The sequence below is a fragment of the Ahaetulla prasina genome, chromosome 13, assembly GCF_028640845.1.
Source record: "Ahaetulla prasina isolate Xishuangbanna chromosome 13, ASM2864084v1, whole genome shotgun sequence".
NCBI lineage: Eukaryota > Metazoa > Chordata > Lepidosauria > Squamata > Colubridae > Ahaetulla > Ahaetulla prasina.
In genome coordinates, this window is record NC_080551.1 from 2,037,124 (window position 1) to 2,570,251 (window position 533,128).

Here is a 533,128-nt window from a genome sequence, read left to right on the forward strand (position 1 = left end):
GTATCTTTTCTTTTATGTACACTGAGAGCATATTCACCAAGACAAATTCCTTGTGTGTCCAATCACACTTGGCCAATAAAAAAAATTCTATTCTATTCTATTCTATTCTATTCTATTCTATTCTATTCTATTCTATTCTATTCTATTCTATTCTATTCTATTCAGGGTTGCATCAGGGCTGTGTTTGACTTCAGGGGGCCCCGGGAAGGCATGGCCAGGTTGGGCGGGACCAGTTCAAAGTCACTCGTGTCAGGGGTGCTTGTGGTGGCCCGAGTGATCTGCCCATGAAAATGGGCTCCCCAGTTCCATTTTTGGCTGCAGTGGCCTCCTGCAACCCTACGCCAGGGAAAATGGAGTTCGGGAGCAGCTCGCATGCAGCCCTCCTGAGCTCCGTTTTCACTGGCAGAGGGTTGCAGGAGGCTGTGGTAGCCGAAAACTGAGCTTGGGAGCCCGTTTTCGCTGACAGAAGCACTGTGGGCCTGTCCTTCGCCATTTCCAGGATGGCCCCGCGGGCCAGATCTAAGCACCCTGTGGGCCGAATTCAGCCCGCAAGCCTTGAGTTTGACACCCCTGGTTTAACACATATCAGATAAACAAGATTCTTTTATCCTATCAAATATGGATTAATGATGCTATCAGCAACATAGCTGTCCACAAATAGTCTTCTGGGTTCCTTTCCTGAGAACAAACAACAATGAATAACCATCAATCCCAGAAGCACCTGCCAACTTCCTAGACTCTATTCTTACGGTTATTCATCCAGGTAAGAATTCAGTATGAAAAGCATAGAACAGCAAGAACTATAAATAATCATTCAGTTAATCCAACGACAAGAACAGGATTTTCTGAAATGATCTTTAACATAATAACTGTTAAATTAATTCTTTGTTTCTCAATCTTTAATAATAGATATCAATTCAAAGAAAAAATGAAAACAAATTATATTTAAAAACAAACATTTAATTTCGGGCATGAAAATGGCTACAGGTGTATTTTTAATTGCTGTTACAATTAAGAAACCAGACCTCTTGATTGTTCATAAAAACCAACAGTACCAAGGAGTAAACGTATCTTAAGAGGCTTTTTTTTCCTTCATGGCTTGTCTTACAAGCTCCATGTCTTTCTGTAACAAATGCTTCAAAACCTGTTTACTTTGCTTTTTAGGATTGCCACAAAAAACACTCTTTATGGCATCAAGGACTTCCATTGACCTTTCAACAATATCCTGAGCCATCTTTTTATGTGGTGAATTCTCTGCATATTCAGTTAATTCAGGACTAAAGCCATATAATAAATTAATAAATGCTTTTAATTTCCCCATTTCTTTTTCCGTGTCTTCTGCTTTCTTTTCCAGAGACTCAGATGGAGGCAAAATGATGTCCACTTCCGATGCAGATGGAGATGTTGATGGGGAAGGAGATATATCTATCTCCACCCGTGTAACGGGTGGGACTGTTGACGGGGAAGGAGTGACCTCTACGTCCAGCTTTATTTCTGCCGCAGATGCTTCTGATGAGAGGGAGGGAGGCAGCTCTATGTCCAACTTCATTTCTGTTATAGGTGGAGCTGTTGATGGGGGATTAAGAAGCTCAATGTCAGGTTTCATCTCCTGTTCCTTCTTCTGCAACAGCTTCCTCTCTGCCTCCCCTGATAATTCCAGAGCATTTTTTAAGTAACCCTCTGCTTCCTCAACATACTCATGAAGATCTGGGTCTTCTTTAACAGAGGATGGTGCATTCTTAATGGTTTTAATTAGTGTATCAATTGCTTCTAAGATGTCTAAACCTCTAGGTTTATGATGAGCCAACGTCACTGGATGGCTTTTCTGCTGTGGCTTATTATTGCCTTGCGGCATATGTAACTTTTGTACATTCCTTAGAGATTCCACTAGACTAGCCAAGGCTCCATTGGTTAACTGATCAAAACTCTTACCTTCTTTCTTAGTAGTTGCTTCTTTTTCCAGCTGAACTGAAATGGTGGACAATGTGTTTCCTGGACTTGGCTCTTCAGAAAGCAGAATAACCGACTCACTTGTCTCACTTGGGAGATCTTCTGAGGGACTTGCGTCGGAATGTAGGATAACAGATGCAGATACGTCATTTCTGAGTTTCCAAAAGGCCGTTGTAGTTGGAGTATCCTTTTTCATCAAGGCAATTGTTCTGGACTTCTCACTATTTTGGGGGTTCACATTCACCCAAACAGTGTCCACTGCTACAGATGGAGAAGTTACTATTTCGGGTGTCCCAAAATTTGGAGGATGTTCAGTTGACATTACAAGTTCGGTGGGGATATTTTTTACCACATCTTGCAAAAGATTCACAAGATCATTCAAAGTTTCCTCTTCCTGTTTTGCTGCAATTTCACCTGTGTTGGAAGGTTCTGTAAAGCAGTAAATAAAATCATTAAATGTATACCTTGCTTACTTTTTTGTCTTCTGTAAAAGAAACAGCTTTTATGAACATGTCTGCACTGCTACATATCACAATTTGAAACAACTCAAGTGTTTCATTAATAACCATTCCTAGTTTAAATTCAGATGAAATTATTTTAATTCTGTTATGTTTTTATGGCTTGTATATTCTGCTTCCAGAACACTGTCCATGCAATCCAGTCCAGCCCTGCTGGAGATAAACAATCAATTTCAAAGCCTCTCCTTGTAAGAAAGGACGCAGACTTCTGGAGAAAGGACATCAGGTGTTCCAATGACAGGAAAAAAGTAGACTAGACTTCCTCAAGACAAAAAAAAAGATGTCTGTTGGTGATCAGAGATTCACTATTCAGGGGAACTAAATCACAGTTTTGTAGACCAGACAATCTATCTAGAGAAGTATGTTGTCTCCCAGGAGCAAAGATCAAAGATGTAATTGAGAGGTGTACAAAAATAATTGTCCACAGATTATTATCCCTTTGTCCTCTTTCATGTGAGAATGAATGGTATAACAAAGAGCCTGAAAACAATATCAAGAGACTATGAGCAGCTAAGCATGAAAGCCAAAGAGATGGGAAACACAGGTGTTTTCATCTGCGCTCCCAACAAAAGTAAACATCCAATGACAGAACAGAGAATTTTTGAAGTAAACCACTGCCTTAAAGGATGGTGCCATCAAGAGAACTTTGGGTTCCTAGACCACAGTCTATAATAACTACATGAAGGACTTCTGGCAAGAGGATGGCCTACACCTCAAAAGAACAGGGAAGAATATTTTTGGAAAACAGCTGGCTCAGCTTATCTGAAGAGCTTTAAATGAAAACTGATGGAGAAGGAGACCAATTTTTATGATCCAATTCCAAGTATAAATCTCAAGGCGATCAACCAAGTGGTAAGAATGAAGACGATCTCAAATATAAAACAGGACATGAAGGAAGCAAAGGCAGGGTCAATCAAAAAGGTCTCAGATACTTATATACTAACTTTCATAGGAAGTTACTGCACTTTTAAATACTGCACTGGTGAGACCACACTTGGAATACTTCAGTTCTGGTCATCACGATACAAAAAAGATGTTGAGACTCTAGAAAGAGTGCAGAGAAGAGCAACAAAGATGAATATGGGCCTAGAGGCTAAAGCATATGATGAATAGTTGTGGGAATTAGGTATGTCTATGTCTAATAAGAGAAGAACTAGGGGTTTCATGATAGCAGTCTTCTAATACTTGAGAGGCTATCACAGAGAAGAGGTGGTTGACCTATCCTCCAAAGCACTTGAGGGCTGGACAAGAAGCAATAGATAAGATACTAATCAAGGAAGGAACCAACTCTAGAAATAAGAAGAAATTTCCTGACAGTGAGAACAATTAATCAGTAGAATGGCTTGCCTTTAGAAGTTGTGGGTGGGTCCATCATTGGAACTGTTCAAGAAGAGATTGGATAGTAATTTGTCCAGAATGGATAGGATCTCCTGCTTGAGCAGGGATTTGGACTAGAAGACCTCCAAGGTCTCTTTCAACTCTATAATGTCATTTTTCTTCTTTTTAGATTGATCTGCAAAATAACATGAGGCAGAGATGCTGGATGTCAGCAGCAGAAATGGATGATGGGCAGAAGGAATGGCAGAAAAGTGTATTTTATTTCTATGTAATATAGAAATATTTTATTTTATCATTATTTTCTATATTTTATTTTATCTTTCCTGTCTTTATTCCTAAAGACAGGAAAGATAGGCATGAACCAGGGAAAGGAAAGTGTGCAAGTATGGCCGGCAGCGGTTGGTGCATATACCAAATGTGATGGTATATACCAAAGGTTCTATGATTCTAACTTGAGAGGCCTGGCTTATTCTCCTGTCCAAAAGATTCACTTCCTGATGTGGCAACTCGACAGTCCTGTTCTCTTATTCTTCTTTGGCTTGAGATCCTGTCAGGATTCCATAAATAGCAGTTTGACTCCATATTGCCTTCATTCAGTTTTGTTTCCTGACAAATCCCCAAAGCCTTTTTAACACAGTGCTTTTCCTGACTATATGGCTGAGTATACACCATGAACCAAGCGAGCCCCATGTTTAACCGTTCCGTGGACTTCTAGTATAAAAAGCCATAGGTGCAAAACATGGCACAGGCTGCAGGTAGAGGTAGTGCCAGGAGCAAACATACCAAGGAGTTCACGAGAAAAGCATTTCATAGGCTGATAAGCCAGTTTCTCACACAGCTTGTTTTGCATCCACGATTAATAAATGATCAGGGCGTTATAACAAAATAAGTGCATGTACTAAACATGAATAATGACCAGATAATAAACTTAACTTTTGCAAAGACTGAAAGGAAGGAACCAAAAAAGCTTGTGCAATGACAGCAGGCCAGTTGCGACAACAACAGAAAGCTGTTGTGAGAAGACTTTAAAATGATAGTGCATCAAGTCACTTTGTACACATAATGGGAGAGAAAAAAAAGAATTCTTACGCTGGACTTCAACAGCATCTTTCCCTCCCGATATAACCTCTTCAACTGCAGTTGGCTGCACAGATATCTGTTGAAGAGGGGGGGAAAATGAATCATTTCACGATGGCTATCAGCTTTTTATCTTTCAGAGTTCTCTGGTACAGTGGTCAACCAACTTGTAAGGATTCTACACCCTTATCATTAAAATTCTTTCAAGCATGCACCGCCAATTTACATTTATCAATTAATCATATACCATATTTTTCGGAGTATAAGATGCACTTTTTCCCTCCCTAAAAGAGGGTGGAAATGTTGGGGCGTCTTATACACCGAATACAGCCATTTTAGGCCTTCTGAAGCCCCATCCTGCTCGTCCCATTTTTATGAAAAATGGGCCCATTTTTCACAAAAACGGGGCGCGCAGAGAGTTTGGGAAGCCTGCAGAGTGCTCCTGGGGGCCGGGTAGGACAAAAACCTTTTTTTCCTTACCTCTTTGAAATTTTGGTGCATCTTATACTCCGAAAAATACGGTAAATGAGGTACAGTACTAATATATTAGGTATATTACAACCCCAAAATAGAAATTTCCTGACAGTGAGAACAATTAATCAGTAGAATGGCTTGCCTTTAGAAGTTGTGGGTGGGTCCATCATTGGAACTTTTCAAGAAGAGATTGGATAGTAATTTGTCCAGAATGGATAGGATCTCCTGCTTGAGCAGGGATTTGGACTAGAAGACCTCCAAGGTCTCTTTCAACTCTATAATGTCATTTTTCTTCTTTTTAGATTGATCTGCAAAATAACATGAGGCAGAGATGCTGGATGTCAGCAGCAGAAATGGATGATGGGCAGAAGGAATGGCAGAAAAGTGTATTTTATTTCTATGTAATATAGAAATATTTTATTTTATCATTATTTTCTATATTTTATTTTATCTTTCCTGTCTTTATTCCTAAAGACAGGAAAGATAGGCATGAACCAGGGAAAGGAAAGTGTGCAAGTATGGCCGGCAGCGGTTGGTGCATATACCAAATGTGATGGTATATACCAAAGGTTCTGTGGTTCTAACTTGAGAGGCCTGGCTTATTCTCCTGTCCAAAAGATTCACTTCCTGATGTGGCAACTCGACAGTCCTGTTCTCTTATTCTTCTTTGGCTTGAGATCCTGTCAGGATTCCATAAATAGCAGTTTGACTCCATATTGCCTTCATTCAGTTTTGTTTCCTGACAAATCCCCAAAGCCTTTTTAACACAGTGCTTTTCCTGACTATATGGCTGAGTATACACCATGAACCAAGCGAGCCCCATGTTTAACCGTTCCGTGGACTTCTAGTATAAAAAGCCATAGGTGCAAAACATGGCACAGGCTGCAGGTAGAGGTAGTGCCAGGAGCAAACATACCAAGGAGTTCACGAGAAAAGCATTTCATAGGCTGATAAGCCAGTTTCTCACACAGCTTGTTTTGCATCCACGATTAATAAATGATCAGGGCGTTATAACAAAATAAGTGCATGTACTAAACATGAATAATGACCAGATAATAAACTTAACTTTTGCAAAGACTGAAAGGAAGGAACCAAAAAAGCTTGTGCAATGACAGCAGGCCAGTTGAGACAACAACAGAAAGCTGTTGTGAGAAGACTTTAAAATGATAGTGCATCAAGTCACTTTGTACACATAATGGGAGAGAAAAAAAAGAATTCTTACGCTGGACTTCAACAGCATCTTTCCCTCCCGATATAACCTCTTCAACTGCAGTTGGCTGCACAGATATCTGTTGAAGAGGAGGAAAAAATGAATCATTTCACGATGGCTATCAGCTTTTTATCTTTCAGAGTTCTCTGGTACAGTGGTCAACCAACTTGTAAGGATTCTACACCCTTATCATTAAAATTCTTTCAAGCATGCACCGCCAATTTACATTTATCAATTAATCATATACCATATTTTTCAGAGTATAAGATGCACTTTTTCCCTCCCTAAAAGAGGGTGGAAATGTTGGGGTGTCTTATACACCGAATACAGCCATTTTAGGCCTTCTGGAGCCCCATCCTGCTCGTCCCATTTTTATGAAAAATGGGCCCATTTTTCACAAAAACGGGGCGCGCAGAGAGTTTGGGAAGCCTGCAGAGTGCTCCTGGGGGCCGGGTAGGACAAAAACCTTTTTTTCCTTACCTCTTTGAAATTTTGGTGCATCTTATACTCCGAAAAATACGGTAAATGAGGTACAGTACTAATATATTAGGTATATTACAACCCCAAAATAGAAATTAAATATGAGTTTTAAAAGCATCAGACAAATATAAGTTCAATATTCTAATAATTTTCTTCCCACGCAACAATGGGGTTCATGCAGCCTGCTTTTGAAAGCACAGCTCCAGCTTGATCTGAAAGAGAGACAGTCATGAGGCTGTAATGCGTGGATACTTTGCATCCAAGCAAACTCCGGCTTAGCCGCCAGACCAGGGGTCTCCAACCTTGGGAACTTTAAACCTGGGGAATTCTGGGAGTTGAAGTCCACCAGGCTTAAAGTTCCCAAGGTTGGAGAGCCCTGCTCCAGACCATCTGAGACAGACGGCTGATGTTCAATATTTTCAGAAGGATTACAGGTAGTCCTTGATTTACAGCAATTCGTTTAATGGCCATTCAAATTTACAACGGCACTGAGAAAAATCTGACTTATGACCAGTTCTCATACTTATGACCATTGCAGCATCCCTACAGTCCTGTGATTAAACTTTGGGTGCTTGGCAACTAGCATGTATTCACGATGGTTGCAGAGTCCTGGGGCCCTGGATTTGTTGTTTGCAACCTTCCTAGGGAGGTTCCCCATCATGTAATATTGACGTACACACACAGTCCCACAAAGTTATTAGAGTAGAATCATTTTAACATCACTTGTTTAGTTTTACCTATTGCGTGAACCCAGGCAATGTGATTTCTAAGCTATAATTTAAGGCTTACTATCAACAAGCTAAGCCTTCGTGCAATGGGTAAATGCAGCCTGTATGGGGAATGCATGCTTGGTTGGGTGTGAGAAAGAGAATATTCATATTTCTGTGTAGATGAGAAGTGATTTTAGAAATTCACGGTATCAGAAATACAACCTATTTCCTGTATCTTGAAACTAACATTACCTCCACTGCTTTAACATTTTCGTAACGGTGTGTCACACCTAAATAAAAACCAGAAAAAGTAAAAAACAAACAACAAAATTAGAGTTAATCACACAGGGCAGCAACTGATTTTCAGCTCATTTTATATGACAGTGATTTTCTTCATTTTTTATTTAAAAAACCATGAATGATGTTTTGTATCTATTGCCACCATCCCTTTGAAATAACTTGAGCAAATCCATATGTAATGTTAGGGAAGTCTTCTAATATAATTCTACTAAGTTACAATCTTGGCCAAGCAATGATAGCCACGTTAGGAGAATGGCTTAAACCAAACTCAGCCAATAAAAAAACTGATCTCAAAAAACTAACCAGGGTTGAAACTGGTCTGCATTTAGATGAGAAGAAAACCACTTCACTCCAGTGGTGGGGTTCAAGTAATTTAACAGCCGGTTTTCTGCCCTAATGATTTCTTCCAACAACCAGTTTGTCAAACTGCTCAGAAAGTTAACAACCGGTTCTCCCGAAGTGGTGCGAACTGGCTGAATCCCGCCACTGCTTCACTCCTAATGCAAGGAAGTAAACTGGGTGGATATAGTTCCTCCCCAGCAGTCAAGTTCCATTCTAGCAAGTTGGTACCAAGAAAAAACAACACGGAATGAATATCTCTTCTTCCCTTCCCAATTTGAAAGGAAAAACATTGAATGAAGGTTTTGATGAAAACCAAAGAAGTCAACCAACACATTAAAAGTAGGGTGTGTTTTCCCATATCTTCATCTAATATGAAAACTACACTGAACAAACGTGTTTTGCAGTATTAGGTGAAGCTCTAATGTACGTATTAAAAAACAAGCTACAAAATAGTAAAAAAGACTGAGGAACAGTTAATATAAAAAAAGGCACAGAAAATGCAGAATGATTTGACAATTATTCTTGAAGTGGATGAAAAAGGCTAAACAAAGAGCCTCCGTGAATAAAAGGAATTAAGAATTAAGTGATGTTTGGGATAAAACTGAAGCAAAATTAGTATTTTCAAGATTTGAATGGGAATGATAAGGGGAGTGAGAGAGTGAAATTAAAAAGAAAATGTTAGTGATTGCAGACCTGTTTCAAACAGCTTTGGGAATGTTTGCTGATAGGAAATGCTGATGTCGAAGCGCTCAGTGTGTGTGTGTGTGTGTGTGTGTGTGTGTGTATGTGTGTGTGTGTATGTAAATGTGATGGCTCGCAAATTTATCTATAAATTACAACACAAACCATTCAAGCACATACTTCATTTTAATATCATTAATTTTTCAATGTACATTCAGGAAAAAAAAATCCCATCTAGTAGGATTTATTCTTCAGAAAGCAGGAAGGCCACTGTAGTTTGAATGTCATTTGTTAATTAGATCTTACAGGATCCTAGAAAAAGATGAGAGAGGCACAAGGATGAAGCGGAGCCCTCTCAGCTGCTGTCCCCATTCCTGTTTCCCATCATGCTGGTTTTCAGGAAAGGCACCAGGGCCTGATTTTCCCAGGGAACCTTCGAATGGGGAGATAACAAGAGGCCCTTCCTATTACAGACTGGCTGTTGAGGCTCTTCTTTGGAACCATGTTGCTTTGTTTTGCTCAGTTTGTATTAAGGTTGCGATTTTTCTTTTCTTTTGTAGACTGCTTTGAGCCTTCTTGCATTGAGTAAACTGTGGTAAATATATGAAATACCAAAGGCAGCAAGAGAGGATGCAAAACTGTATCTTTATGATGTGTGCATTAGGGAAGTGATGAGAAAAAGTTGGACAGTCTGGCTTCATACCAGATAGGACAATGACGGACATAGGATCTGCATTTTGGTAGGTGACTGAGAAATATAAGATTGTAAGAAGGAATGTTTATAATGTATCTGTTCATTTAGAAAAAGCACTTAATAGTGAATGGGTTGAACTGTGGAATGTTTTATATGACCAGGGAGTTAATCGTTGGTTACTGGATGCAGTAAGAGTGATGTGGGATTGAAATTAAACATGACTCAGAATAAAATAATTGCTTAGCATGTTTCAGCCTTAAGTAGGAAGTAAGAAAAAATGTTGTACGATGTTTGACAAAATTATGGACATATTAAATAATATTAGATACGATTTATGGTCACATTTGAAGTTAGGATCATGAATGTATATGGATTTCTGTACACACAAATGCTGCTGCTGAGAATCTGAAAGAGCTGTGGCAAAGAACAAGGTGAAACAGAAATATTGTGGTAATATATGGTGTTCTATAACAGGGGTCTCCAATATTGGCAAGTTTAAGACTTCTGGACTTCAATTCCCAGAGTTCTGCAAAGCTGGCTGAGGAACTCTGGGAATTGAAGTCCAGAAGTCTTAAACTTGCTAAGGTTAGAGACCCCTGTTCTATAAGGAACAGTTATTTGTTTTTGTCCGTTTGTATCCTGCCTTCCTTATTTTTAAAAGTAAATCAAGGCAGTGAACATATCCAAAACACGCCATGCATCCAGTTTTGATCAATGGTATAAAAAGGATGTTAAGACTCTGGGAAGAGTTTTTTTTTTTTGTTTACATTTATACCCCGCCCTTCTCCGAAGACTCAGGGCGGCTTACAGTGTATAGGGCAATAGTCTCATTCTATTTGTATATATTGTATATATTTTTTACAAAGTCAACTTATTGCCCCCCCAACAATCTGGGTCCTCATTTTACCTACCTTATAAAGGATGGAAGGCTGAGTCAACCTTGGGCCGGGCTTGAACCTGCAGTAATTGCAGGCTTTGTGTTCTTAATAACAGGTCTTAATAACAGGCCTTACCAGCCTGAGCTATCCGGCCCCTTGGTGTGTGCAGAGAAGAGTGCAGAGAAGAGCAAAAAAGATGACTGGGACTGGAGGCTAAAACCTATAAGAACAGTTGCAGGAATTGGGTATGTCGAGTTTTCTGAAAAGGAGGACTAGGGATGACATGATAATGGTGTTCCAATATTTGAGGGGCTGCCACAAACGGGGTGTGTGTGTGTGTGTGTCAACCTATTCTCCAAAGCACCCGAGGGCAGGCCTAATATGGATGGAAGTTTATCAGAGAGAAATCCAATCTAAAATTAAGGAGAAATTTCCTGTCAGTGAGGCTTGGGGTTTGCACTAGAACCTTTGCTGGCTGTGGCATTATGGGAGTTGAAGTCCGCCAGGCTTAAAGTTGCCAAGGTTGGAGACCCCTGCACTAGAAGACCTCCAAGGTCCCTTCCAACTGTTGTGTTCTGTTCTGGTCTCTCCACAACAGCAACCTTGTAAGGTGGGTTGGGAATGGGAAGAAGCAAAAATGGATGGTAGAAACCACTTCGTTGCAGGAAAATGGGAGTTGAGTATATCAGGAGACCAAAAAATGAATGTAACTGGTGCTATGGAAATTGGGTTCTTAAGAATTTTGAGTGTGTGGCCCAAGAAGAAACCTAGAGTCAAGAATGGATAAATACAAGACTGAAAACAAAAATAAGTGAGCTGTATAAGGGGAGTCCATTGAAGCGGTCTGGCCCCAGAAAAAGAACCAGGGAGGATCTAAGTGATAACCCAGCAGATAAAGGAGGAACGGAAGAGAAAAGGCGGACGGCAACTGCAAACATCTGGGCAGCTCTTAGATGGCGGCAGAGCCTCCCGAGTCCCACTGCTTCCCAGCTGGCTTTCTGCAGCCCAGGAGCGGGTTCTGCTCCGAATGGGCTGCGATCCCGATGAGACGGAACAACCTGCGGTGGGACGGAGCTCAGGAGATCCCGAGAGGCCAGCAACCGAAGCCGGGGCCGAGACGGGCTTGCGATGGCGGGAAGGGGCGCAGAGCTGCAGGGAAGTGGCGGGTGGGGGGATGGATGTCCGCTGCCTCTTTCCTCGCCTCCTGCGGCTTCTCCCGCTACCGGCTACCGAATCCCCCCCCCGGGCTCTCGCCGCCCTCCCGCCGCCCAGCCACGCCGGGGCTCGGGGCCCGTCGCCAAGGAAACGCCCGGCAGCCAGGCGCCGCTCAACCGCCCAGGGGGGCGATGGCGGGATGGGGTCCGCGGAAGCCCCGGGCCCTCTGCGGCGGAGGCCTTCCCGGGCTCGCCCTGGACGGGCAATGGCCGCAGCAGCCTCTCCCCGCCCGTCCCGCCACTCACTCGGGTGCGGGGTCGCCTGCGGGAGGAAGCTCAGCAGCGCCCCTGGGAGAAGCAGCAGCAGCAGCAGCCGCCGCCCCGCCACCGGGGAGCCGCCACCCGGCCGCCCTCGCCCCTCCGCCATCCGCCGCCTCCGCCTCCTCCTCGGGCGGCAGGGCCGAGTGCACAACCGCCGCCCCCGCCGCCCCCGCCTCGGAACCCGCGCCCCGCCCGCGGGCAGCATCTCCGCCGGACCAACCGCTTGAGCTGCCCGGCGAACCGCTTGCTGGGGCTGCGGAGCCCGGCGTTTTTTTCGTGATCTTTCGTATCTCTGAACCGGCCGCCTCCCTCGGAGAAGGGACACGGGATCCCCGCATCCTCGGGAGCTTGGGAGGGGGGGGAGCTTCCCCATCCTCCGCCCCGGCCCCCCTCTGCCGTCCCGAGGGCACTTGGACGCTGCTCCCTGCCGCACCAGAGCCAGCAGGATCGGGTGTTTATTTATTTGTCACAACAGTATATATAAGCATAAGCATGAAATAACTATACGATATATAAGCATATATATGTAAGCATAAGTATATAAAAAAGTATTTTCTGCAATCAAGATTGGAGCCGTTCATATTAAGCTTAAATCTATTGTGTGCTCGTGTATTGTTGTGATTGAAGCTGAAGTAGTCTTCAACAGGAAGGACGTTGTAACAGATGATTCTGTAAGTTAAACTCAGGTCATGTCGAAGGCACTAAGCCCAGGATTTCAAGTCTGGTGGCATAAGGTATTTTGTTGTTTTCAGAGGAGTGGAGAACTCTTCTTGTAAAATATTTCTGGACACCTTCAATTGTATTAATGTCCGAAATGAGGTATGGGTTCCAGATAGGCGAGCTGTATTCAAGAATTGGTCCTTGAATTGAATTGAAAAGAATTGTTCCTTGCGGGTGGCAGCCCCGTACCTTCCCCGGTTGAGGTTAGGAAAGGCAGGCCGGATGGAGCCCAGGATGCTGCACTCCAGCCAGGCCAGATGTGCCGTTTTGCCTTCATCCAGGCTGGAAACTATGAGATGTGCAGGTGATATGAGGGTTATCTTCCCAGGGGAAGGTCCAGGTGCCTTTATTAACTCCCGGTGCATTTTACCCACTGATCAAAATAGCATCCATATTCAAACAGCTTTCCAATTAAGACTCTTTCAACCTGCTGTGCCCAGAGCTGCCTTAAAGGTAGTTGTGCAAAATGGCCAGGCCAGGCTGTGAAAATGCACAATTTAATGTGATGGTACACCTCCCCTCCAATGATTATTGTGTTCCAGTTTTGCATGACACAATAAATTTAACCAACTTTAAAACCAAGGGGTATTAGCTCAAGCAGATTGTGTAGCACAGCTGCCCACCTGCTCCCAGTGACAGAACTCAAAAGGGTTTATTTCAGGGGTGAAATCCAACAGGTTCTAACAGGTTTTGGAAAAGCGGTACTGGAAATTTTGAGTAGTTCAGAGAACCGGAAAATACTACCTCTGGCTGGCCCCAGAGTGTGGAGGGAATGGAGATTTTGCAATATCCTTCCCCTGACACGCCCACCAAGCCAGGCCCACAGAACCGGTAGGAAAAAAATTTGGATTATGGTTTATTTCCAGAAACAATCCACCTGTATCATGCAGACAGGTTTTGCCATATAGGTGGTAGCAGGTCGGTTCATACAAATGTTATTCTAGTGATAAATTGTAATGTACACACTTAATAGCTTAGTCCACACACTACACCAAGCCACTGGATCTATCAGTACCTACTTTTAAGGAAAAAAACATTCAAGGTTTGGTAATTGATTTTAATTGTAGTTAAGAAATTAATACAGGTAGCACAATACAAATCTTAGTGAAGACGTAATTTTTTCAGACACAACAAAACAATTTTTAAACACAACAAAGCACAGTGCAAAATGTACTAACATTAGAGGCTGCACCTTAAAAGGGCTGCCACATGTTTAACCAGATTCTCTGGCCACCAGAGAACATGCATCACACCCAAATGCCAAAAATAGCAAGAGGTTCAATAGCATTGCTCAGCAGTATAGTTTAATGGCTAGTTTCACTTGTAACAGTAAATCATCATTTGTTTCCATTGTTATTAAGAAGGGCACACTGGCCTGGTTCACATATAATATAAATCATAATTTCAAAATCACAAAGGCTGATTAGATTATCCTGTAAGCATATATACAAGACACGCTGAGCTGTCTTTAATATTAATTGTGAAACTAAGTTATAGCAACTGCACGTAGACTTACATACTGCTCCATAATGCTTTACAACACTCTGAGTGGTTTAGAGAGCCAGCCTCTTGTCCCCAACAATCTGGGTCCTCATTTTACTGATCTTGGAAGGATGGAAGGCTGAGTCAACCTTGAGCCAGTCAGGATCGAACTCCTGGCTGTGGGCACATTTAGCCTGCAATAGTATATTCTAATGAGTGCACTGCCAGTGTCCTATGAGCACTCTGCAGGGTAACTACGCAAACCATGGCTTGCAGTCCCTTCTCCCTTGCCAGCAACCTTTGGAAGGTCTGCCCATTTCGCTATATTACAATAAATAGGGGTATCCATCTGTAACTACAATTTGGGCACAGTGAGAGAAAGACTATTTCCCCAGGCCCATCTGTTGCCAGAATTACCCCTCCCAGGTGCATGATCAGTATAATAAGCCAATTTAGAATGTAGGATTATAGGGCTGAAAGGGATCTGGGTGGTCTTCTAGCTCAACCCCCTTCTCAAGGCAGGAGAACTTATACCAGGGTCCCAAAGTCCTGGTCTGGAGCCCAGCCTGTGGGAACTGGGCCATGCAAGCAATGGGCAAGTGCGCTCAAGTGCTCAGCTGCATCTGCACAAGTGGTCACACATGTGCGAAACCATCCCCTCCTTTCCACTGGTCTGCAGAACCAGAAAGGTTGGGGACTGCTTCGCTATACCATCCTGGTCAAATGGTTGTCCAGTCTATTCTTGAAAACCTCCAATTATAGAGCACTCACAATTCCAAGAGACAAGCTATTCCATTTATCGTTCTGTCAAGAAATTTCTCCTTAGTCCTCTCTCTTAACAAGCTTCCATCCATGGTGCTTTGGAGATCGAGTTGATCCCTTCAGTATTTCAAGTGTGGCATAAATAGTGTGGTATAAAGCTGCATCAGTTCTGTGATCTTGATGCTATCCTTCTGTTAATGCAGCCAAGGACTGCATTAGCTTTTTGACAACTGCAGCACATTGAATAGATTTTTTTTTTTTATTGGCCAAGTGTGATTGGACACACAAGGAATTTGTCTTGGTGCATATGCTCTCAGTGTACATTGCTGGCTTATACTTAAGTGGTGGTCCACTAGGACATCTAAATCTCTCCCAGTTACTACTATTGAGTCAGGTACCAACAATTCTGTACTCATGCATATGGTTTCTCCTACCTAAGTGCAGGAACTGAATTTTTTCATCATTGAATTTAATTTTATAAGATAGGGTCCAGTGTTCAAGTCTGTCAAAAGTTCTAATGGATCTTGAGTCTATCTTCTAAGGTGTTGACTATTCCATCCCAGCTTGGTGTCACTCACATTTGATGTGTTCCCCTTTTATCCCCTCATCTAGATCATTATGAAAATATTGAAGAGTAGGGATAGAACCTTAGGATACTCCATTGTATGCTACTCCCCATGTGGATGTAATTCCATTGAAGATTACACGCTGAATGTGATTGGTCAGCCAGTTGTGAATCCATCTGCTGCTGGTACTGTCTATCCCACATTGTTCTATCTTATTAAGACATAGGCCGTGATCTACTTTGTCAAATGCCTTCCATGTATGTCCACAGCATTTCTCTGATCCACTACTTTAGTCACACTATCAAAGGGAGTAAGATTTGTCTGGCATGATTTTTTTTTACAAACCCATGCTGGTTTCTAGCAATCACCTTTTTCCTTTCTAGGTGCTTACAAATCTGCCACTTATCTTTTCCAGATTTTCCCAGGTATTGATGTGAAAATGATGGGCCTGTAATTTCCTAGATTCATTCCCCTTTTTGTGTGTGTGTAGACTAGAACCACATCGGCTTGTTTCCAGTCCTCTGGTGGTTCCCCTGCGTTACATGAGCTTTGAAAGATTACATTCATTGCCTCTGAAATTACATCTGCTAGCTCCGTCAGAACCCTGGGGTATAAATCATCTGATCCAGGTGATTTGTACTTGTCCAGGGCAGGTAGGTATTCTCTTACTAATTTCTTGCCTATTTTGACTTGTATGCTTATTCTATCTTCCTTGGTATTGCTTTTGATAGGTTGGGCTGTTTTTTCCTCTTGCAAAAAAATAGTTGCAAAGAAGGAATTAAGCAGTTCTGCTTTCTCCCCGCTACCTATCACCTTCTTCCATCTACTCCCATTAGTGGATTTGTTTCCTTGACTTTCTTCCTGTTTGAAACATTTAAAAATTATTTTTGCATTAGACTTGCCTTTCTTGGTTCATAGTTTCTCTGACTCCTGCATTACAGATTCAGGCTATTTGCTCATATTCTGTTTTAGTTATATGCTCTTTTGCATTTTTGTATGTGTCTTTTGTGTCCCTCAGTTTGTCAGAGAGCTCTTTTGCAATCATGCTGATCTCGTCTGGTGTTTTTTGTTTTGGTCATGTGCTGAGTCATCATTGGACAGACAAGAAGGCACAGGGTCATACAGTGGTTAAGGGGGAGAGGCTTCATTCAGTGACAGGCTAAGTGAAGCAAAGAAGGCCTTAGAAAGCCATGTAAGGTGCATGTGCAGAAGAGGTGTGTTCAACAGTAGAAGCTGGGGACCCCCACAAAGCTAGAGCCCGAGATTTATACTGAAGAGTCCCCTACTCCCAAATAGAATATAGAACAGAATATTCTATGATCCGTCATCCCAAATGAATTTCCATAAAGAAATAAAAACTTGGTTCTGAGAGAAAGCACTTAGGATATATTAAGAATGATGTCTCCAACCCTGTTGATCAGCAACACAGTTTTTTTTTTGGTCAACATTTTTTATTGAGTTATAAAGTATTATCAGTGCCATAGTTTTTTTTAATGCCTTGGTTTTCTGTGTACAGAGAGAAATGAGAAATACTATGTTCCAAGAAATACTTCGGCAGTCTTACAGTATTCTGCTGAAAAGCTTCAAATCAAAATATTATTGAGATCTAAAGTTCTCCTCTGAAAGCAGAAAAACAGAGACAAAGTTTTTAATATTAAAAAAAGCACAGACGTAGATATTTGTGTGTGTGTGTGTGTGTGTGTATGTATGTATGTATGTATGTATTTCAGCATATTTTTGGGACTTGCTATCAATTGTATGGTTATTCACATACAATATATAAATATCATATACATACAGGTAGTCCTCAACTTACGAGTTCATTTAATGACCATTCAAATTTACAATAGCACTGAAAAAAGTAACATGAACATTTTTCACACCTACCAGCGTTGCAACGACCCCATGGCCACATGATCAAAGTTCAGACACTTGGCAGCTGGATGGTATTTCTGATGGTTGCCGTGTCCTGGGGTCACATGATCACCTTTTGTGATCTTCTGACAAGCAAAGTCAATGGAGAAGTCAGATTCAGTTACAACCCTGTTACCAATTCACTTAGCAACAGTGGCAAGAAACATCAAATGGGACAAAATTCACTTAACTGTCTCATTTAGCAACAGAAACGCTGGGCTCAATTTTGGTTGTAAGTTGAGGACTGCCTGTATTCATCACTTATCATCTTTAACACTTCCCCCCTTTCTTAAACTACTAGCTTTTCCTTAAGTTCGAATACAATAGATGGTTAGCAAACAACAGACATTCCTATCAAATTTCTTAAGCTGTTTCCTTTAGAAAGTATTTTCCCCCTCCCCTTTATCCTCTTGCATCTGAATTACAAAAAAAAGCACTCTCATTTTCTTTTAAGAGGAAAGCAAGATTCGGAGCCCATCTTTTTCTCTTCAAAACTAATGATATTCTTGCAATATAGCTTAGAAGACCCATTTGGACTATAGAGAGAGAACGTAGATTTTTTTGTCACTTTCTTATCTAACCTCTGGGGATGGTTAGCAATTCTTACAGTAGCAATAGAGATAGGCAACTTTTCATGTAGCATGTGGAAGCAACACGAAGAACAGTTTTTGAAAAGCATGTGAAATGCCTTTCATAGCCTAGGAGATCATTCAGTCTTTGAAAGATGCAAAACAATCCTAAGGATACTCAAATGGTTCATATTCTCTACCTCTTATGTGCTTACAAACATCCAGCTGGCTGGCTGCAAAATACTCAATAGGGTCAGATTTAATTAACATTTGGAAGGAGATCACAAAAAAGGCCTTCTAGTCCAAGCCCTTGATCAAGCACAGACCCTATACCTTTTCAGACAAGTGGCTGTTCAATCTCTTCTTCAAAACCTGTGAAGACACTGGGAATTGACTAATGATTTGAAGGAGTGTTTGCCTTTGTATATGCAGTTATTGAAAGTTCTTTGTGCTCTCATATTGGCAGAGGTATTGCACTGTTAATTCTTGCGAAAAGAATCCAGCAGTCCTAGCTGTTGCCAGATCGGGCCCACTGTCCTGTTGGAGAAGAGGAAAGCTGGGATACCAAAATCACCGGAAGTCACACTGAAAATCTATTGCTGTTTAAGAGGTGGGGGGCCTATTGCAGAATCCAAGTCAATGCACTTTAACTACCATGTAACAGTAGCAAGCCTGATTAGCAAACATTAACAGCGATTTGCAACCTCGTTTTCTACCCAATTTTTTGTCCACTATCCAAAAACGTTAACCGAGAAGACCCAACTCTTTAGACTAAGCCAGCGGGGCTGCCCGTTTCAAGCAGGGGAAAAGAGGCAGAGAGCAGACCTGCAACGCTGCAAAATGAGGCAGCAGGAAAATCAGCCCGCTTTTCTTCCTTTCCCACTCGTGAAAAGGGAACTTTGCAGAGGAGGAGGAGGAAAATCTAGGCTGGTGGAGCTGCTGCAGCTTTTCAAGGCCCTTCGGGAGTTCCCAGTCGCGTCCGACACCGGAGGAAAGGAGACCCCCACCCTCCCCGACTCCCCCGTAGTGCCCGGAAGTCCTCCGTCGTCCAGCCTCCCCTTGATAAGCGCCCCCCAAAACCAGCCCTTCCGGGTGCTAGAAATGCCCGGCCCGGTCACCATTCCCCTCCTATCCGAGGGGAGCTCCGGGGGTAGGAAGCCGGGGGATGATGCTCCGTCGCTTCGCCGGAAAATGCGGGCGAGGGATCCGTTCCTGGAAGCGGGACCCCGGAGAGCAACTCCGTCTTCCCCGGCCGAGAAAGCACCGCGAGCTCCGACCGCCGGCGAATCCTCTCAGAAGCCGTTCCGCCGTCTGCCTTCAGGCCGCCGCCGCCTCCTCCTCGCGAGCAGCTCCTCCATCGCCCGCCCCGAAGCGCCGCCTCGGCCTCCCCGGCGCTCGCCCACAAGGCGGACGGAGGGCTCCGTGAACCGGCAGGCGGCGCCCGGCCCGCCCACGGAGACTCCCCCCCCCGCCGCTGCGGCTCCAGCGACCGCGGCCCTCCGTCCGTCCGCCCCGCCGCCAACCGCCCAGCGGCTCCTTCTGCAGCTCGCGCCGACTGCTCCGCAACTCCCTCGTCAGGGACCGGCCCGTCTCCCCCCGCCGCGCCGTCGCGCCTTCCCATTGGTGCGCCGCCCGCCGGCCCGGCCTCCCGCGCCTTCCGGTTGGCCGCGCCGCCCGCCCGTCAAACGGGAGCCTTTTCTCGCGGAGCGCCCGCCCCCGCGGCGATCACGCTAGTGTGCGCGCTAGTCGGCCGCGTTGGGGGATTCCGAGCGGAGCTGGTTGAGCGCTCAAAGTCCCTCTTCGCCTCGCGCGCTGGCTCTGGTCGGGGGGGCGGGAGGGGGGGCCGCTGCTGGTGCCACCGGTGTCAATACAAAAGAGGGAGCGGAGCGGAGCGCGGCGGAGCCAGGCAGCCTCCCGCCGAATCGGGGACATGGACATGAAGAAAAGGATCCACTTAGAGCTGCGGAACAGGACGCCCTCCGACGTAAGCCAGGGCTGGCGGGCGGGCGCCGGGGGGCTTCGCGGCGGCGGGAGGAACCGGGGCGGCCTGGCGCGCGGGCGGGGCGCGCGGGGAGCCACACTGCGGAGCGCCGGGCGGGGGTCGCCGTCCTGCCGGCTGCCGTCGCGGGTGCCGCGCCGCTGCCCTTGAGGTGCCCACGGGGCGGGCGGGCGAGCGAGGGAGCGCGCGCGGCGGTCCGTGCCCGAGGGGGCCGAGATGGCGGGAGAGAAGCCGCCCCCGGCCCACCCACCCCCTTGTCCGCCGGGTCTCCCGAGGAGGCGGCTGGCGAGGGCTCGTCGCCCGGCCGGAAGAAGAGAGGAGCGAGCCGGGCAGCCGGCCGAGTTGGTCCTGCGCTCGGGCGGAGTTTGCCCGGAGCGCCACGGGCGGTGGGGGGGGGTCGCCCGCAAGTTGAGGGCGGCCGCCGGTGGGTCGCTCCCGCGGCGCGGATCAGGCGCGGTTGGCCGGGGAGCCATATTTGCAACTTTGTAGTCCTCATGAACGCGCCCTTTCTCTTCCTCCCCCGCCCCAGATGTGCGGGGCTGGGGCAGCGCTCGGGGGGGGCGCGACGGCGGCGGGGGGGGGCCCACCTGTCCCCCCCCCCGCGCCCCCCTGCCCCGGGAGGGAAGGAGGGAGGGGGGGGCGGCGGCGGCGGCCTCGGCCCGAACTTGGGATGCTGCTGGAGGCTGCCTGGGAGGCGAAACTTTGTCCGCGGACTCGCCCGGCCCGGCTGCCCGGTGGAGTTGCGGGGGGGTGTCGGGCGGAGGCGCTACGTTTTCTTCCCAAGGAGAAATTAAGGTTGCGGGGGGAGGGCGGGAAGCAGCGCGGCGGTTTCAGAACTTGGGGGCTCCGCCGTTCTTCCGAGAAGCGCTTCGCGCCCAGCCCCACCCAGGTGGGAGATGTTTTCCTCCGCCGAGGCGGGCGGGCAGGCGGGGGGGGCCTTTACGTAAGACTCGCGGCGCAGTTCTGTCCCGCCCGCCCGCCCGGAGTGTCACCTGCCTCCCGGGCCAAGCGCCGGGCCCGCCCCTCCCCCCGCGCCGCGCCGCCGAAGCGCCCACCGGCCGTTTACATAAGGCCGCTTTGCCGCTCGGGGCGCGCCAAAGCGGGGGGGGGGGGTTTGGCGCTCGGAGGCCCCTCGGGCGCAGCTCGCCTGCTTCCCCCCGTCACGGAGCGCGGAGAGGCGGCCGGTCGGGGCCCGCGGAGAGCGCTCTCTCTCTCTCTCGCCCCCTCGGAAGCAGCCGGCCTCCGCCGCGCCAGTCACCCGCCCGAAGTAGGACACGGCGCCATCTTTTTCCCGCGCCGAACTGCAGCGAGGGAAGAGGGCTGCCCGGGCGGGCGAGCGAGCGGAGCGCGGGGTCGGTTCCTGCCCTCCCCCCCCACGGCGGAGGAGGACGCGGCCTGCACGGGGCGGCTTGGCGGGCTGCCGGCCTCGGGTGGGGGGGCGGCGCGGAGGAAGCCCCCTGCCTGCCTGAGTGCGCCGTGCGGAACGCGCGCCCAGGATGGCCGCCTTCCCACCCGCCGGCCCGGAAGGCTGAGGGAGGCTCCGCTCCAGGGAGGGAGGGAGGGAGGGAGGGGGGCGGCGGTGATGGGGGGGGAGGGGAGGGCGCCCTCCCGCCGCCGGCTGCCTTCGCCCAGCCTGGCACCGCCGCCGCGCTCTCCAGGGCTGCCATTTTGTCGCCGAAGCGAAGGCGCGCGCTCGGCCTGGCGAGCCCAGGAGGGGACGGGCTGCTTGGGCTGGAGGGACGCGGAGCCTCGTGCCGGTCGCTTCCCGGGGGAGGGCGGCCGATCTGCCGAGTCGCCAGGCGCTTCGCTGCCCTTTTCCAAGGGGCGCGCGCCAGGCCCTCTGCCCAGCCGACTCCGGCTACTTTACCTGCCTGGTAAAGCGCCCGTTGCCGGCCCCCAACCCAGTCCGCTTCTTCTTCTTGGCGCAAAAGGCCCTCCGGAGCTGGTCCCGGCCGAGGCTGGATGGCAGCGGACATTTCCTTGCTGGGCGGGGAGGTTTAGTGAAGTGGCTGCCCCCCCCCCCCGCGAATCACCACAATAACTTCTTGCCCCCCCCCCCGCTTGTATTTTGCTCAGTTTCATATACTCGTTTAAAGAGTCAAATATTGTGTCAAGATGGCTTCGCAAGAGTCTAAACTCTTGAGAGATGGAGTTCCTTGAATGTATTCGTAGAAAGCATGGAGTCTTGGGGACACCCCGCTCAAAAGGAGAAATGGAGAAATTCGGCTATTTAGACCAGGGGTCTCCAACCTTGGCAGCTTTAAGACTTGTGAACTTCAACTCCCAGAATCCCTCGGCCAGCTTTGCTGAGGGATTCTGGGAGTTGAAGTCCACAAGTCTTAAAGTGGCCAAGGTTGGAGACCCCTGATTTAGAACTTACTTAGAATGTGGTAGTTCACCTAAGAAGAATGCAGGTTTATTACAAAATTTTTCATTGAGTACTCTTGAGAATTTTGCCAAATCAGAATTCACTGTTTTGTTTTTTTTTGCATCAAAACAGCGTAAAAGTGTTAGGCAACCTAGTTAATATTCAATAAAATTTTAACACTGAATTTTTTTCCTGGTCTTCTTTGTATTGATTATTAGGTTGGAGATTGTGGGGATATTTTTGCAATAATAGAAAAAAATGCAGTAAGAAATCGAAATTATAAACAACGTCCTCGTGTAAATTTTGCTGAACATTAAGAGGATTGCTCTCAGAACCAAAAAGGTGTAAGCTACAATACTTAGTCTAGGGCATGAAACCTTCTGTGTTAATTCCTGGTAAATTAATTGGTAAATTCTAGTTGTTGTTTTTTAAAAAAACCACTCTTCTGTTTTATCCATAACTGCGTTTCTCATTCTCATGAGCTTTTCTGAGCTCTTGAGGGTGAAATTTGTCTCTGATTTCCTGGCAATAAATCTTGAATTCAGTGAGACTTGCTTCCAAATAGCTGTGTACAGGATTATCCCACCACTCTTGTAATACTGCTGATTTACAAAAGACATTGGTTAATTATATCATGAAAAAGCAATTGAGAATTCAGGCTCCTGTGAATGCAAGTAAGGTACAAACTTCAGGATCACCAGGGACTTTTGTTTTTAAACCTATAATTTCACAAGCTTAAATTCTTCTTCTTTCCACCAGGTGGACTCGGAACAGTTCACTAAATAAACAACTTGAAAACAAAGCTGTAATCTACCAAAAATTAGTGTCAAAATAACAGCAAACAGCCAGCAGAAAAGCCATTAGCTATAGATCAAACTAAAAATATTCAGCAAGTGGCCTTCAACAGCTTGATTTTTTTCCAAATATCTAAAAAGGCCTCCTCCAATAGAGCCTACTTTTATTAAGCGCTTGCCTTTCTCTGATGGGCAGGGGATCTGGAAAGGCTCCAGATCTGGAGGGAGGAACATATGGTGGCCCTTAAGGCACCAAAGTCCCAAGTCATTCAAGCTCATTTGATCTAGTGAGAATGTGATTTCATTCAGAGCGTGACAGGGTATTATGCTTAAATGCTTTTGAAATGCAGTGGGATCAGGAGGCCCTGCCTTCTGCATTCATCTACGGGTCAGGGATATAGTGAATATTTTCTAGAATTCCATGTGCCCTTCCATTGTGTTTCTGTAGCAACACATTTGAAGCCACCCTCTTTCATCTCCCACCTTAGGGATGGCTGTGTAACAATTACAAACTATATAGTTCTCAACTACTATGTAGTTCTGTCCATGAACTTTATTTTACTAGATTGATCTTAACCATGAATTTAGAGAAGTCCTATAAAGGAGTCACTGGTCCAAAGTGACCACCGAACTTTCATGGGGCTGAAGATGGACTTGAACCTGGAACTCTCTAATCTCAGCCCATCATTTCAGTTGTTTAACCACACTTTACAGTTTTGATGCAAGAAGAGAAAAACCCTTTTGGATCTACGTTTAGTAATACAGACGTAACTTGTTGGTATGGTATTGCTGTTTGCAGTGTGTTCCAGATTCTAGTGCAACATGGTATTTTTTCTTTTCTCACTATGTTGGGAAGTAGCCTTCTAAATTTACCCAAGTAGGGTTTTGTTTTTTTGTGTCACTCCATCCTGCTTGCATGTAGGCTTTTTAATACTTACAGTTCTGAAGTTGGTGAGTTTAGAGTATAAGAAAAAAGTTATTTCGTTTCTGAAAGCACATCCAGGTGACATGGATTCAAATCCAGATTCAACCATAGGTGAAATGAAAGTGAAGTCATTGCTAACTGGTTTTGGGAAATTATTATAGTCTGGGTATATATCTGAGTAGTTTCAATCCACTTTGCTTTCAGATTGCAGAGGCTCTTGGAATAGTTCACAAGTGCAGAAGAAGTGAGCAGGTTTTTCTGCTACATTGGAATTCCTATAAAAAGAATAATGTAACTCTGCATAGAAATTGACAAAACCATTAAACTTGCCTACAAAGTTTTGAGAAAGCAACTTATATTTCATTAATTAGTCTTCCTTTATTTTATTTTAATAAAAATGACTTCTGACTCCCTTATAATAAAGGAGTCAGAAGTCAACACCTTTCACTTTTTTCCCTTTGTTCTACACTTTACCCTTCCCTTTTTCCTCCCTTATTTTCCTCCTATTTTCTTTTGTATTTTTGTATTTCATATTATAAATAAATAAAATTAATTATTCTGTGGTTGAATACTTAAAGGTATTGGTACCCATGATCTATGACAGTGAGGGCTAACCTTTTTGCCATCGCGTGGCAGGAGTGGGCGGGGGGGTCGCATGCATGCGTGCCCACACCCATAATTCTATGCACCCTGCACATGCGAGCACGACTCCCCTCGCTCCCCCCTGCTCCTGGCACGTGATGGCATGGTAAGCCTGTTGCTCTCCCCAGCCTCCAGAGCCTTTCTAGGAGTCTGGGGAGGGTGAAAACGGCACTCCCACCCCCCTGGAGGCCATCTGGAGGCCAAAAATGGCCTGTTTGCCAACTTCTGGTGGGACTGGAAACGGGCTATTTCTGGCCTCCGGGGGTGGGGAAGGCCATTTTCGCCCTCCCCAGACTCCTAGAAAGGCTCTGGAGGCTGGGGAGAGAGAAAAATGGGCCTCCCCCCCCCGAGGTCCTCCGGAGGCAGGAAACGCATGTTTCCCTACTTCTGGTGGGCCCAAAAGGCCCGAAAATTAGTTGGCTGGCGCGAACATGCACACCCGAGTTGAAGTCATGTGCCCACAGGTGGCACGTATGTCATAGGTTCACCATCATGGATCTAGATCTTGTTGCAAACATGCAATGTCTCCTGCAAACCACAAATATTTTAAAATAGTAAAAACTAGAAGCCAGCCTGAGCTCATTTCTGTAGCAGCCTTTGGACCCTCAATAAAATCCATCTAAAATTGTCAATAAGAGCCATGAGAGACTAATGCTTTGGGATTCAAAATAAAAGTTGTGTTTTCTTTTGGGTTTATATATCTTCTTCAAGAAATAAACAATGTTTGTCTCGTTATGGTTTAACACTTTACAAATATTTCTAATCCATGCATGTGTTGGGGCCACAAAATTGCACATGGGGTGTATTAGTTGATGTGCACGTAGACAATATCTAATACTGCTTTACACACTCAGAACCTTCAGAAAAAATAACTATTTCCCCCCCAGCTCCCATAACACTTCTTGACTGTGAGGGCTCTTCAGCAATGGAGCAGATAGTTTTTTGGAGTCCTGCGACTTCATCTCTGGAACTTTTAAAGCCAAGGTTGGATAACAATTTGTTGAGGACAGTCTGAGCATTCCTGTCTGTGGTGGGGATTTCCAAGTCCCTTCCAACCCCAGGATTCAGGGAGGCCCTGTAGATGCTTAAAACCACTCACAGAAATCATAGAAAAGTGGTCAGTCGTAGCAGTGGTCTCCAACCTTGGTCCCTTTAAGACTTGTGGACTTCAACTCAGCAAGCTTTGCTGGGTGTTGAAGTCCACAAGTCTTAAAGGGACCAAGGTTGGAGACCCCTGAGTCATAGAGTCCTCAGCCTCACCAGTCTTTGTGAGCCAGAGTGGAGTTGTTTCAAGAGTGTTTCAGCTACCATAGAATCCTCACACAGGTAACCAGAGTGGCAATTCTGGCCTCCTAGATGGGAACATATAGCAATTGCATTGCAATAGCAGAAGCAAGGGAGGGAGGAAGGAAGGAAGGAATGAGCCACAAACCCTACAAGTGTTGCGGAACAGGCTTTTGTAAGCAGAGGCAAGCCATGGTTCGCCCTCCTCCTTCCCACATCTTGATTTTGGTTAACAGTTTTATGGGCTATGCAATAGTGAAGAAACAAGAAGTGGGATTTAGCCCAGAGAAGACCAAATGTGCAGCTGGTAGGTTAAGATGCATGGGTGGTGTTTAAATGCAAATGATGCTTTATATGCTGCTTTGGTGCTCTTAAAAGGCTGGTAGAATTGGAGTGTTATTACTAATAGCTTGATTTGCCTTCTTCCGTTTAGCATCTACCCTTACAGGCTGACAGATACTGGATTGATTGCATTGGACCCTCAAGTCCAACCCACGGCTTGGTTGTAGAAATCCAGATTAAAATGTCCCTGACATCTGATGTCAAGTATCTGCATGTGATGGCTCTTTCAAACGACTTTTACTATTAGCAGTTTTCTTTCCCAATAGTCCGTTGGAATTACAGTATTGTAACTTTAATCCATTCCTTGCTCTTTTCTCCAGAATTTTGATAAATCATATTATTCTGTGTGACAGCCATTGAATTATTTGATGAGTACTATTAGATTTTCCCTTGTCTTCTTTTTTTTAAAGCTTGTTACTAACAGTTGCATTATATTCTCCTCGTGTGATTTAGTCTGTTATCTCTCCATCCACAGAATCTCCCTTTGATTCTTATAGTTGATAGTTTCCATGTACCCTTCTTTAAATGTAGTGCCCAAAATGGGATTATTCAGGTGCTTTTATTAACGTAAATTAAAATTACACGTGACTTTTTTTACAACCATGTCATACTGCAGACTTGAAGTCAGTCTCCAAGCAACTACTATTCCAAAATCTTTTTCCAGCCTAATATCTGGATTTTTTTTTCTGTCTTCCCACTGATTCTGCTGTAATTGGCAAATACAGGTAGTCCTCGAGTTACAACCACATCTGAGCCCAAAATATGTATTAAGTGAGACACTTGTTACTTGAGTTTTGCCCCATTTTACAACTTTTCTTGCCATAGATATTAAGTGAATTACTGCAGTCAATAAGGTAGTAGTAACCTGGTTGTTAAGTGAATCTGGGTTCCCCATTAACTACTTGCCAGAAGGTTGCAAAAGGTGATCACATGACCTTGGGACACAGCAATGGTCATAAGTATGAACCAGAATTTTGATCACATGATAATGGGGCTGCTACAAAGATCGTAACTGTGAAAAACGGTCATAAGTCACTTTTTTCAGTGCTGTTGTAACTTTGAACAGTCCCTAAATAAACTTGTAAGTCAAGGGGCCATGGTAGCTCAGGCTGGTAAGAAGCCTGTTATTAGAACACAGCAGCCTGCAATTACTGCAGGTTCAAGCCCGGCCCGAGGTTGACTCAGCCTTCCATCCTTTATAAGGTAGGTAAAATGAGGACCCAGATTGTTGGGGGGGCAATAAGTTAACTTTGTAAATATACAAATAGAATGAGACTATTGCCTTACACACTGTAAGCTGCCCTGAGTCTTCGGAGAAGGGCGGGATATAAATGTAAATAAAAAATAAAAAATAAAAAAAAGGACTACCTGTGTAATTCCCTCCACTTTTTCATTAAATCTCGAATAGGTGTGTGGAACCCAATGCAAAGTTCTCTGCTGGAGTTTGGCACTTCACTTTCATTGATTGAGGGAGAATTCATGACTACTTATTAAATAAGATTTCAAGCTAGATGTGCATCTGCTAAATTGTTAGTTTATCCAAAGAAGATTTAACTAGCTTGCTAATTATAATGTCATGGAGTATTTTGTCAAGTACTTTACCAAAATTAAGACATATTATTTCTACATTTCCACATACTACTAAGGGAGTTGTGTAATTTAAAAAGGAGAGAAGGTTAATTTTTTGTTGTACACTTCGAAGAAAATATGTAAATGTACAAAAGAGAATGGACATAAATAAAAAAAATATAATAGGGATAAAGAAACCAGGGATTTTAAAAAGTTGTGGAGGTTATTGCCATCATAGAAGTTACACCTTTCCGCTATATAATCAATGGTATTTTAAATAGTTTAATATCACCACATTAAAGGACAAAAATCACTATTGAACTAAAGTGAATACAAGGAACCATGATGAACACAATATAAATTATTCATTGGAACTATATAGTTTATGAGTTTGGTCTACATTGCTAAAATGAATTTAGATTCTACATTATGCATAAAACTCAATTTTGTGTATGATAACAATCCATCTATTAGATTATAGTCTGTGAATGATTTCAAGCTGAAGCATGTGAAATTTGCTTTTAAGGTACAAAGTTACTTCAGACTTCAAAGCATATTCCTACAACTTGATTAGCCAGTGCCTCCACTGAAGGGATTCGACAATTTTCCAGTAAGAAGCATATAGTATAATTGTAGCAGTTATTATATGTGGAAGCAATTCAGTATATTTTGAACAGGAATATTTTATGTTAAAATGGGGATTCAGCTTTTAGGATTTGTTCCATATTGGTATAAATCATTTCTCAGTATAACAGAATTATAAGAAAGGTTGTAGGTCTGCTAGCCCAACCTACTGCTCAAGCAGGAGACCCTCCCTACCAAACCACTCCAGACAAATGGCTATCCAATCGCTTCTTAAAAACTTCCAGTGAGGGAGCACCCACAACTTCTGGAAGCAACTTCTGTTCCACTGATTAATTGTTCTCACTGTCAGTAAATTTCTCCTTAGTTCTAGGTTGGATCGCTCCATGATTGATTTCGGTCCGTTGCTTGTGGTCCTGCCCTCGGGTGGTTTGGTTGACCCCCTCCTCTCTGTGACAGCCCCTCAAATATCATGTCACCCCAGTCTTTCTCTTTGCTACTGGAGTACTCCGTGTGGTTTTACCAGTGCAGTATAAAGCAGAGGTGAAATGTAAAATGTGTTACTACCAGTTCTGTGGGTGTGGCTTGGTGGGGGAAGGGTAACGTGACTAGGTGGGTGTGGCCACTTTTTGCCCACTTTTTATTTTTATTTTTAAAAGCATTTTTTCTACAACCTCTTCAGCCGAAGAGGTTGTAGAAAAAATGCTTCTAAAAGGCTCTGACGATCCCAGCTGAGCCGCACAATCATCAGAGGCTTTTTTTTAACTTTTAAAAGCATGTTTTCGGCCGAAGAAAAAGTGCTTTTAAAAGTAAAAAACCCCCAAAAACCTGATAATCGCGTGGCCCAGTTGGGCATGGGCGGTGGAGGAGGGATTTTTGCTACCAGTTCTCTGAACCACCCGCCGCCATCGCTACCAGATCAGGCGATTCGGTCTGAATCGGGAGCATTTCACCCCTGAAATAAAGCAGTACTAAGACTTCACATAATCACCAAATATGAAAACAATGGTCCAACGTGCATTTTCAGCAATTTCTAAAAAATGAATTGTCCATTTTAGCAATCAAAACATGGTAAAATACCAACAAAACGTTGCAAAGAAGTTACTTAGAGTATAACATTTGGAGTAAATTTAATATTCTTCCATTGAAATTGTTCTTGTGTTTCTATTACTGATTCAAATATTGCATCAATTTAATCATATAATTTTTGACCCATTTGGTTTCTGACTCATACTTCACCAGCAATTTAGATCAAGGCTCAGCAGATGCTCCTCTGAGTTATTTTCAAATTCAGTCTAATATCTCCTTTCTCCCCTTGTTTTTGCAATTCTGCAATGACATATGGATACTGAAATCAATTAGGGAAACTGGACTACTAAGAATTTGAAAGGATTTTATCTTTGTCTTATTAATAAGTAAATATTGCAATCTGAACAAGTTGTCAACTCTATAATTGACATTTGTTTATTTCATTGTATCTTGCCTTTCTTATTTTTACAAATAATTCAAGATGGCGAACACATATAAATATTCCTCCTCCTGTTTTTCCCACAGAACAAACCTGTGATGTGGGTTGGGCTGAGAGAGAGGGACTGGCCCAAGGTCACCTAGTTGGTTTCATGGCTAAGGCAGGACTAGAACTCATGGTCTCCTGCGTCCTAGCTTGGTACCTTAGTCAATAGACCAAACTGGCTTTCTGTAATCACATTGAGTAATTACCATATTGTTTTCATGGTGTTTAAAATCTAGTAACGAAATGAACAATTCAAGAAAGCAAAATTTCAAAGCAACGTGAAAACTGCATGTTCTGGAAACAAAGAATACGAGCCTCTTTCAGTTCATGTTAATTCAATTCAATTAGTTCAATTAAACAGTTTGATTTAATTAATAGAAAGGAGGGACCATTAAGTTGAAATAGATGAGCAAGTCAACCGTAGACGGAACGGTAGAATAAAGACAATCTTAATGTCCTCGTCAAAGAGTTGGTGGCCTCTCAGCTGTTCTCTGTTTTTCTGGATTGGCAAAATCAAACAAGGGCCATATTGTGACTTTGTACCTTTTCAAGTGTTTAGCATTCCAAAAGTGAAATTGAGTCACTCACATGACCAACCCACTTTACATCTGTTACGGCTTATGACTATAATAGGCTGACTCCATCATGGTTGTAATTTGAGGACTACAAGCATATTAACAATTTAGAGGTGGACTGCTTCTCCACATAAGATTGCGCCCATCCTGTGCACTTTGGTGCCTTAAAGGGAGTTTGGTTTCCCCCCCCCCCATTACTATTTATCTAAATGAGTGGTGTGGTGGTCTGAAGGTGGAGCTCTTGCCTTACAATCAGGAGGCTGTGAGTTCAATTCTAGGTAGAGGCAGATATTTCTCTGGGCACAATGAGATTATATCTACTGGGGAAAAAACTCCACATTGGCGACAGGAAGGGCATCTGGCCAGTAAACACTCAGCTCCATTCAGTTGCCCAAACTCCACCCCACAAGGGATTATGGGGTCATTAAAAGAAGATGCTGATGATTACTATTTATCTAAATTTCTTATGCTGAAACAGCACACAGGCCCTCTCTCAGCTAAGCCAATGCGCCATCTGATTTTCATGAGAACAGAAGGAGGGAGAATTATAGTCCTGCAAACATAGAGTTAATTGCTGCTAAATAGTTTATTTGTTTCGTTTTCCATTTTTAATATCACTGTCTTCTATTTATGTACTATCTAATTCAATTAGAACTTTACATAGGGAGATGCATGCAAGAGGAATAAAGCCCAAGCATTTCAGATTCCTGAAAACATGCAAGTATTCTGTCTGTTAGTGTTAGTATCTTGATAACTCCAAAATGCAGAAGATGAAAGGTGAGGAGTGACCTGACCTGACATATGGAATGGCAAATTTCAGTGAGAAAACAGCCAAAAAGCCAATGCAATCCTAGGTTCCACTAACAGAGATAGTATCAAGATCATGTGAAGTATTTGTGCTACTTCATATAGCCTTCATAAGACCACACTTGGCATACGGAATTCAGTTTTGCTCACCACGATAGAAAAATGATGTTTGAGACTCTGGAAAGAGTGCTGAGAAAAGCAAGAAAGATGGTTAGGGGGCTGGAGACTAAAACATGAAGAACGGCTGCAGGATTTGGGTTTGGCTAGTCTAAAGAGAAGAAGAATTAGGGGCAACAGGATAGCAGTATTCCAGTATTTGGGGGGTGCCACAAAGAAGAGGGGGTCAAATTATTCTATAAAGCAACACAAGGCAAGACAAGAAACAATGGATGGAAACTAATCAAAGAGAGAAGCAACCTAGAATTAAGGAGAAACTTCTTGATAGTGAGGCAATTAACCAGTGAAACAGCTTGCCTCCAGAAGTCCTGGGCGCTCCATCACTGGAGACTGGACAGCCACTTATCTGAAATGATCTAGGGCAGGGGTGTCCAAACTTGGTCCCTTTAAGACTTTTGGACTTCAACTCCCAGAGTCCCTCAGCCAGCAAAGCTGGCTGAGGAACTCTGGGAGTTGAAGTCCAAAAGTCTTAAAGGACCAAGTTTGACACCCTGGTCTAGGCAGGTCTGCAAACTTGGCTCTTTTAAGACTTGTGAACTTCAACTCCCAGAGTTGGAAGTCCACAAGTCTTAAAAGAGCCAAGTTTGCAGACCCCTGGTCTAGGATCTCCTGCTTGAGAAGCGGGTTGGACTAGAAGACCTCCAAGGTCGCTTCCAACTCTGTTATTCTGTTAAAATGGAAATTCCAGAGAACCCAATTTATGAAATTAGTTTTGAGTTCAACAAAGAACACAATTCCAGGATTTAGAATTATGGCAAGTTGTGAAGGTCTGTATTTTAAAAAAAAACTAAAAAAGAGCAGCTATTGGCCAACACAGAGACTGTGAAATAGTCCAGCTAGCGAATGATTTTGTTCAGTTGTCCTCTGAACCTGGATTAGTTGAAACTGCAGCAAAGTTTTCTTTCCAAGTGATTGGACAGCTCTCCCTTTCAAATTCATTTGGAATTCCTTTCCATTAATTGGACTGTGTTTGTTTGGAGTTCCAACAAGTACCAGCATCAGCAATTCAGCCAAGGGAGGAGGGGGGCTTGTCCTATTCGTTAGACAGCCATGGGAGAATTACTTGAGTTTATTGTCATAAGAGTTGACTTTGGAAACTCTCACTCTGATGGCGTACCTGGCCATTTTTTAATCCGGCAAAGGTAGTCCAGGTAAGTACAGGTAGTCCTCAACTTACGACTACAATTGAGCCCCAAATTTCTGTTGCTAAGCAAGTGAGTTTTGCCCCGTTTATGACCTTTTGCCAGAATTGTTAAACGAATGATTGCAGCTGTTAAGTAAATTATGCAGTCATTAAACTGGCTTCTCCCATTGACTTTGCTTGTTGGAAGCCAGCTGGGAAGGTTACAGCTGGTGATCACAGGAGCCTGGGATGGGGCAACCGTCGTGAAGACATGCTAATTGCCAAGCACAAATTTTGGTCACGTGACCGCAGGGATGCTGCAAATGGACATAAGTGAAAACTCCCTTTTGTCAGTGCCGTTGTAACTACGAACAGTTGTAAGTCAAGGACTACCTGTATTGCATCCAGTTGCAGGTGTTGGTTTAGGCCCATCTGCTTTTTTCATGCAGAGGTTACATGCCGAGGTCAAGGGCCAGAATTGTGTTGAAATGAAATAGCTGTGAGTGTTTCCCACCTTCTACATAGTGACTCTGTTCTAGCCTGAAGTGTTCATGCAATTCTTTGGTCATTTTGAAATTTAGTCCTCTTATGTTTAATGGGATTTACTCCGAAATACTGTAGGTTGATTTGGCTTGAAGCAAGCCTGGAGTAGATCAGAGAGTCAAGACCTCTCTAGAATCTTGGGAAGGCTATATCTATTACTCTGATGCGTTAAATGCCTATTTATTTATCCATTTAGGAATCTCCCATCTCTCTCACAGAGGAACTCTAGGCCAGGGGTCTCCAACCTTGGCATCTTTAAGACTTGTGGACTTCAACAAGTCTTAAAGGGACCAAGTTTGGACACCCCTGGCCTATTTATTTATCCATTTAGGAATCTCCCATCTCTCTCACAGAGGAACTCTAGGCCAGGGTCTCAACCTTGGCAGCTTTAAGACTTGTGGACTTCAACAAGTCTTAAAGTTGCCAAGTTTGGAGACCCCTGCTCTAGGCGGTGTGCAAATAAAATGTTAAAACATAAAAACTGAATATAAAATTTTAAAAAGAAGCCAGATTGATTACGATTCAACATTAAAAGGCAGGGGGAGGACATTAGCCAGCTGGCTGGCTATGAGCTCCTCTGTGAGCCCCAAGCCAGGTGGCAGGGCCAGCTCTATAGATACTTCGAAGGGCCAGGAGATTGGGGGGCCACCTCACCTCGGGGGGGATGTTATTATGCTAATGTTATATGCTAATTATTGAAAAGTCCAATTCTTTCGGGGCTGGTGCCATTCCTTCATCTGATAGTTGTAACTAAGGGTGACTGAATCTAAAAATGACATAACTAAGTCTTACTTTACTTATTTTTTGTATTCAGGTAAAAGAACTTGTTCTTGACAACTGCAGGTCAAATGAAGGAAAAATTGAAGGCCTCACAGATGAATTTGAAGAGCTGGAACTATTAAGTACAATCAATGTAGGCCTCACCTCAGTTGTAAACTTACCAAAGTTAAACAAACTTAAGAAGGTAGGTGGTTGTCCTATTATACGAAGAAAACCGTGACTTGCCCAATAATTACTTACATAAAAGACCCTTGAACCCAGTGTTGAATGGAGGTTTCTATGTGACTACACAGTAAAGCAAAACTTTGGATCTTTTTAATAAACGTGGTAATCTAATTGTAAAATGTAAAGTGCAGGGATTTCCTAATATTTCTCACTTTTGTTTATTATAACTGCAGCCGACACACATATTTTATACATGCCCGTCTGCCCACCTGGCTGCCAATTCGGTCTCATTTGATAGTTGGCTCAGGTTGTGCAGGCTCCTATTTTTACAGGGTGGCAGAAGCATTGGCAGCCGCTGCCCACCATCAGCTCCCCTTCTTTTCTCCCTTGGTAGCATTTTCTTGGCCAGGTCAAAACTGTTTTTCCTTTGGAATCATCCTGGCTCTTCCCTGCTGCTGCTGATGCCCAGCTAAGACCTGCCCTTTTGCTCCCCTTTTCTCACTCTCTGTTCAAAATTTGCTTCCTCTTCATTGTCGAAACTATTGGCTCCGCCAGCCTTTACATTTTGGCTTCATTGCCCTTCCGCTAGCAGCCTTTTGTTCCTCTCACTGGAGGTGTTAATTCAGCTGTTCTCTCGGTTGGCATCTCTCTGCTCTGCATTTGACTCTCCATGCTTCTTTAGGAAATACTATCCCGTTGCCTCCATCGTCTCTTTCCCCATTCTGCCTTCTTTCCGCTCCATCATTATTTTTGTGACTTTCCTTGTTCTCCTATTATGAATGAATGAATGAATGAATGAATGAATGAATGAATGAATGAATGAATGAATGAATGAATGATCATCTCACAGCCCACCTTCCCTCTGCAGATGTTGCCTGCTTAGCTTTATTTTGACTTCCAGTTGTGCTATATTTGCCCCATACCTTGGGGTTTCTTTTGTACAACTGTTTTGATGGCTGCCATTAATGATGGCCATTAATCACCAGCCCTACTGTTGGCTCCCAATCTGTTTTTGGATTCAGACAAGCTCTGCGTCTTCCACTCCAAAACTTTTCACCAGCTCTCCTCTCCAAGCTCCCTCTCCTTTTTCATTCTCTTTTACTTCTCCAGCTCCTCACTTTCTCCAAGCATCTTTGTGATGGTGCTGTTTTCATTTCCTTCCAAACCTCTCCTAAACCCTCTGTGTCTGGAACAATGCCATGTACTTTTACTCATTCTTTTGGGGGGCATCAGGGTGGAATTTCAGATTGTTGGGACCTCAGGAAAGGGATATGTCCTCTGTGAGGTGACGTATGTGCACAGTAGTGTAGTTTTTTAATTGTCTCAATATTTATCTCCTCAGCTCGAGTTGAGTGACAACAGAATCTCAGGGGGACTGGAAGTTTTGGCAGAGAAATGTCCGAACCTCACACATCTAAACCTAAGTGGCAACAAAATAAAGGATCTTAGTACAATAGAACCTCTGGTGAGTCCACGTAGACTTCGGGGGGAACCCTTGCTGATCAGTTCTCGGTACTCCTGGGGTTGTTCCTGTAGTTCAAGGGTGTCAAACTCAAGGCCTGCGGGATGCTTAAGTCTGGCCCACGGGGCCGCCCTGGAAACAGCAAAGGAGTGGCCTGCAGCACCTCTGCCAGTGAAAACGGAGCTTGGGAGGGCAGTGTGTGGTCCACCCGAGCTCTGTTTTCGGCTGCGACAGCCTCCTGCAGCCCTCTTGCCAGCGAAAACTGGGCTCAGGAGGGCTGCTCCTCCCAAGCTCTGTTTTCGATGACAGAATGCTCTGGCCACCACAGGCGCCCCTGACGTGAGGGATGTCAGGTTGGCCATGCCACCCCCGCCCCCCAAGGTCATACCCAAACCTGGTGCGACCCTCAATGAAATCAAGTTTGACACCCCTGCTGTAGTTGCCTATTCGCCCTGCAGCCTCTCTGGCCTCCCTGTTCCTTTTCTGCTCCTCCCTAAGCACCGTCTGGTCCGTCACAGGGCCCAAGTGAACAAGGCATTGGGTTCTCTTACTCACTCTTGACTGCCTTTCATTGGGACTCCTGGGGCCGACCTTATTCCTGAGCAGTAAAAAAGAAAAAAGCCCTGATGATGAAAAGGACAAATTTCTGTAGCTTTCAGTGGAGTAGGAGACATTTCCAAATTAATTCGGGATAGAGTTCCCGGCTTCCTTTGGTCCTCCTTGACTGCCTAGACCAGGGGTCTCCAACCTTGGTCCCATTAAGACTTGTGGACTTCAACTCCCAGAGTTCCTCAGCCAGCTTTGGCTGAGGAACTCTGGGAGTTGAAGTCCACAAGTCTTAAAGGAACCAAGGTTGGAGACCCCTGGCCTAGACTTCATACTGGTAGTGTTGCATTTTTAAACTTGGATGCTTTTCCATACTTCCTTCAGTTTGCCAGGCAAAATAATTTCCCCCTTTCCTCCCTTTTTCTAAACTTAAAACAAACTCGGTTTCCTTGACTCTTTATCTTTCTAGACAGATCCATAGAAACAATATTTGTGGACAAGTCAGAAAAGAAAGGAGGAGCATAGAAGCCCAGGGTGCCTCAAGGGTGGTAGTAGCTCAGGATAGGCAGACGTAGCACAGCTGTCCCCCAAACTGGGGGGCAACAATTGTCCTTGTTGCCTGTTTTCAATCCCTGTGAATAGCTGCCCTGAAGCCTTCACTGAGTAACATGGCCACTGGCAACGTTTTTGGATCTGCTTCTGGCAGATTGCAGCTTCTGTCGCACTTCGTCCATGCTGGCTTTCTACTGAGAAAGTCACCGCACTTTAAAATGGAAAGTACAGAAGGAAAAAGAGTCTATAAGGAGGAAACAAGCAAAGTATAGTGCTGTGCGACGTCTTTGGCGGCCTCTCCCCCATCGTATGGGGCTAAACATCTTCCTTTTTAAAAAATCTAATAGAAGCCTTTTCAGGGCTGACATGAACAGATAAGAAGAGTCTGAGGTATTTGGTATTTTTAGTTAATATACACTGATATTTAAGCATCGGAAGCCTCTTCTTCCACAAGGTTTGGGTAGGTTGGGATAACAGAGTGAAACTTGCCCTGTCATCCCGTGAGCTTCTGTGGCTGAAGGTAGCCTTGAATCTCATTCTCCTGTTCCAGCACCATAAAATACAGCTTTATTTGTGGCTTGGCCAGGGAGCATCTGCAGAATTGGTTGTAGGCTTCTGCATCTCCCTCTGGTGGCTGCCTAAAAGGGATGTTGCCGGCAGGCTGGAAACAAACAGGAGGCGGCTTCCTTTGTGGGATTTAAATGCCTGGCACACCTTGAGAATCTGCAGTCGGGGTTTGCTCCCATTGAGGCTTTGGGCAGCTGTCTTACAGCCTCCCAGTGATCTGTGGCTCCAGCTGACGCTTCAGTCCAGCCCACCTGAATGAGGCCACTTCCAAACCTATTGTAGACCAAATCTGATCCTAGCTAGATTGAGAGGATAGAATGCTTTCTAGTTAAGAAGCCTTTCGATTAGATATTTGGAGCATTTATTTTGTTACAGTTCTGACACAATTGGGTTGGGCTGAGGGTTGACAATGAAACCCCTTCCTTTTTCTTTCAGGAGAAGTTAGAAAACCTGAAGAGTTTAGATCTTTTCAATTGTGAGGTCACTAACTTGAATGACTACAGAGACAACGTCTTCAAACTTCTCCCTCAACTCACATATCTGGATGGCTACGATCGAAATGATAAAGAGGCCCCTGATTCGGATGCAGAAGGCTACGTGGAAGGCCTGGATGATGACGAGGAGGATGAGGATGGTGTGTGAGCTTGATCCCTAGCTTGAACTTGACTCCCAAGAACAAAACTCCGTATCTTTGCCTTATTTGATGCAGTAAAACCATCTACAGAGTTATCTGTATCGGTTTGTAGCATTCCAGTTTGCCCTGGAAGCAGGAGACTGGATGAATCCTGAAAAATCCCTAGATTCCAGTGCCCTTGGAATTTTCTCCTTGGCACCAAATATTGATGAACATTGGTATCTTGCACTGGAATGGTGGGGTAATTATATAGGAGGACCATTGAATAGCAGAGGTAGAATCTAAAGGTTGATTTTACTCCTTTTTAAAGTACTGGAAATCCAACTTCTGAATATGATGATAATGGCCACTCCTACAGATTGCTTTCCAGGGGATTACAATCAGTTGGAGGAAGAGACAGTCCTCCGTGGCTGATATGTACAATGGCTTAGTGGGACTTTTGTTTAGAAGGAACAGCAGAGGCCAGGAACGGCTGCCTACAACCTGTACCCTGATTCTGAATTTCCAGCAAGTTTCAGGCATGATTGCTGGCTTGAAAATCAGTGACTCTCAAATAGATGGACTCCTCTGGATCCAGTCCAGAGGGGGCTTCTTATATCCGTGCTCTTTTTAGTGTCATGGTTCCCTTAAATGCATGGCACACACTGCACTTTTGCGGCATGCCCCATCACACAGTGCAGAGTGTGCCACGTGCAAGTAAGGAACTGTCAGCCTGGGGATGGTGGGGAATCCTGTCCTTGTCCTGCAGTTTAGGTTCCTGGAGAGGTAGATTCCGTGCAAGTCTACTGTCTGAAATACTAGATACTAAAAAATAAAGTTGACAAATGAAACATATGCAGATGATAGATAGGTATGTAAGCATTGATTAAACTAAACTTCAGAAATATTTGGAACTGACCTGCACTTCTTTTCTCTTGTTATGTTCCACCTCATAAAAACATTGGGTGGTTTTGCTGTTTTAAATAGGTTTAGCTGGTTTGGAGCATTTTTCCTTCAATTTGCATGAGGTGAGAGAAGTTGGAAAACTACGTGATAGGTTGCTTAATGTTCTGGGTCTTCCTTTTGGGTTTCCTGGAAGCAACTTTGCTCATTGCTGAAGAGAAGCTCTTTCTCTTGTTCTTTTGTTTTGTTAAATGCCTGTCTTCTGCCTTTGGGACCTGTCATCTTTCTGCATGCACAGCATTCTGCCCCTGATATGGATTCCAGATGAACACAATCTCTGAGATGCAGAATTTAGACACTTAGTTGATAGCCACAACTTTCAGATAGCTGAAGGAGGGTGAGTGGAAATCTGATATTTCTGTACATGCTCAGTGGCACACACACACACACACTGCCCCATTCCTCCTGCAAAAGTTCAGGACTCCATCTGGTCCTGACTGTAATGTTGCTCTTGCACTTTATGGCCTGTGGACAGACAAAGCAAAGGTTTAGGAAGGGGACCAGAAGAAAATGAAATGGACTTTTCTCATTGGACAAGGTGATCAACTGGCTTGATTTTTCTGTTTTGTTTTTATAGAAGAGGACTACGATGAAGAGGCTCAGTTAGGAGACTATGAATTGGAGGAAGAGGAGGATGTGAGTGGAGAGGAGGAAGACGTGAGTGGAGAAGAGGAGGTAAGACTGGAGTACTTGGGGGAGAGAATCAGACCAGCTGCAGGGATCCGGCTTTGGAATGAGGGGCGGTGGGATCTGTGATCAGCCGGAGCAGATAATTGTCTCATACCGAATATGGTTGTGGCAATTCCTCTTCCAAAGCAAACTAAATGTTTCCAATTTAGACAAGTTCTAGTTGCAATAAAACATTCTTGCCTTTTCTCTCTGGCAGGAGGATGAAGAGGGTTATAATGATGGTGAAGTAGATGATGAAGAAGAGGAAGAAGAAGTTGGTATGTGCAAAACAAACCTTGAGAAAACCTCTTTTAAAGGCTAAACGATCGGGGCAGTAGCCCAGTTCTGAGAGAGATTGTCTGGTACGCTGTGGTGGGGTTAAGCTCTACCTGGGAGCCAGGTTCAAGTCATCCTGCAGCCAGAGAGCTTTCTGGGTGACCCATCAGCCAACCACTCCCTCAGAAGGAAGCTCTTGGGTGGGGGGAATTAGGAGACGCTTCCAGTGAGCCTCCCTTGAGCTCTTCAGAGGAAACGTGAGATATGAAAGGAGGAACACGAGGCCTGGAGCTTCTCTCTAGTGCGATTGGGAATTTCTTTGGGGCAAAGTTAGTTTATTTATTGACTAGAGGGCTTATAGAGTAGCCTGCAACTCTTCAATATGTAGTTGGAATTAAACAGACACCAACCAGCTAATTTAAAACCAAAAGCATGAAAAAATAGCCCCTAAGGGCAGTAAAGAGTTCTGGGTTAGTATTTTTATTTTATTCCTTTTCTTTGCACATATTTTATATGGGAAAATGGTGCAGGGCTTTTAACAGTGCTTAGCTAACCAGTTTCAGCAGCTGGGTGCAGCCTGTACCGTAAGGTGCAGCCTGTGAAGTGGGGCTGAATTTGGCTGGTGTGGGAAGCTGCTTTCCCCCATAGCTGTCCTGGCCTTTGCTCTGAGCACTGAGCCGTGCTGGCGCAGCGGTTAGAGTGCAGTATTGCAGGCTACGTCTGCTGATCAGTTTGGCTCATGGTTGACTCAGCCTTCCATCCTTCTGAGGTGGGTAAAATGAGGACCCAGATTGTTGGGGCCAAGAGGCTGACTCTGTAAAACTGCTTAGAGAGGGCTGTAAAAGCCCTAGGAAGCGGTCTATAAGTCTTAAGTGCTCTTGCTATTATTGAGCTGGAAGTTGGGCTTAAACTTAAGTGGGTTGCTTTGCAGGAATACTTTGCCCCCATTCCAGAAGCCCTCCTCTTTGGGGGGGGCCTGCATGGGGGGGAGGTAGTTTGTGGGGCAGAAAGAGGTCCCTCGTTCTGACCCTGCAACCTTTTGCTTTGACAGAAGAAGCCCGGGGGGAGAAGAGAAAACGAGAGGCTGATGATGAAGGCGAGGAGGAAGATTAAATGCAACGTAATCTGTTCTGGGGGGAAATAAGTTTCCTATTGTGATTTGACTGTTTATACCCTGTATTTTCACCCCTTCTCACCCCTCCCTGGAATGTAATGTTGCTGTGAGATCAAGAAGGAAATGCTTAGTTTTATGGGCAAGGGAATTAAAATAACATTTTTTTAAAAAAAACAACAACCTGCCACTCAGACTGCTACGTCTTGTTTCTGAAAAAAATATTTTATCTGTTATTCCTGTTTACGCAGTAGCAAACAACGCAAGAGATAAGTTTGTTTTTCTTGGAGTGGCTCATCCTGGACTCTGGATTTTTTTTTTTTTAAAAAAAAGCTTTTTAGAAATAAATATGAGCCGGACGATTCCCACAATGATCGATGGCTGGAACAGGGAGGGCGGAGGGATAATTTGGGCCTGAAAACTCAGTGGCTCCCCCTCCCCCTTTTTACCAGTTTATGAGGATATTGTAAGTATTTCTTTCTTCTCTTCTGGATGCAGCAAAATTGGCCGTGGGAGCATTACAGCCGCCGCCACCGCAGGGGAGCAGCAGCATCTTGATAACCAAGTGTTTTCTTGTTACCTGTTTTGTGAATGGCTGCCGTTCCCAGAAACCCCTTTTCTTCCACTTCCTATCGGTAACATTTACTTGGCTGTTTGTAAATAGTGACCAACTATGTAATTTCTCTCTCCTCTCTCTCTCTCTCTCTCCCCTTTTTATTTGGTTTGTGGGGGTGACTTTGCAAATTTTTATTTTAAAAAATCTTGTAGAGCATGACTGGGCAAGCTCTCGGGATGGGAACTGCTCAAGAATACGGCAGGATCCTTGTTCAGCTCCCGTTCCCGGTTGGTTCGTATTCTAACTATTGAGGGGGTCTAGAGCAGTTCTCTGTAAACGGCAGTCATGGAAATATCTATAAATATATATAAAAAGTGTTCCTAATTTCCTGAGTTAACTGGTGAATTGCATTTGACAGTTGTAATAAAAAAAGAAAATGTTTGAACCCTTTTAATTAAAGTGTGTACTATTTTGGTCTGTAAAATACTATATATAAAAGTATATTAACAACTCCTTGATATTAGGTGATGAGAATCTGTTTCCACGTGTGGTCTACAGTACTCTGAAGATTTTTGCAAAGCTTTTAATTACCAGAGGAGACAGTACTGGACGCCCAGGCCAGTCGGGTCTCTTTTCATACACGAGCATGGATTGCTGATAGAAAAGTTGTATTTTCTTAAAAAGTCAGTAAATTGACTGCAAAGTACCTAGTTGAATGTACAGATTTAATTTCATGTCCCTCTTCAATTAGAGCATTAGAAGTGGGTTTGTGTTTTCTAGTCAGTTTCTCATCTGTATATAAACAAGCACAACCATTGCGACCTTCCCTCTTGCTCCCCAAAGAGCCAAACTTTTTGAGTTTTATGTCTTTGTTAATTATGAATTTCAATAAATCTTTTTATACAATTTTTTTCCTGTGGCTTATTGCAGTAAATGGGCCACGTGGGAATTATGCTGCTTGATTTTAAAGTTTTTTTTTAAAGAACAAACTTGTAATTATTTTAAGAAACTTTAAAAAAAAATGAAAATGAATTAATCACAATGGCTCAGTCCACCAATGCAAAATACTTTGGTGTAACGGAAGATGGTGCTCTACCTGGTGTGGCTCAACCTCCAATGTGTCATTTTCAGGCTTCCCAGAGGAGTCTTCTGAAAGAATGGGAGCAACCATGATGTGTAGAAGCTACTTTTCCAGGAACAGAACATTCCAGAACAGGGATCTCCAACCTTGACAACTTTTAAGACTTGTGGACTTGAACTCCCAGAATTCATCTGCCAGCTTTGCTGGCTGAGGAATTCTGGGAGTTGAAGTCCACAAGTCTTAAAGTTGCCAAGGTTGGAGACTCCTGTTTCAGAACACTGCGATATTCTCTTTCTCCTGTGGGCCAGTGACCTGGCCATTCTAGCGGAGAAATGGGAACAACTCAAGAGTTCTCTGGAAAAAGCAGATTTGCATACCTCTTACGAGGTATCTGGTAGATCCATGAGATCCTATGGGAAGATCGTCTTGTAGCTGGGAACTTCCCTCCACAGGGGCTTCTTTCCCTTAAGGAAACCATCTTGGTTTGTCTACTCACAGAGTAGGTATGGAAAATTCAAGAGGCTAAAATGCGCCCAGCGTTTACCATCCTTCAAGCTCTGTTGTGAAGACTAGATCGCTGCTTTCTAAAAAAAAAACCCTGGGCTTTGTTTCAGAGTTTGTACCATGAGCCTCTCCTGCCCACCTCCCTGTCGCCCGTTCGAAGGCACCCTCATCCCACCTAGAAGGCAAGGAGACATCACAACTGACTGGTTTGCTATTTGGGTAGCTTTATTTTGTCGCTACTGCAGGGCGGCATAAATAATAAGCGAATGGGAACATTGAAGTGGCGCAGTGGGAAATTAGTGTTAGGCACAGAATACAACGTGAAATGGATGCAAAGAGAAAAAGGAGCCCAGCTGCCTGGCTGCCCTTGTGAATGAAAGGTATGGTGAACGGTAGATCCCAAAGAAATCTTTGGTGCACGAAGTGGAATCTCTGGCAACCTGGCTCTGATTTTCAAGGAAAGTGATTGTCCATATACTGGCGTGGGAAATGTGAAACGGCAGGACCAGAAGCCCTGAGAGGTTGAACTAGGCAAAGGCCGAAGGTCAGCTTTTTCCTGCTCTTTATGGACAAAACTGATCCTGCCAGATCCACTCTTCTGTATAGAGTAAAAGCTTATCACAATGTTCCCCACAACATCTGAACGGGATGATTCCCAAACCATAGTTGAGGGAGAGCAGAACTAGTATGGCTTCAATACTTTGAATGCGTCCCTTTAAATTGGCCAACCACTTAGGTAGTTCCCAGCCAGTGAGAGCTGGATCGAAGCCAGGAGGATCACTAATGCATCTAAGTGTGCTGGCAGGTCCAGGAGCAACATTCTGTATTCCTGCTTCCAAAAGTACCAAATTCTGATTTAACTCTTGCATTTACTAAGCCTCTCCTCACCCTTTTAGCACGTGTCCTGGCTGCATTCTGCTTCTTGTGGGATGGATGACAGCAGGTGTGGTAAGTGGGCCCAGTGCTAGTCCCTGGATGCAGGCTTCTCTAGCTAGTGTGTAAATAACTCCCCAATACAAAATGTCTCATTCAGGAACACAAGGCTACTCTAGAATACTGTACGCAACGTTTCAGGCGCTTGACTTCTTCAATGGGCATTGAAACTCAGTTGCCATTGTCATTTGATCAGGATTCCGCAAAGAGAATGACCACTTTCTTATTTAGGAGAAAAGGGTGTGGCTCTGGAAGGAGAGAAGAGCCATGCTAGAAGAGCCGGCAGCAAAGATACTGCAGTCAACAACACTCCCTTTCTGCAAAGGCAGCCAACTACCCTATTGCCTATTTTGGAGAGCAAAGTAGGAAATTAAATATTAAGCCATTCTCCAGCTGAATGTTTTCAGGATGCATTGGCCAGGCCATACAGGCTGGAAGTTCTGGGTACTCATCATATCTAGGTGACTCCAAGCTGAAAGCTGTGCTGTACTTATTCACTTGGCAGGCATTTCTGCCCGACCCTCTTGCAAAATTTACCTTCCAACTGCATCTTCCTTGAAAGTGTATCTGCCCAGTCCTAATAATGGGGATTTAGAAAGCAAGGGGATGCAGAATAATCTTGGGAGGACAGAGGGGTATAACGTAACCTGTTCTTTGCCCCCAAAAAGGGCCAAGCAGATCTGGTCAGCAAAATTCTGGGGAGACTAGATGGCAGCTCAGAGATACAAAACCCTGAACCGGTGATGCCATTTTGTGCCATCTGCATTTTTGCAACCCAGATAAGGCAGCCCATTGGGATGAGCTGCCACATTGCCCAGCATTCGCGCAAAATCTTATCTCAGGCAGCAAAATATGTAGGGCCAGTCTTGAAGACAACAACAACTTTGGGATTAACAGAATTTCTAGACTGGGAGACTCAAGAAATCCTAACCAACCAGCCGTTAGTGAGAAAGGCATTTGTTAAGTTGCATGCCTGGCGTGAAGGCAGAGGCAGAACTGGCTCAGCCATCGTGGGAACAGCAGCTGGCATTCTTTGGGTGATCTCCCAAAATGGCTATGATGGAGGAACCCTACCTACTTACCAGCCCTTCTGCAGGATGCTGCCTACTAGAACTCTTTAATAATCTTGTTTTTCAGATTTTATCCTGAGATTATTTTTATAAATAACTGAAGGCAGCGACTACCTAACACTCCTCCCTCCTCCTCTCCCCATAACAACTCTATGAAGTGGATCGAGCTGAAAAAGAGACTGGCCCAAAGTCACCCAGTTGTCTTTCATGCCCAAGATAGGTCTAGAATTCAAGCGCCTGGTTTCTAGCCTGGTACCTTGGGTTTAAAATTTCCTCCCCCCCTTTTTTTGTTGTTGTTGTTGTTTGTTCCGTGACTGCCTTTGGTAGCACGCAAAATGTTTAGCTCCAGCAGCTTTCTTGGAAATGAAGCCAAGATGGCCGTGATAGTGCAATCAATGCAAAGCTTTCCTAATGCATCCTGGCCACTATATTGATTTTGAAGTCCGCACACCCCAACCTCCATGAGTGCCCCTGTCGGATACTAAAGACTGGCACTTGGTTGTGCAGGTAGCTTGCCAACTCTGTCCTGAAAAAGATGGGGGGTTTTAGGCTAAACAATTAGAATGGGCCTGCAGTTTTGTAAGTGCTATCAGGGCCTCACACCTTATAATTAGATCATTCACTCAATAAGCAGATCTGCATTTGGGCAGAGGGGCCACGGCAATCCCATCTTCATGGATGTGCTTCAATAAGGATTACCAGCCCCCTTTCCTGCCACAAATTGGCTGTTTGCCAACTGCTCCATTAGCTGCTTGAAGACCCTGAGCTATGAATCTGTTTGAAATCTGTCAGGACGGGAGAGTCAAGTTTAACATCGTGTAGGACTGACTGGCACTCTTCCGCATTGTGCCTTACTAGCAAATATATATGCAGCTCTACCGTCTACTGCTTCTACCAAAATGAATAAAACATACCCCTAACTCATAAGCTGCTTATGCGTAGTACATTAAAGGTGCTTAATCTTCGCCGGATTAACTGCTCCCCACTTGAAACACCCGTTGGGTCTTTCATTTGCACTCTTGATCAAGAGAATGATCTCTGGTAGGCCGGTATGTGTTGGGTTTATAGTTTGGATTGTATTCCCTCAAAGACTTTCATCTACTTGCCACTTAACAGCATCTATTTCCCTTTGTCAAGTTTATCTTGAGGACTCTTGTAGCTGTGCAAGTGTGTGAGTGAGTGTGAGTGCATGTGTGTGTGTGTATACATGGGTACATTCGCAACCACTCTTGAAGAGACCAATTAGAGATGCAACCTGCGTGTATTCATTACCCAGTGCCCATTGGGTATATTTCAACAGAATAAACTATAGCTACCAGCCCAAGAGTGATGCCCAAGCAAAGCAGGCGCCAGACAGGCAGAGTGTTCAATAACACCAAAGCCCACACTGGCTGCAGGGTTCAAGGAACGCTCAGGTCACAAGGACGGTTCCCAAGAGAAGGGAAGCTGCTTTTCTTCCAGATTTCTTTTCAGTGTAGTGAGTTTGCATTCCAATTGCACACTCACTGTTTATCGACAGCCCCCCCACTCCCATCATCTCAGGAAAACAAAGGTAAGTAATAATGAATTCAGTTGATTTTGTCTGGGCTTACAGTGTTTTCCTTTTTCATCCCTGGAATAATCAGGGTTTTGTGATTCCATAATTTTGCAAGAATGACAAACGCTTCTACTTACATCAAGAGAAATTTGGAATATGTACGTCCCTTGTTCTTTTCATGCAGTAGTTCTCAAGTTAAACCATACAAATAACTTTTTAGTGCTAGGCAATGACCACAGAAGAAGAGGCTTCCAGTTAGCAGGTATACCCGTGTGCTGGCACAGGGTCTCTGGCTCATATCACGTGTTAAGTCGAGACAGTAAAATTAAAGGGTGGGTATAAACAAAGAGTTTCTCTAGAAAAAAAATCCCTTCAGAGTCCATTGTTCTGGGGACTATTGCGCAAGTTTTTCAATTCCAACTGTAGCTGTCGGATTTTGATGTCTTTCTGCGAAAGCTCAACCTTAAATCGACGGATCTCGTCTTGTTGCCGGAAGAACATTCGGAGGAGCTTTGTGGAAGACAAGAAACAGAAAAGGATCAACAGATTGACTGGATTGGAACAATTGCAACGAATGTGCTGCAGGATCTGAGATGGCCCCCCTTTGGATCCAAGGGATTGGATCACCTTTTCCAGGAGAATCTGAGAAATTTCACTTTGCATGCACAGGGATGGAACTGCTGGGGACCAACCTGCAGTGATCCTGCAGTCCTGGCACTGCTTTGGGGACTTCCCCAGATTTATGGGATGGAGAAGCTGGCAATAATTTCCTTTTGCAGACTGGAAAGAACACAGCTGCTATTTCTTACCTCATTCTCTGTTCTGGGTGGCACATTTTCCAAGAGATCTATCCCATTGACAACAACACTTTTCTTCTCTTTTATTGGTGGTTTAAAAACTACTCTGGATTCTTTCTTATAGCCTTCCTTTAAAGACATCAATATGGGATCTGAAAAGCAATATAAAACCCACACCTCAGGATGGGCACCAATAGAAACATTCAAAAGATAGCTACCAGAGCCACCAATCGTATGGCTATCATTTTTGCCAGCAGCAGCACCCCATAACATTGATTAGGAGGAAAACTTCTATTTTCAAAATGGATTATTTTACGAGTGTAAGTCATGACTCCTGGAATATCAACCTGTAGATCCAATTCTCCGTGGCAACTACTCCACCATTCCCCATAATTTTGAAGCTGACGTGGGTGCTATATTATCTAGTCAAACACGTTCTTCTTGGCTCCTCCTGTTATCAGGATCATTGTTGCTTGGGGATGCAGGCATTCTCAGTTACCCAGAACAATGAGTAGTTTGACATCTACCCACCCCAGGCAATGTTCTCAGAAGAGCCAGACTAGCAGATCGTCCTTGTGCTGGGGAAGATACTGAGTCGATTGGCCTAAAATATTGTCTGTGGTAAATAATTAAAAAGGGATTTATTTGGTCCTCCCACCTGCAGTTCCCTTTATAAACGGGTGATTTTGGGTCACAGGATTGTTGCGGGATAACGGAAAGAGTTTAGGTATGTTCATCAGTGAGTTATTTATAAAAAGCAATGGCATGATAAAATATCTTTAAAATTCTATTTGTTTTTTATGACTGTTGAGTGTTGAAGAAAAGCAAGAATTGAAATTGCCCCTCCCCCCTCAGAAGGGACAACCCAGGCTAAAGTAATCATCCAGCTGGATCAGAGGAAGGTGAGAAACCTGGAAGAGATGAAAGAAACAGAATCACAGGCCTGAAAGAGACCTTGGAGGGCTTCTAGTTCAACTCCCTGCCCAAGGAAACCTTGTAACTTCCCTGACAAATGGATGTCCAATCTTTTCTTGAAAACCTCCAGTGACGGATCACCCACAAGTTCTGGAGGCAAAGTGTTCCACTGATTAACTGTTAACATGGTCAGGAATTTTCTCAGTTCCAGGTTAGATCTCTCTTTAATGAGCTTCTACCCACTGTTTCTTGTCCTGCCTTCTGGCGCTTTGGAGAATAGGCTGTCCCCTCTTCTCTGTGACAATCCCTCAAGTATTGGAAGACTGCTATCATGTTATCCCTAGTCCTTCTCTTTGTTAGAATCAGAATAGAGTTGGAAGGGACCTTGGAGGTCTTCTAGTCTAGCCCCCTGCTCAAGCAGGAGACTCTATACCATTTCAGATAAGTGACTGTCCAGTCTCTTCTTAAAAGCCTCCTGTGATGGAGCAGCCACGACTTCTGGAGAGAAGCTGTTCCACTGGTTAATCGTCCTCACTGTTGGGAAGTTTCTCCTTAATTCCAGGTTGCTTCTCTCCTTGATTAGTTTCCATCCGTTGTTTCTTGTCCTCTCCTCTGGTGCTTTGGAAAATAGGTCGATCCCCTCCTCTTTGTGGCAGCCCCACAAATACTGGAATACTGTTATCATGTCCTCCCTAGTCCTTTTCCTCTCTAATCTAGCCAGACCCAAATCCTGCAACCGTTCTTCATATGTTTTTGTCTCCAGGCCTTTGATCATCTTAGTTGCTCTTCTTTGCACTTTTTCCAAAGTCTCAACATCTGTTTTTTTAAAAAATTTATTTACATTTATATCCCGCCCTTCTCCAAAGACTCAGGGCGGCTTACAGTGTGTAAGGCAATAGTCTCATTCTATTTGTATATTTACAAAGTCAACTTATTGCCCCCCCAACAATCTGGGTCCTCATTTTATCTACCTTATAAAGGATGGAAGGCTGAGTCAACCTTGGGCCTGGTGGGACTAGAACCTGCAGTAATTGCAGGCTATTGTGTTCTAATAACAGGCTCCTTACAGCCTGAGCTATTCCGGCCCTTATTTTTGTAATGTGGGGACCAAAACTGGCTGCAGTATTCCAGGTGTGGCCTTACTAAGGCTGTATAAAGCTGTACTTCATGTGATTTTTGAGTCTATGCCTCTTTTTATACGACCCAGAATTGTATTTGCTTTTTTGGCTGCTGTCGCACACAGCTGACTCATGTTTAAGTGATCGTTCAGTAGGACTCCAAGGTCCCTCTCACAGTTACTGTTTTTGAGCCAGGTTTCACCTAATCTGTACCTGTACCTTTGGTTTTTCCTGCCTTGGTGTAAAACCTTGCTTTTCTTCACATTAAATTTCATATTGTTGGATAGAGCCCGTTGTTCAAGTCTTTTTGGATCCTGAGCTTGTCTCCTGGGCTGTTGGCTATTCCTGCCATTTGATGAGTTCCCCTTCTAGTCCCTCATCTAAGTCATTTATGAAGATATTGAAGGGTACTGCGCCTAAGAGGGAAACCTGTGGTACCCCACTGCTTCCTTCCTTCCACGTAGATGTAGTACCATTAAGGACTACTCTTTGAGTATGGTTTGTCAGCCAGTTACAAATCTATCTGGTGGTGAAGCTATCTATCCCACTTTTTTCTAGTTTACCAAGAAGTAGGTTGTGATCTACTTTGCCAAATGCCTTGTTGAAGTCTAAATATACTATGTCCAAAACATTTTGCTGGTCTACTAATTTAGTTCACTTTGTCAAAGAATGAAATAAGATTGGTTTGGCATGATCTAATTTTAACAAACCTGTGCTGGCTTTTATAACTTTATTTGTTTCTAGATGTTCGCAGACCTATTTTTTTATTATCGTTTCCAGTATCTTCCCAGATATTGATTTTAGGCTGATTGGTTGTAGTTTCCTGGGTCTGTTTTTTCCTTCCTTTTTTGAAGATGGGAACCACATCAGCTCTTTTCCAATCCTTAGGTAATTCCCTGGTGTTCCAGGATTTTTGAAAGATATAGTACAATGTTTCTGAGCTACCATCTGCCAGCTCCTTCAGAACTCTGGGATGTAATCTGTCAGGTCCCAGTAATTTATATTCATCAAGATCAGACAGGTGTTTTCTAACCATTTTCTTGCTTGTTTTAATTTTTATTTCTACTCTGTCTTTTACAGTTAGGTTTTTGGTAGGTTGGGCTATAGTTTCTTTTTACATGAAGACTGATGCAAAGAATGAGTTAAGCAGCTCTTCTTTCTCTCTTCTGCCTGTTACTTCCTTGCCATCTTCTCCCTTAATGGACCAATTGTTTCCTTGACTTTTTTTCTTGTTATTCATATGTTGAAATAAACTTTTTAAAAATTATCTTTGACTTTTGTTGCAAGTCTTTGTTCATTCTGAGCCTTTGCTTTCCTGACTTCATCTTTGCAGATTCAGGCTATCTGCCTATACCCTGCCTTAGTTATGTGTACTTCTTTTCATTTTTTGTACAATACTTGTCCTTTCTGTCTTTCAGTTTATCAGAGAGATCTTTGTGCAACTACGCTGGTTTCTTCTTGGATTTCTTGTTTTTATTTTTCAGTGGTATTGTGTTGGACTGGGCTTTTATGACCATATTTTTCAGAGTTTCTCATGCTTTTTGAGTTGTTTTCACCTTTAGGATTTCATCCATGGAATTTTTCTTAGGCTCTCTCTGAGTTTTTTAAAATCAACTCTTTTGAAGTTTAAGACACTGGCTGGATTATGTTCTATTGCTGGTGATTGCATCATATTCAGTTCCAATATGACATGGTCATTCTCGCCCAAAGTTCTGGTGACTTCAACTCCCTCTATCACTTCTTCTGTATTAGTAAGAATTGAGTCTAGTATAGCTTTTCCTCTAGTTCCCTCCTCTACCTTTTAAATGACAAGATTGTCACCTAGGCTGGTTAAGAATCTGTTCGATCTCCCACTTGCTTTAGAATTTGTCTCTCAGTTGATATCACGGTAGTTAAAGTCTCCCATTACTACTGTGGTATGTTTCCTTTGTTATTTGTTAATTGTTTAGCAAAAAGTTTGTCTCTTTCTTCTGCTTGGTTGGATGGCCTATAGCAGTGCCATTCTTTTTTCCTTTTATGGAAAACCCATATGGATTCTTGGAGGCTTTCACCCTTGGTTTTAATGTATTTCTGTAGAGATGTAGTAATTTCTTACTTATAATGCAACTCCACTCTCTTTTGTTAGGTCTGTTTCTTTTGAATAGTTTGTATCCTTCCATCAGTACATTCCAGTCATGAGTTTCATCCCACGTTTCAGTAATCGCAACTATATCGTATCTACCTTCATGTACTAGTACTTCAAGTTCACCGTTTGTTCCCTAGACTTTGAGCATCTGTGTATAGGCATTTAAGTCCTTTGGGGGTCTTGGGTATACTTCTTATATTTTTGGATATGTTTGTTATATCTCCTATTTTGTAAATGGATTTCCCATCCTTTCCATCGCTCTCTACTTCATTGTGTTTTTCCTTTTCTTCTTCTTTCTCTTTTCTCTCTACCTCCTTATATGATTGGTTATCTAGTAGTTCTTGCTCGGAATTAGGCTCTAAAGGTTTTGAAGATTGCCCCCTCCCCCAATTTTAGTTTGAAGCCCTTCTGATAAGATGAACCAGTTCATTTTCCGACTATATTATTTCCAGTTCTTGTGAGGTTAGACCTATATAATTCCCTTAACTGTTCATCATACGGTTTAGCCTCCAGACCTCTTATTATCTTTCTTGCTCTTCTCTACATTCTATCTAGGGTCTTAGCATCCTTTCTGTGGTGACCAGAACTGGATGCAGTATTCGAAGTGTGGCCTCACTAGTACGGTCTAGACCAGCTTTGCTGGCTGAGGGATTCTGCCAGTTGAAGTCCACAAGTCTTAAAATTGCCAAGGTTGGAGATCCCTGATATAGACCGGTTCTCACCCTTCTTGTAATCTTGACACTATCCCTCTGTTGATGTAGGACTGCATTGGCTTTTTTGGCAGCTGCATCACAGTGCTGGCTCATATGTAAGTGGTGTACTTTTGCTCTAGCCTTTTCTGAATGACATAATCTGAAATATCATGCTATTTACTCATTATTTACTTGGCCAATTTTCTGATGTATTTTTGACACCTCTAGATGCATGCCCTGCCTATGTTAGAATAGCTACCTAAACCTGGAGAAATGTGACTTTGACAAGGTGCTGGCAGATTTTTCTAGCATAGCAGTTTTCCACATCTGGCATTCAAATGGACCCATCCAAGATGGAAGCAGGATTCTACTGCAGTATTTCTCAACCTCAGCAGCTTGAAGAAGTATGGGCTTCAATTCCTAGAATTCCCAAATCATCTCTGGGAGTTGATGTCCACGCATCTTCAAGCTGCCAAGATGAGAAACACTGCTCAAGGGCTTCAGGAAATAGCTAAGGATGTCTGTTTCTGGACTTGACCAATAAATTACCTGAGGTTCATCCCCAGATTTTATTAGCCAGTTGCATCTTTCTCGGTAGCCTTATATGGTGTTGTGGCATGCATTCCAGCCCTTTGTGCAGGCCTGTGATGTTGCTCTGTCCCTAGGAAGGAGATGGACAGTGCAACATCACTGCCACATCTCTACTCCCCTTTCTTGGATCCCTTTGTCCCTCTCTGTGACAGATGTCAATTTGCTGTAGCAACAGGGTCAGAGAGCCAAGGGAATAAAGTTTGAACAGGCTTTTACATCCAAGCCTCTCCACTACCTCCACTTTGAGCAACTGTTTGTGGTGCACACGGCAGAATCACCGAGCTATAATCCTGCTTTTTTCTCGCTCAGGAAGTCCAACACCATAAAATGAAATTATACGACCAGGAAGGGCCTTATCAACCATCCCAGGATTATTTTTTTTTAAAAAAGCAACCCATTAAAATAGAAATGTTAGTAAAATAATAGCTGAGCATGGTGAAAAGTGGTGTGCTTTTCAGGATGTTGGGCTGTTCTGTGGAGAGGACACCATTCTAGAACGTGGGTACCACTGCAGAAAAGATCTGCCTCTATGTCATTGACCTAATTTCAGCAGTAATTGAAGGAAGTGCAATATCCATAGAGTCAGAATCATAGGGCTAGAAGGGGCCTTGGAGGTCTTTTGTAACCCACTGCCCAAGGCAGGAGACCTTACACCATCCCAGCAAGTGGCTGCCAATCTTTTCTTGGAAACCTCTAACCTGTTCCACTGATTCAATTAATTGTTCTTCCCTTTCAGGAAATTTCTCCTATTCTTTAACTCTTATCTTGAACAGGTATTGACATAGGATATTAAAAGACTTATAGAGGGATATCAGCCTTTTGATTTCAAACTTTTGACAAATCTGGAACTATTTTTTTTTTTTAGTGCAGTTGACCCTAGAATCTTTCCAAAGCCTTGGCAATTCCATGCAAGATGGGTCAGTTCAGGTTATGCGTGATGAGGCAAAGGCCAGAAGGTCATCTGGAGGTGCCAACATGCTCACCCCTATTCATTCCACTCAGCCATTCGTCTGGGGTGAGGGCAGGTTCTGGACCCGGAGTCATTGGGTAGATATCTTCCTGGTATGTTTCAGACTAAATCAGAAAGAAGAGAAACAGCTTGTCTGAAACCCTGAGCTGGTTCCCATTTGCCAGGTTAAAACCCAAAAGAGATTTGCAATGAGGATTAATAAACCCAAAAGGAATGGCCATGTCTCCTACAGAGGCAATCCCATTCCGAGAGGAACAAGCTAGAGCAGGGGTCTCCAACCTTGGCAACTTTAAGCCTGGTGGACTTCAATTCCCAGAATTCCCCAGCCAGCTTTGCTGGCTGGGGGATTCTGGGAATTGAAGTCCTCTAGGCTTAAAGTTGCCAAGTTTGGAGACCCCTGAGCTAGAGCCATTTCATTGTGGTGGGTAGGTTTGGTTATTTTTTCCCCAGACAGACATTTAGGAAGAAGTGTGCATTCAAATATTCTCAGGCATAGCAATTTGACTATCATTAGAAAGATTAAATCCGGTGCCTGGATATACATTTTAAAGATTGTACTAAGCTCCTTTTCTCCTGGGCAAGTCCAACTCCCTAGGCCCTTTCTGATGCACAAACAGTTGGAACTTCCGAGTGTTTCCTTAACTCAAGTGGACATGCTAGAGCAAGGGTGTCAAACTCAAGGCCAGAGGGCCGGACCTGGCCTGTGGAGTGCTTAGATCTGGCCCGCAGAGCCACCGTGGAAACAACGGACCAGCCCATGGTGCCTCTGCCAACAAAAATGGAGCTCGGGAAGGCCACGTGTGGCCCTCCCAGGCTACATTTTCAGCCACGATGGCCTCCTGCAGCCCTCTGCCAGCAAAATTGGAGCTCGGGGAGGTTGCGTGCGGCCCGCCTGGCCTCCATTTTTGGCTGTGATGGCCTCCTGCCACCCTCTGCTAGTGAAAACGGAGCCCGGGGAGCCAGTTTTCACTGGTAGAGGGCTGCAGGAGGCCAACATGGCTGAAAACAGAGCCTCGATGAGTGATGTCGAGCTGGCCATGCCCACTTTGGTCACACCCATCCTGGCCACACACCCCAAGGTCAAACACAACCCTGATGCAGCCTTCAATGAAATTGACTTTGACACTCCTGTGCTAGAGAAGGTAATCAAGCAACCTTCAAGGACGTTGGCTTTCAAGCGGATCCCAGGTACCTTCAAGGAGGCCTTGTACTGTTCTATTATGAGCAATACTCTATTATTCTCTTCTACTTTGAGCAGTATTCTATGCCTATTAGCAGTATTATTAATCCCACACCCCAATTAAATATCCCAATCACTCTGATCCATTTTATATATAACTTTTACTTTCAGATTCAAATGATTCTTTTTACTTAAGTGTGGCCCAATTTTGTCAAGTTTTATGCAAGATGTGCAACAGTTTGCTTGCTTGATCCGTTTTCTTCATTGCTCAATCAGGCTCAGCTCTGGATACATAAAGAGTCATTGACAATGAAGATACTGATGAGCAAGAGGAATAGGAAGCAGAGGACAATGGGCATTGCTAGTCTTTCGCCCTTCCCTCCCGCTATGAGCAGGGGGTAAATTGACAACTCCCTTTATTTATAATCTAAAGTAGAAATCAAGATGATATTTGGGTTTGTAGAGCAGGAAGAAAAATGATCCAAAGATGGAACTGACCTGCATATTTTCAATAAAAAGTAATTGGGCAACATGTCCTCAGTTTCTGTATAAAACAGGGGTCTCCAACCTTAGTAACTTTAAGGCTTGTGGACTTCAACTCCCAGAGTTCCTCAGCCAGCAAAGCTGGGAGTTGAAGTCCACAAACCTTAAAGTAACTAAGGTTGGAGACCCCTGATATAAAGCACAAAACCTGCCCGAGCTACAGTGGCACAATACCTTAAGTTTTAAGGGCCATTTTTCACTGCAAACTTAGTTTTATATTTCAGCATTGCCCCATTGAATTCTATGGAATTTGCTGTCAAATTTGACTCAGCTGGATCGATCACTGTGAATGTGGTCTGCATTTTCATACGGATGTATGGTTTTTATACCTCAGAGCAATACAGGTAGTCCTCAACTTACAGCCACAATTTCTGTTGCTAAATGAGACAGTTGTTAAGTAAACTTTGACTCATTTTATGACCTTTCTTGCCACAGTTGTTAAACACTGCGGTTGTTAAGTCAGTAACACGGATGTTAAGTAAACCCGTCTTCCCCATTGAGTTTGTTTGACAGAAGGTCGCAAAAGGGGCTTGTGTGACCTCAGGACACTGCGACCGTCATAAATATGAGTCAGTTGCCAAGCATCTGAATTTTGATCACATGATCACATGACCTGCTGCAACGGTCGTATGTGTGAAAAACGGTCACATTTTTTTCACTACTGTTGTAACTTAGTAACTGTAGCAGTCATTAAATGAACGGTTATAAGTCGAGGACTACCTGGAATTCAATTTATCCCTTAAGGTACCCATGGGTAGATAACAGTCACCTTATCAGTGAGATGGGTGGCTTATACTTTTAATAAATAAATAATAAGCAGACCAAACCCAGAAAACAAGAATAATTTAAAATAACATACCGTATATACTCGAGTATAAGCCGAGTTTTTCAGCACGTTTTTTGTGCTGAAAAACGTCCCCTCGGCTTATACTCGAGTTTTTTTTTTTCTTCTTTTTTTCACATTATACCGGATGGCGCAAACTTGGCGGGCTTTTGCATTAGCGCGGGGAAGCCCTGCTGGTGCAGTGAGAGGGCGGGGCGGGGGAGCCGCCAGCCTTCTCGGCTGAGGGAGGGAGGGTTTCCCCGACCGGTAGCTGCCTCATTTCCCACCCTCGGCTTATACTCGAGTCCCCAGTTTACCCCAGTTTTTTGGGGTAAAATTGGGGACCTCGGCTTATACTCGGATCGGCTTATATTCGAGTATATACGGTAAAAATAGATTAAAATGATGCAGTTGCCATCTTTCCTTATTTGATCACACACACACACACACACACACCCTCTGCAGACACCCCTGGGCTCACAGCTGGAAGCAGAAAAGACCCGGTCTAATTACTCACCCTCCTGGGTACAATCATAGAGATCGGCTCAATTAATCCCTTCAGTGTGACGAGCTTGTAAAACCGAAACACCTCACATGCAGAGACATCCAGGCCATGCTTCGGCATTACTCCTGCATGTGTAAAATTTAAAAAAAAAAATTTCCTGCCTAAGTTGTAAGAACAACTTTTGATCTGACATCACAGCAGCCCCAAAATAATTCTCTGCAGTTTTTCTCCTACTGTCAGTCGGTGCTCCCTTACTTTTGAACGGGAACTGGGATGACCGATTCTATTCAGTTGCTGACTGTCAGGCATAAAGTATCAGGACTAAGCATTAAGTTCCAGTTAAGCTGATTTCTTGCTCATGCCTGTACACAAGGATCTAGTCAACCAAAACCACAGCACTGGTGCTGGAGAAGCGTTAGTGGGATTCAAGAGGGGCTGGACTTGGATTGTTTGTGGCCACGTAATGACTTTAGGCTTATTTCTCTCTTGATTTCACCCCCAGGCTCTGCCTCTCCATCTCCTGCATTGGCTGAATTATTGTTCTTCTATTCCTGAACCTTCTGCTCAAGGAGGAAAAGGAACAGCAGTGAAAGGAAATCTTGAGAGTTGCCAAACCCGTTGGGGAGGGAAGGAAGTGGGTATAAAGCCAGGAAAGATGAAGACTGGAAAGCTAAACTGGGAAAACATGGCGAGAGAGAAGAAAAACACCGTCTAAAAGAACAGGAGCTTGGAATGACTTTGGTGAAATATATTGTGACGGAAGAAGGAGACTGTGGAGTCCTTGATGCTCTCCGAGCTTGGTTCTTTGCTTGCAGATGATTCATTACCCAATTAGGTAACTTCATCCGTGCAAGTGAGCACCAGGAACTCCACAGTTCAACCCTGAGCTATAGATATTCTTTTCTTCAGAGGAACGGGAACTTTGTGGAGCTGTAGCAGAAGGGCCCTGGATGATTTTCCTCTGTATCTCAATCTTTTCTTTTAGACGTCTCCACAGACAATAAGCACCCCTTACCAAGGCCTTTCTGTGGGGCTGGAGAACGGAACTCCATTAGGTAGGTCAGGTATGGCTTCTCCGTGCTGATTTCATAGTATCGGATATTCCCATCTCCCTGAGGGAGGAGAGGCAAGAAGAGGAGAAATAAATCAGAGGCACCCTCTGAATATTAGGAATACATTTATGAGGAAAAAATAGATCTGTTGGATTGTGAGAAGACGACATCTGTAATCAGATAAGACCATTATTGGGACAGTGGCAGAAAAGATGTCACAAGCTTGTGTGTGCTCTCACACTCTGCTGTTTGAAATGAAGAACTGTGGAGAATCCAAAGGCTGGAACACATTTTTTTTTTTTGAACTCACAATCAGACATTCATTGGTCAATATTGTCACCAGGTTTATAGCAGCTTCCTTTAGAACGTCATTTTTCCTCACAGAAGTTTTGTGAGGTATTTCATTTTAGGACAGAAAAACTAAGACTGAGTGATAAGAAGTTACTATCCCTCAAAAGTACTTAAAGAAGTGTTTTTTATCACTAACCAGGCTAGAATCAATCCAATGTTATGCCTTTCAGAAAACAGAGGGTGGCCCATGCATATTTCTGATCTCTGCTTTTAAAGCCCAACTTCGCTTTGAGGAAGACTCAGATCCAGATGGGTTACATTATTCCACTTAGTGGGGAAGGTCCTCACTTCTCTGTCTTTCCAGACCAAAGGCACATTCCTTCCATTTACGTTGTCTTGCAGTGAGATGGATGGCAAACAAATGTAATGTTATTAAATTATGGAAATTGTGGATATTTCTCTGAAACAGTTCCCTGAGCATCAACAGAATGAAGTAAATAACAAGTCAGCCCACCAAAGCAAGAACTCCCTCCAACACATCTAACTCTACCCACAATTTGCTGAACTGGCCAAGATTGAGCACCCATGAATTGGTCTTTCTTGGTTTTTACACACCTTACATGATCTTATTAGTTTCATCTAACTTACTTCTCCTGGATCTGCTCAAAGCAGTTTGCCTCTTCCCTCAAGACTTTAAGGCAGAGAAAACAAGTTGCATGAATTTCAACAAAACTAATTCTAAGAACACATGTAAATAATTTCAAAATATAAACCATATTTAAATATTGACCCATTAGATCAGGGATGGACAACCTGGTACCCCCAAGTGACCAAGATAGTCCTCTGTCTAAATAGATTAAAATTTCACATGAGGTCTTTGCACTTAGTTTTTGGTCCTTGTCTCCAGTTCTAGATGAATGACTACAGTTTCGAGTGGTTATAAATGTGTATTTGCATGCTTCCCTCCCAGCAAATCTGGACAGTATAGAATATTTGCAGAGTACCATATGCTCTCTGCAGTGCAAGCATTCATGCTCAGAAGCTAGCCTCATGTACCTTGCCAGCCAGGTACAACATGTGGGTGTCAGCATCATAGAATGGGAAAAGAAGGCCCGATAATCCATCAATCTCTTCCTCTTTCAGTGGCATGGATAGATCCTCCTGGGGGAATGCAAAATATTTTGTCAGCTTGTCTGCAAATGGTGCAACTTTCAAAACAAATGCTAAACCCAAAGACCATATTAAGTCCTTGGAAGGTTTTTGGAAGCTTCAGCTGGTGCAAATTGTTCCGGCATGGGCAGTTAGTGTGTCTCTAGAATGGCGCGTTGCACCTCTTCTCCATGAGCTGCCCTGGCCGTCAGTTTGCTTCCAGGTTAAAATCAAGGTGGTGGTTATGAAACCCTTCATGGTATGGGACAGGTCATTTGAGGGAACCCCTCCATCTGATTACACCTCTGTCCCATCAGGTCCAGCAGAAGAGGTATGCTGTGGATCCTATCGGTTGAAGTTACACCTGGCGGGACTCAGGACCTGGGCCTTGTCTGCCATGGGACCTGCTCTGTGGAACATCAGCCTCCCTCAGGTGAAAACTGGCTCCATCCCCGATATCCTTCAGGAATCCATTAAAACATGGTTGTGTCAACAGGCCTGGGGTCTCGGGGGGTGGGGTAGAATTAGTGAGGTGACTGTATTGCCCATAACAATGATTCCCTCCACTACACCACTACTGGATAATTTTGATTGTGTTTTAATTGAGTTTTTAATTGTTAGTTTTTAATTGTTTTTTTATTGTATACAGCCCATATTTTGACATGGGCAGCTATATAAATATGATAAATAAACTAAACTATTATTTATTTCCACAGCACCTTCAGCATATTAGCTGATCTCATACACTGCCATAAACTATGCCTTGCTTAATTATGGGTTAGTTGACTAACTCATAAAATGAAGTTCATACACACATAGAGCCACAGCATCGTGATTTTCAAACTGCTAAGCTCACACAAAATATTAAGTTATTACGAATACTTCTGTGTCAGAAACATAGAAGTTCTTCCATAGCGAAAGGAAGGATTTACCGGTGACATCACTGTTACCCAGGGCAGGGGTCTCCAACCTTGGTCCCTTTAAGACTTGTGGACTTCAACTCCCAGAATCCCTCAGCCAGCAAAGCAAAGCTGGCTGAGGAACTCTGGGAGTTGAAATCCACAAGTCTTAAAGGGACCAAGGTTGGAGACCCCTGACCCAGGGGACACCAAACCCTTTCATATCCCTGTGAAATTGACCCTGTGAAGTTATCTACTGCTGGGTCGACAGGAGCTGGAACATGTGATGGGAGTTCAACCTGCTCCTCCACAGCAACGGGTCTCAAACATGAGGCTGCTGTTCATCAGTCCAGTGTTCTAACCCCATCAGCCATTGCACTCCTTAATATATTGAGCTACAACCCAAATGGGGAAAAGCTAAAATCATTTGCAGGAAATGCTTCTGGCTGCTGCTACCCTGAGCTCACCCTTTTTTCAAAATTCTGTTGGTGAACTAAGAAAACGGCCACCAGAAATCTTTCTCTTCAATGATGTTGTAAAAGGAGATTTTGTTTTGTTTGTTGGACCTTAGCACCTTGCACATGCATGCGCAAACGTGCGATTATTCTCCTAACCTGATCCCAGAGAGCAATCTGCCTGGTGTTCCAGCGCGACACACCAGTTGTTAGAAGCTTCTTGATGTTCCCTAAGAAGACCACACGGTTCACACGGTGATTCTTGCAGTTTGCCTCCTAGGAAAACAATCACATCATTGACTCAGAAAGTTGGTTGCTCCTTCGTTGGAATGCGGTGGGGGGGGGAATCACCTTCCAAAAACGCCATTCTAAATTCCCAGATCTTAAAACAATTTCCCCCAATACTATACAAAATAAAAAATTAAAGCAACATTTTAACAGTTTTACATTATATGAAGCAGTGAAATCTTGGTTTTCTCTACTGAAAATTGATTTCAGTTAGCAATTTCAGCTGGTGCAGAGTGTGGCAGCATGGGTAGTTCTGCCCCCCACCCCCACCCCAAGAATGACTCCTGGAACACCACTGCTCTGCGAGCTGCACGGTTACCGGATGCAATTCAAGGTGTTGGTGATCCCCTTTAAAGCCCTTCATGGCAGGGGTCCAGGTTACTTGAGGGACCATCTTGCCTCACTGGGATTGGCCTGTCCCACTCGTGTCAGGAGAGGAGGCATGCCGTGGGTCCCTTCAGCCCTTTATTCCGGCTGGTGGGGCCCAGGAGGAGGGCCTCCTCTGCTGATGGTCCTGCCCTCTGGAACATCTGGACCCCTTGATGTGAGGGTGGCCCCAACCCTCTTCTCTTTCTCGAAGGGCCTAAAGACATGGTTGTGCCAGTCGGCTGGGGGGACCAGTGGGGGAGTAGCACATTGGAGCTGGTTGTCAAGTAATAACAGATCCTGCCTCCCCCCCAACTCTGCCCTCCCCCTCCCCATGTGTCTTTGGTTTTAATGTTTGTTTTTAACTTTTTATGTTTTAACTGTATATGTAACTGTAAGCCACCCAGAGTTACCCTAGGCCAGGGATCTGCAAACTTGGCTCTTTTTAAGACCTGTGGACTTGTTAAGACTTGTTGAAGTCCACAAGTCTTAAAAGAGCCAAGTTTGCAGAACCCTGCCCTAGGGTAAGATGGGTGGCCAATAAATTTTATAAATAAATGCAGGGAGGTGGGGGGTATACAGGGTAGCCTGTGGTCAGAGCTATCACTTTCTGATCAAATTATCAACTATGTTCATTCTTTTATTTGAACATTCACTCTACAGATTCTTGAGTGACAGACCCACTGACCTATGGCCAGAGTTGAATCTGGGACTGCAAGGAGCTCCCCCCCCCAAAAAAAAGTTGCAGCTGGGGCCATTTTTACTTTCTATCGACAGAGATCACCTATGCCCAATCTGCTTCCAAAACTTAGGAAAGGCTTATTGTTAAATCCAATGCCAAAATTAAAATTTAAAGCTGTTGTCAGTTTTGGAAGGCAATTTTCTTTCTTGCTTCTTAACTACATATTTTAGCCACATATTTTAGCTGGGGAAGTTGGGAGGGGGTTGTTGTTGGAGCGGTAGAAAGTTAGTCATAACAACATTCCGTATTCAAGGACATCCTGCATCTGATGTAGACTGCCTGAAGATTGTATCCAATTGAGTGTGAAGAGTTGATTGGACAATGTGATGAACTTGTGGGTGGGGGCAGGGCTGTGAACTCTCAACTGAGTGTGGAAAACCTGGAAGCTTTCAGTTTCGGGTTTTCCCAGCTATGCCAACATGACATCTCTAATAAATTGGAACTTTGAGGAACCTCAAGCCTCAGAGCTTTATTTCGTTGGGGGTGTTCCTTGGAACCCTGACAGCTGTTTAATTTAACACAGAAGAATCCATCTATTTCCTTTTAAGCTACAAACAGCTCTCTGATTTTGATCAGCAAACTTATTGTAAGGGAAAATAAAGATATTTTTCCTTCAGCCATTTCCTTAACCTGTCTCAAACTGAAGACAGTTTAGCAATTAGGCAGGAAAGATAGATCTGAACAAGAGGATTCCATGCCCTCTCTTCCATATCCACCACGGTGATCCCATTCAGGCACCATTCCGTACTGATGGCAGTTTCAAACAACCTAGTCAGGGGGCCAGAACTCCACTTCATCTTGTCCGTCTCTCGGCCCTTCAAAGAAGCTCCCACCTGGAGGACTTTGCCTGAACGTGGCTCAATGACCCGTAGCTTCCTGTCTTTGCAAGTGGTGGCGAGTAAACTGCCATTTGTGTTGAAGGACATGCAAAGGATGACGTCAGAGTGGCAGTCAATCATCTTCACAGGTTCGCCAATATCTAAGTTCCAGATGAGGACCTGAGAAGGAGAAGACGCAGATGAAACAGAAACTGCCCTGGCTTGCTCACCGATATCTCACGGAAAATACTTTAATGTCCTCTCCCTCCTGCTATAGCTAAAATCGTGGGGGAACAGTAAACAAGAGAAAAAATCCAGCTCCTCACCATTTGGTATCTAAACTCTTTTGACATTCACCAATGTTTCTGGAAATCAAGAGAGAATCGAGCTTTTCTCAAGATCCCTCAGAAGGTCGAGTTACTTTCATGCTTCTGGAAAAGAGTGGTGTAATTGGGCACAACGTTGCCTGTTTTCAGTTTAAGGTATTTTGAATGTTTTGATGGTTCAGAACATCTCCCAGAGTGATAAACAGGTCAACCACAAGCATCAGGATTTTTGTCCTTAAAACATAGACACACAACCACACCACAAAAGCAAAAGGCTTCAAAAGAGAAGAACCAAAGAATACCCACTTCTCTTGCTTAGCAAAAATGATCAGGGTAGGAAGAAGGGTGAGGGATGTTGCTTTCAGTGTCTTGAATTTTATCAATCTGAAGATTCATCCACCCCATCACATCTTCCTTTGGAAGCCTTTCATTTCAGAGGACTTGTGTTAAGGTTCTTCGAATAGAGACTAAGGATTAAGCATGGCATGCCTGCCCCCTGCCCCGGCCAACCTGACGTGCCTCCCCAACATGCAAAACTTTGGCAGCAGCCAAAGCAAAATGATAAAAATAGTTGAAATTCACAGCAGATACTTTCCTGCTACAGTGGAAGGGGCCATCTTCAAAGTAGAGTCGGCCTCTGCAGACTGCAGTCTCCATTCTGAAGAGTGCTACTCAACAGACGGAGGATGTCCTGGGCTCACACTATGTGGGGCCTGAAGAACAGATGGGCTCCAAGTCTTGCCTATCAGCTTCCAGGGTAAATATAGGATCCAATGAATAACCTGAAGGGGGGCCTCTCCCTCAGGATGAGGAGGGTTCTTTATGCTAAGAGGAGAGGCTGAAAATGCTGACTTTCTGAGTGAAACTGATTTTATTTCCTGACATGATCTGCTCCAATGAATCAGGCAGGAAACCGCCCAGGAAGAAACCAGAAGCCCCTCCCAACTCTGTTATGCTACGTTCTTCTCAAGTCAAAGTGGGGGGGAGGGAAGAAGGGGGGGGGCCTTTGGTGGGCTCTGCCCACAGACTCCCTTCAGCTCTTGAGGGAGGGGCTCTTGACCACCTTTCTTCCTTGTACCATCCCAAGGGCTGAGAACTGTTACTTCTGGAGCCTCTTTGCTATGGGCCTCTCCAGCTGTTTGGGAGTCTAATTCAGCTCCTTTAAATCAGGGGCCTCCAACCTTGGCAACTTTAAGCTCGAGGACTTCAGCTCCCAGAATTCCCCAGCCAGCTTCCTGAAGTTGCTGAGTTGAAGTTCTCCAGGCTTGAAGTTGCCAAGGTTGGAGACCCCTGATTTAAATCCTGATAGCATCCAACCACTCAAGATGGTTACCCATTTACCTTATAGTCATATCCAGCACTGAACAGGATATTGGTGGTGATTGGGTGCCACTCGATGATGCCAACACGCCGGCTGTGGCCATACAGCTCCAGGACAGCCTCGGTCATGTTGCGCTTCAAGCCTCCATCCGGAATTTCCCATATCCGAACCTTGAAGGACAAAAGAGCGAAAGGCTGCTGTGAGCTGAGCCTTCTGCTTCTCTACCTAACCAGACAAAACCTGCTCAGGGAGAAGCTCATAGGGGTGTGGTGTTAAATTGTCCATTCCTGGACACCTGGAAGCATCTGCCTTTTTGAAATAACCCTGTCAAGACTTCCCGGAAACCTAGAGATCCCCTGAAAAAATTTGGCCTCTGGAGATTTTCCTTCCTCCCCCAGACATCTCACTGGATTCCTTTGTACTGTACTGGGTCCTTGATCCTCTGATAATTCAACAGTATTTTGGTTAACACCTGCAGATGCTGACAGAAGGAAGGAAGGAAGGAAGGAAGGAAGGAAGGAAGGAAGGAAGGAAGGAAGGAAGGAAGGAAGGAAAGGGCCCTGCCAGCCAGAGTGGGACAGAAGGCTTGCCCAGTTGTGCTCCCTGGGAAGCTCCTGCTCCTCCTTCTCCTTCTCCTCCTTCTCCTCCTCCTGCTCCTCCTCCTTCTTGTGCATGTGCCAATCACTTACTTTGAGCCCCACCTTCCCTTTGCTGCAGAGAGGCAGGTGACCTTGGGAAGGAAGGGTGGGGGGAGAGGATCTGCTGCAGCAGCTCTCAAAGCAGGAAAGTAGCCAACTTCACACAAGCATGAAAGCACTTCACGGCTCGCTGGCTTCAGGTTCAGCGACTTCCATGAATCCCTGCCTTATGATTTGAAAGGCACAGTTCATGATTTAACATGGGGTGGCACTCAACTCATTTGGGTTTATTTAATAAATTCTGATTCAAAAGCACATGGCTTCGTGTTTTGCCAAAGGCTGGCCCCGTCCAACTCAGTAGCCCAGTTTGGGGTTTCAAGCACAGGAGGGACTTCAAAGAAAAGCCAGGTGCACAAAGAACAATTTATCCAACACCACGAGATGCCGGTTCAAGTCTTTCTGGGCTGCCATCGTTACTCAAAGTCTTGAGTCACCCTTCAGACTACAAAGGAGACCATCCACTGGGACCTATAAGGAGCTGGCACAGGGGCATCTGTGGGAGAGTTTTTAAAAAATCCAAACTCTGCCCACAACCATGCAATTGCCACTATCTGTTTTTACATGTGCTGTGTGCATGGCAGGCTCATACAGTCATGGCTGCCATTGTGAATGTTTTGTCCGCTGTGAATATCCCTGGGAGGGCAGAAATTAAAACGCCCATCTTTTTAAGGCAACCGTCTCCTTTACTGGGCGCTATCACACAGGCTTTGGATGTGGGGAATGGCTGCTGTGTCCTAAATTGTAACCTGTGAACTCCCTCTCGGCAGAGCGAATCGCCTCTTGCCTGCCAGCAAATGCTTGGGAAAAGGAGGCGCCTTGGAAAGCCAATATGACTGAGGTCACAAACGGCTGCATCTTCTTTCCTTGTTCTGACTCCTTGGAAGGTTCCTGATCTTTATTCCCCTGGGGGCTCCTGATCATAGCAGTAGCAGACTTATATACCCCTTCACAGTCCTTTACGGCCCCCTCTAAGGGGGTTTACAGAGCCAGCACATTGCCCCCAATTATCTGGGTCCTCAGTTTACTGACCTCGGAAGGATGGAAGGATGAGTCAACCTTGAGCCCTGTCAGGATCGAACTCCTGGCAGTGGGCAGAGCTAACTGCTGGAAGCTGCCTCTCATTTCAAGCAGGATCTCTTCTGTTCTGCCTTATAACTGCTTTGAAATGACTTCCATGGTTGGACTGGGGGCATCACCTTGGCGCCCAGCAAGCTGAACGATGAGAGAGGAGGAGGATGGTCCATTTTGCCAAGGGGTCCCACGAGGCAGGGAAGGAGGGGAAACAGAAGTACCAAAGCCCTGGTCTTCTCCAAGGGCTTCAACTCTCACCTGTCAGCTATTTGTGCAACATGTGTAAACAAGCTCGTACATTTTTTTTCACAGGACAAAATCAATTATTTTTTTAAAATGCTGTTAAATGTCAAATGTGCACATCACATTAAAAATGCCACCAATATTTAAAACCTTGGAGGAGGACCAAGGAAGCGGGGATTACCTGGCAGAGAAAAGTGGGGGGCAGGGAGAGTCACCTCCACTGAGCCAGCTCTGGTGCCACTCACTTTTTCTCCATCCAAAACCAGGGATGGTTTGAGCAGGAATTGGTGCTTGGAGTACCCAGCCAATCGGAGCAGCCATGGCCCCCCCGTAGAATTGGAGCAAGGTCAGAGTTAAGGTGCAAGATATGGAGCAGGAAGACCAGACCTGCAGCACTTGGGGGACGCAGGGCGTCTCTCTCAGCCCTGCCTACTATGCAGTTCTTTGTGGGGAGAGGAAGTGAAGCCCCCCTCAGGCCCTGAAGGTTAAGGTGGGCCAGAAACCTAACAGGGAAACCAAAGATTCATTGGTTTGGCTTTTGGGCCCAGCTAGAAGTGAGGGTTTGGGTGAGGGTTAGAATCTCAGCCCTGCTCTTCCTTTGAACACGGGAGGCCTTGGGTTCTCTTCCATAGCAACGTCTGAGAAGCATCACAGAAGCTTGCAAAGGCTAAGGGTGTCAAAAACTCAAGGTGGCAGCTGCAATGACAAAGTTGAGGTTTTGTGCTTTTTTTTCTAGCTCTCTTCCAGTGCAATGGACCGAAGCTGCTGCTGAGTAAATTCTTTCTTTAAATCTATACAACAACTATTTTTAAAGTTGCAGTTGTCCTTTTCTAGTCATAGTGATGTAAGAAGGTTATAAACCACAATGGAATACAATGACCATTTTGTGACTATTACACAAAAGCCATGGTGTTTTTTTTTATAACTGGAATTATTTTAGATCAGTTGTTTTCAGATCTTTTATGGCCTACGAAAGTAGCGCCAGGAAAATCCTGGAAGTCAGCAAATTGATGACTGCCTCTTGAATGTCCTGTAAATCAGGGGTCTCCAACCTTGGCAACTTTAAGACTTGTGGACTTCAACTCCCAGAATTCCTTTGCTGGCTGAGGAACTCTGGGAGTTGAAGTCCACAAGTATTAAAGTTGCCAAGGTTGGAAACCCCTGTTGTATACTGCACAAGTCAAAAAGAGGGCTGTGAAAGTATCTACAGACCCCTCACATCCTGGACATAAACTATTTCAACTCCTACCCTCAAAACGACGCTACAGAGCACTGCACACCAGAACAAATCTACACAAGAGTTTTTTTCCCCAACGCCATCACTCTGCTAAACAAATAATTCCCTCAACACTGTCAAACTAGTTACTAAATCTGCATTACTATTAATCTTCTCATCATTCCCATCCCCATTTCCTTCCACTTATGACTGTATGACTGCAACCTTGTTGCTGGTATCCTTATAATTTATATTGACTGTTTCCCTATGACTATCATTAAGTGTTGTACTTTATGATTCTTGACGAATGTATCTTTTCTTTTATGTACACTGAGAGCATATGCACCAAGACAAATTCCTTCTCTGTCCAATCACACTTGGCCAATAAAGAATTCTTTATTTTATTGAAAGCGGGGGGGGGGGGGAACTTTGTAAAACTTTTTCAATTAAAAAAAAAAGAATTCTATTCTGTTCTGTTCCATTCTGTTCCATTCCGTTCCGTTCCGTCCCATTCTATTCTATTCTAAATCACGAAGAAAGAGGTTCACCAAATCTGAAAAGATCTCAGTGTATCACCTTTCAGCAGTTAGCTCCCCAAAATATTGTTTATGCAATTATCCTTACTTACTGAAGTGTCTTCTGAGCAAGAAGCAATGATGTTTTCAATGAAGGGGTTCCACTTAATATCAAGTACGTTGCCTTGGTGGCCACAGACTTTGGGGTAATTTGGTTCAATTCGGCCAGTCTGCAATAAGAACAAACACCCAGGATCATCAAAGCCTTACCTTCAATAAGATAACTGCTTCTTATCAATAGAAAATCAACATGAAGGAGACTGGATGGATTTATTACAGTTAACTGGTAACTACTTCTGCTTTGCACTCTGACACAAAGATAGACATATTCTGGAGACTGAATGCATTACATTTAATTAAACAACAATGGACAAGAGAGGATATTAAGAAACAAACATTGATTTTTGACCCGACAATCTATTTATAACTTTTGGAATGATCTGGGATAGTTAAGATGCCGTGGTAAATTTTCTACGAGTGAATTACAATAACAGCTTGTTAACAGAAAGATTTGAAACTTTAATCTTGTTCTGTTTTACTGTTACTGTTTTTCCTGCTAACCACTTTTTGTCATTAATATAACATATAGAAGACAAGTTCCTAATAGATTTAGTAGCTTAAAATTTTTGGGAGGGGCTTTTCTGCAAGGGGTGGGAACTAATGTACACTGAGAGCATATACACCAAGACAAATTCCTTGTGTGTCCAATCACACTTGGCCAATAAAATTCTATTCTATTCTATTCTAATTGTAGTAATATATTAATTAGTATTCAACTAGAAGGAATAATATGTGTATAGAGGTATTCCTTCAGTTATGACAGTTCAATTACTCACCGTTCAAAATTACGACATCTCCCCCCACCATAAAAAAAAGTACTTACGACCTGGTCCTGAAATGATGTATATTGCAGCACCACAGCAGTCGTTCACCCTTACCACTGACTGCAGAGATGCTGCAATATGCCCCCCCTGCCTTATCCCCCCCCCCACATCCTCCCCCATTTGATCCTAAGTAGAGGCTGATATTTCTCTTTCTGGGCACAATGAGAATATATCTGCTGAACAAAACTCCACACTGGCGACAGGAAAGGCATCTGGCCATTAAACACTCTGCAAACTCCATTCAGTTGCCCAGACTCCACCCTGCAAAGGATTATGGGGTCCTTAAAAGATGATGATCCCGCCCTGCCGTGTCTCCCCAGTTACTGGGCCTGCTTTTTTAGCCTCCCAGATTCCACTTGCTGCTCCCCACCGCATTTCCCATCGCTTATTACTTTCAGAAGATCTCCAGAGTTCCAAAACAGTCTGACCCACTTTTTCAGAAAATTATTCAGTTGTTTTCCTTAGATCTCACGTTCTTAAAGCTTCACCAGCATCTGAATAAAAAACTTCGGCTTTTTTGCCACGTTTTGGAATTCTGGAGATCTTCTAGAAGTAAGCAAGCGATGGGAAATGGGGAGCAGCAAGTGATCCAGGAGGCTAGAAAAGTAGGTCCAGTGCCTGGAGAGACCCGGCGGGGCAGGATGGGGGGGGCAACTATGGGGACCCCAAGAGACTGTAAGTGAGAGTTATCTCAGCAGATTGGAGGAGACCTTGGGTGGCCTGTTCCAGCACTAGGCCCCACATGGTCTTCCCCACCCTGAGATACTCATGTGCACATAACAACCTGCACATTTGATTAGCGAATGCATTTGTTCTGTCCCCCTCTCCACTTCACAGAGAAGATGCAGAGACACATGTCCCACAGTTCTTTATATTTGCAACAGACCTGATTTTCGGTAGTGCAGGGAAGCCTTGGCAGCTACAATGCAAAGGCCTGCCAAGTTCTGAGTTCTTTATCTCTTACGGAGACAGAAGCCCACATGTCCAAGATCCGTTGTCAAGAGCTCACAGAAAAAAAGCCTTTGCACAATCCAGGCCTTTAACTCCCAAACGACCGATCTGCAGTTCGCATTTGGTAGCTTTTGTCCATCACAAGGGCCAGATGGCAACTCCACCCACTTTTATCCCCTGTGGGGTGTGGCTCAGTGACTCAGCAATCTCTGAGCCTGCCACACCTCTTCCTTTGCTGCGCGCACTTATCTTTTCGATGCTGCCTTGGGTTAATCCAAGATTGATCTTCAGCAGCTGGAGCCTGAGGCATTGCCAGGGAGGAGGAGGGTTCGGGAGAGGAAGGCGTCAGCTCCTCCCCATCACTCTCAGAGTCATCCTCCATGAGGACAGGCTCGGGGGGGGGGGCGGAGTCACAACAGCATTGGATAAAGCAGGGAGGGATCGTGTTCATTTAACGAGATCCAATTAATGAATCCGCAGGTTACAAATGTAATTGGCAGGCTCTATTACCATGAAGGCGAACCTATGGCACGTGTGCCAGAGATGGTGCGCAGAGCCCTCTCTGTGGGCATATGTGCCATCGGCAGCTGCTTTTTTGGTTCTTGGGTTTTCAGCACACCCATGCGTGCTGGCCAGCTGATCTTTGTGCACACTGGATTGCCAGAAACCTGCTGGTCTATGGGTTTCCGGCTCTGGCGCATGAAGACCAGCTGGCTGGTGCACATGCACATGCCGAAACCCAAAACCAGGTGGATGGTGCATGCATGTGCACCAACCAGCTGGTCTTTGAGTTTCCGGTGCTCCAGCGCACACACGCGCACACGTTCCAGTTTGGGCACTTGGTGCTGAAAAGGTTCACCCTCACTGCTCTATTACATTCGTAACTGAAGGATTACCTGTAATATGCTGTTTTGGGGGGGGGGGTTATGCACCCTTTTTAGTATTCTGACTGTTTTGTGTTTTTTTCTTTTATGTCTTCTTGGATTTTTACTAAGTTTTTTATTTTGTATTTTAACTTTGTTCTAAATAAAATAAAAACAAATTAAAACAAATCAATATGAGCCAAGGAATTTTCTGTACTTCTCAGATTAAAAGAAGTTTTACAGTCTGATTAAAGGAATAATAACTTTTAGTTATTAGCTTTTAAAAGCTTTAGATTTAGATTTAGAATATGAGATGAATGAAAATCTATCTTTTAAGAAAACAGGTTGTCTTCCTGAAAATTTCCAGCAAGTGGTATGGAAAACTCCTAGTCAGTGAAAAGAAACTGAAAAAGTTAATACCACTGGGGAAATCGTTTGGTGATTTGACATTTTTTTGCATTCACTCCCATATTTCTCTTGTCCAAGCTCATGAGTTCTTTCTGTTGCAAGAGAGCAAGAGCAGTAGCACTTAGACTTATATTCTGCTTCACAGTGTTTTACAGCCCTCTCTAAGCGGCTTACAGTCAGCCTATTGCCCCCAACTATCTGGGTCCTCCTTTTACCCACCTCGGAAGGATGGAAGGCTGAGTCAACCTTGAGCCGATAAGATTCGAACTGCCAAACTTCTGGCAGCTGGCAGTCAGCAGAAGTAGCCTGCAGTACTGCATTCTGACCACTGCACCATCACGGCTCTAGATGAAGTCGAAGGGCCATTCAGGTTGGGGCCATTCAGTCTGCCAAAGACTCCTCTCCCCCAAAACCCTGTCAGGCTTAACCCAGGAATATAATGTCATTGAACTTAAAAGCTCCATGGAGGAAGCAGCCATTCCAATTTTCAACAGGGGTCTCCTGAGGCCCCAACCACTGAATTCAGAAGTGACTTACCCAACAGCAGCTCAGACAATTTTTCCAATTATTTATGATTTGCAGACTTCACTGGACTGAAGCCCATCAGATTCTCCATCAACGGCCCCAATGCTTCATTCCTCTCACTTTGCCAGTCTTTCCACTTCAGTTCCTTTAGTGATACTTGCAGATTAAGCAAGGAGGTGTAAGCAATGCTTTGTATGTATCTACCAAGCTCTACTAACTACCAGTGGGTACTTAAGGGACAACCAGCCACAAAGAATGCTTTGTCATTGAATGAAATGATAGTTTTAGCTTCTATTTATAGATCTTTGACAGTGGTTCCAACTAAAATTACGTTTGATGTCATAGCACCCTTTATACCTATAGATCCAGAACTAGCAAAAGAATCCATGGCAACAGAGCTACACAACACACCCGACCTAGCCAAATATACCAAGAATCACAGATCTTATCAACCTTTGCCTCATACCTACGTTTACTTTGATGGAAATAAGAACAGGCATAACCTATAATATAGTGTAAAGATTGTAACAGCCACTTTGTAGGACATCCATGAATACCAACTAGCAGTTGGAAGACCTAATAGAAACTCTTTAATTTCACAACTGGGAAACTCTGAGCATCCTGAGCCCAACTAAATCCAAAGATGCTAGAGAATTCCTAGAATTTGGCATTCCATGAGGCACATAAAGATAAATCACATTTACACAATATTCAAAAGAGACAATCGAAAAGCTAAGAAGGAAACAAAAATACCAGAACACATCCCCTCCAGCAACCAATACCTAGATAAGCAGGCTTTAACACCAGAAAAACCATCAAGCAGAAAACAGTCCCCAATGAAAGAACTATCAAGGAGAAAACCACATCCCTACCAACATAGCAGGGCAAGCTACTGTATATAAACAGGGAATAAACCCCATCCTTACTAGCACTGATGATGTTACCTAATTGGGTAAGGAAATGTCTGTGACCAACCAACATATATACATATACATATATATACATACATACATACATATATACATATATGTTTTCATAGGTTTTCACGGGTATAGGTATGTAGGTCTTGGCATATTTGGGTCTTTTCCCATGTAAGGTTGAGAGTATCTTGGCGATGTTTCGATGAGGTCTCACTCATCATCTTCAGGCTGCTGCTTTCGGCTTCGAGCTTCTGTGGGCAAAGCGTGGTCGGAGCTGCCGTCTCTCTATAAATACTGGTGGGGAGGTGGGGAGTGTTGCTGTGAGCGGGTTGGTTGGCTGTGTGGTTGCATCTTGATTGGTAGATGGAATGGGTGTTTGCAGATTGGTCGGCTGCCTCGCAGCATCCTGTGTGGGTGTGGTCCTAATCTTTTGTTCCTGAGCTTTGGTGGCCACATAAAATCTTCCATTGATACTTTGGGCGTGCGATGTGAGCAGATGATGGACTGATTATGTTTGGCAAAGCTGAGAGAAACAAGATGATGGCATAGATACGGCAGATGGGCAGGATTGAGAAATTAATGGAATATCTTTGAAAAGCTATAAGTTGGTGAGCATTTAGAATAAAACCAGGCTCAGTGGCATCTTCCTAAGAAAGAGATCAAGCTGGAACAAGCAGCTTGGGCCTCCCTCTCACACATCTCCTCCAGTGGTGGGTTTCAAATTTTTTTACTACCGGTTCTGTGGGTGTGGCTTGGTGGGCATGGCTTGGTGGGCGTGGCTTGGTGGGTGTAACAGGAAGGATATTGTAAAATCTCCATTTCCTCCCGATCAGCTGGGACTTGGGAGGCAGAGAATAGATGGGGGCAAGGCCAGTCAGAATTTTTACTACCGGTTTTCCAAACTACTCAAAATTTCCACTACCGGTTCTCCAGAACTGGTCAGAACCTGCTGAAACCCACCTCTGACCTCCTCCTATCTTACTCCCAAGGATCACTCTGCTGACTCTCATTTTCCTGAAGATGAGTTGCTGGAGAAAAACCTTGAGACGTTAAGACATTTCCTGACTGGTCCCTGTTGTGAAAGATGCTGAACTGGGTGCGGCCACAGTGGGCTGGCTGAAGAAGGATGTCCTTTGTTCAGATTCAAATGGAAATAATGTTCTTCCTGGCAAATTGCCACATAAGCAGCAGAGCACAACACAGGAAGTATTACTGTGCGCCTCCAGATTACAAAAGAAAGTGCCATATAGTATATACAGTCCAGGCATGCTTATTTCAAAACAAGCATTATTCTCAGGCTTTATTCAAACAATGCACAGTCAAAATAAAGCATTCCATATATCTCACTCTCTGAATCTTAAACAAAAACTTATCTTTACAGAGCAAAACTATCTTTAACAATTGAAACATTAACCAGCAGAGGGCGCTCTTGGGCCTGGAACACATCAAGTGAAACGTGCAAATTATGGCATAATCAAGAAATGGTTGGTCAATTACGCCGCCGTGTTATACCTATGTGGTTTTCTGGTTCCTCTCTTCCACCCCACCCAACAACTTCCAGGAGAGTTTCAGTCGAAAGGATAGGTGCTCAACCATGCTTGTTAATTTGTGAATGCAACAAACACACAGAGCATTTAGAAGGTGTGAGAGACGCACACCTCACAGGTGTGGGAGAAACAGGAGGCAGGAGCAGAGCATTTGCTGTTTCGTACTTCAGTGGTTGCTTGGTTCCCCCAGTGTTATGTCTCTAAACCAGGGGCATCTGTGGAGAAGAGTAAAATAATGTCCAGTTGGCTTTAGATGGATCAGGTACAAAAAAAAGGTAGAGGGCTTTGATTGCAGTCATCTTGACGCTGTTGACCATCCATAGATGCCTGGACTGCAAACTTTATTATTTCACTCCTATGTAGGATGTACATTTTGGACAGTTTTAATACATTAGGAAGAGATTAATATAATAGTCTCTTTAGGACAACAGATATGGATGATTCTTCTTCTTCTTCTTCTTCTTCTTCTTCTTCTTCTTCTTCTTCTTCTTCTTCTTCTTCTTCTTCTTCTTCTTCTTCTTCTTCTTCTTCCTCCTCCTCCTCCTCCTCCTCCTCCTCCTCCTCCTCCTCCTCTTCCTCTTCTTCCCCTGCTCCTCCACTTCCTTCCTTCCTTCTTCATTTACATGAAGGGAAGTAAGCAGTGGGGTATCACAAAGTTTGGTCTTAGGCCCAGTACTCTTCAATATCTTCATAAATGATTTAGACCAGAGGTGTTAAACTTAAGGCCCTCCCAAGCTCCATTTTTGCCGGCAGAGGCACTGTGGGCCGGTCCTTTGCTGTTTCAGGACTATCCCATGGGCCAGATCTAAGCAAATATGGAAAGGTATCAGGATTTAAAATAAATCAGAATAAAACAAAAGTGATAATTAAAAAGGATAAAAATTTGGAAGATTGGCAGAGTGGGATTAATAAATTTATATGGCAGGGTAAAAAGGCGAGGGTTAAAATGAAAATAATACAGGATTCACGGAAAGAGGTGGTTTAAGAATGCCTAATTTTAAACTATATTATGAAGCAGTAACCCTTTCAGTAATAAGTGACTGGTTTAACTTAACAGAGGAAAGAATTTTGAATATAGAAGGTTATGACTTGTTATATGGATGGCATGCGTACTTATTTTATGGAAAAAGTGGATAGGGCTTTTAAGAATCATGTGTTGAGAAGTGCTCTTTATGGTCTGGAATAAATATTCCTATAAATTCAAGTAGATTTTGTTTCTGTTCCAGATGATACCTATAATTAAAAAGGATAAAAATTTGGAAGATTGGCAGAGTGGGATTAATAAATTTATATGGCAGGGTAAAAAGGCGAGGGTTAAAATGAAAATAATACAGGATTCACGGAAAGAGGTGGTTTAAGAATGCCTAATTTTAAACTATATTATGAAGCAGTAACCCTTTCAGTAATAAGTGACTGGTTTAACTTAACAGAGGAAAGAATTTTGAATATAGAAGGTTATGACTTGTTATATGGATGGCATGCGTACTTATTTTATGGAAAAAGTGGATAGGGCTTTTAAGAATCATGTGTTGAGAAGTGCTCTTTATGGTCTGGAATAAATATTCCTATAAATTCAAGTAGATTTTGTTTCTGTTCCAGATGATACCTATAATTAAAAAGGATAAAAATTTGGAAGATTGGCAGAGTGGGATTAATAAATTTATATGGCAGGGTAAAAAGGCGAGGGTTAAAATGAAAATAATACAGGATTCACGGAAAGAGGTGGTTTAAGAATGCCTAATTTTAAACTATATTATGAAGCAGTAACCCTTTCAGTAATAAGTGACTGGTTTAACTTAACAGAGGAAAGAATTTTGAATATAGAAGGTTATGACTTGTTATATGGATGGCATGCGTACTTATTTTATGGAAAAAGTGGATAGGGCTTTTAAGAATCATGTGTTGAGAAGTGCTCTTTATGGTCTGGAATAAATATTCCTATAAATTCAAGTAGATTTTGTTTCTGTTCCAGATGATACCTATAATTAAAAAGGATAAAAATTTGGAAGATTGGCAGAGTGGGATTAATAAATTTATATGGCAGGGTAAAAAGGCGAGGGTTAAAATGAAAATAATACAGGATTCACGGAAAGAGGTGGTTTAAGAATGCCTAATTTTAAACTATATTATGAAGCAGTAACCCTTTCAGTAATAAGTGACTGGTTTAACTTAACAGAGGAAAGAATTTTGAATATAGAAGGTTATGACTTGTTATATGGATGGCATGCGTACTTATTTTATGGAAAAAGTGGATAGGGCTTTTAAGAATCATGTGTTGAGAAGTGCTCTTTATGGTCTGGAATAAATATTCCTATAAATTAGATTATAAGATTCCTATATGGGCGAGCCCTAGACATGCAATAGAGAATATAAATATAGAACAGAAACAGGAAATGATTACATATAAAGAACTTTTGTATGCTGAAGGAGGTAGATTGCAATTAAAATCATTACAGGTATTAAATGAAGAAGGGAGGAATTATACTTGGTTTCAATATGGGCAAATAAGTGCTAGATGGAAAGAAGATCAAAAAATTGGTATAATGCAAAGGAGGAAAATTTAATAAAGCAAATTAGAAATCAGACCCAGGAGCATATAAAGAGATTGTATAATGTGTTGCTTGAAATAGATTCGGAAAAGGATTTGGTAAAGGATTGTATGATAAAATGGGCACAGAATATTCAGGAACCAATAATGTTGGAAACATGGGAGAAAATTTGGGTTAGAAATGTTAAGTTTACACAAGCACAGAATTTAAGGGAAAATTTTTATAAGATGTTTTATAGATGGCATTTAGATCCCAAAAAATTATCATGTATGTATCCTAATATCCAAGCGAAATGTTGGAGGTGTGATTGTGATGATGCTACATATTTTCATATTTGGTGGACTTGCAAGAAAATTAAGGTCTTTTGGATAAGAATTTGGTGGATTATTCAAAATGTACTGAAGAAGAAGATAAAGTTCCTGCCACAATTTTTCCTTTTGGGAATTATAATGGATTGTACAGGGATTGAGACTAAACTGATTTTGAACTTAATAACAGCAGCAAGACTGTTGATTGGACAATACTGGAAGAAAGAAGAGATACCTACAATAGAAGAATGGATATTGAAAGTTATTAATTTGGCTGAGATGGCTAAAATCTCAGCGTTTTAAAAGACAATACGCAGGAAAGATATTTAATTGAATGGAAAAATGGATTGATTATCTACAAAACAGATATCAGATTAAGAAATATCAGATTGCCTTTGAATAATTAGAAAGTTATTTTATGTAATGGGAGGGGTTGGGAGACGAAAAGCTTTGGATGTGGTTATTTGGATTGGACTTTACCTTGTGATTGACCCGGGAAGCCGGGGTGGGGAGGAGGGGGATGTTTTTTTTTTTTTTTTTGGGAGGGAGGGGGAAAAAAGGGGGAAAATGTTTTTGTTTTTTTTAAAACTCTTTCAATAAAAAAAAAAAAAAAAAAAAAGATTGATCTTCAGCAGCTGGAGCCTGAGGCATTGCCAGGGAGGAGGAGGGTTCGGGAGAGGAAGGCGTCAGCTCCTCCCCATCACTCTCAGAGTCATCCTCCATGAGGACAGGCTCGGGGGGGGGGCGGAGTCACAACAGCATTGGATAAAGCAGGGAGGGATCGTGTTCATTTAACGAGATCCAATTAATGAATCCGCAGGTTACAAATGTAATTGGCAGGCTCTATTACCATGAAGGCGAACCTATGGCACGTGTGCCAGAGATGGTGCGCAGAGCCCTCTCTGTGGGCATATGTGCCATCGGCAGCTGCTTTTTTGGTTCTTGGGTTTTCAGCACACCCATGCGTGCTGGCCAGCTGATCTTTGTGCACACTGGATTGCCAGAAACCTGCTGGTCTATGGGTTTCCGGGGCTCTGGCGCATGAAGACCAGCTGGCTGGTGCACATGCACATGCCGGAAACCCAAAAACCAGGTGGATGGTGCATGCATGTGCACCAACCAGCTGGTCTTTGAGTTTCCGGTGCTCCAGCGCACACACGCGCACACGTTCCAGTTTGGGCACTTGGTGCTGAAAAGGTTCACCCTCACTGCTCTATTACATTCGTAACTGAAGGATTACCTGTAATATGCTGTTTTGGGGGGGGGGGTTATGCACCCTTTTTAGTATTCTGACTGTTTTGTGTTTTTTTCTTTTATGTCTTCTTGGATTTTTACTAAGTTTTTTATTTTGTATTTTAACTTTGTTCTAAATAAAATAAAAACAAATTAAAACAAATCAATATGAGCCAAGGAATTTTCTGTACTTCTCAGATTAAAAGAAGTTTTACAGTCTGATTAAAGGAATAATAACTTTTAGTTATTAGCTTTTAAAAGCTTTAGATTTAGATTTAGAATATGAGATGAATGAAAATCTATCTTTTAAGAAAACAGGTTGTCTTCCTGAAAATTTCCAGCAAGTGGTATGGAAAACTCCTAGTCAGTGAAAAGAAACTGAAAAAGTTAATACCACTGGGGAAATCGTTTGGTGATTTGACATTTTTTTGCATTCACTCCCATATTTCTCTTGTCCAAGCTCATGAGTTCTTTCTGTTGCAAGAGAGCAAGAGCAGTAGCACTTAGACTTATATTCTGCTTCACAGTGTTTTACAGCCCTCTCTAAGCGGCTTACAGTCAGCCTATTGCCCCCAACTATCTGGGTCCTCCTTTTACCCACCTCGGAAGGATGGAAGGCTGAGTCAACCTTGAGCCGATAAGATTCGAACTGCCAAACTTCTGGCAGCTGGCAGTCAGCAGAAGTAGCCTGCAGTACTGCATTCTGACCACTGCACCATCACGGCTCTAGATGAAGTCGAAGGGCCATTCAGGTTGGGGCCATTCAGTCTGCCAAAGACTCCTCTCCCCCAAAACCCTGTCAGGCTTAACCCAGGAATATAATGTCATTGAACTTAAAAGCTCCATGGAGGAAGCAGCCATTCCAATTTTCAACAGGGGTCTCCTGAGGCCCCAACCACTGAATTCAGAAGTGACTTACCCAACAGCAGCTCAGACAATTTTTCCAATTATTTATGATTTGCAGACTTCACTGGACTGAAGCCCATCAGATTCTCCATCAACGGCCCCAATGCTTCATTCCTCTCACTTTGCCAGTCTTTCCACTTCAGTTCCTTTAGTGATACTTGCAGATTAAGCAAGGAGGTGTAAGCAATGCTTTGTATGTATCTACCAAGCTCTACTAACTACCAGTGGGTACTTAAGGGACAACCAGCCACAAAGAATGCTTTGTCATTGAATGAAATGATAGTTTTAGCTTCTATTTATAGATCTTTGACAGTGGTTCCAACTAAAATTACGTTTGATGTCATAGCACCCTTTATACCTATAGATCCAGAACTAGCAAAAGAATCCATGGCAACAGAGCTACACAACACACCCGACCTAGCCAAATATACCAAGAATCACAGATCTTATCAACCTTTGCCTCATACCTACGTTTACTTTGATGGAAATAAGAACAGGCATAACCTATAATATAGTGTAAAGATTGTAACAGCCACTTTGTAGGACATCCATGAATACCAACTAGCAGTTGGAAGACCTAATAGAAACTCTTTAATTTCACAACTGGGAAACTCTGAGCATCCTGAGCCCAACTAAATCCAAAGATGCTAGAGAATTCCTAGAATTTGGCATTCCGCAGGCACATAAAGATAAATCACATTTACACAATATTCAAAAGAGACAATCGAAAAGCTAAGAAGGAAACAAAAATACCAGAACACATCCCCTCCAGCAACCAATACCTAGATAAGCAGGCTTTAACACCAGAAAAACCATCAAGCAGAAAACAGTCCCCAATGAAAGAACTATCAAGGAGAAAACCACATCCCTACCAACATAGCAGGGCAAGCTACTGTATATAAACAGGGAATAAACCCCATCCTTACTAGCACTGATGATGTTACCTAATTGGGTAAGGAAATGTCTGTGACCAACCAACATATATACATATACATATATATACATACATACATACATATATACATATATGTTTTCATAGGTTTTCACGGGTATAGGTATGTAGGTCTTGGCATATTTGGGTCTTTTCCCATGTAAGGTTGAGAGTATCTTGGCGATGTTTCGATGAGGTCTCACTCATCATCTTCAGGCTTCGAGCTTCTGTGGGCAAAGTGTGCTCTGAGCTGCCATCTCTCTATAAATACTGGTGGGAAGGTGGGGAGTGTTGCTGTGAGCGGGTTGGTTGGCTGTGTGGTTGCATCTTGATTGGTAGATGGAGTGGGTATTTGCAGATTGGTCGGCTGCCTCGCAACATCCTGTGTGGGTGTGGTCCTAGTCTTTTGTTCCTGAGCTCTGGTGGCCACATAAAATCTTCCATTGATACTTTGGGCGTGCGATGTGAGCAGATGATGGACTGATTATGTTTGGCAAAGCTGAGAGAAACAAGATGATGGCATAGATACGGCAGATGGGCAGGATTGAGAAATTAATGGAATATCTTTGAAAAGCTATAAGTTGGTGAGCATTTAGAATAAAACCAGGCTCAGTGGCATCTTCCTAAGAAAGAGATCAAGCTGGAACAAGCAGCTTGGGCCTCCCTCTCACACATCTCCTCCAGTGGTGGGTTTCAAATTTTTTTACTACCGGTTCTGTGGGTGTGGCTTGGTGGGCATGGCTTGGTGGGCGTGGCTTGGTGGGTGTAACAGGAAGGATATTGTAAAATCTCCATTTCCTCCCGATCAGCTGGGACTTGGGAGGCAGAGAATAGATGGGGGCAAGGCCAGTCAGAATTTTTACTACCGGTTTTCCAAACTACTCAAAATTTCCACTACCGGTTCTCCAGAACTGGTCAGAACCTGCTGAAACCCACCTCTGACCTCCTCCTATCTTACTCCCAAGGATCACTCTGCTGACTCTCATTTTCCTGAAGATGAGTTGCTGGAGAAAAACCTTGAGACGTTAAGACATTTCCTGACTGGTCCCTGTTGTGAAAGATGCTGAACTGGGTGCGGCCACAGTGGGCTGGCTGAAGAAGGATGTCCTTTGTTCAGATTCAAATGGAAATAATGTTCTTCCTGGCAAATTGCCACATAAGCAGCAGAGCACAACACAGGAAGTATTACTGTGCGCCTCCAGATTACAAAAGAAAGTGCCATATAGTATATACAGTCCAGGCATGCTTATTTCAAAACAAGCATTATTCTCAGGCTTTATTCAAACAATGCACAGTCAAAATAAAGCATTCCATATATCTCACTCTGAATCTTAAACAAAACTTATCTTTACAGAGCAAAACTATCTTTAACAATTGAAACATTAACCAGCAGAGGGCGCTCTTGGGCCTGGAACACATCAAGTGAAACGTGCAAATTATGGCATAATCAAGAAATGGTTGGTCAATTACGCCGCCGTGTTATACCTATGTGGTTTTCTGGTTCCTCTCTTCCACCCCACCCAACAACTTCCAGGAGAGTTTCAGTCGAAAGGATAGGTGCTCAACCATGCTTGTTAATTTGTGAATGCAACAAACACAGAGCATTTAGAAGGTGTGAGACGCACACCTCACAGGTGTGGGAGAAACAGGAGGCAGGAGCAGAGCATTTGCTGTTTCGTACTTCAGTGGTTGCTTGGTTCCCCCAGTGTTATGTCTCTAAACCAGGGGCATCTGTGGAGAAGAGTAAAATAATGTCCAGTTGGCTTTAGATGGATCAGGTACAAAAAAAAGGTAGAGGGCTTTGATTGCAGTCATCTTGACGCTGTTGACCATCCATAGATGCCTGGACTGCAAACTTTATTATTTCACTCCTATGTAGGATGTACATTTTGGACAGTTTTAATACATTAGGAAGAGATTAATATAATAGTCTCTTTAGGACAACAGATATGGATGATTCTTCTTCTTCTTCTTCTTCTTCTTCTTCTTCTTCTTCTTCTTCTTCTTCTTCTTTCCCCTTCCCCTTCTTCTTCTTCTTCTTCCTCCTCCTCCTCCTCCTCCTCCTCCTCCTCCTCCTCCTCCTCCTCCTCTTCCTCTTCTTCCCCTGCTCCTCCACTTCCTTCCTTCCTTCTTCATTTACATGAAGGGAAGTAAGCAGTGGGGTATCACAAAGTTTGGTCTTAGGCCCAGTACTCTTCAATATCTTCATAAATGATTTAGACCAGAGGTGTTAAACTTAAGGCCCTCCCAAGCTCCATTTTTGCCGGCAGAGGCACTGTGGGCCGGTCCTTTGCTGTTTCCAGGACTATCCCATGGGCCAGATCTAAGCATCCTGTGGGCCAGATTCGGTCCCTGGCCCTTGAGTTTGACAACCCTGATCTAAGTCATTTATAAAGATATTGAAGACTACTGGGCCTAAGACCAAACTTTGTGGTACCCCACTGCTTACTTCCCTTCATGTAGATGTAGTACCATTAAGGATGACTTGCATGGTTTGTCAGCCAGCTACAATCCATCTGGTGGTGATGGATTGTATCCCACATTTTTCTAGCTTACCAAAAAGTAGGTTGTGGTCTACTTTGTTGAATGCCTTTACTGAGGTCTATATATACTATGTCCATAGCATTTTGCTGGCCTACTAATTTAGTCACTTTAGTCAAAGAATGAAATAAGATTGGTTTGGCATGATCTATTTTTAACAATCCCATGATAGCTTTTAGTTGTTTGTTTCTAGATGTTCACAGATCTGTTTTTTATTATCTTTTCCAGTATCTTCCGAGGTATTGATGTTAGGCTGATTGGTCTGTAGTTTCCTGGGTCTGTTTCCCCCCACACACTTTATCATCCCCCCTTTTTATTTGGAAGATGGGAACCACATCAGCTCTTTTCCAATCCTCAGGTAATTCCCCGGTGTTCCAGAATTTTTGAAAGATATGGTACAATGGTTCTGAGATGACATCTGCCAGCTCCTTCAGAACTTTAGGATGTAATCCATCAGGTCTAATTTCTTTTTGCATGAAGACTGATGCAAAGAATGAGTTAAGCAGCTCTGCTTTCTCTCTGCTGCCTGTTACTTCCTTGCTATCTTCTCCCTTAAATGGGTCTACTGTTTCCTTGACTTTTTTCTTGTTATTTATGTATTGAAAGAAACTTTTTAAATATTATCTTTAACTTTTGTTGTAAGTCTTTAGTCATTCTGAACCTTTGCTTTCCTGACTTCATCATTGCACATTTGGTCTATCTGCTGATACTCTGTCTTAATTAACCTTTCCATTTTTTGTACTTAATCTTTCTGTCTTTCAGTTTATTAGAGAGATCTTTGTGCAACCATGCTGGTTTCTTCTTAGCATTCTTGTTTTTCTTTTTCAGTAGTATTTGGTTGGACTGGGCTTTTATGATCATATTTTTCAGTTTCCCATGCCTCTTGAGTTGTTTTTCCCTTTAGGATTTTCATCCTAAATTTTTCTTACACTCCAAGTTTGTTAAAATCAGCTCTTTTAAAGTTTAAGACACTGGCTGGATTATGTTATATTGCTTGTGTTTGCATTATATTGAATTCCAATATGATGTGGTCACTCTCCCCCAAAGTTCCAGCAACTTCAACTCCCTCTATCACGTCTTCTTTTTAGTAAGAATTGGCTTTTCCTCTAGTTCCCTCCTCTACCTTTTGGATGACAAAACTGTCACTTAGGTTGGTTAAGAATCTCCTACTTCAATCTCCTACTTGCTGCACAGTTTTTCTCCCAGTTGATATCAGGGTAGTTAAAAGTCTCTCATTACTACTGTGGTATGTTTCCTACATACATTTGTTAATTGTTTAGCAAAATGTTCATCTTTTTCTTCTGCTTGGTTGGGTGGCCAGTAGTATACAACTATAGCACCGCTGTTCCTTTTTCCTTTCTTTTCTTTATCCGTTACCTCTAAAACAGGCTATTAAGAAGCTACAGAAGGACGTATTGACAGAAGTGTAGGATAATGTGTAGGAGGCTTGGGCCAGTGGCTCCTACTGCCTTTTGCCAGCTGCAGCCCCAGACTAGAAGGCCTGCAGGCGTGAATTTCTGGGCCCTGATTCTGGAGGCACCAGAGCCTGCAGTTTCCTGCAACAGCAGAAGGAATAGTTTTCGGAAAGGCAGGAAATACACCAGTCCAGCCACTCCATATGTTTTTTTTCTTACCTCTATTGAGCTTTGAGAGCAGCTGCAATTATGGGGAGGTTTTTTTCTTTTTTTGCTCCTTCCCTCCAAAGACGGTGTCTCCCCTCCATCTGTTCCCTTCCTCCACTCAAACTCTCTGCAGCTGTTGGTGCTACTATCAGAGAAAGAGGCTTTATTGCCAGAAGCAGCAAAAGCAAAATCTCAGGCACTTTCAGTTTGTTGCATGGATAAACGGTTTGAGAACTTGCTTTCCCTGGTGCAAAGATTACCTCCTAGCCATTTTTCAAGGACAGCAATGCATTGTTCTGTCCCCACTCTGCCCCTAAACTGGTGGGGCGGGGTGGCTGGGCTTACCTGTCTTTTCTCCTTCTCCCTCCCCCATGGTCAACCTCCTTGCATTTATGGCTGTTGCAGCATTTTGTGATCACCTGTCCACATTTTATGATGATTTTGCCCAAAATTGGCATTTACTTCCAGTTTTCAGCATGAAACGTGAACCATTCGTTCACTTAATGACCACATTGTTGGCTTAGCAACCACAGCATTCCCTTTACCCCACCAGAAAAAATTGTATAATTGGGTTGGTCATGTGGATGACCGCCGCTGCTTACAACCATGATGGGCAGCCTCCATTATGGTCCTAACTCTAGGACTACCTGTAATCACATCTAACATTAAAATCCTGCATGGATTTTTTTGGTAAAATAAAGGTTCTTTAGCTGGAAGAGTCTTATTATTTTCTGGTGTAAATCAAAGGGTCAAATAAAGCAGGACATTTATGTCTTTAGCGTATGGCAAATACATGGACTTATAGTGGTTCAAATGTTAATGTCCACCCAGCCATTCAAGGACAGGATGATCTATGTTGAAAAAAAATCAGACATTGGGCCAGTGTAAGCTCTTGATGGACATTCAGACACAATGTGGTGGATATTTTGTCGAGGAGCAGCAGAGGGCAAAGCAGGACAAAGCAGGACACAAAGCAGGACAAGAAGCAATGGATGGAAACTAATCAAGGAGAGAAGCAACCTACTGTAGATCTAAGGAGACATTTCCTGAAATGTGAGAACAATCAACCAGTAGAACGACTTGCCTCCAGAAGTTGTGGGTGCTCCAACTCTGGAAGTTTTTAAGAAGAGACTGGACAACTATTTGTCTGAAATGGTGCAGGGTCTCCTGCTTGAGCAAGGGCTTGGACTAGACCAGGGGTCTCCAACCTTGGCAACTTTAAGCCTGGCAGACTTCAACTCCCAGAATCCCCTGCAAAGCTGGCTGGGGAATTCTGGGAGTTGAAGTCCGCCAGGCTTAATAGAATAGAATAGAATAGAATTCTTTATTGGCCAAGTGTGATTGGACACACAAAGAATTTGTCTTGGTGCATATGCTCTCAGTGTACATAAAAGAAAAGATACCTTCATCAAGGTACAACATTTACAACACAACTGATGGTCATAGGGTACAATTAAAGTTGCCAAGGTTGGAGACCCTGGACTAGAAGACCTCCAAGGTCCCTTCCAACTCCGTTATTCTGTTATTCTTCAGCTCTGTCAAAAAATGTGTCACAAGCAATGCTGTGCAGGCTGTCATTTTGCCATAGGCAAAGTCTCCACACTGACTAGCTGGTATGGAGATTCTCCCCACCATTCACCCTTGGGAGTTGCTCTGCAGGGCCTTTTAGCCTTGGGCAGCAGGACTGAGCACTCTTCACTCTGCCCATGGAAGCACATTTCTGGCCTCACATGTGCTGCTATCCCTGAGGAGGACCCTGCAGATTGGACACATATCAGCAGTTCATGAACTTCACCGCATGCTAATGAGGGACCTGCTTGCCCCTGCTGGCTGCCCTACAGAGCAGGTGTCTCCATCCTTGGTCCCTTTAAGACTTGTGGACTTCAACTCCCAGAATTCCCCAGCCAAATCTGAAAGCTGCCAAGGTTGAGAATTGCTGCTTTGGACTATTTGGAGCAGAGGTCAGCCAACCTTTGTGATGATCGGAAGATTCAGGGCCACCTGAAGTGACAACTTACCAGTATTCCTGCATCTGTGAGCTATCAATGTGAAATGTTGCTTAAGCCTCCCCCTGGACCCCTCCCCCTCCCCTCCCCTCTCAGGGCAGCAACTGAGGCTAGCTTTTTCCACAGGCAGTTAACTGAGGAGGGAAAACGAAGCTGGTTCTCCCCAGTTCTCTTGCCGTGAGAAAGGGGAGGAGAATGGCTTCTTTGATGCCAGTTCTTTAAACCCACAGTGGTCACTGATTGCGGGAAATACCAGCTCTTTAGTTCTGCAATGTGGACGAGGCCCAAGTCTTCTTATGCAAACAGTAGTGGAGCAGAGGCTGAGCAGGGATGGGAAGAGAAGGGAAGGGGGAGGAAGTGCACTATTCTTCCCTTGCCAATCTCCTGATAGCTCCAAAACATGCTATTTGCATTTCAGGAACGGCCCTATTGCAACAAGCAGAGCTCCCTTTTTAAAACTTCTCTTCCTATGGCTGCCAACTATTTCAATATACGTAAGTTCCATTTGGTGCATTCACACAACACTTGTGTCTAGTTTGGCTTTTAAGGTCTTGAGGGCTCCATTCATAAGGTGACCAACTTTTTTACAATGAGAAGGAAGACACAAATAAATATCGTAAATAAAAGAAACATTTTATTCATTGCAAAAATAATACAGAATACACTATAATATGATAAATGCATAATAAAAAACATTTGTAACAATAACATTTTATATTGTAATGATGCTTACATGCCTATTAATTATTATTTAAATGAGTACTTTTCCATTGAATAAATAAACTTGTAAATAAAATTATACATATTTGGACATTATTAAATAGATAATGAATTAATAAAACGAGAATTATTGTGCTCACCTGTGCATGATTGAATATTCACTGAGAAAGAAGGGAGTCTAATGCATGCATGTGCACCGTGTCGTGTTTCGGTAAGAAGTAAACAAAGCCACTTGCGCATGGAGCACTCTCTCAAAACAATTCTCCTGTGCAGAGCGCATGCCTCTCATAATCGCACCTCGCCGCACTCTACCGAGCCTTGACAAATCATCATGTCGAATACAAATATGTCACATCACATGCAACGGATTAGATTGGCATCAATCGAATATGGAGATTTACAGATTAGTCTTCAAATATCGAAAAGGAGGACATGTAGGAGGAGACTTTTTGAGAGAGGACAGAACTTATAAAAGAAGGACTGTCCCCCCTAAAGGAGGACGATCGGTCACCTTACCATTCAGCTAAACTGAGGTTATAGAATACATGATCTACTGCTAAAACATTTTGGGGAAAACATCACAAAGGGGCTGGTTCCCCTCGATATAAATTTACAAAAAGAGTTCTCCACTCCTCTGTTCACAACAAAATACCTGATGCCACCAGACTTGAAATCCTGGGTTTAGAAAATTTAGAATTCCGCCACCTTCGGCATGACCTGAACTTAACTCATAGAATCATCTGCTACAATGTCCTTCCTGTTGAAGACTACTTCAGCTTCAATATACAAGCACACAATAGATTTAAGCTTAATGTGAACCGCTCCAACCTCGATTGCAGAAAATATGACTTCAGTAACAGAGTTGTTAATAGTTGGAATACACTACCGGACTCTGTGGTCTCTTCCCAAAATCCCCAAAGCTTTAACCAAAAACTATCTACTACTGACCTCACCCCATTCCTAAGAGGTCTGTAAGGGGCGTGCATAAGAGCACAAGCATGCCTACTGTTCCTGTCCCAATGTACCCTTTGATTGTATCCAATTTCACATAGTTATTACATACTTATGATTATATATATGTTTATATATTGTATAGTTATCTCATGCTTATGCTTATATATAATGTTGTGACAAATCAATCAATCAATCAATCAATCAATCAATCAATCAATCAATTCCTGCCTCATCCGCCTTCTGTTCTGAGGCCTCCCCAGGGCAGACCTTCTGAAGGTGCCACCCGAACCCCTCATTTCCACTACCAGAAGATACCATAGCAAGCAAAGGGAAGCAAAGGGAAGCAAGCATAGCTGGCTGTTTTTTGTGCATGTCTCCCCAGATGCACACACAGCTGGAGAGAGCACCGGCTGACAACATAGGAAAAAGGAGCACCATTTTGGCCTGGTGCCATGCAAGTGGACAAGAGGGCTGAAGCTGGTGGCTGTGTGGAAATGTCCAGCCAAGGTTCCTGTCCTCAGTTTTCTCAGAAGACGCCTTGGCTTCTTCACTCCCTGGCTTCCTGTATCCAGCCTGAAGGATGGAGGATTTACTAGTTAGAGGACATGAGCTGTCCTCACCCCACACCTGCAAAAGTCACTTCAGTGCTGGGTCCTCTTCTTAGCTCACACTGTTCTCTGTCAAAATGGGCATTTTCGCCTTCAAACTCCAAGCGTATCCATCCAGCAGCTGTGCAGTGAGCAAACTGCCCAACCTCTGCGGAGGTCTCACTCCCACCACCATTCCTGGCAGAGTCCTGAAAAGAAGAAATGCCTTTCCAGGGCCTTGGGAAGCATTCGGTGAAATGGGCCGAGAGAGGCAGGCTGGGGGCGGGGAGGGTCAACCGTTGGGTGGCTTTCTTTTTGCACAGGGGGTGGGAGACGGTGTGGGGACACCATCAAAAGGGTCAGTGGGGTTTGCAGGAAGTTGGCTTTCAATGGGGGGGAGGAGATAGAGCGAGCTTAGCCTGCTTCCGCCTCAGTGGTTTTCTTCCAATCAATAGTGTGAAATCACAGAGCTATTTCCCATCAATGTGCTAAAAATTGAAGAGCATGTCAGGGAGGGGAGCTGGCTTTTCTGCATAGAGCCTCTGGGCAAAATGGGTGAGAATGGCACACTGATTGACACCCAGGCCTCAAGAGAGGATAGAGCCACATTTCCTGTTCCCATGGTTTGGAGAAATGCTTATTTGTATGGGGAGAAAAATGGGGCCTACCCTTCCTCTCGATTCCTCAGAAGTCCTCGTTCATTAGACTGACAGGCTACCTCAATCTGTACAGCTCTGCCTTGCAGAATGCAACAATAAAAAATAATTAAAACCCAGACTATCTAATCCAAAAGAAAGTCCGGGGGGGGGGGAAACAATGAATTAATGAATCCTTTTCATTCAGTCCTGTTCTGCAAGGGAAAAAAAGACATAAATGTGTACATATGGTGCTGCCCCATCCTTGGGCCCAGAAGAATAGAATAGAATAGAATAGAATAGAATAGAATAGAATAGAATAGAATAGAATAGAATAGAATAGAATAGAATAGAATAGGGATAGGGATAGGGATAGGGATAGGGATAGGGATAGGGATAGGGATAGGGATAGGGATAGGAAAGAAAGGAAAGGAAAGGAAAGGAAAGGAATGGAATGGAATGGAATGGAATGGAATGGAATAGAATAGAATAGAATAGAATAGAATAGAATAGAATAGAATAGAATAGGGATAGGGATAGGGATAGGGAGGAAAGGAAAGGAAAGGAAAGGAAAGGAAAGGAAAGGAAAGGAAAGGAAAGGAATGGAATGGAATAGAATAGGGATAGGGATAGGGATAGGGATAGGGATAGGGATAGGGATAGGGATAGGGATAAGGATAGGGATAGGGATAGGAAAGAAAGGAAAGGAAAGGAAAGGAATGGAATAGAATAGAATAGAATAGGATAGGATAGGATAGAATAGAATAGGGATAGGGATAGGGATAGGGATAGGGATAGGGATAGGGATAGGGATAGGGATAGGGATAGGAAAGGAAAGGAAAGGAAAGGAATGGAATAGAATAGGGATAGGGATAGGGATAGGGATAGGGATAGGGATAGGGATAGGGATAGGGATAGGGATAGGGATAGGAAAGAAAGGAAAGGAAAGGAAAGGAATGGAATAGAATAGAATAGAATAGGATAGGATAGGATAGAATAGAATAGGGATAGGGATAGGGATAGGGATAGGGATAGGGATAGGGATAGGGATAGGGATAAGGATAGGAAGGAAAGGAAAGGAAAGGAAAGGAAAGGAATGGAATAGGGATAGGGATAGGGATAGGGATAGGGATAGGGATAGGGATAGGGATAGGGATAAGGATAGGAAGGAAAGGAAAGGAAAGGAAAGGAAAGGAATGGAATAGGGATAGGGATAGGGATAGGGATAGGGATAGGGATAGGGATAGGGATAGGGATAGGGATAGGGATAGGGATAGGAAAGAAAGGAAAGGAAAGGAAAGGAAAGGAATGGAATGGAATGGAATGGAATGGAATGGAATAGAATAGAATAGAATAGAATAGAATAGAATAGAATAGAATAGAATAGAATAGAATAGGGATAGGGATAGGGATAGGGATGAAAGGAAAGGAAAGGAAAGGAAAGGAAAGGAAAGGAAAGGAAAGGAATGGAATGGAATGGAGATAGGGATAGGGATAGGGATAGGAATAGGGATAGGGATAGGGATAGGGAAAGGGATAGGGATAGGGATAGGGATAGGGATAAGAATAGGAATAGGAATAGGAATAGGAATGGAATGGAATGGAATGGAATGGAATAGAATAGAATAGAATAGAATAGAATAGAATAGAATAGAATAGGGATAGGGATAGGGATAGGGATGAAAGGAAAGGAAAGGAAAGGAAAGGAAAGGAAAGGAAAGGAAAGGAATGGAATGGAATAGAATAGGGATAGGGATAGGGATAGGGATAGGGATAGGGATAGGGATAGGGATAGGGATAAGGATAGGGATAGGGATAGGAAAGAAAGGAAAGGAAAGGAAAGGAATGGAATAGAATAGAATAGAATAGGATAGGATAGGATAGAATAGAATAGGGATAGGGATAGGGATAGGGATAGGGATAGGGATAGGGATAGGGATAGGGATAAGGATAGGAAGGAAAGGAAAGGAAAGGAATGGAATGGAATAGAATAGGGATAGGGATAGGGATAGGGATAGGGATAGGGATAGGGATAGGGATAAGGATAGGGATAGGGATAGGAAAGAAAGGAAAGGAAAGGAAAGGAATGGAATAGATTAGAATAGAATAGAATAGAATAGGATAGGATAGGATAGGATAGGGATAGGGATAGGGATAGGGATAGGGATAGGGATAGGGATAGGGATAAGGATAGGAAGGAAGGAAAGGAAAGGAAAGGAAAGGAATGGAATAGGGATAGGGATAGGGATAGGGATAGGGATAGGGATAGGGATAGGGATAGGGATAAGGATAGGAAGGAAAGGAAGGAAAGGAATGGAATGGAATAGAATAGGGATAGGGATAGGATAGGGATAGGGATAGGGATAGGGATAGGGATAAGGATAAGGATAAGGATAGGAAAGAAAGGAAAGGAAAGGAAAGGAATGGAATAGAATAGAATAGGATAGGATAGGATAGAATAGAATAGGGATAGGATAGGGATAGGGATAGGGATGGGATAGGGATAGGGATAGGGATAGGATAGGATAGGAAGGAAAGGAAAGGAAAGGAATGGAATAGGATAGGATAGGGATAGGGATAGGGATAGGGATAGGATAGGATAGGGATAGGGATAGGAAAGGAAAGGAAAGGAAAGGAATGGAATAGGGATAGGGATAGGACAGGGATAGGATAGGGATAGGAAAGGAAAGGAAAGGAATGGAATAGAATAGGGATAGGGATAGGGATAGGATAGGATAGGACAGGGATAGGGATAGGGATAGGGATAGGGATAGGATAGGATAGGATAGGATAGGATAGAATAGAATAGGATAGGACAGGATAGGGATAGGGATAGGGATAGGGATAGGATAGGGATAGGGATAGGATAGGATAGGAAGGAAAGGAAAGGAATGGAATAGGGATAGGACAGGGATAGGGATAGGACAGGGATAGGACAGGATAGGGATAGGACAGGATAGGGATAGGATAGGAAAGGAATGGAATAGAATAGAACAGGATAGGACAGGGATAGGATAGGACAGGGATAGGATAGGATAGGATAGGAAAGGAATGGAATAGAATAGGGATAGGGATAGGATAGGATAGGACAGGGATAGGGATAGGATAGGATAGGATAGGACAGGATAGGGATAGGATAGGAAAGGAAGGAAAGGAAGGAAAGGAAAGGAATGGAATAGGGATAGGATAGGATAGGACAGGATAGGGATAGGGATAGGGATAGGGATAGGAAAGGAAAGGAAAGGAAAGGAATGGAATGGAATAGGGATAGGGATAGGGATAGGGATAGGGATAGGGATAGGAAAGGAAAGGAAAGGAATGGAATAGAATAGGGATAGGGATAGGGATAGGGATAGGGATAGGGATAGGGATAGGGATAGGGATAGGGATAGGGATAGGGATAGGAATAGGAAAGGAAAGGAATGGAATGGAATAGAATAGAATAGGGATAGGGATAGGGATAGGGATAGGGATAGGGATAGGGATAGGAAAGGAAAGGAATGGAATAGAATAGAATAGAATAGAATAGAATAGAATAGAATAGAATAGAATAGAATAGAATAGAATAGAATAGAATAGAATGGCCTATGATTTCTGGAGGCAAGCTGTTCCACTGGTTAACTGTCCTCCTGTTAGGAAGTTTCTCCTTAATTCCAGGTGGCTTCTCTCCTTGATTAGTTTCCACCCATTGTTTCTTGTCCTTCCCTCAGGTGCTTTGGAGAATAATTTGATCCCCTCTTCTTTGTGGCAGCCCCTCAAATACTGGAATACAGCTATCATGTCACCCCAATTCTTCTTTTCTTTAGACTAGCCAAACTCAAACCCTGCAGCTGTTCTTCATGTGTTTTAGTCTCCAGGCATTTGATCATCTTAGTTGCTCTCCTCTGCACATCTTTTTTGTAGTATGGTGACCAAAATTGGTTACAATATTCCAGGTGTGGTCAGTTTTTCTCAGCCTTGGCAGATTTCAGATTTATGGACTTCAATTCCCAGAATTCTCCAGTCAGCGATGCTGGTTGGGGAACTCTGGAAGTTGAAGTCCACACATCTTAAAGTTGCCAAGGTTGAGAAACACTGGCCAGGATTGTTGCTGGGAGGCACCATTTTGGGGAAGGCTAACGTATCTACTACCACCATCTAGCTTCTTTTCGCTTGGACCATTATGCTAAGCACCAGCCAGACAAGAGGCCTCCCTCCCTCCCTCCCAATCTTGCCGACAATGGCAGGAGCCTCCCCCACCACTGCCATCACAGCTAGGGGTGCCTCAGGAAGTGTCTCAGACTGGCTTCCTCAGCCCACCCAGAGACTGGGACGTCTTTCTTTAGGCAAAGCCTTCTAATCCTAGAGAAGGAGAAGGGCGTCTCTTGGCCGATTCTCCCTCCTTCCAGCTTCCTTCCCTTTTGCTTCTCCACACAGGAATCCTGATAGGTTTGTGGCCGCTGAGCCTTTCCGTTTCTCAGAGCCCCAAATTTCTCTTGACCTTGCTAAATTTGAGGAGTAACCTAAGTAAAATCAAGCTGGGGGTAAAATGCCCTGATTGCCCTAGAAGGAAACGATCTGAATGAAAATTAGGCTCGCAACCACTGCAGAAATCTGGGCATTTAATTCAAAGCGCAATTTCACATTAGGCCTGCCATAAACATGGACGAGCACTCTCTTGGGCCCAAGGGATCCAAAGCACCTGTCCAGCCACCACCATTTTGGGAATGTCGAGCAGATTAGGACACGCCCTTCCTGGCCTGGCCTGAAACAAGCAGGTGGCCTTAAGACAGGGGTCTCCAACCTTGGTCCCTTTAAGACTTGTGGACTTCAACTCCCAGAGTTCCTCAGCCAGCTTTGCTGGCTGAGGGACTCTGGGAGTTGAAGTCCACAAGTCTTAAAGGGACCAAGGTTGGAGACCCCTGCCTTAAGAGGTTGTGGGGGCTCCATCATGGAGGGTTCTAACAGAGTGGAAGCTACTGCTCCATTAGTCTGGAACTGTATAGGGCAGGGTTGACAAAGTGCCGAAACGGGAGTGTGAGTGTGCACCTGTGTGTGCTGGAAACCAGAACAGCAGCCCCCCCGATTGTGCATGTGTGTGCCAAGAAGAAGATCTTCCGGTTTCTGGCGCGCATGCATGTGAGCAGACCACCGCTGGTTCACAGTTGTGCCCCGGAAACAGGAAGATCATCTTCCCGGCATGTGCATTTTTTTTTTATTTGCATTTATATCCCGCCCTTCTCCGAAGACTCAGGGCGGCTTACATTGTGTCAAGCAGTAGTCTTCATCCATTTGTATATTATATACAAAGTCAACTTTATTGCCCCCAACAATCTGGGTCCTCATTTTACCTACCTTATAAAGGATGGAAGGCTGAGTCAACCTTGGGCCTGGTGGGGCTTGAACCTGCAGTAATTGCCGTTAATAACAGACTGTCTTACCAGTCTGAGCCACAGAGGCCCACGTGCATGGACACCAGGCAGCTGCTCTTCTGGTTTCTCGCATGCATGAAGATCACCTGACCAGCGCACCGGAACCCGGAAGAGCAATGGGCGATGGCTTGCGTGCCCAAAGGGATGGCTCTGCGTGCCACTTCTGGCACGCATACCATAGGTTCTCCATCACGGGTATAGGGTCTCCTGCTGAGCTGGGGGGAGGGTGGACTAGAAAACCTTCAAGGTCCCTTCAAACTCTGCTAATTCTGTATTCTGATAAAGCATTGCTCTAGTTCAGGGGTCTGCAAACTTGGCTCTTTTAAGACTTGTGGACTTCAACTCCCAGAATTCCTCAGCCAGCTTTGCTGTCTTAAAAGAGCCGAGTTTGCAGACCCCTGCTCTAGTTGAAATGAGAAAAGGAGTTACTGGTACAGACCTGTCGTCCTCATTAATGCAGGGCAAAAGCAGTAGCCTTCTTTGTTTGCTAGGTGAATTCTAGCCCACAAAAGCAGACATGATGCCAACATGACATTGTGGTTGGGATAGGGGAGACGTGCCTGCTGGGCGATACAAGCTCTCTCTTGGGTCAGCCCACTTCGCAGGGTCACTTTGAAAGGAGAAACTGGGAAGCCGCTGCATCTATGTGATCAAAGCTCCAAACCCTTTTTATAGGCACCATGGATGGCAATGCATGGGGTGGGGGGGTGGGGGAGGCTTCAGTTGGGCAGTCATAGCTGCCCCCTTTGCTCCAAGATCCTTAGTTGTATGGAAAATGTTCATTAAGGACAAATTTGTTCATTCAAAGAAATACATGCATTCACTCCATGGGCAGCCCCTCTTTTATAAGGGGCAGCACTTTGGAGTCATCCAACCCTCTGGATCAAAATCAGCTTCATCATCTCAAACTAGAAATAAAGGTTCTCTGCCCATTTCTTCTCCGTTTATATAGAAAACCGCTGTAGCAGCCGAGACCTTTATTGAGAAGACAGATTTCTTTTGCAGCTGCAGAACAATCCCTTGTTGCTGAGTAAGAGGACCCAAGCCCAGAAGGGGAATCGGGGAAACGCCCCTGCCCCTCAGCGAAGGTCAAGCCATCCTGCCAAAGCAGAAAACAAGGCCAAAGTCATATCTCCCACACCCCCACAGTGGCTCAGATGACTGAGAAGGGACTAGCAAAATGCTGTGGACCTAGTATACTTGGACTTCAGTAAGGCATTTGACAACCACAATCTATTTCTTTGTGGGATAAAAAAATGTAAGACAGAAAGCAGCAGCACCAGATGGATTTGTACCTGGCTGAAAAACCACATTCAACATGTAGTCCTCAATGGAACCACATTGTCACGGAAGGAAGCATGAAAGGTTCTGTCTCAAAAGTATTGAGTTTGCCTGGAAATGTGTCTGTCACATTGCTCCCTTCTCTTATTTCTCTTTAGTTCTTTTCCCAACACATTTACTTTTATATCTCTATGTGGTTTTAGGAGGCTGTGTACATAAGACTGCACTGTCACTTGCAGTTCAGGATTTGCACAACATTTCTTGAGGTTGTAGTTCTGGGTTTGAGGCAGGAAACTCCAAAGTTGCTCCCTGTCTCTTCTTCTAGACAGGGACTGAAGGACAAATCTTGTGTGAAAGGCTAAGGCTCCCTCCCTCCCTCCCCTCCCCTCTCTCTTGACTAAAGTTTATAGGAAGAAGAAAGCTTTAAATTGATGCAAAACTTTATAACAATAAAATTACTGAAACAATTTTGGAGAATTGAATCAGAAAATAGTAGACACAATATCTATGTGCATAAGAGCACCAGCGTGCCTACCGTTCCTGTCCTAATGTTCCCTTTAGTTGTATTCATTTTATGTTTTCAATTTATGCTTATATATATTATTTAATATATATTTGGCAAAATAAATAAATAAATAAATAAATAAATAAATAGAATAAAATATCAATAAGGATGTTTCCTTCTATGAATAGACTGGGTCCAAAAGATGTTTTTTGACGAAATGACAGATGTAGAACAAATGTTATCTGACAAGATAAGAATTGGCATTGAAAGTAGATTTCAGAAATTGACAGACCAAGAAATGACCTAGAAAAGGATTTTTCACTGGCTCTGAAGAAGAAACTGATTGTTGTTTTAAAATTCAAAAGGTGATGATATGATAAAACAAGAGAGTGGCCTGGACAATTTTCCTGTTGACTTTATAAAAGAAGATAGTCTTAAAGAGCTAAATGAAGACATGTAATCAAATCTTCAATATCTGAATGAATAAACGTTAAGTAAAAGGAAAGAATATAAAGTTGGTTTATTTGATCTGAGGTGAAGAGATAAATATTTGTAAAGAGATGAATAGTCACTAAATTTGTTTATAGTTGTGTTGAAGGTTGGAGGTCACTTCTGTATATATTTCTTTTTTCTTTATTCCTACTTTTCCTTCTCTTTTCTATTTTCTTGCACTTTTTGTTCTCTTTTAAATTTAGTTTGACACACGCAAACAAACATACGCAAACAAACATACACACACGGATGTACATGCCTCCCACCGACCCGTACGCTCTCACAGAGAGGGACTTCTCAGGGTGCCGTCCGCCAAGCAATGTCGGCTGGCGGCCCCCAGGGGAAGGTCCTTCTCTGTGGGGGCTCCCACACTCTGGAACGAGCTTCCCCCGGGTTTATGCCAAATACCTGACCTTCGGACCTTCCGCTGCGAACTGAAGACACATCTTTTCATTCATGCGGGGCTGGCTTAAATTTTATTGATTTTAAATTATCTATTATTAATTTTAATGGGGTTTTAGTTTTATATATTTTAAAGTTTTTTAGGCCAATTATAAAATAAGTTTTTTAATTTGTATTTTAAATTGTATATTGTATTGTTTGTTTTTATTTTTGGCTGTACACCGCCCTGAGTCCTTCGGGAGAAGGGCGGTATAAAAATCGAATAAATAAATAAAATAAAAATAAATAAAATAAATAAATGTATATATGTATTCTATTTTTCTCTGTCTGTTTTTATGATGGTTCTCTTGACTGAGAGAGGCTTGCATGTGCTATAGCCCAAAAATATTTTATCACACCACTCGTTCCTTTATCCCTTGTTTCACAACAGACACTGAACTTCATTGCTGGCCTATTGTGTCCTAAATGTGGTTGTCTTCACAGAGAAGGGAGCACCTGTGAGAATCCAACTCAGGATTTTGCTTCTGCTTTCACTGGAGGCCTCATGGATTGAGTTGAGGTTCCATGAATGCAAACCCTGTGCTCTCTAATGCCCTCCACATTGGCAGGATGGTGAGGGACCAGCAAGGTGTTCTGTTATACGAACCGCAGAACTATTCTGATTTCTTGCATGCCGCTTCTTTCCCAAACACCAAGAACTGTTCCAATTCAACTATTGGTTCCCCAGTACCTTCTGTAACTGAACTGACTGCAGATGGAGAGAAGTACGTTCAGTGTTTTAATTGCTCAGCCCCATTTGGTTCAGATTAATATTTTAGAACAGGGGTCTGCAAACTTGGCTCTTATAAGACTTGTGGACTTCAACACTCAGAGTTCCTCAGCCAGCTGGCTGAGGAACTCTGGGAGTTGAAGTCCACAAGTCTTATAAGAGCCAAGTTTGCAGACCCCTGTTCTAGAAGGAAGGAAATTGATTTTAGCCATCTCGTTCCCTTTGGATCTTCTTGTCAGCAGTTAGGGATACTAATCCTGGCTTTGGTGGACAAACCCCTCCTGGTAGAACAGAGCTTCGTCTAATCCTGAGACTTCACTTTCAAGTTAGTAACAGGCAGCCCAGCCTATGCCAAACCAAAGCCCTTCCAAACAACTGCAAGATTGTCTGTTGTCTGTCTGTCTGTCTGTCTTCCTTCCTTCCTGCTGCTTTCTCTGCCACAAATTATCCTTTTTTTTCCTGAGCCAGTAGCCCCAGGCATAGCTTGAATGACGGGCCTGGACATTTTGACCCTCCTTCTTTCGGTGGGACAGATCTTAGGTGACTTTGTGTCTAAGGAATCCATTGTCTCAAGTTGCCATTCAACCATGCTTCTCCCTGGAGCAAATAGAAGTTAACGGCCAGCTTCTATTGAGGGTTTGCATTGAGTTTAGACAAGCAGATGAAAGGTGATGGATGAAAAGATAATGATAGATAGAGGAAGGAAGGAAGGAAGGAAGGAAGGAAGGAAGGAAGGAAGGAAGAAAGAAAGAAAGAAAGAAAGAAAGAAAGAAAGAAAGAAAGAGAAAAAAAAGAAAAAAAGAAAAAAAAGAAGAAAGATGGAGGGTAGATAAGATGTGGGCATATATTTTTCCAAAGAAAGAAAGTATTTCCCCAAATACTGCATGAGCTCTGCCTGCTGACAGGCTGCCCCATGTCCTGGCCCAATTGAGACCACAATCCTTGTGTGTCGGAGGATTTGCAGGGGGTTCTTTGCCCTCATCCTTGTCTGACCCAGCCTTTGCGGAGGAACTGGCAGTTCTTGGGTACGTTTTTAAGAGTTTCTTGCAGGAGTTTTTCTTTTTAAAATATCTCTGTAGTTGGCTTGCAGTGTGCTGAGTGGGTGTTTTTTGGCTCCTGATTAAGTACAGGGAAGCTGGGAATAAATATATATATATATATATATATATATATATATATATATATATATATATATATATATATATATATATATATATATATATATATATATATATATATATATATACCGTAAGTAGCTAAGATTTCTGATCTCTTGGCAGGAGAACCTTCCCGCAAGAGAAAGAAATATTGTTGCGGGGGGGAGGGGAATCATGATGAGGGAGTCATTTTCATAAAAGCCAGTAAGAACATAATGTCAAGGAAGTTAGATTTCTGAGTTTAATCTGTTCTTTTCAGTAGTTTCTAGGTTACCTTAATTTATTGCTGCTAAATATAGAAGCATATTAATTAGAAAGCTGCTCACTTCAAGAGGCTTCAGTTGATTGCAAAGGAGATAAACTCATTTTACTTTCCCAATCCGCCCATTAATTATGAAAAGGCCTAAAGACATGGTCACTTTCCCCAGCCGCTTTTCAGAAACCGCTTTTCCTCCCTCAGTGTTTAACGCAAAGGAGACACTCATAATGGTCAGGGGTTATTTTCTCCATCTTATCAGGAAGGGCTAAATATTTACCTGCCACGATTTGCATAAAATTGCGGGCATAGAATCTGGCAGCTGAGATATAGAGTTGGTGCCCACAAGTGGCCTGGCCCTCCAAGTGTGAAGGACTACGAATCCTATACTCCACAAAGCACGGAGTTAGGAAAAGGTCAAGCCAACACAGTCCAGCGTCACTTTGTTGTTTTTAACCATTTAGTTGTGTCTGACCCTTGGAGAGAGGCAAGTGCTCTTCGTGCTACCATGTCAAACACAGCTTCTTTTGGCTGCTGGATGTTCAGCTTTGCAGATTTGATGGGATCAAGCCAGCGAGTTCTTTCTTTAGCCAGTCTTCTTCTTCCCCAACCATTCCTACCATCGTTTCCTTCTGTGATGAATTCGCACGCATGACATGGCCAAAGTAAACCAGACGTAGTCTTACAATTTTAGCTTTTGGTGATATTTATGGTTTTATACAATTTAACACCTCTGTGTTAGTTACTCTGGCTGTCCATGGTATACGCAGTAATTTACCCCTGTACCACAGTTGAAAAACATCAACTCTTCTTGGATCAGCCATTCTTAGTGTCCGACTCTCACACCCCGATATATCCTTATAGGGAAGACTGTTGCTAAAACTAGCCTGCTTTTTGTATTGATACCAGTATCTCTGCTTTTCCAGATCTTATTCATGTTAACCCCTGCAGTGCGGCCGAAGGTTAGCCTGTGTTTGAGAGAGGGGCTGTTCCAAGTGCTTGAAAGCCATAGCCTCACCCAAGACACCTTTGAAGCTCAGGGGCCACTCAGCATATAGGACATAATTTTAATCCAGCCAGCTTGGGTTCAAAGTAGCAGGTGGCAGGGTGGTACTGAAGACCCTGAGCACTCCTTCCTGGCACCAGTGATGATGCCACCATCTGCTGTGCAGCCAGCCCCATGGACTCCCCTAACAGATATTGAGATGCACGGTGGGATGGCCATTGAATGTCTGTGGGTAGGGGCACCAACACATTCTGGAAAGTTGCAATATAAGGTGCCAAGAAGCAGCTGCTTTGGCCAGCAGACAGAGGGGGCAGCGGGTGAGAATTCAGCCCATCTCGGACCCAGGCTATGGGGCGTTTTTCTCTGGACGTCGTTACTTTGGAATCGGGTCATAAGTAGCTTTTGGAAATCCATTGTAACTTCAAACAGTTGCTAAGCGACCAGGGATAAGTTATGTTATATTCACAATCATTTTCTGACTATTCTGGGACATGAGTAGCTGCTTAAAGTGACCTGAAGTACATCCCACTGCAAACTGTTGATTTATCAAGAGATCTTTTATGAAAGGCCCACTTCCACCACATCTTCTCTACAATCGTCCCCTCTCTATTTTTGCCCAGCGTTCAGGCAGGGACTAGCCTCGGCTGGCTATTATGTGGTGCCCACCCCCACTTCGTACGTTTCATCCCCTCCACAAAAAGATATTTGCAGAAGGTAAAACAAAAGTAATTTCTGCCCCAGACTGAAAACTGAGATGAACCCGGTTCTGTTCCAATAATGATAATACTTTAGCAATACTTACTTGTTCCAGTGGAATGACGAGGAAAGAGCCCCCACCGGCACTTTCCGTTACTATGGAGAGGAATCTGGTATTAACTGCACAGAAATGGTTGTCATGGACATTCCTGGTAATTGGAATCCCATCAAAGCAATGCTCTCGATTGGCTACTTTGCCGTAGACGTTTCGAAACTTGGAACTGCGATATTGTGGCCGCCATGACATCTGCCAAGGAAACACACACTGTGTGAGCGATGCTATTATGTACAAGTAGAATCTCACCACTGTGTACTCTCCTTTGGGTGGAACAGCCCCGTAGGAAAGCCTTCCAACCAAAGCAGATGAAAAGAACCAGTGAGTTTGGGCCAAAACATTCTGTTTCCCACAACTCTCAGGCAGAAAATCCAGAGTTCAGAGACATTTCAGTTGGGCTAAGCATTCCTGCCCTTCTGACATTGAAGTTTCAACAATTTAAAACAATAAAAAAAACAGCATCCCAATCAAAGAGAAAAACATTCTTCCAACCCACCAGAACCCAAAGTCCCTACTCACCTTAGATAAGTATTTAGGAAAATACCACTTCAAGGGGTTTAGGGCCCTCAAATACTCCTGGGTATCTGCAGGAAACTAAAGCTAACAAAGCAATATTAGACCTGTCTCCAAGGCAGCAGCTCTGGCCCTCATAAAGGAAGACTCGGAGTTCTGAGTGTATTTAGATATTTATGTTCCACTTCTCTTTATAAAAGGAAAGTCAAAATGACCTACTTGAAAAGGTCCAGTCATGAACCTCAGTATCACAATAATGCTATATAATAACATGAAAACCTAGAATCTCGTAATTTGGCCTGAGGCATGAAGAAAGTCTTCAGCCCATACTGAAAGCTTCATGGAAATCATATTTTTCATCCACCTGGAAAAACTTAAGAGAAGAGAATTCTGGGCCTAAACATCTTAGGGAGTAACTTTCGCGAGATGGGTGGGAAGCACCCCTGGCCAAATGTATCAACACTGTATTTTTGCAAGAGGTAGGAGCTCTCTGAGCACAAGGAAAGGGTCAGGTGAGAGAAAACAGGCCTCTTAATATCTTTATGCCAGACTCTTTGATGTTGGAAAGATCTGCAATTTGAGATGTGTTTGGAAAGAGACTGGAAGGCAGTGCAGATAAAACGGCTGGAATGACACCATCCACACAGGACTCCATGAGCCAAGGCAGTATCTCACTTGCTATCAACTGAAATGTTTTAATGCTTCTTGCAGTGAACACTATAAAGAGTGTTACAGGGATCTAATCAGGATAGGATTAGGATCTTTACACCAGTAGATATGCACCAACTGCATTTTTATCTGATGCAGAAGGACTCAGCTTCAGTAATTCATGCCCTCAGCACCACCTGGCTGAACTGCTTCCCATGGGATTGCTCTTAAAGACTATATGGAAACCGCAACTGGGCCAGAATGAGCAGCCCACGTATTTGCCAACTCCCAGTGATAGGACTCCAGAACACTGATTTTGTGGGTCCTTCATCGGTTACTGGATCTAATTTAAGGGACTAGCTGGGCACCTGTGGATACCTGCAGGACCAACTTCTCCCATCAGAAGCAGCCTGATCCTTTAGGTTAGTGCTTCTCAACCTTGGCAACTCTAAGACTTCAACTCCCAGAAGCTGACTGGGGATTTCTGGGAATTGAAATCCATGCATCTTAAAATTGCCAAGGTTGAGAAACAGTGCTTAAAGTCTTTTAGGGAAGTACTCCTGATGGTTCCACACTTTTTGGGAGCTAAGGATTGGGGAGCACATTTCTGCTGTGGTGCTATTTTGCTCTGAAATGGCTTCCCCTCATTTCTTTATTTCTTGATGTAATATATTGTAGCACTTTTATTATTGTATTTACCTTCATATCCATATCGTTATTTATTTTTGTATTTTGCTGATGTCTTAATTGTGACCGGCAACCCCAGATACACCTCCCGGCTTGCTAGCCATGCAGCGATGAAGCTGGGATTGGTGTCACGAGAGCTTCCTGCTCCCAGCAGGGCTGCAACTGGCACATCAGCTGGGCAAGGTCCTCACAGCCACAGGCTCTACCTGCCCTTCCAGAAGGATGACTTCTCTGAAGCCAAGGAGGCTTTCAGGGTGGGAGCCGAGCCATTCTCTATGTCGGAACCCGAGGATTAAAAATCTTGGCCTTTGGAGCCCTTGTTATTGTAAAACTTTCCTTAGACCAGGGGTCTCCAACCTTGGTCCCTTTAAGACTTGTGGACTTCAACTCCCAGAGTTCCTCAGCCAGCTTTGCTGGCTGAGGGACTCTGGGAGTTGAAGTCCACAAGTCTTAAAGGGACCAAGGTTGGAGACCCCTGCCTTAGGCTTTATTATTTTATCTCAGTAAGACTAGAACCAGTGATTGGTTTCAATTTTTTTACTACTGGTTCTGTGGGTGTGGCTTGGTGGGCGTGGCATAGCTTGGTGGGTGTGGCTTGGTGGGCGTGGCAAGGGAATCTCCATTCCCACCCCACTCCAGGAGAAGGTTACTGCAAAATCCCCATTTCCTCCTGATCAGCTGGGACTCGGGAGGCAGAGAATAGATGGGGGCGGGGCCAGTCAGAATGTTTACTACCGGTTCTCCGAACTACTCAAAATTTCTGCTACCGGTTCTCCAGAACTGGGCAGAACCTGCTGAAAGCCACCTCTGACTAGAACATACTATCTATCTAAGATCAAGAAATAAATCAAATGGCTGAATTACATAAAGCATTTTTCCTTATGGACCAAGCACAGCTTTTTACGAACGCTGGCCGCGGTTGCTCTGCCAATGGTCAGTCTTCCCAAATACCATGTTTAAAATTACTGATTTCAGAATCCAAACTCATGTTTGTTTAACTGCCTTTTTTCCCCCACTACTGAGCGAAAACAACCCTTTTACACCACACTAAGTGAAGAGTTTTAATGCTCTCCGCCCAGTGAGGTTTTAAAACCCTCTTAAGACTCCACCTTGACAGTTTGGAAAGGAGGAAGAAAGAATGAGATGAAGGACAGAACAGGAAAAAATGTTCCAGGGCCTGGTTTGTGATATGGTTAAGTAGAGACGTGACCTAAATCAACGAATGTAACCACTCAGCCTAAACAACTGATTTGCAAGGATGCTTTTATTTCCCCACCCACCCACCTCCCTCCCCCCCCCCTCTCTCACACACACACCCTCAGCTAAATACCCTGCCTTCCGCTCTTAAACAGCAGAACAAATCCAGGAGAATGTGTAATTTGGGGGATTGTCATGGTGCACCCTTGATCCTCTGGGCTTCGTGTAAACCATACTAATCCTTTATTCTGGAAATACAAGCAGAAGCTGTCTGGCTGCTGCCCTGGTTTCTCTAGAAGGCTCTTGGTGATGACCAAAGCCAGCAGGACCCAGCAGTGCTTTGAAGGAAGCTGGGTGAGGCGGGTCTCTTCCATGGGATGAACGGCTCCTTCAGGGGCCAAGAACATGCAAGAGTTCATGAAGCACAAAAACGTCCCTTGGGAGACGTCACCGGAGAGTCTCAAGACAGAGACAGCTCTCGCATGCTAAGCCAAGGGTCACAATTCCCACACACTAAAACAAAAGAGAAAAAAGGAGAACCAGCTCCATCCAAGATTATCCACCAAACCCAAAACACCTCCGCTCTGCCCCTTTCTGCAAGCCTCAAAAGCCTGGTCCTGAATTCAGGAGATCATATCATTTAAAGCGAGGCTCTTAGGAAGGAAGGAAATTAAATTTCATTTGTTGCTGAAGGCCAAAATATCAATATATTACAATAGGAGGAAAGCTGTCAGCTTGAAAACAGTCAGATGCTACCTAAGAAAAGAGTCACTCCAGGTGCAAGAGACGAGGGCTTTGGCTGGCTGTCTCAGGAGCAGATTCTGTGAATTTGCTCAATCAACAAATAAGTTTCCGTCAACTAGCCCAGAATCTTAGCAAAGAATTTCCACTTTTTTATTGTGCTTTAAAATCGACTCTGATCACTATGACGTCTACAGAGATTATACTTCATTCACAGTATTGCAATTAACTGTTATTCTCTTATTTGCATTTATATTTTGCTTTCTGCACCCCTGAGAATCAAGATGTCTTACATGATTTATTCCCACAAAGAGGAAGAGGAAGAGAGGAACCTAAGGCTGCCCAGAAACCTTTCCATGTTAGGGGGTGGACTTGAACCTGAGTCTTCCTCCTGCAACAAATTTACGCCCAGGACTCCTGAATCTTTCTTAATCCCTAGACTGGCGCTCTTCCTATTATTCAGAAGTCACCATGCTCCAAAATGTGGGTGACGGTGTACCAGAGAGATGCAATCAAGCATTTTGCAGCAGCTGCCAAAAAAGCCAACACAGTTCTAGGCTACATCAACAGAGGGATAGAATCAAGATCCCGTGAAGTGTTAATACCACTTTATAAAGCCTTGGGAAGGCCACACTTGGAATATTGCATCCAGTTTTGGTTGCTACAATGTAAAAAAGATGTTGAGACTCTAGAAAGTGTTCAGAGAAGAACAACCAAGATGATTAGGGGACTGGAGGCTAAAACATATGAAGAACGGTTGCTGGAATTGGATATGTCTGGTTTACTGGATAGAAGGACTGGGATGACATGATAGCAGGGTTCCAGTATTTGAGGAGCTGCCACAAAGAAGAGGGGGTCAAATTATTCTCCAAAGCACCTGAGGACAGGACAAGAAGCAATGGATGGAAACTAATCAAGGAGAGAAGCAAGCTAGGACTAAGGAGAAATTTCCTGACAGAACAATTAATCAGTGGAACAACTTGCTTCCAGAAGTTGTAAATGCTCCAACACTGGAAGAGATTGGACAACCATTTATCTGAAATGGTATAGGTTCTCCTGCACAAGTAGGGGGCCCAGACTAGAAGACCTTCAAGGTTCCTTCCAGCTCCTGTTGTTCTGTTCTGTTCTGTTCTGTTCTATTCATTTTTACATTTTAAAATTCCAAGCAACCATTTCTTTCAATGTTGGCCTTTTGAATCCTTTGAAGCTTTGGGATCTCGCCTGTCCCTTCGTGAGGCTGACAAAAGGAGATCATTTCCAGGGAAAGTGAACTGCACCATCCTGAAGCAGTTCTGTTTCTCACGCAATTGGCTAAATTCAGCACTATGAATGATGCATTTGTACATTGCCATATCCACACTCAGAAACATTTCAATATCAAAAGCCGCTCCTGCTGCCTTGCATATGAAATGCTTTGATCTGTCTGTGTCAGCCTCCTTTGTTCAGCTGCTAGTTGCAGTCGGGAATTGTTCACATTGCAATTGTTCAGCACGAATCATGAATCATATTCTAAATAAATGAAGGAGAATCAAGAGGAGGTTTTCGAAAGAGGAGTCTGATTTATGAGGTACGTCTCAAACTTTGGATCAACTGAGTCATTGGGTTGCTTGAGGGCATTCTGCTGCAAGAATCTGAAATTCACTGACTGAATTCCAGTCAGTGCAATTCCAAGCAGCTGGAGCAGCTGTGCTTCCAAGTTCCCCCTCTTTGTAGAATATGCTAAAGTAACTCTACTTATTCAGCAATTTTTTTTTTAGACAATTTAGAACTCCACCGCCTTCGACATGACCTGAGTTTAACTCATAGAATCATCTGTTACTTCAGCTTCAATCGCAACAATACATGAGCACACAATAGATTCAAACTTAAAGTGAACCGCTCCAATCTTGATTGCAGAAAATATGACTTCAGTAACAGAGTTGTTAATGCCTGGAATGCACTACCAGACTCTGTGGTCTCTTCCCAAAATCCCCAAAGCTTTAACCAAAGACTATCTACTATTGACCTCACCCCATTCCTAAGGGGTTTGTAAGGGGCATGCATAAGAGCACCAGCATGCCTACCGTTCCTGTCCCAATGTTCCCTTTGATTGTATCTAATTTCTTATAGTTATTACATACTTATGATATATATGCTTATATATCATATAGTTATTTCATGCTTATGCTTATATATACTGTTGTGACAAATAAATAAATAAAAAAGTAACATTAGAATAGAATAGAATAGAATAGAATTTTATTGGCCAAGTGTGATTGGACACACAAGGAATTTGTCTTGGTGCATATGCTCTCAGTGTACATAAAAGAAAAGATACGTTCATCAAGGTACAACATTTACAACACAATTGATGATCAATATATCAATATAAATCATAAGGATTGCCAGCAACAAGTTATAGTCATACAGTCATAAGTGGAAAGAGATTGGTGATGGGAACTATGAAACGATTAATAGTAGTGCAGATTCAGTAAATAGTCTGACAGTGTTGAGGGAATTATTTGTTTAGCAGAGTGATGGCCTTCGGGAAAAAACTGTTCTTGTGTCTAGTTGTTCTGGTGTGCAGTGCTCTATAGCGTCGTTTTGAGGGTAGGAGTTGAAACAGTTTATGTCCAGGATGCGAGGGATCTGCAAATTATTGGAGCTAATTAGGATTTGGATGCAAGACCATCAAGAAATCCCCATGGTAAACTGGAGAGTTGAAACCCCCTTCATGGAGGCTGTGAAATTGTGTATCATTGCCCAGAAAGCAACAAGGATGTAACAGAGTTGGAAGGTCATGAAGATTCAGTGAACCTGGAATCAGCACAGAGAAGAGAAAGGAAGCAGCAGGGCTGGGATTTAAGATTCAGGAAAAAAAAGGGAAAGTAGTAGAAATTTCAGTGTGCAGGAAACTCACCTGTGATTCTAGCATGGTTCAAATACCTGAACTGAGCTGTATTAGAAGACGGTACATAACTGTTTCATGTCTTCCCAAAAAGCAAATAGGCAATAATGGTGATCAAGGTATCTCCCCTGCCAGGTAAATATATGGACACGATGGTCTTCAGCGGCACAAAGGCTGAACATTATGAAACAATGTTTAACAATGAGAGCAGCTACATAGCAGAATCTGTCCTGGTTGTGCTTGAGAAAAGTTGGACAGCCATCTCTTGGGGAGGTTTCAATCTGGATCCTTCCAACCTTTTCATTCTTTTCTTTGGGACTAGAGAAGCCTCCTGTCTCATGGAATGGCTCTTCTTATGCCAAAAAGGAATTATTTCTATGTAATGTCACCCATTTCACTTTGCTAAACTACCGTGTTTTCCCCAAAATAAGACCCTGTCTTATATATTTTTTTGAACCCCGAAATAAATGCATGGCCTTATTTTTGAGGAGGTCTTATTATTTTGGGGCGCATGGAGCAAGAAAGGGCTCCTCTTGCTCTGTCTCTCTAACCAGAGGCAATGCTGGAGACTGGCTGCACATGCATTTAAATATTTTAGGGGGAGCTTATTTTAGCGCATGCACTCAAAAGCCCGACTGGGCTTATTATCAGGGGAGGTCTTATTTTTAGGGAAACAAGGAATCATATTTCCCATTGTGAACGAGACACATCCACAGAAACAGGCAAAATTCCCTCCAATTTTTGCCTCAATTCTTTGGGCAAGGAGTCCCCCATGCTTTACGCAAGGACTGGTCTACAGGTTATGAAATACCCCATGATGGCTCCCAAAGAGCAACTGCCTGCAAAGTGTGGCTGTGCATGATGTCAACTCTTGAGCAGCAGCAGCCAGCCTAACACCAACCTGGGTGAGGAAAATTCCACTGAAGTTCTTGGAAGCTCTCCATAGACAATCACTCAACGGCATGATTAGCTTCCTCTCCCAAAAGGGCCACATGAGTCTCCACGTTCTTGGGGTGGAGACACAGGGCAAGGCCCGGAGCCTGTCCTTAAGATGTGTGCTCTGGCCCTGGAGGAATCAAGCCCGTGTCAAGCCAAGCCAAGCCTTGCAATCTGTAGGAGCTCTCCAAGGTCCTGCATATTCTGCCATCCCCTTGAGACTTCTAGTCCTGGGCAAAGACTAAGAGAGCCTAAGTTCTGACAAAAAAGGGAGTTCTTCTTCCTTCCTGAAAGCATTTCCTTTCATTAGACGTTAGGCATAGCTTTTGCACAGAGTTTCTTTTAAACAAGCCAACTGTTCAGTAATTCAACTTCCAATTACCTTCTGGGCCCAACAGAATGACTCAAGAAATATGATTCTAAAAGCCCAGTCCTGCACAATACCACTGAAAAAGAAAAATAAGAAATGCAAGAAGTGACCAGCTGGTTGCAAAAAGAAATTTCCTGCCAGTGAGAGCGATTAGCCACTGGAATGGCTTGCCCTCAGAAGTTGTGGGTGCTCCATCACTGGAGAGGAGCCATTGTCTGAAATATTATAGGGTCTCCTGCTTGAGCAGAGGAGTCAGACTATAACACCTCCAAGGTCCCTTCCAACTCTGTTATTCTGTCCTCTGGTTTGTCTACTCAAAAATCTTGGCTCAGGATTCTCATTTTACGTTTCAATTCCAATACAAAGAAGATTGGAAAAAATGCTAGGGAGTGAAGGCTTTGGCTTTGATTATTACTGCCTGTGTCTTCTTTGCTTAATTGCAATATTGCAAAGAAAGATGTCTTCATACGTGTCAGGAGTTTCCTGGGGAAGATGGGAGAGTTATTAACTACTCTTACTTCACCATCTCAGCAAACACATTCAAAAGCTCTGGTGGCCAAAACCTAACCTGGCCATAAAGCCTCAACCCCTTTGCCCAAATCATTGGAATACAAGAGCAGCAATCCAATGATCTGCACAGCCAGCTCTCCTTTTTAGGCAGGTGTATAGGCCAATAAATAGTTTCTGTTCAGCGTTCAGGACCCATATTTATTGTTTTCTATCTTTAAAAGGTAAACATTCCCCTCGCACATATGTGCTAGTCGTTCCCAACTCTAGGGGGCAGTGCTCATCTTTGTTTCAAAGCCAAAGAGCCAGCGCTGTCCAAAGATGTCTCCGTGGTCATGTGGCCAGCATGATTCAATGCCAAAAGCACACGGAATGCTGTTCCCTTCCCACCAAAGGTGGTCCCTATTTTTCTACTTGCATTTTTTATGTGCTTTCGAACTGCTAGATTGGCAGAAGCTGGGACAAAGTAACGGGAGCTCACTCCGTTATGTGGCAGCAGGGATTCAAACCACTGAACTGCCAACCTTTTGATTGACAAGGTCAGTGTCTTAGCCACTGAGCCACCATGTCCCTTTTCTTTCTTTAAAAAACCCTTAATATAAATATGATGCCTTTTGTCAACTTCAGCTGAAAACCTAGAGTTAATCTTGAGTTTAAACATCTACTGTCCTTTTTCTCAGGCAGTTCCTCCAATGCCTTCCTGCCTACTTGTAGTTTTAGCATATCGACTAAGAAAGCCATCCCAGCAATCTTTGTTTTTTTTTTTTATTTCGTATTTCTAAACCACACATCTCCTTCAAAAGATGATAAGGGCTCTGGAAGCTAAACTGTACGATGAATGGTTGTGGGAAGTTGGCAGGTCTGACAGTCTAGTCAAATGAAGAGAAGGACTGGGGTGACATGATAGCAGTCTTTCAGTACTTGAGAAGAAGTGGCCGGCCCCTTCTCCAAAGCACCCGAGGACAGGACAAGAAGAAACGGGTGGAAGATCAGAAGGAAGATCCTGGCAGTGAGAACAATCAGTGGAATGGCCTTATTCTTTGTTGTTCTATGTTATCATCTGTAAATGACATGGTAGGATGCAGGAATTGTGTGAGGCTTCCCAAATCATGAAATTTGGGAGTGGCAGGAACAATGCAGCCTTGCTGGAATCAGCTTAGGCATAGGTGTATAAATACGAAGGGATCTACAACCTCCAGAAAAGTTCTTAAGTGTCTACATTTTTAAATTATTCATTGTGCAGATAAATGGCTTTCCAGCTGAACCTTCCTCCCCAATCCAGGAAATCATCAGCTATACAATTTCCAAGGCAGGAGAACATCCAGGCAATCCTTAGGTTTGGTTGAATTTAGGAAGCCTGTCATAGAATTAAATTGCTAATCATTTTTCATGGAACATCAATTTGTTGTGAGTGATGTTTGGAATACCGACCACCCAATGAAGTGGTGGAGAGCTGCTGATCCTTGCAGAACTCCTATTGGGACACACATTCAGTCAAGAGAGCATGGGAGATTAATGAAACAAGGTTCTTTCTGAACACTACTTCTGGAGACTCAAGATCAAATTGAAGTTCGTCTGACTGAATTTATTCCAGTCTTCTCCAAACTTCTGACCCGTGGCTGGATTCACAGAACAAGCTCAACCAGCAACCTCAGCTACAGTAAATGCCTAGATATGGCATTGACAAGACATGCTAAGTTTGGTTAGCATTTGCCTTGGTTAGGTCCTTTTGGGCTACTGATATTGCAAGAACCTAACCCATTTGATTAGGTCAAAACTCAAAGAGTTGTGCTCCCAAAGGGCAAATTCAGTAACCGTGTTAAGCAGATTGTACAAATTTAGCCTACTGAATCACACAATGAGTCTTTATTCATGGTTTGTTGCCTAAGTCACAATTGTTAGGATTGACATGTCACATTAAGACATAAGCCATGGATTACAAACCACAATGCTGAGTTACTCAACAGACAAATCCAAACCCAAACAAACCATATAACCTACGTGAGGACTGTGTTTGAATCCAGCCTGAGCCTGGTTCCAAATTTCTCCGTCTATAATGTTGTAGTGCAGTCTCAAAACTATAAAATGTAAATAACCCAGGAAGCTACTTGCAATGTAAAACAGATGGCAATTAAAGCCCAAAAACTGAAGCCCAGATCTTCAATTGAACAAACTCTCTTCTTTGCAATTATTCACTCGATAGGCTGTTGAATGGGCAATCGACTGCATGGAAGAGTTCATTATTTTAAGTGCTCCTGAGCTGACAAAAATCAGAACAGTAATATAGAACCCAAGTAACTGCAAAGCCCTTCGGCTCAGACATTTCAAAAAAAGTCAACTTTTCCGTGAGTCAACCTGGATTCCTGCTGGCTGTTTTCTTGGCAACAGTAGAGAAGCCCTTTGCCAGGGTTTTCTTCTAGGGCGGGGGGGGGGGGGGGGAAATGCTTTAAAGCCCAGGCACCCAGCAATTGGAAGGGAGAAGGTGGACCTTTCAGAGATTTGCCAGGACAGCTGGAATTCAGCTAATTTCCAGCTTTGAAGCTCCTCCTCAAAGCATGCTAGAATATCCATGTGGAGCCTTCCTTCCTTCCTTCCTTCCTTCCTTCCTTCCTTCCTTCCTTCCTTCCTTCCTTCCTTCTGCAAAAATTCTATTTTTCTGCCTGAACAGCTTGGACAGGTTAGCCTTAGAGGCCACATGGTCAGTATATCTAATTGAGAAACAGTAAGCAAGATATCTTCAAACAGGTGGTATGGAAGAGCCCTAAGATTTTTTTTTCCCCCACAAGTCCTCTTGCTAGGCCAAATACTGCCATTTCTGTATTTGTTCCTTTGGCTTCCATTTCCTAACCGAACAGCCTTCCATTTGCCTCCGTAAAATTTTAGACCACCTCTACATGGTCCACCTCTACATGTTTCAAATCTGAATCTTCCCTGTAGTCCAAATTTATTCTAATCTGGTACCATGATTGCCATAATCCTCAGTGAATGACCAGCCTGGTTGAGGAGGAGGAAGGTGGGATAGACCAGGGGTCTCCAATCTTGGTCCCTTTAAGACTTGTGGACTTCAACTTCCAGAGTCCCTCAGCCAGCTTTGCTGGCTGAGGAACTCTGGAAGTTGAAATCCACAAGTCTTAGAGGGACCAAGGTTGGAGACCCCTGAGATAGACAGACAGCTGAGAAGACTGCTTTGTGATCCCTTTGTCACTGAGACAGCAAACTCTGCGGTAACCGAATTGTGACACATGTACAGAGCATCAAAGTGCAGGAGTTATTATGATTAAAAATGATTTAAAAAGGCTTCATCACAGCTACATAAAAACACTTACATTTTAATACATTTAAAAATCTGCCCCAAACATTTTTGAAATCAATTAAATCTAAGAAATGTCACCAATCGATCCTACAAAATTGCTAACTGAAACGCTATCATTCCAGTAATACTAATAATGTAACAACTACCAACCAATCATAGTAATAAATTGTCACAGAATAATAAAATTGGAAGGGACCTTGGATAGCATTCCAGACAAGTGGCTGTCCAGTCTCTTTTCGAAAGCCTTCAGTGATGGAGCATCCACAACTTCGGAAGACAAGGCAAGCCATCCCATTGGTTGATTGTTCTCACCGTTAGAAAATTTCTCCTTAGTTCTAGGTTGCGTCTCTCCTTGGTTAGTTTCCAAGGAGAGAAGCAACCAATTGGTGCTTTGGAAAATAGTTTGACCCTCCCCCCTTGTCCTTATAGCAGCCCCTCAAATATTGGAATACTACTATCATGTCCACACACCCCAGTCTGCTTTTCATTAAAGTAGACATACCCAATCCCTGCAACCATTCTTTGTATGTTTTAGCCCAGCTTTGCTGGCTGAGGTATTCTGGGAGTTGAAGTTCACAAGTCTTAAAGTTGCCAAGGTTGGAGACCCCTGGTTTAGCCAACCACCTCCTATAATCATTTTTGTCGCTCTTCTCTGCACTCTTTCCAGAGTCTCAACATCTTTTTGTGTTCACCATTCAAGGAAAATAACAATCATGAAATAGTTGGATTCTACATCCTTTGAGAAGAACACTTTCTTCCAAGCACAAAGTATAAGCAGATCTCTGTGAAGAGTCTTAGAAAGTTGGGGGTTTCTGCAATACATTTTCTGAAGGCTGCAGAATGATATTTGGAAACCTACTTTGGAAATGCAGACACAGGGCTGTGAGCAGGACTTGAACTATGTGGGAGCATCCAGTTTCCTTGGTGAAAATCTACGTCAGGCTCCTCCTATGTGTTGCCAGGACCTTCCCAAGTGCTTGTGAAGTACTTTGAAGAACCTTCTCCTCCACAAACGGCTCCTGGGTTGAGGTCATCTGCGGAGGCTTTTTGTAATCTTCATTGGGCTTTGATTAAGAAGGGAGCCGATGCCAAATTGGTGAAAAAATTGCTTCTGAATGAAGTGATAGGAATGGGATTTGCTATACACATTTTGTAGCCAATAGAAAAGATTTGCTACCAAATATTAGCAAATACAAAACATTTGCTACAAAAGCAGCATATTTTCACCTTCTGAGTATATCTTTGAATCTCACAAACAGATACAGGGGGGAAATTATGCTATATTAGTTAGTAGACAAAATACCACCTTAATTCTATTTCTAGCAGATACAGAAGAGCAGTGCCTAATAATGATGTCTCCAGTCCCTTTTTCCTTCTAAAGCTACTTCAAAACAACACAGGGTTTACAATTTTGCTTCCGCTGCCTGAAGCGTGCCCAAGTGAACAGTGAACAATAGAATATTATCTGTGTGCAAGATCTGACTCACAACTCAAAGACCATGAAGCCATGTTGTACAGGTAGTCCTCGACTTATGACCATTTGCTTAGCGACCATTCAAACTTACGATGGACCAGTGGTGAAATCCAATTTTTTTTACTAACGGTTCTGTGGGCGTGGCTTGGTGAGCATGGCAGAGGAAGGATACTGCAAAATCCCCATTTCCTCCCCACTCCTGGGGGAAGGATATAGCAAAATCCCCATTCCCACCCCACCCCGGGGCCAGCCAGAGGTTAGCGGGTTCTCCGAACTGCTCAAAATTTCTGCTACCAGTTCTCCAGAACCTGTCAGAACCTGCTGGATTTCACCCCTGTGATGGATCCCCCCAAATGTACATAAAACTTGATCCTGAAGTCCCAAAGGCAACTCCTGCCCTGAAGTCATGCAACTGCATTTAAGGTGCTGGGCAACCAGCCCTCATTTATGGTCATTTGCAGCATCCTGCGGCCACATGACCACGATTTACAACGATTTTGCCAAAAAACCCCAGAGTTTACCATGCAAAAAAGGTTATAAAATTGGCTCGATCATGTGATGATCTGCTTTACAAACGTCACAGCTTTCAGCTATAATGGATAGGCTCCATTATGGTTGAAGTTCAGGACTAACTTGTAGAAGATGTTTTTTTAAAAGCCCTGTAGAGATGCTAAGATTCTATCCACTGTAATTCCCTTTTTATGGTTAGAAATTTTGGGAACTGTGGTCCCAAGATAACTGAAGAACAGCAAATCAAAGCAGCAAAATTGCAACAAATAATTGCGATTTTACTTCCACTGCCCATCCAGCAGCTCAGGTGGGAAGGTTGCTGGGAAGGCAGGGCAGAGGAATCCCAAAGGTGCTTTTTTCAAGAGACGGCTGGAAGAAAAGAATAAACTAGAAGGAAATTGCTCATTTTCATGTAAGAGGGAGGCTGGGGGTGACAGGCAGCCACTCCAGAGAAATCGGCAAATATCAAAAGTCTGATGAGCTCAAAGCACAATTCCCCAAAGCAGGAATTTTCTTTTTTTTCCCTTTTTGGTTTATTCTGGTAGAAGAAAAGCCAGCAGCCAGTCATTCACCTTTTGGCCTCCCTGAGTGGAGCCTAGGAGGGTTGCATTCATAGCCATTATGAAAACAAAGCTGCTTCTGGGCTGCTTTGCTCTAGACTTTATACCATAAGCTGATCAGTCAAGGGGAAAAAACTTTCGGGGCAGGGAGGGAGGGGGGAGGACGTTCAAACTGGGTTTGACATGGTGAGCAGGATCATTCCAGAAGGATTATCTCATGTGATGCAACTGGACAGCTGATCTGCATCTATTGAATTCAGATCGCAGGCAGCCGTTTGAGAGGAGAGCTGCAGGAAAAAGCATGCAGCTGAGGGTTTTCCAGAATGCATGCGCACCCTCTAGAGCAGGGGTCTCCAACCTTGGCAATTTTAAGCCTGGTGGACTTCAACTCCCAGAATTCCCCAGTCAGCAAAGCTGGAATTCTGGGAGTTGAAGTTCTCCAGGCTTAAAGTTGCCAAGGCTGCAGACCCCTGCTCCAGAGTTTGTCAAGTCTATCCTGCATCAGGGTGGATACAAATATGATTAAATAAATAATAAAAATAGATGATTTTTTTTTAAAAAATTAAATTTTGGATTTTTTTTAATTCAAATTGGATTTTTTAAATTTTTTATCAAATTTATTTTAATAAAATGCTTTTGGAGTAAAAATATATCTAAAGATAGTTTTCTATTTAAATTACATTAATAATTTAGTTTATTCAGAATGAAATGGAGCTTAGTTAGGTAGCATGAAGCTGTATATTCTGCAATATTTACATTTTTGGTAAAGTCATTCAATGAATCCAAGCTCTGCAAGCTGAGATAACAGGCACTGCATGGATGCATTCACACGATTTCACAGTAACCATGGGATAAATCATAAAACAAAGTTCAGGAATATTCCTTTACCCCACTGTTTTGCAAATCTGTGTACACTACAAACTGTATGTTTATTTGAAGAGAAAGGCATCTGCGCCACCAGACTCTAAATGTGAGGAAGAAAGTCAAGCAATAAAAATGTAAGTGAAAGCTTCTAAGCAGGTTATAAATATAATATTAAAGGGCACCTGTCATTTCAGATCCATCCTGGTAGGGCCTGTTAGTGGGCATCCATTCACCTGCTGCCCACCACATCTCTCCCCTTGTTGTGTCTCTGCTGCATCACCAGCTGCCCCAGTGAAGTGACTGGGACTATCGGTGAGTCAACAATGGGTCAGAGGAGGAGCCGCTGCGGGACAGAGATGACAGGTGCTCTTTAAAAATTCTGATTTAAATCAAGTTGATTTAAATCAAGCCTTTTTAATAGTGATTTAAATCATGATTTAAATCATGGCTTAAATCAACCTAATTTAAATCAACTCCACCTGCCCTGCATCTTCCAATTCAAAACAGAAAACAGGTGTGTAGACTTGGGGGCTGGAGTAAAGCTCCCAACTTTTGTTCCAGCCTTGACTTGGCCGTGGAAGCCCAGTGGCAGATTCCTACCCACCACATAGCCAGGGACCACAAGGAGCCCTCAACTTACAGTTATTCCAAGTTACAACAGCACTGAAAAAAAATGACTGGCATCTGGTCCTCACACTTATAACCGTCGCAGCATCCCCATGGTCACATGATCAAAATTTGGGCATTTGGCCAACTGGCATGTATTTATGACAGTTGCAATGTCCCAAGATCACCTGGTCACCATTTGCAACAGTCCCGGCCAGATTCTGAGATGCAAAGTCAATGGGGGAAGCTGGATTTGGTTAATAACTACAGGATTCACTTAACAACCATCTGTTTCACTGCAAAACTTCGATTAACAACTGTGACAAAAAAACGGTGATAAAATTAGGCCCGATTCATTTAACAACTCCTTGCTTAATAAGTGAAACATTGGTCTCAATTGGGGTCATAATTATAGATTATTTAATTACAGATTAACAGAGGGGACCCTGTAGGTAATCTAGTCCAACTTCCCTGCCCAAGCAGGAGACCCTAGACCTGTGATGGCGAACCTATGGCACGAGTGCCTGAAGCGGAGCCATGTCGCCTGGCACGCGCGGCATCGCCCGTCCCTCTTCTGGGTTTCTGGTGCACATGCGTGTGGCAGTGCCGGAAACCAGAATAGCTGGTTTTCTGTTTTCCAGCGTGAGCAAGTGCACCGGCCAGCTGATCAGCACATGTGCATACGTGGCAGTAAACCGGAAGTATCTTATCCGGTGCGCCCCCTGGGCAGCTCCTCTTCTTGGTCACGGCCATGACAAGCACATGAGGTGCTCTCTTTTTGGCACTCGGTGCTGTGCATGTGCTCCCTAGACCATTTCTAGGTTTGCCATTGTCAGGAAATTGTTATTTGCCTAACTAGTTGGCCAGGCAATATGCATGTATTTTTGTAGAAAGGCATGATATTGCTTTAAGGCTGTGCTGCATCATGCAAGCATCCTGATTGGTTGAGCTCTGTAGCCAATGTATAAAAGACTACTAAATTATAGCTTGTGGGGAATCTACAGGGACGCTACAGCATTGTAACCTGATGACATGCTGCAACTGTATATTTGAGCTTTATGATCGTTTCTTGATCATGGCTAGTTACTGATTCCTCAAGATACTAATTGTTGTGAATTGAACTAAACTGAAAGAAGACCTTGTGTTGTGCAAGTGTACTATTATACTATTTATACTTTATACTATTATACTACTACTTGTATACTTGTATACTACAAGTATACTACTGTCTACTATTGACTTCACCCCATTCCTAAAAGGACCATAAGGGGCGTGCATAAGAGCACAAAAGTGCCTACCGTTCCTGTCCTATTGTTCCCTTTCATTATATCTAATTAATATAGTTGATACATACTTTTGCTCATACATATGTTCTTTTCTTTATGATGTGTTGTTGTTTTATGTCAATGTTTACGTATACTGTTGTGACAAAAATAAATTTTTAAAAAAAGTCTATGATTGGTAAGAAGACTTTGTAACATCCCTGACTGACTTTATATATGTATGACCTGGAATTGTTTTTGGACTATGACTTTGCCTTTTCCTTAAAACTAAAGGAATATCAAACCCCAGTTTGTCTGCAAGTGACTGTTATTGTATACAACCAGTCTCAGTCGTTTTCATGCATAGGGTACTCTGCTCAACGGTCCACAATCTTGGTTGTGAACCCAGATTACCCTTAACATCACTGCCCTAGACCAGGTCTGCAAACTTGGTTCTTTTAAGACTTGTGGACTTCAACTCCCAGAGTTCCTCAGCCAGCTTTGCTGGGAGTTGAAGTCCACAAGTCTTAAAAGAGCCAAGTTTGCAGACCGCTGGTCTAGACTATTTCTGACAAAAGGCAGTCCAACCTTTTTTTGAAAGCCTCCAGTGATGAAGCTTCCACAACTTCTGGAGGCAACTTCAGTTCCACTGGTTGATTTTTCTCACTATCAGAAAATCCCTCCTCATTTCCAGGTGGAATCTCTCCTTGTTCAGTTTCCATCCATTATTCCTTGTCTGGCCTTCAGGTGCCTTGGAATAAGTCAAGGACAATCTTTACAGGAAAAGCAAACTGAGCCTGGGACACCAATGGGCTTCCCTTGGACACATCCAGGGAGTAATGCCTTAAAGCAAGGGTACCCAACCACTAATGGTCTGCGGCCACACAATGGAACCTGGCCATGCAAGTGGCAGGCTCACACGTGCACAGCTCCACTGGTGGTGGGCGGGTGTGCTTACACACGGAGCTCCATTTGTGTGAGCGGTGGGTGGATGCACCTGCCACTTGTGCAAATGAGCTGTGCGCCTACCACTCACACAGAACCCTCCCCTCCCCACCCCACCAGGCCACCAAGCCAGAAAGGTTGGGGACCACTCCGTTAAAGTTGTTTTAGCATAATAAAGGGAAGATGGTCTTCTGAAAAACAACGTTGCCCTTCCAATTCTTCTTCTCCCCCCCCCCCCGCACATTCTTAGGAAACCAAAAGGTGAGGGGGCTGCATCCCCGCTCAAAGGCATCCACCAGGGAAGAGGATGAGGGGAGGTGTCAGGAAACTCTCTCTCACCCGTTTGCCTTCCAGGAGCTGGGCATTTTGTGATTCAGCACGCCCAGGGAAGCTGTGAGTGCCCAGCCTGATGTGCTCAATGACTGCAGGGATGGGTGTGGGGTATGGTTCACATCTGTAGAGTCAGCACTTGCCCCCAGATAGGACCCACCAACCAGCCCCGAATGGTCACAGAGCAAAGACTGTTCTCCACAAAAGCCCTCAGGGTTGTGTGCAGCAGATGTCTACAATGGCATAAAGACCAATCGCCCCTTCGGCCCTCTGGGCAGAAAGGCTCCATTCATGCTGGCACTGAAGCCATGAATGGACAAACCGGCCCTTCAGTGGCTTCCGAGCATTTCTCCTCAAGCACAGAAACAGGTCAGATGCGAGAGGAGAACTAGGGGGCCCATGGGGGGAGGTGTTGTTTCCAAGCAAAACCATAGAGCAGAGGTCTGCAAACTTGGCTCTTTTAAGACTTGTGGACTTCAACTCCCAGAGTTCCTCAGCCAGCAAAGCTCTGGGAGTTGAAGTCCACAAGTCTTAAAAGAGCCAAGTTTGCAGACCCCTGCCATAGAGCAATATCTTTTCTTTTAGGAACTGAGTATTGTTTGACAGTCTCCGTGCCTTAAAAACAGAGGAGAAGGCCACCACTCTTCCTGATGCTGTCAGGACCTGGTTGAAGGACTTGACTGATGCTTCCTTCCTGATGAGCTTGACTGCGTTCCTTTGCTTGCCCTGAGCCTTGCCTCTTCCTAGGAAACTCTGCCATTGTGAGTTCTGTTTGTTGTGGGACACACCTGCTCTGTGTTTTGCTCCTATTTTCTGCCGCCATTTCTGCCTCTGTGCTGATCAGTTTCTTTCTTTCTTTATTTTATTTGTTACAACATTATATATAAGCATAAGCATGAAATAACTATACAATATATAAGCATATATATAATCATAAGTATGTAATAACTATGTGAAATTGGATACAATCAAAGGGAACATTAGGACAGGAACGATAGGCACGCTTGTGCTCTTATGCATGCCCCTTACAGACCTCTTAGGAATGGGGTGAGGTCAATAGTAGACAGTTTTTGGTTAAAGCTTTGGGGATTTTGGGAAGAGACCAGAGTCAAGTAGTGCATTCCAGGCATTAACAACTCTGTTACTGAAGTCATATTTTCTGCAGTCAAGATTGGAGCGGTTCACATTAAGCTTAAATCTATTGTGTGCATGTGTATTGTTGTGATTGAAGCTGAAGTAGTCTTCAACAGGAAGGACGTTGTAACAGATGACTCTATGAGTTAAGCTCAGGTCTTGTCCCTTTTCTTCTCCTTACAGCATTTTCTCTGTCCCTCTTGGGGTATTTTGATTTCAGTGCAAGGATCAGTAAAAGCTTTGCTTTCCATTTCTTGAAAGTACATCCTACAGCTGACCATTCAGGTCCCCAGGGCCTTACTTTGTTGTCATATCACAGGCAAGCAGATTCTGATTGAGTTTTTTTGTTCCTCCTGCACAGAACTAAAAAAACCAACTGATACATTTCATTGTTATCAGTCTCCATCTAGTAAAAGTAATCTGTATCGTTGTTTACATGTGTTCGTGCGAGATACTTGTTGAGTATCTCAATATTCAGCAAACATACATAGAATTAATACTAAACTCCTAAGCTGGGTTTCTGGTCAGGATGGCAGTTGTTGGGCAGCCAGGAGGAGAAACAGATTTAACTAATTCCTACAAAGTATATAATTCCACATATTATAAATCTGCAAATTGTAATGCTTTCTTACCATCCTGCAGCTACAATTTTGAATTATAGATGGATGGTGTGAACAAATGGATCTTCTTAACAGATTGAATGCAATTGACATTTGTAGTTGTCCTTAAAATTCCCAGACTTGAGCTGACCATTGAGCACAAGTCCTAACATAACCCTTTAAGTCCTAATATAACCCTTTAAGAAAGTCCTTTCTTTGAAGACTGTTGATGATGAAGCAGCAGGAAACTCTTTATTTTATTATTTATTTATTTATCACAACAGTATATATAAGCATAAGCAAGAAATAACTATACGATATATAATCATATATATAAGCATAAGTATGAAATAACTATATGAATTGGATACAATCAAAGGGAACATTAGGACAGGAACGGTAGGCACATTGGTGCTCTTATGCACCAACGTGCACTCTTTAAATGAATGTCTACAAACAAGTAGAGCAATCAACAGCATTTAATGCAAAGAGAAAGGTGACCAGAGTAAGAACTCTTTATTACCGAATCTAATAGTTTCTTCCCTCCCTAGATAAGGAAATCTCTCTTGATCTCTGTCTCTCTCCCTCTCCTCCCCCCTCTCTCTTGGAAACTCAAAATCAGAACAGATTTAAACCTGCCTTCTTCACAACAGGTTCATAAAAAACTGTTTTGATTTATTCTGTTCTTCCTCAGATGGTTGACCAAAACTGATGTGCGTTACTGTTACAGTGTGTAACCCTATCTGAAGGGAATGTCATTTTACTGGAAATTTCATGGAGTTTTTGTAGGCTGTGGCTCATCTAAAGCTAAATGTTCAACCTCCATTGCAGGCATTGCAAGAAACAGAAATATTCAGCAATCTCTGTTTATGAGGCAAGGTTAAGCCTTTGTGGAAAGGGCAGTTGTAGCTTTCCAAGCAAGCAGTGGCTCTAACCCTCACCCAGCCAGACTAATATGCTAACTACACCATAGTCGAAGTCCAGTTGGTCCTCCCTCAGTCACAATTGTTTATCTGGGAAACTCTTCCCCACGTTTCTCTCCCTCTCCCACCCACTATGTCAGGTGTGGCCCTTTTAAGATCTGTGAACTTCAACTTCCAGAATTCCTGCGCCAGCCATGAAGTTCACAGATCGCAAAAGGGCCACAGTTTCCCACCTCCGTCCTATGTTAACCAATAGAATAGAATAGAATAGAATAGAATAGAATAGAATAGAATAGAATAGAATAGAACACTTTATTGGCCAAGTGTGATTGGAGAGAAAGGGAATTTGTCTTGGTGCATACGCTCTCGGTGTAGATAAAAGAAAAGATACATTTTTTTAGGGCCCTTTAATCTAATTTCTCAGATGTGCCTTACAACATATCCTTCATTTGGAGCTACCAGTGCCAAATACTGTGAAAGATCTGGAAATAGGGTGGTCTCATCTGCCATGGGCAAGTTTCACTGCCAGCTGCCTGAGACCTCCGAGACAACCCTCTACATACACTTTGACTTTGGAAGAAATATTGAGGTCACAGGGACCCATAAATCTTGGCTTTTAGCTGCTTTTAATCTGAATTATTTCAGTCTGGATTAAGAGCTGCAATCTGTTTCTTTTATGTGGTTCCTTTATTGGTTCCTGCTCCCAACTAATTTTGACCAGGCATCCACTGTTGTTGCCTTGACGCTCAAAGCACTTGAACCAGGGCCAAGGAGAGGGATAATTGGAGCCTGACCTTTTACTAAACCTTTTCAACCTCCAAACATATTGGAGCTGCAATGAATTGGAGTTCCTTTATGGAAAAGAATTATTGTCAGAGAAAGCCGTTCCTAGAAAAGTAGACAAGAGGCTCTGGTGCTGTTTTCCCTAGATTTTTCAATCTTCAAAGCTTCCAGAGATTTCGAAATCATTTGCAATAATATTGTTTCATGGTTTGTTTCTATTTTGGTTCTAGGCGGTTGCACAAAATTTTTCTGGCAGTATATAAAATAGATGAATAAATTCATTTTCTAAGGGCTGAACAAGATATTTTGGTATCAATGTTCCATGAAATCCCTATTAAGTCTCACACAATTTTTTTTGTGTATTGCTAAGTGCAGTAGAAGAGTAAAAAGCCTCCCTTCCTTCTCTTTTCTGTCCCTCCATCTTCCCCCACTCTTAACATTTGTGTTATTCTCCCCTCCCCTCTTAAGAGTTGTTGGAGATACCTCATGACCCCAGATTTACAGATGCCTTCGACCTCTGCTGCAGTTGGCCAGAATTAAAAAACAATACATGTATTTTAATTAGATGCAAAAGGATCTCAATTTGAAGAAATATTATCTTTTATTTTGCAAGGCAAGTCAATTTAATTCAGAATGTAAACTGTTCCCTTATTTAAAACAGCAATAGCACTTATATACTGCTTTACAGCCCACTCAAAGCGGTTTTACAGAGTCAGCGCATTGCCCCCAACAATCTGGGTTCTCATTTTGTCCTCCTCGGAAATATGGAAGGCTGATTCAACCTTGAGCTGATGAGAGTTAAACTCTCAAACTGCTGGCAGCGGGCAGTCAGCAGAAGTAGCCTGCAGTACTGCATTCTAACCACTGCGCCACCAAAGCTCTTGTATAAAATACTTAATAATGCATTATTTTGTTAGGGAAGAGAGGTACAAATATTCCCTGAACCCCATCATGATAAGAACTTTGAAAAGCACCAATTTGGCCACTGATGTTTAGAAATGTTCGAGTATAGGTACTCCTTGACTTTTAACAGTTTGTTTGAAGTTATAATGGCACTGAAAAAAGTTACTTATGACCTTTTTTCACACTTATGACTGTTGTCGTACCCCAGGGTCACGTGATCAAAATTCAGACACTTGGCAACTGACTCCTATTTATGACCAGTCAAAAAGACAAGTCAGAGAACTGGATCCAAAGCCAGTGATGAGACCCACAAAACAACTTCTTTGCACTTGAAGTTGCTCTCCTAAAAAATCCTTCTTTCCAGAAAAACAAGGGGACAGATTTCCCTCTATTACCTCTGGGTTTAAATTGTTCTTCCATATTTGCTCCAAAAATTAATAAGATGACATTTCTCTCTGCTTTCATATTTTTATTGATAGGAATATAAAATTGCTTAATTGAACAGTCCAAACTGCGTTTATCTGCTGCAGTTTCCTCCTTGACTTTATCATCCTGTCTTGTGGCTGGCGGGGAGCCGCTGGGCCTCACCAAATCACAAACAAGTCCTGTGTCGATTCATTTAGCAGCTGGGCACCAGGCTGGCAGAAGGGAGAAAAGGCTCTTTTCCTTTGAAAACTCCCTCCCCCCCCCCATGCCGCCTGTCTCCCTTTCTTTCTTTCTTTTTTTAAAGAAATGGTTTGGCAAACTGTGCTCACTCCCAGGGAGTTGGCAAACACAACCACTGCTGTGGCAGCAGGAAAGACAGGAAGGCGTTAATGTTCAAACTTACAGCTGGAAAACTCCTTTGAAAAGGGGAACAATGCGACAAATGCACTAAGAAAATGAGGGAACAACCCATAAGCTTGGATGGTACACATGCACACAGAGCCCCCCCCCACACACACACAAATTAGGCACTGATGGGGTCAGCATCCCTGCACATAGAAACCAAGCAGTGCTCAAAAAGGAAAGGGGTAGAGAAGGAAGAGTCACGGAGTCCTTAATTCAGTATTTGCTGAATACAGCTCAGTCTGCTTTTACAGCAATTCTTCATGTAACACGACTGCTACAGGCAGTCCTTGACTTACAACAGTCCATTTAATTATCATTCGAAGTCACAAAGGCACTGAAAAATGTGACTTATGACCATTTTTCACATGACTGTTGCAGTGTCCTCCTGGTCACGTGATTAAAAAAATTCAGATGCTTGGCAACTTTTTCATATTTATGAAGGTTGCACTATCCCAGGGTCAGGTGATCCCCTTTTGCAACCTTCTGACAAGCAAAGTCAAGGGGGGCAACCAGATTCACTTAACAACTTAACAACAGCAAATGAACCTGCAAACATGTGGAAAACTCTTAAAAATATCACCGGCTATGGCAAACCTCCTTCCCAGGCTGAAGGTAATCAACAACTGGCAGATGACCTGAATGAGTTTTACTGCAGGTTTGAAAGGAAACTACAGCCACCTATCTCCACAACCCCCATCTCAGACACACCAACAACAGCCAAGCCTCCTACAACTGACCCCATTTCATTGGGTTCACAACCCCTAGTGATCACAGAAAAGGAAGTGCAGGACCTATTTCACAGACAAAAGCCAGGAAAAGCTCCAGGCCCAGACAAGATAACTCCTTCTTGCTTAAAAGTCTGTGCTGACCAATTGGCCCCCATCTTCACCCATATTTTCAATAAATCACTAGAGATGTGCTATGTTCCTTCTTGCTTCAAACGCTCTACCATCATCCCAGTGCCGAAGAAGCCCACCATCAAGGAACTGAATGACTACAGACCAGTTGCTCTAACATCTGTAGTCATGAAAACCTTTGAAAGGCTAGTGCTTTCCTACCTGAAAACCATCACGGATCCGCTGTTAGACCCCTTGCAATTTGCATACCGAGCAAATAGATCAACACATGATGCTGTTAATATGGCTCTGCACTACATCCTACAACATCTTGAGTCTCCAAAGACCTATGCAAGGGTCCTTTTTGTAAACTTTGCATTCAATACCATCATTCCAGACATTCTTCTAACTAAGCTAAACCAGCTACAGGTACCGGAACAGACTTGTAAGTGGATCACAAGCTTCCTAACAAACAGGAAGCAGCAGGTGAAGCTAAGCAAGATCACATCAAATACCTGTACAATTAGCACAGGGGCCCCCCAAGGCTGTGTGCTCTCCCCACTTCTCTTCTCTCTGTATACCAATGACTGCATCTCCAATGATCCATCTGTTAAGCTACTGAAGTTCGCAGATGACACAACAGTGATTGGTCTCATTCGAGACAATGACGAATCCGCATATAGACGAGAGGTCGAACGACTAGCCTTGTGGTGCAACCAAAACAATCTGGAACTGAACACACTCAAAACCGTAGAAATGGTGGTAGACTTTAGGAGAAACCCTTCCATACTTCCACCTCTCACAATACTTGACAACACAGTATCAACAGTAGAAACCTTCAAATTTCTAGGTTCTATCATATCGCAAGATCTCAAATGGACAGCTAACATCAAAACATCATTAAAAAGGACAACAAAGAATGTTCTTTCTGCGCCAACTCAGTAAGCTCAAACTGCCCAAGGAGCTGCTGATCCAAGTTCTACAGAGGAATTATTGAGTCTGTCATTTGCACCTCTATAACTGTCTGGTTCGGTTCTGCAACCCAACAAGAAAACACAGACTTCAGAGGATAATTAGAACTGCAGAAAATATTTGCTACCAACCTGCCTTCCATTGAGGACCTGTATACTGCACGAATCAAGAAGAGGGCCGTGAAAATATTTACAGACCCCTCGCATCCTGGACATAAACTGTTTCAACTCCTACCCTCAAAAGGACGCTATAGAGCACTGCACACCAGAACAACTAGACACAAGAACAGTTTTTTCCCGAAGGCCATCACTCTGCTAAACAAATAATTCCATCAACACTGTCAAACTATTTACTGAATCTGCACTACTATTAATCGTCTCATAGTTCCCATCACCAATCTCTTTCCACTTATGACTGTATGACTATAACTTGTTGCTGGCAATCCTTATGATTTATATTGATATATTGACCATCAATTGTGTTGTAAATGTTGTACCTTGATGAACGTATCTTTTCTTTTATGTACACTGAGAGCATATGCACCAAGACAAATTCCTTGTGTGTCCAATCACACTTGGCCAATAAAATTCTATTCTATTCTAAAAAACAAAACAAAACACCATGTTACTAACTTAACAACTGCAATGATTCGCTTAATACAGGGGTGCCCAAACTTGGCAACTTTAAGACTTGTGGACTTCAACAGCTTAGCTGGCTGAGGAATTCTGGGAGTTGAAGTCCACAAGTCTTAAAGTTGCCAAGTTTGGACACCCCTGGCTTAATAGCTATGGCTAGAAAGGTCATAAAATGGTGCAAAATTCACTTAACAACTGTCTTGCTTAGCAACAGAAACTTTGGGCTCAATTGTTGTCGTTATTGGAGGATTACCTGTATTTCTATCATTACCTATTTATTTTATCCCTTTACATTCCACTTATAATATTTTATTCTAATAATAATATTTTAATTTGTATACTTTTCCTCTGGGATATCAAGACATCCCATATTCAAGGTGCCTCACATGGCCGCTTGAAGGTCAAAAGGAAAGCCACACAGGGGTCTCATTTTATCCTTCAAACAGTCTTGGAGGCATCTTGGATAAACAGAAACCAACTGGCTGAAGTGAAGCCTTCACAATTTTCTCACACAAACTCTCTGAAATCTGATGTCATTTCACAGCTCCTTCCTGTAATCTCAGAGATGCTGCCCATGAGGGGGCCTTTAAAAAAGAAGGCATTGCTTGGCACACACAATGTGCCAATGCATTTATCAAGCGCAAAGAATACCAAACCAACCCGAATCTTTTAAAACACATTCTCACAGAAATCAAGAACTTGGAACACAGAACATAGAATAAGAGAGCTGGAAGGGGCCTTGAAGGTCTTAATTTGGGTCATAATTAATATATCCAAGAGCAGACAAAAATATCTAAAACTAAAAGATTGGCATCTTCCTGTATCATTTCAACCCAATATAGGTGCCTGCTTGCTTTGGCTGGGCAGTTGGGACGACCTTCATGCCTCGGGTGACCCTGCTAGGAATATATACTGTACTCATGGCATATACCCCCAATGTTCTTTGCTCAGACCTCCCAGGAACACCCACCACTACCACCACCACAATGAGGCAGTGGAGCAATTTGGGTGTAGGGGGGCACGTAAAATGAAACCAGAGTCCCAAAACATCTCATTGTCCTCTTAAGTGGGGCAAGTCATTGGCCCCGATGGAGAGGGTGCGCAACTTGGGCGTTCTCCTGGATGGACGGTTGTCCTTTGAAGAACATTTGACGAACATTGGACTTCGACAACTCCCTGACCTCCGGACCTTTCGCCGCGACCTTAAGACCTACTTATTTGTCCGTGCAGGGCTGGCATAGAATTTTTAGATGTTTTATGGGTTTTATGGGTTTTAATTTTTAATTAGTTTTTTGGGTTTTAAATGTATTTTAAATTTTGGGCCAAATTTAATAAGTTTTTTAGCTATTGTTTTATTTGTATTGTGTGTTTTGATTGTTGTTTTTATATGGCTGTTCACCGCCCTGAGTCCTTCGGGAGAAGGGCGGTATACAAATTAAAATATTATTATTATTATTATTATTATTATTATTATTATTATTATTATTATTATTATTATTATTATTATTATTATTAAGAAACTTATATACAGGTTAGGAAGTCACAGTACAGATAAAACACGGCAAACAGACAGGCTCCAGGTTGGCAAAGAAGCTCAACAAGGCACATCTCCCATTATTTAATTTAAACCTGTGTGCTGAACAGGAAAAGGTAAGTGTGGTTTTAAAAATGGAGGAAGAAACATCAGTTATGAGAGCTGACGAATTCCATGGATGGAAATCCCAAAGGGAAAAACAATTCAACATGCTTGGGAAACTCTGAAAAATGAGATTATAAAAACCCAATTTAAGACAATACCAATTTAAGAGAAAGCAAAACAAGAGACCCCGAATGAAGTCAGCATGATTGCACAATGAAATCTCTGACAAACTGAGAGGAAAAAAAGAACAAGTATAAAAACCGAAAAGAGGGACATGCAGGGGTGAAATCCAGCAGGTTCTGACAGGTTCTGTAGAACCGGTAGCGGAATTTTGAGCAGTTCAGAAAACCGGCAAATACCACCTCTGGCTGGCCCCAGAGTGGGGTGGGAATGGAGATTTTGCAATATCCTTCCCCCAGGAGTGGGGAGGGAATGGGGATTTTGCAGTATCCTTCCCCTGCCACACCCACCAAGCTACGCCTACCAAGCAACACCACACCCACCGAGCCACGCCCACAGAATCGGTAGTAAAAAAATGTGGATTTCACCATTGGAGACATTGAACTAAAACAGAATGTCAGCAAACAGGTCGAATCTGCAGGGATAAAGTCCGAGTGATATGATAGCTGTCTTCAAGTACCTGAGGGTCTATCACAGGGAAGGGGGGGGGTCAACTTATGCTCCAAAGCAACTGAAGGCAGGACAAGAAGGAAGATCACTAAGAAGAGATCCAACCTAGCACTAATTTCCTGAGAGTGAGAACAATTAATCCATGGAAGAGCTTGCCCCCAGAAGCTGTGGGGGCTTCATCACTGGGGGTTTTCAAGAAGAGACTGGACAGCCATGTATCCAGAATGGTATAGCGCAGGGGTCTGCAAACTTGGCTCTTTTAAGACTTGTGGACTTCAACTTCAAGCTGGCTGAGGAACTCTGGGAGTTGAAGTCCACAAATCTTAAAAGAGCCAAGTTTGCAGACCCCTGGTATAGGGTCTCCTGCCACAGGCAGAGGTCAGCACCATAAATGGATGCGCAGCTCACAGAGGAAGAAACATGTCTCCTTATTACACATAACAATAAAATTCACAGAATTTTCCACATGGAACATGCTTGACAAAGAGGAAACAATGTCCAGTGAGCGAAATCTTATTTTCTATTCATACTATGAGACAATTAACATGTTTTTAAAAAATGTCTTGCCCCCAAGTAGGGCTGGAATTCTTTTTTTTCATTTTGTTTTTGTTTCTGCACAAAGCAGCTTGTAAGAAAACCTCAGCAGAAGAAAAAAATACTTTTTTTCTGGGGGGCAGGAAAGCCCAGAATGCTTTGCCCAGCCGTATCCTGTTTGCCCAAAGGCTCATCAGTCTGAAGGGGAACATCCGATGTCCTTTCCAAGGGGAGAGATGCGTCTAGAAGACACTGGGCCTATTATATGGCAATTTACAATGAGTCAGTCAGGCTGAACAAGGGGCAAGGAGTGAAAAACTGTACCAGGTTCAGAAACTCAAGACCAGCAACCCAGATGAAGAGAAGGACTAAAATTCAGGGGGACAGACTGGGCGCAGATATGCAGGATCAGTTGGAATATCACTGCATTGCCTCCATATGCTGTATTTCTGGGATAAAAGAGCTCTTCCCTCTTACTCTCAACCTGGACTCACCTTTATGGGACGATGCCTAAAATTGCCAGGCAAATGTGACTGAGGCGCATTGACATTAGGGGAGGAAGGCAAGACCCAGGCATCTGGATTTCCAGAAGGAGCCCCTCTTCAGTCGGAGGCACTTTAAAACAAATCTTCAGAACTGCAAAAGCCAAACTCACAATAAAGCTTGATATTTTTTTTAATTTGCATTTATATCCCGCCCTTCTCCGAAGACTCAGGGCGGCTTACAACATGTCAAGCAATAGTCTTCATCCATTTGTATATTATATACAAAGTCAATTTATTGCCCCCAACAATCTGGGTCCTCATTTTACCTACCTTATAAAGGATGGAAGGCTGAGTCAACCTTGGGCCTGGTGGGGCTTGAACCTGCAGTAGTTGCAAGCAGCTGCTGTTAATAACAGACTGTCTTACCAGTCTGAGCCACAGAGGCCCTTTCTTTGACAGAGTTTTTCAACTCTGGATAAACATGTCAAAAACCACAGTATAAAAACTAAGCCATGAAATGAAAGCTTAGAAAGGAAACCTTTAGAAGCTACTTTACTAATGAAGCCAACACCAAAATGCTTAGATTTGTAGTCCTATCTCTACTCCAATATCTTTCCCACCAAAACTGGTAGGTCAAACTATATATAAGCAGGCAACCAATCCCATGCTAACTTGGTTGGATGATGTTACCTAGTCAGGCGATGAGATGTCTCCAAACAACAAGCTCAAAGAGTATCAAGAACTCCATACTTCAACCCTGGGCTTCAGGGAGTTCTTCCACTAGAAGACACACACACTTTCCTGCAGTCAATGAAACTAGTCTTAAGACGTCTAAAGCAGGACTGCAAAGCTGCTCTACAGAAACTCCAAATCTGCACTGGCTGAACTTTCTGTTTTTAGCTAGATCTTAATTCAGGAAGCCAGCTTAGGGTTCTCTGAGCCCTCGCACAAGAGCAAACTTGGCAAGCCACTGGGAACTCCTCATGTTAACACCAAGCCTCCTCCACTGAACCTTCAGTTTCTTGTTTTCAGATGAAAAGAGAATCAAATACAACCTGGCACTTGCCCCAAAATGATGGGGTTTCTTCAGTGTGTTGGGCTCTGGTTTGCTGAAGAGAACTCTGTTCACAGGTAAAGTGGAGGCCCAGACTAGACACCTTCAACCTGTTCCAGCTCCACCCTAGGCTTTGTGGAGCACCTCAAGGCAACTTTCCAAGTTTGGGTCCATGGTCAGGATCCAGAGTGTGGGTGGTGGGAGGCTTTGAGGTCATACACCCAAAATGTGACCCTGTTCACTTGGCTGCAAGGACAACAAAAGGGATGTGACTAGGGGCATATGGCCCTTGTGCTACAATTCTTACAATCCTTCCATAAGTAATGGCTTTATATGAAAGAATAATTCTAAAGCAAAGAAGACTTTGGCAGGGAAGGTCAAGTGAGGGGCCTTCTTTTTTGTGCTGCAGTTTGTTAATCGCCAACTTGAAGAGAATCTAAAGCAGCCAGAGGCTACCCTATCCTACCTACTCATTCATCGGGGAAGACGTGAGATTCTTGAACTGGACACAGAGAATCCATGTGGAGAGGTAGCAGCTGTCCCAAAAGAGAGAAGAAAGCTCAGCAAAGGTGATGTAACCCAAAAGCCCAAGACCACCAAGAAGAACTCTCATACTTGGAGGTCTATGGAGGTTCTCAGTCATCCAGGTCACAGTTGTCTCAAAGATGCTTTGTTCTTCAAAAGGCAACTGGACTGTGGTTTTTTTTCCCTTGAGGAAGAAGAAGATGATGTTTCGCTTCTCATCCAAGAAGCTTTACAACTGATGAACCTTCTTGGATGAGAAACGCAATGTCTTCTTCTTCTTCTTCTTCCTCAAGGAAAAAACAGTCCAGTTGCCTTTTGAAGAAGCACCTTTGAGACGCAGAGCTTCAGAGTCACGGCCAAGACCTCTCAATGAACAGCAGCACCCAGAAGACCCTACAGACTCTGCCAAGGGAAGGGTTCCTGCCTGCCTCTGCTCTGAAGAGAGGAAGTGATGGATGGTGGCAATTGGAGATTCCCTACTGAGAGGGATCAAAGCACAATCCATTAGCCAGATAGTCTACCAAGAAAAGCCTGATATCTGCCTGGCCCACCCATTTCCCATTAAAGGACAGAATCCCAAAGGTCTCTTTGAAAAAGACCTTTTTCAAAAGCCCCTCTCTACTGACTGACATGTAAAAATGTGAAACAGCAGGACACAACCACGAAAACATTGCAGGGCTTATGAAGTATGGGACAGTGCCAAACTGGCACATGTCCAGAGATGAACTCAGGAACAACCAGAAGCACAGAGTACGTTTATCCTGGAGAAGAGAAGCTATGGGTGGAGACAATCACTGTCTTCAACTACCTTGTGCTGTCATGTAGAAAACGGAGTAGAATTATTCCCTATTGTTGTAGAAGACAAGACAAGATACAATTACAAGGAACAGTATGAACTGTTCCACAATGGAACAGGCTGCTTTGGGAGATGGGGGGCTCATTTCTTTATGGGAGATATTTAAACAAAGTGGCCATCTGTCAAGGATGATGCAGCCGTAGTTTCCTTCACTGGACAGGGTGATCCCTAAGATCCTCTCCCAAGGTTCTGTAATTGCATTCACACGCCACGCTAAGTCAAAACCAAACAAAGAATAAATTGTGACCTGAAAATCCACTTTTGTTCTTTCGTAGGCTCAGGTCATGAACCTAAAACTTCTCCTGCTTGTCCCCAGGAAAAAAAGAATGGCCACCCATTCAATGGCCTTCTTTAGAAATCAAGAGTTCTCTTGAAGCAACACTCAAAGCTGCTCCAGAAAACTTTTTAAAGAAGCAGCTTAATTACATCTAGTGCAGGGGTCTCCAACCTTGACAACTTTAAGACTTCTGAACTTCAACTCCCAGAATTCCTCAGCCAACAAAGCTGGCTGAGGAACTCTGGGAGTTGAAGGCCATAAGTCTTAAAGTTGCCAAGGTTGGAGACCCCTGATCTGGTGCAGTTAAATTTTGATGGATTTAGGCAATTTAAGGCCACTTTCATAAAAACATGTATTGCTTCTTACGTTTTCTAAGTCACTCAATATAATATAATCAAATCAAGTGAAATCCTCTTGGCAATTTTCTTTCTATACAGTTGTGGTTAACATTCTCAGTGAGATCTATCTGGGATCCTACGTTCTGGGGCTTCCCCACAGTTGGACACATAATACTGCTTTTCATGGTACTTTCATGACCCTTCAGTTTTGAGAAACTGAAGCCCTAGATCCCTGCACCGGCTCACTGTAGGATGAAAAATTAGAAAGCCTCACTTTCTAATCACTTTCAAAATTGCCTGTTAACTATCTTAAAGCTATTAGTGATCTTTGGAATGACAAATATGAAAAATCTTCACTGGATAAATTTATTTTCAATTCTGGACAAAAGAAAAAATAATTAGAGGCTTAACAACTTAACAAATTTAAAATAAACATTAAATAAACAGCAAAACATTAAATTTTGATCCAAGAAAGTTCTAAACGGATTAATTTGGATAAATTTGGAATATTAAATGTGACTCTAAGATTTTGGAATTAACCATAAAAAAATAAACATCTTATGGGAAACAGACTTATTTTGGCTATCCTGGGTATTCCAAGTCAAACAAAGATAAATTGTGATTTTTACAACTGGACACTAAAGGGAACTAAATATTCTAAGCAGACCTCCAGAACTTCAATAAACCACCAAGTGCTTCAACGACCCTCTAAAAGGATGCACATGACCAGCTGTCTGCAAGGAGTATAAATCCTTTCATTCCCCACTATCCTGTCAGAGCTGAAGAAGCTTCTTGGGTGAGAAGCGAAATGCCTTCAAAGAAAAAACATGTAAGTCTAGTTGCCTCCTGAAAAAGCACCTTTGGGATTCTAAGCAGAAGGGAAAAAAATCCAAGCCTGTTCTTGATGTTAGGTTAATACTGGAAATATTGAAGGAGTTCCTTGAAGAATAGAGCCCAAAATTAGTAACTATAATATTGCCACTGTCATGGTGTCTGCTTCTATGAATAGGTTATGCCTAAAAGATGTTACTGAACAAATTCCCTGATAAGACAAAGTACCAAAAGTGGAACTACAAATGAGAAGCCAAGAGAATGATTTGGAAAAGGGCACTTTACAGTTCTGGATATACAAAAGAAACTGGCTGAAGCTTAAAAACTGAAAAGGAAATACAGAGGACTTGTTTGTGTCCTTCACTGGCTCCAGAGGCCTTCCAAAGTAAAAAGGGGCAAATGGTTACAGTGGGTGGAGGAGCGCACTTTAAGGTGTTGGTTACTACCTTTAAAGCGCTCCATGGCTTAGGACCCGGGTACTTACGGGACCGCCTGCTGTTACCTTGTGCCTCCCACTGACCTCACAGAGAGGGACTTCTCAGGGTGCCGTCCGCCAGGCAATGTCGGCTGGCGGCCCCCAGGGGAAGAGCCTTCTCTGTGGGGCTCCTACTCTCTGGAACGAACTTCCCCCTGGCTTGCGCCAATTGCCTGACCTTCGGACCTTTCGCCGCGAGCTGAAGACGTATTTATTTACTCGCGTGGGGTTGGCTTAAATTTTAAATTTTAAATTTTTGGATGTATTTTAATTTGGGTTTTAGATTTTAATATGTTTTAAATTTCGGCCAATTTTATAATAAGTTTTTTAATTGTTTATTTTAATTGTATTTTGTTACTGTTTTTATTTCGGCTGTACACCGCCCTGAGTCCTTCGGGAGAAGGGCGGTATAAAAATCTAATAAATAATAATAATAATAATAATAATAATAATAATAATAATAATAATAATAATAATAATAATAATAATAATAATAAAAGCCAAAGTGGCATCGTGACCACTATATTAACTTTTTAACCCGCCTGTCCTGCAGATGCTCCTTCTGCAGCTCAATATATCTCAGTGTAAATTGTACTGGATTTTCTGGAGCAGTTCCCACGAAGAAAAAGCTACCGCAAAGGTGCATTTTGGCCAATGGAGGTGAACATACGTGTCCCAGGATAATGTTGCAGGATCCAATCTGAGTCAATCATCAGAGGTTTTGTCTTCCGAGTTTTCAACTCATCCTCAGGAACTTCTGCCTAGCATTGTGGGTGCTTTGGACTGTTCTGTGTGTGGTATTTATTTTAGACTCCTATTTTTCAACCTATGTCTTAATTCAGCCATTGAGGCTCTCCTGTCTTCTGCTCATCGCCCTCCAACATTAGCCGACTGTGCAATCCCAGCTTTGTGGTAATGCAGAGGGCACAGTCATTTTGTTTCCCAGGCAGAAAGGAGAAGGATCTTGAGGACAGGGACTCCTTTTGGCCTAAAAGAATCGCTTGCAATAAATTATCAAAAAACGATAAAGTGTTACCCTTTCCACAGCACAAGTAGCAAATTAATGGGATGCTAACAGAACAGTGTCTAACCCTACAGGGTACAAATGGGCACATGCCATCGTTCTACTTTTCCTCCATCCCAGCTCTGAAGTTCTGCTGGACCTTCTTTTGGCTGGGTTGAACGCATACACCTGGCATCAGAGGTGGGTTTCAGCAGGTTCTGACCAGTTCTGGAGAACCGTAGTGGAAATCTTGAGTAGTTCGGAGAACCGGTAGTAAAAATTCTGACTGGCATCTGTTCTGTCGGTCCCAGCTGATTGGGAGGAAATGGAGAATTTACAGTATCCTTACCCTGCCACACCCACCAAGCCATGCCCACCAAGCCATGCCATGCCCACAGAACTGGTAGTAAAAATTCTGACTGGCCCCACCCCCATCTATTCTCTGCCTCCCAAGTCCCAGCTGATCGGGAGGAAATGGGGATTTTCCAGTAACCTTTTCCAAAAGGCAACTGGACTTCCTTGGTTTTTCCTTGGAGACGTTTCACTTCCCATCCAAGAAGCTTCTTCAGTTCAGGAAGAAAGAAGTCTTCAAGCAAAAAACAAAGTCCAGTTGCCTTTTGGAAAAAAAGCCCCTTTGGGACAACAGGGCAGCATATCGCTCAGGGACTCCACAGTGCTGACCGTGCATGGGCCAATGTGCTGGTGTAGAGGGATGCTTTATAACTTACTCACAGGATGCCAGGCAGTGGTGGGTTTCAAATTTTTTTACTACCAATTATGTGGCTGTGGCTTGGTGGGTGTGGCAGGGAAAGGATACTGTAAAATCTCCATTCCTACCCCAAATCCAGGAGAAGGTTACTGGAAAATCCCCATTTCCTCCTGATCAGCTGGGACTTGGGAGGCAGAGAATAGATGGAAACTAACCAAGGAGCGAAGCAACCTAGAAAAGCCCCTTTGGGACCAGCATGGCCTGGAGGACTGAGGATCTCCAGAGACAGGCTCCTCTGTTGCTCCTTTTGCAGGGAATCTTGGTGGGCATTCCTCTACCCCATTCTGAAGAAATGGCAGAGAGCAGGCAACTTAGAATAACAGAGTTGGAAGGGACCTTGGAGGTCTTCTAGTCCAATCTCCTCCTCAAGCAGGAGACCCCAGCCTATACCATTCCAGACAAGTGGCTGTTCAATCTCTTCTTAAAAGCCTCCAGTGATGGAAATTTTAATCCACAATTAAAATTTCCCTCCAGAAGTTAATTGTTCTCCCTGTCAGGGGAAAAAAAAATCTTAGTTCTAGGTTGCTTCACTCCTTGTTTAGTTTCCATCCATTGCTTCTTGTCTTGCCTTCTGGTGCTTTGGAGAATAGCTTGACTCCCTCTTCTTTGTGGCAACTCTTCAATCATTGGAAGACTGATAGCATTTGCCATTTCTTCTCTCTGATCGGCATCAATCAAGGTTGCTTCATTCTATGCTGTTATTTCTTCCTTGACCGAAGAACAGTACGGTACTAGTCTTGGTGATCACCAGCATTAATTGTCCTATTATTTTATGTTATGTTAGACTTTTTATTTATATGTATAGATTTTAGCTGTACATGTCTATAAATATATCCTGCACTTATATTTGATGTATGTTTTCTCTGGCTGTAAGGCCATAATGATTAAGACTGAAATTGTATTGGGAATTCTTTATCTGCAGTATACATCTGATTGTTTTTTATTTTATTTATTTATTTATATTTATTTATTTTGTCAAACACAACACTACTGTATATATAAGTATAAGCATGAAATAACCGTACGAATTGGATACAACCAAAGGGAACATTAGGACAGGAACGGTAGGCACACTGGTGCTCTTATGCACGCCCCTTATAAGTCCTCTTAGGAATGGGGTGAGGTCAATAGTAGATAGTCTTTGGTTGAAGCTTTGGGGATTTTGGGAAGAGACCACAGAGTCAGGTAGTGCATTCCAGGCATTAACAACTCTGTTACTGAAGTCATATTTTCTGCAATCAAGATTGGAGCGGTTCACATTAAGTTTAAATCTATTGTGTGCTCTTTTTTTTATATATATATATATATTTATTTATTAATTATTTTATTTTATTTTATTTTGTTTTATTTTATTTTATTGTGTTCTTTTGCTTCTTTCTTTGGGCAGGCAGGAGCATGTCAAATTTTGCCTGGGCTTTGGGGGAACAGCTACAATGAAAAGCTTTTTCTCCAGAATTTAATTTTCGTGGGCTCTGAGGTTTTGCTCTCTGGATGAACTGTGTGTGGTGCATGTAAGCATTTACCTAGCCTTGGTGGTGGCGGTGGGGCGGGGGATTGTTTTGTTTTTGGTATCTTGAATGACTTAATGTGGTGGTGCAGATGGGTCTCTCTGTGGTGTGTTTATATTTAGCTTGAACTTCTCGCCCACCCACCCCCCACCATAAATATGGCTAGGCAGCACAGGCAGGAGTTTTATAGGGACATGAAGAAGTTTTTGAATTCAAAATGTTTTAATCTAAAAATAGACATTCTTTGTTCCAAGATCAAAATAAAGTACCTGTGTTCCAAAAAAATCTATTTTTCCTGTTCAGAACACAAAATTAGATTGTTGTTTTATAGATTATAAAGGAGGGAGGGGCAGTTAGTGAAGCATAAGGCTACAATCCAAAAGCCACTATACTCTCCCTGGTGGACTTGGGAAAAAAACAGTAAATTCTGGATTCAAATGCACACAGCAGTACAAGAATTAATGTAATTCTTATTGCATTATTATTATTAGCCTCCATAAGCCATCTTATTGAGGCTAATAGATAGAAAATGTTTACGGAAGAACATTTTTATATATGGCAACTGCTACAAGATTATTATGGGTCACCTTCAACCTCTTAGTGACCATCTGAAGTTATGTCAGACCACAAAAAAGCTACTTACAAACCAGATACAAAGTTCCAACATCTGAGTCCTCTCATCCTATCATGTGACCACATTTTGTACATTTGGCAACAAGCCCACATTTATAGCCATTTGCAGCATCCCAAGGTCACAAGACCATGATCTACAGCTTTTTGCCAGTAACTCGTGTTTACTTCTGGTTTATAGCAAACAACAGCCAAATGGGTTAGCTTAAGAACTACGGCCATCCTTCGTTTTAATGTCCACAGCATGAATGGACTAAGTATGTTTATTTTACACAGCCAACCCCATAGTCATTCCCCAGGTCCCAACTCTGTGTGAGCAGTCCTTTAAAGCAGGGGTCTCCAACCTTGGCAACTTTAAGCTTGGAGGACTTCAACTCCCAGAATCTCTGGGAATTGAAGTCCTTCAGGCCTAAAGTTGCCAAGGTTGGAGACCCCTGCTTTAAAGTCTGCTCCAACTGACCTGGATGTAACAAAGACAAGAAGGACCGTCCGGCCAGAGTCTCTTTTGCTCTAAGGGATGGGAACGGTGCCAGCAGGATAACAGCCCTGCGGTGCTCGGGGTTCAAGGCAAACAGTTTCCACAGGTTCAAGATAAAATGAAAGCCCAACGAAGGCAGGTGGGCAGCCATGAGTTCAAGGCACAATGAAAGCAGCACAGACTCAATGAGTTCAAGGTACAAAAAAGACAACTTGACTTTGATGGGTTCAGGGCAAGACAATGACAACATGATTCAAGCAGGTCCAAGGCCCAATGAAGGTAGCTTGGTGTTGATGGGTTCAAAGCAACAAATCAAGAGAATTCAGGGATGCACGGATTACAAATAGTTGTCTCTGATAATCCCCAGATTCCACTCTCTGTGGCATCCCATCCCCCGGCCAGCCACAATCTGTAGCACATGCAGCACCCCCTTACTTTGCTATGCTCCATAGGACTTCATTTATTTGGGCCTCATTTATTTGAACATAGAATAATAGAGTTGGAAGGTACCTTGGAGATTAACTAGTCCATCCCCTGCTCAAGCAGGGGACTCTATACTATTTCAGATAAATGGTTGTCCAGTCTCTTTTTGAACGCTTCCATTGATGGAGCACCCACAACTTCTGGAGGCAAGCTATTCCACTGGTTGATTGCTCTAACCCAGGTGTCAGCAACCTGCAGCTCTGGAGCTGCATGCGGCTCTTTGGGCCCTCTGCTATGGCTCCCTATCGGGTGATCCCACCACTGGCCGGCCTCGCCCTCCCCTCCCAGTCCTCGCCTGGCCTGAGAAGGTAACGGTGACAGCGGGGGATGGAGAAGCAGCCAGGGCAGAGACAGAGAGATACAGAGAGAGGGGGAGAGAGAGAGAGACATAGAGAGATACAGAGAGGGAGGGAGGGAGGGAGAGAGGGAGAGAGATGTCAAAAGGTTTTTGTAGTTCCTGTTGTTTTTTAACAACCGGTTCTCTGCTCTAATGACCGACTGGGTAGGTGTGACTAGGGGAGTCATGTGACTGGTGGAAGTGAGTGATGTCGAGTTGGCCACGCCCATCCAGGTTTTGTGGCTCCTGGTGTTTTCTTTTCTGTGGGAAATGGCTCTTTTGAGTGTTTAAAGTTGCAGACCCCTGCTCTAAACTGTTAGGAAATTTCTCCTGAGTTCTAGGTTGCTTCTCTCCTTGGTTATCTTCCAACCATTATTTCTTGTTCTGCCTTTTGGTGGTTTTGGGAAATAGTTTGAGCCTCTTGTCTTTGTGGCAGTCCCTCAAATATTGGAAGACTTCTGTCATGTCTCCCATAGTCCTATTTTCATTAGACTAGATCTAACAAATTCCTCAAATTGTTGGTTTGGTGAGGAAATGGCTATTGGGACAGAAAACTAGAGGTTTAGAAAAGTAGTTTGTTGATTTAGAGCTAATACCTCCTTTACCTTCTATTTAAAATTTATAAGGAAGTTACTTTGCTCTCAGAAGTTTAACTCTCAGGCTACACGATGTCCCTGACTATGTATGTACATTATAGCTCCAATCTGGTAACTATCTGGACCTGCTGTATGGAAATCCATTGCTGATCCCTTAAAAGGAAAGCAATATTAAATAGGGGTTGGCCTAGGCAAAGCTTTCATTTTGCAAGAGTGGGTTCACATAAAACACTGTCGTCAGCTTAATAAAATACATTGCTTCTATGCACAAGACATGCTATGCAGTGGTGAAATCCAATTTTTTTTACTACCGGTTCTGTGGGCGTGGCTTGATGGGCGTGGAAGGGGAAGGATACTGCAAAATCTCCATTCCCACCCCACTCTGGAGCCAGCCAGAGTGGTATTTGCCTGTTCTCCGAACTACTCAAAATTTCCACTACTGGTTCTCCAGAACCTATCAGAACCTGCTAGATTTCATCCCTGATGCTATGCCCAATTTAATATAGATTAACATAATGACCTAATTCATGCAAAAGATCAAGGAGCTGAATTTCCCCAACATACTGAACCACAAATAACCAATTTTAGTCTCCCATCTTCAGTCTTAATGCTGCGTTAATGAAATAACAAAGTGCTAATTGGCCATTAGACCATTAGGGGACAACTGAACCCACAGTTTGGGATGCAGTTTGGCATCCCAAAACCTGTTGGGTAATTAGTAGCCTGCAGTTCCCTGCTGCAAGCTGCCTTCAGCCTCCCCCTCCATTCTTGGGTTGCCATGCCAACCGGAGCCCTTTTCCAACCACAGCTCCTTGTGCCACCAAATGCTTCTCTTTGGGAACAGCAGACGCAGCAACGGTGGTGCCTGCTGGGTCCTTTGCGTTCCCACAGCAGAAGAGAAGCTTCCAAGGGATGTTGGGAAGAACAAGAAAGCCGCGACTCCTTTCTCCATCCCAGCCAGAGATGACAGATTCACAGATAACTGTGAAAAGTTCACTGCAAATCAACTGAAATTCACCTGTCATGGAATTCAATCCCAGGTGTTTGCTTTCTATTAACTTTGAAGAGTATCCGTGCACCTTTACCTCTAGTGCTAAAACCTGGGTAGGAAGCATTTCCAGGTTTTGAGAATGTGGAGGAGAAACACATCGTGCCAAGGAACAATGACTTTGGACTTCTGGTTTAGTCTGCTGACCTTGGGGCTTTTTCTACACAGTTCCTGACGAGTGGAAATTTTCCTGTACCTGCAACCTGTCTAAAATCCGTGGATCAAAAATGAGAGAGGCCACTTTTCTCCATTCAACATACTTGAAAAATAGGACAAGATTTGCTCAATCAGTCTCCTTCGTGGTCACATCCCTGCATTCTGATTGACTCCCCAGTGTGGGATCCACACCTCAGTCCAATAGACAAACAGCTGCTACCTCCCCTTGCTAACTATTTTTCATTTTAACCATCTTTAACTTTTGTGTGACTTCAAGTTACTTTTTGAGTCCTGGCAACTGCCTGGGCCAGTCCCTGCAGTCTCCTTGGCAAGGTTTTTCAGAAGTGTTTTGCACTGCTTCCTTCGAAGAACCAAGAGAGAATGACTAGCCCAAAGTCACCCAGCTGGCTTAATGTCCAAGGACAGACTCTTCCATTTATACACACACACACACACACATATATGTATGTATGTATGTATGTATGTATGTATGTATGTATGTATATATATATATGTTTTCTGAGGTTTTCGCGGGTGTTTGTATGTAGGTCTTTGGTTATTCGGGTTTTCACCCGCGTAAAATTGGAAGTGTCTTGCGACGTTTTGACGAAGTCTCATTCATCATCTTCAGGCTTCAGCTTCGTGCTTCTGGGAGCAATGTGTGATTGCAGCTGTTTCTTCCTTTTTAACTGCTAGTGGGGGTTTGAACTGATTGGGTGGGAGCTTGGCTGTGCTCTGATTGGCTGGGGGTGTGTCCTGTTTGGGTGGGGGCTTGGTTGTGCTCAGATTAGTCTGAGTTGCAGGGGGATTTGAGCTGGTGAGCTGCATTGCTGTTGTTTGGCTTCGTGTTTGTGGTCGTGCTACATCTTCATAGTGGGTGTCTGTCTGCTGTATCTATGGATTGGAGGGGTTTGAAATGGCTAATGTTGCAGCTGCGGTCTGGCTTCTGGTCCTTGGTCGTGCTTCCTGATCAGTGTGGGTTTGGGTCTGCTTTCTGGGTGGATGTGTGGTGGTGACATCCTGTGTGGACCTCGTGAGTGTGGGTCTGGTGTCATTCCTCGTGTTAGGGACTCGTTTGTCAATAAGGGTGGGTTTCCACATGGCTGGTAGGCGGGAGGTATCATCTCGTTTGTTCATGCTGAACAAACTTCTCCCAGAAGCACGAAGCTGAAGCCTGAAGATGACGAATGAGACTTCGTCAAAACGTCGCCAAGACACTTCTAATTTTACGCGGGAGAAAACCCAAATAACCAAAGACCTACATACAAACACCCGCGAAAACTTCAGAAAACAAACAAATATATATATATATAACCTTTATTATTTTTATAAATAACTCAAAGTGGCGAAGGGGGCCACTTTGGGGCGTGCATAAGTGCACCAGCGTGCCTACCGTCCCTGTCCTACTGTCCCCATTTATATGTAATCATTCTGTGTGTTTATGGCTATGTTTTGCCTATTTATATCCTTTAATTTGTGCCAATTTTTTTCATGTGTCCATGTCTATGTCTACTCTGTTATTTGTTTCCTTGTTGACAAATAAATAAATAAATAAATATTCAACACACCTTCCTCCTGTTTTCCCCACAACAATAACCCTGTGAGGTGGGCTGGGCTGAGAGAGAGTGACTGGACCGAACTCACCCAGATGGCTTTCCTGCCTAGGATGGGACTGGAACTCAGGGTCCCCTGATTTCTAGCCTGATTCTTTTGTCACCAGGCTGGAACTGGCTAAAGCAGTGATGGAGAATCTTTTGGCCCCAAGTGCCCAAACCGGAACGTGTGTGCATGCGTGTGTGTGCCAGAGCGCTGGAAATTTGAAGACCAGCTGACCAGCAGGCCGCATGCACACGTCAAAAACCAGAAGAGCAGCTGGCGATGGCATGCGTGCCCACAAAGAGGGCACTGCGCGCCACCTCTAGCACACGTGCCATAGCTTCACCATCCCGCAGCTAAAGCATCAATTGCTCTATTTTTAACTTCATTGTTTTTATAACTGTTATTTATTGGTTTTACTGTTGCTGTAAGTCACATAGAGCTGCTTAACATGAGCAGCCATATAAAACTCTTAAATAAATATACTAATATATTCTAATAAGCTTTATCAATAGAAAGATCTTCAGGTTAGTATACTTGCTAGGTTATTTTCGGCAACTGTGGATTCATGGCCAGGCAGATATGGGTCACATTTCAAATTCTTGTTTCATGTGGCAGAAACCCTAACATCAGCCCCACGCAGCCCCACAGTCCATCTCAGCTAAAGAGAAGAACTGGCAAAAACAACTTTTATCTGTGATGTCACAGAAAGCCGTAGTTTGGTTAACCATGATCAATTTATTAAACTGCAACTGGCTAAATTTGTGAATACACTACACTGTAGGTGACCATGTGTAAGCCACCATGACAAGGTTTACATAACAGGCAAGCCAAAATCATGCAAACCGCATTACAGCTTAAGCACGACAAACAGCATTTCCTGTCCTGCCTTGCTCCCTCCCCCGACATTACTACAAGTTCTACTTAGTTTCTTTCCCAAATGCTCAGAATTTCATGGACACGTTTTTAAGTTGACCTCCTCAATATTACTAAAAAACAATCTATTGTAGAGATGTGTCTGGTGCATCCCTTTGCAGAGTCCAGGAAGCACTCTTACTTGGAAGCCACACCCACTGACTTAGTGTCAGAGCAAGAGATTGTAGGGCTGTAGCCTGAAAGTTGAAAAAAAAAAAGACATCAATGGCAAGGCTCTTCCATATCACTGCCAAGGAACAGTGACTTTTCATGAAGTCACCAGGAGTCCAATTTAACATAAAGGAGTATTCACTTTTTATCCATTATCCTCAGAATGACTCCCCAGGAAATGGACACACACATAGGCCGGTCACAATAATCAAAATTAACACAGGAAGTGAATAATTTTCATTAATCTCCTGCATTCTCCAAAAAATCACATAAGACAGATTCATGCTCAGTTGCCTTTTAGAAGAGATTCAGTCCTTTTCCACCCAAGAAGCTGCAGAGCTACCAAGGGCACCACCAGGCCAGAGGCAGAAGAAGCAAACAGCCTCTCCCCTCTCCTCACCCCAGGAAGGAAGCCGGAGAAGCCCTGCAAGGTCCATCTACTCTGTCCACCCTCAACTCTGCTGGCCAGTAGAGCACAGGGGCCAGTCCCCTTCCCCACCTGCTTCACCTGGGTGCAAGTAACAGTCTCAGGCCACAGGACCCCAGCCTTAGCATGGCCTGTGCAGCGGCAACATCTGGAGGCCTTAAACTCAGGAATTCTAACCACCTTTGCTGGGGATTAGACTAAAGGAAGCACAGCTCCCCTCTATTTATGCAAAGGCCGTCCCCAGCCTCACCTGCGGGGATGAAGCAGAGCCTGATGGTCTCAAAGCCTCAGACTTTCTCTGCAGCTGCAGGTTTATTTCCAGGACCCAACAGATTGGCAGGCCTAGCAGTTGACTAGGCCTAGCAGCTAATTGACTTCAATCAGATATCGATCTGAAGCCCCCTTTATTGCGTATCCTCGCACTATAGGATGGGATAGATCTTGGGGGCGGAGGGGGGAAAATACATATACAAACATTCAGGTATACAAATCTGATTTCACATTAGTGGATTTTCAGATTTCTGCAGGCTGAAGCAAACAAACATGGCGATGAAGAACAAGAGCCGCCTTTCACTGTCCTTGCCATCTTTTATCTATTATTGATTTGATTGTAATTTCTTTATGTTTGATTGCTGTGAGACCGCCCAGTGTCATTGATAGTCAGACGACATACAAGTTTAATAAATTATTATTCCTGTTGGTTGAGCAGTCAGCCATATGTTTAGATTACATTTGACATTTTTATCCACCTTCCCTAGGTCCTTCCCTGGAGTAGCCAGATATTGTTTGAGGGTGTTAAAAGTACTGTCACATGATATAAGTATTATTATTATTACTACTATTTTAAACTCTTATCAGCAAACATTGATTTATAAATTAAAATACATGCTAGCATATACTAAAACTTGGGTAAAAAAATTCATGGTTTCAAACGTTGCTTTACACCACATTGCAGGAATGATCCCGACTGTTATCAAATATGAAAGTACTCTGCAGCCATGCAATGAAGATGACGCAAAACTACTTATTTCTATTTCTTTCTAGCCTCCGCTCATCAGGACCAGCGTCAATCACATCTGCTCTGAAGAGGAGGCAGAGATCTGCCAATGGAGGCTCCTCTTGGAAGTCAGGCACAGCATCAGAGCCAGAGAAGGTATTTTCAAGGCAACCTCCCGGCTTTACCCAGGTTTCCTTGCTAAAGAGAACCTCAGCTGGGTCTGGCAAGAACCAGAACACTTTTCTGTCACAGCAAAAAGCAGCACCAGGGAGGAAAGGAGTGAAGAGGGCAGGTAGCCCATCACCTGCTAAGAAGTGGGGCCTGCTCCCAAATTCCAAGAAAAACGGGGCATTTCTCTGCACGTGGGGTTAGCTTAGGGCTCTCCCAGGCCAGCCACCCCAGCGGGTCTCCTTGCAAAGGCCTCCCGGAGCCTTCCAGCTTCGGGCGTGTGGAGTTGGGTCCCCTTCCTTTAATCCTGGCATCGGGAGAGCAAAAGGCGCTTTCCAGACCAATCGCGGGGGGGCGGGGGAGAATTGAGGTGCCGGCGGCCACTTCGGATGCTCGGGTGGAGGAAAGAGCTGCTGGGTCCCAGGTAGCTGAGCCCGCGGGAGCCTCTCCCCCCGCCTTCCCCAGCAAGGCTCCGTCCCTCCTCCTCCTCCACCACCTGTAGAGAGGGAAGGGGCTGCCGGCGGGGCCGGGCTCAGAGGCTGCGGCTCCTGCGATAGTGCGGGACTTCGGCGGGAGAGGCCCCGGGGACTCGCCTCGCCTGCTCTGCCGGGGCCGTTTCAGAGACCGGCGGAACCCCGACAGGTTCGGCAGGCAGTCAAGCAGCGGACAGGTCCTCCCTCGGGGGCCGAGCAGGAGCGTCCAAGGGTTAAAACTGCAGCAGAGCTCCTGCCTCGGGCTCCGAAAAGGGCAAAGCGGGGGCGGGGGGGGGGAGGCTTCTCCTTCAGCCGGAGCGGAGAGCCGCGCAGGCCGCCCGCGGAGACGATGGGCGGCTCGGCGGGGGTCGCCAAAGCCGCCTCAGCCGCCGCCTGGCCAAGTGGAGCATCCATGACAAAGCACCGGCCACGAACCCGGCCAAGGGGGGCCTTGGAGCCGGGGGGACGGGACAGAAGGGGAGCCGGCCGCTCCTGCCGCCTCTTACCTTGGAGACCGTCATGCAGAAAGTTCTCTCGGCGAAGCGGGCGACCCTGGCGAAGGCCGGCGGGGGAAGCCGGGCTCCTTCCCTCCGGATTCCGAGCGCGCCGGGAAGGAATGCCCGGAGAAGCGGCGGCCGGCGCTGCCCTGCGGAGGAATCGGCGTCAGAGGCTGAGGAAGCCCAGGCTCCCCACCCCCCCCCCGCCTCGCCCCGTCCCGATCGCGCCCTCCTTCCTGCGCCTCGGGAGCCGCGCGGAGCCTCGGCGGCGGGACTGGCACTGCCGCTAAGCCCGGGGAGCGTCGCCGGCCCTCTGCTGCCCAACGGGGCGGGGAAGGCGGCGCCCTCCGCGCCCAGCGCTCCGCAGCCGCCAGCGCCGCCTCCTGCCGCCGCCTTGGGTGGGTCTCTGCGCCGGCCGGCGGCGCGGAGTGGGAGAGTCCGGGCGGGCAGCCTCCAGGGCCGCACGTGGGGCCGCCGCCGCCGCCTCCTCCTCCTCCTCCTCCATCATGCCCAGGGCTGTCGGGCTGCCAAGCGGCGGCATCCTCTGGCCGGGCGAAGCCTCCCTCCTTCGCGAGCGGAGGTACCGGCCGCCGCGCTCTCCGCGGGGCTCGGCGTACCAGGGGGCGGCATCCGGGTAAGGCCCAGGGAGGGGGCTTCCCGCGGGGGCTGGCAGAGGCCTGGCCGGCGTCCGAGTGACCCCGGGAGGCTTTCGGGGTCCAGCGCTGGTCTTCCCGCCGCAGCTTCAAGGAGCGGCTGCGGCTTTTCAGGGCCGGCGGAGAGACAGACGGCCGGCGCCGCCAGGCAGGTGCCAAGGCCTGAGCAGCCGCCCTGAATCGGGCTCGCAGAGGGAGAAGCTTTGGGCCAGAGCAGCCGGGCTCCTTCTGCCCCCCGGAGCGCCTCACCCCGCCTGCCGCAATGAAGAAAGCCGCCCCCGGCCAGCCCTTTCTGCAGGCCAGGCCCGGAGGAGCGAGGGAGCCCACCTGGGCCTGGCGGGGCAGAGGCGCCCGAGGAGACGGTCCGGTGTGCGGAGTTTACGGGGGAGGAAGCCTCAATTTGACAGCGACCAGGGAAATCTCCCCGCTGGCCGGAGGAGCTCCTTGCTTCGGAAAGCCCCAAGAGCGGCTGTTGCTGGGGAGGCCGCAAGGCTTTGGCCGCTTTCAGTGGCTCTTCTCAGGCAGGAGGACATTCAGTTGAGGAAGGGCTGGGCTGGGGTGGGTGAGGGGGCTCCAGCTAGCACTCTGCAAAATAGAAGGAAAATTGGATTGTCAACACTGGCAGAATCTTCTGCAAAAGATTCCAGCATGTGACTTTCCATACAGATAGAATAGAATAGAATAGAATAGAATAGAATTTTATTGGCCAAGTGTGATTGGACACACAAGGAATTTGTCGGTGCATAGGCTCTCAGTGTACATAAAAGAAAAGATACCTTCATCAAGAATCATAAGGTACAGCACTAAATGATAGTTGCAGAATAGAATAGAATAGAATAGAATAGAATAGAATAGAATAGAATAGAATAGAATAGAATAGAATAGAATAGAATTCTTTATTGGCCAAGTGTGATTGGACACACAAGGAATTTGTCTTGGTGCATATGCTCTCAGTGTACATAAAAGAAAAGATACCTTCATCAAGGTACAACATTTACAACACAAATTATGGTCATCCTCTACTTAACAACCACAACTGAGCCCAAGTTTTAAATTGGGGTTTTTTAGATTTTAAATATTTTAATTTGTCGGCCAAATTGTATAATAAGTCTTTTAATTTAATTTTTAATTGTACATTGTTCATTTTTATCCTGGCTGTACACCACCCTGAGTCCTTCGGGAGAAGGGCGGTCTAGAAATCTAATAAAATAAAATAAATAAATAATAATAAATAACATTTATGTTGCTAAGTGAGACATTTGTTAAGTGAGTTTTGCCCCATTTTTCTCACCTCAGTTGTTAAAGGAATCAGTGCAGTTGTTAGATTAGTAACCCGGTTGTTAAGTGAATCGGGCTTCCCCATGGACTTTGCTTGTCAGAAGGTCACAAAAGGGGATCCCGTGACCCCCGGGACACTGCAACCGTCATAAATATGAGTCGGTTGCCAAGTGTATGAATTTTGCTCACATGTATACAGGGACGCTGCAATGGTCATAAGTTTGAAAAATGTCAAAAGTCACTCTTTTCAGTGCCGTTGTAATTTCAAACGGTCCCTAAACAAACTGTTGTAAGTCAAGGACCAACTATATTCCCTGATGCTTGTGGTCACAAAGGAGCACTGAGAATACAGTGTTAGAAGGATAAGAATTTTGGGGGGGTTATTTTAAATTTTTTATATATATATAAATATATATATATATATATTTATTTATGTTTTCTGAGGTTTTCGCGGGTGTTTGTATGTAGGTCTTTGGTTATTCGGGTTTTCTCCCACGTAAAATTAGAAGTGTCTTGGCGACGTTTCGACAAAGTCTCATTCGTCATCTTCAGGCTTCTGCTCTGACGAAGCAGAAGCCTGAAGATGACGAATGAGACTTCGTCGAAACATCGCCAAGACACCTCCAATTTTACGCAGGAGAAAACCCGAATAACCAAAGACCTACACACACACACACACACACACACACACACACACATATGGAAATGAACTTCAGTTACATTTTGCAGCCCGTAAACTTTAACTAATCAGTTAAACTAATCAGTTTGGGGAATCAGATTTTTACAGTACTTCATACCTTACTTTCCATAAAGCTGGTTTGCAGTCAGGAATACCTTCGACCACCCCCTGCCCCTCCCACCCTGTGTCCCCAAGAGTAGCGGTCTCCAACCTTGGTCCCTGTAAGACTTGTGGACTTCAACTCCCAGAGTTCCTCAGCCAGCTTTGCTGGCTGAGGGATTCTGGGAGTTGAAGTCCACAAGTCTTAAAGGGACCAAGGTTGGAGACCCCTGCCCAAGAGGGCCATGTGCACAGAGACAAATCAAGGGGCAAGTCACAGAGGTGTGTGATTTCAGATTTGCAATGTTTTATTTCTCCATTGGGCAAAAGTAAAGGCTGTCCATGAAATCAGCAGAGAAAACCAGAAAACTTGGTTATTTCTGTCGCTAGGCAGCAAATGATATTACAACAAGAAGTACCTCTTTCCCTCCCTTGTATGATGGACGAAGAAGTCCTTTAATTCTCATTCTGCCCACAAGATCTTCTGATTCATGAGTGCTGCAGGTCCTGGCGGCCTCCAATGCCTTTGGCCTCCCCACCCAGCTCCCCAGCCTCTCCAATATATCTTGAAGAAAGTTTGGTTGCCACTGGCAGTTTGGCTTTTTGTGTGCACAATTCTAACCCTCTCCTCCTCCTCCTCTTCCTGCTCCCTTCTTTTGCTGTCGGCCAGGGATTATTGCTTGAATTAATTAGCACCAATTAATTGGCTGAGGCGACCCAGCTTGTTCTCCTTCCCTCCGGAGAGGGGAGTCAGGAGAAGAGAGGAGAACAGAGGGGGGAGCCGTGCCAAATGGAGGCTCTCTCCAAATTGCTTCCATGCAGTAACGTCTGAGCCTCCTTTAATCTGCCTGGGCGTCAATGTAAGAACATCGTGTCTCGTTCGGCACGCAGGGCTTGAGAGACGTTGAGCTGCCAACAGACTAGGACTGCTGCTCTGCGCTTGAAAATGTTTTTCCCACTACTGTTTGAAGGTCTCAGGTGCTGCAGCTAGAAATGGAAGTTTAGAAAGAAAGGTTCCATAGAGCAGAGGTTTCCAACCCTGAGAACTTTAAGCCTGGGGGACTTCAAGTCCCACAATTCTGGGAGCTGAAGTCCGCCAGGCTTAAAGTTGCCAAGGTTGGAGACCCCTGCAGTAGAGGGCTTCTACTCACTCTCTTTAACAAGTCTTTGATATGTATTGTTATGAAAAATACCATTATCATCTTCATAATTAAAAATGGTGCTTAGGAGGATTTCAACTAATATCTGGCAAGACAAATCCAAGCTTTGACTACAATTGCTGAGTGAGTGGATCCTGAACCATTCTCTGATGACATGTCAATGAAGACATCCAGGCAAAGGTGTCTAAAGGTTGAATCATGGCAACTGGACTAATTTTTTTTTGGTTAGCCTGAGTCGTTTCACTGCTCATCCAAGCAGCCTCGTTCATTCTCTGGTGACTTGCACCAAAACCAGGTGACATTTCCTCTTAGGCTAAAGTTGGAAGAAAAACTGGTTCTGGAAAAATTGGTCTTTGCCCTATAGCAAATTAGAATTATATAGCGCTTCATAAAGCTTTACAGCCCTCTCTAAGCAATTTACAGAGTCGGCTTATTGCCTCCGACAATCTGGGTCCTCATTTTACCAATTGATAGTGGAAGGATGGAAGGCTGAGTCAACCTTGAGCCCGATGAGAATCGAACTGCTGGCAATCGGCAGTCAGCAGAAGTAGCCTGCAGTACTGTATTTTAACCACTGCACCACCACTGCCCTATCAATCAAAGATGACAACAGATAAATCAGGCAACATTTGTAGAAATACTTTTTTCCAAAAAGAAAACACTAGGTAGAGATTGTCCCAGGGACCTTGAATTTGGACTGGCATAAGTAGCTAGTCTGCCAAAATAAGATTTGTTCTGATTGTAGCTCTAGCCAGCAAAGTTCCACGTTCAACTAAAGAAAGAAGGCCAGTGAGGTGTGATCTGAATAATATTTTGTATAAGTATGTTATCAAGGCAGAGAACAAATTTGAAGAACTACATTTCTTCATTTCTGAAAAACTCTGGGTTGAAATTAGGTCACTTTGTAATTGAGGTGACCTACAGTTACAGTGGCTGGATGGAGTCACTGAAGCAGTCGGTGTGAGCTTAAACAGTGCTTGCACAGTGCACACAAAATGCATGCTGCACACGCGTGTGTGCGCAGTACGCGCCAAAAGCATGGAAAAATACTTTGGAAGGTAAGTATAACAGTGAAGGGGGGAACAGCTGTGCAGCGTGATTTAGATTCACTAGAAAGCAGGATTTCCTGCTTTCTAGCAATTTTAAATCGCGCAGCACAGCTGATCGTCAGAAATACCGGTTTGGAGGAACCAGTAAGTTTTTTTACTACCGGTTCGCCTGAACCAGTGTGAACTGGTAGGATTTCACCGCTGGGTCAACCTATTCTCTAAAGCAGGGGTCTCCAACCTTGGTCCCTTTAAGACAGTGGTTCTCAACCTTTATAGTGCTGCAACCCCTTTAATACAATTCCCCATGATGTGGCGACCCCCAACCGTAAAATTATTTTCATTTTGAATTTATCGCGCCTGAAGCCGTATTGGCTAGCGATCTGAACTGCTTGTGATTGCCTTGAGGCATTAAAGCAGAGACTCCTCCCCTATTAAGTTTATCGCGCCTGAAGCCAGATTAGGCTAGCGATTAGGAGTGATTGCAGCTGGCTTGAGAGGAAGACATCAGAGCAAAGATTTCTCTCTTTTTTAATTGATCACGCCTGAAGCTGAATTCGGCTAGTGATTTGAAGAGCCTGCATTGGAGCGTGATTCTTCGACTCACCAGTATACTTCCCATATTTCTGATGGTCTTAGGCGACCCCTGGCAAATCGTTATTGGACCCCCAACGGGGTCCCGACCCACAGGTTGAGAACCACTGCTTTAAGACTTATGGACTTCAGCTCCCAGAGTTCCTCAGCCAGCTTTGCTGAGGGACTCTGGGAGTTGAAGTCCACAAGTCTTAAAGGGACCAAGGTTGGAGACCCCTGCTCTAAAGCACCATGTACAAAGCACAATGGATGGAAACCTATTAAGGAGAAAAGCAACCTAGAATTAAGGAGAAACTTCCCAACAGTGAGGGCAATTAACCAGTGGAACAGCTTGCCTCAAGAAGTTGTGGGTGCTGCATCATTGCAAGTTTTTTTAAAAAAAAGACTGGACAGCTACCTGTCCGAAATGTTATAGGGTCTCCTGCTTGAGCAGGGGGTTGGACTAGAACAGGGGTCGCCAACCTTTCGGACCTTAGGGACCACTAAATTCATAACTTTAAATCCTGCGGACCATTAATACGATTTTTAAAAAAAGATAATTAGTATTTAGTGCAATATAAAAAATGCAAATAATTTTTCTCCAGACCATCAAAATTTTCTTGCGGATCACCAGTGGTCCAGGGACCACCAGTTGGTGACTGCTGGACTAGAAGCCCTCCAAGGTCCCTTTCAACTCTTATTCTGTTATTATTTATTGATTAAATTTCTATAGCACTGTAAACATATCAGGTGAGAAACGTATGACTACAGTGTGGTCCTTTGAAACTGTGCTCCTCAGTTGACCCATGGGGAATTTTTCTTTGTGCCAGTATTTCTGTGCTGTGGAGGCTGGAGAATTCTGGGAGTTGAAATCCACACCTCTTCAGTTGCTAAGGTTGAGAAATAATAATCTGTGTAAATTATATTTATATTTTAATCAACTAATAAATTTTTTGAAACTAATAGAAATAATAGTCTATATGTTTTTACCATGACAACATTGAATTCTTTTGCTTAAAAAAAATGACATAAATAACCATATAACTTAAATCGATCTGGTTAGGTGGTATTTATATTATATTACATGATTATTACCCTGTTTTCCCGAAAATAAGATAAGTGCTTATTTCCCTGATAATAAGCCCAATACTGCCTTTGCGCACATGCGTGAAAATAAGCCCTCCCTGGAAATATTTAAACGCATGCGCAGCTGGTCTCCACCATTTTCTCTGGTTAGGGTTAGGGAGGCAGAGCTGGAAATCAGGTAAGACGGCAAGAGGAGCCCTGTCTTGCTCCATGTGCCCCAAAATAATAAGACCTCCCCGAAAATAAGGCCAAGTGCTTATTTCGGGGTTCAAAAAAATATAAGACAGGGTCTTATTTTCAGGGAAACAAGGTAAACTGTTTCAACTCCTATTCTTAAAACGACGCTACAGAGCACTGCACACCAGAACAACTAGACACAAGGACAGTTTTTTCCAGAACGCCATTACTCGGCTAAACAAAAATTCCCTCAACACTGTCAAAACTATTTACTAAATCTGCACTACTATTAACCTTCTCATCGTTCCCATCACCCATCTCCTTCCATTTATGACTGTTTGACTGTAACTTTGTTGCTTATATCCTTATGATTTATATTGATATTGATTGTTTCCTGATTGCTTATTTGTAGCCTATGACTATCATTAAGTGTTGTACCTTAGAATTCTTGATGAAGGTATCTTTTATGTCCACTGAGAGCATATGCATCAAGACAAATTCCTTGGGTGTCCAATCACACTTGGCCAATAAAGAATTCTATTCTATTCTACTCTAATTTAAAAGTGTGTGAGAGATATGTTTTAAGACATAAGACACATTCCAGCTAGTATTGAATGAAATGGGAAAAGTCTCAGGATACTTTAAAAGACTGATACCTTTATTAAATTTTATACAAGCTTTTCTGCACTCTGTTCCAGGCCCCGCAGGTACTCTTATGTTTTTAAGAAATTGGTTAGCATTGGTGTCTGCTGCAATAAATTAATGCATAGTAGAGAACATTCTCCCTAAGTAAGAAGGGCTTTTGTTTGGTGGGTTTTGTGACTCGAGGCAGCCCGAGTAGCATCACTGTGATAACAGAGTGGACTCTGTAGTCCTCTACTGGAGTCCAGAATTGCCCTTCTAAGCATATGGCTGGGTATCTCCTTCGCAGACAATCAGTGACTTGTCATATCTGTAGTGACACCCGTTGCCCTGCCTGACACTGAGCGAAAGAAACGTGCCTTTGAAAAGATGCCCATAGCTCCCTCTTATGGTCAGGAGTGGAAATGCTTTCTGAGAAAGGCAGGGGAGTTGGGCCCCCCACCCGCATTGTCCATGTGCAGGGATCCCTTCTCCCCCATTCCCACTTTGCTCTGCACATGCCCTTCATCCTGGTATCTTCATCTCAAAGCTACTTTGGATTCTTTGAGTGCCTCTTCCCTGGACTCTCTTCAATACGCTGAAAAAATACTAATAAAGCATGGAAATTTCTTCTAAGAGTGTCAACAAACAGATTCTTTTTATCGTTGTTGTGGCTCCAGCCCACCCCCTGGGCCTGGCCCCCTGCCAGAGAGTGACTCAGAGAGTGAGGGGGAAGGGCCGTCAGGGCTCCCTTCTGCAGGGCCGGCCTCTCTGGCTCAGCTCCAGGAGCCAGAGGCATGTCAGATGGAAGAAATAATGAGGCCTCTGTCTCCTGTATCTCCCCCCCACCCAGGCAATGCTCCCAGACCCAGCTGAGGACAATCAGTCCTGGTTGGACCCTAGGTTTCGTAGACAGGAGAGGCGGGAACAACAGAAGCAGGGGTGGGGCAGGCCTAGGAAGTGCTGAGTCACGGAGCCACACCCCACAGAGTATAAAAGCAGCAGGGGCCGCTATACTACTCCGTGGCAAACAAATCAACTGCTTAGAGAGAACTTGAGCTGAAGTACTGTTTGTTCCTGGTTTCCTGGTTGTCTCGCCGGCATCAAGAAAAGATAACAGAGAAACTTGGCAGACGCTCGCTATTTTGCTGCCAGAGCTGATAGCTGCAGTGGACTGAATTGCCGGCTAATTAAGTCATCGCTCATGCCTCCCAGACTGAGGTGGGCGGGGGGACAGAACAATCGGATTAGATTGGACCACAGATTGTTTGGTGTGAACTTAGCCATCCTGATTTGGGCATCACGAAGTACGACTTAGGATGGTGCGCAGTCCCAGCTAAGAGTGCTTTGTTCAGCAAGTCATTACTAAAGTAAGCCGTGGTTTAACTCAATGGTTGTCAGCAGGGCCTCTCTCTCATCATTTCATACCAGAAGGAATCTGAGCCAAAATCTCTTTCTTTTCCAGTGGGATCTGCTTCCTCGGTTTTGGATGCCTTTCTCAAGCCACGGCTGGCTCCCTGGGGCCTTAAGGCTCTGCTCCTTGGACTGTTCTCCAGAGGAGGAAGCTGCTCTGCTCTTTGGAGGAGGGGGCAGCAACAACATCTGGCGTTTCCTGAAGGGTCCATGGGACCGCTCAGATTGGGCGGGGTCCTTTCCGGCCATTGCAGCAGCTGAGTGGGCTGGAGAATTGGTTTGGCCTTATCTGCAAATGAGCTGGGAAAGCAGATGGGATTGTAAGAATCCCAGGATCCTGGCAGGAAACCAGAGACGGTGCTGGCCCTGTCTTGTCTCTGCCTTTGTCTCCGGGGAAGTCAGTAGAAATACCAGCCCTCCCCCACAAAGCAAAGCAACAAAAACATCACACATTCCATTTGTGAATGCTTTGAAATACCCTTTTGGAAATTTGGTGGGGCAGCATTTTAAAACTTCTTAGTAAAGGTTCACATTCCCTTGGTAAATCTAGCACTTGACAATCTGCATGCCTTGGCGTCTCTCCCCCTAAAACTCATAAATAGAATTTGTAATAGTGGGGAATGGTAGACAGAAAGGGGGATTTTTAGAATAGGCAGCTGGTTTTGTTGGTGAATATGTTCTGTTGGCTACAAGTTTCTGCATTAGCAATATTATTTATTGTAGGGCTAACTTTGGTTGAAGGTGGTCCATGGGGAGGGGTTGTGTCAAAAAAGTCAAGGTATTTGTGACCCTGTGATGCTCTTCTTTTTACGTCTGTTGTGGCTATAAAAAGGATGTTTAGGGGATGACCAGGCTGAGCCCAAGGGCGGGGTCAAACGTGGCCTAAATCATGAGTCCCTTCACGCCTGTAAGAAATCTAAGTCCTGCTACCTTGAATTCCTTCGACTCATATCTCCCGCTAACTTCCCTTGGCCACTAGTGGTTCAGATTCTTGTAGGGTGTTTAAACTCTTCAATATCTTCATAAATGACTTAGTTGTGGGAATAGAAGGGGAACTTACCAAATTTGCAGATGACACTAAGCTGGCAGGAATAACCAACACCCTAGATGATAGGCTCAAGATCCAGATCTTGACAGACTTGAACATGGGGCCCTATCTAACAAAATGAAATTCAACATAGAGAAAAGTAAAGTCTTACATTTAGGCAAAAAACCCCAAAGTACACATATAGACTGGGTGAAACCAAGCTTAACAGCAGTAACTGTGACAGGGATCTTGGAATCTTAGTGGACAACCAATTAAATATGAGCCAACTGTGCAGCAACACCTAGAATACTGCATCCAGTTTTGGTCACCACACTATAAAAAAGATGTTGAGCTCTAGAAAGAGTTCAGAGAAGAGCAACCAAGAGGATTAGGGAACTGGATGCTAAAACATATGATGAACAGTTGCAGGGACTGGGCATGGCTAGTCTAGTAAAGAGAAGGACCAGGGGAGACATGAGCACAGTCTTCCAATATTTGAGGGGCTGCCACAGAGAGGAGGGAGGCAACCTGTTTTCCAAAGCACCTGAAGGCCAAGCAAGGAACAATGGATGGAACCTGATCAAGGAGAGATTCAACCTAGAAATTTTCTGACAGTGAGAACAATCAACCAATGGAACAGAAGTTGCCATCAGAAGTTGTGGGAGCTTCATCACCAATGGCTTTCAAGAAGAGACTGGACTGCCCTCTGTCAGAAATGGTGTAGGGGCTCCTGCTTGGGCGGGGGGGTTGGACTAGATGACCTACAAGGTCTCTTCCAACTCTATTAATCTGAATATATGAACTGTTTGGGTCTCCTGAACATGGGCGATTGTGCCATGTTCTCCTGCAACTCAGGCACCCTTCATGGAGCTGTCCGGATGCTTTTCAAAGCAGGAAGTTATCCTTTTCAAAACTGTGAGCAACAAGCCAGGGCCTTTATTTTAAGAACTCCTATTGCCTGCCATTAGCATTATCATCATCTGGTTTGGATTATAGTAGATCTCATCCTTGTTTGGTTTGGGAACCGAAAGAAAAATTCAGAGTTGTTTCTACTTGTGCCAAGTATGAGCTGAATGCAACGAATGCACAGCAAAAATGGCTCTCAAAAGAGACACGTGGCTGTTGTCTTTGGGGGCAGGAGAGACCCAGCAGGCCTCAGTTGGAAGGCAACATGCCAGAAGCTGGGACATCTTTCTTTTCCCCCCCAATGCTGGTCTTGTAATGGTCAGTATAGAAAGAAAGAGAACCCCATTTCCCCCCCAAACTCTGCACTCTCATAAAGCAGAACTTGCTCTAAGTCACCCCTGAGATGGTCCTCTTGCAGGGCTTGGTTCTCTTTTCTGCAGGATGCAGTGAGGGCCCTCTGCTGTTCGGGCAGATGACGGAATCTGTGGAAGGTGGGTTAGATGAGCCTACCCCACTTTGTCCTTCCACGATGGTCAGCATTCTCTTTTGAAAACTTGAGTAGCAAAGAGGCTCACAAACTCTGCCTGAAAGCAGCAATCCCTTTCTCATAACCATTTATTTATTTATTTATTTATTTTTCATATTTATATACCGCCCTATCTCCCTAAGGACTCAGGGCGGTTTGAGTCTGCATCTAAAGATGCAGGTTCCACTGGTTATTAGAAGACCTATCCGGTGTATATGTTCATAATCCCTTTAAAAATAACAATGATCAAAACTGCTGACTCTCCTCATCACCTAAGAAACCAACTTTTATCCAATAATTCCATTTGCCCTCTCATACAGGCTCACAGTGGCATCCCTGCATTTCAAGCAAACGCTAACAGGGTCTGAACCAGAACGATGTCTTTGCCACTGGGCTTCTGTCTGGGTTGGGGAATTATGTGCATGAAGTTTAATTAGTGTTATTTTTCTTTAAATGTAAGTAACACTATCAAATACACAATACAACAGTCATACATCAATTGAGGAAAAGGAGATGGTTGGTGTACCTTAGTTGGTGCCATGCTATCCCTTCACTGGCTGGCCCTGTGTTTCCATGTAATCCATGTAACAAATTATGCGCTACCATGTAGAATAGAATAGAATAGAATAGAATAGAATAGAATTAGAATTAGAATTAGAATTAATAGAATAGAATAGAATAGAATAGAATAGAATAGAATAGAATAGAATTAGAATTAGAATTAGAAGAGAATTAGAAGAGAAGAGAAGATAATTGATTTGAATAGAATTCTTTATTGGCCAAGTGTGATTGGACACACAAGGAATTTGTCTTCGGTGCATACGCTCTCAGTGTACATAAAAGATATAAGTGATAAATTATGATCATAGTCATCAGAAATATATTCATCATGAATCATAAGATACAACACTTAATGATACAACACTGTCAGTAAATAAGCAGTAAATAAGCAATCAATATAAATAAGGACAGTAAATAAGCAATCAATATAAATCATACTAGGAACTAAGAAACAATATAAATCGTAAAGATACAAGCAACAAAGTTATAGTCATAAGTAGAAAAGGAAATAAGTAATAGGAAATATGAGAAGAAGAATAGTAATACGGTCTTAGTAAATAGTTTGACAGTGTTGTGGGAATTAGTTGTTTAGCAGAGTGATGGTATGGGGGGGAATGTTCTTGTGTCTAGTTGTTCTGGTGTGCAATGCCCTAAAACATCGTTTTGAGGGTAGAAGTTGAAACAGTTTATGTCCAGGATATGAGGGCTCTGTAGATATTTCCCATCTGTTTTTAAATTTTTAAGTTAATCATGTCAATTAATCATTTTCTCCTTATATTTCTAGGGGCTAAATCAGGAAGGGCAAAACTTCTGGGGAAGAGGCATTGCGACTGTGTTAAACAGAAGATTTTCCAAAAAAAAAAAAAAAAGCTGGCACAGGAGGGAAACAGTTTGCTGGGAACTACACTGGTACAGTCGTGTCAATCACAATGGAATCATTGGGATCCAGTTAAATGTGGGCTTCCTCCCTAAGACAAAGAAAAGCAGCCTTTGTTGGCATCAGCCGGAATCTGGGCTGCCCGAGTCCCCCCCCCAGATAAAGACCATGAAGCCTTTTCTCTGCCCAGGTGGAGTTTGGCAGGTGCCCATTGGCTCCTTGGGAGGGCAAGGGGGCCCCCTAGTGGCCACACGGCTCCAAGACATGAGGGGATGCCAGGTGGCCCTGAATAAAGTTTGGGATCAGCTCCTTTTCAGGCTCTGCAGAAATAAACACAGCCTGTTCCGCAACCTGGATGAGTGGCTGAAAAGGGCATTCAGGGACTGTGTAATTAATCCCCTTCCCGGTCCATCGATGAGGCTGCAAAGGAATGTTCCCAATAGTCTCAGCCGGATCAAAATTCAACAGAGGGTCCCTGCAGAAGATGACAAGACACCAAAGTTCAGCCCAGAGTTCATTGATCTAGAGCAAGTTCTAAGCAAAGTGTAAACGGCTCTGTTGTAAGGTCAGCCTCAGTTTGGGAATGAAGCACGCAGATGCACAGCCCACAGTCCTGACCTACTACCTGGAGTAGGTCTGGAGAAACAAAAGGCTGAATCCCAGCAAGACGGAGCTGTTGTATTTCCAGAAGCCCCTTGCGGCACTCTCTCCTCCATTGATACCTTTGGAGGAAAAACACTCCCCTGGAAGGGCAGTGACCACAACTGTGGATGGGGGGATCCTCCTAGGCCTGTGATGGTGAACTTATAGCACACATGAACCGTCGGCCAGCTCAACTCCACTGCGAATGCACGTGTGAGCCTCCCGCCAGCCAGCTGATTTTTGGGATGTGCGGGGGGTGGGGCACATGCAGGGTGTGCAAGCATGCACAGGGGGCGTGCAGGCATGCATGGGGGTGGGGAGCAGCATGCCCCCCCCGCAGCCCATTTTTGAGCCCAAGAAGCTGCAGGGAGGCCTGCTAGGTCAAAAACAGGGGGCGGGGGGGGGTGTCGCATGTGCATGCACAGGGGGGAGGGGGAGCAGGGGGGTCTGTGCGCATGTGTGGGGGAGCGCGCATTGCATTATGGGTGCCGGCAGGCGTGCACAATGTCGCCCGCCCACACACACACTTTTGACACACAATGAGTAAAAGCTTAGCCATCACTGTCCTAGGCCTATAGCTACAGCTGGATACGTCTGGGGGCCTTTGGCTGGGAAACATTTGCAGCTGTTTCTGGAGGAGGCTTTAGGATTAGATCTCCTCCTCTCATCATTAGGATTAGATCAGAATAGCAGAATAACAGAGTTGGAGGGAACTTTGGTGGTCTTCTGGCCCAACTGTCCTGGCCACTCCTGACTTCAGGCTGCTGTCACTCTTATGGCACAAATAATCTCAGCACTCCACAGGTCAGCATTTTAAAATTCAGCATCAGTCAATTTCAAAAGTCAGCTTTGCTCAGAACAGTCAACCTTCTGGGTTGATGCCTTTAACATCCTCAAATGTTCATCTCTGCCTATTCCAAGGCAAACACTTGGTAGGTGTATAAAACTGACAAATCCAGTCTGAACATCTGGCTTACTGTGCAATGAACCATGTTTTATTTATTTATTTATTTATTTATTTATTATTCAAACTTATATACCGCCCTATCTCCCAAAGGACTCAGGGCGGTTTACAGGCATATAAAAACATCAATATACAAATTAAAATAATCATTAAAAAACTTATTATAATGCCCAATTATTAAAAAACAGAAATATAAATATTAAAATCAATTTAAAATATTCTGCAGCTGAAAAATATTCTAAAGCTGAAGTGATGATTTATTGGTTATAATTTTTGTAATAATAATAAGAAGAAAGAAAGCGAAGGTGGAACCGAGAGCAATAGGCACCTTGGGTGCAATGCCAATTCATCTGGAGCACCACTTGAACACCATCGGCATTGACAGAATCACCATCAGTCAATTGCAAAAAGGAATTTTACTTGGAACAGCTCACCTTGTGCAACAATAGATTTAAAGAACCCCTGCCTATTCCCGGTCTTTGGGAAGGACAAAAATATTCTGCAGCTGAAAAATATTCTAAAGCTGAAGTGATGATTTATTGGTTATAATTTTCGTTATATTGATTTATTGCATTTATGCCCCACCATGAATTCATATTGCATATTTCTCTATACCATTGAAACCGATTCTTGTAACCTTTAACTGGGCGAAAGGCTGCATCACAGGGCACAACCTTTTGAACAAGGTAACTTATGTGGGCCAACTTACAGAATGCATCCAAAATCCAAGAAATGTAATTGAAATTTGGAAAATTTTATAAAATATTTTATAATATAAACGTTATTGTAAAATATTTGTGATATAATACAGATGTCATTAAATGTTTTCTGTGCTGATGTTTGACTATATTATACAGTTCAACATGGACTACTTTTAAAAGACACACGCACCTCTGAATGGATTCCAATGTTTCCAGTGAAAGCAGGACATTAGAAGTCCTGTCCCTGTTGAATAGAATAGCAACAGCAATAGCTCTTAGACTTATATACCGCTTTACAATGCTTTGCGGCCTTCTCTAAGTGGTTTACAGAGTCAGCCTATTGCCCCCAACAATCTGGGTCCTCATTTTACTCACCTCGGAAGGATAGAAGGATGAGTCAACCCTGAGCTGGTGAGACGCGAACTGCCAAACTGCTGATAGACAGCAGAAGTAGCCTGCAGTACTGCACTCTAACCACTGCATCACCACCTCTAGAATAGGGGTAGGGATAGGGATAGGGATAGGGATAGGGATATCATAGCATAGCATAGCATAGCATAGCATAGCATAGCATAGCATGGGACGGGACGGGACGGGACGAAACGGAACGGAACGGAATGGAACAGAATAAACAGAGTTGGTTGAAACCACGGAGGAATCTGGTACGGAAACATCTGAAATGACAAGCCAACAAGGGCAAGGATTGTCTAGTGATGGTATTATAAAGGTACAGTAAATACTCCAAATCTAATGAATCATGAATGTGGCAGAAAACAATTGTTGGAGGGTGTCTGGGATGTGGCTTGGGGCTCTGTGATGATGATGATGATGTCATGAAAAGGAAATCTTTTTCAAACTACAAGCTATTTGAAGACATTCTTAGAAACAAATCCCCAATTCCCTTCATTGTAAATTATAGGGATATTTTTCACACCTAACCTACTTTTTCTTAATTTATAGCTTCCAAAAATTGACAGAAGCAAAAAAGAGGAATGATTAGAAGTTTGCTGAAATTTAAAAAAACAAACTATAGATAAAATTTAACTCTAAATTGAAGCCTTTGTAGACTTTTTGCAAGAAATGGAAAAAATAATAATGACATACAGGTTTGATGAGTGGTTAAAAAAAAGAGTATTGGAAAAATAGATATTATAGCCTAGTCCTAAACTAAAAGTTCAATTTAAGCTTTATTTATATCTTTTATAAAAGAAGTTGGAAGTCACTTTTTATATTTCTTTTGTATACTTGTTTGTTTCCAGTGCTCCTATCCTCTATGTTTTTCTTTATTCTACCTATGCCCTTTTCTGGCTATTTATTTTTGTTAGTTTTTATCTTATAGCCTATAAAAACCTTACATTAAAAAAGCTAAATTTGCTAAATTTATCCCAGTGGTGAAAGGAAGGGGTAGGTGGGAACCAACTGCACCAGGGAACCTCTGTCCCAGCCTGACAACAAAGACAAAGAGGAGGGGGGGGGAGGTCATGCTGAATTAATAGCCCCCAGACTGTCATTTCCCATCACCTCCCTATCAGCTCACCCAAAGGGAAGAGTCAAAAAGGTGGAAGGCAAGTTAACAGAACTAACAATAGAATGAAACCCTACATTTTGTAACAACAGCTGCTCAGATTGTTGTGGTCTCTTCTACACACACACGCAAAATTGTTATGGCATAAAATGCCCTTAGCAAAGAAGCTTTAAGCTCTGAGTCTGAGACACAAATGGCAAGAGGCCTGGGGCACCCGCAGCATGTTATAAAAGTCAGCTTTCAACCATAAACACGCAGTAAAAGCCCTGCCCATTTTTAATGTGCATCACACATGCAACAGATTTGATAAATCTTGAGGCTCAGTCACACAGTCACAATCCAATCTATAATTTTTTCCCTCCTATTTGATGATGACCCCACTGTGTCTGATTTTGCAAATCCACATTCTGCAAATCCACCTGTTGTAATTTATAAATGCTTATGGCTTTGCAACAATTAATTACAATTTGTTCAATCACAATCAGATAAGAGGATAATCTTTATTGTCAGTTTTTTCCGTGAACACACTGACACACATTAAAAATAAAATTCTGATGCCCGTTCTCAAAAGAAAATATATACCCATACACACACATGCACATACATATACAATAATATAACACACATATACACAAATATATATTACTCACAGTCCGTTTTGAATACGTAAGTTGTAACTTGGGAGATGAAGGGCTTATAGGTGAGGCTGCAGGCTCAGCGGGCTGGCCGGTCTCCTTTTGTGAGGAAAACAGAAGCGCTAGGCCAGTGGTTCTCAACCTTTATAGTGCTGCGACCCCTTTAATACAATTCCCCACGATGTGGCGACCCCAACCGTAAAATTATTTTTGTTTTGAATTTATCGTGCCTGAAGCCGTATTGGCTAGTGATCTGAACTGCTTGCAATTGCCTTGAGGACGGAGGCATTAAAGCAGAGACTCCTCCCCTATTAAGTTTATCAGCCTGAAGCCAAATTAGGCTAGCGATTGGGAGTGATTGCAGCTGGCTTGAGAGGGAGACATCAGAGCAAAGATTTCTCATTCGGCTAGCGATTTGAAGAGCCTGCAGCTAGCTTGTGGAGTCAACCATTGGAGCGCAATTCTTCGACTCGCAAGTATACTTCCCATATTCCTGATGGTCTTAGGCGACCCCTGGCAAATCGTCATTCGACCCCCAATGGGGTCCCGACCCACAGGTTGAGAACCGCTGCGCTAGGCCAACCCAGGCTGACTCACTCCTTGAACTCAGCCATTCTGCAAGGGGCGCCCTCTTTTAGTCTTTGTACATTGAACTGACCCAACTGGTTGTGAGTTGCAATCTCCCTGGAAGCTACCTGCCACTCTGCCCTCTGCTTTGTGGGGCTTCAGTTGCACCAACCCGGCCGTCATCTTGACTTTTCTGACCATCCCTCCAAGCAGCCTTGCTTAACTGCTAAAATAACCTTGTTGTTGTTGTTAGTTGCGAAGTCACGTCTGACCCATTGCGACCCTATGGAAACATTCCCCCAGGACTTCCTGTCCTCTATTTTATTTATTTATTTATTTATTTGATTTGATTTTTATACCGCCCTTCTCCCGAAGGACTCAGGGCGGTGTACAGGCATAATAAAACCGACAATACAATATACAAGTTTAAAATACGATTTAAAAAACTTATTTTAAATTAGCCCAATAATTAAAATTTACCATACTAAGAAAACCCCGTTTAAAATTAATAAATTTAAACATTAAAATCCCAATTTAAGCCAGCCCTGCGCGGATAAAAAGATGAGTCTTGAGTTCGCGACGAAATGTCCGAAGGTCGGGTATTTGGCGTAAACCCGGGGGAAGTTCGTTCCAGAGTGTGGGAGCCCCCACAGAGAAGGCCCTTCCCCTGGGGGCCGCCAGCCGACATTGTTTGGCGGACGGCACCCTGAGAAGTCCCTCTCTATGGGAGCGTACGGGTCGGTGGGAGACTCTACCATCCCCCAGAGTCCATTTAAGCTCCCGACGACTGCTTCAGTGACTCAGTGACAGCCCAGGGGTGAAATGCTCTCGGTTCGGACTGGATCGTCCGATCCGGTAGTGATGGTGGCAGGTGGTTTGGAGAACTGATAGCAAAAATTCCTGCCCCCCCCATGCCCCCCCAATTGCCCAGTTGTCCGCTTGCCCCTTTTTTAAAAAAAAAGCTTTTAAAAGATAAAAAAAGGCTCTGACGACCACAGCTGAGCCACACGATCATCAGAGCCTTTTTTCTTTTACTTTTAAAAGCATTTTATCAGGTTCGCCTGATTCGTCAGTTGCGCCCCTTCCTTGACCGGGACTCCTTACGCACGGTCACTCACGCCCTCGTTACTTCCCGCCTGGACTATTGCAATGCTCTCTACATGAGGCTCCCCTTGAAGAGCACCAGGAGGCTCCAGCTAGTCCAGAATGCGGCTGCGTGGGTGATAGAGGGAGCACCGCGTAACATATCCCCAACCTCCGGGCCTTCAAACGTGAACTGAAGACTCTACTATTTCATCGTGTGGGACTAGCCTAAGTATAATTTTAATTGTAATTTTAAACGGGTTTTAAGTCGGTCTTTGACTGTTTTAGCTGATTTGGCCTATTAAATATTTGGTTTTGATTTGTTTTTAAAATTGTTATTTATATTTGTACTTTTAATAAGGCTGTAAATCGCCCTGAGTCCTTCGGGAGAAGGGCGGTATAGAAATTAAATTATAAATAAATAAATAAATTTATTTTACAACCTTTTTTGGTAAAAAAAATGCTTTGAAAAGTAAAAAAAAGATTGTGTGCCACAGCTGATCACCCCCGCCCTGCGCGCTGGTCTACTTACCCCATGCCTCCTTTTGGCATGCACTGTGCATGCACGCACCTTGCATTTGGTGCATGGTGTGCACTGCGCATGCATGCACGCAGCGCGCATGTGCAGCCAGCAAACCGGTAGTAAACCGGTTCAGATTTCAGCACTGATCCAGCCCCCTCATTCTTCTTTTGCCCTCAATCCTTCCCAGCATTAGGCTCTTCTCCAGGGACTCTTTCCTTGTCATGAAACCTTAGTCCAGGGATCTGCAAACTTGGCTCTTTTAAGACTTGTGGAGTTCAACAAACTCTGGGAGTTGAAGTCCACAAGTCTTAAAAGAGCCAAGTTTGCAGACCCCTGCCTTAGTGGGTTCTTTGGCAGCAGAGTTGCTACTGATGGGTCCATGGACTGGCCACAAGGGGGCAGGCCTGGGGTGGTTTGGAGAGAGAGCGAGAGAGAAGTGTCTGCCAAAGCTGTGCTTGAATCCAAAACCTTTTGCAATTGGAGTTGGGGGCTGAGCTCATTGGGGCTCCTGGCCAAGACTAATCAGCTTCATTCTTCTGGGCGGACAAAGGCCCTCCTCTGCCTTCTTCTCGGTGGCCCCTCCCTGCCTTCTCCCTTGCCAGTAAAAGAGAGCAGCTTAAGAGTCTGAGGCTCCCAAAAGATTTTCCCCCTGGAAAAAAAGAAGAGACGAAATAATGGGAGTCTGGGACCAGCTCCCAACCCTTCCAGCGGAAAGCACACTTGTCTGTTGGTTTAATGCTTTTCACAGAGCTCAAGAGGCCCAAAGTTCATTCCTTATTATTTCAGCCTGACATGAGAGCAGCATTCGGCTTCCTTTCCAGTCTGGCCACTTAGACTCACCCAGAGTGATAAATGCTACCCAAGACTTGAAAAACAATGGAGGAGTGGAGAATGGGATTGGACATCCACCTTGCCCTTTCCAGACAGAGACGAATGATGGCCGTCACCAGGGGAGCTTTTTATCAGGTTCGTCTGATCCGCCAGTTGCACCCCTTTCTGGATCGGGCTTCCTTATGCACAGTCACTCATGCCCTTTTTACATCTTGCCTGGACTACTGCAACGCTCTCTACATGGAGCTCCCCTTGAAGGGGACCCAGAGGCTTCAACTGGTCCAGAATGCGGCTGCGCGGGTGATAGAGGGAGCACCTCGTGGCTCCCGTGTGACACCTCTCCTGCGCAGTCTGCACTGGCTCCCAGTGATCTTCCGGGTCCAATCCAAGGTGCTTGTTATCACCTTCAAAGCGCTCCATGGCTTAGGACCGGGGTATTTACGGGACCGCCTACTGCCACCAGTAGCCTCACATCGACCAGTGCGCTCTCACAGAGAGGGCCTCCTCCGGATACCGTCAGCCAAACAATGTCAACTGGCGACCTCCAGGGGGAGGGCCTTCTCTGTGGGGGCTCCCGCCCTCTGGAACGAGCTGCCTCCGGGGCTTCGTCAACTCCCCAACCTCCGGACCTTCCGCCGCGAGCTGAAGACGCTGTTGTTTCGACATGCAGGACTAGCTTGAACATAGTTTTAAACCGGGGTTTTGAATTAGGGATTTTAAATGGGGTTTTAATTGTATTTAAAAAATTTTAGGCCATTAATCGAATATATGTATTTTGTCTTTCACTGGCTGTGAACCGCCCTGAGTCCTTCGGGAGAAGGGCGGTATACAAATATAATAAATAAATAAATAAATTATATATATATATATATATATATATATATATATATATATATATATATATATATATATATATATATATATATATATATATATATATATATATATATATATATATATATATATTTGTTTTCTGAGGTTTTCACGGGTGTTTGTATATATATATTTTGTCTTTCACTGGCTGTGAACCGCCCTGAGTCCTTCGGGAGAAGGCGGTATACAAATATAATAAATAAATAAATAAATATATATATATATATATATATATATATATATATATATATATATATATATATATATATATATATATATATATATATATATATATCTCAAACCAGAGGTCTCAACCTCAGCCACTTTAAGCTTGGAGGACTTCAACTCCCAGATTTCCCAGCCAGCTTTGCTTTGCTTTGCTTTGCTTTGCTGGCTGGGGAATTCTGGGAGTTGAAGTCCTCCAGGCTTAAAGTGGCCGAGGTTGGAGACCCCTGGTCCAAACAATGTTCAGTCAAGGCAGCAGCAACTCCTGGGGTCATTGGCGGAAGGCAAGCGAGCTGCTTGTTGCTAAGGATGGTTCTCAAGGACCATAGAGTTGCAGGGCTGGAGAGCGTCTCTCAGCTTTTGTAGGAAGATCAGGTCAGGAGCAGACTCTACAAAGATTACACAAATACAGTTGATTGTTGGAGGTATAATAATAACATTCTATTTAAAGAATGCCTCCTACGGTAATCCTGTGCAGCTCATAACAACCAATAAAGGCAACCATCTACAAACAGATATCAAACCTTTCCCGCCAGGCACGGACTTTCCATGTTGGGGACCCCCTGATTCAATCCCATCCTAGCTGGATGGTTGGGGAAATAACCAGATCTTTTCAGCTATTAGGAACCTTTGGCTCACTTTGGATACAGGCAGTTTTAGCAGCACTGGCTGAATTTCCTTCGATCCTTACCAAAAGAATTTTGAAATAAAAGTTTAAGGATTTTTTTTAAAAAAAATCTTTTGGAATAAGGAGAAAAGGAGTTATTATAACTTTGATTTTGTAAAATTACAAATGGACTTGTCTGCAAACTGCATGCATTTTATGCATGTTATGTTAATACAGCTGTAAAAACTGAAGTGCAATTTTAGGGTACATTAACCGAATATTGTTTCCAATCATGGCAATGATTGTTCCACTTTATTCTACCTACCCTATTTTTTTCTCCTGCTTTCAGTTCTGGGCACTACACCTCAAGAAGGATTCAAAGAAAATTCAGAGAAGGACAATGATCAAGAGACTAGAAGTGAGATCCTAAGAAGACAGTGCAGGAGTTAAGTATGTTCTGTCTTTAAAAGGGTGACTGAGAAAGGGTGCCTGGCACCTGCAGAGGAGGGCAGGACAAGAAGCAATGGGTCAAAACTGATCAAGGAGAGAAGCAACCTAGAACTAAAGAGAAATTTCCTGACATTAAGAACAATTGATCAATGGAACAACTTGCCTCCAGAAGCTGTGGGTGCTTCATCACTGAAAGTTTTAAAGAAGATATTGGATAACCATTTTGACTGAAATGGTATAGGCCAGGGTTTCCTGTCTAAGTTAGGGGTTGGACTATAAGACCACCAAGATCCCTCCAACTCTGTTATTCTATTCTATTCTATTCTATTCTATTCTATTCTATTCTATTCTATTCTATTCTATTCTATTCTATTCTATTCCATTCCATTCCATTCCATTCCATTCCATATTGGACACTAATACAATTATTTTTTTTTGTTTACATTTATACCCCGCCCTTCTCCGAAGACTCAGGGCGGCTTACAGTGTATAAGGCAATAGTCTCATTCTATTTGTATATTTTTACAAAGTCAACTTATTGCCCCCCCAACAATCTGGGTCCTCATTTTACCTACCTTATAAAGGATGGAAGGCTGAGTCAACCTCGGGCCGGGCTTGAACCTGCAGTAATTGCAGGCTTTGTGTTCTTAATAACAGGCTTTACCAGCCTGAGCTATCCGGCCCCTATTGAACAAGTCCAGAGATATTACGCAAGAAGAGTCCTCTACTCCTCTGCTCACAACAAAATATCTTATGCCACCAGACTCAAAATAGATAACTTAGAACTTCACCGTCTTCGGTCTGACCTAAGCATAGTACATAGTACTATGTACATAGTACATAAAATCATCTGCTACAATGTCCTACCAGCCAATTAATACTTCAGCTTCAACCAAAACAATACAAGAACACACAATAGATACAAACTCATGGTAAACCGATCCAAACTAGACTGCAGAAAATACGACTTCAGTAACAGAGTTGTCAACACCTGGAATGCACTACCTGACTCTGGTTTCTCTCCCAACCCCCCAAAACTTTAACCTTAGACTGTCTACTGTAGACCCCACCCCATTCCTAAGAGGTCTGTAAGGGATGTGTATAAGCGCACCAGGGTGCCTACCATCCCTGTCCTAATGTTTTTTTTATTCATGTCCTTTATGTGTTAATTATAATTATGTTTACCCTTGTATCTGTCATAAAATACATGCTGATGAAATAAATAAATAAATAAATAAATTCCATTCCATTCCATATGTGGCAAGCCTTGAGGCACTGTGAGGCACTGCACAGCAGATCCAATCCTGCCTCTTGTCACTCACTGTCTGAGCTGGAGTTTTGCTTTGGATAACTGCTGCCACACAGAAGCGGCTCTAGCCAAGGAGCCAATGCACTGGTGAGATCTATGACCCACGTGCAGTAAGGATTCTTGACCAAGTAAATGCTACGTCAAGTCAAATATAGCTGCAGACTCCTTTCCGACCTTCCCCACCCACACAAGGAGGCCAAGCTGGGCTCTCCCGGTTTCCTTTCTGTGCTTAGGACTTCCAGCCATAGAATACAGACTGGGAAGAAACAGACATTATATAGAGAGGAACATGTTTGCACAGCTGTGGGACGCAAGAGTTGGTTTGACTGTCTCATTAAAAAGAAGGAAATCTCTGCTGGTCAGTCCAGAACTTGATGGGAGTCCAATATTCTCTTTCCCAAAGTCAGCCAATCCGATGCCTCCTCCCACCAGCAGGACATTAGCACTAGTGTCTTCCAAATAAGTCATTACCGCCAGGCATTGTAGTCGTGTAGGATGCTGATGATGGAAACTGGGGTGAAATCCAGTGCATAGCTAAAATATGGAGCTCCCGGTTACAAGATAAAAATGATGTTTGCTTTATTTAGCTGAGTCTAAGAACAGAATGGAGAGGACACCATATGTGGAGAATGATTGTGTGTAGGAGTGCACAGTGTGCTGGGGGAAGGAGAGAGAGAGAGAGAGAGAGAGAGAGAGAGAGAGAGAGAGAGGTCAGACCAAGCTCTGTGCAGCAAGTCAGAGAAATCACAGAATGAAATTTCATAGAGACTAGTGCAAAGTTCTTCACAAAGAAAACAAAACTCAAATGCAAAGATATACCAAGCTCTTGGTAACTCAGGTTTTGAAAGTATCTTTGGAACAGTAGTTGACTGCAGAATTATTATGAGCTAGCTGTGTGATGTGGCACCACAAAAATCACAATGCAACTTTAGATTGCATCAAGAGGTACGTCGTTTTCAAGTCATGAAAAGCAGTGGTTTCATTTCTTTTTACTTGGAGGTCTAGCCGTTCCGAGGCTGATCGGACACTAGTGAGATCTTTTACTAAGACCTACCTAGTGGCAATGAGTGAGGCGAAACGTTCCTACGTTTCCACCCTCATTGCATCGGCAGATAACCGCCCGGCCGCCCTGTTTCGGGTGACCCGCTCCCTCCTTCACCAGGAGGGGCGGGATGACCCCTTGCAGGGACGTGCTGAGGAGTTTAATGGTTATCTATACGATAAAATCGTTCAGCTTCGGGATAGCTTAGACCAAAATTGCAATGATCCAAGTGGGATGACGGAGACATGTCTTGTTGAGGTTGTTTGGGATGAGTTTGAGTCTGTGGCTCTCGAGGACGTGGACAGGTTGCTGGGGAGGTTGCATGCAACCACATGTTTACTGGACCCGTGTCCTTCCTGGCTGGTGCTGGCTACTCAGGAAGTGACACGAGGCTGGCTCCAGGGAATTATAAATGCTTCATTGTTGGAGAGGATTTTCCCCGCTGCCTTGAAAGAGGCGGTGGTGAGACCCCTCCTCAAGAAGCCTTCCCTGGACCCAGTTATTTTGGGAAATTATCGTCCAGTCTCCAACCTTCGTTTTGTGGCGAAGGTTGTAGAGAGTGTGGTTGCATGGCAGCTTCCCCAGTACCTGGATGAAGCTGTCTATCTAGACCCGTTCCAGTCCGGCTTCCGGTCCGGACATAGTACGGAGACAGCTTTGGTCGCGTTGGTAGATGACCTCTGGAGGGCCAGGGATAGGGGTTGCTCCTCTGCCCTAGTCCTATTAGATCTCTCAGCGGCCTTTGATACCATCGACCATGGTATCTTGCTGCACTGGTTGGAGAGCTTGGGAGTGGGAGGCACCGTTTATTGGTGGTTCTCCTCCTATCTCTCCGACCGGTCGCAGACGGTGTTGACAGGGGGGCAGAGGTCGACCGCGAGGCGCCTTACTTGTGGGGTGCCTCAGGGGTCGATTCTCTCACCCCTCCTGTTCAACATCTACATGAAGCCGCTGGGTGAGGTCATTAGTGGTTTTGGGGTGAGTTACCATCTGTACGCTGACGATACGCAGCTGTACTTCTCCACACCAATGAAGCTGTCGAAGTGCTGTCCCGGTGTCTGGAAGCTGTACGGGTCTGGATGGGGAGAAACAGACTCAAGCTCAATCCCTCCAAGACGGAGTGGCTGTGGATGCCGGCACCCCAGTACAGTCAGCTGCAGCCGCGGCTGACTGTGGGGGGCAAGTTATTGGCCCCAATGGAAAGGGTGCGCAACTTGGGCGTCCTATCGGATGGGCGGCTGTCGTTTGACGATCACTTGGCGGCCGTCTCCAAGAGGGCTTTTTACCAAGTATGCTTGGTTCGCCAGTTGCGCCCCTTCCTTGACCGGGATGCCTTATGCACGGTCACTCATGCTCTTGTCACTTCCCGTTTGGATTATTGCAATGCTCTCTACATGGGGCTGCCCTTGAAGTGCACCCGGAGGCTGCAGCTAGTCCAGAATGCAGCTGCGCGGGTAATAGTGGGAGCAACCCGTTGCTCCCATGTAACACCAATCCTGCGCAGTTTGCACTGGCTTCCTGTGGTCTTTTGGGTGCGCTTTAAGATTTTGATTACCACCTTTAAAGCGCTCCATGGCTTAGGGCCCGGGTACTTACGGGACCGCCTGCTGTTACCCTATGCCTCCCACCAACCCGTACGCTCTCACAGAGAGGGCCTTCTCAGGGTGCCGTCCGCCAGACAATGTCGGCTGGTGGCCCCCAGGGGCAGGGCCTTCTCTGTGGGAGCTCCTACGCTTTGGAATGAACTTCCCCCTGGTTTACGTCAAGTGCCTGATCTTCAGACTTTTCGCCATGAGCTGAAAACACATCTATTTATTCAAGCGGGACTGGCCTAATTAAATTTTAATCCGGGGTTATTTATATTTTTAGGGTTTTTTAAACTATTTTAAATGTTTTAAATTTTTTAAATTTTTGGCCATTTTGTAATATGTTTGTTTTAGTCTTGTTTTAATTTATATATTGCGCTTTTTATTTGACTGTACACCGCCCTGAGTCCTTCGGGAGAAGGGCGGTATAAAAATCGAATAAATAAATAAATAAATAAATAAATAAATAAATAAATAAATAAATAAATAAATTTTTGCTTTGGTCAAGGTACAATATTGCAATCTCGTTTCCCCAATATCTATTCAGCTGGTAATTCTGTCAAAAAAGAAGAGCAGGTTAATCTTTTTGGGGGAGAAATCCATGTGGTGCTTGTTGCATTCTTTTTCAGATACTAAGACCATTTAACAATCTACTCAAAGGCATTGTCCATTATAGGGGTGAAGCTAACAGGTATGTAATTTCCGAAGTCCTCTTTCTTTCCCCCTTTGGAAGGTTTGCTATTCTCCAGTCCGCTCCTTTTTCCATGCAACAGATCCATAGCCTCTTTGTCCTTTGGCTGGTGTCTGAGGTTCTGGGGGAAAACATTAGAAGACCAAAGTGACCAAAGAAGTGGTTGGCTTTGTTTCATTGTTCAGGGAGCCAACTGTTGACAAAGCTTTAATTTGCATTCCTGCATGGAGCAGGAAGTAGAATGGGATGATATCAAGGAACCCTTCCAAGTGTAGGATTCTACGAAGAAGTTGGAATGTGACAATCACTAGAAGCCCGCAGAGGTTTTCCCAAATGTGCTTTTTCAGGAGGCAACTGGACTTTCTTGCTTTTTCTTTGAAGACATTTCGCTTCTCATCCAAGGATTTCTGCAAGGAATATAAATCCTTCCATTACCCACTATCCTGTCAGAACTGAAGAAGCTTCTTGGATGAGAAGTGAAACGTCTTCAAAGACAGACAAGAAAGTCCAGTTGCCTCCTGAAAAAGCACATTTGGGACAACCATGATCTGGATGATGGAGAATCTCTACAGACTTCCAGCATAGGTTTGTTAAAGCAAAGTTCATGCAGGAGAAATTTATTGCCTTCTTTGACAAAGTGACTATAATAATGGATCAAGGAAAACTAAATGCACAGGTATAGAATAGGTGGTATCTGGCTCAATAGTAGTAAATGCAAGAGTGGACAATCACTTAAATATGAGCCAGCTGTGTGCTGCCAAAAAAGCCAGTACAGTCCTAGGCCGCATTAACACAGGTATAGAAGCAAGGTCACACAAAGTGTTAATACCAATTTATAATGCCTTGTCAAGACCAGTGGTGGGATTCAGCCAGTTCTCACCTATTCGGGAGAACCGGTTGTTAACTTTCTACGCAGTTTGGAGAACCGGTTTTTGGAAGAAATCTTATTCTGTTTTTTTCCACTTTACAGGGCTAATCCTATAAGGCAGGCAGGAAGGAAACATTTTGATGTTGTTTCCAGCCTAATCTTTACTGCCCTCCTTACAGAAACTGCCTCTCTGGTTAACCACTATTACATTGTAACAGCTAAAGCAAAATGCCCATCGACGTGAGTGAGGTTGAGTTGGCCACGCCCACACAGTCACATGACCACCGAGCCACACCTACCCAGCTGGTCATTAGGGCACAGAACCGGTTGTTAAATTATTTGAATCCCACCACTGGTTAAGACTATGCTTGGAATATTGCATCCAGTTTTGGTCGCCATGATATAAAAAAGATGTTGAGACTCAAAGAAAGACTGCAAAGAAGAGCAACAAAGATGATTAGAGGACTGAAGATTAAAACATATTTAAAACAGATTAACAGAGTTGGAAGTGACCTTATAGATCATCTAGTCCAACCCCCGGCTCAAGCAGGAGACCCTACACCATTTCTGACAAATGGAACTCTTTTAACAATTCTTCTTGAAAGTCTCAAGTGATGAAGCTCCCACAACTTCCGAAGGCAACTTCTGTTCCATTGGTTGGTTGTTCTCACTGTCAGAAAGTTCCTCCTCATTTCTAGGTTAACTCTCTCCTTGGTCAGTTTCCATCCATTATTCCTTGTCTGGCCTTTGGGTGCTTTGGAAAATAGCTTGACCCCCTCCTCTCTGTGGTAGCCCCTCAAATATTGGAAGACTGCTATCATGTCTCCCCTGGTCCTTCTCTTCACTAGACTAGCAATGGCCAGTTCCTGTAACTGTTCTTCATATGTTTTAGTCTCCCGACTGCTAATCATCCTGGTTGCTTTCCTCTGCACTTTTTCTAGAGTCACAACATCTTTTTTATAGTGTGGTGACTAAAACTGGATGCAGTACTCTAGGTGTGGTCTTACTAGGGCTTTATAGAGTGGTATTAGTACCTCATTTTATCTTGATTGTATCGCTCTGTTAATGCAACTTGGTATTGCATTGGCTTTTTTGGCTGCCGCTACACATAGCTGGCTCATATTTAGCTGATTGTCCACTAAGACTCCAAGATCCCTCTCGCAGTTACTGCCATTAAGCCTGGTTTCACCCAGTCTATATGTGTCCTTTTGGTTTTTCTTGCCCAACTGTAAGACTTTACTTTTCTCTACATTGAGTTTCATTTTGTTAGATAGGGCCAGTGTTCAAGTCTGTCAAGATTCATCTGGATCTTGAGCCTATCTTCTAGGGTGTTAACTATTCCTGCCAGCTTAGTAACTGCAAATTTGATAAGTTCCCCTTCTATTCCCTCATCTAAGTCGTTTATGAAGATATTGAAGAGTACTGGGCCTAAGTCGGAACCTCGTGGCCCCCCACTGCTTACTTCTCTTCATGTAGACTTAGACTGATGAAGGACTACTTGTTGAGTACGGTTTGTGAATCCATCTGGTGGTGAAGCTATCTATCCCACTTTTTTCTAGCATATGAAGAAGTAGGTTGTGGTCTACTTTGTTGAATGCCTTGCTGAAGTCTAAGTATATTATTCCACAGTATTTTGCTGGTCTACTAATTTAGTCACTATGTTTAAGAATGAAATAAGTTTGATATGAAGAACAGTTGCAGGAATTGGATATGTCTAGTGAAAACAAGGACTAGGCGCAACATAGAATAGAATAGAATAGAATAGAATAGAATAGAATAGAATAGAATAGAATAGAATAGAATAGAATAGAATAGAATAGAATTTTTTATTGGCCAAGTGTGATTGGACACACAAGGAATTTGTCTTTGGTGCATAGGCTCTCAGTGTACATCAGTGGTAGTCATCCTGGTCCCTACCGCCCACTAGTGCGCATTCCAGCTTTCATGGCAGGCGGGAGGGGTTTTGTCCGATACTGAAGCACTTTCCTTTTTTTTTTATTTAATTGACCTTTTAAAAAATTTTCATAGCATTATTTAAAAACATTTTCATTAGGTTTTCATAAAATTCCCCATGACAATTTAAATTTCTGAAAATATACTATTTGTATCGCCCGCACATAAGTTTAGTTCACGTTATGTAAGGGAAACTAAATGGCACTATAGTGCGACCGCAAACAAAAGAGCCTCGTCCCAGAATAGCTCGCGCATCTCCCCCCACACCACCCAGCTATAACAGACAAGCAGAGCTGGTAGCCGGTGCCCCCCACCAAACCTACTTTATAAATCACCATTACTGTGGAACCGGTGGGCAGTTAGAAATTTCTATTACTAACAGAGATACAAAAGTGGGTGGTAGGTATAAAAAGGTTGACAACCCCTGGTGTACATAAAAGACAAGATACATTTGTCAAGAATCATAGGTACTACACTTAAGCCATAGGGTACAAATAAGCAATCAAATCATACTAGGAAACAATCAATATCAATATAAATTGTAATGATACAAGGAACAAAGTTACAGTCATGGTGTCAAAAGTGGGAAGAGATGGGTGATAGGAATGATGAGAAGACTAATAGTAATAGTAATGCACACTTAGTGAATAGTTTGACAGTGTTGAGGGAATTATTTATTTAGCAGAGTGATGGCATTCGGGAAAAAACTGTTCTTGTGTCTAGTTGTTCTGGTGTGCAGTGCTCTATAGCGTCGTTTTGAGGGTAGGAGTTGAAATAATTTATGTCCAGGATGCGAGGGGTCTGTAAATATTTACACAGCCCTCTTTTTGACTCGTGCAGTATACAGGTCCTCAATGGAAGGCAAGTTGGTAGTAATTGTTTTTTCTGCAGTTCTAATTATCCTCTGAAGTCTGTGTCTGTCTTGTCATGATAGCAGTCTTCCAATATCTAAGGGGCTATGACAGAGAAGAGGGAGTCAACCTATTTTGCAAAGCACCTGAAGACAGAACAAGAAGCAATGGATAGAAATTAATCAAAGAGAGAAGCAACCTAAAACCAAGGAGTAATTTCCTGATAGTTAAAACAATCAATGGGACAACTTGCCTCCAGAAGTTGTAGGTGCTCAATCAGTGGAGGTTTTTAAGAAGAGATTAAACAACCATTGTCTGAAATGTTATATGGTTTCCTGCTTGACCAGGGGGTTGAACTAGAAGTCCTCCAAGTCCCTTCCAACTCTGTTATTCTGTTAAGATAAAACAATGACTGTATCACTACCAGATGGATTTGTAATTGGCTGACCAACTGCACTCAAAAGATAGTCCACAATGGAACTATATTTACATGAAGTAACCAGTGTGGTAACTCAAGTTCAGTCTTAGGCCCAGTACTCTTCAACATCTTCATAAAGATCTAGCACATAGGAGTGGGAATCAACTCATCGACACAATGTATTTGGATTGATGATGATTTTATATATGTTTGTTTGTTTAAAATAAAAAATTTTTATAAAAAAAAACATCTTCATAAAAATCTGCATGAGGGGATTGAAGGGAAACTCATCAAATCTGCAGACAACACCAAGCTGGGAGGAATTACCAACACTTTCGAAGACAGACTCAATCTTCAGAAGGATCTTGACAGAATTGAATATTGAGCCCTATCCAAAGAGATGCAGTTCAAGGGTGAGAACAGAAGGTCCTGCACTGAGTCAGGAACCAAACGCTCAGCTATAGAAAGATGGTTAGCTGGTTCAACAGAAATAACCATGCGAGGGACCTTGGTGTCCTTGTGTACCACTACTTAAGTATGAGCCAGCACTGTGCTGCAGCTGCCGAAAGAGCCAAGGCAGTCCTAGGCTGCTTCAACAGGATCTTGAGAAGGGAGAGTACTGCTTGATATTGCACTGTTAAGACCACTCCTGGAATCCTGCATCCAGTTCTGGTCTCCAAAATTCAAAAAAGATGCAGATGCCCTAGAAGGAGTGCAGAGAAGACCAATAAAAGGGTCTGGAGGCTAAATTGTATGATGGACGACTAAGGGAACAAGGTATGTCTAGACTAATGAAGGGAAGGATTAGGGTGACATGATAGCTGTTTTTGAGGGGCTATGACAGAGAAGAGGTTTATTCTGAGCCTCTGTGGCTCAGACTGCTAATGCAGTCTGTTATTAACAGCAGCTGCTTGCAATTACTGCAGGTTCAAGTCCCACCAGGCCCAAGGTTGACTCAGCCTTCCATCCTTTATAAGGTAGGTAAAATGAGGACCCAGATTGTTGAGGGCAATAAGTTGACTTTGTATATAATATACAAATGGATGAAGACTATTGCTTGACATAGTGTAAGCCACCCTGAGTCTTCGGAGAAGGGCGAGATATAAATGCAAATAAAAAAAAAAATTCTTAAAAGTGCCTGAAGGCAGGACAAGAAGCAATGGGTAGAAGTTTGCTAAAGAGAGATCCAAACCGGAACTAAGGAGGAACTTGTTAAGAGTAACGACAATTAATCAATGGGACACCTTCATCACTGGAGGTTTTTAAGAAAAGATCGACAACCATTTGTCCAGGGTGGTATAAGGTCTCCTGCCTTTGGAATGTGGTTGGACTAGAGGACCTCCAAGGTCCCTTTCAGCCCTGTAATTCTGTGAATGCTAATCTGCGTGCTTGGTAGCCGCTGAATTTTGGGGCTCAGCAAATTTTGTGGCACAGGTCTTGGGTCTGCATTGCTTATCTATACTTATAAGTCAATAAGTGAAAATAGGGATTGGCTTTTCTCTGTTTCCCTAATCAAATAAATATACTTGGGGAATTTTACAGATAATATGTAAAATAGGCAGCAATGGAGAAATTTGAGTCGTTGTCCTGTAGTGACACATAAGATCTCTGCACCAACTCATTCAGCTGCAGGGACTGATCTCCAGATGACAACCATCTGTCTGGAATACTTTCTGGATTCCCGCACTGAGCAGGCTCTTGCAAGACTTTTTTTTTTGCTGCATTCCCATGACACGGCCTTTGTTTCATCATCCCACCCCAGTCTGTGAGTGAGGCAGCCTCCAGACTTTAGCCACGCGGCTGCAAAAGCAATGTTCTCCCATTTCTTCTGGCATTTCATCCAAGAGCAGTCTGTCTGGGAAATCCATTAGGCTTTGACTCCCATTTCCTTGGAAGGAAGTCAGGTCACTGGCAGAGGTAATAGGACAGAAATGAGGATGCTCATATAGTTTTCTACCCACTCAAGTATGCGGCCAGGATGCCATCGGCTCTTTCTCATGGGCTAGGCAAGGTTCTTATCTCTACGTCTGACCCAGAAAAGGATACTATAAGATAAAATCTACTGCCCCAAGGCATAGTTTTGTGGTGACATCATATTAAGGACAAAGACTGATGGAATTTCCATGATCTCTCATTACAGTGGAAAAACATTCATCAGCCTCTTTAAGATGGGCTAGAGGTAGAGAGACAGAGAGTTTTCACAGATGGGGGACTCTCTTTGGACCCAGGTTTAACAGTGTTCCAGAAGAGCATCAACCAGGGTTCAAAAGCAGGTTGGAAGAACAACCAATGTATACAGGAAGCCTGTCGTGTCTTCGGCTCCCGAGCCGGGCCTCCTGGCAGAGAGTGACTCAGAGAGTGAGGGGGAAGAGCTGACAGGGCTTCCCTCTGCAGGACCTTCCTCTCTGGCTCTGCTCCAGGTCCCAGAGGCAGGCCAGGTAGAGGAGATGATGAGGCCTCTTTCTCCCACACCTTCCCCCTCCCAGGCAACGCCTCAAGACCCAGCTGCTGACAATCAGTCCTGGTTAAATCCCAGGTATCGCAGAAAGGAGAGGTGGGAACAACAAAAGAAGGGGTGGGGCAGGCCTAGAGAGTGCCGAGTCTCGGAGCCACACTCCACAGTGTATAAAAGCAGGAGGAGCTGCTCTATAGCTTCTTGTGACGGACAAAAACTGAGTCTTGGAAACTTTGGCTGCAATATTTCGAGACTAAGAATTTGGCTTCTGGATTTCTGTTTATTAACTGCAGTTACGCTGGCTTCTGAGGAGATAAGAGAACTTGGCAGGCAATCGCAGGTTCGTTGCCAGAACTGATATCTGTCGTAGGAATAAATTGCTGGCAAATATAGTCAGCTCACATGTCTTCTTGGTTGTGGTTGGGGGGGACAGAACAAAGCCGTGTTTCCCTCCTGCTCCAATGCGCAGCAATTGCCCTATGAGTGTCGGTCAGCTGCCAGTCAGGCTGGTCCAAGCCTCAGAGCCAAGGATCACTCGGCTCACTCAGAGACAGGGAGAGTCCAGTTTGAAAGAATGGGATTGTCCTATGCTTCAGACCAAGTAGTTCTGGAGGACACAGTCCAAAATCCAGACGGAAAGAGGCACATACATTATGCCATCAGCCTAAAGAGCCTTCAGACTGAGAGAATGACCAGATAGTACGTACAATATAGATGGTTGTTGTCTACTTAAAACAGAAAACAGGATGGCACCACATGAAGAGCTAAAGGTGATTTTTGAGTTGCATCTCAGATAGTGGGTAGCCATCAGATAAAGGACATAGCAGAGAAAAGAGGTGGCAGGACATGTTGTGTCATGGATAAAAGTATCATAACTTTGGTCAAAGAGATCCGTAGATTTTCTGAGATGTGTGGGATGGTTGGGTGTTAATTCTCTTATTCCATTCGTTAAAATCACATGAAGTTTCTTTTAGCATTATACTATATTTTTGTATGTTTCCCTCCTTCAAAATCTTAGGAAGACAAAATCTGATGTACAGTTAAAAAAAAAAAAGCAGCATGGAGACTTTTTATGAGGACATGGTGAGACAGCCATCCCTGAAGGAATGGGGACAGCATTTATGGCTGATCGGCTGATCACTGCAGTCTCTCTGGAGAAAGGAGAGATCATGGGATTCCCCACTTGTACTCTGGAAAGCTTCTCGTGAATAGATTGATGACCTGAGTTTAACTCATAGAATCATCTATTACAATGTCCTTCCTGTTGAAGACTACTTCAGCTTCAATTGCAACAATACACAATAGATTTAAGCTTAATGTGAACCACTCCAATCTTGATTGCAGAAAATATGACTTCAGTAACAGAGTTGTTAATGCCTGGAATGCACTACCTGACTCTGTTGTCTCTTCCCAAAATCCCCAAAGCTTCAACCAAAAACTGTCTACTATTGACCTCACCCCATTTCTAAGAGGTCTGTAAGGGGTGTGCATAAGAGCACCAGCGTGCCTACTGTTCCTGTCCTATTGTTTCCTTTTATTGTATACAATTTTGTATAGTTATTACATACCCATGCTTATATATATGCTTATATATTGTATAGTTATTTCATGTTTATGCTTATATATACTGTTGTGACAAATAAAATAAATAAATAAATAAAGATTGGAAGAGCTGAGGTTTTTGTGGTTGGTGGGGAGTGGAGCAGCTGGGAATTGAGGAACTGGGCATGGCTAATCTAGTGAAGAAAAGGATCAAGGGAGACATGATAGCAGTCTTCCAATACATGAGTGGCTGCCACAGAGAGGAGGGGGTCAATCAGTTTTCCAAAGCACCCGAAGGCCAAACAAGCAATAATGGATGGAAACCAGTGGTGAAATCCAACATTTTCCCCTACCGTTTCTGTGGGCATGGCTTGGTGGGCCATGGCCACAGAACCGGACTGGGTGGGTGAGGCTTGGTGATCATGTGACTGTGTGGGCGTGGCCAACTCAATGTCACTTCTACCCAGTCACATGAAATCCCCCCCCCCCAGGTTTTGTGACTCCCGGTGTTTTCTGTGGGAAATGGTTCATGTGACTGGGTGGGTGTGGCCAATTTGATTGGTTTTATGCTTAGGAAATTTCTCCAACTCACAATAAAATAGCAGAATAAAATAGCACTTCCAATATATAGAATAGAATAGAATAGAGTAGAGTAGAGTAGAGTAGAGTAAAGCAGAGCAGAATAGAATAGAATAGGACCTTGGAGGTCTTCTAGTCCAACCCCCTGCTTAGGCAGGAAACCCTACACCACTTCAAACAAATGATTATCCAATCTCTTCTTAAAAACTTCCAGTGTTGGAGCACCCACAACTTCTGGAGGTAAGTTGATTAATCCCACTGATTAATTGTTCTGTCAGGAAATTTGAGGGGGCCCTACAAAAATGAGGGAGTCAATCTATTTTCCAAAGCACAACGCACAACAAGAAACAATGGATGGAAACTAACCGAAGAGAGAAGAAACCTAGGACTAAGGAGAAATTTCCTAAGGGTGAGACCAATCAACCAATAGAATAGCTTGCCTTCAGAAGTTGTGGGTGCTCCATCACTAGAAGCTTTCAAAAAGAGTGCTGGAAGTACACCCCAAGAGGACAGTGCCAGGAACCACTAAAACAATGCAGAAAACTTAAAACAGCCATTCCCCTTTTTAAAAAAAGTCAACCCCAAAGCAAATGCAGCAGCTGAGAGGGAAACTAAGAGCAACTGCTCAGGCTAATTGAAAGCCTGGGTGTGCTGTCAAAAGCCATTAACCCTCCCCACTCTATTATTCTATGTTCTCTATGTTCTAAATTGGGTGCTTCACAGCAGAAGCAATACAGCTGGCAGGACCACACATGCATTAAATTCATGGCCTGTATGATCAAATTGTATCATTGTCCCCTCCTGTATCTTTTCCCTCAGGAAGAAACAAGAAGTAGCCAACACTGTACCAGCTATAAAAGGTCTTGGGAAACTCCAGGGAGTATCAGCTGATCACAGAAGTGTTACTTAATACTCTTTATAATGAAAATGTTTGTAATCGAGTCCTTCTTCCTGAAGGGAAGAGGTTAATCCTAGATCAGATGTGGGTTTCAGCTGGTTCTGACCAGTTCTGGATAGCCGGTAGTGGAAATTTTGAGTAGTCTGGAGAACCGGTAGTAAAAATTCTGACTGGCCCCGCCCCCATCTAGTCTCTGCCTCCCAAGTCCCAGCTGATCGGGAGGAAATGGGGATTTTGCAGTAATCTTCCCCTGGATTGGGGAGGGAATAGAGATTTTACAGTATCCCTCCCCTGCCACGCCCACCAAGCCTTGCCACGCCCACCAAGCCACACCCACAGAACTGGTAATAAAATTTTTTGAAACCCACCACTGCCCTAGATGGGTGATTGATGGGTTTCTCTGCCCTAATCCTGTCAGTTTCTGTTGTTTATTGACTTGATTCAGCGTGCATCGGCTGCATTCCAGCTGCACCTGTTAAGTGGAGCTATTAATTGAAGGGGGAGAGAGGGAAAAAAAAACAACCTCTCACACTTTATTTTTAACCAATTCTCCAAACTGCTTAAGCAATTTACTAACAGTTTGGGCAAACCAGTGAGAACCAGCTGAATTTCACCTGTAATGGAAACTGATCCTTGAGAGATTCAACCTGGAAATAAGGAGAAATTTTCTGGCAGTGAGAGCAATCAACCCATGGAACAGAAGTTGTGGGAACTTCATCAATGGAGGCTTTCAAGAAGAGACTGGACTGCCATTCGTCAGAAATGGTGTAGGGTCTCCTGCTTGGACATGAGGTTGGACTAGATGACCTCACAAGGTCCCTTCCAACTCTGTTAATCTGTAATCTAGTTGTGGGTGCCCCATCACGGGAGGTTTTCAAGAAGAGATTGGACAGCCATTTGTCCAGAATGGCATAGGGTCTCCTGCTTGAGCAGAGGTTGGACTAGAAGATCTCTGAGATCCCTTCCAGCTTTGCTATGCTCTCTCTGCTCTCTCTCTCTTTTCTCTCTCTGAATTCCACAACTGTAATGCAGCCTATATGGTGGTAAAGCTTGGTCAAGCCTAATTTCTAATAACTTTTTGAAATATTGCTTTTTATTGCTTTTTAATATTAAAAACTATCAGAATGGCAAGTTTGATGTCATTCACTGGATTTCTTTCTATTCTTAATCACTGGAATATTCAGTGTGACTTTTAAGTGTGACTTACCGGTAGCAATTTGGGGGAGTAAAAGTGACTGTTGTTTTTGGAAAGCTATAAATGGACTAAAGGTCTAGAATTGACTTCAAATGGGATTTTCAAATTAATTGAATGAATCCTCCCCATGGGAAAATGGCTTGTATTTTGAATGCTGAAAAAAAAGATAGGATGGGACATTGAAGTTTGAACTACAGAACAAACTTAAAGGAAATAAAAATTATATTTAATGAAGAATGCCTATTTGATTTGTTAACACATAATGGAGAGAAATACCTTAACCCAGAAAGTACTGAAGGATATATGTGAACAATGGACTTAGAAGTTAACTTCAAGAATGCCTGCCATTATAGACAGATTCTGTGTGAATGATGTTAACACAGGTATAGAATAGGTAGTACCTGGCTCAATAGCAGAAACTGTGTGAGGGATCTAGAAGTCCTGGTGGACAACCATTTAAGTATGAGCCAGAAGTGTGCTGCAGATGCCAAAAAGGCTAATGCAGTTCTAGACGCATCAACAGAAGGATGCTGTCTAGATCATGTGAAGTGTTAGTACTGCTTTAGTACTAGACTGGTAGGACCACAGTTGGAATACTGTGATGTTGAAATTCTAGAAAAAGTGCAGCGAAGAGTAACAAAGATGATTTGAGGACTGGATGCTAAACTATACGATGAAAGGTTTCAGGAGCTGGGTATGTCTAGTCTGACAAAGAGAAGGACTAGGGGTGACATGATAGCAGTCTTCCAATATTTGAGGGGCTGCCACAGAGAAGAGGGGATCAATCTATTCTCCAACACACCTGAAGGCAGGACAAGAAGTATGGAACAGATGGAAGTTTATCAATGAGAGATTCAACCTAGAATTAAGAAGAAATTCCCTGTCAGTGAGAACAACTAATCAATGGAATGGCTTGCCTTTATAAATTGAGAGTGCTCCATCAATGGAGGTTTTTAAGAAGAGATTGGACAGCCATTTGTCCAGAATTGTATAGGGATTCCTGCTTAATCAGGGATTTGGATTAGGGACTTCCAAGGTCCCTTCCAACTCTGTTATTCTGTAAGTTCTATTGGATAAGACTGAAATAAATTTGAATGTGGATTTTAAAGTGACAGGCTATAAGAATAAACTGGAAAAAGATGAAATAATGTATATATAAAAGAAACCAATGGGTGTTGTAATAATTTAAAGGCATGTACAAACAACCAATCAGGAGAGTGACTTCTATAATTTTCCTATATTAGTTTTACAAAACAGATCTGTAAAAGTTTTGAAAGATTTAGTGAGAAAGGACAAAGGAAAAAAAATCATATTCTAGGATATTATTTGGAGTAATTAAAGATTAAAAGTAAAAGGAAGGAATATAAAGTTGGTTTATTTGATCAAGGTTAAAATAGATGATGTTGTTTCTGATTATCCTTAGTGGACTTGTGCTGATCAGGATTTGAATGATATGGGTTTTAAAGAATTGTCTATAAATAAGAGATATGATATGGGATGAAGTGATTGCATTTTTAGAGAAAGTGATTAGTTGTTAAAATTGTTTATACTCACATTCAAAATAAGTATCAGACTAAGTATCAAATAGCTTATGAATGAATAGAATGTAAGAATTGTACTTGTATTCTTTTTTCTTTATATAAAAAGGGAGTTAAGGTTTCAAGGGAGGCAGGGGAGCCTATGGATAGTTGGTGTAGTTTAGTTTATGATTGTTAAATGTTATTTTGCTCCAGGAAGTCCGGGGGTAAGGTGGGTGGGGATTGGGGAAAGGGAGGAGAGGCTGAGGGAGGGGTGGGAGAACTTGCAAAAACTTTGTAAAACTTTTTAATAAAAAAATTGTTTATACTTCTTGAGATGAAGGGGAAAGCTACACTTTTATATTCCTTTGTTATATTCTTATTTTTCTTTTCTTCTTTCTTTTACATTCTTCTTTCTTTTACATTCTTTTTTCTTTTCTGCTTTTTTTATTTTTTCTTTCTATACTTTTTTTGTAGCTTGTATTAACTGCTTATCTGTACAACTGCGATACTTACTAAAAGTATTTGGAAAACACAAGAAACAAGAAAAACTGTAAGTTGCTCACCATTTAAGAAAGACCTATCTTTAATTTCCATCTTAATTCTACCTTTATTATTATGACAAGCATAACTACCTTATCTGCACTCCAGGTGTCTATTATGCAAGGATTAAAAGTCTGTAGAGATTCTCCAGGTCATGGTTGTCCCAAAGGTGCTTTTTCAGGAGGCAATTGGACTTTCTTATTTTTTCTTTTGAAGATGATTGCAGACTACAGGAACCATTTGCACCACTGAGGTGACCCTAAGGCAGGGGTGTCCAAACTTGGTCCCTTTAAGACTTTTGGACTTCAACTCCCAGAGTCCCTCAGCCAGCAAAGCTGGCTGAGGAACTCTGGGAGTTGAAGTCCAAGAGTCTTAAAGGGACCAAGTTTGGACACCCCTGCCCTAAGGACACAGATAAACCTCCAAGTGCTCCAATGACCCGCTAAAGGGATGCAAATGAGCAGCTGTCTGCAAGGAGTATAAATCCTTCCATTCCCCACTAACCTGTTAGAGCTGAAGAAGCTTCTTCGATGAGAAGCGAAACGTCTTCAAAAGAAAAAAAAGTCCAGTTGCCTCCTGAAAAAGCACCTTTGTGATTATGCAAAGATACATGCATCTATTTCAGCTCCCAAAAGGATCAGTCAATTGGTTTAAAAATGGAACAAATATTAAGTTTGGTCCAGAAATCCCTTGTCTAAGATCATCATCTTCACCAAACTCAGAAAAAAATGTCAAAATTATGAGCTTGCAGCAATCTCACGCTAAACTCCTCAAGAAACAAACAGCCCCCTCTGAAGCTGATCATATGGGAGAAGTGGCTTGTTTGTAGACACGGATCAAAGGTCCAAAGTGCAAAGAACCCGTGGGTTCGCCTGTCACGAAGCCAGATACCAGACCCAAAACTTTCTTCCCGATAGGCTTTCAGTTAGAAAGGCATAGCAGCTGTTGCTGGAATGCAGTTACAGCATTTTTTGGAGTATAAGACGCAACTTAGTTTTTGGGGAGGAAAATAAGAAAAAAGCTGATTGGCAGGTGGATTGCCTTCCTGGAATACCCCCAATCAGCTGTTTCCAGAGGTGAATTTTAGCAACAGGTTCCTTGGTTGTGAGCTCTGTGCCTTGCTTTTTTTTCTGCCTCTGAAAGCCTCCAAAACAGAACTTCAGAAAAAAAGCCTCTGAAGCTCTGTTTGGGGGCTTCTTTTCTGAAGCTCCGTTTCTGATGCTTTTTTCAGCCTCTGAAACCTCAGTTTGAGAAGCTGGGCATGGCTACATTCGGAGTATAAGACGCACCCAGATTTTCACCCTCTTTTTTGGGGGAAAAGGTGCCTCTTATACTCCAAAAAATACGGTACTTGTATGATCTTCAGGTCATGTAATAAAAAATTAAAGAGGTTGAATTTTTAAATTTCCTAACAGTGCAAGTTCACTCTGTGTATTTTTTCCTCTCCTTCTCTGGGTGACGACAGGCCCTCCCTAGAGGCAAAGGCAAAAACCACTGGAGAATGTTGCCAAGAAAATTGCAGAGTTGCCAGGAGTCAACACTGAGTCAGATCAAACAAAACTAATTCCATCTTGTTCAGAGAAAGGGAGATAGAACATCGGACACAAAATAATAACATTGGAAGGGACCTTGGAGGTCTTCTAGTCTAACCCCTGCTCAAGCAGCAGACCCTATACCATTTCAGACAAATAGTTGTCCAGTCTCTTTCTGAAAGCCTCCAGTTAATGGAGGACCCGCAAGGCAAGCTATATCATTAGCTAATTGCTGTCATCATTAGGATATTTCTCCTTGGTTCCAGGTTACTTTTCTCCTTGGTTAGTTTCCATCCATTGTTTTTTGTCTTGCCTTTTGGTGCTTTGGAAAATAGTTTGACTCCCTCGTCTTTGTAGGAGCCCCTCAAATATTGGAAGACTGCTATCATTTATTTATTTATTTATTTATTTGATCATATTTATATACCGCCCTATCTCCCGAAGGGCTCAGGGCGGTTTACAGGCACTTAAAAACACATAAATACAATATAAAAGCAATTAAAAAACTTATTCTAAAAGCCCAATAATTAAAAATATAGAAATAAAACCCAATTTAAAACCCATAAATTTAAAATCTAACTCAGTCCTGCGCAATTAAATAAGTATGTTTTAAGCCCGCGGCGGAAGGTCCGAAGGTCCGGAAGCTGACGAAGTCCGGGGGGTAGTTCGTTCCAGAGGGTGGGAGCCCCCAGAGAAGGCCCTTCCCCTGGGCGCCGCCAGACGACATTGCCTCGCTGACGGCACCCTGAGGAGTCCCTCTCTATGAGAGCGCACGGGTCGGTGAGAGGTATTCGGTAGCAGTAGGCGGTCCCGTAAATAACCCGGCCCTATGCCATGGAGCGCTTTAAAGGTGGTCACCAAAACCTTGAAGCGGACCGGAAGGCCACAGGTAGCCAGTGCAGTCTGCGCAGGATGGGTGTTATCACGGGAGCCACGGGGCTCCATCTATCACCAGCGCAGCCGCATTCTGACTAACTGTAGCCTCCGGATGCCCTTCAAGGGAGCCCCATGTAGAGAGCATTGCAGTAATCCAGGCGAGACGTCACGAGTGCGTGGTGACCGTGCATAGGGCATCCCGGTCCAGAAAGGCGCAACTGGCGTACCAGGCGAACCTGGTAGAACGCCTCCTGGAGACGGCCACAAATGATCTTCTAGAGACAGCCGCTCATCCAGGAGGACGCCTAAGTTGCGGACCTCTCCATCGGGGCCAATGACTCGCCACCGATGGTCAGCCGCGGTTAGCTGACTGTACCGGGATGCCGGCATCCACAGCCACTCTGTCTTGGAGGGATTGAGCTTGAGCCTGTTTCTCCCCATCCAGACCCGTACGGCCTCCAGACACCGGGACAGCACTTCGATAGCTTCGTTGGGGTGGTCCGGTGTGGAAAAGTACAGCTGGGTGTCATCCGCATACAGCTGGTACTTCACACCGAAACCACTGTCGGTCTCCCTCAGTCCTTCTTTTCATTAGACTAGATCAGGGGTCTGCAAACTTGGCTCTTTTAAGACTTGTGGGACTCTGGGAGTTGAAGTCCACAAGTCTTAAAAGAGCCAAGTTTGCAGACCCCTGGACTAGACATACCCAGTTCCTGTAGCCGTTCTTTCTATGTTTTAGCCTCTAGTCCCCTAATCATTCTTGTTGCTCTTCTCTGCACTTGTTCTAGAGTCTCAACATCTTTTTAATATTGTGGTGACCAGAACTGGATGCAGTATTCCAAGTGTGGTCTTACTAAGACATTCTAAAGAGCTACTATAACTTTACACGATCTTGATTTTATTCATTTATTAATGCAGCCTAGGGTTGGATTTTGGCTGCTGCCACACAAACATCTGGCTCTTATGTAAGTGATTGTCCACTAGGATTCCAAGATCCCTCTCCCAGTTACTGGCATTAAGCCAAGTTTCACCTAGTTTGTACTTGCACATTTGGTTTTTCTTGCCTAAGTGTGAAACCTTACTTTTATTTAAATTGAATTTCATTTTGTTAGATAAAGCCCAGGGTTCAAGTCTGTCAAAATCTTGTCTTCTGGGGTGTGGGCTATTCCTGCCAGCTTAGTGTTGTCTGCATATATTTGATGAATTCCCCTTCTATTCCCTTGTCTAGATCAAACCTTGGGGTACCCCACTGCTTACCTCCCTTCATGTGGATGTAGTTCTGCTGAGGATTACACAGTGGGTACGATTTTTAAGCCAGTTAAAACCCATCTGGTGGTGGTGCTATCTAACCCCCATTCTTCTAGCTTAGCCAGAAGTAGGTTGCGGTCTACTTTATCAAATGCTTTACTGAAATCTAAGTATACTATGTCCACAGCATTTCACTGATCCACTAATTTAGTCACTTTGTCAAAGTATGAAATAAAATTTGTTTGGCATGATCTGTTTTTGACGAACTTGGTAAACTTCACATCTTGTAAGCTTCACAATTTGGCAAACTTCACAATTTGTTGCACAAACTAAGGAGAATACTTGGGAAGATAAAGATAATGACGACTATGATAATGCAAAGCAAAAAAGATCAGGCAAGCTCATGGCCTCGGAGTACAGCACCTCATATTTCTTCCAAGAGCTCCGGTTATGAAGGCAGGTATCTTCCTCCAGCATTTTTCCCACAGCAGCCCTGTGGCTGAGAGACTGGCCTAAAGTCACCCAAGGAGTTTTCCTAAATGAGGGTCAGTTTGAACTTTGGGCTTCCCATTGCTAGTCCAACATCTTGAACACTACACATCACCTCGAAGATGATGAGCATTCTCAGATGTTTCCTTGATGCAACAGCTTTTGAGGGAGAATTTCAGTATTCTAGCATTTTAGTATTTTAAATACTTAATAATTTAGCATTTAGGTCTTTTGGAGTTTCTTTTTTAATATTTTAGTATTGGATTACATGCATTTTTATTCACTTTGTCTTGTTTTTTTGTTCACCCATTAGTGATTTTTTTCTCTTGTATAGTAGTATAGCTGTTAGGCAAACTTTTGCTCAGTCAATCTGATCTTTTTGATGGGATTTTTTAATAATTTTGTTGACGGACTGCAGAATATTTTGGCCCTGCAGCAACTAGTGAAATAATGATTTGCAGTAGAAAGATGCTTTTGTTGGAATTTTGTTGGAATTGACCAAACTTTTGTTGGAATAAAAGCAATTCAGAAGATGTGGCAGATTTCTGCAGCAGCTCAAAAATCTGTAACTCAGCCAAGAGACGAAGGGGGCGTCACCTTGAACCTGCTGACTGAAAATAGACGACTGACAAACAGGCTTTTTAACCCACTGTCTAAATCTAAAAATTCATTTTGAAATCTTCAATCTGACCATTTTCAAGTGATCAGATACTGACTTGTTTGAAGAAAGCAGTGCAAAGTTGGCAGGTTCACTTCCAGTTTTTCAGAGTTAATGCTCCTTCCTCCCCCCCAATCCCCCCCACCCCCCCAACCACATAATACGATACTCAATGTTTTCGTGGTCTCCTTCTTGGCAAGAGCACCTCAAAATTGCGAGTGCTGCTTAGGAGGAAAAGTTTGTTTTGCCATTGCAGATGAGTCCTGGCTGGAGCGCTTTCCACGAAAAAGCCTGCCTCTTCTGACAGCCAGGGCTGGGGGAATCCCTGTGCTGGCACAGCCCCGGGTGCTGAGCTTCTGCTCCTAGCCACTACATCCCACTCCGCTTCTCTGCTCCTGCACCTCCTACAGCCCCGTCCCTCCCACTTCCTCTCGAGAGCTGCTTCTGTCAGGAGTGGGAAGAGACTTGTGGGATAAGCAGGCTGCTTTTCACCGAGTTGGACCTCTGCTTGGCTTTGGAGCCTTCGGTGCATCGTCTGACCAGGCAGCACTGGACGTCTCTGGGTCCCCCATGGAGGCCTGCCGAGGGGTGGTGATGGCCTGGGCTTTTAGCCTCCTGACAGGTAAGCCTGCCTAATCTCTGGAGCCTCCCATGAATCTTGCCAAGAAGACCTGGCTGGGAGGGAGAAGGTGATGCAGGTGGCAGGAAGGTGGGCTCGCTTGCTCCGTTATTTATTCCCTGACAGAGGCTTGAATGAGATGCTCCTTTTTTTTTGCAAGAGGCAGAAAGGGGAAAGAGGGAGCCACTTCTCCTTCTTTTCCTCCCTCTTTCTTGCATTGCAGCTTTGGCGTTTGGCAGCTGGACCCGTTTGCGATATTTCAGTTTGTTGCTTTTGATACTTTCCTTGGCTGAAGGAGGGAAAGGAAGGCGTTCTTAATGGAGCTTTTAAAATGCTTCTGCTCATTCAGAGCCTGGGTCCTCACTGGAGGCTTTTAGGCAGTTGGCTAATAAAATTTGCCGGAGCCACCTTCTCGGGGTCTCATGATTCTTTTTTTTTTTTTTTAAAGAGGCAGCTTGGCCCCCACATATGGGTTCAATGCACAGCTGAAGGCAGCGTATTAAATTACAGAGGAGGGAGGAGACGGTGAAATTTCAACTTATTATTGGCCACGTTCCTGCAAATTTAAACACCATTGTATAGCCAGGCGGGGTGTTCTGGCTGAAAGCAGAACTTACTTTCTTTCTTTCTTTCTTTCTTTCTTTCTTTCTTTCTTTCTTTCTTTCTTCCTTCCTTCCTTCCTTCCTTCCTTCCTTCCTTCCTTCCTTTCTCTTTCTTTCTTTCTTTCTTTCTTTCTTTCTTTCTTTCTTTCTTTCTTTCTTTCCTGTTATATTTGACATCTCTTTGTGCTCAGTTTCAACTCAAGGAGCAAAAAGACTGTCTTCTGAGACTTTAGAACAAAAGGGAGTGGAAAATTGTCTTCTGCACACGTGGTGGTTTTTGGAGAAGGTCTTCTGTTTGTATTTGTGTGACGGATTTGAAACGACCCCTCATTTTTTACCAGGCTGAGGAGAATTTGAAGGCTGGAGCACAGCCAATTGTGACTGAGAGAGGGAAGGAGCTTCCACGTGGACAAATGATTGTGTTTTGCTTGCCACCAGCCTGATTTCAGGGTTGGCCTTTTTTCTCCTGGTGCAGCAATTCCGCAGATTCAGTGTTTAAAGACGTTGCACTGTCACCACCACAGTAACAATTAGACCGAGTTGCATTTACATTTTAAGTGTCTGCGTCATGCTTACTATCTAGAGATGCATTATTTCAAGGGATCGATTAACAGGGTGTAAGTCTATTTTTATTTTGCTCCCCATTTGTTACTATATTCACTTTGTGGCGCCTCTGGAAGCCCCAACAGAGCTGACTATGAAGGCAGAGTCACCAAGGGCCAGCCAGGATCGCTCAAGGGATTGTGGACCGGCCTATAAGGTTTACAGGATTGGTAATGGATGGCCTATGTCCTCATTCGTATAGATGTTCCGGGTTGAAGAAAGTTGGGCAATCTGCTGTAATATTCCTTCCTAGTAATTTTTTCTCTTCCAAGTTATTTAGGAATGGGCTTCTTAGAATCTCTTTAGAGCAGGATATCTCAGCCTTAGCCTTAGCCACTTGAAGATGTGTGGATTTCAGCTCCTAGAATTCCCCGGCCAGCCATGCTGCAGTTCTCACATCTTCTAAGGCTGAGAAACGCTGCCTTAGAAACTTAAATCCAACTTCATTGTTTTATTCAATTTGCATACCCACCCATCTGAAATCAGTGACTTAGAAACTTACATCTGCAGGACTAACCCGTGTTAATTGTTGGCTGCTTGCTTTTCCAGCCCCAATGATACATCTTATATGTCAAACTTCCCAGTCCACTTCTGCTTTCTTGTCTCTTTCAATAATTAGGCCTGCTTGTGCATTTGGGGGAGGAAGAGACCCATAGAGCAGAGGTTCCCAATCTTTTTCGGTTTGCGGCTCCCATAACACTTCGGATTTTTTCCGCGGCTCCCTTAATAGGTACATCCGATTTTTTTTTTAATTTTTGTCTTTTTTTCTGAATTTTTTTCTGAAAGCTGAAATCTTTTCTGTTAACTTTAAAATGTGCATATTGCCTCCTTGTAAAGAGAGATTCAACACATTCAACTTTTCAAAGATATTACATAGGTATGTGAGTTTAATCAAAAAGTCTGTTTCTACAAAGTGTTTGGCATACTCATGTTTTGCTGATGGACGCGCCGTCTCCTTTGATGGGAGCGGCCTCTGTGGAACTTTCCCAGGCGTGGGGGTCCCTGCTTCGGTCTCGAGTTTGGCCTCTCGCGATCCCCTTGTTCCTCGGGTCTCCGCCTTGTGGAGGAGGTGGCTGTTCTCGCCCAGCCTGGCTCACCTGGGAGGAACTAACGGGTGGTTTTGCTATTTTCTGCGCAGCCCTCTTTCCCGATGCCGTCGGCGTGGTGGCCGCGCCGTGTTGGGCAGCGTGTCGGGTGGTCTGGGAGGCCAGTGGCGCCGCGGGCAGACTGGAGGAGGTGCGCCGTTGCTTCGCCAGGCGGCGGGTCTGGGCGGGCGCTGTGGTTCAGGCGGCGGGCGGGCCGGAGCTCGCGCTTCTCCTTTGGTCCGTCGTCGGCGTCTGCCGTCTTCCTGCCTGCTGTGGCCTGCCCCGCGGGGGGTGTGGGTGCAGCTGCGCAGGGGTACCTTGGCTTTTGGAGTTGTCCCGAGTTGCGGTGTGCGAGTCCTGGTCGCTGCGGCCGTGTCCGGCTTTGTGCGTCTGGGATCTCGCGGCACGCGTGTGGAGCGGACGCTGCTTCTTCGCGGCTCCCTTGTGGCGGTGGCGCGGCTCCCTGGGGAGCCGCGGCTCACAGTTTGGGAATCACTGCCATAGAGAAAGGACTCCTTTCTCATGCATTACAATGACTGGAACTGTGGATGGTCCGTTTGAGAACCTCTGCCCCAAACGTCCCCCCTTGGCATTGCTTGTGGGGCCTGGGGAGGTCTTGGTGATCTGTATGGTTCCCTCCAGGGAGTAGGTGAAGAGTTTCAAACAGAGTCTGAAGTGGTATGGAAGGAATGAAGAATACATTTAAAGCAGTAGTGGTTTTTACTTACCTTCATTACCGGTTTGGAACTGTGAGCGTGTGCGCATGGTGCTTCTGCCGCCACTACCAGCTCACCCGAACCAGGGTGAACCAGTAGAAACCCATCACTGATCTAAAGGGTTCTTTTAACAAAGAACGAAAGGATGTAAATTGAAGGCTCTCCTCACAATCCAATTTATGGGCGAAATAAAACACACAAAGAAAAAGTATCTGATTTGATGTTTCTTTTGATCATAACTTAGACCACTTCAATAAGCTCCAGATATTATCATTTAAGAAATTCTCATACAGGACTTGGGAGGTGATCATGAGTTGTAGAAAAGGTATCCAGGGCTCATTCCCTCTACCCACCTGTCCTAGATCGTAGAATCATAGGACTGGAAGAGACCTGGGAGGTGTTCTAGTTCAAATCCCTGCAAAGGAAGGAGTCCTTATATCTAAGCCATACAATGAATGGCCAAGGGAACTAGGTGTGTCTAGCCTAATGAAGAGAAGGATTAGGGTGACATGATAGCAAGTCTTCTAAAACTTGACAGGCAGTGATAGAGATGAGGGCTGACTTGCTCTCCAAAGCATCAGAAGGCAGGACAAGAAGCAATGGGTTGAAGTTCATTAAAAAGAGATCTAACCTGGAACTAAGGAGGAATTTCCTGACAGTGAAAGCAATTAACCAATGGAGCAGCTTGCCTTCCGTAATTGTGGGTGCTCCATCAGCAGAGGTTTTCAAGAAAAGGTTGGACATTTACTTGTCTTGGATGGGATAAAGGCTCCTGCCTTGGGCAGGGGGTTGAACTCCCTCATGCTGTCCATCTGGTTTTTTGTTGTTGTTGTTGTTTTTTTGTTGTTTTTTGTTTACATTTATATCCCGCCCTTCTCCGAAGACTCAGGGCGGCTTACAGTGTATAAGGCAATAGTCTCATTCTATTTGTATATTTTTACAAAGTCAACAATCTGGGTCCTCATTTTACCTACCTTATAAAGGATGGAAGGCTGAGTCAAACTTGGGCCGGGCTTGAACCTGCAGTAATTGCAGGCTATTGTGTTCTAATAACAGGCTGTAACAGCCTGAGCTATTCCGGCCCTATGAAAGGCCATATAGACTGTTGCCATTGGCATAGCCTCTAAGGTGGCAACCCTCAAAGGCCACCAACTTAACCTCTGCTTCTCAACGTCAGCAACTTTAAGGCTACCTCCCGAATTCTGGGAGTTGAAATCCAGATGTCTTAAAGCTGCTGAGGTTGAGATACATTGATCTAAACCAGGGGTGTCCAAACTTGGTCCCTTTAAGACTTTTGGACTTCAACTCCCAGAGTCCCTCAGCCAGCAAAGCTGGCTGAGGAACTCTGGGAGTTGAAGTCCAAAAGTCTTAAAGGGACCAAGTTTGGACACCCCTGATCTAAACACACAGCTGGGGCAGACTCTTTTCTCCAGTAGGGAGACTCAGGCCTGCCAGTAGCAAAGTCAACAGCAGCCCACTGCCATCTGGCTGATCTCAGCAGCCCCTCCTGCCCACCACCCACCTCCAGCCCCCAGCCCAGCCCCCTTTTCCCCATGCTGCGTTTCTCCCACTGCAGTTTTTCTTGTAATATATATGTAGGATAGATTCTTGGGTGCTGTCAAATATTTTTTGCAAAGGAGGAGGAAGAAATTTATTTAAATATGTCAAGCTATGGTTTGCCTGCCTGGCTTTTTTGTCCCAAAATGATGGAAATAATTATACATTCATATTTTGGTGGTTTGCTGGCAGGTTTTGGAAATGCTAATTCTTGACATTCCAGAGAATGTAATAAATAACGCAAATACTTTACAGCAGTGTTTCTCAATCTAGGCAACTTTATGTTGCATTGACTACAATTCCCAGAATTCCCCAGCTGATGTGGGTTTAGGGAATATATATATCAGGGTTGGGAGATAAATATTTCTAGAATATTTGTTGAAAATAATGTTTACATAGAAGTAAAATTATGGACTGTATGAGCCTTAGAAATTTCTCTCATTGCCAGGAATTATTTATTTTTATTAATTAATTTATTCATTTTATTTGTATATACTGCTGAAACAGAAAGACTCAGGGGGCTGTCCTGTCAAAGACCTTTCCCAGCCAGGAGTAAAAGCAATTAATAACCTATGAAGTAATTTCTCAAAGAAAGCCTTGAAATAGTAAAAGTGGGGGGGGTAGTTCTCCGTGGTCTAAGGCAAGAGATGGCTCCATCTGTCCAGATGGAAAGGCTGCGCTCTTCCGCAAAAATTCAAGGCAAAAAACGGTGAATTATTTATTTATTTATTTATTTGATCATATTTATATACCGCCCTATCTCCCGAAGGACTCAGGGCGGTTTACAGGCACTTAAAAAACACATAAATACAATATAAAAACAATTTAAAAACTTATTCTAAAAGCCCAATAATTAAAAATATAGGAATAAAACCCAATTTAAAACCCATAAATTTAAAATCTAACTCAATCCTGCGCAATTAAATAAGTATGTTTTAAGCTCGCGGCGGAAGGTCCGAAGGTCCAGAAGCTGACGAAGTCCGGGGGGTAGTTCGTTCCAGAGGGTGGGAGCCCCCACAGAGAAGGCCCTTCCCCTGGGCGTCGCCAGACAACATTGCCTCGCTTTGGCTTTTGATCTAAATATTCATCCAAAATTTACTTTCAGAGAAAGGGATTATAAAAGAGTACGAGGGCCACAATGTGAACTACACCAAGCTGGTGTAGTTTAGTGTGCTCATGGCTGCCAGTGCCAGCACATTGGTTTAATGTGTATGCTTACTCTTTTCTAATCCTTTCCTCTCCAATTAATGTGAATCCAAACATTAATTCCCTTCTTCCTCATTATCTGGCACTGGGTGAGCATTCCAAAGGGCAAGGGAAGGGAAGCCCAGTTGTGCTTGCTTAATTTCCCACTTAACAACGGAATTATTGGTCTCAATTGTGGTTGTTAAATGAGGACTACCTGTATTTTTTTTAATCCTAGCTTTTAGGATGCTTAACGTCACTTTTCTTATTTCTCTTACCTTGCCAAAATTACCAAATCTCTTAATTTTCCATGGAGTTTTTTTTTGCGTTGAAATCTTTGTCATTTTGATTAGGTTCCCTGGCTTCAACCAAAATGTCTTCTTAAGATATTTACCCTCTTTAAACCTGGAAAAAGGATTAGGCTCTTCCTCGATTTCTGAGTCCTGCAGGTGGAAATCACTCTCCACATTTGTTCATCTTGCAAGGGGATTTGAGTGTTAATCCACTTTAAGGCATTAGTAGATTAACCGAGTTGGAAGGGACCTTGTAGGTCATCTAGTCCAACCCCCCTCCCAAGCAAGAGACCCTACACCATTTTTGACAGATGGCAGTCCAGTCTCTTCTTGAACGCTTCCAGGCAACCTCTGTTCCATGGGTTGATTGCTCTCACTGTCAGAAAATTCCTCCTTATTTCTAGACGGAATCTCTCCTCGATCAGTTTCCATGCATTATTCCTTGTCTGGCCTTCCGATGTTTTGGAAAATAGCTTGATTCTCAGAGAGCTCTTTGCCCTGATGCTGAGCTGGCCCTTTAAATCGTGGGGTGGGGGGGTCTCCAACCTTGTCAACTTTACGACTTGTGGACTTCAACTCCCAGAATTCCTCAGCCAGCATGCGCTGGCTGAGGAATTCTGGGAGTTGAAGTCCACAAGTCGTAAAGTTGACAAGGTTGGAGACCCCTGCTTTAAATCACAAACTGGGCCCAGAGAAGGTCACCTGACCCCCTGAAAGCCAATAAAGGAGAAGAAGCTAACTCTCTCAGATTTGGCGGGAAAGGGCTGTAGGCCCTTTGAGAGGCAGTTCGAGTCCGGCTGAGGGAAGCTCCCTCAGCCTAGTGTTGCAGGCCTGTAGCCAGAATTTGCGTTGGGGTTTTCCCCCCCATTTTGTCTTTTTTAAACTACGGTATGTTTTTGTGCCACCATGTGGAACCATGTCTTTCCTTGAGTGCCTCTAATAAAATAGATTTTTATGCACTGGCGGCCTTCTATCCCTCTCTGTGCGTCAGCTGGGCTAAGCGATTGACACCCCCCCCCAATTATAAGTTTGGTTTCCCTTCCCATGGTTTAGCTAGACCCGGTTGTGGCCAAAATTCACCCCTTCAGCCTGGTTAGGGTGCTTTCCTTTTTTAAAGGGCATTTTGATATACTGATTATGTATCACTGATAGCCTGTGGTCTGTTTATTGTCTCTGGAATCAAAAGCAAGTTTGATTCTGGTTGTTGTTGAGCGGCAATGCAGGGAAGAGTCAAATTATTCTAACAAAATTACTGTAAATCCACTGGCGCAGCCTTCCAAAGCAACATCGGCTGTAAACAGAGAGTTGGCAGGTGCATGGAGAGTTATTTGAAGTTTATGGTCTACCCAGCAAGGGGGTAAGAGGTTACACCCCGATATCCTAAAGCTGCTTTTTCAAAAGACAACTGGACTCTCTTCGTTTTTGCTTGAAGATGTTTCGCTTCTTATCCAAGAAGCTTCTTCAGTTCTGACTGAAAATAAAACACATCAGAGAAGTCCTCAGAACTTGTGGCTATTCCAACTGGGCCTTCATGAAATCTAAAAAAATACCCAGCAGGAGCTCTTCCACAACAGACAAAGAAGAGAACAATAAACAAACCAATGTTGTCATCCCATATGGTGCAGGAATATCTGAAAAGCTCAAGAGGATTTTCAACCAATACAACATACATGCCCACTTTAAACCCAAGAACTTTAAACTAAAGCAGAAGCTTGTCTATCCCAAGGATAAAAGACCCAGACACAAACTGAGCAATGTGATATATGCAGTACGATGTAGCAAAACATGTGCAGATCTGTACATTGGAGGAACAAAACAATCACGCCACAAATGCATGGCACAACACAGGAGAACAAACCCGCCAGGACAAGATTCAGTGGTCCATCTGCATTTGAAAGACAAAGGTCATTCTTGAAAACAGCGAAGTCCACAATTGGGACAGAGAGGACCCCTGGTTTGAAAGAGGGGTCAAAGAGGCCATCTACATTAAGATTGAACAGCCCTCTTTCGACAGAAGGGGAGGGATATGACACCACCTATCTCCTGTTTACAACCCAGTCCTTTCTGCAGTTCCAAGAAGGTTCCACATCAATTTGCACTATCCAGGTGACCCTGAGGCACAGATAAACCTCCAAGTGGCCTCAACAAATCTCAGAAAGAGTGCTAACCACCAGATGACTACAAGAATATAAATCCTTCCATCCTCCACATTCAGTCAGAACTGAAGAAACTTCTTGGGTGAGAAGTGAAATGTCTTCAAGCAAAAACAAAGAAAGTCTAGTTGCCTTTTGAAAAAGCACCTTTTGGAAAACCATGACCTGGATGACTGAGAATCTCCATTGACAGTCATACCCTGATATTTCTGGTCTGGGAAATTGAGGCACCCTTTGCGCAATTTTCAAGAGGATTAACAAATTGGTTGAAACGGACAATTTGGTAGGAAAAAATCAGTTACATGCGACTGGTTTGTGTCAGCCCTACAAGTTAGAGCAGACCAGGTAGCTAATGCCATATAGGTCAGAACCACTTTTATTGTAACAACTGTAGAATTTTGCAAATCTGAATATGTTTCCCTCCTTCCTCTCTTTATCTTCATGTGTATTGAAATGGGGCTTATCTGAGATGTTTCTCATATTTCCTTCTTGGCCCAAGCTCAAGAGCTTCCTATCTGACCATTGCTTTGGTAGTAGTGTGAGAGATGTGCTTATGTTGGCCAGAAATACCTTTTTGAAAAAGACCCACGCAGGGCTGTCCACAGGGTGGGGATGTGTGGTTAAAAATCATCTAGAGGCAGCCATGATCATGCTCTTGATGCCCCTCCTCTTTTTAATGTCTTTTAAAGCAAAGGGGGGAAAAGGAAAAAACCCTTTGTTCACATGGTCACAACTGCCATATGCACTTTTTCATCCCCTTGTGAATGACCTTGGATTCGAGGTATCATTGGGGTATCTAGTGCTGTGGGACATTTTAATCCTGCTGCTATGAGATTTTATAAAATCCAGGCAGAGGAGTTGCCATTACAAATCAGCTTGGGTTTTTGCAAGCAGAAGCAAAAATAATTATGCTTTCTAAAGAGGAAAAGACTCATAGGTCCTTTGTAAAAAGATTGTTCTTTAAAGTGTGGAATGTGCCAGAAAATTAAAAATAAGGAACTGCATCATTTTCATTTAAGGAAAAATATATTTGACCAGAACACGTTTTAGAATTGATTGATATTTAACAGTTTGGCCAAAAAGATAATCTGAATATTGATAGATTTTGTTAATTGAGTCAGGTATGCAGTATAATCAGTCATTGAAGAGTTGTATTTTATAGTTCTGTGCATTTAAAAGCATTAAGATATTTTATGTACAAAATAAATATTTATAATGTAGTTATGAGGTTTATGAGGTTTAATGTCAAAATTGTTGCTTGTGAGGAAAATATCAATATTCCTTTTAACATCTGTAAACAGTTATTGCTTTTATGTACTTAATATTTCATTAATGACATTCAGGATACCTTATGCATTTTAATTTTTTAAAATCAATACATCACAGTCCCCACAATTCTAACACACAATTCACAATAATTAGTTATGAAGCACCCTTCCAAGGATGGTCAAGAAACTGCACCCCATCTGAGAGCTCCTTCTCTGTACATCAGTTCAAAATGCCCACAGCAAGTAATTCACACACATTTTCCATGAACTTTCCTGGCCCTACATGAAGTTCAGAACTGCTGATGTATTCACTGTTCATAATTGCATGTGCCTCAACTATTTATGAGGTGGTTCAGTAGCAGGATGTATCTCTGGTATTGAGGAGTTGCTATGGTAATTTGTTAACAAACCTAAAGTTCAACTATTATGTAGCTCAACACTAAAAGAGGTTGAGGAATGTCTCAAATTTTGTCTTTAGTTGATTGTTAAGTATCACCCCCCCCCAAATAAAACAAAATTGGGAGTTTCAAAGAAGGGGAGGCTCATTCTGTATTTACAGTGGCATCTGTGAAAGATTATCATAATATCTATTAATCTAAAGGTAAAGGCTTCCATTTGTCTAGTTCTTTCCAACTCCAGGGAGTGGTGCTCATCTCCATTTCTTAGCTGATAGAGCCAGTGTTGTCCAAAGACATTTCTGGGACATGTGGCCAGCATGACTATATGCTGAAGCACATGGAATGCTATTATCTTCCCACCAAAGTAATACCTATTTATCTACTTATTTGCATGCTTTCAAACTGCTAGGTGGGCAGGAGCTGGGGCAAGGAATGGGAACTGACCCTTTTGCGCAGCACTCTGGGCTTAAGCCTGAGCTGTCAGCTTTCCAGCTGACAAGCTCAGTGTCTTTAGCAGCTGAGCCACGGTGCCCCCCATTATCTATTAAACTACATTGTTTTAATTAGCAAATGTTTTCAAGGCTACTGTGAGAGAAAAGAAAGAAACCTTGATATCTTCCATGGAGGACCTGAAACAGACTTTTTGGCAACATGGCTGTACTGTGCTGGCTTTCAGAAAATGAAGTAGTTGTTCCATGCTCTGGTACCACCATTTTTGCTGCTGATTGCAACATAGCAATTGTGAAGTGAAGCAGGTTTCATCTGATCTTGGAGATTAGGAGAGGAAGCTGCATTCTTGCAGAAGTAGGGTAGTTAAATCACTCATTGTGAATATTTGAGAGTGATGCAGTGGGATGGCCACAAGTTGCTCATCACAGCTAGAGAGCTCTATTCTAACGACTTCTAAACTTCCTGTCTCTTGAATTGGGCTCATAGGTGTATGGCTGTATGTTGTGATGTCCATGAAATAGATTCCTGCCATTCTCTACAAATTATGATTTACAGCTCAATCTGATGTACAACCTCTGGCTTAGAGCAATATGCCAATCCAGGTTGCATGGGCTGCTTTCCCCAAGTAGGCACCATTCAAATGTGTAAGATACATCTTTGGGTGGGCTAAGGCTAGAAAGCAGGAGATTTTGAGATTAAGTCCTGTTTTATCCACAGTTGGGTGACCTTGTGCCAGTCATTCTCTTTCAACTTACCTCAAAGGGTTGTTGTGGGGAAAATAGGAGAAGGAAGGTGTGTCACATGTTTGCTGCCTTGAGTTATTTGTAAAAATAATATTTTCACAGGCCCCTTTTTGACTCATGCAGTATACAGGTCCTCAATGGAAGGCAGGTTGGTAGTAACTGTTTTTTCTGCATTTCTAATTAGCCTCTGAAGTCTGTGTCTGTCTTGTCGGGTTGCAGAACCAAACTAGATAGTTACAGAGGTACAGATGACAGACTCAATAATTCCTCTGTAGAACTGGATCAGCAGCTCCTTGGGCAGTTTGAGCTTTCTGAGTTGGCACAGAAAAAACATTCTTTGTTGTGCTTTTTTGATGACATTTTTGATGTTGGGTGTCCATTTTAGGTCGTGAGTTATGGTAGAACCTTGAAATTTGAAGGTCTCTACTGTTGATACTGTGTTGTCTAGTATTGTAAGAGGTGGAAGTATGGGAGGGTTTCTCCTAAAGTCTACCACCACCATTTCTATGGTTTTGAGTGTGTTCAGTTTCAGATTGTTCTGGTCACTGTACATGTCCTTAACCCTGTCAGAACTTCAGTATTACTGCAAATGTGGCCACCCAAATGTGTTTGGTTAGTTGCATTGGATACATGAGCTGCTTCCATTAGATACATTTTAGCCAGAGAAATCTGCTTGACTTATACATTGCTTTAAGCAATTGTTTGTCTTCATCATGATCTTGAACAAAACATAACTGGATGGTTCAACTACTATGCTAAAGCAAAGTTGAACAGATAATATTATGGCTCAGCAAAGTGGCCCAGGACTGCCTAAATGGACTGTCTTTAGAAACTCCTAAGAAATGGTTCATTAGGGCAGAAGGTTGTTATGTAAATGTTGGCTAGATGTGTAGTTGGGCAGAAAATAGCAGGTTCAAAGTTGTGATGCAGATTTGAATTCTTGAGTGCTTCTCCTGGATGGCCCAATGGATATGTGCTCCCTTCACTCATTCAGCTGCATTAATAGCCCAGTTGGCCTAGATCAGGGGTCTGCAAACTTGGCTCTTTTAAGACTTGTGGACTTCAACTCCCAGCAAAACTGGCTGAGGAACTCTGGGAGTTGAAGTCCACAAGTCTTAAAAGAGCCAAGTTTGCAGACCCCTGGTCTAGGTCATCATAAAGTCTGGAGGCAAAGAGGAAACTAGTGGAGAACAATAGAAAAACCATAATGCAAATAAAGTGAAAAAAAGAGGAGCAATGCCAGAAGAAGGGCCCAGTCATTGATGGGGCACATGGATTAGAAATAAGGACAGCTGAATGGGACGGGGGTGCTTTCATCCCAGTGTTGTTTTGCACCTGAAGTTGTTTTGCAAACCTTTCTGTGTATTATGACCTAATTTTGTTGATTCTGTGCTTGGGGGCACAAAGACTCAGCAGTTAAAGACACTGAGCTTGTCAGCTGGAAAGCTGACAACCTAGATTTGTGACCTGAGTGCCGCACAATAGGCAGAGCTCCTGTTCTTGCCCCAACTCCTGCCAACTTAGCAATTTGAAAGCATACAAATGTGAATAGATAAATACCTTCAGTGGGAAGGTAACAGTGTTCCATGTGCCTTGGTGTGTAGTCATGCTGGCCACACAATCACGGAACTGTCTTCAGAGAAGGCTGACTTCCTCAGCTAAGAAACAGAGATGAGCACTTTCCCCTAGAGCAGACAGGGAAAAGCTTTAGCTTTACCTTGATTGTCCTTGATTGCATTTTCTCAATTCTTGTTCAAGGAGATGTGCTTATCTTGATTTTAGGAGGTAGCCAGGAAATAAATAAATGCCATAGGCCTCCAGCCATATGCATTTTGCATATTGCCATCTGACAAGATGCTGAACCAGTAAACCAGAGACTGAATTACAGTAAGGATTACTATCCAAGATCCCTCCCTTCCTCCACTTTATGCTATTAGTTAGGGTACAACCTCTGGGCAGCAAAAATCTGGGTGATCACTAGATGGCAGAAGATTCTGGCTGTACATAACTAAAAAAATTTGAGGAAGCTAAACATAAAAATAACGTTTACCTCCTGTCCAATAAAAAAAAACATTCTGGATTTGTAACAAATAATTCCACCCGAAATAGGATCTTTTTCAAGCTACATTGATTTACCACCAGCTTTTAGTAATATGTGTAGAAGCAGTTACAAACTGCAAGCTGAATATAAACAAACCTAGGCATTTCGGGTTCTTTTTCCTTCTCTGGGTTGGTACTTTACAAATATATAATATTTGCTAAATAGTTTGGCCCATACAAGGGCTAGATTCCTTTTCAGAGTTCTGATTATGAGAAAGGAAAAAGGGATTCTCCCATCCTTCCAGAGAATTCCCTTATATTTACATTCTAGATATCTTTCCAGCTTGAACTCTCCAGTCAAGAATGACTGCGAAGAAAGTTTTGTAGAACTTAAAGCAATGTCAGGAAGTGATTTCCTTCAGCAATGACCTCCCCTTTCCCAACAATGTTGTTGAAAACAAGCTTTGCCAGCCCAAGACCATCAAGGGGTTGGTTCTTTCAAATACTTTACTAAAAACTGTGAAAAATCTCGTGACACCTTAAAAGTAAAGATTGTTTTTTATATATATTCTTCACAAAGGCATGGAGCAGGGAGGAGAGAAAGAAGGGAAGACAGAATTACCTGTGGACGTGGCTGAAAACGAATCAGCAGTAAGATGTGACACAACCTTTCCTGAATGGAATAACTACCAGATGTAGTATAGTTTTATTTAATCTTTAAGAAAATATGTAATTTCTTCTGTGAAATCACAACTCAAGTCATTAGCAGTAGTGCTTGAGTAGACCTACTCAAGAATTGTTCTATCACTGTTTCGGGGACAACATAATTTCTGCTGTGAAATGACTTAATTTTGCTGTGTATCCAGTTATTTTTTTGTACAGAGTTTATCCAACAGAAGAGTAGTGGTGTTGCTGACAGAAGGTGCCTTCTGTGGCAAATTCTTGAGGCATTTGGCAGATAAAAATCATCCAGATAGGAACCAAGTTGAACTCTAGCTGGAAAGTGCCAGTGGAGACAACTGGGGCTCCGTTTTGTGATGTCAACCAAATCTGTGAAATCTGAGGAAGCACATAAAGGTCTTAGTAGTATCAACTATACTTTTTCAAGTCTTTAACCATCGCTGTGAGACAGCCATTGACAGGAACCCAGGGGGGAAATGGTATAGCTGATAGTATCGATGGAGATTCTCAGTCACTCAGGTCAGTTGTCCCAAAGGTGCTTTTTTTCAAGAGGCAACTGGACTTTCTGTTTTTTCTTTGAAGACTTTTTGTTTCAGAGGTGAAGAAGTTTCTTGGATGAGAAGCAAAATGACTTCAAAGAAAAAACAGAAAGTCCAGTTGACTTGACTTGACCTGAGTGACTGAGAATCTTCATAGATACTATCAGCTATACCATTTGCCTCCTGGGTTCCTGTCAATGGCTGTCTCACCAATTATAATTCACTTTTTTCAGTGTCATTGTAGCTTCAAACAGTGACTAATTGAATGGTTGTAAGTAAAAGACTATATGTCTTTGGTTGTTCGGGTTTTCTCCCGCGTAAAATTGGAAGTGTCTTGGCGACGTTTCGACGAAGTCTCATTCATCATCTTCAGGCTTCAGCTTTGTGCTTCTGGGAGCAATGTGTGATTGCAGCTGTTTCTTCCTTTTTAACTGCTAGTGGGGGTTTGAACTGATTGGGTGGGAGCTTGGCTGTGCTCTGATTGGATGGGGGGTTTTTTGTGCTCTGATTGGCTGGGGGTGTGTCCTGTTTGGGTGGGGGCTTGGTTGTGCTCAGATTAGTCTGAGTTGCAGGGGGATTTGAGCTGGTGAGCTGCACTGCTGCTGTTTGGCTTCGTGTTCGTGGTCGTGCTACATCTTCGTAGTGGGTGTCAGTCTGCTGCATGTATGGATTGGAGGGGTTTGAAATGGCTAATGTTGCAGCTGCGGTCTGGCTTCTGGTCCTTGGTCGTGCTTCCTGATCAGTGTGGGTTTGGGTCTGCTTTCTGGGTGGATGTGTGGTGGTGACATCCTGTGTGGACCTCGTGACTGTGGGTCTGGTGTCATTCCTTGTGTTAAGAGCACAAAAAAAACCCCATCCAATCAGAGCACAGCCAAGCTCCCACCCAATCAGTTCAAACCCCCACTAGCAGTTAAAAAGGAAGAAACAGCTGCAATCACACATTGCTCCCAGAAGCACGAAGCTGAAGCCTGAGGATGACGAATGAGACTTCGTCGAAACGTCGCCAAGACACTTCCAATTTTACGTGGGAGAAAACCCAAATAACCAAAGACCTACATACAAACACCCGCGAAAACCTCAGAAAACATATATATATATATATATATATATATATATATATATATATATATATATATATATATATATGCATTCCAGTAAATTGGTAATTGGTAAGCAGTCGAATCACTGTGATGGCTGCTACATCCTTGATAATTCATGTTAATTTGGGTTGGTATTTATTATTCTAATAAGAAAGCTTCAACTGAGGCACAGTCAATTCAACATAACTCATTATGGCAGAGGAAAACACTTCTCCAATAACTGGGGCTCAGATATAAGAACTAGGATGAATCCAGTTCAAGTCAAGCCATAAATAATATTAATCTAGCTTCTGCGCCAGAAATATCCATTGGGAACAAAATTTGTGGTGAAACCACATAATCCCAAAGACTCAAACACCTCAACCTATTAAAACAATGACCCAGTGTTTCAACTAATTTCATCCAATTCTGAAGCCATTAGGATAGTCAATTTGAACTGGAGCCAGTTCATATTTCTGTTGCAGATTCATATAACAGACTCCTAGTTGAGATCCCAGTTCACTTAATTCCCTCCTGGCTGACATTTTGGAAGATATTAATGATGATTTTTTCCCCAGGAAGTCTTTCCCTCATTTTATAAATGGCATCTGGAATTTCTCTTTTTATTATTTTCATTTTTTTTATTTGTATGTGTGGTATGCATTCTCTTTATTATTTTATTTGTCTCCATATAATGCAAACTATCATTGTGATATTTTAGTTTATTTATTTATTTTGTCACACAGTATATATAAGCATAAGCATGAAATAATTATACAATATATAGTTGTTTTTATATTCTGTGTAAGAGTCTGAATTCTGGCTGGTGGGGTCCAAGAGAAGAGGCTTTTCTGCCTTGGCTCCCACCCTCTGGAACATGATTCCCCCTGAAGTGAGATGTAAAGAACCCTCTGAAAGGGCCCGAAAACGTAGCTCTGCCTTTTGGCCTCAGGCTCCATGGGGCATGTCATAATGGAAGGGATTAATGGATTCAGATAAGATCCCACCTCCCCATATCCATTTGCTCCTTTCCTTGCCACCTTTATTTTTTAAGTCAATTTTAATGTTAATAAGATATTTTTTTTGTTTTTAATGTTTCATCTTGTTGTTTTTATTTGGTTGAAAGCTGCCTAGAGTTGCCTCTAGATGAGATGAGCAGCATATAAATTTAATAAATAAATATAAATGTGTTTAATATACAATGCAAATATTTCCAGTAGATATGGGGAAACAGTAGTGTCTGCAAAGTAAGACAAACAGTGATAAGATGGTGGCCATACCGTACATAAAAAAAGGTCATCACACCATCATGGTTGCCATCTTGAATTTGTTACCATATCCTGTGGATATCATTGTGGGGAAGCCATTTTTATCGGTGACTTCTCTCTACATGCTACATTATATATAAAGATAACATCTTCTTCAGTCCAGGTTGATCTAGTAGTGATGCCTGGAGAAGTCCATATAATTTTCTTGGCAAGAATACCAGTGTGGTTTCCTTTTACCTTCTGAGATGGTTTATAATCTTCTCAAGGATTTCCTGGTGGCTTTACTTTATGTCTAAGAACTATCCAGAATGAATCTTGGTTAACTTTTTCAGATCAGCCAAATTAAACCATATATCTATATACATTCTTTATGTCTTCTTCCTGAGTCTTTTTTCCGATCTTTTTATCCCACCTTTATTATTCTTATATAGTAACTCAAAACCTCCCTCCTCCTATTTTTCCCCAAACAACAACCTTGTGAAGTGAGTTGGTCAAGAGTGAGTGACTAGGTCCAAAGTCACCCAGCTGGCTTTCATGCCTAAAGTGGGACTAGAACTCACAGTCTCCCAGGTTCTAACTTGTTAATGGTGTTAATCCAAATTAAAGGAACTGGCTTTTGTCATGGGCCATTCTGCCATTCTGCGTTCTGTAATGGTACAGCCAATTGTAGGACAATTAAATGAAATTAATTAGCACTTCTAATGATAGCTAAGAACACATGTGTTAAAGGCCGGACAACTCACAGCCCACAAACTCCATGTGGTTCGCAATTCTATGACTGCTCTGTTGAAATTTAGAAGCAGAAAACGGTGACACAATTTGTAACCAATTTCTGGTGGGGAACAAATTCAATAAGGTATGTGAAGCCTTTGGGCAGGGTTAGCGTTACAGAAACTCCCCAAAACAAAATGAAAAACCAGATATTTTATATTATTGCTTCTTTGCCCACCCTACCCACTCTCATATATTCCCCATTAAAAATAAGGCTAAAAGGGGGGAACCTTCGTTCATGGAATTGGGGAAAAGTAGCATACTCTTTTGGGATCCAATATCAAATTTGTTATTTGTGGAACACTCCCAAGGACAAAAACTTTCAACCAGGACAATGGGAAATTGGATAAATATTTTATCCTTCATTTAGTCTTGCTTTGCATATTTCCAGTTTCCAGACACAATATGCATAATGCCAGTATTTTTGTGGGCAAAAGTAAATTCTTTTAGCTTTTTTCTATTGTTCTTTTATGTCAGCCCTTATTGCCAGAGAGGTCTCATACCTAAAAAGAAAACTCCTAAGCATCAAAAGACAAAAAGACAGAGAATACTAGGAAAAGGACTTTTGTACTTTAAATTTGAATGTGGTGAGAGAGTTGGAATAGGATTCAGGTTAATATATATGACCTCAAATCATATGCATGCTCTTACTAATAAGGTGTTATACATATTTTCATGCTGTATTTTTTATATTGCATCTCCTAAGGATTTTTATAAATGAGATATTCCTTATTATTGCATCTCCATTGACTAATTGTTATGTAATGCTCGGTCCGTGGTTAATAAGGCCCCCCTGATTTGTGATCTTATTCAGGGGGAGTCCGCGGAGCTTATGGGTATTACGGAAACCTGGTTGGGCCCAGAGGGGGGGGTCCCCCTTGTCGAGATGTGCCCGCCAGGTTCCCGAGCATTCCATCAGCCGAGGGTCCAAGGTAGGGGTGGGGGGGTGGCGGTTGTTATTAAGGAGGATCTAGAGCCGAGGGAGACCACTGTTCCTCAGATTGCCGGCTGTGAATCCCTCTATGTGCGGTGGGGCTATAGGAATCAGTTGGGCTTGGTGATCGCGTACCTGGCTCCTTGCTGCGTGACCACAGCCCTGCCTGAGCTGTTGGAGGTACTCGCTGCTGTGGCGGTTGAGACCCCAGACTTATAGTCATGGGGATTTTAACCTGCCATCAGTTGGCTTGTCATCGACGGCAGCTCGGGAGTTCAGGCTTCCATGACGGCCTTGGACCTGATTCGAGTAAATGATGGCCCCTCGCACACGGGGAGGCACGCTGGATCTGATTTATATCTCTGGACAGTGGTTAAATGATCTGGTGTTAGATGATTTAGTAACAGAACCAATGTCATGGTCGGATCATTTCTCCTTCGCCTAGACTTCGAACCGCCATTCACCACCGCGGGGAGGTGGAACCTATCGGTGGTTCCGTCCCAGGCGCCTGATGGACCCGAGAGGTTCCTGACGGAGCTTGGGCCATTCCCTGAGGAACTGGCCCACGGCACGACTGAGGAACTGGTCGTGGCCTGGGAACAGGCAGCGGCTGGGGCCTTGGACCGTGTCGTGCCTTTGCGACCTCTGACCCGGCGTAGATCTCGTCCGGCCCCTTGGTACTCCGAGGGGCTGAGGAGATGAAACGCCGGAGAAGACGCCTGGAGAGCACCTGGAGGTCCAGTCGCTCGAGCTGATCGGACACTAGTTGGGTCCTATTCTAGGACCTACCTAGTGGCAATGAGGGAAGCGGCGTTCCTCGCCTCCACCCTCATTGCGTCGGCAGATAACCGCCCGGCCGCCCTGTTTGGGTGACCCGCTCTCCTACATCAGGAGGTGCGGGATGACCCTTGCAGGGACGAGCCGAGGAGTTTAGTGGTTATCTATACGATAAAATCGCTCAGCTGAGGGACGGTCTGGACCGAAATTGGGATGATCAAGCGAGGAGAGGAGGCACGTCTTGTTGAGTCCATTTGGGATGAGTTTGACCCTGTGGCTCCGAGGGGCGTGGACAGGTTGTTGGGGAGGCTGCACGGCACGACATGTTTACTGGACCCGTGCCCTTCCTGGCTGGTACTGGCCACTCAGGCGGTGACACGAGGCTGGCTGCAGAGGATTATCAACCCTTCTTTATTGGAAGGGTTTTCCTGCCGCCTTGAAAGAGGCGGTGGTGAGACCCCTCCTTAAGAAGCCCTCCCTGGACCCAGCTATTTTGGGTAATTATCGTCCAGTCTCCAACCTTCGCTTTGTTGCGAAGGTTGTAGAGAGTGCCGTGGCGCGACAGCTACCCCAATACCTGGATGAAGATGTCTATCTAGACCCGTTCCAGTCCGGCTTCCGACGCGGATACAGCACGGAGACAGCTTTGGTCGCATTGGTGGATGATCTCTGGAGGGCCAGGGACAGGGGTTATTCCTCTGCCCTGGTCCTATTAGACCTCTCGGCGTTGATACCATCGACCATGGTATCTGCTGCGCCCGGCTGGGGGATTGGGAGTGGGAGGCACCGATATCGGTGGTTCTCCTCCTATCTCACCAACCGAACGCAGACGGTGTTGACGGGGGGGCAGAGGTCGACCGCGAGGGGCCTCACTTGTGGGGTCCCACAGGGGTCGATTCTCTCGCCCCTGCTGTTCAACATCTACATGAAGCCGTTGGGTGAGATCATCAGTGGTTTCGGGGTGAGATACCAGCAGTACGCTGATGATACCCAGCTGTACTTTTCCACCCCGGGCCACCCCAATGAAGTTGTTGAAGTGCTGTCCCGGTGTTTGGAAGCCGTACGGGTCTGGATGGGGAGAAACAGGCTCAAGCTTAATCCCTCCAAGACGGAGTGGCTGTGGATGCCGGCATCCCGATTCAGTCAGCTGCAGCCGCAGCTGGCTGTCGGAGGCGAGTTATTGGCCCCAAAGGACAGGGTGCGCAACTTAGGCGTCCTCCTGGATGATCGGCTGTCGTTTGAAGATCATTTGACGGCCGTCTCCAGGAGGGCCTTCCACCAGGTTCGCCTGGTTCGGCAGTTGCGCCCCTTCCTTGATCGGGATGCCTTATGCACAGTCACTCATGCGCCTGCTACCTCTCGCTTGGATTACTGTAATGCTCTCTACATGGGGCTCCCCTTGAGGTGCACTCGGAGGCTGCAGTTAGGCCAGAATGCAGCTGCGCGGGTGATAGAGGGTGCTACGCGTAGCTCCTATGTAACACCGCTCCTGCGCAGACTGCACTGGCTGCCTGTGGCCTTTCGAGTGCACTTTAAGGTGTTGGTTACGACCTTTAAAGCGCCCATGGCTTAGGACCTGGGTACTTACGGGACCGCCTGCTGTTACCACATGCCTCCCACCGACCCGTCGCTCCCATAGAGAGGGACTTCTCAGGTGCCGTCCGCCAAACAATGTCGGCTGGCGGCCCCAGGAAGGGCCTTCTGTGGGGCCCCACACTCTGGAACGAGCTTCCCCCGGGTTTACGTCAAATACCTGACCTTCGGACATTCCGTCGCGAACTGAAGACACATCTTTTTATTCGCGCGGGGCTGGCTTAAATCGGATTTTAAAAGTGAATTTTAGCAATTTTAAATGGGGTTTTAATTGACGGTAATTTTTAACTTCAGGCTAATTTTAAATAAGTTTTTTAAAGGTATTTTAACGTGTATATTTGTATTGTTGGTTTTATCTTGCCTGTACACCGCCCTGAGTCCTTCGGGAGAAGGGCGGTATAAAAATCAAATAAAATAAATAAATAAATAAATAAATAAATAAATAATTGATTATGAAATTTGCATTTTACAAGCAGAAGATTCAAGGATGCACAACACTGTATTTTTTACCTCTCTGTTTCTTTGCAAGAAAGTATAGTAGAACTTAGTGGCATACCACAGGACTCAATACTCTCCCACTCCTTTCTAACATCCACAGGAATGAGTGGATGAGATCATTTGCCACCATGCAAGAATAGGAATAGGAATAGGAATAGGAATAGGAATAGGAATAATCTTTATTGGCCAAGTGTGATTAGACACAGAAGGAATTTGTCTCTGATGCATAAGTCTCTGTATATACAAGCAACAATAGTAGTAATACAGACCTACTACATGGATAAATATCCTTAGACAAAAGACAGTACTGTGGGAATTAGGTGTTTAACAGAGTGATTGCATAGGGAAGGAAAACTGTCTCTGTGTTGAGTTGTTTTGACATGCAATAATGCCCTATAGTGGCATCCTGAGGGAAGAAGTTGAAACAGTTTATGACATGGATGTGTGGGGATTTAGATATGTTCTCTTTCTATGTTTGTTGTTGTTAGTTGCAAAGTTGTGTCTGACCCATCGCGACCCCATGGACAACATTTCTATGTTACTTTGTATCATTAGCTATAACATAATTGTATTCCTTTCAAAGCTCCCTTTGATTAAACATACAAGTTCACTACAGCATTATAACATTTTTCTTGGCTCATCTGAATACAAGAAGAGACCAGCCAATTACTGTAACTTGTTAATTTTGGAATAATAAAGTGATCACCTGGATTGTGGCAAATCTGTGCTGGCTCCTGTTAGCTGTAGCATTGCCTGTTCAGGTGCTCACAGATATATGCTTTTTGATATATTTTCAAGGACATTGCCCAAAAAGACAGGCCTGTAGTTTCTCAGATTCTCCTCTTTCCCCATGTTGAAGAGATTTTTGTTCTCTTTTAACCTTCCTGCTAGGTGGTCCAAGAAGATTTATCCCATAAGATAAGATCAGTCGTCCTCTTGAGGAAGAGCCTAGTAGTCACCAGCACACGATGCCTCCTAATCCTTTTGCTTCTTTTGATCACATAGTTCCATTTGTATTCCTGTGGTCAATGGAGATTTTCTATTCTCATAGTCTTTTCATTTCCCTGCCCCTCCTGGAGAACTTTAGGTGTCTTGACCCAGAAAGCCTCATCTTCCCTATATGTTCCAGTGGAGAAATTTTCTTTTCAGGCCTCTTCCATTGAGGATGCAATCTTTCAGTTGTAGCTAGTGTAGTTTGGATCCTCTTCAGGCAAGATGACAAACTTTGCACAAACTTTATACACAACTTTACAGATCATGATAGTGCTTCCTTGTGTTCTCTGGGTAGCTTGGAGCTTTTCCTGCTGATTTCCCCATGAAACATTCCTGTTTGCTTGCTCTGGAAAGCTGCTTTCTGACCAGATTCACCCCAGATTAGATGAAGAAGACAAAAAGTTCCTTCCCGTTGATCTCTCCCATTGAAACCTGTTTGCGCTTCCCATTTGCTCTGTGGAGGCTGAGTTCTATAATGCTCACTTAAAGTGCTTCTGCTAGGTCAGCAAGAACAACACTCTAATTAGATGCCATGGAAATTAATCATACTGAGGAAATTTTAAACCATTAGCAGTCTGTAAACTACTTTTTTCCCCTGTAACTCAAAACTATCATGGCATATTTTGCATTCTTTAATGAGAGACAAGAAGTCTTGACTTCTTTACTCAGTTGTTTCCTTTCAGGTACACAAAGAAGTATGTATTCCTTTTGTCTTTTCCCTTCTCAAAACCAACATGCCCAACTCCTTCAGTCTCCTTTGTAAGTCTACAGGCTTTTTCGTACTGCAGCCATAAGCTTCTGGACTCTGCCTGTAAACCAGGGGTGAATTGCTCCCGGTTTGGACTGGATCGGCCAGTCTGGTAGTGATGGTGGTGAGTGGTTTGGAGAAAATCCCTGCCCCCCCCACCCATGCCCACCCAATTGCCCAGTCGTCTGCTTGCCCGCTTGCCTCTTCTTTTAAAAAACGCTTTTAAAAGATAAAATCACAGCTGAGCCGTGCAATTGTCAGAGCCCTTTTTTTACTTTTAAAAGCATTTTTACAACTTATTTAGTCAAATAGATTGTAAAAAATGCTTTTAAAAGGTAAAAAAGGCTCTGACGATCACAGCTGAGCTGCCTGATCGTCAGAGCCTTTTTTTTACTTTTAAAAGCATTTTTTACAACCTATTCACTGTAAAAAAAAATGCTTTTAAAAGTAAAAAAAAAAAAGATCGCGCACCACAGCTAATCACCCCCCCCCACTATTCTTCTTACCCCATGCCTCCTTTTGGCATGCACTGCGCATGCACACCTTGCATTTGGTGCACGGTGCTCACTGTGCATGCGCACACACAGCAAACTGGTAGTAAACCGGTTCAGATTTCACCACTGCTGTAAACCATCTGGGAAACCAGCTAGCTGAAGAGAAAAAAGTTTTTCCAAATGTCAACCCTTTCCTCCACTTTGGCCATTGTGATGGAACGATTACTTCCTGTGATTTAGAAACTATTGGTACAGTCAACATTAGTATTTTCTGGAGTTATATCACACTGTTATATACACACTGTTATACTATATGCAATCAATTGTTATCTGAAACTTTTTCACAAAAACTTGCCATACAGGTTTCCCCTATTCTATACCCATGGATTTGATTTTTATTTACACTGCTCTCTATTAAATTCTATTTTCTTAATGTTTACTCCTCAACGAGGTGAAACAAGCCCTCCCTTTTTATAATGTGTTCCATGCATTGCACAGATGAACATCGGATGGGACTTCAATCACCTGGTCAGACATGCCATTTTGAGCCATTCTGAACTTGCCATGGTTGCCCTGATTCTCAGATTTTATTTCCTAGGATTTTAGCTATCTCACCCAATTTTGTGTCATCAGAAAAATTAATAAAATCAAAATATATGATGTCTATGCAGTAAAGAAATTACCAATTCAAAATAAAATAAAAATTTTTTAAAAAGTTTATTTTTATTTTTATTTTTCATGAACATATCTTAAATGTACATTCTCTTATCTAACATACATATTCTCTTTTAACTTTCATATTAATACAATCTTTATCCTAAATAATTGAAGTATATTCGGGGTTGCTCTTCTATCATTTCATCTCCCTTGTTTTACAACAATCCCTCTTCTCCTTCTCCCCTTTTTTCCTTCCCTTCCCTTCTTCTATCCTCTTCTACTTTTTTCTTTCCTCCTCTCCTTCTCCTTCTCTACTTCCCCTTCCTTTCCCCCACACCTCCCTTCTTCCTCCCTTCTAACCTTCTCTTCTACTCTTATTTCCCCTCTCTTTCTTCCTCTGCTTTTTCCTTTCTTCTTTCTCTCCTTCTTCTCTTCTCCCCTCCTCTCAATCTTTCTCCATTCTCTCTCCATTGTTGTATTCATTTTCAATTTAATATCTTCCAAAGTGGTATTCAAGCAACTCCAATTTTTACTTTCTTATCAGTTTCTTTTCTATTTTACTAATTCCACACATATCATCATAAATGTACATTTATATAATAACATTTTTTTCCTTCTCCCCCTTTCCCCCAGATTTACACAGGTGTCATCTGGGTTTCTATTTCTTTTGTTTTTGTCTTCTCTCTCATTTACTTATACCTTATCTAATTTATTACTCTATAATCTTTTATTCATATTTCTTTTCTAACCATGCATAAAATCATCCCCATGTCTTGAAATACACTGATTCCTCTTTATCTTTTATCCTCAATATTAACCTATTCATTTCTGCACATTCTAAAATCTTCTTTATTACTTCTCCTTCTGACGGGATTTTTTCTGCCTTCCACTTTTGTGCAAATATAATTCTTGCCACTGTTATTATATGACAACATATCAAGTAAGTATCTGCTTTATTATATTTCTCTGGTAATATACCCAATAAAAATGTCTCTGGTTTTAACTCTGTACAACATTTCTTCTATCCGTGCCTGTATTCTAACCCAATAATTTTTTGCTTCCATACATGTCTACCACATATGATAATACGATCATGGCAATTGAAAACATTTCCAACATTTAGCTTTATCCTTAAACATTTTTGATAATCTTTCCGGTGACATATGACGCCTATAAAACATTTTATATAGGTTTTCTTTAGATGCAGTTGCCATTGTTAATATGTAATTCCTTTCCCATAGTTGTTGTCATTTCTCTAGTTCTATCGTGTAACCAAAGTTTTTTGCCCATGCTATCATTGTCTCTTTTACCTCTTCCTCTTCTAATCTGATTTGCAATAAGTAATTATGCAATTTCTTAATCATTTTTTTTATCTGTCCCAGTCAATATCTCATCCAATTCTGATTTTCCCAGGTTAAAACCATACTGTTTCAAATCTTTATCATATCTTGATTGTATTTGCAGTCGTGTATACCAATCTGTCTCAATCCTTGTTTTTCTAGTTCTTGTTTCTGTTTTAGTTCTCTCTTCTCTGTTAAAATATCCTTATATCTCATAATATTTTTCATATTAATCATATTTGGATGCGTCAAAGTTTTTATTGTTGAAAGCTACATTGGTATCTTCATATAATGTCTTTCTTTCACTCTCTCCCATGTTGTTAGCAAACCACTCCTTATGTAATGTCTCTGAAAATGCCCATGTATCCTATTTTTTCCGTACCAAAGAAAAATGTGCCACCCTAGAGTCAGTATTCTCATATTTCTCAATAAAATCCATTCTTTAACACAGGTTAGTGTCACTGCTTGATAGTATAGTTCCCAATTTGGTAGTCCAAACCAGCCTCTAGTTCTAGAATCTTGAAGCAGTTTAAGATTAATTCTTGTTTTTTCCCTGTGCCATATATATTTCCACATCATTTTATTCAAGTTCTCAAAATATTTTTTCTCCAGCTTTATCGGTATGGTTTGAGAAAAAAAAAACAAGATTCTTGGTACTATATTCATTTTAATTAGTGCTATTCTTCCCATTAATGATAATTGCAGATTTTTCCATTTCTCCAAATCTATTTCAATTTGATTTCTCAATTTATAATAATTATCTTCCTTCACCATTATATACCTTGAAGTTAATTGAATAATCAAATATTTCACTTTCTTTACTATTTGAATATCTAACTTTTCCATTAATTGCTTTTTTTGTTTTTGTCTCATATTTTTAACTATGATTTTTGTCTTGTCTTTATTAATTTTCAATCCCCCTACTTCTCCAGATTCCTCTATTTGCTCAATTAACTTTGGACCTGTTTCTGACAGTTCTTCCATGATAAACACTAAATCATTCACAAAGGCTTGTAGTTTGTATTCTTCTTTTTGATTTTCATCCCTTTTATTTCTTTATCTTCTCTTATCTTTCTGTTTAAAATTTCTAATGTCAATATAAATAGCAATGGAGATAATGGACATCTTTGTCTAGTTCCTTTTCTAATATCTACTTTTTCTGTCATTTCACCATTCACAATCACCTTTGCCAATTGGGCTTTATATATAGTTTTAACCATATTTATAAACCTATCCCTGAAGTCCATCATTTGCAATTGTGTAGTCATAAATTGCCAGTTCATATTGTCAAACGCTTTTTGTGCATCCAAAAATAACAATGCCATTTGCTTCTCTGGATGTGCTTCATAGTATTCCAATGTATCCAGTATAATCCACATATTATCTTTAATCTGTCTTTTAGGTAGAAAACCATTCTGGTCTGGATGTATAAATTCATTTAACAGTCTCTTCAATCTTTCAGCCATAATTGATACAAAAATTTTATAATCTGCATTTAATAATGAAATTGATCTGTAATTCTTTATTTGTTGTAAATCCAATTCTTCTTTTGGTATAAGAGTTATATATGCTTCCATCCACAAATTCGAAACTTTGGCTTCTAATAATAGATCATTAAGTGCTTGTAACATCTCCTTGTTTAACACATTTGCAACATTTTATATAGTTCTGCTGGCAATCCATCTGGTCCTGATGTTTTACCATTCTTTTGTTTCTTAATTCCCTCCATCAATTCCATCATCAATATTCTTTCTTCTAACATCTTTTTAAATTTTTCTGGAATTTTAGGTATTTTAGCTTTTTTAAAGTACTGTTTTATCTTTCCTTCTGCCACAAAATAAAATAAAGTTAACTTGTTAAATTATTGTTGAAAAACCCAGGTTGTTTTGGGTAATCATCACATTGTTTTCAGGCTGCTTAATGACTGATCACTCTGTGACTTGCTCTTGAATCTTTCCAGGTATTATGTGAGATTAAACTGATTTATCAGGTCCCTTGATTCTCTTTTCCCCTTCTGTTTTTCAAGGAATTTGCTTGCTTGCTTTCACCTAGAATTTCATATGTTCTATAGGGTTTCTCAAAAATAATACATAAAATTTTACACAAACTATCCTTCTTCCCTTTAAATGACTCTTATCTACAGTACTTTTGGTACCATTTCCCCTAATCTTCTTCAGCTGTGAAATCCTATTTCTCTTTGATCTGAATTTATTAAAACATTCTATGTTGAAGAGAAAGGTATGTGCTCGTTAGTTTCCTTAAAATTTGTTGTTGTTAGTTGCGAAGTCATATCCGACTCATCGCGACCCCATAGACAACGTTCCTCCTTAAAATTAAAAAGCATTAAATGATTACTTTCCTCCAGTGGTCCTACTATTTCCATTTCATTAGCTAAACCTTCTATATTGATTACTATCTAGTTGAATAAATGACATTTCTCTTATTCCTTTCTCCAGTTACCAGTAAGGCAGGAATTTCTTGGAAAGATTGTGTTTGGCAGAATTTTCCTTCTAACAGATGTAAAGTTGATTAAATTCCCCCACCTCTGTTATTTCATGCCTTCATGAAAATTCTATATTTCTTTCTGGAAAGTATAACAATTTCTTTCCTTGGCTCTGGACAATGATGATAAAAAACAGTATGTTTACAGTATTTAATGCTACTCAATTTTATTGCCAAACTAATTTGCTTGGATTTTAATAGAGGTATAGATACTTATAATATAAAGAACAACATCTCTTTTATATTTAGCACTTTTTATCATTTCTATTCCATTTGCAAAAATCATTCCCTTAAGTTGCTATATCTTAGACATGCTCACCATCATTTTACTTTTTAAATCATAGTTAATTTCTTTTGCTAAGAAAATAACTAACTAGCTCATCTTGCTTATCTTTGTAGCCTGAGCACTTGTGCATAGTGATTATTATTATTTTTCATTTAATGGTTTTAAAAGCCAAATTACAACAAAACTCTTATTTGTTCTATATTGTATGAGATCTTTACTTCAGAGCTTTCACCTCTAACTCATACATGATTCAATTTAAAGCATTCCTGATTGAAATTAACTGGTTTTAGCAATACTTTTGGGAAGTAAACTCTCACCATATTCTTCAGATGTGCACCTGACAGCAGGGGTGAAATCTAAACATTTTCCCTACCAGTTCTGTGGGCATGGCTTGGTGGTCAGGTGACCAGGTGGGTGTGGCCAATAACAATAAATAATAAAAATAATAAACAAAGTACACAAAACAATAAGAGGTACCAAAAACCAACTTTCACACTTTACACACACACACACACACAACACAACACAACTGTAGAAATAGCTGTACTTCATTCAAAATGGCCCCTGCAACAAGCAGGAACCTCACACAGCCTCACAAAAAGCTCAAAAACCAACTTTCACACTTTACACACACACAACACAACACAACTGACTCTCTCTCACACACACACGCACAAAATGACACATACAGCTTTCTGAGATTTTGTGTGTTTGTGTAGTTAGAGTGAAACACTACAGAAACACATCAAATCTCAGAAAGCTGCACAAATATTTTATTTTATTATTTTATTTAATTTATACTTTTAGATAAAAGCTAAATTTAAAACTTTTTTTATTATTTTTTTATTTTAATTAGTCACAACAGTATATATAAGCATAAGCATGAAGTAACTATATAATATATAAGCATATATATGAGTATAAGTATGTAATAACTATATAAATTGCATATAATGAAAGGAAACAGTAGGACAGGAACGGTAGGCACGTTTGTGCTCTTATGCACGCCCCTTATAGATCTCTTAGGAATGTGGTGAGGTCAACAGTAGACAGTTTTTGGTTAAAGCTTTGGGGATTTTGAGTAGATACCACAGAGTCTGGTAGTGTGTGCCAAGCATTAATAACTCTGTTACTGAAGTCATATTTTCTGCAATCAAGATTGAAGCGGTTAACATTAAGTTTAAATCTATTGTTTGCTCTTGCATTGTTGTGATTGAAGCTGAAGTAATCCTCAACAGGAAGGACATTGCAATAGATGATTCTATGAGTTAAACATAGGTCCTGTCGAAGGCGGCAGAGTTCTAAGTTTTCTAAACCCAAGATTTCAAGTCTGGTGGCATAAGGTATTTTGTTATATTCAGAGGAGTGGAAAACTCTTCTTGTAAAATATTTCTGGACATGTTCAATTGTATTGATGTCTGAAATGTGGTTCCAGACAGGCTTGCTGTATTCAAGAATTGGTCTAGCAAATGTTTTATAAGCTCTGGTTAATAGTGTAGTGTTTCTGGAGAAGAAGCTATGTAAGTTTAGGTTAACAACTCTTAATGCCTTTTTTGCGATGTAGGTCATTGGATATGAAGACTCCAAGGTCTTTGACTGGGTGGGGGTCATCTGTAAGGTAATGTCCCTTGAGTTTGTATTTAGTGTTTGGATTCTTTTTTCCAGTGTGTAAGACAGAGCATTTGCTGGTTGAAATTTGGAGTTGCCAGGTTTTAGACCATTCTGACACAAAGTCAAGGTCTTTTTGAAGAGTAGCTGTATTGTTGGCATTGTTAAATAGTTTGACATCGTCAGCGAAGAGAACACAATTACTTTTAATATGGTCACAGAGATCATTAATGTATAATATGAAGAGTGTTGGTCCAAAAACTTCCTTAACTTTAAATTGCTGTCTAAAAAAAACTCCTTAAAAAAAACCCCAATTAACTATTTTTTAAAGCTCCCCCCAAAATTTGTATTTAGCAAAGAAAGACTCCTGGTCATTTGTTTTTGCCAAGAGAACACTTTAATGATGCTTAAATGGTTACAGAAGTAGTGTAAGCTGAATCTGAGGTTTTCCTGTGCAAACAAAACAACATAAATTTTCCTCCCCACCCCCCACCCCCATCCCGGCCATCCCCTGGTTCAGTGTTCAATTAGGTGCTTATATATTGTTTAGGAAACAGGTTTTTAGTTCCCAATTCTGCATACTGATGGTTGAAGCTTTTCACAAGGCTCAGCTGGGCTTCCATCCCACCTTCTTCTTCCTTACATTCCAATCTTTTCCTCGTCCTCCCCGCCCCCATTGCTAATGTCAGGCTGTCCACTTATGAAGCTTGGATAGAAGAGATGCAGCCATGAAACAAAAAGCAATAATAGTAGCACATCATATACAGATGGGTCATTTGGATTTGTTAGGGTACTTAGCATGGAATAGGTGGGGGGGGGAGCACACAGGAGCTGCCTCAACCCATTCAGTGTCCTTCTGAAAGTCCTTCCATAAAATTAGGTATTGCAACTTTCCCTTATAGTGGCGAGAATGAAGAATTTCCCTAACCACGAAATGTTGTTCTCCTTCTGTTAGGAAGGGAGGGGGGGTAGTTTCGTGGCAGGATGCAAGGCTGAGTCAGTGACAGGTTTCAAACGACTGCAATGGAAAACTGGGTAGATGTATTTAAAACTCTTAACCCACATATTTGAGACCAACCTTACTTTACATTCCATACTGCGGAGCTCTCTTTTTATCAGCTTGTTTCTTACGTGTCCCAAACCTCATTAATGCAGAAAGAGAATGGAACATAGATAATAGTAAAAATTAAAATAAAAATTGAAAAATGGATTGAACCAGAAATCGACAGCTTCTTCATTACTCTGTAATGCAGAATTTTGGGAGCATTAACGTAATCTGCAGAAACTGACCAATGGCCCTGTTTCAGCTAACCAGACCCTCCTGGTCTGGTTAGCTGAAATCAAGAAGAGGGCCGTGAAAATATTTAGAGATCCCTCACATCCAGGACATAAACTGTTTCAACTCCTACCCTCAAAACGACGCTATAGAGCACTGCACACCAGAACAACTAGACACAAGAATAGTTTTTTCCCGATGGCCATCCCTCTGCTAAACAAATAATTCCCTCAACACTGTCAAACTATTTACTAAATCTGCACTGCTATTAATCTTCTCATAATTCCCATCACCAATCTCTTTCCACTTATGACTGTATGACTATAACTTTGTTGCTGGCAATCCTTATGATTTATATTGATATATTGACCATCATTTGTGTTGTAAATGTTGTATCTTGATGAAGGTATCTTTTCTTTTATGTACACTGAGAGCAGATGCACCAAGGCAAATTCCTTGTGTGTCCAATCACACTTGGCCAATAAAAATTCTATTCTATTCTATTCTATTCTATTCTATTCTATTCTATTCTATTCTATTCTATTCTATTCTATTCTATTCTGAATAACATAACACCAACTGTGCCTGTTCCTGGACTGGGGGCCCTTTGTCATTTTTTTGTTTACTGCAGTACTCGCTTTGTGGAGCTGCCCTTGAAGATGTTCCAGAAACTGCAGCTAATCCAGAAGTAGACAGCACAGATAGTTTTTGACATTTTTCATTATACTTGTTATATACATATACACCACTTGTTATATACATATACACCACTGCTTTGTGAATTGCTCCAGCTGTCAGTCAGTTTCTGAATGTGATTCAAGTTATGATTCCATAAAGCCCCACATGGTATAGGGCCAGGCTATTTATGGGACTGCTGGTCTCTCATCATCTCTCTTGGGCCACCAAATCTAGCAGGGAGAGCATACTTTGGGTCCCTTTCGTTAGTGTCATCTTGACTCATTAGTTGTAATTTTGCTGTGGTATCATCTGCCCTATGAAATTGCTGCTAAGCCAAGCAAAGTACAGGTCAAACATTAACAGAGATTAACTGCTTCCAGGACCATCAAGAATTATACATATTTTTTAAATGTAGAAGTGTAGGATTCCATACACAGAAACTCTTTCTCATTCTCTTGAGCAGGTTTTTCTTTTTGAGAGAACTACCATTGAACTTTGCCTTCCTTGCAGAACCTCAGATAGACTTTAATAAAAATGAATGTTAAAACTAAACAATTGACCAGCTTAACATCACAAATCCAAATTACTGTTCTGTTGCATCCATTTTTCTGAATGTAGAATTTTGGTTCTTTTCTTGCATAACTAATTTCTGTTAATATTTATTTTGTCTCAGGAGTCTGTGATGCCTTCAATATCGATACAAAGAAGCCAAGAATTATCCCAGGCTCCAGAGAAGCATACTTTGGCTACACCGTTCAACAGCATGAAATCAATGGGAAGAAATGGTAAAGCCATACAGTCTTGGCCTGAGATTGAATGTTTAGCTTCTTTTCCAATTCTGCTGCTCTCCAGATGTGTTGACTATGACTGTCAGGTGGGAAAATAATGAGAGCTGAAGGCACATCTGACCACATCAGTCAGTGAAGGTTGGCTTATTTTGTGATGTCACTTAAAGTTTAGGGCAAAAGGTTTTTTAAATGCCTTTTTTTTTTGAGCTGCAACAAAATCTTTTGTTGTCATTGTTATGTGGATACCAGAAATGTTGATGCTAAATAACAATAGTAGTTTATTGAATGATTAATCTTGCGATCTTATCAATATCAAAGCTAAAAGGTATTCTTTTTCCAAACTACTCATGTATTGCTTTGTTTATAAAGGAAAGAAGTTTGCTCAGTTCACGCACAAATGTTAACTCCGGGAATCCTCCAGCAAGGGGCAATCTGTAACATTCTTAGATTTTCACAATCTATTTCCAGGGCCCTTGGAAGGAGTAGAACACCAGCATTAATCTGTCAGCATCCAGAAAAAATATGAACACACAAAGTGTTTGAAAAAGGAATTATGTTACTGACACTCGAATACAAATAGTGGTGGTGACATTTTGAAAAAGAACATGTTCTTTTTCATCATTTACATGTCAAAAAATAAAAGCAGGGTAATTTTTTATGTAAAGGAAAGCAGATTCTCCATCCAGTCACATTATGATTTAAAGAGGAAGAAGATACCTAGAAGCTTTTCATATTCTAGAAAATGTAGCAAATATAAATGATTAAAAGTTTTAAAAATCTATGAACCTTCCATTAAAAATCCAGATTGCAATATTATCCTAATATATTCAAGATATTTTTTTCTTTTTACAACACTGTAATCCCTTGATTTGGGGTGGAGTTGGGGCGACTTGGTGGAGCTGAGCATTTACTGGCCAGATATTTGCAGCAGATATTTTCTCTTTGTGCCCTGAGAGAAGGAGAGACATCTGCCACCGCCTAGGATTGAACTCTCAACCTTCTGACTGGGAGGTGAGCATCTTCACCACTAGGCACCACAGCTGCACTATCCGAAATATTCAAGAACAATATGCCTAAACCTATATAGCATGGTGTCTTGTCTTCCCAGTTTGAGTGCCGAGCACTCAGTCAGAATTTGTGGGAGAAAAAGTCTGGTGCAAATGGAGCTAACATTTCGGACTATTTTTCTAATGCCCTGGCAGCTGAGTGTATGAAGTAGCTATGGAGCCAAGAGAAATTGCCTTTGACTTGGCATGAAATTTCTCCCTAGGATACTCAATCAGAGTGCTATTGCAGTCTTTGGGAAAGGGATATCCAGTGTCTGAGCCAACTGTTCAGTCTGTTTCTTTTTAAAAAGATGTCTAAAATGCAAATTCAAGAATTAAAATAAGCTAATGTAAGGCCAACATGGTCTTACTTATCTGGTAAAAATATGAATCACTAAACAAACAAGTCGACCAACATATGTCATACTACTAAAGAATTCAGTGTTGTCTATGGTGCCCATATTCAGCTGACTCTGCTAAATCTGAAATTGGCAAAAAGCAGATGTACTGGGAAAAAAGAGAAGTAAAAAAACCCCAAACTTTTATTACAACCTATGGGCCAGAAATCACAGCAATAAAACACATAGGCATGCAATGTTCTATATAAGTTTAAAAATAACATATAAAATACATTATTATAGTAACTAGTAAAAGTATCAGTGGCAATCACCAAATTCTATCTATTACTAAAAATCTTGTGTCTTTAAGTGGGCGAAACAATATATCATAGGACAAAACATTTTCAAGCAAGAAACCTCAAATGGACAAACTTACAGAATGTGTCCAAAATCTTGGAGCCATGACTCTCTTGGAACTGAAATACAGAACATTTTATAAAATATTTTGTGACATAAAAATTATTGAAACCATTTTATGACAAAATACAAAATTTCATAAAACAATTCCTGTGGTTAACTGCTGAAGTTCGATTGTTCTGTACAGTTCAACTCTTTCAGAGGAGATATATTTCAGAATAGCTCCCTGAATTTTTAAGAATTTTTCTGCAACATTAGAAGCTGTTTCCTTGTTTAAGGCATCTGATGAAGAAATGTCTCTGAAATGATGACCCGCTAGGTCACGGGGTTGTCTAGATTGTTTTAAACTTCAACTGTGGATAGGACAGATAAACAAATGATGGCACAAAATAGGGCAACTTGGAAAATATGTCAGTATCGTGTCAGATAGAAGCAGTGACAGACAGACAAAATTGCAGAATTAGAATTGAAGAGAGTTAAGGGGACGGCATATGGGCTTAAACTGGTTTGACAATGAAAACCACAAATTTAGCCGAGGTGATGCAGTGGTTAGAGTGCAGTACTGCAGGCTACTTCAGCTGACTGCTAGCTGGAGTTCAGCAGATCAAATCTCACGGGCTCAAGGTTGACTCAGCCTTCCATCCTTTTGAGGTGGGTAAAATGAGGACCCAGATTGCTGGGGGCCATAGGCTGATTCTGTAAACCACTTAGAGAGGACTATAAAAACACTGTGAAGCGGTATATAAGTCTATTGCTATTGCTATTTATGTTAAGGCAGTAAGTAGATAAATCCTGAATTGCCAACTGCAAATATTCCAGAATTCCAGTAAAAGATACGGGGGGGGGGCAGGGTGGAAGCACTCTAAATGCTCAGTGACAGTCTCAAAATCCTGGTCTGTGCAGAAAAAAATGAAGTAATCACAGCTTTTACAAACTCTGGCATTTCACCAAATATTTAAAGATGAATTTGCTTAGCATTTTTGAATTCATCTTTCAGTCTCCCCCCACCCTCCCTGGGTATTTTTTTTAGGTGTCATAATGCACCCAGATATTTTTTGTATACCTTTTGATACAAAGAGCACCTTACTTTGGTGAGTCTGCAAGTTGGAAGGAAGGTAGGAAATGCATCTTCATTATAGCACCAAGCCTTGAGTCTCCTCCTACTTTTGAGATTTTAGGTTCTTCACCAGAGTGAGTGAGATGACTTTGCCATTTGCCACTTATGCCTTCTTTTCTCAGAGAAGATTGACATCTTTTTTGTGTATGTTTGGGTGCTCTTCCCAGCATCTATATTTTCAAAGTGGGCATCATTGTAGATTACACAGGGTTTTTTTCTTCATGCGGGAGCTTTAAATATTACATCTTATTTTCCATCCAAAGCTTTTCTTAGGCTTTGGGGTCACCATATCCAAAGTGGCCTCAACAAGGTTACTTGGCTATCAGTATTCCCTCTTATTAACGTATTTTCTGGCTTTCCATAATCACGTGAATCATAAAGTAATGAAACAGGCCCAGTTATACAACATACCAGACCGTGCTACAACTAAACAAATCTGCACATTATGCAGCTACCAAAGAAAGTTGATAGGTGTGTTGCATAAATCAACCAGCCCTTCTAAGATTCTTTCTACCCCTTAGAGAATAGACTCAAGATTCAATATGATACTAACGGACTAGACAACAAGAGGCAGTTCAATGGTGAGAAATTAAGGTTTTATACTTGGGCAAGAAAGAAAAACCAAATGCACAGGTATCGAGTAGATGGCATCTGGCTCAACAGTAATAACTGTGGCAAGGATCTTGGTGTCCTTGTAGACCACCAATTATGAGCCACCAGTGTGCTGCAGCTGCCAAAAAAATCAATACAGTCCTGGGCTGCATCCACAGAGAGATAACATTAAGATTATGGGAAGCGATAGTACTGCTTTATTCTGCACTAGTGAGGCCACTTGAAATCCTGGGTCCAATTATGGTCACCGTGATACAAAAAAGATTCTGAGACCCTAGAAAATGTTCAGAGAAGAGCAACAAAGATGACAAGGGATCTGGAGGCTAAGTTGTACAATGAACGGTTAAGGGAATGATGACCTAACAAAGAGAAGGATTAAGGGTGACATGAGAGCAATCTTCTTTTATTTGAAGGACTGTTACAGAGAAAAGGGGATCAACTTATTTTCCAAAGCACCAGAGGACAGGATAAGAAGCAATGGATGGAAGCTCTTTTTAAGAAAGATCCAGCCTGAAACTAAGGAGAAATTTCCTGACAGTGAGAACAATCAATGGAACAACTTGCCTCCCAGAGTTGTGGATGCTCCATCAATGAAGGTTTTCAAAAGACTGGACAGTTATTTGCCTGGGACAGTGTAAGGTGTCCTGCCTTCAGCAAGGGCTTAGACTAGAAGACTCAAGGTCTCTTCCAGCCCTAAGGTTCTATGATTCTACCAATTTGTCCCCATAGCTTCTTTTCCTGAACTTGTTTAGAATATGCAAAGTCTTTCATTTATCTAGATGTTTTCTTTATGTATCTTTAAGTCCAACTTAATATAAAATTAAGCTAGATAAGTTGTCAGAAGTAAAAGTCATTTTTAAAGAAGCCTCTCTCTCTCTCTGTGTGTGTGTGTGTGTGTGTGTGTGTGTGTGTGTGTGAGAGAGAGAGAGAGAGAGAGAGAGAGAGAGAGAGAGAGAGAGAGAGAGAGAGAGAGAGATTCTTATGAGTCATTATTGACTCTTGGCAACTGCCTAGACGAATCCCTGCAGCTTTCTTGGCAAGATTTTTCTGACGTGGTTTTCCTTTGCTTTCTTCCTAAGACTGAGAGACAGAAACTAGCCCAAAGTCTTCTAGCTGGCTGTGTGCCTAAAACAGGACTAGACATAAACTATTACATCAAATTGCAACATCATTTTCACCACCTTCTCTCTGATAGCCAAATGCACACGTGTAAACATTTGTGCAAAGCCAGATCACGTTTTCAGATATTTGTTTTCATCCATCAAAATCCACTTCCTCTACTGACCCAGGCTCTATTAAGGAGCATGATTGATGGATATTTACCTGATATCTGGTGTCATTTTGGTGGGAATTGGAGAATTAAAGCAGGGAATTTCCACCAACCACTCTCCTTACGATTTATACTGATATTGATTGTTTCCTGATTGCTTATTTATAGCTTATGACTATCATTAAGTGTTGTATCATTAAGTGTTAAATTTGTACCCTATGACTATCATTAAGTGTTGTAAGTGTTGTACCTTGATGAAGATATCTTTTCTTTTATGTACACTGAGAGCATATGCACCAAGACAAATTCCTTGTGTGTCCAATCACACTTGGCCAATAAAAAAATTCTATCTATCCTTAATGTGCCCTGTACTCAGTAAATAAGGGCAACAACATTTGCTGGGACTAGACTTCTGGCAGAAAAGGAAGCATTAATGGGAGCAACAAATTTAACATTGCTGTTAAAAAACCAGATGAAAACCATATTAACTGACCCATAAAGACATGGCTTCCCCTTTCATACAATTCTTGACTTCATTTTTCAACATATTTTTCCATGTCAACATTAACTCCTTTTCTTTATAGCAGAGGAAAAGTTAAGTAGTCTATATTTATCTACTTCTCCTTCTTCCTTCCTTCCTTTCTTCATTTCTTCTCTCTCTCTTTCTGTCTGTGCTTAGGTCTATTTAAAGTTTTTCAGCAGAACTGCTTTCTTCATTTTGAAGTTCAAGGGAAGCAGCCAAATGTTACCCATTTGGGGGAAAGGCTTCCAAGTGTAATGGTGGTAGTGGAAAGTATGAAAAGAAAGAATTCAGAGAGATTCCAAGAGAGAAGGGGAAAAGTCATTTTCATGCTCTAAAATACAGCCAACACATTAGGTCATCCTCTTTCTTCATTATCTTTCCAGATTGGCATGTTCTTTTCTAATTTACTGAACTTGGCTCTTTTTTTGTGTGTGTCTAAAATAAGCCCGCACTTATTTTAGTCTGTTAAGAGTTTTTTTTTCCAGAGTGAATTGAACAGCTCTTGAAAATGGGAAATCTCAACATTTCTAATTTTGCTTAATATTAAAATATTCCAAAATTTCTGAATCTTAAATTTTATATACCATCTGATTTATTCATGCTTCATTTAAAAATATTTTATAAGCCACTAGCTGGGATCCCTCACAAGCCTGCTTAAGTTTCCCAATTTATGTGATGCAGTTTAGCAGAGTTCACTGAATAGTTAAATAGTACAAATGGCCCTCTGATCTCAAAAATAACCACTAGATAGATTCAGCTATTATTTAATAATGTTCTCCTTCTGTCATATTATGCATCTGGCCAAGGGGCTCTAGGGTCTCCTATTATTTAAAGAAAACCATTCTGGAATCCTTTTCTCAGTTTTTTCCCCAAGACAGCTCAAGAAGATCCACCTATGAAAATAAGAGCAAGACGCAGAAACATAGGAATGAACCAGATCTGCTCCTTTCCCAGCAACAGCTCACTGCTTCTCTCTCTCCAGCCCTCCGGTGAGCAGTCTGAGCTGGGCCCCAAAGCAATGCATTGTAAGACAGGATGCTTGTCTTGTAGGTGAAGGGCGTCACATCTTTCATCTAAACAGCTCCCATAGAATCTAGCAAAGAGACCACCAAACCAGCGTGGGCATCTCTCATGCTGCACCCCTAAGTACATCTGGCAGCTGTTCCATTCAGCTCCTGGATAGGAGCCACCCATTCTAGTCTGCCACCAAAGCTGATGTATTTCACTGAGTGATGGGACCAATTCAGAGAGAAGCAGGAGGAAAGTCAGGAACTCAGTATAGCTTGGAGTGGACAACAGCATGTCCTATTTCCCCACCATTGATATACATATCCACTATTTCAGTTGAGAAATATATGCATATGTGATCCATCAGTCTGTGTATGCTGCTCACTCACACACACACAGACATAATTATGGTTTAATAAGTTTATTAATGTTCCCCAGAAATTTCCTTCACCAAAAACCCAGAACTGTCCCAATTAAGCCCAGCCACAAGCAGACCAATGCTAGTCCACAGAGCAATGGCCAAGGAGTCCACAAGGCACTTGAAAGTTTCAATCAACTTAAATCCACAACACAAGAGACCTCAAGAGGCAAGAAAAGTCCAGAGTTTCCAAGGCACGATCCAAGTCAAGGCACCGTGTCAATCCAAAGCAAGACAGGAATCACAAGAACCAGAGAACACACAGCTAGGAAACAAACACCTTGTTCCCAGCGCCTCCATCTCTCTGCTGTGCTAAATAGCCAGCTTCCAGTGCAGCCCATCAAGAAGGGTGAGGTTTCCTCATGTGTAATCTGGTTGACCTTCTCTGCACCTGCTTTTCATCTGCCCTACATGTTCTTGGATCAGGTGCAGAAGGCAGTTCCTCTTCCTCATCACTGACTGTCTGCAACCACTTGCTTTCCTCACCTGGAATCTCAGGGCTGTTCTGCTGCAATTGTGCTTCAGCCAACTTGCTCACAGACAGCTGCTTGCAGCCATCAATCAACTCAGCTCCTGATGTGCCAGGAACTGGTTCATCCTCCTCCAGCTGATATCTAGAGAGGTATCTGAGGAAGTATCGGGGGAGTCATTACAATGAACCATAATAATAATCATCATCATCATCATCATCATCATCATCATCATCATCATCATCTGTCATGTAACTTTGTAATTGTAAATTCTCTCATTCTGGCCAATACCCTGCATTCATGGATCTTGGTGCCATAGCAAATAATAATAATAATAATAATAATAAGCAGGCTGTTCTGAACCAGTCTGTCTGGCCTCAGCTCCTCTCCAAATGGTTGGTTTCTACTGTTGTGTTAGATGGTAGACATTTGTGACCCTGTTGCTCCTTTGGATCAGGGGTCTCCAACCTTGGTCCCTTTAAGACTTGTGGACTTCAACTTCCAGAGTCCCTCAGCCAGCAAAGCTGGCTGAGGAATTCTGGGAGTTGAAGTCCACAAGTCTTAAAGGGACCAAGGTTGGAGACCCCTGCTTTGGATCATGGAACTCATAGGAAGATGCAAAGTTAAGCTGGCAAGGATTACTTTTAAGACTCTTTTTGCTAAATGTTTCTACATATTCATTTGTTTCCTTTATTCACAAACACAATTTGAATTTGTGGAAGGGCAGAACTGTGAGGAGGGCCTGACTCAGCCAGGACCCAGAAGCCTCATGCTTCCATGCCTGCCACTGTCACTGAGGATGTGAGCCAGAGAAGTTGGCAGCCGACCTTCATGTCCTTGAGGTAATAACGCTTCTAGGAGCAGACATGACGTTCTCAGTCCTACTGTACAGTAACATGAAAGAAAGGAAGAAATGGCCTCAGGGGACACAGCATCAAATCTGCTTTGAAGATTTACAGCAATAATTGCACAGTGTTGATCTGTAAAAGTAATTAGTCATTTATCCCCATCCATCTTGGCTGGCTAGATACTGACTGCACTATGTTCCGGGGTGTGTGTGTGTGTGTGTGTGTGTGTGTGTGGAAAGGATGGCTGGCTCAATACCAACTTTTGCTAGACATCTGAGCACAAATACAAGGAAGCTGAAAGCAGTTATATGTTTAACACCAACATGCAGTTGACTCCTTTTTGAACAAAGCTACTGTGACGGGGACAGGCAGGTTTAGTCATCCTAAAGTGGTTCCATATGAAAAAATAAATCTATTTCCAGACTTAATTTTGTCGAGTAGAAAATTTCCTTGCCAACTAAGAGGCCAGCACAGAATTTCCACTTGTAAAATTTGAAACAATTAAAAACTCATTTTTGAACTTAACAGATACTGTGGTACAATAGTCCTCATAAAATGTGGCAATGAGTTTCACAAATTGATTATGCTTTTTGTGAAGAATTGTTGTCTTTTTTACATTCTTCCATGTATGAGAAATAGTGGAGAAAGTATTACATACAACAGCATAGGACCCGATTTGTTCTGTTTATAAGGAGAGCACCAGACATTATAGGTACAGAATGGACGAGCCATGGTTTTTATACTACAAAGCTGTCCTTACTACTGTAATATATACAGCCAATGCCTTAAAAAAATCCACTTTTCTTCCTGTTGTTATGCATTGGTTCAAACCTTCACTCCTTCACTCTTGCATGTTCGTTGCCCTTTCTTCCTTTCTAAGCAGTGCTCATAAAACTGACATCAGATGGTAGTCAACAGCTGTCTACAGAAGCCACAGTTACCCATAAGATCAGTCACAAAAGAGAAAGAGAAAAGAAACCCCCACCCCTGAGAAAACAGCATCAAGGAGTAGAAGAGTATGCTATCTATTGTGTGGAAGCATTTGGCACTCAGATGGAATATAATAACCCACGGGGCAAGCTCTATTAGGCCATATCAGTCCTGCTCGCCCTCATTTCCCCCTCTGTGATGAGGATTTTGGAAAAGCACATTGCGGGAAGGCTATTGTGTAAGTAACACACTGGTCAGAAGAGAGACGAGTAAGGGATGAGTCAGCAGGCCTTGTATCATTTATGTGTATAAGGATAGATTTCTCTATGTAAAATGTACCAGAACAATACTGGGAAGTGGAGAGTGGGTGGAAAATTCTTCAAGCCTTGTTCTGCACAGGAGCCCCAGTTAAACCATCCCTAAAAATGTCTGTTCAGCCTCAAATGTGAAGGAGCAAAGCGGAGCCAATGGCTTCTTCTGTCATTGGTTCAGCTGTTAAACAACTCTACTTCAGCAGTGTCCCTGAGGGAGGGGTCAAAAAAGCCCAGATGGTGGCTGCTGTCATATGATCAAATCCTTATTATGCACTAAAAAAAGAGCAGTTTTGATCACATGGACATGGCTACATCTTGAATCTCCACCCCACCCTCAGCAGATCCCTGTGTTTTATTTGCAAGATTTTTTAAATATTTTTTTCTTAGAACCTAAGAGGCAGCTGAGACATTTTCCTATTAACATTGGTCTGGTTTTCTAGGTGTTCAGGGATCTTAGACAAGATGTTCTGAATTTATCAATGGCTGCAAGACAGACAAGTTCCTTCTTCAAACTAGTTGTTATAAACCTCCAAAATATCCTCCATAACATTTTCCAGCCAAATAAATTGCTTTTTTGCTAATACCCAGCAACCGAGATGCAGTCCTGTGATATTTGCCTGGATACAACCTCCCTTAAACCCCATTATTCTCAAATAAGCAAGCCTGGCTCTGGATTCAAATATTTTGAAAGTTACAGCGCGAAATTAGAAAATGGAAAGAGCTTTGGAGAAAAGGAAAGGTGAGGGTGGGGAGGAGAGGGAGAGAGCTGTGATGACAAGACAATGCATTCTGCATTTTTCTTGCTTTAAAAAAAAACTTGGAGATTGTTGTTGTTAGTTGCAAAGTCATGTCCGACCCATCGCGACCCCATGGACAACGTTTCTCCAGGCCTTCCTATCCTCTACCATCCTCTGGAGCCCATTTAAGCTCACACCTACTGATTAATCTTGGAGATTTGGAATAGGACAACTCACTATGGTGCTCTTGCCCCAAGACAACTCACCATAGGACAATTCACCTTGGAACAATTCAGTGCAGAATAACTCAACACAAGATAACTCTATTGTTATCTGCCACTACTTCTTCGACTATTTTAGTTTTTATCATTCACAGTTCATTTTGTCCCTTCTTTAGCATCCTTTCTTTAATGATTCTGTTCCTCCATTTCTTCATAGTAAAAGGAACTAGGTGAATTGAGAAATACAAGAGTTACACTGATATTGAAAAAATGGTGGAAAAGAATTATTAAAGAAAGGATGCTAAAGGAGGGACCAAATGAACTGTGAATGATAAAAATTAAAATAATGTCGAATAAACAGTGACAGATAATAGTACAGTTATCTCACATTGAGTTATCCCACAATGAATCAACCAGGGTGAGTTGGCTAGAGCAAGTCAGCAGCGATGAGCCAGCCATGGGGTGTTGTTCTAGATCAGCGATCCCCAACCTTTCCATCTTGACAGCCTAGCCTGGCACAGGTGTGTGTGTGTGAATGTCAGGAACATGCACATGTGCATAATTCCATTTGTGTGAGCAGTAGGCGCACCTGGCCTCCATGCACCCAAATGGAGCTTCATGTGTGTGCACTTGCCCATCTCTCCTGCAGCCTGGTTTCGAACAGGCCACAACCTGATAGTGGTCTGCAGCTCAGGGGTTGGGAGTTGGAACCCCTGTTCTAGACCCCTTGAGATGGGCAATAGGGTTGGGGTGATTGTTAGAGTGTGACTTGCCTAGTATTGATATATTGTCCTGCCAGTAATATTGTACTTATAGTGTTTGCTACAGGTTTTTTTTTTTAATTGAAAAAGTTTTTACAAAAATTTTCACACACCCCTTTTTTCCCCCTCCCCCCTCCATCCCCTCCCCCCTCCCTCCAAAACCACCCTCCTCCCTCCCCCCCACCACTTCCCAGAACAAACACAGGGTACAGTTCAAAAGAAAAAACAATCATTCGCTAAATTTTCCCTAACACAAATGATAATCCTCCCCTTCTTCTCAAATCCTAACTTCCCCCATACAAATCAAAGATAAATACATCCTAATCATTCAAAGGCAATCTGATATCTCTTAATCTGATATCTATTTTGCGTATCTTCAATCCATTTTTTCCATTCAGTTAGCCTTACAATAGAATAGAATAGAATAGAATAGAATAGAATAGAATAGAATATAATTTTTTATTGGCCAAGTGTGATTGGACACACAAGGAATTTGTCTTGGTGCATATGCTCTCAGTGTACATAAAAGAAAAGATACGTTCATCAAGGTACAACATTTACAACACAATTGATGATCAATATATCAATATAAATCATAAGGATTGCAGCAACAAGTTATAGTCATACAGTCATAAGTGGAAAGAGATTGGCGATGGGAACTATGAAACGATTAATAGTAGTGCAGATTCAGTAAATAGTCTGACAGTGTTGAGGGAATTATTTGTTTAGCAGAGTGATGGCCTTCAGGAAAAAACTGTTCTTGTGTCTAGTTGTTCTGGTGTGCAGTGCTCTATAGCATTGTTTTGAGGGTAGGAGTTGAAACAGTTTATGTCCAGGATGCGAGGGATCTGCAAATATTTTCACGGCCCTCTTCTTGATTCGTGCAGTATACAGGTCCTCAATGGAAGGCAAGTTGGTAGCAATTATTTTTTCTGCAGTTCTAATTATCCTCTGAAGTCTGTGTTAGATATTTTTCTTGTGTAAAGTCTGAGATTTTAGCCATCTCAGCCAAATTAGCAACTTTCAATATCCATTCTTCTATTGTAGGTAACTCTTTTTTCTTCCAGTATTGTCCTATCAGTAGTCTTGCCGCTGTTATTAAATTTAAAATCAACTTAGTCTCAATTACTGTACAGTCCGTAATAATTCCCAATAAGAAAAATTGCGGTAGGAACTTTATCTTCTTTTTCAAAACATTTTGTATAATCCACCAGATCCTTATCCAAAAAGCCTTAATCTTCTTACAAGTCCACCAAATATGAAAATATGTAGCATCATCACAATTACATCTCCAACATTTCGCTTGCATATCTGGATACATACATGATAATTTCTTAGGGTCTAAGTGCCACCTATAAAACATTTTATAAAAAATTTCCCTCAAGTTCTGTGGCTACAGGTTTTTAAATAGTATTTGTATGGCTATTTGGAATGAAATAAGTAAACTACTAATTCATATATCCTAGTGGTAAGGATATCTAGTTAAGGTAGATCTGCCAAAAGTCCTACTGACATACAAGGTGGAACTAAAGAGTTAAAATTTTCTGCACTTCCCCTGTATTTTTAAAGCTCAGAACTTTTAAGGGAACGAAATGAAGATGATCTATCCCTAATGTACTTCCTGCAAATACAGCAAAACATGATACTCTACTCTGGCTTTCTCCTTACAACACCCCTCTAAAGAATGTTGCTTTTTGTCTCTGTTTATGTATTTTTATTAGTATTGTGTGAGTGTGCGCACATATATGTATGCATCAATAATACCTTTCAACATAAAGGACTATTAGGTCTTCAATTTCAGCTATTCCTCTAGATAAAGTATTAACATTTAACTGGAATTCTTCAGTCTTTAAAATTTCACTGCATTATTTCATGTCCCTGACTGTTTTCATATAGTATTACTTTTGTATTCCACTTTTTCTCTAGTAACTCTAAGTTGCACAAATGAAAGGGGAGTTACACTCATTCTCTTCCTCCTCCAACTCCTACTAGAGAAAGGGATTGGGTCAAATGAGCAAGGGAGGAACCCGCGGCTCCTTGGCCCCCCAGGCCATTTCATCACAATGTTTTTCATCCAAGTAAAGACACATATCTTTTTACTTCCTAAGGTGCATATGCCTGTAAAATTTTGGGCACGAATAGAATGCAGTGTTTTATCTGCCATTTCTCATGCCGGCAAGGGTCTCATTTTGATAGTGATTGCCTGTTGCAGGAAAATTATTACCTTCAAGTGTATTGCTAACTGGAAGATAAATACATTCCAATTTTAAATGGATGTGGGGCAAAATTGCAAAAGGTAAAGTACAGCAGCCAATATATATAATCTTTACTGTACGGTGAGGGAGGAAAACTGAACATTGATACTTATTATTGAGATATAGGTATTCTTTTAATTCTGATCTGTTGAAAGATATGACAGTTATCAAATCATAGACACCCAGAGTATGCATCTCTTCAGCTGAATCACCTGTGGACTTTGAAGATATCTGTCATTATCAAATCATTATAAATTTAAGATGTGAGTTACACCTCTCTCTTTTCCCAATTATTTAAATGTTCCTCTTGATCTACTCATAATTCACATTCCAAATACTGAGCTGTTTCTCCAGATTCATCTTGAACCTATTAGCGTTGCTGAGTCTCAGCTGGAGATTAAGTGTACCATCGATTGCAAAGGCCTGATCCTTTATTACTTTTCCTGCCTTCTTCATGCCACAAATATTGCTACTTTCCCCCAAATAATAAGACACTGGAATCTTTTTTCTTCTTCTGGAAATGCAATTAAAAAAAATTATAGCTGCTTCCCAACTAATTTTATCAGTGGACAGCTGATTTAATGTAGAATAACCATCAAATAAAGTAGATTAAAACACATGCTGATGGAATGCTTTTATTTCTGATGGTTTAATTTCCTTTTAATTTCCTTCTTTGAAGTGGACACCATGGTCAGTATACCTCCCTAGGTAAAACAACAAACTGCTTTGCTACAAGCAACATATTAGAATAGAATAGAATAGAATAGAATAGAATAGAATAGAATAGAATAGAATAGAATAGAATGGGCGTTGGCTTACCTGCCTGATACGCCCCTTCTAGGAGAGGGGGAAACGGCGGTCAGGATTGGGAAAATCCTCTGGCTTGCCGTAGGACCGAGTCTGGAAAGTTTAACGAGCCCTGCCTCCTGTGCTGTGCTCCAGCTTTTCGGCGAGGACGTAGACGCAGACTGACGTGTCGTGCTGAAACGATAAAGAATTAGAGCTCACCCACCCCAGCGGCCCCTCCCCCAGTCGGCCGAATGACAGGGAAGGGACTGACCGCCGTTTCCCCCTCTCCTAGAAGGGGCGTATCAGGCAAGTAAGCCAACGACCCATTCTCATAGTCAGGGGAAACGGCGGTCAGGATTGGGACATACCAAAGCTAGATGTCCGTTTGGGTGGGAGAAGGCTGACCAATCACTCCGAATCCTCGTGGATCGCCTGAAGAACCCGTCTTCCAAAGGCCGCATCAGAAGATGCGTATGCGTCCAGCCGATAGTGTCGAACGAATGCCGTCGGGTTGGACCATGCTGCAGCCCTACATATTTCCTCCAGCGATGCCTGAGTAGCCCAGGCCGCTGAAGTAGAAGCACTCCTGGTGGAGTGTGCTGAAATCATCTTAGGGACTGGAAGAGACTGTCTCTCATATGCTGTGATTATGGTGGCTCTGATCCATCTTGAGAGAACTGATTTGGAAACTCTCGTTCCTATAGTCGTGGGCTGAAAGGAAACGAAGAGAGCTGCTAGCTGTCGTCTCAGGGTGTTAGGTGCGAGGCCGGATTCGAATCCGTCATGCAGGAATTCCAGTACGTGGAGAACAGAAGCCGAAGTCGGAGACCTAGAATGAGCAGCACACCAGGCAGCGAAAGTCCGCCATGTAGCTTGGTAAATACGAGATCCTGCTCTGGAGTTGCTTGAGCCAAAGCAGAGCTGATCTGTTGAAGAACGAAGCCGCGGTAGAGGCCCTGATGGACCAGGCTGAAGCTTGATGACCTTTCACAATGGTGTGGTCAGCCCGCTTGTCCTCTGGTCGTAGAGATTCCTCCGCTGGCCCTGCAAGGTGAGAGGCTGCCATCAAAGCTGCTACGGGAGCGTCCACAGAGGGAACCTGTAGTATTTTGTCCAAGTCAGCTGCCACGTTGTAAAATCTTTTGTCCTGCGCATTGGGATTTGACCCAGAACTTGGGTTCTGCCACTGGCGCTGGACAACATCAATAAAAAGTTTAGGAGCCAGAATGGTCTCCGAAATTACTGTGGGTTCTGCGAAAAGGTGACCTGAGGGGTCTTGCACAGCCTGGCTAGTAGGAATAGATGTCATGACTCCTAGACCCGTGGAGGTTTGAGCTTTGAAAAGGAGGGAGCGGAAAAGGTGGGGTTTGAAGAGACCCACGAAAGAGGGCTGGTCTGGGGCTAAACCCTCGTCATCTGACAGTGCCAATTCTCTGGCATCCTCCTCCTCAGAAAGGGACTCCTGGCCAGTGGACATAGGAGAATCCTCGTGATGCGAATGTCCAGATAATTCACTCCTGACTTCTGAGCCTTGGGGAAGGTGTTTGCCTTGAGGAAGTTCAGGGTGATAAGGAGTAGAGTTCTGATGGTGGTATTGTGACATCCCTTGTCGGATAGCTTCGGAGATGAGTAGCCCAAACGATTCAGGCAATTGAATAATTTGTTGTTGTGGCTGTTGAGATGGGTTAGTCATAGGTAAGGGTGGCAGTGAAGAAGTCAATGTGCTGGAGGACATGTTCTTTTGGACTGTGGCAGGAGCGGTTAGAAATGAAGGTTGAGGCTCGAACTGCCCTGGCCAGGGCTGAGATTGAAGAGAAGGAGTGGCTGATTGAGCCGATTCCAGGAGAGGCCTAGCCTGGAAAAGGTTGGCTGCCTCTGATGGCCCAGGTAATGCTTGGAAGAGAAGAGCAGCCTCAGAATAATTAGGCACAGATGTCAAGGCTGAGCAATCAGGAGACCAGGCCCCGGAAGTGGAAAAGGGAGGATAGACCACCGCAGTGGGAGAAGGCCTTGTTCCCTGAGGAAAATCCTCCTCAGGGTGAGGTGTGATTGATTTGGCCTTCTTTTTTAAAGATTTTGAAATTGCTTTCTCTAGGGCCTTGTGACGCCACTCCTCTGCTTTGGACAGAGGTTTGGTTTTGACCGTGTGGGAGGGGCCCCCATTCGATGGTGCCTGAGAAAGGTTGCCTGAGGGGCCCTCCCCAGGATCATTAAGATGGCGGCTAAGTGCCTTGTCTGTGGAGCCTTCGGTTGCTACAGGTCGGCTGGCCTCCGCCATTTTGTTTTTAGACTCCCGCCTAAATTAAACCACTCTTAGGATAATCAAAACTTTTACTCACGACCTTGAAGATTCCGTCCCGTGGGGTATCGCTCGCCAAAGAAAGGGGCTGCAAACGCGATGTAAATTGCTCCAGACCTTTCAATAATCGCTCGCCGATAGGCTGCTAGCGCAATTTGAATTAATAATGAGGCACGGGCACGCCGCTGTGAATCGCTAGCCGAAAGGCTTGAAAGGCGAGTGCTAATGAAGAGGGAGGGAATCCCTCCTCCTCCGCTGCCGGATCGCTAGCTGCAAGGCTTTAACGCGCGATCTGAGGAAGGAGAAATTTTGTAAGTCCTCGCTTCAGGCAGCTTAGTTTTACCCTTTATTTTTATTTTTATTTTTATTTTTGTTTGCGAGCCGCAGAGTCGAGCAGGAAACAATCCGCGGCAGAGTCGAGCAGGAAACAATCCGCGGCACGAAAAAAGCGGTCTCTGCCTTAGCCGCTGCTTGGATGTGAAGAGCAGTCGGCTGCTCGCTGCGGGACTAATTAGCAGCGAGCCTTCGGGGACAAGCCTATGGTCGCTGACCCAGGAACCTGCCGGGCGACTGATTAAGGTCCAATTTCACCGGCTCTCAGCGGTCTCGGGTTAAAAAACTCCTTCGCACTGGCAATATTTCAAATTTGTTAAGAGTTGTCAAATCTAATTAGGCACGATGTGTCTGGTCCTGGCAAGGACCGAGTCGAAAAGCTGGAGCACAGCGCAGGAGGTGGGGCTCGTTAAACTTTCCAGACTCGGTCCTATGGCAAGCCAGAGGATTTTCCCAATCCTGACCGCCGTTTCCCCTGACTATGAGAATAGAATAGAATAGAATCTTTATTATCATTTTAAATGTACACTAATCAGCATACATTAAAACTAAATTTTGTTGCATTCGGCTCTCAATAATATATTGTTGATATAACAATCAACCAATACTTTCCATAGTTAGCTTAAATCTCAAGGCAGTTTCTGGCTAGAGGGCTTAACAAAATGTTGGTGATACTTCTGGAGCAGGGATGGGGAACTATGGCCCTTTTATGACTTGTGGATTTTAACTCCCAGAATCCTCCCATGGCTGACTCAGGAATTCTGGGAGCTGAAGTCCACAAGTCATAAAGAGGCCATAGTTCCCCACCTCTGCTCTAGAGTTTCAGTCATCTAGGCTGTTACAGTCTCATGGATATCCAATTATTTTTCATCCATCAGTAGTGCATAAAACTGTGATGATAAAATATCACCCCAAGAATCACATTTGTCCCAATTCAGCCCCAAGTAAAACAACCAACAAGCTGGAGATAATTAACAAGGTACATCTTTATAACATAAAAAAATGATTATCCAGCAATTCTCCAGTAAAGAAAAAGGGCTTTGCATAAAAACAATACATATATGGTTTTCCAATATACATATTCATTTAACTAGTTTTCATATTATTCATTAAGACTAGCTAGGCATGGTTATAAAAATGCACATATTTCTTCTTGAAGAAGGTTCTTCCACTTGCAACTTATATAGACACTCTTATCTGCGGAGAACAACCAGTTAAAGACTAAGGTAGTTGTTGTACCAATTCATTAGGTCAACTGGAGTTTACTTCAGGAGTTTTCTTCAAGGCTGTTTACTTCCTGCTAGTATCTGAATAATCTGCTGCTTTCACATTTTTATTAAATAAACTCCCTCCACAGATTTCAGTCACAATGTTGTATTTTCCATCTTAATTTTTTGACTCTCCCTGACATTCCTTTTCTAATGGACCAACAACCTGATCCAGCAGGACATTTCTTACGTTCATAAACCATGTAATTTTTTAGAAAATGCAGTATTGATGCTAGTGAATTGAGATCAAGTACATCTCTTTAGTTAGTGGCAACCAAAAGTCACCCTGGGTCTTCTTCCTTACACGGTCATACAGTCATAGGGCTAAAAGTCCCAGTGCTTCCTGTCTTTGGGGCCTCTCTTTCCTGTGACTGCCTCTCAAGTACTGGAAGACTGCTATTATGTGTTCCCCAAGTCTTCTCTTCATTAACTGGCTCATACTTAAGCTGTGATCCACCAGGACATCTATAGCCCTCTCACAGGCACTTATGTTGAGCCAGATACTGCACACTTGGTTTTTCCTGCCTATGTGCAGGATCTCACTTTTCTCACCACTGAACTGCATCTTGTTGGATAGAATCCAGTGCTCCAGTCTGCCAAGTTCTTTCTTGAGTCTATCTTCCAAAGTGTTCGTAATTCCCCTCAGCTTGGTGTCATCCGCAAAGTGGATGAGCTTATCCCCTCATTTACGAATCATTGATGAAAAGGCTCAAAGATGTAGAGGAAACAAAAAGTCACATCAGCGAAGACAACAGATGTGACAGAATCCTGAAGTATATTTTTTTCACCTTAAGGAGTAGGGATTCTTTTCTCCCCAGTAGGTTGAATTTTAAATTGTTAATAATCTGTGGCCACTGAACTGCATGGAAACCTGGCAGCTGCAGAAATATTTTCCCAAATATTTTAATGGTAAATACTGAAATGAGTTGCTTCAGATGTCTCAATGGTATTTGCCATTCCAAGAAGTTTTTAGGAGGCATGGCAGCTGAAATATTAAAACATTTGGATTCACTTTGCAAAACCAAACCAATAATGTTGGGGAAAAGAAAAAGAGAATGGCATTAAAGTTGACTTGTATTAACGTTTTCTAGAAGAGGGACAATGTTAATTTAAAAAAAACTCTTGTGGCACTTTAAAGACTAACAAACTTACAGGGCAGAAAATTTGGTGAAATGTAAGGCTTCGCTTTGAGGGCATCTCGCCATAAAAGGGGGAGAGGAGGAAGCAGGAGAATATAGGGAGGGGGGATGACAGGAATCAGAGGTGCCATCCGGAGGCAAGAACCAATGGTTGAACGATCCAAGGGCACAAGCGTGAGAATGGAATGCAAACACCCACCAAAGAAGTGCCAAACTTTAGAACGGTTACCAAAACACCTACCCTGTTTCCCCCAAAATAAGACATCCCCTGATAATAAGCCCCATCGGGCTTTTGAGCACATGGCAATAAGGCCAAGCGCTTATTTCGGGGTTCAAAAAAATATAAGACAGGAACTTATTTTGGGGAAAACATGGTACTTTGAATACCATTGGACATTAACAAAATGACCAAGGTGGGAGGGCAAGAGAGAAGTGGAAAATCACTGGGTTTACGTGGGAATATTCAGATCTGGCTTGCTTACACTGTAACCACCTGGCTTTAGTAAAAGTATACCTTTTACTACAAATGGAGGTGAGGGTCTTTCTTTCCTAAATGCCCAAACTGAGACAGCCCTGATACTATTTGATTAAATGCAGAGAATAGTATCCTGAGTCAGAAATCTTTATATATGCATTTCAGACAAATCAGTATTTTCACGTCCAAGGTCCCTGTTTGTGAATCAAAGCGACTTTGCCAGACTGGGAAATAGATCCATTTCCAAAGTGAGATAGCCTCCTCTACACGTTTCCTGGATACTGCTACCTTCTGAAGTAAAAACAGAAAGTCAAAGTTCAAGGAGACCTAATCTAAAAGGCTATACAGTATATTACTTCAGGGCCTTCCACAGGCAATTCTTCCAATGTGGTGACTTCTGATGGTCTTTATTTGTGGAGACAAGCAACCAATTAACTTCAGACGTTAATCAGGTCAGCTGCTGCTCTAGAGGAATTAGCTGCAGTCCTCTGTACATCAGGGTAGGTGGTTTCTCACATTCACAAACCTTCACGTTCTGCTTCTGGGCTCTTGGTGTTACTGCTGGCAGCTCCTGAGGGCTTGGTAGCTGGACACAGAGGTTTGGGGATAGGACAAAACTAATGGTCATGTGGAAGGGGGGCAGAGAACAAATTTAACTTTCAAAAATAGCACCAAGTGTTATCGTTTACTTTCTACTGCAATTCTTCTTCCGTTAAAACGGGCCAGCATCAAATCAGAATTCTGATTCCTGCCAGCATTTGATTTGGATGATTGGAAAAATATTTTTGCTCCAAAAGGAATGAGACTTTCTGGTTCCCGACTGTTTTGGGGAGCTGCTAAAGTCAGATCAGCTTGTTCATTGAATATGCTTGAGTGCCGAGAAGCTATCTCCTCGGCATCTCTGCTGGCAAATATTTCCCAACCAGCAGCTTCAATCAGCCCAGAAGATCCTGGCGAGCACATAAGGGTCTGTATCAACATCCAGATGCCGGGTCAAGAAGGGGACAAGATGTGGTAGCCTATTTCATGTTGCGGCTTTTTCTATTTTGTTCTAGCACAGGAATAGGCAATCTTTTGGTAGCTGGACACAGAGGTTAACATTTTCTATGGAGCCAAGGCCACAGTGAGGGTGCAAGGAAGAAGAAAAAAGTCAGGGTCATGCAGGTACAGCTGAGAGTCCTAGTTCTCTGGGAAGGGATAGGGATGTTTTTCCTTTTCTTTTTAAACTATGTAAAGTCTACATTCAGGCTCAAACAACACTTTTTTATGCTTCCCATCCACAAATGGTGAGAAATAGCACACCGCTTTCCTATACTACTGACTTTGCAGGGGGCTAAGAAGACAAATAATGATTTGCATCAAGAAACACCTCACTGGAGCAAAGGACAGTCTCCTTGCATGGACAGAACAAACCATTTCTAAGCATTTGGTGGAGACAGAATTTCTCAGTTGTTATCCTGAATTATTGTTCCCCAAAGGCCAGAAATTTACAGCTTTTGTTTTCTTTTCCAGGCTAGTGGTAGGAGCTCCATATGAGATCAATGGGCCTCAGAAAACGGGAGATGTCTACAAGTGTTCAGTGAATGGCAAGATCAACAGTACATGTTCCAAGCTCAATCTAGGTAAAGCTATGCAATGGAAGGGTTGAGCTTATTGTCTCTGGATATTGCTCTGAAAGTATTAGAAGCTACACAAAGGAAGGTTTATATTTACATGCAAAACTCAAGTCACCTCAAGGTAGATGTTGTCTATTATCTATTACTAAAAGTTGGTGAGTTGAATGTAGTGAAGTATGTTCACCTCACCAACTTTTTTCCTAAACAGGTGAGCAGAACTTGTAAGCCAGAAGGAGAAATGTATCCATCTCAAGAGCCTGGGTTTAACCCAGGACAGGTTAATATTAACCCTCTATGTATTACTGAAATATGCTCTGTCTTCAAGGGCTGTGACATTTTTCCACAGCATGTCTTGACTCTCACACTTTTTTCCCAAGGAAGAGTAACTCTTTCCAATGTGTCGGAACGAAAGGATAACATGCGCTTGGGTCTCAGCTTAACTACCAACCCCAAAGACAACAGCTTTTTGGTAAGAAATTATCTGTGAAATAATTTACAAATACTCTTTTTGCTGGGATTATCTTCAGTGGTTTCTGACCCGGAGCCCACCGTTCAGTCTCCTGATAGGCAGAATAAGATAGCTGCCTCAGACTGCAGTTACTGTGTTTCATGCAAATTTGAAAATTAACAGAAGAAAAGATTTGAAAGGGACCTTGAAGATCTTTTAGTCCAACTTCTTGCTCAAGCAAAAGACCCAATACCACTTCAGAGAAGTGGAGCACCCACAACTTCTGGAGGCAAGCCATTCCACTGGTTAATTGTTCCCACTGTTAGGAAATGTCTCCTTAGTTCTAAGCTGCTTCTCTCCTTGGTTACTTTCCATTCATTGTTTCTTGTCCTGCCTTCAGGTGGTTTGGAGAAAAGGTTGACCTCCCTCTTTTTTGTGGCAGCCCCTCAAATATGGGAACACTGCTATCATGGCACCCCTGGTCCTTCTTTACATTTGACCAACCATACCCAATCCTTGTGATTATTTTTCTGTATGATTACCCAAAATTAGAAGACAGGTTGCTAAAATTTTCTGCTTTAAATGATTTCCCTTGATAATTTATACTATCCCCTTGACAGGGGTCTAGGACTTTTCGTCTCCTATCCTTGACTGCACCTCCTTCTCCCCCAGTGTTCCTCCTCTGACTTTTCTCCTTAGCTGATACACCCCCAGTCATTTGCCCTGGGCAATGGGCCACGTCCCTTCCATCCCACATGCTTCGGCGTGGCTGAGTCACTGAAGAAGGGTTCATCCTGGGTTTTTCACCGCCTGGGACAGTTAGCCACCAACCAATCAGCTAGCTGCCAATAAATGGTTTTAGGAAAGCCAAATGCTTGTTAGAACCCTTCCATTCCTTCTCCTAACAAACATTTGGCTTGGCTTATGGCTGCCAGCATTGGCAGCTAGCTGATTGGTTGGTGGCTAACTGTCCCAGGGGGCGAAAAACCCAAGACGAACTCTTCTTTGGTGAATTGGCTGTGCTGAAGCGCGTGGGACGTAGGGGCCGTGGCCCATTGCCCAGAGAGAATGAATGGGGGCATGTCAGCTGAGGAGAAAAGTCAGAAGAGAATCGCCCAAGGAGGAACACTGACGGAGAAGGAGGCATGGCCAAGGGTAGGTGATAAAAAGTCCCATTCCGCTTGACAGGTAGATCAGGCTTATTTGGTGGCTCTGGTGGCACAGTGGTTAGAATGCAGTACTGCAGGCTACTTCTGCTGACTGCCAGCTGCTGGCAGTTCGAGTTTCACCAGCTCAAGGTTGACTCAGCCTTCCATCCTTAGAATGGATGAGGACCCAAATTGTTGGGGACCATATGCAGACTCTGTAAACCACTTCTAGAGGGCTGTAAAGCACTATGAAGCAGTATAAAAGACCAAGTGCTACTGCTATTGCTATTCGTAATTCTCCTCAGGTATAAAAAGATATGGATGATCAAGACACCAGATGGTAAAATTTCCAATAGAGGAGAAAACACAGAAATTTAGAACAGGTTATGCCTTCATACCTGGGGTTGGAGACTTGTCTATTCACATAAGTTGCCACTTGGTGCAACCTTCCAGAAGGCAAAGTGCTCCGGTAGCATCTCACCACATCCCCAAGTGCCCCAAATGCTCCCCACCTCTTCCAGACAAAATCCTGGAATGCAGTCCCTCCAGATTTTATGAAAATGCACTGAGTCCTTTGGGAGGCCAAAGGAATTTTTAGAAATAAGTTATGCTGGCGGCTGATACTTTACTTGGCATTGTCACCTTCCCTTTTCATTGTGTTATTCCATAAAAATAATATTTTAAAATTTCAACCAGATGGGGAACTAAGAGGGTACCAAATTAAATGTCTGGTGCCCGTCGTGATTGTCTATCATTTGATTTGCCACCATGCTTAGAAATTGCCATGTCCTAGAGAGCTACCTTCCTGTGCAGAGATCCTGTTTCCTACAGCTGACTTTGATTTCCTTTCACCTCAACAAACATCAAGCAGCAATCAATCTGCTCACAGAGAAATGCCCCCACTTCCACAGAAATTATCCAGGCAACTTGTTAAGGGTAATCTGGGTTCACAACGAAAAGTGTGGACTGTTGAGCAGAGTACCCTACGCATGAAAACGGCTGAGACTGGTTGTATACAATAACAGTCACTTGCAGACAAACTGGGGTTTGATATTCCTTTACTTTTAGGGAAAAGGCAAAGTCATAGTCCAAAAACAATTCCAGGTCATACACATATAAAGTCAGTCAGTCAGGGATGTTGTTGTTGTTGTTGTTGTTGTTGTTGTTATTATTATTATTATTATTATTATTATTAATTCACATTTTTATACCGCCCTTCTCCGAAGACTCAGGGCAGTGTACAGCAAATAAAACGACAATAATACAAAAAACCATTTAAAATACCATAACAAAATTAAAAATCTAATTAAACTGCTGTATACTTAAAACTATTAGGTAAAAAATACAAAGATAAAACAAACCAAGTCTTCTTACTAATGTAGACTTGCAAAACAAACAAGGTCTTCTTTCAGTTCGGCAAAACACAGTTCAATTCACAACAGTCAGTATCTTGAGGAATCAGTAACTAGCCATGATCAAGCAACGATCATAAAGCGCAAATATACAGTTGCAGCATGTCATCAGGTTACAATGCTGTAGCGTCCCTGTAGATTCCCCACAAGCCATAGTTTAGTAGTCCTTTTATACATTGGCTACAGAGCTCAATCAATCAGGATGCTTGCATGATGCAGCACAGCCTTAAAGCAATATCATGCCTTTCTACAAACATATATAGTTAGTTTATATATTGCCTGGCTAACTAGTTAGGCAAATAACAATTTCCTGAACAACTGAAAGAAGAGCCTCTGAAAACTTTTCCTAATATGTCATTGTTTTCTTCCTTTCTGACACAGGCTTGCAGCCCTCTGTGGTCTCATGAGTGCGGAAGTTCCTATTACACCACAGGCATGTGCTCCAGAGTGAACTCCAACTTCAGATACTCCAAGTCAGTGGCTCCAGCTCTCCAGAGTAGGAAGATCAGCCTATTACGTTTTCTCTCTACCCCCGCCCCCCCACTTCCTCCTTCCCTCTCTTGCTCTCCGCATGGGGATTTAGAATCACCATTTTAGGGGAAACAAATAAGTCTGTTCTTGAAAAGAAGCCTGTCCAATGGGAATTTTGTGCTGATGGTAGGTAAAAGGCTTCCTGATGGGCAGCAGTGGGGCGGAGTTGGGGGACACACTCTACGTCCAGACACCAAGGAGGCATGTTTTTGATCCGTGCTTTCCTGTGAAGAAGCAAAATGAAGAAAACAAATGCTCAAGAGACAGTTCTTGGCAATGTCCCTCAGAGAACTCTACCAATCCTCACTCAATCTGAGGAAAGAAAAATGTGTTTGATGTCCTTGCACTTAATCGCTGTACTAACGGGATTTATGAGAATATTTTGCCTCTTGTGTCACATATTCTCTGCAGAGGTCTGCAGGCTCCCTGGCTCCGCTCTCTTTCATTCAATCCCAGGAAAAAGCCTTTGAGAGAAGTTCCTCAAAGTTCTTTTTGTCAAAGTTCTACCCTAATCTCCAAGGGAGAGTTCCTAGAAAATAGTTGCAGAATTTCTCCTACCCCTTGGAAAATTCAGATAAATGTTCCACCTATTTATTTCTAGGCTCACACATTTGTTAGAGAATTTCAAAGGGTTAATTCTTGATCAGAAGCTGCAGTGCCCTCAAACAGCTCATGTTTTTCTGACCCTCTTTCACTGTTTGGGGCAGCCCTAGATTAATCATGAAGCAAAATAATCACATGGTCCCTCTCAGAGCAAGAGAGGGAAATGGGATGCTACAGAATCCCCCCCTCCTTAGCAGCTATTATGCACTTCATTGATTGCCATGCTTGACTTTTGTTTTCAATACAAGAGCCATGGTGGTGCAGTGGTTAGAATGCAGTATTGCAAGCTAACTCTGCTCACTGCCAGGAATTCGATCCTGACCTGCTCAAGGTTGACTCAACCTGCCATCCTTCCATGGTCTGTAAAATGAGGAGCCAGATCGTTGGAGGCAATATGCTGACATTTGTAAATGGCTTGGAGCTGTATATAAGTCTAAGCACTATTCCTATTGCTACTTATTCTTAATGTCTTGTCAGTTATTCAAAGAGAATACTATTGCTCGGCTATGTGTGGAGTATCATAGAATCATAGAATAGGAGATTGGAAGTTGTAGGTCTTTTATAGCAGCCCCTGCTGGAGCAGCCACACCCTATATCATTCTGGACAAATGGTCACCCAGTCGCTTCTTCAAAACTTCCAGTGAACTCACAACTTCTGGAGGCAAACCATTCTAATCCTTAATTCTCAGACTTCTTAATTCTCATTTTAATAATATTCATTCATTATTTCTTGTCTTGCTCTCAGATGTTTTGGAGAATAGGTTGACCCCGTCTTCTCTGTAACAGCCTCTCATTTGATGGAAGGCTGCTACCATGTCTTCTCTTCTCTAGACTTGACATATCTTTTGATAGGTTGGTCTGGTTTTTTCCTTTTGTGTAAAGACAAATGCCAAGAATTCTGCTTTTTCCTGCTGTCCACCACCTCCTTGCCATCTTCCATTTAGTGGATCGATCATTTCCTTGACTTTTTTGTTGCTTTTTACATATTGAAAGAAACTTTTTTTTATTAAAGGGTCTGGAGGCTAAACGATATGATGAATGGTTGCAGGAACTAGGTATATCTAGTCTAACAAAGAGAAGGGCTAGGATTAACATGATAGCATATCATAATTTTCCAATATTTGATTGGCTGAGTGGGTCAACCTATTCTCCAACAAAGGACCTGAGAGCAAGACAAGAAGTAATGGGTGGAAGATTATTAAAAGGAGACCCAATTTAAAATTAAGGAGAGATTTCCTCACGGTGGGAACAATTGATCAATGAAATGGCTTGCCTTCAGAAGTTCTGGGTGCTTCTCATTGGAGGTTTTTAAGAAGAGGTTGGACAACCATTTGTCTGGAATGGAATAGGGTCTTCTGCTTGAGCAGAGGATTGGACTAGAAGACCTCCAAGGTCCCTTCTAACCCTGTTATTCTGTGTTCTATGTTCTATTATCCTTGGCATTTGTTGCAAGTCTTAGCTCATTCTGAGACCATGAGTTCTAATCCCACCTTAGCTATGAAAGCCACATCAATGATGTGTATTCTTCAGCCTCAGAGCTATAGCTAGCTGCTAAAAAGTTTTGCATACAACCTCCAACATCCTTCCAAAAACTGTCACCCCAGTGTAATTTTAAACATGAGGAACAGTCATTTAATTGTATGCAATCATTGTGAAACATTGTAAATTTATTTAAATTTACATTTTGATAAATCTGTTTTATTTTTTGCATGGACCAAAAGATCATAGCGTGGCCCTTGGATCTGGAAAAGTTACTTAGCTCTGTTGGAGACACTTACCTAGAAAGAAGCGCTATCCAATTCAAGGGGGTTTTCAATGGTCAGACATGGAACAGTGGTGTTAAATGTCTGGTATTGTTGTATTAATAATAACATAGAGTAGAAACACAATAGACCCAAGAGAAAATTGAAGCAATGCGATTTCAGAGTAGAAGAAGGAACAGTTGGCGTTTGCTCCAAGATTCCTTTGCTCCAAGGGGAAAGGAATTGGCAGCCTATTCCACTCCTTTTTGATAGCCGATATCCCTTAATGATCTTTGTCTATCTGGTTGCAGAATGCCAGACATACATGGATATAATTATAGTACTGGATGGATCTAACAGCATCTACCCCTGGGCAGAAGTTCAAAATTTCCTGATAAGAATCTTGAAGAAATTTTACATCGGACCTGGACAAATACAGGTGACAAAACATGTGTGGGTGATTTTGCTCTCATCAGCCCATCCTGCACTTCATTTCATAGCTTTCTTTGGCTGGTATATGTCTCCCTTGTCCCTTTGCTTCAAGAATAAATTGTCACTATTTATTTTTAAAAGCATAATTAACAGTCTCGCAGTACTTGCAGGCTCACATAAGACTGGGTTTTTGACTTGATATTTTGGAGCAGAGATCACCAGTGTTGGCTGGACATTATAACCTTGATTCACTTCGCTGGAATGAGCTTCAAATGACTTCAGCTAACTTTATTGGGAAATTACCAAGTCATAAATAGTAGACTGGGCTGCATTTGGATTTGAAGGCAAAAGATGCTTTGAAGCACCTGCCTGCAGCTCCTTAAAGTTGTTCTAATGGTTAAGGCACCAGGCTAGAAAGTGGAAAACTAAGAGTTCTTGCCATGAAAGCCAGCTGTTTGATTTTGGGCTAATCATACACTTTCAGCCCAACTCATCCCACGGGGTTGTTGTTGTAGGGAAAATAGGAGAAAGAAAGTGTGTCGTATATGTTGGATATGCCTTGAGTTGTTTGTAAAAAATAATAAAAATAGTAAAATAGCCATCTCTTTTTCTAGCATTACACAGCAGTGGCAGAGGGCTGCTGTATGAACCCAGGAAAAGGCACAGCTGCTTTAAGAACTTTGCACATTCCAAACAATATTTTGGCCATTGAATCCAAAGCACTGCAAAGTGAAAATAAAGTTTTCTCATCAGAAAACAGAAAATTACCACTCACATCTGTTGATTGCTGTGTGGGGGAAAAAACTAGAAAAATGGGTTTGTAATTTGTAACAAATTAGTTCTGGCGCATCTAGGACATTGTTTGGAAAGGCATCCACAGCAATGATGGCCAACATCAAAATGACAATAGCAGTATTATGCCCTCCCCCGACAATATCCATCCTTTTCAGATGTTTGGAACTTAATTTGATCCAGTCCTGCTTTGTTAGATTGACTTGGATACAAGACCTATACACACACACCAATACACACCTATACACACACACCTATACACACACACCAATCTTTGAATGCTGCTGAATCCACACATTTGCACAGAAAGACATCTCACTGAACTTAATGGGACTATTTTCTGAGTAGACACATATATGACCATATGGTAAACTGACAGTTATCCTTAAAGCTGGATGGCACAACTGAGATCCCAGGCTGAATGTGATCTACAAAACAACTGTTCAAAAATTGCCATCCAATTATAATGTTAATATGACAAAAAGGGACACTATTAAAATATGACATGTGACCATAGTATTTAAATTGCATTACTTTTAAATTAAACTAATTCCAGTGAAGTTCTCTATCTTCTATCCTGGTTCTTTCTCTTTGAGTGTACATACCTCTAAACATATCACTCAAAGGACACTTGACCTGAATGGAGTAGTAGTGTCTTGATTTAAAGTAATACAAGACAAACAGACAAGAAAGGTGTTCAGAAGTAGGATTTGCTTGTAATATATTCTATAGGCTCATTCATGAAAGAGGCTTTTCACCCCAATAATTTGCAATGTTTTCACAAGGTTGGAGTTGTCCAGTATGGAGAGGATGCTGTCCATGAATTTCACCTGAATGATTACAGGTCTGTAAAGGATGTGGTAGAAGCTGCTAAACACATCGAGCAGAGAGGGGGCACTGAAACCCGAACCGCCTTTGGAATAGAGTTTGCTCGGTAAGCCTACTTTCCAGGTTCTGTTCAGATGAAAATGGAGGTGTTCTTAGGCAGGCATGGAGTTGGGCAACGATGGAGCTTAACAGTTTAACCAGGTCTGGTAGATCATGGACACATTCTGATTCAAACACGTCATAAGCAGACAGCAAAAACAATCATGCATATTATCTCCAAAATCCTAATGCCCAAAGCAGTGAGGTAACTGTAAGCAAATTAAACATTATAGACAACACTAATATGCACTATAATTTAGAGGACGCTGAGCCTATTTTGCTACTGAGAAATACTAAAACAAGGCAGTGATTAGAATAAGATTAAAGAATATACAGCCCAGAATGCTTATGCCCCAAAGCAATTTTAAAAAGGGAGTATCTCTGGGTTTATGTAATGTGAGTTTCTGTCTTTCCCCTACTTAACATATTATACAAACAAAAATATTTTTTTCTCTGGAAATTACGGAGCATTCTAATTGCAAGCAGTTGCAACCAAAGAATGATAATAATTCTGTTCTTCCCTTGATAATCTATACTTTGTTATATCTCATGATTTTTGGCAAGAAAAAGGTTCCTTTGTAATCTTTACGCTGTAAATTCTCAATGCCCCCACATTGCAAGAACCAAGAGAGTGGCATGTCTATGGAGTTTCTAAGTCAGTCAGGTCATGGTTGTCCCAACGGTGCTTTTTTAAAAGGCAACTGGACTTTTTTTTGTTTTTCCTTGAAGACATTTTGCTTCTCATCCAAGAAGCTTCTTCAGTTCTATCCACTTCAGTCAGAACTGAAGAAGATTCTTGGATGAGAATCAAAACGTCTTCAAAGAAAAAACCAAGAAACTCCAGTTGCCTTTTGAAAAAGCACCTTTAGGACAAGAGAGGTGCAGACTGTTCTTACAGGCAAGTTCCCCATTCCTCTCTTTATCTCTCAGTCTTTGTTTCACCTTGTGCTACATCCTCCCCAAAATTCAGGTAGCCTTAAAAATGGCATTGAAAATGATCCTCCTTGAGAAGTAGTCATGCTTAGTTTGCAAAACACCCTCTCTCTCACTGTCTTCTCTCCATCCCTTGAATTTCAGCTCAGAAGCATTTCAGAAAGGAGGGCGCAAGGGTGCAAAGAAGGTGATGATTGTGATCACCGATGGAGAGTCTCACGACAGCCCAGATCTTGAGAAGGCCATTGAAGGCAGCGAGAAGGACAACGTTACCAGATACGCCGTTGCAGTAAGTCATTTATGGGCGCTGCAGACTTTCTGCCTGGAATCTTCAGAAGGGACTGAAATGGCTATGAATTCAGAGTTCACATGCTAGGAAAAGATTGAAGCCCTCCATTTAAAAATAGATTGCCATTTTTGGTGGACAACCCACATGACTGAAGTGGATCAGGTCCCGGTCCACTTTAGCCCAACTTTCTGCTTCTTGCAAAGGCCATCCAGATGCCTCTGGGAGCTTCTAAGCAAGAATCAGGCATTTCCCTCCATCCCCATTGTTCCTTGCAACTGGTATTTGAAGGGCCATTGCCACCACTACTGCCAGAGGATTTGTTTATTTGTTTGTTTGTTAGAATTTGTCAAACAAAAATGAGAACAAGAATAAAAGAAAAAAATACAATGACGATAGGCAAGTTAGTGCACTTATGCATTATTAATTATTATTACCTTGATTAACTTGATGAAATATTACCTTGATGAACGTATCTTTTCTTTTATGTAGACTGAGAGCATATGCACCAAGACAAATTCCTTGTGTGTCCAATCACACTTGGCCAATAAAATTCTATTCTATTCTTCTATTCTATTCTATTAAGATAAACAATGAATGGAAGACATTCTTTGGGTTACATTTGCTTAGGGTATAAATAATCACCATTTTTTCTTCAAATCAGTGCTTATCATATCTTAAACAGGGTAAAGTAATAGACCTAGGGGCTTTTTGCATTTATGGCAATACAGGCATTGATGGGTCTAAGCTGCCTGTAATTAAACAGGAGGAAGATCTTAGGGCCATAGAAGACAGCATAGTGAAGATGTCGATTTTGTGTGCAGCAGCTGAGAAAAAAGTAAATTCCATGTGGAGATTGTTAGGAAATAGAGATTTAAAATAAAAGACCAGATCTATGTTATATCTGATGATGGTTCCCACCTTTAAAAGAAAGGAGGAAAACGGAACCAGGTAAGCATAGACATGTCTCACATCAATACTTGGGAAGATCCTGGAAAAGATAATCAAGCAACAGATCTGCAAGCATATAGAAACCAGCAAAGCTATTACTAGAAACCAACATGAGTTTGTCCAAAACAATCAGGCCAGACAAATTTTATTTCATTATTTGACCAAGCGACTAAATTAGTGGACCAGCAAAGTGATGTGACCATTATATATTTGGACTTCAGTAAACAAAGTACTGCTTCTTGGCAAGATAGAAAAATGTGGGCTGGGCAGGGCAACCCCACCAGATTACTTAGTGACTGGCTGACCAATCACACTCAATCTGCAGTGCTGAATAGAACTATATCTACATTGAGGGAAGCATGCAGTAGGAACCCTCAGGGTTTGGTCTTGGGCCCAGTACTCAACATCTTCATAAACGATCTAGATGAGAGAATAGAAGGGGAACTCATCAAATTTGCCAATGACACTAAGCTGGGCTGGGGGAGAATAGCTAACACTTTAGAAGATAGGCTCAATTTTATTTTTTTAATTTGGTATCTTTGAGCGAGAAGTAACTCCTGGCGATTGTCTGGACATGTCCCTGCAGTTTTCTTGTAGGATTTCAAAAGTAATTTGCCATCAGCTGAGAGGGGGTGACTGGCCCAAGGTCACACAGCTGGCTTTGTGCCTGAGGCAAGCCTAAAACTCCCAGTTTCCCAGTTTCTAGCCAAGCACCTTCACCATCACACCAAACTGACTCTTTTGTAAATACTTCCACCCTGACTGTAATTCTGTGGAATAATGCTTTTTCTTGCCACTCCAGGTCCTTGGTTATTACAACAGAAGAGGGATCAACCCTGCAGCCTTTTTGAAAGAAATAAAATATATAGCAAGTGACCCAGACGAAAAGCATTTCTTCAATGTCAGTGATGAGGCTGCCCTTAAAGATATTGTGGATGCTCTTGGAGAGAGGATTTTCAGCTTAGAAGGTGAGCAGCTTCTGAGAGATTCAAGGACAGCGTAGGAGGCTCACTTTTCCATCCAACAGCATGAGGAACTTTGAATATGGTGCACAGGAGTTTGGTATGAAATTCCATGTAGGAATCTTCTTCTCAAGAGCCAGAGGTCCCATTCTGCAACTCCCATTTCAGTGTGTGTGTGTGTGTGTGCATGTGCCTTCAGTCTTGACTCCTGGAGACTGCCTGGACAAGTCTTTATCTAAACTCGTTTCTGGGCAAGATTTCAGAAGTGGTTTGCCATTGCATGCGTTCTAGGGCTGAGAGAGAGGGACTGGCCCAAGGTCACCTCGCTGGCTTTGTGCCTAAAGTAGAACTAGCAATCATGGTTTCCTGGCTTCTAGCCTTGTTTATCCCTTAAACCAAACTGTCTAAATTCTGAATTGATTTGGAAGTTGTTATGGTTGACTGCCTTTGTTAGTCCTCCTCAGCCTGAGAGGTGCCCAGTGCTTGAAGCATTTGCCTTGGGCTGTGTGTGAAGGAGGAAAAGATAAACTCCTGCTTCCTGGCTACCTGAGAGCCTGCAGATAAGCAGTCAGATGTGGCTTTCATGGATATAAGAAGGAGAATCTTTGGCCCTGGCATTTCTCATTGCATTATCTAACTAAAGTTGTTTTTAAACAGTATTCTTGAATTTCCTGAATTTTGAGCAGGCTACTAAGTACAAAGTGCAAAGTACAACAAATGTTTTTTTGGGTTACAGTTGAATCCTATTTCAGCACTTTTGAAAGATAGTGCTTACCGTGACCGAGTTAATTATGACAGTCACTCTCAGCAGATCTCTAAATGTTAGGAGATTCCTTAAACAGCAGGAGTCTGCTATAAGTAAGGGACTAATCTCTGTGATTCATTTCTAAATGTGGATGCTAACTCAAAAACTGCCAAGAATTCCAGTCGGCACTCAAATTTCTTGCATGTGTTTATGTCAGTGTTTCTCAATCTTGGCAAGGTGAAGGTGTCTGGACTTCAACTCCCAGAATTCCCCAGCCAGCAAATCCAGACATCTTCACCTTGCCACGGTTGAGAAACACTCATCATTTCTGCTGTGGACATTAACCTATCACTGGGATGAATGATGGGGTCGCAGAAGGGCTAATTTCACATGCAATGCAGCATTTTTATGCCTGAACTGATAGCCAAAGTGGGACGTGGTAATTTACATGCCCATTGATTCCAACTTTCAGCTTTAGACTTTTAAACAGATGGATAGGATTTTCTCTATTTTTATTTTCTGGGCCCACACTCACAAATCTTCCTACTGGCCTTTTAAAAATTTGTATCGAATTTCATCACACAACTGTAATGGCAGGTAATAAACCTATTTTTCTTTCTTTCATTGGTTTTTTTAAAAATATCTCCTTTTTGGTGTTTTAGGCACCAACAAAAATGAAGTATCCTTTGGCCTGGAAATGTCCCAGACTGGATTTTCATCCCATATTGTGGAAGTAAGTGAATAATTGACTCTTTTTTTTTTTTTCATTTTATCTCATGATTCATGTGACTTTGGCATGCAATAGATATAACTCAGCCTAAAAAGCTTTTGGTTTGTGATATATGGATTCAACAAAAGCCTGTATTAGGTAGAAGATACCTGGACGTCTCTGTCTACGGTAAGTTGGAAGCTCAACAGTTAAGCTGGTCTGTGGTTTCAGACAACTGCTTCTTCATGCAATGTTCAAAAAGCCTCCAAGTAGATAGGCAGAAAATCTGAACTATTTTTACTGTGCTCTTCATGGAAAACAAAACCTAAGAAGTGGCCAGTTCATTTATTTCTTGCACATGTGTTGACAAAAATTAAGAGCAAAACATTCTTTGGCATTTCTGGTCTAGATTTGTTTCTGGTAGAATGCCTAGCACAGCATCCAAATTCTACTTAAGACCAGCCCTAAGCAATTGTTTGATTAATTAAATGATTGACTTTTTTAAATTACAGGTGAGGACTGGCAACTTCCATTTATACCATGAGCAAACTGGTGGTATTGTTGGTGATTCTAAACCTCCTTCAGTCCCACTGGCAGAAATAGGAAAAACTCAATGAATTCAACTAAGGCAAAGACTGTGTTTGTGCCATACAATTCACTTAGCAACTGGGGGAGTGGGATTTCATATCACACCAGATATTTAACAGAGATAGACCTAAAAAGATTCTTGGTTTGTAGAATATGGTATCGATATCAACTAAGTTGAAACTAATGAACCTTAGCATGTTGTGTGAATGCAAAGTTAAGTCTTATGCTGATGTAACTATGTTGTGCATGATATGGAGTATTTCCCTGCACTCTTTGCCAGATATGGAAATTTTGCCCACCATTCAGGATTGTTCGAGAGGTAGTTAGCAGTTTCCTATTTGACTAGAGAAGTAATCAATATGATTTACTTCATTGTTTTCATGAAGAGCAGGTTGCTGGGGTTTTTTGGTTTTTGTTGGGTTTGGTCCTAATTGATAGTTTTGGCAAAATGACTGGTCTTGGAATATTACACTTGCTGACTTGGAAGGGACTTTCTTGACCATTTCCAAAACTTCTTGAAAATTGACTCCTTTTGTAACTGTAGTTCAAAAACTACAGTAAATAATAAAATATAGTAGAATATTTTGGGGCATGAGGGATTCCTCACCATTCAGAAAACTGACTGACCAAATTCTTAAATTGATTAGTTAGGATAACAGTATTTTCTTATGGCAGGACATTCCCAGCTCTACTATTTAATTGGCCTCAGAAAACACTGGTTTGTTTATTTAAATTTAATTTGTTAATTAACATTTAATTATTTTTTGTTAACTAAATGCTCAATTCTTCAAGAAATGACTGGTCCAAAATAAGTCAGACAAGGGAGAACTAATTTTGGTATTATTTCTGATAAGTCTTTAGGATGGGTAATCAAGGGATAATGGCTAGCAGGCTCCTCCCGAAAGTCATCTCAGGATCAGGGAAGGTTGGGGACCTTCTCTGTGCAGGAGCCGCCATGAGGAAAGACGATGTTGAAGGACCATCTCAATTATTGATGGGAAATCCCTATTTTGAGTATATCTCTGATTTTTTTTCAAATGAGTTGCAAATGCAGATTGGCAGAAGAGGCTACAGTACAAACGGTCCTTCTCCTTGATGACATTTTGATTTGTGGAAATGTTACGTTTGTCTCATCCAAAAGTGGTTAAAAATTCAAGGTGCTGGTACAAGAAAAGATTCATCTGCACATAAAAACCAGGCAGAACTTTTTCACAATCACAACCACCCATCATGATTTTTAGACAATTCTTGTGGTATCTCAGTGTGTCCTGCAGTCTGACAGGGTAAAGTGAGGTAAGGTAAAGGTAAAGGTTCCCCTTGCACATATGTGCTAGTCGTTGCCGACTCTAGGGGGTGGTGCTCATCTCTGTTTCAAAGCCGAAGAGCCAGCGCTGTCCGAAGACGTCTCCGTGGTCATATGGCCGGCATGACTCAATGCCAAAGGCGCACGGAACACTCTTACCTTCCCACCAAAGGTAGTCCCTATATTTTCTACTTGCATTTTTACATGCTTTCGAAACTGCTAGGTTGGCAGAAGCTGGGACAAGTAACGGGAGTTACACGGCAGCACTAGGGATTCGAACTGCCAAGGTGCCGACCTTTCAATCGACAAGCTCAACATCCTAGCCCCTGAGCCACCGTGTCCCTCAGGGTAAAGTACCTTCTAGCAATTTAGGATTCTTTACCTCATGCGGCTGCATATACGGGCAAGGCTTTCTCTAAGGAAAATGAGGAGGGGTTCTTCAGTAGTCATGCCAAAATACTGTCCTCCAAGGAAGTGGCTGTCTGCCCTTTTCTTCTCCCAAAACAGAGAGGATGAATTCAAATGTCCAAAAATATGAGCAGGGGTTGGACTAGAATAACTCTGAGGTCATTTCCAGCTCTATGATTCTATGTTCTATGTTCATCTTGTGGACCTACGGAACACGAAGCCCCGAAATCCACTAGCTGGTGAAACTAGTGAAATTGAAAATGAACAATAATTGAAAGAACTGTCTCTGTATTTTGTAACCTTGGGGGATATAAAAATCTAATACATTTCTGAGGATGGCTAGGATCCTGGGGACAGAGGAAGCTGCCTATTGCCAAGTCAGACTAAAGTCCAATGTTGCCCAGTCTGTTGACATGCAGGAACTCTGCAGGGTTTTAGCCAGGCATTTTCCAATCTTCTTGAACACACCAACAGATAATGGACCTGGACCATCTACTTTCATTATCCCTCAGCTTTTTTTAATTCCACGAATAGGATGGGATTCTGCTTGGAGCTGTTGGTGCCTATGACTGGAATGGTGCCGTCCTCAAGGAGACCAGCAGTGGCAAAGTTGTTCCTCATCGAGAATCCTACCTTCAAGAGTTTCCAGATGAACTGAAAAATCATGGGGCCTATCTTGGTAAGAACAATGTCTGGAATGCCACCAGTTTCTCATATTGACCACATAAGCTTCTGGATTAGCACCAGCAAAGCTTAATCAAAGCTGCAGTTCAGACATGTAATGCTAGAGTTTATATACCACCTTTCCACATTCATTTCCCAAATTATAACAGCCACAAAAATACAATTAAATGATACTTCATATTGTATGTATTTAAAATATTACTTTAACTGGAGAAAAGTAGAAAACTAGCAATTTGTTGCTGAATTCCAGATAACAGAGAAACTGATAGGATCTAGAAAGGAGCCTATTGAGATGCAGACAAGGAGAAAAAACCCAAAGCTGAATGGCATGAAAACAGAGGAACTCTTGGTCCAGAAGCTGCCTGGAACTCCAACCCCTCTGGGAAGAACTCTAGATGGGGCAGGAGTCTCCCAGAAGGGACATCTTTCTGAGTTGGAGGTCAACCTGGAGTCACAGCTACAGCTAGACGGGCTGCAGGGCGACTGTGGCCAGGAGAATCTTTGCTTAACTTGAGCCAGTGCACCTAGAGAAGAGAGCCCTGGAGAGAGTGACAAAACACTTGTTATTCTTCTATAGATGACTGCAATATGCTCTCTCTGTGGCTGGCTTTGAAGATTACCCAGAAGTTGTAGTTGGCAAGTGAGAGCCACTATAGGTGTATAATGGTGCTGCAGGCTCTGCACCAGTCATCAGATTTCTGGATCCATCTCAGGGAGCTGCTTTGAACCTAAACAGCCTGACCCAGCTTGGTGCCCGGGTACCTGCAGGTCTGCTACAAAGTAGTTCTACCCTTTCCAGTAGGCTAGGAATGGTGGGATTGCCTCCCCCATGATAGTCACAAAAAAGCCAAACCAACCCCACCATTTTTCAGTTGTGGTGCCAACCATCTGGAATAATCACCCCCTGGAGATCCAGATGGCACCTTTCTCCCAATCTTTAAGAAGACAGTTACATGGATGGTCAGAAAAGCCTAGAGGGATCAAGACCTGGTCATTGGGATGAAGAAGGAGACAAAGGAGTTACATTTTCATTATAAATGAATGGATATTAATGAAATCATTGCATAATTATATTGTTGGTAATTGTATTTTTGATAACTATTTGTTTTAAATGTAAATCTCCTATCAGGGTTCCAAGTTACACCCCCAACCAGTGAAGACTCTAAGGCCAGAAGTTCCTCAAAGTTTCATTTTATTAGAGATGTCATATTGGCACATCTGGAAAAATCTGAATCTGAAACCTCCCGGGTTTTCCCCACCCAACGGAAAGTCGAAGTCCCTTCCCTTGCACCCACATGTCCATCACATGGTCCAATCAATCTCTCATCCCAACCAGAGATGCCTCCCAGTCACACCACTCCAGGACTAGGGCAGAATGTCCTTAACTCCCAGAGAAAATAATTTTATTATGGCTAGATATCTCTTCAACTCCATGCAATCCCCCCTCCCAGTTTCCCACAGCAGTAAATGTGGCCGCCCTGAAGATCCAAAAGAAAAGATGGCCTCCAGGGCTGACATCTCCATGAGTCTCTAGATGTGAAAGGAGCACATTTACAGGGCAGGGGGCAAAAACCAAGATAGTACATTCAAAGCCCCACTTCTTTTTGGCATTTGCCCTATGGATGATTTGCAGAAAAGAGGAGTAGGGTTTCAGTTACATGGCCACTACTTCCATGTTGATATTTTAATAGTGCCTGTGGATAATCCAGTGTGGTAATCTAAAAAAACAGTAGGTTAAGAAGAGATCATATAAATGAATCAAACTAATAAAACAACTATAAGCTAAGGACATCCTGGATTGAAATTGTGTTGCAGGTTGTCAGAAAGTAAGAAAGGCTGTACAATATTGAAGAAAAGGACTTCAAATGTGATTATGACCGTGATGATGATCAGTTTTGGCTATGGAAATATGTCGCTGTAAGGGACTCTCTCCGCATGATCTCTTGTGTGTGTGTGTTTGTAGGCTACACCGTCACTTCGGTAGTGTCCACAAGACTCAACAGGATTTATGTAGCAGGAGCCCCTCGATTCAACCATACTGGAAAAGTGATTGTTTTCACAATGCACACAAATCGAAGCCTTACCATCCACCAGTCACTGACCGGAGAGCAGGTAAAGGATATTTGTCTGAGCATTGCTTTAGGAAGCTGTGAGGCTGGCAAAGAAGGAGGCAGTGGCACATGGCTGGATTAGAGCCAACTGATGCCTAAGCAGAGTCCAGCAATGGTGCCCTTTGAGAGAAGCAAGACTCTCATGCGATAAGGAGGAATAAATAGGATAATCTGATGAAAACTTTGAGCCAAACGTTGAAACTTTAATCGTTCACCATGTCAAAGAAAATGGTTTCTTTACCCCAATGCAGATTAAAGTTGAATATAGCAGATAAGAACAGTTTATAAGATTAAAGAGTGTGGGCATTAAAAAGTTAAGGGCATAATACAGGTAATCCTCGACTTAGGACCACAACTGAGCCCAAAATTTATGTTGCTAAGCAAAATATTTGTTAAGTGAAATTTGACCCATTTTACAACCTTCCTTGCCACAGTTGTTAAGTGAATCACTGCAGTTGTTAAGTTAGTATCGTGGCTGTTAAGGTGAATCTGACTCCCCCGTTGACTTTGCTTGTCAGAAGGTTTTAAAAGGTTATCACATAATCCCGGGACATTGCAATTGTCATAAATGTGAGTCAATTGCCAAGCATCTGAATTTTGACCACATATAATGGTCATAAGTGGGGAAATCAGTCAGAAGTCACTTTTTTCAGTGCCATTGTAACTTTGAACAATCACTAAATAACTGTTGTAAGATAAGGAATTACAAAGGTAAAGGTAAAGGTTCTTCCACACATACATGCTAGTTGTTTCTGGCTCTAGCAAGGCGGTGCTCATCTCCGTTTCTTAGCTGAAGAGCCAGCGCTGTCTGAAGACCTTTCGCCGCGAACTTAAAACTTATCTATTTCATATGGCTGGACTAGCCTGATTTTTATTTTTATTGGATGGGTTTTTAAAATTGTGTTATTTTACAGGGGAGTATGTTTTTTAACATTTTGGGCATTTAAATTAGTTTTTTAAGGGTTGTTTTTAAATTATTGCGTGTATTTATATTTTATCTGCCTGTTCACCGCCCTGAGTCCTTCGGGAGAAGGGCGGTATACAAATTAAAATATTATTATTATTATTATTATTATTATTATTAAGACGTCTCCGTGGTCATGTGGCCAGCATGACTCAATGCCAAAGGTGCACGGAACGCTGTTCCCTTCCCACCAAAGTCGGTCCCTATTTTTCTACTTGCATTTTTTACATGCTTTCAAACTGCTAGGCTGGCAGAAGCTGGGATAAGTAACGGGAGCTCAATCTGTTATGCGGCACTAGGGATTCGAACCGCTGAACTGCCAACCTTCTGATCAACAAGCTCAGCATCTTAGCCACTGAGTCACCATGCCTCTTATGGACTACTTGCTGCTAGAGGGGAAAAAAACTCTGTGGTGCCCTTGGAGACCTAAGCACATGCTTGGTTTGCTTAATTTATAACAATAACCATATAATAATAAAAGAAATATTATTGTCTTCAAGTTGGTGTTTTCCCCACAGCAATTCCAAAATAAAACAGCACTCAGGATTCAGGATTGACCCTTCCGTTTTTCACTTTATCCTTTTCAAAGCCATTTGTCCATGGGTCTGAGACAATGTGCTGAAGAAATGCCTAGACGGGTTATAAATTATAAGAAGAATTGTCTTCTTTAAGAAGTTGATTATGAATTTTTCTACTTCAAGAATGACTGAAGTGGCCAAATGGAATGAATAAGCAATGCTGAATTGCCTATTATACAGACACATTTCTGTCTATAAAAGAAATCTTGGCATTCATCAAGAATCCACAGAGTGCTATTTACTTGATGTAAATAGGCTTCAATTCTTTCAAACTAAGTTAATCGTTTTTTTTGCCATGGACTTTCAGTAAGGGAATCAATCAACGGAAAGCAACTGAGAATAGAAGTTAATACGATCCCTAATCTTCCAGGATCAAAGTGTTATTCTCTCCTTCCCTCTCTTTCTCTCTGAAGTGTATTCCAGAAGCAATGTCTAGACAAGGAGATGATGGATGGTTTCCTCTGAGAAATGCCTCTCATTCCAGTAGTATCATTACAGAATGATGCCATTGATTTCTCAGAAGCATATACAAATGCAGAAATATGCAGCTCTGCAGTCTTCATTCTGTATATATTTTGCGTATCCTTTTTCAGATCGGTGCCTACTTTGGAAGTGAAATCAGTTCAGCAGATGTTGATGGGAACGGAATGACAGACATTCTGTTGGTTGGAGCTCCCATGTATTTCAGTGAAGGGCGAGAGAGAGGAAAAGTCTACATCTACAGCTTAAAAGAGGTAATTCTTGGTCCTGTGTTGACAAATGGGCATTTTCCTCAAGACAGGAAAAGCCCTTTTGCATTTGCTACCTTCGTCTCCTATGACAGCTGATCATACTATCGACTGAGCAGATGCAGCTGGTTTCCGGTGATTAGAATATTCAACCAAAATATAGGACGATATTGATTCCATCTTTCTAAATTCCCAAAGGTGCTTTTTTTCAAGAGGCAACTGGACTTTTTGGTGAGCAATAGACTTTGGGATGAACACCCTTCGAATGGTGCGGGAATACAAATGGATTTCCAGAAAAATTGCACACTACAGGTACCATTTGCCCTTCAGTTTGAGATACAGGCAGGACAGACTCATCCCCAACAGTGCTGGGACACAGGGCAGAAAACATCCTGCAGAAAGCGCAGCTCCACCTCCTCAAGGAAAGAATTAGACAGATTCATTTCACAATTTTCCAGAAAGCCCAGTTGCCACCTGAAAAAAGCCCCTTTGGGACAACCGTGACCTGGATGACTGAGAACCTCCACAGACATCTTGCTGAAGGCATGGAGATTGATAAAGAAGAATTGGGGGGAAACGTTTAGAGTAATGAACACAAATATTATTGGGCCGGTGAATAGCGCAGGCTGGTAAAGCCTGTTATTAAGAACACAGCAGCCTGCAATTACTGCAGGTTCAAGCCCGGCCCAAGGTTGACTCAGCCTTCCATCCTTTATAAGGTAGGTAAAATGAGGACCCAGATTGTTGGGGGGGGCAATAAGTTGACTTTGTATATAAATATACAAATAGAATGAGACTATTGCCTTATACACTGTAAGCTGCCCTGAGTCTTCGGAGAAGGGCGGGGTATAAATGTAAACAAAATATATATATATATAAGGAAGAACAAGACACCTAGCCAGAAGTGTATTACAGGTAGTCCTCGACTTACAACCACTATTGAGCTGTTGTTAAGTGAGACTTGTTAAATGAGTTTTGCCCCATATTAGACCTTCCTTGCCACAATTGTTAAGTGTTAAGGGAACAGTTGCAAAGTTAGTAACCTAGCTGTTTAAGTAAATCTGGCTTACTCAAAGACTGTGCTTGTCAGAAGGTTGCAAAAGGGGATCATGTGTCCCTGGGACACTGTGACCGTCATAATTATGAGTCTGTTGCCAAGCATCTGAATTTTGATCACATGATCATGGGGATGCTGCAAAGGTTATAAATGTGAAAAACAATCATAAGTCACATTTTTCAGTGCCACTGTAACTTTGAACTGTCACTAAATGAACTGTTGAAAGTCAAGAACTACCTGTATTTGCATCTCATTTATTATCTCCTGTTGCACTGATGTCCGAAGCAATTCTCTAGGGCGGAATGCTGAAACAACGTCATGAAACCCCCCACTTTGCATCACATGTCCAGTGTAGGTAAAATGAGGACCCAGATTGTTGGGGGGGCAATAAGTTGACTTTGTAAATATACAAATAGAATGAGACTATTGCCTTATACACTGTAAGCCGCCCTGAGTCTTCGGAGAAGGGCGGGGTATAAATGTAAACAAAAAAAATATATATATAAGGAAGAACAAGACACCTAGCCAGAAGTGTATTACAGGTAGTCCTCGACTTACAACCACTATTGAGCTGTTGTTAAGTGAGACCTTGTTAAATGAGTTTTGCCCCATATTAGACCTTCCTTGCCACAATTGTTAAGTGTTAAGGGAACAGTTGCTAAGTTAGTAACCTAGCTGTTTAAGTAAATCTGGCTTACTCAAAGACTGTGCTTGTCAGAAGGTTGCAAAAGGGGATCATGTGTCCCTGGGACACTGTGACCGTCATAATTATGAGTCTGTTGCCAAGCATCTGAATTTTGATCCCATGATCATGGGGATGCTGCAAAGGTTATAAATGTGAAAAACAATCATAAGTCACATTTTTCAGTGCCACTGTAACTTTGAACTGTCACTAAATGAACTGTTGAAAGTCAAGAACTACCTGTATTTGCATCTCATTTATTATCTCCTGTTGCACTGATGTCCGAAGCAATTCTCTAGGGCGGAATGCTGAAACAACGTCATGAAACCCCCCACTTTGCATCACATGTCCAGTGTATGTAAAAACAGGACTTCAAAGACACATTCTCAGCCACCATCTTAAGTTGTTGTTGTTTTCCCTAAACAGTCTGATCGGTGTCTTACTCTAAGGAGCTCAAGGGGGATTGTTACTGATTTATCTTTACAACAACTATTAAAGATAAGTTGTGCTGAGAAATTGTGTCTGACCTGAACTTTTATAGGGAGGTTCATGTTCAAATAGGGCTTTGATTTCTGCAGTACCAGAAAAGTTGTCTAAATACTACACCACATTCCTATTCTCACACCACATGTGTAATCAGGTCAGTTCAAGATCTAACAGACATATCTTTATAAGTTAACTTAATTTTAACCTTAGTTTACTTTGTGTGCCACAGAAGGTTGTAAAGAGTACCCCACTACTTACTTCCCTCCATATACAGTAGATGTCATTCCATTGAGGACTACCCACTGAGTGTGGTTGATCAGCCAGTTTGTCAGGGCTCCAAGTAATAAATCCAAGACAGCAGAACTCTGAGGCAGGTAGATTCCTCAAATCTGGTGCTGATGCTGTCTAATCCACATTTTTCTAGGTTGTGGTCTACTTTATAAAATGCCTTACTGAAGTCCAAGTAAATCATGTTGACAGCATTTTGCTGCTCCAATAATTTAGTCACTTTGTCAAAGAATGCAATAACATTTGTCTGGCATGATCTGTGTTTGACAAACCCCTGTTGGCTTCTGTTATAATTTCACTTGCCTCTAGGTGTTTGCAGATTCATTGCTTATCTTTTCCAGAATCTTCCAAGGTATTGATGTCAGGTTGAAAAGACTCTAATTTCCTGGATTTGTGTTTTTTTCTCCTTTTTTGAAGATGGAAACTATGTCAGCTCTTTTCCAATTCTCTGGTAGTTCCACGGTGCTTCAGGATCTTTGAAAGACTCAATGATTCAGTGGTTCTGAGATTTGGGATGTCTGGCAGCTCCTTCAGAAATCTGTGGTGTAATCCACCTGGACCCAGTGATCTGAACTCATCTAGAGTGGACAGATGTCCTCTTGTCATTTTCTTGCCTTTTTGGACTTGCATTCCTAATCTGTCTTTTATGATACTGTTTTTGATAGATTGGACTGTTTTGTCCATATGTATAAAGACAGGTGCAAAGAATGAATTAAGCAGGTCTGCTTTCTCCCCAATGCTCATGACCTTCTTGCCGTTTTCTTCCATTGATGGATCAATCATGTCTTTGACGTTTTTTGTGTTTTTACATGAAAGAAGCTTTTTAATGGCGTTTGATGTTTGTGTTCTGACCTAGGCGTTCCCAAGAGCACGAAGCAGACTCCTTGTCCCGACAAAAACCCCTTTTTATTAAGTTACTGTGAATTCTTCTCATTCACATCCAGCAAAGTCCTTCAAGGGAGAATTTACAGTCACACACCTCATTTGGCCTGGAGAGCTGCAAAGCCAATATCTTCAAAACTTGGCAAAGAGTCTCAGAGAGTCACAAACCAATTAGCAAACTAATTGTCTCCTAAAAACTCCACTCTCCTTTCCCTCCTCTTTTATTCCCTCTGGGAGGGGCCATTCATCATCCACCTGTGGCCTTACTCCCAAGTCGGCCCTTGTTCTTTAGCTGTTCCCTTCATCTGGCAACTCTGCGCATGCGCACACTGGGAACAGGCTCCAGCTGTTCGTCTGCCTCACTGATGTCTGACTCTGAAGGCAGCTGATAACTGGCATCTGGCACTCTCTGCCTCCATCACAAAGCCCTTATCAGAGCCTTTCCCAGATTCCAGGACTGGCCCATGTTCCTCCCCAACCTCTTCACTGTCCAAATCTGCTGCCAGCTCCGCTGGCGGGCCACAACAGTTTGTTGCAAGCTTGAGTTCACTTTGAGCTTTAGCTTTCCTGACTTCATCTTTGCAGGTTCAGGCTATATCCTGATATTCCGTCTTAGTTATGTGCCCCGTTTTCCACTTTTTATACTTGTGCTTTATGTCTTTCAATTTATCAGAGAGTTCTTTGAGCAGCGATGCTGGTTTCTTCTGGGATCTCTTATTTCTCTTCTTCAATAGTATTGTGCTAGATTGGGCTTTTATAAACTCACTTTTTAAAGTTTCCCAAGCTTCTTGGGATGTTTTCCCCTTAAGGATTTCCATCCATGGAATTCTTCCCAACAGTAGTAGTTTTCACTTACCTTCCGTACTGGTTCAGAACTGTGAGTGCGTGAGTGCTTGCTTTGCTCATGCGCAGCGCTTCTGCACATGTGCAGAACCTTCTGTGCATGTGCAGAGCATCCATGATGATGTCCAGGCAGGTGGGCGGAGCCTCCCCCATCACTACTTGTTCACTCAAACCGGGGCAAACCGGTAGAAACCCACCACTGAATCCCAAGCACTCTCAAAAGTTAGTTGAAATCAACTCTCTTAAAGTCCAAGAATCTAGTTTGACTTTATTCTATTGCTTATGCTTGTATTATGTTGAATTCTAATATTGCATGATCACTCCCCCTCAAGTTTCCTGTAACTTCAACCCCTTCTATTATACACTGCATCCAGTTTTGGTTCCCACGATGTAAAAAAGATGTGGAGACTCTAGAAAGAGTGCAAAGAAGAGCAACAAAGATGATTAGGGGACTGAAGCAGGGGTGAAATCCAGCAGATTCCGACAGGTTCTGGAGAACCGGTAGCGGAAATTTTGAGTAGTTTGGAAAACTGGCAGCGGAAATTTTGAGTAGTTCAGAGAACTGGCAAATACCACCTCTGGCTGGCCCCAGAGTGGGGTGGAAATGGGGATTTTGCAATATCTTTCCCCCAGGAGTGGATAGGGATTGGAGATTTTGCAGTATCCTTCCCCTGCCATGCCCACCAAGCCACGTCCACAGAACCAGTAGTAAAAAAATTTGGATTTCACCCTTGGACTGAAGGCTAAAACATATGAAGAACGGTTGCAGGAACTGGGCGTGTCTAGTTTAATGAAAAGAAGGACTAGGGGTGATATGATAGCAGAGTTCCAATATCTCATGGGCTGCCACAAAGAAGAGAGTGTCAAACTATTCTCCAAAGCACCTGAAGGCAGGACAAGAAGCATTGGGTGGAAACTAATCAAGGAGAGAAGCAACCTAGAGCTAAGGAGAAATTTCCTGACAATTAGAACAATTAATCAGTGGAACAACTTGTCTCCAGAAGTTGTGAATGCTCCAACACTGGTAGTTTTTAAGAAGATATTGGATAACCATTTCTCTGAAGTAGTGTAGGGTTTCCTGGCCAAACAGGGGCTTGAACTAGAAGACCTCCAAGGTCCCTTCCAACTCTGTTATTCTGTATTATTTCATCTCTGTTAGTGAGAATTAATCCAGCATGGCTGACCCTCTAGCTCTCTTCTCTTTTTGGGAGACAAAGTTGTCTGTTAGGTTTATAATAAATCTGTTTGATCTTCCACCAGGTGCAGAGTTTGTCTGCCAGTTGATGTTAGGGTAGTTAAATCTCCCATTACTATTGAGGAGTACTTCCTACATACCTTAGCTAACTGATTAACAAAAGGTTCATCTATTTCCTCTGGTTAGATGGGTGGCCTGTAGTGTATGCCTGTGACAATGATGTTCTTTTTTCCCTGAAATATATATTGGGGAAACTACTAACTTAACAGTAGAAATGGTAGAGTAGAACAGTAGAAATGGAAATGAAGATTCTTTGGGTTCAAAAGACATGCTACTTTCCTGAAATTATAGAGAGTGGTGAGCTGAAGGTGACAAAAGGTAGGGAATGATGGAAAATAATGAAATATTACTTTTTTTAAAAGAAAAATCAATGTGACATACAACAATTTATTAAAGAAATCCTAAAACACTAAAGAGCTTGGCAGAACAAACACCAACCCTAAGAGAAAGTTCTTTCTCAAACAGCAGAAGAAAAACCACCGCATTTAATAAGGATTCTTCTCAGCAAACTGTGGGGTCTAGGACAAGTCGCTCCAGCCAACTTGCTATGGGTCAATTCAATGCTGTATTAATAGTTTTATTTAGTTACTTTTATTATTGGGGACTATCTTTTCATCAAAATTATTATAACTCTTGTTTCTGAATTATTATTAATGGCCACGGTTTCGTTGAAATTAATTTAACTTTTGTATTTGTTGAATTGTCCTGTGGCAAGTTTGTTGTGGCAAGTTGGCTGTTGTCCCATTCTGAACTGTGATGTCAATTTCAATGCATTTTCTGCCTGGATTTCTCACTTTCTCCATTTTTTTTTTGAGGGGCAACAAGTTTTCTGACAAATTGTATTCATGGTTAATTTCATACTGATATACAGATGTGCTTTTTCATCTTTTCTCTTCTAAAAGAACCGGTTTGTTCCTAATGGAGCCCTGAAGGACTTGCCTGGCTATCAGAATTCCAGGTTTGGGTCCTGCATTGCCTCTGTGCCTGACTTGAACCAGGATTCTTACAGCGATGTCGTTGTGGGAGCACCTCTGGAGGATGAGCATCAGGGAGCTCTGTACATCTTCCATGGTTATAGGGAAAACCTGATCCGGAGATATAAGCAGGTACAGATTCTCTGTGAGACAAAGGCAGAGAAGGGGTGACGGTTGGGGTCTATATTGGCTTTTGGGCTTGAATGAAATTCCATTCAGTTAATCCAGTATATTTAACATCGTTAAAATCTCTGCATGTAATAATTTTGTTCTAGCGACATATTATTCATTTTATTCATATCTAGGGCTCCTTGGGCACTTTGGGGTGGGGATCCAGGGGGTTTGCCCAAGGAGTCCTAGATTCAGCTGGTTCACCCCTGCAGTAGAGGACAGACTATTGCGATGAATGTGAGACTGGACTAGAGAGATTTAACAGAACAACAATAGACCTTCTCATGTATTTCCTAGAAGCTGGTTAGTTAGAAAAGGATAAAGCTGCAGGTCATTGGTGCCCCTCAACTAACTGCCAGCCCTGGCACTTTGAATAAACTGTACAATTGGTGCCTTAAACCTGCACGGAAATACCAGCAATACACAACTTGCAAACAGTCACTTAACAACCATTCAAAGTTACGATGGAGCCCTCCAAAAGCTGCTTGTTATCTCATTTCAAAGTTATAACAGCTGCAGCCTCTGCAGTCATGTGATCACATTTTGGGTGATTGGTAACCAGCTCACTCTGATGGCTGCTCACAGCATCCTGCAGTCATGTGACTACAGTTTTTAATGGTTTTTTTTTCAATTTCCAGCAAAAAGAAAAAAAATAGAGACAATTCATTCAGCCATGTTCACTTAACAATCACCACAAAAAATGCTGAAAAATCGGGTCTATTCACCTTGATCCATTTAACAATCATAACAACTACTTCCAGGCTCAGTTATGGTCATAAAATGAGGACTACCTGCATTTGTATTTTCTCACATTGGCAATATAATTTGGTACCCGGTTCACCTCTTATGCATGATGTAATCTGGTTAAGCAGGTGGATGAGTTCAAACAAATGGCTCTGATTTTTTTTTTATTTATACCCCGCCCTTCTCCGAAGACTCAGGGCGGCTTACACTATGTCAAGCAATAGTCTTCATCCATTTGTATATTATATACAAAGTCAGCTTATTGCCCCCAACAATCTGGGTCCTCATTTTACCTAGCTTATAAAGGATGGAAGGCTGAACATCTTCGGTTGTTGCATCGTCATACAAATAGTGTTCAAGCAGGTTTTGCCAGCATATGGTAGTTACTTCCGGAAGAAAGAAAATGCCTGAAAACAAAAACCCAAGTATTCAAAATAGCCATCACGCTGATCTCATTCTATGCGTGCAGAGGACATGTTGCATGCTTAGGACCTACAGAACATGAAATGTTTCAAACAAGATATTCCCGCCAGTCCTGGGCAGTGATGGTGGAATGAGGACTTTTCCACATTTGCACAGCTCATGTCATGTCACAGTTGAAAATCAAATCTTTATTGCTCTGGATGTATCAGCAGAACACACCTACCTGGCTGGAAAGTTGCAAAATAAAATGCACTGCCCCAAAGAACTGGATTAGTCAACTAGAGGCTAAGAAGCACAGCAGCTACACTGTAATGCACATATAGGCTCATTTTCAGATCTCAGGGAATCCATGCAGGAAAAAAATCACAAAAAGGTCTATTTTCCATATGAAAATATCATAATGCAGCTCACTTCTAGCCTACAAGAACCATGTTTTACAACATTTACAACAGCAAAGCCGCAGGACAGCAGATGAGTCGCAACACATGAAAATTCCCACCACTGCAGCTGCTAGTACTGTGTGGGTTCAAAAGATTCATAGTTCAAAAAATGATGTCTATCTTCGACAGTCATTGTCTCTTGCTATCAGCTGTCCTACAGCTACTAGGGCCCTTCTGTTGGTGCATAAATGAATGTATGCTGCAGACAAGTCTCTGGAAAGAAACTCTCCTTGGAGCTCCCAGGTCCTTTAACTACAGGACGGGATTAAGGAAGCCAGATTCACAGGGATTTTCTTTAATGTGTTTAATGTCAAAGATTAGAGTAACCAATCTTGGGAATGGAGATAGGAACCCTTTAAGTCCCCTTTATGAATGTGCCCCTTGAGGCAGGCTTCTTTGAAGCCTTGAGTCTCTCTTTCCCATCTGATTGCAGGATATTTCTTACCTAAGCCTGTCAGACCCTTTCTCATCTTCAGATTGTTTGTGTTTGAAGATGCTTTTCCTCCTTGTTATTCCTAAAATGGCGCCAAAGCCAATAAAGACCATCAAACATGAGGAAAGGAATTTCCAATTTCTTTTATTGAAATATTCTAGCAAAAGGAACCAAGATCCCAAACAAAACACAAATGTTATACCGATTGATGTGACCACTCTGCCTGACCACTACCTATTTTAAATACAATGAAGGTTTCTACAAACAATAAACACGGCTGTGCCATGGGTTCACCTGTGTCCCATTGTGGCCGGTCTGTACATGGAAGAGGCAGAAACCAAAGCCCTAAACTCCTTCACAGGAATCCCACCCACTCATTGGTATAGGTATGTGGACGATACTTGGGTCAAGATTAAAACACAGGAATTGCAAGCCCTCACCAAACACATCCACTCTGTGGACAGATACTTCAAGTTCCTACGAGAAGATGTTAAGGAAAATAGTCTGGTCTTCCTGGACTGTCCAGTACACATTAAGGAAGACAGAAGCCTTAACACTGAAGTTGACAGAAAACCCCCACACAGAGATCAATATAAATATAATGGGGGATATCAGAACCCTATACTACCGAGCTGAAGGCCTGCCTGCCAGTAAATATGGGAAAGAAAAAGAATTAAAAACACATCAAGGAAGCCCTCAGAACATGTGGCTATCCCAACTGGGCCTTCATCAAATCTCAAAAGAGGCCCAGCAGGAGCTCCTCCTTAATAAACAAAGAAGAAAACAATAAACAAAGCAATGTTGTCATTCCATACATTGCAGGAATATCTGAAAAGCTCAGGAGGATCTTCAGCTAACACAACATACGTGCACATTTAAACCCAAGAATACACTAAGGCAGAAGCTTCTCCACCCTAAGGATAAAACAGCCAGACAGAAAATGAGCAACATGGTATATACAGTACAATACAGTGAAATATGTGCAGATCTGTATATTGGAAAACAAAACAACCTCTTCATAAAGGCATGGCACAACCTAGGAGAACAAACCCATCAGGACAAGATTCAGCAATCCACCTGCGTTTAAAAGACAAATAGCAAAGTCCACATTTTGGGCAGAGAGGGGTCAAAGTAACCATCTGTATCCAAACTGAACAGACTGTAGAGGGAGGGATACGACATCACCTATCTCCAGTCTACAAGACAGTCCTTTCAACAATTCCTCAAAAGGCTCCACATCCATTTGCACCACTCAGGTGATCCTGAGGGCACAGATAAACCTCCAAGTGACCTCAACGACTCTCTAAAAAAAATGCAAATGACCAGCTGTCTGCAAGGAGTATCAGTCCTTCCATTCCCCACTATCCAGTCAGAGCTGAAGAAGCTTCTTGGATGAGAAGCGAAATGTCTTCAAAAGAAAAAAAACCAAGAAAGTCCAGTTGCCTCCTAAAAAAGCACCTTTGGGACAATCGTGACCTGGATGACGGAGAATCTCCATAGGCAAATTTTATACCGTTATGGTGAAGGAAGTTAATACCCTCAGAATCACTCACTGGTTTCTTGACACGTTTCTTTTGACTGGATTCTTCTATTTTACCTTCCTTCTTCATTCATTGCATGTTTATGTTAATAAGCTTTCCTATCAAAAGGGATGTGTGTTTTACTATTATAATAAGCTAGAAGTTTAGCCGGAATAGGCCAGAATAGCTCAGGCTGTTAGGAGCCTGTTATTAGAACACAGCAGCCTACAATTACTGCAGGTTCAAGCCCGGCCCAAGGTTGACTCAGCCTTCCATCCTTTATAAGGTAGGTAAAATGAGGACCCAGATTGTTGGGGGGGCAATAAGTTGACTTTGTAAATATACAAATAGAATGAGACTATTGCCTTACACAATGTAAGCCGCCCTGAGTCTTCGGAGAAGGGCGGGATATAAATATAAATACTTCCAATTTTACGCGGGAGAAAACCCGAATAACCAAAGACGGTCATAATCTGGCCACACGGGAAAGAAAAACTTGACAACTTCCTCACACACCTCAATAGCCTACACCCCAAAATACAGTTCACCATGGAAACAGAAGTTAATAACCAACTTCCCTTCCTGGATGTCTTAGTCTACAGAAAACCCAATGGCTCCCTAGGACACACCATCTACCAGAAGAAAACACACACAAACCGCTATCTGCACGCACTCTCACACCACCACCCAGCACAGATCAACTCCGTAGCCAAGACACTCATCTCCAGAACAAAATGCTTAGCTGATGAACAACACCTAAAACCCGAACTGGACACTCTCACTAATGTACTAACATCCAATGGATTCCAAACAAATAAGATTACCAAGCTAATCCAAAAAGAACCCCCCACTAAAATCCAAGACAGAGAACAAGAAAACGGCACAGCCCTCCTCCCATATATAAAAGGCACCACAGACAGAATCAGCAAGATCCTCCACAAACACAACATCAAGACAGCATTCTGCACAAACAGAAAAATATCCACCATCCTAAGAAACCCCAAAGACAAAATTGAGTTAGAAAATCAAGGAGTATATGAAATCCCATGCACCGCCTGCCCCACCACATACATTGGACAAACCAACAGAAGAATAAGTGCACGATTGAAGAACACAAGAACTCATTCAAAAAGAGGAACTAACTTCTTCCCTGGTCCAACACTTTAAAGTCACAGGACATGATATTGACTTTAAAAAGACCAGAACTATCGCCAAAACTGAACACTTTAACAACAGAATAATCAGAGAAGCCATTGAGATAGAAAAACGCCCACACAGCATGAACAAACGAGATGACACCTCCGCCTACCAGCCATTTGGAAACCCGCCTTATTGACAAACGAGTCCCTAACACGAGGAATGACACCAGACCCACACTCACAAGGTCCACACAGGATGTCACCACCGCACATCCACCCAGAAAGCAGACCCAAACCCACACTGATCATGAAGCACGACCAAGGACCAGAAGCCAGACCGCAGCTGCAACATTAGCCATTTCAAACCCCTCCAATCCATTCATGCAGCAGACTGACACCCACTATGAAGATGTAGCACGACCACAAAGCCAAACAACAGCTATGCAGCTCACCAGCTCAAATCCCCCTGCAGCACAGACTAGACTGAGCACAACCAAGCCCCCACCAACACAGGACACACCCCCAGCCAATCAGAGCACAGAAAAAACCCCATCCAATCAGAGCACAGCCAAGCTCCCACCCAATCAGTTCAAACCCCCACTAGCAGTTAAAAGGAAGAAACAGCTGCGATCACACATTGCTCCCAGAAGCACGAAGCTGAAGCCTGAAGATGACGAATGAGACTTCGTCGAAACGTCGCCAAGACACTTCCAATTTTACACGGGAGAAAACCCGAACAACCAAAGACATATATATATATATATATATATATATATATATATATATATATATATATATATAAATATAAATACATATATATATATATATATATATATAAATATATAAATATAAATATAAATATATCAGTTACCAAAGTTTATACATCTAGCTAGCATGTCTTAGCTAGCATCCTTGTAGCAAGTCCTTCTAACTTGTAAATTTCTTGTTGCTAGGCAGTCACCATTCGTTGCACTCATCACAGCTGCAACTTTCTGCCTCGGCAATTCCTTTAACAAACTTTCCTAATTCCAACCTGAGACCATTACTCTCAGGCACAGCACAATCTTTCACGTCGCTAATAGTCTCTTCAGACCATTTCAGCCTTGTGCTCTAATTGAATTCCATCTAGTGCCTGTAAATAACAACGTTGCAAAGGAATCTGGGACTGGATTATCCATTTTTCTGAGTGGGGAGGCAGCATCCATCTAGGCCTAGAGGCCCCAAAGAGGAACAAGTGGCAGAATTGTTAGTTGTCCTTGGACATTCCTGTCCCGTTACACAACTACACCCCACAGCAACATATATTTGTCGGCTGCGGAATATTTGTGAGATTTAAAGTGGGCCTCTTCTCTTTTCTCCTTATTTATCCACACAACAATCCTGTCAAGTAGGCTGGGATAAGTTGACACTGATTGCCCTAGAGCAGGGGTCTGCAAATTTGGCTTTGCTGGCTAAGGAAAGGGAGTTGAAGGTCCACAAGTCTTAAAAGAGCCAAATTTGCAACCCCCTGCTCTAGGGCAATCAGTAAGCGTCTGCAACAGTGGCTGTTTTGAACCCAAGGCTAACAAGTGGCTCAAAAGTCTCAAGAGGCCCCAAACCCCTTTGTGTTCCACCATATTGTAATTTACCAGATTAGAACTGTGGAATGTAACTGAGGAGGCAAATATTAAATGCAGGGAGAGGTTTGTGGTTTTTTGTTGTTGTTGTTGTTTTGCATTTATATCCCGCCCTTCTCCGAAGACTCAGGGCGGCTTACACTATGTCAAGCAATAGTCTTCATCCATTTGTATATTATATACAAAGTCAACTTATTGCCCCCAACAATCTGGGTCCTCATTTTACCTACCTTATAAAGCAGGGGTGTCCAAACTTGGTCCCTTTAAGACTTTTGGACTTCAACTCCCAGAGTTCCTCAGCCAGCTTTGCTGGCTGAGGGACTCTGGGAGTTGAAGTCCAAAAGTCTTAAAGGGACCAAGTTTGGACACCCCTGTTATAAAGGATGGAAGGCTGAGTCAACCTTGGGCCTGGTGGGACTTGAACCTGGCAGTAATTGCAAGCAGCTGTGTTAATAACAGACTGTCTTAGCAGTCTGAGCCACCAGAGGCCCCAGAGTAACTTATATTGATGCCAACTGGCTTTTTGTCATGGCCACACCCAACTAGTTTTTCAAGGACAATCTCCTCTCACTCATTTAGGGACTCTGGGAACTGAACTCAAGCAACAGGCCTTGTACACAGAGGTGTAATTTGGGTGTGCATACTTGTTAAAATGCATAATTGCTTTTGCGCAGCTATGTTTAACGAAAACTATTTCTTCCCTTGGTCTTCCAGAGAATTGCAGCTGCTGACCTTTCTCCTGGCTTTATGTATTTTGGGAGCAGCATCCATGGAAACCTGGATATGAATGAAGACAAGCTGGTGGATCTTGCTGTGGGCTCCCGTGGAAGTGCTGTCCTATTATGGTTGGTCATATTAAATATAAGACTGGTTCATTCGTAGTGAAACTGGGGGGCAAGGAGGAAGGGAACAAAACCTAACCAACATCCTGAGTTAGTAGGTGTCCATTATTAGGAGGTTAGGGGAGTATGAGTGCAAGCACTGATGTTTTAGATCCATGCCCCTCCTGGCTTGTGAAGGCTTCCCAAGTGATGATGTGCAGATGGCTTCTGGCAGTGATCCTGTGGGAGGGGGTGGTACCATAGCTTTTTAAGGAGGCTCAAGAAGCCATCATTAGACCCTATTGGATAATTTTCACCTTGTCCCACCTTGCCCTACTGTAGCAAACAGCTGCAGCAAGGAAGCATTTCCCCCTGTCGAATCCAAAGCTCCGAGCCCCCTGCCATTCCTGCATTCCTGCATTCCTGGACTGGCTCAAGATATCAGCCACCTTTCCCTCTTCCCTATCAGGTCCCGCAGTGTGGTCCAAATCAACGCCACCCTCCAGTTTGAGCCCTCCAAAATCAACATCTTCACCAAGGACTGTGTTCGAAATGGGAAAGAGGCCACCTGTCTGTCAGCCTTTGTTTGCTTCACTGCCATTTTTCTCTCCGCTCATTTTCAGACAGCTCATGTAGGTAAGTGGCAGGGGCTGCCCTCCCGGGAGGGCTGTTCTCCCCGTTGGGTGACTGTATTGCTCCCCCAGGGAAGGGGCTTTTATTCAGGGTACATTCCTGTCCCAGACGCTCAGGGCAGGGAACCGGGAGATGAAAGAAGCATTTAAGGGGAGAAAAGCCTGAAATTGTCACCAGAATCCAGGGATTACAAGGAAGCCCCTCTTAACTTCTTCCTATCGCTTCAATTTAATCATCCCTTGCTTATTTAAAGTAAGTTTCCTATTTAAGAAGTATATTTATTAGACAGTTGTGGCAGTTTTTGGAACCACATTTAATGGTAGAGGAATGGGGCTGTAGAAGGAGTTAATTAAATGTTCACAGAGCACTGATGATGTTAACTAGGGAGGTCCTGAAACATCTGCAAGAAAACAAACAAACTCAGAGAGCACCAAGGACCCCTCATTTCAACCCTGAACTACAAATATTCTCCCTTATTAATATGAGATTTGAAACAACTTGAGGTTCTGGTCTCAAGTTAGTTCTACATTTTATTTCACATTGAGGAATAAATTATTTAGCCTCAATCTTTCTTTATTTCAGTATTGAATTACAACCTCACCATTGATGAACGACGATATATCCCGCGAGCCTACCTGGACGAAAATGGAGAGCGACTTGCCCACAAGGCAGCCACCTTGCATGCCGGGCAGACACATTGTGACAAGATGGATTTTCATGTCTTGGTAGGGATTTTCTTGTTGGGTAACTGCACTCAAATTTTGTTTTTGTCTCAAAAGAGCAGAAAAGGTTGTCACCTCTCAGGGATGTCTGTAGGCAGGAGGTGTTGGAGGAGTAGGCTTTGCAAGGTGGTAGACATGGAGGCACCACTGAAGCTCTGCCCCTTTTGGACAGGTGTGCCAATTTTGACTCCCTAGTGGGTGTTCCTGTTTTCAATCCATCTGTGTGAAACATTTCCTGCATGTTTTTTTACAAAATAGCAATAGCACTTAGACATATATAAGGCTTCACAGTGCCTTACAGCCCTCTTTAAGTGGTTTTAAATTGTCATAAGAAAGTTTGAGCATTTGTATAATTATAAAAGACCGGGCATAAAGACAAAAGTAATAAACCATCCAGAGCTTTGTAATTTGGGTGGTATAAAATAAATGAATAAAGAAACAACAAAATAAAAACAAGACAAATGCTGTTCATTTAGACAGTTTATGGTGCAATGCACTATTTAAACCCAAAAGTTAGTTCTCTAACCAGATTAAGTGTGTTGAGCACACTCAGCAGAAGGATAATGATGATTACCTGTTCTTTTTATTCTTTCAGGATACAGCTGATTATGTGAAGCCAGTGACTTTCTCTGTCGATTATGCCCTAAAGAGTCCTGAGACTGGACCAGTGATGGATGATGGATGGCCAACTTCACTGAAAGTTGCTGTGCGTAAGACCTTCTGATCCTGGAGTGAGGGTTAAAGAGGGTTAAATTTAAAAACCATTGCAGGGAATGTTCGGCTTCTTTATTGCTTTTGCCTCCATCACCTGCCTGGTTCAAAGCCTCCTTCCGCACAGAATAAAGAACAGTCGTTGGAGATGAACGAGTCAGGAAGGGAAGATACCCAGGAATTGTAGAATGAGAAAGAACAGAGAGCAGAGGATAAAGAGCCTTTTTGGTGGAATATTTACAATGTTGTTTAAAATCTGTGTGAAATTAATAAATAACAAAAATCAATATGCACTAAATTTGGTTGAATGAGGCCGGAGACCCCCTTGTTTCACATGTTTCTACATTTCATGGCGCAAAACTATATCGTTCTAATACAAACAACCAAATCTGCAGAAAGTAAATGGCCCAATCTTTAAATCCAGTCCACTTTAGAACATGACATGCCCCCTATGATTATAAAATTTTGCAAGGATTTATGAATTCTTGAAGGAGGGTGCAGAATTTGTTCTGGAATTTTCTGGGTCTTCAATTCCAGCCCAAGAACAGGCATCTGAAACAACTAAATGGTTTCCAGGCTTCAGAAATTAGTTTCAGCAACAAATAGATATAGACATAGACATAAACATAGACATAGACATATATGCAGTATGTGGTACTTATAGATACATATTTGTTTTCGTAGGTTTTCACTGGTATAGGTATGTAAGTCTTGGCGTATTTGGGTCTTCTCCCGTGTAAGATTGAAAGTATCTTTCAAAGACCTCGTCAAAACGTCGCCAAGATACTTTCAACCTTACATGGGAGAAGACCCGAATACGCCAAGACCTACATAGATATATATACATACACACACATGCAGACATTCATACACACAAACACACATCAACATGAGGCTGGGGTACACAGGATTAAAAAGCATAAGGGATACATCAAAATATTATACATGTGCATGCATACATATATAAATATTCATATATATGTATTATAAAATCTAAAGGGAGGGGAAGAAACATTAAATGGATGTAGGGGAACATAAAAGGTAGTATACAGCTAGCTAAATCTATCACAATATAAAACACTCTTAAATAACAAAACTAAATGCTCATTAAAATTAATTTATGGCCCAGGTCATCATCTGCCAGATTTTTAAGCACTGCTGCATAAAACCTGGCGGCATTATATGTTGTACCACGGTTAGTAGTTGAAAGCAGGGAAGTGTGGAATTGCACTGTGTGCCCTGGATATTTGTAAGGTAACGGTGAGATGAGGCTATTAAGAATGTCTCTGTAGTACAGACACTGGGAGTTGCCCATGCTGTGTGTCCAGAATCACCGGGCATTTTCTCTCTGGCTAATAATGGGTTGTTAGTCCCAACGGTGCTTTTTCAAAAGGCGCCTGGATTTTATTTTTCCTTGAGCTTCTCATCCAAAACCCTTCTTCAGTTCTTTGGTGAGAAGCAAAGCTTCTTCAAGGAAAAACAATAAATTCAGACGCCTTTTGAAAAAACACCTTTGGGACAACCATGACTTGGATGACTGAGAATCTCCATAGACAAGATTGAGGATTTCTGTTAGGATTTCTGCTTTGTCTTCATGAGGGGAAGACAACATTTCCCAATCTTTCCTTGAGTCATGCATAACTTCAGGCATTGAGGATGCCCAGCCTAAACCCACCCTTCTCCTCCACCCAATAGGTCCCATTCTGGAATGGATGCAACGAAGATGAGCACTGCATCCCTAATTTGGTTCTTGATGCTAAAACAGACGTCCCAACTGCAATGTGAGTAGATCTTCTGGAGTGAGCCTAAAGTTAGAGGGATCTGGGAAACCAGATTGCACAGGTCATTTTTGAGAGCTTTGTGGAAGGGAAATCACCTTGAACTGGTGAATCTCTTTCTTTTCCTTTGTCCTGAAAGGACAGAATCATTCTCTGTGAAGGTCACATCTTCACTCAGGCTGCCGCCAGCACCATGGCATCTCAGCTGCCAATTGGCCTAACCCCCCCTCCCCCACATCTCTTGACTGCAGTCTATGTGTGCAAGGGATTGAACTCATACGAATTTCCTTAATGCTCTTGCAGACCCTGCTATCTGGCTGCTGCCATAACATTTGCTCTTTTCATAGGGAATATTGCAGACGGGTCCTGAGAAAATCTCACTCGGATTGCTCCGCCTACACGCTGTCTTTTGATACCTCCATTTTTGTCATAGAGAGTGCCAGAAGGAGGGTAGCAGTAGAAGCCCTGTTGGAGAACAGAGGAGAAAATGCATATAACACCATTCTAAACATTTCCTTCTCAAGAAACCTGCAGTTTGCAAGCTTGATTCAGAAGGTAAGGCTTTCCCTAAACACTCTATTGCAGGAGAGAAGGCTGATAATTCTAATGATAAAAAATCTCTTTCTGGCAGTCCCTGAAGCCCCCGCTGTCTTGCTAGTTGAAAATTAAGAGCAGAGTCCTTTTGAATTGGAAAATGTTCAAAACAGTATTGTATACTTTAAAATAGATGTAACATTTTTTTTCAAACTTTGACTTTGACTTTTCAAAGTTTGACTTGGATTGAATGAGGTGTTCTGTACATCTAAGAATAAGCACTCAAGCATCCCTCCAGTCCCCCCACACCCATACTGATTTTAGCCACTTTTTAATTTTATTCATTTATCGGATTTATATATGGTCGCGACCTATTTCACCAAAGTCACACTTTGCTGCACCTGCACTTTGCTGCAGCTCCCGACCACCCAAAATTTGCTGTGTGTCGCCTGTCATCAAAAGGTTGCCCATCACAATTTCAAACCTCTTTAATGATTTATTTATTTATAATATTGATTTATTTATAAAAGTTATTGGCCATCCATCTTACCCTAGGGTAACCCTGTGGCCTGTGATTTGAGAGTGATGTTTTGCCTGAGGTTCTCATACCCTCCTCCAATTGCACCCTGGAATCTTTCTTTCCCTACAACCTGTCTCAAAAAAATGCCCGACTTATTCCTGTTTGGCATGGAGAGAAATGCTTTGCTCTTCCTATTGCCTTGTCATTCTTTCTGCATGTAGGGAATTCAAGTGCAGTTTGCCTGTTTGTTTAAAGTTTAAACAAGTTTTCTTATAGGGAGGAGGTGAAGACTATGGTGGACAGGTGCAATAAAAATAACTTGATTTTGAATGTTAACAAAACAAAGGAGATCATTGTTGATTTTAGAAAAAGCTGGCTAGTCATACTCCACTCAGTATCAAGGATGCAGCTGTAGAGGTGGTCAACAGTATTAAATATCTGGGGGTGCAGATAACTAACAATCTGACTTGGTCTCTCCATATGTCATCCTTAGGGAAGCGTACAAACTAGCATCTGAGTTTCCTGCATCAGATGAGGAGAGCACATCTTTTTTCTTCTGTCCTGGCCACATTTTTCAGAGGCACGATTGGGAGCGTTTTAACAAACTGCATCCCTGATTGGTTTGGTGGCAGCAGTGCCTCAGATAGAAAGTCCATACAGAGAGTGGTAAGGACAGTCGAGAAGATTACAGGAAGCTCGCTTCCCATTATTCAAGATGCTGCTTATAAAGCGCTATGTGCTTAGAGCTCAAAGCCTTGTTAGAGACCCTACAAACCTACTTCATGGTCTGTTTCTGTGGCTCTCCTCTTGGAGGAGGTTTTAAAGTATCTATAGCAGGATTACTAAATTCTGGAACAGCTTTGTTCCTTATATGAGTCTTGGAAACTCGCAGGATTCTTTTTCCCCCCACCATGTACAGTATGTGCATACATCTGAATTAGACCGTGATGTTTCTCTGGGTCATATATGTATGTGCATGTGGGTATACATAATGGTTATCTTTTGAGAGCCAAATGCAACGGAATTTCATGTTAATGTTTGTTGATTAGTGTACATTTAAAGTTAGAATAAAGTTTTTACTCTACTCTAAACAATTTCATATAGAATTGCATCTGACTGTTCAATAATCACAGAAGACAAGTGGAATTTCTGAGCCTTGTTGGGGAAAATGCCAGGGAAAAGGAAGCCCTCGCTGATGAGTCAATGTGGAATTTTGATTTTTTTTTTTAATCATTGGAACTTACGTCTGAGCCATTTTGACCAGAATAATTTATCTTTATGGATTATGACATACCCTTTCCATTCTTTGTGAAGTTTTGTCCTTTCATTGTTTTGGTTTTTAGAAGATCAGACATCCAGCCCTTGCTTATCAATGGAGACCGAGTGGAGCAAGTGGCCAGTTTTAAGTTTTAGGGTGTTATCATAAAAGAGGACCTGACCTGGGGTGCTTACATTGCAGCACTGGTCAAAAGGGCCCATCAGAGATTATACTACCTGAGACTTCTCAGGAAACAACAACTGAATGAAAAACTGCTGGTGACCTTCTACTGCAGCATCATAGAGATTATTGTAACTTGTATATACACTTTTATATGGTTTGCCAATTGTACAGTGGTAGATAGGGCAGCGCTCCAGAGGGTTAACGTCATTGCTCAGAGGATCATTGGTTGTCCTCTCCCCTCCTTGGAAGAGCTTTATAGCTCCCGCTGCCTTAAGAAAGTTCAAAATATTCTTAAAGTTCCATCTCATCCTGGATCTCACCCTTTTTTTTTTTTTTTGAACTATTACCATCTGGCAGATGGTACAGGACAATAAAAACAAGGACAAATAGGCTGAAAAACAGCTTCTATTCCAGGGCAGTAATCATACTGAATTCTACTGTATAGTGCAATACTAATGCAATATCAGGTTTTCAATTCAACTATAGAGCATGTGAAGGATGTGTGTTTGTGTTTTATTTTTATAGTTATAATGTACACTGAAGATGGCATTTAATTTCATTCTACAAGGTGCAATGACAATGAAGTAAACTTAAACTTAAAAGGCAAACACCCTGCAGAAGTATTTCTGACATTTTTGTGACAGAGAGAGCTGTGCTGAACAAAATGGGGGACAAATAAAACCCACAGCAGCTTCTATTTCTCATCTCTTTTTACATTTGAAGGCTCTGAGACTCTCAAAAATTGCTGCTTTTGTTCTCCAACTCACAAGAAATGAACAGCAGGAATTCCACAAGAAAGAGAAATGACCTTGCTTGAGAGAATTTAGATTTAAATTCAGGTTTTGTTGATAGGCATTTGGGCAAGTTAGGATTTCGGTATGCAGCATTAAACTGGAAAAGGACAGTGATTTGCCCACAGGTTGTTGTAACAAATGACACAGAGGCAACTTAATACAATGTTCGTTTATGGTTGTTATATAGTAATTCTAGTTGTAGTCATACAATTATGGCTTATTTAGTAAAGCATAGATAAGCAGATCTTGGTTTTGTATGATGTATGAAATATTAAGTATGAACCTATACCCATTTGTGATTGTTCCTTCCTTCCTCCTTCCTTCCTTCCTTCCTGCCATCCATCCATCAGGTGACTTAAGAAGATACAGAGCTAGCAGTGGACTATCCCCGAAAAAGAGGTGTCTGATCTAAAATCCACCAGTGGTCAACATCCTCATCTGTTTACTTCAGTTTTTTCTCCATGCTCCTCCTTTCTCTCTCTGCAGTATGTTTGAGTTGATGGCAAAGTGCCAGTAAGAGGTGATTTTTCCCCCCCAGAGAAAGAAAGTAGAGGCTCAGATGGTTTTGACTGTACAGCCAATACACTAAGAATTGCTCATGTTAAAGCTAGATGGGTTTGCCAAGCATCTGTTAAGCACTTGGGAGAAAAAACCCAGAAACTTTAATGATAGGAAGCTTCAAATGACAATGCCTGAAAAGGTTTTATTTAAAAATGAATCTGATTTATCATTTTCATATGGCAATATCCACATCAGCAGCTTTGTCATCCTGAATCCTGAAAGTCTGAGCTGTAAGAAAGGCAGTTTTCCTTCCAGGGGAGCTAAATGGCAGGCCAGTTGACCAGTAGCCAATAAATGCCGTCCAATCTGCTTGGCAGGATTCCTTCTCCAGAGGAGTCTCTCTTCTGAAATATCTTCATGTCGGAATGCTAACATGTCTGTTGCCCCAAATAGAGGTGCAGTGGAATGAGGCAAACCTGTGAATCTCTCATAACTGGCTACATGAGACTTCACCAGTTGGCCTCCATCACACCCAAATGCACATCCATTTCTACCTCAATTCTCACATCCACCTCTACCTCCAGAACATCCCACCTGCATCTCTATGTTTCACTGGAATTCCTTTTAGCATTTGGCTTATGATAATCAATAGATTACTCTCTTCCTCACTGAATTCATGGCAAAACAATCACCAGTGACTAAATAACTGAGTGTGTGTAATGCACACTCTGCCTGGACACAGAAAACATGTTCTTATGACATTACCATATGCAGCTATTTAGAAGACATCATCTCTCATTCAGCCACTGGGTGATCCTAGCATTTACATCCTGGCTGGGCCTCCAAAACCGCCTCCTCTCAAAAATGTATAAATGTGCTGTCAGCATATGTAAGCACTTTGTTGTATGTTTTGGACAGCCTGGCCCTTCCATCCCTCTTTAGTAGTAAAGATGCTGACCTTGCTGTCGAGGTCTCACTAATCTATGCAGCATGAAGAATTCCTTTTGTTGGTTTTTAAAGCCTGCCAGTGGAAAATTGCAGGAACAAACTACCCACAAAATAGTGTAAAAACTTCTCTGTTTTCTGATGGATTACTCTGAAATAACCAAAGAAAAATATTGGGAGAAGAACTATCAGAGCAAGTAATAAAGGCCATCTTTGTCTACTGATAAGAGTAGGTTTGTTTCATATTTTTTTAAAAGAAGGAATCTCCTATAATTCTAGAGTATAACATTTGGGGAGTTGTGGAGGAATGGAGGGCTACAACATTGCAGAGAACAATCAAATCCTAAGCCAGATGGAGTTTTTCATTCCCGAATCAAGATGACTACAGAGTAAATTTTCTCTTGCAAGGACTCTTTAATTCCTATCTGCATCGGGTTTGTATTTTTTGACAGAATCATTCTTCCTCCATCAATACAATTTGGCTGGATGTGGTATTTGGCTGCTGACCTTTTCAGTACATACTTACAACGTTGGATCCAAGAGTTAATTAGAGGACAGAAATCCTGATCATTTTCAGTGTAGCATTTCAAACTTCACTGGGACTTAATTTGAGCTGGTTATGTGAGGCACCTTTTGATTTCAAACCAGTTGGTCCACGAACAGTAATAGCAGATTCTCCATTTATATGTCATTCTAATTAAAAGCAGCTCTGAGCAGCTGACACTTAACAGCCAACTGTACAAATTATACGGCAACAATCAAGTTTTTGCATTGCCCTGAAAGGCCATCAAGAAAACTCTGATCTTATCACCTTGCAGATCACTGACATTTCCAAAGTCCAAACTGATTATTTTACCACAGCTATTATGTTTATATGCCTCCTGACTCCCAGCAGCTCTGAGCCGTTTACAGATTGTTTAAAATGTTAAAAACAGGAAGAACTAGAGACACAAAGAAGGGTAAAGATGGCAAGATGACAAAACCAATTGGGACTAAACCAAAGGTGCTTTTTTCAGGAGGCAACTGGACTTTTGTGTTTTTTCTTTTGAAGACATTTCACTTCTCATCCAAGAAGCTTCTTCAGTCTGACAGGATAGAAGGGAAGTGTCAGAGCCGAAGAAGCTTCTTGGATGAGAAGCGAAATGTCTTCAAAAGAAAAACCAAGGAAGTCCAGTTGCCGCCTGAAAAAAGTACCTTTGGGACAACCATGACCTGGATGACGGACAATCTCTGCAGACTTTCAGTTGGGACTGAAGAAAAAATCCACATAGTCCAAAGGTGCTTCAACCATTCTTGCCAAACCCCTGGGCAAAGAACCAGATCTTCCTAGTCCTTCAAGGGCCATTCAGATCTCAGGGGGGAATTTGATTCCTGAGGGTGCGGCTGCTACAGAGAAAAAGCACTTCCAGGGTCCTGACAGATGACATTGCTTAATCAAAGGAACTCACAGGAAGCCAATTTTGCCAAATAAAATTGCCTGGGCAGATACTATGGGAGACGGTTGGTCCCTCAATAATCAGGCTCTAAGTCCTGTATCTTCTTACCAACACCCAGATTGCTCACAAAGATCTTCCCTGTTAACATCCAAAATTAACATTTCATCTGTACATGTACACGAGAGAGAGAGAAAGAGAGAGATGATAGAAAGAAACTGGCTTTATTTATGATGGGGTCACACAAATGCATGTATCATTTTATGAATCAAGGGTACCATAAAGTTTGATGGCTTCAAATAGGACCTTCCTTCAGTGGTAATTAAATGCCCAATCAAATGCCCAACATCCAACCCTCCATCACCCAAAACATCCAACCATCCGTCGTACAGAACTTTCAATCAGCCATCATCCAAAACTAGGTACGCACACCCCTTATTTCCTCTATACCAACCACTACAGAACTTAAATGCAAACTGATAAATGCAAGAAGCATTGTAAACAAAATGCCTGAATTTCTCCTCTTGTTAAATACTGGTACATTCGACATTATATTTGTATGCGAAACATGGCTGAACTCATCCCTTCCAGACTCCATCATTTCAGACAGAGAATATCATGTTTTCCGGTCCAATCACAAAACCCGCAGAGGAGGTGGAGTGGCTATCTTTTACAAAAAGTCACTGAATCTAAAAAATATTCAAGTTGCACATAAACTCGCTCTTCCAGAAACGATTGTCTGTGAACTGTCCCTTAACATCACACTTTGCTTCTTGCTATGCTACAGAGCCCCCGACTACGACATTGTACATGCGAACATGTTAACCACACTACTAACATGGGCTGCCTCTTGCCCTTATCCTCTCATCTTCCTGGGTTACCTCAACCTACCTCTTATTAATTGGATAACAAAAGAATGTGCAACTGAACCCATCCATACTACCCTGTACAATGCTGTTACAAACCTAGGTCTTGATCAACTAGTAACTAACAATACAAGACTCAACAACTGCCTTGACCTCATCTTCTGCAATAATGCAAACTCAATTTATGGACTTCAAAAAAAAGAACCCTTTTCCAACAGTGACCACAGCATGATAGACTTTTGTCTCAATATACGCCCTTACAATAATCTCCATAATAATGGTACACTAAACTACAATTTCAAAAAAGCCAACTATGATCTTATAGACACCGACCTCTCATCTCTTGATTGGCAAATTCTATTCTCTAACTGTATCACTGCTGAAGATCACTATAGCCTTTTCCTACTTGAAGTCAATAGAGTCATTAAACTATACGTACCACAAACCACCACCAAAATCAGGAAAAACAAACTACCCATTTCAATAAAAAAAGCTCCAATCCAAAAAAAAAATCCCTCTAGCAAAAAAACAAAACTGGTTATGTAGCCAACTTTAAAAACTGCTACAAAAATATATGCCACCAAATAAAGACTGAATGCACCAATTACCACATCAAACAAAAAGAAGACCTTCTGCGCACAAAATCCAATTGCGCTTTCTATAATTTTGTAAACAACAAACTTAAAGACTAGAGATCCATCCCACCCCTAAAAGGATCTAACAGTAAAGAATGTAATGATGAAACAGTTAAAGCAAACCTCTTTAACACATTCTTCGGCTCAGTCTTTGTTAACAGTAATGGCTCATACCCAACATTCCCCAGTCCTACCAACAATGATTACAACGATCTAACACAAATAGATTTCACAGAAGATAATGTTGAAAAGGCCCTTCGCAGACTGAAACCATCTCTATCTATTGCATACTTCTTAAAAAAGCTTTCCACTGTTATAGCAAAACCCCTAAGCATAATCTTTGAAAAATCTTTCAGGACCAGCTCCCTTCCCAAACTATGGTCACTAGCCACGGTCATTCCTATCTTCAAAAAAGGAGACCCCAGCCTAGTTGAAAATTACAGACCAATTTCTTTATGCTGCGTCACCTGCAAAGTAATGGAATCAATCATCAACCAATCCATCACCCTCCACCTTGAAACAAAAAACCTACTCTCTAATAAACAATTTGGTTTCAGAAAAAAATTATCCTGTAATTTACAACTTCTTCACTGCAAAAACATATGGACTACAAATCTTGACCAGGGCAAAGCGGGAAGTATACAGTGCAAAGTATGCAGGGCAAAGAGGGAAGTATGCAGTGGAGTACCCCAAGGCTCTGTTTTAGGCCCAGTACTCTTCAACATCTTCATCAATGTTGGGGGGCATCAAAGGGGGGCAGAGATCGGCCCCGAGGCGCCTCACTTGTGGGGTGCCTCAGGGGTCTGTTCTCTCGCCTCTCCTGTTCAACATCTACATGAAGCCGCTGGGTGAGGTTATCCGTGGTTTCGGGGTGGATTATCATCTGTACGCTGATGATACGCAGCTGTACATTTCCACCCCGAGCCACCCCAATGAAGCCGTTGAGGTGATGGGCCGGTGTCTTGAGGCCGTGCGGGTCTGGATGGGGAGGAACAGGCTCCAACTCAACCCTTCCAAGACAGAGTGGCTGTGGGTACCGGCGTCCCGGTACAGTCAGCTTACACCATCGCTGACTGTGGGGGAGGAAGTACTGACCCCCAGGGAGGGAGTGCGCAACTTAGGCGTCCTCCTGGATGATCGGCTGTCCTTAGAGAATCATTTGACAGCCGTCGCCAGGGGAGCATTTTATCAGGTCCACCTGATTCGCCAGTTGCGCCCCTTCCTTGACCGGGACGCCTTACGCACAGTCACTCATGCCCTCGTCACTTCCCGCCTGGACTATTGCAATGCTCTCTACATGGGGCTCCCCTTGAAGAGCACCCGGAGGCTCCAGTTAGTCCAGAATGCGGCCGCGCGGGTGATAGAGGGAGCACCGCGTTGCTCCCATATAACACCTATCCTGCGTGGCCTACACTGGCCTACCGTAGTCTTCGGTGCAATTCAAGGTCTTGGTTACCACCTTTAAAGCGCCCCATGGCTTAGGACTGGGATACCTCCGAGACGGCCTTCTCCCGCCGATTGCCTCCCAACGACCTGTGCGCCCCCACAGAGTGGGCCTCCTCAGGGTGCCGTCGACCAAACAATGTAGGTTGGCGGCCCCCAGGGGGAGGGCCTTCTCTGTGGCGGCACCAGCCCTGTGGAACGAGCTTCCTCCAGGATTACGACAACTACCCGACCTCCGGACCTTCAGACGTGAACTGAAGACTCTATTATTTCAGCATGCAGGACTAGCCTAAGATAAAATGTTTTAGCATATTTTAATGGGGTTTTTATTGGTTTCTATTGTTTTAGTGATCAGGCCATGATAATATTTAGTTTTAACTGGGTCTTAATGTTTATTTATTATATTGTTTTAATATGCCTGTGAACCGCCCTGAGTCCTACGGGAGATGGTGCGGTATATAAGTTTGATTAATAAATAAATAAATAAAATAAATAAATGACTTGGACGAGGGGATAGATGGGGAACTCATCAAATTTGCAGATGACACCAAGCTGGCAGGAATAGCCAACACTCCAGAAGATAGGCTCAAATTACAGAAAAATCTTGACAGACTTGAACATTGGGCGCTATCTAACAAAATGAACTTCAACAGTGAAAAAAGTAAGGTTCTACATTTAGGCAAAAAAAACAAAATGCACAGCTACCGTATATGGCTACCCTTCAAAATGGCTACCCTTCAAAAAGACCTTGGGAACTCTAAATCTCAACCAGCAAATGCTCTGTCTTACACATTGAAAAAAAGAATCAGAACACTAAATACAAGCTTGATGGACATTACCTTGTAGATGACCCTCACCCCGTCAAAGACCTTGGAGTTTTAATATCAAACGATCTAAGTGCCAAGCCCACTGCAACTACATCGCCAAAAAGGCTTTAAGAGTTGTAAACTTAATCTTGCGTAGCTTCTTCTCCAAAAAGATTATACTACTAACCAGAGTATATAAAACATTTGCTAGACCAATTCTCAAACACAGCTCGCATGTCAGGAACCCACACCTCATTTCAGACATTAATACAATTGAGCGTGTCCAGAAATATTTTACAAGAAGAGTTCTCCACTCCTCTGATCACAACAAAATACCTGATGCCACCAGACTTGAAATCCTGGGTTTAGAAAATTTAGAACTCCACCGGCATGACCTGAGTATAACTCATAAAATCATCTGCTACAATGTCCTTCCTGTCGAAGACTACTTCAGCTTCAATCGCAACAATACACAAGCACACAATAGATTTAAGCTTAATGTTAACCACTCCAATCTTGATTGCAGAAAATATGACTTCAGTAACAGAGTTGTTAATGCCTGGAATGCACTACCTGACTCTGTGGTCTCTTCCCAAAATCCCCAAAGCTTTAACCAAAGACTATTGACCTCACCCCATTCCCTAAGAGGTCTGTAAGGGGCGTGTATAAGAGCACCAGCGTGCCTACCATTCCTGTCCTAATGTTCCCTTTAATTGTATCCAATTTGTATGGTTATTTCATGCTTATACTTATATACACTGTTGTGTTTGACAAATAAATAAATAAAATAAAATAAAATAAAAAATAAGGACAGAAATGTTTCCTCCTTAGGTGCTCCCTTGGGAATGATTGGAAGTGTGAAAAGTCCAGGAATTTGCGTAGAGCTTTATGCAATGGCCGACTTGACATTCATATACTTCTTTTGGCCCCTCGTTATTAAATAAGTGGATGTGGCCCTCTAATGAGCATTTCTCCTTTGAAAGAATTTTGAAAACAAATTCTTCTTCATCTGATGATTCCAGTTATCTGCTGGACATTCTCTGGGAGGCTGCAAAGTTAGCCTTGGTCTCTGAAATTCATCCCAGGAATATTTTGTGCTAACAGTGAGTGAAACCTGGACAAAAACTAATTTTTTGGAAAATTAGATTTCATATTCATTCAAATCAAATTAATTAAAGGCAGTTGGTATGATTGCCCACCTAGGGGGTAATGCCTAAACAACCTTAGTCAATCTCAGGGTGAAACCTGGGCAGGACACTTCTGGGAAATATTAAGGCTCTAAACTAAATTGAAAAAAAACCCTGAACATTCTGAAAGAAAACAAACCAGTTCCATATTGCCACCATGGAAACTACATAGATGTGTCTGTGAGGTCAGTAGAGGTCCTTATCCAACTGGGTGGGTCATAGAAAAGTTGTGTTGGACTCCTAGAAAGTTCTGAGAATGGAGCTGAGATTGGAATCCTGAGAGAACATTCTGGAAGAAATCTATAGCAAACCGTTTCTGTATCCCATCAAGAATAATGGGTACTGTAGATGCCAGTGGGGATCAAGATTTAAAGGAGACTTTATTCACTGGGATTGATTCTCATGCTGTGGATAATTTCCCATTTCTGCCACATTAATCTCTCAGGTTGGCAATGATTTTTGGATCTGCATAGGCAGCACTCAAGGGTTTCAGGGGCCACCTGAAGTTCTAAAGTCAGTGGATATGCTCTGCACCCTCTTCTAGGGTATAAGTGGATCATTTGGCCTTCCAATGGTGTATCCATCATAGCTGTCATTCATCCATCTTGCTGCTGATCAATCCCTTTTCCGCTTTCCCAGTTCTCAAAAGAGCTAGGCCATCCCACAATGGGTCCAAATTATGCTATTTTGAATCTGGTCATTTGTGCCTCGAGTAAGCATCTAGACTCTACTGTTCTATGATTGTAGTTGCATGTAGATTTACAGGATGATCTTTAACTTGCAATCTGTGTCTTTTCCCTTTCATTTCAGGATGACCTGGACATTAACATAGAATGTATGTCTGAGGAGAAACATTCAAACAGCAGAGTTTGCAATGTCAGCTACCCCTTCTTCCGGGCCAAAGCAAAGGTAACTAGAGATTCCTAAATGAAACATGCCTATCAGCCTAGGGTTTGGTTGAATAAGTCATTCCTTTTCTGCATTTTTAAAGATTTTGGCTGTTTACACTGTTGCTGCTTCCCAGAACAACTCACATCAATTAAAATTTGGCTCACATTCTGGAGATATGGCAAGGAAAGAGAGAGACAAAGGAGGCCAGTATTTCATAGCCAGAAATGTGACATTTATATCCATTTTAGGCCAAGCTGATTTTTTGCTTGTAAGCAACAGTAATTGATGGTTTTGGCCCTCTTGCTGATGGGTGATGTATGTGCTATCTTTCAGCTGTCCCGTCACTGGACAGCTATCAGTAGAAACAGAGCATTTTCTCTGACAGAATAGATAAAATAGCCCTTTGTAGCTGCATCTTTTAAGGCTAATAGAAGTACATTTGGTTTCCATCTTGTCATGAAGTTCTTTCTGCAGTGCATCCTGGATGAGAATAGATTGACAGGAACAACTTAAAGTTTTAGGAGAATCATCAGTCAGAGCTAGAAGGCAAATACTGATTTAAATGGGCTCATACCAGAATCTACCTCTCACATGCCTCCACATAAAAATCCATTCCCGTTACGTGTTATTTTTCAGCAACATCTTCACTTACAAATATAAGATTGGATAATTTGTTGAGTAGCTGAGAAACTCTTGTTATTTGACTGAAAAACTTGTCTTCTTCCTATTTGTCCTGCTCAGAAAAAGGATGTGTCAGATGAACATAGGTTTGTGGTATCCTGTTAGATCTCTGCTAGTAAACCAGGCCCAAAAAACTCGATGACTAATACTCATTGAGATAGATGCCTTTATAAATATCCATTATATTACATGGGAGCTTGGCCAAGGGTTTGTATGCTAGGAAGAACTACATGAGATGACCAAAGATAACTCCAGAGTATGAAATTAAAGGCTGACTCTCTCCAGACATTGACTGAGTAATGCTGCTGAACACAGATTCCACACCACGTAATTGCAGTTGCTTTCCAGGCCAGAAGAGTTTGTTAAGAATTCCAGAACCATGAAAAATTGGCAGATTAATATTAGCTTTTCCAAGTCTGTATTGCCAAATAAGAAAATAATAGGTTGGCCAAGAGGTTTTAACAGCATTAAGATGGTCCAGCATCTCAAACAGTCTTTGGGCAGCCAGTTAAAAACTAGAAGACAAAGCCAAATAGCTTTCTCCATAATCAACCAATTTCATTTTTTTTAATTGGAGTTTTTTGAATGACTGTTCACAGTTTGGCTCCCACTTTCATTTCCTTCTCATTAATGACTTTTTGGGGAAATGGAAGAACACAAAGGTTGCTGAATGTTTTGATTGTCAGAAGTCTTAAATAGCACTTTATCTTCTATGCCTTGTTTATATTAAGGATCAATTAAAAGTTGTAACCTCCCAAAAGTCTAAACACAGATTAAATTTTCGTCCAGAATATTAGAAACTGTTCCAGCAGTAGCAGAGTAAAGAATGCAGATGATTATTTTGTGGTCATTCTGTGCTATTTTCTTCTGAAATAAAATATAAACAAAGTAACAGTTTTGAGAAACTGAAGCTGAGAAATCTGAGAGTGGACTTTCAAAATTCAAGGAAGCAGATAAATTTATTATTCTAGTGTTTCTGATATCTGGAATGTAAGTTAGAGGTCCTCAAATTCTTCAGCTCATCAGCCCTTCATGAAGTTTCAAATTGTTCATCAACCCTCAAGTACGTATTATATAAAAATGATTTAATAACTAATAGTACTACTAATAACAGTGACTCCTTGAAAGTCTCATTGATCTTTGGGGGGGTCAATGCTGACCAACTGGGGAAACTCTGATTTAAATATTGTCCAGTCAAAATGTTGAATGCCAGGCTGCTATAATTCACCAGGAACTTGTGATTATTCCCCATGCTTGTAACTTCAGATATGCCTTTCCTTCCCCTTTCCCCCATCTATGGGCAAACAATTCCCCCTGCCAGCTGGCCCCCCAAAAGCCATAGCTGGAAGCCTGGTCTTGGTCTCCTTTGTGGGACTCCATTAAAAGTGACTCATTTGAAGTTCCATTGGATGCCCGTGTTTTGGAGAACCAAGGTTCTGCTTCTGCTCTATTGATAAACCATGATGGCTTAAGGGAGCATGCTTTTTAAATTATTATTTTCAGTATCCAAGAGCTACACTTGATGTAATGCCAAGTTAAAACAGTTAACCTTGGAACCTGGCTTTTTTGTGTGGAGGGGGGAGACTTTTATTGACATTTTAAGCATTTGTGGAGAGAAAGGAATCTCTCTCTCTCTCTTTTTTTTTTTGGTCATTTCATTTCTGCTGAAAATCAACTGGAAATAACTTTCAGCATTTTGCAGGAATTTTTTTTAAAGTTTTATTGGATTTTTATTTTTAAATATACATCAATATCCATACATGAACAGTGTGGCCTCTGTGTAAAATTCATTTTGATACAAGTAGTGATAATAATATTAATAATATTTGTTACATTAATCAAATTTATGTAATCCTAGTACACGCTTGTTCTAAGTAGCCTTTCAATGTTCCATTTTAATGCCAATGATATTATTTAAGTATACATAGTAATACCATCTTTCATCCTCTAGTCTTTCCATCTAGTTATTGCTTATATTATAGTCTATTAAATAAAAATTATATATGCTAATATTCCCCCTGTTTCTTATTTCTACCTCTATTCTAGCTTCTAGTCAGGCCACCATTACTAATCCTAATACATTAATGCAAATGTTTATATTAAGAGATAGTCCTTCATTATTTGGTAGTTCACATTCTGTTGAAAAATATATATATGAGATATATATTCTCATAAGAATAAATCTCATATTTATTTTTGAGATAAGAAATATCTCATAAGAAGGCACACTATCCTTTTTTTAAATCATGTCCTTCCAGTGTAAGTAATCTTTTGTTTTACATCTCAGAATTATTAATCTGTTCCATTTAAATAGTCCAGGCAGCTTTCCAAAAATCAAAAGTCACTTTACTTCCTTATTCTCACAATAGAGTCCAGTAATCATAAAGTAGATAGTTATAGAACAGTGAGTATCACCATAGTCCTTAAGATGGATGTTGTTTATTTCTCTTATCTGAAATTTTGGAGGCTTCTATGGTATGTTTTCCATTCACCAGTAGATAGCACCCTCAGTATAGGTTTCAAAGTTGTTTTAAGTCTGACAAATTGATTAATCCAAATTTAAAGGGAGCAAAGGAGCAAAGTCAGTTATTCAAGTAGATAGTTCCAGCATTTTATAATGCCTTTCCAGAACAACACTTACCTAGTTAAAAGTCCAAATTTCTATGTTTTAAAAGGTCTTTACCTTTTCTCCCATTAGTTCCTTTCTTTCTGGTTTAGGACTTTTCTCTCTAAGGTTATTCACCACTTTAAGAAATAAGGTCTCTTTTCCTGGATTTTCTTCTTCTGCTTTTTTTTAAAGTTAGGGTCTAAATAAAAAAGGAATCTTCTCACCCAGCTCCAGTCACTATTCATCTACACCGCTCCTGCACATTTCTTTGTTGCCTCGGCTGTCACAGCTTCATGGCAGCCATAATAGCTGCATCTTCTCCTTATCATGGCTGAGAGGGAAGAAGCCCTGAGTCAGGCAGGAGAGTTGCAGCTCTCTGCAACCTGCAGGGCTCCCCTCTTTATTTCACCATCCCTACAGGGTGGCTTTAGCTCCTTTTGGAGCTCTCCAACAGGGAGAACTCTGCATGGGAGCACAGAGACCCACTCCTCACATTTGATCTCACCACGACGTCAGCTGGACATCTCTGCATTTTGCAGGAATTTTGAATGATACAATTGTACAGATACACCCAGAGTGAAAAAAAGGAGCTGGAGCTACAGTGTGCTCCTTCCTGTTATATGCCCACACATTGGCTGTGTTCTCACAACATATTTAACTAGGTCAATAGGATAGTAGAATCCTTTATCAACTACTATCCCCAGAAGAAGAGAATAATTTTAAACAGCCGTGTTTGCATAGGGTTATATTAACACACAACACCTCATCGCTGATATTGTGAGAACTACTGGCTATAGGTTAATTGAGCCTTGCTTCTCTTGAAGTTGAGACTGGATCCTAATGAAAATAGATGTTCTGTCTACTTTGGTTTTATACTCACCCACCTAACCCCTATCAGCCCTGCTGGAGGGCATGAGTAAATGGAGAAGAAGGCTGGATCCATTGGATAGGCTTCAAAACAAGCCCCAGAGATACCTGAGAGATTAAATCTGAAGAGAACCCTCCTCCAACTAGCTGCATCGTGATGGGTTTTATTTCTTTTTAATTCCAACTTGCAAAAAAAGAGACAGGAACTGAAGTGGAGCAGCCTGGGAGGGCAGAATGGCTTTGCTTTGGCAAGGGTGGGGAACTGTAAAATATGTGAAGGCGAGCAAAATCCCACCAGCATCAGTTTTACAGTGCCATTAAAAGTGGGAAGAAATCACATAGCCGTTGTCACCATCCTGACTTTTTGACACACACACATCCACCGATGCTCCAGAATGTCAGATATTCTACGTCTTCAAAGAAAAACCAGAAAGTCCAGTTTCCTCTTGAAAAAAACCACTTGTGGAACAACCATGACCTGAATGACTGAGATAGGCATCAGATATTCTAATATATGAATTTGGAGATTGAAGGCTTCTTTTACTGTACAGCAGCTTTTCATTTATTTCTAATTTTAAAAAATATTTATAAACAACTTACTTCAAAGCCCTGAATGGCATGCATGCTTTCTCCCAACCCACACACATTTATATGCAAACTATTGTAATTCAAATGTACTCAAAACATATTTTTGGCAACCACTGCCAACCAACTCCACCCATGGCAAATAAAAACACTATTAAATCAATCAAATGCACTGCATCTTTTCCAATCTGCTTCCCTCAAAATAAGATGTAAACGAAGTACTACCATGCCCTGTTTCAAGGGATTGCTAGCCCATCTTCAAGGGGCATTGAAGGAGCTGTGATGGTGCAGTGGTTAGTATGCAGCATTGCAGGCTAATTCAACTCTCTGCCAGCAGTTCGATCCTAACCGGCTCAAGGTTGACTCAGCCTTCCATCCTTTGGAGGTCAATAAAATCAGGACCTATTGGCTCACTCTGTAAACCACTTAGAGAGGGCTGTAAAAACACTAGATGATATAGATAGATAGATAGATAGATAGATAGATAGATAGATAGATAGATAGATAGATAGATAGATAGATAGATAGATACATACATACATACATACATACATACATACATACATTTTGGAAGTGACTTGGCCTTGCCTTTGATATAGAATGCAAGACCAAACCACTTCCAAAATCTATTATCTCTATCTATCTATCTATCTATCTATCTATCTATCTATCTATCTATCTATCTATCTATCTATTGTCTTGGACATACGTACAACAATGCCTTATATTAAGAAAATGAATTGTAAAAGCTAAGTACAGTTTCCTAAATATTTTATGTAACATTGTGCTAGTACAATGATTTGTAACAGCAAAGAAAAGTACAATATTCTATGTATGTTTGGGGAAATAAAACAATTAATTTAACTGTAAATTGCAACAAGCCAATCTTGACTGAATTGCAAAAATGAGAAACAGGTTTATGATGAAAAACAACCACAGATTCCAAATGAGTGCATTTGTTAAAGAATCAAATAAAGAAGAGTTCAGAAAATGCAACTAGCTAAAGTTTCCTTCAAATGAAGTTGAAGGATACTATTACAGGATAGGATTTGGGTTTTTTTCTTTAATTCACAAGAAAAAAGGACCAATGTTGACTGTGATGTGGGGAGGTAAGAAGGGACTTAATGCTCCCAAGGCCTTTCTTTAAAAATTAATAATAAAAAGACTTTCCATAACCAAAGGGGTTTAAAAGGAAAACAGGGGCATCCACAGTGGGCCAAAAAGGTTAAGATGGCAGCTGCAGCAGCACGATTAAAGCCCTGGTCCTTTTCATTGGATTGCAGGTGTACTTCAATTACGCAGTTGTGACTGATAACTATTTTGGCCCCATTCTTGCAGACATTCCTGCTCACCAAAAGGTTTCTTGAGGTTCCTTCTAAAAAGAAAGATCAGCTTTGGAGGTCGTCATGCACTTTTGGATATCTTCATCTGCTATATCAGATTGGGTAGAACTTTGCATTATTCATCCCAATAACAGGCTAGGAATACTTATCGTAACCCTTTTTGCAATTATGTTATACACTCTTCCCTTCCCTCAAATGTTAGACTCACCACAGGGTAAGTCTACTAAGAAACAGAGTAAAAACAATCACATGGCCTACCAGCCTGGGACTTAAGGTGGTTCACCAGAGATTATAACAGCATAAGGGTTGGAAGGAACCTTGGAGATCTTCTAGTCCAACTCTCTGCTCAAGCAGGAGACCCTAGACCATTTTAGACAAATGGTTGTCCAGTCCCTTCTAAAAAGCTTCCAGTGATGGAGCACCCACAACTTCAGAAGGCAAACAATCCAGTTGGCTGAATGTTCTTACTGTCCTTAGTTCTAGGTTGCTCCTCTCTTTGTTCATTGCTTCTTGTCTTGCCTTCTGGACCTTTGGAAAATAAGTTGACCCCCCCTCTTCTTTATGGCAGCCTCTCAAATAATGGAATACTGCTAAGTCACCCCCTACTCCTTCTTTTCACTAGACTGAACATACGCAATTCCTGCAACCGTTCTTCATATATTTTAGTCTTCAGTCCCCCCAATCACCTTTGTTGCCCTTCTCTGCACTCTTTCCAGAGTCTCGTCATCTTTTTTATATTATGGTGACCAAAATTAGATGCAGTAATCCATGTGTGGTTTTACCAAGGCATTATAAAGTGGTAGCATAATGGTAGCATATAAAGAGAATACTAGCAGAAGTACTTTTTTTAATGTCCTAAATCTGTTCTGATCTCTACAGGTTGCTTTTCGCTTGGATTTCGAGTTCAAAAAGTCAATTTTTCTCCAAAACTTGGAGATATTTTTGAATGCCAGCAGGTTAGTAATTATTTTTTTACTTTTTCCATCACCCAGTCCTGATCATTTGGTTTTTTTTCCTCTCACCCACCCCTCACAACCCATAGATTAGATTTCTGACCCTTTGTAACTCTTCCTGGTTTCCCCCTTCTGTTGCAAGACAGCTGTCAGCCATGTTCCTTCCTCAGGTGATTTTTTTTCTTTGCCATGAAAACACTTCTTGGAAACATGGGTGTCAAAAGTTTGGGAGGGCAATAGGCCACATGCCGTCTTCTGCCTGGAATTCTGATCTGGGCTGGACATCATCAGACCCCTGCAAACCCTAGTTCAGCAGATACATCCAAGAACGCCAAAGCTACATCTCAAGGACTAGTTAAAAAGAAAGTACTGCAAAGTAATTAGACAATTGTAGAATAGGAATAGAATAGTTGGAAGGTACCTTGAAGGTCATCTAGTCCAACCACCCCCCTGCACAAGCAGAAGACCCTACACCATTTCTGATAGATGGCAGTCCAGTCTCTTCTTGAAAGACTCCCGTGATGAAGCTCCCAGAACTTCTGAAGGCAACTTCTGTTCCACTGGTTGATTGTTCTCACGTCAGAAAGTTTCTCCTTATTTCTAGGTTGAATCTCTCCTTGATCAGTTTCTATCCCTTATTCCTTGTCTGGCCTTCAGGTGCTTTGGAAAATAACCTGGATATATAGATTACTTGTTGAGATGCTCAGAAATTAAAATTTCTCTTGGGGAATGAGGAGTTTGTCCAGTTCCACTATAGAATATTGATATTGTACTGACTCCTACTGACAGTTCCCAGAGGTCTAATTTATCCTTTGGAAAAGTTTTCACATTAAATGGACTTGCTGGCAATAAATACTATTTCAAATGCAAATGCATTGCTTAGGATGGCACTATTAAGAAACAGAGCTTTCGTTTCTTTAAAAATTTGTTCAGTGTACAAGCTCATAGAAGTGAAGTATTAGCCTTGCCATTCACCTAAAGGGAATTACAGTACACTTTTCCTAGAAGAAGCAATAGCACATAGACTTACACACCCCTTCATAGTGCTTGGCAGCCCTCTCTAAGCAGTACAATACAGCATATTGCCCCCAACAATCTGGGTCCTCATTTTGCTGACTTTGAAAAGCTGGAAAGCTGAGTCAACCTTGAGCTGGTCAGGATCAAACTGTTGGCTGTGGGCACAGTTAGCATGCAATGCTGCATACCAACCAGTGAGTTACCAGGGCTCTAACCATTGCTTTCTAACCACTGTGCCACCACAGCTGTTTGCAACCATCTCCCACTCCCAGATACAAACTCATATGAGGAAAATACTCAGCCAATGATATTCATAATGCCTTGTTATAATTTGAAAGCAGCACAATAATATATGCAAACTGTTGCTACCAGTGAAACAAACCATGGGACATTAAACTATGGGACTAAGAATCCTTAGGACTTGAGAACCCCTGAGCTTCCTTCTAACTCTATTCTTAAGCAACAGGGATTCACAATGCTGAGCAATTTTTCCAACTTGGAGAGTAGTTATCCTTTATTTGTATTCTGCCTTTCAGGAATAAAAATACACAAGGGAAGCGAAACATAAGGCTGAAGAAGGAGTTTTGCCCATCACAGCTAAAAGAAAGTGAATATTTATATCCAGTTTTGGCTGATCTCTTTCCAATTTTTTCTCAAATTCTAGACATTGTTTCTTTTCACACAGCATAACTGAAGCTGGAAGAGGCCATGGCAAACCATCGCCATACTGTTGTCAGGAAAACATGTGTTAATGATGTCCCCAGAAGCTGCAGCTTAGTTTTTTTAACTTAATGCAATTTTATGTCACTCTCACAAGAGCAAGTTTGTCTCTCTTTTCTAATAAGAAGAAAAGTTGGTGTGTTTAAGTTGCAACTCCCTAGCTGCATTTTCTGAAAAAGTAGCAAGTCAAGCAAATTGCAGATGGAAAAGATCCCAGGATAATATGAAATCCATAATTCCAGCCAGTGGTGGAAAAAAAACACATTTTTCTCCTTGCTTCAGCTAGGAATGTTGACTCATATGAAGCAGAGATCAGCTTTGACATGCCTGTAATGCGCTTATTAAGCCAGGATAGCACTGGCAAGGGAATGCGCTGCCTCCTGCCAAAATCACCAAGACTTCAATTGACAGAAATTGCTACCCTTGGGAAGGAGACCAGAGCAAATATAGGCATTAATGGCACAAAGGAAAAACTGAGCTGGGTGGGTGGGTTGGTGGGTGTCTGTTTATGAGTTTAACGTCTCATAGTAAAAATCAGTGAGATCCTGTTAGGAGTCACTGCCTCCCCTAGGAGATGCAGCTATCACTTTATGACCAGTCAACATTGTACCTTTCTTACGGGATGGTCTCTAAATGCATCTCTGGTTCCATTTCCACATTTTAGTGACAGTGAAGAACAAGAAACCACGAAAGAGGACAATTCTGCTCTCCTCAAATTTCAGCTGAAATATGAAACTGATCTCCTTTTCACCAGGTATTTTGGATACGTACAGAGTGAGTTTTGTGCTGACATAATTCATCATTCTGAAAATGGTGGTGCCTTCTGAGAAGTGGGATCAGTTTTTATTTTGATTGGGTTCTCCTTTTTTTTGCTGCTGTTCAGGAGTTCCAGCCAGAACTATTATGAAATCGAGCCCAACAATTCTCTGCAGACATATGATAGAATCGGCCCACCGTTTAATTGCACTTTTAAGGTAAATTCATTTTTGTTCTAAGAAACCTATTGGGAAGGGGAGATGGCTTCTTGCAGAAGAGGGTCTCATGCTGCTTTTTTCCTTTCAGCTACAGAATCTGGGCCTCTTCCCTGTGGATGGGATAGTTATCAAGATCACAGTCCCCGTGGCCACACGAGGAGGGAATCGCCTTCTGCAGCTAACCGGCTTCCATGGACCAGAGGTAGCCAGAGTTCCTACTTATTATTTTGGTATTAGGGAACCTCAAGATATGAGGTATCAATCAGATACCTCAAGAGAAAGCACGTCACCTACCTAGCTAAGGAATGCAGGTGACAGTCGGAGATGGCATTTTCCTTCTCAGATGGGCACATGTCATTGTCTCCTTAGTGACAGGCTACAGCCCTGCCTCGCTTTCCCCAGCCACCTACATGCAGGTCAGTGAAAGCAGCCACATTCACACAACATGCCAGATATGGTTAGTTTTTATTGTGTTTTTTAGTTTAGCTTAGTTTTGGGGGGTTTGTGTATATTAGTATGTTGGTTCATTTTATCATTTATAATGTAGTAAACCCATTAAAAAATGAAGCTAATTCAGTAACTGGATTGAATGGTATGAACCCAGCCATGGGATACTTTCTCAGCTTCTGCAAGAGAGAGATGCTTTCCTTCAGGGCACTCCTCAACTTTTGGACCAAAGCCTATTGCCTTTTTCATGTGCATCACAATGCAGGTAAAAAGGAGGTGGGCTTTTGATCCCACTGTCACAGCTGTCCATTTTGACTTTTGGAGTCCCCACCCCAATGGCTGCCCCTTCTCCCTTTCCTTTCCCAGTTTTATTTACAGAAGCGATGACAGATCACTGTTACAAAAAATTGAAGCAAAACCCCAAATTACAAAGCTTTAGCTTTTTTGTAATTTCATGTTAAGATATTTCTTCTGGAACAGGGAAAACAGGCAAGGATTTCAAGGTTTCCCCTTCCCCTTTAAAATAGAATCTTCTCAAAATTTGCCCACGGCAAATTTCAGAAAATATGAATCAACCATTTTATTTAGAATACACAAGTTTATAACTTTAGGGTATACTTAGCTTTGCACTGAAGCCTTCTGAGGCCTAGAAAAGGAAAGCAAAAGAGATCATAAGAATTCTCAACGTACTTCCTGGTTGGCTCCGTTGGCAATGGAGGTGATCTTTCTGGTCACCAACCTCTGGATCATGTTGGACTGCTAAGACAGCGACAATCAGCTGTCCAGCAGTTCGGAAACCCCCCTCTTCGGGAGAAGAAGCGGTGGTGAGCAAAAGGAAGCAGAGGTAGAGCTTCCCTAGAGCTCCTGGAAGATACCAGGGGGCTCGAAGGGTTAAGCCCCCTCAGAACTTCAAAGTGCTCCAGATCTGAGGCTTTTTTCCTGCTCCGGCAGACCTAATTGCCGCGACCAACTTCCGGGACCAATTTTAACTTAAAGAAGATAATACCGGACTGAACAGAAACAGGAGAGCTCTAATTATAAAAGCAAGTAATCAATCAATTCCCTGTTATTATTTTTTTTTTAAGTTTTGGACTTGACTTCAAAGTGAAAATGGCGATCGTTCTTTAATGAGCTACGCAGTTGAAAACGAAAGTGTTACAATTCTCTGTCTACTGTTTATTGCTGAAGGCCAGCTGGAAATTTTTTTAAAAACATTGTAATGAGAAGGGAGAAGAAATCGAGATATTGAGACTGATTTAAAAAAAAAAAAGACTTAAAAGGTTTATACGTAATATTAGCCGGGACCAATTTTAACTTAAAGAAGATAATACCGGACTGAACAGAAACAGGAGAGCTCTAATTATAAAAGCAAGTAATCAATCAATTCCCTGTTATTATTTTTTTTTTAAGTTTTGGACTTGACTTCAAAGTGAAAATGGCGATCGTTCTTTAATGAGCTACGCAGTTGAAAACGAAAGTGTTACAATTCTCTGTCTACTGTTTATTGCTGAAGGCCAGCTGGAAATTTTTTTAAAAAACATTGTAATGAGAAGGGAGAAGAAATCGAGATATTGAGACTGATTTAAAAAAAAAAAAAGACTTAAAAGGTTTATACATAATATTAGCCGGGACCAATTTTAACTTAAAGAAGATAATACCGGACTGAACAGAAACAGGAGAGCTCTAATTATAAAAGCAAGTAATCAATCAATTCCCTGTTATTTTTTTTTTTAAGTTTTGGATCTGATTTCAAAGTGAAAATGCCGATCGTTCTTTAATGAGCTACACAGTTGAAAACGAAAGTGTTACAAGTCTCACTGTCTGTTGTTTATAGCTGAGGCCAGCTGGAAAAAAAATTTTTTTTTTAAACATTGTAATGAGAAGGGAGAAGAGATACTGAGACTGGAAAAAAAAAAGACTTAAAAGGTTTATACGTAATATTAAGTTAAAGAGAAATTTTAAGAGATGGCAGCAAAACAATTAAAGTCAACTGTTCTGAATTTAATAACTGCTGCAAGATTATTGATTGCACAATATTGGAAGAAAGAAGACTTACCCACAATTGGAGAATGGATTAGTAAAGTATCAAATTTAGCAGAAATGGCAAAAATTTCTGCCTACTTGAAAGACTGTACACAAGAAAAATATATATTGGAATGGAGGAAGTGGATTGATTATATTCAAAATAAGTATCAGATTAAAAAATATCAATTAGTTTTTGAGTGAAGTTAGGAATTATTATGTATTAGTTTAAGAAAGAAGGGAATTGATAGTGTGATGGTGTGAAATGGAATATGTTTTATGTTATATTTTAGATTATGTTTGTTAGTTACAATACCCTGTATTCTGTTCTGGGAAGTCTCGGGGGGGGGGGAAGGAGGCGGGGAAGGGGAAGACTATAAATTGATTGGTTGCCATTGTACAGGAATAATGGTAGAATTAAACAAGTTGGAATGGTGTAATGTCGGGACTGCTCGGCAAACACTCCCGAAGGAAAGGGTAAGGAAAGAGGAGTAAAGAAGGAAGAAGGTGGGTAGGTAGGTGGGTAGGGAGGAAAGAAGGAAGGAAGAAGAAAGGAAAGGAGGAGGAGAAGAAGGAGATAGAGGGTTAGAAAGGATGGTAGTGAGAAGTGGGAAAGAGGAGGGGAAGTAGGAAAGCGAGGAGAAGGTGGTGGGGGAAGTTTAAGAAGGATGAGAAGGGAAGAAAGGATTAAAGGGGGGAGTGGCAGTCGAGCAGCCCTGACTGAGTATAATTTGAGTATAGGACTGATTGTTGGATAAGTGATTGTATTGTACACTGGTCAAATTGTGGGAATTATTATGGAAAAATAAAAAATTTTTGCAAAAAAAAAAAAAAAAAAAGAATTCTCAACGTCACTCATCTGGTAAATGTGCCAACCAATGGCGATCTTTCCTGAGACCAGCAACGCCCATAACCAGCCTGGTTCTTTCTGGATGGTCTTCATGCTAATGGAGAGGAAATGCTGGTTTTGGCATGGACTAGAATGCCCACAAAGTTCCTGCTGCTATTGTAGCTGTGCCCAGGCCACCAGACCTCCTCCAATTACTGGTGCTTTGCCCAAACAGTTCATAGGAGAGGAAGATAGGTATTGAGATCACCTGGTCTAATCCCTTCTAATCCCTTGCCCGAGGAATGAATTCACAACTACGCCATCTTTGACAGGCAGCAGGCCAGTCTCTGTTTAAAGCCACCACTCCATCTTGAGGCAGCGGTTTCTATTGTTGAACGAGTCTTATCAATTTGGAAATCTTTCATGGATATTCATTCAAAATCTTCCTTGTAATTTAAACCATTTTTTTTTCTTGTTTTGTGTTTTGGAACAATTTGGAATAGTTCTGCCCCAAAGTGATGGGAGCCGCTTCAAAAAACCAAAAATGATCTGACAATTGTGAAAAAAGTACAGTAAATAGTTTTAAAAAAAACAATGAAATCATGCAGTGTTGAAAGGTATAATTCCAGCAGCTGTCAGAGAAGGTCCAAAGTGGAACTAGATAGACAGAAAACTGTCTAATGGCTCACCATGAGTTGGATTTTCTTGCTATTTGGAACTGAAAAAGGCCCTTGTATTCTATAGTATTCCTTTGTACAAGCTGGGCAGATGGAAGTTATTAAGACCCCAAGAGAAGAGATCCAAGAGCTTTCGTGGCCAAAGTAGCATTTAACAATGGATTGTAAGGGTGTAATCACATTTTTCTTGAGTGATTGTGGAGGAAGAATGCCTGTCTCCTTAAAGTCACAGCGTTGGTTTTGCAGATCCCCTCGAGGCCCAGACCTCAAAATAAACCAAGGCATGTGTTTATTTGATTAATGACTTCAGACTCTCTCTCTCTCTTTCTCTCTCTCTCTTATAGAATGGTATGATGTGCAATATTGGAGGCAATAACACAGACTATCGAATGACACCCTCAGATGAGGATTTAGGCCGTCATCCCCAGCTGGTGAGCCCATTCAGTATCACAGCATTGTGGTGAAGGTTCTGTAGCCACGTCCTGAGCGCAACTGTGCTGTGTCAGGCTGCACAACAAAGAGTAACCCTCTGAAACACTGACAACCAACTCTAGACCTTTGGAGAGCTGCAGAAGGAGAGGCACTCTGCCTGATTACTTTCCCTTTTCTATATAGTGGAGAGTGATATTCTATCTTCCAATGACAGGAAGTATTTATCAGTGGCTAACCAATTACTATGCTTTAGGGAGCGATCCCGAGGTCTGTCTTGCCCTTTGCTATGTGCATTTCCCTATTTTTTGACCACAGTTTATCAGATGAGCAGTCCAGCTTTGAAGGGCTTGCCAGTGATGCTGATAAAATGACTTCCTGGATAGTTCCCTCCCTTCCCAGTTCAAAATTAGCTTCAGTGGTGCTTGATATAAACCTGATAACCTTTCATCAGTTCTCTCATTTGAAAGTTTCTCAATCTTGGTTTCAATATGGGCAACTAAGTGCTAGATGGAAAGAAGATCAAAAAATTGGTATAATGCAAGGGGAGGGAAATTTAATAAAGCAAATTAGAAATCAGACCCAGGAGCATATAAAGAGATTGTACAATGTGTTGCTTGAAATAGATTCGGAAAAGGATTTGGTAAAGGACTGTATGATAAAATGGGCACAGAATATTCAGGAACCAATAATGTTGGAAACATGGGAGAAAATCTGGGTTAGAAATGTTAAGTTTACACAAGCACAGAATTTAAGGGAAAATTTTTATAAGATGTTTTATAGATGGCACTTAGATCCCAGAAAATTATCATGTATGTATCCTGATATCCAAGCGAAATGTTGGAGGTGTGACTGTGATGACGCTACATATTTTCATATTTGGTGGACGTGCAAGAAAATTAAGGCCTTTTGGATAAGAATTTGGTGGATTATTCAAAATGTCCTGAAGAAGAAGATAAAGTTCCTGCCGCAATTTTTCCTTTTGGGAATTATAACGAATTGTACAGGGATTGAGACTAAACTGATTCTGAATTTAATAACAGCAGCAAGGCTGTTGATTGGACAATATTGGAAGAAAAAAGAGTTACCTACAATAGATACAATAGATTACAATAGGTAACAAGAGTTACCTCAGGGTGCCGTCAGCTAGGCAGTGTCGGTTGGCGACGCCCAGGGGAAGGGCCTTCTCTGTGGGGGCTCCCACCCTCTGGAACGAACTCCCCCCAGGACTCCGTCAACTTCCTGACCTTCGAACCTTCCGTCGCGAGCTCAAGACACATTTATTCATCTGTGCAGGACTGGCTTAGATTTTTTAAATTTAGAGGGGTTTTAAATTGATTTTAATATTTATATTTGATATTTATATTTATATTTTTAATAATTCGGGCGCTAGAATAAGTTTTTTAAGGATTATTTTAATTTGTATATTGATATTGATGTTTTATATGCCTGTAAACCGCCCTGAGTCCTTTGGGAGATAGGGCGGTATATAAATTCGAATAATAAATAAATAAATAAATAAATAAAGAATGGATATTGAAAGTTACTAATTTGGCTGAGATGGCTAAAATCTCAGCTTTTTTGAAAGACAATACGCAGGAAAGATATTTAATTGAATGGAAAAAATGGATTGATTATTTACAAAACAGATATCAGATTAAGAAATATCAGATTGCCTTTGAATAATTAGGAAGTATTATTTTATGTAATGGGGGGGTTGGGAAATGAAAAGATTTGGATGAGGTTAATTAGATTAAAAGGGAAAATTTTACTCTATGTTTGGTTTATGTATAACAATACCTTGTGATTGACCCGGGAAGCGGGGGGGGGGAAGGGAGGGGGGAAGGGGGTTTTGTGGGAGGGAGGGGGGGAAAAAGGGGGAAAAATGTTTTTGTTTGTTAAAACATTTTCAATAATAAAAAAAGAAAGTTTCTCAACAAGGAGCACAAAATTTGTACTTTAAAAAAAAAGGTCTACTCTCCCTCCAAACCCTCAAAGATTAGCAAGACTTCTCTCCTAACTGTAGCAACTCATGACATGTAAATGTTTGCATCTGTCTGCTGGAATTTGGCCAGGTTAATCCAAGAGGAGGAGCAAATGCCATTTGATTCTGAATAAGTTGTAGCAATACCAATAGCACTTACACTTATATACCACTTTATCTGTGCTTTACAGCCCTCTCTAAGCGGTTTACAGAGTCAGCCTCTTACCCCCAACCATCTGGGTCCTTATTTTACCCACCTCGGAAGGAGGGAAGGCTGAGTCAACTTGAGCCTGGTGAGATTTGAACTGCCACATTTCAGGTAGCCGGCAGTCACCACTGTGCCACCATGGCTCACAGAATCTAACACACTCATAGGCTTATAGACTCTAACATATAATATATAGTATAGGCACATACTGTCCATATGTGCAAAAAATAACATGGCGAAGATGCTGGACTAGGAATGGAAAAGCCTACCAGGTTTAGTTCCCTCCTCAACCTTAGAAGCTCTTTGGGAGACTGTGGGCCATTCACTCTCTCCAGTCTGGTAGATGAGGGTCCACAACCTTCACTGATCATTATTCATATATTCTGTTCACCAGTGGTGGGCTCCAACCAGTTTTACCACCGGTTCGCTTCGTGCACATGCTTTTCACGCGATCGCACAAACTGTCAGATGACCTCACCCACAGCCTCATGTAGTTGGCCTCAGATAAATGTTCAGATGAGTTCATGCAGCCATTTTGAAGGAAATTTCATCAGTCAAAGAACTTCCAGGTTAAAGGGGGGAAAATGGGCCAATATCTTACATTCCACCAACCTTCACTTGTCTTTTTTGTTCCAGAACTACAGTAATTGTGACGTGATTTCAATTGACTGCAGTGTGAATCTGGCTGCCAATCAAGAAGTCAGCTTTCTCTTATATGGAAATTTGTGGATGAGGACCCTAGGAGTGGTATGGACAAGATGCAAATTGCCCTCTTTGCTAGCAGCCAACACAAGCAATGGGCGTTGGGTCCTGCTCTTCCAGGCCATGCTTCCTCCTGTGGGTGGGGCGATGGACAGATTTTTACCTTCCACACTAACTTGTCTTCCAGTGATAATAATAGTTCTCCCAAAGCAAGAGTTCTTAGTCCAGCTGGGGAACAAGCCTTTCCAGAGTCTGCATTCGTTGCTGGCTAACTGCAAAGAGAGAATCTGGTCCTAGCAGGAACAGCTGGGATTTAAGATGAACATAACTTCAAGGAAATTTAAAATGAGATTATATTTCAAAGAAAGAAGTATGTGATTCTCTACCACTGAAAAAATTAGTAGGGTAAAAATGGAAGCAGTCTTGAAATTGGCAAGAAAGTAGCTGGAATCCTTCATGGAACTGAAAAGTCTCACCAGTGATGTCCTATTTTACAGATTTTATATATTTCCCCAATCACAAGATACTCCTTACCCCTGCCTTTCCTTATCTCCCAAGTCACAGTCCCTCTATAACAGGGATGTCAAACTTGTGTTGTGTTGTCATGGCAGCGTCATATGACATATCTGGATTTCACCCCCCCCCTGCGCTAAACTGGGCTTGGGCATGGCCAGCATGTGATGCATCCAGCCCATGGGCCGCGGGTTTTACAGCCCTGCTCATCAAGCCACATTGAGAGACTAGGAAAGAATTATGAAGAGCAAACCGGGTATTTTGCTGCCCTCCTCTTATGTCAGGAGGCAAAATTCTTCTGGATGTGATCAGTGCGTTGATCCAAAAGAGCATTCTAGCTTCTGTAGGCAATAATTAATTAGAGTGAATCAATTCTGACTAAATTAGGTGGCCTGTCTCCCTATTAGGACATGTTCATATATGGCTCTAAGCAATGGTTTGTTGGTTTGGGTCTGTATATTGTGTGAACTTAATATTTATGGTTTCTTCTACCAAGCTATAGTTAAAATCAAACATGACTTAGCATTATGTGTGAAGAGAGCTACTGATACTCTCCTATCTGTCCAGCTGAAATTCAAGACCCTGAGATTCATCTTCAATGCTGCCTTGCAGAGAGGGTTTCGTAGTGCCTTTGTCTTCAGGGAGGAGGATCCTAGTCGCCAGGTAAGCCTGTAGCTCACGGGTCCTCTTCTCACTTGCTCCAGTCAACTTGACTCTTTGGAGGTCATACACACCTTAAGATGCTAATGGAAACTGAAGCTCAACTTTGGGATTATAGGAATCTGTGAACTCTAGTTTTCACATTTCTTCTGATCCTGACCTTAGGTTGTCACCAATGGTTTAAAAAATGGAGTATTTCTTTCCAGGCCACCCAGAGAGGAAGAGACAAAAAAGTCAAGACTGCACTCAAAAAGCTGCCTCTTCTTTTAAATGTGCCATATGTATAAAAAATGGGCAGGGCTTTGACAAGAGGCTTGTGGCTGAATTATTTGACTAGTCCACATGCTCTTCTCTGCACTGGCCCTCTCTTCTCTCATTCAGGGGTGTAACTCATCTTGCTACTGATGAGTTTAATATGCATTCAGCTCTAACTTCTTGCCCTTTGGAGAAACCTGGCTTCAGTTGTCATTCTGGCATTAGTAACAGCAGCCAAGCAATTTCTTAACACGATGAAGCTTCCAAGTCTTTCTGTTATTGATAATAACAATCTTGTCATTATTAACAAGAAAGAAAATTAAAGTGGAATAATAGCATTACTTACTCAGCTTCCTTGAAAAGATCTGATTCCAAAACAGCTGGATATAAAGTTTGTAACAAATTCATAAATTGTGGTACATTATAATCTGCATGAAGGACTAGAATAAAACGGATGATTATTTCAGCCATTCATCAGCTGCATATCCTCAGTGGATGTGTGGTTTTGAACAGCAATGTGTATGTGTCATCTATGTGGAAGTTCAAAACCCCCAGAGGACAATGTGTTGCCAACCTTTAACCAAACAAATAGGCTGTGCTGTGAGATCTAATGTTGAGGAGCACCTCATCTGAGAAATGAAGAATGATTTGTGGGAGAACAATGGATTTGAACATTTTTAATTCTGAAACAGATCGCTGAAGTAATGAATGTACAGAAACCGAGTGGAACTTAGCATAGCATTGCATATCTTTTAACTTCCCTTTCTGGGGTTTGAGGTAGTTTACGAGTTAATGGCCACCATGACAATCAGGGGCTTCTCCCAGGTCATCACTGGCCTGATCAACACAGCAACACCTTTCCTCAAAGCAGAATAAATTGATATTGTTTGGGGATGACCTTTCCATGGACCTTTCCACTTAACTCATGATAATGGATTTAACCATATCAAAGAATTAGGGAAGGCTGGTGGCTCATTAACATTACCATGTCAGTGAGCCACCAGCCTTCCTGAGTGCTTTGATAGCCCTGGTTAAATCCATGCAGACACCAGATTGAACTGGAGGGTTTCTGATTAGCACTTCAGGAATTTCCAAACAATTGGGAACTCTGTTGACTAATCTCTGATCAATCGCAGTGACCTGGATGTTTGATAGGATTGCCTGAGTTATCTTTAGCTCTCCATTGATCTCTGGCAACTCTTTGCTTTTCTGAAGAATTGAAAATGAAGCAAACAGAGACCCCTAGAACGATGTTGGTGGGAAATGAAGTTGAATCTGAGGCATATGAATCAAGCCTACTCTCTAGTGATCAGGGCGTTGAAATGTAACTCCCCCACCCTTATGACATCTGCAGGAGACCATCAGCCAGCTTCATTGTTCATAACAACCCAGGCCCTTTTAAGTAATGGTAGGTTGGAACAGCCAGTTAGACTAAATGTGCAAACATCTGGCCAGTAATCTCCTAGATTAAATCACTCGTACTTTTTTCAAAATGAAAGCTGGATCAGCAGGATTATGAGGTGACACAGGATACATCTAGCAACCTTCACTGAGCTTTAGGATCTTGAGGGCATAAATTCCATCCCTTGTGAACTTGACTCCTATTCCTTCTGGCTGAGGGATCAAGAAGGGAAAAATGACTGGATTTGAGCAATGTATTCTTGAGGAAGGAAGAAGTTTCAGCAATCTTAAAAGACAATCCAGCAATTACCAATTTATATCCAACTTTTCTTTTTGGAAGAACATTGAGAAATCAGTGAGCGGCAACTTGTCAATCCTCTGAGACAAAGTCAGGAAATGGGAGTTGCTAGTAGTCTTGAAAAATAGTTTAACAAGTTACCGTACTTCATCTTGAAAGTCTGTCACACACACACCCCTTCAATTTATACCTAACCTAATCAAGGTGGAGTTATCTGAATTTCTTTTTCGGTTTCTGCTTTTTACTACCCGAGGACTGAAATACTATTTTTGTAACTTTCCACATTCTCCTGATGTTCTATCACACAATTACAGAGGCCTGTGGAAGAAGCAGATTAATGCAATCTGCAATTCTCACTCTCACTGGTGTTGGAACATAGGAGGGAAGGCAGGAGCACAGCTATCCTCCTGCTGCTGTATCTTTCAGTGGCCTTTGATATTGTCAACCGGGGTCCTTCTTGTCATCCTGTGAGGGTTGAAAGGGAGAGACATCATTTGTGGTTGTTTTGTTCCTTCCTGAATGGGCAAGGCTGGGTCAGTGGTTTCAGGAGGGAGAAGAAAACCATGGGGATGCCAGTATTAATGACTAAGGACGTAGTCTTTCCCTCCAGCTTGTTTCTTTGGGGGTTAGGTATCTTAGAGGCTACCTATTCCAGTATATTTTGCTGGCCAAAACTGGGAGAATAGAGTGCCTGCGGAAGTTCCCCCCATCAGTGGGACGAAGCCCAGAAATAGGCACTAAAGCAGTTTGCCCCTGACACAAAAGTTATTCCGCCTCTCATGACCTTCCAAGAAGCTGATAAACGCTTATTTTTCCAGAAAGCCTTTGCAGACCGAAATAGCTGGAACAATTATTGCTATGGCTTTAACCAGTGGTGGGATTCAGCCAGTTCGCACCACTTCGGGAGAACCGGTTGTTAACTTTCTGAACAGTTTGGCAAACTGGTTGTTGGAAGAAATCATTAGGGCAGAGAACCGGTTGTTAAATTATTTGAATCCCACCACTGGCTTTAACTACTTACCTATTTCCATTGCAGAGCTAAAGTACTTCTTTCTTGTTTACAAACCTCGTTAAACCACTACAGATGGAGCAGGAGCACCCTCTTCTGAGCAGCCATGGCTCAGCAGCCACCAACAGAAGAGGCTGCCTTGATTTTGCAGTCTCGCCGGACCCACCTTCTAGAACTCCCTGAAAATCATAGTTGAGCTCCTGTGCCTTCCAAGGGTTCCGTGTGACGACTCGCTATTCTTTTCCCCCTTGTAGATTGCATTCGAGATCTCCAAAGTCGAAGAGCCCCACATCCCCATCTGGATCATAATTGGGAGCACGTTAGGTGGTTTCCTGCTGCTGGCACTCCTAGTGCTGGCCCTCTGGAAGGTAAGCCTTCCTGCAGTCACCCAGGGTTGACCTCACCCCATTCCTAAGAGGTCTGTAAGGGGCGTGCATAAGAGCGCAAACGTGCCTACCGTTCCTGTCCTAAAGTTTCCTTTCATTATATCCAATTAATATAGTTATTACATACTTATGCTTATATATATGCTTATATATTATATAGTTACTTTCATGCTTATGCTTATATATGCTGTTGTGACAAAATAAATAAATAAATAAATAAAATAGGGTAGGCACGGATGTATTAGGATTAGCTCCTCATCAGGACCATTTTGACCACTTTAAGCAAGCTGCCCATTTGAAGGGCGCACTTCAGAGGCAGCAATTAATTAGGGCCAAGCTTTTCCGTGCAACCAGAATGAACGGAGGAGCCCAAAAACCATAATGCATTTTGTAACGCTGAATTCACCTTGCCCACATTCCATTATCTTGGCATGACATGCATTGAGTTATACTGGGCACCCTTGGGAATACCGGAAGATAACGATTTAATCTCTCTATAAATAGAAATTTTTCCAAAAACTCAGATTAGGTTTCCATTTTTGTGTATTAATCTACATTACCAGTTAATTCAGGGGACGCGGTGGCTCAGGGGTTAGGACGTTGAGCTTGTCGATTGAAAGGTCGGCAGCTCGGCTGTTTGAATCCCTGGTGCTGCCGTGTAACAGGGTGAGCTCCCGTGACTTGTCCCAGCTTCTGCCAACCTAGCAGTTTCGAAAGCACGTAAAAAATGCAAGTAGAAAAATAGGGACCGCCTTTGGTGGGAAGATAACAGCGTTCCGTGTGCCTTTGGTGTTGAGTCATGCCGGCCACATGACCACGGAGACATCTTCGGACAGCGCTGGCTCTTCGGCTTGGAAACGGAGATGATTACCACCCCCTAGAGTCAGGAACAGCTAGCACATATGTGCGAAGGGAACCTTTACCTTTACCTTACCAGTTAATTCATACACACACATTTTTCATTATAGCAACAAACTAGCTGGTTCTTTTCTTAGGGAGAAAAAAACAGTATTAAGTACAAGTAGTCCTTGACTTACAAAAGTTCATTTAGTGACCGTTCAAAGTTACAGCACTGAAAAAAGTGAGCCTCTCCCTCATTCTAAGCAGCACAAAAAGCAAAAACAGTTCTTGCTTATGGTCTTCCTATGATTCATTGTGGTTGCTTCTTTTCCTTAATGGAGGTTTTACATACTGTATAAAGGGTAGAAGATCAAATGACTTTTTTGCCTTATTTCTTCATTGTTTAATTTTTAAATGTTTGAAATTTTTCATACCATTCTTTAAGCAAAAGTGAAAAGTTAACATAGCCTCAATGTCTTAATAGGTAAATTACAGTTGAATTCTCACATACAGTTTCAATGATTTGTTTGTTAAACAATGGAAAGTTCTTGAGTTGGCAAACTCAATCAAGTCAAGAAATTTACAGAGGATTTTCTGCTTTGTCTTTTATATCTTTAGCTTGGCTTTTTTCAAAGCGCCACCCGCAAGAGAGATGCAAGCCAGGATCAGACCGTCAAAGATTTGGACTAAGGTTTCCATGGTCCTCAGCATATCGGCCTGGTTTTTTTCTCAGAAAGTTTCCTTTGTTGCCTAGCCAGCCTCCGTTTGCATTGCTCAGTTTCCCTGCTGGCTGAAAGCAACCCAGCTGCTAAGTGCTGTCCTGCAAAGGAGAAGCCTCCACCAGCAAGGTTTTGTTTCCTTCTGCCTAAGACATTGGAACTCTAGGGAGACAGTAGATCCACCAGGAGCAGCTTTCTCTTTAAAGTGACCTACTTTGGCCACAAGGTTGATGGAAAAGATGCCAGAAGACTCCTGGGAAGACCCTCTAATTCTTTACATCTCTACGGCACGTGCAACATTGTTTGGGAGGATATGCTTTTCAGTCTGCATTTTCATTGGGGAAACTTTGCTCCTAAAATAAAAAGAAGTGGAAAGTCTAGAAGATTCACAGAGATACTTGAGCTTTCACAGTCCTTCGTTCAAGCTGCCAAGGACAAACAAATCAGACAGAAGCATTCCTTAAAAACAAATCACGTTGCTATAATAAAATGGTGTTTTATTCCAGATTACTTTGGGACTCACAAATCTTGCCGGACAAAAGTTGATGCTTTCAAATCAGATCTGCACACCTGCTGAGCACAAATTGGGAATCACTAGAACTAAGCGGAAATTAATTTGCAGAGGGGCACAAGTAGCACATTTTTACCGTCAGGTATCTGAAGAGCGAAGAAAATGGATAGAATTGATCAGTAATCATGTTATCAGATTATATTTGTTCCAGTGAATCCAGGCGCCCAATGGTTCTGAAGGCCCAGGCCGATGATACAATGCAGTGGCTTCTGCTTACAGGATCCTTTCCATCCTCAAAGCAAGGAGTACAGAAGTGCTCGTGAAGGGAGCCCCCCACAAACAACCCACCAGCTATTTTTCAGCTTTTGTATGGAAATGATTTTTTTATATGCACTGAACAAATACCCATCATTATAAGCACCTTAATGCAAATCTTCAATCCTCAGCTGTATATACTTATTTAGAAAATGTTTAACTTTCTTATTTTTAAGGTGACTTTAAGAAAACCAGTTTGGAGAATTTTCCCCAAATTGTTCAATTTCCAAAATCAACAAGTGAGGAAAATTGTAGTATATGTATATACTTCTGTATATTGGAAAAGGTTTAATTGACTGTTTTTCTTCTTTTGCATATACTTATTTATGGCAGTGTTAATATTGATAAGTGAAAATGAGGTATTAGTTCGGCTGAATTCAGTAACATAAATTGTACCACTAGGTTTTTTTTTAAAAGAGTAGGGCAAAAAATTAAACAGTTTTAAAATATGTTTAAATATTCTCCTTTGCCTACAGCCATTTTTAATGGAGTATAATTTTCCCATTGGCTGAATATTACACACTCAGCTCTGACATTCAGTGGAAGAATCTGGTACTCAACAAGTTAAGAGTTGCGAGAGGCTGAGCAGCCTGAAGCCCTCAAAAGCCACCTGGTTTCTTGGCATCCTGGCTAGAGTTCCCACCAGAAATCGTCCTTAATGTGAAAGAAAAAGAGGGGCTATTATATGATGGGAAATAGTCCTATTAATTGCAATGAATTTCACATTTAATTCAAATCAACATTAGTTTTCTGTCCACTTTGAGGCCTGAGGCATTAAAAAAAACAAGTGGACTCTTGACTGACCCTCTCAAAACTCTACTCCCTCGTATCAGGCCATTTTGGGGATAAAGTGAGGCTGTTGCTTTCACAGATGCTGGTGTAAAGGCAGGCAGGAAGTCTCTTTAGAAGAAGAAACAAAATGGACTCTTAAGATCAACTGTTGTGATTTTATTTTTTTAATTTGCTTTGTGAAGGTGGTTGTTTTTTCTTCTTCAAGGCAACCTAGAAATATTTCAAATAAATTCCATTTGGATAGATATTCTGCCTACATTATGGATTGTATACTTGAATACTGTTTATTTCTGCCATGCTGTTTCTCATTCTTCAGCCCGACATGTTTTTGCTCCTTCAATTGTTGGAATATTTTAAGCCTGAACAAGCAACTGCCTTACAAGCCTGAAGTGGCTAATACTTCATTTTATACCAAAATCCGAGTCCTGGCCTAAGGATGGATCTTGACAGACTTGAACACTGGGCTATCTAACAAAATGAAACTCAGTGTAGAGAAAAGTAAAGTTAGGCAAGACAAACCAAAAGGACACATATAGACTGGGTGAAACTAGGCTTAACAGCAGTAACTGTGACAGGGATCTTGGAGTCCTAGTGGACAACCAGTTAAATAAATAACCAATAATGTGTGCCAGCAGCCAAAAAATGCCAATGCAATCCTAAATTGCATCAATGAAGGGATTCAATCAAGATCACGTGAAGTACTAATATCATATCTAATATCTAATGGTTGCAGGAACTGGGCATGGCTAGTCTAGTGAAGAGAAGGACCAGGGGAGACATGATAGCAGTCTTCCAATATTTGAGGGGTACCACATAAAGGGAGGGGTCAAGCTATTTTCCAAAGCACCTGAAGGCCAGACAAGGAATAAGGGATGGAAACTGACCAAGGAGAGATTCAACCTAGAAATAAGGAGGAATTTTCTGACAGTGAAAACAATCAACTAATGGAACAGAAGCTGCCTTCGGAAGTTGTGGGAGTTTCATCACTGGAGGCTTTCAAGACGACTGGACTGCCATCTGTCAGAAATGGTGTAGGGTTTCCTGCTTGGGCAGGGGGTTGGACTAGATGACCTACCAGGTCCCTTCCAACTCTGCTCTGCTCTGCTCTGCTCTGCTCTGCGGTGGATTAGATATGTAATGGATTAGATTGCAATATACTCTTCAGATGAAAAGCAGCAGAACATCTCTTCGTATGAGGCACTGGGAATCAACAAGAGGAACTTTTTTCCAATGGCAACAATGTGCCCTTGCATGTTCTGTTTTAGGAAGACATATAAAATATTCTTGAAACAAACAGTAGTCTATAGTTGATTGTAAGCTATTTACTTTTCCTGTGGAACTGAAGGGCAAAGGGTATCAGAAATCTCAATTTTAGCCTATCAGCTCAACAAAGTTCATTGCTTGTACCGCTATTTTCCAAATCTAATCTGTTCATGGCAAATTTAGACAGTGTACTAAAAAGCAGAGACATCACCCTGCCAACAAAAGTGTGTATAGTCAAGGCTCTGGTTTTCCCAGGTGCAATGTATGGCTGTGAAGGTTGGCCCATAAGAAAGGCTGAGCACCAAAGAATTGAGGCCTTTGAACTCTGGTGCTGGAGAAGACTCCTGCGAGTCCCTTGGACTGCAAGGCGAACAAACAAGTCAGTTCTAGAGGAGATCAACCCTGACTGCTCTTTAAAAGGCCAGATCCTGAAGATGAAACTCAAATACTTTGGCCACCTAATGAGAAAGAAGGACTCACTGGAGAAGAGCCTAATGCTGGGAAAGATTGAGGGCAAAAGAAGAAGGGGACGGCAGAGAACGAGGTGGCTGGATGGAGTCACTGAAGCAGTCAGAGTGAGCTTAAATGGATTCCAGAGGATGGTAGAGGACAGGAAGGCCTGGAGGAATGTTGTCCATGGGGTCGCAATGGGTCGGACACAACTTCGCAACTAACAACAACAAATCTGTTCAATGAAATTTCTTGGGACAACCCCTGGTATTATGTTCATTCCAAGCCTTTTACTTGTGCTTAAAAGAAACACGATAATTATAGTTTATTAAATTAGACCAAAATCAAAAATAACCATGTATATATTTATAGAATTTTAACCCAGTTTTCATTGTTCAAAATAAACTCCATGGCCAAATTTTCCAAGACACACTATAAAAGGAGGACTACACATTGACAGTTTTCAGGTGGCATTGTTATGGCTTTGAAGAACTGAAGTTTCTGAGCTGCTGAACCAGCTCTGTAATACACAGCTAACAAATTGCAGCATGAGGACAAGCCAACAAATTAGTTCTATTTCACATCATCTGATGTAATTATGTTTCAAGCATCATTTGGCAACGAAAATGGCGTGTTTAAAAAAAATACTGTAATTTATAAATAATAATCATTGCTTTCATGAAAAAAAACATAGATGAAAGCACAGGTATTATATTTGAATTCTAGAATTGGAAGGTCCAAACCTTGCTCCATGCAGGCATCTGCTGGGTGTTCTTCAAACTCATATTTCCCTGCCCTGGATTAACACACACTTGCCATTCTTAAAAATTTTAGGATTTACAAAGCAATTGTTGCAACCTACAAAATTGTGTATTAACAGGTAAGAAGGCAGGCACAACAATCAGAAATAGAGGCATTGCATGTATTTTACATTATTTGGCATCTATTTGAAAAATGGGAAGTTTATATGCAATGGGCAGAATCCACTTCCCCCTGAAAAATATTATGCCTTTACTGATGTCAAAGAGGCAGCAGTAACGTATCATCTTTGCAACGTGAGAAATTAGAATTAAGACCTGGTTTGACATTCAAGATTTTATTTGTAGTACAAACACATACACCTGTGCCCAGAATGTCTTTCCCCGAATAGAACTGACCCATGTTTAAAAAAATGACAGGAGACCATTCTTCCACATTTTGACAAAGTGACATTTAAAATAATGGCAAGTGCTTCCAAAGACCTGTCAAAACTCTAGCTCTAGGCTGCTGACGTTTCTGCTAAAGAGATGCTTTCGAGGTCAAACATTTTTTCACACAATCAAGTTACTACAAAGAATTAACAAGATGGCCTTGGGAGGGAGGCATGTGGGGGGGGGGAAGATCCTAAATGGAGCCATGATCAATAGACTGAAAACACAACATTATTCTCAGGGCAGGACAACGTCAATTATTCTTCCCTGATCCTTCCTGCTACAATTTTCAAATATTATTTTTAAAAAAATATGAGCTCATCTTTTGAAAAAATCCTTGCTTGCCAGCTAGTTGGAAGATCATAGGAAAATGTATTTCAGATAAAATTCTAGGTGAGGGATCTATCCAAAACCACCACGCTTACCCATACACACATAAATACCCACATCATTTTTGTATGTCACTCGACTGAAAAAATACTTCTGCATAAAGAACTGAGTTGGAAGAGTTGTGTCAATATTTTTTTTCTAAAAATCAATGAAAAATATACTATCAACAAGCCCATTCTCTTGTCTGAATTTCTGTCTCATGAGAAATAATCGGTTATTTTCAAGCAGAAATTAGAAACAAAAGTTGCCTATATCGGTGGGAATGGAAAAACGTTAAAAAAAAATAGGCTGGTGAAGAATACATTTCCCTGGATTGTGTTATATGTGTCAATAAAATCCCAGCAATAATTCTCACCTCCATCTGCCCCACCCCCACCTCCCACCCCCACTGGATGACTCCCCAGGCTGCTGCATAGGTACGTAACTGGCTCAATCTATCAAATGCAAAACACTTGGCAGATAGCTGCTTAAAGCATTCTCGGCTGTCAATGGTGAAACCCGTGTGCATCAGAGTACTGTATCAAAACATTTTACCCTTATTCTAATTTAGAGTTTGCTTTGTTCTCCATGAAGGGAAAAAGACCCCATTTCTCCTGCCACCAAGTGACCTATCTGGAAATCAAAGCAAAATATCAAGGAGCTGACTGGCGTCTATTCACACCTGAAAAAAAAATGGGGAAAGGAAAGGAGATCCAGACTCTCTGCCTGACATTTTATTTGACCCTTCACGGAGGGAAAGTGAGATATCACCATCTAGATGCGGCCTAGTGGAATTCTACAAATTCTTCCAATGCCTTGGGGATCTGATTGTGATAAGTGATATGATGAACCCGCACAGCTCGAGCAGCCAGGCACTTCAGGCTCAGTTTCATTTGAGTCTTCAAGAGGATTTCAGACACCCCCGTCGTACTTTTGTCGAGGGGAGTTTTTTTCTGTTTGTTTGTCATATCTGTATGAGCACCAGCCTCAACCAAGCTGATGATGATAGAATGCAAGGTCAAAAAGTCACTAATGGGCCTGTTGTACTGGACTATGACATGCAGTGGAGTGTTGCCCTCGTGGTCCACAGTGTTGACGTCAGCGCCACAGTCCAGAAGGAGCTTGGTGACTAGGGCGTTAGGGAAGCTGCAGACGTCGTTGGTGTGGAAGTCATCGACTGGCGTACCGGAGTTGACAGCGTGGTGCAACAAACTAGACCCATCTCGTGTCCTGGGATCCAGGTGGATTAAGTTATAAATCTGTTTATTAATTCGTGATTGTTCCTCATCCCTACACTGGGTTTTGGTTGAGATGCACACCAAGTACAAGAAGGTAAAGATATTGCATTCATAGTTGTCCATGGCTGTGTGAAGCTCGGCTTCTGGAGAGCTTTTGACCCTGGCCATCCCTTGCTCTATCTCCAGGACGCTACATCTCAAGACGCTCTCAATGTCCTTGGCTTTCACAGGCTCATTCAAGTGTATCATCTGAGAGAAAACTTGAGCGAATCGGAGAAGGTCCTTGTGGGTATTCCTACTGCCTCTCTGTCGCAAATGCAAAGCATGGAGCCAGAGTTTAATGCATTGTTCAAACTGCATGTTATCGGCATAAACAGCACCACGGTAAATAATTGGATGTGACACATCGATGTTATCGGAGCCCAAGATCCGCTCACGGACAATGAGGCCCTCCATATGCAAAGCATCTCGGTCCTGGCGAATGCATTCTAGCTCCTGAGGAGTTCGGCATTCCGTCCGGTTGCCATACGCTTCTATCTGGGGCAGGATGTCCTTCTCTATAAGGTTCTCGCTATCTCTATACCGCTCGAGCATGGCTAAATATAAATAATGATAGGTTTTCATGATGTCGTAATTTTCCCGGTCGTTTGCAAAGGAGGCACCCAGGAGTTCCAAAGCTTCGATCCTGCTCTTGCGGTCACAGTCCGCGTGTGCCAACAACAGCTCTACAACATCAGCTTTACAGCTCTCCGCAGCTACTTTCAGCGGTGTCATTCCATGGCCATTCACCATCATGGCAGATTTCCACTTGACCAACTCCCGGACAATCTCCAAATGACCCGCCTCTGCTGCGAAATGCAATGCTGTAGCGCCACAGTGTGCTTTGGCATTGGGATCAGCATGCTGCTCTAGAAGGAAGCGCACCACATCGACATGGCCCTTGTAAGCAGCGATCATAAGGCAAGTGTTGTCATACTTGTTAGCGATGCTGATGTTGGCATTGTTCTCCACAAGGTACTTGACAATGTCCAGCCTGCCGTCAAAGCAGGCAGCCCGCAGGGGGGTGGAATTGGTCACGGTAGTGTGGTTAACATTCGCTCCATGGCTTACCAAAAGCTTGACAACTTCGAAGTGGCCAGCCCCAGCTGCACACCACAGTGCCGTGGCTCCATCAATGACATAACTATGGGGGGGAAAAAAGAGAGAGAGAAATTGTGTACAACAGCCGTAATTTTAGCACAGGCTTAAAAATAAGTCCATGAGAAATAAGTGACGGAGTTTCTCTGTTCAGAGACAATTCAGGAGGAGAGAGAGTGCAAAGGACGGGTATTAAATGAAACACCAAGGATAGCCTTAAGGAGTGTGCTTTTGTATAGGCACAATCACAGGGCAGCTACGTAAGTTCTATACATTGGAGAATACAAGGCTAGTAAAAGTGCAATTTCACACAACAGTGAAATAGTCTAATCCATAAATAGGCCAGCTGGTAGGAGCTATTTGCCAGTGACATTAACAGGCAGTTTACACGCTACAACCACGGCATACAACAGAGATACTAAAGAGCACTATGCCTACTTTCAATAGCTGAATGACAATAACTGATCAAAAACATGAGCACATTCTAATAGATCAGCTGTGGTCCTTAAGTATGTTCTCTTATAAGACATGCATGACTGGATGGAAAAGCCACAAAATTCTGAGAAATTTTTTTCTCCACCAAACATCAAAGTTTAAACAAATGCATGCCTGAAAAGTTCTTGGGGGGAGGGGAAGACTTCTACTCATCTCACTTTGCTTAAAAGGGTGGTAGCCATTTACTTAGCCTACTCAGTTGTTCCTGAGACGTTGTTCTCATCTCAGGAAGACTCCATGCTATAAACCAGGGAGACAAACAAGTTCATTTATTGAAGGGATGCAACGGTACAGCTTTTCATGTAGTGAAACAAAGGGAACTAGTAAATCCAAAGTATCAACTGAACATAAGTTTATTACACACATACACAAAATGTATGGCCGCGGTGTGGCTCAGGCTGTAAGAAGCCTGTTATTAAAACACAGCTGCCTGCAATTACTGCAGGTTCTAGTCCCACCAGGTCCAAGGTTGACTCAGCCTTCCATCCTTTATAAGGTAGGTAAAATGAGGACCCAGATTTTGGGGGGGCAATAAGTTGACTTTGTAAATATACAAATAGAATGAGACTATTGCCTTACACACTGTAAACCGCCCTGAGTCTTTGGAGAAGGGCGGGATATAAATGTAAATAAAAAAAAAAATAACGAAGAAGTGGACCTAGCAGAATTTAAATGCAGCTACTCTGTTTTGTGTGTGTGTCTTGTTTCTGGCAGAGTTTGTTTTTTGTTAATATTCGTTTAATTAAATAACAACCAAATGTATCTGGAATTTGGCATGATTTATCTTCTTAGGAGAGGCAACCATGCCTCCGTGCCACCCTTTCACAGGAGGTCTCAAAGTTACTGGAAGGGAGTTTAAAAACACCAGGGAACCTCCTGACCCAGTGAAGTGCTTGGGTTCCAAAGCCGCTTAAAGGAAAAAAAAAACGGAGCCTAAAAGTTATTTATTCCAGGTTGCGATGAGGATCCTTTTACAGTTGCTTCATCCAAATTTGCTTTGCCAGGGAATTGTTGGATATTTTTTAAAAAAATTCTGCAGCTCTTTGATTTGCCTCTTCTAATCTGTAGTGGATCTGTTGAGTGCAACAGATGCTTCAGGGAAGCCCCTTCAGTATTCTGAAACGCTCCATAGATTCTCAAATAGTTTCTTCTGGATACCAGAAGCGACTGTCTGCAAGGTGTCGTTTAAGGATACCCCTGTGAACTAATAGGATAATTTAAAAGAGCTTCTTTAACAAGCCTAAAAGCCTGTGAAAGTTGGACCATAAGAAAGGCTGAGCGCCAAAGAATTGAGGCCTTTGAATTCTGGTGCTGGTGAGAAAAGACTCCTGCGAGTCCCTTAGACTGCAAGGCGATCAAAGCGGTCAGTCCTAGAGGAGATCAACCCTGACTGCTCTTTAGAAGGCCAGATCCTGAAGATGAAACTCAAATACTTTGGCCACCTAATGAGAAGGAAAGACTCGCTGGAGAAGAGCCTAATGCTGGGAAAGATTAAGGGCAAAAGAAGAAGGGGATGGCAGAGAACGAGGTGGCTGAATGGAGTCACTGAAGCAGGAGGCATGAGCTTAAATGGGCTCCAGAGGATGGTAGAGGATAGGAAGGTCTGGAGGAACGTTGTCCATGGGGTCGCGATGGGTCGGACATGACTTTGCAACTAACAACAACAACAAACAAGCCTAATAGGATGGAAGCAAAGCAAGTGGAGTTTAGCTGCAGGCTCTACCTATCTAGTTCCCAGTCCCAGCACTTAAAATCCAACTTTGATAGCTCTTCAAATTAGGAGTTTTCAGAGGAAGGTAGTGGTCTTCCTGCCTCCAATTAGACAATTTCTGCTGTTTAATTCTTCCTTCTCAAAACAGAAGTACAAAATAGCTTTTGTACTCAAAGATTTTAACATAAAATCACTTTCATTTTATCTAATTAGATGTTTCAATGTAACTTGTCCTATCTTACCTAATCCATTTCACCAGGAGCAGAGAGCAAATGGGCTGAACTTAGGCCTGCCTAAGCTCCCCTCCTTGGTGGTATGTCCCACAGCTCTCAGCAACCCAACTCTTCAGCGATGTCACAGAAAGAAATTATCAAGTAGATTTGGCCAAAAAAAGAGAGAAAGAGGTGGCCAATGATACAGCAGATACCATGTTTCCCCGAACATACAACCTATCCCAAAAACAAGCCCCAGGCCAATTTTCACTCCTGCGCCTAATATAGGCCCTATCCCCAAAAATAAGCCCTAGTTATGTCCTGCCCACCATTTGGCTATACAAGGTGGGGCAAGGCACATGCGTAAAAATGAAGCTAGGGCAGGGGTGGGGGGGATGGAGCTGCCCCATGGGCCCTGCACCCGCTTACCTTAGGACCATTGCAGCCAGGGCTCCCACAACCTGACACCTGTTATGCCGCTGCCCGACTTCTTCTACGGCTGCGTCAAGTCGCTGGTGCCACCACTCACAGCAGGACGCCATAAGGCGCAGTGTGTCGGTGCCGCCACTCACACACACACCAGCACAACACATTACAAAACCTCCCACCGTGAGCGGCAGCACTAGTGCAATGAGCCATGCAGCGCCTGGCCACGAGCAGCCACAGAAGACAGACAGCGGCACGACAGGTGTTGGGATATGGGTGGCCTGGCTGCGGTGGTCTTAAGGTAAGTGGGTCTTTCGAAAACCTGGTGCTTATTCTGGGGCCCAAAATAAGGGGAAAGAGTATGTACAGGGGAAATGCTCAGCACTGCATCTTTAAGTAGTTTGTATTCGTCCTTTGGTATGACATCCTTAAGTGAAATAAAAAAATTAAGCTTCACTGAAACAAGATCTTCTAAACCAGTAAAATGCCAGTCTGACTGGAAAGAACAGAACAAGAAAATTGAAATGCACCCAAATTCTTTCAGATGAGATCTTAAGCCATTTTTCTTAATACATAAAGAAAGCTCCGTACACTAAAAGGCCTTCAAGGCTTCCTCATCTCTGCCCACAATATTCCACCAAAATATAGAGCGGCTAATCTTCAAAGGCTTCATGTCTTTTCTTTTCAGTCACTGTAAAAATGTGGGAAGCGCCAGTGCTTCTTAACGGGTGGAGCCCTTTTTCTACAAAGCATTAAGATCCCTGAATCTAATTATTGTCCTCATATAATGCAAGACACAGTCCTGTGATCTGGACTTAGTACGTTAGCCTAAATAAGGTGCGCTTGAATAAATGTTTAGTTTCTCACAGCCTTCTTGACTCCCAACTTCCCAACAAACTCCTGCCTTGCAGGAGAGAAAATCATTCCCGGCCCTAACAATAACAGCAGGTTCAGAGGGAATGAACGGAGGAAAATGGGTAGGGTGGAAATCCTGCACACATCACCTCCTGTTGCATGCAACTTATCTCCAAACTTCGGGCCAGGAGGAGTCCAGCCTCATACTAGACCCCTTCCTAATTATAGTCCAGCATGATCAGAATTACCCAAATTCGTCCCAGGGAACAGAGGAGCAACCTCTTTGGCCGGCCTCATTCTTCCACTTGTAGCCATTGGTGACCATCGTTGACTGACCCAGAGGCCGTTCCAGGTGGAAGGAAGATGCCCGCCTCACCACTGACACGCGCGCCCCCCGAAGGCCGCTGCAACGGACCGGACCGGAGCAGCGGGAGCCTCCGGCGGGGCCGGCGGGCGCACCTACCCATCGAAGCGGACGGTGCCGGTCTGCTGCGTCTGCACCCGGTAGTGCTCCAGCAGCAGGCGGACCACCTTGGCGTGCCCGTTGCGCGCGGCGATGATGAGCGGCGTGGACCGCTGGCCGCCCTGGTGCGTGACGTGGCCCAGCAGGTAGCGGACGTCGCCCTCGGAGCGGTTGAGCAGCAGGGCGGCCAGGGTCAGCACCCGGCCCTCGCTGGCCGCCTTGTAGACGTAGCCGGCCAGGCTCTCCATGGCCGCCTGCTCCTGCGGGGACCGCCACAGCGCCCCGCCGGCCTCCCCCGGAGGGGCCGGGGCCGGCCGGGGCTCCTCCCGCTCTGCCCCCTCCGTGGCTCCGCAGCGGGCGCGGGCATGCGGGCCGGCCCCCTTGGGGTCCGCGGGGGCGCCGCCGCCGCTCCTCGTCGTCCCGCCGCTCCCGTCGCCCACCATGCGCGGCCGGTCAGACGGGCCCCATGGCCGGCCCTGTCCTCCCGGGAAGGGGCCCTCGGGGCGCAGCGTCCGCCTGGAGCGCCGGAGCGCCCGTCCTCCCCGCCGGCCGCGATCCTGCAGGAGCCCCGCGGAGGGCGGGCGCGGGCCGCGGCGGCGGCGCCCGGAGGAGCAGCGAAGGGCCGAGCCGCGGAGGCCTTCCCGGAGCGCCCAGAAAGGAGGACGGAACGCTTCCTGGCATGCTACGGGTGCCCGGAAGGGTCGCGGCGCTATCGCTGCCAAGGGGCGGGGTTGGTGGCTACGGAACGTCGGAAGCGCCCTTCCGAGCGTCCAATCGGCGTCACTTGTTCTTAGCGCCCTTGCATGGTCCCGGAACCAAAAGCTGCCGTCCAGTCCTCAGCAAAACCAATCCGTCCCGGAAACCGCTGCTCAGACGAAGTGAGTTCCGGAGCCCGAACGGTCCTGGCTGCTGAGCGGTGCGGGTGTCGCCGGTCCTGCCTGTCTCCTTCGTGGGGAGCGGCAGGGTGGCGACGTGGATGGAGCTCCTGGCATGCCGGGCTCTCTCCACGCGCCAATCCATGATTTGTGTCACAAGCCACAATTCTTCGATTGCAAACTAAGACCCGATGGGTTTTGGTCGAGTGGTGCAAGCTCAGCTGTCAAAATCTCTTTTCAGGCTGTTGATGGGCTCCGCAGCCTTTTTGGGAATGTCAAAGCTCGTCCTCCAGGCCAACAGCCCCGCAGCTGGCGCGGAAAATGTGGCTGGCACTAAATCCGCTGGATCTTTTGCAATACCTGACCCGAGATCAGGATGAGGTCCTTTCCTTGGTCCAGGCTTGGCAAGCGAGAACTTCCTTTCCTTCTGCCTTTAATCTGTTAAATTAACTGACTCCAATGCAACTGAACATACACAGCTCCGTTTGTTTCACTGGATAAATTGTGTTTTCACCCTGGTCTGTGATTGTAAGGAAGGGAGATAATAATAATAGAAAAGATAGAATTAGTGGGACATAATAGCAGCGTCAGTAGAATTACTTTTGCTGTTTTGCTTCTGTAAGAATCGCTTTATTAAGAATTGGAATTGCCTCTGTTATTTGCTTCTACCAGTGATCTAATCCCTGTTATCTTGTTTTTGTGTACAAGTCAGTGCCTGGTGCTGGATATGTCATGGTTTGGCAGGGTTACATCAGGCAAATACCTGTGTTGCTAAGCACCCAGCCCCCCCCCCTCCCTTCCTTGCTGCATGGCCAGTGCAGGCCTACAAGGAAGGCATGGGCCAGGGGGCCCAGAATTGGGAACTAAGCTGATGTCTGAAGGTATAAAAGGACAACATACTTTCCCCAAGGTGTTCCTATTCCTTATATGCATTGTGCTCTGGATATAGTTTCACCCAATATTTTGTTTTGGCCAAAAATAAAATCATCTTCTTTTTGCAAGCCTCGTCTCTAGTCTCACTCTCTTTGGCATCTCAATGGCTTGGGGAAACTTCTGGGATCTTACAGTAATAAACTCCGTCTATATGTTTGACCATATGATATGGGGACGTGTAGCTTTACTTCTTAGGACAAGAATATAAAAGCTCACTCTAAACAGGATACAAAACTTGGAAGTTAGAGAAAAGTGAATTCTGGGGTCCCGGTGGAATTTCCTATGTTACAGTGAAACTATTCAACAATTGTCACCTGTTGTTTGGGTTGCCTCTTGGCAGCAATTGTGAGCAGCAGTGTTGCTTTCCATGCCTCTTGCTAGAGCTGCCTGTGACTTGCTCCAGAGGCCTTCAGGGGACTCAGCCTTAGTCCTGCTTAGTCATTTGTAGTACCAGCTGCCTCAGTAACGTGATCTTGCTAATTGGACCTGAGGCCTGTTCAATACTGGTTTCAGTAACAAAATGAATAATTAATTCAGAGTCATGCAACTGGAGATGTCGCCACCTGTAGAAATAATACAAGGCCAATTTCATGTATTATGTACGGACCTGATTCAACCATGAGACTCTTTCCACAGCCTGCACCAAAGAGGCAGGGGCAAAAAGATTGGTGATTCTCTGCTGCAAATAATTGTATTTCCACTTGTCCTTGATAGGATCTTTACTTGTAATCTCCCAGGATAGATGATCTGAATATGGTAATTCATGAGCAATTAACATGCATCGAAGAAGCTCCTCAGGCTGGCAGGCAGAGATGTTACGCCACAAAAGCAGGAGTGAGAGGATCTCCCCTTCTTTGAGGTTACAGTTTCTCAGTGCATAAATATGGCCATAAATTGGATTGCTTCAGTTCAGGAGTGAGCTGATTGTTTCTGTGTATTCTCGTTCGTGCAATTTTCAGTGTACTTATAAATATTGGCTTCATCATCATCATCATCATTTTAGCCATTGTCTGTGCTCTGCAGGATGAAAGCCTCTTCTGCCTGTTTCCAACCAATAAGGTCCTGAGCTTCCTTTTGCCACTTGGGCTCACAATCCTTGCTGATGTCGTAGATCCATCTTGTTTTTCCTTTATTAATCCTGTTTTTTTCTTCAGTTGGCTTTTTCACAAGCTTCACGTTAAATTGACATGTTTCTTCTTGGATACATTTTCTTATGGTCTTGCAAAGTTCAACATATTCCAGTTTATTAGTGAAACTTCTGCTATTCTTCATTGTCCATCATTTTTTCATTAAATCTGTAGTTTCATCCGAGATTTTTCACTGTACAAATGTTTTTTACAATGGTGCTATACATGTAGCAGACTAAAATACTGGCTTATTTATAAGTACACATCCCAAAAGCAAGCACAAGACATACAATTGAAACCTCTACCTTTCTTAATGTGCTATATCAGGGGTCTCCAACCTTGGTCCCTTTAAGACTTATGGACTTCAACTCCCAGAACCTCAACACCGTCAAACTATTTACTAAGTCTACACTACTATTAATCTTCTCATCGTTTTCATCACCAATCTCTTTCCACTTATGACTGTATGACTGTAACTTTTTGTTGCTATCATTAAGGGTTAAATTGCAACCTATGACTATCATTTGTGTTGTAAATGTTGTACCTTTGATGAAGGTTTTTTTTTCTTTTTCTTTTATGTACACAGAGCATATGCACCAAAACAAATTCCTTGTGTGTCCAATCACACTTGGCCAATAAATTCTATTCTATTCTATTCAAGACTTGTGGACTTCAACTCCCAGAGTCCGTCAGGGAGCTGGCTGAGGAATTCTGGGAGTTGAAGTCCACAAGTCTTAAAGGGACCAAGGTTGGAAACCGCTGTGCTATATGCATAAGCCAGTATCACCCAGTTTGTTCCAGTTTTCATTACTGGCAGCAACAGAATACCTGGAATGTGGAGGCAGGCAGAGTACTGTCAGATCATCCTCTTTGGCCCATCATGTTTTATCAATTAGGAACAAAGTTTGAATCAGAAGGGAGGTTGGATCACAAATTGCTGCTGCAAACTATCATAAAAGTAAGAGTAAGATCCTAGTGGAGGAAAAGTAACTGTCTGAAAACTCTTGGTCACTGGATCAGGTTTTAGATGGTACCAATCTTATTTTGTTGTTTTGTGTTATTATCGACACATGAATATATGGAAGGTGAAAGTTTTCCATTACTTGTTTTTTTCACCAAAAAACTCTTTCCTGCCTAACTGAATTCAACGGAAAAACACAGTAAAATACAGGCAAAAGGAGATATTGCCTACAAAAATAGGTTGCTTTTTTCCTCCCCTGCCCTTACAAAGCAGAGAGATTGGAGAAAGATCTCAAAAAAGATCTGAAGAGATTAAGTTTTTTGTTCTTCTATAGTACACATTGAAAACAGTGTGATCCTGCCAGCAGCAGGAAAGGCTCAGGGGAAAGGAGAGATTGCCTACAGAAATTGCTTGCTTCCCCTCACACACACCCCAAATGGGCAGCTTTCAAGAGAACACTGCAAATTGTGTAGTGCACTCTCCCAGCTCCATGCTACCAGTGCAATTGTATTCCTTTTAATGTGTAGAAGAGCAAACAGCTGCCTCTCATGCAATCCCTTTCCAATCTCTTTGCTTGGTGTGGGTGTGGGTGGCTGGGTGTCATGTAATGCGGAGACAGCCTTCAGAACTTCCTTTTTTTTCTCTTCCTTCTCCAACCCCCAGACTAGATTGGAGAGGGATGTCAAGAGAGTAAGCTGCTTGGGTAGCATGCCCACAGGTCCCTGTCTGGGCTGCGGTGCGATTGCATTACTTTTTTTATGCATGCAAGAGATTAAGACAAGACACTCTTCTAACTAAGCTAAACCAGCTACAGGTACCTGAACAGACTTGTAAGTGGATCACAAGCTTCCTAACAAACAGGAAGCAGCAGGTGAAGCTAAGCAAGATCACATCAAATACCTGTACAATTAGCACAGGGCCCCCCCAAGGCTGTGTGCTCTCCCCACTTCTCTTCTCTCTGTATACCAATGACTGCATCTCCAATGATCCATCTGTTAAGCTACTGAAGTTTGCAGATGACACAACAGTGATTGGTCTCATTCGAGACAATGACGAATCCGCATATAGACGAGAGGTCGAACGACTAGCCTTGTGGTGCAACCAAAACAATCTGGAACTGAACACACTCAAAACCGTAGAAATGGTGGTAGACTTTAGGAGAAACCCTTCCATACTTCCACCTCTCACAATACTAGACAACACAGTATCAACAGTAGAAACCTTCAAATTTCTAGGTTCTATCATATCGCAAGATCTAAAATGGACAGCTAACATCGAAAACATCATTAAAAAAGGACAACAAAGAATGTTCTTTCTGCGCCAACTCAGTAAGCTCAAACTGCCCAAGGAGCTGCTGATCCAATTCTACAGAGGAATTATTGAGTCTGTCATTTGCACCTCTATAACTGTCTGGTTCGGTTCTGCAACCCAACAAGAAAACACAGACTTCAGAGGATAATTAGAACTACAGAAAAATAATTGCTACCAACCTGCCTTCCATTGAGGACCTGTATACTGCACGAATCAAGAAGAGGGCCGTGAAAATATTTGCAGATCCCTCGCATCCTGGACATAAACTGTTTCAACTCCTACCCTCAAAACGACGCTATAGAGCACTGCACACCAGAACAACTAGACACAAGAACAGTTTTTTCCCGAAGGCCATCACTCTGCTAAACAAATAATTCCCTCAACACTGTCAGACTATTTACTGAATCTGCACTACTATTAATCGTTTCATAGTTCCCATCACCAATCTCTTTCCACTTATGACTGTATGACTATAACTTGTTGCTGGCAATCCTTATGATTTATATTGATATATTGACCATCATTTGTGTTGTAAATGTTGTACTTTGATGAAGGTATTTTTTATTTTATGTCCACTGAGAGTTTATGCACCAAGACAAATTCCTTGTGTGTCCAATCCCACTTGGCCAATAAATTCTATTCCTTCCCCTCCTTTGGGGCGGCCTCGAAAGGCCCGTCCGGAGCGAGGCGGCTTCCTTGGCCTCCGCCCAGCCAGGCTGGGAGCGGAGCGGGGCGCGGGAGCAGCCGGGCGTCGGGCGGCCAGAGGGGGCAGCAGACCTTCCATCCAGGGCCGGGGCCGCCCAAACCAGTCCCGGCCGCCCCGCCGGAGCGTCTCTGCCCCGCATGGCGGCTTCCGACCGGCGGCGGCCATGAACGGCGACCGCAGCCCCGCCGCCGCCCCGAGACTCCCGGCCGCCCTCAGGAGGCGCCACCCGGCCGGCCGCAGGTGCTCCGTCGCCCCTCCCCGGGATCCCCTCTGACTCCCTGCGCCGGGCCGGGGAAGCCCCTGGGTGGGTGGGTGGGTGGGAGAGAGGGCGCCGCTTCCCGGGCAGAAGCGCAGGCCGGCCGCGGCCCTTCGGAGCCCCCGAGGATGGGCCGCCTCCGTGCGCCCCTCGCCCCGCGCGCCCGCCCGCCGGTCGGAAGGCAGGAAGGCAGGCAGGGATTCTTCTTCGCAGCGGCTCCTGCGCGGGACTCAGGAACCCGCAAAATTTTCTCCAGCTCAGGAACTTTCCAGGGCTGCAACTCCCGGCACCTGGGATGCGGCGCCTGGTGGCTGGGAATTCTGGGCGTTGGAGTCTGGCGGCGGAGGGGCTTCCCGGGACCTCCCGCCCTTCTCGGGGGTTGAAGGAAAAGGGCCTCGGAATATTCCCCTCCCTCCCTGAGCAGCCCACGAGGGTTTTGGCGCCTGGTTGCTGGAGTTTCTCCCTCCTTTCCTTGGATCCAGTTCTGGATCAGAACTCAGTGAGTTCTGGATTGGCGCCTCCGGTTCCTGTCATCGGCCCCGTTCGCCTCCCTCCCAGGCGTTTTAAGGCATGCAGGATGCCAAGCGAAGCAGATTTGACAGGTTAACAAGAGTTGGAAGGGACCTTGGAGGTCATCTAGTCCAGTGGTCACCAACTGGTGGTCTGTGGACCACCGGTGGTCCGCAAGAAAATGTTGGTGGTCCCCAGAAAAATTACTTGCATTTTTAATATTGCCCTAAATCAGAGGTCCTCAAACTACGGCCCCTGGGCTGCATACGTGCAATGACTGTTTGTGTTGCTGCAGAGAGTCTCCCCCTTCGGGGTCTTTTTGGGCAGGTTGGAGGAGGGCAGAAATTCTGACTTGGGGTCTGCTTCAGCCTCCTGGTGTGGGGCTTTGGTGGCAAAGAGCCAGGGGGCCTTGTTCCAGTGACTGACCATTCATGGATGGAACCGGCTGACCATCTCAGCCCACTGAGCCTCCAGACACGGGTACCTGGCTTGCACTCCTGCAGGAAAGCCTATGCTCCTAGTCCTCAGTGAGGTGCTTCTGCTGAGCCTCCTTCTCGGTCAGATCCAATTTGAACTGAGCCAGCTGTTTTGCCAACTCTTTCTCGTGGTGGCTGCTTAGCTCCAACAACTGCTTCCTGTTGGGGCCCTATGGAGCCTGGGTGGGGAGGCGAGGAGGGGCTGGAAGGGGAGGGGTGAGTAGAGGCCAGTGAGGCGCCCCTCGATGTGATTGACATCGAGTTGGCCACGCCCACCCAGTCACAAGACCACCTAGCCATAACTACCCAGCCGGTCATTAGGCAGATCATATCAGTGGTCCGTGGGATTTAAAATTATGAATTTAGTGGTCCCTGAGATCCGAAAGGTTGGGGACCCCTGATCTAGTCCAACCCCGCCAACCAGAAGACCCGCCACCATTTCTGACAAACGGCAGTCCTTGAAAACTTCCAGTGATTTATGATGCCATTTACGATGGACGTGACAGACTCCTTATCTTTTTTGAAGCGCCTTAGGTTCCGAAGTTCTGAATTTAAAGTCAAGATAGTGGGCTAATTGGGGGAAGGAAGCAACCTGTGTCCTTAGAAAAATCAGAAAATGTTAAAATATACATGAACCGCAGCCACTGTTTGAGACAAAGCGGGGTCTTGACTTAATGGATGTCGTGTCGTCGTCCCCAGATCCTTGTGGCATCTTGGGGTCAGGCAAGGGTGTCACAAACCAGGGGTCCCCAACATTGGCCACTTTAAGCCTGGTGGACTTCAACTCCCAGAATTGTGTTAAGGGTTCAGAGGAGGTATTCTGGGAGTTAAAGTCCTCCAGGCTTAAAGTGGCCAAGGTTGGAGACATCAGTCACAGACTATGATTAAAATAAAATCAAGATAAGGGCGTTTTGATGTGATGTGCATAAAAACAGCTGGAGCTTTGATCACACCCCTGTGGCTGCTGTTTGACCATTTTTTAATCCTTCTGAGCACAGGTGAGTCTTTGGTGGCCAACAGTTGGCACACCTGCATTCCGGGATGCACCAAGACAGGCCAAAATGCTGTTCACAGAGAACGACTAAATTATTGGTCAGCAGGTGTGGAGCCTGCTGCCTTGCAGGGAGGCTGGTAGAAAGATAACCTTTTCCTCGGTTTGTGTCTGTGTGTGTCTGTGTTTGTTGGTTGGCCTAACTTTCTGACGTTACATCCGTTGCCTTCCTGCTTTCACTCCCAGGCATGGAGCAATCCTCAAGGAAGATGTTTACAGGGATTCCTGCTTCCATTTTGACTTGTGGTTTTATTTCACCCTGCAAAACTGGGTCCTGGACTTCGGCCGGCCTATCGCCATGGTGAGTACCTGGGGATGAGGTTGATATGTGTTAAGGGTTTAGAGGAGGTAGAGGAGTTGAGGGTGAAGATGCACTGGGACAGAAAAGCAAAGGTTCCTTCCCATATACAGGTAGTGCTCTACTTATAACAGTTCGTTTAGTGACCATTCAGAGGTTACACAACAGCACTGAAAAAAGTGACTTGTGTCTTTTGACTGTCGTGTGATCAAAATTCAGACGCTTAGAGCTGCTTCATATTTATGACGGTTGCAGTGCCTGTCATGTGATCAGTTTTTGCGACCTTCTGACAAGCAAAGTCAGAATCCTAATGGGGAAGGTGATTCACTTAACAACTGTGTTCCTAATTTAACAACTGCAACGATGCACTTAACAACTGTGGCAAGACAGGTCGTTAAATGGGACAAAAGTCACTTAACAAATGTCTCGCTGAGTAACATACATTTTGGCCCTCAACTGTGGTCGTAGGTTGAGGACTGCCTGTATCCTGGCTTTAGCATTTTGGGTTCGGGCAGCCATGTTGAGTTCTCTGCTCTCAGGTCTTCCATGTTGCTTCCCCCATTCGGCTTGCATGACGATTCTGGCCACTGAAGTTGGCAGCTGACAACAGGAACACAAACTCCTCAGCCCCTCCCTGGAAGGGACCTCCCGCCTGCAAACACTCCTGGCTGCCTACGTGCCCCCCTTTTTTTCCTCCCCTCATCCTGGGGTGGCCTTCCCCTCCCACTTGCTAACGGAACCGGCTGAGGTTGACTTTTGCTGTGGCTACTGAACTAGCGTTTCCCTTCTTCTGCTATTCTCCAAATTGCATCCTATCTGCTCTCTTCTGACATCTGTTACCCGGGAGGGAAAACAAGGGGCAGCAGAGCAGCTGGCTGGCTGGGGAGCCGGTTCATGCTGGGAGGGGTTTCTGCCGAGCCCAAGATGGTTGGTAGGCACTTCAATTTGGCAGAGGGACACTGTCAGACTATTTACTGAATCTGCACTACTGTTAATCGTCTCATAGTTCCCATCACCAATCTCTTTCCACTTATGACTGTATGACTATAACTTGTTGCTGGCAATCCTTATGATTTATATTGATTTATATTGATATATTGACCATCAATTGTGTTGTAAATGTTGTACCTTGATGAAGGTATCTTTTCTTTTATGTACACTGAGAGCAGATGCACCAAGGCAAATTCCTTGTGTGTCCAATCACACTTGGCCAATAAAAATTCTATTCTATTCTATTCTATTGAATGTCCAGCTGGTCGGCTTGCTCCGTTCTCATTTTAAAATATTTGAAAATTGTTTTAATTTGAAAGAAAATTAAAAGGGATGATAACATGCTACAAAGCTTCCAGAATCATCTTTATTTTCAAGAAACCCTGGAAGTAAATCAAGAATTATTCACTTTCAGTCTGATCTCTTTATCCCCATCTGACATCCTTGTTCCCATGAACATAAATAGTACAGCCCTTGAATAAGCATTGAGTGTGAGGTCAGAATTGTGTGTTATATACTGTTCTACAAATATGCCTCTTGGTTGATATGCGTGTGTAAGGATGGTGGTGCTTTAATTTTTCAGTGTCAGCTGTTTGTTGCTTGCAAATCCTCCTCCCTATCCTGTATTTTGCATTTTGCAAAGAAGATTTGGGATTAGGATGTTTGCATTGCTCTGAGATTAATTTTTCTTGGCATTGGCTTTTGACGTTGCCCCCCCCCTCCCTCCCTCTGTCAGTCTCGGCCACAGAAACACACAGAGAAAAATATCAGCAAGCAAAGATGGCCTTTATAGCCAAGCTCGACAAAAACCTGCAACAGAAAGCCCACCAATAATTAAGGGATGGCACAGTCTCCCCTACGTTGTTTCTTGCTTTTGTGTATGTGTGTATGTGTGTCTCCCTCTGCAGATCGTGCTTCCACTGGAATGGTTTCCCCTGAATAGGCCCAGCGTTGGGGATTATTTTCACATGGCCTATAATGTCATCACACCCTTTATTCTCCTGAAGGTAAAATAGTTGCTGGATTCTTCGGTTTCTTCTTCCACAAAACCATCTTAGATCAGGGGTCTCCAACCTTGGCAACTTTAAGCCTGGAGGACTTCAACTCCCAGAATTCTGGGAGTTGAAGTCCTCCAGGCTTAAAGTTGTTAAGTGAGACCCCTGATCTAGATCAGTGTTCCTCAACCTTGGGAACTTTAAGGTGCATGGATGTCAACTCCCAGTATTCCCTAGCCAGCTATGCTGTCTGGGGAACTCTGGGACTTGAACTCCACACATCTTAAAATTGTCAAGGTTGAGGAACATTGGTCTAGATCAGGGGTGTCAAACTCAAGGCCCAGGGGCTGCCCTGGAAACTGTGAAGGACTGGCCCATGGTGCCTCTGCCAGCAAAAATGGGCTCCTGAGCTCCATTTTCACTGGCAGAGGGGTTGTAGGAGACTGTCGCAGCTGAAAACGGAGCTCAGGAGCCCATTTTCGCTGGCAGAGCGCTCAGGCCACCACAGGTGCCAATGTGAATGACATTAAGATGGCCACGCCCATTCTGGCCACACCCACCTGAGATCAAATACAACCCTGATGCAGCCCTCAAGGAAATCAGGTTTGACACCTCCGATCTAGATAAACACTTCATGCATCAACTTGTTGTTATGACTAACTTTCTACTGCTCCAACAACAACTCCCTCCCAACTTCCCCAGCTAAAATATGTGACAGTTAAGAAGCAAAAAAAAAATTGCCTTCCAAAACTGACAATGAGTTTTGCCACAGATTTTTGAAAAAAATGGGTATGATTGAAGTATCTGAAGCTCGTGATTGATGATAGAATATTCCACTCAGATTGGGGCCTCAAAGGAGACTGGAGGGGTTCTCCCAGCCAGACTGTGCAACCCCCCAGCCTGTCTGGGAACCCCAGTTGTCTTTTTAAACGAAGGCAGGCAGGTGCTTGTTCTCGGGAAGGGAACAATTGTTACACATTTCTTCCCAAATATTTGGAAAATGAGGAATGTTGGAAGGGGGCTTTGGTGTTGGGCTAGGGTTAGGACACACATCAGTGGGTCGGATTGCTTTCCTTTTCCTTCCCCAGTTTGAACTCTAGGAATCATTAATCGAATAATGTTCAAATAATGTTTGAATAACTCTAATCGAATCAGTTTTTTATATAGTTTTTAATTTGCATTATATGTATTTTGTCTTTTACTGGCTGTGAGTCCTTCGGGAGAAGGGCGGTATACAAATATAATAAATAAATAAATAAATAAATAAATAAATAAATAAATAAATAAATAAATAAATAATCATTACGCTTTTACTTTGTCCTTTGTCCTATAACTTGGAGGGCAGACTCCCCTTTTAATACAGATATTTGGAGGGATTGCAATATTTGGGAGTGCTGCTAGGTGCAAGAGCCACATCCCTTGGTTGAATCAGCAACACTTCTGAGAATATATCTTAGTCAGGCTTCTTCTTCTTCATGACTAATCCAAGAAGATCAGTTTCCACACTGTTTAAAAAATGGTTGAGTGAGTCCCGGAATAAGATCTAGGAGAGAGAAGGCTGTTTTTTAAACCAGAGGTTCCCAACCTTGGCAACTTTAAGCCTGGTGGACTTCAACTCCCAGAATTCCCCAGCCAGCTCCTTGAGCTGGGACTTGTAGCCGATTTTTTGACAAAGCCAAAGAGAGCAGAGGGGCTGAATTGGGCTGGTATGATCAGCTTCTCCATCGTATCCCCCTTCAAATGGGTTATTTACACACCAGCTTAAAAGGAAAGGGGGCCACAGAGAACTTCCTCCATTCTGCAGTAGGGGCGAGCGGGGGGAGGGATGCTGCTATTCCAAGGAGGGGATTTAGGTCAAGGCACCCAGACATCTACAGAGACTTTCTCTCAGGAACAGTTTTTGACAGTTTTTGTGGGATTTGGATTCCACTTAGGAAAGGGCAGGAGGTTTCCCGCTTTTGCTTGATGGGAGTTTTTGGGCGAGGTGGGACTGAAGGGGTTGACTTTGCTCCCGGGCCTCAGACTCGATTGCTTTGTGTGCAGCTGATGGAGCGCTCCCCCAAGGCCCTTCCCCGCTCCATGGTGTATCTCTGCATCATCATATTCGTCATGGGGGCCAGCATCCACCTGGTGGGGGACTCTGTCAATCACCGACTGATCTTCAGTGGCTACCAGCTCCACCTGTCAGTCCGAGAGAATCCAATCATCAAAAATCTCAAGCCGGAGACTCTGGTGAGAGAGGCTGGTTCACTCTGCTTGTGACTCCTGACACTCTTGTCTGTCTCTGTCTGTCCATTCTCTCCCCCCTCCCCTCTCTCATCATTATCTATCTAACATAACATAATAACAGAGTTGGAAGGGACCTTGGAGGTCTTCTAGTCCAACCCCCTGCCCAGGCAGAAAACCCTACACCATTTCAGACAAATGGCTATCCAACATTTTCTTAAAAATTTCCAGTGTTGGAGCATTCGCAACTTCTGCAGGCAAGTCGTTCCACTTATTGATTGTTCTAACTGTCAGGAAATTTCTCCTTAGTTCTAAGTTGCTTCTCTCCTTGATTAGTTTCCATCCATTGCTTCTTGTCCTGTCTTCAGGTGCTTTGGAGAATAATTTGACCCCCTCTTCTTTGTGGCAACCCCTGAGATATTGGAACACTGCTCTCATGTCTCCCCTAGTCCTCCTTTTCATTAAACTAGACATACCGAGTTCCTGCAACCGTTCTTCATATGTTTTAGTCTCCAGTCCCCTAATCATCTTTGTTGCTCTTCTCTGCACTCTTTCTAGAGTCTCAATATCTTTTTTACATTGTGGCGACCAAAACTGAATGCAGTATTCCAAGTGTGGCCTTACCAAGGTTTTATAAAGTGGTATTAACACTTCACGTGATCTTGATTCTATCCCTCTGTTTTTGCAGCCCAGAACTGTGTTGGCTTTTTTGCCAGCTGCTGCACACTGCTGGCTCATATCTAAATGGTTGTCCACTAGGACTCCAAGATCCCTCTCACAGTTACTACTATTGATCAAGGTACCACATATACGGTACCTGTGCATTTTGTTTTTTTTTTTGCCTAAATGTAGAACCTTACTTTTTTCACTGTTGAATTTCATTTTGTTAGATAGCGCCCAATGTTCAAGTCTGTCAAGATCCTTCTGTATCTTGAGCGTATCTTCTGGCCTATCTATCTCTTTCTATCTATCTATCTATCTATCTATCTATCTATCTATCTATCTATCTATCTATCTATCTATCTATCTATCTATCTATCTATTTATCTATCTTCTATCAATCTTCTATCATCTTTTAATTTATTTTATCAAATGGCACCCATCTCTCCCAAGCGACAGCTCTGGGCAATTTATGGGATTAAAAACAAATGGGACCCAATCAACACTTAACTGCAAATAGTCCTCAACTTATGACTGGTCATTTAACAACTCTTGGAAGTTAGATTTTTTTTTTTAAAAAAAGGTACTGGTGAATTGCAGCATCCCATGGTCGTATGACTGCAATTTGCTACTTTTTTGCTCTTTTGCAAAAAGAAAACGCCCTTCTCCCCCCCCCCCCCCCAAAAAAAAAAAAGGCCATTGGATAGGCTGGATTCAGTTACGACCACCTGATTTGTTTAATGCAGGGCAGGGGACATGCTTTATGACCAGCATAAAAATTATCATAAAATCGAGTTTGGTCACACAGTGCCTTGACGTACAACCCCAATAAATTACAACTGGGCTCTACTTTGGTCATAGGTTGAGGACTGTCTGTCACAAACAGCCATGCTAGCTGAGCTCTTTGCTGCCTGCCGGCTGGGCCCCTTCGCTCTCTGGACTTTTCCATTTCCTTCCTTTCCAGATCGATTCCTTTGAACTGCTGTACTATTACGATGAGCACCTGGGCCATTCAATGTGGTGAGTCTTGGCTCCCTTTCCCTGTTGCTGCGCAAGAAAAGTGGCCTCACCTGTGGGCTGAGCAGGCGCGAGAGACCCAACCGGCATTTGCAGGGGGTGGGCAGCTCAGGTGCCTCCCTTGGAGTCCTCATGGGGCTTTGCCGCTCATCGTGTTAAACCTCCTTTAGGGTTAGATCATCTTGTTTCCTTCTGAAAAGATTTTGCAGCCGTCCTTCGGGACAAAATATTCAGCCCCTTCCCAAGAACAAAAATGCACAATTACATCTACTCTGAAACAAAGAGGAGAAACAGCCAAAAAAGGATCAGCCATTCCTGAGCCTAAAGCAGGGGTGAAATACTCCTGGTTTGGACCGGATCGCCTGATCCAGTAGCGATGGCAGCGGGTGGTTTGGAGAACCGGTAACAAAAATCCCTGCCACGCCCCCCTCATGCCCAGCTGAGCCACCTGATCATCAGAGCCTCTTTTTTTACTTTTTTTTTACTTTTAAAAACATTTTTTTTTTACTTTTAAAAACATTTTTTTTTTACTTTTAAAAGCATTTTTTACAATCTATTTGGCGGAAGAGGTTGTAAAAAAATGCTTTTAAAAGGCTCTGACGATCCCAGCTGACTTGCCTGTTGCGCGCCACAGCTGATAACCCCCCCCCTTGCGGGCCTCCTTTTGACATGCACTGCGCGCACACACCTCACATTTGGTGCGCGGTGCGCACTGCGCACGCACATGCAGCGCACATGCTCAGCCAGCAAACCGGTAGTAAACTGGTTCAGATTTCACCACTGGCCTAAAGTCATGGAATCTAACTTGCGATCCTTTTCTTCACATCCTGAAATATTGGCCTGCTTGGCTGCGTTGTTTCCATGCATTTGATTGGTGGTAATATTGTCTGTCTGAGAGTTTTGTGCCATCTGATGCTGCCCTGCTTTGCTTGGGAAGGTTGGATATATATCAGTAAATAATGACATTTTAATAAAGCACAGTGGGTTCCCCACCACTCGACATCTTCGTAACAAGATTTTAATCGACCAAGAATTAGAAGAATAACAGAGTTGGAAGGGGCCTCAGAGGTCTTCCAGTCCAAGCCCCTGCTCAAGCAGGAGACCCTATAACATTTCAGACAAGGGACTCGTCTCTTCTTAAAAACCTTAATAATTAGTCTGGTTACCCCTGAATTCCTGCTCCTGCTCCCCCCTTTGTGGAGCTGCTACTGGGTGAGACTTTCAACCAAGTAGGCCTGCCCCTGCCCCTGCCTGTGCCATCCTGGTGGGCCGGGAGAACCATGAGGGATGCAACAGGCCAAAAGTGGTTTGTGATTGAACTCAACCCAAAGGTTAAATCAAGGATTTCCGTGCAGGGTTGCTTTTTTAAATCTTCTGTTTCTATTGCAGGGGTCTCCAGCCTTGGTCCCTTTAAGACTTGTGGACTTCAACTCCCAGAGTTCCTCAGCCAGCTTTGCTGGCTGAGGGACTCTGGGAGTTGAAGTCCACAAGTCTTAAAGGGACCAAGGTTGGAGACCCCTGTTCTATTGCATTTCCCCATATTGTTGGTTGGTAATGGTCGTGTTTCAAGCTCTTAGCCTAGTTATTTCCCTTGTTTTCATTAAGAAGAAGTGCCTGGACTTTTGCCAAACAGGACTCTAAAAAGGATTTGGAGCAAGCACTTTCGGCTTTGCGTGCACAGCCCAGCTCTCTGGGATTCACTAAAGCGGCCCCTCTTTTTTCAGCTCTCCATATGACCCCAAGGAAAAGTTGCTGCTGCAGCTTTTAAGAATCCTATTAATTTTAATGGGTCAGTGCCTTAAAGCCACAGTTCATCACATTGTCCAATCAACTCTTCACACTCAATTGGATGCAATCTTCAGGCAGTCTCCATCAGATGCAGGCAAAAGTCCTTGAATACGGAATGTTGTTATGACTAACTTTCTACCGCTCCAACAACAACCCCCTCCCAACTTCCCCAGCTAAAATATGTGGCAGTTAAGAAGCAAAAAAGAAAATTGCCTTCCAAAACTGACAGTGTGGATTTCAACTTCAAGAATTCCCTAGTCAGTTCTGCTGGCAAGGGGATTTTGGGAGTTGAAGTCCAGACATCTTCAAGCTGATAAGATTGACTCATATTGTGTTAGCGCCTTTTCTGACCAGCACATTTAATTCAAGTCATACATATGTCTTGGAATATAAATGGGGTTAGTCAGAAAAGGCTCTCCTACCCTCCTCCAGGTTATTGTTTTGCCACCAAAGATGAAAGGGGCTCTCTTCTTACAAGTGAGAACGGGTCTATGTTTACTGTAGGCTAGCAGGATTCCTGTTCCGGCTTAAATGTCCAGTCAAAATGGCTGGATGTTTCTGAGGGGTAAAGATGGTGAAGGGAAAAGGATAGGTCTCTCTCACAGCTTGGTTACACTGTTAAGAACACTAGATACTCAAGGATGTAGACACTGAGGAATCAAGGAGTATTTTTATTGGGTCAAAAGAAGGTGAGGGCTTCCAGGCTCTCTAAAACAGGGGTCTCCAATCTTGGCCACTTTAAGCCTGGTGGACTTCAACTCCCAGAATTCTGGGAGTTGAAGTCCGCCAGGCTTAAAGTGGCCAAGGTTGGAGACCCCTGCTCTAAAATGTCTCTTCAGGCCGTTAAGCAGCTACTTTGTCCACTTGCCAAGCCAGGAGACCTGAAACAAGCTGTTAAAACAGCAGGAGGCCCTTTTCCACCTTGTCCCCTCACCACCTCTTGCAATTTTGTTCTTTCCACAGGTACATCCCCTTCTTCCTCATTCTGTGCATATATTTTTCTGGCTGTTTCATTCCCTGCAAAGAACAGCAGCCAAGAATTCCTGTGGCTGCTTTACTGCTCATTGGGCCCAGCAGCCTCTATTACTGGTAAGTCAGCCCAGGTGACACAAGGAGGCAACAAAACCAAGCCAGGTGTATGTGCTTTTGAGGCGGTTGGTATCTCCCAGGGGTCAGGCAGTTGGATGTCTGGAATGTCCCAAGTGGAACATAGAATAAGGGGGCTGGAAGGGGCCTTGGAGGTCTTCTAGTCCAGGGGTCTCCAACCTTGGCAACTTTAAAACTTGTGGACGTCAACTCCCAGAGTTCCTCAGTTCCTTTGCTGGCTGAGGCACTCTGGGAGTTGAAGTCCCCCAGGCTTAAAGTGGCCAAGGTTGGAGACCCCTGCTCTAAAATGTCTCTTCAGGCCGTTAAGCAGCTACTTTGTCCACTTGCCAAGCCAGGAGACCTGAAACAAGCTGTTAAAACAGCAGGAGGCCCTTTTCCACCTTGTCCCCTCACCACTTCTTGCAATTTTGTTCTTTCCACAGGTACATCCCCTTCTTCCTCATTCTGTGCATATATTTTTCTGGCTGTTTCATACCCTGCAAAGAACAGCAGCCAAGAATCCCTGTGGCTGCTTTACTGCTCATTGGGCCCAGCAGCCTCTATTACTGGTAAGTCAGCCCAGGTGACACAAGGAGGCAACAAAACCAAGCCAGGTGTATGTGCTTTTGAGGCGGTTGGTATCTCCCAGGGGTCAGGCAGTTGGATGTCTGGAATGTCCCAAGTGGAACATAGAATAAGGGGGCTGGAAGGGGCCTTGGAGGTCTTCTAGTCCAGGGGTCTCCAACCTTGGCAACTTTAAAACTTGTGGACGTCAACTCCCAGAGTTCCTCAGTTCCTTTGCTGGCTGAGGCACTCTGGGAGTTGAAGTCCACAAGTCTTGAAAGAGCCAAGTTTGCAGAGCCCTGCTCTAGATAAAGCAGAAAGGTGGACAGGAGAGTTGAAGGCAAACTCTGCCTTGAATGTATGCAGGAATAAATTCATTCACCTTCTCCTGCAGAGAATGACTCACCTTCCCAGGGCGGCATTCTTGCCAGATACGGTGAATTAACATTCAAAGTTGACATCAAAACACTGAAGGTGTGAGCAAGTCAGAGACCTGCAAGGTATTGCTAGTCGCATTTTGCCAAGCTTTTAAAAGGGGGAAAAAAGTGAATTGAATAATTAAGTCTGACATACAAACAAAAATTGGTTTAACAAAAGAAGTCCTTTTTAGCGAAATAAAAGCATCTCTCTACGTCAGGGGTCTTTGCTGGCTGAGGGACTCTGGGAGTTGAAGTCCACAAGTCTTAAAGGGACCAAGGTTGGAGACCCCTGGTTTAAACTGTTAAAGAGAAGTTAGTGATCCTTTATCTTGTGGGGCAAAGTATGGGTGGGAAAAGGAAACCCTGCCAAACTGATCCACTGATCCATTTCAAATTCTGGTTCTGTTTCTTTCCTATTTCAAACTTTAAAAAGTTTGGGGGGAAAAAGGACCGGCATGGGTGCCTGCTCTCTGTTGCCTTTTGGCGCTGTAGTATCTGTGGGGCCTCCTGGGGTCTCTCCCTGTGTTCCTTCAGCCACTGGCATCTGTTCTCACCAGCCACGTCTCTCCTGGCATCTTTCCAATCCCCAAAAGGAGGCTTCCTTTCTACAGGACCCTTGGCCAGCTCCTCTAAGGGGGTAGAAGCAGACTTTGGCTGCAGCTCTTCACTGCCACATTTTGGCAGCCTTCTCCCAAGAATATTTCTGCTGTGTCAGTTTCAAAACTTGCTGAAAACAGTTTTAAGTAGCCCTCTACATACAGCAGTTCTGTTCTGTCCCCCCACCTCACCCAGGAAAAACACACGAATGAATGACATCTGCCAGTAATTTATTCTTACAAGCCGACCTGGTTTCTTTTGGCAGCTAAAAGTTCTGGCAGCTACTCTCCAAATGCCTGCCAAGTTTCTTATCACCTCCAGGAGTCAGCGTAGCTGCAGTCCGTTGCTGGGGCAACCAAGAGTTCCAAGAATAGTCTGAAGTTCAAGCCTTAAGTCCGAGAAATATCCGGACTGCTCACAATGTGTAGTTTTTGTCCATCACAGAGCCTGCAGAGCAACCCCACGCACTTTTATCCCCTGTGGGCGTGGCTCAGTGACTCAGCAATCTCTGGCCCGTCCACACCTCTTCCTTTGCTGCGCACGCCTCTCCCTCCAATGCTGCCTGGGATCAATCCAAGATTGATCTTCATCACTCCCTATTAGTGGGTGCTCCAACATGCCTTCCTCCTGGTCTTCAGCTGGAACCTGAGGCGTTGCCAGAAAGGAGGGTCCTGGAGAGGGAGGCCTTGCCAGCTCCTCCTCATCACTTTCAGAGTCATCTTCCTCCGTGAGGACAGGCTCGGGAGCTGGAGTCACAACAAGTTCGTTTAGTGACGGTTCAAAGTTACAACAGCACAGACAAAAGTGATATGACCATTTTTCAGACTGAATCCCCTGGGTCACATGATCAAAATTCAGACACTTGGCAGTCGGTTCGTATTTGTGACGGTTGCAGTGTCCCAAAATCATGTGATCCCATTTGGTGGTGATCTGCTACTCAGTTAGCAACTGCAGTGATTCACTTAACAACTGTGGCAAGAAAGGTACTAAAGTGGGACAAAATTCACTTAATACCTCCTTTAGCAGTTGAAATTTTGGGCTGAATTGTGGTCGTAAGTGGAGGACTGCTGTATAGGTGAAGAGAGGAGGTGGGATGAAAGTGTCAAGTTAGACCATGCCTTCAGCACCAGGTCTGTCCTCGCCCCACCCACCCCCATGCAGAGCCCCCCCCCCTTTCTGGAGGGTGGCTACACCTTCTTCCCCCTTGAGAAGACCATCCTGATCCACCGGCGGTCCCTCTCTCTTGCAGGTACCTGGTGACGGAGGGCCAGATCTTCACCCTCTTCATCTTCACCACCTTCGCCCTGGTGGCGCTGGTGATGCACCAGAAGCGGAAGGGCCTCGTCATGGACAGCAACGGCCGCTTCCTCTTTTACTCCTTTGTCCTCACGCTGGGGCTGGTGGCCCTCTGGATCGGCTGGCTCTGGAATGATCAGGTCCTCCGGAAGAAATATCCCGGCATCATCTACGTTCCTGAACCCTGGGCCTTTTACACCTTGCACTTGAGGAATCTGCCGTCCGCGAAGGCCGAGAGCTCTTGATGCGCTGGCTGCCTTTAGTTTGGGGCACGGGGTAGGTCCTTCGGGCAAGCCAGCAGAGTTTGGGTGGTGCCCAAGGAAGGCCTGGCTTGCCCAAGGAAGGCCGCCTCCCAAATCAATGTTCATGGGGATCCCTAGGCTAGAACAAGGCGATGTGGTTATGGGAAGAATACTCGGAACTCGAATGAGAATCTACCCAATCCACTGATCTGACATTCCTTTTGCACCAGGGTTTGTATTTTTCCATGGTTTAAGTCCTCTGTGATTGAAAAGATGTAGCATTTACAGATTAAGAGTTGGAAGAGACCTTGTAGGTCATCTAGTCCAGGGGTCTGCAAACTTGGCTCTTTTAAGACTTTTGGACTTCAACTCCCAGAGTTCCTTAGCCAGCTCTGCTCCCAGAGTTGAAGTCCACAAGTCTTAAAAGAGCCAAGTTTGCAGACCCCTGATCTAGTCCAACCTACCCACCCACCCTGCCCAAGCAGGAGCCCCTACACCATTTCTGACAGATGGCAGTCCAATCTCTTCTTGAAAGTCTCAAGTGATGAAGCTCCCACATGCCTGGTCTGTGCAGAGTTTGTCAGAATGTTGAATGGAGAAGAGGGTCCAGGAGGATCCAAATTTTGCATTTTCCTTTCTATGTTGGGTGGAAATCTATGCAGAGACGAAGAACTGCTTGCTTCAAGCAGCTCAGTCTTGCTAAGTCTCTGCATTGAGTTCCTAACCAGTTCTTTGAGAGCTAGCTTGATGGTTTACTCCTCAGATTCATGGTGCAAGTGGATGAGTTTTGAAATGAGAAAAAAGACTTCCAGCCTCCCGGGTTCTGCACCCACTAACATGGACAAGTGGCAGATACAGCTGGAAAAGGGAGAGATTCGGTCAGGGGTGCAAAACGCATTGCATTGGGTGCTGCAAACATGAGATTAGGAGAAGCAAACCTGCAAGAAGCGGAAAACAAAGAGGCTGCAAAGGGAGATCAAGGAGCAGCTGCCATGTGGAAAGAGGCTGCCTGGCCCTGTAGTCCTCAATTTGCAACAGTTCATTTAGTGACCGTTCAAAGTTACAACAGCACTAAAAAAAGGGACATGACCATTTTTCACAACAATTGCAGCATCCCCCTGGTCACGTGATCAAAATTCAGATGGCAACTGACTCATATTTATGACAATTGCAGTGTCCAGAAGTCACGTTATCCCCTTTTGCGACCTGCTGGCAAACAAAGTCAATGGGGAAGCCAGTTACGTTCAACAACTGTTGCTAACTTAACAATTGCAGTGATTCCCTTAACCTTAACAACTGTGGCAAGAAAGATGGTAAAACAGGACAAAATTCACAAAAAAACAAACACAAATTTTGGACTCAACTGTGGCCGTAAGTCAAGGACCAGCCATAGATAGCTTATTGTCCCCCATAGGGAAGTTCCTGGCTTTGATGATGACACCCTATTAGCAAATTATCTCTTCCCAGCAGAGAATAAGAACTGCGGTCCTAAAGTAGCCCAGCCTTCTATAAATTAGATGATTTTCCACTGATGAAGCCCGCCAACCTCTTGGCCAGTTGTATTATCAATAACTCAGAGCATCTTTTAAAACCTTAAGCAAAGGGAATGGCGGTAGAAGGATCCACTGACGGGTAGACAGACCATCTTCTGCTCCTTTTCTCGTGGAAAAAGAGGCCCTGCTCAGAACTAAACTAGGGGCAGTGCCCTTTGTCTATTTAGCCAGCAGTCTGGATGTTTTCTGAAGTTTAGGGGTATCACACAGAAATACACCAAAACTAAACTTCAGAAGAATTTCTGGACTTCTGGCATCTAGTGAGAGATCACTTGGCCAAGAGGGTGAGGATGTGAGAGGCGAACAAAGGATGAAGAAGAGAGCTTGTGCAAACTACTAACAACGTCCATTTCTATGAAGACTTTCCAGGATGTAGTAGCAGCTACTATATATGCGGATGCTACCTCCGGAATGTCGTCGTGGCGGCTATAAAGATAAGAGGCAAACTTGATTATGGGTACAATTTAATGGAATGGATTTCACAAGCGGAAGGTCAAAACAGATTTATTGGCCTTCAATATGATGCAGGGCTGCAGTCTGGGGGAGAGAAATATATGACAGGAGGTGTAGTTTTTCCTTGACTGCATCTTTAGAACAAGCCACCCAGCCCAGCCCCTGCTGCTCCTGCAGCCCCCAAACAATAAGGAGAAGGGAAGATCACTTTTAGAAATAATTTTTAAAAAGTTTTCTCATATTACTGAGAATTGGGACAGAAAAGTATTTTTTGTGGGAGAGAGGACTGATCCGATTCAAATTAGCAGGTCCCTGATCTTTCTATAGCATTTGAAAGCCAAGTGAATCTATGGCCAGACCTCTGGGAGGCAACAACTTCAAGAGAGAAAAAAAACCCCAACTTTTTTAGAATTCCTTCCTGTTGGGATTCTGGGCTGCCCTTTGGTCTGCTCCAGCCTTCTCCCCTTTGGTGCCCTCCAGATGTTTTGAAGATCAGTATTCACCCTCTGAAAGGCACGCGGTGGCTAAGATGCTGATCTTGTCGATCGAAAGGTCGGCAGTTCAGCGGTTTGAATCCCTAGTGCCGCATAACGGGGTGAGCTTCTGTTACTTGTCCCAGCTTCTGCCAACCTAGCAGTTCGAAAGCACATAAAAAATGCAAGTAGAAAAATAGGGACCCCCTTTGGTGGGAAGGAAACAGCGTTCCGTGCGCCTCTGGCGTTGAGTCATGCCGGTCACATGACCACGGAGACGTCTTCGGTCAGCGCTGGCTCTTCGGCTTTGAAACGGAGATGAGCACCGCCCCCTAGAGTCGGGAACGACTAGCACGTATGTGCGAGGGGAACCTTTACCTTTACCTTATTCACCCTCTACAGCCAGCATGGGCAGATGTTAGCCTAGCCCATCTGGAGGAGGGCCCAAGTGATGGAAGCCTAAACCGCAGCCCATCCTGCCAGGAAGAAGACACAGGCTCTCAAACTGGACGGGGGTTGCACAGGCCACAAGAGCTGTGGTTCAAAAGCATTTTAACACTTCAGATGCTGCTGTGGCCAGGAAAATCTGGGCCGTCATGCTTTTCATGTTTCCTGGACACCTGCTTGTCTCCTGACCTTTCCATGGTTTCTCCTTCCCTCCCTTTGAATACTCAGGTGGGAAACTCCACACCTAAGAAATGTGCAGAGATTTCCTTTAAAGCAGTGCTGCGATTCAAGTAATTTAACAACTGGTTCTCTGCCTTAATGATTTCTTCCAACAATCAGTTTACCAGACTGCTCAGAAAGCTAATAACTGGTTCTCCCGAAGTGGTGCGAACTGGCTGAATCCCACCACCGCTTTAAAGTTAAAAAGGTCTTGACTGGAACACTTTTGGGGGGATGTGCACAGGGAGGGACAAAAAAGTTTAGAGGACTCTGAGCACCCAATCGAAGCCCCTTTCACTGGTCTACGAATGCACTAAATTAAATTAATTAAGCAAGACCCCAACCCTCAGGGCTTCTGTCACACAATTGTACCATCTTGGCTCTTACTCCTGTTCAGATGCTGCTGCTGTTCTTGTATTTTGGAAACCTAGAGCAGGTCTTTTGTAGCCCAGAAAGGCATTCACTATTCTAGCCATTGGGAAGTCAATGGTAGACAATGGCCATATTGTTGCTAAGAAAAACATGGACATTTCTGCCCAGTCGGCAAGAATAACTAGAGTGAGTCTCTTCCTTTTAATAGTGAATTGTCTCTGTTTAGTAGCACAAAGTTTCCCAGCTTGCGACGGAACAGCTTCAGCATTCTGGAGCAGGGGTCTCCAACCGTGGCAACTTGAAGACTTGTGGATTTCAATTCCCAGAATTGAATTCTGGGAGTTGGAGTCCACAAGTCTTCAAGTTGCCACGGTTGGAGACCCCTGATCCAAATTTATTGATTACAGGACCTCTTAGGAAATTTTTGTGCAGAAATTGAAGAGAGAAACCTATTTTTTTTTACTTATGATGTTTAGCTAGGATAGATTATAGGAAGAAGAGTATTGTGATGCAACTTTAGAGAGAGGTTAAAACGTAACTGTATTGATAAATGCTGTGAAGAATATCAGGTCACTGCTGTGTATCTTTTTTCTGTCTAACGTTTTTCTTCTGTTGCATTTTTTGCTTTCCCTTTGCTTTCTTTATTTCCTCATCTTTATATATGTTGCATTAGTTTATGTTTTCAAAAGAACTCTAATAAAATTATCTGAGGAAAGAAGGAATCCTGGAGGATGCTAAGTTCGAGAAGGCTGAGCTAGCATATTATGCTCTGAGCGAGATCTGTGAGTGGCCATAATAATGCCACTCGATGTGGGGGAGAGAAAGAGAGATGCTGCCTAGGGAACAATCGGGCAAGAGTTGGCATAGCTCACAGCTCATAAGGACAGAGAAAGAGACTCCGGAAGGAACCCTCCCTAACTTCTGTAGCTGTTAAGAAACCGGAGAGATTTGTACTATCAGACTTGCAAGAATCTGTTTTATAATAAAAGAGTAGAATTAACTTTTCTGGTTGTTTCGTGTCTGTTTATCTGGGAAGGCTGACAGCTGTTCGAACAATCCTATCCGATGAATCAGTAGATCAGTAGCCCTACATCTGGCTACAAGGTTGTGTCACAGGGATTACTAATAAAAGAGAATATTTATAGTTCAGGGTTGAGCTGCTTAAGTCCTTAGTGCTTTCTGAGCTTGGCTATTTTCTTGCAGGTGTTTCATTACCCACCTACTGTAGGTACCACAACCAAGCTCGGAGAGTACCAAGAACCATACATGGAGTACAGTAGGGCTCCATTTTAGGCACTGTGCTATTCAATATAAATGAGTTTGGATGATGATCAAAAAATAACACAGATTACGTAAAATAAGCAGATAACCATCAGCTTAGAGAACAGTGTCAAGATTCAGGAGAATCCCATGACAAGTAGGAACAATAAGCAAAAATCAGGAAGATGGATTTCAATGTGGAAAATGCATTTGGGTAGAACAAATTAAAGGCCCGAATATAGAATGGAGGAGACCAGTGGACCACACATGAAAAGAACCTGGGTGTCTTGGAGGTCACAACAGAACATGAACCAATAGTGTGATTGGTGTGCAACACACACACACCTAGTGAATCCAAGTATCAGCTTTGGAAGCCATGCTAGGCCGGAAGCTTCTGTGCTGCCACCTTCTCATGTGTGGGAAAGTAGGAGGAGAGGATTTAGTAGAGGGGTTGTCTTTAGACATAATAGCATTCTTCCTGTCGGTCAAGGTCAGGCCGATCCTGCATCTGGAGAAGGAGTGGCCGGAGTGCTGTCTCGAGATGGGATGGTTGGCGATTGGAGCATGTGATCGACTGCGGAGTCAGGATGGTTTTAGGGTTTTTGATTTACTGAGGGAAAACCCGGACCTCTTAGATTCGGATTTTCCCAGATGTACCAGTTTATCTATTCTAATAAATAGAACTTTAAAAGATGCTTGCTTCGGAGTTTTACTTGGAGTGCGGGGTGTGTGTGTGTGTGTGTTCTGGAACGCTGACACCAAGGCTGCATCAACAGAAGTTTAGTATCACAGTCAAGGGAAGCCCCCATCTCTCCTCTGCAGCTGTTGGACCGTGGGTCAATATATTTTTTACTTTGGGGGACCATAAAGAGGCTGAAGAACTGGAAAGAATCCTGTGCAAAAAAGAGCAACATACATCGTGAGGGGCTTGTAGACAAGACCCAGATATGCTCAGTCTAAAAAAAATGAGACAGGCTAGCCGTCTTCTAATACTTGAAAGGTTGTCCCAGAAAAGAGGAATGAATTTATGAATGAATCCTCTGTATTATCTGAAATAGGACAAGAACCCATGGGGAGAGGCTTTGCCAAGAGGGATCCAATTGAAAATGAGGAATTTCATGAAAACGAATGCTATTCAGGCTCCTGGAGTGGGGGGGGGGCTCATGGATCTCAGGACTTTAAGCCTTTGGTAACATGTGTTACACTGAAAAAGTGCTACTGCAGGGGTGAAATTCTGCAGGTTCCAGAGAACCGGTAGCAGAAATTTTGAGCAGTTCGGAGAACCGGCAAATATTACCTCTGGCTGGCCCCAGAGTGGGATGGGAATGGGGATTTTGCAGTATCCTTCCCTTGTCACGCCCACCAAGCCACGCTCACCAAGCCATGCCCATAGAACCGGTAGTATAAAAAATTGAATTCCACCACAGTGCTACTGGCCTCCTTTGATGTTTGGCTGCTATAGACTAATTGTAGGTTCCCTACAATGAAGGTTGATATAAATTCTTCAGCAATGGAACCAACTGCCTCAGGAGACGGTGGGCTCCCCTTTGCTCAAAATGTTTCAACAGAAACTGGATGGTTATCACTCAGGATTGCTGTAGTAGTAGGTTCCTGCAAAAGGCAGGGGATTAGACTAGATGATCTCCAAAATCCCTTTCAACCCTCACATTTCATGAATCTAAGATTTACTTAGTGCTGAATTGATTATATTTATTGGTTGTCCTTGATACACAAGCTTCTAGACAGCCCTTGAACTAACCCAGGCCACTTCGGACCAGAAACCAAAGATAGTGGCAGTTTCCTCTTATTAATAAGGGAGATACTGTGCTTAGCCTCTCTTCATCTCTGTGCCTATCGAGATGAGGTGGACCGGTTGCTTTCGTGGTGTGGCGACAATAACTCCATGCCAGGGCTAAGACACTGAGCTTGTCGATTGAAAGGTCGATTGAAAGGTCAAATCCCTAGTGCCACGTAACGGGGTGAGCTCCCATTCCTTGTCCCAACTTCTGCCAACCTAGCAGTTTGAAAACACGTAAAAAATGCAAGTAGAAAAATAGGGACCACCTTTGGTGGGAAGGGAACAGCATTCCATGCGCCTTTGGTGTTGAGTCATGCCAGCCACATGACCACGGAGACGTCTTCAGACAGCTCTTCGGCTTTGAAATGGAGATGAGCACCGCCCCCTAGAGTTGGGAAAAACTAGCACATATGTGCAAGGGGAACCTTTACCTTTACCTTTAATGTACACTGAAAATGGCATTTAATTTTGTTGTACGAGGTGCAATGGCAATAAAAGTAAACTAAACTAAAGGACACAGAAGCAAAAATATATTCTTGTATTGCTGTTAGTAATTGTATTCAAAATGTCTCCTGCAAAAAAAACAAATGAAATTTTAGGTAGATCATTCTAAATATTCAGCCATTTCAGCCTGTTCCAATGCCTAGAAAGCAAGCTTGTAATGGAGTAACCTCTTTTTGTGTTAAGCAACATGTTAGGGCTTTGCAAATGAGCGCATTTGGATTGAACCCTACTTAACCTGTGTTGAAGGAGGCTGGAGACTGTGAAGCCACTGGCATCCAACTGAATACTTGAAGGCTTTGGGGAGATGGTGTTCTTATCGGCTCTATTCAGTAAAAAATTCAAGTCAAGAAGAGAGAGCTGAAAACTAATTCCTACAAACACAGAGGAGTCCCGATCTGGTTGCTGTTGCTTGGCTAACAGCTATCACTTCAGCTGAAATTTGACCCACAACCCGGATTGTATCCATGACAACAAAAGGTATTTATTACACCTGCTACCACTCTCTGGGATAAGTGGACTTCGCCCCTTCATCAATGAGGAAGCTGGGGGCTGAAGGCAGGCAGGCAGGCAGGCAGGCGGGCGAGCCGGGCAAGAACCAGCATTTGCACCCCAAAACCTTCCAATGGTGACTGGGGACAATTTGGCCAGGATTGTGGATGGCTGGTTGGGGAATCTTATTTGGCAGAGCAGAATGACGCTGTTTCATCATTGTTTTTCCTTTTTGTCTTTCAGGCAAAGTTTCTAACCCAGGATCAGATCAATGGTACGTATCCTTCTCTATTCAAAAGGGCAGCTTCCTGCCCTTCTCTTTTATTATTTGTTGTGTTCTGATCTTCCTTGAGAAAACTTCCCTCCAGCTGTCTGGGAGGGCAGGGCAGGGCCCTTTTCACTTCGGTAGGAAAGAATTTGTAAGACCAGGAGGGACACATGTTATCATTCTGCCGATTTCCATTTGGCCTGGTTTTAGATTTCTTGCCCATTGATGGGTCAACTTCATTATCTCAAAAACAAGTGGTGGAAAATATTTTTGTACAACTTCATCTATGACAGGGGTCTCCAACCTTGGTCCTTTTAAGACTTGTGGACTTCAACTCCCAGAGTCCCTCAGCCAGCAAAGCTGGCTGAGAAACTCTGGGAGTTGAAGTCCACAAGTCTTAAAGGGACCAAGGTTGGAAATCCCTGATCTATGAAACCTTCAGCTGATCCCTAGGTAAAAAATTCCTGCCCATCTGAAAAATGTTGGTTGCACTCTTTGCATTCTTTAAAAATGCTACAATTCTTGGCTTGCATTTCATGGCTATGTTAGCGTGTCAGTGACCTCTTGTTGTATTGTCCTTTCAAAGAGTTGCTAGATAGCAATTATATTGCTTGGGGCGGGGGAAGTATAAATGCCAGGATAGAAAGGACCTGGTAGGATTTCTGGAAGAAGAGCAAGCTGTCCTTCTGGGGGGTGGGGGGGGGCACTTCCAAGGCCAAGGGGGCACCAGCCATCAGCTAAGATCAGAGGGCTAGAAGGTCACCTGCATCTGGGGCTTTGTATACCTCACTGGCTAACCTAATAAGTGCAGTGTCAGGGTTCCAAGTAATGCACCCATAGCAAACAAAACTCTGAGGCAGGTCGATTCCTCAAAGAATAGGTTTATTGGATATATCCTATTGACACAGTTCTGGTGAAAACTGACTCTGAAGGTTCTTGCGGTTTTAAAAGTAAAAGTTTTTCCTCTTCCCAAAACAATCAGTCACCATCAAGGTGCTGTTCGGTTGCCTGGTAACGTCACTCCTCCTCTGTCTAACCAGGTGGGAGAATGTCCTTGGTTCCCAGGAGAAAGTATTTTGTTTTGCCTACAAAACCCCAGCTATCTCTATCCCCCCCCCCCCTCCCTATCCCTCAGCTTGTGTGGCAACACTGAAGCTTCAAAATGGCCTCGGTCAGGTCAGCTTCAGGGTTGACATGCAGGGGTGAAGGTATTGGACACGACCGTAGAAACTCAGATTCAAGTCCATTATCAGCCATGGAAGCTCAGGAGTTGACTTAGACCAACTACAGGTAAGTCCTTGACTTATGACCAGTTGCTTAGCAACTCTTCAAAGTTACGATAGACACCCCTCCAAAAAAGGTACTCATAGTTCTGATGGCAGTTATGTGACCAGATTTTGGAGACACAGCAACCAGCCTGCATTTACGGCCATTGGCTGTTTTTGCCAAAACCCAGAAATAAGCTTGAGGCTTTATCCTCCCTACTGTGGAGAGTTGAGCCCAGAGGAGAGCAGGACATTCCTTGCCTCCCAGCCTCAGAAATCATCCCGTGGTCCTTCTCCTTTTCTCCTGAACAGAATTCAAGGAATGTTTTTCCCTGTATGACAAAAGGCAGAAAGGCAGAATCAAGGCCAGCGATCTGATACTTGTCATGCGCAGTTTGGGCACCAGCCCAACTCTCGGAGAGGTGACCAGGCACCTTCAGCTCCACAAAATCGGTAAGTGGCAGGAAGATTTCCCTCCCTCTCTGGCCTTTCCTCTGATGTCTGTCCCACGTCGCCCCCCCCCCCCGCTTAACATTTGGAGATCAGCCAAATGTATATATTTAATGTAAATTCATTAAATGTAATTCATATATATTCCGTCATGTGTTGTTCTACCAGAGAAAAAGTGTGTGCCAGTGGCGCCATTTGCAAAGATTCCAAGGGATGCTGCTAAATATACATGGTACAAAATAGGGGTCTTCAAACTGGGCAATCATGGCTGGCTGTGGAATTCTGGGAATTGAAGTCCACAAGTCTTAATCAAACCTGGAAAATGTATGATCGCTCCAGCTAAGCACATTGTTTTAGTATGACACTGATACCAGAGGCTAATTTCCTTTTACCTTTACAATATATGCGTGAAAGCAAGTAGGAACTGCCTTGGGCTCTCTCTCTATATCTCTCTATATCTCTATATCTATATAGGAGACGCGGTGGTTCAGGGGCTAGGACGTTGAGCTTGTCGATCGAAAAGTCGGCAGCTCAGCAGTTCAAATCCCTAGTGCTGCCGTGTAATGGGGTGAGCTCCCGTTACTTGTCCCAGCTTCTGCCAACTTAGCAGTTTCAAAAGCACGTAAACAATGCAAGTAGAAAAATAGGGACCACCTTTGGTGGGAAGGTAACAGCGTTCCATGCACCTTTGGCATTGAGTCATGCCGGCCACATGACCATGGAGACGTCTTCAGACAGCGCTGGCTCTTCAGCTTGGAAACGGAGATGAGCACCGCCCCCTAGAGTCGGGAACAACTAGCACGTATGTGTGAGGGGAACCTTTACCTTATATGTCTATCTATCTGTATCAGGGGTGAAATGCTCCCGGATCGGACCAGATCGCATGATCCGGTAGTGATGGCGGCGGGTGGTTCGGAAAACCGGTAGCAATAATCCCCCCCCCCCGCCCATGCCCAGCTCAGCTGCGCGATCATCAGAGGGTTTTTTTATTATTTTTAAAAGCATTTTTTCGGCCGGAAAAAAAAATGCTTTAAAAGTAAAAAAAAAAAGCGCCTCTGATGATTGCGTGACTCAGCTGTGTGCTAGCCAAAAAACGGGGTGGGGGGGAGTCTGTTTTCCTCCCAGCAGGCTTCCCTGAAGTTTCCCTGAAGCTTGCTGGGAGGAAAAACGGACTCTCCCCCACCCCGTTTTTTGGCTTGCCTAGCAAGCCTGCTGGAAGAGGAAACAGACTTCCCACCTCCCCCACCCCGTTTTTTGGCTTGCAAGGAAGGAAGGAAGGAAGGAAGGAAGAGAGGAAGGAAGAAGTACAAACCTGGCACTAGACGCAGCTTCAGAGGATAATCCAGGGCTGGAAGGACCCTGGAGGTCATCTAGTCCCTGCTCCAGCAGGACATTGCTAGTGAGTTTCTGTTGTTTGATCCCCCAGTCACATAGCCACGCCCACCCAGTCACATGAACCCCCAAGCCACGCCCCACAAAGCCACACCCACAGAACCGGTAGCAAAAAAAAAATAGATTTCACCCATGATCTGTATCTATATCTATTTGTCTATCTCTCTCTCTCTATATATTAATTATGCTATTCTATTCTAATGGTCTGCTGTAAATGTATTAATTCATCTTAAAAGTTCAGCAGATGAGAAAAGGGAAAGGTCTACATTATGGATCATTAATAAAGGGGCTGAAATAACATAGAATAACAGAGTTGGAAATGACCTTGGAGGTCATTTAGTCCAACCCCCTGCTTGAGCAGGAGAGTCTATACCATTTCAGACAAATGATTGTCTAGTCTCTTCTTAAAAGCCTCCAGTGATGGAGCACTCAAAATTTCTGAAGTTATGTCGTTCCACTGATTAATTTTTCTCACTGTCAATACATTTCTCCTTAGTTCTAGGTTGTTTCTCTCCTGGATTAGTTTCCATCCACTGTTTCTTGTCCTGCCTTGTGGTGCTTTGGAGAATAATTTGATCCCCTCTTCTTTGTGGCAGCCCCTCAAATACCGGAACCCTGCTATCATGTCACCCCTAGTCCTTCTTTTCACTAGACTAGCTATAACCAATTCCTTCTTTGTATGCTTTAGCCTCCAGCCCCCTATAATCCTCTTTGTTGCTCTTTTCTGCATTCTTTTCAGAGTCCCAATGTCTTTTTTACATTGTGGTGACCAAAACGGGATGTGGCGTTCCAAGTGTGGTCTTACTAAGGCTTTATAAACCAGCACAAACACTTCACATGGTCTTGATTTTATCCCTCTATCATACTATAAATTTAAATTTGATCATAATATAAACATAACAAGATTTCAGGGATCGATGAGCCATCAGTCTTGGCCCATGAGTCCATTTTGTCATCTTCATGCCACTTAAAGCTGGAAATAAATCAATTTTCTTAGCATGATTTTTCCATATCTTTCCAAATTAAAAGTAAAATACGTTAAATTTCCACTGGGTTTATTGCCTTTATTTATTTGTTGCATTTACACATCTCGCAAATGTGACTCTGTATGACTCACACATTTAAAATAGCAACAGCCAAAACTGTCAAACAATTAAAAAGTATAAACAGTAAGCAGGCGCTTACAAACTATCTAACCACTTTGCTAGCAAGCTCCACATTACAGTCGGATTCCCTCAGCCAAATGGGAATTTCTCCCTGCTGCCTGACACCTTCTTGCCATCTGCTCCCATTATTTGGGTCTATCATTTCCTTGACTTCCTTTTTGTTTCTTACATATTGAAAGAAACTTTTTAGATTATTTTTAACATTTGTTGCAAATCTTAGCTCCTTCTAGGGCTTGGCTTTCCTGAGTCCCTCCTTGTAGATTCAGGATGTTTGTTGTCCTTCTGCTTTAATTATGTGTCCCTTGTTCCATTTTTTATATTTGATCTTTTTCTCCCTCAATTTGGTAGAGAATGCAACTATGCTGGTCTTGTCTGGTGTCTTGTTTTGCTTTCTCTGCGGTATTATTTTGCTCCGGCCTTCATGATCTCATTTTTCAGGATTTCCCAAACACCTTAACCTGTTTTTCCTTTTAAGATAGCCATCCATGGAATCCTTCCTGGTCTCTCTCTTAGCTTGTTGAAGTAGAGTTTAAAGAACATAAAACATTCTCAGAGTTGGAAGTGACCTTGGAAGTCATCTAAGTCCAACCCCTTGCTTAAGACAGGAGACCTTATACCAATTCAAACAAATGACTGTCCAATCTCTTCTTAAAAGCCTTCAGTGATGGAGCACCCACAACTTTTGAAGGCAAGCTGTTCCACTGGTTGTTTGTTTTGTTTTGTTTCCTTAGTTCTAGGTTGCTTCACTCCTTGGTTAGTGTTGTGACTCGTCCACCCTCCTCTCCTCAGCCGGCCCCTCCGTCTCCACCTGGGCCTTTTATCAGACTCCGAGTCTGATAATGAAGATGAACGGCCTGTCATGAACGGCCTGTCATGACTCCAGCCCCCGGCCCTGGCCCCATGCCCAGAGAGGATTCAAGGAGTGAAAGGAGAAGCCCAATAAACCTCACTCATACAGCGTGTGTTCCTTTGGCTCAGCCTTCAGACCAGGAAGCCAGCCAGGTGATGGAATTACTCGGCCCTACTCCCTCTGACCCGTCCCTTTCCCAGACGCTGACAGCAGATCCAGCTGAAGACAATTCAGAATAGGTGGACCCTCGCTTCCGGAGATCTGAGAGGCAACGCCAGCAGAAGGAAGGGTGGGGCAGGCCTGGATAAATGCTGAGTCATGGAGCCACACCGCATAGCCTATATAAAGGACCTGCTTTTGGCATTCCAACCTTGACTCAAGCAAAGTCTTCTCTAGTTTGCTGATATCGGACCCTATCGCTGAAGTCACAACTTGGACTCCTGCCTGCCCTGATAAACCTCGAAGGCACTTGGCAAGCTGCAGAGGCTTCGTTGCCAAGTTTGTTACGGACTTCCTTGACTCGTTCGTCGCAGTGGGGGTGGGACACAATAGTTAGTTTCCATCCATTGCTTCTTGTCTTGCCTTCTGGTGCTTTGGAAAATAAGTTGACCCCCCTCTTCTTTGTGTTAGCTCTCTTAAAACACTTGGTTTAGTTGCCTGGGGTTGCATTAGGGTGAATTCAAATATGTCATGGTCACTCTTTCCGCAAGTTTCTATAATGTCTACTCCCCTCAATTATTTCATTTCTTTTAGTAAGAAGTAGGTCCAGTATAGCTGTCCCTCTAGTTCCCTCCTCTACCTTTTGTATGTCAAAGTTGTCAGCTAGGCATGTCAGGAACATGTCTGACCTCCCACCCCCTGCAGAGTTTGCTTCCCAGTTGGTGTGATGGGAAGATGTGCTGCCTAAAATAATAGCAATAGCACTTACTTATACAGCGCTTCATGGTACTTGACAGCCCACTCTAAGCAATTTAAAGAGTCAGCATATTACCTCCAACCATCTGGGTCCAGCAAGAATGTTCTATAGCAGCGGTCCCCAACCTTTCTGGCTCCAGGGACCGGATTTGGGGGGAAAAATTGTCTTCCATAGGAATGGTTTTGCACAAGCATCCTGTTGTGTCTTGCCCGCTCTCACCACAGCCGGGACCTTCTTATCTGCTTCCGAACGCTGAGGAATGTCCTAGTATGCCTCCCGGCCCCAGCCCTGGCTCCATGCCCAGACAGGCTGAGGAGGAAGCACCTCCAGCCCCCAGCTCTGGCTCCAGGCCCAGGCAAACGGAGCAACTAGACCCCGACCCCTCCCCCACAGCATGTGAGCCTGAGGGAGTTCAATTACCAACAGCTGCCGACTGGAGTGACCCTCGCTTCAGAAGAATTGATAGGCGGCGGCGTCAGAAGGAAGGGAGGGGCAGGCCTGGATAAGTGCTGAGTCATGGAGCCACACCCCATGGCCTATATAAAGGATCTGTTTTCTGGCATTGGTTGAGTCAGGCAAAGTCGAACATATCTTGCTGAAGTCACTTTCTGGTCTCCTGCCTGCCTTGAGGACTTTGCTAGGACTTTGGCAGAGCTGCAGAGGCACGCCTGATTCGGATTTCCCTGACCCGGCCGTCAGCGGAGGAGTGGGACACGACACATCCTAGATCCCATCTGCATGCTCAGAGGAAGCTTCACTCGCTGGCCCATTGCTTGCGCAGTCCAGTTCCTAATAAGCCACAGGCTGGAATTTGAGGGCTGCTGTTCTGCAACCCAGTTCAGAGAATACCAAGAATGCACAGTTCAGTCTGGAGCTATATATATTCTCTCCTGCATGTTTTGTTATCTTTCTAAAGAAAACAAATCCTTTTGAAAATAATCTTGCTTTCTTGCCTTGTGGCATTTTTACCTTCTAAGGTTATTTTCTAAGCTAGGAATGTGGTAAGCTTTTGAAATGCAAATTTCAACAGTTTTTGTTCCACAGATTTATTCAGTTTAAATGAATTTGGAGCTTTTTTGGATTTCTGCTTGAATATAGTCATTATTGGCAAATAAAGTCACTATTGACAAAGGTTCTTTAGAACTCATCAGCATCTAAAATTGTTAAATTTGAAGAGCTTGCTACAAGTCATCATTGAACTGGTTCTGCAAATTTTTCTTTTTATTCTGGTATAATAGAAATAAAATGAAAACAATTCTACACTTTAAGGAAAGATCAGCTGAAATATGAAATATAGTTCATATTCAAGGATATGAACTATTCTCCTGTAATGATGCAGGAGAAAAGATGATTGGGATAGTTTGAGGAAACCTTCAGAGCTTCAAATTACTTATCTTTCGGCCTTTTTTAAAAAAATCAAGCATCTAGTCATTATGGAAAACTAGGATGTTAGCCTGGAGCAGAAATGGTTCACCTTTTGATACCTGGACCCCTACTTGACTGTTGGGAGTGGAGGAAGGTCTGGGAAGCTAACCCAAAGGTGCTTTTTCAAAAGTCAACTGGATTGTCTTTGTTTTTTCTTGAAGATGTTTAGCTTCACATCCCATTCAACCTTCTGAAGAACTGAAGAAGCTTCTTGGGTGAGAAGTGAAATGTTTTCAAGAAAAAACCAAGAAAACCCAATTGCCTCTTGAAAAAGCATCTTTGGGGCAACCATGACCAGGATGACTCCAAAGACATCTGTAATAGCCAGAGCTATTCCACTCATGGGCAGGCAGGCAGGCTGGCAGGCAGGCAGGCAGGGCTAGAATATTTCACTCTTGGCAGAGTTTGAGGAGATCAGGAACTTTCTATTGTACTCCTTATTGTAGGAAGACTATTTTAAAATGTGCATTTCCTTACTCCAAAGTGGCAGAAAGCCATGACACTGACAGGAGTTCCATACCAGCTTAGGATGAAAATAGGTTACTCTAGACACGCTAGGCTCTAATAGTATCCCCTTATACAGCGCTGGCCTTGCACCTTCCTTCTCACTTACAGATGTCAATGAAGAACTGGATTTTTCAACTTTCCTGACCATCATGTACAGGCAAATACAGCAGGAAGATCCAAGGAATGAAATCCTTCTGGCCATGTTAATGGTAGACCAGCAAAGGACTGGATTCATCTCCGTGACTGAACTGCAGGCGAAGCTAATGAACCTTGGAGAAAAGCTATCCAAGGAAGAGGGTGAGTTTCATGCAAAGATCCCTGTGCCTTGAGCCTTGGAAGGTGGCTTTTCTCAAATGCAGTGGCCCTTCGGTACTTGGCGTTAATTCATTCTGGGAGCTGCGATGGGGACTGAAAAGGACGAGTCCCAAACCAACCAGGTGAGTTACCAGGTGACCCTTTGTTTTGGCTGGGAAGAACTTTCTGCCTGTCCCTTTTTTTATGCCGGTGACCTTCCCAGCATAGCCTTCCTGACCCCCTCCTTTTGCAGTAACCTTCCCAGCATGGCTGACTTCCTTATTCATTCCCCATAGTGGTTCCCCTCTTCCCATAGCAGCAAGTTGAATACAAAGGCCAAGTACTGGGACAACATTTTCACGTCAAAATGCATCCAGAACCAAATTCGATGAGTTTGAAGCAGTTGAGTGCCGAGGTACCACTATACAGGCAGATGTAAGGGAAGAGGGAGCGATCAATGGCTGTTACATACCTGTTTCCCCCCCCCAAAATAAGACCGGGTCTTATTATTATTGTTGTTGTTGTTGTTTGCTCCAAGACGCATTAGGGCTTATTTTCCAGGTAGGTCTTATGGTACTAAATGCATCTATCTGGCTGGCAAGCCGAACTAGGGCTTATTTTTGGGATAGGGCTTATATTATGAGCAATCTGAAAAATCATACTAGGGCTTATTTTCTGGTTGGCTCTTATTTTCAGGGAAACAGGGTAGCATTGTTAATTAACTATGTTAATTTGTGTGCCTGAGTCTTCCCCGACCCAATTGCGCTGGCTGGGTGATTTAATTTTTCCAAGGAGCCACATGAGAAACTGGGAATGTTGTAGAGGGCTGAATGCACACACCTATGTAAATTAAAAAGAAAATAGCAGTCACCTTCAAAATAAAAAGCAATGCAGTTGTAGTGTGTGAATGGCATACACTTGTTTACATTTGATTTCTGATTTCTGATTGCCCTCATGCAGACTGGACAGAGACAGACAAAGGGCTGAATGTGCCCAGAGGCTGTAAAATGCCCGGGTCTGCTGTACATGTACCAGACTCCCATAGGCATTGTTTTCAATCCACTGGGTAAAAGCCAGCAGCCAGAAAGAGAACAAGTGTGCAACAATCTTCCCAGCTGCTGGGAATATGCTATTCAGCTGTATCACTGTAACTCCCAGAGTATCAATATAAATATTACAGTCCAGCATACCATGATGATAAAGCTGGAGACCACAGAACATCATTTTTCCTACAGATTTCCCCCCACTCCATAGCGTTTCTATTCAGCATAGTAGATATGGTAATTTGGCCCAGGATTCTGTCAATTGGTTTGTTGTTGTTGTTAGTTGCAAAGTCGTGTCCGATCCATCGCAACCCCATGGACAACGTTCCTCCAGGCCTTCCTGTCCTCTACCATCCTCTGGAGTCCATTTAAGCTCATGCCTACTGCTTCAGTGACTCCATCCAGCCACCTCGTTCTCTGTCGTCCCCTTCTTCTTTTGCCCTCAATCTTTCCCAGCATTAGGCTCTTCTCCAGTGAGTCCTTCCTTCTCATTAGGTGGCCAAAGTATTTGAGTTTCATCTTCAGGATCTGGCCTTCTAAAGAGCAGTCAGGTTTGATCTCCTCTAGAACTGACTTGTTTGTTCGCCTTGCAGTCCAAGGGACTCGTAGGAGTCTTCTCCAGTGTTAAGAACCACCTAAAAATCTTTATTGTCCTTTTAGGATCCTCAACAGCAGGTGGAGGGCCAGTTTCCAAAAAATAAGCACTCGGGATAAAAACTAATAGTGATTTTATTTAAATTCGAATTAAACCAATTAAGACACATTTCGTGATTATTTTCTCTATTTTTAAGAGCTTTGTGGTTTCAGATTCTGTGCTAGGAGAAATCAACAGGAAGGCTAAGACAGCTCCATCAAAACCAGGGCAGGTGTACGAAATAAGCAATGCTAGAGGTTTTGTGGTTTAACATGGAGAAAAATGTATTTTGTGGCTGGGAGCAATCAAGAAGCTCTTGGTTACTCAATATTTCTCCTCCTTCTTGGATATCCTCTTTATAATAATCACTTTCCAGGTTCAGACGTTAGACTCATCTAGGTGGCTCTCTAGTTTGTTCTTAGCTTTAAGAACACTGAGCCTGGTGGCTTAGTGGTTAGAATGTAGTATTGCAGGCAAACTCTCTGCACAGCCAGGAATTCGATCCTGAAGGGGCTCAAGGTTGACTCGGCCTTTCATCCTTCCAAGGTGGGTAAAATGAAGACCCAGATTGCTGGGGTCAAAATGCTGATTTTGTAAACTGCTCAGAGAGTTCTGTAAAGCACTATGGAGTGGTATATAAGTCTAAGTGTTATGGCTATTGATCTACAGTAGTTCCATGTCCTTTCATTCAGGGTCTCTCTCTTTTTTTTTTAATTGAAAAAGTTTTACAAAATTTTCCCCCCTTTCCTCCCTCCCCCCTCCCTTCACAAACCGCCCTCCCCCCTCCCGACTTCCCGGAACAAACACAAGGTATAGTTAAAAATAAAACAAACATATGCTAAAAAATTTTCCCTCCCAACTCAGTTATACTCCTACAATTCTCATCAGTTCCTAACTTCCCCCAAAACAATCAGAAATAATACATTCTAATCATTCAAAGGCAGTCTGATAACTCTTAGTCTGATATCTGGTTTGAGTATAGTCAATCCAATCAATCATTCAGGGTCTCTTGTTTTGCTTTCTCTTAAATTGGTATTGTCTTAAATTGGGTTTTTATAATCTCATTTTTCAGAGTTTCCCAAGCATGTTGAATTGTTTTTCCCTTTGGGATTTCCATCCATGGAATTCGTCAGCTCTCATAACTGATGTTTTTTCTTCCTCCGCCACTACTTTATATTGTACTTGGAGGTATTTGAGTTGTCCTATCCGACACCTCAACCTGCTTCAAACCAGGTTCCTACACCATGTGCCTTTGTGATGGGGGAACCACCTATTCCACGGGTCTGCAAACTTGGCTTTTTTAAGACTTGTGGACTTCAACTCCCAGAGTTCCTCAGCCAGGGAGTTGAAGTCCACAAGTCTTAAAAGAACCAAGTTTGCAGACCCCTGACCTACTCCATCAACTGTTTCCTTTAGTTGTTGCATTACCATAATTTAATCTCCCACCCATCCACAATCTGACATCCTAATTAAAGATCAGAAATAAATAGTCTGGATATCTGTAACCTGAAGTGGTTCAATTATTCTGCCATTGCTTACAGTGGATACCCTTTTGAAGAATGCCAGAGCAGGACACAACGGACTGGTGAAGTATGAAGACTTAATTCAATCAATCACCCTTCCAGTTGATGATTATTGAATTGCAAAAAGATACTTGGCTGAAGGCAACCAGACAGCCTTCATCAATTCTGCCTGGAACCTGGGCTCTGCCTGCCTTTTGGTCTTAAAAAATAAATGCTTTGTTGCAAACAAAAAGAAATATGTTAAACGATTAATAAAAAGCAGAAATGTTGGCTCTTTCTGTGTGAAATCTAATGTGCTTATTTTCTGTTTCAGCTAAGTTTGATTTTTTTTTTTAAAGTAGTCAAAAAGGTGCTCAGGAACTGGAAATACCATATTTCCAGTATCATGCAATCTATAAAGTTTGATGTAGTGAGGTAGCACATTGTAAGGAATCAATATGATTCAGCTCACAGGTCACTGAACTAGGTGAGAGGAAAGCATCGGAAGCAGCTACTCGAACCAGAGGTTCTCATGAGGCCTTAAGAACCATCTTGTAACAAGGGGCTGAGCAGTCATCCCACAACCACACCCATGTACCCAGGTACTCATAAAGTGTTGTACAGCCTCTAGCTTGGCAGCTCCTGGTTTCAAAAACAGCCAGGCAGAATCCTGGCAGAAATAGCAAGCTATAGCTAAGGTCCTTTTAATTTGCACTGGTTTTTTCGAACAGAATTTTCATTACAAAATTACCAAGAATTTATCTCTTGCAAACCCAGTCTATGTATTGCGCATACACGGCAAGTTAATCCACAAGAGAGAACATAATAGTTATTTATTACATCTAAAGATGTTTTACATAAACAAGTAACATTCAATAGGGTAAACCATTTCTCTTCCAATGCATGTAATAAATATTTTCACTTGGTACTTTTATACAAACTGACATTGGTCTACTATACATTTTTAAAAGCCACTTTTTAAAACTTGTTTGGCATGCTGTATGGAAACTTAGGAGAAAGTTTAAGGCAATGAATCACAGATCTGCGTTTATGGAATCACTTTTTCTGTTTTTCACTTTATATACACAGGTTCTTCCCTTTTGTTAATCAGAACAATTAACAGCAGCACACATGGGGGCCTCTGGCAGTTTTAGTTCAAGAGAAATCAAAGCTCTTACCGAAGAAAAATAAAATAAGAACCATAATTTCAAATTATGAAAAAAGCTATGAAATGTTTAATATAATGGGAAAGCTTAGCCAAAATACAGCAGAATTACTAGTAAGAATCAGCTTCAGGTTGATACGTTAGTTCTGTTTCAGTAGAGAAAAAACGTGGGAATGCAGTTAAAATACTGTGAATTTTGCTTGCAATTTTGGTTTTGCGTTCAGGTTTTTAAGCAGGAAAATAATGCATCTAGTTAATGCCCACAGAAGTGATTCAAAATCACTCTTATTATAGAAGACTCTTGCTTCTGTGTGTATACGCACAGAGCATAAGGTACACAAAGTACAAACAAGACGTACAACTAATAAGCACACACCCACACACTCTCCTGTCTGGGGGGGGAATAAACCTCCTCCCCCACAAAAGCAAATATACCAAATGAAATCCGTAGATCTTCCTTGTCCAATTAAGCAAAACAGACCTTTTTTGCTTCCCAGAAAAATTCTACAATTGTCAAAAATTAGTTTGGCAAAGACATCTCACTACAGAAGAAAATCCTGTAGTCGAAATATGCTGTGACTCCCAAAGTCTGATGCATGTTCTGACTTAATTAACTGGCCAGGTCTCATTTAGGTTGAAAAGATTGAGAGAAGAAGAACTGCAATTAACTCCCTCCAGTTCTCATTTGGGCCGTTACTGAATATCTCGCATTCAAATGATCGGGTGCTGCTTTCAGGTGCAACTTCTCCCCTCCCTTTACAGCCCGAGATGGCTTTTACTGGAGTACCAGCAGGAGGTACCTTTTGTTTCATAATCATCAACTCAATTTAACGTGGAGGAAATCCTATGTTTCCAGCAACATAGTCTAATTCTTCATCAGATTGGAAGCCAGATCAAATTTCTTCTGACAGATCTCAAGCCCAGAATGCACCTCGGTCTCACTCACACACACACCCACACCCAAAAAAGAGCTTAACACCCTCCCTACAAACCCACTCAAAGCAGTGCATAAATTCAGCTTCTTAAGGTAGATGCAGCAGGGGAGCCAGTACACATGTAGATCACAGTACGTACGATTCACGGTCAGTGCAAACAAACTTCACACGGCTACTTATGCCTGATGCATTTACTGTACATGTACTGATTCTCCATCACAAGTAAACAGAGCATGACCGCAGCTCATTTTTACACACGCTGTGCCCGCGCTCTCTAGCTTAACAACCTGGAAAGTGCACATCTTGCAATGTGCTATGGTGTGTTCTTTGAACATATATTTTAAGTATTTCACAAAAACAATTAATTTGGACTTATGCAAAAATGTCAGATTGAAGGCCACAGACTTTCAAGAGAAGGGTACCAATTCTGTTCTACAGCCATCCATCTGGCTATTCCCAAATTTTACTTGGAACACCGAAAGGATTAATTTTAAACATTCGGTATAATTCTTAAGCCAGTATTAGTTTTAATGCCCCAAGCTATAGTGAATTTAGAAAATATTATTGTTTTCTACTTGTTTCTTTAACTTTTACTGCCATTTAATAAATTAGAAACTAGCAAGGAAACATTGGCCAAACATTAATAGAATACATGCATGGAACAGAATACACACCCTCGCTCTCACACGCACATATCTATAAATACATATATACACACGCATATACATATAAACAAACATTCCTAAAATTCAAATTAAAATGTAAATGGCAAATGGGATGTATTTCAGAAAATCCAATATAACATTTCTGAGGTCAATATAAAAAAACCACTTAAGATTAAAAATTGGTAGCTTGTCACTGATTTAAGTTTCACTGAAAGAGAGAGAGCCTTGAAAAGAAGAGTTTGGAAAAAATGCAATCCTGTGCAGCCATGGTTGAAAGAAGCAGCTCAGGCACCTCCTGATTAAGACAAAACAAAAAGGCCGGCACTTGGCTTCCTCCTTCTGAAATCTGCAGTGTTTTGAAACCTTGGTTTTAAAGGCAAATTATAAAATCTTTTAATCTCAACACAGATTTTGGCCTGCAGCAAATTTCACTTCTCATTCCCTGTCATTTTCTTTTTAAAATCTCCTTCCAACTTGCATGCTTTGTCATTTAATTGGGGGGGGGGAGAAATGCTTTTTAAAAAATCAGCCAACTTGAAAAAAAGCTTTCTAACTAAATATTCATCCCTCGTATGGAATTTACAAATGCTAAAAGGGCCCACATCCTCCGTCAGAGGAATTTAACAGATCAGAAAAGGTGAAGTCATTTAACACATTTTGAAGGAAAGGAGAGGGACGATAATCTTGTAAATGTTTATTTTCCAATAAGCTGCAATATGAAAGGAAGGCCTTTTAGTCATAATTTAATGGGCCACTCTTTAGCCCAAGCCTAGGGATTGTTTACTCAAATATTAGTTTTGCTAAATCTGACTTAATTCAATAGGGCACATTTTCCCAAGCCAAAAAAAGGAAGTTTTCTGGGATTGGTGCATATGATGGCAATTGACATTGTCAGCTGCACAATAAACTCACTGAAATTACATTATTTCTCTTAAATGTTGATGGGTTGGCTCTATTTAGTAAACACATTCTAAGAATTCCACCAATTTCTTTGTCTCTAGCACTCCAGCCATAACCTTTCAATTGCCAGGGTAATGCCAAGGAACTATCTCAACCAAGTGTGCCCTCACTGGCACCTAGACTTTAAGAAGCCATTTGGTCTCATCCAACGGAGTGGAATAACCGCTTAATGGCAAACAGTTAGCAAAGAAGAGAACTGAGAAAGCTTATGAGCAAACCAAGGCAGAGCTAGCTAATCAAAACAATCCAAAGGAGAAATATGGGTCCACATCAGAACAAACAGCCAAAAGACTTTCCAAAAACCTACATCCAGCTGACACACGAGAAAACTCTACGGAATTTCGGTAACTCATACAGCCTCTGTCCTACTTCAGGATAAACAAATAAGAGCAGAAAAGCCGGAAGTTCAATTGCAAACGTTGAATTTGTTTCAAAGCAAGTGTGCAGGCAAACTTTCCCAACTGAGCAGGCCCTAAGGAAGGAGACATTCTCTCCAATTATTGTGGATGCCGTCTGTTTCCTCAAGAATCAGAAGTCCTCTATAACGTTCAGTGTTTCAAGCGCACCATTTTCCCCATTAGCACGGCTGTGAACAAACAAAAAGTTATGTGGTTCAGAATCAAAGCTTCAAAACAAGCCCACCAGCGCACAAGATAAATCAGGAGGGGAAAAGTCTTCCATATCCCAAGCAATTATGTTGGGAGCTTTTGTAATTTTTTTTGTTTCTTTGTTTTTCACCAGTCAAATTATCTTAGGTTTATATACAAAAGTACAACTGAAAATATAGTTTTGTTCTCTGTACACGTCTTTTTTTTTTCCCCTACAAAAAAGGAAAAATCTTATCTGCATTTCTAAACAAAAATAAGGTGAAATAAAATCGCAAATCTCTTCACCCACGAGTCCAGGGATACCTCAACCGAGCTCAGTCCAAAGAAATAATGTCTGGGATGACGCCGAAGAGAGACGCGGGGTCTGTGCTACCTCTGCTGGCCACGGGGTGGCTGTGGGCCTCCCGAATACTGGTAGAGGACACGAGGCTGCTGTTGCTGCCGCTGTTGCTGCCATTCGTGGCGGGGAGCGTGGCACTCCCTCCGGTGTTCAGCTGGTCCAGGAACATCTGCGACGAAGTGTAGGGGAAAAACCGGGAGTGCAAGAGTTCTTGATCATCGGAAGTGGAGACGGCGGCAGCGGCGGCCGCCAAAATGGAAGTGCTGTAATGCTGGGGAGAAGATAACAAGGCAACTGCTGAAATCGGGGAGGCTCAAGGACACCCCGGCGCTTCCTACTGCCAGCCCAAACATGGATCATTGGAGTGAGAGTTCGAGACGTCCCAAGCCCAGGCCACGGAGAGGCCCTGCAATCAGCTCCGCAGTCGGGGCACCAGGGTGCGTTTCAATGTTCAGCAGCCACAGAGGAAGGCTGGAATGCCAGTCCCAGCCTCTGACCGAAGGCTGAGGCCCCCTGGGAACCCATCAAATGACAAGAGGGAAGAGAACGGGAAGAGCACCTCTCCTTTCGCAAGTTCACTGGCACAGTTTTACACCACTTTCGTCACGCGCCGGATGCCTGCACCAGACGAGGGCATTTTAGTGCTATTTATTGTCTTGCAAAAGAGAATTTGCCAATCAACTTGTCAAATTCCCTCAGTAGCTAAAGGAAACTTTTAACCTGTACTTTTAACCAGAAAGAAGACTAGGATGGGTGGATAATTAGGGACATTAATATTATGTATTTTTTTAAGTGTACTTCTGCACTCTAAACTGCTGGGATGTTTTACAGATTCTGGAAATATATGAATACATGAATAAATTAACACACAACATACCTGATTGTCTCCTGGTAAGAAGGAAAAGAAGTCCAAACCTGTAGGGAACAAAATGAAGATTTTTTTTCACTTTCTTCATAGAAACAGAGTTGAGCAGAGAAAATGGCAACATCTGAGGCTGAACCAAATACAGGTAAGTCCTTGACTTACAGCCACAATTGAGCCCAAAGTGTTGTTAAGCAGGACAATTATTAAGTGAATTCTGCTCCATTTTACTATCTTTTTTGCCGCAGTTGTTAGGCAAATCACTGCAGTGGTTAAGTCAGTAACTAAGTAAAGGTTGCTAAGTGAATTTGGCTTCAGATTCTGACTTGGCTTGTCACCAAAAAATTATCACTCTGGGACACGGCAACTGTCATAAATACAAGCCAGTTGCCAAGCATCTGAATTTTGATCATGTGACTATGGGGATGCCGCAACGGTCATAACTGAAAAATGGTCTTGGTTCACTTTTTTCAGTCCCTGTCAGTTTTGGAAGGCAATTTTCTTTTTTGCTTCTTAAGTGTCACATATTTTAGCTGGGGAAGTTGGGAGGGGACTGTTGTTGGAGCGGTAGAAAGTTAGTCATAACAGCATTCCGTATTCAAGGACATCCAGCATCTGACGGAGACTGCCTGAAGATTATATCCAGTTGAGTGTGAAGAGTTGATTGGACTATGTGATGAACTTGTGGGTGGGGGCAGGGCTGTGAACTGTCAACTGGGTGTGGAAAACCTGGAAGCTTTCAGATTTGGATTTTCCCAGACATGCCAACATGACATCTCTAATAAATTGGAACTTTGAGGAACCTCAAGCCTCACAGCTTTATTTCGTTGGGGGTGTTCCTTGGAACCCTGACAGTACCATTGTAACTTCGAATGGTACTAAATGAACTGTTGTAAGTCAAGAACTAGCTGTAACTCCTGGGACATTATCTCACTTAACACAGCCTTGCTCAAAATCATCAGCGGCTGCATCTCTTTCTCACCCATCATTAACCATGTGGCGCATATATAAGCCGCCTGGGAAAACCAAGCAAAATCATCAAACCCCCTAAAAAAGCAAAAGTTAGAATATTTTGGACATGTCATGCGACACCCAGAAAAATACAGCATAGTTCACTTAATCCTCCAAGGAAAGATTGAAGGCAAACGAAGTCCAGGCAGAAGAAGAACATCATGGCTTCAAAATCTAAGGGACTGGTTTGGACAAAATTCAGCAGCACTTTTTTGTGCGGCTGTTGATAAAAATAGAATTGCCAACATGATCGCCAACGTCCGATGAAGGATATGGCACAAGAAGAAGACATATATAATGATGGAAGAAGCCACCCAGAAGCACAAGGTGAGGCGGCATCAGTGTGCTAACCATGCCATCTTAAACCTAGCACAGTTGGAGAGAGAGATGCAGTGGAGGTTCTGATCCAGGACCCCGAGGCTGCTAGGGTCTGCAGGAAGAGGAGACACAGCCTTAAGACGGAATCCTATCAAGAAACTTTGGCTATGGATTCTGAAACAGACCGAGGTCAGAAATGATGCACCTGGCTCTGGATGGGGCAGCTCCCCCAGACCCCCAGAGAGAGCTGGCTCACAACTCAGGGGCTTTCCTGGATGTCTGGCCCTGCTTTGCACAGTTATATCTTATGTGTAAACTGTAGCCTACCTTGGATGGAGCACCTTCACTCATGCTTTAACACTAATGTTCTTGTCACCGTGTGACTTGATTATTGCAATGGGCTCTCCATGAAAACCATCTGAAAATTTGAGCTGATGCAAGATGCAGCCTTCTGAGTAGTAATGGATGCAGCACCTGAATAACATCCCCACTGCAAAAGCCGCACCAGCTACAATTATCTTCTGAATCCAATTTAAAGGTCAACTTTAAAGTTGGGGACTGTCTACCTCTGAGCCCACCTACTGCAGATTGGATCAGCCTGTTCAGTAAGCTCTGGACAAGAAGGGCTGCTTCATGGACTGCAATGTTCCTCTCCGTGCACACAGTGTGCCCCCAAATACTTGGACTATCCCATACGGTAGCATATTAATTGTAGTAATAAATAAAGAAAATAAAATACTTCTCTTTTCTCACAACTCTCCTATGACAAAAGGACTCTGACCCACAAAAAGCGCAGGTCAATATGTGTGATTGTCTCCATACAGCTTGGTTGTTTCTGTTCCAAGAACTAAGAAAGTCACTGCAAGGTCCATTCTTTACTTTCAGGTAGGTGCTTATTTTGATTAGACTGATCTGAAAATGATCGCAGCGAGCCCCTCTTGCCTCATCCACCCCTCAGACTATAGGCTCAGTGCTTTTATTAAACATAAAAGCAAACTAACAGAATGCTTTTGGTGGGTGGGGGGGAGAAATGACAGAATTCAGCCTAAGATGTCAACATCTTCAACATCTTTTATTCCACAGAAAGACTGGTCCTTCCCCCAAGGATCCTGGCCTCTAATCCCCAGCAGTTTACCTTGGAGGTCGTAAGGCATGGGAGTCATATGAAATGGGTGCCTGTAGTCCTGCAGAAGTGATGTGTTGATGTAGCTTGTGTCAACAGCTGGAAGGCTGGGAGTTCTCGAAACAGGAGAGACTTGGTGGGGCAGACTTAAAAGGCTAGAAAAGGAAAGAAAACCTGGAAGTCAAAGGCAGCTGTGGGTTCCTCCCACAACCCTCCACCAACAGCCACTGAGATTCAGAACTGGGTGCTTGGATTGCTCGTTCTGCCAAGTGACAAGTACTTCCTATGTCACTAAACAAACTGTGAGTCTTTACTTCTCTTGCTCATTGTACTGTTACCTATCAGCATTTTCACAGCACACAGAAATGGAGAGATTTCACCCATCGATTTCTCCTCTGTTATCTCCAAAGGCCACTAGCCGTAGGACTCCCTCCCTCCCTCCCGTGGGAAAGGGTAAGTGGAATTCCCTGTAGAATTTCTGCAGCAGTCTTGTCAGGATATAAAACTGATTGGATCATACTTTTTTCCTCGGAATATGGGGCTATGCCAGAGCGATCTGCAGATGTGCCATCTTTTCGTGCAAGCTTATGTTTATCGGTCATTTTCACAGAATGTGAAGGAAACACTATTTGGTCACCCCCAAACCAGGATTCAGTGGACATGATTTGGAGACATAAAGGATCCCAAAATGAAAATGAGAACTGCATCTGCCCATCCTACATGGAATCACAAATTGCCGAACAGGTAATAATGGATTTACAACGTTATGGAACCTGCCTGTTACAGTTGTAAGTCGTGCTGGTTGCAAATTTTATGACTTCTTTGTGGCAGTTACATTTATTTATTTATTTATTTATTTATTTATTTGTTTATTTAGATTTTTATACCGCCCTTCTCCCGAAGGACTCAGGGCGGTTAACAGCCATATAAAACCATAGTAATAAATATAATAAAACAATAATTAAAAAACCTATCAAATACGGCCCTATATAAAATACATATAAAACAATAAAACCAATTGAATTAAAACCCCAATAACAAGAATTAAAATTCTAAAATCCTATGCCAGTCCTGCTTGACGAAATAAATATGTCTTCAGCTCAGGGTGAAAGGTCCGAAGGTCGGGAAGTTGACGGCGTCCCGGGGGGAGTTCGTTCCAGAGGGTAGGAGCCCCCACAGAAAAGGCCCTTCCCCTGGGGGGTCGCCAGCCGGCATTGCTTGGCCGACGGCACCCACTGTGGTCATAAAGCAACTGTCTTGGTCATTAAGTGAACCCATTGTTTGATATGGGGTGGTTTGCTGAAAAATGGAGCTAAACACCAGGTTTTGACAATAACGTTGTAAATTTGGGGGCACTGCAAATACCTGTAAATGTGGGCTATTTGCTTGGTGGCCAAAATCCGGTCATGTGACAATGGGGGAAGGGAGTGGATCACAAGTACCTTTTGGGGTGAGGTCTGTGGTATCTTTGAATGTAAGTCGAGAACTACCTGTCTCCCTCAAACATTGGTCACCATCTCACCTCTTGCTGTTAATGGGTGACACAGGAGACAGTGATGGACATCTCCTCTTGATAGGTGGCTCCTCTTCCTCCTCATCTGATGAACTGTCAAGGGTTAAGTCGATGACTTCAACCTTCTTGTTTTTGTTGGACTGATGAGAAGACACCTGATGATCCACAGAAGAACTTAAGCAGCCTAGGAACAGTCAAATGTTGAAATCACCGTAAGTTGAAGCCACAAGGAAGAATTGTGAACCATACACAAAGCAGCAAAGAGGAAAAACATTTAAGAGGCAAACGAGTTATTGTGAAGCTCACCTTCGACACCATTAAAAGATGTTGTCACTTCTTGGGCCTCTTTTTTTGATCGCATAGGAGCCCATGAACCATCTTCCTTAAACTGAATTTCATCACAATCTGTACAGTATTTCAGAATTTCCATAAACAACCTATAAAACAGAAGCTTCCTTAAAAATCATCCTGAATATACAGGAAGGTATATCTAATAAGCCATGTTCAACCTGTGAGACCTAATATGGGAAGGCAGCATCGAAGTACAACTTCATACCTTAGACCAGTTTTTCTCAACCTTGGCAGCTTGAAGATGGGTGGACTTCAATTCCCAGAATTCCCCGCCAGCTAGAATACTGGGAGTTGCAGCCCACCCACCTTCAAGCCGCCAAGGTTGAGAAATGCTGCCTTGGACATTTGCAGGAGGTCTCTAGAACAGCTGATTCCCAACTATTCCCAACTTCTGAAAGGTACTCACCCATCAATGATTAGATGTTCATAGGGTGCTTTCTTATCACAGACAGGACACACCCAAGTGGGTTTCTTTTCATTCATCTGAATGTACAAGGTGGCATCAAAACACTGAAGGTGTGAGCAAGTCAGAGACCTGCAAGGTATTGCTAGTCGCATTTTGCCAAGCTTTTAAAAGGGGGGAAAAAAGTGAGTTGAATAATTAAGTCTGACATACAAACAAAATTTGGTTTAACAAAAGAAGTCCTTTTTGGCCAAATAAAAGCCTCTCTCTAGGTAAAGCAGAAAGATGGACAGGAGAGTTGAAGGCAAACTCTGCCTTGAATGTATGCAGGAATAAATTCATTCACCTTCTCCTGCAGAGAATGACTCACCTTCCCAGGGCGGCATTCTTGCCAGATACGGTGAATTAACATTCAAAGTGACATTGTTTTATAGATACAGGTAGTCCTTGACTTACAACAGTTCAGTTAGTGATCATTCAAAGTTACGGCACTGGAAAAAAGAGACCTATGACCGTTTTTCAGACTTATGACCTTTGCAGCCTCCCCATGATCATGCGCTCAAAATTCAGATGATTGGCAAGTGGTTCATATTAAGGACCGTTGCTGTGTCCAAAGGTCACGTGCTCCACTTTTGTGACCTCCTGACAAGCAAAGTCAATGAGGAAGCCAGATTCACTTAACAACCAGATTACTCTTATCAACCTCAGTTATTCACTTAAGAACTGAGGCAAAAAGGGTCATAAGAAAGGGCAAAACTCACTTAATAGATGTCTCACTTAACAACAGAACAGAAATGAAAATTCTGGGCTCAATTGTGTTCATAAATCAAGGCAATTGTGTACTCAATGCAAAGAGGATTTTTTTAAAAAAATACACTTACTGGGCATAGAAGTGAAACTCTTAAACTGGTTGTTGCTATTTCACTGTCAGGATCTGCTGTTAGCTTCTCTTTGACTGTCAAGAAGGAGAAAAACAAAATTGAAACTTTCATTAGAAGGTATATAACAACCAAAGGAAGAGGGGGAAGCCAGGATAGAAAGTTGATGCCTTCCCTGAGTTAAAAGTCAGAAACTGGTTTTGAGGTCTCCAGGTGAGCTAATCACTTGAAGAACTGACAGTAAAATCCTGCGTGGGATGCTGAAAGCAAGAGTGGAGGGAGAAAAGAGGGGACAAACTCGGAGCCTGACAGAATCAGTCCTCAACTCAGCCGTCTTGCGGACAAAAGAAAAGCAGGGATTGAAGAAAGCAGGCCAATCCAGCAGGCACCTTGAGGCAGTCGCTATAGTTCAGGAAGGTCTATTTTGTTAGGTATCCTTACTTGACTGAGGAAACAAACCTGACCACCCCAGAAAATGGACTCTCTGACTGCAGGGAAAGTGCATCTCGGACACCTTGAGAATCATAAGAAGCTGACCCAAGTTCCAGCTTTTCCTTCCTTCCCTTCCTTCCTTCCTTCCCTTCCTTTTCTCGGTCAATGACTCTGAGCAGCTTACAATTCAAAAACGTATTACAATTAAGACACTTAAAACAATTTAAAGCAATAAAACAACAATAAGGGGGGCCATTATTGCAGTGTCTTTCTCCTGTAATTATTCTATACTTGAAGTTTACATCCAGTAGACGTACTTAGTGCTCTCGAATGGTCGGGATTTCTTATGCCTTTTATTCGTAACCTCTGTAGCAACACAGACGAAGAGAGCTGCTTGACAAGATAGACGGCCATCGAATAAGACTGCAGGGAAACACAAGAAAGAACCACTCAGTCTAAATATCAGGAATGCATTTTATTATTTCCAAATCCCCATGAAGTTTGGAATTAGAAGCAAAATTCACTGGTTTTTTTGGGAGATATGGTAAATAATGGAAGTTATTTTTATTCTTTGCACTTAGAACAAATATAAAGGGTTAGGCTGTAGTTTCTCAGTTTCCCAGGAAAACATATGAAATTACCATATACAGGAAGGATAGGGTGATGTGGCTCCAAAGTAATTGAAATAATAGTTCATATTTCATTTTCTTGTAAGTACTAGAAGAATATTCATTACACATTTTCTTCTCTAACAAATGCCAACATCTGGCTGATAGATTTTATGTTTTGTATGTTTTTTCCAACCAACACAATCATATCACTCAAGTCGCCACATTTGTTTTGAATGTATGTTGCATTCATCAGGGATTGGTCAGAAGGATTATAAAACTGTTTTTTGAAGATTGCTCGCATTTTCTGTTGTTTGTTTGGTATGTGAATTTAGCTTGTGGTTTTTATGTACACTAAGTACATAAAAACTGGTTTGACTTGGGCTTCTGGGTGGCGCCACCTTTCTCGCTGGGTGCTAATTTATGGCACTCCGCATTGAATATGGTAAAAGCCGGATTTAGCAACTGATCCCGGCTTCATTTCTCTCTCTGGTTGAAAGAGAGAGACAGAGCAAGGGGGAGGAATTGGGTAGATTCCCCTAGGGGCTTTGTTTTTGTAATACAAAGTCCTGAACGGTCGAATCCCCTTATTTACCCCTCCCCCACCTCCAGTATTCTCTGCGCTCCTGAAAAAGCAGGAAAAGAGGAAGGTGTCCACTTCTGCTAGCAATTGATTTCTTTTTGTGGATACGAAAAGCAGGCGGAACGAGTGTGAGGAACAATTATTGGTTTGCAAGTATTTTTGATTTTCTGACTTCCTCCCCCCCTTCAGTTTCGTTTTAGAGAAACTGAAAGCAGAGCGATACATCAAAGGGAGCTTTGCTGTTGAATCGAAACTGAATGGAGATTTTATCTTATTGTGTTTGACTGTGGACTGTTGGATTATATTACGCTGTTTAAGTACTTTACAAGGGGATTCTCAGCAGGAATTTTGTTATGGAGGTTCTTTCAGAAGAATGGATTCGTGACTTTATACAGGACTACACAGAAAGTATGTATTTAATTATGTCAAAATACGAATTGATAAAAAATGGGGACGTTTTGGATGAGAGTTTGGAGCAAATTAACCAGTGCAATTATTCGGAAAATGGAATGGAGGACATACAAATAAAAGTGGATAAATATGAAGATTTGATCGTGAAGAAACAAGGTGATCTAAAGAAGTTTTCTTTAAATAGTTTGGATGAGCTGCCTGAATTTGTGCTACAGGAGATTGTCCCTCAAATGGAAAAGACCCACAAGCTTAATGTTTCCCAAGAGTTCTCTTTTTGGACTGATGGAATATACGGCAGTAATTTTTGGATTTCTGGACATAAGGAATTACTAGGAAATATTGTGATTGACTTTTTAAAAGGAGCAACGAAGGAAAGACAGAGATTAATGCACCAAAAAAATGGCAAGAGACAAAAGTATTATTCTTGAAACAAGGTTTTTTTAAAATATTAATAGACAAAAAATATTAGTGTCCCCGAAAGACAATTTGTGATTATAAGAGACTAGATATTTGGATATACTGGATTTTGATGAGGAAGGACTAAAGTTGAATAGATATTGTAATTAATTAAATAATATTGTAATTTTCTATTGAAATTTTATAAATTTTATAATCTGTTGTATTGAATTTTAAATAGAATATTCTTGAAAGATCTTATGTAAGAAAGACTTGGGGAAATTATATGGTTATATGGTTATAGAAGCTATAAGGGAGATATTCTTTGAACTGGATTGGATTTTTATGCTTTAGCTGGTTTTAAATATTTTAGGATTAATTTGTTCTACTGATTTATATATTTTATTACTGTTTATTGTTAATTTTTTGAAGGATTTGGTTATGTAAGGAGGAAGTCAGAGCTAGAGAGGGAGAATTGGTATAATAGTTTGGGGAAATTTTTTTTTAGCATATGTTTGTTTTATTTTTAACTATACCTTGTGTTTGTTCCGGGAAGCCAGGGGGGGGGAGGGGGTTTGTGAAGGGAGAGGGGTTGGGGGGAAAGGGGGGGGAAATTTTTTGTAAAACTTTTTGAATAAAAAAAAAAACTGGTTTGACTTGATTTAATTTCAAAAAATTAGTCTGAAAACTAAAAGCCTGGTTTTCCCAAATCCAAATACCTCAAGATAAAAGTTTGTTTAAAAATGCCTGGATTGGATTCTGACGCCATTTCAGTCCAGTTTCATTATTCTAATTTACATACAACTCAGAGCTGGAAGAAGGAATTCATCAAACCTAAGATATATTGCCAGTTGAGAGGTGTAGAACTCTTGTTCAAAACTATATAAAGTCTTGATTATCTCAAAAGACTCTCAGAAGGGCTAACAATAATTATCTCTATGCCATCTTCACCTATTTTATTATTTACAATTATATGTCAAGCCATATATCAAAAGCTCTATGAACTATGGAATAAAGAACATTGTTTACTTGCTTCCAGTTCAACTTATTTCACAGCAAGTTGTGATTCTATGGGGGCAAACTAGAAGGGTACCAATACCATGTGTCTTTTGTCTGCATACATACATACGTGCATATATACAGATGCAGAGACACATATACATCCCATTTGCCCTTTTTTCTTTTTCTAAATGGAACATTGTTTATTAAGCTGCCACGATCTGTAAAATATCTAACTTACACAGAGCTCTATCACACATCCCTTTAATTGTTCAATTTAGTCAAGAGCCAAAATTATCAAATAACATACTGCCAGCATAACTCTTAAAGAAACAACTTACCTCAGCTGGCTATACAGAAATCGGATAAACAACAGAGAAAGCAGACCATCAAGCTTATCCCTTTTTGCTTGGACTGAAAAGCCAACGTCTAGAAATAGAAGCCCTGCACGATGAACCTTTACACAGGAATCTGACAGATTCCAGAAACATCGCTTGGTTAGCCGTCAGGAGGAAACCGTGAAGTCATAGAATGACAGGGTTGGACAGAACCATCTACTCAGCCACCCCCAAGGGTCAACTCTGAAGCTTGCCTGCTGCTGCCACAATGGTGCTGAGGGATAGGGAGGGAGCGGGGAATGGAGATAGCTGGGGTTCTGTAGTCAAAACCAAACAGTTTCCCCTGTGAACCAAGGACATTCCAATATGAGATATCTAATAAACGTGTTCTTTGAGGAAACTGCTTCCCTCAGAGTTCTGTTTGCTATGGGTGCATTACTTGGAACTCTGACACCCAGGTGTTGAAATCCAGACTTAAGCATCTCCAACAGATACATGCCCAGCCTCTGTTTTGACTACAGAGTAAATTGTCCCTCCCCTCCTCTCTTGATAATCGGTTCCACTCTTACATCAAAACATCTAAAAAAAAGATGCTCTTAAAATGACCAGATCTGCACCAGAAGCCTCAGCAGGTTTACTTAGTCTTGCTATTTTCCATTTGACTAGCAAGGAGTGGTCTTCATTTACTCCCTTCAAGACCTCACTGCTTCTGGCAACTTGGCAAGTAATTAAATAATACTTTTTTAGGGTTGCCTCTTCTTTTGCTACGCATGCAATTGGAATTGTTTGTCTGGCCAGTCTTCACGTAGCCCAGTTATCTAACATCCATCTCTTCCATCTGATGCCAAGATGTACTAAGGTAGCCAATCTACAAAACGCCCCAGAAATATTTCTTGAAATCATTTTCAGCCAAAGCTACTCTGATTAACTGACTATATGTAACAATCCCTTCTCCTGATGATTTTGCTTTGTAGCGAAAACATTACTTACTCTTCCTATTTCTGCAGTCCAAGAGACAACAATTGTGTTTGGTACTGTTGTAGATAGTCGCACCAGTGAAGTAATGTTGATTGGTCTGCTTGGTCGCTTTGGTTCAACCCCGTTTTTAGTTGGAGGAAGATAGCCCTGAAACACCAGAACTCAAGTTACCATTATGAAAATGACCATGGAAAGCAGGGGTGTTAAACACAAGGCCCGTAGGCTGGATCTGGCTTGTGGGGCCAGCCTGGAAAATGTAAGGGGCTGGCCCGCGTCGCTTTGGTCCGGTCTACCCAATGCGAAGAGGAAACATCAGGCCAACGTGGCTTTGGCCCAGTCTACCTAGTACGAAGAGGAAACATGCCAGTAATTTGGGGAGTGGCATCAAGCTGGCCATGCCCACTCAGTTGGCCACACCCACCCCATTAGCCACACCCACCCCATTGGCCAACCAACCCCGTTGGCCACACCAACCCCGTTGGCCACGCCCACCTGGCCCCCCAAAACCAACCACAGCTCTAATGCGGCCCTCAATGAAATTGAGTTTGACACCCCTGATGTAAAGCACTGTCCTCCTTTTCATGACCTTGCTTGGGCCCATGTCACTATTTGAAGTAGATCATGATGTCCCTTTTTTTGGTAGGGGATTAAGATGAGATCCATATAGCCCTAACTTCCCTTTATGATGAAATAGGATGATAGAGACTGACAGATAACTATAACTATAACTAGTCAAAGGTCCCCGTTCATTTCATACTACAAAAAAAACAAGGAAGTAGAGAAGAAAGTCAATGCTCAGGCACTGTTGAATGGAATATGTTCTATGAGAAAAATCAGGTTTTGTGTTTTTGTTTAATTTTTTAAAAATCCCACTTAATATACACAGAGGACTTGAAACAGATGAGCTGACCCAACTTGCCTATTTCAAAAGCTAAAGATCAGGCTTTATTGATGCTTATTTGTAAAAAAAGATTCAATGAATATGTCCACGAAGTCACCAGGATGTGAGCACCAACTCATAGAAGATCAATTTGTATGGGATGAGAGACCAATAGGTCACCCCAGGGCAGTGGGCTAAACTGGGAAGTGAAATCAAAGAATCCTAGAAGAAGGGAATAGTAACCACTTCCATCCTGTTAACTAAAAAAAGTCATCAACTAATCATGTTTGTAATATCACCAGAAATTGAATTTGACTCCCAGGTGACTTTGTCTCAAAAGAACTGTAAGCAAAAGAGACAGACTAACTCAAATGTAGTTGACAGACTAACTCAAATGAAGGACTCCCTGAGTCCTTCGGGAGAAGGGTGGTATAAAAATTTAATAAATAATAATAATAATAATTTTTAAAAATGACTTCTGCATGTCAACCAATGTACCACTGAATGCAAAGATCACTGTAAGGACGGTCATGCCACAAACTATCCACATAGTTCCCACATGGATTATTTTATGAAAAAGAAGACCATAAAAGTCAGATTTGGGGAGATACTTACAGGAAGGCTACATGGTTTTCCATTAACTTTCACACAAAGATTTGGTGGGAAGTGATCTTCTTGTGGGCAACTGGTTTCAGATAAGCAAAACCTAAGGATATTACAAAGTTCAGTTATATGTTATTTTATATTTCATTTATTTTTCATCCCATAAAAATAACTAAAGGTGGAAAACAAACCTAATATTCTTTCCTCCCCTATTTGCCCCTCCCAACGACAATCCTGTGATTACAGATATACATGTATGTATAGGTATGCATATAATGAATGACATCTAGTAATATTGTGCAAAGATTTCAGAATTTAAGAGAGACTACTCTAGCGTCAATTGCAACAATACATGAGCACACAACAGATTTAACTTAATGTTAACCACTCCAATCTTGATTGCAGAAAATATGACTTCAGTAACAGAGTTGTTAATGCCTGGAATGCACTACCTGACTCTGTGGTCTCTTCCCAAAATCCCCAAAGCTTCAACCAAAGACTATCTACTATTGACCTCACCCCATTCCTAAGAGGTCTGTAAGGGGCGTGCATAAGAGCACAAATGTGCCTACCATTCCTGTCCTATTGTTTCCTTTCGTTATATCCAATTAATATAGTTATTATATACTCATACTCGTATATATGCTTATATATTGTATAATTATTTCATGCATTCCGCGGCTGACCATCGGTGGCGAGTCATTGGCCCCGATGGAGAGGGTTCGCAACTTAGGCGTCCTCCTGGACGAACGGCTGTCTCTAGAAGATCATTTGACGGCCGTCTCCAGGAGAGCGTTCTACCAGGTTCGCCTGGTACGCCAGTTGCGCCCCTTTCTGGACCGGGATGCCCTATGCACGGTCACTCACGCACTCGTGACGTCTCGCCTGGATTACTGCAATGCTCTCTACATGGGGCTCCCCTTGAAGGGCATCCGGAGGCTACAGTTAGTCCAGAATGCGGCTGCGCGGGTGATAGATGGAGCCCCTCGTGGCTCCCGCATAACACCCATCCTGCGCAGACTGCACTGGCTACCTGTGGCCTTCCGGGTGCGCTTCAAGGTTTTGGTGACCACCTTTAAAGCGCCCATGGCATTGGGCGGGTTATTTACGGGACCGCCTACTGCTACCGAATACCTCTCACCGACCGTGCGCTCTCACAGAGAGGTCTCCTCAGGGTGCCGTCAGCGAGGCAATGTCGTCTGGCGGCGCCCAGGAAGGGCCTTCTGTGGGGGCTCCCACCCTTTGGAACGAACTACCCCCCGGACTCCGTCAGCTTCCGGACCTTCGGACCTTCCGCCGCGGGCTTAAAACACACTTATTTAATTGTGCAGGACTGAGCTAGATTTTAAATTTATGGGTTTTAATTGGGTTTTATTTGTATGTTTTAATTAACGGGCTTTTTGAATAAGTTTTTTAATTGTTTTTATACTGTATTTATGTGTTTTTAAGTGCCTGTAAACCACCCTGAGTCCTTCGGGAGATAGGGCGGTATATAAATATGATTAAATAAATAAATAAATAAATAAATAAAATGCTTATGCTTATATATACTATGTGACAAAATAAATAAATAAATAAATAAATAAATAAATATATCTTTAATATGAATCATAATCTCCTGTGAGTCACTGTACAGGTAGTCCTTGACTTACGCCCACAAGGGAGCCCAAACTTTCTGCTGCTAAGTAAAACGTTTGTTAAGTGAGTTTTGCCCCATTTTACGACATTTCTTGCCACAATTGTTAAGTGAATCACTGTAGTTGTTAAGTGGGTAACACAGTTGTGAAATGAATCTGGTTTCCCATTGATTTTGCTTTTCAGAAAGTTACAGAAGACGATTACATGACCCTGGGACCCTGCAACTCTCATAAATATGAGCCAGTTGCCAAGTGTGTGACTTTGATCATGTGACCATGGAGATGATGCAATGGTTGTAAGTGTGAGAAACAGTCGTAAGTCACTTTTTCAGTGCCATTGTAACTTCAAACGGTCAGTAAATGAACTGTTATAAGTCGAGGACTATCTGCATTATCCTATCATAACAAGATGGGAGGGTGGCATATTATATCCTTTTGCAGACATAACATTAGATTGGCAACCTTAAGCCAATCCCTTCCTCTTAATTAGATCTGAAGCCCACAAGATAGTTTTAAAGACACTCTAGGTCAGGGGTCTCCAACCTTTGCAACTTTAAGCCTGGAGGACTTCAACTCCCAGAAGCTTTGCTGGCTGGGGAATTCTGGGAGTTGAAGTCCTCCAGGCTTAAAGTTGCAAAGGGTTGGAGACCCTTGCTCTAGGTTCCATGCTCCCTTTGTCTTTTCTTTGTGATGTCAGCCTTGGAGGCCATCTTTTTCTTTGGATCTTCAAGGCTGCCACACTTAGTGCTGTGGGAAACTGAGAGGAGAGATTGCATGGTGTTGCAGAGATATCTAGCCATAACAACATTCTCTTCTCTGGGAGTCAAGGACATTTGCCCTGCACCTGGAGTGGCGTGACTGGGAGGCATCTCCAGCTGGGACGGTGCATTGATTGGGCCATGTGATGGAAATGTGGGTGCGGGGCAGGGACTTGGACTTTCCTACGGGTGGGGGAAACCAGGAAGCTTTCAGATTCGGGGTTTCCCAGATGTGCCAATATGACATTTCAAATAAAATGGAACTTTGAGGAACTTCTAGCCTCAGAGTCTTCTTTCGTTGGGGCTTTTACTTGGAACCCTGACATATGACTGCACATAAAAATAGGAAAGTTACCAACACTGCCAAGGAAGATATAACATATGCCAGTGTTTCTCAACCTTGGCAAGTTGAAGATATCTGGACTTCAGCTCCACATATTCAACTCTTATGCTGGCTGGGGAATTCTGGGAGTTGGAAGTCCAGACATCTTGAAAACTTGCCAAGGTTGAGAAACACTGACCTAGACAACATGCTCTCACAATTCCAAACATACTTAGTGATCAAAATGCCGGAGAATCCTGGCTTAGGTATCTTATTACTAACTTAATTAATAACTCTATAACAACATAGTACAATCGACTTGCGGGGCCGGCGCAACGTGCAATAAGTTTACATGGTGCAATAGGACTGAGTGGTTGTTAATAGGATTCACTGGGCTAGGGATTTTTTTTTTGGTCTTTCACTGTGAGTTGTATTGTTGGGGTGATGCACAAAGGGAGGCTCAGCCAATCTCACTGTACACATGTTGTACTCTGACAATAAAGGCTTGAATAGAATTGGGACTGAATTAGGTTGTTGATGGATGCCATCTTGGTTTTTTTAGATAACGGCGAAACAGCCCTTTTCTAAAAACAGCCCATGCCCCACAACCCAATGGGACTCTTGTGGGTAGATGGGTGAGATTACGTCAGGTGCCCTCCATGATTCCCTGCCATCAACCAATCCCTGGGTCAAGGCAAAGAGCCCATGAGAAATGGTTCCTCCATCAGGCAGTTTGCAGAAACCTGCAATCCACATTCTGAGTCATGCCAAGCAAGTCCACCCACAATTCCAGCAACTACAGCTAAGAATATAGATAAACACTGGGTGCCTCTTCCATCCAAGCCTGCATTGTGAAAGCAGCCAGATTTTAGAGAACATTTATTTATTTATTTATTTATTTTTCAAATTTATATACCGCCCTATCTCCCTAAGGACTCAGGGCGGTTCACAGGCAGTTAAAATACATATAAATACAGATTAAAAACAACAATTAAAAAACTTATTCTATTGCCCAAATTTAAAATAGTATAAATAATAAAAACCCCTTAAAACCCATAACTTTAAAATCTAATCCAGTCCTGCGCAGATGAATAAGTGTGTTTTAAGCTCGCGACGGAAGGTTCGGAGGTCCGGAAGTTGACGAAGTCCTGGAGGGAGTTCGTTCCAGAGGGTGGGAGCCCCCACAGAGAAGGCCCTTCCCCTGGGTGTCGCCAGACGGCATTGCCTAGCTGACGGCACCCTGAGGAGTCCCTCTCTGTGAGAGTGCACGGGTCAGTGGGAGGTATTTGGTAGCAGTAGGCGGTCCCGTAAATATCAAATGTCTTTCACATTTTTGGGGAATTTTTGCTGCTACATCGGTTCATCCTTAAGTGAGATTCTCCAGTTTAGAGTGTAGCTCCACTCTACTTACAATTAGGTGTTTCTTGTCAATGATTATTCTGCAACCCAGCCTGAGATAGAGTCTCCTCTAGGGTCTGAGGTGGTGCCAATCCAAGAGGTTGGCAAAACAGGAGCCAGGTCTCAAGGGACAGAATTCTACCTGCAGAATTCATGGGGCAGCAGGATTCTAGTGTCTCACAAATATTACTTAAGAGAACAAGTGGTTACAAATTAGATACAGGTACTTTCTCATTTAGTGGCCACACTTGAGACTGGCAACTTGGTTGTTAAATGAAGTGGTTGTCAAGTATACTGCAGCTGTTATGACCTTACTTGAATTTTCCTTTGCTTTACCCTGCAAAGGTTCTCATCGTTGTTGTAACTGTGAACAGTCACTAAATAGTCAGTCGCTAAACAAGGACTACCTGTACTTAATTATAACCCAATAAATAAGCAGGCTTATTTATTTATTTATATGCAGGCTTATTTATTTATAATCAAGAGAAGAAAGGTGAATTATGCTTAGATCTGCACTTAACAATCTTCTTTTGTGCTGAGCTTGAAACTTCAGTATGGATTTAAACATCAAAATTCCTATGCAAATTATTAAGCTTACAGAAAAAAACCCACCACTACAACTGCTCATTTAAAAATAGCCACTAAACATCATCAAGGACTTGTCAATGGCTCCTACATCCTCTTCTTGAAGGTAGAGACAGCCTATGGAGCCCTCCAGTAGCAGATTAATCAGGGAAAACCCCAGTTTCTCTGCTGGAGCTAAGTGTGAAAGCAACCGGTGAAGGAATGGAGCTTTATTTGCTGTTATGCACTTTGGTGTCTGTTAGATCCACTGGACTAAATATCTAAATGTGGGAGGACTGGCTTATACTATAGGGCAGAAGAGAAAAAGATAAAGGGAACTGAATAAAATTACGTAGGGGAACATTTATATGCATATTCACTATCAGTTTGCATCATTTAAGCCGGTTGTAGACACAATATTTGGCACAGAATGTAAAAAAGAAGGGAAACACCATATTGCAATTGGATTATAGGAAAAGAAATTACCTTAACTGGACCTGCACAGTGAAATCACATTTGGTTCCAGAAATATCCCTAAAAAGGACATCAGACACTGATTAAATACAGTTCGTTAAAATAATCCATTACAGAATCTAAACACGGAAAGCTTGAAACAGAATATTCCAACAGCAAACTATGTTGAAATCCACTGCAAATGGCACATGGTATCAGCTCCAGGCTGCATCCTCCTTCTTCAAGCCCCTTCCCACTTTCTGAACAGAATACATTGACAAATAGCATTCATATGGTTCTGGCATCATTTTAAATTATGAAAATGCGCATACACTGACCATGGGGGTCAGGGCAGTCATGTGCCTCCCAGTTAGCAGCTGAGTGTGGGTACACTGACTTGCAAACAGCCTGCATTTGTTACCCACACTTGGGGTAAGATAGAGTTTGGATTGCACTTGTGGCGTAAGTGGCCCAGACTTGTGATCTACTAGATAACTAAGAGGAAAGGTTACAAAAATAAAGGGCAGGAGTGGCAAAGCAAATGTAAAAATGCCACTCAGACAGCAAAGGCTTTTTGGTCTGGTTGTTGTATCAGCCCTTGGCAAGCATCTACAAGGAGAAAAGATGAGGCAGCATGAGGCAATGTGGCCCATACGTTATATCTTCAAATGCCAGGTTGGGAAGAATGGGCCTACCATATTTATGAAAACCACTGGATTATGGAAGCACAAAGACTCTCTGGAGATGAGGAACTAGGAGCTTAGAACACCCAAAATCAGAAGCGGTGCACGTATCTCTAGATGCGCAATACTCGAGTAGCTGTGTGCTTGTGCATAGCAACAGAGATTTCAACCAAATTAAAGAGAATTTATCACGAAAAGAACACGGGTTCTACAGTGCATCTTACGGAAAGAATGCACTCTTTAAGAATGCAAGAATCTCATATCACATGAGCCAAAAACTTGATCTGAGGAGGCTACTTAAAAATAATGACATGAATTGCCAGACAAAGTTACGGTTGCTTTCCTTTTTGCTGTGTCTGCTCTAAAATTTTAATGTACCAAAATCCGATCCAAAATCCATGAGCAGGAATCTCAAATGGGAACAGAGAAATTAACTGAGCAAGCAGAAACCTCTATTTTGAAATCTAAAGAGAAACCCTATTTACTCTGCAAAAGCAGATCAGAGCATTTTATCTAGCAAGAATCAAAAGCTGTAGAGTGGCTTCAAGATGCAAACAGTGGCGTAACTAACCAAAAACTCTCTCTCTCAAGAGAATGAGAAACGGGCAGCTACAGAAAAGACTTGAGAAAATGGTGGAGCCCAGAGAGTGGGAAATGACTGCATCCTCAGAAAAAAAAAGGGGGAAAAATCTTACAGACAGAATCATCAAGGATGCTGGCAAAAATTCAGTTTACTTGGATAGAGAATCAACTGCTCCAAAGTTTAAAAATAAAGATTTCTTTGTTGATCTTGACAGAAGCTACAAAGGGCAGATTGCAGTGTCAAGGAAGTCTGCAAAGAGTCTAATAAAAGAAGCAATGGCGATGCATGTTAAGAATGTACTGTACTCACCAGATTTGGATTCTAATTTACTATGTGTTGCTTATGTAGCCCTAAAGGGGTAACTGAGTGGGATTTGTTGATGGAAGTTTTTCAGTAACGAGTAAGGTGGGAGATTCATTGTTGAAAGGATCAAAGTTTGAACCTAGACTTTTCAGAGAGCATTCCCCAAGGATCTGAGAATTTTCTGAAAAACCAACTGAGCTATAAAGTTCATGAAACAATGTAAATGGAGAAACTGCACTGAATTCTAGCACAGGAACTAGACCACTGAAATACAAAACAAACTAGACTGAAACAAAGAGAACTGGCCATACAATTCAAAACTGCAACTAAAAAAACAGCCAACCAGTGCTGCTTTATGTGTTTATGTTGAAATATCCTCAAAAATGATATACAAAATATGTAAATATGTATACAAAATATGTAACCAGCATGGAAAATCTAGAAAATGAAGCATAGCAGTGAGATAAGTGGCTAAGAAAATCTATTATGCTCTCTGATACGCTGATCCCTGAGTCAAATGGAGAAAACAAGTATCTGTAATTTCTTGGTTGAAGGATGCTACAGTATTTTTGCCATTTCTATCAGATAAAGCACTGGGGGAAGAGAATTTCAGACCATTTGTTGCTTGTGTAAGAAATAAATCTGAAAAAAACCATTTTTGATAATGGAGCAAAATGTATAAAGACCAGACCTATGATTATTTAAAGAACAATGAGATTATTGGTAAGGCCACACTTGGAATATTGCATCCAGTTTTGGTCGCCACGATGTAAAAAAGATGTTGAGACTCTAGAAAGAGTGCAGAGAAGAGCAACAAAGATGATTAGGGGACTGGAGGATAAAACATATGAAGAACGGTTGCAGGAACTGGGTATGTCTAGTTTAACAAAAAGAAGGACCAGGGGAGACATGATAGCAGTGTTCCAATATCTCAGGGGCTGCCACAGAGAAGTGGGAGTCGGGCTGTTCTCCAAAGCACCTGAGGGTAGAACAAGAAGCAATGGGTGGAAACTGATCAAGGAAAGAAGCAACTTAGTTAAGGAGAAATTTCCTGACAGTTAGAACAATTAATAAGTGGAACAACTTGCCTTCAGAAGTTGTGAATGCTCCAACACTGGAAATTTTTAAGAAAATGTTGGATAACCATCTGACTGAGATGGTGTAGGGTTTCCTGCCTGGGCAGGGGGTTGGACTAGAAGGCCTCCAAGGTCCCTTCCAACTCTGATGTTATGTTATGTTATGTTATTGATAAGAAACATATCCCTTTATAACAGAAAAAAATATAAATAAGAAAGAATTGTTGATCATTGGACATGTGTTTGAACTATGCAGATTGATTCAAGCCCCAATCAAAGTGATGGAGAGAAACTATTCAACAGCTAACATCCAAAATAAGACTACCTACATTTTTTTTTTTTAAAAAGGCACTTCTTATAAACTGTGGTTCAACAGAAAACCCAGTATAAATCACACTGATATGCTTTGATCTAAAACAGATCAAACATGCTGGCTGGGGAATTCTGGGAACGGACGTCCATACATCTTCAAGTGACCAAGGTTGACAAAAAATGACTTAAAGAATATGCTTACATTCTCCAAGCAAAATGTAAGAGGCTGGACTGTAGACAAGAACAGGCCCTTCCACAGTACAGTAGTCCTGTGGTTAAGTGAAACATTTTTAAAGTGAGTTTTGCCCCGTTTTACGACCCTTCTTGCCACAGATGTTAAGTGAATCACTGCAATTGATAAGTTAGTTACCTGTTTGTTAAGTAAATCTGGCTTCCCCATTAAAGCCCCATTGCTTGTCAAAAGGTTGCAAAAGGTGATCACATGACCTCAGGACACCGCAATGGTCATGTGAACCAGCTGCCAAGCATCTGAATTTTGATCACATGATCATGGGGATGTTTCAAAGTTTGTAATTGTAAAAAACGGTCATAAAGTCTCTTTTTACAGTGCCGTTGTAACTTTGGATGGTCACTAAATTTCAAGTCGAGGACTACCTGTAGTCCTTCTCTTTAATTTCAAGCCAGCCTTATCGAGGATGTCGAAGCTAAGGCTGCAGAAGAAGTAGCGGTAACATGTAGCACGTGAAAAATGATCCACAGTTATGGCATTCACAGAGCTCTAGCACAGGGACCCAATCACTGAGAAGGGGATGCCAGAGTCAGAGGGGAAGTGAGATGATACAAAGCTGCCAGGTCATGATGCTAAGAAAGAAGCTACAAGGCAAGAGAGGTCTCCCTTGTGGAACTATCTGGTGCTGATCTGAAGTTTAAACTTTCAACCAGGAGCAACTCTGAACTAACTGGACACAAACAGGATCAAATGGCAAATCTATACACTAGGACAGGGGCCTCCTACCTTGGCAACTTTAAGACTTGTGGACTTCAACTCCCAGAATTCTTCAGCCAGTGAAGCTGACGTCCACAAGTCTTAAAGTTGCCAAGGTTGGAGACCCCTGCACTAGGACTTGTTCTTCTATTATGGTAGACCAGTTAGTCCAGCAGAAAGAAAGCTATAAAACCACCGTTCTCTACTGAGACTGAATATGTTTTAGTCAGTGGGGCCAGCCACAAAGCCAGGTGAAACTGAAGGCTGACACCAAGGGAAGGTATAAATTGCTACAGGACTTTGAAGCTAATGAAGCCATGCCTATAGCAAACTTTACAGGCAAACAAACCCCTACATCTGATTTTCACAAAAAGAAAGGATCAATTTAAGAGCCAAGAACATTCATGTTATAGGTGTGACCATACAAGAGTAAAGAGTGATTCGGTGTGCAACAGTGTCTTACAGAGCCAATGGTGGCTGATGCAGTGACTTTTTCTTTTCCTCTTTCCTCTCTTCAAGATATAGTTTAGTTAGAAATGACATGATACAATGATAGATGTTGAGAAAGAGTGCAGAGAAGTGCAACAAAGATGATTAGGGGACTGGAGGCCAAAACATAAAGAACGGTTGCCGGAACTGGGTATGTCCAGTTTAATGAAAAGAAGGACTAGAGGTGACACGATAGCAGTCTTCCAATATCTAAGGGGCATCAAAGAGCACAGAAGAGGGGCTCCAACTATTCTCCAAAGCACCTGAAGGCAGGACAAGAAGCAATGGATGGAAACTAATTAAGGAGAGATCCAACCTAGAACTAAGGTGAAATTTCCTGACAGAACAATTAATCAGTGGCATGAGTGCTCCATGCCAGAAGTTGTGGTTGCTCCAATACTGGAACTTTTTAAGAAGAGACTAAGCAGTCACTGCTCTGAAATGCTACAGGGTTTCCTGCCTGAGCAGGAGGTTGGACTAGAAGACCTCCAATGTCCCTTCCCAACTCTGCTATTCAGTTATTCTGACATGTATTTCTTAATCTGGTGGCCTCTGGTGGCTCAGCAGACTAAGTCTGTCTGCTATTAACACAGCTGCTTGCAATTACTGCAAGTTCAAGCCCCACCAGGCCCAAGGTTGACTCAGCCTTCCACCCTTTATAAGGTAGGTAAAATGAGGACCCAGATTGTTGGGGGCAATAAAGTTGACTTTGTATATAATATACAAATGGATGAAGACTATTGCTTGACATAGTGTAAGCCGCCCTGAGTCTTCAGAGAAGGGCGGGATATAAATTCAAATTTAAAAAAAAATCTTTTTACTTCCAAGGGACCTGAATGCTTAGTCTGTTCCTATTTATCAGCAGCTGGGCTAAGCTCATCCTCTGCGCCCAAAAGAACTCTATTATGAATGGCTTCCTTTCCAAATGGAGTGTTCTGCAACAATTTCTTCGTATTCTTCAGCTTAGGCTCAGGAACACATCCTCAGAAAGGGCTCCTGTTAACTTCAAATTTCCAACAATTCAGAACTTATTCAATTCAAATTAACTTATTCCCCAGATTCCCGTCATATCAGAATGATGCCTATGCATATTCTAGCTCCATCTCCACATCTCTATTCCTTTGCTCATTCCACAAAGCCACGTTAAATATTAAAGCTTCACAATGCACCTCTATCATACCCCAAGGCCACCTCAGCCTCATTAGGAATGTTAAAACCTGAAAAAAGTCCAGCCCCACAATTATAAACACACCTCTTAAAAAGTTCATCGCATTTTGGAAATCAGAAGCATTGCACTAAAATGGTGGGATGACCACTTACATGGAACTGCTGATCTGTTGCACTTGCTGTGGAGTCAGGGCAAATGCAAAGCAGGTTTCCCGAAACCTCTGGCTATTATCTGATGCTAAAGAGAAGGCAAGAGGAGATTAAGTGAACATGATTATTTTTCTTTAGATAGACAATTCCACCATCGTTTCAGGAAATTTAGCATCACCCCCACCCTTAGGTTATCTCCTAGGGCAGTGTTTCCAACCATGGCAGCTTTAAGATTGTGCTGGGAAACACTCTCCTAGGGGTTGATATTTCTCACAGGATATAGACTTACCTTGGGAAAAAAGGTAGTTGATTTCAAAAATTATTTTAGAAACAGAAAATATAACTGGACTAAAACCTGACACACTGAGCCATAAAAAAAAAAAAGACTGATGAAGAACACAAAGTAAAATGTCCTGATTGACAATAGAGTTCGGAGTAATTGTGAGGGAGAATCTGTATTTTAAGCATTAAACTTCAACGTGTGGCTTATTATTGCGCTGTATACATTTCCTGCATGACTGAGAGTGTAGAAACTCATTCACAAAGATCTGATTTACATCCTAAAGTCTCAAGTCATTTGATTAAATGTGAGTCATTAAATACAAATTATCTCTTCTCATAACATAAAACAAATGCTTGTAGAACAAAACAAGGAAGAATTAGCAGAGCCAAAGGGGATTATGTTCTACCAACTAATAAGAGGATATTTTAATTGAAATGCAATAAAGAGGAGCTCAGCATATACTTTCTCTTGCTCTGATAGCTTCCACGAAGAAGGTAGATAGAAAGAAGTTTCTTCTAAGATTTGCAAAACTCATCATGTTTCTAAGCCCAGCATACAGCTTGTGAAGCAGCAGAATTTCAGCCAAGCTAGGTTAACAAACTGCGTTATTTGAAAGAAGCAAGAACAAAAAAAAAGTATTCTGAATTTAATCGGAAAAGGAAAGTAAGACAAACGTATCACTAAAAATTATTATAGATCAAATGTGGAAGCTAGTCAGGACTTGGTTACTGTACCGAAACCATTCCTCTTTGAAAAATGCATGAGAAATCCTTGTGGGGGGGCATATTGTTTAACACTGCAGATTATTTGGGAGGTTTCTGCCTTTAGAGAAAGTAAGCATGCTGAGTTGTTGGGAGACAAGTCAAATATAATAAAAGAGAAAGTAATTATCCTGTAAAGTACATATGACAGAAAATCTGCACCTTTAACCAGTCTGAAAAAGTTAACCTCTCTCTGCTGGCGGGCCAGCACCACTCTGCTGGGCCAAGTGTGTCCAAATCTTTGGCTTGCCTGGGCCACCTTAAAAAATGAAGAGGAATGGTCTTGGGCCACATATAAAACATATAATATAGTTAATGTATATAATTAACTTCCTTTATATGGGGGTTCTTATGGGGCTGCATTACTAGCTTCCGGGGCCGCAGATTGAGCACAGCTGCTGTGGGCTCTGTTTTGGAGGCATTAAAACAAACTCTTGTGATAAAGACAAATATATATGTCTCCTGTATTTATGAGAGGCTTGTGGATATTTTTATAAAACATATACAGTTACGATTAGAGCAGTTTATGATTAAGAGATGCAATTAAAACTGTAGAGACCAATGTTTGCAATCTGCATATAAGATAAACTTTGAGAGCAAACAACCCAAGTATCCTCTTACAGTAATTTACAGATATATTAACAGTTCCATTACCTTCAGTTAAAACAAGCATTCAATGACCCATCCTTCCCCCCCCTCCCTCCCCTCAGAGGCTAAATATATCACTGAAATTCTCCTCCTCTGGTAATATATTCCTTTCTGAATTGGAAAAAGAAATCCAGTTAACCATTCAGAAATGTTTTCACATAGTCCTGGGTGAGCATGCAGCGTCCTATCCCAAGCAAGCTCCCCAACCCAGTTCCAGTGCTCCTCAATTCTGTTTATTCACTGAGAGCACTTTCAATCTTTCCTTGCAAATTGGCCAATGCTAAATAATTAACAGCTTATTGCAATAACTCAAGATAAATTGTATGGCAAAATCGCTATTTGCTGGAGTATTTCACAGTACAATAAAACGAGGAAGCATTTTTGCTTTATACAGTTACATTACGGGACATTTATTAAGGTAAGAGATATTACATTAATCCAAGAAAGCACTACTGAATCTTACCATAATTTTCTAACACGGCTTGATCTCCATCTTTGCTGCACTCTATTAACTGAATATACACAGTTTGTAGAATACCACCAGTACTGCTAAGTTATGATCACTAGTAATAGCCAGTAACACTTGCTACCTTTATCAGACTTATAATACTCAACAAGGAGAGCCCTCTGTTAACTTCTACAAAGACAAGTGAAATGTGTTAATTTCCATTTGTCCCTCATAACCACATCAATAATCTAGGAAGACAAGGATTCTCTATTTAGATTTTAGTCTGCCCTTGTGATTGCAATGAAGTTGAGCACAGTCATGGAAAAATGCAGACATATGGAAGCTTCTTAATTTATCCCAAACTATAGTATAGCAAGCTTTTTTGCCACTCAATTCCTTCTCATTCAAGGACAGAGAACTTGCTCCTGCAAAATGGATGCGGGATTTAGGAATACTTGGGAAACACATGGTTATCAACCATATCTCATAGCATTAAGGATAATTTCAAAAAAATTTATGGCCAAGTAAGTCTCTGTATTTTAAGTACCTATCATAAAGCCATGGCCATTCCTTTCTGGCTGGTTCCCTTTAGACTCTTAGAGTGAACCAGGAGAGAAATAGCAGAGAAACTGGGGGAAAGAAATCTATGCAGTTCCATAAAGGTAAGAATAAGTAATCTCATAACAAAAGAAAGTGAAAACCCTCTGCCAGAGTACAAACTACAAGCTTAGGTCTAATTTGAATTTTAGTTCTAAAATTCAAGATATTGAACATTAAAAGAGACCTCATGCAAACAAGTCACTCTAGCATTACTATATTTCTGGATATTTAATAGGGAAGCAAGCAACAAGTCCTTTCAACTAAATTTTTTACATTTCTGGAAATTACACTTTTGGAAATGTTTATTTTTTAAATTCTCCTAGTAAATTGCTACATAGGTTAAGGAAAGCTACAATTTGCCTAATACATTAAATGTTTGCCAATTGTTTATAGTTTAATACAACTAAACACTCTTTGCATTTCAAATAACAGGTCATGGATTTTAGTGGGTCTCAAAGCATGGACTGGTTAGAGCAGGGGTGTCAAACTCAAGGCCCAGGGGCTGGATTTGGCCTGTGGTGCCGCCCTGGAAACATTGAAGGACTGGCCTGCAGTGCCTCCAGTTTCGCTGGCAGAGCCTCGCAGGAGACCACTGCAGCTGAAAATGGAGCTTAGGAGCGCTTGGGCCTGTAGGAATTTAGCACCCACCGCCCTCCTAGAAGAATGAAATATTTTAGAAAATATTTAAAAGGCAGAATACATTTCCTGCATGACTGAGAGTGTAGAAACTCATTCACAAAGATCTGATTTACATCCTAAAGTCTCAAGTCATTTGATTAAATGTGAGTCATTAAATACAAATTATCTCTTCTCATAACATAAAACAAATGCTTGTAGAACAAAACAAGGAAGAATTAGCAGAGCCAAAGGGGATTATGTTCTACCAACTAATAAGAGGATATTTTAATTGAAATGCAATAAAGAGGAGCTCAGCATATACTTTCTCTTGCTCTGATAGCTTCCACAAAGAAGGTAGATAGAAAGAAGTTTCTTCTAAGATTTGCAAAACTCATCATGTTTCTAAGCCCAGCATACTGCTTGTGAAGCAGCAGAATTTCAGCCAAGCTAGGTTAACAAACTGCGTTATTTGAAAGAAGCAAGAACAAAAAAAAAGTATTCTGATTTTAATCGGAAAAGGAAAGTAAGACAAACGTATCACTAAAAATTATTATAGATCAAATGTGGAAGCTAGTCAGGACTTGGTTACTGTACCGAAACCATTCCTCTTTGAAAAATGCATGAGAAATCCTTGTGGGGGGGCATATTGTTTAACACTGCAGATTATTTGGGAGGTTTCTGCCTTTAGAGAAAGTAAGCATGCTGAGTTGTTGGGAGACAAGTCAAATATAATAAAAGAGAAAGTAATTATCCTGTAAAGTACATATGACAGAAAATCTGCACCTTTAACCAGTCTGAAAAAGTTAACCTCTCTCTGCTGGCGGGCCAGCACCACCCCTGCTGGGCCAAGTGTGTCCAAATCTTTGGCTTGCCTGGGCCACCTTAAAAAATGAAGAGGAATGGTCTTGGGCCACATATAAAACATATAATATAGTTAATGTATATAATTAACTTCCTTTATATGGGGGTTCTTATGGGGCTGCATTACTAGCTTCCGGGGCCGCAGATTGAGCACAGCTGCTGTGGGCTCTGTTTTGGAGGCATTAAAACAAACTCTTGTGATAAAGACAAATATATATGTCTCCTGTATTTATGAGAGGCTTGTGGATATTTTTATAAAACATATACAGTTACGATTAGAGCAGTTTATGATTAAGAGATGCAATTAAAACTGTAGAGACCAATGTTTGCAATCTGCATATAAGATAAACTTTGAGAGCAAACAACCCAAGTATCCTCTTACAGTAATTTACAGATATATTAACAGTTCCATTACCTTCAGTTAAAACAAGCATTCAATGACCCATCCTTCCCCCCCCTCCCTCCCCTCAGAGGCTAAATATATCACTGAAATTCTCCTCCTCTGGTAATATATTCCTTTCTGGCTGGTTCCTTTAGACTCTTAGAGTGAACCAGGAGAGAAATAGCAGAGAAACTGGGGGAAAGAAATCTATGCAGTTCCATAAAGGTAAGAATAAGTAATCTCATAACAAAAGAAAGTGAAAACCCTCTGCCAGAGTACAAACTACAAGCTTAGGTCTAATTTGAATTTTAGTTCTAAAATTCAAGATATTGAACATTAAAAGAGACCTCATGCAAACAAGTCACTCTAGCATTACTATATTTCTGGATATTTAATAGGGAAGCAAGCAACAAGTCCTTTCAACTAAATTTTTTACATTTCTGGAAATTACACTTTTGGAAATGTTTATTTTTTAAATTCTCCTAGTAAATTGCTACATAGGTTAAGGAAAGCTACAATTTGCCTAATACATTAAATGTTTGCCAATTGTTTATAGTTTAATACAACTAAACACTCTTTGCATTTCAAATAACAGGTCATGGATTTTAGTGGGTCTCAAAGCATGGACTGGTTAGAGCAGGGGTGTCAAACTCAAGGCCCAGGGGCTGGATTTGGCCCACAGGGTGCTTAGATCTGGCCTGTGGTGCCGCCCTGGAAACATTGAAGGACTGGCCTGCAGTGCCTCCAGTTTCGCTGGCAGAGCCTCGCAGGAGACCACTGCAGCTGAAAATGGAGCTTAGGAGCGCTTGGGCCTGTAGGAATTTAGCACCCACCCCTCTCCTAGAAGAATGAAATATTTTAGAAAATATTTAAAAGGCAGAATATATTTCCCTGGATGAGAAATGGAGAAACATGTTTTAAAGTCAAAGCAACTCCCCCCACCTTTGTCAATGGGCCATTAAGGCCTGAGCCAGTCCATTGTCTACATGACAAAGATAGGATTAGCCCCTACCCATCTAGCAACAGAATCTTACCACATGGCAAGGCTCAAGCAAGCTTGAGAGACAACCTACAACATTAGCTAAGACCCCTAGACCACCTGGGAGTTTGACAACCAATCAGGATACTCTTCCTGTGCCCCAGAAAGTTCAAAGCTCAGAAAAAGCATAAAACCAGGGAGCACACAGGATCTCAGCCCTTTTCTGTTCAGGAACTCAAGCCATGTGATCCTGACCACCATTAAACCATCTTTCCAAGCAGCCTCCATGTTTCCAGTGTCTTTGTCCCCACTTGGAACTGAACCCAGATGGATATTTCTTCCAACAATTGGCACCCACAGATGGGACTCCAAGCTAACCTAACCAATGGACCTGGCCCAGGTAAGCCTCCCTTGCTAGCAGCAGACCCATTGAGTCTGTGGGTAAGTTTTCCTGGACCTTGGCCATTTGGAACTAGGTTTTAAAGGGGTTTTGAGTGTTGAGCTCAAAGACTGCTTGGAAAGAAGGTGAGTACCTCTAAATTTTAATTTTAAGCATGGAAAAGCATGGGAAATATGTGTATGCCTGCATGTGTGTGAATGAGAGAGCCCTTCTCCCAATCACAGCTGGATCTTGCTTCCTCTGTGCATTTCCTAACCGCAGAAAGACCAAAAGTCTGGAGAGCATGGGGGTTTTGCCAGAGCACAGGACCTTCTGTTAGGGAAGGAGGAAGTGTGTGTGTGGGATTCCACCTGAGGAAACAATCTGATTCCACCTCTTTGAGCAACCTCTAGCCGCACCTCTGCCTACTGCTAGCTCCACCGAGCCGTGACCAGTAGGCTAGAGAAAGCAAGGGGGGGAAGCCAAACGTGGAACTTTGTGTTTATTGGGAACGGAAGCCGAGCAAGAGGAAAGTAAGTGTGAATGAAGCAATTAAGAGAGTAAAGAAAAAAGCAGGAGATCTGCTTGGGGCCCTGGATGTCCGCAGGCTGCCAGTTTTGCCTGGTATGCGAAAAAGCAAAGCAGGAAGCAGTGTTGAGGAGGTGCTCGTACCTGCTGGAGGGGCAGTAGGTCCTCTGGGATCACCTTTTTGATCCAAAACGAAGCTCCCTTAACAGAAAGGGGCCCATACTTCGACAGAAGGGAGTCGAAGTCCTTCCCAGAACTTTTTTTTCTGAAAACTGTAGGAGGGTCCACCCGGCTAAGCCAAAGTGAAAAATAAAACCTCACATCGGAGAGGGAAACATGGGAAGCAGTAGCTCGAGGGTGGCGGGAAATCCCCTAGGAGACCTGCTTGGGGCCCTGGATGCCCGCAGGCTGCCAGTTTTGCCTGGTATGCAAAAAAAGAAATTGAGGAAATTGTGTAATAAATGGACTGTGCTAAGAGATGAGAATAGGAAACAAATTTGGCTAAATAAAGGTACTTAAAAGAAAAGGGAAATATATAAATAGGAATGTTTGGGTTTTTGTTTTGTTTGTTTGTTTGTTTGTCTCTTTCTCTGTCTTCTATGGAACCACGTGGTCTGTCTGTTAAGATTTGTGCCTTCCCTAATTTAACTGAGATTTATGGCGGGAATGATCAGTGTGTGTGTAAATCTCAGTTTTGTTTTCCTCTTTGTCCTCCTTGTTTTTATATGTGTATGTCTGACTATGTGTGCCGTTGAGGTAATTGTTACTGTTAAATCTATTTGATCTCTAGAGACAAGAATTTTAAATTGTTAGGGAAAAACAAAAACAAAAGGTTGAAGCAATGAAAATGGGAAAAGAGAGAGAGAGAAAAAGGAAAGAAAGAGCCTTTGCCCTGTTTTCGTGTGGCCACCGGGAATAGGGTACAGAGAATTTTTTATTTCTGTTTTTTTTCTCCTTCTCTCTCTTATCTTAAAGTAACAACTCTAGTTTATGAGGAAACGTTTTAAGTTCACTTACAAGAGAAAAAAAAATTCAGTCTTGCATTTACTGTGTGTTTAAAAGATTTTACCTTCCTGAAGCATGTGAATCCAGTTTTTTTTCTTTTTCATCAGTTGTGTCTCCATTTTGTTGAAACTGCATTACCTTTTAGTAACTGCAATATTGATGTGTTGTATCTTTTCAAACTCTGCCTGCAAGATATCTAACCCCCCCCCCCTTTAATCCTGTTACAATGCCTTTCCTGAGAAGATTACCCACAAAAGTGGGGAGGAGATCCTATTCTAATGTCTTTCAGCCCTGAAAAGATGACTCTGCAACTGGAAGCAGAGCACATGGTTCCAGATGCTGCCCCAGAGGAGACCACTGCAGCTGAAAATGGAGCTTAGGAGCGCTTGGGCCTGTAGGAATTTAGCACCCACCGCCCTCCTAGAAGAATGAAATATTTTAGAAAATATTTAAAAGGCAGAATATATTTCCCTGGATGAGAAATGGAGAAACATGTTTTAAAGTCAAAGCAACTCCCCCCACCTTTGTCAATGGGCCATTAAGGCCTGAGCCAGTCCATTGTCTACATGACAAAGATAGGATTAGCCCCTACCCATCTAGCAACAGAATCTTACCACATGGCAAGGCTCAAGCAAGCTTGAGAGACAACCTACAACATTAGCTAAGACCCCTAGACCACCTGGGAGTTTGACAACCAATCAGGATACTCTTCCTGTGCCCCAGAAAGTTCAAAGCTCAGAAAAAGCATAAAACCAGGGAGCACACAGGATCTCAGCCCTTTTCTGTTCAGGAACTCAAGCCATGTGATCCTGACCACCATTAAACCATCTTTCCAAGCAGCCTCCATGTTTCCAGTGTCTTTGTCCCCACTTGGAACTGAACCCAGATGGATATTTCTTCCAACAATTGGCACCCACAGATGGGACTCCAAGCTAACCTAACCAATGGACCTGACCCAGGTAAGCCTCCCTTGCTAGCAGCAGACCCATTGAGTCTGTGGGTAAGTTTTTCTGGACCTTGGCCATTTGGAACTAGGTTTTAAACGGGTTTTGAGTGTTCAGCTCAAAGGCTGCTTGGAAAGAAGGTGAGTACCTCTAAATTTTAATTTTAAAGCATGGAAAAGCATGGGAAATATGTGTATGCCTGCATGTGTGTGAATGAGAGAGCCCTTCTCCCAATCATAGCTGGATCTTGCTTCCTCTGTGCATTTCCTAACCGCAGAAAGACCAAAAGTCTGGAGAGCATGGGGGTTTTGCCAGAGCACAAGACCTTCTGTTAGGGAAGGAGGAAGTGTGTGTGTGGGATTCCACCTGAGGAAACAATCTGATTCCACCTCTTTGAGCAACCTCTAGCCGCACCTCTGCCTACTGCTAGCTCCACCGAGCCGTGACCAGTAGGCTAGAGAAAGCAAGGGGGGGAAGCCAAACGTGGAACTTTGTGTTTATTGGGAACAGAAACCGAGCGAGAGGAAAGTAAGTGTGAATGAAGCAATTAAGAGAGTAAAGAAAAAAGGAGGAGATCTGCTTGGGGCCCTGGATGTCCGCAGGCTGCCAGTTTTGTCTGGTATGCGAAAAAGCAAAGCAGGAAGCAGTGTTGAGGAGGTGCTCGTACCTGCTGGAGGGGCAGTAGGTCCTCTGGGATCACCTTTTTGATCCAAAACGAAGCTCCCTTAACAGGAAGGGGCCCATACTTCGACAGAAGGGAGTCGAAGTCCTTCCCAGAACTTTTTTTTCTGAAAACTGTAGGAGGGTCCACCCGGCTAAGCCAAAGTGAAAAATAAAACCTCACATCGGAGAGGGAAACATGGGAAGCAGTAGCTCGAGGGTGGCGGGAAATCCCCTAGGAGACCTGCTTGGGGCCCTGGATGCCCGCAGGCTGCCAGTTTTGCCTGGTATGCGAAAAAAGAAATTGAGGAAATTGTGTAATAAATGGACTGTGCTAAGAGATGAGAATAGGAAACAAATTTGGCTAAATAAAGGTACTTAAAAGAAAAGGGAAATATATAAATAGGAATGTTTGGGTTTTTGTTTGTTTTGTTTGTTTGTCTGTCTGTTTCTTTGTCTTCTATGGAACCACGTGGTCTGTCTGTTAAGATTTGTGCCTTCCCTAATTTAACTGAGATTTATGGCGGGAATGATCAGTGTGTGTGTAAATCTCAGAGTTTTGTTTTCCTCTCTTTGTCCTCCTTGTTTTTTATGTGTGTATGTCTGTCTTTGTGGGCCCTTGAGGTAATTGTAACTGTAAAATGTATTTGATCTCTAGAGACAAGAATTTTAAATTGTTAGGGAAAAACAAAAACAAAAGGTTGAAACAATGAAAATAGGGAAAAGAGAGAGAGAGAAAAAGGAAAGAAAGAGCCTTTACCCTGTTTTCGTGTGGCCACCGGGAATAGGGTACAGAGAATTTTTTATTTCTGTTTTTTTTCTCTTTCTCTCTCTTATCTTAAAGTAACAACTCTAGTTTATGAGGAAACGTTTTAAGTTCACTTACAAGAGAAAAAAAAATTCAGTCTTGCATTTACTGTGTGTTTAAAAGATTTTACCTTCCTGAAGCATGTGAATCCAGTTTTTTTTCTTTTTCATCAGTTGTGTCTCCATTTTGTTGAAACTGCATTACCTTTTAGTAACTGCAATATTGATGTGTTGTATCTTTTCAAACTCTGCCTGCAAGATATCTACCCACCCACCCACCCCTTTAATCCTGTTACAATGCCTTTCCTGAGAAGATTACCCACAAAAGTGGGGAGGAGATCCTATTCTAATGTCTTTCAGCCCTGAAAAGATGACTCTGCAACTGGAAGCAGAGCACATGGTTCCAGATGCTGCCCCCAGAGGAGACCTTCCATTTGTTGGAACCAGGAATTGAATTTGAATCCAGCCCCCACTGAAAGTCATCACAGCAACCAGAATGGAGCAGACCTTTCCAAACCTGACTGACCAACAAGCATGCCACCCAGCAGACATGAAAGAAAGGACCCTGAGATGTACAAGTAAAGACTAAAAGACTCTCTTCAATCCCCAGAAGACAACTGGAAAGACTATGGGGGAGGGTGGAAAATTCATTGTAAGGTTTTCTGTCTTGTCTCCTTTATATTGTAATCAGTCTAAAGTATTCATGTAAGGATTGTATTTGAGTGGCTACCACAGCAAGTTCTGAACACCTTAGATTTTTGTCTGGTGGGAGGGAAATATGTCCAAAATGTTTGTATTGCCTGTATTGTAAAAGTAGCTGCATACACACAGAGACACACCATTCAGAATTAGACTGAAACTATTCCCTTCTCTTACCTCCACACAAGACTTCTAGGTTGATTTTGCTCTGTGGCACTAAAAGCCCAAGGAGTCAGATCTCCCTGCTAATTCCATGGGGGAGGGGCATCCCCCTCAGGCAATTCCCTTACTTGAAGAGATAGCAGAAAAAGTGATATCCAAAACCCAAGCCCTGACTATGACTCACAAATGATGCTGCCCAGTTGCCCAGTAAAGCAAGATATGTTGCACTGGTGGTCTCATGAGTAGAAGTCCCAGGGCTCATTGTGTGTAATTTTAAAAAAAAAAAAGAAAGGAAAAAGCCTGGATTGCACACTGATTAACCTCAATTTGGACTGGAAAAAATCTTGGATAGACTAAAGTAAGAGCTAGGGCAGGTTCAGTAACCAACCCTTGGAAATGGGCAGCCTGTAATTTAAAGGAAAACCATGGCTGTGAAAATTTTGGGATGTGTGCTTGCTTGACCTGACTGGAAGCTCTCAGAAAGTGATATCTAACAGCTGAAATTAATTGGCATAGAAAATTGGATACTGTAAAATTCTTACCAGAACTTTTCCCCTGGCTGCTAGACCTTCATGGTTGAAAGCTTTTGGGAGCCACTGAAGGAATCTTTTTTCTGTTGTCTCTATCAATGGCTTCCTTTGCATCAGGAAAATTAAAAGCACCCACTGATTTGATCAATTTTAATTTTTGCCAAGAGCATGTTTCAAAACTCACGTTTGGAAAAAAAAAAAAAGTAGGGATTGTAGGAATTTAGCACCCACCCCCCTCCTAGAAGAATGAAATATTTTAGAAAATATTTAAAAGGCAGAATATATTTCCCTGGATGAGAAATGGAGAAACATGTTTTAAAGTCAAAGCAACTCCCCCCACCTTTGTCAATGGGCCATTAAGGCCTGAGCCAGTCCATTGTCTACATGACAAAGATAGGATTAGCCCCTACCCATCTAGCAACAGAATCTTACCACATGGCAAGGCTCAAGCAAGCTTGAGAGACAACCTACAACATTAGCTAAGACCCCTAGACCACCTGGGAGTTTGACAACCAATCAGGATACTCTTCCTGTGCCCCAGAAAGTTTAAAGCTCAGAAAAAGCATAAAACCAGGGAGCACATAGGATCTCAACCCTTTTCTGTTCAGGAACTCAAGCCATGTGATCCTGGCCACCATTAAACCATCTTTCCAAGCAGCCTCCATGTTTCCAGTGTCTTTGTCCCCACTTGGAACTGAACCCAGATGGATATTTCTTCCAACAGGCCACCACAGGCACCCCTGACACAAGTGATGTTGAGCTGGCCACACCCACCCTGGCCACACCCACCCCAGGCCCCTGAGGTCAGACATAACCCTGATGCGGTTCTCAATGAAATTGAGTTTGACACCCCTGGGCTAGAGAAAACAATACGTTTACTCAGAGCAGGATTGAATGCTGTCAGAAGCATTCCCCTTCCATTCACCCTAAGGCAGTGGCCCCCAAGAACCGGTTCCATGGAGAAAGTTTTATCCACGGACCGGAGGGGGTGTAGTTTTGCATGCTGCCTGCATCTGGTGGATGGGGCTTCGCTTGTTTGCGTGGCCTGGTTTCCGGCATGCCAGGGATTGGGTCCCTCTGCCCTAAAGCCCATCCCAGCAGCATTCGGAGCTGAAGGCCTCTTAAAGGTATTTCCACCAGCTCTCCAGAGCCTGCAGCTTTCAGCCTAAATCCTTCAGTTGCAAATGATTCAGACTTCTGAGAAAGGGGATTTCTCATTCCCAGCAGGTGGCCGTGTGAGGAAAAATGGGGGGAGGGGGGAGGAGAAGGAGAAGAATTGGGGGAGGGGAGTTGTAGAATGAAATGCAGTTCAGCTCCCCCCTCCCCCCCCCACAACTAGGAGGTTTATATAAGTGCAGTATCAACAATGCACTTTTGTCCTACAATTGTATTTCAGGCTATCCCTGGTAAGCTTTCTTATAACTTTTATGCATGCAACGTTTTCTGATTTGAATCTGGATTTTTCATTCCAAAACATATTCAACTGCAAAGAACAGGACGCAAAACCTTTTTGATCTTGGAGGCAAGAGCTGAGCCAGGGTAACCAAACCTGACTCCAAAGCATGAGTCTACTTAGCTTTCTCATCTAACATGAAATATCCTTTTCAGCTTCACAAAATTATTTGTCAATATCAATCCAGCTGTCCTGGTTTTTGATGTCCCATATACTTGAAGTGTGTGTGTGTGTGTGTTTATGCGCACATGCACCTGTAATGAATTGCATTTTTATAATTACTTTGGTTTCTCAAATCCAAACATTTGAATTTGGTGCATAAAGTTTCACAGAAGGTGCAAAAAAGAAAAGAAGAAAGAATAGAAAAGAAAGAAGACTAAGAAAAGAAAGAAAAAGAAAAGAAATATATAAAGAAATGATTTTCCCCTAATCACAAGTGTAAACTATTTTAGTAATTTAAGATCTTCTCTTAAAATGCAACAAATCTCTTCTTCCCATTTCCTGCCTCTTATCTATAAACAAATACTTCAAGCCTCATTTCAGTCCCTATGTCAGCAAAAGGGATTCCAGAGACAACAACATATTTGTTTTAAGCTTGATAAAATATTTATACATTATATGCTGCCCATCTTGCAGTCACAAAACAAACCAACTTTATATTCCTTCATTTTGATCCTCCCTTCAAATAATATCTTAGAACTTGGTTTCTTTTGAGTTTTCATTTCAGGCTGGCTCAGTGGGGGGACAGAGGACAATTTGATGCTGAAAATTATTATAGAAAAAATCTGAATCCAGGATTAGCAGGGAATTAATCCCATGTCATTTTACAATACTAAAGGATGAAATTGTCCATTTTTTTATTCATAAGGCATTATCTTATGTTTCAGTATTGAAAGGCATTAAAAACTGCAGAAGAATAAGCTCAATATTTCAGATTAAAATAAAAGTGTGTCCCCACTGTACATTTAATTTATAAAATAAGAATTTATTCAAAATTATCAGCCAGAGATATAACTTGTTCCTCATGGTCTTAAGACACTGACAAAATTATTTTGCTGATCTTAAGAACACATTTAAAATAAAACCCTCAAATCCTTAACAACTGCAACCATATAGTTTCAGAGAAAAATTCTCGTCCATGAATTTATTTCCATCTGCCAAAAACGTCTGTATCTCAAGAGTAACAGCAAGAGGACATCTATTTCTCAAGGAGAAGAAAGTCAGTTCTGATTCTCTTCAACAAGCCCTCAAAAAACGATAGCAATATTGTAAGTGTGCAAACCCAAATGTCTATTAGGGCCCTGAGAGAGAAAAGAAAAAAGCCAGAGACTCAGCAGGGCTGGCCGTCATCCAAACAGGAAGAGTCACAAATAACTGGAATTTGCATCAGCCCTTTAGAGTCTGAACAAACATTTAAAAAAATGTGAGCATACTCCAAACACAAAAGAGACTTCAACAGATGCTTTTGAGTTAACCTAATACATTAACAGGATTTAACAATTAGCCTTGAACAATTAACTATGGTACCACTGCATTTTAACATACCCCAAGGCATGTTAATTCTCAAAAACATTTATCTGCACTTCTGTTTTTTAAGAAACATCATTTCAAGTGTGCATTTGTGCTGCACTGTTCATCTGAAGCAGTGCTGGTAAGTAATCTCTTTCAAGAAAGCCATTAAAGGCTGTGTTAGGATTTTGGAAAGTTCTCTTGGGCAGAAATTATTTGGAGTTTGCAATATTACATTATTACCTTACTCTGTGCTTCTGACCAGAATTCATTAGAGGTTGAAAAGCTCAATTTATTTCCTCTTCCTAATTGAAAAGGAAATAGAGAGCTGAATATTACACAAATATACATGAAATTGGTTAATGATTTGCAACATTAGAGAGGCAGATTCTTTCAGAATCTGAAAAGCTTCACATCAATATAATCTTCCTGAGAGACCCAAAAAGCCACAGGACAATGGATAAGTAAGTTGCACTCCTTCATATAAGGCAGGTGACTCTCAGACATTTCAAAACATGGAACATGTATAATAACAACAAATGTCTCACCCTAATTTCAGCTCTCCCAAAGTTTATACTATATATCTTACTTCTTCTGTTAGATGCCTGAAATGTTACCTGACAGCTACATTTGGTTCTGCAGCTAAGTGATTCTGCCTTCAGCTCACATTTGGCACATTGGACCATCTATAAAACTTTTAGCATCTTCTAGATTGCCAATTGTCTCATTTTGCAATCTTTTAAATGATCAAACATCTCTTTTTTATGTTTACAGCTAAATACGTATGCCTAAAAATGCTCTCAACTGTAAGTGACATTTCATTTTATTTTATGGCTACACTACGGTATCAATAATTTTATTTGATTTTAGGCTCTGGCCAGTAATATATTTTAGTTAGCTTCTGTATTCCTCACACGCTCTAGTTTGATTATTTGTGGTCTATTTTATTTGTTGCATTGTCTACCTAGCGTTTCTGTACTGTTTCTCATATGCCTGCTCATTGACTACCATAATCAACAAATAAAAGTATTCATCATTTCTCAGCCTTGTGGTTCTGGACACACTGGACTATAATCCCTATAGTTTCCAACCAAATTTTAGTCTAATGCATTTAGGAAAAAGTAATATAAATCTCTTAATCAGCATCTTTACATATTAGTTCAAAATTATGAAAAAAACACATTAAGGAAAATATTCCATAAACAGATTTTCCACCCTTTTTGAGCCCAAAAGATTTTTGGAAACTGTAAGTTAACCCAAATTTTGTGTGTGTAACAAGATGACTAATAAAGCATTCTGGTGAACTGGTGATTCCCATAGTGCAAAATAAATTAAATTTCAAGCATTCAAAGTCTTTCAAAATTTTGTCATTTTGACTGCTTGTGTTAGCAAAACAAGAGTGCCACATTGTTAACCAAAAATTTATGGAATTCCAAAGTACATGTTTAAAATTTTTAAGTCTTAGACTTTTTTTCATTAGTAAGAAGCATTCTGTAACGATGGTCCAATAACTTATTTAATAAAATAATCTCTAGTCAAATTGTTTCCTACTGAAGAATAATTTGACAGTTTACAATTACATATTCTGGCCATATCTGTTTGTATTCATACGATGTTCACTCCACCTAAATTTCTTTCAATAACTGTAAATATAGCACCCAGGCCCCAGTCCATCTTTAAGAGTCAAGAAATAGTTCCATCCAAACTGGAGATAACAGGCTTTCAATCTGTACGTTGGGAGTTGTCAAGGAAGAAAAGTATGAGATCCTTAAGTGTATCACTTACATCCTCATGCATATAATGATTGCATTTATAAAAGTGACAATATTATTCCCTTACCTAGACTGGTTGGTTTTATCAGTTCATCCAACAAGTCATAAAATGGCAGCTTCTGAAGCTTTATGTCTGGATGGACTGGGTGGAGTGCTGAGGTCAGATGGGGCAGGTCCAGTTCATGTTTAGGTCCCAGGAGAGAAACAGGAAGTAACGGCGAGGTTGCTGGGTGGCCATCGAAAGCAAGTTGTGGAATGGTAGAGGATGACAAGGGGGATGACATGGACGTTGAGTGGACGCTTGGGATGGACAAGTCTGCAGAGGTTATTATTTTTTGCGGGAACCGCCTCCTGTAAAGTTCTTTGATTTTCATTTGGACAGCAGGACTGCAGCCAGCCTTGAGCAAATGAAGTGCTTTAGTAAGGAGTTCGTGTTTGCGGCCGTGCTTGTTTCTTCCTGCGTAACCCAAAAGCACCTGCAGCTCAGAGACTCGGAGGCTCATCACCATTTGCTTGAAGACAAACAAAAAGGCAAGACAACAGTTATTCAATCAGAGCTGTCTGTGAACATGAGAGAGTAGAGCGTTAACCCTAGAAAGAGAATCATAATCAAGCAAAGCATAACTTTGCTCCACTGAACATACATTCATCATCATCATCATCATCACCATCTTATCATTATTATTATGGCTGTTGTTGTTCTGCATTGGGGAAAAAACCCTTCCCAGTTGTGAGTTCAGAACTTGATTAAGGAGCATGTTTTCTCTTGATCTCATAATACATTTCAGAAATAATACATGTTATTATGGGCAACGTTTGAGAGGAGGGTCCTTTCAACATCAAATGAGTGGTATGCCTGCAACTCTGCCAAAACCTGTCAACCACTGCCTATTGTGTCGGGAAAATTATAGAATAAAATTAAGCAAAACCCCCGATGCTTCTCTTACACAAACAAGCAATATGGAACAAAAATATATGAAGTAAGAGCCTTAGAATCTGGCAATAAATTACTACATCCCAAATCATATCATTTCCAGAGTACATAGGGCAGAATAAGAAAACATTTAATATCCTCTTAGGATATCCTCCGTGAAAGTTAACAAAATTAATTAGGTTAAAGATTTATTAGAAAAGACAAGAAAGCAATTAAGACAATCAGATACAATCATCTTACAACCGACCGCTTAGCAAGTGTCTGAAATTACAAGAAACATGAAAATGAGACTTATAAGCCGAATGCGAAGTGCTGATGTCTACCCTGCCGCTGTGGTCACATGACCACATTCTGGGTGCTCGGCAACCACACTGAATTTATGGCAGTTTGCAGAACCCTGTAAGTCATGTGACAAAAATTTATGATGTTTCTGCTGGAAACTGATGTTTACTTCCGGGTTCCAGCAAAAATCGCCCCAAAGTGAACAATGAGTTTGCTTAACACCCATGGCGTTTGCTTTACAACTGCCACAAAAAGAGTTGTAAAATTGGGTGCAGTCACATGGTAACCCACTTTATAACTGTCACAACTTAAGACCCAAATTGTGGGCTCAATTACAATCATCAACTGAAGATTAGCTGTTCTTAAATGATAGCAGAAGACAAAAATGCAGTCTCTGCAGTTAGATAGAAATGTGAAAGTGATTGTAGGTAGTAGAGACCGTGACTTGCAATCTTGCTTTAGGCAGGAAACCAGTTGAGTGACCTTGGGCCAGTCCCTCACTCTCAGCCCTAGGAAGCAAGCAATGGCAAGCCACTTCTGAAAAACCTTGCCAGGAAAATTACAGGGACTAGTCCAGGGGGGCAACCAGGAGTCAAAAATCCACTTGAAAGTCACAGACACGAAAAGGGGAAACCAAGTAAGGAAATGAAATGAAATGATCTACTGCAATTCCATTGTTTTCCATATCATATGTCATTAAATAATTTACATGTCGCTTTATTTTCTCTCAAGATTGCCTGCTGTATCCTGTCTAGACAGCCCATCGGAAAAAGAGGAAGCTGCAGCAGAGGTGAGTGATGCTCTTCCCTAAAGAGTAACTCACCAAATCGAGAGTTTGAGGACCATTTCATCTGCTTGAACTCCCAAGTCTTTGCTTACAATGCTGAGGAATCTGAACACCTGGACCCATTTAATGGAGGGCTAATTTATAAAAGTTTCTTTTTACTTTTTTCTTACTATTTTATTTCATGTTTTTAAATTTTTCAAAAAATTTATAACAGCCTATTTTTTTTCTAGAACTACAGAAAAATTAACCTGTGCCCTATTCTCTTTTAAATGGATAAAAATCTGCTGGGTTTATTGAAATATAAATGCTGTAAAAAGGAACCTTATTTCGTGATTTAAAAGCTATTGAAGTAATGACACCTTAATTTTCTTCAAAGTGTCATTACTTTAATAACTTTTAAATTGTTTTAAGAAGATTAATAAAATATTAAGACATTGTTCTGGGAAGGCATATCTCTAGATTTCCTTCATCCAAATTACAGTCAGCATATTATGAAAGAATTTTTTTATTTTTAGCTTTACCACTAAGTGAAATCACTTTTGACTTCCAACTTCTCTGCGGAATACAAGTGATAAAGGAAAAAAACCCACTATGGACACAATTAGAAAGTTATTATGCAACTCCCTGGATCTCACAATTGAGATCTCTCGAAGATGCTCAGTTTCGGTGTAATATCGGCACAGAAGGGTGCAAAGCCCAGATGAGTTCAATCCTTGACAAACTGACCCTGTGGGACAATCTCTGACCGAAAATAGCAGGTAAACTTTGGGGAAGGGGAATCACTGATAAAGTAGAGTTGTTATCCTTTGAATCATCTATTGACAATCATGTTTTTAAGCCATCATATTTAAAGTTAAACAATCTGAGTTACTTAAAATGGAGAAATGGCAGTATATTCCATTAAAATATGTTGTTTTCACATATTTGGTCTAGAACCTAGATGAACTCTAAAACTTCTGCATTGCAGACCATCTTCAACTCATGACCTGTCTTTTAATGACCATTACAATGGCCTCCGAAAGGGTGCTTAATAGCCCATATAAAGCATTCTGGCTGTCGTATAAAATTTCCTGTCCTCCCAGTCACATGATCACAATCTGACTGCTTGGCAACCTGTTTCAACTTACAACTTCTTGCCAAGTGCCCTGTGATTATGCAATCTTCTCCAGCAGCTTCCCCAAAAAGTAAATTGGGAAGCCAGCAGGAAAGCTGCAAGTTGCAATCCTCTCCTCCCTGAAAGAAGCTGCCTCTGTCTGTGTATATATGTGTCTGAACTCCTTTGGTGGGGTGGAAAAACAGAGCTCAGATCCTCATTATTTGAGCTCTCTGCATCTGCCAAAGGAAGTCTCTTGTGCACACAAAGGAATGCTGACATCCTGCCATGCCCTTCTGCGGGTGGAGGGGAGTCCTTCAGGCAGCTTTTTTTATAAACCCCTAAAGACCACAAATAACCAAACTGAGCATCATGTCATATCTCACCTAATGACTGCTCTGCTCAGTGGCTGAGAGTCTGGACTCAATTGTGGTTTTAAATTGAGAACTACTTGTATTGTCAGTAGTGAAATGTTTGTGGATGTCGTCCACATTAAAATGCCCTGCTTAAGCAAATCTTAGCTATTTACAAGTTATTGTTCAAAAATGCAACATTCACCTTAGGAAATGAAAAAGCCTCTGCACTTTTTTCAGGCACTAAAAATAATGTACACTGTAAACTGAAAGGGGGAAAAAAACCCTGAGTATTAACCGCCCAAGACAGAAATTGCAAATTCTATCAAGTTTCTACCCTTAAATATCACCACTGGAAATTCTTAATATTTTGCATATGTAGAATACAAAATAACAGATTCATATGATTTATAGCTTCTTCTATTTCCCTTGTTATTTGTAGTGAAAACCTTGCAATATCCACTACTAGTTCTCCAGAACTGGTCAGAACCTGATGAAACCCACCTCTGATGTGCATAACTGTATGCTCCAAAGTATTGTTTTGCCACTGAATTTAAAGCACTGCACAATTCTAGGCTCCAGCTCTTAAGAGAAAATGTCAACTTTCAGTCCCATCTGAAATTTAACTCCAGGCATTTTTGCAATCATGTCCCACCTATCAGGACATCCCTGATTATGAATAGGAATTTCCACCGTCAGCAGAGCTATTGTTTTTAAGGAGCCTCATTTTATTCAATGAGTCATAAGAAAATGTTCTGTATACTAAAGCAAACAAATTGGAGGGAAGAAAGGAGGCAGACTATTAAAACTGTCAATTATACTAACTAACCCTTTCAGCTAGTTGCAATATTACTTGTTGCATGCTGTCAGCACCTTCTAAAGTAAAAATTATCCAGTAAGCATTTCCTGTTTCGCTGCAATATGCAATTCTGTGTTGGACTAATTGCATTATTCAGCTGCAGAATCACATCACTTCTTCTGCTGCCTTTGTCTGCTCTGGATAAGTTTCACCTTCTTGGCAGATGAAGCCAAATGGAGATGGATGGCAAAGTATCTGATGATTTCCATCTGCTTCATTTTTTAATTTTATTTTTCTGCCTTCAAGTCTGTGTTAACTCTGATAACTGTCTGGATTCATTCCCGCAGTTTTTTTGGCAAGTTTTCAGGCATGGTTTGCCATGGCCTCCTTCCTCAGGCTGAAAATGACTGGCCCAAGGTCACTCAGCTGTCTTAGTGCCTAAAGCAGAAATAGAACTCAGTCTCTCAGTTTCTAGCCTGGTGCTTTTAACCGCTGCCTCAAACTGCTTTGTTTAGTTCTCTCATTTATTTATTTAAAATGTATATACTGCTTACTTCCTTAATACAGATAAACAGGAGACCCTGCACCAGTCTCTTCTTGAAAGCCTCCAGTGATGAAGCTCCCACAACTTCCGAATGCAACTTTCAAGTATTTTGGAATTATTTTCCAAGTCAATGCTGGAAAGGGGCACTCATGCTGATTAGGTAGCCCAAAGAATTACCACAGCAATTCTATAGTATCACTACTCAAGGTAATAGGGTAGGTATCTACTCATAGCATGAAACTTTCCCAGGCAAAGTCTTAGATAACATCTTGGACTACACCTATTCTTTCTATCACTATTTCTGGCAGCCACCAGTCTTGGTCTATATTCTAGTTTCAGTCCTGGGGAATCATTTCTTTAGTTCTTGGGAATCACTTCCTAGTTCTTTATTTTGCACTTCCAAATGCATCTCTTAGGCTAGAAGCAAGGCTGATTATATGGAAAACAAAAGCTTGGCTAGTAACATTTAATTATTGGCTTAAACTCATCAATCAGCCCACTGGGTTGCTCCACTCTGTTTTAAATGATACTTGGAAAAATGTGGCATCTCCCAGACCACATCAAAGTTGGACTCAGGCAAATTGTTGATTGCTCTACAATTATTTGAAAATGGGTGGCAATCTAATTTGAACAGCATGCCCAGCTCTTGCATAAGCAATTAATTAGGGAGGCAGAGTTCCCTACCTTTATTCACTGACTCATTTAAATTACCAACTGGCCTTTACTGGTGATCACTGTAATGCCCTCCTGTCAGCATTTCACAGAGCAGATATTGCATCTCCCTGTGGCCCATAATCCCTGCCTGTGCAGCAAGGAAAAAGTAGAATCAATCACATCGCTTCTGTTACTCTATAAGTTTTGTACAATATTGTGCCAAAATCTGTTTCTGCTCTTTTAGCACCAATCCCTGGTCTATCCGATACCTTTCATACTGAATTTCTGCTTCCTGGTAAGGACTTTCACACAACATATGCTGATTCTGTAAACCGCTTAGAACAGTGGTGTCAAACTCAAGGCCTGGGGGCTGCATTTGGCCCACAGGGTACTTAGATCTGGCCCACCGGGCTGCTCTGGAAACAGCAGACCAGCCCGCAGTGCTTCTGCTAGTGTACCTCCCGAGCTCCATATTCACTGGAAGAGGGTTGCAGTGGCAGCCAAAAACGGAGCTCGGGAGCCTGTTTTCACTAGCAGAGCGCTCAGGCCACCACAGATGCCCCCAATCAGTCAAGCTGACCATGCCCACCCTGGCCCTCAAGGTCAAACACAACCCTGATGTGGCCCTCAATGAAATTGAGTTTGACACCCCTGGCTTAGAGAATACTGTAAAGCACTATGAAGCGGTATATAAGTCTAAGTGCTATTGCTATACAATGCTGTGAAATTCTGTTATTTAATATCAAGTACCCAACAAACTGCCCCTAAGACTGATTGCTACATATGTTTATTTGTTGTTTTATCTATTTGTCTTTTTCCCCCTTTTAACTGCTAGCTAAAGGCTGTAATAAAATAAAATTGAATTGAAAATTAAGTTAAACATTTGGAAAGTTTATATGGCCATCCTACTTGGAAAAAGATTACATTAGGTGGCATATAAAATATGTAAAGAAAAATACAAAAGAAAAAGAATATCATTATAGTAACTAAAACAATTAAATGCTGTTTGCAATTAAAATATAGTTACCGTTCAGCAAATGGAAATTCTACTCAACCCAAACAGCCCAGGAAGTGGTCCATAAAATTGTGAAGAACTAATCAGAATCAAGCAGATAAAAGCTGGGATCTCATAAGGTACATCAGTTCAGGAATATCAAATGACACCAAGTACTTGGTCCTGTAACTGTATTTTGAGGTCCCTGAACCAGTTTAGAATAGGAAACACAACCCCACATGCGCTACTGTATGTGTCAAGTATAGACACATTACAGTAGCACTGGGGGTTGGAGGGGCTGCAATAGGAAGAAAATATGTTTCCATGGTCCACGTCCCACAGTAGGACAATGGAATAGAACACAGAACATAGAATAATAGAGTTGGAAGGGACCTTGGAGGTGTTCTAGTCCAAGCCCCTGCTCAAGCTGGAGTCCTTATACCATGTCAAACAAATGGCTATCCAATCTGTTCTTAAAAACCTCCAGTGTTGAAGGTTTCAATTTTGGTCACAAAAGTTGACCAAAATCAACTTCCAGAAGCAACTTCTGGAAGCAACTCATTCCACTGTTCAATTGATCTCACAGTCAGGAAGTTTTTCCTTAATTCCAGGTTACTTCTCTCCTTGGTTAGTTTTCATTCACTGTTTCTTGTCTTGCCTTCTAGTGCTTTGGAAAATAGGTTGACCCCCTTGTCTTTGTGGCAGCCCCGCAAATACTGGAAGGCTCCTATCACGTCTCCCCTAGTGCTTCTTTTGATTAGACTAGACATACCCAATTTCTGCAACTCTTTTTCATCCATGTTAGCCTCCAGCCCTATTATTCATCTCTGGTGCCCTTTTTTGCACTTTTCCCAGTGCCTCCACATCTTTTTTATATTGTGACCAAAATTGAAAGCAGCATTACAAGTGTAGAATGCTCAGGCTTTGTAAAGAGATACTAATACTTCATGTGATTTTGATTCTATCCTTCTATTATTCAGACTATTTACTGAATCTGCACTACTATTAATCGTTTCATAGTTCCCATCACCAATCTCTTTCCACTTATGACTGTATGACTATAACTTGTTGCTGGCAATCCTTATGATTTATATTGATATATTGACCATCAATTGTGTTGTAAATGTTGTACCTTTGATGAAGGTATTTTTTTTTCTTTTTCTTTTATGTACACTGAGAGCATATGCACCAAGACAAATTCCTTGTGTGTCCAATCACACTTGGCCAATAAAAATTCTATTCTATTCTATTCTATTAATGCAACCTAGCATTGCATTGGCTTTTTTGGCTGCTGCCACGCACTGTTGGCTGATATTTAAATGATTGTCCACTAGGACTCTAAGATCTCTCTCGGTTTCACCTAATCTGTACTTGTACATTTGGTTTTTCCTGCCTAAGTATAAAATCTTACTTTTCTCTACATTAAGTTTATTTTGTTAAATAAGTCCCAGTGTTCAAGTCTGTCAAGATCTTTTCGGATCCTGAGTTTGTCTTCTGGGATGTTGGCTATTCCTGCCAGCTTAGCGTCATCTGCAGGTTTGATGCGTTCCCCTTCTATTCTCTCATCTAAGTCCTTTATGACGATACTGAAGAGACCCAGGTCTAAAACGTGCCCCACTGCCCACTTCCCTCCATGTGGATTAGTTCCAGGGTGGATAAAAATTGATTTTAAAAAAATCAAAACAATCAGATTTTTTTTATTTAAATAGGATTTTTTTTACTTTTATGAAATTCATTTTAATAAAATGTTTTTGGAGTAAAAATCTATCTAAAGATAGTTTTCTATTTACAATACATTAATAATTTAGTTTACTCAGCATGAAATGGAGCTTAGTTACGTAGCATGAGGCTGTATATTCTGCAATATTGGGACTGTTGGTGAGTCAACAGCAGGTCAGAGGAGGAGCCACTGCAGGATAGAGATGATAGTTGCTCTTTAAAAATTATGATTTAAATCGAGTTGATTTAAATCAAGCCTTTTTACTAGTGATTTAAATCATGATTGATTTAAATCGACTTGATTTAAATCAAATCCACCCTGATTAGTTCCAGTAAGGACTATATATTGAGTATGGTTTGTCAGCCAGTTATATCCAGCTAGGCTGAAGGGAGGGGCCAAGAGGGACCCAAATTTTGAATCTAAATGACTGTGTCCAGTAAGCGGCATAAGCTGGATGCCTCCCAGAATCTTTGAAGCCTGTTTCTGTTCCCAAAGGAATGCAGGAAGTCTGGCAAGATTCTTCACTAGCAATAAAAGTACAGTCCAGGCTCTTCAGGAGTGATTCTGGTTGCTTCCGTCTCACAGACAAGAAGCAAAACGGATTCCTAAAATCAGACAAGCTGATGAAGTTTATGCTTTTAAAGATAATAACGTTCCTCTAGTTTTTGCGCAAGTCTCTTTTTCAGGAAAATCTTATTAAGCTACTAGAATTATTTCTAATGCTAATGTTTCAAAGTTTTATCATATTGCTTTTATTTCGTTGTAAGCAGCACATAGAGAGATGGGTGGCATATAAATGTAATAAATAAACTGATTGAATTTGTCCATGTCTTTAGACCTGGTCAGCAGAGTAGCTTTAAACATATAAGCAGCAGTTTTTAATTCGTTTTTCTTTTTTTGAGGTGGCAGGTATTTCTGGGTTTTGCATGTCTTTCATTGTAATATATATCCCCATGCTTCCTTTACTGTTTTTTATTGCAAACCTCCTTCTTAAATTCCATCGTATTTTATTCTTGCTCAAACTTTATTTTTTAGGCAGATCTCCCGGGGAATGCTGGAAAGGTTAGATAGCCTCTCCATTCAAACAGTGGAGCTTCTGGACTCAGGACTCCTGCGTGTGGCTAAGAGGGCCTTTGCACAACTTTGAGTTCTATGCTGGTTCCATCCATGCCTGGACCCAGAGGCTGCTCAGGAGACTCATGCGCTGACCACCTCTCAAATGAAGCCCTACAAGAGACCGTCTCTTTCTGTTCACAGCTCCCTGTTCCATCAGGTCCAGTGTGAAGAGCCCATGCTAAGGAGTTTCATCTAATGCAGGGGTCTCCAACCTTGGCAACTTTAAGACTTGTGGACTTCAACTCCCAGAATTCCTCAGCCAGCAAAGGAATTCTGGGAGTTGAAGTCCACAAGTCTTAAAGTTGCCAAGGTTGGAGACCCCTGATCTAATGAGTCCCAGGAGGTGAGCCTTTTGTCTCATAGCGCCTTCCTTTGGAACATCACCCCCACCCCACCCCCACACACACCCCCAGGTGAGATTACAGGAGATCTGACTTTATTGGCTTCCAGAGAGATTATAAAACATGTTTTTTTCCAACAAGCATAGGCATCTCCTGGGACCAGGAAGCCCATAAGATGGCTCTACAATGTTTCTCTCTTGGGCTATATGCATATGTCTTCTTTTTATTGTTATTTTGAGATGTATTTTTATTGCTTGGCTTTAACCTATACCACTCAGAGTCGCATTCATGAGATGGGTGATAAAAACTGATATATAAATGCCGGCCTAATAATAATGTTTTGTGCAGAATGGGCTGAACTGCACCAAGATGCAAGCAGATGGTGGCTCTTGTAAGCCCCTCCAGCATCTTTCTATTCAGACTGAATCAGCCTTGTTGTTGCCCCAGAAGGGGATAACAATTTAAACAGAGAAAATACTATTACATAGTACGCGGCATGTGATAAATCATCAAGCTAGTTGAAGCAAAACACCTACAGGAAAAATGCTGTCTAAAAGCAGAGCACTGAGATCTATCACAAACTGGAGGTCAGAACAAATAAAGATGCATTTTCCCAAAATGATGGAGTCATGGAAGAACATTCCGTGGGGCAAACGCAGGGAAGCCCTTGGCCTCCAATACTTGCCATCTAAGCAGTCTTACAGAATCTGTAGGCAAAATCTCAAGTGCTCTCTTTTTTACCATTTTTTACCTCATTTAACTTTTACCATTCGAGTCTTCTACAGCTTTATGTAGAAGACTCGAATGGTAAAAGTTTTTCACTTCCCCCGATCTGAAGAATCTGTTCCAGGACTGCTCATATAGTAGTAACCTAGTCTACAAAAAAAAACAAAAAACTTCTGAGGCTGCCGCAGGAAATAAAGGAGAGCTAAAGACTGAAACAAAGAAGACACTTCGCTTCTACCTTCAGCTCAAATGGATCGAGAGGTCCACCTCTCCTTTAGCAGCTTTTCACACTTATCTATGGAATCCCAGGTCACTTAAATACAAAGTAACCATAACAATCTTCATGTAAAATATTTTAGAAAGAATGCCATTGGCACAGTTGATCATGAAATATTGGTCATGCAGCAATTGGACTCTTCTGCCTTCTCCTAAGAACAAACTAAAACAAACTGAAAAAAGAGGAAATGAAACAAATTAATTAGCAGATTAACAGAGTTGAAGGGACCTTATAGGCCATCTAGTCCAATAAATAATAACTGAGCAATCCAGAACAGCCTAAAAATAACCCAGTTGCTGGCATTGAAGGTTGTTTCAAAGAAACAGCTAGCACAAGTATTAAATATGCCAGTGCTATAGTATCAAATATAAGCACCAACTCACTGCAAGAAATAAACCAACCGGTGAATAGCATGGCTGCCTTTACAACTAAATATGCTGGATGAAAAATCAATGAACAAGAAAAAAAGTCAAACAATGCACTACCAAAATGAAAGAACAGGTTAGAAAATAAGATCAGCATCCTAAGACCAGATACAAACAAATCAGAAGACGTGAAAAAAAATGTAGCTGGAGCAAAGAATACCTGATAAAGAAATATCACCTTGAAATAAGAAATATCGAGGAAGCCCTGGAAATAAGGCAGCAAATAATAGCTGTAGCCAAGATCAGCAGATATGAAGCTCAAATTGTACACTATAGGCAAAATCTCCAATTTCAGTCAAATCAGAAATGTTTCTACCAATCCATCAAAAAGATTGCAATAAACCAGCCAACACCTGATGCAAAAGAATAGAATAAAACAAAACAGAACAGAATTCTTTATTGGACAAGAGTGATAGGACATACAAGGAATTTGTCTCTGGTATAGCTATAGGGTAACCCAAAGAAATGTCTATGGAGATCATCAGTCAACCAGAATTGAACAAGCTTGTTGGAAGAGAAGCGAAACCATCTTCAAGGAAAAACAAAGTCCAGTTGCCTTTTTAAAAAGCACTTTTGGGACAATCCAAAAAAATACAAGAAGAATGCAGCTTGGATAAAGGAGATAGATAAGAATAAAAAAATGAAATGAAAGATGGAAAATTGAATTTGGGTCAAACACACAGGCACCTGCCACATAACACACCAGATGTAACCATTGTTGACAAGAAAGAAAAAAAGAAGTCTGGATAATGGATTTTGTATCTCGAGACAGCAGAATAGAAAAGAAAAAACTGGAGAAAATTACAAAATACAAAGGCCAGCAAATAGAACAACCACGGCAAAAGAAAACAAAGATAACATGTGTCTTGGATGCAGCACTAAAACATTTGGAACACCATCAGCATTGACAAAATCACCATCAGTCAATGACACAAGGCAACTGTATTTGTAACAGCTTATGAGGATATCTTTAGGCTACCTTCAAATTTCTCCCTATTCCAGATCCTTGGGAAGAATTCAATAGGTGAATAAAAATCTTAGCAACCAACCATTATATTAATAGGGCCAAAATGTTACATTCTACTTAATACATCATTAAGATTAGAACCACATTGTCTTATCTTCAATTCCATTTCAAAATTAATAATGTAGGTCAGTGTTTCTCAACCTTGACCACTGTAAGACCTGTGGACCTCAACTCGCAGCATGGCTGGCTGGGAAATTCTGGGAGTTGAGGTCCACAGATCTTAAAGTGGCCAAAGTTGTGAAACACTCTTGCACAGCTTCATCTTGTGTGCCAGCTATACCCATTCTTAGATCAGGTATTGGAGGCCCTTCAGTTGGTCCCTCACAACTTATTCACTTCACAGCTGGATTGTTGCAATGGTTCTACATGGGGCTGCTGTTTAAATACCTTTTGGAAGCTGCAGCAGAATACGAGCTGTGCTGGTACCCAGGGGGTTTCCAGAAGCAACTGAAAGTGCTCGTTATAATTTATGGCACAGGGCCTAGTTATTTGACAGATTATCTTCCATGGTTTCTGTTTATCTGTAAGATTAGACAAAGCTGATGAATTGCAGTCCCATCTATTAAACAATGCCACCTACTGGGAGCCAGGAAGTGTGTCCTCTCTGTCATAATATGCCCCAGAAATCTGTTTAGCTCCTACCTTAATAGTGTTCCACAAGTGCTTAAAATGTGGGTTTCTCTTTGCTGTGACTTAGTCACTGATGAAATATTTTTTTTTGTCTACTGTTGTATCTTTTGTAGTGTTAACGCACCCAGAATGGATCAGTCTAGTGAGCATTGTGGTTGATTGTTTTTCTTCTAGCTTGTATACAGAAGACACTGGTTGGATTCTGAAAATAACGTTTTAAGAACACACAATGCATTCTACTAACATATGCAGAGATCTAAAACTGAAGACTAAGAAGTAACACATTCGGTTCATCAAATGAGAAAAACAAATGAATTCTTAGGACCCTTAAATTGTATGCAGGATATGATGATTTACAGATACTATCAATAGCAAATGTAACCTTCCTGAGCTTTCCTAACACCATAGCCCATACCTGTAATAAGGCAAACGTAGACAGGTTTTGGATACCAAGCCTACAATACCTACAAAATGCTTCAGTTTAAAAACCACTGCTAAGCTAAAAATAAAACAAATTGTTCCATCCTACCTCTTCTAGCAGCTTCTTTCTCTTTCACCTGAAAAACAAAGACAACTTTCCTTGATAATGTAGTTCAAAATTCAGGGATCGGAAAGATAGGGGAAGAAAACGCTTTATTAAAAGCACCCCATGCTTATAGTCATTATTCTCCTTTGTATATAATGGCAAGATATTCAAGCAAGCTACTGTGGCTTGCTTTAGACATAATGCTAATCTGTAGGAAATGCACTATCACAACACATTAAATCCAAAACAAACAGAGTGATGCCTTGATTTATATCAGCCAAGCTTCTGGGTGGCAGGGTCTAGGTCGACGCCATCTTTGAGAGACGCTAGGGTCAATAGGCTATTCCATTATGCATACCTGGTATTTCTTGGATTCCCCAAATTCACTGCGCCAGATAAATTTTTCTATGTGCCTCCGGAGCAAACCACTCTTTTTGCAACAATTCAACTTGGCTTTAAGCTTCATTTAAAATTAATAGAATAGCTGAGTTCCAGCATTACTGCTTTTCATTTCAATGGGGCTATGTCCAGAATACTCTCCCTGTGCCTCTGAAATGTAATGATGAATGCCTATATTAAGTTGCAAGTGGATATTTATTTACTGTCTGAATTTTATGGTTATCTTTGATGTTAAACAAGGTTGTGGAATAGAACAGTCTTCAATTTAACGATAGAAAAATCAAGTCAACTCTGCTAGCATTTTCAATCTTTACTACCCCCATCAAATTTAGCCATGCAGATGGGAGCTGTTTTACTCTTCTATTTGTTAGTCTAGTTTAAGGACAAGCAATTGCAGAAAAATACATTAGTGTTAGACACAGGCCTGGCAAGTACTTGGCAACTGACTCATATTTATAACGGTTGCAGTGTCCAGGGGTTGTGTGATCCCTCCTTTGCGACTTTCTGAGGAGCCAAGTCAAAGGGAAAGCCAGCTTCACTTAACAATCTTATTACTAACAGTTGCAGCGATTCACTTAACCACAACCGTGGCAAGAAAATTAAATTTGCAAAGAATTAAAATAATGTGCAAGAATCGGGACAAAAGACTGAAACAAAGAGAAAAGATAGTCAGATTCGTTTTTTGTTACTTAAATATTCAAGTTCCCTCTCCCTCAGCCCCTGACAGAGGGAATAGTGCCATTAGTTAGGAAGCCATCATTTGCATCTATTGTGTCAATCATTCATTCATTCATTCATTCATTAAACTATATTGGCCGCCCAATTTCAATCAACCCTGGAAACTGTAGTTCCACCCACCACTGTTTCTGCCCTTAATAATTACGATAGGTGATAGAGCATATTAAAACCTTTTTTTTAATATCCAAATATACTGCATACAAGCCCAAAAGATGTGTTTAGCATTTTATGGCCAGTTCTCTGATGGCCACAATTATTGGGTCCTAAAAAAATGGACATTCAATTAGCTTCCATTTGCCATGGGAAAGAGCTCTAAGAAGAAGAAAAAACGTGATTTTTTCCCAAGTATTTAAGAGATAAAAAGATGTTGTTCTGGGAGTGCGTCTGGAAATTATATTAAAGAAAAGAACCGAAACTAATGCTGCACAGCTGTAACAGGGAAGTAACTTTTGGCTGCTAACTGTGGATAAAGAGGCACTACAGCCTCTTAAAAGTAAAAACAAAAAAAGACAAAAGGAAAGTAACAGCTTTTACTGGAGGAGGAAAGTGTCACAGGACAAGAACGAGGAATCCAAGCACATCCACTTTGCTCTTTCAAACAAGAGAAACAGGGAATCAGCAGCCAGGCTGCAAGCAAAGGTAGTCCTTGACTTACAACGGTTCGTTTAGCAACTGTTTAAAGTTACCACGGCACTGAAAAAAGGGACTTATTATGACCATTTTTCACATGACCATTGCAGCATCCCAAGAGGTCACATGATCAAAATTCAGATACTTGGCAACTGACTCATATTTATGACGGTTGCAGTGTCTCGGGGTCATGTAATCCCCGCTTTGATCATGTGATTATTAAGTGAATCTGACTTTGCTTCTGACAAGCAACGTCAATGGGAAAGCCAGATTCACTTAATAATCATGTTACAAACTTAACAGTTGCAAAGATTCACTTAGCAATTGTGGCAAGGAAAGTCACAAAATGGGGGCAAAACTCACTTAACAAATGACTCCCTTAGCAACAGAGATTATGGGCTCAGTTGTAATCATAAACTCGGGACTCCCTGTCGTTTTGGTTTGCAGGGAAGGAAAGGCAGAAGCAGAGGGAGCTTAAAGCAGCGACTGTCACACAGGCTGAAGACCAACTTCCACAAGCAGCCCTCAGGGCTTCCCTGAACAGAGCAGAGGAAGCAACAGAAAATTATGGATTAAAAGGGCAGATGGGTCTCCAAGAAAAAGATGGAATAAGAGGATTAGCTCTGCAAGCAGTAAAATCAAAGCTTGGGGAGAATGAATCTAAGAAGATGGATAAAGAGGCACCCAAAACATTTGAGAAGGCTGTAATTTTGCGAAGGAAAGGAAAACAAAACACAGACCACTGAGAAGAAATAATGTCACTGAATAATAAGGTTCAGACCTGCAGAATTGCTTTCAGCCACTCAAAGTAACAATATTTTTTAAAATTTTGTTTAACATGATACAAAATGATCACATTTATCCTGTGCAGTTTATTAGAGCCCTGGTGGCGCAGTGGTTAGAATGCAGTATTGCAGGCTAACTTTGCTGACTGCCAGGAGTTCGAACCAGAGGTTAACTCAGCCTTCCATCCTTCTGAGATCGATAAAATGAGGACCCAGATTGATGGAGGCAAGGATGCTGACTCTGTAAACTGGACAGACCAGTAAAACACAATGAAGCAGTATATAAATCTAAGTGTTATTGCTATATTCTACGGGTGACCTATGAGAGATCCTCAAAGTTGTGGCCACTGCATTGTCCCTGGGTCACAGGATCATGATTCATGATCTTGGCAACCAGCTCACAATTACAACATCCCATGGTCACATGACTGCTATTTGTGACCATCATTGGTGGCTTTGATAAGCAGAATCAGTGAGGAAGTAGGCAGGAACTTATAAATGACAATCGCCTGACTGTAGGACACCTAACAATGGCAACTGGGACTGCCCCAATTGCCATAATTGCCACGTGACATTATGCTCTATGACTCCAACACTCAGTGAGGGAAATGTGAGTCCCAAACAACCAGAGTTAAGCAAAGACTACATGTACTGTCAAAACTGAGATTCACAACTCTTCCCCTCATGGGATTTGGGCTTCAAGATGACATGGAAGAAACATGACTTTGTTTTGTGAAGAAGCTAATCTGGGATTTGGCAGTTCAAATGCAAGAAAAGCAGCCAGAAAATAACAACCACGAGGCTGGATCAGACCAAAGACCATCTAGTTGAAGGGTCTCTTATTCAGTGGCATCGGCTATTCTCCAGAAAGCCAAGAACCTGAAACCCAAGAATTCCCCACTTGGATACCCTAGTAATACCTCACACAAAAAAGTTCTCCTTGTTCTTTCTTTGCCCAATGAATACATACCTGTATCTTTCCTTCTCCCTGTCCTAGTTTTTCTATAGAAAAAAATCCAAAACATGACCTTTCTCCTTAGAGAGCTATATATATCAGAATAGGGAATGAAGCATTCAATCAAAACTGTGCCATATATTTCTATTAATATTAGAAACTAAAACTAGCAGTTTCGCTTGCATTTTTATTCTAATGGTGTTCAACACAAAATTTCTAGCAGCCACACAAACATACATTTATGCTATGGCAGTATTCTTTGTTCTAGCATACAAAATTTCTCATCCACTATTTTGCTGCCATTAAATCTGTTCAGAAACCCTATTTTATAGCTCTTCATAGCCCACTTAGTTTTCACAACTCATATTTTGATTTTTCTATGAACCTATTCACCTCTCAGCTTCCTCTTTAGAGGCCACAACATACAATACCAACTCCTTCACAACCCCAGTGTTTAATGCCTTCCATCCATAGCAAGAACTATTTGTACACCTGCCTCTATTCTTCCAACAGTGAGTTTACACAAAGGTTTTTGGGGGAGGGATGTTGCTCAAGTCCAAATAAACAATATCATTTATCTAGATATCACTGATGTTATTTTAAAAAATTCCAAAAGGTTAAAAATATACCTGCTATTTTTTATTCAGCAAAATGGTTTCCATATGCTTAAATCCCAAGCTTTCTTAATATATTTTAACAAGTTACTTGGAAAATCAATTTATGGTATCAAATGGATAGTTTCTGGTGTTACATTAATCAGAAAAGTTTTGGACTGAAAGCAGATGTAATGACCAGGTGTTTATTTTTTAAAGCACATAACCTGTATTGACTTTGTATTTGCACAAAGAAATAATTGTCAAGTAAAAAACTTATCACCATTTGGTTTCTATAGTCATGTGAAAAAGTAAGTACATCCCATGTAAAGTTCTTTTTGTTTGTTATATTACATGCCGCTCATCTCACGAAACATATCCAGGCAGTGTATGTGGAAACATAAATATTTTATCTTTGTCCAAACAATATATACTGTAAAGATAATATAATTGAACAAAAACGACTTTGCACTCATTTATTCAACAAAAACAGATATGCCTTTCCTTCTGTGGAAAAAGTAGGCATACGATTGGCTTTCCTGCTTGTTATTGCCCTCTCAAATAGACATTTTTTATAATGGTCTAATAGTGACATCAACTGGGAGGGTTTCCCCCCCTCCTCCATGCAGAATTCTTTCCTCTACAGGATGTTTATGGGGTTTCTTGCAGCACAGCCCATTTCAAATCACTCTGCAGCATCTCAATGGGGTTTAGAGCTGGGCTTTGAGTTGGCTATCCCAGAATCCTCTTTTTTTCCAGCCATTCTTGGTTGAAGGATGCTGTCACTTTATCCTCAGGCCTCTCTGGATGGAGAATTCATACTGGATTTCTATGATGATGAGCAGATGTGCAGCAAAGCAATCCCACACCATAACATTCTACCACCATGCTTTGCAGCTGGCAAGAGGTTCTTCTGATGGAAGGCTATGTTTGGGTTTTGCCTGCAATGACTTCTGGCGCTATGACAAAATAACTACCTTTATCTCTTCTGTCCAGAGCACATTGCTCCAAACATCCTGATCCTTGTGTAGGTGTTTATCAGCAAACTTTATTCTTGGCCTTGGATGTTCTTTCTGGACAGCGAAGGTTTCCTCCTGGCACACTTCCCATGTAGATCTCATTTGTGCAGCTTCTTTCTAATGGTAGTTTGATGGACTCTGACATTAATGGTGGTGAGAGCTATCTGTAAGTCATGTGATAAAATTCTGGGATTCTTGGAGAATTCTTTCACTATCTTTCATTCTGTTCTCAGGATGAACTTATTCAGATGGCTTGGCTGGGCAAGTTGGCAGTTTTTTGAAATCTTCTTCACTTGTAGTAGATCTTCAGAACAGTAAAATGACTGATTGGCAATGATTTGGAATCTTTCAAAATCCCTAACCCTTCCCAGATTCAAAGACTTCTATAATACTCTTTCTGAAGATCTCAGAGAACTCTTTTCAGCTAGGCATGATGATATCATGTACTTCATTCACAAATCAAATTAAATGTTCAAGGTTTCAGTAAGACAGGTTTCTCCCAGATCACCTGCAATAATTTTCTAAACTCGGTATATAAGTGGTATATAAATCTAAGTGCTATTGCTATTGCTAAACATTTTCATCTAATCTGGTGCACCTGATACTAATTTTAGGTATCTGTGTTAATTTTTCTACATAAAAAATTGGTATTTGTTTCTTTAATTATGCAATGTACTGAAAAAAAGAAGTGATACATGATAGATCACTTCTTATATATCTATCAGTGCTGTTGAAATAGCAACAGCACTTAGACCAGCGGTTCTCAACCTGTGGGTCGCGACCTCATTGGGGGTCGAATGACAATTTGCCAGAGGTCACCTAAGACCATCGGAAATATGGGAAGTATACTTGTGAATCGAAGAATCGCGCTCCAATAGTTAACTCCACAAGCCAGCTGCAGGCTCTTCAAATCGGTAGCCGAATTCAGCTTCAGGCGCGATGAATTAAAAAAGAGAGAAATCTTTACTCTGATGTCTCCCTCTCAAGCCAGCTGCAATCACTCCCAATCGCTAGCCTAATTTGGCTTCAGGTTGATAAACTTAATAGGGGAGGAGTCTCCGCTTTAATGCCTCCGTCCTCAAGGCAATCGCAAGCAGTTCAGATTGCTAGCCAATACGGCTTCAGGCGCGATAAATTCAAAATGAAAATAATTTTACGGTTGGGGTCGCCACATCATGGGGAATTGTATTAAAGGGGTCGCAGCACTATAAAGGTTGAGAACCACTGACTTAGACATATATACTGCTTCACAGTGCTTTTACAGCCCTCTCTAAGCAGTTTACAGAGTCAGCCTATTGCCCCAAACCATTTGGGTCCTCATTTTACCCACTTCAGAAGGAGGGAAGGCTGAGTCAACCTTGAGCCTGGTGAGATTCAAACTGCCAAATTGCAGGCAGCTGGCAGACAGCAGAAGTAACCTACAGTACTACACTCTAACCACTGCACTACCATGGCTCATTTGAAATGAAGATCAAATATCTGTCCTGAATGTTGAAATATATTGAAAAGACAAAAAATTTAGCAGGGTGTACTTTTTCATGATTGTAATTTTTTTTTGCAATCCTATTTATTTTTTAGTATAAAGGTATGATCATCTCCTTGATCTTTTTACCCTGAACTTTAAAATGTTGCAATTTTCTATGTTTTTGACATTTTCAAGCTTCAGATTTTCTTGACAGTTCTTGACAATTTGTGAAATGTTCTTTTTAACCTCTTTGTGAGGTTCTCTGAGTCTGCACATCAGCAGTACAGAACTGCTACTTGGTTTTTCTACAGCTTTCACGGTAGATAAATATATTTTTCATAATTTCATAATTTGAAATAGTCAAGCTATTCTGCTGTATATGTTATGCTGCTTATAGTCAATGTTTCTAAGGAAAGACCACTGTCCAATGAGATTCTGGGTGCTATGCAGCAGCTTCCTTCTGGCTGTCCAAGAGGGTCCCTTCCAACTCTGTTATATGCCAAGCCTTTTTGCAGAAATATTTTGTTAAAACTTGAATAAGTTGCCATGTCAGTGCCAGGGAAGCCACTTTTACAGCCCCCTTCCTCCAGGCTTCCTTTGGTTTCTGTCCTTACATCAACACTGGTTCCATAGATAGCCTCAATGACAGACTGTAGAATTTAAAAAGCTCATATCAATAACAAAACTAATTTTATTAATATGCTGCTCGCTACATTATTAAACAAGGAATTAGCTAAGCAACTAAGAGAATGCATACTGGTCAATTAATGCTTGAAAAACAGTAAATTTATTTGTGCACAAAGCATGTTCAAATTAGTGTTAAGTTTCTTTCAGCTGTTTTAAATACACTGGGTATAGAAAGTCTACACACCTGTTAAATGCTCAGAAGGTTTTTGGGATGTAAAAAAAGTCAAGATAAATCACTTCAGAATTCTTTCCACCTTTATTATAACATATCAGCTGCTGTACAATTCTTATTTATTTATTTATTTATTTAATCATATTTATATACCGCCCTATCTCCCGAAGGACTCAGGGCGGTTTACAGGCACTTAAAAAACACATAAATACAATATAAAAACAATTAAAAAACTTATTCTAAAAGCCCAATAATTAAAAATATAGGAATAAAACCCAATTTAAAATTCAAGTAAAAAACAAACTGAAATCTTTGGGGGGGGGATAATAATAAAAAACTTACAATAACATGACAGCATAAGTGTTCACAGCTTGGTGTGGCTGTGTTCAAAATTAACCAATCACATTCAAAATGATGGAAACAGTCGTCAGCACTCGCCTGCCATCAATTAAAGTAACACTGTTCAAGTCCATATAAAGTTCAGCTGTTCTAGGATTCTTCTGACTTTCACTCAGATGCCTCTTATAACAAAAACCTGTGGTCTGCAAAGAGCTTACAAAACATCAAAGGGATCTCATTGCTGAAAGGTATCAGTCAGGAGAAGGATACGAAAAATTTTTTTAAGGCATTGGATATACTATGGAACATAGTAAAGGCAATCATCAACAAATGGAGAAAATATGGCACAATGACATTACCAAGAACTAGATGTTCCTAGATGTCCCTCCAAAATTGATACAAATGCAAGAAGAAAACTGATCTAAGAGGCTGCCAAGAAACATGAAAAAATTTCTGGCAAGTACTGGTTGTGTCCTATATGTAACAACTACCTCCCATATTCTTCATCTGTCTGGGCTATGGGATAGGATGGCAAGATGGAAGCCTTTTCTTACAAAGAAAAAATATCCAAGCCTGCCTACATTTTGCAAAAACCTATATCAAGTCTGACAAAATCATGTGGAAAAATGTGTTGTGGTCTGATGAGGCCAAGGTTGAACTTGTGGGCTATATTTTCAAAAAGTATGGTTGGCGCAAAACAGACGTTGTCTTACCTGGACATCCATTTTTGGGGCGCTGTGAGGATAATCCATGCATGGGTCATCTCTCATCTATTTGCCAGTCAAACCTCCTTGCTGCAGTGTCCAAAACAGCTGGCAATGGCGATGTGAGGCCTCACACGCTCTTCCAGCACAGGATCAGGCCGACAGGAAACCAGGAATTAAGGCGCAAAAGTCAAAAACGACCCCCAAGCGCCACTTTGCAAAAGGAGCACACCTTAGACACTTGTTTGAAGTTGTGGATCTGAGAGGCAATAAAAGGCAGGCGCGAGACAGTCTGGTCTCTCAAAGTGCCACCGCAGCCCGACTTCAAATCAAAACGTCAGGCATGAGCCGAAAACTGTTCCTCCGCGCCACCACGGCCTGCTGATAAAGAAAAAAAATGGCTCGAAGGCTATTTTTAGCCCTCCCAGCACCGCGAAGCCAAAAGCCTGGTCTTCAGAATTGCTGTGGCTCCCCGGGCAGGGACTCTGGAGCCACCTCGAAGTTGGAGCTACAATGGTGGTTAAACACTTTGAAAAAAATCTACACTCAAGTGTTGTGACCCAGGTTCCCGGACTCAGACTCCTGGAGGAGGAGGATTCAGAGTGAGGAGGAGGAGCTGGCAAGGCCTGCTTCCCCTGGGCCCTCTCCCTCCCTGGCACTGACCCAGGAGGAGGAGGAAGGGCTGGCAAGGCCTGATTCTCCCAGGCCTTCTTCTGATTTGGCAATGCCCCAAGAACAATCTTGGCTCGATGCGAGACTGCGCAGACGTGACCGGCGCACGTAGCAGAGGAAGCTTTGGGACAGGCTCAGGGAATGATGAGTCACGGAGCGACACCCACAGCGGATAAAAGCAAGAGGCGGAGCAAGTGAAAAGCAAGTGAATTTGCGCGGGCAAACTGTTTCATGGATGGAAGAATCTGTTTGTGAGTGACTCTTGCTTTATCTATAATTTTCTAGTTATCTCCAGAGATTTTGGCAGGCGCGTGGGGAGACGTGGCCAGAACATCTATGTGCCAGAAGGAATCCAGCCAAGTGTAAATAAACTTGAAGAAGGCCTTTGACTGACTTTTTGTGGGAGTGTTGGGAAGGGAAAACAGAACACTCAGTCTCTGGCAAATAGATGAGAGATGACCCATGCATGGATTATCCAAGCAGTGCACTGGAAAAACACTGTGCATCACAAAAGTATACCATATCCACAATGAAGCATGGTGATGGCCACATATTATGCTTTGGGGCTGCTGTATCCTTAAGATTTATATTGACTGTTTCCCTATGACTATCATTAAGTGTTGTACCTTATGATTCTTGACGAATGTATCTTTTATGTACACCGAGACCATATGCACCAAGACAAATTCCTTGTGTGTCCAATCACACTTGGCCAATAAAGAATTCTATCTATCTATCTTTTCTTCAGCTTGGCTGAAGTCAAGATGAAAGGAAATATGAACAGTTCCAGATATCGGTCAATTTTGGCACAAAACCTTCAGGCCTCTGCTAAAATACTGAAGATGAAGTTCACCTTTCAACACAACAATGATCCAAGGTATGCCTCAAATCCACAAAAGAATGGCTTCATCAGAAGATGATCAAAGTTTTGGAAAGGCCCAGCCAGAGTCTGAACCCGAATCCAGTTGAAAATCTGTGGGGTGACCTGAAAAGGGCTGTGAAGAGGAGAGGCAATCTGACAGGCCTGGAGCACATTTGCCAGGAAGAGTGGGCAAAGGTTCCCAAGGCAAGGTGTGCCATGCTCAGAGGCTCCAACCCCAAGACTGAATGATGTCATAAAATTAAAAGGCCCTTCAATGAAGTATTAGTTTAAGAGTGTGCATCTTTATGCAACCATGTTATTGTAAGTTTTTTACGGTTATTTTCCTCCCAAAAGATTTCAGTTTATTTTTCAATTGTATCATATAGCTTCTTTGTCATATTAAAAGCGGAAAGAATTCTGAAGTGATTTTGGTCTGTTTTTATATATATATATATATATATATATCTCAAAAACTTTTACCACGAGTGTGCAACTTTCTTTATCTACTATAGGTATAAATGTTTTTTTTTACTATTTACCCCATTTCATTAAAAAGGAGCTAATATATTTTTATGCATAATATTTAAAGAACATTTATAAGTATGCCTTGTTGAATTTTGTGTAAATAGTTCAATTATTTTTTGTTATTGTTAAAACAGTAAATATCTAAAAATGGTAAAATTAAAACTGCATATATTTTATTTTTTTTTAACTGAAGTACAACTAATCTACAGTGCTATGAGGAACTGCAAAATATTTTTCAGAAAATTCATTACAGTGTCTAATCTTAAACTGTTTTCCTATTCAGCTATTTCATGCAGACTAACATCAGTGGATGAGTTTCCTATTTGATTTATTTTCTTTAACATGACTCTGTGTCCTCTATGATGCATAGAATATACAATATAGGATTCTTTCATCTGGAATAATAGGTAAGTTATTCCCCAGCAGTTGTTAGAGAAAAAAATCTTCTGATATAGCAATATTCATCTGAATTAGTAATCACTTATGCCATTAGGCAAATAAATAGAAGGAAGCAATCATGTAAAAGATCTTCTCTAGCAGCTTTAATCCATGGGTTTCATAGATATGTATGGTATAAGGGAACAAAACAAAACAAGAACCTGAGGGGATATATTATAAAGGAAAGTTTGTTAAATATATGGAATTTTTATTTATATCTCATCTTCATTATTTTTACAAATAACTCAAGACAACAAACATATCCAAAACACCTTCCTCTTACCCGTTTCCCTGAAAATAAGACTCAACTGGAAAATAAGCTCTAGCATGATTTTTCAGGATGCTTGTAATATAAACCCTCCCTCAAAAATAAGCCAGTTAAGATAGTCAGCCAGACAGACACATTTAGGACTGCATTTCCCCGGAAATAAGACATACCTGGAAAATAAGCCCTAATGAGTCTTTTGGGAGCAAAAATTAATATAAGACCTGGTCTTATTTTCAGGGAAACACAAATACTTTCTTGACAACCACCACCCTGTGAGGGGGATTGGACTGAGTGAGTGATTGGCCCACGGTCACCCAACTGGCTTTCATGGTTAAGGCAGGTCTCCTAATTTCTAGCCTGGTGCCTTAACCACTTGACCAATTGGCTCTCTTAAACCCCTTAAAAGCAAGTCCCACATTTCACCACTAGCTTCACTGTGAGATACTTCTTATTCAAAGACAAGAACAGTAAGAAAGGTCTGATTCTTATTCTTCTTCCTAGCAAAACAGCAGGATTCCCTTGAGAAAAGTCTGGTTATATATGCCATTAATATGACACATCTGTATTAAAGAAACAAGACAAAAAACAAAACAAGAATTGCTTAATGAAGGAAGAAATCTACCATGACTACAGGTAGCCTTCAATGATTTGTTTAATGACCATTACAAAGACACTTTAAAAAGTGCCATTAATTGCCTTGCTTAGCAACATAAATTTTAGCAACATAAATTTTGGACTCAATTATGGTCTTAAATTGAGGACAACCTATAATTGTAAATTGTAAAAATAAAAAGCAATTTTAAAGTAGGAACCTGTTATGTCTGAGCCCCCCGAGCCGGGCCTCCTGCCAGAAAGTGACTTGGAGCCGGGCCTCCTGCCAGAAAGTGACTTGAAAAGTGAGGGGGAAGGGCCGTCAGGACTTACCTCGGGAGCACCGGCTTCCCTGGCTCAGCTCCAGAAGCCAGAGACAGGCCAGGTGGAAGAGATAACGAGGCCTCCATCCCCTGACTTTTTCTCCCCCCCAGGCCACGCCTCCAGACCCAGCTGATGGCAATCAGGCCTGGCTGGACCCTAGGTTCTGTAGGCAGGAGAGGTGGGAACAACAGAAGCAGGGGTGGGGCAGGCCTAGGAAGTGCTGAGTCACGGAGCCACACCCCACAGGATATAAAGGCAGCAAGTGCCGCTGTGCCTCTTCGTAGTAGGCAAATTAGCTGCTTAACTAAGAGCTGAAGTACTGTTTGACTCATCGGCGTCGAGGGAGATAACAGAGACACTTGGCATATGCTCGCTATTTTGCTGCCAGAGCTGATAGTGCCGGCTAATTAAGCCATTGCTCGGACAGAGGCGAAGGGGGACAGAACAGAACCTTAGAAAGATGGCAGAATTCAGAAACATTCAGAAAATTGTGGGAATAAAATTTGAATCAAAATCATAAGTACATGATCCCAGAGGATATCAATGAAAGGCACCATAATTTATCAGGATATATGCTCTCAACAACAAGAATCAATGTGACAGAAAAAAAGGAAACTTGTCATCTCTACTGAATTGGGAGACTTTTTTCTAAACTAAAGAAGTGTATGCAAAAGCTTTTCTGATTAAGTTGCTCTTTTATCAGCTTTTACAGGTTGACAGACTGAAGACCGCATGGCTTTCAATGAGCCTGCAGTACTGCACTCTAACCACTATGCCACCATCACCTAACACTATGTTTTTGTAGCTACATTACACTGCTAGCTCATGTTCTGTTTGAAATCTACTACACCCATTTTTGTTTAGTGACCAAGTTCCATTCCAACAATCAGGTTGTTAGGGTTAGGTTTTTTCATTGCCATTGTAATTTTGAATGGTCACTAAACAAACCGTTGTAATTCAAAGACTACCTGTACAAAATAGTTGATGGTTAAAATCTTCAGAACATTAAGATTCGATGCATTTGGTCCTTGAGATTTAAACTCATTTTTCCTTACTGTGTTTCTATCAACCTCAAATTTCAATCCTGCTTCTCCATCTTGCTCCTTGAAGTTTCCTGATGGAACAAATTATTTTTCTTTTTAAACTGAAAATCAGTATCTCTAGCATAAAAACCAATTCCCATATCTCCATTTGCCACCAAGCTGTCTGACTTATTTTGCATTCTAGCCATCTCTGTCACTTTATTTAAATTTCCAGAATTAATGGCTTGAAATGGAAAATTAACATGCACCCCTATAACATTTTGGAATAGTCTAATAATGTGAATTCCCTCCTTCACTGCATTGACAACTTTCATACGGCTTGTGATGTTCAGCTTCTTCTGACTTCGACTTCTTCTTCTTCTTCTTCTTCTTCTTCTTCTTCTTCTTCTTCTTCTTCTTCTTCTTCTTCTTCTTCTTCTTCTTCTTCTTCTTCCTCTTCCTCTTCCTCTTCTTCTTCTTCTTCTTCTTCTTCTTCTTCTTCTGCCACCTTCTTCTAGAATAGCCTTTTTTCATGATTAGAACTATAATGGTCTTAAACTTGACATATCAGGTTTGGTTATTAAAAAGATACAGCCAAAGTTAAATTAGTATGAATCTAATATATTTAAATACTCATTTTTATATTTACTATTAATGTAAACATCCCTCAAATTAAATTCTCAGTTATCTGACATTCTTTCCCACAGTGCTTTATCTCAAATTATGCTCTCTCAAATTGTTTTTTTATCAGCCTCTTTGCAGTTTCTCTTCTTCATGCAATCAGCTACTTCGTTTTCTTTTCACTCTCTTGTCTACATATGCCTGATCATAAATACTATCCTAAAAAGCTCAACTAACAATTTTTACACAAAAAAATTAAAATAACTTCATGCCTCCAAAAGCAGCCATCAGGGACTCTTTATAAGGAACATCTTTAACTTAACAAAAACATTCTGAAAAATATGCAACTTTTATTAAAGAGTAGATTTATTAAAAATTCCACCAATAATCTTATAAATATCATTGAAAGGTACTTTTAATTAAACATGAAACCCTTCAGACAGTATGTACACACTGTTTATATTTACATGTGCATAAAATCTGCATTTTAATTTTATGGCCTGTTACTGGCCTATTTTTCCCAGTAGTAATGCAAAGCTGTTTATTTGACATTTGCACTGGTAGCATGGGGGAAGAAAAACTTTTAAAATGACTGATACTTGGCTAATTGCATCTAAATGCCACTGTTCACTTAAATTGATTTTATTGTGTAACACATTTCAGAATTTGAACCGTGAAACTGTACTATAAATTCCAGTAACTAAATTTAAGGTAGAGTTCCCCAGTGGAAAATGTTCAAGATTTTTTAAAAAAATCAGGAAACCTAAAATAGAGGAGTGGAGAGTTGTTTCTTTAAAGAATAAACATCCTGATGCCCATTGCATGTTCAGAAACTGAGTTGCCATAACAGCTGGAAATTATTTGATTTCTGTGCCAAATCTTTATAAAGTTTTATTTTTGTTCCCCCAATATAGCAGCTCATTAGTTCAAAGTTCAAATCATCTATTTATTTTAAAGTACTTTTATGCCTTTTCCATAAAAATGAATCTAAGTGATTTACTATTGCAATACACCAAAGACAACCATTCAAAAATACATATAAATATCTGCAATTAAAGATCATAAGGATCACCACCACACAACCATCAGTGATGCCAACTGATACCCATCCCAAATATATTATAAGGTATACCCACCAATTAAAACTGGTACTTTTCTTTTTCTCTATAAAAATCTTTATAAATTTGATATCACAAAACTTTGGATTTGTTTTCCAGCTATAAAATAATCATTAATGACAAAAACACAAAGTACCAGAGTTACTTACAGATACCATCTAAGAACTGCTTTAATACTTTAGCAAAGGCAACTTTTTAAAAAAACATGCCAAACAACACAGAATTCCCACACTTCTCAAAAACACAACTGAGCAACTAAAGCAGTTTCCTCAGTTTATAAAAACAATAGAAGATATAATTAGGTGTTTTCTTTTCCATCTAAAACATAGTACCAAACTTTACAAAATTTAAAAACAATCTGGAGACAGTGTAGTAACTGAAAGCTGATGTTTACTAAGACAACATGAGCCACAGTGGCGCAGTGGTTAAGAGTGCAGTATTACAGGCTACTTCTCCTGATTGCTGGCTGCCAGCAGCTTGGCAGATCGAATCTCACCAGGCTCCAGGTTGACTCAGCCTTCCATCCTTCTGAGGTGGGTAAAATGAGGACCCAGATTGTTGGGGGTAAGAGGCTGAGTCTGTAAACTGCTTAGAGAGGGCTGTAAAGTACTATGATGCGGTATATAAGTCTAAATGCTCTTGCTATTGCTATAGTAAAACAGAAATACTCCTATAGTGGGTTGAATCCAGATCACATTATTTGGAGAAATCCACAGAACCTAGCCATGAATCAAGTCTTGCTGATTTAAATGAGAATGCACTGCAACTTTGCCTGGACACATCCCAAAATAAATCTGATATTTGTGTACCAAATGGGGAAGCATGGAGAGTACTCTGAAAAAGTCGGTTATTTTATTTTACTGCTTGTATTGAACTGAAAGGGCCTCTGTGGCTCAGACTGGTAAAACAGTCTGTTATTAACAGCAGCTGCTTGCAATTACTGCAGGTTCAAGTCCCACCAGGCCCAAGGTTGACTCAGCCTTCCATCCTTTATAAGGTAGGTAAAATGAGGACCCCGATTGTTGGGGGCAATAAGTTGACTTTGTATATAATATACAAATGGATGAAGACTATTGCTTGACATAGTGTAAGCCGGCCTGAGTCTTTGGAGAAGGGCGGGATATAAATGCAAATAAATAAATAAATAATAAATTTATGTGAAAAGGATAAAAAGTTGTCATTTATACTGCTTGCAAAGCCTAAAGTGGGATATTGTGTACCTTAAAGGTAGCTGTTTCTATGGCTCATGGAAAGTCATAGGAGATGAAAAAATGTAGCTGTTCATTCCAACTTACTTCCTTTGGGAACTGCGTACAACTGCAATCACAGTAACATTTTGGGGTCAGAATCAGAAGGAACCAGAGTCCAATTGCCTGCTTAGTGCAGAAATACAAATTACAGCCTAACTAATGTGTACCCAAAAATTTCCTAATGGTGAGAGCAATCAATCAATGGAATGGCTTGCCTTCAGAAGTTGTGGGTGCTCCATTACTGGAGGCTTTCAGAAAGAGACTGGACAGCCACTTGTCTGGAATGGTGGGTCTCCTGCTTGAGCAAGGGATGCGACTACCAGACCTCCAAACTCCCTTCCAAGCCTATTATTCTGTATTCCATAAATTAAAACTCTTATTATTATTTGAAAGTCATACATAATTAATTGGATAGACAGACCTCCAAGGTCCCTTCCAATTCTGTTATTCTATGTTCTATCCAGGAAAGAGCAGCACTTTCTTCTCTCTCAATCTGCTCTTACAACAGGAAGTTTTTCTTACCCTCAACTAAAATCTTCCTTCCGGTAATTTAAATATATTACATTATATCTTGCCCCAAAGTACAGGGGACAGGTCTTTTCTTTCTTCATGTGACAACCCTTAAGATATAGGAAGTGGGCGATTATGATTACATTATGACTTTTTGTCACAAAGTTAAATATACCCAATTTCCACAAGCTCTTCTTATAAGAGTTCAATTCTCTGAGCATCCACACTGAGGGCATATGCTGTACTTTACTTGAGGTGGCATCTGACTGGTGCAGACTAGAAGAGAATGCAGCTATTGTTTTATATGGAAACTAATACCAAGATTTGATGCAATCTAAATTTGATTTTGCCCCTTGGAACATGCAACTATTTGTAGGCCCTGACTGAATAACTTTGGACCTTGTCCTACTTTCTCAATTCGGCCCCCCTCACAGGATTGTTGTGGGGAAATGTTTGCCTTAAGACAATGTTTGCCTTCCCCCTTCCAAAAAGGATTTCTCAGACCCCATCTGTAATTTTAGCATTCAAGAAGTGCTATCCATCTCTGAACTGTAATATTAATTCAAACTATACACAATATGCAAAGACATATAGGAAGTTTTAAAAAACTTTCAACCATGTAACAGATATTTTCGCTGCAGATTGGAACCAGGCTTGATTGTCAATTTAAAAACAACTCCAAATATAAACAAAAGTAGCTCATCTTGGATTTAAATGATCTCTGGAGGGCCAGGGATAGAGGTTGTTTTTCTGCCCTGGTCCTATTAGACCTCTCAGCGGCTTTCGATACCATCGACCATGGTATCCTGCTGCGCCGGTTGGGGGGATTGGGAGTGGGAGGCACCGTTTATCGGTGGTTCTCCTCCTATCTCTCCGATCGGTCGCAGACGGTGTTGACAGGGGGGCAGAGGTCGGCTCCGAGGCGCCTCACTTGTGGGGTGCCGCAGGGGTCGATCCTCTCGCCCCTTCTGTTCAACATCTATATGAAGCCGCTGGGTGAGATCATCAGTGGCTTCGGTGTGAGGTACCAGCTGTACGCTGATGACACCCAGCTGTACTTTTCCACACCGGGCCACCCCAACGAAGCTATCGAAGTGCTGTCCCGGTGTTTGGAGGCCGTACGGGTCTGGATGGGGAGAAACAGGCTCAAGCTCAATCCTCCAAGACAGAGTGGCTGTGGATGCCGGCATCCCGCACAGTCAGCTGAGTCCACGGCTGACTGTCGGGGCGAGTCACTGGCCCCGATGGAGAGGGTGCGCAACTTGGGCGCCTCCTGGATGAACGGCTGTCTTTGAAGATCATTTGACGGCCATCTCCAGGAGAGCTTTTACCAGGTTCGCCTGGTGCGCCAGTTGCGCCTCTTTCTAGACCGGGATGCCCTATGCACGGTCACTCACGCCTCGTGACGCCTCGCCTGGATTATTGCAATGCTCTCTACATGGGGCTCCCTTGAAGGGCATCCGAGACTGCAGTTAGTTCAGAATGCGGCTGCGCTGGTTATAGAGGGAGCCCTCGTGGCTCTGTGATGACACCTATCCTGCGCAGACTGCACTGGCTACCTGTGGCCTTCCGGTGCGCTTCAAGGTTTTGGTAACCACCTTTAAAGCGCCCATGGCATAGGGCCGGGTTACTTACGGGACCGTCTACTGCTACCGAATACCTCTCACCGGCCCGTGCGCCTCACAGAGAGGGACTCCTCAGGTGCCGTCAGCTAGGCAGTGTCGCCTGGCGACGCCCAGGAAGGGCCTTCTGTGGGGCTCCCACCCTCTGGAACGAACTCCCCCCAGGACTCCGTCAACTTCCAGACCTCCGAACCTTCCGTCGCGAGCTTAAAACACACCTATTTATCTGCGCGGGACTGGACTAGTTTTTAAATTTTATAGGGGTTTTAATTGGTTTTAATATTTATACTATTTTAATAATTTGGCTTTTTGAATAAGTTTCTTAATGGTTTTCTTAATTTGTATATATATGTTTTTATTTGCCTGTGAACCGCCCTGAGTCCTTCGGGAGATAGGGCAGTATACAAATACGAATAATAAATAAATAAATAAATAAATAAATAAATAAATAAATAAATAAATAAATAAATAAATAATAAATTACCTTCCCAAGTTAAAAAGGGAAGGGAGTTTTTTCCATCTGCTCATCCTGTTAAGCCTGACCAGTTTTCTCCCTCCAGCAGAAAAGTCAAAACTGAAAACAGCGTGCAATTTCACAGGAATGCATACAGTAATATAAGGACTCCTGGCTTCCACCTTGTTCTTGGATGCTCCAATAATAAACCTTGGAAAGAGTTTCCTTTAAAAGCAGATATTTACTTAGAAAACTCTACACAACTTGGATCTAGAATATCTGAATAACCTTCCCACACAATATCATCATTATTTTTATCCTACCTTTTTTAGATGTATGTTTTGGTCATCTCAAGGTTGTGAGAAAACCTAATACATCTGCCTATTTTCCCCACAACAATCCTGTGAGGGGGGCCGAATTGAGAAAGTAGGACAAGGTCCAAAGTTATTCAGTCAGTTTTCATGCCTAAAGAAGATCTAACTCTCCCAGTCTTCTTGTTTCTAGACCAGTATTTTAAATACTACACCAAAGTAGCTCATTTTAAAAAACATTTTAGATCCTTTATTGTTTGTATAAATTTGCCTTCAGAAATCATGGATGCTCCATCACTGGAGGTTTTTAAGAACAGACTAGACGGTCATTTAGAAAAGGAGGTCAAATTATTCTCCAAAGCACCGGAGGGCAGGACAGGAAACAATGGTTGGAAACTAACCAAAGAGAGAAGCAACCTGGAATTAAGAAGAAACTTCCCAACAGATGGGAGGCAATGGAACAGCTTGCCTCCAGAAATTGTGGGCGCTCCATCACTGGAGGTTTTTAAGAAGAGTCTAGATCAGGGGTCTGCAAACTTGTCTCTTTTAAGACTTGTGGACTTCAACTCCCAGAGTTCCTCAGCCAGCAAAGGTGGCTGAGGAACTCTGGGAGTTGAAGTCCACAAGTCTTAAAAAGCCAAGTTTGCAGACCCCTGGTGTAGACAGTCACTTATCTGAAATAGTATAGATTCTCCTGCTTAAGTAGGGGCTGGATTAAAAGACCTTCTAAATGTAAATGTGATATAAACATAAGCATGTGCATATAAAAGATTTGTAATAAAATATTTTATAATCTTTGTAAGATAACTAACTTATTTTCCTACCTCAAAACAGTCAAGTCTGATAGGAACAGAGAATCAGGCTATTTGAAGCTATTTGACCACAGAAGGATCACCACCTGACTTTCTCCTTCATTTACATCGTCCAAATCCATTTAGAAAGTGAGAGGAAATTATAAATTTACTTTAGCATCACTCACCACTTTCACAATATTGGATACAATTGCTTTACTTGGAGACAGCAAAAAGAGGGGAACTACAGGCAGTCTTTAAGTTACAACCATTTGTTTAGTGACCGAAGTTACAACAGCACTGAAAAAAGTGATGTAATCGTTTTTCACACTTACAACCATTGCAACATCCCCATCAAAATCCAGACGCTTGGTACTGGCATGTATTATGACACTATGTATGATGGCATGTATTATGACCCACAGAATTGCCAAAAGTCTGATGCAATTGAATGTGTAACATCTTCATTATCATCATCATCATCAGTGTTCTAGGATCATGTGGTCATCTTTTGAGACCTTCTGACAAGCAAAAACTATTGGGAAGCCAGATTCACTTAACAACCACGTTATTAACTTAATAGTTTGAGTAATTCACTTAATTATAGCAAAAAAGGTCATAAAATGAGGCAAAATTCATTTAGCAACTGTCTTCTTCACAATGGAAATTTTGGCCTCAATGGTTTTTGTAAGTCAAACATTAAAAATATTTGTCTTCTGTTCTACCTTTGCTAGATATTTTTTAATTTGTATTCCTTTATTATTTGTACAAATAATTCAAGACAATGGACATATCTCACACAAAGAGGAGGCTATTTTCCCTACAACATCCCTGTGAAGTATGTCAAATTCTAAGTTTTAGTCTTCTCAATTGTTTTTGTTTGCTTGTATTCCTCATTTTAGTTTTAAATGTGTACAATGTTTTAATATTTAATATTCTGTAAATTGCCTTGAGTTTGTGTTAAGTGTTCCAAAACAATTGCATATTTTAAAATTTATGTTAATACCGAAGGAAACAATAAAAATCAACGTCAGACAGATGCTACAGAGAGAACAGAACACCTAAAGTTGGCAAATGAGCAGGGAAAAAGAAAGATAGAGGGATGGCAGGGAAAATTTCATGTCTTAAAGGTTTTGAGTCATTTTCTCATGGTTACAGAAGGAAAAAATGTATATCCCTGAGATATAAATTTGCTTTCTCCACAGGACTTTGAAGAGAGAGAAAAGGAGGAATGTTTGTCATCTAAAACAGTCAGGTTTTAAAACTATTCCCTAATGAGCCCATCATCTCAGCAAATCAGAGCCAAGATTAACGAAGCAGCTCAAAGAGTGAATGAAAACAGATAAATGTTTTTATGCTTTAGAACAGCTGGCTACAACAATGCTTGAGGTTTTTTTTAAAGACTCTTATTTCCAGACCAGCAAAATTCCACTCTTCTCTTCAAAGCACAAAAGCAAGGGGGAGGTGATAAACAGGATCCATTCAAAGAAAATAGCCATCACTTTGTATACACACTCCTGAAGGATCAAAGCACAGTTGAAGAGTCGAAACAAAAAAAAACAAAACATCTTTATAGATACCTAGAGGCCCTCTGGCACTGGTACATCAAAAATCACAAAAAGTCTCAGTAAGCACAATAGGTTTTCAACACGTTATAATTGTTAATTATTAGATACTTGTTATCCAGTCTCACAACTATCCTGTCTTCCCTTCCAGCCTCATCCCAATTTAAACCTACACCAAGCATCTAATGTTGTATGCTGCAGCTATTGCTCTTCAGAAAGCTTTTACATTACCTCTGACTGAATGTTGAAATGTACAAATTTGAGTTACCTTGTGGCTTATAAAGACTTTTTCAATTAAGCATTTACTTTGCACTTCAGGCATTTGCTGTATTTCATGGAAACTAGCTAGCTAGTAATAAATGAAAATATTAAGTGATGTGACTGAATATATCCTCCCCCACAAATCCTTTTATCATCACCAAACACATGAATAATTAAGTAAAGGAAATTAATATTATTACAAAACCCTTCAATGCGATCCCAACAGGAAATTGAAACACTAAGAATCTTACAACAGCATCCCAACGTTCTTTTCACAAAAGGGGTATATTATTGCTTTAAAAACAAAAAAAAACTTCTTGAGATGCTGCTAAGTGCCCAGAGATATATTTAAACTATTTTCTCTCTCACGGGTGTCCCCATCCCTCCTCCAGCTGTCATCCCTTGGGCCCTTCAGGAGCAAGAAAAAAAGGAGACGGTGAGATGCCCCACTTTTAGTGTCTTTCCTCTTGAGTGCGAGGAGGGGATCCACTTTCCTTCCGTCCCAACCTTGGCCACTTTAAGCCTGGCAGACTTCAACTCCCAGAATTCCCCAGCCAGAGCAGGGGTCTCCAACCTTGGCCACTTTAATCCTGGAGGACTTCAACTCCCAGAAAGCCCCAGCCAGACCAAGGGTCTCCAACCTTGGCCACTTTAATCCTGGAGGACTTCAACTCCCAGAAAGCCCCAGCCAGACCAAGGGTCTCCAACCTTGGCCACTTTAAGCCTGGCGGACTTCAACTCCCAGAATTCCCCAGCCAGAGCAGGGGTCTCCAACCTTGGCCACTTTAAACCTGGCGGACTTCAACTCCCAGAATGCCCCAGCCAGACCAAGGGTCTCCAACCTTGGCCACTTTAAGCCTGGAGGACTTCAACTCCCAGAAAGCTCCAGCCAGAGCAGGAGTCTCCAACCTTGGCCACTTTAAGCCTGGCGGACTTCAACTCCCAGAAAGCCCCAGCCAGAGCAGGGGTCTCCAACCTTGGCCACTTTAAGCCTGGCGGACTTCAAATCCCAGAAAGCCCCAGCCAGAGCAGGGGTCTCGAACCTTGGCCACTTTAAGCCTGGAGGACTTCAACTCCCAGAAAGCCCCAGCCAGACCAAGGATCTCCAACCTTGGCCACTTTAAGCCTGGCAGACTTCAACTCCCAGAAAGCCCCAGCCAGAGCAGGGGTCTCCAACCTTGGCCACTTTAAGCCTGGCGGACTTCAACTCCCAGAAAGCCCCAGCCAGAGCAGGGGTCTCCAACCTTGGCCACTTTAAGCCTGGCGGACTTCAAATCCCAGAAAGCCCCAGCCAGAGCAGGGTCTCAACCTTGGCCACTTTAAGCCTGGAGGACTTCAACTCCCAGAAGCCCCAGCCAGACCAGGGTCTCAACCTGGCCACTTTAAGCCTGGCAGACTTCAACTCCCAGAAAGCCCCAGCCAGCAAAGCTGGCTGGGGCATTCTGGGAGTTGAAGTCCTCCAGGCTTAAAGTGGCCAAGGTTGGAGACCCCCGTTCCAGACAGCTCGGACAAGCTTCAACTTTCGGGAACGGGAACGGGGGGAGAGGAGAGAGCCGGGAAATGCGCGCAAGTCGGGAGAGTGAGGGAAGCCGAGGAAGCCCCGCTTCTTCCGCGCTTACTTTTCTGGCAACTCCCGTGAACTGACAACGCCGCCCGCCCCCGGTTTTGATTGCGCCCCTCGCCGAGCGCGCCGCGTCCACACGACCCTCCTTGGCGTCCCCCGAAACACGCATCTTCCGAGGAAAACCTTTACCCCCCCCCCACTCCCTCCCTCCCTCCGGCCGCGTCTGGCCAAAAGGAAAAGGAAACCGCTGGACAACAAGGCGCCGCTGAGGTGAGGGGGGGAGTAAATCTGTCCCACCGCTTCTTCCACCAAACCGTCCCCCTGTCCCGAGAGAGAGAGAGAGACTTTCGCAGCTTTTCCCGGGGCAAAGCCGGCACTGCTCCCTGGGGCCGAGCGGGAAGAGGCGGCCGGCAGGCTGGCTCGGGCGAAAGGGCTTCCCCGCATCTGCGGCAGGAGTTGGGCCCCGAGAGCCGGGGCAGAAAAGAAGTCCCGAGCTGGCTCCGCTCTCCGGCGGGGGACGGTCCTGCCCGGAGGAGAGCAGTCCGGCCCTCCGCGGGGAAAGAAGCGGGAGTCCCGCAGCGGGACGAAGGTAGCCGGGGGCTCCGGGGGGGTCTTTTCTTCAGGCAGCCCGGGAGGGGGGGAGGGCGCCCTCCTCAGTCCTGCCTGCCCCTCTCCCTTCCTTCGCGTTCGTGCCGACCCCGCCGCCTCAAAGGGGCCCCCGCCGCTGCGCCCCCCGTGGGCCCCGCCGCAGCCCCCCGAAACGGCCCGGGGCGGGGGTGGAGAGTAGCCGCGGAGGGAGGCGGAGGGGGGGGGTCTCCCAACTGCGCCTTTACCTTTAGTTCCGCACTGTCCGCCATCTTGAATCGCGGGCGCAAGCGCAGTGAACCCCGCCGGAGACCGCCGCCCGCCCCTGCCCCGCGCCCGGCGTTTGAATCCGCGGCGCGCGCGGCAGCCATTTTGTCCGTCCCCTCAGGGCGGGACGCCGCTGCCCGGGAGGGGGAGCTTTCTCCTGGGCGGCGAAGCGGGTAACGGCCAGGCGGGACGAGGCGAAACCCACCATCGCTCACCTGCCCCTTTTCGGGGATGACGCTCTTTGGCGCCCCGGTTCTTACCGCGGGGGCATTCACTTGGGAGGATGGCAGGTTCCGTGACGTCACGGCAGCCCAGCCAATGGCCGCAGAGGGATGCTGTGAACTACCTGGAGACTCTGGGAAGCCACTGATGGGTTAAAGGGCTCGTCTGAATGACCGCAGGGGTACCTCAACGACCCCCCCCCCAACCCCAAGTATGACAAGGCTGCATCCGGTGGTGGGATTCAAATAATTTAACAACCGGTTCTCTGCCCTAATAATTTCTTCCAACAACCAGTTCACCAAACTGCTCAGAAAGTTAACAACCTGGTTCTCCCGGAGTGTTGCGAACTGGCTGAATCCCACCACTGGCTGCATCTGAATACAACCTCCTTCTGCCAGGCTTCCCGTCCTAGATGGAGAAAGAGTCAGGAGAACTGCAGGAAACTGGAGCAAGAAGTGAAGAGAAGGACCAGGGGAGACAGGATAGCATCTTCCAATATTTGAGGGGCTGCCACAGAGAGGAGGGTCTCAAGCTATTTTTCAAAGCACCTGAAGGCCAGACAAGGAACAATGGATGGAAACTGACCAAGGAGAGATTCAATCTGGAAATGAGGAGGAATTTTTTGACAGTGAGAACAATTAACCCGTGGAATAGCTTCAGAAGTTGTGGGAGCTTCATCACTGGAGGCTTTCAAGAAGAGACTGGACTGCCATCTGTCAGAAATGGTGTAGGGTCTCCTGCTTTGGGGGGAGGGTGTTGGACTCCCAGACTCTGGGAGTTGAAGTCCACAAGTCTTAAAGGGACCAAGGTTGGAGGCCCGGTTTTGATTGCGCCTCGCCGAGCGCGCCGCGTCCACACGACCCTCATTGGCGTCCCCCGAAACACGCATCTTCCGAGGAAAACCTTTACCCCCCCCCACTCCCTCCCTCCCTCCGGCCGCGTCTGGCCAAAAGGAAAAGGAAACCGCTGGACAACAAGGCGCCGCTGAGGTGAGGGGGGGAGTAAATCTGTCCCACCGCTTCTTCCACCAAGCCGTCCCCTGTCCCGAGAGAGAGAGAGAGAGACTTTCGCAGCTTTTCCCGGGGCAAAGCCGGCACTGCTCCCTGGGGCCGAGCGGGAAGAGGCGGCCGGCAGGCTGGCTCGGGCGAAAGGGCTTCCCCGCATCTGCGGCAGGAGTTGGGCCCCGAGAGCCGGGGCAGAAAAGAAGTCCCGAGCTGGCTCCGCTCTCCGGCGGGGGACGGTCCTGCCCGGAGGAGAGCAGTCGGCCCTCCGCGGGGAAAGAAGCGGGAGTCCCGCAGCGGGACGAAGGTAGCCGGGGGCTGCGGGGGGGTCTTTCCTCCAGGCAGCCCGGGAGGGGGGGAGGGCGCCCTCCTCAGTCCTGCCTGCCCCTCTCCCTTCCTTCGCGTTCGTGCCGACCCCGCCGCCTCAAAGGGGCCCCCGCCGCTGCGCCCCCCGTGGGCCCCGCCGCAGCCCCCCGAAACGGCCCGGGGCGGGGGTGGAGAGTAGCCGCGGAGGGGGGGGGTCTCCCAACTGCGCCTTTACCTTTAGTTCCGCACTGTCCGCCATCTTGAATCGCGGGGCGCAAGCGCAGTGAACCCCGCCGGGAGACCGCCGCCCCCGCCCCTGCCCCGCGCCCGGCGTTTGAATCCGCGGCGCGCGCGCGGCAGCCATTTTGTCCGTCCCCTCAGGGCGGGACGCCGCTGCCCGGGAGGGGGAGCTTTCTCCTGGGCGGCGAAGCGGGTAACGGCCAGGCGGGACGAGGCGAAACCCACCATCGCTCACCTGCCCCTTTTCGGGGATGACGCTCTTTGGCGCCCCGGTTCTTACCGCGGGGGCATTCACTTGAGAGGATGGCAGGTTCCGTGACGTCACGGCAGCCCAGCCAATGGCCGCAGAGGGATGCTGTGAACTACCTGGAGACTCTGGGAAGCCACTGATGGGTTAAAGGGCTCGTCTGAATGACCGCAGGGGTACCTCAACGACCCCCCCCCCAACCCCAAGTATGACAAGGCTGCATCCGGTGGTGGGATTCAAATAATTTAACAACCGGTTCTCTGCCCTAATAATTTCTTCCAACAACCAGTTCACCAAACTGCTCAGAAAGTTAACAACCTGGTTCTCCCGGAGTGTTGTGAACTGGCTGAATCCCACCACTGGCTGCATCTGAATACAACCTCCTTCTGCCAGGCTTCCCGTCCTAGATGGAGAAAGAGTCAGGAGAACTGCAGGAAACTGGAGCAAGAAGTAAAGAGAAGGACCAGGGGAGACAGGATAGCATCTTCCAATATTTGAGGGGCTGCCACAGAGAGGAGGGTCTCAAGCTATTTTTCAAAGCACCTGAAGGCCAGACAAGGAACAATGGATGGAAACTGACCAAGGAGAGATTCAATCTGGAAATGAGGAGGAATTTTTTGACAGTGAGAACAATTAACCCATGGAATAGCTTCAGAAGTTGTGGGAGCTTCATCACTGGAGGCTTTCAAGAAGAGACTGGACTGCCATCTGTCAGAAATGGTGTAGGGTCTCCTGCTTTGGGGGGAGGGTGTTGGACTCCCAGACTCTGGGAGTTGAAGTCCACAAGTCTTAAAGGGACCAAGGTTGGAGGCCCCTGTTCTAAAAGACCTGGAAGGTGTGAAGCTCTTGGTGCTTGTTGCTGGAGGCAACAATGAGCAATCTGGAACGGGTCTCCAACCTTGGTCCCTTTAAGACTTGTGGACTTCAACTCACAGAGTTCCTCAGCCAGTTTTGCTGGCTGAGGGACTCTGGGAGTTGAAGTCCACAAGTCTTAAAGGGACCAAGGTTGGAGACCCCTGTACTAGATGACCTAAAAGGTCCCTTCCAACTCTTAATCTGTTAAAAAAACAGGTAGAACTGGATTGGCAGACCTTCTGGGGGGCGTCATCTCCCCAACAGTGCTGTGGCCAGGAAGAAAAGCATCAAAGGACTTTCCTTCGGCATCCCTCAAGTAATTTAATCCAAAACTGGGTCAAAATTTAATTCAGTCTTATTGTATTGTCATTTCTCCATGCAAATAGGATTTCTATGTAATTGCAGCGGTGAGTTTTAATTCACCCTTTGTGATCAGAAATCTAAAATTGAAATGGGGACCCTCTCCTTGTTCGCCAATTAAACTACTACCATCTTCTGGCCTACCAAGAACATTGCAAATCGGGCTTCTTATTCTTTGACCTTTTTTTTAAAAAAATAAAGTTTGCTTTTTTAAAAAATCTCTTGCTAAAGTGATTTTTCTCCAAAAGTGGGGAAAGGGGGTTGAAACCTCTAATCACACTATTATACACTACAGGGCCAAGAAGTTGCGTTTAAAAAAAATAATGTTTACCCTTTTAGGAAGCATATTTCTACTTATCATAAATCAGGCTTAGAGAGAAGCTGCCGGAGGGGCACTTCCTGGAAGATAACCTCTTGAAGCCATAAGTATTAAATAGCTAGATGACATCAAGAAAGTGGGACTAGGATACTTTTGAGGGACGGGGTTTGAGGCCATATATAGAACAGCCCCAAGATTTCCTAGGGAACTTTCACAATTCTCCCTAATTGTCCTTGAGGTCCTTCAGGACCTCAAACAGGGTTTGCATCAGAACACTGAAATCTAGTCCTACCTTAGATATAAAAGCCATTCTCCCTCAGCCCAACTAACCACATAGGATTGTTGTTACGTAGAAAAGTAGGAAGAGGAAAAAATATTAGTTATGTTTGGCACCTTGACTTATAAAAATAAGATTGAGATAAAAATAAGTACTGTATGTCCTCAGAATGTATTGGGGAGTTTGCATACTATGCATGCCCTATGTTAAAAAGGTAAAGACATTATATTTTATAGCAATTCACCTGATAATTTCAGACTGTTTCATTACTTCGTTGGGAATGAGATGACAGGAACCTCAGGGTGCCAAAAAGGGAACTGATATTGTTAGAGCACTTGTGCTATGATAAAGTATAAATGAGGACCACAGCAAGAAAAATCAAAAAGAGACCTTCAGACCTTAAGGATTTGTAATCTGCAAGGAAAACTGATCTATCAGAAAACAGAAATTTGCATAATTTGGGTATACAATGCAACTAGATGATGTGCTAGAAACAGGCGTTGGTGGATAGGAGCAAAAAAGTCAAGGCATCTGCCCACATGATCATGAGTGTCAGCCGGCCATCAACGCTTTCCTTCAAGCTTGCTGCCAGCTGCCATGGAAACGGGAAGGGAAGGAGTAATGGGCATTTGGGAGGGGAAGTGTGCAGGAAGTCTAGAGTGGAATTTCTGAGAATCGACAGGGAGGTTTGGACTCAAGAGAGGCCAATTTAGGTTGTTTGACATCTTCAAGGCCAACTGTCCTGGGAATGGCATGCATGAGGGCAGCGCAGAGCACCTGGATTGGACCAGAGACGTTCCCAAAACATCTTCCTGGCCGATGATTGGACTGGCTACTGGGGGGGTGGGCTTTGTGGTTATTTTCAACTTGTTTTTTCCACATGTGTTTGCTTCAGACCTTGCCTGACTTTTGCTGCATTCACCTCTTTCTTATTAAAAGTTCCTTTTCTCTGGATCTATGGAGTCAAGGGTTTTCTTTCCTAAGAATTGGTCAGAGGCAGCCCTGATACTCGCCCCTTTTTTACATGCATGATTACATACCTGCCACCTTGACTTTATTTTGCCCATGTGGGCTTTTTATCCTCAACTAGAAAGGATTTTTTGTCCTTTGCATATTGAACAAATTAATAGAAAGAAAGAAAACAACAGGTAAGGTGGATGGGGGAGGGGGGCTCAAAGGGATTATTAGAATGTTTTTATAAAAGTTATCGGTACATATCATTACTAAAGTTTTTGAACATTTGTCATCAAGAATCAGACCCAACTTGATGGTGTCTCATTCATTCACTCTCGAATACCAGCTGACAGTGTGACACTCTGACTTGATGCTTTTCAATGTATACATGAGGACTTAAAAGTCATGTAACTATTAGCCATTTATACCTGATTAGATTGCTGAATTAACACGTTGCTCTAAATCATAATATGGCCTAGCATGCTATATGGAGCCGTGTGCTTCTTTTTTTAAACTGGCCACAATTCAGCAAAACATGACTTGTAATTTGATCCCAACCACAGTGTGCCAGGAGCTGTATAACATTGTCCTGCGACATTCATATCATATACCTACCTAAGAATTTTTAGTTTAGTTTTAGTTTCATTCATTTCAAATCAAATTGGGCTGTAATGAAGGTTGCTGATTTTCAGTTCGTGGACAGAACTATTTAAATCAACATTAAAGAATGGAAGAATGCCAAGTGTAGATTTTTTTTAAGGCTGCTGTGGGCAAAGCTGCTTTGGATTGTCAATTTTCTACAAACAGTTTGTATAATTGTTGCAGGAACATTGTTCCAAACATTGATAGATTGGATAAAAAATAATTTATAAATCTCTATCAAAAAGGATTGCATAACTTCAGTTACAATATATATATATATATTTGTTGTTAGATTATGATTGACGATGTTACCGTCCTATAGTTTCAGGAAATTTAGTTTTAATTTCTGGAGATATATCTAGAGCACCTGTATTATTATTTTTTTGTTTACATTTATACCCCGCCCTTCTCCGAAGACTCAGGGCGGCTTACAGTGTATAAGGCAATAGTCTCATTCTATTTGTATATTTTTACAAAGTCAACTTATTGCCCCCCCAACAATCTGGGTCCTCATTTTACCTACCTTATAAAGGATGGAAGGCTGAGTCAACCTTGGGCCGGGCTTGAACCTGCAGTAATTGCAGGCTTTGTGTTCTTAATAACAGGCCTTACCAGCCTGAGCTATCCGGCCCCTAATAGGTAGTCGTCGACTTATCAACCATTTGTTTAGTGACCAAAGTCACAGTGGCACTGAAAAATGTTACTAAATGACTGTTTTTCACACTTATTACCATTGCACCATCCCTATAGTCATGTGATCAGAATTCAGAGGCTTGGCAACTAGCATGATGGATGTAGTGTCCTGGGATCATGTGATCATCTTTTGGGACCTTCTGACAAGCGAAGTCAATGGGGAAGCCAGATTCACTTAACAACCATTTTACTAACTTAACAACTGCAGTGATTCACTTAGCAACCATGGCAAGAAAGGTCATAAAGTGGGCCCAAACTCACTTATAACAGCTGTCTTGATTAGCAATGGAGAGTTTGTGATGAGTTGAGAACTACCTGTATGTCTCTAGATAGGGATATAAGGAGAACATCTTGGTAGCCATCACTAAGAGCCTATCAGAAAAGGGTCCATGAAGAGAGAAGGAAAAACTTAACACCATAAGGCCATTAGCAACACCATCACCTTTCTTGAAGGAAGTTTGTAAATAAAAATACCATAGATATGATTTCAAAAGAATTTCTTCGTCTACATGAGGTGTGTCCAACCTTTTGGCTTTCCTGGGATACACTGAGTGAAGAGGAATTGTCCTGGTCTTGGGCCACATATAAAATATATAATGTAGTTAATGTATATAAATATCACGAAAGACAGACTGTAGTTATTTATAGTAGATATCATTGGTATTAAATATTAATTCTGCTTTTAAATTTTGCTTTTAAAACATCTGTCATTCTTATCAGAAATCATCCTAACTGTTAAGTTTGGGTATTGACGAGGCAGGAGACCAGGTTAGTGACAACAGCTCTTTAATATAGTGTGACCCAGCGACTCTCTGGAGAAAAACCTCTCCTTATATACACTTCAGCCTGAGGCTGCATCCAATCAGAACCGAGATATTTCCCGCCTAAAACTCCCGCCAAAACTTACAGTAATACATTACACTCCTTCCCTCCCAGAAGGCACTTTGCCAATATTTGCATATTACTTCTCTACGTAGTCCTGCAGGTACGTGGGGCGTCTCCTGACTCTCCCGGACCTGCGCAGTTCACTTTCTGGAGTTGAGTCGAGCTTGCCGGAGGGACTTTTCGTTCCTCTGAGCTCCTCCTCCCGGCCATCCGGCCCTGGATTAGTCGCCGGCTCGGACCTGCTGTCCTCTAGAGGGACCCGAGGGTGTCGCTGGACCTCGCCTGACTCAGATAAGTCTCTGTTTGGTTCTTTGCTTACGCTTTCTGTTTGTTCTTGGCGCCGGTCAGCTGTGGGGTTAATTAAATCATAGTCAGGGCTGTTCTCGCCTAATTCTGCCTTATCGCTCAATCTGTTTCTTAATTGATCTATGTGGCGCCTCCAGATTCTGCCATCGTCTAGTTCCACTAGATAAGATTTGGGGCCCGTTTTGTCTATGACTATCCCCCTCTTCCAGTTAGGGCCGTCGCTGTAATTATGTGCCCACACCGAGTCTCCTATGTTTAACTCTCGGATTCTATCTGGTTTTGTTTTGAACCCGTCCTGTACGTAGTTCGGGTGTAGCCGGTCTAGCGGGCACCGTAGCTTCCGCCCATTAATAGCTCGGCTGGGCTGCGGCCGGTGGCCACACAGGGGTCCTGTGTTGGACGGTTAGGAATGCGTCGATTTGTGCCTGCCAATCGCCGGGCCGCTTCGTGATAGCGCTTCTTCGCACTCCGGACAAAGCGTTCAGCAAGGCCGCTCGACGCAGGGTGGAACGGCGCTGAGAGGGCATGTCGGATGCCCTCTTCAGCCAGGTACCCTTCAAATAATGCTGCGGTGAACTGTGGGCGTTATCGGACACGAGGGTGTCCGGTAGCCCGTGCGTGGCGAAAAGGTGTTTTAGTGCTGAGATGACAGCTCCGGTTGTGGATTTCATTAGGATGATCTCCAGCCATTTGGAGAATGCATCCACCACAATTAGAAATGTTTGGCCGTGGAAGGGCGGCAAAATCAATGTGTATGCGGGACCAAGGGCCTTGGGGTTTCTCCCACTCCAAAACTGGGGCCGTGGTGGTAGTGGTCTGGATTCCTGACATACTTGGCATCGGCCAACCCTGTCACTGATTTCCCTGTCCATTAGGGGCCACCAGACATAGCTCCTAGCCAAACCCTTCATCCTCACAATTCCTGGGTGACCCTCATGCAGGAGTTCCAGAACTTTTTCTCAGCTTCTCTGGAACTACCACCCTATCCCCCAGAGCAGGCACCCCTTGCACAGACAATTCCCTTTTTCTTTACAAATTCTTAAAACGTCACCGGTCGAAGCGGCCATCCCTTGAACCCAACTGATTACAGTTCTTAAAACAACGTCCCGGTAGGAGGCCGAGCCACTTCCTGCGATGTGACTGGCCCAGAGTCCAAAGAGTCAATTAGTAGAACGGTGTGCCCGGGTGGGGTCCTCGATTTCTGGCAATGGGCATCTGCTCAATGCGTCCGCATGCCCCAGCTCCTTTCCAGGCCGATGCTGCAGCTTGTAGGAGTATGCGGTCAAAAAATAGTCCATCTGGTCAGTCTAGGTGAGAGTGCTACTGGCGTTGGGCGGTCGCCAGCCAGTAACCCCAATAGCGGTCTGTGATCAGTGATAATTTCAAATCTCGCCCAAAACGATTCGTGAAATTTTTTCACCCTGACACTATTGCGAGAGCCTCCTATCTAGCTGGCTGTAATTCCTTTCAGCCGGGACATCGCTCGTGAATAGAACGCTATAGGGGCTTCAGTGCCGTTTGGGAGTCTGTGGCTAAGTACCGCTCCTACTCCATAGGGGACGATCACAAACCAATACTAATGGCAGTCTGTTGTTGTATTGTATTAACAGGCTATCGCTTGATAGCAAACTTTTACTGCCTCAAATGCCCTATTCTCTGACTTCCCCACGACCAAACAGTGTTTTTCCAAGCAATTTATGCAGCGGTTCAGCAACGGTTGCCTTGTCTTTTAAAAACACGGCGTAAAGTTTACCAGACCCAGGAAAGCCTGGAGTTCTGTCTTGTTTTTGGGTGCTGGGGCTCTCTTTATCGCCTTGACTTTGCTCTCAGTGGGTGAATCCCTTTTTTGTCTATTCTATAGCCCAAAAATTCAACAGATTCGACCCCTATCTGACACTTGCTTGCTTTGACTTTTAATCCTGCCGACCTAAAAATGGCCAAAACTTTCCTTAATCGCTTCCCCAGTTCTCTTAAATCTTCCCTGATACCAACACATCATCGAATAGGTACGACTCCGGTAACCCTTGTAGGAGCCGCTCCATCAAATTTTGAATAGCCCGGGGCCACACTCACCCGAACTGTAACCGGTGCACTTAAAGGCACCCCGGTGCGTTACAATGGTCTGGGCCTCAGCTGTGCTAGCATCTACGGGTAGCTGTTGGTACGCTTGTGCCAAGTCTAATTTGGCGAAAACTTGTCCGTGCCCTAGTGAGTGCAATAAGTGTTGCACTACTGGAACTGGGTAGGCGCTCTTTGCAATGCTTTGTTCAAGGTAGCCTTGTAATCAGCGCAAATTCTTATGGACCCGCCTGGTTTTATAGGGTGACGATTGGCGCCTCCCATTTGGCATGGTCAACTGGCACTAGTATCCCTGGCTGACTAATTTATCTAACTCTTTGTCGATTTTAGGTTTGAGTGCAAAGGAACCCTCCTTGCCTTTAACCTAATGGGAGCTATTTGGGGTCTAAATTGAAGGAGATAGGGGTCCCTTGTACTTGCCTAAACGGTCCTCGAATACGCCTGCGAATTCCTCCAGTAGGCGTTTTGCAGGTTGCATCCGCTCCGTGGACGCCAGTCACCCCATTCCCAACGCCTGAACCAGTCTAGCCCCAGCAAGCTTGGCAAGGTTCCTCGACTAACGTGATGGGCAGGGTCTTTTCGTATGTCCCGTACTTGACCTCGACGGTCGTTGTCCCTCGAACAGGGATGCGGTTGCCCTGGTAATCCTGCACCCGGAGCCGTTGTTTCTGTAGCTTGCGCTTATGCGATGTGCGGCAAGGCTTTCACAAAAGTGTCCCAGGACATGATTGTGATAGCTGATCCTGTGTCTACTTCCAGTCGGCACGGTACGCCTTCAATTGTCGGGTTTGTGAAGATCTTTTCTTCGATGCGGGTAGCTGCGTGGTCTATGGTAACAGTCATTCGGTTTGACTTCGCTCTTTCTTTCCTGGCCAATCGCGGGTCGCCTCGCCGATCTCGCGCCTGATTGGCTGGTTTGAAATTTCGGCGGAATGTGGGTTTGCATCTCTGACTCAGAGCCGCTCTGATTGGCCGATTTGAATTTTCGCGGAAGGTTGGGGTGCTCGGCAGACTTGAGCCAGGTGCCCTTCCTTTCACACCGCCGCAAATGGCGCCCTGAACTTACATCTTTGGCGCTGATGTCGCCCGCAACTTCCGCATTCCTCCGGGTCTTCCTTGTCGATTTTCCGGTGTAGTGGACTTCTTCCTCCTCTTCGCTGGTTGACTCACGATAGGTTTCTTCGTGGTGGACTGTGCTCGGCTTTGCGCCCGCCATCGGCGTGAGTCGCTTTTGTACGGTGTCTGCTGCATGGTTGGACATCTCATGGGCTCTGGCTTCGTCCAGAGCGTTTGCCAATGTCAGGTTGCTCTTGGCTAGCAACCGTCTCCTCAAGCGGATGTCTCTGACCCCCTGTATAAGTTGTTCCAGCAGCTCTTCGTCCAGATCGCGGTACTGCAATGCTTGGAGGCTTGTCTCAGGGCTGCCATGTAGTCGCTGATAGACTCGCCTTCTTGTTGCCTGCGCCCCCAAACTCGTACCGTCGAACGATTTGGACGGGCTGGTGCGAGTGATTCTTCAGGAGGGTCTGAAGGGTCTGCCACGATACGGAGTGTAGCGGTGTTGGCTCCGCTAGGGCTTCTGCGACGGCGATGACTGCTGACCCACAGTGGCTTATGAAGTAAGCCCGTTTGCGGTTGTCGGAGACTCCCTGTAGCTCGTTTGCCTCCAGGAAACTTTCGAAACGGGTCATATATATTCCCCATGTCTCCTGGGCAGGGTCAAACGGAGTGGGTGGCGTGTAGCCGGTCATCGCTGCAATGGCCGTCACCTTGCTGGGTTTGATTCTCGTAGTGAGTTCAGCTCTGTTCTGGTGCTCTGCCTCAAGATCCCATCCTCGTCGCCAATGTTAAGTTTGGGTATTGACGAGGCAGGAGACCAGGTTAGTGACAACAGCTCTTTAATATAGTGTGACCCAGCGACTCTCTGGAGAAAAACCTCTCCTTATATACACTTCAGCCTGAGGCTGCATCCAATCAGAACCGAGATATTTCCCGCCTAAAACTCCCGCCAAAACTTACAGTAATACATTACACTAACCATATCTATTTGCAGTTATGAGCCACTCTAACATTTATATGCTTCATAATCTCAGGATCTTGTTCTCTAATAGCAATAGCACTTATATACCGCTCCATGATTCTTTTTACAGCCCTCTCTAAGCGGTTTTACAGAGTCAGCATATTGTCCCCAACAATTTGGGTCCTCATTTTACCGACCTGGGAAGGATGGAAGGCTGAGTCAACCCTAAAAGCATAAGAAATAATAACCAATAACAAATAACCTACTTACTAGGACTGCAACCCACTGAATCAACTGAGGTGTTTTAAGAAAACACATTTACCACTTTTGGCAATACGTAGGATTGTATTGTAGTCTTGCAATTTCCAGTGCAAAGTAGCTCTCCTGTGGCTAGCACAATCCTAGGGGACAGATCAGCAGTTGCTTTCGCATTTCTAATAAGTGTTGTAGCCAATTAGATTTTGGGAAATAATAGTGATGAGTAAATATGTTTTCTTACAGATTTTTTTTCTTTCTGTTAATTAAAGCTTAGGATATGAATGTCATTTGTATAGTAAATACTAATTACTGTGATGCATTTAATTGTCACAGGTATTATATGTGTTAAATCTTCTTGTGTGGCCTTTCATTTTGACAGCTTAAGCTAGGAGATGACAAACAAAAAAAGGAACAATTTCACTGAAATCTCCCTTCCCATAGACTAGAAATGTGAGCTTGCAAGAAGGTTCATCTGCCAAAAGAAAAGCATTGAGATTTTACAGCAAAAAAAAATGCAAGGCATCTTAAAACACGAATTGTAAAGAATAAGCTACCTAGTCACTTTTTAATTGCAATCCCATGCAATCAAAACATCTCCAAAGGTTTATTAAGAAAGTCAACAACTAGTCACTGACCATAAACCTCTTTGTTTTATTAGGATACAATACACTAAATCAATCAATGTATGCTAACATTTATAGTCTCTCTTCCCCATCCCTGTTTGGCAATGTTATGAATATAATATGACTCTCTATCCCTTAAGAGATGGGGAAAATATTAATTTACACATTTTCTTCAAAACAATTCAGTGGGTTAGCTGTAATACAGGAATTTAACCTAACATGATTGGTTGATAATTTATGCTTCTCCAGTAATAACATTAAAAGTAAGTACAATTTTCATCCTATATTTACTTGGAAGTAAATCCCTCTTCCCTCCTGAAGTTGTTACTCCATCCAGAAGGATAGCTTCGTTTGCCCTTAATGAAGGTTTCATGAAAGAAAATTCCTTCCATCTGGACTATAACATACAGCTGGAGAGAACGGTAAGAACTCCTCCCTCTATGTAAATGATAATTGTGCTCCAAGGATGTAGGAATGTTATGCATCTCATATTAGTTTAAGCATGCTGGGGAAGGAGATAGCCACTGCAGGTGGTATGTTGTTGCATGAGCCATAATGCAAATGTGTCCACAGAGTGTGAATATCTGTGTGAAGAGGCCATAGTGGCAGGTTGTCCATAGGAAATGGAGGGGGTCAAACAAAATTAAGATAGCAGATGCAAACACATGTCCAAAGCCTTCCACCTTTTTATGTGCATCCTGCTGTTTGAATGTGACCGAGAAGAAGGATGCCAGCTGGACCAGGGAGAATGGAAATTCAAGCCAGCAAGAGACACTGGTCATAGAGACCCTATTACATTTCTCCTCTATATGTTCAGTTTGATTAGCCATTGTGAGAAACAGGGTGCTGAGGTCAGATGAACGTGGCAATGCTCTTCTAACATAACTGCATATATCCTGAAGTTGGGCTTAAGTGACTCTGTTCACTGTGTGCAAACCTTCAAACATCAGAATAATTAAGAATTATTTATATAAAAAATTAACTTTTTGTAACTTTCCCCAAGTTTAAAGATAACGTTGCATTCTTATATGTTTCCCACCCACTCAGTCTGGACGGAGGTATGTTTTGCCATTTTGGAAGGAGAATTTCATAATTGTTGTGTCAGGAAATGATTACAAACATGAACTTATTAAACCCGAATATTCCTAGTTCATGTTTCCTTTGAAATGCCAACAGAACAGCAAAACATCACAAGATCAGAAACCTGCCGAAGGGGGATTAGTGAAAGCAATTAATTGAACCATATAATTAAGGCTTCCTTTCAGTGTGGCTAAGCTTTCTTTTTCCATAACATAAAACCTAGTCCGAGTCAAGTGTGAATTCATAACTAACTCCTGTTGTTTGTTTTGTGAGAGAATGGATGGGGTGTGGAGCAGATGAGATGAGTACAATGACAGATTTCCCTCTTTCAGCTGAGACAGTGAAGAGTGTTCAATGCAACTCTGGATTCAGGAAGGGAATCCAAAGAAAGTTTGAAATTAGTAGCGTCCACAATTGCACAAATATAATTTTTGGGTAATTATTGCCATATAATTAGCAGTGCTGCCTTTTTCGATTTAGATCTTTTTCTGTTTCAGTTTTTATTGCATTTTCATGCAGTCTTATGCCTGGCAGAAACATGAGAATGTATACAGTATATTTGACAATTCTCAATGTTTGGGGTGGTTATAAATCAAGTCTGGGTCATCGTGTGCTGAATGTGTGTTCTGTGACCAAGAGGAGAATGTCTGGCTCATACCCAGGTACTCTGTGATATTAGTAACTGAAATAATGAAGGCTTAAAATAGATGCTTACAGTGGCATTTTGCTTGTCTAATCAGTTTTGCGATAATCAGCTTCTGCTGCTTTAGTGGCATCTCCGGCTTTTACATGATAGATTGGGTCAGCCACAGGACTCTGAGAAGAGGTGAGTCCGTAAGTGGATGTTTGTGTAATTAAATGCAAGACAGAGTAGCAAACTCTGATTAGTAGATTTAGAAGCTGCCTTATCAAGGAGCAGAGAGAAGCAGTTTCACACAATGTTGTAGGAGCATCCACAGGATGGGTCCAGAAACTCAAGATGTCCAAAGGTTGAAATCAGGTTGAGATTACCATTTGGTATCTAAAATCTCAAATGGAATTACATGGAATAGCCAAGATATCCCCAAAGACTGTATATACCAGGGGTCTCCAACAGTGGTGGGATTCAAGTAATTTAACAACCGGTTCTCTGCCCTAATTATTTCTTCCAACAACCAATTTGCCAAGCTGCTCAGACACTTAACAACCGGTTCTCCCGAAGTGGTGCGAACTGGCTGAATCCCACCACTGGTCTCCAACCTTGGCAACTTTAAGCCTGGAGGACTACAACTCACCAGCCTGCTAGGCCCTGAAATCAACAGTTCAGTTCTGATGCAAATGCCCACATCGGTGTTTCCTTCTACATCAGGGGTCTCCAACCTTGGTCCCTTTAAGACTTGTGGACTTCAAGTCCCAGAGTTCCTCAGCCAGCAAAGCTATAAGACCATGACCACACATCACAAGGGAAACCTGGTGTTCTACAGCCATTGCATCTATGTTTCATATAACCCCATTAATTAAGTCTTAGCGTTCAAATAGGCACTCTTAAGAAATCAATAGAATGCCTAACTTGAAAAGAATTGAGGGGTTTTCATGGGAATCAGCACAGTAGGCTGGTGAAGCACCCACTGGAGGTCTAAAGTTAAAATGAAATGGTCTGTAATAGTTTCTCAGAATGAGATTAAGATACATTTGTTATTGTTGTTAGTTGCAAAGTCGTGTCCGACCCATCGTGACCCCATGGACAACATTCCTCCAGGCCTTCTTGTCCTCTACCATCCCCCGGAGACCATTTAAGCTCATGCCTACTGCTTCAGTGACTCCATCCAGGCACCTCGTTCTCTGTCGTCCCCTTCTTCTTTTGCCCTCAATCTTTCCCAGCATTAGGCTCTTCTCCAGTGAGTCCTTCTTCTTTTGCCCTCAATCTTTCCCAGCATTAGGCTCTTCTCCAGTGAGTCCTTCTTTCTCATTAGGTGGCCAAAGTATTTCAGTTTCATCTTCAGGATCTGGCCTTCTAAAGAGCAGTCAGGGTTGATCTCCTCTAGGACTGACTTGTTTGTTCGCCTTGCAGTCAAGGGACTCACAGGAGTCTTCTCCAGCACCAGAGTTCGAAGGCCTCAATTCTTTGGCGCTCAGCCTTTCTTATGGTCCAACCTTCACAGCCATACATTGCAACTGGGAAAACCATAGCTTTGACTATGCGCACTTTTGTTGGCAGGGTGATGTCTCTGCTTTTTAGTACACTGTCTAGATTTGCCATAGCTTTCCTCCCCAGGAGCAAGCATCTTTTAATTTCTTGGCTGTAGTCCCCATCTGCGGTGATCTTGGAGCCCAGGAAAATAAAATCTGTCACTACCTCCATTTCTTCACCATCTATCTGCCAGGAATTGAGAGGGCCGGATGCCATGATTTTAGTTTTCTTAATGTTGAGTTTCAAGCCAACTTTTGCACTCTCCTCCTTCACCCGCATCAAGAGACTCTTTAGTTCCTCTTCGCTTTCTGCCATTAGAGTGGTATCATCTGCATATCTGAGGTTGTTGATATTTCTTCCGGCAATCTTAATTCCAATTTTTGATTCATCTAGCCCCGCCTTTCTCATGATGTGTTCTGCATATAAGTTAAATAGGCAGGGTGATAGTATACAGCCTTGCCGGACTCCTTTCCCAATTTTGAACCAATCAGTGGTTCCGTGTCCAGTTCTCACTGTGGCTTCTTGACCCCCATACAGGTTTCTCAAGAGACAAATAAGATGGTCTGGTACTCCCATCTCTTTAAGAACTTGCCACAATTTGTTGTGATCCACACAATCAAAGGCTTTAGCATAGTCAATGAAGCAGAAGTAGATGTTTTTCTGGAACTCCCTAGCTTTCTCCATGATCCAGCGTATGTTGGCAATTTGATCTCTAGTTCCTCTGCCTCTACGAAATCCTGCCTGTACTTCTGGTAGTTCTCAATCCACATACTGCTGGAGCCTAGCTTGTAGGATTTTAAGCATAACCTTACTAGCATGTGAAATGAGTGCAATGGTGCGATAGTTTGAACATTCTTTGGCATTGCCTTTCTTTGGAATTGGAATGTAAACTGACCTTTTCCAATCCTGTGGCCATTGTTGAGTTTTCCAAATTTGCTGGCAAATTGAGTATAGCACTTTTACTGCATCATCTTTTAAGATTTTGAATAGCTCAGCTGGAATACTGTCTCTTCCACTAGCTTTACATACTAGATCTCGATTGATACTGGAAATTTCACAGTGGCTTAATAAATGGCAGCTAGAAAGCTGCCATTTATTTATCTGATTGGATGGGAGACCATGTCTTCAACTTTAAACTGTTCAATTATAATATCCAGACTGAGACCTTTGCATGATAAGCTCTTAAAAGTCTGGATTTGAATCTCTTCGTGCTCAATCATTTAGCACCAGCCATATATTTATAATGCAAGGAGTGGTGTGGTGTCCTAGAGGTGGAGCTCTCGCCTCACAATCAGGAGGCTGTGAGTTCGATCCTAGGTAGAGGCAGATATTTCTCTCTGGGCACAATGAGAATATATCTGCCGAACAAAACTCCACATTGGCAACAGGAGGGGCATCCGGCCAGTAAACACTCTGCTAGCTCCATTCAGTTGCCCAGACTCCAGCCTTCAAGAAATTATGGGGTCGTTAAAAGATGATGATGGTGATATATTTAATATGCATAGGCCTAAGCCATAGTATCAGTCATATTCGTCGTTATGAATTATAGTTACCATGGTGCCTTTGTTTCCCCTTTGCCAGGTTCCCGGTCTTTAACAACTGTGTGGCAGGCAGTTCCGCATGGAGTAACTGTAACTTTTGAATCACAGAACTCCTTCGCACTGCTCTGCCTTAAGATCAAGTAAAGAAATGCTGTGTGCACTTCCCTGAACTTCTCCACAAAGGCTATACTTAAATAAGTGAAATAAAAGGAGGCAGAGAAATGCTTTGCCTACAGGCTGGGTTCTACACTTTTTTTAACAGCACACTTGCTAAGATAATAGGTCTTAACAATTCCCAGCAAAAGACTGTGTTCTCAGCTCAGCCAAAATTCCATATGACTTAGAGCAGGGGTCTCCAACCTTGGTCCCTTTAAGACTTGTGGACTTCAACTCCCAGAGTTCCTCAGCCAGCTTTGCTGGCTGAGGGACTCTGGGAGTTGAAGTCCACAAGTCTTAAAGGGACCAAGGTTGGAGACCCCTGACTTAGAGCATGGAGTGAAGTTTAACCATTGCTTTTATTTTTTTTTATCCTCATGTTCTCTAAAAATATGAATCCAGCGCTTTTTTCCCAGCTCAACAAGTTCCTCCTGTAATCTTCACTTTCCTTCAGAAATGTTGCTTTGCCTCTCCTTTTGTCTCTAGATACAGAACGAGTCATAGTCTTCGTTCCACTTGCTCATCTACACCTCCCTGTCCCCTGTTTTTTTTAGAAAGGAAAGTTTTAGAAAATGTTGAGACAAGTTTACACTGGCAACAAAGCAGTAGAGATGAGAACAATGAGGGAAACAACATGCAGTATCATAGCAATAGACCAGTTTGCTTTCACCAGCAACTAGCATATAAGGCATGTCCAAAACTTGTCGTTTAGCTTCATGGTGTGGGCATATATAAATAGTAAATTGTTGTACCACACCTTAGATTCTGCCTCCAATCCGAATGTATTTTCTTATACTTCAGTGGAAATTAGCTTCCTCCTTGAAAGGAAGAATGATAACAAACTACACCCTTATTATCATTACCAGCAATTTCTTGATTAAAAAAAAATATCTGAACTCTTTATGCTTGGTTTCTCTGTATTTTATTTTATGGTTCTTCTAGTAGACCTGACAGTTATTCTCAACAGTGGTTGGAAGCATGGTTGGTATAAATGTGTGTATACGAATGTATACAGTGTATAGCAATGTAGTAGCAAAAGCAAAAAGTACATTCATTCTTACATCTCACATGAAAATATAATTCTTTCAAATTATTATTGATTTTCACATTCAGTTTCACAGAACTGGTACAGTGATTACTAGAAGAATATGCTCTCATATTTCTCATGGGACAGATGAGAAATATTAATAGTTGAAGATTATTCCTGTTGACCACAATTTCCTCTAAATGTAAACTGTGTTTATTTTAAGAGATGTAGGTGTATGAATCAGAAAATCCGAATTGTGGGTGCAACATGTTAGCTCTGCACAGTTAGTTGTACCTCCTGTCACTAAATTCATAGCAAACCTCATTGTATGGTTTACCACTTCTGAGTTTATTGCTGAGGACCATGGTTACTTTACAAAACTGAAATTGTTATAATGGGACATCATTAGGGGCCCCACTCTTTCCTACCATCTCTAAATATAAATTTTGCTTTTTAATTGCTTTTGCTAAATGAGATCAGAAACAACAAAAAGATAAATGAAACAAGTTTAGGCATTCGAGCAAGATACTGCCAAAAACTATTAGTCCTTCCAACTTGGAATATACCCAATATCTAATGACTGTGAAGATGGAAAATAAATCTCTTAAGATCAGACTTCTTAGTCACTGCTCTGCAGTGTGTGTAAGAAGTCTAACTATCCCCAAATTTATCTGTTTTCGCAGAGCCTAAGTATTGAGTTGTTTGCTCCAACAGATTGCTAAACTAAAAGGCATTTTGTTCTTGGATAGGAGGATAATCTTGGAACTAATATGAACCTGAAATTTGTAAGGAACTAATAATTCCTATGCTGAGAAGCACTAGGGTTACCAATTCACTGTGAGAGAGGAAGATAAATGGAGATCAATTTGATGAGAAATAGTGGCCTTTCACACACACAGCTGGAATGTAAGATTTTTCCATGATTTGGGGTCTGATTTAAGAGTACCAGTGTGTTCAGGACAATCTGTCCCTCAAACAAATATAAGTAAATAGTTGTCAGTTAATTATACACTGTCAGTTAATTGCAGCATTCTTATCAGTACTCTGCTGTTACAGAACATAATGTTATATTCTTATCCTATAAAACAAATTACTAAGAACTGATAACCAAGAAACATATTTTTCCTCTGGCAAAGTTTTACTCATTGGCTTTAAGGAAGCCATAATACCTGAAATACTATGGTGAGGTTACATATTAAAAAAGAGGGATACATCATTGATCTGAATTCCATGTGAAAATTACAAAGAGTTTTGTGGTACATTAAAGATTAACAGATGTATTACATCATAAGTGTTTTGTGAACTAAGTTATATGAAAGATTGTATAAGCAGTGGGATCAAAGGGAAAATATATGCACTATGTCAGTGGTCATTCATAAAGCAGGATTAATAGCTATAGCACTTAAACTTATATACAGCTTCATAGCGCTTCACAGCCCTCTCTAAGTGGTTTACAGACTCAGCATATTTCCCCAACAATCTGGGTCCTCATTTTACCAACCTTGGAAGGCTGGAAGGCTGAGTCAGCCTTGAGCCAGTCAGCATCAAACTGCTGGCAGTTGGCAGAATTAGCTTGCAATACTGCATTCTAACCACTATGCCACCACGGCTCTTTATATGATATAATGATATCATATAAACATTGTGCTATAAATCCATAGTAATGATTAAAAGCCATTAATCATGCGCTCTCACAGAGAGGGACTCCTCAGGGTGCCGTCGGCGCGACAGTGTCGTCTGGCGACACCCAGGGGAAGGGCCTTCTCTGTGGGGGCTCCCGCCCTCTGGAACGAACTCCCCCCAGGACTTCGTCAACTTCCGGACCTCAACCTTTCATGAGCTCAAAACTTACTTATTTATCTGCGCTGGACTGGGTTAGTTTTTTAAGTTATGGGTTTTTAATGGGTTTTATCTCCAAATTTTAATTGTGGCCAATTTAAATAAGTTTTTTACTAGTATTTTAATTGTATTTATAATGTATTGTGCATTTTTTACTTGGCTGTGAACCACCCTGAGTCCTTCGGGAGAAGGGCGGTATACAAATTTAAATAATAAATAAAATAAATAAATTATTCTGATTCAATACAAAAGCTGAATCAGAGGTAATCATAGCTTGACAAATTGTAACTCCATGTCTTATAATGGGATCTTCCTTTCAAGGTTTTTTGACTGTAGAGATTCTTTAATTATTGCTCTTCTTGATGTAGCATTTACATCTGTTTATTCTTTTGCATAGAAACCAACCTGAAATGAAATTTATCATCTGAGGTAACTTCTTTCATTTCTGAACTGATTGGGAAAAGAAGAGTTTTTTCAGTTAGCCAGTCAGTTTACAAATTATTGATTTTATCAACAGGGTTTATTTATCACCTCAATTAGCTAGGTCCCTAGGCAATGAACAACATCTAAAATTAATAAGGCACTATGTAATATATGTAATAATATATGTAATAATAATATGTAATAATATTTGTAATAATAATACTACAGCACAATATAATTTTAGAAAACCATGCCAATGTAACCATGCTGTTCAATTCCCAAAGCCGAGCTTTTGCGAGGTTCCAGAAGGCTATGAGAGCCTTTAGAGCCATTGTCACCTGAGATGACAGGTATTTCTAAAGAAGAGGAGCTAAGAGAGTTTGTATTATGGTTAAAGCAGCTTTAGGAATGCCCACTTTGTGACTATCCCTACGTTATTTACGGTCTCCAAAGTACATGTATATATAAACAGGCAGAAAACCTGCAACTGGCTTTTCATCTCTACAGGGAAGGTGCACAGCAGGAGCCTCTGGCAGAAGGTCAGAAATATAAACAAGGCATGTAAAAAGAGGCAAGGCTTTAATTGCAAGGTTGTAGTCTCCATCCTGAATTTTTATTACGCCTCCTCTCGTGGATGTTCCTGCTGCAAAGTGCAGTTCTGGTAGCTTGTGGCTTCAGAACGGAAGGGAGAAAAAAGCACTTTCAGGGCTTTGTTGTTGAAAAGTCTGTGACTGAGCTCCAGAGCCAGAGAGGATTCAAGTGGGCAGAGATGGCCGTTCTTACTCAGCTTTTGTATAACTTTCATCTTTGCATTCTGAAAGCTCGCTTGCTGAAATACTCCGGATTATTTGATCTCTTGAGCACAGCCTTAGTTTCTTGGACACTCGCTCAGGTTTTTTCCCCCCTTCACTCAAGAGGGCAGAAGGAAGCTTCCCAGAGTTTTGAAAAACTCTGGTATTGATTTTTCATTTATTTCCTAATTTATTTTCTAAAAAATTATTTCCTAATTTAACACTTTTTTTTTCCGGCTGAGATTTCCAACAGTTCGTGTGCACAACTAGTCAATGGCCACCTTCCTGCAGGCTGCTTCATATGGGCTCCATCATCCCATTGGCAGTTTGGAGTACCTTCTAACTGTGTAACTATTGGCCACTTTGGCTTGTTTCATTTCAACGGGTCAGCAGTTTGCCTTTCCATTTGGATTATTCTGCTCAGTAAAGGCATCCATGAGTCAAACTCAAATGATGGATAAAGCCATGCTGGGTTTTTGGCAATGATCAAGTAAAATAGCACCTCTATAACTGTCTGGTTCGGTTCTGCAACACAACAAGAAAGACACAGACTTCAGAGGATAATTAGAACTGCAGAAAAAACAATTGCTACCAACCTGCCTTCCATTGAGGACCTGTATACTGCACGAATCAAGAAGAGGGCCGTGAAAATATTTACAGATCCCTCACATCCAGGACATAAATTGTTTCAACTCCTACCCTCAAAACGAAGCTATAGAGCACTGCACAACAGAACAACTAGACACAAGAACATTTTTTCCCCAAATGCCATCACTCTGCTAAACAAATAATTCCCTCAACACTGTCAAACTATTTACTAAATCTGCACTACTATTAATCTTCTCATCCTTCCCATCACCAATCTCTTTCCACTTATGACTGTATGACTGTAACTTTGTTGCTGGTAATTCTTATGATTTATATTGATATATTGACCATCATTTGTGTTGTAAATGTTGTACCTTGATGAACGTATCTTTTCTTTTATGTACACTGAGAGCATATGCACCAAGACAAATTCCTTGTGTGTCCAATCACACGTGGCCAATAAAAAATTCTATTCTATTCTATTCTAAAAAAAAAAATCTAATCTATTCTATTCTATTCTATTCTGTTCTATTCTATTCTATTCTATTCTATTCTATTCTATTCTAAAAGTTTGCTATTGCTTTCTTTGGGGATTTTTTTTTCTTTTAGTTTCTCAGATTATGCACAGCCCTCAGATTTCCCAGAGATCTCTTGTCCAACGTTGCCTACCTCCTTGGTCAGGTGCTGCAATCTGCTAAAATATTATAATATTTTCGTGTTCCAATAAAAGCTGAGCCCAAGAACTGCATGTCCTAAGTTGGGCTTCTTCAGATATTATTGCTTCTCTAATAACTGTGTCCCTGGTTGCACATGTATTTTGTAAGGTTTGTGAGCTGGAGTGGGTCAGATATTCTAGCCTTTGGAATCATCAAAAACAGTTCTGGTCTCTTATATTTCAACTACATTAGGTATCCAGTAATATCCCAGCATTTTTCCCAACCAATGTGTCAAAGTAGCATCCCCTGATTTTCCAAAGGCAAACGTTCTAGTACACCTCTGAAAGTACAATTGATCTGGTACCAAAATAACCTTTGAGTCGTACTTTGCGGTGTGTGATCAAAGGGAGGTAAGGAGGTCATGCTGCAGAGCAGTCTCTGACCTCATAAGGTTATCGAGCGTGACAAAGAACATCAGCCTTGGTCTGCAGGACAAAGTAGGGAAATAAGCCACTCTGAAAGAAGAGCTGCTGGGGGTAAGATGAAAGAGGGTAGAAATGTGAAATCGGAGTTGAGAAGACAACAGGGAATGTTGGATGAGGGTCCCTAATCTGGCAATAAAGCCAAAATCATTTTATCGCCAGGTTTTGAGAATTTAAAATCTTCATCATCACATTGCTTTACAATGTTTGCAACACTTTCTAGATGTCAGGAAAGGATGAATACCTCCACTCCCGTTCCTTTGAGGCACTCAGAGAATATAAAGTATGCACTGTAATTTTATGAATACAAAAGATAACAATCCACAACCTTTCTTTATGTTTAGGATATGTTTAAGGATGGGCAAAAATAGCAAGTTCTGAACAAAAATAAAAGTACAGAGTCCGTTGGCAAGTAAAGAAAGTAACATGCTGAAATAGAAGAGCTAAGGTGCATAATTACCTTTTATTACTTTCTGTCTCCAGAGGACTGCTAAAACCTTGGCCAGAGAGCTCCTGCTGGGCTGCAAGAGGGCTTAGAGAGAAATCCCCAAGACTTGGATACAAAGAAGGATTTCTGCTGATCGTTTATGTTTTGCCAAGAAACAGTGAGTGCTGTGCAGATAAAAAGAAGGAAAGGAATGGCCAGCCCTTTCGTTGGGAAGAATTACATAGTTGTCTCAGGCAACAGATGCTGGGAAACTACGCCAAGGCCTCAAAGCTAGCTGTCTTCCTTCAAATGCCCTGGGGAAAGCTGTTCCAATTGTCAAAGCAAGAGATTCAACAGCAAATCCAGTTGCCTTTTGCCACAAAACATGAGGCCTCATTTTGTATTTCACCTCAAAAAACAAAATGTCTTCCGATCTTTGAAGAGAAAAATCAAAGGGAGATTGTAGAAAATGGGGAAAAAAACATGGCAAATAGTCAAGATAGGAGCATCAGCCTCTCTGGAGGCAACAATGAGCAATCTGGAATAGGGGTCTCCAGCCTTGGTCCCTTTAAGACTTGTGCACTTCAACTCTCAGTTGACTCTGGGAGTTGAAGTCCATAAGTCTTAAAGGGACCAAAGTTGGAGACCCCTGATCTGGAAGACAGTTTAGATGTGAACCATAGCCAAACCAGAACCCATTCTGAAGTGGAATGCCTAAGCCTAAGACTGAAAGAGAATTCTGAGCACCAGTGGGGCAAGTTGAAATCCCTTCTGTCCTGGAATTGGTCATGCCTCTCTCTCTTGGCTGGAGGGCATCCAGAGGTTTCAACCCCTCTGTTCCATTAATGATAACCCGTAGGCCAAAAGCCTCAAGCTACATTATGTTCCACTTCAGTTTCTGCCAGTGATGCAGCAGGAAGTCAGACCTTGGTACAGAGGCCTTCAAACTTGGCAGCTTTAAGACTTGTGGACTTCAACTCCCAGAATTCTCCAGCCATGCTATGCTGGTTGGAGAATTCTGGGAGTCGAATTTGAGGAGCCCTGGTTTAGAACAGGGGTTTCCAACCTTGGTCGCTGGCTGAGGAACTCTGGGAGTTGAAGTCCACAAGTCTTAAAGGGTCCAAGGTTGGAGACCCCTGGTTTAGAAAGTCCATGGCTCTGTATAGAAGGGTAATGGAGACTTTTGTTGATATCATAGTTGCCAAATGGATACCATCTGAAACTGTTCCAATCCATACCCACATCTCACATAAATTTTGAGCAATTTTTGATGTTTGTTTAAATCTGGGGACAGTGGCTAATTATCCCCATTGTTGTACTTTTTCAGAGCATGTAGAGTTCCCTCTTCCCCATCCCCCCACACACATCCATGGCTGTGAAAGAAACTATACTGAGTAGAGATTTTGTCTTTTAAGAAATGCACCTCAGCCTCTCTCTCAGAAATTCACTCTGCTGGAATTAAATTTCAAATTACAAGAACTAATTAATCAAGAGGCCGTTTTATTTTTATTTTTCATTAAGGGTGAAATATTGAGGTCTTCTAAAAGAGTCCAACATACCCTTTCCTTGATTAAAAATGTTAGCCTCTACCTCCCAGGCTAGAAATTTCAAAGCAGCTGCTAATTTGGCCTCCTAAGGGAAAGTTGGCAAGAATTGCTGGTTTGGAATTTTTATTAGGGAGGTTTAATTATTATGTGCTTTTTTTTCCCTCTCTCCCACCCTTTGGATGAGAAATATTGCCAAGCCCCAACTGTGACACTGAATGGCCTCATAAATTCACAGTGAAATGTACAGCTTTGGACTCTGGAGATGGCTGAGCTACGTAGTTGAACTGCTACATCAACAGGTCAGCTCCAGTAAAGAGGACGCTTCCCTCCACCCAGGCGTGGGTTTGGGGTTCCCCACGTAATTTGGTGTTTAGCCTGGGCTTCACATTTCTTACATAGTGACTCTAAAGCAAAACTCCAGTCAGCTGCGAGTTGAAATCGAAAGGACAGTTGAGAGTCCAGCCTGAAAAACAGCACTTTGAAGCAGCCAACTGGTTCAAACATTGACCACTGTTTCCCTTTCTCTAAATAAGGAAAGGCAGCTTTAGGAGTCATCCAAACCTTCTTCATTAGTTCCTGGCAGAGATCAAGAGTGCAGCTAAAGATTGTTCCACAAGGCTGGAATGTTAAATTCCAAGCCAGTAGCTTTTGATGTTTTGTTGCTGAACTGCAATTCCCAGCCGCTATTCCCACACGGGGGCCCTGGTGGTGCAGTACTATAGACAGAATGCAGTATTGCAGATAAACTCTGCCCACAGCTTGGAGTTCAATTGTGATGGGGCTCAAGGCTGAGTCGGCCTTCCATCCTTCCAAGGTCCATAAAATGAGGACTCAGATTGTTGCTTACATTGTAAACTACCTAGAAAGTTCTATAAAGGGCTATGGGGCGGTATATAAGTCTCAATGCTAATACTGTTGTAAGGACCCGCACCAGCTATCCCCACAGGAAAGCATGGTTCTTGAAAAAGTTTCCTGCTATCTGGAGGAGGAAAGAATCAAAAACTGTAAAATAAGCTTAGGAAAGCTTAAAATAAAGGCAAAATCTCTGCTTTTTTGTCCAATGATGCAGTGGTGGGTTTCAAATCTTTTTACTACCGGTTCTGTGGGTGTGGCTTGGTGGGCGTAGCAGGGGAAGGATAGTGTAAAATCTCCATTCCCACCCCACTCCAAGGGAAGGTTACTGCAAAATTTCCTCCCAATCAGCTGGGCGTTGGGAGGCAGAGAATAGATGGGAGCAGGGCCAGTGACAATTTTTACTACCGGTTCTCCAAACTACTCAAAATTTCCGCTAACGGTTCTCTAGAACTGGTCAGAACCTGCTGAAACCTACCTCTGCAATGATGCCCCCCGGGGTGGGGTAACCTAGTTGTGCTTATATGTGGGGCATTGTCCTGTCACTTCTTTCAGCTGGGCGTCATTGGTCTGTCAAATAAAATGCCAACTCTGGCTGCCAAAATCAAAAGATTGCCCAGCTGGGCTGCTAGAGTATTGTACTTCCTCTTCCATTTATTTGAAGGAAGCAAGTCAAGAAAAGAATTGGGGGTTCTGCCCTAAAATTTAGAAGCTGCTATTGTAAGCAAAGATAAAAATCAAAGAGAAAGATCACAGCATACTTTGTACTCTCCTGACTCCATCAATCAATAAAAATAACGTTGACTTGATTTAAAACAGATCTGATGAAACGGCTAGCTTTCTTTCACTCACTGATTTAAGGTTCAATGCCTCAAGTGGGAGATTGGGAAGTGTAGAGCACTTCATCTAGTTCTAGACAACAAGACCAGCCCTAAGTTCATTTCTGAACTTCTCATCTTAAATTCATCTCCTTCTCTAGCTCTGCCTCCCTGCCAGCAATAAGAGGAAAGGAATGATGTGTTTATATAAACAATTCCATTCTACCTTGCCTTCCAATTAAAAAGCACACCACAAGTGAATGCATTAGGACACAAAGAATTCCTGCCCTCTATTTCCAGACAGTAGGGAGTGGAATTGTTTCTTGGGATATCTGGAGGACAAACATTTGGAGAAGGCTGCCCCAGAACTATCGAGAGAAGAGCCTTCGGGTACTCAGACTTGGCAGAAAGAAAGGTCTTCCTTAGCTTCAGAGATGAAACATGGGAGTGAGTTCAAAATCTCAGGAACTTCTGCCCACCTCCAGTTGTGGGGATATAAAAGCCTCTGACAGGGACCTTAGTGGACATGGACGTGTCCACTTGGGACTCGAGCTAAAAGTCCTGTCTCCAGTTATATCAGGAGTTTGTTTTATTATTTTCATAGAATCATAGAGCTGGAAGGGATCTTGGAGGTCTTCTAAGCCGAACCACCTGCCCAAGGCAGGAATCTTTATACCATCTCAGACAACTGGTTGTCCAAATTTTTTCTTTAAAATCTCCAGTGATGCAGTGTCTACAACTTCAGGAGAGAAGCTGCTGTTCCATTGATTAATCTTTCTCACTGCCTAAGAAGTTTCTCCTTAGTTCCATGTTGATGACCTTCTACCTATTGCCTCTTGCCTTGCCTTCATGTCAGTGGTGAAATCCTCCTCGAATTACTACCGGTTCACTGCCCATGCATGCGCGGTGCATGCCAAACGCATGCTGTGTGTGCGCATGTGTAGTGGATGCCAAAAGCACGCTGCACGCGGGCACACACAACACGCACCAAAAGCATGCTGTGTGTGCATGCGCGGAGTGCACCAAACATGTGCTTCGTGCAGAAAAAGAGGACTTCACTAGGTAAGTGGAACGTGAGGGGGTGGGGAGGAAACAGCTGTGCTGTGCGATTTAGCTTCCCTAGAAAGCAGGATTCCTGCTTTCTAGCAAAGCTAAACCGCGCGGCACAGCTGATCATCGGAAATATCAAGTTTGGACAAACCGGTAGCTTTTTTTTATTACCGGTTCACCCAACCGGTAGTTTTTATCACTACTAGTTCACCCGAACCGGAGCAAACCGGAAGCATTTCACATGCTTTGGAGTATAAATCAATGCCCCCTTTTCCCTATGATGGCCCTGCAAGTACAGGTACTCCTCATCTTATGACCACAACTGAGCCCAAAATTTATGTTGTTAAGTGAGAATTTGTTAAGTGAGTTTTGCCTCATTATACGACCTTTCTTGCCACAGTTGTTAAGTGAATCTGGCTTCCTCATTGACCTTGCTTGTCACAAGGTCACAAAAAGTGATCACATGACCCCGGGACGCTGCAACAGTCATACGTTTCAGATGCCAAGCATCTGAATTTTGATCACATGATCATGGGGATGCTGCAAAATGGTCACTTTTGTCGGTGCTGTTGTATCTTTGTACGGTCACTAAAGGAACTATTTTAAATCAAGGACTGCCTGTATTGGAAGACTGCTATCATGTCTCTCCTGTCCATTCTCTTCATTAGGCTAAATGTATCCTTGTGGTTCATCACACGATTTAGCCTCCAGACCCCTTGTCATCTTTCTTTATATGAGTTATGTCCCATATTGCTACCTAAAGCTCAAGGCAATACACGAAACATAAAATAAATGATAATAAACTCTCATTTGAAACATAATCACAAAAGGAACTGAAAATGAAGAAGTCAGGATTAAAGGTTTGAAAGGCACAGAGCATTCTTTGATCACACATGTTTCAATTTTTCCTTTCAGTTCATCTCTCGGTGTTTACCTAAAAGCTTGCCCATCTTGTTACCAGCCAAGGCAAAAGAACCCACAAACCAGGAGGTGGCATGATGTTCTATATTCACACAAATGGCTAGAATGGAAGCCTGGAATGCAGTCCCAAGGGAAGACTGTCTCCTCTCCTTTCTTGTCTCAGCCTGACCTCGACAAATGGGGAAATGTCTTTTGTGTGAGACTTAGTTTTAATTTTCCTAGCTTTGATGAGGAATGGGGTGGCACTGTTTAGCTTCTTCCATTGAACACAATTTTATTTGCATTCCTCCCATTTCATTTTCTAATTGTTGGTTTGATTGGGCAATTTCTTGCACCTCCTCCTCCAACCCCTCCAGTCTTTTTGCCAAACTTTGAAAAGCCATTGAAATATCTTCTCTTATTTTTTTATTATTCTCTTTCATTTCTTCTCTTATCTTCTCATTATTTTCCATCAACTCCTTAAACCTCTCTTCAAACATTTTCCCTTGCTCTTTAAGCATATCTTCCAAAGCTACTTCAGATCCCCTTCTGCCAGCAGTCTTAGGTGGTTTAGTAGCCATTTCAGTTTAAAAAGTCACAAAATTTAACTTTCAAACTTTTCTTTTCCCCTTTAAGTATAGGAGAGCTCAATTCGTTGCAATCCACAAATAACGTTTCTTAGTTACACAGGCAGCTTCCACTTCCACTTCACTTCACTTTCACTTCCTCTCAGACGCCATTTTAAACAGTCAGTTAAGGCAAAAAAAATTTTTTTTTTTCACTTTTTAAAGGGTAGAAGTCAGGAAGTCAAAAATACTTGTGATACACAGAATTTAAGGGAAAATTTTTATAAGATGTTTTATAGATGGCACTTAGATCCCAAAAAATTATCATGTATGTATCCTGATATCCAAGCGAAATGTTGGAGGTGTGACTGTGATGACGCTATGTATTTTCATATTTGGTGGACTTGCAAGAAAATTAAGGCCTTTTGGATAAGAATTTGGTGGATTATTCAAAATGTCCTGAAGAAGAAGATAAAGTTCCTGCCGCAATTTTTCCTTTTGGGAATTATAACGGATTGTACAGGGATTGAGACTAAATTGATTCTGAATTTAATAACAGCAGCAAGGCTGTTGATTGGACAATATTGGAAGAAAAAAGAGTTACCTACAATAGAAGAATGGATATTGAAAGTTACTAATTTGGCTGAGATGGCTAAAATCTCAGCTTTTTTGAAAGACAATACGCAGGAAAGATATTTAATTGAATGGAAAAAACAAAACAGATATCAGATTAAGAAATATAAGATTGCCTTTGAATAATTAGGAAGTATTATTTTATGTAATGTGGGGGTTGGGAAATGAAGAGTTGGATGAGGTTAATTGGATTAGAAGGGAAAATTTTACTTTATGTTTGGTTTATGTATAACAATACCTTGTGATTGACCCGGGAAGCCGGGGGGGGGGGGGAAGGGGGTTTTGTGGAGGGGAGGGGGGGAAAGGGGGGGAAATGTGTTTGTTTGTTTGTTTTGTTTGTTTTTCAATAAAAAAAAATACTTGTGACCCAATAATTGTTTACTCGCGTTTATTCCATCTGCATGTAGAAATCCACAGGAAAAATCAATTGGGCAGAGATGGACACTTTCTTCTTTTCCTGCTTCTGCAGGAATGCGCTGAAGTTCGGAGCTCGGCAGGATTTCAGTGGGACTCAACCCTCTGGGGCTCTGCCTCACAAAGCAAAGCCCCTGGGAAGATCTACCACTCTCCCGCCACTCTATCCTCTCCCTTTCTCCCAGGGAGAGAAGTTGAAGCCAGCGAACAGCTGATTTTCGCTGTTTCGCTGGCTTTTACGAAATTTCAGCGCGGAGCGCCTTGATTAGGCACCCAGCAAGGAAAGTGGCACCACCGGAAGCCCCATTAAACACAATTTTGAGTTCACTTTCATGAATACATTTTACATCTATTATTACATAAAGCATTAATTGAACTGATCAATGGTCAATGTCATTGTTCTATCCCCACCAACCACAACCAAGAAGACACGCGAGCTGACTATATCTGCCAGCAATTTATTCCTACGACAGATCTCAGTTCTGGCAACAAACCTGCGATTGCCTGCCAAGTTCTCCTATCTCCTCAGAAGCCAGCATAGCTGCAGTTCATTGCTGGAGCAACCAAGAGTTCAGAAATAAACAGAAATCTGGAAGCCAAATTCTTAATCTCGAAATATTGCAGCCAAAGTTTCCAAGAGTCAGTTTTTGTCCATCACAAGAAGCTAGAGAGCAGCTCCTCCTGCTTTTATACCCTGTGGGATGTGGCTCCGTGACTCAGCACTTTCTAGGCCTGCCCCATCCCTTCTTTTGTTGTTCCCGCCTCTCCTTTCTGCGATGCCTGGGATTTAACCAGGACTGATTGTCAGCAGCCGGGTCTTGAGGCGTTGCCTGGAAGAGCGAAGGTGCAGGAGAAAGAGGCCTCGTCATCTCCTCCACCTGGCCTGCCTCTGGGACCTGGAGCGGAGCCAGAGAGGAAGGTCCTGCAAAGGGAAGCCCTGTTGGCTCTTCCCCCTCACTCTCTGAGTCACTCTCTGCCAGGAGGCCAAGCTCGGGAGCCGAAGACACAACAGTCATAGCTGTAAACTTAGATTATGTTTAAGAAAGACATTCTGTCATGGCCCTGTTGGAGTTTGAGTCTGTGGAGGAGGATGAGCCAAAGCTGGGGCCGACAGAGGAACAACCAGAGGAGCAAGACAGTGGTGGGTTGCCCCCAGTTCAGACCGGTTTGCAAGAACCGGCAGTAAAACTGGCAGGAGGCTCCACCCACCGACCTGGACATCATCAGGAAGCTTCTGTGCATGTGCAGAAGTGTGCGCGGATGAAGCGAGTGCACACATGCATCCCATTGCAAACCAGTAGTAAAGGTAAGTAGAACCCAGCCCTGGAGCAGGATGAGGCAGGCCCAGGTCCCTTGGGCCTGGGAAGGATTGCCAGTGAGGAAGAACAGGTGCAGGACGACCAAGAGAGGGCAAGCAGTGGAGCAGAGGAACGATGGAGCTTTGGCTGACAAGCAAAGACTGCCCCCTTCTGATCCCCAAGCACGGAGAGTGGAGGGGAGGTGGGAGCAATGCAGGCTGACCCAATGATTCAGGAGGAGAGTGCCCCGTCCCTCTTCACGAGACTCATCTAGGGACTGAGACTTAAGGAGACACTGCTGGGAGGGGTGTTTGTTGGGAACAAACGCTGAATTCTTGGACCCTTGCATGCTGTTGCTGACATCTGGATTTTGCTGTGTTTTGTCTTGTGTGCCTTGCCCGGTTTGCCTGCCTCTGTTGTGACCCAGACCCAAGTAGGTAGTAATAAACTTAGTCCGTGGAAAAACAAACTTTATTCGAACAGCTTTATTCCCAGCGTTGTGCAACTCAAAGTAAAACAAATGCCTCCCAACACAAATTCCTCAGTTATCTAACAAACCTTAGTCCAATTAGGCAAACCGCCAAAGGCCCTTCCTGGCAAACGTCCAGAAGCCACAAAAACAAAGATGTAGATGAAACAGAAGACGGAGCAGAAGATGCAGCTACAACATTGTTTTCCGGCAAATCTGAAACACTGTTGTTGGTCTGTTTTAAGCCTTATGGGAGGGGCCAATCATCTCTTGGCCCTACTCCCAAGCTGCTCTTGCCTTCTGGCAGCTGTTCTCATGTGTGCATTAGGAACAGGCTCCTCCTGTTCCTCTGCCTCACTACTATCAGTCTCTGGAAGCCCTGGAGTCTGCACCTCACTCCCCAATGGCCCTGGCCCCACCTCAGCCTCATCGCTGTCTGACTCTGTTGCCAGCTCCGCAGGCTGCTGACGGACCACAACAGCCTCACTGGACTTCTTGCCTTGTTTGCTGCCTTCCTAACTTTACTTGCTGGGCTACTTGCAGCCAGAGGCTGCTGGAGGTGCACGTGAGAGCTTTGCTCCAGGACTTGAAGTAACCATGGGGATGTTTGGGGGGAAACTTGGAACAATAAAGGGGAGTTAGAACTGTTCTCTGGCTGTGTTGCTTCCCCATCGCCCCAAGTCATCACACATTCACACACAGGCAGAGAGAATCAAGAAGTCAAGAATGCTCGTAATTATTTATCACAAAGTTGTGGCTGTTTTCACAGTTTTACCTCATAGAATATGCAGACCCGCCTTCTAGCTAGTTTCACACAATAGGTCAGTTGAAGCCTAGGACCTGCATTCTTCCGTAAGAGAGCATGCTTGATTTATTTTAACTTTGATTTGTTTATTTTTCTTAACTTAATGTGTTGCACGTACCCAATATTTTTGTTTTATTGAATTGAGTGAACCCCAAAAAAGAATGAATTCAGTAATCTCTCCAAGAGAGATGTAAAGATAAAGGTAAAGATTCCCCTTCCACATACGTGCTAGTCGTTCCTGACTCTGGGGGGCGGTGCTCATCTCCGTTTCAAAGCCGAAGAGCCAGCGCTGTCCGAAGACGTCTCCGTGATCACGTGGCTGGCAGGACTCAACGCAAAGGCGCATGGAACACTGTTCCCTTCCCACCAAAGGTGGTCCCTATTTTTCTACTTGCATTTTTTACAGGCTTTCAAACTGCTGGGTTGGCAGAAGCTGGGACAAGTAACGGAAGCTCACCCCGTTACACGGCAGCACTAGGGATTCGAACCCCTGAACTGCCGACCTTTCAATCGACAAGCTCAGCGTCTTAGCCCTTAAGCCACCATGTCCCTTTTCCAAGAGAGATGAGCAGTTAAGAAATATGAATAAATTTTTTTAAAAGTTTAAAATATAGTGTGAATAGTGCCAGAGAAAGATACAGTATATTATGCCCGGCCTTAAGGGCTTTAATCAACAAACATGGAGAACTTTGGCTGCTCTGTGTGCAGAGTCTTGGAAGAGGGGAGAACCACGTCATCAAAGCCCCACCTCAGAGTTTCACCCACATAATGGTGGCCAGCCACCATCTTGGCTTCTTGGACTTGCATGGTCCTTTTTTCCTTGCATTTGATTCCAACACAAACACACAAAAAACCTTGGACCCTTCCCTGCGTACCCTTGAATTTAATTCAGTTTCGGAAGCAGACCAGTATCTGTACTTCCGGATCCCCTTTATTTGAAGTCCTAACTGACCCCATTTCATTGGGTTCACAACCCCTAGTGATCACAGAAAAGGAAGTGCAGGACCTATTTCACAGACAAAAGCCAGGAAAAGCTCCAGACCCAGACAAGATAACTCCTTCTTGCTTAAAAGTCTGTGCTGACCAATTGGCCCCCATCTTCACCCATATTTTCAATAAATCACTAGAGATGTGCTATGTTCCTTCTTGCTTCAAACGCTCTACCATCATCCCAGTGCCGAAGAAGCCCACCATCAAGGAACTGAATGACTACAGACCAGTTGCTCTAACATCTGTAGTCATGAAAACCTTTGAAAGGCTAGTGCTTTCCTACCTGAAAACCATCACGAATCCGCTCTTAGACCCCTTGCAATTTGCATACCGAGCAAATAGATCAACAGATGATGCTGTTAATATGGCTCTGCACTACATCCTACAACATCTTGAGTCTCCAAAGACCTATGCAAGGGTCCTTTTTGTAGACTTTAGTTCAGCATTCAATACCATCATTCCAGACATTCTTCTAACTAAGCTAAACCAGCTACAGGTACCGGAACAGACTTGTAAGTGGATCACAAGCTTCCTAACAAACAGGAAGCAGCAGGTGAAGCTAAGCAAGATCACATCAAATACCTGTACAATTAGCACAGGGGCCCCCCAAGGCTGTATGCTCTCCCCACTTCTCTTCTCTCTGTATACCAATGACTGCATCTCCAATGATCCATTTGTTAAGCTACTGAAGTTTGCAGATGACACAACAGTGATTGGTCTCATTCGAGACAATGACGAATCCGCATATAGACGAGAGGTCGAACGACTAGCCTTGTGGTGCAACCAAAACAATCTGGAACTGAACACACTCAAAACCGTAGAAATGGTGGTAGACTTTAGGAAAAACCCTTCCATACTTCCACCTCTCACAATACTTGACAACACAGTATCAACAGTAGAAACCTTCAAATTTCTGGGTTCTATCATATCGCAAGATCTCAAATGGACAGCTAACATCAAAACATCATTAAAAAGGACAACAAAGAATGTTCTTTCTGCCAACTCAGTAAGCTCAAACTGCCCAAGGAGCTGCTGATCCAATTCTACAGAGGAATTATTGAGTCTGTCATTTGCACCTCTATAACTGTCTGGTTCGGTTCTGCAACCCAACAAGAAAAACACAGACTTCAGAGGATAATTAGAACTGCAGAAAAATAATTGCTACCAACCTGGCTTCCATTGAGGACCTGTATACTGCACGAATCAAGAAGAGGGCCGTGAAAATATTTGCAGATCCCTCGCATCCTGGACATAAACTGTTTCAACTCCTACCCTCAAAACGACGCTATAGAGCACTGCACACCAGAACAACTAGACACAAGAACAGTTTTTTCCCGAAGGCCATCACTCTGCTAAACAAATAATTCCCTCAACACTGTCAGACTATTTACTGAATCTGCACTACTATTAATCTTCTCATAGTTCCCATCACCAATCTCTTTCCACTTATGACTGTATGACTATAACTTGTTGCTGGCAATCCTTATGATTTATATTGATATATTGACCATCAATTGTGTTGTAAATGTTGTACCTTGATGAACGTATCTTTTCTTTTATGTACACTGAGAGCATATGCACCAAGACAAATTCCTTGTGTGTCCAATCACACTTGGCCAATAAAAATTCTATTCTATTCTATTCTATTCTAATTGGAAATATCTGTTATTTTGTGTTATTGTGTCTCCAGCCCTTTTATCTCCCTCCAGCTATTTAAGAGTCTTCAACAGCACTGCATTCTCTTCTGTCAGCCCTTGACGTCTTTTTCTCTCTAATTATTTCATCTTGTACTGGGTAAATCAGTTTCATAATTTCTAGTATATTAAGCACTTAATATGTTGTGTCATTTGAAACTACATCTTACAGTCAGCAAAGTACATTTTAATGAGCGTTAAGTGGTGTGAAAATACTGATCCCATATAACAGTTGCCTTTTTCTTTTGTTTTTTGATTTGGCATGTTTAAATCTTGAACATTACAAGCTTTGGCAACCTGCACAGAATAACCTTCGAGCAGGTGGCTACATTGAAATTATATTTATATTAATGGTTCATTAAGGAGTTTTATCATAGTGGCTGACAATTCCCCTGCTGGCCCTTTAATGCTGCCTGGCCTGCCCAGGTCAGCCACTGGCCCTCCATGGGAAATTCTAGAGACTGGTCAGTGCAGGTCAGGCTTCAACACATCAAAACTGAGTGCAGGAAGAAGGGTGTAGTTCAAGTCAGAGCATCATTCCACCTAATTCAGGATGTTCTCCACAGTGTCCATCCAGGCAGTTGACCAGACTTTTCTAAGGCTACCAGGTTTGGACTACAAATATTTGGATATTTGCTGTATGCCACCGGTCACCAATCACTGGTGGTCTGCGAGAAAATTTTGGTGGTCCCCAGAAAAATTATTTGCATTTTTAAAATTGCACTAAATCAGGGGTCCTCAAACTATGGCCCCTGGACCAGATACATGCAATGAACGCTTGTGTTGTTGCAGAGAGTCTCCCCCTTCAGGGTCTTTTTGTGTGGGTTGGGGTCTACTTCAGCTTCCTGGTGTGGGGCTTTGGGCGAAGGCTGGAGGGAAGGGCTGCTGGTGGCAAAGAGCTGGAGGCTTTTTTCCAGTGGGACTACATCATGGCCTGGAACTGGCTGACCATCTCAGCCCACTGAGCCTCCAGGCACCAGTACCTGGCCTTTCATTCTCGCAGGTCTTCCCTCTGCTTGGAAAGCCTATGCTCCTAGTCCTCAGTGAGGTACTTCTGCTGAGCTTCCTTCTTGGTCAGATCCCTTTTGAATTGAGCCAGCTGTTTTGCCAATTCTTTCTCATGGTGGCTGCTTAGCTCCAACAACTGCTTCCTGTTGGGGCCCTAAGGAGTCCGGGCAGGCAGGGGAGGAGTGGGGAGGAGCGGAGGGGTGAGTAGAGGCCGGTGAGGCGCCCCTCGATGTAACATCAGGTTGGCCACGCCCACCCAGTCACATGAACCACACCCATCCAGCCGGTCATTAAGCAGATTATATTAGTGGTCCACGAAATTTAAAATTATGAATTTAGTGGTCCCTGAGGTCCAAAAGATTGGGGACCTCTGCTCTATGCTGCCTTCAGGTGGTTCTGGGAATTTTTCGTGGAGTCAGCCAAGACTATACACTCTCTTACTCTTACATTAAGGGAGAGAGGATTGGACAGTGGGCGAGATTTTCAAAATGGAGGAAGAAACCTTAGTAACCTGCAGTGCAATAATGATACTACTTTGGTAGATAAAAATGCAAATAAACTGCAAGATCTAGTAAAGTCAAGGAGTGGGGGTGGAATAGGATCATGATTAAATGATTAAACATAAAGAGAATTAGCAATCATAATTTAGAATTGACAGTAAAGATATTGAGGTGGTAAATAGCTTATTAGGTGCAAAAACCAGATCCACACATTTATTGCTAAGATCCTATGCACAGGAATCTTCTCAACTAATGGTCAGCACCAGTGAAGGGTCATCTGCATTCAAGAGGGGTTGGACTTAGTTGGCTTGTGGCCATGTAAAGACTAAACCAGGGGGTCAAACTCACAGCGGCGTCACGTGACGTATCAGGACTTTTTTCCCCTTCACTAAACCGGGTGTGGCCAGCACATGACGCATCCGGGCCACAGGCTGAGAGTTTGACAGCCCTGCTCTAAAGCGATCCCTTTTTCCACTCTTGCCCCTGGTGTTGTGTCCCACTCCTCCGCTGACGGCTGGGTCCGGGAAATCCGAATCAGGCTTGCCTCTGCAGCTCTGCCCAAAGTCCTAGCAAAGTCCTCAGAGCAGGCAGGAGACCAGTAAGTGACTTCAGCAAGATAAGTTTGACTTTTGCCTGACTCAGAGACTGCCAGAAAGTAGCTCCTTTATATAGGCCATGGGGTGTGGCTCCATGACTCAGCACTCATTAAGGCCTGCCCCTCCCTTCCCTCTGTTGCCTCCGCCTCTCCAATCTTCTGATGCGAGGGTCACACCAATCAGCTGTTGGTAATAAACCCTCCTCAGGCTCACCTGCTGTGGAGGAGGGGGAGGGGTCTAGCTGCTCCGTTTGCCTGGGCATGGAGTCAGGGCTGGGGCAGGGAGATTCTCCTTCTTCTGCAGTTTGTGTGGGCATGGAGCCAGGACTGGGACCGGGAGGCATACATTCCTCAGTGTTCAGGAGCAGGTAAGAAGGCCCCGGCTGCTCTGAGGGCGGGCAAGACACAACACCTGGCTCTGCCACTGTCTCCTACACTGACCCATTTTAGAAGTAACTATTAAAAGAACCAGCAGTCAAGATATATTCTTCAGAGGAGCACTTGGTCGAGTAGCCATGAAAGCCTTCGAAGAGATACTGAGATGCTGGGATACCTACAAAAATCAGAACTGCCCAGTTGGTGTCCCTATGGAAGCAGAAGCTGGACCTTGAACAAGCAAGGTAGAAAAAGTATTGATACTTTTGAATGTTGGTGTTGGGAAGGGAAGGACTCCTGCGTAAAGCCATGGATAACAAAGAGAACAGATACAGGATATCAAATCAACCCAGAATTCTGAATGCCGGTTTCTGAGCAAAAACATTGTCAATCACACTCATGAGAAAATGTGACTCTGCAAATGGCCCAAAAATGTGATCATATGACCTCAGAACTTGGAATCTCTGTGTCGGACGTTTTTGGAGGGTCTGTTGGAACTTTGAACGGTTATAAGTTGAGGGCCAGCTGTATATCACATTATGGGGGTTGAGAAATATCATACCTGGCACTATATAACTAAGAAATGCAATTCTATGCTGGAATTACAATATTGAATAAAGCAAAGCCAGTTTGGTGTAGTGATTAAGGTGGTGGCCTAAGAACCTGTTCTAGTCCTGTCTTAGGAGGCATGAAACCAAGCTGAGGGACTTTGGACTAATCGTTCTTTCTCAACCCAGCCTATCTCAGCTGTCGTGAGGAAAATAGGAGAAGGAAGGATTGTGAGCCATGGGGGCGCAGTGGTTGGAGTGCAGGACAACAGGCTATTTCTCCTGACTGCCGGCTGCCTGCAATTTGGCAGATCAAATCTCACCAGGCTCAAGATTGACTCAGCCTTCCATCCTTCCGAGCTGGGTAAAATGAGGACGCAGATTGTTGGGGGCAAGAAGCTGACGCTGTAAACTGCTTAGAGAGGGCTGTGAAGCACTGTGAAGTGGTATATAAGTCTAAGTGCTATTGCTATTATTAGGTATGTTCACTGCCTTGAGTTAATTATAAAAATAATAAAGGGATTAAAATCTAATTTTAAACTAACCCAGATCTAGATTTTATTCTGGCCACTTTGGGAGCTAGGATGGTGACAGAGGAGCAGTTTCTCTGCTGAGTTCCTTAAGATACTTTATTTGGAACCCAGCTGACCATGTGGAATTCAGCCCAGTCCAGATGATGTCTTCTAGGCCTATCTCACTCAAATATCAGCAGTCGGCCGTCTTCTTTAACTGGGATGAAAAATTCTGAAATTTGATTAAAGAGAAGCATGGTACACTTGATCAATTTCTATTCAGTTCTGTTGGTTTCATTTCTGAGCAAATAAAAATGTCGTGGAATATGAAACTTACTCAGTTTCCCAAACAAGTTCAGTGGCTGCAATGTTATGCTGTGGTCACTAGATGGCAGTATTGTGATGTGCAATAAAATTAATGCACCATATGATATGCAGAGTTTGGTTTTCCTTTAAAGGACACCATATTTTTCCTATTAATGTTTCATTTTACATAATTAGAACTTTGGAAGCTAATTAAAATAGATACCAGAAACCTCAATCAGCAACAAATTGCATACTTATCAGAAGCCAATGGTTTGGCTCTTAATGCTTGTCTGAGATATGACATTTGAGCAGTGTTAGAACCACAAATGCCTGAGCGATGGGATTTGGTGCTCCGATGACAAAAGAGGGGGTTTTAAGACTCATCAGTAGCTGTCAAATGTAAGGATCCAAAAGAATGGCTCTCCCCTCATAATGTATAGTCCAGCTATTGGGGATCCTATAGTCTCCAGATGCATAGGAATACCAAGTCAACAGCGCCGAGACCATGTTTTTCTATCTGTAGTTCAGATTAGTTGAATCTGATTAGAGTCAGATGGCTATTTGGTCTATTTTAAAAGAGCAAAAATAACAACCCACAGATATTTGGGTCCTCAGCGAATATGAATGAATGGAACTGGCTTCTCCACTGATACCTCCAAAGGTGTTACTTCCAGGAGAGGCAAACCGTGAGGGATATCCACACGAGGGGTCAAAAAAGTCAGAATGCACCCCAACCAATCAGAGCCCTGCCCCCTTTTTAAAGAATTTAGACCCAGAAACCACGGCACCTCTCCAATTTGATTTCAGCTCCCTGTTCTTTTTTAATGGGAAGCTAGCATTGCATTATTATCCCTAAGGTGCTTTTTCAGGAGGCAACTGGACCTCCTTGTTTTTTCTTTTGAAGACGTTTCGCTTCTCATCCAAGAAGCTTCTTCAGCTCTGACTTGGATAGTGGGGAATGGAAGGATTTGTATTCTACAGGACTACAGGCCCCAGGACCACCACTCAGGTAACCCTGAGGACACAGATAAACCTTCAAGTGCTTCAAAGACCCAGCTGGTTGCAATGAATATAAATCCTTCCATTCCCCACTATCCTGTCAGAGCTGAAGAAGCTTCTTAGATGAGAAGCGAAATGTCTTCAAAAAAACAAGAAGAAGAAAGTCCACTTGCCATCTGAAAAAGCATCTTTGGGACAATCGTGACTTGGATGATTGAGAATCTCTACAGACTATTGCATTATTATTTCCCCAAATGTTGTGACCTCAGCTTCATCCCATAAGCATCCAAGAGGGGAACAATGTTAGAGATCCCTGCGCCTCAATGCCTGGCTGGGAAATTTGCCTACTTGCCCAGAAAGACACACAAAGAAAGACCCAGAAAAACAAAATTAGAATAGTACGGAGCACTCTCTTTCCTATCTACCTGCTTTATGATTAGCCACTGTGTCGGGCCTCATCAAACAATTTTGAGACTGAAAAAACCCAGCAGTGGTGGGTTTAAATTTTTTTTACTACCAGTTCTGTCGGCGTGGCTTGGTGGGCATGGCAGGGGAAGGATACTGTAAAATTTCCATTTCCTCCCAATCAGCTGGGACTTGGGAAGCAGACAATAGATGGGTCAGGACCAGTCAGAATTTTTACTACCAGTTCTCCGAACTACTCAAAATTCCCGCTACCGGTTCTCCAGAACTGGTCAGAACCTGCTGAAACCCACCTCTGAACCCCAGTTAATTATTTCATCACCGTCAGAGTCATGCACAATAATTTGGATTGTTGGATCCTTCTACTTCTCTATTTACCTACATCAGTTCCACAGCATAATTCTACAGGCCTGGGGTCTAAGCCATCATAGTGCTCATTTATAACAAGGATAGCTGTGAACTGTGAGTGGTGCGGTAGCCTAGAGGTGGCGCTCTCGCCTCACAATCAGGAGGCTGTGAGTTCGATATTTCTCTCCAGGGGCATGATGAGAATATCAACAAAACTCCTCATTGGTGACAGGAAGGGCAACTGGCCAGTAAACACTCTGCTAACTCCATTTAGTTGCCCAGACTTCACCCATCGTTAAAAGATGATGATGATGTGAACTCTCTGCTAACTAGCTGTACATCAGCCTTCTAATTCTAATAAGTGATCTCTCTGTTAAAGATCTCTACAGCCAATTGGCTGATTAGATTAACTCTCAGCCTGCGCAGGCAGATGAGCAGGCCCCTCTTTAGAGCTGGACCTTCTATCCTTCAGTCTGTCTAATGCTGCAACATTGGGGCTGAGAAATACTAATTTAAAGGAGGTTCTGCATTATGCATCACATTCATTGATTTTAGGTCTACATTTAATTTCATTTCCAGAACATTGTGGGATAAACTCATAAATTCTCCAGCCGATAGACACCTATTATGTTAATGTATAACTTCTTTATGGGCATTCCTGAGCAAAGGTTGGTGGTAGTGCACAAGGCCATTATACTGAAGAGATTCCAACCTAAAGCATGAGACTGGCGTATTTTGGGCCCCTTCATGTCTAATTAGTCCCTTAACTTCCCATTAAAAATAACTAACCACAATCCCTGAAATTAATCAACAGGCACATTGTAGCCTTTCTTCCACAGTATGTGATGCTTCTGTCACGCACTGCACTCAAAAGAGCCCTGAGTGCCCGAGCTGATTTTTTAATTCCCGAACAAAAATCTTAATTTTTGTTAAGAAACCTAGAATGGGCATTTGGTGGATTAAAATAGCCAGATTATAAGACAATAAAAAAATATTTAAATATTTAGGCATGATTTTTCATAGTTCCACTAAATTCTTTCCTGGTTGGAGATCCAAGTTCTTATTTCCTTGCACACAATTATGGATTAAGATGGAAAGGACAATTCTGCAGAAACGCAGCACTGTGATTTTTGTACAGACGACTTCCTAATTATTGTCTGCAGGTGAGCCCTTAATTGTATTCAAGGAAAGTGCCTGAGATCTGAAAACCCGACTGGATCTGTCAGCTCTACCCAGGAATCTTCTTCAGCAGCCACACCCTTTGCTTTAGGCCAGCAAAATCTCTATACAAGTAGTCCTCGACTTATGACATAATTGAGCCCAAAATTTCTGTTGCTAATTGAGACAGTTAAGTGAATTTTGCCCCATTTTACAACCTTTCTTGCCACCATTGTTAAGTGAATCACTGCAGTTGTACGAGTCAGTTGCCAAGCGTCTGAACTTTGATCACATGATCATGGAGATGCTGCGATGGCTGTAAGTGTGAAAAACGGTCATGAGTCACTTTTTTCAATGCCGTTGTAATTTTGAACGGTCACTAACCGTTGTAACTGTTGTAAGTCAAGGACTACCTGTACCATATAACTGCCCCTAAGCTCTGGAGGAGACAAAGCTTTAGCACACATTTTAAATGCATCCCCCACAGCAGTTCTTGAATGCATACCCAAAAACACTCACATGCCAAGGTTGTGCCTTGCCAAGAAGGGCCTAGGGCCATGATGGCGAACCTATGGCATTTGTGCCACAGGTGGCACCTGGAACCATATCTGTGAGGACGTGAGCATTGCCCTAGCTCAGCTCCAGTGTGCATGTAGGTGCCAGCCAGCTGATTTTCGGGCTTTCCGGGCCCACTAGAAGTTGGTAAACAGGCTGTTTCCGACCTCTGGAGGGCATCCCGGGGTGTGGGAGGCCATTTTCGCCCTCCCCAAGCTCCTAGAAAGGCTCTGGAGCCTGGGGAAGAGCAAAAAACAGGCCTTCCGGACCCACTGGTAACCTTCTTGCTTCTTGTGGCAAAAGTGGAGGGAGCGCGAGGGGTCGCGTGCGCATGTGCAGGGGGGCACAGGGGGGCATTAAATTATGGGTGTGGGCACGTGGGCACACGACACTCCCCCGGGCTCACCCCACTTTTGGCACACAACGGCAAAAAGGTTAGCCATCATTGGCCTAGGGAAACCATACCTGCGAGAGCCATCTTATCCCTTCTCATTTAGTAAAGTACCCGGGCAGTTCTGATTTATTCTACGTACAGTTGTTATCAAACCAGTATGATTCCATTTCTATGAACGTGGCCAAATTTTGTGACGCAGTCCGTAAAACGTAACCCTGTTTAATTGCCTCAGTAACCGAATAATGACCTATTTCATTCTATATATGCTGATGAGTGTTGCATTTGGGTCAGTGACCGTCATACGCACATACATACGTATATATCACAGCCATTTTGCAAACAAGCCCACAACATGCTCTCCAAATACCCAATGTGCCACAAGCCAAAGGAAGAAAGAAAAAGAATGAGAGAGACAGAGAGAGAAATGTTTTAGCAGGAAGAGTCAAAAGATGTCAGCCCACCACTATAGCAGTGCAATCATTAGAGATGCCAATTCTATCTTAAAGTATCAAGTGCACAAGTGTAATCATTGCTAACTCCCAGTTGAGAAAAGGGAGGGAAGCCAGTGCCATTCTTCTGTACATCTATTCTTCTGTACATCTATTCTTCCGTATATCTATCTGGAGTCTGAAGGGATCTAAACCCAGGATCTATATCCATCCAGGAATTATTTCCAATTTGACCCAGATTCTTTGCCGATTAAGTCTGACTTTGGCAATTCTAACCTAAAGATATCCCCAACGTGGCCTTTAAGAGCAGGGGTCTCCAAGCTTGGTCCCTTTAAGACTTGTGGACTTCAACTCCCAGCAAAGCTGGCTGAGGGACTCTGGGAGTTGAAGTCCACAAGTCTTAAAGGGACCAAGCTTGGAGACCCCTGCTTTAGAGGTCTTTGTGGCTAGTTTTTTTCTCCAATGTGTGTCAGAAAAGGATGCAAAAGATACACCAAAGATACAGGTAGTCCTTGGGTTACAACAGCAATCGGGGCTGCAATTTCTGCCACTTGGTGATGCCGTCATGAATCATGATACCACATGACCGCTTTGCTTAGTGAAGGCAATTCTGGCGGTCCTGGTTGCCATCATAACCCGAGGATCACGCAGATCATTAAGGAGGAAGTGGTGAGAGTCCCAGACAAGCAGCTAGTGAGCATGTAGGCAGAGGTTGCAGGTGGACACACTGAGTTCAGGCAGGTGCTATATAGGGGGTGGAGATTGCTGCAGGCAGAGTATGGACCGTGCATGGATGCCACAGGTGGGAATGCGCTATGGAGCACAGGAAGGCACAAGAGCAATGGGAGCAACCTCCTGCCAGATTCCCCATTGGCTTTGCTTGTAGAAAGTCAGCAGGGAGCATCGAAAATCACAATCATAGCATAGCGACTTGCTGCAATGTCATAATCACAAGCCAAGCACCAAGAACCCAGATTACATGACAGCAGGGCGGCTGGAACTCTGAGGACTGGTTTAAAATCCCCTTTGTCCAGCATCACTGTAACTTTGGACTGTCACTAAACAAGTAGTCGTAACTCGAGGACTACCTCAAAGAATAAGAAGGGGTCAACTTATTTTGCAAAGCACCAGAGGGCAGGACAAGAAACAATGGTTGGAAACTAACCAAAGAGAGAAGCAACCTGGAATTCAGGAGAAATTTCCTAACTGTGAGGCCAATTAACCAGTGGAACAGTTTGCCACCAGAAATTGTGGGTGCTCCATCACTGGAGGTTTTTAAGAAGAGTTTTTAAAGTTTTTAAAGGTTTTTAAGACAGTCAGGGATCTGAAATGGTATAGGTTCTCCTGCTTGAGCAGGAAGCTGGACTAGAAGACCTCCAAGGGCCCTTCTAGCTCTATTCTATTCTATCATTCTACCTGCAGGATGATGGCCTCCCATGGTATGTAGGTTTAACTCTAGGAGTCACTTCTTGCAGCAATCACAGCACCACTTTGAACCCCACATTAGTTCAAGTTAATTATTCAGTTAAGGTCCACTCAGGGGACATCAGAGCTGGGAATGTTGTTTTCAGAGCATTCGTTCCTCAACCCTGATAGGAAGATCATTCCCAAGTTGCAAATAAGAAAGCTCTTGCTGGATGCTTGCTGATGTAAAAAAACACAACTCAAAACAATCAAAGGCTCATCTGATAAACATGGAGCACTGATTTGCATTTGGCTGTGCAGACATGCTCTTTGCATGCTCTTCCTCTCTCTTTCAGACTCACACGGTTCCTTCTTTCCCAAAGTCTCAGGGGAACAATTGGACTTTAAAACACAAATCTGTCTTTAGTTCCAAAATCACAGTTCCACTTGATGCTCTCTCTCCCACCCACTCTGGATGGCTGGTTTTCCTGCCCATTCCCTTGCTGCCCCCACACCCTGTGAAAGGGGCAGAACCTGAATACAGCCCACAAAGATTTGGAGCATCTCACCCTCCCACCACTCGGCAGCCACACTGCCTGTCTGTCTAGGCCAGGGGTCATCAACCTTGGCAACTTTAAGACTTGCGGACTTCAACTCCCAGAATTCCTCAGCCAGCAAAGCAAATCAAACTGGGTAAGGAATTCTGGGAGTTGAAGTCCACCAGGCTTAAAGTTGCCAAGGTTAGAGACCCTTGGCCTAAAGGGTGGAGGGAGAGGAGGAGGGGCCGAGAAGGTCTCAGGGCAACATCCCCCCACTCTTTCTGGAGACTTCTCAAGCCTGCCGGGCGTCCTAGCCTGTAAGCTGGACCCTCTGAACCGGCCCGACAGCTTCCAAAGGAAAGCGTGGGCCAGGGTAGCTCTACTCCGGGACGGTCCTTGGCCAGGCAAAGCCCCGCGCCCCGGACAGGACCCTCTCCGCGGGGCCTCCTCTTTGGCCCGGCCTCTGGGGCGCCGCTCCTTTGGATCCAGCGTTGGGAGAGAAGCGGGCAAGGTCTTGAGCGGAGGTCCCGACCTGGAGAGGCGGGAGGGTCTGGCCCGGCTCGGGGGTGGGGGGAGTGCCTGACCCTAACCCTAACCCTGCGCCTCCCCAGGCGGCGTCCTCTTCATCCGGGCGTGTCTTCGGGGCCCGAGGTTTTCTCCCCCGAGAAGACTGGTGGTTTCGGGCTGCTGTGAATGGCCCGGCCGGTCCCGGCCCACGAGGGGGCCCCGCGCGGCTCAAACAGAGGCTCCCGGGCGCCCCGAGGCGACTGGCTGGAAGTCGGGCTTTCTTTCAAAGTCGGTTTTTATTAAAACGCAAGGAAACCGGGGAGGGTCCAAGAACCACCTGACAGCAGGCTGGTATTTTCTCTGGGTGAGACACCCCCCCCTCCGCTCCGAGGGGCGGGCTGAGCCTGCGGGGTCCCTTCGGGAGCCCCCAAGGCCGCCCCGCCTTTTAAAGTGCTGTGCTGCATCAACCATTTGCGGGAGGGAAGGAAAAGGAGGCCGCCAACTGACCCCGAAACGAAGCGATGAAAAAAAGTCGACACAGGTGGGAGCGAGGAAGGAGGGGAACCAACTACGCTGCTAGCCATTGCACGTCGCCCCTCGGGGTGGGAGACCCCGGAGCGAGCCCTCCCTGGCCCCCAGCTCCCAGCCTGGGGTGGGGGAAGCGACGACGGCGCAGCGGATGGAGGGGGGGGGGAGAGACCCTCACCCCGGGCCCCGCGAGCCGGTTGAGTCTGCTCTTCTTTCCGCCCCGGCCCGGCCCTCCGGCAGTCTTGGCCGCCTTCGAGGTGCCGATCCAATCCGGCGCAACTTCTATTTACACGACTAGGAAGAAGTCCCTCTGACTGCGCTTCTCCTCGGTCTATTTACAGGAGTCTCTGCTGGATTCGGACAGGCCTTGAGTCTCGCTGACGCCCCTCCCCGTCCAAGGAATCTCCAGAGGAAGGGGGGGCTGGAGGGTCTCACTGGGGCAACAAGGGAGGCTTGAAGGAGCAGTTGCCGGCGCAGTGGCGGGGAGTCAGCATCTTGCAGGAAAAGTGGTGCAGCGCATCGTGGGCCTCTGCAAGGGAAGCCACAGAAGAAGAAGGACCGTCACTCCGCGCGTCATGGAGCCCGGCCCCGGCCCCCGCGCTCCCCTCAGCCCTTGCCCGCCTCCGTTCCCCGGAACAGCCGCTCCCCAGGCCACTCGAGGTCAGTTTTCTAGCACTACCGCGGAAGCGATTTCTCTTCCCCCGGAATGTAGGAACCGGCTAATCCCCGGGGTCTCCTAGGGGCGGCCCCTCCAGGGTCTAAGGAGGTCTGCTTCCAGATCAGCCAAATGCCGACTTGTCTCTAAGGTTAGGCTGTGGCCAAAAAACCCCAGATGACCATTTTGGCCATATCCTACGGCCACCCCGCCACTTCTGAGCCGGGCATAAATGTTTATAAGAACATTTATGGGATTCGTCTCCTGTCTAAAGTTGGGCCAAACATTCTCCTAGATAGAACACAATTCCTAAGCTGCGCCTCTCCAAACAAAGGGGGCGGAGGGGGGAGGGGCCGGTCCTGGTGGGTTCTGAGCCAGAGACCAGGTTAAGGAACCGGAAGCGCTGGCTCCACTTCTCTGGCTAAGTCCCAGGAGGGGCAAGTCCAGTGGAGCCCCCAAAGCGAATTGGACCAGTTGGACTTCCACCCCCGCATCGGATTTGACCACTTTTCTGCGCGGAGTGAGAGATTTGTTAAACGTTCTTCTTCCCGGGGCGGCTAAAAGCCCTCCCCCCGAAATCTTACAGCTGTTTCTGCACAAGGGGCTTAAGCGGCTCAATAAAGGAGAACGTTCCTAACTCGGAGTTGCAGTGAGGGTCCTTGGTGCTTTGGTTGTTTTCTTGCCGGTCCAGCGCTTAAGCAGGTCAGTCAGAAGGCCGGCAGGTGCGCCAAGGGACAGGTGGGAAGCCTCACTGCTGCTCAGGGCCGGTTAGCTTAGCTATCCCATTAAGCCACTTGGCATGGCCAGGAGGGCCGGAAACGATTTCTGCCAGTTTCTTCGTGCCCTGCAAGGCTACCGAGCCGGACTCGCCTCCGACTCCCGGCGCCGTTGCTCTTGGGTGCGCCGTGGAAAGACACCCACCTTTGAGCTTCTGCTGAATGGCATAGCGGGCCTTCCGTTCTTGGTCCAGCTCGTTGCACAGGGTATCTGCGGAGGACATGACCAGCTCGGGCGGGGCCAGCAAGGGAGCGGCCTCTCTATGCACCCATCCCCCGCCTCAACCCCCCCCCCCGCCCGGCCCGCCGTCCTTCCTCACCCCGCACGATCTGCAGCTGCTGCACCATCTCCTCCCGGTAGGCCAGCTCGCGCTTCATCTGGTCCTGGAAGTTGTCTGCGGGCAGCGAGGAGGGGGCGTCGGAAAGAGGCGACAGGCAGCCCGCAGGCTGGGCAGAGGGAGGCCTCCCGCGGAGCTTCGCCAGCTGCGAAGCCGAGTCGTCGGAACCCGCCTGGGACGGTCAAGCAGACCGCCTTTGCCCGATGCCCGCCCGCCCGCCCTATGCAGCCAAAGCCAGGCTGCTTGGAACGACGGCCGGCAGCGGGGCAGGAGTGGCATCGGAAGCCATTCAGACGAGCGCCGGAGCCTGGTCTGCAAAGTTGGCAGCCTGGAGGCTTTTCCGGTCCCGACCGCCGCCGAGCGGTGTTCCCTTCGGACGTCAGCGGCCGGGAAAACCGCAGTCCGGAAACCGTAGAACTCGGCTTTTCCTTATAGCAAACCATTCGGTTTACAGTCCTGGGTGGAAAGCGTGGCTCTTCCCGGCCCTTTCCAATCCGAGTCTCCTTTGGGGAGTCCCTGTCCAGGAGGAAGGGGCGACTTCGCTGCCTTTGGTCAGAAGCCCCCCCTCCCCTATTTGTTTTGGAGGGCAAGAGGAGAACGGAGGGGGCGTTCTGGTGGTTCGGCTCCAAAGCAAGGCCAACAGGTAGACCCCAATGGGGTCTGAGCCCAACTGAGTCAGACCCCATTTTCTGAGTGGCCCAGCTCAGGATATTCTAACCCAATTTAGCAGGTTCGCTTCGTCTCGCGTTAAACCAAAGCTTAGCATGTGGGAAGACAGTCGCGGGTCGTCCAGGGTGGGTGGGAGGCCCCACCGCCTCCATAGGGGGCGTGAGGGCAACGGGCTCGAGTTTCCTCCTGCTCCCCGCTCTTCGTTGGCTGTGTCTTCGCCCAGGGAACAAGCAGCGGACTGAGAAGCGGAGGCCTTTCCGCCTCCGGGGCTTCCCTCCCTGCCTCCCCCTTTCCGAAGAGCCCCCCTTTCGCAACATGGCAGCCAGGGTCGGGGCCACCCAGCGCAGGCTTGAGGAGCCATTTGGAAGCAGCTTGAAGCGGGGCGGCGTCTTCCGGACTGAGCGCGAGAGGATGAGGCGGAAGGTACCTTTGAGACTCTGGAATTCCCGTTCCAATTTCTTCCTGAGATCCATCTGCTCCAGGAGGAGTCTTTGCAGCTCGTCTGTGGGCGGAAGGAGAAAAGGAGGAGTAATGACGGGGGGGCTCAGGGTGAGGGAGATCTGCTAAGGAGTCCCTGAAATAGAGGCCGCTTTCCATGGAAATGCCTCGTCTCCAATTAAAGGGGAAATATAATTTGCACTTGCCTGTAGAGATGCATACTGACATCTGTTTATTTGCACATACACAGGCGCAAACACACACAGAGAGTCAGCTGACCTCAGCTGATATCGAAAAGCCTAGCAAGGTTAGGAAGATTCAGGCAAGGATGGGAGACCACCTGTAAAAGCTAGCGCTGTAGATTCTAAAAGGGGATCCACCCCCCCACCAAAGCAGTGTCCTTTCCTTTCCAAATGCTCGAAACTACCAGGAATCCAACTCTTTTGGAGAGGGACTTTTCCGTATGATCATCTCTATACTGTACAGCTAGAAGACCTGCGTGAAAGCAAGAGAGCTTTGTGGGGACTTTTAAATACGAACTGTATTCCAAGAAGAAGTCACTGTACAGGTCTGTACCTGGTATGACAATCCGAATCAATCGGCTCCAAAGGTTGCCCCCTCCGGACATTAATTATTATAACAATAGATTATAACCCCCTCCCCAATGTAGGCTCCAAAGATAACCTTTCCGTGACGCCTCAGCTGCCAACTTCCCTACCACCCTGGGGCTGCAATAGCCGATGGGACGGACCACCCCAGGGTCCTCCTGAGAACCCCTGCAAAGCCGCCTTAAGCTCCGCGTCCTGCGGAAACCCGCTCCGAGTTTCCTGCTCCGAGCCTTGCAAAACACACACACCCTTAAACCCTGCAGTCCCAGAGCAGTGGAAGTGCCCAGATCCTTTAAAAAAAACAAAACCTTGACTTCAGTCCGACTTCAGGGGGCATATCCCAGCTATGGAAGTCTTCTGGTGGGGAGTTTCGTTGAGATCCTAAATTTCACAGATCTCCTGGTGGTCTTCTATCCAAAGCCTGAGCCTGCTTAGCTTTTTGAGGTCAGAAAGACAAGAGCCTTCAGGATAGAAAGTGACCAAACTGAAATGCAAAGGTGGGACCAGGGTTAAGCCCCTCATTCAGGCGGACAAATGGAGGCCTCCAGGACAGTCAATGTCCGGATAGTTCCTTGGTGCAAAAAAGCCGCTGGCTTAATGCAGGCGCAGCGCCGCGCCAGAAGCAGGCTTACCCAAAGCTTAAGGCAGCGCAGAAAAGCGCAACTGCGCCGAATCCTTTGGAAAAAATTCCCTCTCCGCCCTCTGGCTTGGAAGGCGTAGGGATCCCAGGCTTTTCGGGATGGGCTCCCTTGCAGAGAGGCAAGGAAAGTTCCGCAGAGAAGTTGCTTCCTCCCCCACCCCCATTTTCTTCAGAAGGGCCGCCGCGCACCTGCCTGGCGCTCCCGGGGGTTGCCTTGCCTTTGTCCCAAATCCCGCCGCCCTTACCTCTCGCCAGAGCGCCGAGGTCCTTCTCTCCCAACTGCGTCCCAGTGACGTCGAGGATGGTCACTTCTTCACCTAAAAGAAAGGAGAGAAATCCCGAAATTCGGTCCCGGCCAGGGTCCCTTTCCCGCCCCTCCCCCCTCCCCACGAGGGACAAAATCGCTTTGGCAGGGCCAGGAACTCCCCGAAGGACGCTGGAGGGCCAGGCTAGGAGGTCCCGGAGAAGCCATTTCGACTAGCGCCCTTTGCCTCCCCAGGGCTCAGACTGGGAAATCTTTGTACGAAGGCTGTGGTTTCACGTGGATCCATTCACATGTGAATAGGCTGTCATTAGCCTGGTCCTTCCCCACTCCCCCAAGCAGGCCTAATGACTCCTGGAGAACCGAATTCTGCCTTTAATTTATTTTGCTTACGCTCCCCCGGCTTTGCATACAGTTGTTTACGCTAATAGGTGCTAATAGAACCTTTCATTTTGCTAGATCCTATTAAAGGAATTTTACCCTTTCTCTTGTTGGGTTGGTTTGGTTTAGTTTGCAGGGCTTTAAATAACTTTGCCATTTGGCACGAGGAAAGGCCGATGATGTGCCAGTCTATAAAAAGAGGGTAAAACGAAGAAAGTACTCTGGATTCTAGAGCGAGTCTCAGGAGCCGCAGTTCCAGTGACACCTGTCAGAACAAATCACCCTTCATCCTATTTCAGCTCCCTGGGCCCCCCCCCCCGCCCCCCCCGTGTCTTTCGAAATCTGCTGCGGGACTCGATTTTCCTTCCTGCTGGGACCTGATGGGAGGAGGCGCCGGAGGAGGGCAATCCGGAAAGAGCGCCCTTGATCCGCGGCGCCGCTCAGCTGCGGGATTTCTGCTCTCAGAGGCCGCTTGGGGCCGCTTCTTCCAAGGACCGCCAACCCCCGGGGGCCAATGTCACAGTCATGAAGGAGATGCCATTGGACCGGACCGCAGTCCAGGGAACTCGCAGGCGGGAAGGCTCCGAATTCAAGGAGCAGGTAAGGAGCGCTGTCCGGGCTACCAAGGAGACCCCTCCGGAAAACTGCAAGTCGGAATGGCTCAGGGCGCATCCAGGACTTCTCTACTGTCAAAGGGCGCAAAGCTCCTGGGGAAGAATGGAACTTGCTCGACTAGGGAAGCTCCTGAAGGGCCCAGCGGTAGAGGAGGTGACCCAACCAAGACCCCTATGATGCCCAGTGGCCGTCCTTGGTCTCTGGCGCGCCCAGAGCAGAGAATTGGCTTCCTTCGAGGAAGGCGCTGCTGAGAAAACCCGACTTGAACCGTCCGAAGGTGGAAGGCGCCAAGGCCGCTACTGCCCTCAACATCTCGCGGATGCGGGATAGAAACTGGGCCACCGGAATGATAAAACAGCGAAGCGGGTGCCAGGCGGGCCGGCCCGGAGAGCACCTTCCAGTCAAGTGATTTGACTCAGCAGCGCCTCGCCTTCGTCCCCCCCTCCGCCCCCGCCGAATCGAAATGGAGGGTGCAAGATCGCCTGTTTCCAAGATGGGCGGCCGTTTTTTTCTGACTGAGCTCGAACCAAAGGGCTGAGTCTCTACAGGATGGATCCCTGCACTTCTCCCCCCCACGCCCTGTCCCTCGGCCACTGAAACGCAAAAACGCGTACTTGCTGCGGTTGAAGCCCCGCAGAATACGCGGGCGAGCAAGTGCTTCAATCCAGGGAATTTAGAAGGTCAATAGGACGATTCCGATACTGTGATACTACATCTCCCATCATTCCCCGACAGCGTAGTCAATGGAACTGGCAGTCCTTTAATAATAAGACCCCTCCCTCCCACCTCTCGCCCTTTTTTACACGCACACTGTCGTGAGCCCTTAAGCAGAGTTTCCTGTCCAGGAAGGAAACGCCTCCCCTCCCTCTGGCCGGAACCCGCGTGTCAGGCTGCAGAAAAGGCTCCGAGGCCGCTTGGGGCCAGGTTTTGGGGTCTCGGTGTCCGGCGGCTGAATTTGGTCTGCGGTTAACTGAACCTAGTTTTCTATTTTCAACTAACTGAGTTTGTTGGCTGCAGCCCGCGGCGCCTTTGCCACAATAGCTGCTAAACTTTGTTAGCCTGGCCCTCTTGTACCGCCTTGGCTGCTCCCTTCGGCGTTTCTGCTCGCCCATCGGGGTCAACCTGGAATTCAAAGGCAGCCCCTCCGCCCCCTTCCCGGTCAAGGACCGACCAGGGCCCGCCCGTCCCCTTTACCTCGCTCGGCGTGAGTCGGGCTGGGCTGCGAGACGCTTCTTTGCTTTGGGGAGGTTTTCTTGCTCTCCAGATCCTCTGCGGCCGAGTGATTGTCTTCGTGCTCTGGGTCTTAGAGCCAAGGAAGCGCTTTTCAGGACACAGAGCTCGCCCAGAGCCCGCCTCAGCCACCGCATTTAGGCCGAGGAAGGACTCGCCGCTGCCCGGGGAAGGAGCTCGCCGCCGTTCCAGGAACCATGAACTCCCCCGGGCCGCCTCTCCCTCCTCCCCATAAGCCACGTTCGGCCTGTCACAAGCCTGCCCCGAATAGATGGGAGCGGTTTGGGAATTCGGGGTAAGGTCCGGGCCCGGAAGATTAGTCGTCCACGACGGACCAGAATCAAGAAAACCTCATCGGCCATAAGGGGGGGGGGGTAGGCTTGAAAGACCCCCGCTTCCCGAGGAGGCCAATTCTAGAGGAAAGCCCGTTGAGGGCGCAAAGGCCCTTGGAAGAGGTCTAGTGTCCGGATCTAGGGCCGGTGGCTTCCCTTAGCAGGCCCGTTTTCCCCCTCCCGCCCAGCACCGAGCTTCCTTCTTGCGGCTTATTCGTACCGTTTTTGTCTGGGGCGCAGTGATAGGGAGTGATGGGGGGGCCCAGGGAGACCCCGGCTTTGAGCGATTGCGGACAGTCGTCCCTCCCTGAAGGATAGGCCTGCAAACGAAAAGACAGGAAGAGTTTGGCTCGACACGCGATTGACTGAACGGCCGATCAGAATTTAGCTTTGCTTCCCAGGACTCGTGGCAGTCTGGCGCAGGAAATCCACCCCCCGTGGCCGAGAACCCGAGAACACAATAAAACGAATTCAGACTCCGCTGCTCAAAGAGAGGCTAAATTGGAGACCACGTGCTCTTCCGCTTTGCCTCGGAGCCATTTTCCGTAATTCAGTGGACCTTCAATTTCTTGTCCTTTTAAGAAGGGTGGATTAGCCCAGAAAATGCCCCACTTAATTGTACTGCTGGTGCTCCAGGAAAAAGGATCTTCCCCCAGTTCAAAAGAAGACTCAAACCCAAGAGCTCCTTCAGCATTAAAAGCCCCTAAAAGCCCAGCCCACCCCCGTCGTGATCACCAACCCAGTAATCGTATTTAAATCCGCTGCAAGATAAAATTCGGGTTTAGACTCTCTGCCTTTAGTTCTACGCAGCTGACTCCAAATTTCCCCTGTTCAAATGCGAACAGCGGGAAATTCGATGGACATAGACATTCGAAGCTGATCGTCTTGGGGACAGAGGCTAAGATAGCTACGCTTTGGGTGCCGGAGATGGGTGGAGATATGGGGAGAATTTTCACACAGAGACATCCCCATCCTGAGAGAGCCCCTTAAGGGCTTTTTAAGGCCCCGATGTGTTTGTCTGGGCTGCAGAAAGCCCAATGGATCGGGCTGAGCCTGCTTGGGTGTTCTCTGCGCTATTCTGCTCCTTCGGCTATTCCTCGCTTAACCCTCTGGTAGGCTTTGAATCGGTCCCCAGCAGCCCCCCGGCCTTCCCCCTTAGACATGGAGCCAGACCTCCATTGCTCTGCCTCGCTTTTTCAGTGCAAGACGATTAAAAGCAGCTGCACTTTAAAGACAGGCTGGGGGAGGGTCGGTTTGCTGCGAGGTCTCCGTCTCCCCCAGGCGAGCTCCCGACGGCTCTCTTTCTCTGCCCCCAACCCAGATTCCCTAGGCAACTAAGGCCGGAGCTGTTCGTGGTGCTGAAGCGCCGCTCCTCCATGGTAAGGTAGAATAAACTCACCAATTCGGCAAGGCCTGGGGGAAGTAACACGCGGCAGGGTGGTTTCTCATTCGACTGCTGAAGAATTTGCCCCAGCTAGAAAACCATTCTGGTGTGGTGGTTAAGGCACCAAGCTACAGGAGGCCATGAGTTCTAGTCCTGCCTTGGGCTGGGTGACCTTGGACCCGTCACTCTCTCTCAGCCCCAAGAAGGAGATAATGGCAAATAACTCTCTTTTAAAAGTGGCCAAGAAAACTGCAGGGACTTCTCCAAGAAGTCCCAGAAGTCAACACTGACTCGACACACACACAAGCACACACATATTATGGGCCCGGCAGGTAGAGTGGGCTTGGAGGGAAGGATGCCCCACGTGAACTCGGCCTGGTGCCGCAACCCAGCCAAAGGAGATGCCCCCCACTCTCTCTCCCCGAAGGGAACGGAAGGCAAAATAGGCATCTTCCCGCCCGCGGGACAGTGAAAAGTGCCTGGCATGACCGGGCCTCCACTGGAATCCCCGGCTGCCCTCCCTGCTATGAGGCTTCCTCCCGTCCTCCAACCGCCCTTCTCAGAGCCTCCATGGCTTTCAAAGCGTCCCGTTTCAGGGGATGCCTGACTGGGGCTGCGGACCTGCCTTTCTTGCCTTCCCCTCCCGCTACCCCACGCACCTCGTAGCCAGCCCGGCTGCCGGTCCTCTCCGAGGGGATCTCCTCCGCTTCCGCCGCCTTCTCGGCCGTTGCTAGGCCTCCCCCCGGGGCTGCCGCAAGAGACTCGTCCGCCTCGGTCAGGAGCAGCTGCGGCGGCGGCGGGGAGGGCTGGGCATCTCCGACCGGCGCCTCGTCCTCCTCGTCTTCGTCCTCCGCGAAGCGGTTCGACTCCACGTCCACATCGGGCTCGCCCGCCGTCTCATTCCCGGGCGAGAGGGAGCGGTAGCTGGAGCTGCCCTCGCTGAGGAAATCCGGGGAGAGGTAGCCCGGGCAGCCCCGCGGCCCGCCGTAAACTTCCCTTGTCTCGTAGAGTTTTGCGATGCTCTCGGCGTCCTTCACCACCGGGCGGAAGGCCGAGAGGTAGCTGCCCTTTCTGGGGAGCGGCAGCGGCGCCAGCAGGGCCTCGTCCCCGGAGCGCTCCTCCTCCCCGAGGGCCGCCGTGGCTCTGGAGAGGGCGCTGGGGCAGCGCTCGGCTTCGGCGGGGCCGGAGCCCTCCTGAGGGGTGGCGCTGCTCCGCTCGCTGCCAGACGGCTCGGAGCCCTCCAGCTCCACGTGGCCGCGGAGTCCCAGCGGTTCGGCGGCCGCGGCGGCCGCGGCGGCGGCCGCGGCGGCGACCACCACGGCGGTGGCGGCCGCTTTGGCTTGGTTCTGGGCGGGATAGGGCGGCACCGGGAGGCTCCCAGAGGCCGGCCAGAACATAGGGAAAGAGGGGTAGACGCCGCCCTCCTTGGCCGCAGCGCCGGGCTGCTGGGGCGGCGGGGGCGGCGGCTGGGGCGGCTGTGGATGCGGTGGTGCCCAGAACATGCCCTGCGTCAGGCCGCCTGCCTTGCTGGGGTCGCCGCCGGGCCCGCCCAGGGAGTCCTCCTGCTTCTTGGGGCACAAGCCGAAGGCTGCGGCGGGGAAGCCATAGGGCGGCGGGAAAAGCGGCGGGGGCAGCTTCTGCAGCATCCCGAAACCTTTGCTGGGCACCGGGATGACTGGGTAGCTTCGTACGGCGGCCGCGGCCGGGCCGTGCGCCACCGCGGGCAAGCCCAGCCCTCCTCGCTCCGACCCGGGAGGCTCGTCTGCCCCGCCGCTGCAGCGCAGGCTCTTGTGCACCGGGGCCAGGTCGGCCGAGGAGGGCGGTGGCGGGTGCAGGTTACTCTTGGCCGCCGAGGAGCCCCCGCTGCCGTGCAAGGAGAAGGTCCGCTTGCGGGTGCCGCCGTTGAACATGGCCTTGACGTCCTCCCACGCGTGGCTGAGGTCCTCGGTGGCGCCTTTGTCGCTGAGCTTGAGGTGCCGGCGCCAGGAGTTGAAGTTGGCGGCGTCGGGCTGCGTGTACTTGGCGTCGGGCGTGCGGTGCGAGTGGAAGATGAACTTGTTGGGCGAGAAATACATGCTGCAGTAGCTGCACTTGATGCACTTGGCGCGGGAGCTGTTGTAGCGCGCGGGGATGAAGCTGCCCCGCGAGCCCCAGGCGCACTCGTGCACCACGTCGAAGGCGAAGTTCTCGGGCAGCTTGGGCGGCTTGTGCTCGCCCAGGAAGGACTTGCAGAGCCGCTCGGCCTCGCGCTTGGTGATCATGCCGCAGCGGCGCGAGGAGATGGGCATGGCGCCGGCTCGGCGCAGGATCTCCAGCTGCACCGGCGTGCACTGCACGCAGGTGATGCCCAGCGCCACCCGACGGTTGTGGATCTCATTGTAGCTGTAGTTCTTGAGCAGCGTGTTGGAGATCTGCGCCAGGCAGAGGCGCTCCTGCCCGTCGATGACCAGCGACACGATGGGGACGCCGTAGAGCGAGGTCTCCCCGACTTGGTTGGGCTTCAGAGGGCTGGAGCCGGCGTAGGGCTGCAGCTCCTGCTTGGAGTGAGGGGAGGACGAGGAAGAGGACGAAGCTGAGGACGAGGAGGAGGAGCCAGACTCGCGCCCCGCTCCCAGCTGACTGGCGGCGGCCAGCGGCTCCATCTCTGCCGCAGGCGGCCGGACCCCTGCAAAGAAGGGGGAAGTGGGAGAGGCGCTGAGCGAGGCTCCGGCCAGGTGGACAACGGGGCCCGGGGGGAGGCAGGGCTGGAGCTGAGTCCGGCCGACGCCCCCATCTTGGCCCCGCCGGGGCCAGGCCTGCCGTCCACTTTCGGCGGCAGGACCTCTGCCGCAGCCCAGGCCGCCCCCTCCCTCGGGGAGTCTCCCTCCGAAGCCCTCCGGGCGGAGAAGAACGAGCGGAGGGGCAGGGGGAGGCGTGCGCCCGCCTGAACCCAGCCTCCCCGCCAGGTTCCTTGGGGAAGCGGCCTGAGAGCGCACCCACCCCCGGCCCAGCTCTTCAAACTGGGGGAGCGGACGCTTGACCATACTCCCAAAGCGCCTTTCCTTGACTGCGGTGGTTCCTTTCCGCTTTCTTGCCCCCTTTTCAAAAGATGCATTAAAAAAATCAAATTAAATCCTCCTAAGCCACGAATTCTATTTAAACACCATTGGCATCCTGATCATTGTTTGTGCGGCGGGGGGGGGGGGAGGGAGGAGGGGAAAGGAGAAAGCGGAGGCTTCCCGGAGGGAGCCTCCCGGGTGGATTTAGACACGCGGGGAGCTGTCCGGCGGCTTGTCAGCCAGCGGTGCGGGCGCCCTCCTTGACGGTCCCGCTGGGGTTTAAGAGCCGAAGCAGGCTGCTCTGCCGGCCTTATTGGTAATCCTGCCTTAACGTGGCGTAAGAGGCACTTAACCCCAGCCCCGGGTCCCTCCTGCTCCAGGATCGCCCCCTCGGATCAAAACGAGCACCAGCCGCGGCGGTTCTCAACTCAGCAGGCAGCCGGGGAGCCGATCCTGCGCTCCCCTTGCATTTCCACCCCGCTTCTCTCTTTGGAACTTTCTCGTCTCTAAATCGGATGAAGGGCTCGGTCGAAAAGTGGGTGAGCCGCCACGGCTAATCCGTCCCCGCCGCTCCGCTAATACCTTTCGGGAGACGCGAAAGCCTCCTTAAGCGCCACCGAAAGTCTCCTCCGGCAGCCGAGGAAACCCAGAGACCGGGATTAAAGGCCAGCTCGCGGGGAATTACAGCAAAGCGGCCCAGCCTTCCTGCCGCTCCCAAACGGGGACTCTAACTTCCTTTTCTGCCCTTCTGCAGGAGCAGCGAAGAGCCGTCCAAGCCTCGCCGCCCTCCTCCTCCTCCTGACCCCTCGCCCCAAACCTCACCGCAAAGGCGCCCAAACCGAATTAAGCCGGGCAGGTTCTCCCCAGAAAACCTACCCTAAACAAGGGAGGCGTGCATTCATGCGGGGCGGGGGCCCTGACGCTCCCAATAGGATCTCTACGCAAAGAAAATTACATGCAGTGAATTGATGTTCGAATCCCCGTTTTGCCCCTTGGAAAAAGTGACCCAGCGCAGCTTTGAAATCCTCGCGCAAAAGCAGCAAAGCAGCCTCCCTACTGAGGCGGGAGCAACGAAATAAAATTAAACTAAACATTGTCCAGCTATGCGCGGCATCCTTAGAAAGGGGAAAAGAAACGGAAAGGGGGAGGCAGCCAGAAAAACCTCCCTTAGTTCGGGGAACCGCCGCCTTCGCCGCCGCCAAGGGGAGGCTGTCTCCGCCGGCCGGGAGCGATTCCCGGATAACATGAAAGCTTCCCTGCGCAGAGCGGGGATCGCGGCAGGGGCGAGGAAGGAGGGGACCCCCCCCGCTTCGCCTGCCCGGGGCCCTAGCTTACCGGCGGCGGCGGCGGCGGCTTCTCACTCGCCCAGATCCACAGGCGAGCCCGGCAGAGACGCGGCGGCGGCTTTCATGGAGCTTCTTCCCGGCGGTCTCCCGCCCGTCGCCTCCGTCCGCGGCTTTGGCGAGGCGGGCGGGCGGTTGACCGCATGGCTCGGCTTTAAAAAAAGGAAAAAAAGAAGGAGGGGGGAGAAAGGCAGGAGGCGGGGGGAAGAGGAGGAGGAGGCGGAGGCGGGCGGGTCTCAGCCTTCGCTGGAGCCGCTGCTCCCTCTGATCCGCCGGCAGCGCAACTCTGAGCCAGGCGGGCGGGCAACACCCACTTAGCACCGTTGCGCGAAACGCCGCCGGGACGCCTGTCAATCATTCGGTGGGCAGTCAATCTAAAGGCAGATGGGCTTCCTTAAGAATAGACAGATTGCTGGCGGGAGGAGGGGCAGCACGGGAGGGAGGAGAAGGAGAAGGAGGAGGAGGAGGAGGAGGAGAAGGAGGAAGCGCGCAGCAAGGAGCCGCCGGCAGCGAGAAGGTAAGAGTCCCCGCTGGCTGCCCACCTTTCCTTTTCTGACTCACTGAAGGAGCCTTGACCCAGCCCGTCTCACACATACTCCTGCCCGGGATCGAACGCGCGAAGCTTCCTCTGCTCCCGCCCCAAGTCGCGGCCTTTCTTAAAGGGCAAGAGACGGGAAGGGAGGGCTCGGGGAAGTCGGTCAACGGAGGGGCGATTAGGTCCCCCCCTTCAAGTCCATTTCTACAACCCCGGCACTTGCTTGTGTCTCGGTGGTGTTGCAAATGAAAATATGGGGAGGGGCAATGAAAGGGGGAGCCCAACAAGGGGGCGGGGGAAGCAAGACTGGCTCCTCTGGGGCTCCATCGGGATTCGGCCTCTCCAGAAGGTGGTCTCTGCCCCGCTCGCCCAGCATTTCCTTTTACAAGTCACAGGCGCTGTAGACCAACTACCGTTCACGTTCTTATTCTTCTGTTTCACCGTTTTCCATTTTTCTCCTCTCCTTTTTATAAATGAGAGTAATCCCCATCGCTGCCCCCACCCCAAGCCTGAACGGTTCCAGGCCCCGCAGATCCGTAGGCGATTTCTCGGGGGTCTGGAGCGAGGGATGGAGGGGGCAGCCTGGTCGGGAGTTCAATTGGGGACTAGGGTGCAGGGCGACTCAAACGAAGATGTTGGGGGAGTGAACTCCTTGAAGCCAGGTTGCTGACCAAGACACGCTTCTCCTACCCCACTCCCCGCCCCCGTCGACCAGACCTAAGCGATGGTTGAATGCTTAAATATTTGGGGGGCAACTCTAAAAATGGCCTATTTACTACTTGCCCCATAAGTAAATCCCCGGGAGGGGAAGGGCTTCGTACATCTTTCCCTTCCCTAGAAGGACGGGATCCATGTCCCCTTCCCCGCGTGGCTCAGGCCCGGAGCTGGCAGGGAAATCGAAGCAGCGTCAGGTACAACATTGAAATCAGCCTGTCAACAAAGCGGGCCGGTCCCTCCGTCGGGGAGACCCTCCTCTTGAATCGGAAAATTTCTCAGGGAGTGGGAGGGGGAAGTAAACAGTGAATAATCATCAAATTATCCAAAATTGCCTCCACGGACTTGCTGAAGAACGCGCAAAAGTAGCGAGGCGCCGCTCGGCTTTCCCCAGCTGGATAATAACTGGCCCTGCGATCAGCTCAAAGACATTGGAAGAGACAAACCTTTGGGTATCTTAAGCAGACACCTGCGGTCTCTGCTTGAGATCCAAGGGCAGGTGTACCGGACGAGGGGTGCCATCTTTGGCAAAGGGCGCTCTCGTTGCTTCCTTTGACCGGCCCCAAACGAAAGCGCCCCGGCCCTTCGTTTGACCAGGGAGCCCTGGGTGGGGTCTGCGGAGGTCGAGCGCTCGAATCCCTTCGCCCTCCGACCCAGCTCGGGCTTGCAAGAAAACTTGGTACAGATGAAGCGCCGTTTTACACGCCTGATCCTGACTCTCAAGCTGGAAAAGGAGGCATTAAAAACACAACTGAGTAGAGATGTTGGCAGGATTGTTGTTATTATTCTATTTAGAATATTATTCTTATCCAACTGCCTGCCGCCGCCGCCGCCGCCGCCGCCGCCGCCGCCGCCGCCGCCGCCGCCGCCGCCTCCTCCTCCTCCTCCTCCTCCTCCTCCTCCTCCTCTCTCCGGGTGCCTCGTCCCCGCCCTCTTCTTTATGTTGAACGAGTTCCAGGAATATTCATTTCCCCCCCAAAAAAACTACAATAAATACATTGAAACCTTATAATGAAAAACTCGCCCCCGCCTCGTCCCTTCCCGGCACTCCATTCCTCAGGCTGTTTCTAAAAGCATCTTGGCATTAAGTGCTCTTAATGGACGCGTTAATTAAACTGTAATTAATCATACTGTCCGGCCCCAAATTTGAGCAATTACACTAATCAAACAGAAGTTAATAACGGCCCAGGCTGGCGCCCTCGGGCGAGCACTTTTGCGGCGGGCGCTCCGGCTCGGCAGCCAACAGCGTTCGCCTTTCGCCCCGGCATCTGGGCTCCATATTTCGCCGCTTTGTTCTGAAAGGGAAAGTGGCTACTTGGGAGTTGATTAGCAGGACGCGCAATTTGTCCTTGAGAAGCAGATACGGGGATAAGATGTGGTTGTGGGTAGGGAGGGATTTAAAAAGCGTGATCGTTATTGTTTATGTCATTACTATCATTTTATTTTGGGTGAAGATGGCAGGATTCGTTAAATGCGAAGAGGAGGACGGCAGTTCGAAGGGCAACGGTGTTTCTGTGTATGTGGGTGGGAGGGACGGGGGGGGCTTGACAATTAAAGGAGTTTTCCTTGCTTTTGTGCAAGTTGAACCGATTGTTCCAGGCAATTCTGGGCGGAGAACAGGCGCGACCCTCGGGACCCGCGAGTGGGTGCTGCTTATGGGTGCGAGGAACTTCCTCTGCACGCCCCTTAACCCAAATCCCCCTCGCCCCTCCGGCACCTCCGGCACGTAAAAGGTGAGCTGAATAATCCTGCGAGGCAGCTCTGTGTAACCTGGCCTGGCCTCCCGAGCCGCCCTCCCCTTTCCAGGAGCGGATAGCTCGCCATAATTACAATGCGATTTGGTAATTATTCCTCGGCTTTTAATTATTTAAAGCAGACACATTGAATCCTGCCTTGTGACCAATAAATGTTGCAAGTCCGGACGGTCAGAGAGCGGCCCCTCCCCATCCTTGGCCTTTAATTAGACTTTGCCCCGGTAATCGGAGCCGCGGCCAAGCCTCTCCTTCCTTCGGCAGGCGCAGCGGCTCCCGCAACTCCCCACAAACCTGGCCCTCCCTCCCCGCTCCCCCCCCCACAAATGCGTGGTTAAATATTTAATAGCCGCTATTACAGCATTAAACGTTTGTGGCGGACTGCAACCCAGGCAGGCATCTTTAAAGGTGATGGGAGCGCAGAAGCGGGTAGCGGACGGGAGCTTTATACCTGGTTCAATACAAGGGCAATCTAAGAGAAGGGGAGAGACCGTTTTCTTTTTGATGTGAATTTGATGGACTGTATTTTTGATTTGAAAAAAATAATGTTGTTTCGCTTGACATTTTATTCTACGTTATTCACCGGCTTGGGTGGTCTGTGGGTTGCTGCAATCTGAATTGCTGTACTAAACAACAACAACAACAAACCAACGTGTGTGAATCAGAGATTAAATGTAATTGTAAATACTTACAAAGCGCCGTATTTAATCCGACTTCTCCACCCGTCAGATCCTCCCCGTCCTCCCCCGCTCCCCGCCTTTCGCCCCAGGCCTCTTAACCTCTACAGAGCTGCGGATATTAGACCCGTCTGTTAGCCCAGAGTGTCAATTGCAAAAGCAACCCCAAGAAGAGGAGGAGGGGGAGGGGGAGAGGGAGACGAAGGGGGAGGAAAAGTTTGTAACATGGAAGGTAGTTGACCACCAGCCGCCAGGCAATCCGAATATTTTCAAGGAAGAGCTTAAAATAGCCAGGGATCTTAGATTCTAACGCTTTCTAGGGAAGCCTATTTCACAGGGTGGATAGGCCGAAACGAAGCTTGGAGTCGGACCAGCCCAAGGAAGCAGGTGAAGTCACAGCATTATTGAATCCAGCGCTGGCTCTAATCCCCAGCATACAGTAACCAAAACCTTGTCTTTCAATAGGATCAAAGACCGATTGTTGAAGTTGCTCACATATTTCTCTTGATTGCTTCAGGTGAACCCTTAAAGGAGGACAATCGCTGAGGGGATCGTGTCCCTTCGGAGTCTAGTAGAGGGGAAGAAGGATGCTAGCCATTTTAGCAGACTTAAGAAAAACGGGAGGGTGAGAAGTGCTCCTTGTTTCGTTACTTAAAGGTGGTTTATTTAGCTGTTTAGATACGTATCCTATCAAAACACAAAGATCTGAGAAGGCAACACAATGTTGTTATAAAGAAACTGCAGCTCGAGAAGAACCAAGGTGCTCAATTTGGGCTTTGGGTGAACTTGCAAAGAGGAGTCTTATCGGGAAAGCTGAACTCAAGCAGCCTCGGCGCTTAGCTTGGCACCCAGAGGGCTCTGCTACCTTGCCCACTCTGGCTTTGAAGACTTAGGAGCGGCCCGTTATTTGACCCAGTCCAGGAAGTTCAGCGCCGGCGATTCTTAGACGGCAACCCGACCTACTAACCACGGGTGTCGCTGTCCCAGGTGCTGAAGCTCCCCACGGGTGACCTCCAGCCTCGCTGTGTTCCCAACCGCTGAGACCCTTGGGTAAATTCCACACCTGAGGCAGCTACCAAAGTCCCTTCTCTTCCTTGCTCTACTCTAGACTTACCTAATGAAAGGTCATTAAAAGTAAGATGCGACGTTGGTAACCTGGCTGCTCCCTGTAAGGTAGCGTAGCACTTCCCCTCTCTGGACCGTCCCAGTTTCTCAGAGCTGGAAAGATAGCCAGTGCACGTGGGTGGGTGTGCGCGCGCGCACACACACACTCTTCTAATACAGTAATATGATGTCCCGCACACACTTTATGTTAGGAATGCAGAGGAAAGAAAGTTTGGCGGACAGTATGATATGTAGGTTCTATGGATCCTTAGCAACCCTGGCCAAATGTTCCAAAGCAGGAAGAAATGTGAATGAAGGGGGGGGGGGATTTTGTGGTTTTGATTCTTTCTCTTCCAAGTGTTACCCTACTGAGATAGTCCGGTTGAGAGAGAAGCATGGGAGCCAACTAAAATGTGTATACACGTGGGGAAGAGGAAGAAGAAGGAACAAAGAAGCACATTTTAAGGAAAAAAGAATTCAAAACCTTTGCAGCTCCCCCTCCACCCCCTTTTTCTCAGCTTCCCGTTTTAGTCGTGGAAAAAGCCACCCAGCATATAAAGGAGAAGCCAAGGGTGGGTCCCCACCTGTTGGCTAACAGCACAGGACCGGGGCCCACGCAGACCAAACGGACGGCGGTCCTTTCTCTACCTCCCCCAGAGCAAACAGGAAGGTGCCTCCCCATCCCTATTCTTTCATTACTTCACTAAAGCTCCTTGCGATCCCATATCTTTTAACAGTTGAATTAACTGCAGTTTTTTTGTCAGTTAATTAGGTTTAATTTACATAATTAGTACAGTATAAAGAGTATTGGGGCTAATCAGGAGGTACATCTCGCTTACTGTGTAAACACGGATTCGGAATTAAAAATCAGATGTAATTAAGGCGTGTGCGCACACGTGCGTGTGTGTTGGGTTTAATTGTAACAATTTCTAATTAAAACTCAATGCTCATCCAGTGCAAGAGGGTTGGGGTGGTTATACGTGGTGAGAGAGGGTTGAGGAGATGGCTGAATGTTTCCTTTCTATTCTTTATTTTGGAGCAGCTGCGTTTGGTGCTTGGAAGATTGACACATTAAGCCTAAAAGATTTTGAACGACTGGAAAGGAAGAGACAGGCTCCGAAATCCTTAATCTGGAAAGAATGTGGCAGGAGATGGCACGTGTCAACACTTGCCAGTTATACTGCAGGAATAGATCTTGTTTTGTCTCTATCCTAAGAAACTCACTGTCACAAGATACTCTAACAGGTACCTGCCTATATTAAATGATTTATTTATTCCCAAATTTGACAACTTTCGCTGCCTCGCCAATAAAATATTTTTTATTTTAAAAATAAGAAAGCAAAAACAACATGCAAAGATACAAATTAAAAAAGAACCCTGGTAAATTTTTCAAGATGAGTTAGAAACATCATAAAGCCCAATGACATCATTCGTTACTGATGTTCTTCCCATCCAACAAGGCCGCCCAATACGCTTAAGGCTTCTGGTCAATGGGCTTTGCCTTGGTCCTTCTGAAGGGCTTCCTTTGGCCTCAGACGCAATCTGTGAGTGGCCCCTTCATCTCTCACACAAATGTTTTGTGGGGGAAGGTTTGCATGCAGGTGCACCACCTCACCAGGTCCTTCTTTGTTTCCCCAGCTCCAGTGAACCTTCTGCTTGTTGGGGCTGGGATACTGGACTGATTTGGGATTTGATTCCCAGTTTTCTTCTGCTGTCTGCCTTTTAGAACTGTACCTGGTGATTTCAAAAGATGAACACTTTCCCCTCTCAGCACCCAATCCTCTGGTTCGTGGGAGAATAAATAAACCGGGAACCTTCTCACGGCTGGGAGAAGACTATTGCATATTGGAAATGTTTGTGGAGAGGCTGCTGCAGGAAGCTTGGATGCTGGAATCCCACAGAACAAAGGGCCTTCCGGATTATTTCGCTGGGGATGGAGGTGGGAACGTGACCCGTGAAGGAAAGGAGGTTCCTCTGGGATGCAGGAGAATGAACAGGAGCCTTTCCCTAGAATGGTTTTTCTCAGCCTTAGCAACCTGAAGGTGGATTGACTTGGTACTCCCAGAATTTCCCAGCTAGATTATCTTGGGATTTGAAGTCCCAGGAGAAACTGGCTGGGGAATTCTGGGAGTGCCAAGTCAACCCATCTTCAGGTCGCCAAGGTTGAGAAAGACCACCCTGGGGAAAGGCCTGGGATATTTCTCAAGTGTGAAGCAGGAGACCCTATACGAATGGCTGTCCAGTCTCTTTTTGAAAACCTCCCTTAATGGAGCACTCACAATTTCCGGAGGTAAGCTGTTCCAACGATTAATAATTCTTCTCACTGTCAAGAAATTTCTCCTTTACTTCTAGGTTGGATTTTTCTGTAATAATCTTCCACCCGTTCCTTCTTGTCCTGCCCTCTGGGGCTTTGTTGACCCCCTCTTCTGTGTAAGAGTCCCTAAGACGGCTATCACGTCACCTAAATTCTTCTATTTGTTAGAGGAGACATACCTAGTTCCCGCAACCGTTTATCGTATGGTTTAGCGTCCAGACCCCTTATCATCTTTGTTGTACCATTTCCCTTATTATTTAAGATTTAATCTTCAATTTGATTCACTGTCTGGGACTGGTAAAAACTTAACAGTTCAAGTCCTAACGAAAGACCTAAGAGCTATTAAGGTAACGTCTGAATCTATAGGTAGTTCCGAGTAAGGTGGGTTTTTTTGTTTTTGTTTTTGTTTGCAAATTTAGAATATTTAGGTCTGATAAGTTCAGAAATTCCATGTATCTAGGCACCCCTTTGGGTATTTCTCCCCCCTATTATTATTGGTAGAACTATTGAGTTCTTCCTCCACAATCGTTCAACTTCAATGTACAAATCACGATATTTTTTCTAGTTGTTTCTCTTCAATTCGTGCATTGCCCGGTATTGCACTATCAATGAACCAGACTGATTTCTTTTCCACAGTAGTGAGATCAGTCGTGCTGTGGGTCAGATGTCTGTCTGTCTGGATCCGAAAGTCCCACAAGACCTTGACCTGTTCATTTTCAAGAACTTGGTCAATTTTGGCAACTCGATCGTGACATTGTAGATTATGATTATTGTTGTTGTTGTTTCTTGCTGCTGTTGTTATTTGTCTGAGTTATCACCCTGCAGTGCTTTAAGTCTTTTAGCTAAGATTAACAACAATATACCAACATTTGAAGACATTTTATACCGAATCCAGGCAATTCCAAGGCCAAATATGACAAAGATTTTATTTGGATGGACAAAAGGCTCTGTCTCTCTGGTCGTGTGAAAATATTCTTCACCCTGCAAGACGAGCCCAAGAAAACTAGTCTCGGAGCGATCTGCCCAGAGGAAGCTGCTGGGTCGTGACTGGGCGGGGGGAAGCCCCGTAGAGGGGCGCAGGGGCAAACTGTGGTTTCAGCTTTCTCGCGAGGAGGCGCACTGGGCTCCATCGGGCAGAGGCACCGGCTGGCTGACCAGGTCTTTCCCGGCTCGAAGGCCCTGCCCGTGGCCCGCCCCCGCCCCCTCCAGCCAAGGCTCTTTCCCTCCCCGCTCCGGAGGGGCTCTCCGACAGAGATTGGCCCATAAATCAGCGCCGTCGGAGACCCTGGAAGTTTAATAAGCGCCTCCGATTGGAAACGAATGTCCCCCATTTAACTGCGGGATCAGCACCGTATCAAAGCATGACCCCAATAAATTTCGCTTTAGCGGCCGATCAATCCCGGTCTCTCGCCATCGATCCGGGCCCCGCTCCCTCCCTCCTTCCCTCCCTCCCTCCGGCGGCCTCTCCAGCCGGCGCTTCCTGGCGGAGAAGCTCCGGGAAGGGCGGCCGCATGGCGAAGGGAGGCGGGCTTCTGCTGGACGGGGCGGGCAGAAGCTCATCGGCCGGGGGCGACGGCTGGGCGGAGAGGGCTGGGTGCCGGTCCCCTCCCGCGCAGCTCCGGAGGCCTCCGAGGCCAGAGATCGCGCTCCCCAAACGGCCTTTCAGCACCGCGGACAGCGACCGGCAGAGGCTTTCCAGGGAGCGGATCCAAAGCAGCGACGCCGCCCCCGCTTAAGCCCACCCTGGGGAAGGTCAAGCGCAGCCCACCCCGCTCGCAGAAGCAGCACAGGATGGGCCAACACCCGGGGAAAGCGAGGACAGGATTCCCCCTTTCCCACGTGTGGCTTTGGATCCCTCTTCCCCTCACAAAGAGACCAGGAAAACGAGATTGGCGAATGAAAAGTGCCCGATCGATGGACGAGGCTCTATTGATTAGAGCCTTCTTCAATGAAAATGAACTAAAGGGGAGCAATTAAAGCCACCCCCGTGTTTGCACAGGCATCCCCACCACCCAGCCTCTCCAGATAGGGATGGAGCTGCTGGAACAAAGGGTCCCCTGAGAAGAGGGGTGAGCTGGATGCCCTCCAGACCATTCACAAGAGCAAGCCACCCTTCTCTTCCCCTGGAACCCTTGCCATGTATCTGTCTGAAGGTGTAGCACATTGGTTGTTTCAGAATCTCCCACCCCCCCCAACACACACACACCTCACAGGCCCCTTTCAAAACCCAGACATCCATTTTCCATTAAGAATCTCTTGGGCTGACCAGCCACTTATAAACCTTGAACCCTCAGCCCAGGATTCCACCGGCTGCCCTGAAAATCAAGAGGCTCAGGCTGTTCTCCAATAGGCAGGAAGGCCCAACCCATAAATCCTGTCCTAAGTCACATTTGTAGTTTATGAGTCTACCTTTTCATGAAGGTAAACTCCCCTAGTCAGTACAAATTGTTGGCAATGCTACCACTAGAATATATAGCACACAAACAGATATACAGAGAAAAGTCTGCATCTCTAATCCTGAAAGCCCTTCCTGCATTTCTGTTTCATTTGCCATCCTGGATGGACTGAAGCTCTATATTTTTCATCCCAAATTCAGTTCTTGAATCTGTTTTCAGTCTCTTGAATCAAGTAACACAGGAATGTTAGAAGACTGAATTTATCTAGTATGTTAACCCTCAAAGAGAACTTTTATTATTTTATTTTATTATTTTATTTTATATTTTATTATATTTATCTGCTTAGTCTTCTTCCAGATTGTGCATTCTATAACTAAAATCATCATGGGGCTTTTTTTTTTAGGAGAAAGGAAGTTTGGCTCATAGTGATGGCATGCTAACTCTTTCATCCAAATGTGGGCTAATTCTTGTATTTGGTCACTCCCCTCTCCCAGGATTTAAAAATCACTGGAATTAGGAGGCTGCATGAAGAATATTTTGGTCCTTTAGCACTTTCCACTCTTGTAGGTCATTCTCACCCCAATTTGGTCTGTCCTCAGAACATGTCGCACTGACTCACAGCCATTATTGGGAAACAACATTTGCCTGTTTATTTGTTACCCTCTTCCTGGAAAACTCCAAAGAGTAAGAGTGAAAGTTTTGTAGAGATGGACACCAGTGGGAACTATGGAGGTAGAAAACAAGTCAGACTGGAAAGGACCTAAGGATCATCTAGCATAATCTTGTGTCAAGTAGCTGCCAACTCTGCCTTCCATTTGGGAGTTTATGTCAAGCTGGAAGACTAGGCTGAGATACATAGCCCTGTAGTGCTGATATTAATCAAGATTGAAAATAAATAGTTTTGCTATGTTTTTTAGAAAAAATGTAAATAAATAGACCCAAGGAAAATCTATCGATTGCAATACTAGAGGGTGTCTAACTGGATCAGTGCATCGAATGGAGTTCTGAGCTCAGAAAGGAATTAAATAATTGAACCCCAAACCGCACCTCCCGTGGTGAATCAAACTGCCCTCCTCTGATCAGACAAGTTGTGTGAAGCTGAAAACCTGGTCAGCTGTGGGTCAGTATCGGTCAGCAGTTTCCTCATTCAGTCAGTCCTCCAAAGCAGCAAGTTGGAATTGCAGAGTAGCCAGATATGCAAGCTGCAAGGCAGGAGTGAAATCCAGCAGGTTCTGACAGGTTCTGGAGAACCAGTAGCGAAAATTTTGAGCAGTTCAAAGAACCAGCAAATACCACCTCTAACTGGCCCCAAAGTGGGGTGGGAATGGAGATTTTGCAGTATCCTTCCCCTGGGGTGGGGTGGGAATGGAGATTTTGCAATATCCTTCCTCTGCCATGCCCACCAAGCCACGCCCACAGAACCAGTAGGGAAAAATTTTGGATTTCACCCCTGCTGCAAGGCCTAGTAGCTATGGAACACATTTCCAAGCTCTGATTGGCTACCTGGCAGTATGAAAGGGAATGCCCTCGCACTAAAGCATTGCCCTGCTGTATTGGGACAAGAGTTCATGGGATATTAGGCAGCAGGTAGGGAATTTGTATGCCCTCCAGGCCAGGAGCAATTCTTGACTTGCAGGGTAGCTCTGGGCTGCCAGATCGAAACTCAGGAGCCAGGAATGGTTAAGCACGCTGTGCGAATTCAACCAGAGGGAAATCCCTGATTGAGTCTGGCAAGAAGTTTGAATTGAACCAGGAGTTTTTTCCTCTGACAAAATCGAAAAGTACAAAACCAGCTTTGGTTGAGGCACTTTTAATCTGCAAAACAAAAACAACAACAACAACAAAAAGATCCTTTTCCAGCCTTTTGGCTTTTGAATACCAGCTGTCATTCCTCCTCTTCAGTGAAAGACTCTAACAAACAGGCTGTTTGAGATTTACTGCTTGGAACCATTTATATAATGTAGAAGCAGGGAGGACCACAAGATCTGGTCAAAAAAGTCAAGATGGCAGCCATGATGAAACCAACGCACTGCCCATTCTATGTAAAACAAAGAAAAACATTGCCGGACGGGGTTTTTTTTTTGTTTAACCGCACCTGGTGGACACCCCTAACAGGAAAGAAATGAGGAAAGAAGGAAGAAAGTTTGCAGAACTCGGGGGGGGGGGGCAGACTTTGCATTCCTGAAAAGTAAAACCCGTTTGGTAGAGAAGGTTCTATCCCACTTGAAACAGAAGGCCATTTTTCTACAAGGGACCCTCCTCTCCAAAGGGCTTTTTCCTTGATATTTATTACCTAATTGGGTGGGAAGAACAATTGAGAATGTTCATTTTAAGCTGTTATAAGGCCTATTAGTTTTAAACCCCATCTTTAACATAACATAACATAATAACAGAGTTGGAAGGGACCTTGGAGGTCTTCTAGTCCAACCCCCTGCCCAGGCAGGAAACCCTACACCATTTCAGACAAATGGCTATCCAACATTTTCTTAAAAATTTCCAGTGTTGGAGCATTCACAACTTCTGCAGGCAAGTCGTTCCACTTATTAATTGTTCTAACTGTCAGGAAATTTCTCCTTAGTTCTAAGTTGCTTCTTTCTTTGATCAGTTTCCACCCATTGCTTCTTGTTCTACCCTCAGGTGCTTTGGAGAATAGTTTGACTCCCTCTTCTTTGTGGCAATCCCTAAGATATTGGAACACTGCTATCAAGTCATCCCTAGTCCTTCTTTTCATTAAACTAGACATACTGAGTTCCTGCAACCATTCTTCATATATTTTAGCCTCCAGTCCCCTAATCATCTTTGTTGCTCTTCTCTGCACTCTTTCTAGAGTTTCAACATCTTTTTTACATCGTGGCGACCAAAACTGGATGCAATATTCCAAGTGTGGCCTTACCAAGGCATTATAAAGTGGTATTAACACTTCACATGATCTTGATTCTATCCCTCTGTTTATACAGCCCAGAACTGTGTTGGCTTTTTTGGCAGCTGCTGCACACGGCTGGCTCCTATTTAAATGGTTGTCCACTAGGACTCCAAGATCCCTCTCACAGGTACTACTATTGAGCAAGGTACCACATATACGGTACCTGTGCATTTTGTTGTTGTTTTTTTTGCCTAAATGTAGAACCTTACTTTTTTCACTGTTGAATTTCATTTTGTTAGTTAGCGCTTTATAATGATAACAATTACATTTTAATTTTTACCACTTTATGCTACACCTGGAATATACTGCATCCAATTCTGGTCACCATGATACAAAAAAGATGCTGAGACCATCGAGATTGCAGAGAACAGGGAGAAAGACAATAAAGGGTCTGGAGGCAAAAAAATGTGATGAAAGGTTGCAAGAACTGGGTATAATAAAGCGTAATAAAGAGGAGGATTAGGGGTGACATGACAGCAGTCTTCCAGTACTTGAGGGGCAGTAACTGAGAAAAGGGGGTTGACATTCTTCAAAGCACCTGAGGGAAGGACAAGAACCAATAGGTAGAAGTTTGCTAAAAAGAGACTCAACCTGGAACTAAAGAGAAACTTCCTGCTAGTGAGATCAATTAACCAATGGAAGAGCTTGTCTCCTGGAGTTTTGGGTGTTCCTTCGCTGGAGGTTTTCAATGAAAGATTGGACAACCATTTGTCTGGAATAGAATAAGGACTCCTGCCTTGGGCAGGGGGATGGACTAGAACAGCAGTCACCAACTGGTGGTCTGTGGACTACTGGTGGTCCGTGAGAAAATTTTGGGGCTCCACAGAAAAATTATTTGCATTTTTTTATATTGCACTAAATCAGGGATCTTCAAACTATGGCCCCTGGCCAGATATGTGTAATGAACGTTTTTGTGGCTATAGAGTCTCCCCCTTCACGGTCTTTTTATGTGAGTTGAAGGGGGACAGAAATTCCGACTTGGAGTCTGCTTCGACCTCCTGGTGTGGGGCTTTGGGCAAAGGCTTGAGGGAAGTGCCGCTGGTGGCAAAAAAACGGAGGGCCTTTTTCCAGTGGGACTGCATCATGGCCTGGAACTGGCTGACCATCTCAGCCCACTGAGCCTCCAGGCACCGACACCTGGCCTTGCACTCCTGCAGGTCTTCTCTCTGCTTGGAAAGACTATGCTTATAGTCCTCAGTGAGGTGCTTCTGCTGACCCTCCTCGGCCAGATCCAATTTGAACTGAGCTGTTTTGCCAACTCTTTCTCATGGTGGCTGCTTAACTCCAACAACTGCTTCCTGTTGGGGCCCTAAGGAGCCCAGGCAGGCAGGCACGGAGTGGCTTAGAGGGGAGGGGTGAATACAGGCTGGCGAGGCGCCCCTCGATGTAACATCAGGTTGGCCACGCCCACCCAGTCACACGCCCACCTAGCTACACCCACCCAGCCAGTCATTAGGCAGATCATATTAGTGGTCGACGGGATTTAAAATTATGAATTTAGTGGTCCCTGAGGTCCAAAAGGTTGGTGACCCCTGGACTGGAAGACCTCCAAGGTTGCCTCTAGTTCTATGATTCAAAGTCTTAGCAGGAGCTCTTTTTCTGAAGAAAAGGTGGTACTTAGTACAACCTTTGTATATCAGGTAAGGGCAGGTGGTTTTCTACTCCCTGGAAGAGTTGCTTAAGAGACAAATCTTGGGACATGCAAGTTTTTAGGTTTTGCCAGCTCACGGTGAGCAAGAGGGCTTTTGGCTGTGCAGGTTGTGCAGGTGGGTGGGAGAACCATTGTCACCATGCAGGATTGTGATCTGGGAACAAGATTGACCCCAAGATTTCCAATTAAATATTTCAGGACATCTAGTGATGAAGCACAGTCGGAACATAGTGGATGTTGTTGTGTGTGAACTCATCCAAAGGAGAATTTGTGCCTCAGCTGGCAGAGTTTGAGATTTGCTGTTTTGGTGGTTGTTTTGAAGTCACAGTTTGATCCTTTCTGTGAATTGTTCTCTGTGCCAATAAATTCGCACACCAAGAGAGCTTTTTCAAACTGCTGTTGAGAAAACAAAGAATGACGCCTTGCCCTTGGCAAACTGGCAGCAGGGGGCTGTGAAGAAAAGGAGGCAAGGAACGTTTTCCCCCTCAGCACCCTGCGCTGGAAAATAACTTGGCCAAATTGAAGCATTTGGGACTCCAGGAAAGATAAAGTTACTTTTTAAACACACGGAATGTCGTTCTCCGGAGCAGGGTTTTAACAAATGCAAAACTTCAGGAAAATCTTCAGTGACACCTTAGAAAACAAAAATCATTTTGAGTAACCGCACGTCTGAAATGAACACGCACAAGTTTTCAGATACTGTATAAAGTGCTTGACATTCGATTTTTACAAAATCAATTGCAGAAATAAGCTTTTTTTAAAAAAATAAAAATACTACTGAGCAAGACATGGATATTCTAGCCCATATTTCTCATCCTAAATATAGAAGCAGGCCCTGCAATGTAACAGTTTTAACTTTAACAATTTATTTACATTTAAAATTGAAGTTAATTTTATGTTAAATTTAGATTTAACAATTTCCTGACAGGGAGTACAATTCATCAGTGCTTGCCTTCGGAAGTTGTGGTTGCGCCATCACTGGAGTTTTTAAGAAGAGATTGGACAGCCATTTGTCCTGAATGGTCTAGGGTCTCCTGCTCGAGTAGGGGGCTGGACTAGAAGACCTCCAAGGTCCCTCCCGTCACTGTTATTCTGTGATTCTAGGGACTGAACTGATATTTTCCTCTCCTGCTCATCAGATCTCTGAACGTCAAGAGCTGAGGGGAAGAGTGTGCCATGGGCAGCAGACTAAGATGTGAACGGTGTCAGCAACTCCTGGCACATGAGGATGCCCACCCGAAGGGCCAGTCGTTGAAATGTACCGACAGTGAACAGAGAGTGCTGTTTTGGGATCCAGTGCAGAGTGGAAAAAGCAGGACCACTCTGGATTGCTCCTGATTCACAGCATCATTCAATATTCATGTTCATCAGTATATTCAAGAGTAAATTGTATTGTCGTTATTTTCAGGCCCCATACTGATAAAACCTGTATCTACCCCTAAGCGGTGGTGGGTTGCTCCCGGTTTGGTCCAGTTCTTGTGAACCAGGAGTAATGGCGGCGGGAGGCTCCATTACTACTGGTAATAAACCGGTAATAAACTGGTAATAAAGGTTAAGTGGAACCCACCCCTGCCCCTAAGGAATAATATCATTTGATCTGAAGATATTTCTGGGACTGTAAAATATTTTCCCTTCCCACTAGAACAGGTAGGGTGCGGTGGAGATGCTCGGGGTCTCCTCCCTGAAAATGTGCCATCTGAGCCATGGTGGCACAGTGCAGAGGTGGGTTTCAGCAGGTTCTGACCAGTTCTGGAGAACCGGTAGCGGAATTTTTGAGCAGTTCGGAGAATCGGTAGTAAAAATTCTGACTGGCATCTATTCTCTGCCTCCCAAGTCCCAGCTGATCGGGAGGAAATGGGGATTTTGCAGTATCCTTCCCCTGAAGTGGGGTGGGAATGGAGATTTTACAGTATCCTTCCTCTACCATGCCCACCAAGCCACGCCCACCAAGCCATGCCACGCCCACCAAGCCACACCCACAGAACCGGTAGTAAAAATTCTAACTGGCCCTGCCCCCATCTATTCTCTGCCTCCTGAGTCCCAGCTGATCAGGAGGAAATGGGGATTTTGCAGTATCCTTCCCCTGAAGTGGGGTGGGAATGGAGATTTTACAGTATCCTTCCCCTACTATGCCCACCAAGCCATGCCCACCAAGCCATGCCACGCCCACCAAGCCACACCCACAGAACTGGTAGTAAAAATTCTAACTGGCCCCGCCCCCATCTATTCTCTGCCTCCTGAGTCCCAGCGGATGGGGAGGAAATGGGGATTTTCCAGTATCCTTCCCCTGCCACACCCACCAAACCACATCCACAGAACCGGTAGTAAAAAAAATTTGAAACCCCCTACTGGCACAGTGGTTAGAGTGCAGTACTGCAGGCTATTTCTGCTAACTGCTGGCTGCCAACAGTTCGGCAGTTCGATTCTCACCAGGCTCCAGGTTGACTCAGTCTTCCATCCTTTGGAGGTCAGTAAAATGAGGACCTAGATTGTTGGGGAGCCAAAATGCTGACTCTGTAAACCGCTTAGAGACGGTTGCAAAGCACTGTGAAGCGGGATATAAGTTTAAGTGCTATTGATATCTGATGGGGCTGCTGTTTTTCATAGCTGCCGCTACCTTGTGGAACACCCTCCCCGCTGATGATTCCTCAGCCCTCCCCACCCTCACTTCTGGCCTTTTAGGGAGATGCTGGGATTATATGGGTAGAAAAGCATGGAAGGAGACGAGCTGAATCTGCTGTGGGGTGCCCCAAGGGGGATAATTATGAAGCAAGGTTTTGGTTTATGTTTTATGATGGTTTTATTTCTTGGTTTTATGGTTGGTGTAAGTTGCCCAGAGTTGTTTAAGATTGGTGGGCATATGTATCTTTTAACTAAGTAAATAAAATCAATCAATCAATCAATTAAAATAAATGCAACGTGGATATTGTGGAGGGATCATCAGAAGGGATCATAATGGCAATAAATCAACTAACCTGAGATGGAGACAAAACTACTTATTTCTAAGTGCATAATAATAGCCTGAGATAATAGAGGATTTTGAACTCTGTGAGTATTGCTTTTGGCCATTATGAAGACAGAAGAGATCTGTTGTGAGATCTGGGGATCCTCAATCTTGGCAGTTTCAAGATATGTGGACTTCACCTCTCAGGTTTCTCCACTCCGCCCCATAGAACAAGGGGACGAGGGGCTTGAAGTTCTAGAGGTGCATAATTTAATACTCAATTACCAATTAGGTAGGTTTTAAGTCTCTTGGCTTCCCCTCTTTAATGCAGCTCACTTACCGTTTTGCAGAGAAAATGCCAAATTCACAGCAGTTTGCTCTCAAACATGGCGAGCGTATTCCAACTGATTTAAACTATTGGGCATATGTGAATGTCTGAGCCTGGCAGAATAAAGTACAATGACTGTCAACAGAGGAAACGACACATTAGAGAAATGTAAAGACTCCCTTGAACTGAGCTTTGCTTCTGACAGTTTCATGGGGTGGGATTTCTGGTGGTCCTTTATCATCAAAGCACTGCTCTTGCTTGCCGAATGTAATATAATAATATACTCTATTCTACTCTACTGTACTCTATTTATAGTAGAAGCATGTGAGACATTTAATTCATGTCTACCATATACCATTGTTTTTCAATCCCAGCTCCTTTAAGATGAGTGACTTCAACTCTCAGAAATCCCAGCTGGTTAGAGTCCACTCCTCTCAAAAGTAATTCAGGTTGAGAAACATTGCTCTTGCAGAGTACTGTATAGAAACACAATAGCATATAAACAGACACTCTTTCATACAAATACCTACCTTACAGCAGCCATAGACAAATACATGGGTTGTTTTGAAAAAAATATGCCATTATAACCATTAATAACCAGTGGAACAGCTTGCCACCAGAAATTGTGGGAGCTCCAACACCGGAGGTTTTTAAGAAGAGACTGGATTTGTCTGAGATGGTATAGGATCTCCTGCTTGAGCAAGGGGCTGGACTAAAAGACCTCCAAGATCCCTTCCAGCTCTATTCTATTCTATTCTATTCTATTCTATTCTATTCTATTCTATTCTATTCTATTCTATTCTATTCTATTCTATTCTATTCCATTCCATTCCTTTCCTTTCCTTTCCATTCCACTCCACTCCACTCCACTCTATTCATTTTTAGAAATTGGGCTTATCACAAAACTATTAGAATTCCACTGAATTTTATGTCACACTACGGATTCAGTAATGTCAGAAAGAAATACTGTAGTACATTGCTTAAATACAAACGATTAGTTTTTGATTAAGAAACATTGTTCTGAACCAGATCATGCACTATAAGACAATTCAGTGTAGAACCCCAATATAAGTGTTCAGACTGTTGCACAAGTAGATATGAATGCTTTGTAATCGGTCTTTGGTGTTACTCAGTGCTTAATAACAGATTATTCTACAAAGATGACAAATGTTATGCTTTCCTGAAAAAGGGTGTGATTCTTACACCCTTCCACAGATAATACAACTTGTATTATTTCATTGCTTCTTTCACAGCGGTCATCAAAGCCGTGAGATTGTCAACATGGCTCATGAGAATTAGGACTTCCTTTACTGATTGTTTTAACCTTCCCTCTCCGACACCCTTCATGTCTGCTGAATCATTAGTGATGCTTGGACTTGCTAGGGGTTCTGGGAGTTGTAGTCCAGCATATCCACAGGACACCCAGTCAGGGGAGGCTGCATTACACAAGCCAAATTGAAACTCCCCAGAAATGAGCCCTGACAGCATTACAACACCGTATAAAGTAACTTGGGTCGCTTAGCTGCTTGCAATGAACCCGATGCCCATCAGGAACCCCCAGAGAGAGAACAGAGGCTATTTAATTGCAGCTCCCCTCATCACACGGAATGGACAACCCCGCCTGTCCTCTGCCCTGGACTGATTTTCCCCTCATTGTTAGGGATGCTTCTTATCTCGTTATTGAAAAACCAGTGGAAAACAATTTCTTCTGCTAATCAGGGACAGTTAATTGTCCTCAGAAACAATTGCTATGCTGCCTGTATGTAGCATTTGTGGTGAGAAAAGAGCTCCAGGTGACCCCGAATCTAGGCAGCTGGTTTAGGGGTGTCCATGGAAGGCCCCAGGGAGAGAATAAAAAAGTAAAATAACAGGAGGGCACATTAGAAATGTGGACAGGGCTCTGACTGCATGGCTGAAGATGCCACCTTGACTTTTTTTGACCCGCTACCCAAGAGCACTTCTCTTCCGACCCCACTGCCAAAACCAAGTTCAAGAAAGGGTGCAAAGCAAACACCTTCCCTATGGCTGAGCGACTGGAAACTGATGCCCATTCCTTCCCTTGGAGGATGCTTTGATTCCTGCCAAAGTCCTTCAAATCTCTTTTTCCATGCTTCCAAACCTGAAAGGGGCTGCATTTACGGAATTACTGAATTCACTTTAATGCTACTGGAATGAAAAGCAGAGAGAAGCTCTCTGAATCACGATCAAAGCAACCCCATTGAGTGCTTATTAGACACATGTCCCACTTTTTCTTATGATCATATGCAGAACATCCCCTCCTCCAATTTTCCACAATTGTGGAAATATGAGGTAGGCTGGCCTAAGAGAGAAGCAGTGGACCAGTCATGTTATAGTTGGAGATACAGTTAAGTTGGGTCTTCTCTAGTCTAGACCAGGGGTCTCCAACCTTGTCAACTTTAAGACTTGTGGACTTCAACTCCCAGAATTCCTCAGCCAGCTGGCTGAGGAATTCTGGGAGTTGAAGTCCACAAGTCTTAAAGTTGACAAGGTTGGAGACCCCTGGTCTAGACCAAATGCCACCCCATGCAACCTTTCCAATATGGGGCGTATCTGTTCATAGATGATAACCTGCTATCAAATTGTTGTTGACTCTTAGCATTGATTTTCTGCATTCCATCCCATACCTAACATGGTCCTTCAGGTCTTCCAACAGCTCTTTATAACTATTGCATTATCCGCCCTGCTGATTGTCATCCTTCTTTCCTTCTATCTTTCCCAGCATTAAAGCCTTTTCCAGAAAGATAGGACTTTGTGTAATATACCCCAAGTAAGATGACAATTTGAGCCTTGTTATTTGGGTCTCACGTGAAAACTCAGCATTGATTGACGCAGTGATCCATTTGTTTATTTTCTTGGCTGTCCAAGGTACTCTCAAGAGTCTTCTCCAACACCAGAGTTCAAAAGCCTCACTGTCCTTCTTGTCCTGCTTCTTCAAAGTCCAGCTTTCACTTCCACAAAATGCCACAGTGAGTATCATTGCCTGCACCGTTTGGTTCTTCGTAGATATAGACATATCCTGGCATCTGAAGATCTCTGCCAAGGCCTTCCTGGCATCTCTAGTAAGGGCTGGAGGACTTGTTCTTTACTGTTGATGATTGATCCTGAAAAGCAGAAGCTCTTCACCACTTCAGTATCTTAAGTCTCAATTCTAAAGCTTATTGCTCACTGTCTTTACATTTAATTGTGATCCAATTTTTTCTACTGTTCTCCTTGACTTACTAGGATTTGCTGATCCTTTGCAGTATGGAGAGAAAGAGGGAAATATTGGATTTAATTACCAAACCAAGCAGGTATGCAAGATGAGATTTACACAATGATCAATAAAAATAATGACAAGACCGTTCACATTTTATATATTACCTTGTACATCCAATTGAGGTCATTTTGTATCATTTGTAACAGGTTAATTCAAGATGGGTGCAAAAGGTAAATGGCTAACTATAAAGCATCCATCAGATCCAAAACGTCTTTATTAGTGGGGCTGTCACTGAATGTTGACATTTTCAGAATACATTATTCCCTTAAAAACACTTAAAAGAAATCAGTGTGGATTATCAATAGTTCAGGTATGGCTGATAAATGAAAATAAGAGGTTCAAAAACATGCAAGGCTCTTCAGCAGTAAACTACAGGCGGCAACTGTCTTCTTTGCTCAAAAAAACCCTCTTAATGTAAGTAAATGGGGAACTTAATGTGATTTTTAAATTAAACTAAACAGAAATATGCTTTAGACCCGAGCTCTCTATGCTAAGTGTTAGAAAAGAAGCAGAAGGAAGAGCTGTTTTAGCCCAACTGGCTGAAGGGAAGGAAATTTGTCTCACTTTTAGAAAAAGCACCTGCAGCCACCAGTCCATCGAGTCATTCATTGTAGTGTTATCTGCCAGAGAGGCTGTGACATTGCAGCAATTAAGACAAACTTTCGTCTATCAGTTCACGCCTGCAATCTCTATCCTTCACCTGGAGATTGATGATCCCTGCAAGGAAGGAAGCAGAGCCTTTTCCAGGCTGCCTTCGAAGTAACGGTTAGGAGTTGTAATTGTTCAGCAGAAGTCGTTTCTCGCTACGAAAGGCCTCCAACCCATTTGGATCCTTCTTCAGATCTCAAGGGATGGAGCACCACAAACAGAGCCTTCTCCGTAAGGAATTCTGCTTCCTATCAACCACTCCAAGACGGTGGGCTTCTGAAGGACTTCCTCAAGGATAAATAGCAGGGGAGCTGGAATGCGTGAGAAAGCACAATGGCCCTCGTGTAAAAGACTCAAGGATGTCTTACTGTTTACAGGGAAGGAACCTGCTAGTAAGTCTGCTCTCTTGATTTCAAAGGCTGTTTTGAAGAAAACAGTATTTTAGAATAAGATTGGGGTTAATTGTCGGGATGACAACTTACAGTGAACATGTCCAATTGTGGTTTTTTTGTATCTGTTTGTATATTTGCATTAGTTTTTTTTTAAGGATATGGTCAACCGA

General features: G+C 43.3%; 9 protein-coding genes across 21 annotated transcripts; 4 read left to right on the forward strand and 5 right to left on the reverse strand.

The window, feature by feature from the left end:
- Nucleotides 1-939: 939 nt before the first annotated feature.
- On the reverse strand, nucleotides 940-12,324 carry LOC131184643 (mucin-2-like). Of its 4 annotated transcripts, XM_058156239.1 has the most exons (5): nucleotides 12,113-12,324; nucleotides 8,010-8,047; nucleotides 6,580-6,646; nucleotides 1,933-2,379; nucleotides 940-1,566 (listed from the first exon to the last, which is right to left on the reverse strand). In XM_058156239.1, the coding sequence occupies exons 1-5, from the start codon at nucleotides 12,231-12,233 to the stop codon at nucleotides 1,073-1,075; spliced, it is 1,167 nt and encodes a 388-aa protein (XP_058012222.1). In that variant the 5' UTR covers nucleotides 12,234-12,324; the 3' UTR covers nucleotides 940-1,072. The 4 variants fall into 4 exon arrangements, with proteins under 4 accessions (XP_058012222.1, XP_058012221.1, XP_058012220.1 ...); XM_058156238.1 differs by lacking the exon at nucleotides 6,580-6,646 and adding an exon at nucleotides 4,896-4,962 and having other exon boundaries at nucleotides 940-2,379; XM_058156237.1 differs by having other exon boundaries at nucleotides 940-2,379.
- A 7,594-nt stretch (nucleotides 12,325-19,918) lies between these two features.
- ANP32A (acidic nuclear phosphoprotein 32 family member A) lies at nucleotides 19,919-42,551 on the forward strand. 2 transcript variants are annotated; one of them, XM_058156174.1, is made up of 8 exons: nucleotides 19,919-20,124; nucleotides 34,198-34,347; nucleotides 35,671-35,793; nucleotides 37,891-38,089; nucleotides 39,609-39,706; nucleotides 39,918-39,978; nucleotides 41,028-41,096; nucleotides 41,586-42,551. In XM_058156174.1, the coding sequence occupies exons 1-7, from the start codon at nucleotides 20,071-20,073 to the stop codon at nucleotides 41,087-41,089; spliced, it is 747 nt and encodes a 248-aa protein (XP_058012157.1). In that variant the 5' UTR covers nucleotides 19,919-20,070; the 3' UTR covers nucleotides 41,090-41,096; nucleotides 41,586-42,551. The 2 variants fall into 2 exon arrangements, with proteins under 2 accessions (XP_058012157.1, XP_058012156.1); XM_058156173.1 differs by having other exon boundaries at nucleotides 41,028-42,551.
- Nucleotides 42,552-43,432: 881 nt separating this feature from the next.
- CORO2B (coronin 2B) lies at nucleotides 43,433-148,417 on the reverse strand. The gene is made up of 13 exons (XM_058156410.1): nucleotides 148,197-148,417; nucleotides 147,589-147,728; nucleotides 101,709-101,909; nucleotides 68,591-68,707; nucleotides 64,755-64,904; nucleotides 63,103-63,267; nucleotides 61,033-61,149; nucleotides 59,427-59,531; nucleotides 58,043-58,139; nucleotides 57,040-57,152; nucleotides 53,990-54,080; nucleotides 47,578-47,717; nucleotides 43,433-47,278 (listed from the first exon to the last, which is right to left on the reverse strand). The coding sequence occupies exons 1-13, from the start codon at nucleotides 148,207-148,209 to the stop codon at nucleotides 47,141-47,143; spliced, it is 1,587 nt and encodes a 528-aa protein (XP_058012393.1). The 5' UTR covers nucleotides 148,210-148,417; the 3' UTR covers nucleotides 43,433-47,140.
- Nucleotides 148,418-192,522: 44,105 nt separating this feature from the next.
- On the forward strand, nucleotides 192,523-320,030 carry ITGA11 (integrin subunit alpha 11). Of its 2 annotated transcripts, XM_058156058.1 has the most exons (30): nucleotides 192,524-192,759; nucleotides 225,245-225,356; nucleotides 246,460-246,569; nucleotides 246,941-247,032; nucleotides 249,953-250,067; nucleotides 252,759-252,886; nucleotides 254,457-254,605; nucleotides 255,676-255,820; nucleotides 257,571-257,736; nucleotides 259,138-259,208; nucleotides 262,018-262,162; nucleotides 264,131-264,279; nucleotides 266,414-266,554; nucleotides 272,944-273,147; nucleotides 280,216-280,346; nucleotides 280,792-280,958; nucleotides 281,538-281,680; nucleotides 282,273-282,383; nucleotides 284,084-284,169; nucleotides 284,514-284,721; nucleotides 296,082-296,180; nucleotides 303,126-303,202; nucleotides 305,601-305,690; nucleotides 305,820-305,910; nucleotides 305,999-306,112; nucleotides 310,230-310,316; nucleotides 313,143-313,253; nucleotides 314,289-314,384; nucleotides 317,599-317,712; nucleotides 319,189-320,030. In XM_058156058.1, exons 1-30 carry the CDS (start codon nucleotides 192,708-192,710, stop codon nucleotides 319,258-319,260), a joined length of 3,576 nt encoding a protein of 1,191 aa, XP_058012041.1. In that variant the 5' UTR covers nucleotides 192,524-192,707; the 3' UTR covers nucleotides 319,261-320,030. The 2 variants fall into 2 exon arrangements, with proteins under 2 accessions (XP_058012042.1, XP_058012041.1); XM_058156059.1 differs by lacking the exons at nucleotides 262,018-262,162; nucleotides 264,131-264,279 and having other exon boundaries at nucleotides 192,523-192,759.
- Nucleotides 320,031-323,700: 3,670 nt separating this feature from the next.
- FEM1B (fem-1 homolog B) lies at nucleotides 323,701-331,443 on the reverse strand. Of its 2 annotated transcripts, none has more exons than XM_058156060.1 (2): nucleotides 330,717-331,443; nucleotides 323,701-326,600 (listed from the first exon to the last, which is right to left on the reverse strand). In XM_058156060.1, exons 1-2 carry the CDS (start codon nucleotides 331,157-331,159, stop codon nucleotides 324,965-324,967), a joined length of 2,079 nt encoding a protein of 692 aa, XP_058012043.1. In that variant the 5' UTR covers nucleotides 331,160-331,443; the 3' UTR covers nucleotides 323,701-324,964. The 2 variants fall into 2 exon arrangements, with proteins under 2 accessions (XP_058012043.1, XP_058012044.1); XM_058156061.1 differs by lacking the exon at nucleotides 330,717-331,443 and adding an exon at nucleotides 330,502-330,707.
- Nucleotides 331,444-336,614: 5,171 nt separating this feature from the next.
- On the forward strand, nucleotides 336,615-355,622 carry CLN6 (CLN6 transmembrane ER protein). 2 transcript variants are annotated; one of them, XM_058156284.1, is made up of 7 exons: nucleotides 336,615-336,869; nucleotides 339,109-339,223; nucleotides 341,119-341,217; nucleotides 343,249-343,437; nucleotides 345,056-345,111; nucleotides 347,860-347,985; nucleotides 350,812-355,622. In XM_058156284.1, exons 1-7 carry the CDS (start codon nucleotides 336,793-336,795, stop codon nucleotides 351,101-351,103), a joined length of 954 nt encoding a protein of 317 aa, XP_058012267.1. In that variant the 5' UTR covers nucleotides 336,615-336,792; the 3' UTR covers nucleotides 351,104-355,622. The 2 variants fall into 2 exon arrangements, with proteins under 2 accessions (XP_058012267.1, XP_058012268.1); XM_058156285.1 differs by lacking the exons at nucleotides 336,615-336,869; nucleotides 347,860-347,985 and adding exons at nucleotides 337,022-337,384; nucleotides 348,426-348,551.
- Nucleotides 355,623-358,734: 3,112 nt separating this feature from the next.
- Nucleotides 358,735-370,633, forward strand: CALML4 (calmodulin like 4). Its single transcript, XM_058156307.1, has 5 exons — nucleotides 358,735-358,804; nucleotides 358,912-358,942; nucleotides 360,514-360,654; nucleotides 367,016-367,204; nucleotides 370,420-370,633. The coding sequence occupies exons 1-5, from the start codon at nucleotides 358,802-358,804 to the stop codon at nucleotides 370,515-370,517; spliced, it is 462 nt and encodes a 153-aa protein (XP_058012290.1). The 5' UTR covers nucleotides 358,735-358,801; the 3' UTR covers nucleotides 370,518-370,633.
- A 547-nt stretch (nucleotides 370,634-371,180) lies between these two features.
- PIAS1 (protein inhibitor of activated STAT 1) lies at nucleotides 371,181-453,852 on the reverse strand. 6 transcript variants are annotated; one of them, XM_058156094.1, is made up of 15 exons: nucleotides 453,709-453,779; nucleotides 414,677-415,121; nucleotides 398,585-398,669; nucleotides 392,906-392,953; nucleotides 387,753-387,843; nucleotides 386,270-386,404; nucleotides 382,262-382,367; nucleotides 381,516-381,589; nucleotides 380,638-380,798; nucleotides 380,187-380,317; nucleotides 379,890-380,064; nucleotides 378,380-378,522; nucleotides 375,931-375,968; nucleotides 375,087-375,324; nucleotides 371,182-374,691 (listed from the first exon to the last, which is right to left on the reverse strand). In XM_058156094.1, the coding sequence occupies exons 1-15, from the start codon at nucleotides 453,730-453,732 to the stop codon at nucleotides 374,654-374,656; spliced, it is 1,932 nt and encodes a 643-aa protein (XP_058012077.1). In that variant the 5' UTR covers nucleotides 453,733-453,779; the 3' UTR covers nucleotides 371,182-374,653. The 6 variants fall into 6 exon arrangements, with proteins under 6 accessions (XP_058012076.1, XP_058012079.1, XP_058012077.1 ...); XM_058156093.1 differs by having other exon boundaries at nucleotides 371,181-375,324; nucleotides 453,709-453,852; XM_058156096.1 differs by lacking the exon at nucleotides 453,709-453,779 and adding an exon at nucleotides 436,333-436,677 and having other exon boundaries at nucleotides 371,181-375,324.
- Nucleotides 453,853-499,026: 45,174 nt separating this feature from the next.
- On the reverse strand, nucleotides 499,027-509,946 carry SKOR1 (SKI family transcriptional corepressor 1). Its single transcript, XM_058156454.1, has 8 exons — nucleotides 507,583-509,946; nucleotides 505,760-505,859; nucleotides 505,172-505,279; nucleotides 502,965-503,036; nucleotides 501,461-501,535; nucleotides 500,347-500,421; nucleotides 500,172-500,237; nucleotides 499,027-499,124 (listed from the first exon to the last, which is right to left on the reverse strand). Exons 1-8 carry the CDS (start codon nucleotides 509,944-509,946, stop codon nucleotides 499,027-499,029), a joined length of 2,958 nt encoding a protein of 985 aa, XP_058012437.1.
- Nucleotides 509,947-533,128: the final 23,182 nt, after the last annotated feature.

What these genes read in the sequence shown, in the direction of transcription:
- PIAS1 (XM_058156093.1), bottom strand. Translation starts at nt 453,837, where the DNA reads ATGGCTGCCGCGCGCGCGCCGCGGATTCAAACGCCGGGCGCGGGGCAG. An exon ending in GGACTGCAGAAATAGGAAGA is followed by an intron (nt 382,368 to 386,269) that starts GTAAGTAATGTT and finishes GTTTCCCTGCAG; the next exon opens with TCTTATTCGATGGCCGTCTA. An exon ending in ATCTTTTAATGGTGTCGAAG is followed by an intron (nt 380,065 to 380,186) that starts GTGAGCTTCACA and finishes GACTGTTCCTAG; the next exon opens with GCTGCTTAAGTTCTTCTGTG.
- CALML4 (XM_058156307.1), top strand. An exon ending in AACCCAGGATCAGATCAATG is followed by an intron (nt 358,943 to 360,513) that starts GTACGTATCCTT and finishes TCTCCTGAACAG; the next exon opens with AATTCAAGGAATGTTTTTCC. An exon ending in CCTTCAGCTCCACAAAATCG is followed by an intron (nt 360,655 to 367,015) that starts GTAAGTGGCAGG and finishes TCTCACTTACAG; the next exon opens with ATGTCAATGAAGAACTGGAT.
- LOC131184643 (XM_058156238.1), bottom strand. Translation starts at nt 12,233, where the DNA reads ATGGCGGAGGGGCGAGGGCGGCCGGGTGGCGGCTCCCCGGTGGCGGGG. An exon ending in GCAGGCGACCCCGCACCCGA is followed by an intron (nt 8,048 to 12,112) that starts GTGAGTGGCGGG and finishes GTTTTTATTTAG; the next exon opens with GTGTGACACACCGTTACGAA. An exon ending in AGATGCTGTTGAAGTCCAGC is followed by an intron (nt 2,380 to 4,895) that starts GTAAGAATTCTT and finishes ACTGCTTTACAG; the next exon opens with AACCTTCCAACACAGGTGAA.
- ITGA11 (XM_058156058.1), top strand. Translation starts at nt 192,708, where the DNA reads ATGGAGGCCTGCCGAGGGGTGGTGATGGCCTGGGCTTTTAGCCTCCTG. An exon ending in GGCTTTTAGCCTCCTGACAG is followed by an intron (nt 192,760 to 225,244) that starts GTAAGCCTGCCT and finishes ATTTTGTCTCAG; the next exon opens with GAGTCTGTGATGCCTTCAAT. An exon ending in AAATCATGGGGCCTATCTTG is followed by an intron (nt 262,163 to 264,130) that starts GTAAGAACAATG and finishes GTGTGTTTGTAG; the next exon opens with GCTACACCGTCACTTCGGTA.
- ANP32A (XM_058156173.1), top strand. Translation starts at nt 20,071, where the DNA reads ATGGACATGAAGAAAAGGATCCACTTAGAGCTGCGGAACAGGACGCCC. An exon ending in GGAACAGGACGCCCTCCGAC is followed by an intron (nt 20,125 to 34,197) that starts GTAAGCCAGGGC and finishes TTTTGTATTCAG; the next exon opens with GTAAAAGAACTTGTTCTTGA. An exon ending in TGACGAGGAGGATGAGGATG is followed by an intron (nt 38,090 to 39,608) that starts GTGTGTGAGCTT and finishes TTGTTTTTATAG; the next exon opens with AAGAGGACTACGATGAAGAG.
- SKOR1 (XM_058156454.1), bottom strand. Translation starts at nt 509,946, where the DNA reads ATGGTCAAGCGTCCGCTCCCCCAGTTTGAAGAGCTGGGCCGGGGGTGG. An exon ending in CTGCGCCCCAGACAAAAACG is followed by an intron (nt 505,280 to 505,759) that starts GTACGAATAAGC and finishes CTTGGCTCTAAG; the next exon opens with ACCCAGAGCACGAAGACAAT. An exon ending in CCCGACTCACGCCGAGCGAG is followed by an intron (nt 503,037 to 505,171) that starts GTAAAGGGGACG and finishes CCTTTCTTTTAG; the next exon opens with GTGAAGAAGTGACCATCCTC.
- FEM1B (XM_058156060.1), bottom strand. Translation starts at nt 331,159, where the DNA reads ATGGTGGGCGACGGGAGCGGCGGGACGACGAGGAGCGGCGGCGGCGCC. An exon ending in GGCACCGTCCGCTTCGATGG is followed by an intron (nt 326,601 to 330,716) that starts GTAGGTGCGCCC and finishes TCCCCCCCATAG; the next exon opens with TTATGTCATTGATGGAGCCA.
- CLN6 (XM_058156284.1), top strand. Translation starts at nt 336,793, where the DNA reads ATGAACGGCGACCGCAGCCCCGCCGCCGCCCCGAGACTCCCGGCCGCC. An exon ending in CGCCACCCGGCCGGCCGCAG is followed by an intron (nt 336,870 to 339,108) that starts GTGCTCCGTCGC and finishes TTTCACTCCCAG; the next exon opens with GCATGGAGCAATCCTCAAGG. An exon ending in ATCTCAAGCCGGAGACTCTG is followed by an intron (nt 343,438 to 345,055) that starts GTGAGAGAGGCT and finishes CTTCCTTTCCAG; the next exon opens with ATCGATTCCTTTGAACTGCT.
- CORO2B (XM_058156410.1), bottom strand. An exon ending in GTGCTGGATATGACTATAAG is followed by an intron (nt 63,268 to 64,754) that starts GTAAATGGGTAA and finishes TCTCCTTCTCAG; the next exon opens with GTCCTCATCTGGAACTTAGA. An exon ending in GTTCAGGCAAAGTCCTCCAG is followed by an intron (nt 61,150 to 63,102) that starts GTGGGAGCTTCT and finishes TTGTTTTCCTAG; the next exon opens with GAGGCAAACTGCAAGAATCA.